The sequence below is a fragment of the Accipiter gentilis genome, chromosome 8 (assembly GCF_929443795.1).
Source record: "Accipiter gentilis chromosome 8, bAccGen1.1, whole genome shotgun sequence".
In the NCBI taxonomy this organism is placed as follows: domain Eukaryota; kingdom Metazoa; phylum Chordata; class Aves; order Accipitriformes; family Accipitridae; genus Astur; species Astur gentilis.
The window spans coordinates 10916026-11455431 of NC_064887.1; the positions used below are offsets into that span (position 1 = coordinate 10916026).

The window sequence follows — 539406 nt, forward strand, 5'->3', positions numbered from 1 at the left end:
TGACCACCAGAGCAGCTGCCCAGCCTCTCTGCTCTGCTCTGAGACTCCTGGAGCTATCAGCCCCACAGCACAGCCACAAAAAAGCCTGCAAGAGCAGGAGCGGCTGGGGAGGGCTGGGAGTTTCTTTCTTTTCTAATCCCCCCCGCCTTTAACAAGAGGAAAACTGAGGCAGGGAGGGAGTGGTGAAGGAGCAGAGTGCTCCTGGCCCTGCAGTGCAGGAGCAGAGCCCTTTGCAGGGCAGCTGATGAGCTTTAAAGGCTGATGAAGCTCCACACTTGGATGCAACCCCCAAGACCTGAGCTTCAGCATTTTATCAAGGTGGTTTTAGTGCTGGGGTGGCTGGTTTCCTTTACTCAGGCTGCACCCGCAAAGCCAGGGGTGGCATTTGGGCCATCCAGGCTTCATCCCTGGGGATGAAGAGAACTAGGGAAAAGGGATATGAAACAAGGCAGTAGGAGGTTTGGTGGAGCAAGAGCGGGTGCCTGGCAGAGGCTTATTCAACCTACTGTCCCTGTCCCGGTGGCCAGCGCTGTCCCCCCACCCAGCCCCGGTCCTGGTTCCCCCCCAGGACCATGGCCATCCATGGAGGACAGCAAGTGCTGCAGCTGCTTTGCTCCCATCTGGGGACATCCACTTCTGGTCCTGCTCCCCATCCTTCCTCACTGGTGTCCCCAATGGGGATGTATCCCAACATTCGCCTGAGAGGTGGCCGTCCAGCATGAGGCCATCAGTCCTGGCCAGGCAGCGTCCCTGCCTTCCCCTGCCAGCCCCTGCTGCCCTCCCGGCTGCTGTGCGATTTCTTCCTTAAGCAGCTTTTATGTCTCTCTAGCCAGAAGACCCCCTGACTCTGCACCCTGCCAGGGGGAAGCCAACACATCTTTTAACCTCTTACTCTTTTTGTTTTACTGTCCATGGCAGATGCAATTTTCTCTGGGGTCCGGGACCAGGGGGTCTCACAGGAGAGGGCAGCATGGGAAACCCTGCCTAAAACCATTCAGACCCTGCCTACATCACTTTCCCCTGCTGCAGGTTGCCCCTTTGCAATACATTTGCTGGAATTTTCCCTTTAAACAGCCCATGGGGAAAAAACCAAAACCATCAGGGTGGTTCTTCTAGGTCAGGCTGCGCTAAGACGATGAAAGAAGATTAATTTCTCAGAGAGCAATTCAGATTTTTCTTCCCCTCCCTGCCGAGGACCAAAGCAGAGCTGGCAGGCAGGAGGTGGCAGCAGGAGCACACACATGTCCTGGGCACACACAGCTTTTGGTCTCACCGCTGGGGTGGCATTGAGCGGGGGCATCCCCAGGTCCCAGCCCTGCGTAGGAAGCGGGGTGGACTCTTACCAAATGGTGGGTCACACCGGTGGCAAGGAGAAGGTGGCACCTCTGGGACCCTCATGGTCTAGGGTGGGTGCCCACCACCCAGGGAGGAGGAAGGGGAGAGCTGTGCCACCACTCCCTTTCAACACCCAGCATCCCCAAGCCCGTGCCCGTCCTCGCCACCTACCCATGCACACACACCCACGAGACTCCAAGCCGTCATGCTTGTTTTTCACTCCCAAGGAGCCCTGGGAAGCTCTAAAGCTGGAGGATTAGTCTCCAAAGCAAAGGCCTGGCTCGCTGCCAGCCTGGGCAGGGAACAGCCCGGGGAGGCCTTTCCCAAAGGCTCAGCTTGCTCCTGGCTCGCGCTCCAGCTTTGTCCCCGTATTCACCAGCCTCCCAGTCACTCAGCCGCTGACACCAAGAGCAGTCTCAGGGGGGAGCTTGGGGGGTCCCACAGATGGAGATGAGGCAGGAGATTACCATGAGACTCCTGCTTGGTGCAGTTGGAGCATCCCCGGCCCAGTGTGGCTTCTCTGGCGTGTAACAGAGGTCGAGCACACGCTGCAATCCCTTTCCTTAGAAGATGGGCACTGGGGGACATCTCTCCCTGCTCCTCAGCTGCCTCTTTGCACAAAACCTGTAGGAGGTTCCTGCCTTGGAGACCTGTAACCCTGAGCCAGCGGGAAGGAAAAGCTTGAAACCGGCTGGAAATGCAGGACACAAGAACCCTCTGCTGGGCTGGTTTAACCCCCCCATACTGGGGGGCCCTGGGCAGGGTGTGGGGAGGGGGCTGGGTGAGAGGTGCTGGCCGGAGGAGAGCTGGATGATGGGGCCAGGCTGGATGCCAGCTCCCTCGGGACCAGGACTGAATGCCGTCCTGAACTGGAGGTGGTTTTGGCATCACAAGGCTCTCCCTGGGGATCACTGCTTTGCTCCGACCGGCACCAACACTTCAGCCTTTCCCAGGAGACCATGCCGGCTGCCAAAACACAGCAGGCTGAGAGCAGGGCTTGAGGGCATGACCAGCCCTTCCTGCCCCGTTTATTGACCTCTCCTGCCTCATGCTGCCCGCAACGGGTCAGGCAGCGCAAGCCCAGGGCTCTGCTCACAGCGCTGCTCCCCGGCAAAGGTTACGAGAACCGTGGGGTGCGTGGGCTCGCTGCTCCCCCACGGACTGGGGTGGCCTGAGGGACACCCCCCCACTGCCACTGGTGTCACCGGGTCACTTCATCGCACTGCTCTGGCTGAAAACTTTCTCTCGAGGGGTTTGATTTTCAAGCAGTTCACACTGCAAAGCAGCCCGTGCTCAGCTTGGGGGAACTGACGGGCAAGACGCCGTCAGTCCTGGGTTAGACTTGCTTCATCTGGACCTTTTCTTATCTTTTCATCTCCGAGCAGCGGGTGCCAGAGGCAGGGCCACGGCAGGGAGGTCTGAGACAAGCTGGTGCTTGTGCACAGCCCCCGTTTTAGAGCAGCCCCAAGCTGCTCAGAGTTTGCCTCCCAGCATCTGTCCCCTGAGCGATGCACGGGGAATGGCACAAGGGACAACAGGGAGCATCCCCTGCCAAAGCACTGAGGAGGGTGGGGGTGCCAGGATCCGGCCCCGCAGTCTGCACTTGCACCCGCATGTCCCCCGCTCCCCAGGACACCCCACGGTGATGCACCCCACGCCAGCGAGCCCACGGGTTTTTGTGGGGCCACGGGGCTGCCAGCCCAAAGGCCACGGTGGTTGGCAGAGGGGCTGGATGCCACCTTCCCTCCGATCATGGGGACCAGCATCTTCCCCTCCCCGGGAAAAGGTTATTTTTCACGCTGCCTCCCCGCAGGAACTAACATAAATTGCTTAAATGGCTGCAGCACTCAGGGGACAGGCCCTTTTGGAGCCAAGCTGCACGCAGGGAGGGGAAAGCCCAGGGGACTTTTTAATAACTAGCAAGGGGAGCTATTAAAGTGTTTTACTTCCTCGTTAAAGCAGTCTAATCTCTGTGTATATCTTAAAAAGAAAAAATTGGTTTGCTGGTGTTTTTATTGTAACAGAGGTGGGCGTTTTCTGGCACCGGCTGGGATTCCGCCTGCTTTATCTGCTTTTCTTACCTGATACCGGCGCTGAACAGCCCAAGAACAGCCCAAGGGCAGCAGCAGGCAGGGCCAGGCAGACCGCTTCTCCCGGGCAGCAGCGAGGAGAGAGGCTGCAGATCTGCACTGCAGGCTGTTTCCCACCCATGGGTGCTCTGCCCCCCACTGCTGCACCCACCTTTTAGCAAGATGGAGGTCCCCAGGGTGTTTCCCAAGGGCGGGTTTGGGACACGTTGGCTCTGCACGTGCCCGAGCAAAGCCTGGAGGTGGGTGACCCCTCATCCACGCAGCCCAGAGACAGGGCAGGGGATGGCAGGAAACCGTGAGGTCCCATCCACTCCTCCACCTCCAAGGGCTGGGATTTGGGGGATACCCAGATTTGGGGGCTATGGGCAACTTAGGCTCCTGTAAGCTAGGCTGAAGAGCCCACGCCCAGGGGAGCCCCAGCAAAGGCTCATCTGTGGCGATACAGAGCTGTTCGACCACTGGGGTCTAGGTTTGGAAGAGGAATGGGCTGGGCATATTGTTTCTAAGGTTTTCTTCATAATTTTTTTTATTTTATCTTTCACCTCAGCCCAGCAGAAAATGGGGAAATCCTTCCGAGCCCTGCTGGCTCCAGCATCCACCTCTCCATCTGCAAAACCTGAGGGTTTCAAAGCCAGGAGCCGGAACGGATGCTGAGGCTGGGATGGCAGGGCTGGATAAGCCTGCTTGCGTTTGCTTTGGAAAGGCTGATGTTTGCATGAGCACCGGCTCCAGTGGTTTTAAAGGGACCCACCCAGGAGCAAATCCCAACAGCCTAAAATCAGAGCTGTGGCTGCTCCCGCCCCGGGCTGGCCTGGAGAAGTCTCTGTCCTACACCCAGACCCCCCCCACATGTCCTGGGTGGAGGAGGCCACAGGAGCCAAGGCTGGGGCTGCAGAACAAGGGAAGCAAATTGAGACCCCAGCACGGCTAATGGGGCTGGCAAACACCTAGAAAGATCTTCCTTGGAAATTTGGGGCAGGAAGGGTCAAGCTGCTGTTTGTAGTTGGAGACATAGTTCAGCTGAGCTCAGTATGCCCCATCTCCTGGAGATCCAGTCTCACCAGCATCCTCGCTCCCGGCAGACGTGCTCTGGTAGCCATCTGCTTCAGGAAGCGTGACTTTTATGTGTCACCACCCTGATGGCAGAAGGGACAGATCCCCAGACACGTGGTCTGCCTGTTTCAGGACTGGGGCTAAACCTTCCCTGCCCGCAGAGCTGCCAGCAGCTCCAGGGCATTTCAGCCCAGAGCCTCTCCCCTTCCCCTAGAAACCCCCGTAAGCTCGGCAAAGCACCGACAGTGTGGCCTGGGAGAAACGCTACCATTTATTAAGCCAGCTATATTTTGTTGAGAATGATTTTAACAGCGCTGGAGGACTTACCCTGTCTCCCGCAGGGACCCTCCGCTGATTCATCGCATGCAGGGCTAAAAGGAAAGCAGGGGACAGCCAGCCTTGGGGGACATGGTGGCTCAGCGGCAGTGGCGGAGCTACACAGGGAACCACAAGCTGCTCACAGGAGACGGCAAGCCAAGCACGGCTGCTCCGGGGCAGGCAGATGGGATGCTTGCATAGGGCAACCTGGTCCTGGTTTGCTGGGACTCCCCCAAGTCCTCGGCAGGTGGGAATTTGGGACGTTGTCCTGCTCTCCATGTCCATCCAGGGAAACCCTGAGGATCTGCAGGGGAAGGGAGGGTACTCGGGAGGTCCCGGCACGGAGAGTAGTTTCCACTGAAGGAGATGCTTTAGAGACACAAAGCTGAACCTGTCGTGCACCTGACACCACCTTCCTTCCCATGGCTAGCTCACATCTCACATCTAGAAAGAGTCACAGCCGGGTCTTCCCTCTCTCTTGACTTCCCATTGACATCAGAAGATGTTGTGCCCATTCCCACCAACCCAGGAAGGAAAGAGCCAGGCTGCGACCCACGCAGGCAGGGGAACAACAGCACCGCAGCAAGAGCAAAGCCACCACGGCAAGAGCAAAGCGGTCGCAGCACTCGGCCAAGGACAGATGCACCCATGGGTTGGGAAGCCAGGATCCTCCAGGCTTGTCCACACGCATGGAAAAGCCCCTCTCCTTGAAGCAGGGGGCTGTGGGATGCTCAGGTCCTTCCCTGTATCATCTGGTGAAGGCAGCAGGTCCTGCCCAAGCTCTCACACAGCTCCGGCTGCAAGCCACGCTCTACAAGCCAGCGAGGAGTGTGCTGGGAGGCATGGTGGGTAGACAGTAAAAGGCACAGGCAGAAGCCAAGGCTAAAAGGATAGAGATGATATCTCCAGGGCAGGGTCGCTGCACATCCACCCCAGCAGAGGAGCCTCATGTTTCTGGTTGCTGGTAGGGGGCAGAGACCCGGCGCCATTCATCACACAGATGGAGAATCCCAGCCACCAGCCCCATCACACTGTGTCAGGGGAAAGCACGAGCTTTTCTGGGTCTGAGCCCCACAGGCTCCGCCAGGCTGCCCGTATGCCTGGGGTTTCTGCAGGACCTGGTCCCAGGGTGGAAGACAGTTTGGAAACAAACTCGGAGAACTGGATCTCCATCTCCCACCCAGTGCTTTGCCCTTCTCATGTAATCACACTGGGAAGGGAAGTCTGCACCATCATCCTTCCTCTGCAAGGCACAGACGAAGGCTCCCCAGCCCAACAGGAGCAGCTACAGTGAGCGCCCTGATCACACTTCAGATCAGCTTCACAGAGGCGTTTAAACCAGGCAGGGTTTCACCCGCAGGGAAGGGGGTTTTAGCATCCACCACGTGCTGTGGCCAAGCCCCAAGTGCCCCAGGTCAACTCTACCCTGGATGGACACTGGCCTTGAAGACATTGATGGAAACAAGCACATCCAACAAGGATGCCCTGCTGATGGTCCTGCCCAGCACCTTGCCCTGAGCATGCTGGTGCCACCGAGCTATGGATGCGTGGGACCATCTCCTGTCTTCTCTGGGTAGCTGGTTTGGGGGAAGGGTCCCCAGTGTTTGGACACAGGAGGCTGAGGATTAGATTGGAGAGGTCCCAGGAGTCCCACTGTCCTAAGTTTCCCCACCAACCCTTCCCCGCCACCAACATCAAGGACAACAGAGGAGTGACCAGCCACCTGCAAGGACCACCCCAGAGCAAAGGATTAAATTTACAGGGACCCACCTCATCCCACCTCTCCCAGAAATTTGCCACAGAGCAGTCACCCCATCCCTTAGGGCTGCATCACCAAACACTGACAGGGGGGGCAGAGGACCAGTGCAACACCACCAAGCCAGCTTGTCCCCCCATCTCCAGCCACCCCAACTCTCCCAAGCGGAGACAAGTGAAGCAGAGCACGCAGTTGGGAGAGCTGGACTGGGAAGGCAAAGCCACGGGCTACAAGAACGTCACATCGTCCTGAGACTGGAGCCAGCGCCAGTGGGCATCGTACTCCAGGTGCAGTTTGCTGTTGAGTTTGCAGTTCTCGAAGTCAGCCTCGGCTTTCCGAGCCTTCCCACCCGGGTTCCCTTTCCCCAGCCTCTCCCCAGCCCCCAATGGCAATTTGCTGTCTCTGCCCGGTTCCAGAGAGGAGGGCTGCTGGCCCAAATGCCCGTTGGCCACCTGGGGCTCCTTAGCAAACCGGTGATCCTGGGGCAGCCCAGGTGGGGAGAGGTCCACGTGGGGCCACTCGTGTTCCGCTTTGCCCTTCTCTTGCTTTGCAAGACCCCTCTCGGGGTCGATCCTGACCCAATCCTGCTCCGCCCTGAGCAGGGCTCTGCCCGGTGTGGACGCGGCGGCAGTTTCGGCAGCAGTTTGGGAATACTCATCCATGTCATCGGCCAACGTGTCCAGGTAGCTACCGACGGAGATGCTGTCCAGCCTGTCGTTGGGGTCCTGCAGGCTGTCCCAGCTGCCCCGCCGCGAGGCCGCCTGGCTCTCCACCAGGCTGTACTGGCTACTGGCCAGGCTGCTGCAGCGGCTGGTCAGCGTGCTCCTCTCCTCCAGCAGCCACTTCACTGCCTCGATGCCCTCATTCACCACCACCAGCTGCTGCAGGATCTTCACGTCGACCGCTCGCAGATAAGCCTGGCAGGGAGACAGAGAGCGCGGGGGTTTTTGGGGGGAACCGAGGTGACCCTGGTGGCTGAGGGACGCCAGGCCCAGCACACCCTGGCAGGTCTCCCAAGCTGCTTGATGAACAGCACGACATGGGGAACACCCTGCAGGGAGTCTTTCCAGGGGACCCTGTCCAAGACCTGGGGACACGGCCATCGGGGACCAATGACTTATGGCACCCGCCGGCCACCAACCCACTCGGGGAAATAAATCCAGGGCACTTATGTCACTGTCTCCTAAGGGGATAGGGGTAAGCAAGGAACTGGAGGCACTGGGTGCAGATCTAAGCCCAGAGCATCCCCCAAGCCGTGGGAGGCTGCTGGCAGGGCAAGAGGACCAGGCAGGGGCATTGCTCAGGGCAAGGGTCTGGCTGGACCATCAGCACCTCTCTGGGCTGTTTTGGCCAGGTCCCTTCGTGCATTTACTTCCCCCCTTCTAGGGTCTGACCCAAGCCTGGTGACAATGTGACAGAGCAGGATTTGGAGCCTGAGACCCAAATCACTCCCAAAACAGGGGAGGAGGGTGTGAGGGACAGGCGTTGCTGATCACACCACTCGCCTTGCTGACTCCTGCCCCTCTGAGCCCCGGGGGAAGCTCTTTGCAAAACTTCAGTTGCTGCAGAAACATCTGTTTTCCTAACGGAAAGCCCTGCGTGCCAAGACATTCCTGTCTGCCTGATACTGGCCGCCAAAAGCCACTGGATTTCCCCTGCGCAGGACGCAAATATTTTGCCAGGAAAGGGAATAAGGCGGCAGCGGGGGGAGAGGGAAAGAAAACCACTGTGGGACAGGTACAGACAGCCTGGGATCTGTGGATGCCCGTGGGCTCCTTCACAAACACACCCCATCCCCGACACCAGCAAGCTGCAATGGAAATCCACACGGTCCCCCGGGATCATTGCTAAGCCCAGCACCAGGTCCCCAGCATCCAGTATCCTCGGAGTCACCCGCCCGCCCACGGGTGACCTGCCGGTCTCTTGAGACCCCCGTCTCCGGTCCCACAGCAAAGGCAGCAACAAAAGCATCCAAGGAAGGAGCCTGGGAAAACTCCAGCCAGGGTTTTGGCACGTGATGCCTCTCAGTCCAGAGGACAAAAAAAAACCAGCCAAAGATTTGTAGAGACCCGACACCAGCCTCCCATCCCCTCTCCATGCTCCTCAAGATGAATTTAAATAAAAAATAGCAGTGATGTGCCCAGATTGGGGCAGGAGCCAGCTTCGAAGTGCAGAAACTTCCTTTCTAGGCAAGTTATTTCAAAAACTGCCTACAATGGACTTTTCTGTAGGCGCAGCTAAAGCATCTGGCTTTGGCAGGGAGAAGACGCGGGAGGAGGAAGGCTGGGAAGCCCTAGTGGAGGTTCCCCATTTTTCTCTGCCTCATGCAACTGTGGCCATCAGGGATGCCAGGGGAGCCACCCCAAGAGCAGAGGGTGGGAAAACACTCCTCGCTTTCCATATTGTTTGCTGGAAGGCGTTGGCTGTCATTTTGCTGCTATTTCAGGCCAGCCTGACCCCCCATGTTGCACCCCAAAAAGAACCCTATCCAGCAAGTCAAGGTTTGCACGGGAGGAGACCTAGCTCCAGCTGCTCTCTATATTCCCCCAGATGCGGCAATGGGTACACCGCACTGATCCCATACCCATCCCAAAGCCCGCACAGTGCTTTCCGCACGGTGCCCACCGGCATCCGGACCCAGGGCAGGAGCAGCATCCGGGGGAAGGAAGGCAACTGCGGTCCTGAGTGCATGGCAGGGGGCAGAGGAGACCAGCCTGGATCCCTGCTCCAGGATGTGACACCCTGCACTGCTCCGTGCCTCAGTTTCCCCGCATGCATCCCACAACGCCGTTTTCTCCCCCGCATCCAGAAATGTCCCCCCCTCTTTCAAAGGGGACCTCATGGGCCAGCGGAGGTGGAGGGAACACCATGCTCCTCCCCATGCTCTCTAGGGGCAGGGAAAGGGGGGAGAGCATCCCCTGGGAGGGATACAGTCCTGCTCCCCTCCCCAGTGCGCACGAAACCTGCAGGCACCATCTCCCTTCGAGACGTCTAGCCCCAGGGATAAAACATCCTCCTTGGACCAGGTGAGAGTGGGAATTTGCCATCTTCTCCTCCCACCACCCACTCCTAGGCCAGCTTCTCCTCTGAACACTGGGTTTTCTGGTCTCTGCTGGGGAGGGGGACAGATTTTTCTTCCTGTTCATGGGGATGGGGAGATGGGGGGAGGAGCCCTGTGCCGGGTTTTGGGCACCTGGGTGCCATTCCCAGGCTGCTGACCTGGGTGTGAGCTGTCCCCGCTTCTTCACCGGCTGCTGAGAAGAGCCAGGACAGAGAAAAGAGAAGCCTTTCCGAGCCGAGGTTAATAACACACGGCCAAAGCCAGGCCTTGCAGACCGTGGACTGACCCTGCCTGCACCTGGGCAGAGCAAACACCACCGCTTCTTCCTCCTCCTCCTCCTCCTCCTTCTTCTCCTCTGAGCAACCCAGGGCCTGCAGACCTTTCTCCTCCGGTCAGAGTGCAGCCTGGAAGCCAGCGCGGAGGGAGGATGAAAGCTTTTACACCGATGGGGAATACCGATTTGGCCAAAGTGCGGGTGCGGAAGGCTCAGGCTGGGTGGGTCCCCAGCCCCCCGGGTGGCAGGCAGGGATGCCGGCGTATTTAGCCTGTTTCCCTATGGAAACGATGCTCGTTCCCTCCTGCTCGCTGTGTGTGCGTGGGAGAGTCCCTTCCCCCAGCAGCACTTGAACCCATTGCCCAATCTCGCCACGTTTCCCAGAGGCGCAGGCATCGCCGGTATTTGCTCCCTCCACGGAAGGAGGGAGGCGAGAAAGCTGCCACCGGCACTCCCACGGTCCCCGGGAGAGGCTGCCACGGGAGCCCAACCCTTTACTAGCCACCAGAGAAGCCTCAGCAGGAAGCGAACCCTGGGAAAGCTCCCAGCGATGCTTGTGCCTTGTCACCCAGGGGGTGACATCCGTGACGGGGGGGGGGGGGGGGGGAGGGGGACAACGACACCCGCCACCATGCCCTTGGCGAAGGTCCCTGCCCTAAATCCTGATCCCCGGGACACCCCGGTCCCCTCCGGAGCTAGCGCCTGGGGGGTGCCTGGGGTGAGGGGGGCAGGATGGAGGGGGGCAGAGGGGTCCGCGGGAGCCCGGGGGGGGGGGGGGGGGGGATGCTGCGTGGGCCGGGGGACAGAGAAAGGCCGGGGGAGTGGGGGGGAGGTATGAGCTGGGGGCTGTAGGAAAGAGTAAAAGGGGGGGAGTAGGGTCCCCAAAATGCAGACCGAGCGCGGGGCACTATGAGGGGACTGTTACCGGGGGGTGGCAGGCGGTTCCCGGGGGCGGGGGGCAGTTGGGCAGTTACCGGGGGGTGGGGGGTGGTGGTGACAGGCAGTGCCCCCGGTGCCGCGGGACTCACCAGCTCGAGACGGAGCGCCCGGAGGCGGTCGGCGAGCGGCGGTCGGGCGCCGCGGGCCGGTGCCGGCGGTACCGGCGGTGCCGGCGGTGCGGAGGCGGTCTCGGCCCGCAGCCCCCGCAGCAGCCCGGCGGGCGGCCGCCGTCCCACCTTGGTGGCCAGCTCCCGCAGGTCGGCGGGCAGCGCCTCCCCGCCGCCCTCCATGCGGGTGGGGCGGCGGCGGCGGCGCCGCGCGGGGCGGCGGCCGCGCTGTCACCCCGCACCGAGGGCCGGCCCCGCCCCGCCGCGCCGGCCCCGCCCCGAGCCCCGCCCCCCGCCTCCACCTGCCCGCACCCCGCTCCCGCTTGCGGGGGATAGGGGCGGGGCGGGGCCGGGCCGGGCTCCGCACCAGCGAGGTCCGCCGGGGAGCGCAGAGCGGCGCTGGGGGTGGGGCGGGGCGGGGCTAGCGCTGGGCCCGCCCCCGCGGCGTCTCTGCGGCGCCGGAAGCGGCGCGATCCCGCTGGCGCTGAGGGTTCGCGGGGCGGCGGCGGCACCGCCGAGCCGGGCCCGGCCCTGCCCGGCCCCGGTCCGCCCCAGCCTCAGCCTCTCCGCGCGGACCGTGAGTAGCGCGGCCGGCACACACCCCTCCGGGCCGCACCTCTCCGCGGTCCCGAAGCGCCTGCCCCCCTCCCTCCTTCCCCCGTCCCCGCCGCTCTCCGGCAGGGCCGCCGCTCCTTGCCGCCTCCGTCCTTGGGCGCCTGGCTTCCTCCCCCACTCCCGGAGCGCCCGCGTCCCCTTCGCGACCCCTCCCCGCAGCCCTGGGTCCCCCAGCGCCTGGGTCCCCCAGCGATGCCCGCCCTCCTCCCTCCGGCATCGCCGCGGTCCCGTTGCCTTCCCCCCGCACACCCCTCCCGGGGGTCTGGGTACCCCAGTCCTCCTCTCTCCCCGCCCCGGGCAGCTGCTGTGGGGTCCCCACGCTGCCTGGCCCCGTTGGGGGGAGGGGGCTGTGCTTCAGCCAGGCCCCTGGCTCTGCCGGGCCTCCACATCCCACCCCAGGCCCAGTAGGTTGCGTGAGGAGCCTGGTCTCACCTGGGCACAGCTCTTCTGCCCCAGGGGTGCCGGGTTCTCCAGCAGGACTATGGCCCCGTGCACTGGTCCCCACATCTAGGCTAGCTGCATCCCCACTAGTGGGGATCATGCTGGTTCACAGCCCCGCTGCTGCAAGCGGGGAGGTTGCCTGCAGGCAGATAGAGCCAGTGATGGAACCTCCATAATGCCTGCTGGTCCGGGGCCTATCACCGGCTCGTGCTTCTTGGCTGCTTTTCTTTTCCAGAGCGTGGGAGTGGGCCCACTGCGCTGCAGCAGCCTCCCTAAGGGGTTGGCCTGGAGCAGAGGTCCTCACTGGCCCGTGGGTTCAGGGGCTTCCCATCGCCCTGCTTACAGTCCTGCAGCAATGCCTGGCCTCCTGGCTCACTCTCTGCAGGCCTGGGGGTGCTGGCAGGAGGGGAGGTTCCATGGGGCCTTTGCTTGTGGTACACGAGCGCCATTCATGGCTACTGCTTGTGCCAGGCCCCATCCTTGCTGGGGAGAGGGTTTAAAGGCACTCGCCTCCCTCACCTGCGCCCGTCCCATCCTGGCAGGGAGCCCCAATGGGCACGACAGTGGAGGAGCACGCGTCCTGACCCCTGCCCCACGCAGCTGCCCCCGTGCCAGCCCCTGTGACTATGGATGAGTGGAAACCCAACCCTGCCATCAAGCCCCACAAGAAGCGGAGCTGGTACCTTGCCTGGAAGTACAAGCTGATGAACCAGCGTGCGCTGCGGAAGCTGTGCCAGGTGAGTCACCCACAGGCCTGTGGTGGATTAGGAAGGATAATCTACAGGATTTATGAGCTTATGGAGCAGCTGCATGGATGGAAGTGGGTCTGCTGGCAGTCTGGGTGACCTGACGTGCTGGGGAAGCATAACTTGTCCCCCAGAAAGCTACCTCCAGTGTCTTTGTCCTCATGCGTGGAAGAGTCTGCCATGTCTAGCAGCTCCTTCTGGCTGCAGATTGACCTGTTGGGTGGCTATGGCAGGGGATACAATTATCCAGGTCTCCTTGGGAGGCTTTCAGCTAGAAACCTGACCGCTTCCTCCCCTCCTGGTTCTGGACCCATGCCGAGTGCAGCAGGGCTCAGCCTGCAGTGGGAAACCATCCTTTCCCTGTTTGGTTTGCAAACCCAGCCTAGTATAAGGCACAACAGGTGGACAGAGAAAATAGGGCTGGGTAACAGGATCTCATCCCCCAGAGGCAGCTGGTGTCTGGGAAGGCTGCGGGCCTGGTCACTTGTGCTGTAAAATGGCTAATCCTCGGTGGAGCTGGTGTCCTGGCGGGTGTCTGAGGGCATAAGGACAGGAAGGGTTTGGCTCCGTGGCAGTGAGCTGCAGAAAAGGGCTGTTCCCGAGACAAACAAAACTCATGAAATCTGGCAGTTGGTTGCTGTGGGAGGGAGTAGGGGAGGCTTTTGTATGTGCCTGGGAGGATGAAGGCTTTCAATGGCTCCCTGGGGAAGGAGACTGCTTGGTCCTCCGTCCCTTAAGATGCTCGGGGCTTGGGAATGGGCCTGGTCATTTAGGCAGGTGTTGCTCATCGTGCTGGGGGCAATGGGCTAGAGCCTGTCTGCTGTCACCTCCGTCCTTCATGGCACTGCTGTGGCTTAAAACACGGATGAAAATCATGCTTAAAATATGTAAGCTGGAGCTGCAGGTGTGGAGTAGCCAGGTCTATAGTAGCTGGGTCCCTGTTAACAGCTCTGACTAAGCCAGCCTTTCTATATCTGGCTGCTGGTCTTGCTTACTGCTGTCTTGTTTGCTTTGGTCACTGGGGCTGCTCCCCCATGTCTCCAGTACTGACCAGGGTAGAAGATCTGGGCAGGTTGGTAAGGTGGCCTTGCTGCTGGCCACCAGGCACAGGCTGCTCCTCACCATGCGCCCAAGCCTCTGTTCTTGCCTAATTAAAAGCTTTTTGTGCACAGATCCTGAAAGATGCTTATAGTCCTGAGTCAACAGCAAATCAACAAGCCAGAATGCCATAGTGACATTTATATCATCACATCTTATTGCTGGTTTTCCATCTTCCTCAGTTACTTGAACCTGTTTGTCTGCTTGGCAGAGATAGCAGCAACACGTAGCTTTGAGGCAGTAGCTGGCCAGGTAGGGCAGGGATCCTTTTAGTGCCTCTCACCAAGGGCAGGCCTGCGTCTGATCTCAACCCCATACCCAGACGTCAGAGAATCAAGGGTCCTAGAGCTGAAAAAGGCACAGATTTTTAGGAAGCAAGCTGTTGAGGGGCAAAGGAAGAGTCTCAAAACCACCCAAGACCTGTCTCAACATCCCCTTGTGGGTGGAACCAGACTATGAGCAGCCTGCACCAACCTCTCCCCTCCTCTCCCTTAGTTGCTGTGACATCTCTATGCTGAGTCTTGGGATGCTCTGGGGAGGTTAGTAGGACCCTGAGCTTGCATGGCTGAAACTGGAAACCATCTTGTACGTCTAAAGCATGGCTGGGCCAAGGGGCCAGAACTTTTGGGCCATGGGATGAACCTGTCAGCGGCACACAGCAGTCAGATTTGGGCCTCTGTTGTGGCTCTACTGTGAGCTGGATGGACCCTCCTGGCATGGAGCCTGATGGTGGAGCCCTGCAGCGGTGTTAGCTTTGGGGGGTAATAGCTTCTCAGGGCTTTGTGTTTTAAATCCAATGGCAAAGCCTTCCTTTGCTGTGTGATTGTCCAGGGCAGGTTTTGGGCTCCCTGCTAGAGCTGTTCCTCAGCCCTGGGGTAGGGCTGTAGCTACTGAGCAGGGACTTTGTCCCCGTGCAGAGCCCCATGGCCACCACATGCTGCTGTCACCTTTCCACCATGAAGAAGTACCTGGGCCCTGGGTTACAAAGTAAAGTAAAGACAAATTAGGTCAAGTAAAGACAAATTGCTTCAGCTGAGGTCTTGTCTTTCAATCCTGCATCTCAAGCCAGTATTGCAGCTCTAAGACCATCCTCTTGGCCATGGCCAGACTTGCAGCTGCTCTTGCAGCTTACACCTGCAGGTGGATTATTTCCCAACATGGAATATTTATGGTCCAAGGCTTCATGTGTTGCTCTGTCTCACAAAAGGCCCTTTTAGCGTGGAGTAGTTTCTGATTTACGCTGGGTCCAAATACCAGGAAAAAGACTGAAATTGAGGAAGAGAGGAGCAAAGATGCTTTTAAGTAAATACAGGTGCTTGTAGAAATGTTGTAGTCTTTTCTCCCTCCTCTTGATCTGGGAGCACCAAGGCCATGGTGAATGGTGATGCTCACATCAGGGGTTCCCAGGGACTGCTCCATAGCCCCTGGACCTTCCCATAGCCCTCTGTGTCATCATCCACGCAGGTTGCCTTGAAGTTTGCTGCAGACAGTAAGTCCGCAGGCAGTTCTCTGCAGCCTGTGGCACAGTGCAGTTTCCTGAAATCAGACCTCAGCTTCTTCCCTTTGCCTTGCTTTAGTCACGCAGCATCTCCTCTCACTCTGAATACCCTGAATACATCCTCTGTTTGCAGAGGGAGAGATGAGAGTAGTGGTGGTGCAGGTGAGGCAGAAGTTAAGGTTACCATGGGAGCTATATCTCTGAATTACCAAACTCTTTGCCTGCAGAGACCCTCAACCTTGATGCAATATTTTAACAGGAATCTTCCACAGATCTGGAAGCAGGTATACATTGGAAGTGGGTTAATTCTCATGTATCAAGAAGTCAGTGTTCTCCAGCTGATGAAAGCATTTCACCCTGTCACCTGTATTTCTTTCTCTTTGCCTTTCCCCAGAAGAAAACAGGGGAAATGACAGATGCTTATGATCCCTTGCAAGATCTCCTTTGGGTGTCCTGCAGCCTCTGCCAAGGGGGTGGACTGATCTTGGGGTTGTTACTTACAAATTGCTAACGCAAAGCATCCTGCGTTGCAGACGGGTGCTGTCCTCTTCCTGCTTGTGACTGTAATTGTGAACATCAAGCTGATCTTGGACACCAGAAGAGCTGCTTATGAGGAGGAAGAGGAGTCTGCACAGGACTATGGTGAGGGCAACATCTTGCTTTTCTTTGAAAGCAAGGAAACCAGAGGGAGGGAAGTAATTTCTTTAAGTCAGGGCAAACTTTTGATCAGCTACAGCATGAAAGACAGGTCTGTGCATGTGGGCTTAACAAAAATGAATAGAAAAGCGTGTTCCCATTCCTGGTCTGTCTAGTCAAGGCTTCAGCATGTTTGGCTGCAGAGGCCTATGTGGAGACATCTGGGGCCAAACCTGTTGCCATTTTGGATTTCCCTTACCGGCCATCCCTGTAGTTCTGACCCATGGCTTGTTGGGCTGGGATACCTGGGGGGCATGACCTTCTGGAGGCTTGGCTGGGCTAGTACTGAGCAGGAACAAGCCAGAGGTGCCTTGGCTGGTTGAGACTGGGCATTTCTCCCCTGTAGATGATGAGATGCTGAATGTGGAGGTCCCTAGGCACCCTGTCAGCAACAAGAAGGTCTTGGACGTTGAGGTGTACTCCAGCCGGTCGAAGGTCTATGTGGCTGTGGATGGGACGACGGTAAGTGACAGATGCTGGCAGTCCCTGTGAGCAGAGGATGGGTGGAGCTGAATGGGCAAAGCCTCAAGCATGAGAGCACTTCAGTGGCTGGCGAGAAGGTCAGGAGTGGATCCCTCTCCTGCCTACAGGACTCTGGAGGTGTTGTCCCACATTGTCTTCTACTCTTGCATCCATCACTGTCACAAGCAGAGCCAAAATGTCACAGGAGAAAGACTTGCTCCTTGTTTGGGGGCTCTGCTGTGCTGAATGGGCAGGGAATGAGAGGTCTTGGCATATGGTTCTCATTGCTTCTCTACTTGCAGGTCCTGGAAGATGAGGCTCGGGAGCAGGGAAGAGGGATCCATGTCATCGTCTTAAATCAGGCTACGGTAAAGCATCCCTATGTGTCTGCATTTGTCTTTCTTACTGGGCAGTGTTTGTCCTTGCTCTTTAACTGTTGGGTGCATGAGGCAAGGGGCAGCCAGGAGGGAAGTTCCCAAATGCTTGTTTGTCTGTAGTTTCCAGAGCACGACATGGTCACCCAGAGGGTTCCTTTAGTGTTTCTCTTGTGCTTGGCTAGCTGTCCTTGGGGAGCAGGCAGGAGAGGAGTTGTGAGGTTGTGTAATGCTGTCCCATGGGCGTCAGCGCACTTCATGTCGTGCGTGAAGGCCCAAGGGCCGAGCTTGCCTGGGGACTAACTCCTTGGCATACCAGAAAAGTAACTCATTGTGTTGCTCGTGGACTGAAGCTCCCAGGACAGATTTCCATAATTCTGCATGTCCTGGCCGTATAGCAGTTAAGATGCATCTGATGTTTGAATACCAACAGGGTCATGTGATGGCCAAGAGGGTCTTTGACACCTATTCTCCCCATGAAGATGAAGCCATGGTACTTTTCCTCAACATGGTTGCCCGGGGCCGGATCCTGATCTTCACCATTAAGGTATGTGACCTTAGTGTCAAAAGATCCTTGAGTCAGGATGCCCTAAAGCTCATCTGGACAGTTGCCTCCTGAATGTCATCAGGCATTCCCAGGGCTAAATGTCACATTGCCACTGGGCTATGCCTCCCTGGCTGGATCACCTCCCTTGTCCTCTCACTCCCACTTGTTACTACAGTTACTGCTGTGTGCCCAGCAAGGCAGGAGAGCAAAAAGCAGATGTGTCAGAGCCTGCAGCAATAAACAAGAGGTTGGGTGGAGAATGGACATAAGCAGATACAAGGATGTGGTGGGACCCTTCTGGGTCCCAGTTCCAGGCTTTAGGGGGAGCACTGTGGACTGTGTTGGCTCTGGGCTGCTGTGCGAGCAGCACTGTGCTGCTTCAAGGTTTTGGATTTAGGTGTGTTGCTGAACACATGGCCCTGCTCACGAACAATTTGGTCTCGAGGAAATGAGTCTGTGACTCCTCTGACTTCACTGTGGGTCATGGTGAAGCCACTGGCAGGTTTAGTGGCACAGAGACTAGGAACCTGTTCTTGAAGGTGTCTGGCTCAGCTAGTTTGGGTAGGAGTGGGCCCTGTACCTCTTTGGTATTGACAGGAGACTTTCCTTGTCTACATCGGGAGCCAGACCTCAACTGCAGGGTTGTGTTTTGTTCCAGGATGAAGGCTCCTTTCACCTCAAGGACACAGCCAAGAATGTCCTGAAAAGCCTGGGGAGCCAAGTTGCACCATTCCTGAGCTGGAGAGACATGTGGACATTTGTGGGGAAGAAAGGAGGTGAGTCTAACACAGGCCGGGGGAGGGTTCATGGCCCCTTTTTGGAGGAGCAGCCAGGTGAAGACAAACTCAGCTCATCCCCAACACACTGTATGAGCAGGGAGCGAGTCACAGAGAGCAGGCAACTCCATGCGGGCGAGGGAGGGGTTCGAGGCAGAGCATGTCCCTTCAGCAGCTCACCAGAGGCCAATGGGGAAAAGGTGCCAAGCTGCCACCCTGAGCTACAGCCCCTGGTCATGCCTTGATGCAGTGGGGATGGGTCCTTCCAGACAGTCCTGATCCTGTGTCCCTGCTCCAGGGGAAGTATACGGGGAGAAGCACGCAAAGTCGCCTGCCCTCTCGACATGGGGTGACCCTGTACTACTGAAGACAGAAGTTCATCTGACATCTGTGGAAGGTAAGAAGTAAGATCTGCTCTGTGGTGCCAGGTATCTCTGGGACATGTCTGCCTGCTGCTCTTGGTGGTTTTGAGTCAAAGCTGTGAGTCTGTTAGCAACATCCCAGGACGGATTTAAGGCTGTTTGAGATGGGGATGGTAACTTCTAAATGGGGCCAGCTTCCCTTCTTCCTGCTTCCATGGCAATTGCAGGCATGGTTGTTGAGAAGGGTGAGGATGGGGAAGTGGGGACGTGGTCTGGCCAGTTGTCATCTCTCCAAACCAGGCCTGGTCCAGTCTTTTCTGACTGTTGGCTTGAAGATGGCTCATTGCTGCTCACAGAGGCCATATGGTAGAGACAGCTTCTGAATGGCTCCTGTGGTTATATCTGGCATCCAGAAGTGTTGCTTGTTCGTAGTAATAAGGACTGACTTGATGATGGCTGAGCCCAGGGAGAGCTGTGCATGTGGCAGTGCAGCCTGGAGCATACAAGGTGAGGCCACGGGGATGAGCGGTCTGCTTTTTCTCCTTGGTGCCTCCAGATGCTGAGTGCCATTGGCCCGACACAGAGTTGAACCGCCGCCGGAAGAGGTTCTGCAGCAAAGTAGAAGGTTACGGCAGTGTCTGCAGCTGCAAAGATCCCACACCCATTGAGTTCAACCCTGATCCTGTGAGTGCAGGGGCAGAATATTAAGGGAAGGCTCCAGGAGAGAGGGCTGGGCTGGACCAGGTGTGTTTTCAGCTCAGATGCAGAGCCCTGTCTTTAAGCACCAGCTGGGTGGTGCAAACTGCCCCTGGGCAAGCTCTTAGCCCCAGCAAAGCTAAGGTGAATATGTGTGGTCAGGTCATGCTGGGGAAGGGGAGTTCTCTTGCCCTGTGTCTGCCCTGAGCTGCCAGGTTACCATGGCTCCAGGGACATCAGTGTAAGCTGCAGGGCCTGTATGTCTGGAGACAGAGCAGCCTTTGGGCTGTCCTTGGCACAGTGCTGAAGGGTTTGGGCAAACGTCTCTGGGTGGATGCGATTTGGGAGCTGGGTCTGAGGCAGGGTGACAGAGGGAAGCTGGCACCGTCTTCAGCAGTGCTGAATGGAGTCCTGGTTGGTCAGTGTGGTCCTGAGCTAAGGGGTAGGACTATGCAGCTCTGCTGTTTAACAGCGGGGCCGATCCCTACTCCTTGGATCCTGTTTTCATTGGCATAGAATCATAGAATCATTTAGGTTGACATGGCCTCCTCCAGCCCCACTTACACACATTGTTCTCTTCCAGCTCAAAGACAATAAAGTCTTTGATGTACCTGTAGCTGTTATTGCAGGGAACCGCCCCAACTACCTGTACAGGTAAGCACTTCCAGGGGACACGGCTTCTCTGCTGTGTGCCACAAGACCAGGCCCTCCCCTTCATCCTGCTGGCAGGATCCAGCCTCTTCCTGGGGTTGTATGAGCAATGTGGGCAGACCTGCTTGGACAGCTCCCGGGGTGCTTGACCATGGGAAAGGGAAGAGCCCAGGGGTAGCAGGTCCTATTCCCTAATCATGTGCACTTCCCCCATCCCAAGGGATCCATACCCCTCTACTGAATGGCTCGGGCCCACTGGGGCTGTGCTGCACTCAGGCCCCTCAATTTCTCCCCAGGATGCTGCGCTCCTTGCTGTCGGCTCAGGGTGTCAATCCACAGATGATCACAGTCTTCATCGATGGGTACTACGAGGTAAGAGCGCTCCCAGAGGTCCCTGTAGCCTGGTCCTTGGTCCCCCAGCTGAGAGTATATGGTGCGGCACAGTCCTTGGTGGGTGGCAGACTACGAGCACCTTCACCCTTCCTCTTCCTGTGGGTCACAGCTCCTCACCCGCTCCTATGCAAAGTCAGTCAGCTTAGCCAAGCCATGGATGTGGATAAAGCTTCCTTGGCCTTTACCAAAGCCTGGGGTTGATATTCCCATGTCAGAAAGGGGCTGGTGTGCTGGACTGAGGTGGTCATGCTGGGGTCTCCCCATCCCCTTTTCTCTCTTGATGAGTATCGCCCACCTTTTGAGCAGGGTCTGGGTGTAACACCGCCTGTCCAGCTCCCTCACAAGAAGCAAAACAAACCAGTCGAGCTGTGCCTGTCCAGCTCCACTCAGTAGGAGGTAAAGAGACCCAAAATGGTCTGTTTTCACAAGGCTCATGAAAGCCTGAGGCCAGATAGAGGAGAACTGGCCCTTTAGATGGCAAAGACCTTCCCCTCAGCTCACCCTTACAAAGCCCTGGAGGATTCCACTGCAAGCCCTGGCTCTCTGGCAGCAAGCTGTGCTCTGGAACAGGCATGTGGGATCTTAGTAGGTCTCAGGAGCTTGCTAGCCCTCATCTCTGCAGAAGCCCATGAGGTATTGTCTGGTTGCGTTGTGATGGAGACAGGGAGGGGAACAGGCTCATTTCCTTGCAGGCCTTTCCCACCACTGCCGGGTTGTGGGGCTGGGGGAGCTGGTTTGTTTACACAGACTTTTACTGCAGCACATAAGAATGGTTAAAGATAGCAGCATCTATTGCCATGGCAACTGGAGCAGCATCCCTCAGCTACGAGGGGGCAGCCTGGATGCTTGTGCTGCCATGGTTGATACCAGGGAAAGGGGGAATGGTTGGTGCAATGGGAGCTCCTTCTCTCTTTTGTGGCTAGGAGGTGGGATGGACAATAAGGGGATGGAGAAGGCCTTGGTGGGGCCTTCTTGGGGCAGAGATATGTCAACCCAAATATGGATTACTTCTGACTCCAGTGCAGATGCGCTTGGTCAGAGAGGTCCCTTTCTTGGCAACTGTGAGAGAAAATGAAGTTGATCGTGATCTTGACAGCTAGTAGGTGTTCCTGGCTGTACCTGTTTTCTTTCTGCACCGTCAATGGCTGACTGGGAATTTGGGGCCTCTCAGTTATTCTTCGATACAACTTTGGGTCTGCAAACTAGCAGGGCTAACAGAAACTTACAGTGGTACTTATGGGCTGAAGGGCCAAGAGGGTTTGGCGAGTTCCTTGTTGCAGGGTTTATAGCACAGCATCATTTTGAGCCTCGCTTGCCCCCAAGAGGACAACCACGTGCAGGGGATCCCACAGGCATATTCTTGTTGTCCCAAGGAGCTGACGCTGGCAGAGGATGGGGAGAATGTATTCAGACCCGCGCATTTGGTGAGCTTTGTACCTTTCCATTGCAGGAGCCGATGGATGTCGTGGAACTGTTTGGCCTCTCAGGAATCCAGCACACTCCTATCAGCATTAAAAATGCCAGAGTTTCCCAGGTGAGAGACCTTTCCCAAATCCTGGGAGAGTTATTTCCTGGGACCTGGGATAGCATTCGAGGGAGGCAGGCTTAGCCCCATATCTGTGGCAGTCTGATGCTAACACAGGCAACGATCTGTCTTTTCTTGTAGCACTACAAAGCCAGTCTGACTGCAACCTTCAACCTGTTCCCGGTGAGTGAGACCTCTGCCTGCACCCTATCTAGCTGCTTGCCCATGGGAGCAAGACAGTGCAGGGTTTTCCTGGGAGAGTGGCATCTGTGACCCCCATCTCGCAGGAGCTGGAATCCTCTGGGGCAGGGAACAGCACAGGCAGGGAGGGGATGCTGCTTGGTTCCTCTGCTCTGTCCTGTTCCTCTCCATCCTTCTGACATTTTCTTTGCCCTACAGGATGCTAAATTCGCCGTGGTTCTGGAGGAAGACCTTGACATTTCTGTTGACTTCTTCAGGTAAAGCTGTGGGTCCCTGTTTGGGTGGGGCATTTCCTTGAAGCTCTCTGGCTCCTCAGGAGAGAGGCCAGATCCCTGCCATGCTGTAGCTCACCTATCCGAGGCTGAGCAGTGCCCAGGCAACAGCCATAACTGAGCTCTGCTTGCAGAGAGTCTCGAGTCCACCGTCCTGGCACTCAGTGCAGGGTGACTTTGAGGTCTGGGATCTCTTCTTGGTTTGCTTTTTGGAGACACTGATCCATTCTGTACACACATGGTTGGGGCTGCCCCATAACAAGAGGACAGGAACAGTGTCTTAACAGGGCTCCTGTTTCTTCTTAAGGAGGAGAGACTGATGGAGCAGGAGGCAATGTTGTTGCCTCCCCATGGTGAAATGCAGCTTAGCTTGTTTGGGTGTTCTCCCCTGATCTCACACCAGCATCAGCTATCTCAGCCCAAGTGATGGGTTACACAGTCCCAGCAGTTGGGGTGGCTCCCTTGGTGGAGAATTTGCTTTGGTTTGTATGGGAGAAGGAAGTTTGACCAGGGACTGGGCAACTCTTTCCTCAGCTTTCTGAGCCAGTCGATACACCTTTTGGAGGAGGATGAGAGCCTGTACTGCATCTCAGCTTGGAACGACCAGGTGGGTCAGGGAAGGATGGTGGAGCAGGGACACCTCTGCCCTGTGTTCCCATGTCAGGCTGGGGTCCAAGTTCCATCTTTAAAGCAGGGTGTCCGCCCCACTATCATTCTAAGTGTGTCTGTCTCCTCAGCCCTCGACTGTTCAGAAGTGCCCCTGCAAATCACCGTCCTGTCCCTGCTGTGTGCTTCCCAGTGGCTGTCCCCTGCTCCCCAAGCTGAAAGCCTCAACTGAGCAAGACGCCTCCTTTTTTTGGTGGGGTAGGGGTGCGTTCAGGGTGCTTAATGCTCCCTATAACATCACAGGGCTATGAGCACACAGCTGAGGACCCCTCGCTCCTGTACCGTGTGGAGACCATGCCAGGCCTGGGCTGGGTGCTCCGGAAGAGTCTGTACAAGGACGAGCTGGAGCCAAAGTGGCCAACCCCTGAGAAGGTGAGTACCCTAGAGGGAGCCTGTATTTTGCACCCTCATCTCTGCTCATCAGCAGTCCCTGATCGTCACCTACTGCCTGTGGGTACAGCTCTTGGAGAGGCCTTGGCTCTCCCTGAGCTTCTACTGGGAAGGATGCCCAAGCAGAATGTGTTTGGGACAGACAGTAACTTAAGGACCACGTAACCAGCCACAGAGCTGGCTGGAACAGCCCAGGCAGGCTGGGGCCAAAGGAGCTAGAGATGGTGTGGGCAGCCAGAAGGGTCCCTGGATGGCCACACTACCAAATCATGTCCCCAAATGTAAGTGTGAGTGGCATTTTCCCCTCCACAGCTCTGGGACTGGGACATGTGGATGCGGATGCCCGAGCAGCGGAAGGGCCGGGAGTGCATCATCCCTGACATCTCACGCTCCTACCACTTTGGCATCGTGGGGCTCAACATGAACGGCTACTTTCACGTGAGTGACCCCTCTGAGCCCCCAAGCCCTGTCCTGGTGCTGACCTCTGACTCGGCCACCTTTCCATGGTAGCAGGAATGCTTGAGGTGACCTCCAAGTACTGCTGACTCCTGACTGAACCCCGTTTTCCTTCCCTCCCCTCTCTCTTCCTCCCAGGAAGCCTATTTCAAGAAGCACAAGTTCAACACAGTTCCGAATGTCCAGCTTAAAAATGTGGAGAGGTGAGTGCTGGTCAGAATGAGATCCAGATGAAACAGTTGCTTGACCCAGCTCTTGTCCCCTTGTGCTGGGGACATCTCCCTTCCTTCTGGAACAACAGCCTTAACCTCCAGCCCCAGCACACTGGCCTCTGCTGGGGAATCCTTGCAGTGGTTTTTGTGAGGTTGGGTTCAGCTACCCGGTGCTCCTGGTGGAAATGTTGAAGGGCTGTGGTTTTGCTGCCGCATCCTCCAGGATCCGTGGCAGTCCCTGCTCTCCCTTCATTGGGTCCAACCTGCCTTTTAGTGTTGGGCAGTCTTAAGCTTGGATCATCTTGGGATGTTCCCTGCTTATCGAACTGTCTGACTCTGCCCTAATTTCTGTGTTCGGTCTTCTTCCAACAGCTTGAGGAAGGATGCCTATGAGACTGAAATTCATCGACTCCTGGGGTAAGTGCCTGCAGAAAGGTTGGGAGACCATGGGGCACACTGGGTGAACCAACCAGTACAGAAGAAAGGGTGGAGGTGGCCCTGGCAGCTGCAGCCACCACTTGCCTGTCTGAAGTACTCTGCCATGGGAATAGGAAGGATGTGGGGTCTCCTCTCACTCCCTGTTCTGTTTCCACAGTGAGGCTGAGGTCTTGGACCACAGCAAGAACCCCTGTGAGGACTCCTTCGTGCCTGACACGGAGGGCAGGGTCTACGTCATGTTCATCAGGATGGAGCAGGAAGCAGATTTCGCCACCTGGACTCAGCTTGCCAAGGTGAGGCCCCTGACACGGCCTGTCCTCACCCCTGCACTGATCTCTGCGTCACTGGGAAACATCTGGCTGTTGGGTTTGGGTTTGGCCATGGCATAGATGCAGCTCAGCAAATGAATTCTTGCTGTCCTTGGGTGATGTTAAAGCTCTTGGTGTTTACAGAAGGCACTGGGTCATCTAGGGCAGACGCTTGGCTCAGTGGAGAAGATAAGTCTTATGACCTCCCTGGGTGGGAGCCCAGGGCCTGAGCTTGTCTGGTAGTTTCTATCGCTCACCTGGAGGTGATGATCAAACCCCCTGTCCTGAGGCAGGAATGGGAACAGGTTGCCCCTCTCCTCTTACTGATGGTGACTGGAGGGGTGGTTCCCTGTGCCCCCCCCCAGTCAAGGGGTGCAGCCCTCTCTGCTGTGTCTTGGTGAGTGCAGGGGTGGTGGCTCTTCCCTTGCCAGGGGATACCTGGTCCTGGTGTCTGTCCCCAGGCTCTGATGCCTCTTCCTCCCTCCTCACCATCCTAGTGCCTCCACATCTGGGACCTGGATGTCCGTGGGAATCACAAGGGGCTGTGGCGGCTCTTCCGCAAGAAGAACCACTTCCTTGTGGTGGGCGTCCCTGCCTCCCCCTACTCGTGAGTATCAGGGCACAGCAAACTAGGTAATCCCCCCATCCTCATGGCACTGTCCCCTGCCTGGCACACTGCATCATCCATTTCTGTCCCAGCCCCATCCTGGTGCATACCACCCCTCCTGCCCTTCTTAATCAGTGTGGTGGGAGGGGGACAGGATACATGCCCAGGTCTGGTGGATGCCGCAGTGGGAAGGAGGTCATGCCAGGAAAGCCAGGCAGTGCGGTAGGAGTTGAGGTCCTGAGGGGGATCACCACTCCTGCCGCTCCCATCCAGCCTCCTCACCTGCAGGTCCAAGAAGCCCTCATCGGTGACACCAATCTACATGGAGCCCCCTGCCAAGGAGGAGGGGGCAGTGGCAGTGCCAGCGGTTGCTGCAGCAGAGCAGACGTGAGACTGGCAGCTGGGAAGCGAAGGGGACCGGGGGAAGACGGAGACCCCCATGGTGCAGAGGCAGAGTTGGCAGCAGCTCTCGGAGGCTGGTGACTGGACACGGACTTCCGTTTCAGGCTGCAAAATGAGATCTCGGGCTCCCTCCAGCCCCCTGTTGTGGTCTCCCTTGCACGGGACAGGGTCCTTCCCTGTAGATATGCCGCCCCTCCATCCCAGGAACTTTTTTTTTTTTTTTTTAACACAGACTCTTTACTAACGCTGCTCCTTTTGCCCCCTGGCTGGGCAAGGCTGGAGGAAGGAGGTGCTCAACTAGGGGCTAGAGGGGGCCTTGAGAAACACCTTTGCTTCCCTTTTTGGCCCCCAAGTCCTGAGAAGGCAGCATGCTTGTGTGCAAGTGCTGCAACCTACCAGCTGGGTGTTATTTATTAACTCTTGCCTGGCTGGCTCTGGTGCCCAGTGGTGAACATGGTGGTGAAGGGGGGATCTTCCAGCATCTCTTCTATCTCCTGCACGATGGATGCACCTTGAAGACCGTATGCTGGGTTGGACATCTCCCCGCACACTGGTTTCGCTGCTTGGGCTGCGGTGACTGGTGCAGCCCAGCTCACAGGCAAAAGGGAATCCTGAAGAGAAGCTGAACTTGCTGTCGACACGTAAGGGACACCCTATACCCAGCACGAGGGTGGTCAGGTGCCCCTTTCCTTTCTCCAGTTATGGGAGCTGGAGATGACTCTAGATGGAAGCGGACCAGGCTGTGAGCTGTGGCTCAGACTGTCCTCACCCACCTTCTCTGTGGGGAGAAGCCCTGCCCCACCGAGTTGTGGGAGAGGGGGTGAAAGTGCCTTGCAGAGCGAGATAGGAGCAGCCAGCTGGCATAATCCTGGCTGCAGGGGCAGGATGGACCGGGGTCCTCTGGAACGAGGGATGCTGCACTCTGGTGTGGTCCTTGCCTGTGGTACTTGTAGCCTGTCTCTCCCTCTTCCCTGGCCAGATACCCCCAGCTTTTGCTGAAGGCGGAGGGGGTTTCTTCTCCTGAATCTACACCCTTACTGCGGTACGTTGGTAGCAGGGAAGCTGTGAGCTGAGCCAGGATGGGTAGCCTGGCTCTCCTGCTGTGGTACACTCCTCATGCAGAGGGAGAGGGAGGGGATCCCTGTCCCCTCTCCTGTGCCTTAGGAAGGACCTGAGGGCCCCCTCCCACCCCCAGCCGCTTGGTACTAATGTGTCCCCCCACACCCCCCACTGGGGGCAGTCCTGGTCCCCTTGCTCAGTACACCTCCCTGTCTCATCCATGCAGCAAGAGATCTATTCCCTCTGTCCAGGTCCCCCAGCCTCAGGCAGGGATCCTATGCTCTGGCTTGCCCTTGGGAGGAGGATTTGCTGCTCAGCCCTTTCCCTGTGGCCACAGGGGCTCTTCCCCTTCATTTTCTCACTGTGAACTGAGCGTCGGGGTCTACACTACACTAACTTATTTATTTATTGCTTGTGGGAAGGGGAGGATAGCAGGAAAGCAGTGTGGAGAGCTAGCAGCCCCCAGCCTGTGCAGGGGCACTCATGCGAGATGTGTCTTGTCTCTCTCTGGCTCCATTCTCTGTTCCCCTCCTTCCTCCCTTGCCCAGCATAGGAATGAATAGTTGTGAACCTGGGAAATATACTCCTCTCTGGCCAAAACGAGCCCTGTGTGGACACAGCGCAGCTCTAGTGTGACTGCAGGGATTCTGACCCTCGCAGTCCCTTGCGCACCCATCCCAGCAGCTGGGATGGGACAGATGCAGGAGGGGAACAAGAGGGTGCAGGGCAGAACCCTCGAGACTGCGGTACCGGGCTTGGGTTCAACCCTGCCCTCCTCTGCCACCCCAGCGCTGCCCTTTGCTGGGACTCTGCTCTGGCAGCTAGTGGGCAGGCAGCCTCTCTGTGCTGACCCTCGGGATAAAGCAGGTCCTTTAATGGTGTTGGGAAAGGGACTTGCCTTCTTCCCAGGGAAAACAGCTTACTTCCCATACCCTGCTTTGGAAAAACTTCCACAGCTCTCTGCCGTGATGCCCTTTCCTTGGCATCTCTGTTCCCAAGGCCCAGTTTCCCTGAAACTAAATGCGCCCCCTTTCCCTCCTTCTCTGACAGGGCTCAGGCTTGGCTTCCTCCTAGCTCCTTCTGGAGCTGAGGAAAGTGGTCCTACGGATAGGGAATGGCTAAATGTGAGTTCCTCTCTCCTCTGCTGCCCACCCTTGCAGCGACCAGGGGGCTGTGGCTCCCTGCTGTCGGCGACAGCAGGACTTGACTGGTGGGCTTCAAGCTCCCCCTTCTCCGCACACCATGATGGGCTCGCTGGGTGCTATTCTCTGTCCCTCCCCATTCCTCCAGCAAGGCTCCGGCGTGGCGGCCGTGGTAGGGCTGGGTGTGTGGACATCCCCAGGGCTTGCCGCTTTCTGAATTGAATTATTTTTTCAAGAGTAAACATTGCAAAGCTGTTGAGCCTTGTGTGTTTCATAGCTGGCATCGTGTGGCCCAGGGCTGGGGTCCCTGGCTCTGGCCACCTGCCTGGAAAGGACAGACTCCTGTCCTCTGGTGTCTCGCTCTGTCTTGTGTGCTGCAGGGCTAGCCGTGGGCTAACAGTGGCCCTGGGCCCCTGCCCTGTGGCTCCTGTGCCAGCAGAGGTCCTCCAAGCCATACTGGGCCGTGCGGTGCCAGAGCAGCTGGCACAGGTTTGCGAGCTGTTTCCTCTTCGAGCTTTATCACTTTTATCTTCAGTTCAGCAACCGATGGAAACTCTGAGCAGCTGCCTGAGGCCTCTTGCTTGGCGTAACCAGCCCTCATGCTCCCCCTGGCACCTCCAGCTGCAGTCCTGTGAGAAATACAGACTTGCGGCCCTCGGTTCCTGGCTTGTTGTCCCCTTGGGGGTCAGCAGGGTGAAGCGGCTGCTCGTCCTGGAGTGGGGGCGGCAAGCAGCCAGCCCCGGCACTTGCACCCCACTGTCCAGCAGTCTGAGCCCCAGGGGGCCGGGCTGCATTTCTAGCCTCTCTGGTGGATTTGGATTTCTTTCTTTTGAGGGAAATGGGGTCTTGGAATAAGGACCCACTGCCCAAGGTCACAGCAGAAGGAAGGGATGTTGTAGCTGGAGGGGGCTGGGCCCCTGCCATCAACCAGCTGCGGCTGGAGCTGAGACCTGACAATTCGGGTCACGCCAGCCCCCTGCACTGCTCCTGAGCTGTTCAGCCCCTGCCTGGTTGTGGCTGGGGATGGCAAAGCAAAAGCAGGGGCTGCAGGAGGGACCTCCAGCAAAACCACCTCTGCAGCCCAGCAGCCTTTGCTCTTCCCCATGGAGGTGGATGCAGGCAGGGATGAACCGAAGCCAAGTGAGGAGCAGGCTTGGTCTTGCTGTGAGAAAAAATAGCTCCAGAGCCTCTGGGTCAACCCTGTGTGGGTGACTTTTGCAGGAAGCCCAAGAGATCTCTCCAAATTTCTGCCCCCATAGGGCAGGGAGCCCTGGGAGGGCTGGCGGTGCACCTGTTTCTGGGGCAGGGACCTCAGACCCCAAACAAAACCGCAAGGGGAGAGCGTTGGCCACTGGCACAGACTGGCTGCAACCCGCTCCCCTGCCTGATCTTGCAGTCGGGCTGAGCTTCTTCCTAGGCAGCTGCCACCCACTCCCTGGGACGAGGCAGAGCTTTCAGGAGGGACACCCCCCCTGCCAGAGACTTTTCGCCCAGCCCCAGGGGCTTTGCTTGGAGGTGCTGGAGCAGGCTCTCACCTGGCAGCCTCCCCGTCTGCATCTGCCTCCTGCTGAGGCCAAACCCTGCGGTGCTGAGCCCCTGCCAAGGCGCTGCGGACGAGGGTTGGATCCGGCTGCTGGGACTGAACCCCATGGGCAGAGCCTGCAGGATGATGTGGGCTCAGGTTTGAGACCCGCCACATTGTGCCCACGTCGAAAAGCCAGTGTTTGTGAACTGCTGCGTTTGTAGGAGCGTCCCCTCTTGGAGGGATGATGCTAAAAGCAGGTTAACCAACCCCCTTGAAGGGGAGCACATGGGCCAGGCCGATGGAAAGCTTCGGCTCATCGCCCCCGGGTGATGGCGATGCCAAGGTTCACGCCTGAAAGGGCTCAGTCCTGGGGACCTTGTTAGAGGAGCCGGGTCGCTCTCCATCCTGCCCTTTCTCGGGGTCCCTCTCACCTCCTGGATCAGCCCGCAGGTGCTGGAGCATCCCTGGGTGACTGGGAGCTGGCCGGGCAACTGGACCATCGCCTGCCCTCCCTGGGAAGCCCAACCTGCTGGCTCCCACGGCTCAGCACCATGTGGCACCAGCTTTAGCGCGTGCTGCCCAGGTTGCCAGTTCCCAGGTCTCGCCCAGCCCTGCGCAGCCCCCCCGCAGCCCGGCCTCCCTGGCTTTGTGCAGCCGTACAAAGGAGAACCTGTCCGGGCTGCTCCGCGTCCCAGGAGCTGGCTGATAATTAAACAAAAGCAAAATAGCCTTGGCATGAAACTTGACCTTTCCGGAGCTAGGTGGGGGAAGGGGAATTTTGCATAATTTCTGGTGGTGGTTATCTTTATGCGTTATGCTTTTTTGGCGGGGATCTCTCTGCCAGGGGAGCGGAGGGTCCCCATGCTCCGATGATGGGCTGGAATGTGGGAGACAACCTCCAGGCTGACCCTTCCCTGTAGCACATCAGTCCTTCTGTGCCCCACAGATGGAGGGAAGCAGTCTCCAGCTGGCGTCCTTCAGGATAACAGACATGGTCCTCTGGGATGGAGGGATGCCAGTGCCTAGGGCGTGCTGGGCCTGTCCCCATCCCTGCCTGGGAGGGAGGCGGTGACGCTGCACCCAAGCCACCTGCATCCCAGCTGAGGGAGCCGATTCCCAATTTTCAGCACCCTCTGCTTTATAAAGAGCCCAAACCGCTCCCAGGAAGGGGCTCTGCTTGGCTTCTCCCCATGGTCCCAGCTGCAGGGGGTCCCTCCCCTGCGCCCAGCCCATTCCCATCCCCATCCCCTGCTGCGCCTCCCAGCGTGGGGCTGCCACCTCCTGTGCCTACACCCAACAAAGCCCGGCGGCAAATTAATCTTCAACTTCGTACCTGGGATTGTTGCTGTGATGGTTATTACGCTGTGTCCTGCCTGGCACTGCATTAATGATTAACAACCAAGGTTCCATGTTGGCTCCTGCCTGCTGCTTTTTGAATAGCTCTTCCATCGCCTCTTCTGATATCCCGACAAATAACCAGGGCACGGAGCTGCCCAGAAAGCACCCTTGGGGCTGGGTGGGCACCCAGGATGGTTTATCTCTGGGACAGGGAGGAAGAGAAGCCAGGGAGGAAGGCTGTGCTGGGGAAAGGGTGCATTGCCTCACTTCTTCCCCTGGGCCAGCCCATGTCCTTTGAGGATGTCCTCTCCTCCCAGATCCTGGAACATCCTGGCCAGGCTGTTACAGCAGGGGAGTGGGGGGGGATTCCCCCACAGCAGGCACTCCTTGGACATCTGATGCCAGATGAGTTTGATTTTGCTTCCTATTCACTCTCTTTATCAGCACAAACCTGAAGAGCTGTGAATTCCTCTTCCCACTCATGACGACCCTGTCCCCCCACCAAAGCTAATTCCCAGGAGGGAGGGGGCAGCTCGTTTCCTAAAGTGCTGAGCGCTGCCCGCTCCCTGCCAACACACACCCCTCTGCCACGCAGTGTTTTGCCCGTTGTGTCCCAGGGCAGGCGATGCTGGTGACGAACATGCCCTGCAAATCTCAGGGCACTTTGACCTGTTCATGGCACCCATCATGGCAGAGCAATGGGTGCACAGGCACCCCATGGGGCTGCTGGGGGGGGGCGTGAAAGGCAGTTCAGGTGTGTCTGCCTTCCCCATATGGTCCCCCATTTTCCCCACTCTGTGCCCATGGGGATGCTGCCCCGCAGAAGGCTGCTGGGTGTGGGGGCTGGATGCATCCCACCCAGCCTCCAGCACACACACCAGCCCCTTCCTTATTGCCTCCGAGGGAGCAGCTCAGCTTTGAGCCATCCTGCTCCCCAAGCAGGGGGAGATTCCCCACGTGGGCTCCGAAAGTGGCTGTTGCCCGTGGGGAGAAGGTCCAAAGCTGCTGTGGGCAGGGTGGAATACAGGGACATCAGGTCAGTCCCCATTGCATGGGAGCTTGTAGGGCCGCAGCAGACAGGATGAGGCTGGAGATGCCACACCATTCCCAGGGGCTCTGCGTGGGAGGGGGGGTCTGCATGCACCCCTGTTTCCATGTGCAGAGCAAACCCCAGAGCACAGGGACCAAATGCCTGCTGAGCCCAGCCCTGATGGTGACACCAGTTGTGCTGCCCAGCATCCCCCTGCACAACTGGGTCTCTCCCCACCATCCTCATCACCTCCCCAGCCGGGAGATGGGCAAACCCGACCCAGGAGAAAAGCAAAGTCTGTCCCCAGACTCGGCCACCGTGCCCTTCGCTCCCACCGGCTCTGCCCATCCCAAAGGGTTTCTGCCCACACCGGCTGGTCGGCACCCACACAGGGGGTTATTGCCCATGGTGGAGAGGAGCAGAGCACAACCCCTGGGCCAAGGAGCACCAGAGGGTGCGTGGCTGGAGACAGCAGCGACCCGGGCTCTGGCAGGCAGCAGGGTGCTGCCTGCTTGCCTGCAGTCCCTGCCAGGGAAACTTTACCCTCCTGCTCTCCTCCACCCTGTGTCATGGGTGGAAAAAAGGAAACCCCCACCCCCCACCCCAGCACACACACCCTGTCATGTCAATTGCTCGGGCACCTCAAGCCCAAGGGCACCTTCCCCAGGGGCAATAAGGAAGTTTCTGTTTGCTACCGTGGCAAGCAAGACTTACCATCAGGCAAGTCTAAGAGTTACAAGATGCAGAGATGCCTGGTGGCACCCACATGGGTTGGTGGGGATGGGTGGTGTGTCCCGGGGCTGGTGGGGGACCAGCTGGGCTGAGGTCTCCTCTGGGGAGCCCAAAAGCTTTGGCAGTGTCTGGGCAGTGGGAAGCAGAGGGCTGGGGCGCAGTGGGATCACAGGGAGGCTGCATCAGCCTGGCTTGTCCCACTGCTGCCCTTTGACTGCCAGGTGAGCCGAGAGCCAGGAAGGGCAATGGGGAGGAATCGCATCCGGGAGGAGAAACTGGTCCTTCGAGTTTCCCCAGCAGGCAGAGGGCAGGAACCAAGCCGATGGTTTCAGGGTTATTACCAAAACTCGGTGCCACAGAAACAGCCTGCCCTGTACCAGAGAAACCCCTTGGCTGGGAAAAGGTGTGAAGCTGGGAGCCTCCGGCTGGTCGGGCATCATCCCTGAGCCCACTCCACCCCGTGGGGGTAATGGCCAGATGGTGTTTGCCAGGAGCTGGCTTTGCAAGGCAGCCCCAAAACAAGGGAGCAGAGGAGGACGTGGCCAGGCCAGGTGTGCCCAGCGATGCCCAGCTCGGTGCCAACCAGCTCCTGGGCACCATAACACCTCTGGGAAGGGCTTTGGGCAGCACCAGGCTCCAGGCAGCTCCTGGGTACTCAGAGAGGGAAAAGAGGAATAAAAGCCCTGATGTCACCCACGAGGTCACTGGTTTATGGTGGAACCGAGACCTTCACCTGTCCAGTGAGGAAGAGGAGGAAGAGGAAGCCATTTTCTGACAGCTTCCCCCCACACCTCGCTGTGGGGCAGGGCCAGAACCCACATTCCTGGGGCTGAGTCAGCCGGAGCGGGGAGCGGGTCCCCGCACCCCTCCCGCTGCCACCTGGCTGCTTCGGCCTGGGTGCTGGGTGGCACCAGGGAGACGCTGGACCCTGAGGGGCTGCCCCGGTGCAGCCCCGTACCCAGTGTGGGAGCTGATAAGGGGGTGCCACGGCAGGCACGGAGCGAGGCAGCGCACGGGGAGGCTGTTTGCACACTGGCCTCCTGCCTGCTGCTAATCGCCCTGTCCTTCACTGCCACTGCCCCACAGCCCTCACACTCCTTGCACAACCAGGGAGGTAGGGACCCTCATCTCAAAAAATGGGATGAAGCGGCCCTTGACCACACCCACCCCCCAAACCAGCCACCTTGGCCGCACTTTTGAAATGGGGAAACTGAGGCACGGCAAGTGGATGCTCAAGGTGGGGTGGTGCCAAAGGCAGGGAGGGAGTGATGCTGGGGAAAGAGGGTGGCTAGAAAGCCCCCCAATGAACCCCCCCACATAGAGGGACTGTGAGGGCATCACAGGGGCAGTGTGGGACCCCATTTCAGGTTCCTGGGGCTGATGGGGACACAGGCCCAGTACAAACCACCACAGAGCCAGCCCTGCCTTTCAAGCCAAGCTTTTGCTTGGTCCATGAACCGGCATTGCCTGAGCAAGCAGCAGCTGTTGCAGAGGGCAGGGCAGGTTTGCGGGGCTAATGGTAGCCCCCACCGCTCCACGGCTGTTGTGCAAACACCAGGCTGGTTGTTTCCAAGCACCCGAGCAGGTGAGGAGCTGCAGCAGAGAAGAGGGCAGGCAGGCTGCAGGCAGGGCTGTGCTGCCTGCATGGGGCTCACGGCAGTCGATGCACAGAGCTTGACTCCAGGAAATAGTTTGTATCCAAGATGAAAATTTTATTTGTTTTTCTTTACAGCATGGAGGGGGGGGCTCAGCCATGAAATGACAGGGGGTACAGGGCAGCCCTGGCCCCCACAGGGCCAGGGATGGACAGGACTGTCTTCATACCAGGGCAGGGACAGAGACCAGCCAGCATCTCTTGTAGAGGACAACATAGGACAGGGTCAGGACTGGCAGAAAATGGGTGTAGGGGTAGATACATCCCTACCTCAGAGTGCAGTTACCACCTACACCACCTTGGCTGGGCACCAGCCCCAGTTCAATCGAGTGATGCAAAGGGGGCACAGCCAGCCCCAGTGCCAGCCCCTGCATAAGGATGCCATGGGGACAGCGTGGGAGAAGTACAGTACGTGCCTGCAAGGGTTTAATCAAGACATCGCTGTGCCGCTGCCAGATCAGCAGCCCTGATCAGCCCCTGTGCTGCTTTATCTCCCACACCGACCAAGCAGCTTCCCCTCTGCCCCCTTCACCCCCTCCCAAAGCTCTATGTACAGACCGCATGTGCCATATCAGTACAAAAATATACACATAAACTCTACAGATCCCAGCTCAGTAGATCAAAACACAGCTATAAATCACAGTGCACAGGACAGCATCAGGCCCAGGGAGCGATGGGGTCCTCCAAGAGCACGGCACGCCACAGGCGCACCCCAGCATGGTGGAGGGGCAGATCATCCTCCTGCCTCGTGGGGTCATTTCTGATCCAGCTCGCAGTACAGGTACATGGAAACCGCCATGGCCGCAATCTGTGGACAGCAAGAGGCAAGTCAGCCACCCTAAGTGTCACACCCCAGGCTGGGTTTAGGTCACAGCCCATAGCATCCATCCCCAGTGGGCACGAGGAGGAAGAGCCAGGTGTGCCCAGGAAAGAAGGCTCAGCAGCCACCCTGGGGCAGATGGTGGTCCATGGGGCTGCACCAGCCCCCTGCAGCCCCTTGGCCACCCAGGCCAGTCCCAGCCCCGCTGCTCACCTCCAGGCAATGTGGAGACAGCAGCACAGTAATGCTCAGGCACTCACCTCCAAGGCAGCGATGCCGGCTGCCACGCCACCCACTACACCTGCGTTAGTCTTGATTTCTTCCAAGATCTGATCAAAACAACCCTGCAGGAGGCAACCACACAGGTGAGGATGAGCAAGGGGTAGCGATCCCCCAACCGCTGGGGTGCGACTTCCCCAGGGACGGAGGCATGGTTCTCCAGCCTAGAGCTGCACAGCCATGGAGGATGTCTGAGGGCTTCAAGGGGCAACTCATCTCAGCCACTGCTCAGGCCAAAGCACAGTATTGTGGGAGGAGGAGGGAAAGAGGCAGGGAATCACCCAAAAAGGCAGCATCATGCCTAGGTTCATGCTCAGCTCCAGGCATACCACCCTGCTGCAGAGCTCCCTTTAGGACCAGAGCAATGGTAGCAGCTTTGCTTGTCTCCACCAGGGACAAGCCAAGGCTGCCACAGCTTCCCCCAAGACTTATAGCCCATGGGACTGCCACGTCCAGAGCTGGGGCTGAAGTTACAGGATGGGTCTCCCTCCCCATGCCAGGGCACACCCCAAACTTGGCTCAGCCAGAAGGCAAGAGTCACTGGCGCATCCATACCGGGACTTCGCTTTGTGCAGCGAGCGTGCCATTGCAGGGCTGCCTGTCGTTACAGCAGGGCTCCGGGTAGGTTCCATGTTCCTGATACCAGTAGGAGTTGGTGAAGTCTGTGTAGTTATTCAGGCCACAGCAATGGACCTAAGAGGGAGAGAGGAAGGGATAGGGAGAGCATCCTGCAGGTCCCCCTCCTGGGTCAGACAGGGTCTGGACCCTCCTGCCCAATGGAGGGGGTCACCCAGCTCAATCCAGCTCTAGGGGGGGTGCTCAAGGACCTTCCTGGGACCAGGATTTTGCCCTGCACTCTGGCATGTACAGCTCTCACCCCAGCCATAGGACCACTAGATCCCAAGTGGGTAGGTCCCAGGCATCTGGGAAGTTGATGGCACGGTGACAGATCAGCACATCCAGGATTGCTATGGTGTCCCCATTCTCATCCCACTGGCCCACCCAGGTGTGCATGACCAAGCCTGCGCTGGGAACATCCTGACCCACAGGTGGGGGCCCCAGGGCTCAGCACACCTCATTCATGGTGACATTCCAGATGTGCGTGAGACTCCTATCCACCCCATACTTCTCCTTCAGGAGAGGGGTCACCACAGCTGTCAGCAGCGTCTCTGCCTGCAAGAAGAGGCAGAGAAACACCATCAGAGAAGGTCCTGGGGAGCACCACAGAGACGAGAGCCCCCATACTAGTGTCAGCCCACGGGGAGGAGACCAGCTAGACGCAGCATAGCCAGGAGCATGTCACACCGCATCCCTTTGGCCCAAGGACAGCTTGGCCCCTTCCCCACTAACCAGTGCTTTATGGTACCAGGGCCACTTATGACCAGTGAGTCATCTGATAAGCAGCGTAACTGAGGGAGCCAGGAATGATGTTTGCCCTGCAGTTGACTTCTCCAGTGCCTAATGAGACAGTCACCTTTCTCAACAGGTGGTTTCTCAGGTGTCTAATAAGGGGTTGAGTTTGCTTAGCATAAAGCATTAGGGACTTCCTCTCCCATGTGGCTCCTACCATCAGAGGTGGAGAGGCATCAAGCCTAGGCTGGTACTGGACTAAGGGGTTTGAAAGAAAGAAGCCTGCAAAGCTTGTGCCATAACCCTCATTTCTTTAGGGCAATGGGTATCCCTGGTCCCACCACCCTCACCCCAGCCAGGCCAGCCCAGCCTGCCCACATAGCTGGTGCCGACAGGGACCGGCATCCCTTTTTCCTGCAGCAGTCCCCACCTCTGAGCTTCCCCATCCACGGGCAGCACTGCCAGCCCCAGTGTCTCCTGTTCTCCCAAGGAGTAGGACAGGTCCCAGATTAGCCCAACCCAGGATTCAGATGTGCCACTCACAAGACCTGTGTAGACCAGAGCCACCACGGCAGCAGCAATTTCGGCAATGAAGATGATCAGCACCACCGAGAAGAACTAGGATACAGCAAGGGGAAGGAAGTCAAAGCAACAGCCAGAGTCCACAGGGTCCCCAGGAACACATCTGCTTCCCAAGAGCTGCAGGACCCTACCTCAGGGCTCAAACTCTGTGTCATTGCCTTCAGCTCCACTCTAAGGCAGAAGCGTCACAACCTTGGGGACCCCCAACCCTCCATCTGCATGGGGCTGACCTCTCCGGACATGCTCCAAGAGAGACCTCTGCTCAGCACCAGCTTCTGCTTCCTTTCACCCTTACCCAGGGCAGACTTTGGGTCCAGGTCTGCCTTTCCAAGGTCTACCCAGCCTTCCACCACATGGGAACATCCAAGGGGCACATCTCCACAGAGGAATCTGTCCCTCAGGTCTCCCCCACCAGAGACCCAGCTCAAATGAGGCTTGATAAGGAGATAAGTCAGGTCCATACCATCATCAGGAGACACTTGCTTTCCTTCTGGGCACCGCAGCACCCAAGGAAGCCGATCACCAGCAGGATGGAACCAATGACGATGAGGAAGTAGCTCACATTCACGACCTGCAGGACGCTAGAGGAGAGCGTCCCAAATATATCCAGGAAGGACTGTCCATCCATTGTGACCCAGATACCAACTCCCAGGAGGGTCCCGCCACCGAGCTGGGAGGAGAAAGACAATGTCATCTCCCAGGCAGGTAGAGATCTGAGATTTGGGAGGTCTGGGATTTGGGGAAGGTCCTGGCACAGGTATTTCTTCCTCTGCAAGTTTTTGCTGTACCAAAGCAAAACTTTGTAGCCACTGAGCGCAGCTCAGGGCATTGCTGCCACACACTTCAGGTGGCCAGATGGCTCACGACCCCAAAACACACCCCACCACCAGAACATCCCCAGCTGTGGCATTGCAGCTGCCCCCTTCCCCAGCCCAAGGGGTTTCAATGCCAGTAGCGGGGCAGAAACCCCCATGCAGGGCAGTCAAGCCAGCAGTGCCACCCAGGCACCCCCTGACCCCACAGGGACCCACGCGGCCAGCTCAGACACTGGCCACCGTCACGCTGCCACAAGTTCCTCCACCTGGGGAAGCTGCCCACTCACCCAGGGGGGTGGCTGAGCAGCCCCCAGCCCCGAACACTCACATGCTCCCAGCAAGGTCAGGTCAGGGCTGCCCTCCACCCGCTCGACCTTCCCCACCAGCCCCAAGCCCTGGCAGGAGCTTTGAAGAGGGAGTGTTTCACCAGAGCAAGCCTGGAGGCTCTGCACCCCTCTTTCCCAAGGGAATATCCCACCACATCCTCTTCCAGGTGGCTCCATTGCTCCCGCCGAGCCAGGATAGCTCTGAGGAGCTCCACTACCCTTTGCCCTGGGTGGGAGCAGAGGCTGTGTGCGCTCTGGAAACCCCCAACATCTGAGACCCCCAACACCACAGGCTGCTGTCATGCACATGGGCTGCTCCCCTACAGAGACAAAGCCCCCCAGGCAGGGACCCAGCAAACCCCCCTCTGCTCTGGAGCACCCCTCGCCAGAGTTTCAGCCCAGAGAGGGACACGGGTGGCTGATGCAACAGCTGCTGCCCCCAGAGCCCAGTATGGTCCCCTGGGCTTTGGCCAGAACTGGGCACCCCACTGGGGTGAGACACCCACACACACCCCCCCACAAGCCCAGGGCTTTAGTCCTCAGCTTGGGGCCAGAGACTAAATCTCAGACCCCAGTGGGGTCCCAGAAGCATAAGTCCCACCTACACCCAACTGCCCACAGCCCCCACTCCATCCCCCACAGAAAGGGACATGGGGGGGGGGGGGGGCAGGAGAACCCACACCGGCATGCTTCACCCACCCCATGCCCGGCTCGGGGTGCTCCCCAGAAGCCGCTCCCACAGACCCCAGCCCCTCAGCCCAGTTTTCTGGGGCAACCAGCGGGGCTGCCAGGCTGCCCCCCCCCCCCAGGCAGAGACATCAGCTGGGGTGCACTTACAAATATGGCCAGGTTGAAGAGGATCATCATGACCTTGATAAAGGTGAAGCACCCCATCTTTGCACCTGGGGAGAGCAGAAAGGTTATCAGGGGGACTCCCCACCTCGGCACGACCCCTGCCCTCCTGCGAGCGGGGCTTAGCCCCCCCCCCCCCCAACTCCACTCCACTCCACGAGAGTCTGGGGGCTCCCCACGGGCTCCACTCCCCGAAACCAGCCTACCTGAGCGGCGACCAGGTCCCAGAGCCCCAACCCAACCCGCCCCGACCACAGTGCCGCCCCCGCCCCGCCGCCGCCGCCTTTTAAACGGGCGCGGCCCCCGGGGCCGCCCCCGCCGCTGGAGCCCCCCGCCCCCGCCCCGCCCGACCCGGCCCGGCCCGGCCGGGGCCACCCCCTGGAGGTGGCGAAGCCACGCGTGTCCCTGGGTGCCCGGTGGCTTGCTGCCCTCTGCCGCCGGAGCCGCCCGGGCCCCGGGGGATCCGGGTAGCCCGACCGGCTGTTGCCCGCGCCCATCGCCGTGGCCTCTTGGCGTGGGGTGGGGGAGATGATGTCCCCGGCCCGCTGCTGCTGTGAGTTAGGGGCCCCTGCCTGTGTCCCCACCCGACAGAGCCCCACAGAGCAGGAGGATGACACCCCCAGGGTGGGGGCTTTGGGGGGGGGGGGGGGGGCAAGGGTGTCTGTCCTGGGGGCTTCACCCGTGGCGGATGCTGCAGCCGTGGTGGGGGTACTACCCCGCTGCCCTCCTCCGCAGGCGCTCAGCAGCGGTGCTGGGCACTCTGCTTGGGATTTTCCGGACACGGACAGCCCCACGGGTCACAGCCCCCCACTGCCACCCGCTCCCAGCACGACCACGGCTGGGTCACCCCGTCTTCCCGGGCTGATGCTGTGGGTGCACTGCTGGCCCTGCCACTCGGGCCCGCTCGGGCAGGAATCTCTCCGAACCCCAAATCTCCAACCTCCTGGGCCAAAACAGAGGAGGGCAGCGGGGTGGTACCCACTGGGGGATGGCCACGCGAGCCGGTTTGCAAAGGAAAAGCCAAAGCTGTACGGACCGAGGCAGATTTTTGCTGGTGGGCACCCAGCAGGGTGACGGTAGGAGTGGGCAGTGACAGCCGTAACAGATGCCAGCGCTGGAGCAGGTCAGCGGAGACCTGCCATTGCCTAAGGGCTGCCAAAAGTGACTTTCTTTGGAAAGACACTTTGAAACAGGGCTGGTTTCCCACGGTGGGGGGCTGCAACAGAGCACCAAAGAGCACATGGGGGGATGCTGCATCCCCAGCCCTGACCGGGGGATGGTCCTTGCCCATCCAGTGCACCTTTGGGACAGGAGGTCATGTCGGTCCCCTCCCCAGCACCCACAGTGTGTCCCTTCAGCTTGTCATCAAACCAAGGAGCGATGGAGGAGGCCGGGGAGCCCTCGTCCTGCAGCAGCAGGCAGCAAACGCAGGCTCTGGGTGCTCAGCACGCTCCGCCCCGCGCCTGGCTCCCCTGAGACCCCACAGCAAATTCCCTGCCTGGCCGTAATGATATATTTCAGCAGGATGAAGTCAGCCCTGTTGGGATCCAGCCAAAGCCCAGTGGTATTTGGGGGAAGCATTCAACCCTCCCAGGCAGCCTGGGTATTAATGCAACCTGTGCTGGAGCTGGGGGCTTTAACCCTTTCCCCCTGGCTGCCTGCAGCCTCAGCCCTTCCCCGCAGCAGCTGCCCATCTGCTGCTGCCATGAAGCCGCTCAAAGTGAGGGGCTAAGCCTTCATCCCTCTCGCAAAGGGGGACCGCTGCCCCCCTACATGCAAATGACGACCCCCATCATATTATCCCTCTCCCAAAAGTTGCCCCATTCCAGCCTGACCCTATTTGTTCTACACAATCCCCCCACCCCAATAATAATTTTTGGCAAATATGTAAATACTCGCTGTCATTCCCAATCGTTCCCAGCCATGGGGAAAACCAAAGGACAAGCTATGAGCTGCTCCACTCCCCTTCCCAGTACCTGGCGCCGCAGCCTGGGGTTTGGTCGCTCCCCAGCATCGCCCATCCGAGCCCCATTAGGGACACAGGGCTGGATTTTCTGGCTCTCCAAGAAGGCCTGGCCTGACCACGGCAGGACGAGCCCGGTGACATTCCCACGTCCCTCCTGCCTGGCAGGGCTCCGCCACCTCCTCGCTGTCCCCATCCCTGCAGGCAGCCGCGCTGGACGCCAAGCATCCCCTTCCCCGGAGAGCAGGGATGCCTCTCACCAGGGTGCGGGTAGCACGGCTCCTCCCCAGCGACCTGGCCCTGGGAGGCTGAGAGCAGGAAAATGGCCATAAGTGGTCACCTCCGAGGTCCTCTGTCCCCAGCCCGGCCACTAGCCCGTGCTTGGAGGAGCATGGGAGCCACCCACATGTCTGGTGTCAGGATCTGGCCATGGTGTCTGCACCGAGCACCCCTCCCTGGGCTTTCCTTCAGGGAAAAGCTGCAAGCTCTGCTCCCAGCCTCATGCCTCTTCCAGCTCGTGTTCACATTTTGAGGGTTCGAGTGCTGAACTTCCACCCTGCTGATGATCCTGGGCCTTGGCATCCTCCAGTTAACGGCTGGGCTCACTGCAAGTACGACCTCCCCTGCGTCGGGACTCTCCTACCCAGGGCTCCAGCGAGGCAGTGCAGGCAGCTGCCCAGTGCTCCGAGGAGGCATTTCGGAGCAGCCATCCATTCCTCTCTACAGGCAAATAAGCCTGTGATGCTAACAAAGCATCTGCTTGGGAATAGGTGGGGGGGAATCTAAACTGGCATCTCGCACCCAGCGGGGCACGGAGTGCCCTGGCAGCTCTCCTGCCAGCAGGGCTTGCTGGAGCCTGCTCAGCACCCTACGTGAATTAGCAAATGGTAAGGAGCCTGAGCAATCTGCCAGCGAGAAGGCCAGGTGGGTGCTGAGCCGGGCTCGCTCGGCTTAATGCCATCCACAGGGACTCAGCAGAGCACAGGGGATGTCCCCTCCGTGCCTCAGTTTCCCTCCTGGCAAAGCATCAGGAAAAGAGCCCCGAGCAGGCAGGGTCAGCCATGGAGACCAGCCCAGCCCAGGATTGATGGGATTTTGGGGTAACCCCAGCCAGGTGAGCCCCTTGCAAAGGGCTTTCATGTGTGTGTTTTGGGCTGGCAGCATCTGTCCAGCTGTCTGTCCAGCATCCAGTCGCCTGGAGAGTGGTGGAAGGATGGACATGCTGCAATGTGCCAGAGATGAACCTCCCTTCAGATTTGCAGGTGGAAGTTACTGAATTCTGCAAATCTGTGCTGAATTCATCACTTTCTGCCTCCTGCTGGGGAGAAATAAAAATCTACAGGAGCCAAAAGTTTTTGACATCTTGAGAATGAAATATTTGAGTTGTCAGCTTTGAAAGGACTCAAAGCATTTTGGCTGGAGAACTGGGAAAATCACTGATTCCCCCACAGGCAGTGGGACCATACCGATATCCCTGCGACTGCAACTCCCGCTTCAGGGGAATCCTCCCCTTTGCCATGGCTATGTGCAAAACCACAACTTGAGTCCAAAAAACAGGAGCTGCCTCATCTGGTGCCATGATCTGTGCCATGCAGGGCCTGGGGTGTAAATATGGGGGTGGTAAGTGGGGGCTGCAAGCATGTCCCAGTAGTGCGTCCCCCCTAGTATGAGTCCCTCAGGGTAAGGATCTGGCCCTGCGCCTTAGGTGGATGATTTTAATCATGATGCTGTTTCTAGCTGTGTGTTAATGCAATTAAAGAGGGGTTCGATGACATCTCCCTGCCTGTGTATGGGGCTGAACTTCTTCCCGTGCATTTACCCCCTGCAGCGAGTCCCCCCGTGCCTGCCCAGCCGTTGGCCGCCTGCCTGCGCCCCTCCAGATAACGTTTTCTTGTTTCTCATGTGTCCAGGCTGGCAAATCCCTCCCGAATTAATTAACAAGGGCCATGCCGAGGCACCAGCTGCTGTAAAGCCAAGCCGGGTGGGTTCGGGGATGCAGAGGGCTGCGCCGCGGGGTCGCGTCAGGACAACCCCGTGCCTGAGCGCTGATGCTCTGGGGGCTGCTGCAAGCAAGAGCCGGGCTGCAAAGCCTTCACCGTTGTCTCACCAGTGAGGATGGCCAGGGCCGCCCAGTTGATGGATCTTTCTCCCACCACGGGTCAGGGTGCGGGACCTGGCCCATCTCGGGGCTTGGTGCTGGGGTGCGCTGGTGCCCGCTGCCCAGGGAGGTGGCACTGAGGGGCCGTCGGTCCCAGGTGCCGTGCCGGGATGCTCTGCCTGGCACCAGCAGTCTCTCTGCAGGCACCCGCTCCGGCAGCTCCTGGCACCTGCCCTGCTGTGAAGCTTCAGCCCTGCAGAGGGACAAAGGAAAGTGCCCCAGGCCAGCCCCGGGCATCGCCCTGAGCTTTTCCTTATGTTCCTTGGGTTTTTTCCAGCATCCTCCTCCTCAAGTCGGGGGTACCCCCAGCCCAGCCGGGCAGCTCAGCGGCAGTGGCAGAGCGTAGCTGTAGGAGCGAGTGGCTCCCGGCTGCCCGTGGGCGCCGTACTGGGAGGTTATTTGAAGAAGAACTTCGCTCTTCCTAAACCAAAACCCATAGAAGCCAGAGCTCACTCTTGGGCACCCGGGGAAAAAAACAAGAGAGAAGAAGTTTTCCTGCTCCTAAAGAGAAGAGAAAGCAAAGCGTGGCCCCCTCCAAAGGGAGGAAAGAGATGAAACCAAAAAGCCGACTCCGAAATGTCAGCAGGAATCAAACGTCATTTCTCTCTGATTTCTCCAGCTGGGAAGGGCTCAGCCTGGTTTCGCAGCCTCACTTACTCCAGCCAGGCACGTTAACAACTCTATTTATGCTCTATTTACTCACAGACGTGTGGCTAACTTCCCCTGGCCACTGCCAGGAAGCACGGCACGAACGTGACCAGCACATCTCAGGGCTGGCCAGGATGGCACTGGGCAGCCCCTGAAGCAAACTGGAGAGCAGCGGGGCCACCCCTGTCACTTTGGGAAGGACGAGGTGGACAGCTGAGGCCAGTGCCTGTCAAGCATCCCCTGGAGATGCTCCTACCAAGGGCCGTCCCTCCAGCCAGGAGAGGAGAGGGGCTTGCAGCAGGGCCTGGGGACCCCAGCAAGGACATTTGTCCCTCTCTCACCCCATATCCCATCCCAGGCAGTACAGATAGTGAGCAAAGGGGGGCTTGTAGGGAAACGGGGGGGTGCAAGGTGCAAGGATGCCTCCTCCTGCACACCTTGCAGAAAAGCAAAGGGCAGGCAAGTCAAAGGCAAAGCTCCCATTGCAATGAGTGCTGCTCATTAAGCAAGCGAGGAGGGATCTGTAGCTAATCAGGACCTGACAAGCAGCTCCTCTGCATGCTCAATAAATAGAAGTGAAGACCTAAACCACCCTTTACTTCTTCATAGGGTGCTCTCTGAAGGTTTTCTGCCCACGCTGGGGGATGCACCCACCTCTGGGCAGTGAGGTGAGGATTTAAATTAACAGTGTAGGGGTGATACAGGGTGAGGGGCAGCTGAGGGTGGGGGAGTTTGGGGAATGATCCTGCTCCAGTGCAGCTGAAGTGGGTGCAAGAGAAGCTCTGAGGGCTGGGGGATGTCTGGAGGCAAGCAATGAGGAGAACCCCTAGAACAGGAGCTGGGAAGGCTGGGGTGATGCTCAGCCCTGTCGGGGGGGGGGGGGGGGGCAATGGGACTTGGCTCCAGCAGGAGATGGTGCCTTTGGGTTTGGGGACCCTGAGGTACATCAGGAGGGGAAGATGTTTACTGCTGGGAAGGAAGGATCCCATTCAGCAGCCTGGGAAGAGATGGTGGGCCTCATGTCAGAGTGTTTCCCTGCCCCAGAGCCCTGGGACTGTGGTAGTTCCTGGCCTGTATATAGGATTGATCCTAGGATAGGATGGGTGGTAATATCTGATGGTGATATACCCACCAGCCTCCCCAGCTCTAATCCTCTCCCAGGAGGGAAAACACCTCCTCATCTTTCCCCAGGCAGCCCCTAGAGAGCTGGCACCGTGCCCATCCCTGTTTGGCTGGTTGGGCTCCCGTGGGACAGTCTGGGGAGACCAAGCAGGGCTTTAGGCACTCGGCAAAATCCCTTTGTCCCCAGTGGGGCACCGGGGACACAACTGGGGCAGCCCCAGGCAGGGAAGCAGGACTCGGGGGAGGGCAGCGTCTGGTTGTTTGCAGCTGATTCTGAATCTATCCCGGCAGCTGCAGCAGCAGCAGCAGCACGGTGCCAGCAGAAATGGGACGAGGGAGAGAAAAAGCCCTATTAGTCCCCGAAGGCCAGCAGCTGGGCTGGGTCCGGGCTGGAGAGCAGGACAGTGGGGGCTGCGTGCTGCCCAGGGAGATGCAGCTGGGCTGAAATCCCTCAGGATGCTCCTGCCCTGCACAGTCAGGCCATACATTGCAGGGAAAGGAGGGGGGAGTTTGCTGAAATTATGGATGAGAAGGGCCATACATCTCCTGTGTTGCTCTGCTGGCCTCTGTGCTTCAGTTTCCTCAGTTTTCCTGGCACCTGGGGTGCCCCCTTGGACCTTGTGCTACCCCCGCACTGCTCCAGCACTGGCCTGGATTCAGCCAGCATGCATTTCCCAGTGCCTGTGTTTTAGGTACCATCTATTTTTAGGATGCCCAACCTGCAGCAAAGACAAGGAGCAACTGCCAGTTCAGAGAAGTCAGTGTGAGAAGCAAGGATTTAAAAAGAAGAAAAAACCCCCTAAGCCTCTGCACCTCTGGGAACATCACATCAACCTCTTTGTGCCTCACAAACAATCAAATATTGGGAAAGCTTGTCCATGCACCAGCGTAACTGGCTCTGCTGAGACTTGCTGAGAAACGAACCATGGGTGTACCTCAGCTGGAAGTGAGCTGAGAACTGATGCTCTTGTTGCATGCAACAGCACTGCTGTTGCCATGGGCTGGCGATGTCTGTGTCCCCGCTGTGGCTGAGCTTGGCCCTTTCCATACGAGCCCTGCCAGCCCCCTCCAAGTTCTGCCCCATTGCATTTTAATTGCTGCCTCGTTAATTTTTAAGGAGCCTTACTGCACGCCGGAGCTCTCGCAGCATCGCCCTGCACTGTTTTATGGGGTGCCCAGCCCTTACCCTAGGTCTGGGGAACATTTCTGGGCAAACGCTCAGAAGGAAAGCGAGGAAGCGGAGCATCCCTGCGCTGGGATTCTCCATGGTAGCTCTGTCCTGTGCGTGTTTTCTAGCCTGGCTAAGGGATGGGTGGGCGAGCTGGGTGCTGGGGCAGGGAGAGCTGGCTGGTATGATGGGAAGGGGTCTATGGGGTGCTGGTCCTCCCCTGTCCTTTAGCATCCCTAAGGATGGATGAACACACACACACACCCCCCCCAGCAAATCTGTGGCTCTCCATCCCACAGAGAAGGCAATTTTAGAGCAAAGATGCTGCATCTGGGGATGAAATCATCCACCTACTCGTACGATTCTCCCCCTCCCCGGTAGCCGGGCGCCCCCCCCCGCCGCGTTGCGGCGGGGGGGGGCCGCCCGGCTACCGGGGAGGGGGAGGAGGGACGCTGACATCACCACCGGAGCGCGGCTCGGCGGGGCCGGGGCGGCCGGACCGGCTCCGCTTCGCTCCCGTTCTCCGCTCCCGCCGGGGGTGTCGCCGCTCCCGGTAAGGTTTGAAGGGGCTAACGGGAGGGCTGTGGGAGGTGGGTGGCTGGATGAATGAATGAATGGATGGATGGACGGACAAACAAACGGACGGCCCGGAGGTTGCTGCTTATCGTTTATCTATCCATCCTTCCAGGCAGATCTTTTCCGCGGGGTCCTGCGGGAAGCTTGAGGGGGGGGGCAGCAGCACAGCTTTTTTCCCCCGGGGAAGATGTCTCTCTTGGACGAATATTTAAAAATGCACCAAAAAATCCCACCCACCCACCCCCAAAAAAAAACAAACCAACCCAAACCACCCGAAAATCCTACGTCTTCATCCGCCAGCTCCGTGCAGCAATGCCAGGCTGGAGCTGCCGGACTGCGTGCAGCAGGAGGTTTCTCAACACATATGTCTATTTTAAAAGCTCGTGGCGTGATCTCTTGCCCTACTTTCCAGACTCTTGCCGGTACTTTCCTTGCGTGCAGCGGCCAAGCTCTGCTGGTGGGTGCTCCCTGGGAAGCCGGAGCTGAGCGAGCCGCTGGGCTCTCCCCAGTATTGGGAGGCTGGGATGGTGGGACGGGGCGGTGGGGTTGGGGTCGAGACAGCAGTTTGGTCGCTAACACGCTGCCTTTCTCTCTGGCAGAGAGAGGGAGGTCCCCAGCGTCGTGCAGATGAGACCAGGCTGAGAAGAGGACGGCACGTTTGTACCCAGCACCCCAATTAGCCTCATTTGCTCCCCTCCGTTTGCCCCGGTGATGAAAAGGCTCCCTGTCCACACGTGAGATAACCCTGCCGAGCCCTGGGCACCGGCGTGGCTCCGTGGTGATTTTGGGGCTGGAGGGGTCAGGAGCCGCTCTCCAACGCAGAGATTTTCCAACACCGAAGATTTTTATTCTGCGTGCGCAGGGAAGGGAGCGCTCCCATCCCCGCCGCATTGCCCTAGCCCAGCCATACCTGCCCTGTGCGGGCACCCCGGGCCCCTGATGCCCGGCAGGATTTGGGCAGCGTGACCCACGCCACGCCGTCACCATGGCCTCCTCGGACGGGCTGCAGTACCGGGCTCTCTACGAGTACCAGAAGGACCGGGAGGAGGACCTGGCACTGTGCCCCGGGGATGTGCTGACGGTCAGCAGGGCCGGGCTGCTCAGCAGCCCCGACTACAAGGACGGGGACGAGCGCAGCCCCCAGGGTTGGCTCCACGGCCTCAACGAGCGCACCAAGGAGCGCGGCGACTTCCCCGGCACCTACGTGGAGTATCTGGGTCCCGCACGCATCGTCACCGCCGCCACCAAGGCCAGGCCACGGCCCTTGCCCCCGCCACCTGCGGGGACCCCCACATCCTGGGGTGAGTGAGTGCTGGAGGAGCGGGAAGGTGGGAGCCCACGGGTGGGCATCCCCTGCAAGATGGCGAGGGTGGCGTGGAGCCCAGGTGGATGCTTGCGTTTGGGGTGGCTTGGTGGGGATCCACCCTCGGGATGGGGATCCAGCCCCAGAAGGAGGAGCTGCCCCAGGGATTATCTGCCCTGGTGCATCGCGGCAGCCGCAGGAGGGGCAGGCGGTGCCCAGGGTATCGCTCTCCCCCAGGGAAACACACTGCAGGGATTGCTTCTCGCTAGCATCCCAGGCTGGCTGCTGTGCTGGCATGGGGTGTCCAAGGAGGTCCATGTCTGTGAGAGCACAGGAGAAGATGTAGGAGCCCTTTGGCCCCCCCAGAGAGGAGCAGAAAGCCCCCCCGGTGGTCCCTAGGGACCTTTTTTTCCAACTGCTCTTTTCCCCACCACTGCGGCACCCGATTCTGGCTGCTCTCGGTGCCTGGGTGAGCGCTGGCCCCCGGCCAGCTCCCGGCCTCACTGTCACTTTGTGCAAACTGGGACGGGGGACAATCTTGGCAGGCGGTTGGGTTGGTCCCTGGGGGGTTCCTCTATCCCTGGGGGCTGCAGCACAGTGCTGAGGGAAATATTTGGCAGGGCCCTTCCTGGCTTGGGGGCCTCTGGCCGTTTCTTTGCCGGGATCTGCCGAGCTCGTGCAGCCGGCTCTGCCCTTGCCACTTACCGTGGCCAAGTGCGTTGGGGCTGGGAGGGATTTCACAGCAGTTGCATAATGTACCCAAGCTAAAAAAAAAAGCAAAGTAAGAAACCCCCCTTCCAGCCAGGCACGACCTGGCGACCCCAGCCAAAGCCGTGGTGCTCTCCTTCTCTGGGATGTGATGGAGGAGAAAATGGCTGTCCATGTGGGCCTGGGGCTGGGAGAGCAGCACTGCCTTTAGCCGTGGCTGCCCAAAACCTACCCAGCTGCTGGCCCGGTGCCTCAGGCACCCTCCTTGCCCAGTTTGGGACCAAGGCACAGATGTGGTAACCGGAGAGGCTCTTTCCCTCCTGGGCTGGCTATGCTTCGGAGGTACCTTGGTCCCAGGTTTAGAGGGGCACCTGCTATGCGGAGTCCACCTCCCTCCAAAATATGGTTCAAGGCCCCCTTGCCATTTAAGATTTAAGAGGGTACCTGGACTGAGCACGGCAGGACTCAGCTGATGTGGGGCAACTCCTTTTCCTGACACCATCTGCCACTGCGTGTGGGGTTGCCATGCGGATCCTGCTGCTCAGCTCCCCCCAGCAGCATGAGAAGGATACCGAGACCCCCCTCTGCCTCCTCTCACCGCAACATGGGTGCTCCTCCCCGACCAACGCTATGAGTGTGCCAAGGCAGCCACAGTCCCAGCAGCGCTGGTGAGGATCAGTGAGCAGCTATGTGCTACCTTTGCAGGAGGGAAGAGGCCACTTTTTGGGGGTGCTTACTGTGCCAAACAAGGGGTCTGAGTCCCCTTCCCAGTCAAGCATAGTGGTGCGTGAAGAGCCCTCTACCCCCTGGCTGTTTGGGAGGCAGAGTCCTAGCAAACGCGGTGCTGTATTGTGGATAACTCGGGTCAGACAGGAGCAGATCCAAGGGCTCTCCAGCCCCGTTCACCAGGGAGAAGCGTGAAGCCACCTTCTTGCTTCTGCCCTTGCTGCCCATCACCATTGCCTCGCGCCTGCCCCACGCAGGGGGTGATATGGGCTCCTCTCTGAGAGGCTGGGAGATGTGCCCAGGGACCCCTGCCCGCAGGTGCCAGGGACATGGCGATGCCCCACAGATCGAGGCGCATCCCCAGCAGCAAGCACAGCCTGGCTGGGGATGCGCCTGGCCCATGTGGAAGGTCTCAGCGCAGGAGCCCTAGCCCTGTGAGCGCTTGCGTGAGAGGATAGCAACTTAAAATTTAAAAAAATGTAAAACTGAGATTTATTTTTTTTTTTAATAGGGAAAAAAAACACTAAAACCAGGTTTTGGGGGTGGACTGGAGAGGGTGCTGCAGGACATGCTCTGGTCACGGCCTTGTGTCCAGCCTCACTGTCCAGGGGGATGTTGGGTGCTGCCTCCCCAGTGCTGTGCTGTGGGGTGCCCCTCCGTGGGGTGCCTTTCCTGGGGCAATGCCAAGGTGTGTGGGTGCCTCAGCAGGGGACACTCGTGGCCCATGATGACGTCTTTCTGCAGCAGCGGAGCAGCATGTACCGTTTTATGTCAGTTTAAACCCAAACCTCCCGGCTGGCAGGATTTCCCTTGGAGTAAAAATCTCCAACATGCTCTTGGAAGAGAAGGGACTTTTTTTTCTTTTTTTTTCTTTTTTTTTTTTTTTTTTCCCTCAAAAATCTTCCTATACTGTTTCCATTCCCAGATGGAGGTTTTGAGGGACGTTTGTTTTGGCTGGCAAGAATGCCTATTTTTCTGCAACAGCAGCGTACTGCCCTGCGTGCCCTCGGTGCCCACTGAGCCCCAGTGCTGGCTGGGGACACTGGGGACCCCGGGGACCCCGAACAGGGTGAAGCCCTGCAGAGAGCCCTGAATGGGAGAGACACACTGCATTTCCCAGCCCTGCCCCAGAGCCAGGGCTGGCTCTGCAGGGAGGAATGGCCTTTTTTAAATTAAATAACATCCTAAAAGTTGTTCTGCGGTGGTTCTGAGTCCCCGGGGGACTTCCCAGGAGCTCAGCGGCTGTTTTGCCCCTGCCTGGTTGTCCTGGGCTGCATCACTGCTGCAAAGTGTCACCTCTGCCTCACTCGGGGTTGGAGCCAAGCAGTGCATCGGTACACTGGGGTCCAGCCTGGCACCCTGAGGGGAGAGGATGGGCTAAACCTCCAACCTGAGCTTGGGGCTATTTCTGCTGTATCCAGGAAGGAGAAAGAGATGGTTGTTTTTTGCCATTACCGCCTTTACCCAGACCATCACCTTGGAAGCCAAAACTGGTTTTCCCTAATTAAAAAATCACCTGTGTGGTGGGGACATTTTCCATGGAGTCCCAACCACCTGCTTTGCTTTAAACCCTGAAATCTTCCCCGTACCCACCCGACGCACCCACACATCCCCATCGGGCAGCGGAGGGGACCCTGTTGCCAGGCTTGGGGGTCACAGCTGTGCTTGGGGACCAGATCAGCCACCTACAAGCAGGGGGTTTGCATCCTTCCCTGCTCTCTAGGGAGCACCAGGGCATTACCATGGCAAAGATGAGGGCTCTGATCCACCAGTTGCAGCAGGTTTTGTTTTTGCAAAAGGTCAAAGGCAGCATGGCCCTGTCCACAGCCCCCCCCCTTTTTTTTTTTTCTTTTTCATTCCTTAAAACCATTATGGGTTTATTGGCTTCACACGTGAGCTCCCTGCCTTCTGCCAGGCAGCAAAAACCAAAGACAGAATGAACCTGACGCTGGAGTTGGCTGAGTTGGAGCGTAGCTCGCTGCGGGGAAAAGTCACACTCGGGCTTTATGTAATGTGCTATAATTTTTTAAAATATATTTCCACCAGAACAGATCTGCTCACCAGATAAAAACGGGCACAAGAGCTCTTGACACATCAGCCTTTCCAGATGTCATCCACGCCCTGGCGCTCGCACACGGCTCTGATGTGCTACGGCCGGTGGCAGCCCCTGCCAGCCCCCTGCCTGCTCCTCCCTGCCCCTGCCTGCTGCCTTCCCGGGGGGTTCAATCCCACTAACAAGACAGTGTGGAGGGAAATCCCAGCACTGCACTGCCAGAGTCTCCACCGGGTATAACCTGCACAAGGAAGGGTTTATCAGCTGGGGTGATAAGAAGGGAGGGAGGGATAGATGGATGGATGGATACAACATGCCCTGGATAAGCATGTAAGGAGAGCTGCTGTCACCCCTGCCAGGGGTTTGCTCCTCTCTGTCAGGGTCTGGGATGAGATGTCCTTGGTATAAAACCCAGGATCCAGCAGCACCTGGGGATTTGTGCTGTGGGAAGCCTGGCCCATGTTTGGCTGAAGGGCTCCTCAAGGGCTGGGGGAGGTCTGCACCAGCCAAGGGGGTGGCTGAGTCCTCCCTGGGCTTGTGCTCTGCCCTGTTGTAGACACCAGAGAATCCAAGTGGGTGAGAGCTGCAGGGAGCCGTGTCCCTGCTGGGTATGGAGCGGGTGCCCCAGCTCCAGCCCGGTACTACTAAGGGCTGTGGGTGATGAGAGGGGGCAGTCTGGGTGCCATGGGAGGGGAGGTGGAGAAGGGATTTTGGCCTGAAGGATCTCCACGCTCAGGGTGGGATGCTTCCCACAGGAAGGGCACATGCCCGAGCAGGTCTTTGCATCTCAGCAAGCAGCTTAGCCCCTGACGGTGACTCTTACTGCAAAAAGAGGATAAAATAAGGGAGAAGTTCTCCAAAATTGGACATGCATGAGCTGAAGTGTTGGTTGTGGCTGTGCCAAAGCAGCAGCTTGATCCTGTCCCGGGGCAGCCAAGGAAAGAGGCTGGAATTCCTGCAGGCAGGAATTTCCAAGCCCCTTCTCCCCATCTTTCCATCACAGGGCTCCCTGGGCAGGCAGAGCTCGCCGAGCACCCCACCCTCCCCGAGCAGGCGCTGCCGACTGTGGCCAGGCTCATCGAGGCGCTGGAAAAGCAAGGTACGGGCAGCCGTGGTGTCCATCTGCAGGGCATACATGGGGGCATGCACACGACCACCCTCTCTGCCCGTGTTCGGAGGTGCCCCGAGAGCCAAACCTCTCCCCACGGACCCTGATACCCACACAGCATGGGCAGGGTGGGGGAGCTTGGTGATCTCAGTCCCTGCCTGCTTCCATTGTGTTGGAGAGAGGATTTGGGGCTTAGGACTGACCCTTCTCTCCTGGCTGCTCCCCAGGTCTTGACAGCGAGGTGCTCTACAGATCCACCCCCAGTGCGCTGGGTGATGCTGAGCTGAAGCAGGCTCTTCTGGCGGGTAAGTCCCAGAGCCACGTCCCTCCCTGTATCCCCCAGAGGGAAGGGGGCCGTGGAGGTGATGCTGCCAGGTGAGCCATGCTACCCAGGCACAGCAGCGATGGGTTACTGGCTCCAACCTCATTATGGTCCTAATTACAGCTCTGTAAGGCCCTGCCTGCATCCGAGCCCCCCCTCCACTCCCCCAATAACCCAGCGTGATGCCGCCAAGAGGGTTGCAGGTGCAGGGTTGGGGTGCTTCACTAGAAGCTCTATTTTATTTTTTTTTTTTAGGGAGAAAAATATTTTGTTTTGCAAACCTCTACGTTTTCTATTTGAGAAGCAGGGCAGGGAGAAAGCCTCCTGTGGGTGTGACAGGGAGAAAGAAAAGGGGAAGAACAAGCTTAATTTTTAGGAGAATGGGAAGCGTTTTGCAGGACTGGGGGGGGGGGACGGACGGATATGAGCCGGGTGGGGAGGAGGGAAAAACGACCTCCCCACCCCTGGCCCTAAATTCACGACTGGGACGAACGGTATGGAGGCGCTGGGGACGTGATGGATCCAGTGTGCCGCCCAAATCTTGGACGGGGAGTCGCTGGGGGGGGGGGGGGTGCGAGCATCTCCATCCCGCCGGCCGCGGTGCCCAGAGGGCGGCACTGTGGCACCAGGCACGGTCCGGCCCCGCACGGTCCGGTCCTGGCATCGCATCCATCACCCCCCCCCCACCCCCCCCCCTCCCCTCCGCCCCCGCCTGCCCTTGGGCTCAGCATCCCGGGAGGTGCCGGCCGGGATACGGCTTGGGAACGAGGGGAGCCGGGAGTGGGGGGCGGGGGGGGAGCGGCGGCTCTGCCAGCGCCGGGAGCCGGCGGCAGCCGGGCCGTGTTGCTGGGGAGAAGGGCTGTGATGAAATCGCTATATTAAGCAACATGACCTCATCGTTTCCCCGCGTACCGGGAGACGAGTCCCCGCCGGGCGGGGGGGGGGGGGGGGGGACGGGGCTGCGGTAGAAGGAAGGGATGCAGGAGCGGGGGGGGGGGGATGCTGGGGTGGGGGGGGGGGGGGGGACGGGGCTGCTCGGTCCCCGCTGTCCGAGGAGCGCTCTGCTCCCCCGGGGATGATGGGGGCACGGTGCACCCCAGCAGCCCGCTCTCCCCTCCATGTGGGAGCCCCCGTTGCAGGCTTGGGGGGGGGGGGTGGGGGGGTGGGTAGGAGCAGCCGGGTGCCCTCGTCCCCCGGCCCAGATTTCCCGGCTGATCTCCCGAGGAGGTGAAGGGGTCCGGAGAGCAATCCCCGCGGCCCAGGCTGGGCAGGGACAGCAACAGCAGCGTGAGAAGGATGCTTTGCTTTCCGAGCACGCAGAAGTTACGGGTCCTGCAAGCTCCCCGCGCAGTCGGTGCAGCAGCCCCGACAGGCACAGGGCTCCCCGGTAGCGGTCACCACCGAAATCCTGCCCAGTCTCAGGAGAATCCCCCAGCCCAGGGGCAAACCCCACTGGCTTTGCCGGAGACCGGGCTAGAGCTGCGGAGCAGTTGCTGGGACCATCCAGGTTTTCAATCTCCCACTGCAAGGAGCCAGCACTGGGCAGGGAAATGCCATCGTTATTTTTCAAACCCTTGGAAAGCCCTGAAAAATCCCTCACAGCCCCATGTGACTTGATGCTCCCAAGCCCCACCATCTCTTCTAGGACCTAAATAAGCTTTTTTACTTGGCAGCTCAGGGGGCTGCCCTGTGCGCTTGGCAACACCAGGGCTGGGCAAAGCCAGAGATCCCTGGAGCTGGCTGCAGGGGGTAGGACATATCACAAGTTTGCTAGCTCTCAGCTAGAGGGGCTGATGCTCAGGCCTGCCACAGGGATGCTCTGCAAACAGAGAGGGGATGATGTTCCTGCCAGGGCCAAGCATCCCGGCTAAGCCCAGGCTCGGCAGCCTGCCCCCCCCCGTAGCCTTCTGCGGACCAGAGACTCAGCCACGCTTCCCCAGGGCCCTGCTGGAGCCCAAACTGGGCTGGGGAGGGCAGGAGAACATCTCTGCTTTGGCTGCCATACAGGCCCTTCTGTTGCATTTGGTGGAGTAAAACATCCCTGCCAAAAACCAGGAGTCTGCATGCCCCATACACAAGACGGCAGAGGCGAGGGTCACGTTTCTCTTCCTCCTCTTCCATCCCTCCAGTAACCCATCTCCGCCAGCAGCCCACCTGTGAAAGTCAAGCTCCATCTTGGGGAACGGGGAGAAATCGGAGCTGGGGCTGGTGGTGACTGGAAGCGAACAGCGTCTCAGCTGGGGGGAAAACCGGGTTCCCACCGGGGGTTTCAGCTTCCCTGTGAATATCCAAATCATGCTGGTGTTTGGCAGTGGTGGCAGGAAAATTGCTAGAGAGCGCAAGGAAAAAGGAGCAGGGGCTGGAAAACTTCGAGTGTTGGTTTTCTTACCCCCAAATCTTAACATGTCAGAGAAAACAGGGTGTTTTCTACACTGAAAGAGAATCTGAACTTTTGATGGGAAGGAGGAGGTTTCTCCAGGGACAAGGACTCATGCAGGTCAGAGCAGTCCTGGCTGTCCCGGAGAGCCCATGGACATTGTGACCCTGGGGCTGGGCAGCACAGGCACCCGTCTGAGGTGTGCTGATCAAACCCTTTCCCCAGCCCTGGCCCCTTCGGAACCCTTACCTGTGAGGGACCTAGCCTGATAGACAGTGCCTAAGCCAAACATCACCCAGGCTTTGGGATGAAGGTTTCCCATCCTCGTGGGGCTGCAGCAGTGGTGGGCACAGCGGGCTTGGATGCAGCATGGCTCCACGTGGCTCTACAGCCTGGGCTGAACCTGTCCTCATCCCAGCACCGGTGACGTCCTGCAGGATGGTGGCATCTGACAGCTGGCTAGAGCCTGTGCACCAAACTTGGTATTTCCATGTTGGATGATGCAAGAAAAATTATTTATAGGGGAAAAAAAAAAGAAAGCAAAGACAAAGCTCACTGATAAAGGGGGTCTGTGAAGTGAGCACGTCGGCTACCACCCAGCTGAGATGCCACTGGGGCCAGCAGGTGAAGCATGGACCAAAGGGTGGTTGGGGTCACAGCCAGCTTACACTTGTTCCAGAGGAGAATTAATTGTTTTAGGACACTTGGTGCTCAGTTCAGACCCTAATGCCCTGAGAAGCAAGCGGGGCCATGCGACATAAGTGAACATGGGAGTTGGAGTCATGTGGCAGCACCAAAAAGGGACTTAACAAAAAGCCGCAACCCCACAGGGGCCGGGGGGACTTGCCAAAGGGTTGTGGGTGATCAGCCAGCCAGGAGCCCTGCTGCAGCTGCAAGGGGAAGAGTTATGGGCAGAAAAAGAAGAAAGTAGAGTTTTAAACGGCAGCAGCAGGGTGCAGCACTTGCCCCAGCTGCCTCCAGTGCTCCCTGTAGCGCCTGCCTGTTGGGCTGCTTCAAGGCCTGGGGGCATCTCTGTGCCCATCATGCCAGGGGCCACACGCTGACCCCGAGGGTTTCCAGCCCCCAGCACTCCTGCTGTCCCCTGTGTGTGGCTCAGGAGCTGTTCGGAGCGCAGGGGATGGGGCAAATCACCTGCAAAGTCACCAGTGTGTGCCTGTGGACATGAGGTGTACGAGCCCCACCAGTGCCCAGGGGTGATGTCTTCTCACCCCATGCTTGCTCAGGCTCTTGCCTGCACCCCTCTTCCCCTGAAATGTGCCAGGCAGCCTTCTTCTCATGGCTGCCACTGAACCTGGAAACATGGGACCTTCTCTGGCCAGTGGCAGCAGAGCCGTGAGTGGGCTGGTGGGTGCTGGAGGCCTTCAGAGCTGGGGGACCCAAGCTGGAGAAGGCTTGGCGTGGGGATGGCTGCAAAGTCCTGCGTGCAGTTGCTGGGCAGTGCTTTGCCACCACTGGTGAGGAATGGTCTGAATCCTCCTCCCTCCTCCCTGGTGGGGGACGGGGTGCAGAGACAGGGGTCCCTGGGTGCCCCGTATGGCTCGTACGGGGCTGAACCCATCCAGCACTGAAACGTCCCAGATTTTGGATACCCCATGCCCCGATCTGGGCTCTGGGGTCCATCAGCAGATGCAAACACCATGAGCCTTCCCCAGGTAGCACTGGGAAAAACCTCCGCTACTGGCAGGGCCAGGCAGGAGCTGCCTGCACCCTGGGATGCCGGGGCGAATCCGGCAGCAGCGCGAGGCGGATTGGAGCTGGTGTCTCCAGGCGTGCTGTGCCTGTGCTGCCATCCTGCATGCTTTGATCTCGGGCCCCGGCGCAGAGCAGTCTGCCTGGAAACACATTCACGTGCCCAGGAATTAGGTCAGGGCTCGGTGGGGATTAGCGAGCGATGGTGGGCCCCGGAGCTTTGCTGGGACTGCCAGGAGCTGCTGCTGGGCAGAAAGGACTGGGCTGAAGTAAAGAGCACCCTGGGGGGCCTCACACTGCTACCCCCATCATCATGGCGTGGGTGTCCAGGGAGGGAGCGCATCCCCATCCTCATCCCTGGGATGCCAAAGGGGGTTCGAGGCCCCCCCAGGGCTCTGTTTTTCCCTGGCCAAGCTATTAACCCCACCACGATGACTTTACTCCCAAACCTAAGGCTCCCCAGTGCCTGCTGCGCTGCTTTTTATTTATACCTGCAGTAGAAATAAACCCTGCGTCGTCAGAGCCTGGCAAGAGGCATGAGCTCATCTCTTATATTTGGTGGTGATGAAAGAAGGGTAAATAAACAGCAGTGGTGCAGTCATCCCTGCCAGGCCCATTGGGTGAACTGGTGGTGAGCTTTTGCCATCCCCTCCCATAGCTGCTGGGGAAACTGAGGCAGGGAACTGCCCTCGGGAAGCTGAGGCAGGGGAAGGCAGCCTCACTGGGCACCCTTGAAAGGGGGTCCCAGCACCCCTGTCCTGGTTGAGTGCAAGCCGGGGGTATGGTGAGGTAAAACCCAGCTGGGAGGGTGTTTGGGGCTGCCAGGAGCTCCCATGCATGGGCAGGGGGTGTCCTGGTGGCTGCCAAGTCCTCAGCGCAAGCTACCAGTGAGCTGGCTGAGAGATGTTACACTGATGCTGAATCAAAGCTGGGGAAATATTCCCTGATTTGGTGCACAGTTCCCCAGTAAACCCCCACTGTGGGATGCCCAGGAGCCTCCAGCGCTCCGGTTTGAGGGGTGTACAGCTCCTTGTGCAGGCAGCCTCCATGCGGATGGAAAGGTATGGCCCCCAGGACTGGAGAACAAAGACATCCCTGCAGCACCAGCTAGCGATTAAACCTAAAAGGTCTGGAAGGAGTAGGGAAAATCCCAAGTCAGTATTGAAGTCAGCCCCAGGTATGGGTGGCTTGGGTGCCCCTCTGCCACGGGGACTAGGAAGCCAAGAGCATCGTGCTGCAGCAGCACTTGGCAGCCAAGGTCCAGCTGAGCTTGTAGGACTCCCTGCTGCACCCTGCTGCGAGAGAGGCCGTGGGTGCTGGGCAGGGTCTGCGCCCTATCACCCACGCGCTGGCCGGGGATGTGGGTGCAGCCGTCACCTGTGGCCACATCCAGGGGAAAGCCGGTTACCAGGATCCGCTCAAGCCTCTCCTTCCAAACACATCCCCCCACCTCCTCCACTCCACCTCTTGGCTAAACATCCTCCGCGTTTACCGAAACTCCAGGCTTACTCACACCTCCCCGGCTGGCTGCAGCTGCCGGGAGAGGTCCTGGTGTTTCCTGCCCAGCCTGACTCAGCCCAAAGCCTCTGCACCCCTCTGTCTCTGCTGGGACGCGGGGTCTGGTATCCCGGTGGGAGGAGGCTGGGAGCACCCATCGCTTTTGCCTCTGGGCCGGTGGTCATCTCATGCATCCCTTCCCCAGCCCCAAATTTATTCCTGTTTTTCATCCCCCACGGGCAAGGGATGCTCTCTGCTGGTCCCCGGCTGCTTGCTTGCTCTGCCAGCAGGTCAGCAAGCAGGTTGGGTGCTGGAGGGGGTTGGTATGGGGTTGAGGTTGGGGTTTTGGGGTGTTTTTCTTCTATTTGTGGCAGACGGATGGAATCCCTCCGTCATTCCCCTGGGGAAGGGACGGGAACATCTGGAGAGCAGTGGGAGAGCATTGACTCATCCTGCAGCATCATTAACTTCTTATAGCTGGTTATCATCTCCCTCTGATAAGGAGAGAGCAGCATCCGTGGGGTCAGACCAGTGGTAATTGGCTGGGAAGGCTCCAGGGTTAACCCTTCCCCAGCTGCCGGCCGAGCTTCCCTGAGCGGCTGGGGCACAGCCGGTGCTGGGGAGCAGCTCAGAGCAACCCCTGCTGTGCTCTCAGCCTAGTGGAGACCCCAGCTCACCACGGCGGCTCCAGGGGAAGGAGGGGAGCTGGGGCAGGAAGGTGCCACTGCATCTCCAGGAGGATGGGGGCAACAGGCTAATGGCTATTTCTAGCCAACGTGCCAAGGAAAATGGTGCCATCAGCAATCAGTCCCTGTTAGCAGGGAATCCCCCCGGTCTCCCCACCACGTCTCTCTCTGGGTGTAAAGATGTTTTTGAGTCTCGCTTTGAAACCGGCTGAGCCTTCTCTTTGAACACCCCCCCAAGCCCATGCCTAACGATGCAAACGAGCTAATTAGGCCGTGGTGGAGCCCAGGGCTGATCGCCTGGGGCCAGCGCCCAGCAGCGGCCCCTTCCCTGTGCAGAAACAGCTTGCGGCTGCTCTCCCCAATCCGCGCCAGCATCCTTAGGCGAGTGACAGGTCCCTGCAGAAACCTTCGCAGTGGGCAGGAGGTGAGCAGCCGGGCTCGCCCCGGGTGAGAAGGGGTTTGGGGTTTGCCTGGCGCAACCCGCTGATGGGAGCAGCTCTCTGCAATGCAGCCACTTGCCCAAGCAAGGAGACTCTGAGCCCCCCCCACAACAGCATCCCTGGGTTTTAGCCACATACTGCAGGGTTTCAGCCCAAAATGGGGGTTGGAGCATCTCGTGGGATCCCTGCCCCTGCTCTCCTCCCCCTGCCTGGCTGGAGCCAACCTGCCAGCTCACTTCTCCAGGGCAAGTGCTAGCAAAAATGGGCAATTGGCTGTCATCCCCCTGCAAACCCCGGTAGAAATAACCCTTTTGGCCAGCACAGAAGGTCCAGAATAGTGGCTGGGCATTGGGAGCATCAGCATGGACCAGAGTGGGCCTGGGGTGCAAGGAGGCGAGAGCTGGCACAGCCCTGCCCACCTCAAGGATGCTGAGGGCAGAGTGGTCCATGAGGTGATGCTGTGACATCAGGGGGTGCCAGAAAGGCAGCACCCACCTTTGCTCCGGGTTGCGTTTGGCCATGCTGGATGGCTGCCCACCCCAGAGTGGTGGCATCTCTCCCGGCTGTCCCCACGCTGCCCCAGGGTTCCTGGCTGTCCGGGTGCTTGCTCCTGAAAATGAGGTAGCGTCTCCAACGGCTGGGTTAAAGGCTTCGCTTTGGGCATTGGTCAATCTGTTTTCCCTCTGGTCTCCAAGCCAAATGGCAGGCACTGGCCATAAGGGACCCGCCACAGCTTCTTGTTCCCAAGCAGGCAGAGGTGGAAGCAGGCAGGCTCCTGGGCTGCCCAGCCCATGGTGGGGACACCCCACAGCAGGGACACCCCAGGGAAAGGAGATCAAGGTCAAGGTGCCCAAAACAAGCCTTTGCCAGGTGTAGGGGAGCTGGTCCCCATCCCAGACCCATTGGCCGGGTGCCTCCAAAACCTTGCCCTAGGAAATAACTTTTCTCCACTCTTTTGGGTTTATCACTCCAGAAGGGAGCACGGCCACATGCAGTCATCTAAAACGGTTGGAGACTCCAGGCATTTTCTGCTGGAAAATGCTGGGCTGGGAGATGGAGCATCTCCCAAAATGGCACCAATTTCAGCAAAGCTGCATTTAGGGGTAAAGACCCAGAGAGGGAAGCGGAAGGGGGCTCAGAGCAGGGCAAGTGCACCATCTTCTCAATCACAACACACTGGGCCATTTGGGGCCTGATACATCATCTTTAAGAAAGTGCAAAATTTGACCTTTTTTCAATATTCAGAAGAAGCGAGAAATTCAGTTTCTACAAACAAACCATTTCAAATGATCCCAAATATCTTGGGCTTTTTTATGATTCCCACCCCTCCTCCCCCCAAGATTTCTCCTACAAGGAGAATTTCAAAACATTGCATTTGGCTCCAGTTCGAATCAAAGCCAGATTTTGAAACCTCCAGATCTTTGCAAAAGGGTCCGTCACCCTCTAGGCAGCCACCTCCCGACCCAGCCGGGCTGAGAGACCTCCAAGACAAATGCATGAGGCAATACCAAAGGATGCTGAAAGGGCTCTTCCCCCCGGACCCCGGTGAAGCAATGTCCCTGCGCCGACCCGGCCACAGGGCTCAGACGGACACATCCCACCCTTTGGCTCCTGCCGGACCGTGGGACATTTCTGCTAGGAGCACTCTCCCCATCCCAAGCCCAGGCTGGGTGGGCTCAGCCTCCCCCGGGTGCTTTGCCCCGGTCCCTGGAGCATCCTTCACTGCATGGCCCAGGACAGAAGCCTTTCAGGGCTGGGAGAAGCGATGCCAGTTGGAGCACATTCACAGCATTTTGGGCTCACTGGGAATGACATAGGCATTTAGCAACGTACATTGCCTGGAGACCATAACCCTATTCCATGGATGCATTTTTCCAAGCAGTTCCTCCGGGGCTGGGGTTGGCACATGCTGCCTGGCCCTGATGGCCAGAGGGTGCCTGGGGCAGCAGCTCAGCCCATGCCATAGGTGCTATCCTGCAGTGGGACCCCGGTGGGACAGCGAGAGCCCCTGCCCCACGCGCTAGATGTATAGTGCACACTAAGTGGAGGTACTGCCTCATGCTCTCCATGGGCACATGAAACTCAGGGTCAGTGGAAAAAGGGACGGGAATATTTGCTGGGGGGGGTTGGCAGTAAAATCATGGGCTGCCACACCTGGGGGATGGGGGCATGGGTGAAGAGATCAGCACCCACGTCCGGAAGAAGGCCCACAGGGATGGAAGAGCTCTGTGCTCCATGCCGGAGGGACAGCACCGTGGGCTAAGGGCTCCTGCTGGGTCTCTCCCTGCAGATGCCTCATCCGTGGACATGGACCTGTATGATGCTCAGACGCTGGCGGAGGCCTTGAAGTGGTACCTCCAGGAGCTCCCGTCACCCCTGGTGCCCCCAGCCCTCTACAGCGACTTGGTCCACATGGCTCAAGGTAAGCACAGCTGGGCTCCCCCCGTGCCTGGGACCTTTGTGGGGCTGGAGGAGATTTGGGAAGCTCCTAGAAAGTCTCTCCAGCATCTCCAGGGTGGCTCCTGACCCCATCCACTGCCCGATGCTGCACTAAGGGCAGATCCTGAGAAGGACCACTGGGAACATCCCCCTGCAATGGAGCAGCATGGCAGCTTTGGGGAGATGCTCCGGGAAAGCAGCAGCTTTGCCCTGGCTGCGGCATGGCCCTCTCCCGCTGCAGTGCCCAGAGGAGGAGGTGCTGCCTGCTGGGACGAGCGACTGCCAAGGCTGGGTGATGCTGGCCCCAGAAGAAAGCGTTATTATAATATTTTGGCTCTGCTGCCTGGGAATTTTTTACTGTAATCTCGTTAACTCTTGGCTTTATATGGGCATAGAAAATTCTCTGCTTTTTCAGCTTAGTGCTGTTAGGAAGTGCCTTTAGGTCCCTGCAAGGTTTCCAATCTCTGTGCAAATGTACGAGACCATCAAGGGCTTGGTTTTATTTGAATTTTTTCAAATAAACAGGCAGGGCTCGTACCCAGGTCAGCAGAGTCCACAGCGCATCCCAACAGGCAGCCTGGACCAAAACCCATTTCAAATGAGTCCTCGCAGAGCCACTCAGCCCCTGCTAGCCCAAGGCCCCACGGGCATCACCAGGCATACACCAAACCCTCATCCACCATCTTACATGGGACCTGAACTGCTCACCACCTTTGAAACCAAGATTTCCCCTTTCACGGCAGGTCTCATCTCACTGCTGGTTGCTGCAGTATCTGCCATCCCTGTGGATCACCTCCCTGTCCTAAACCAGATTAGCACTTGGGCAGATCATGCTCTTGGCTGCCTTATGAGGCACCAAAGATCACCTGTGGCCAGACCAGCGTGGCCTTTTCCTGGTAGGAAAAGGCCACAGGCTCTCCATGGCCTCCGGGAAGGCAGAAGGGACACATGGAGGAGAAGACAAGGGATAACTCACACTCCATCCATCTTCCCTGCCCTGCGCAGAGACACGGAGCCAGGAGAAATACCCCCGGGGCCAGTGGCATCAAGATGCTGCCTTCCCCTCACCCCTCCAAGAGAGGAGAAATCAAAGGCTGCCTCCCTTCCAAGGATAAAAATGCAATTAGGAAGCAATTAGCCGGGTTGCCTCGTTAAGCAACTTCAAAGGGAAGTGCCTTTCCCCGCAGCCTGCATCGAGTGGGCTCTGCTCCTGGCACAACGGGTGCAGGAGGAGGAGGAGGAGGCAGGAACGGAGGCAAGACCGATGGGGACTTCTCTGGGGCTTTAAAGAAAAAATAAAAATACAAGCCTTTCAGGAGGCGGTGCTGGGTTTTGGCAGTCTGCCCTGCAAGCAAGCTCTTTCTGCCCCGCTCAAGGCTGCAGGCTGGAAAAGCGGCGAGCTGACCACCTGCAAAAGGAGGTGGAAAACATCCCCAGATTCCCCCTTTTGGCTGAAGACCTTCACCCTGCAGCAACCCCTGGGTGCAAAAAGGTGCAAAAAAGCAGCCGATTAGGGTAGGAGAGGCCTGGAGCAAAGCTGAACATCCCACGGGAGCATCTTGTTGGATACAGGGTGCGCACAAACATCCCATTGCCATCCCAGCTGGGTTGCAGACCTGCTTGGGAGGGGATCCCAGACCTGCCACCCCTCTGGCTCTGGTGCACCCCAGCCCTGAGGATGGATGCCGGGAGCTGGCTGGGCATCGGCCAAGCCTCAGCCCTGGTGCAAAGAGCCGTGGGGAGCTGAGCCAGCCCCCGGCCAAGCCAGGCATTGAAGCTGACTGAAAGCAACGCAGCCCTGGGGACCTCCCTGTCCCCCACAGATGAAAGGACCAGGCCAAGGCGGGGATGGAAGATGGCTGGAGAGCGGCTGTTTCTTGTGCCCAGGGCAGGACTGCAGTCCCAGGCGGCTGAGCTCACAGCTCACAAGACCAGGGAGCCCTGGCCAAGGCTGCCAGAGGGCACTGGGAACAACGGGGGGATGCTGGTGGGAACACTGCGAGGCTGTGGGGCTGCTCGGAGTGCCCACGACAGGGGTCCCAGCAGCACCTCCGTGACATGCAACGTCATTAGGTGCCTCCTTGTATTCACATGGGTAATTTAAGCATCGCTGGAAGTAGTTGCCCCCCTGATCAGCCCCCCCTGCTGCTGCATTTCAGGGGGACAAGAGAGCCCATGCTGCAAGGGCTGCAGTGAGGTCCCTGCAGCCCTACCTGTACCTCTCAACCCAGGTGCAGCTTTTTTTCTCCTAAAAAGCCTTTTCCCTCCCAGCTTGCTTTTTCTGCAGGGGGAGGGGAGAGCCTTTAAATTCAGCAGGTCTTCCAGCTGGTGCCTGTTTCCCTGCTCTGTTTTGCTCTGCCTTTTCCATGGCTTTGCAGGGCAGGGCAGGGCTGGGCTCTCGCTGTTCTCTGTTACAGCAGCAACAGTGAGGGGTGTTTAGGTGCAGCCCCTGCCAGGTGAGCAGCTTGGCCCTTCATGCTCCCTCCCTGGCTGTGCCAAGAGGGGGAACGTGCTCATGTCACTGTACAATCTGATCTGGGGTGATGTCAGTGCATAAATGGGGCTGGCAGCCTCCCACGAAGGCATACGAGACCCCCAGGGCATCACCTCTGCATGCCCTGCACTCCCTGGGTTACCCACATGTCCCACAGCCTGTCTGCAGGAAGGGATGGGCTGCAAAGAAACAGTCGTGGTTTTTGGAGGAGAGGTTGAAGTCAGGTTTTGGGGGGGCTTTGTGGGGAGTTGAGACCTGCCACAGCTCATGCCATGTGTGCTGGCAGGTTCCAGCCTCCTGTGAGAGACAAGGGCATGCCCTGGCCTCGTGAACTGACATTTCTTCCCCACGGTTTCCCCTCTGCTGCAGAGACCCCAGGCTTGGAGGAGTGCGGCCAGCGAGCCAGAGCCCTGCTGGCCCCCCCGGCCCTGCCGCAGCCCCAGGCACTGCTCCTGCGCCAGCTTGTCCACCACTTCTGCCACCTCTGCCAGGGCACCCGCAGGAGCCGCCTCTCACCCCGGCTCCTCGGGGAGCTCTTCGGGGAGCTGCTTCTCTGCCCTGCGGCAACCAGGTGAGATGCCCCTGCCATACCTGGGATGGGGTGGGCAAGAGAAGGATGCCTGTAGCCAGGCATGGGCACACTGGCCCCCAAACAAGCTGGTTTTGCTGGATGAGAGCCCACCAGTGGCTCAGCCCAAGGGTTTTCCAAAGGAGGAAGCCAGAGCTGGGAGCCCCCATCCCAACGGTGATGCTCTGGCATCACGCCGGTTCCCACGGGATACGCAGCATTGCACCAGTCCCACAGGAGATCCTTTGGGGTGGCTGGCTTCTGTCCCAGGGGTGTGGGGGTCTCCAGGGGGGCTGAGCTACTGGGACCCTTATAGAGCCCTCCCCTTCTCCCCGCAGCACCGAGGCGAGCCCCGAGCTCCGCGCAAGGATCCTTGAGTCCCTCATCGTGGCTGGCGACGCGGCAGAGGTGCCAGCAGCCCCTGGTAAGAGATGCCCGGCTGACAGCGGGAGTGGAATTTGGGGAGGTGATAGCAGGTCGCGAGGCAGTTTCGGTGCGGTGACAGAAAGGTGTCCACGTCTCTGCGGCTGTGCGCAGGCTGCGCTGGCTCCCCGGCCAGGCACGCTGTTCCCATTTCCCTCTCTCTTTTCTCAGAGATACTGTTTTGGGGGCATTTCTCTGCAGCCCCTCGGAAGGTTTGCAGCTGTTTTCTTGCTAAATGTCTGTGTCGTTGCTCTTTGGTTCTGGTGTGGTGCAAGTGGGTCCCGCTCCCCCATTTTGGGGGCTTGGTAGGTGTGGGTGCTCTCGGTCAGGGGGTGCTGCGCAGGTTGTTTTGGTGAGCAGGGATCTGGCTGCAGTTTGGGAGGAAAAAAATACCAACACAACCATAAAATGGCAGGATGGTGCTTGCTACGGTATCAAATCGGGGTTCATGATTTTTGACTTGCATTTAGATTTCATGTGTGCAGAATCACACTGCGTCCATCGACATCCTGCTGCTTCCCCTGTGGGGCATCACCAGGGTGGGGATGAGGATGGGTGCTTGTCCCCCACCTCTCCATGTGTGGGAAAGGAACTGGGAGCATGTGTTTTTCTGCAGATGTTATTGACCCGACCCAGCCTTGACCCCCCAGGACTGCAGTTCTGCCCCTTTTATTACCAACACCAGCGTTTGCCTCCAGCACCTCTTTGCTCTTTACTTCTGCTCCGGTGGTTGAAGTCCCAGCCTTCTGCCAGCCACCTTCTCCTGCCGTGTCCTTCTTGCTTGGTGGCATCTCATGTCCCACGGCTGTCCAAAACCGAAAGACATGCCCCTTGTGCCCTCTGTAGCACTCCAAGGATGGGAGGCAAGCGGTCCACCCAGGCAGGGATGTATGTGGTCAGGAGGGAAGGTGCTCAGTGGAGCACAAATCACAGACCTTGAGGACCACAGAGGTCTATCCCTGTGGGATCCCCTCTCCAGGCAGCCACCAAGATCCAGCTGTGTCCCTGCACTGAGCTGCCCAGACCCCCAGGAGTCACAACTGCTTCCAGCCCCCCTGCTTGGAGATATGTCAGCATTGGCCCCAGTGAATCCTGTCTCCTTGTGATGTATCTGGGTCCTTGTCATCACCCTGCCTCCCTGAGGGGTGGCCAGGCTGGGCAGGATTACGACTCTTAATATTCCTCGTAAATCAGCCCTTTCAGACCTGTCATCTTATTTATTGCTCTCCCCCGAGCTCTCGCCCACGAGTTTGTTGAGATCCATATGTCTCTTCCACCCGCTGATCCAGATGTTGGGCAGCTGCAGCCCGGCAGTCCCTGGGGTCCCCGCTGCCATCCCCAGACCCTGTGCTGTCACTGGTTGTCCCCACCCCTAACTGAGCAGAGGGGTTGCACAGGATCCTGGGGTCCTCATCCCTTTTCTGGGTCAAAATCTCCCCTATGGGCATGTCCCCACATGGGCACCCCACAAGTGTGGGGCAGGGCACCGGGCATCTGGGCTCGCTACCCCACGGGCTGCTTTGCTGCGGGACTTCAGACAAGTCCTGCCACCTCCCCTCTCTTCGTACCTAAAAGCGAGGATATTGTTACTCGGCTGTCATCACATTAGGATGTTGGGAAGCTTAATTAAATGCCTGCAAAGCGTTTTTGAGAGCTGCGGATGAAAGGGGCTATATATAAAGTGCAATGAATTATTATTAGCTGTGGGGTCCGTGCCCCGGCCCCACTCCCATCGCCCTGGCTCCGCTTCCCTGCGTCCCAGCACCGGGATTATTTTCGTGCGTGTGTGGAGTTGTGGTTTTATAATTATACATGTAAAATAGCTATAAATACCCTGCAATAACACGGCGGGTGTGTGCACATAGCACAGGAATAGGAGTTGGTAGCTGACATGGAGGAAACCGCGGTGTGACCTCATTCTGACTCAGGTGTAAATATACCTCATGCGAGCGGGTGGCTGGGGGCTTTTGGGGCAGCTGGGGGGTTTTGGGGCCACTCAGGGGCTGCAGGGACAGTGGCTGCCTTGGCAGCAAGGGTTACGTTTTGGGTGAGCTGGTTGCTAACCCCAGGGAGGCTCCCGCGGGGTTGGGGTCCTTCCTCTCCCATGTGTCCTGGGGCTGATGGTGGAGGCTTGGATGTGAAAATCATCAAGAAGGAAAACGTAAATTAAGAAACCTGGTTCCTGGAGGGGCTTCCTTGGACAGATTCGTTGTTGTTGAGTTTGAGGCATCCCTTCCTGCAGGCACTGCTCCTGGGGGGTCTATGCAGCTGCCTGTGGATGGGCTGCAAAGGGGACCGGCATGGGATAGGTCTGTGATGGCTCCTGAAAGCTCTTCATGGTGACTGTGGGATGCAGCACTGGGGTCATGCTGGAGGCACTGGTTTGCACGGGGCCATGCACTGGTTTGCACAAGGCAATGCCACCAATCCTTGGCAAAGCTGGAATGCAGCTTGGGGCCAAGCGACCACATCCAGGCCACCTTGCTATGCTCTCCAGCAAGCCACCAGCAGTGGGCAGCCACCCCCAGCCCAGGGGCACGGGGATAATCCCCAGCCCCATGGCGACCTGGGAGGGGGCACACAGAGCACACGGCAGGACCCCAGAGCCCCGGGGGGGCCGTTTCCCGAGAGTGATGAGGGGGTAGGGGAAGGCGAAGGGAAGAAGTGATGCAAATACCAGCTCAGCTGAAGGAAGATGACTTCATCTCCTTTTCCTCTCCTGGTGCTATTTATAGCCACTTTAATTTACTCCCCTTTGCTTTATTATCTCTCCAGCAAGCCGTTAGCCCTCAGACAGCAGGATGCCTTTACTCACCATGCAGCACAGACTTCTGCAAAAAAAAAAAAAACCACAAAAAGCCACCACCAAAAAAACCCTAAAAGCGGGGGTGGGAGGCAGGGAAAGGCAGCAGAGTGCTGGGGGCAGGAGCATCGCTGTCCTGTGGCATAGGTTTCTGGAGAAGATGAGAGGATTTGGGCTCCTTTTGGGGAAAAGAGTGAGAATTGGGCAAGGGAGATGTCCCCTTCCTCCTTCAGAGCAGGGGACAGGACCGGCGGTGCCAGGGTGCCCTCCTCATGCCAGGACGGGGGCCACTGTTTTGCTGGACCCTGCTCAGGCTGGCACCCCCTGCTTCCCCAGGACCCCCAGCCCTGCCCTGCTTTACATGGGGCAGTGGTATAATGCCAGCAGGTGGGAATCGGGCTCCAGCAGCCAGCCCAAGCACCTTGAAAACATTTTCCAAAGAGCAGGTTTGGCAGCCCCGTGCCACGGGTTGGTCCCCAGATGTCCAGTCCTGAGCCCAGCACCATGGCACCCCATATCCCAGTGCTCAGTAGGGATGGAGGCAACAGTGCTGCAGTGATGCTGGTGGGGGGGTGACATGTCCTGATGTGACATGTTGGGCACTTCCCAGCCCAAGCCCCATGCAGGCACCTCTGTGACAGCATCGCCACTGAGCAGGGCTGCCGCGTTAAACCAAATTGGAAGTATCTGGCTTTGAAGTTTTTAATTAACTTTTTTCCTGTTTGCTTTCTTCTGAATCCAAGGGAAAAGCCCATCCTCTCGCTCTCCGTGGTTCACGTGTCAGTGTGCCACAGTGGAGGCTGCAGGGGTTCAGGAGGAAGCAGAGGGCTTGCCAGGAGGGGCCAGCCCTGGGGATGCAGATCCCCACCTGCCCGGGCTACCGGGGGCTGTGTCCAGGTGCTACCCTGCCCAGGTGGCAGCATCCCGGCGCAGCTCCATGAGTATCCTGCCGCTTGACCTGGCCTATGGGCCGCAGGGTGCCTCTGGTTTGCGTTACCCCTCGGTGTTTCATCCCCTTGGGGCTGCCGATGGGGAGTAGATGGAGGTTAAAAATAGCCGGGGAAAAAACCCAACCAAAAACCCCTGGGTGGAGGGCAGCATGGGGAGGCTGTGGCTGAGCGATCCCCTGTGCCGAGACACCTGGTTCTCCCTCTCTAAATCTGCAAATAATACAGAGAAAACTGGGGAAGAGGGCGGGGGGGCGGAAAGAGAGCCAGAGCCTAGCTAGTGACATGAGATAGGGAGAGCAGCTAAAAATAACAGATCCCTGAAGTCACGGGGAGGAACATGACAGGGATCCGCACTCCTGCCATCCCAGAAGGTGGCCTTGTGCCTCCCCAGCTGCTCTGGCTGGTGAATCTGGAGAGGGAAAAGCTTCCGAGATGGGCAGCAGCAGGGAGGTGGGAGGTGCCATGGAGCAGGGAGCGATGCTCCCACCTGCAGCAGAGGATGGGGGTCCCCCAAGCACCCAGTGTGCCCAGCTGGAAGGCAGCTGCTGCCTGACCCACTTGCAGGCAGCCGGCGGGCAGTGGGATGCTGCTGGGAGACCCCAGGGGTGCTGCCTCCGCAGCTAATTTTAGCCCGTTTTCTACTAATCATGGAGCGGGAGGGGATCGCGGCATCCCAGCAAGCCCAGCCTTTGCCGGTGCCTCTGCCAGCTCCCCTGCCTGCCCTGTGCTTGCTGCTGGGAGGGCTTGGAGGAGCAGGGGCTGGGGTGTATATCCCCCCCCCCCCCCAGTGGTTTTGGGCTAAGGAACTAGGAGTGACCCTGTGCCACAGTCCCCTTCCTCCAGCTGGCTTTAAGCGGCTGGGGCAGCCCCGGGAAGGATGTGCAATGGCAATCTAGGGACAAGGGGGCAGGAGGCCTCCCTCGGCATCTCCTCATGCCTCAGTTTCCCCTCCTGGCTGGCAGAGATGGCCTTTGCCAGTGGGGTTTCTCAGGTTGCCTGTACTGCTCTGGGCAGGCATTTTCCCAGCACACCAGGGCTCTAGGATGCCTCCCTGGGGTGGGGAGCAGTGACACCCAGCAAGGGATGTTTGAGCCAGCCCAAACCTCTGCCACAGGCCACGGTCGCAGCCCCTTTCCTGAGGGACACCAGCTCTGGCCCCTTCCCATCCCCAAGTTCTGCAGGTGGCCATGCCCAGGGCACAGCACGGCACTGCCAGGCAAAGCTGGGGCAGGAGCGACTGCATCACTCGGAGACCGGCAGCTTCCCTGGCATGAGGAGGGACCCTGGCAATGCTGTGGGGCTACGGGGTGACAGACAGCCCTGTGGTCCCTCTCTCCCCATGGCAGCCACAGCCCTATTCCACTGGTCCTGGTGTCAAAAGCATGGCATGGTCCAGCCCTCCCCTGTGACAGGGTGAACTGCTCCCGACGGAAATGTGGCTCGGCTGGGATTGAAACCCTTTTCCTCCCTGTACCGCCTGGCCGGAGGTGATAACAGGCTGGATAACTCCAAGCATTGTGTGTGCCGCCATCCCATGACCTGCCAGGGGTTTCACTGCTGGAGAGGAAACGCTGCTGGTCAGCCAGCCAGGATTCGGAGCGAGCCTCCGTGCACGCCGGCTGCAGGGCGCTAGGTCTGCCCTGCCGTCTGGGAAGGCTTCCTTTCTTTCTGCCAGCATATGAAGTTTTGGGATGGCTCCATTGGATCCACACTGGTGCAAGCCCAGGCCACTGTGCCAGCACGTGCTGGCCAGCTCTTGGCTGTATGGCCGCAAAAGCTGCCGGCCTGGAAAACCCAGGGGTTCAGGCAGGTTGTCTGGCGTGGCCAGGGTTTGGCCCTCGGGGTTTGCAGGGCTCTCCAGATGGGGATTTGCACCTGGGATGCCCCTGCCTGCTCCAGAGGGCAACTCCCAGAGGTCAGGCTGGCTGAGCAAACTCTCCCTGTCCCAGCCGGAGCCACTGGCTTTGCTGCCACAGCCCAGCCAGGGCTGGCTCACTCCTCATGCCGGCTGCTCGACGAGCCAAACTGCAGGAGCGTGCGTGCCAGCGCACGTGTCCTACCAGCTCCTGCCCTCAGACGCTGTCTGGGCTGGAGTCACTCTTTCTGCTGCAGTGGCTCCAGCTAAACACCACCGGCCGCTTCACAAAAGAAGATGGGGAGGGTGACAAAGCGCTGGTCACACCACTAGGCACAGCTGGTTTTCCAGCTCTGAACCCAAGTCAGTGGCATTTTTTCCTGCGCAGTGGTATTTCTGACCCCTGCAGCCTGCCTGGCAGCAGACGGGCAGCAGCATGTCACCCCGCTGCCCTTTTGGTCATGAGATGCCAGAAAAGGGCAATGCTGCCCACAGGGGATTTCACACTGGAGCAGGAGGGCTAAAGGGACACTGATCCCTCCGTGATCCCACCACCACCTTTGGACCCTTCCTCCCTCGAGAGCATCCCGGCTCTGCTCCAAAGGTGGGGGAAGAGGCAGGCTGCCCGGCACACACACGAGCCGCTCTGGGGAAAGGCAGGATTTGTGCTTCCAGGAGGGAAAATGAGTCATGGGGGGATGGCAGGGTTGTGCTAGTGGCTGAGCGTGGGGCTGGGGTAAGCGGTGACTGTTGGCTGCTATCCGGGAGGTCAGGCAGAAATGGTCTCGCAGGCCTAGCCTGGCTTTAAAATCTATTAACGTCATTTTGCCATTCGAGCCGAGAGACACACAGGCAGCAGAAACGTTCAGGCATGGCTCAGATCAGAGCAGGATTTCAATTACAGTAATCAAAGGTGACACAGATAAGAAACCCCTGGTCTATGAAGCCGCGACAGCTGTCCTCTGGCTCAAACCGGCACCCATCCAGAGCGGCTCCATCAAAATCACTGAAGTGGTACTAGGGTAAAATTGGATTGCAAATCCATTTTCATCTGCCGTGGTGGAAAATGCTTTCCCTGCGCTCCTTGGGGAAGAAAGCCACCTTCTCAGGGGAGCAGCAAGGGTGGAAGGTGCCAGGCATGGAAGAGGGGACATTGTCCCCAGCAAAGGCGCTGATGGCCACTTGTGGATGATGGAGGCAGCAGGAGGAACAGCTGGGATGCTGGAGCATTGCGGCTCTGCTTCCTGCTTTCCCCTTTCCCCTCCAGCCTGGCCCCGTGGGGATGCTTGTGGCTGAGGCAGAGATGCATTCAGCTCGGTGCCAGGCTCCCCGGAGGGGTGGGCAGCCCTCTGAGCCCTGCCACGGCCTGAGCACCCCAGACTGTGCTGCAGGACAGACACCCCCAGCAGTGCCGAGGAAAGCCTGGGGAGAGGGTCAGGGGGTTGGAGGGGGAGAAAAGCCTTGGGGGGCAGGACCTGACACCCTCCTTCCTCATCCTTGCAAGTGCCCGACTTGGTCCTGTCGAGAAGTGCCACAGGCACGCTTCCAGTGGGTGACCTGCTGTCTGTGCTGGCAAAGGCCGTGCAGGACCCTGGGGTGAACGTGCCAGGAGGATGCTCGCAGGGTGATGCCCAGGGAAAGCTGCCTCTGCTACTGCTTGAACGTGTCCTTGGTCAACCGCCCCCACTGCTTTTGTCTCCCATAGTCTGGGGTTGCAAATCTTTTGGATGGCAGCAGGGCAGCAGCAGCACCGTGCACACCAGTGCACTGGCTAAGCTCCCCCGCCTGCCACCTCCGAGCCCCTCACCCCTTCAGGCTCCCACCCCCACCTCCTCACCGCCAACTCACGGACCCACCGGTGACCACCACCGTGGCCTCGTGGGACCCTGGATGTGGCCGAGCTGCAGGGGCATCCCCTGGGTCCCTCACACACAAGGGTCCCTTTCTGCCCCCACCCCGGGATGGCAGGAGCTGGCCAAAACACAGCCGCTCTTTCTACACCCGCTGGCCTCACTCCAGCCTGGCCGGGTGTCAACCTCCTGGCCCTGGCATGTCCCCCCCGGTGCCCCCCAAGGAGCACGAGCCCTCTCCTGAACACTGGGGGTTTGTGCAGGGTGGTGGGGCTGAATGGCGGGTCTGTGCGGCCAGGGCTGCCAAGCAGGGAGGGGAGGCGAGCCGCTTGCCTCATCTGTTTACCTGGAAGCAGAGATCGCGGCCAGGCCCGGCTGCTGCCGCGGCGGGTGCTTTCATGCCGGATGGGGATGGGGAGTGCCGTGCTGCACCCATCCCCGAGCAGCCTGCGGCATGCCAGCGATGGGGATGCAAGCAGGGACCTGGCGGTGCCCGCACGGTGCCGGACCCTGCTGCCTGCCGCAGCTGGAGCCTGAGGAGGGATGTGGGGATGGGGCCCAGGCCATCAGAGAGGTGGGCGATACTGCTGGTCATCCTCTGCCCTGCAGTATCACTGCGCTCCAGGGCTCTACAGAGTCCCCCCGCGTGTGCCCCATGCCGGCTGGGTCCCTGTCCTGGCTGCGTGTCCCCACACTGTCCATGGGTCTCCATCCCTTGTGTTGCACCCCCAGGCTGGCAGGGTCTCCATTCTGGCTGCATGCCCTTGCTCCATCCTTAGCTCTCTGTACTGGCTGTGGGGCCCCACACTGGCTGTGGATGTCTGTACCAGCTCTGTCCCCATGCAAGCTGTGCGTCCCTGCGCCAGCTGGGTCCCTGTACCGGCAGTGTCCTCAGGGGGACATCGGAGGCACTTAGCAGCTCCAGGAGAGAGAGGCCACCCATGCAAGCGGTGGCTTTTATCCTTGTGTGAGCCGGGACTGACAGCCACACACAAACTGCCAGGGAGGGAAAGGGGACAATAGCATCTTCATCAGCACCTGGATGCTCGGGGATTAACGAAGCTGGCTTGCTGTCCCCAGGGTTCAGGCTGCCTTATCTGTGTGTATCTGTTCCTACCCAGCCTCTGCTAGAGCTGCTCCCGATGCCGCACAGCTAATCCCAGAGGCTGCCAGATAGGGCCGGGACCGCTGCCTCCACCCACACCCTGCCTGCGCTGGCAGGGCCAGGGCACAGAGCTGTGCCATGACCTGCTCCTGCCCCCAAGCCGGCTGATGCTGGAGACAACCAGAGGCCCGGGGCAGAGGTGTAATGAGTTTGGCGTTCTCAGTGTCTGGCAGTACTACGCGCAGGGTTGGGAGGCAGGCACCGGCATCGCCTCTTAGCCCGACTTCAAGGCTCCGTGACCTTCCAGTTCTCTCAGCAAAGGTGTGTCTGCCCAGTTCATCTCCATTCATCCTTTCCTTCAGCTGAAAGAGTTACTGCCCCGTGGCCAGGGCTCAGGGACTACACTAAGTCTCTGGGAGCCCATGGGCATGCTTTGGGGTCGCTGAGCAGATTTCTCCATCTTTTGGATACTTCTGGCATTCAGGGAGAGGTGTGGGTGGTGAAGGAGCTGGGGTACCCACAGAGGCTGACACCTTACCAAACAGCCTGGCACTGCATTGTCCCCAGGAGACACAGGGCTGGGGCTAGACCATTCGACCTCACACAACACAGACGTGACTGCAGCATCCTTGCTGAGCATCCTCGGCTCGGTTCCCAAGTACCTGGAGGACCCATGAGCCCTGGCTTCCCGTGGCAGGGTGCCCTCCTGCTGGCCTCTGGCATCCCTAATTTCTCCATCCTGCATTGGCCCTTCATGCTCTGGGGTGGGAGGAGCATCCGGGGCTGTGCTTCGGCACCATCCCAACTTTCCGACCTGGCGTGTACAGTGCCATGGCAGCGCCTTTATTTTTTCAGCTGCTTCCCTGTTTTCTTTGCAATCGGGCTCTTTTGCTGGGTGACGGCGATCACGGGGGTTATTTGGGGAGGGCTCAGTGTGCTGCTGAGCAAGCAGCTTGCAGCGTGGTGCCCAGACCCAAGACCTCATGGTGTCCTGCCCTGTCACAAACCCCACATCTCGGGTGGCTCTGACCCTCCCTGGCCATGGCACAGAGGGAAAAACATCTCACCTGAGCTTGGGAGAGACCGTTCGGTTCTCCACACCCCGAAGTCACACTGGAGTCTCAAAACCATCCATTTCCCATGGGCTGTGCGGCTCCATGTACCACAGACATGGACCGCCCAGACTGATGTCCCCAAGGTCACCAGTGCTGCTGGAGCTCTCAGTCCGCAGTGAGATAGTGTCAAGCCCGCTGAAGCAGGCATCCAGCATCGCTGGCGCTGCTCTCACCCCAGTGCCGGTGCCTCCTGCTCCCAGCCCATGGCTTCTCCAGAGCATCTCTTCTGTCACCTCCTGACCCTGCTACATTGGGATTTAAAGCTATGGGGAAGGTGGCCTGGAGAAGGCTTTGCAAAAAGTGCTGGCAGGGAACGACGGCAAAGGAAGCCACCCCAGGGGAAAGAGTGGGGTCAGGAGAGCATGAGCCCCCCAGGACTCCTGTGTGAATGGGGTTTGGAGGACTGAAACCCCCAGCGACAGGGTTTTGGTAATGCAAAAAGCACCAGCCCAGGCTGGCCCTGCCCAAACAGCCTCGCTGGGCTGTTTGGGGAGCAGTCGTAAGTGTCGAGTGGCTGCACATTTCCGAGGGGAGCTCTGCTCCGCAGCCTCTGACAGCTGTTTCTGCAAGAGCCTTAAATTGAAACATCTGGAGTGTTTCAGGAAGAGAAACCTGAGTGGTTTGGGGTCCAGAACAATTCAAAAGATCCAAGACAAATTCACGAGCCATCAGGCTTGACCTGAATCTGGTCTTTTCAGCAAGGAAGCCAAAAGCCCTCGTCCAAGTCGTTTCCTCCCAGCTTTTAGTGGGATTAGAACTGCAGTGTCCTGCGCTGGCAGGCGTCCCCCCATGCCGAGCACATCCAGCCCCTGAAATCCCTTCACGCTGGCCCCAGAGTCCATCTCAGCATCCCGACGCTTGCTGCTGCCATCACTTCCAATTTAGACCTTCTCGTGGCAGAGACAGATATAGAAGCACTTTGCAGGATGGCGCTTCCCCTCCCTGGGGAGCCGGCGCCGGCGCTTCGCTCTTCCCACTCGCCAGCTCTGAGGAAGACTGAGGAGCTTGAATTACTTTTTTCCAAGAAGGGTGGATTTGGTTTGCAGAACGATAAGGGCTGGGGAGCAGTTGTTCTGCTCTGCTGAGCCTTTTGCCATCTGGAACAGCTTTTGGTTTCCTTCTGGATGCCTCTTCCATGGCCTGTGTCGGCAGGGCTGGGAGAGGGGCGAGGGCATTGCTCGGACCCCTGAGGAGGGGAGGGGTGAGGACATGGAGCTGGGAGACACATGGGTCTGTCCATCTGCTCCCTCTTTGCAGGAATGGGGGAAAGTCAGCCCAGGCAAGTGGAGGGCTGGTTTAGGGAAGAGCTCAGAACAAACCCTACTGTGCCGGTCGTGGAATTCCCTCAGTCAGCCCTTCCGTGGGATGTGCCTGAGCTGCTACCTGCCCTTCCCCTCGCCGGGGTGGTGGCTGTGACCTTCTGCAGCCACTGCTTCTTCTGCTGCATCCTCCAGCCCAGAGGTGGGGAAAGCCTCGTCTTCTCCATCCTCCTTCTTTCCCTCCTGGGGAGAAAGGTAAAAGCAAAGAAGTCAGCGCTAGGGCTGGATCACACAGAGTCTGAACCGGGGAGAGCTCTCCCCAGGGCAGAGGCAATGCTAACCCCAGCCCCCCAGGTGAGGTCTCCAGTGTCTAGTAAGGGGTTGTGCTCCTGCAGCTACTTTGTCCTCAGGGGGGCCATAACAAGTGTCTCCCAGTGCTTCTGCTGCCTGTTCCCACAGAAGCTGGGGGAGAACTGGGTCTCTTGGGCACGGCGCTCCTCCCAGCTGGAAAACACCCTGCAGAGCTCTGCCAGAGGGTGGATGTCAGCTCCCACGGCCCCGCATAGCTCTGAGCCAGTCGTGTCTGTGCCACGTGTCGGGGTCCCTTGGTCCCTGCCGGCTGCTTGGTGGCTCTGTGCCAAACATTTCCTATGTGGTGGCTTTGATTTGGTGTCCCCAAGGCTGACACCCAGCCTGGGACCATGCTACCACTGCCTGGGCAGACTGTAACGTCCTCAGCATCCAGCGCTTGAAAGCACAAGCTCTTGGTGAGCATCCTCCCCGGAGAGGCCACTCTCTGCAATTAATCTGGGCACGGTTTATGCTAACTACTCTCCCCACTTTAAATTATAAATGGCCCTTGGCATGTGTGCACACAAACACACGTGCGCGCGCAGAGATCCTTTAAGGCCATCATTAGCTGTAATTAGCGGGATCTGTCACTCATCTTTGGCAGTTAACGATGAGCCCCGAGTCAGAGGAATCCAGCGGCAGATAAAATAAACACGATTTCAAACAGTTTGGAAATAACAAGCCCTCATTAATCAGACAAGCCCCAAAGGGAAGCGCTTGGAAAAGCAGCAGCTTCTTTGCTGTTGCTGAGAGCAGGGCTGGGTGGGCTCCATGCTGGCCCCCACCCTCCCCAAACCCCCCTCTCCAGCAGGAGCCAGAGGCAGGATGCTTTCTCACTTGGATGACTTCATGGCAGGGCTGAGGTGTCAGAGCCAGTCAGCTCGAGCAAGAGGCCTGAAAACTGGTAAAACCCACCCAAAAGGGCTCCTGCATGGCCCCTCTCTGGGTGAAAGCAGCCAAGGCAGGATCTGGCCCTGAGGTATGGGTTGGGGCAATGCTGGTGCAGGGGCTCAGCTCTGCATGCAGATGAAGCAGCTCTAGGGCAGCACATCCCATGGCCACCACTCACCCCAAGATAAGAAAGGCTGCACGCTAAGGTTATGTTGAAGGCAGCGGGAGCGTCTCCAGGATCTGGCCGCAAAGGGCAGAGCAGGATTTGGGGAAGGGGCTGAGGGCTGGTACGAGCGACATTTCCTAGGGAGCAGGGGGAGCCGGGGAGGTTTCTGGCTGTCACAGCTGCAGCTAAATCACAGCAAATAGGAGGGGAATGGGACACATGAGGCTGGATTATATTACAAAGGCGCAGTCCATCATGGGGTATTTAAAATAATCCGCTTAGATGCACAGTAGCAGATTTGGAGTGCTAAGGGAATTGAAGGCGCTGTGGCTTTGCAAGGCTGGATCAGATCTAGTTAAGATGCCACTTAGGACAGCACATCCCATCCTGTCTCGCTGCCCCAAGGGTCAGGCACATGGCATTCACAGCCCCTGCAAGGCCACCCCTGCCCCACCGAGGAGGCACCCAAGGTGATACTGGCCGCATCGGGATGGGTGACAATGTCCTGTGGCATCTCCCTGGGACAGGGGGCAGGTTTGGGTGGTGCCAGCCCCAGAACATGGAGCCACAGGCTGGATTAGGTGCAGGGCAAGGGATTCCCAGGAGGGGCCAAGCCTGCAGAGGGGTGAAGGAGGTGTAACTGGTGCTTGAGGTCCAGGGGACGCTGGTGTAACTCAGTGTCGCCTTCATGCCAAAGCCAGCTGCCTGGCAAAACAGTTCAGAGACCAGGGGATGCCCAGGAGGGAGCTGCACCTGCGCTGCCAAGGGATGGGAACCTCCTCTAAGGGCATCCATGTGGCATTCGCAGTTTAGCCGGGGCTGGGGACCCAGCGTGGGGTCCCTGGCAGGCTGGGACAGGGTGTCACAGGGGGTTGCATGGGGCTCTTGGTACCTGCTTTGTGGGGGAGCTAGGGCTGGGGCTGCTCTGAGGACAGGCGGCCCCATCTGCAGGGATGCCAGACAGGCTGCTCTGCCCCTGCGTGGGCTTGCATGCCCCACAGCATAGCCTGTGGCTGCAGATGGGGCTGGCTCCTAATGCCACGAGCTAGGGGGTCCTCTGCTGGGGTCAGCCTGGGGTCTGCATGGGTAGGAGCGTGGGCTGTCTGAGCATCACTGACCATCCCCACTCTGCTCCTCCGAGCCAGTCTGAAAGCTTAGCCCCAGGGAAGCCAGTTCAGCCCCAGAGAGGGACTCCATCCGAGAGACTTCATCCCAGGCAGACACTCCCCCAGAAGAGCATCACTCCAAGAGCAGCCAGTTTCCCCCTTGGGCTGGCACCTCCAGGCTGCTCTGATCCCAAGAGATTCAGCCCGCAGTGGCCTTGCAGAGCCAGACCCAGCAGCAGCCTCTCAGAGCTGGGCAGCGTTACCAGACGTGACCCCACTGTGGAGCTGGCCAACACGCTGCCCATCCCTTTGCTCCCAGGGAGGGCAGTGCCCAGGAAAATCCCTACAAAATCCGAGGCCGCATGTCAGATTAGGCCATGGGACTGCCCGCCCCTCTCTCCTTGCCCTTAACCTGTGCCCTCTGTCCCCCCCTGACCCTGCTGCAGTGCCACGCTCAACGCGAAGGCTCACTCCTGCAGGTGTAACCACTGTCCCCAGTTCCCCCGAGCATTAATCCAAGGGAGGATTAAGGTTAACAAGCTCCTGGAGCCACCCAGCCCTCGTGCCTCCCGGGATGGACCACTCTGTCCTGGCCCCAGAGAGGGCACCATGCCCTGCTGTCCCCCTGGGGCTTGCTGCTGTCCCCCCTGAGCCCCCCAACCTCTCCTCCGCCAGCATGCATCTCACTGGGGCTGCATGGCACATGTTCATCTGCCCCTGAACTGGGGCCCACAGACCATCCCTGGGGCTTTGGGGGCTTCCAAGCCTCTATGAGCAACTTCCCCCTGCTCCTTGCCAGCCCTGGTGGGGGGACCGGGGTGGGTATTAGCTTCTCCCCCCACTTCTCCCTTGCCCCCTGGGCGCTGTGCTCCAGGTCGCTTGTTCCTAGATAGCTCTGGGTTTATGACAACTTGTTTAAATATATGGAAAATACCTTAATCCCTGGTAAGCCCCTGATCGCTGCCTGCCTCGTGCTCCCTGCGAGAGCCCTCCACTCCAGCCATAATCCCTGGGGAGAAGTCATCTGCGTACCCTCCAGCCCTGGGGACAAGGGACCCTCTCCAGGGCACCCATGAACACCTGGGAACAGCACATGGGTGCTGGTAGCCTTGCCCAGGGAGTCCTCTGTCACCTGCAGGGGACGGTGGGGACAGGGCCCCCAAGGATGTTCCTGACATGGGGTGGGATGGCCAGGGCAGGGAGAGTCACAGGTGGAGCTGCCACCTTCCTGCACCCACTTTATTGCCACCAGCTCTGGAATAGGAGTTTTTAGAGAGAACCAGCTAACTGTTACCTATTTTTATATAGTTATGATTTGGGGTTTTTTCTGCTTTGAGTTCCTATATGCTTCATAGTGAGCAGAGCCCCCAGCCTCCCAGTCTCCATCCCCCCCAACCCCTGCCGCATCCCATCCAGGGGGGCTCCCCAGGGCTTGAGGGGTGAAAGACGGCCCTGGCTCTGCCCCCAGCCCCATTTCCCCAATGCCAGGAGCTTCACCTGTCCTGACCCGTGGCCCTGCGAGCTGTAATCCCCCTCCTGCTGCACCCGCAGGATCAGAGGCTGCCAGCACGAAACCCATCCCAGAGAGAAGAGGGCACTGGGGAGGGGGTGGTGGTAATAAATGCTAATGACACCCTGGGGAGAGGAGGAGGAGGGCAACAGGGTCCTCCCAGTCTCTTGGGTCTCTAAATAGGCAAAAGGAAAACAATGTCTGTTTGCAGAAGAGTCTCCAATATTTATAAGAAGTGAAGACAATGCTGGGATAGAGGCTGAGCTGAGCTTTTAACCAGCCAGATTACACTTAGCAGGAGCATTTACCTCTACCTCTAATCCGCCTGCCACAAAGACTTGCTAACTCCTTCCCGGAATTAACTGGAAGGCTTGAACTCTTCCCACAGAGGAGAGAGTTAAGCCTGAGCTGGTGCTGGGGGGCTGCAGGGGCCAGGGTCAGTTCTCCTGCCCAGGCACATCAGGTTTGGGCTGGACGGTTTAGCCCCAGACTCAATTTTTTTCTGGCAAGCTGGTCCTGCAGGCAGGATGGGCAGGAGTGGGTCAGGCACCAGGAGCCCCACGGTCCCTGGGAGCTCGGTAGCTTCAAAATCAGACCCTGTGCAGAGCAAAAATTTGGACATTTCTGAGCAAAAATCACTGCTGCTTAAATGCAGAGCAGAAGCGAGAGCTCTAAAGGAGCCACCTGGCAGGCACAGCCTCTCTTGTTTTCAGCTGGATTTCTTGCAAGAACAGAAAACATCCGCAGCCAGTGGCGGATAGCTGGGGCAAGCGGGGGGGGAGGCTGCTGCAGGATACGGCCACGCTCCTGACACCCGTGGCTGGTGTCTTCTGGCTCCCCTGACTCCCGCAACCCACCCCAGAGCAGCCGCGCTGGATCAAGCCCATCAGTCCTCAGAGCCCAGGGCAGCGATGCCTGCTGGTGGGCACCAGCATTGTGGCTGCACGCAAGCAGGATCCGTCCCTTTAGGAGTATTCCCTCGCAGGATGCTTGGCCTGCATGCCAGGCAGGGGACAGACAAAAATGCCGGCCCTCGGCCCCGCAGCACACCCTTATGGCACTCCACGGCTCAGTGACCCCCAGCAGTGCCGGGGGGGTGCCCCGCTAAGGGATTTCGGTGGGAGGCTTTGGGGCAGGGGGACAGGGACGCGGTGCGGGCTGATGTCACCAAGCTGGCCAGTGTCGGGCCGCACGCGGTTCTGGCAGCACTGCCGGCACAAGCGTCTCTGTGGCAGCCCGCGGCCCGCCGGTGCAATCTGCCAGCGAAGACGGCCCAGCTGGGAGAGGGGCCAGGAGAAGGGCCGGAGCAGCCGTCGGCGCTGGCGCGAGCCCGGCTCTGCTCCGCAGGGCCTGGCCCAAAGGGCTGCCCACCCTCGGTCTCGCCCCGTGCCGCCAGCGCTAAGCCCCGAGTGCCAGGTTCGCAGGCTGAGCCGGGAAGGAAGCGTGAGCCGAGACAGCAGAGCCAGCCCTGAAACCTGCCCCGATTTCTGGGAACGCAGCAGTGTCGGAAATATCCCTCCCGGCACGGCTGCGCGGGAGGGGACGGCGAGTCCCCCTCGGCCAGACCTCGCACGGTCTCCCTCCATCCGGCGGTGCCTCCCGGCCCACGGGGGAGGCAGCCCAGGCCGGGGTGACACAGATGGCCGGGGTGACACAGATGGCCGCCGCGCCGCCACCGCCACGCCATCGCCCCGGCACCGGCTCCTTGCACAAAGGCCGGAAGCCAGGCGCAGCTGGGGGGTTTCCCAGCTCGGTTGAGGCCCCAGGCACCCCAGGGCCGAGCCAGCTGCCAGCCAGCGGCACCCAGCCTGGCCTCTGCATGCCTTTGCTGAGCTGCTCAAGCGGTTTCTGCCACAGTCGGGGCTTTCCCTGCCTTTCCTCCGCTGGCACGGCCGGCCGCCCTGGTACCGCCGCAGTGGAACCCCTATGGGGGAGCCGAGGGCTCCCCGGGGCATGGCAGCAGCTGTAACCAACCAATCCATCCAGGGTTAACGTTCACAGCGTCGCTGGGCGGCAGAAAGCACTTGGCAAGAGAAAATCCACCTCATGTGTTTCTGAACTTGGTGCTGGGACCTGTGCCGGGCTGAAGGCGCCAGGCTGCAGCTGGCAGCAGCGGGGCGGCCGGCCACAACGGCCCTGGCTGCGGTAGGACACATGGCTGCGCCAGCAGGGAGGACGTCAGCCCCCAGTGGGTCCGGCCCCATCAAGAGGTTTGCTGCCTTTCGGGATGTGTCTCGGGGCAATCGGCTGCTCTGGCCACAAGGTCCTGGCAGGGACTGTGTGCATAGGGTGGGGTGGCAGGTGGGGGTCACCTCCGGTGGTGTGCTCCAGCCTCTTGCATGCCAGCTTCCAGAAATTACCTGAAATCCTATGTCAAAGGTGCCCCTAGCACCTTGAAGGCATCTAGGCAGGTTTCAAGCCCACTTCCTACATTTGGCCCCTGCGGTGGGTGAGCTCCACAAATGCCACCAGGTACATGAGGACACTCTGCAACCAGCTCCACGCTGGGATGGGGGTTTTTGCTGGAAAACAAGAAAGCGTGATTTGGTCAGCACAGCTTTTGGGTGATGAAGATACATCCTCTTGGGACTGTTGCCTTTCTACTTGAAGTGCTGGGCTCCTGCCTCTGCCACACTTCATTAGCTGCTGCCGGGCACAGGGCTGGGCAGTGATGCCCAGAGGGCGGTGGTGGGTCCCTCCTGTCTGAACCCACGCAGAGTCTCTGAACATCAGAAACTCCGGCTGTGGTCTGCCATTCCCGCCAGCCACTGGCTCCCCCAAAGCCCCCTCCCAGGGAAAAAAAACTCCTGAATTTCCCCTTGGAAACCAACAGCACTGCACTCGGGGGGAGCGGGAGGGGAAGGGGGGGCCGTTGCTGGACCACAGGTCAGAAGAGCCAGCCAGACTTCCTTCCTCACTGGCGGTCCCAAATTCACTTTGATCTAGCCCTGATGTGAGCAGAAAATTAGCCATCCCTGATGACAAAGCTCCATGGCGATGCCACAGCACCCTGTCCCTGCAGCAGCATCCCCCCTCCAGCTCCTCCTCCCACACACCCAGCCCCAGGTGAGTATGCCCCAAGGGGCCTGGCATGCAGGTGGAGGGCTCCGATCGGAGGCAAACAGTTGTGTTTTGAGGCTCTGAGGTGGCAAGTGGCTCTGTGCCATAAGGCTGCAAACAGTAGGACCTGGCTATGAAGACAAGCAGGTTTGCAGGCAGGAGGGAGCATGTCCCCATCATGCACACCCTGCTCCCCTGCCCAACCCTGGCAGGGCTGGTGCCTGTGGGTGCGGGTCCATGGGCTCTGGAGTTAGATGGGGACCCCAGAAATGGTGAGAATCAGCCCTGGCTGGATGTATCCAGCCAGTGCAGAGGTGAGCGAGCAGGGTCCAGTGTGTGTGTGCACATGTGTGTGTGAGCCCACCCCCGTCTCACCACTTGTATTTCTCGCCTGCTCCCTCCCCAACAAGCAGCCCACCAAATTTCAATGCCTTCACCCCAACAAACAGCAGCAACCTTTGGGAAACGCTGTTCCCGCAGGCCGGGGGCCGGGGCAGGCGGGCAGGGCTGCGGAGCCCCCCCCCGCTCCCCTCCTCCAGCCTGCTGGGCAAGGGGCCAGCTTGGCTCCCGCGGCCCTTTCTGCAGGCAGGGCTGGTATGTTCACCACAAGCTATAGATGGCCTGGCTGCTGCTTACAGTAAATCTGAGTAAGTTGTTTTGGGCAGAGCATTTGAAGTCCTGCAGGCAGTAAACCGGCTGTATCCTACTGGCACAATCATCTGCCACAGGCATCTCCCGTTTCCAGCGTGCCCCTTGGCTTTCCCAGCACCGATCCGCCGCACGTCAGCCCCTGTCATCAGCGCGAAGCTGCTTTCCCAGGGCTTCCCCACCTTCCTGCAGGCAGCCGATGTCTCAGGGAGAGGAGCTGCATCTGCCATCACCCCCTAACCCCCCCCCCCCCCGCCCTTGCTTTGGCTCTGGGTGTGCAGGAAAGCTGGAGAAGAAGGATGCTGGGGCACTTGGTGCTTGCCAGCATGGTCCCACAAACCGCTGCCCAGCCACCCTCTTGCTGCTTCTTTCTCCCACCGCTGCCCTCCAGCCACCGGCTGCAATCTCCAGCGGAGGGACTGGGGGATTTTTCTGCTTTCTTGGATGAATGTGAAATCTTTGCCCCTGCGGTGGCCAGCAGGTGAACCCAAAGGGCCACTGAAGCATTTCTTTAAGGGTTTAAGTGGGATTTACATGGTAAAGATGCCTACTCCAGCCCTCTTCATGGATGGGCAACTCCAAGCACTAGGAAAAGGCAAGATTTGGCTTAACCAGAAGAGTTTCTCTGAGCCCTCAGGATCACGTTTTGCATTTTTCTCTGCCTTACCCACAAGGATTTTCTCCCTACCCACTTGTTAAGTGAACACCACTGAGGGTCTCATGTCACTAGTCACTGTGAGGCTTGAGGCTGCAAGGACTGTCCCACACCTCGCTTCACATTTGCACCCCAAGTCCAGAGGAAAGACACGCTGGCAAGAGATTCAGCCCCGTCCGTTGAATGACCAAGAAGCAGAAAGCAAGCAAGGCACTGTTGCCCACAGACAGATCACCTCCCAGATGCTGAGCCCTGCCACCCCTGACCCAGCAGCCCGGGGACATTGTCCCCGAGCAGCTCTGCCAGCCCCATGGTAGTCTTCTGCATTTGGCCCAACCCTTCTCAGCATGGGAAAGGATGCACAGTAGACACAGGCAAGGGATTTTCCAGGGTGGGAGCTTGCTCCTAGTCTGGTTTTTCAGAAGCAGACTGCAAGCTTGTGAATCAGAGGTATTTTTCAAGTTGGTTCCTGCAGTGGAAGTGATCAAATAATTGTTTAAACACCCATCTGGCCCAACAGCTCATGCTCATGGAGCAGAAACTTGCTGTCAAAGCTGCTGGGATGTGGTCCCCCCATGATGCTATGGCATGTTTTTAAGAGGAAGATGTTGAGGCCACAGGTGCCTTTCCAAGGCAGAGCCATGCCATGGTCCAGGCACACTGCTAGCCCGTCCCTGGGCCAGATTTGTGCCGCCTTTCTCTCCATGGAGCCGCAGGAGGGTTGTACCTGACAGCAGGCTTTCCCCTGTTCCACTTGCCCAAGAGGGTGCTCCCAGAATCTTCTCCACCCCTTGCCCTCTCCTTCCCCCTCCCACCAACTCTGATAGCCTACCTCTGGTTCTTCCCACCTCCCCGTGCTCCCTATGCTCAGGCAGGTCTGGAATGACCCTGCTGCTCCAAGTGAGGATGGTGGACAAGCATCCTCATGGGACAGTCAGGCTCCCCCAGCAGCAGCCTCCTCCAGCCCGCAAAGGGACAGTGGCGTGAATGTTTCTATTCAGACCAACCATTTTTTCAGGCATTTGTAACCCCCTCTAATGAGTTTTTCTTTTTCTTTCTCCTTCGGGGTTGGAATTATTTTGGCTTTGTGCAAAAACCAACTCTGAAGTGCTCGGGGAGTGGAAACCTCCCATTATACTTTTGAAAAATAATATTAATCTTCCCTCTCCTTTTATGAAGAGCTCTCTCCCCAATGGCTCAGGACTGGAGGTAGGCATTTGATGTGGAAATAGCCCTTGCTGAAAGAGCCCTTTTGATGTTTGATTTTCACAGGGCCAACTCCAAACCAACTGGCGGGGGGACTAGGTGCCAGAGGGGCTGGGCCCCAAAAGGTGCCCAAGAGAGACATGGGGCAAAGGGGAGGTGCTGCCAGACCCTTATCCTGCCTGCTTGCCGTTTCTCTGAGCAACCGGCAGGTGTTTCCAGGCTTTCAAAGACAATAAATCCAGAGGGATTTCCATTCAGGAAAACTGCCCTTGGCCTGATTCAGCTCCAGGACCTCAGGCAGGTGCCCAGCCTGCAGTGAGCCAGAGTGACAGACACAGCTCTCAGCCATCTGTGTTGCCTTCCCTCCGACAGCACAGTGGCACTGAGCTCTGTGGTCCCATCAGCATGGCTGTACTGGTCCTCCTGGTGTCTTCTTCATCAGCCATGACCCACTCCCTGCCACTACCCACAGCAGGATCCTGTGGCTCTGACCAGGAGACACTCAAGCTTCCTAAGAGCAGGTCTCTACCCCTTTGCCCAGGGCAACAGAGACCTGGCATCTATCTCCCTGTCAACTGTAGAGACCAGAGGGGAGTGTAAGAAGCAGAATTTGGCCTCAGCTGCAGAAACGTAACGGCAAAGGGAAGGAGAGGACACCCTGGCTGATCCCATCACCTGCCAGGCTCCCCAAAATGCCTGTGCTGAAAGCCACCTGCTGTGGGGACCCAGGGCCAGAGGGCCATGCTGTGAGGATGAGGAGGATGTGCCTAAGCTTGGTGTGTGTGTAGCTGCAGGCAGGTTAGCCAGAGCGCCACAGACTTGGACAGCATCCACAGGTGACTGCATCCCCATCCTTGCTGCAGAGATACAGGGGATGGTGAAGTGGATACCCACTTTGGAACTGAGCCTCTGTCTCAGGGTGCTTCTGGTGCCAGGGAGCCTGGTCACCCATTTGCTTCTTCCAGTCTGACATTGCTTCTAGCTCCTTATTTACTGGGTTTCGTATCCACCAACCTTGCCTCCTGTACTGCAGCAGCAAGCTTTCTCTCCTTCCCCTGCCTCTCCCCCTCCTACTGTTTTCTCTCATTTAATTCCTCAAAGCACTTTTAAGAGGCCGTTCTTCTGGGAGGTATCACCTAAAACAAAGTTGTATTGTGTACATTTGGTCAAAGCTAGATAAGAGCTTCCAAGCGGTGGGGCAGTAAAGGTGGCTTCTTCAGGTGCTGGCAGCTCTCACAGAGTGTGCAGTGTTTGGGATGTGTTAACCCACTGACCGGGATTTGCATAGGTACAATACCCCTCTTCACTTTCTGGCAGGTTCTTGGCCTGGAAACTGTTGTATTAAACCTTACACCAGTATGTTGGCTCGGTAAACAGTATCACACTATTTACTTTGTCTCTCCCCTTTTTCTTTTCGGAGACAATATGCATTTTATGCTTTGTTAGCAGAAGGCAGGGCTAGAGCTCACCCTTCGGGGCGTCCCATTCCTCCTGGAAGCTGCAGGCACCCAGTGCTCCGGCAGCTGCCAGCTTTGCCTACGCTCTGCAAAGAGCTCACATCCAGTGTGTGTTCATGGTGCCGAGAAACAAAAGTTTTTGCACTTTGGTCTCTACCAACCTGTGTGTTGTGAGAGACACCCGGCCGCCTTTTTACCCAAAAAGCTTTGTTCTTGGTAAAATATAAAGATGTTGCAAGTTTTGTCTGATCCTTGAGGAACAGAAGAACTGCCGGACAGCTGGAAATCCTGGATGCAAGCACCGTGCCAGCACAGCTCAGCCCCAAGGCACGTGCTTAGCAAGACCAATGCTCCCAGGAGGCAGGGGACCAGCCGCACACGTGCTGCACAGTCCCTCCATGCACAGGCAGTAAATCTTATGCCTTCCAGTGTTCTGGATTTGTTGCACGTTTAGAGGACACCTGTGCTGCGCAGGCACTGATGGGCTCAGGCTTCCAGCAAATGGCCGAAGGATATACCTGCTGTGCTGGGAAGTTGCACTTCATGCTGCGGTGGGTGATCTGCCAGCACGTGCCCACTGACAGCTATGCCACTGCAGCCAGGACTTAGCGAATCTGTGAAATTTGGGGGTTTGATGGTGATAAAGTCCTGTCCGGTGGTGCAAAGCGGCGCGGTGGTTTGCAGGGAGGAGGGAGGTGTTTTCCTGCCTGTTTCTAGAGGATGCCTAGGACACCACAAGGCAAGCATGGCAGCAGAGACACAGAGTGAGTTCTCGGTGCCCTAAAGTGCCACCTGTCCTCCAGGAAATTAATATTCTTCTCTTGGGAACCCAGCGTTATTCAACCAAATTCCCCCCTTCAGGTTTGGAAATCTTCAGCAGGCAAAAGACAGACAAAAAAAGGGTCTTAAAGAAGCTGATCCGCAAGTTGCCTTTGTTCAAGCCCTCCCTGCCCATCACCTTGGCTGGATGAGGAAGGCATCACGTTCATGCGCTGGTTTTTAAATGATTACCCTACACAGTGCTGTTTGTTTTATTTCCTCGCTTAGCGTTCAGAGGCTGTTCTTCTTGCACTTATTTACTGTAAAGCAAAGAAAGCCAGGGAAAATGATCTCCAAAGCAAATAGAGCCATGTTTCCATTTGGGAAAACTTAGAGGGAAAGTGCGTGTAGCTAAGCAACAATGCATGATGGTAAATGGGTCATTTTCCAAGGCATGAACTGCATGTGGATAACTGCAAGGAAAACAACCCCAGCCAACAAGCTGCCGACATTTGAATTCTTGGCCTAAGCAATTAATGAGAAATGAGATGACTTTTCAATACCCCTGAGAGCTCCCTGGGTTGTTTCAGGTTTTTTTCTCCCACTTTCAATCTCCACCCAAAACCTTGGGTGGGAATCTCCATTACTGCAGCTGGGCAGAGCTCTGAGTACGGATGTGTTGCAGTGAGGTTCCCTGGACTCAAAGAGTGATGGGTCAGCTCCGCCGCATCCCAGGGAAAGGGATGGGGACAAGGTAGTCCCATGACAGGACTGGGGACCCAGCCATGAGAAACTTCCTTCTGTTTAGGGCCAGAGTGAAGCCAGCATTCACTCGTGCATTAGCACTGAAGCTTGATCTCAACCTCCCCCCAGCAGTACATAGGGATGGCTTTGCTCACTTACCCTCCATGTGAAACTAGACAATCTCTGCTGGAAGAAAAGAGGGGTGTTTTCTTACTGTGGGGTAACACGTTGTGGATATACGAGAGTACTAGTACTAGGGTAACACCAGCTATGGGATTGTAAAATCATTTAGGAAGCCAGGAACGGGAGAGTTTGCTGGAAGATAAATAGGTGAGGTCATGTTTGGTTGGGGGCATAACGTCCATATCACATTGCTGCTGCATCATGGGTGACAGTGCCTGGCTCAGCCATGGGTGAAGGGTTAGGGAACCCTTCAGTTTTGCATCCTAGGGCAGTTAAACTATTGTGTTGGTTTTTGGTTTGTTTGTTTTTTTTTCATAATAATAACAAATCTACAGAGCTCAAGCTTTGCATTTGCAGAAGTGACCACTCATCTGGGCTGTTCCAGAATTCCTCCTAATGGGAGTGGTGCCACCTTCAAACTGGTGCTGGCAATTCAAGTGGGATGGCAGCAGAGCAGGGACGAGACCTTGCTTTTCCTAGACGTGCCATTGATTTCCTCCTCCTGCCGCTTGCATCACTGGCTGTGATCAAAACATACACTGCCATGTTTATTAAAAAGAAAGAGTTATTGCAGGAAGGTATTGGGATTATTTCTTTCCTCCATGAATAAAGTTCTACAGTTCCTCTTCAAATCAGACCTGAAGAATTTACAGAGTGGTTATTGTACATTCCTTGGAAAAAAAAAATCTGAGCAAGTAGTTCCAGTGCATTAAAGCAATGAATAGAGGAAGTGAAAAATATTTTAAATTCCTATACAGTGTTACATTTCAAAAATGTCCTGGTTTAGGACATTAGAATTGGGGGGTGGCTTTTTTCTCTGTCTTTCTCCCCCTCTAACTTCTCTGAACTTGTTACAAGTCTCCTTCCATTTTGCTCACCATTTCCAAGCGACTAAATAGAGGCCTGGAACGATGACAGAGATGTGAAGTGCACAAAGGGACCGGAGTGTGGTCTGATAATTCTGTAATTGGAGCTGCTCGGGGCAAAATTTTTTTCAAGCCAGTGTAAATGGGGATCGCTGAAACCCTTAACAATCGGTCTGTCAGGCTGCTTCTTTAATGGATTGCTCTGTTTAACTCTCTCTGTTTGTCACTGGCAAGATGACAAGAGAAATTAGTGTACTGGAAAATATAAGGTAACTGGCAGCTCCCCAGCCCAGTTCCACAGCCCTGCAGACCCCGGGGTGCCACAGTGCTGGAGCTCAGCTTACCGGCTGCTCTGCCACCTCGGTGGATGAGGAAGAGGGGAGCTTGCAATCTCCTGCCCTTCCTAGGGTTAGAAAGACCTGCAAAAATACCCTGTGGCTCTGGAACTGACATAGTGAAGAGTGTGTGGGGAGAAGGGGTCCCCCCCATGGCTGTGGGGTCCCTGAAGAACCGTGCACAGCTGGCTGCAGGCTGGGATCGGGGTGGGGAGAGGACCTAAGCGTCCTCTCAAGGCCAAGTTGCAAACCTTTCATCAACTGCAAACTGGCTTTGTCTTCTGCTTTTACACCATGGATACTTCTTTTTTTTTTTTTTTTTTTTTTAAGCGCTATGGGTTAATGTCAGTCTTCTGCGGGCATTGGATGTAGGGCAGGAGCACTCTCCATTAGAGAAGATGCTTAGATACTTCCAGTGTGTCTGTGACTGTAAGTGTGCGTGAGCACATATGAGTGTGTGCAAGTGTGTGCTGCTTTGGAGATGCTCCGACACCTCCACTGTTCGCAGCCAGCCTCTAAAATTTGGCAGTGACGAAGCCCCGAGGCTAGAGATGTACCTTTCACTTTTCCCATGAAATTCCATTCTGGTTTGGCTGAGTTATAAAAAAAAAAGTTTGAAAATCGCCATTTCCCTTCTGCTGCCTGCATTCCTCAGGAAAACTTTGGCAGCCTGTCAAAACAATAACTGAACGTGAACTTTCTAAAGAGCTGGCCCGGTGCTGTCTGCCAAAGCAGCAATTCAGCACAGCTCAGCGCTGCGTGTCCTTTCCCTCACCCCCCCATGCCCACCTCCTCGCACACCCATCCCCAGGCACCCTTCAGCACAGACGTGTCCACCCTGGACACCAGTGGGCAGAGCATGCGGTTGTCATACGCTGGCCCAGCTGCAAAAGCCGCACACCCCTCCTCTCACAGGAGAGCGGCTTTCCGCTTCCAGCCCCAACCGTTACTCCTGGCGACTTTTGGGGCAGAAACCTCTGGAGCAGTGAGGAAAGGCCAGTCCAAACCTTGCTGAGGAATATGTTAGGTCCAGCTGCAATAACCTACATTGTAGACATTTATTTAAAAGATCTTATTCTTTTTTTTTTTTTTTAAATGTTATTTCCTATGCTAAAAGAATGTTGTTTACAATGCAAAGCCAAGTGCTTTTAAGTTAGGAAATGCCTAATGTATGATTCCTCGCAAGCTCAACTCTGTGTGCATGCATTGTGCTACAACCTTTATGTACGTGAGCCCCTCTTTCCTTGTCGTGTGGATACGGGAGGGAAAAGGGCACAAGCTGCTCCAACAGCTGTAAATAAGACACTTCCTAACATTGAAGTGTTTCATTTGAATGTTTTTGCAGACCGCATATTATTCTTTAATACAGGTTTTTAATGCAATGTATAATTTTCAAACCAAAGCACCCGACTTCAGCACACTTGCCAGAGTTTTTCCTCACCACAGAAATGCGGCCGCATCTCGGGTGGAGCGAGGCAACTGTTTTGCGGTCTATTCGGACATTAAATGACTCTAAAGCAGACAGGACGAAGCACAGTCCTTGTTAAAAACACCCATTACATTTCACATGAAGGTGCAGGAGGATGCGGGGAGGGAAACTGCTGCTACTTTATCCCCGCAGGGGTTAATACACTTAACTTGGTGGCAAATGCTTTGCAGTCTCTGGGATATTTTCAGGGCTCAGATTGCACAGTTCAAGAGGAAGATGGTGCTTGCACCATCCCCATGCTGCCAGCACCGTGCTAGTTCAGGAAGACAGGATGAACCTCTGCCTTCCCCCACCACCTCTTCTCCTGCCAGTAAGCCCCGGGTTTAGCTTGCAGTGCACTGAGCCGTGCTAAGACCCCAAAGGCAGCGTCTGAGCCAAAGACCAACCCTCCTGCCTTCCCTCATCTCCTCATCACCAGGAGGTGAGAAATAGGCAGGAATAATCCGTTAACTAAACCAAACTGCCGCGACTGGTTGTTCTCGTGCTGTTACTTGCAAGCTGCGGCTGCCCCTGTGGGAAGCTGGCCACCAATTACCGCAGATACTCCACAAATCCCCATGTCTGTGCAGCACAAGGCTAGTAATTTCATGTAGTATTTACTGCTGGCCAGGGAGTCATCCTTCCTGACGCGAACGCAGCTCTACCTTCTACAAACTCCCCTGCAACAGGCCCTGAGCTTGTGCTAAGTGTGAAGCTAATATTTGGATCTTGGGAGTGGCCAGGAGTCTCCAGCCTGCCCCAAAAATCTCTCATCATTTTAGTGCGTTTGGCTGGCAGCACTGTGGATTCAGTCCCCCTCCTTCCTCCACCCCTCCAACTATAAAAGCCTGTTGTGGCCTACATTCAGCTGTCGGATATCACATTATCATGGCTCGGCAAAGAGGAAACCAAGCAGTTTGGCACAAATGGCTTTTCTGTGTTCAGCCTGTTCCAGCGCGGGTCCGTTCGGCTCCTCCTGAAGCACATGGAAGCGCTCAAAACTTCAATATTTAATCTTGCCTTGAAATGCAAATTGTCAGATCCAAGGAAATGAAAGCGAGCGAATGCGTGGCCGTTGACGCGGGGATGTCGGGGAGGCAGCAGATGCTGTGCTCGCTTCTTGCCTTTCAGCCTTAGCATGGGGCACCAGGACCCTTTTTTGAGCACTGTGCCCCCTACTCAAGCATCGTCATTATTGCCGTTATTTTATTTCAGTGTCTGAATATAGCTTTTCCTGACTCGGGGTGATCTAGTGCTCAGCCAGACCGTGAGCATCTCTGAGCACTCAGCATGTTCCTGGTTTTCTGTTCTCCGAGGACACTGCCATGATGCTGGGTGCTCAGACTTTATGCCCATGGAGGAGAGATGCACAGAGGGCCTTTTGCAGTGTGTAAGGCAGCACATGCGTCTCCTTCTCTCCCCCCAGCATGCACATGCACACAACTGCTCGCCCCTATTGCAAGGCAGGTGATGTGGTAGGAAAGGGAGTGCCCCATGCATGTGTGTTGGGAGTCAAGTAATCCTGGATATATTATAAGCGCAGTTTTGAGAAATAAAAACACATTAATATTCTGTTCTCTCAAGGCATTATCCTACTGTTTACCATTACACACAATCCTTTGCCTTAAATTGCATCTTTGATTAAAGCAGCAATGAGAGAAACCAGTGCTAATAACAAAATGTATTCTGCTTTAAATCACTAAAGTGAAAACATCAATAAGCTGTAACCATCAGTGCTGCCATGAAAATGAAGGCAACCACCATGGGAAACAGCAAGGATGAAATCCACTTTGCCAGCATAAAAGCCAAGTAATTAGGTCTTATGTGGGTGGAACTTATAATGAGGTGCAGGAAGGGGGAAAATGAATTTCAACCCAAGCCTTCCTCCCTCCTTGCTCCCCCCACCACAGCTGCTAATCTGAGTTTGGGGGCTGCGGTAGTGATGGCAGCCCCATTTCTCAGCACCGTGGAATCTGCAAAGCACCATCCGCGTGTCCACCTGCACCCACCACCCAACCCTTGTGGGGCTTGTCTGCAGCTCTGCCCTGGACACCATTGGTGAGCAGCAGATGGTTTGTACCCATGACACCAACTTAAATTTCAGTGGGAGCGGGGTGTGCTTCAGGAGGGGCATTTCACTTTGAGCAGGCTCGAGCTGCTATGTTGTATCAGCCCAAGAAATTTAATTTTAAAATTAGAAAAAGGAATCGTATCTAGTTACCGTGGATTAATCAGAGTTTGGGGATGGGGATATAAAATTAATTTATCTACAGTGAGTTATGTGAATCAAAGCCCTGAGCTCCTCTGCAGCTGTCCATCCCTCAATTTGCTCTATTACTGGAGCAGCACTGCTCTCCATTGCTTGCCATGGAAGTTGTGATACAGCAGCAGACTTCAGATCCTCTGCACCCAGCTCTTCCCACATACTCTTAACTATGGGTGTAGCCTTTCAGTTATTCAATGTTGCTTAGGTTCACCTAAGCCAGGAGTGCTTTCAGGAGCTTTCTACCTGGTGCTAGAGCAGGAGAAATTATTCATAACTTACTCTTCCATGCTTTAAAGTGCAAATAAAGCAGACAAATCCAGTGCTGGGTTTTCTAACGTTCCCTAACCATCTCCGCAGCAGATCAAGGTGCTCGCCTGTCCTTGTGCCCGCGACACTGGTTGGAAGTCTCCGGAAAGGGCTTTTCCGTAATTTCTCAACAGCTCTCATTTTGCCTTCCTTTAAGGATGCTTCGCCACGCTAAGACTGAGGCTGGCTGCGGAGCTGGCTGCATTTCTGCCTCCCGCCGGTGCTTGTGGGCTGTGGGCTCAGGGTCTGGCCACTGGGATGTGGCTGGCAGGCAAGCTGAGGTTCAGTTTCGGGTGTGTTTGCAGCTCAGACTTATCCCAAAGCTTATGAGAGGCAGCCATCCGGTCTGGTGCGTTTTCCTCTGCTTTTTTCCTGTGGTTGTTATCACTAGAAAGAGCATTGGGTTCTCCCGGGGGTCACACTCTCGTTAGTGGACAGTTATGATGCCCTCTGAAAAGCTCAGGTTATCATCTGCCATACACAGCTGCCAGGGTCCTGCCGAAGTAAGGCAGAGGAGGAAAGCCCATGTTTCTGGCAGCAGGGCAGGCAGCTGGGGTGTGGTGCGGTGGGGTCGGCCAGCCCAGGCCCCAGCCGGGGATGGGGACAGCGGCTCCACCAGCAAAGGGCCTCCAGGGCCTGGGCCGTGGCCTTCTCCCACAGACCCCATCCGCCAAGCGGGGGCCGGCCCTGGCTGGAGAGTAGCAGGTAGGCCGGGCGCCGCGGGGCACCGGCCCGGGGGGGACGCAGCCCCCGTCGGTGTGGGCAGGGGGCGGTCCCTCACCGGCAGCGCCGGGGCCGGCTGTAGCCGGGGTCGCACGGCCCAGGCCGGGGGCTGCCCCGGCCGGGGAGCGGGGCCGGGGTGCCCGCGCGCCCCCTCAGCCCCGTCCCCCCTCTCCGCCTCAGCGCTCGCCTTTCTTTGTCCCGCTTAGTAACTGGGGCTCCCAGCCAATCGCCATCGAGCCGGCCGGCTTCGCCGCCAGCTGATTGGGTGAGCTACCCGCAGCCCTCTGCCAATCCCGGCGCTCGCTGCTCCCTCAGACAAAGACGGCAGCTCTGGCAACTGGGCTCGACTCCCCCCGCCCCCCGCGCGTGCTCCGCGGCAGCAGCGCCTTGGCGACAGGCCAGCCGAGGGACCTACCACCTCCCCTGCTCTCCTCAGAAAGGGGGGGGGCGCTAGGAAAGGACGGCGAGAGAGTCGGCCGCAGTGGCCAAAGAGAGCCGGGTAAAAGTTAGGAAAGTGGGGAAACAGATTTTTCTTTTGTGCCAAGACTTCTGTTTGGGCACGTCTCTCCGGCGCGAAGAGGGACGTTTCCCCCTTCTGCTTTTTTTTACCCACCCCCTCCTCTGCCTCGTGGAAGCGCCCGGCCCCCCTCCCTCCCCCGCCGTCCTTCCTCCCCGAAGGGGTTAAAAAGCCGGCGCGAAGCCCCGCCCCCGGGCCCCTCCCGCGCGGCGCCGGGGGGGCGTGGCCTCGTCCTCGGCAAGAGGCGGTTGGCGACGGTTGGGCCCCTCAGAGCCTCTTAAAATGAAACCTAGCGGGGCCGGCACCGCCGCAGAGAGCCGGGGGCTGCGACCTGCCGGAGCCGCCCGGGGCTGCCAGCTGGGCACGGCGGGCGACGACGACGAAGCCGCCGCCGCGGGCTGCCCGCCCAGCGCTGAGCTGAGCTGAGCTGAGCCGACCCGAGCCGAGCCGGCGGGGACCGCGGGCCGAGCCGCCCCCAGCGCTGCCCGCCCCGCTCGGGCTCCGCGCCCGCCGTTATTGTTGCCCGCCGCCCCCTCCTTTCTCCACCGCCGGCGGAAAGAATTCATCCAGAGACCGAAATCTCCCCTTTTTATCCGCTTCTTCCCACCCTCCCTCCCCTTTTGTGTGGGGGGTTTTGTTTTGCTTTCAGCCCGGTGTTTTAAAAATACCCCGAAAATGGCGATTTTTAGCGAGAATTCAGGAAAGTGGCTTTTCCGTGGAAAGGTGTCTTTTTAAACAAAAAGAAGCACTCTCTATGTATAGATTATATACGTAACTAGCTATCTTAGTTCCTGCAGGGCAGCTGCTGAGGTGGCTTGTGTGGTGGGGTTTTTTAATTAAGTTTAATTTTGCCATTTTCTAAGAATTTTTTTTTTTTTCTGGAAGTGTTATTTTAGAACGGGGTGGATTCTTCTCGGCTTTTTTTTTTTTTTTTCCCTTTCCCTTCCCCCCCTTCCATTAAAAGCCGAGAAAGCCAATCTCTTATTTAATAACCTGCCGGGACTTGACTGTCGCGATGTACAACACGGTGTGGGATATGGACCGCGATGACACGGACTGGAGGGAAGTGATGATGCCCTATTCCACTGAGCTGATATTTTACATTGAAATGGACCCTCCAGGTAGGGAGCCGGAGCCTGCGTGCCTGCCTGTACACCCCTCACAGCGGGCCAGGGCCGCCTTTCATTCCTGCCTTCTTTCCCCTGCCTGTCCTCACTCCTCCTTGCAGACTTTTCCCATTTGGAAAAGGAGGGGAAATCTGCAGAGGGGGAGGGGAAAAAAAAAAAAAAAAAAAAAGTCTGTAGTTAAACTTGGGTGCCTGCATAAACTTTTCAGGGACTTGAACCCACTGTCTCCTGGGCAAAAGTATTTTAATACTGGTTTTGGGGGGGTGGGAGGATAACTGCAATTTATGGTGCCTTTTGGGAGGTGGAAGGAGGCAGAAGGAGAAGAGCTGCTCACAGCCCCTCTCCCGAGTCTCCTTTTTTTTAAGCCTTTATTGAAAACTGTATATTTTGGCCATATTCACTTCTAGAAGAGCGTTTTTATTAGCCTCTTCACCTGTGTGCCTTTATGTGCCTGTAGCACTTTGATGGTAGTGATTTACCTACCTCCATTCAGTTCCAGTTTAATCGGTTTTACAGTCTCCGAGACCCTTTTCTTGCCAGCTCTCTTCCAGCATTGACAGATGAGGTGTGTGTTGTTGCTGGATTGTGGTGCTGGGGGGGATAATACTTGGGAACATGCTGGAATCCATCCCTGGAGGCACTGTTACTTTGATAACGGCTAATAACCTTGTTCAAAAGGGTTTGATGCAAATTTTCCCACCCCCCCCCCCCCCCCATGGATTGCCAGTGCTGAATGTGGAGAAATGTGTTGTCCTTTGCTTGTCTGAAGTTTTTAGATGGGACAGAAAGTTTCTTTTGTGTCTGAAGAGTGAGGGAAGGCTTACAAGGAGAAGATATTGAGTCTTTCTTTGGTCGTGAATTAAAGTAAGCATAAATGGGTACTGGTGAAACCGTATCTATACCTGTAAGAGTCTAACAGGCTGAGAGCAGAAAGGTAATTGAAGGGCCTTTATGTTCTCAGGTCTCTGATCTGTACAGCCAGAAAGTACAGTGAAATATGCACCAAAAATCTTAGCCTGCAGAGAAATTGATAGCAAATAAGTACTTCCAAGTGATATCTTCTTTGTGGCATGTACTGTTAGACTTGCAAAATGGGCTTTTCAATCTGTGCTTGAATCGTGGCTTGGGCTTGTATCTCCAAGTGTGGTTTAGTCTCTTTGTTTCAGCACAGTGAGCTCTCTTTTTTTCTCCCTGTAGGTATGTGGTACTTAAGAGGAGGAGGTGATCATCCTGAGATTTTTGGGTCTCAAGGACTTGTACTCACTTCCTCTGGTAACTCTGACACTTTAAAAATTGGATGGATCTCTCCGACACACAATACTGGCCATGACTCGTTAAATTCTTGCATAGCTGACACTACCTATTTTTAGATATTACTCCTGAAATCTTAAAGTTCAGTGAAATCTGTTTGTGAATTTCAAAGGTTATCTTTCTTGTAAATGCATTTAATTTTAACTATTCATGAGGTTAGCATTTGTATTTGCTTGTATCAAGTGAACAAAAACCTGAGTTCCATTGTAGGTGACTTAAAACAATTGGTGTGGGGTTTTTTATTAAAAAAAAATAATAAAAGCCCCTTGACCGGCTTCGTGCAAGGAGGCTGCTAAAAGGGGCTGGTCTAACTGAACTGGTCAGAAAACAACTTTCCAATATTTCTGCAGGAATTCAACCATACAGCCTTACAAAGTTTACATTAAGAAGCAGTGCTTCTGTCATTAATAATGCCAATATTTCCATCATTGAAGCCCTATTGTCAGGGATCAAGGCTCTGCACGGTCCAAACACCAGTTAGTAAGAGGACTTAATGTTATATGCTGATCCCTGAAGCATTCAGTAACTTTATCTTTCATATTTTTAAACTAGAAAAGCCAGAGCTGGCAATGATGCATGGGATGATGATCCCCATGTGTATGTCCAGATTTCATAGAACTATAACTCTTAAATTGCAGGGGGAGGGAGGGAGACAGAATGTGGCAGAGGTGGTCTGCTTTTTCCTCATCCAGAGGTGGGGTGGGAAAGCATTTTCTGGTCTGGGATGATAGGTCATCCCTAAGGGGTATTTATTTGGAAGACTTAAACACTCGGCATGCCTTGGGATAAAGTCACTGCATTTGCACCCGGTAACAACCACAACTCCATTTGGCCTGCTTCCAACAAAAATTTGTGAAGGTTTTCAGTATAGCATTCCCCCACACGGTGGCTGGAGTTCCTGAGCAGCTGAATGGTGGCAATATGTTTTCTCAGCAGCGCGCAAACTAACAATATGCAGTGAGTGTCCTCACTGCCAAAGGAGGCAGCGCGGTCTTTTGTTCACAGAACTTGCATGAAGAGATCCCTGGTTGGTCTTTGTGCTGCAGGTCTGGGCATCAACTGATACTGGGAGCCAAGTGTCTCAAATCATGCATGACTGCTCGTGATTACATTTTATTGCGTCTAAACTTCAGGCAGAAGACAAAGGCAAGGTGAACATAATGTGTGGTGTCACCTGTAACCTCTAAGTGAAGGGTGGGGATACTGTTTCTTGTTAAGGGCCAGTAGACCTTTAATTTGTCTTGGCAGGCTGTCTTAATACCCACCTTAGTCTTGCCCAATAATAATGCAGAAGTAAAATCCTGTGATGGAAGGCAGCCTGCAGCGCAGCCGTAGCTTCTGTCAGGCCTCAGTGCACCTGCGCCAGCTTATCAGTGTGCTCATGTTTTCTGTCCGGGGTTGCAGGGGTAAATGGATGCTCAGAGCAAGTCCTGAAGCTTCTCTGATAGAAGGCTTGCTCAAAAGTTCAAAAATAATAATAAAGCTGATGCCTCTGTCGCACATGAATTTTCCCCAACTCCAGCAGAGGCAGGGTCAGGCGACAAGGGATTGCTAGCTTTCTGCTAGCTTTTAATCCATCCTAAATCATAGGAGTGGGACAGTTTTCCTAAATAGAGCAGTGGAACTAGGGAATCAGTTCTGCCAGCCTTGCAAAACATGCCTTAAAGCAGTACAACTAGTACAGGACCAACAGTGGTGACACCCAGCAGGGTGACTCCTCTTACCTAATGCTTTTTCCTTCTGTGTGCATGTATAAATTCATAATAAAATGTAACACTGGCATAAGGTAGGATCTATATGTGGCAAATAATATTAAGTGCAACTAAGTAACTTTCAGCATCTAAAACCAAAACTGGAACCATCAGTTGCATATAGCTAACATAGTGGCTTCTAAACTTTCCAATCAGGAATAATTTAGAGTATTACAGCCATAGCAGCATCATATGCTGGTTCTGGCATTAGGAAACTAGCTGTCAGGGGTTCATTTGCATGTTTGTTCTTGCTGTGGGTCTTGCTGTCTGAGAAGACAAGGAAAAAGGTTACTGGACTGAATTTAGTTTTTATTTAACAACATCTGTTCAGGTCTGCAAAAAGTTGTTACTGCCAGAAGTTAAATTTTTTAATGGAGGATGTTGAATTGACTGCAAAAGTTACCAGAGTACCTAAAGCATAACTACCTATGTATTACCTCACTTCTAATTAGTAGGACTAAGGAATGTCTTTCACTCTGTAGATCTGGGATATATTATCAGTTATGTTGATGATAAAATGTGTAATCACTGAATACATTTTGTCACAGTTGGATGAAAATCAGTAAGAGTGTTCCACTGGGATTTCAGATACAGATGTCAGCAAAGATATTTGGCTCAACTACAAATTAGAGGTTAGTTTCATTTTTGTGGGTTATGAAGAAAACCACAAGTTTAAAGTAGGCTTACTAATGAAGAATGGGCTTTGTCTATTTATGAGCAGATAATAGAATGTTTGTCCTAAAACTATATGAAAGCTACCTTTTTGAAGCCTGTTAGGCCCAAATACAATTGCCTGCGTTTATAACTTGACTGAACCATCTTTTTCAAGCATATTACTCTTCCTTGCCTTGTGTGCTGAGACTGGCTGTAATGATGCTGTTGCTACAAAATCTTTTAATAATTAAGGGGAGTGGGGGCAGCAATAATCTATAGGCTGCTTAGTTTAGTCTACTTTGCAAAAGCAGCACTGCGATTGTATGAGTGAGACAAGTATTCAAGGGAAAAAGTGTCTTTATTCATTATAGTTTCTATTTTCTTCTCGTATATAATTTGACAACCCTTGTTTTAGGGGAGTGATACTATAATTGTAATTTGGAAAACACAGGGTTCTGATCTCAAGGGCAGTGTTTACTCAGATACCATTTGTGCTGTATCATTATCAAAGTTACAGTGGAAACTGAATGTGGCTTCTCAAATGGGGTTTGTGGTATGCAGTAGCCAGATGTAGGTGAACACTGCATGTCTATGCCTGACTAGTTTTCCAGTGGGAGAACAGATGCAAATTTTAATAGCATTGTCAGTATTGTCCTTCAGCTTATCTGAGTTGACTCCAGGAGCTTATCAAAGAAAAGTTCTGCTCTTGCACATCTTTAAAAAAAAAACAAAACAAAAAAACCCACCACCAAACTAGTTCTACTAGTGCAGGTCATCAAGACAGCAGCACTGTAGCAGCAACTGTTTTCCTTGCAAATTTAAGTCTTGCTGAAAGTCAGGTTTCTGAAACAGCAGATGTTGGGGCTTGAGATTTTCCTTACTACACAAGGGAAGTTTGTGCAGACTCTTTTGGGGTAGAGCAGGGAATAAATAAGGCTCAGTCCTTTGTATTCTGTATATCCTGGAAGATGGTTTGAATCGGACTCTCATCTCCTATGAGGACAGTCACGTGAAATGCTTGTATTCTGTTCTTGTTACACCTAGATTTCTCTACTGGCCTTTTCATTTAATGACTGCTGTAACCATTTTTTTATTTCTGATAGCATTTTCAGGCTTGCTTCTGCATTCCTTGCATTTGGGTTTCATTTTGATGGTTCTAACTTAAAGAGTATCACTCATCAGCTTTCAATTAAATACATGAATGCGAAAAATGGCATCATTAATATAAAGTGCAGTGATGTTTTGCTTGAGATGGGAGAGCTTGCTTTAAAAGGCTGACATTTTTGTTTTATCAGTAAGCTTTCAGATGATGTAGAAATAGTTGGGGGGGGAAAGCTTGCTGAAGGAAATTTTTCAGCTCTGTGTTCTGAAAAGCTGTAGGTTTATGCAAACTAAAACATGGGAGAAAGTTCTGAGAAGAAACCAAGATCTTCACCACGAGTTTAAAGGCAAGACCTGCAGCAAATGTTATTTCTGCAATTGTTGTTCCAAACAATTTTGTATCTCCTGTGTTGCCTATACCTGACAGGAGTTAATAGCTGTGTTGCTTCCTTCTCCCTCACCTGCTTAAAAGGAGAAGACTCTTCTTGGAGTTTCCTTTGGGGAATGTTGTTTTCTCAAGCAGCAGAGTTGACTTCTCCATTGCCTGCATGGTATCTTATTCCAGAATGAAGCTATTCAGGCTTATCTTTGCTCTACAGCTTGGGAAAACAGTGAGGCATAGCTGGTCATACACATCTGTGCCCAGTACTAAAATCAGTTGGGTGTCTTGCAACACCTCATGTTGGTTGTTTAGTGAGTCACTTTTTGGGCAGAGAGCTAGAGAATGCTGGAAACAGCAGCATAAAGAATACTTCTATCGGCATTCCCTGTATATTTTAAGGCTTAGGCTTTTTTATTATAAAAAAGAATGTTAACTGTGTTGAAACAGGTTGCTGTAAAACTTTGGCCCCATTAAAGCAATAGATGTGTTCTAGCTGGATTTTTGGAAACTTGTTTTTGAAAGTAGGTTGCTGAGTAATGCTTTAAGAACAGACTCTGCTCGTGTACTAAATGCCCCTATGGAAATGAGTCAGATTTTCTTTTTTCTCTGCTTTTTATGTCATTTCTTCTGACAGGTTAAAATCTGCACAATAGCTAAGTAAGCAAGAATTTGCTTCTCCACATAATCTAAACTACAGCTATATGAGCTGGTGCTGGGTCCCCAAACAATGTGACTGGATGTTAACCTCTTTAGAAAAAATTGTTTTCATTGTACTTCATCTTTGCTATGTTCTCCACTCAACAGACAAAGATTTTTGCAATGATTCAATGAATATATTCCTTAAATTCTTCTAGTTCTTCTGAAGAAAAGTGGCTACGTACAGGAATTTTTATAAGAATTCATACAGTTTAAAAGAAGCAAAGTGCAAGTGGTGCCTTTCCAAAAAGGACCCCAGCTGCCCTGCTGGACAACAACCAGCTGCCTGGTGAATCCTGATGCTGAAGCACAATGGACTCTGAAGCTTTCCTGTGGCTGAACAGGATCCAGGTTCTTTGGCTTTGAGTCCAGCAGCACACACGAGATGGCTACCTTCCATCCAGTGCTCTTTGAAAAAAGAGATTAAATACTTCAATTGCTTCAACCTGTGGCTGCTTCAACATTTGCCCAGACTCTCTACCAGTTTTTGTGAACTGGAAAAATGTTATTTTAATGATAGTTCATAGAAATGTTACTACTTTTAAAATCAGATATCCCTGAAGCTGATGCATGGTTATTTAGGAAAGGCTTGAAAAACGTCATGTATCTCAGCACAAAAAGTTGTGGGTTTGGACAAATCAAAAAAACATCAATCCATATCCCCTTCTTGTTTGTTCTTCTGCTAAAGAATAATTTGAGTTTTGGGTTCATGTCACATTGGGACTCTTGTATGTCAGGTCAGTTTTCTTCTTCCAAACATAAACCTCCCACTTGCTTCTATTAGCTACTACTTACTCTCTGTTACTTTCCTCCTCTTCCCAGCGAAAGAAAAATATCCACAAGAGCCATTTTTTCAGGGTTTTTACCTTCTGTAGCCTTATCCTAAATTTCAGGCTCTGTAGTCCCTAAAATCTGATGCTACACATAATCATCTTTGCTTTTGGAGGAATTCTTTCCTTCCTTGCATCCCTCCCCTAAAGAAACCAACTAAGCAAAATCCCCCGAAACTAGAGCTGCTGCAGTGGAGCTAGAGAAAAATTGCTGTAATGAGAGAACACAGCCCACTGTTCAGATGTGTTTTTCTTTGAGTGTGGGCAGTAGGGCTTATACTCCAATACCTGCCCCAGGAAAAATATTTTAGAGGTGAGATGGACGAGAAGTTCACTGGCAATATTGTGTATGTAAGTTCTGTAGTCTGTTACAACCTAAATCTGTACACTGCAATTGAACTTCCCAGGCTATCAGTATGCTGCACTGCCCTGTATAGTCATCTTGGGGACATTATAGGAATCTGGATTGTTGGCCATCTGAGGAACTGCTCCCAAGTGTCAAATTAGAAGTCTTTGGTGTTTGTGGCATCTTTACTCTGATTCATCTCCTGTCTCCAAAAGTAGTCTCTTGAAGGACACAAGGAAGCTTGAATCAATAAGATGAATGTTTAAGATCCTTTCCATTTCAAAGGGTACAGTACAGTCTCACTGGTAAGTTTTGGAACAGTGAAAGAAGTCAAACTGCTGCTGTGAAGTGGATTTCATTAAAATATTTTGAAGATCACAGTGTACTTGAGTGACAAGATTGAATCCATTTCTTGTGTTACACCTTGAGATCTCAGCATGAGCAATGGCTGTGCAGTCTGAGCCTGGCTAGACTAATCCATGCCCACTCTGAATCTCAGTTTCTGCTGAGGGCACTGTATAGGACTGCATGGATTGGAACTTCTGCCTTGGTGGAAATTCTTTCAAGATCAAGGTTCTTAGAAAAGCTGATGCATGACACAATGTACAACAGTTTTCCTCTGAATACTTTTCTACCTTCAGATTTCTTCTGGAGCGTTGATTTGAAATGCACCTTTTGATCTCGATTTAGATGGTTCTGTTAGCAATTTAGGTCGTGTTGAAATATTTCTACTTTGGTAAACTAGAAAATAGTCTGACATAGCACAAGGACAGGTACTGTGTGAGGAAGAATTTTACATACTACTTTGAAAGTTGTGAGCTAGTGGTAAGCTGAAATAAAATGCTGCTTAGAGCAGCAAGAGTCACGTGTATTTACAGCTGTATTATTACTATTTTAAGTAGGCTCTTGTGCAGCAAACTTCTCAGTAGTGCTGATTATTTCTGTGAATTGGTTCTCCTACGAGGTTTGTACCTAGCACCTGGATGGATGGTTAGTCTTTGAAATATCTGGGGAAAACATCCCTGGGCTGTTTTTATTTAAAATGGCATTTTCTTTTGGCTTTGGTAGCCATACTCCTAGCCATAGTGTGCCGCTGCTTGGGCCTGACTTTATTCTTGGTCTTTGACATTAAAAAGCTAGTTCTTCATTCTCGATCACTGTAGCTCTGTGCTTATGCTAAATTTTGTGTTTTCCTTACTCTTATCCAAAAATCTATTTCCATGTATTGACCAAAGATTATTTTTTTAATAGCTGTTTGAAGACTCTACCTGTGGAGGGGTAGAAAACAGGTGAGGAACTGCTTTAGTTAATAAGCAAAAAGCAGTATCTACTTGCTCCTTGCATTTTATATATACTTTTATCATAAAGTCTTCTAGGCCTGACATTGGAAACTATAAAGTACAATTGTTCTTACAGAATATTTCAGATTTTCATGGACAATAAAACGTCTGCTGCAGACTTTCATCCAAAGAGTTGGTAAAAGCCTTGGCCTACTGGCTAGGAGGTAAAGCTATTACTTCCTGAAGTGAGCCGAGCATGTGATGCTGGGTAGTGACAATCTTTGAGTCATGAAACATGGCAAAAGTTCTAAAACGTTATTAATAGTGTGCTAATTATGCTTGGTAGGTAAAAGGGGACTTACTCTTTTCAACCTCCTCATGTTAACTTCGGGACAGTCATATCAAGCCTTTTGATCATGGAACCTCTGATGCTGCTGTAGCTTTGCAGCTGTTACACTATGGTCTGGGTTGAAAAGAAAACTGTTTTTCATCAAGCAGTGAAAATAATTGGGAAATTGAGGTTTTTGGACTTTGCAACTTCATGTAAAGGCTGGAATGAAGAGGAGGTGCTGTTACTTTATAATACAGAAGTCAAAGATCCCAGTGTCATTTATCTGACAGTGAGCATCTTCTATTTTTTTCCGTCTCAAGCTGTGAAATAAGAAGCCTTGCAAAGTAGTAAGAGGTCCTTGTGAGATGCCCCAAAAAATTCTGAATTTGAGCCAGCCCCTTCTTCACACACTGTTGTTGTCCGCCATTCTGCAGGTGTCCTGTAGCAGATAATCTTTTAACCTATGCAGTGGCTGTGGGTACTTGTGAAGATCAGAGTGCTGCAGAAGTCTGGCAGGCTGTAGGAGGTGAAACAGTGGTTGGGAGGTGTGGGAGAGGACTGGATAGCTGGGAAGTTTTCAAACAAAACAGATCTTTATCAAAAAAGCCAATTAATCAAAACTGAAATATTTCTTAAAGGTGGTGTTTTTTATAAAAGTTCATAGAAACACGAGCAAAGCTATAATGGGAGTGTTTTTATTGGAAGCCTGCCTGGCTTTCTGCCAACTTGTCTGCTGTTTTCTGTAATGAGATATTGAAAGACTTCAATTCTTTGAATATATCTTATTCTTTGGCATCTCGCCTGTTTTGGGGGAGGAGAGCAAAAATGTGAGCATGCCTGAGGTTCTGTGGCCAGCAATAATGTGATCGAGTAGCTTCCTTCTCTGTCCCTTGAGGAGTTTGCAGTGCGTATTAGCTGCCCTTTGAGGAAGGGCAGCTTCGAAGGGCATTGGTGCTCAGTACTTTGTGAAAGGAGTCTTGGCAAGAGAACTGACGAGCTGAGATGTGGAGCTGCCAAGATAACTTACCTGCCAGTGGTGGGGAATGAACTGCTGTCAGCAGGTGCGCATGACCCTCCTCTTTGTCAGCTGGAAAATCTCTGCAAAAGCATGGTGCATTACTGCTCTAGCTTGCACACATAGTACACAATTTCATGGAAATGGTGTGCAAAAAGCACCTTTGTTCAGCATACACCTTTTTTTCTTGGGTATCTTGAGGGGATTTTGTGCAGCAGAGACACCTATAGAGCTATTGAGGGAGGGAAAGATTTTGAGGCTTTGCCTTAAAAGTGTTAGAGAAATTGAGAAAAGTGTGAGAAATTCAGTAAGACTACAGAGAGCAGTTAAAGATTGAGGAGATTTTTTTTTATTTTTAAAAAAGCTAGCCTACATTTTCATACCAAGTCTTCATTTATACCTCCAAAGGGAAAAAAACCCCTTCTGTCCTTAAGGACTATGCCATTAAAATGTTAGCTGGCTTAACTGTGGATTACTTGCATGTTTCCATAGTAATGACACTTCCTAAAGCTTTATATTACAGTTTGTAGGGTACCTACTGTATGTCAGCCTTTTTGAAGCTGGGTAACCACCTTGGAAATCCTCTGATCTGTTTTCTGCTTGTCACAATGTGGAGGGAGAGTAGATTGAGAGCATCAGAAAGAAGGCTAGTAAACAAGCTCATGGAAGTGCTGAGTGACTTAAAATTTACTTTATCAGAGTACTTGGTAGTTGTGATTATTTGTAACAGAGTTAATACTGCATTTAAAGCTACTATGGTTTTAAGTATCTGGCCTGGAGCTCTTGGAAAATACTGGAAGAACTAAGTTACGGAGCCATTCTTAGACTTAAGTGGCATCTGCCTTAAAACTGCAAATTAGAGTTTAATTAACTGGCAGGTCTATCTTGTATGCAAATACTGCAGCCAGAGAAGAAATGGGCTGCTTGACTGGATGCTGTGTGGGATGTAGCACTGGGAGACCCAAGGCATTCTTCTTTTTTCATTCCTCCTGAACTAGTGCCATTGAAAACCCTCACACGTAGGGCTCGGTGACTCTTAGATCATGTAAACTTGTGAAGTTTTTGATTCAAAACTTGGAAAAGTGCATATCTCATGGAAGTCACAGTGTACTTTGCTGAAGTTAAATTCGGGATTAATACAGGCTACTATTTTCTACAAGAGACGCTAAAAAAAATACAATGGTGCTGAACTTCAGACACTTGCCAGCTTTCTTGGTTGTCTTGGTGTTGGAGGTGGTTTGGATTTCAGGGAATCGAGTCAGTTAAATCTTGAGTAGCCTTTTTAAAAAGCAATTCTACTCAGTCAAGAAAGCATCAGAAAAATTACCTTGGCAAAGGCTAATCAATAGGCTTTTCTCTCCAAGGACCTGTGCTGCAGCTCTGCAGAGCAGCTCAGCTGAAGCTACCTGCTGGAGCCAGCACGGCAGCCTTTGGGCCCTGACGTCAGCAACATCCGATCCCGGGCCCGGCCCGCATTGGCTGCAGCCGCCTCCGCTCCATCACCAGCTCTTTTTTATTTCCCCTTTTCTAAGTGACACTGATCTGGGATTGGGATTTAGCTCAAGCTAGGCTGCTTGGGGAAGCTAGAAAGAGGGGACTAGAGTTGCTAAAGAAAGAAAGACCAGAGATGCCCGCTCGTGCAGGAGGGAGAGCCAGTCTGCTGTCATTGCTGCGAGCCAGGTGGTCACCGAGAACTGAACCTGATCTTGGGAATGTACTCATGCGGGACTGGAAGGATCCAGCTGAGCTGTTGCCTTCTGGGTTTTGGAAAGATCTGTGCCATAAAGCTGTCCTAGAGACACGGCAGGGGAAGGATGCTTGTGTATCTGGTGCTAACAGGGAGTTCTTTATTAGAACAGATAGATCCGTTGTGCTGTTCATCACTCGTGATGAATGTTCTTTCTCTCCCAGGAAAAGGAGGCAAGAAACCATAAGGATCGTTCACTCTAATCGGAGCTTGTGTTGAGATAAAGTAAGATTGTACCCGTGGCTAGATCAGAATTGGACCCAGTGACATGGAAACATGCCTGCTCTTGAAAGCATTTCTGTTGACTTCAAGCCAGCCTTATTTTACTTGTAGGATTTTAGCTACTTAGCATCAAGGAAGGTATATAAAACTGGATTTTTTTAAATTTAAATCAAAATCTTTAGACTCTTTAAGGCTCTCTGTAGCTTCTCATAGAAACATCACAGGATTTCTCCTAGCAGGGTGGTTAGTACTGTCTAGGTACTAGTAAAAACTATTTTAGGATGCCTCTTCTAGCAACCCACTGGGCCGGTGTTATAAGAGCAGCAGTAGGGTGGATGCTGCTCTATTAGAGTAGACTTGCTGTGCTATTAGAAAATGTTCCCCTCATGTCATCACAGGTTCTCGGCTGTGGGGTTTAAACTACCATTATGCTCAGTTCTCCATTTGTACAGACTGCAGTCATATCAGGCTGAGAGGATAGCCAAGAAATGCTGAAATGGATGGGCATGTTAGTCTACTGGGTAAAGGAATAGCAAGGGCCTGGTTCTGTATCCAACACAGGGGAAAATCTATTATGACTCAAAGAGCTCAAAGTATTGAAAGTAAAGAATTAGATCCATAGCTCTCTGGAAACAGGATCCACCCTTGCAAATACTTTTGTATTTTTAAAATGTGCAAGCTATTAAAAAGCTTTTTTCAAAAGTCTATTGTGAGAAGGACTGGCTTCCATGAGTCAGGTTTTACAGGAACTGGTCCAAGCCTTATTCTTCTCCCTGGAAGAATTTCCTTCCAATTTTGTTATGCATAATGAAGTTCTGCAGACAACCCCCAATAGTGAGAAGTGATACCTCCTTACTAAGGGAAAGAAGGAAAAACCTGCACCTGTAGTAAGGACACTTGGTGTAATGTCTAGTGCTCTGTGTCCATATGGCAAACTCCTGTTCCTTACCTCTCTGGTCTTTGTTAGTTCGCTTTTCTGTGCCCAGTGCTTTGGAGTGAGCCCTAACAAAGCTGCTAAATAATTCCACAGTATATAAAGGAGCAAGACTTAATCCTACAGGGAGGGCTAGAGAAGTATTCAAGTACTCTAGAGAATACTTGAAAGCCACTTCTGGAAAGCCCCTATTACCAGCGTAAAACAGGCTTTTACACTGTAAAATACCTTGACGTTTTTGATATGTCCCAAGCCTTAACTTGCAAGACCCAGTGAAATAATTGCTGGTGCTGGTGTAGTTTTCTAAGAATTCTCCATGCTGTTTTATGTTTTTTACATGAAACTCCGTGCACTTGTTGATGACTCAATCTACAAAAGATTCTGGAGTAGACAGAACATCTACAGGTTTTCTGTACTCGGATTTACTGCCATGTGCAGACACTGATGAGACTCAAACCTGCTACGTCTGTCCTGTCGCTTGCTTAGAGTGTGTAGGGTAGCACAGCCCAGATGTGAGGTGGGAGGACCTGAAGACACTTTCTAATTCAGGAACTTTGGGGGAGATGGAACAGCATAGGGCACAGTAAATACAATTGACTGTACGGGCTTAGCCTGGATATATGCTCCTCTGACCCTGCAAAAATAGGATGGGGCTGGGAGCTTAAAGCAAAGTAGGGTTAGAGCTGTGTCTTACTCTCAGTGGTGCTTTGTACAAACAACTGTAGTAGAGCTAGGAATAATCGAAGCCTCCTAACCAGATAGCTACTTCACTGAATCCAAAGGTTTTCACCTTCCTTTTATAACAAGACCTGTTATTGCCTCACTAGGTATGTGCACACCTGAAAGTTCCCAGCTCAACCCATAAAAAGAACCTGTATGCTATGGTTTAATGCTCAGTCCCGCAGAATGAATGCTGCTATCTGAATCAGGTGTTTGGTCAGCAACCCCAGGGTGCAAACGTCTGGGTCAAGGTTCAGATTTAGTTTAGATTGGCTCGATTAAAGTATCTACTGGTTTGTCTGAGAACAGTGAAGTTACTGTGTTGGATATTCAACATGAAATGGTATTTGGAACTGCAGTTGGAACACTGTTTTCTCTTCTTTAATGTGGGAGGTGTGGCTCGGAGGTGAGCAGATTGATGGTGCCAAGTAGCACACCTCTCAGCGTTAAGCCATTCCACACTGGAGCTAGAGATCAAAATCTTCTTTCTGCTGCCTTTATTTGTATTTCTGCTTGTACACTGGGATCGTGTCTGAAAGATGGCTGTTGTCAGTGTGTCAGGCCTGCTGGCTGATGCTTGTGTAATCTGATGGCTAGGGCACAGGGCTGGGAGCACAGATGTTCAGGGTCTGACTTAAAAATGTGCTAGTAGCAAATCAATGTGTGTAGCTGCTTTCTTACTCTGAATTCAAATGTGGCCTGTCCCTGTAAAACACTCTGTCTCATGAAATGCCTGAAAATGCTCAGTTTCAGTGATAGTGTTCTTGATGAAGCGTTCAGACTCTGCAAAGCAGGGGAGAGCACTCAAGACATCTTTCTCGAAGAAAATAGTGTAATGCATTTCTGCTGACAGATGAGTCTCTACAATACATGAGCATGCCTGTGGCTGCTGAATTACTCCTGATATAGGGCTTACATTCAAGACCATGATAAAGTTGTTTGAGCAAAAACTGACCAAATAGAAAGAGCTTCAGTGTGTTGTATGCCCTTACGTTGTGTAACCTGTTTTGAGAACAGAAGTAAAAGCCTGTTTGCCTTGAATTCGGAATAGAGGAATTATGGGCAGGTATGCACTAGGCCTACAGATGTGCAGTTCTGCCTGTCTTTTGGGAATTTGTAGCATCCCCTTTCCTGTGGTAAACACTTCAGCTATGTGAAGTGGTGCAGGCACTCTAATAATGACCTAATGTCCCCTCTCCCCTTTCTTTATCACCTCATGTCCTGTAGTATTCAAAGAGTCATAGCTTTTGTTCCTAACAGGAGACTAAATGAAAAATCTAGTATGAAACATGAACCTTGGGCCTATGATGGATATACCACTGCCCAGCTACCACTTCTCTCACTAGCAGTGTTTTTCCCTCTGAAGAGTCTACCCGTTTGCTCTTACAGGTTGCCATAAGGACTGGTGATGCCTAAGCAACTGGAGTTTTTCCATTGTGGTGCATAGGGCTCTCCAGGCTGTGGGTTTCAAACACAATACACCTTTGTAACTTGTGTGGAGGTTTAGGCCGTGATTGCCCTTGTAGTCATGCCTGAGCCAGTCTTCCTTTTAACAAAAACTCATGTTTCCTCATACTCTTTCCCTTTCCCCTCCCTCAAGCCCATGTTTGGTTTGAGTACTAGGAAATCTGGGATCACAGTGCAGCTGTTGACTTCAAAATTCTTTAAAAATTACAGATTCCATTTACTTTGAGAGCTTGAAATCCAAGTTCAAGATGCACATTTTTCTCTCACTTCTTCACTGTCATATTTCATTAACAGTTAAGTGATTATTTTCCCCTGTTTACCTTTCTTTAATCTGTTCTTCATTTTCAGCTCTTCCTCCAAAGCCCCCCAAACCAATGACTCCAGTCAATACTAATGGAATAAAGGACAATTCCAGTTTCTCTCTGCAGGAAGCAGAGTGGTACTGGGGTGACATCTCAAGGTAAGCAACATTACTAAAATATATTAACTAAAATATATTAATATATGTTATTAAAAAATAGAATAAGCCTGTTAGAATTCAAGAGAAAAAGAACATGCCTATTTGAGGCAGCATTTTATAGGAAGGAAACGCTTCAGAACTATACTTGGCGAAGCACCTAAATGAAAGTATTCGACTGGATTCAGGACTTGTGTTTAAGTTGTTACTGTTCTGGTGCAGATAGTGCCAGTCTTGGTGACAGTTATTTTGGGTTTCTAAATTTCTCTAGTTACACAAAGTCTTTAAAAAAAAGAGAAAATTATTTTGTTCAAAATAAAAGTACTTCTGAATGTGCTAGCTAATAAGGTTTTGTAAGCATACAGTGCTGGAATGCATGCAGTTCAGCAAAATTTCAGTAGGAGGCTTGCTCAGAATAAAAGTTGCATTCTCATTTTTGATTAACATTTGGTTAAAATTGCATCTGTATTAATTTGTATAACATGGTGCCATAAAAATAGCTCTTACAAATGCTAACTATCACGAGCTATACTGAGCAGATGATACAGACACATACCAAATAAATTAAGTTTTATCTCTTAAGGAAACCCTTTTCTATGCACTTGAGAAAATAGATGTCTTGGGTTAGGTTCAGAAAAGGAAGTACCAATTTTTATACACTTAATTGCATAAAAGAACTGAAGTGTCCAGTCATCTCTTTCCCTCTTAGGGCACTTCTGAAGAGTCTAGAATTTGGAACTGTAAGGGAAGACATGAGCACGCTGGGAGTGTGATAAGGAATTGCTCAAACTTGTGCAGATAATACTCTGAAACACTTTGTCAGATAAAGGCAAGAAGAGTGTGTTTGCCACAGTAGTTCACTGAAGTTCTGAGAAAGGAAATAAAGTTTTCATATCTTTATTGTACCACCCTTATCTTTACAAAGCAAACCCGCATAGATCTTGCTTTTGAAGGGCCTTGGCAGTGATATTTTTCTGTTAATTCTAAATCGAAACAGAGTGGCAAAACCTCATCACAAAACCCACTAGGCAGGGTTTGTTTAAAGCTGCTCGATATTGGTATCAGTTTATTGACTGTGGATTTGTTCCTCAAGTAACAATGCATGTGATGGCAGGAGCTAATGGAGTACAAATCACAGTGGAGTGGCTTTATTAGATTGAAATGTGATACACACGCATGTAAAGATGGAATTGTTTATGACCCTAATTTGACAGCCAGCAGGTACAGACTACATCGGGCTGTCAGGGCAGGAGCCATGTTCTTCAGTCAAGAACTTCCGATGAAAATTTTGTCACTTAGCTCCGGGGTGCAACTTGCAGGCATAAGCCCAAGCCCTTAGATCATATCTATCCATTCAGAAAGAAAGCCATTTGAGTTAACTGGGTCCAATCTGTAAAATGTTCTGAGAGGAGTAAGCGGATATGCACATGATACTTAATAGGGGTCAGTTTTACTAACAGAGTGGTTTTCAGGTAGCTAAATCAAAACTGAGGCTATTTTTATAAGAACACTTTTGTTCCTTAGTATTTGAACAAAAAAGCTTGTAAGATTCAAGTAGGCTTCCTACCTCACTTAGATAATGTTGAGGGGACCTGATAAACTTTAGTTTCCGAATGATTGTACTAAAAAGTTCTTAGTGCTTCTAAGCTGTGAGGGAGCTGCTATAAAATGAGATATGTAATCTAGGTGAAATGGTCAAACCTGGCAAGACACTTAACTCTTCAGCTGAAATAATTTTTTGTAATGCTTACAGGTATTCACTTTCACTAGAAGATTTCTTGATTCAGCTTAAAGCATTGGACTGAGTATCCTTGTGCTTCAGTTGTGAAGAAGGAAAAGTTGCACTGAAGCTAGCAAGGTTGTAGTGGTTTAAAACTGCTGTAAATAAGATCAGAGTTAAGCCAATAATGAGTCTCTTGAGACTAAAACTGTGCTAACTCCAGACACCGCTGAGCTATGATGCTAGAGACCATTTCTTAAGAGGTCAGGACTGGCTTCTCAAAGGGCACCTGTTTCCAGTGTGGACTTTAAAACCTGAGCAGATTACAGGGAAAGGTTGTGAACTCTGAGACACAGCTGCTACTGTTGCTTAAACAGAGACTTCTTCCTAAGTGGCAGTTGACTGCAGCTGCTACCTTTTGGTATAACTACAGAAGTTCAGACTTGCTTTGGATGGCCTAAAAGACTGGAGAGCCTGAGTGTGAAAGAAGATTGCCTGATATTTTGAAGATTGAACTCCTTATGCATGCTGGTGTTACTGGCTCCGATACTGATGCCTGTGGCAAAGATGATCATGTCCTTAACCCTTCAAATTTTGCCTTCCTTTCCATTCTCCAGGGAAGAAGTAAATGACAAACTACGAGACATGCCAGATGGAACATTCCTGGTGCGTGATGCATCAACCAAGATGCAGGGGGACTACACTCTGACGTTACGGTAAGCATTGAGCAGTTGTAGTCCACATAGTAAAACCCTGAGTAGCTAGTTGCTGTACTAGTGACAGCAGTGGCTGTGTAAAACTCACATGGCTCAATTTGAGAGATGTTCCCAATGGTACTGCAGATCACAGAATGAGCAAATAAATAGCCAGGTCTGATAGTTGGTTCTGTTCTGTGCATTGAATCCTGTCCCTCACTAAACACTACTGTAAGGATCTCTGTGTAGATTAGATGGGACTCAGCGAGGAGAGCCACTCAGTAGTGCTTCGTAGTTTCAGAACTGCTAAGGTAAAAGGTATTTATAAACTAGGGCTTTGATTAATGGGAGTGTGTTGAATATCTCGTCAGCATGCAGCTCTGGAGAATTGAACAGAGTGTCTTTGTAAAAAGAGTATCTTGTGCTTTCTGATCTAAAGTTTAGGAAATATTGAACTGGAGCCATGTTCCTTTCTTCATTAAAATTGTCTGCAAGTGGCAGACTTCCCAGAGCTGCCCCAGCCCTGTCTGCTGCAGTTAGGCAGCAGCCCTCATGTGACTAGCTGCTGGTGCCTTGCCCAGCCTGTCCAGCTGCTTGCCTCTTCCAGGCTCCCAAGATTAGTTGTTAGAGGCAAATAGGCAAGGCGCATAAGCCACTGCTTCTGTAGCACACCTTTGGGAGTTACTATGATACGGTAGATATTTGATCTTGTCATGAAATTCTGTTGTCTTAATGGCAGGTTTGACCCCAAGGGTATAGTTTAAGTTCTGCTTTGACTTCTGCCTTGAAGTTCATGGTTTGTGCACTAAGGTTTGGCATGATTTGGTTATTTTGCTGAACGCAGATGTCATTAGGAACCAAAATTGAGAGTTCAGGAAGGACAGGATATTGTCTAAACAGTCTGTTGGTGAAAAAAGGAAGAAATGAGCACTATGTTTGTGGAAACCGCTAGAATATATAAATCTGGATAATGTCCTAAACTTACAACCATCTTGTAATCCTCAAAGGATTTTGTTTAGGTTCATGTATCCTGTGTTAGCACTCATAACTCAGAAGACTTGTTAATCACTGTATAAATGTATACTGCGTTGTATACTATTAGTGACCCCAAATTGTGGGTTTGGGTTTTCGTATGGCTCCTTTATTCAGCCTTCAGCATCCTCCTTTTCCCTTGCAAAACTTCTGGCAAATCTAGGTCTTAAATACCATAAGCTGGCTCCAGAATGAACACATAGGAAGAGATTTACTTTGGGCTTTCCTCCTGTTCAAATATATCTGATAATTCTGTGTGTATTGACTCTTAAACTACCTAGTATCTGCTAGTATGTAAAGAATCACTATGAAGGTGTACAGTCTCAAAGCCACTTGCCCAGGAATTTCACTGGTGTCTTTGTTAGCAGCCTTAGTGTTGAAGAGGGATAGGAGGTACACAGTAAAACCTCTAAATGACTGTATCACTTTACAGGAAGGGTGGCAACAATAAACTGATAAAGATCTATCATCGGGATGGAAAATATGGCTTTTCTGATCCACTAACGTTTAACTCAGTCGTGGAACTCATTAACCACTACCGCAATGAGTCTCTTGCTCAGTATAATCCAAAGCTTGATGTGAAGTTGATGTATCCAGTGTCCCGGTACCAGCAGGTAAGATCTTCATTGGACCCCAATAGCTAACAGTGCAGACAAGAAGAAAATGGCAAATGTTGTATATAATTTTGTTTTCTCTACGTTAAGCCGGATATCTTTTTTTTTTGAAAACTGGAAAAAAAAAAGTGAGTTTTCACGTTTGACCTTGCTTTGCTCATACTAATGGATATTCCAAATTGACTAGCCATCTAAGTTTCTTCATTTTATCAAGTTCCCAGTCTCCATCTGAGCAGTCCAATAGAGAATTGAAACCCTGACATGCAGCAGACTTTAACCTCTGAGAAGCCTCTCCCCCCCGCCCCGGACCCTTGTGGACCCACAGGGCACTGTTACAGACAGTGTTGCCCTTGAAGCACATACGAGCCATGCAGCTGCATAGCTGTGCGTAGCCGTCTAAATTTTTCAAGAATATTTTTTTAAAGTTTTATTCAGTAGCCCGAGACACTGTCCTACATTAAGGAAAAAACTGCAGAGCTTTTTGGAAAAAAAATACTCTGATCTTTAACTTCAGCTTCTGAGCAATTCACTTCCTCCTTTCTCCAATAGCTGATAGCAATCCTAGACTGAAGCTGTAGTGTGTTTTTGGAAGCTTAGTATTTTGGCATAGTTCTTGGTGTCCCATAGTTCCAGTTCCTACTGTCTGAACTGTGGGACTTACTGCGTGGAGGAAGGGGGATTTAGATACAGTGTTTGTGTTGTGTTCTGTTCTGTAGAAACCTGATAATAAAAATCATGCTAATAGCTGTAAAATGCAAATGGGCACAAGTGTATTCATTTAACTTAAATACTCTTAAGGAAAAGCTGCTTTACTTGAAGACTTAATAGCTTTTTGTATGTACAGGATCAGTTGGTGAAAGAAGATAATATAGATGCAGTAGGTAAAAAGCTTCAAGAATACCATGCTCAGTATCAGGAAAAGAGTAAAGAGTACGACAAATTGTATGAAGAATATACCAGAACATCACAGGTTGGTTCTACTTTAGCTATGTGTAGACTATGTTTCTTGTTGTTTAAAAAGTAAATTATTTTAACCTGTTATGGCTAATAAAGGCAGTCCCAGGTCAGAAAATACAAGGAAAAAACAAGTAAATTGTGGAATAGAGCAAGGCGGTTTCAAATTTGATGGAAACGTTGAACATTACTTGTTTGGTAGTCCTAGAGGTATGGTGTTAGAGCAAGGAAGAAAGAGGAGCTGAGCTTCCCTAGTGTAACGTAGAGCGGTGGAGGCGGCCATCACCTACAAGCTTTGCACTGCAGATTTCTTCCTTGGCTGCTGAGTATTTCCAGCTGCTGTATGCTGCAGTGAGAATTGTAGAGGGGTTTGTCCAGGTTCTTTATAAGTCATGTTCAAATCAGGTACCAGATATTATGCATTAAGGAAGTGTGAATACAGTATTTGGACTGCTTCTCGTAAAATAAGATAGTTCATATATGGGGAGGATGTTTGCTGGCAGTCTTCCTGCAAACTAGGATGGAAAATATGACTAAAATATTTGAGGGGTTTGCAGCCTAATAGAGAGCCTCATGTGGGGGAGGAGGGTAGACTTACAGGGAGTAAGTCTTCCCTGTACTGCCCTGACTCTACTCGGACATTTGACTAAATTTAAAACTGATTAATCACATTTTGACTTGAGGGGAGAACAGTTCCTCTCAGTCAATTTAGGGAACATAATCAAGTCTTGCATTGTCATCTGTATCGCGAACAAATGATGAAGAACTCTTTCCTCACATAGGAAATTCAGATGAAGAGGACCGCAATTGAAGCATTTAATGAAACTATTAAGATATTTGAGGAACAGTGCCACTCACAAGAGCGATACAGCAAAGAATACATTGAGCGATTTCGCAGGGAGGGGAATGACAAAGAAATTGAACGGTAGGCTCTCAAGTTGTTTGCTTACAAGGAAGAACTAGTGTCCACATTGACACTCCCATTAAATTCTTTTGTATAATACTGCATCATATGAAACACTTAGTAAACTCAGTATTTTGTCTGAACCTTCAGTAAAGCCCTCTTCTGTCAAGGAATTGCATTGTAGACAGAAGAGGTGGGAGATCTCTGGATTATTCTCTCTCTTAACTTCAGTAAATTGAGATACTGTGGTGAGGACCAGGAAAGGATCAGGAAATAATAATTTTATTTGCTTATCCCACTTCTGTTTGGATTTGCTCGGAATATAATTCAGAAAAATCTTTTACTTTTAAACTGAAATGTACATAGATCTGGTAAATCTCATAGTCCATAGTCAGTTTTAATCACTTTCAAAGAAGATCAGTATTTGATTGCCACTACTTGGTAGTGGATAGTGGTTGTCTAGCAGAAATTCAGTACGGGCCTCATTTGAAATTGCCCTTCTGTGAAGATACTAGCAGAAAAAACTGTATCTGGGCCTTTGAAGAAATGCTAGGTATAATGCTTAACTTGACACAGTGCTTTATGAATCACAGGAAGGTAACCTTAAGGAGATTTTTAGACTGAAAACAGTTACCTGTAACAATCTTATGCATTTGTGGTGCTTCATTCTGACTAAAGATCAATTAACAGGGGAAATACGTAATTCTCCTGATTCGTACCAAACCTGCAAACTAATCTTGAATGAAGAGACAGGCAGCGTTACTCCTGGTAGCTCTTGATCAGTAATTGAAGTCTGCATTTGAAATCTTGCTAGTACTGATACCTATGGTGAGATTGCGTAATTGATATACCAAAAAGTGAACCTGACAGTGAAGGAGGGATCTGTTCTAGCTTACCCTCCTAGAGATAATTTCTTTTGGCATCTCTGCCAGAAGGAAATATATTAAGGTAAACTGAAGGTTCAAACTATGCAAAAGGGTGGTAGGCCTTATGGCAAGAGGTCTTTTCTGGCACTCTGTTGTGGCTTAACCGCAGGCAGCAACTAAGCACCACAGAGCTGCTCACTCACTCCCCCTTGGTGGGACAGGGGAGAGAATCGAAAGAGTAAAAGTGAGAAAACTTATGGTTAAGATAAAGACAGTTTAATGAGTAAAGCAAAAGCTGTGCACACAAGCAAAGCAAACCGAAGAATTCATTCACCACTTCCCGTTGGCAGGCAGGTGTTCAGCCATCTCCAGGAAAGCAGGATTCCATCATGCGTAATGGTTACTCAGAAAGTCAAAAACACCATAACTCTGAGTGTTCTCCCCTTCCTTCTTCCCTCGGCTTTATATATGAGCGTGACATCATGTGGTATGGAATATCCCTTTGGTCAGTGGGGGTCAGCTGTCCCAGCTGTGTCCCCTCACAGCTTCTTGTACACCCCCAGCCTACTCACTGGTGGGGCGTTGCGAGAGGCAGAAAGGGCCTCGACTTTGTGTAAGCACTGCTCAGCAATAATAAAAATATCTCTGCGCTGTGTTCAGCACAAATCCAAAACATAGCCCCATACTAGCTACTATGAAGAAAATTACCTCTATCCCAGCCAAAACCAGCACACACTCTTACAGTAATTTTCATGTTAAGATGAGGTGGTCAAAGGGAGGAGCTGCTCTTAAGGTAGTTCTTGTGATACTCATATAAAGTGCTACTGGTAAGGTTCAGTCCTTCTAGACTGGTTTGACCTCACCTCTCAAATATTACACTTGTTCGCAGGATAATGATGAACTATGAAAAATTAAAATCACGCCTGGGTGAGATCCATGATAGTAAAATGCGCCTGGAACAAGATTTGAAGAAACAAGCTCTGGACAATAGGGAGACTGATAAGAAAATGAATAGTATTAAGCCTGACCTAATTCAGCTCCGCAAAATCAGAGATCAGTATCTCGTGTAAGTAAGCCTGACCTGTACCTCAGAATAGTGTCTCTGGTGAACCTGATTAATGACTGTTTCCGTCAGGATAATGGGAATTTAATTTTCTTTTCACAACCAAAGTTCTGTGAGTGCTAAAGTACTATGTTCTGGCATGGGATGTCTGAGTAATTGGTTGGCCTCTTCATGACTTAATTACTTAAAGAGCCTGCCACAACTAGATACACATTCTGCAACTCCTGTAAATAAAACATTTAAGATAAATGAGTTATAAACAAAACCTGTGCCTGGTAATACAACAGAGGTTAGTACTTTTTGTGCTAGGTGCAGCAGATGTTGCTTGTACCCACCCGTCATTTCACTGACACCACTGTTATCCAATTCCTAATGTCCTTGGGCTGGGCTCAGTGCACTAGGATTGTGGCAGAAGACAGAGGGAAGAACACTGTCTCAGAAGGTGATGTTAGGAGGTTAGAAGAAGCCAGTGGCAAGACCTATTTTGTTTTCCCAAGAGAAACAGACAGCTGTCACAATTTGTTTTCCACTTCCTTTCTGGACTGCACTGTGCAGAGGCAGTACCTCTTCCTCAGCTCAGTGCTCCTCTTTCTCCATTTAAGAGGTTGCTTCATGTCTCCTTTTTGCTGTGTCCAGTAAAGGAGGGACCTCAGAAGGTGATGCAAGGAAGCACTCTTATGGAATCTACGGTCTTTCTGTGGCTCTTGCTACTGGAGAACAAACTAAGCCCCAGACTGTGGGGTTTCTTTGTGGAACCTTGTGTCTGAGCTTCAGCTTGCTCAGTAAGAAAACTTGTACATGTACTCTGAAGTAATGTATTAATGCTCTCTTCTTCTGGCAGATGGCTCAATCACAAAGGGGTGAGACAGAAGCGAATAAATGACTGGCTGGGGATCAAAAATGAAAATATTGATGAGTAAGTGTCATTATAAATACAATTTTCCTGAGAAGTGTTTTCTCTTGTGGGGTTTGGTAATATGAAACACCAGTTTCTCAGTAAAGGACTATAGAAAAAGGAAGGACTGCAGAAAAAGGGAGAAATTCTCTAGGGGACCTGTATGTCATGTGAAGCACCAACCCTACTGAAGCATTTAGGATTAAATGAAGTTGAAACAGTTAAGTTCTAGCCTTTAGTTGAAGCCTTTAATATCTGTACATTAGGAGCCTCACCTCCCAGTTTGGGTGTGTTCTGCTATTTCTTTGAATGATTTCTGCAAAAAGAAATCACTCTGCCTATGAACTCCTTTTAACTTAACCAGTGGGTCAGTAATTTATCCTCTCTTTCAGCACATACTTTGTGAATGAAGAAGATGAAAACCTGCCACATCATGATGAGAAAACTTGGTTTGTTGGGGATCTCAACCGTATCCAAGCAGAAGACTTGCTCTGTGGGAAACCTGATGGAGCATTTTTAATTCGAGAGAGTAGCAAGAAAGGATGTTATGCTTGTTCTGTGGTGTAAGTCTATTTTCCTTTTTGTTCTAACTACTCAATTCATAAATCTCCTCCACAGCTCTTTATTTTGGAGAACAAAAGCCGGGCCTAGCCTAGGCCTACTCATTGGAATGTGTTGCATGTTTGCAGGAAGACTAGCATGGTAAAAGCTTTGTTGCAAAAATGTGCTTTGAATGCGCAATAACTGTAGTTGTAGCAGTCTCTTCAGTCACCACAGTAGTTAGTACAAAATTCTGGAGTATCCCAACTTGAAGCTCTACAGTCGTAAGTAGGCCAAATTCTCCCATATTATTCCCTGCCAAGGAATGCATGGGAAGAAGAAAAATGAGGCTGCAAAGCTTTAACATCTTCCATTCTTGTTTTCAGACATGGCCAACTCTAGATGCTTTCTCTTGTATGTTTAAGACAATGGTGGTACTTCAGAGGAGACATAACTTGTGAGCAATAGTTTTTATGACATTCAGACAACGTTGCATCGATTTCTTGTGTTTCACTTCATTTTATGCTGGTGTAATGGAGGTCAGAAATACTCTGATTCTATTATCTAAAATCCCCTTCAAGCCTGTTCAGGAGTGCAAAATGGCTTTCACTGATTTATTTCACATGAGGTTAATTGCTTCTGAAAGCAAGTCCAAGAAATTATTATGTGAAGGTGTATCACCTCAAGGTAACTGGAGATTGTAGTATCTGCTGTGTTCAAGATACTGTTTGTCACAGTCACTGAAGTGATGAGCTCATCAGATACTTTTGCGTGGTTGGTATTGTACTACAAGATAGCAAAGGGATGGCATAACGTAAGCTGTTCCTACATGTGACTTGGATTGTAATAGGCTCCAGTACAGGGATTACATAATACTCGATCTTTCTGGCAGATAAGTTTTTCTAGCAGCTTTGGAAATACTGTGTTGCAGTAACTGCTTTGCCAAGTTAGGGACTCAGTCGCTATGACTTCAGATAATGAACCAACTTGAACCCATGCCATGTTGAACATTAAAAAAATGCACACTGAAGGTTAGTGCTGCATTTCATGAAATACTCTGTAGATCCTGAGAATTTGTGGGTTTTGGCTTCTTTGCTTAGTGGAAAGGTTTCCAGATAAGTTGAGCACAAAATCATAGCTGACTTCAGGTGCTTATCTTCTTGGTTAAGCTCTTGACTTTTTTTTTTTTCTTTTCCAAGAAACATTTGGAGAACAATGCAGTAGGGAATTGTACTGCTGGGGTAGAAGAGGCCTCTTATGTGGATTATTATGCAAGAGTGTTTAATCACATGCCCTGAAGCACTGTTTCTTCACAGACTATATTAATCTCCTCAACTTGCATCTGCTGGGTCCTCCATTATGTAATTTAGTGACTGGCAGGGTTGCTGCATTAGTTAATTGTTAATAGACTGTCACTTTGGGTTTGTCCTTTGATGTTAAACTCTCCTGGTTTCTTTCTTTGCAGAGCTGATGGAGAAGTGAAACACTGTGTGATCTACAGCACTCCAAGAGGTTACGGGTTTGCAGAACCATATAACCTGTACAGCACGCTTAAGGATTTGGTTCTTCATTACCAGCAGACATCCCTTGTCCAACACAATGATTCCCTAAATGTCAGGCTTGCCTATCCTGTCTACGCACAGATGCCCCCTTCTCTCTGCAGATAAATTTTGGGGAGGAGGAAAGTGTTGGCTATCTTGGATTCTTTTCTACAGTTTTTATTAGAACTTGGAGGGCATTCTTTCTCCTTAGACTGCTTGTTTTGCACAAGAAGTGATTCTGTGAATGTGAATCAAAAAGAGGCCTAGCAGCAACAAGACGACAACTTGGGTGTAGGTGTCCTGGTGCTACCTTAAAAGCTCAGCTGTGCTTTTACACTGATACTTTTGTTTCCTTATGAGGGGAATAAACTCAACACAACACATACAAAAATACTGGAAGCAAAACATCGTTTTATGGAGATAATTTTTTGCCAGGCACCTTCAGTGGAACTTCTAATTGGATTTTGTTTTCTCTTGTTCTTGTAGAGACAATTTGAAGCCTCTGTTTGAGGCATCAGTAATGTCTTTCAGTCTTAAACTCCCAAGAAACTAGGGGGGAAACTACCACAGCAATTCTTCTCTGTTAATTTTAGCAGCTTCACTGCGATTCAGCCGAACTTCCAAAAGAGGGCTTGTCTTGAGGTAGCATGGAATTTGGTGAGAGAAGACCAAAGGAATTATGGGAAAGCTTCAGGTTTTTATTTAAATGGAAAAATGCTTGTAAAGAAAAGTTGCTTTATTTTTTTGCCAACAATATAACAAAGTTTTGGTTTCAATGGCACTACAGGTCTTCACTTAAAGGAAACATTTATAACCAAATTGAACACACCAAAACTTTGTTGCTAGATTGAGCACTTATGGGGAAGGTTGCATTAGCATCTGCACATACTTTCTACACCAAAACTTGAAACAAATAAAAGGAAAAGCTAAATGTTGTGTGGCTTCAAAACACTAAATTTGTCTGATCTGATGTAATTGCTCACCCTCCTCTTTCTTCACCCCCCTTCCTCCCATCCGTCAGCTTGGGATTCTGTTTTCAGTTTTTAATGATACTGTGCTTCAGAATGTAAACTAGAATGAAGCTTGCACTTGCCTGTTGCAGTTCTCTTGCTGAACAATGACAGACTCTTGTAATGCTTGATTTTGGTATAAAAGAGGTAGGTGCAATTGAATGCTTCTGGATGGCTTATTGTACAAAATTCTTTCATGAGGTGTAGTCATTTCCAGTTGTACAGAAGTGAGCGTGCTAATTATAGATCTCCTCTGATTTGTTCTTTGCAAGCTAGGTTCTGAGCTCTCACACCACTGCAGCCAAGCAAGATTTTAGACTGGTATAATCTAAATTCCCTTGTAGTTATTTTGGACATGATGCAAAACACGGGAGGGGAAGAGAGCCGTACTCCTCAGTTACTGGATGTCTGGTACCATCCTTTGGCAAGGGCTGCTGTCAAATACTGGAGTGGGTAAGTCCTGGGCTTCGTCGAGTATAGCAATCATCCAATAAATCCCCTCCCTGGAAAGTATACAAAGCAGCTTATTTCCATTCCTTAAGCTTCTAAAGCGAAAAAGAGCTAAATTTGGCAAACTGAACCACTTGGCATCAAAGCACTACTGGCAAAGTAATTGTTCAGTGTGCAACCTTGAAAGTTACTTTTGTTCCTGTTACTGGAAGCAGTTCCCTTGCAATGCACCCATTGTGCAGTACAGGAAGCAGACAGTCATGCAGGTCTGAGAATGCTATAGACCTTTTTCTGACCCTGGGTCTTATTTCCTGTTCAAATGTGTTGGTTTTGGTTTTTTCTATAATGCCTGGGCAGTAGTGCCAGGCTTGTTGATGTTTAATGTTTACACTAGAAGTATTATTGAGATGAATGTCACGAATTTGCAAGCAGGGAAATGACAAGGCTGGAGCACTGACAGCCATTGCAGGAAGGGGTAGTCCAGTTGCCTGGCATGCCTGTGAGATGTTTTATTTTGCACTAATGACCCTGATGCATCCTAGGCACTTTCTAATCAGCCAAAGTGCAATCTTCAGGTCCAAGAATTCTGTAGATGCCGCTTTTCTAACTAAATGAACATTACAAACCTTAACCAAAACTGGGTGAGAGGAGAAGAAGATTCATGTAAGTTGCTATGTCAAAGTGACCCCCATCTGCTCATGTGTCCCTTCTCTCCCACTTGCCCAAGAAAAGGAAAAACGAGATGTAGCCTTTGCTCTTGGTGAAAATCTGGAATGGATTCCTCAGTGGTATGTGGACATGGAAATTTTTCTTTTTAAAGAAACTTGCCCTACCTCTTGGATAATTTGCAGTTCTAATCTGGTAGCTGTAAAGCCGTCATTCTCACACCTCTTGTGCATCTAGCATTCCCTTGGTGCTGGGCTGAGTCCAAATGCCTGATGAGAGAAATCGGTTCAAAGGCACAAATGATAGCCAGGTGCCTCATGCCTGTGGGAAAACCTGTGTGAGAGGAGTGTCTGACTGTTTTCTTTGCCTTTGCAATCTTGCTGGGCTCTCCTCTTATAATGTTAATGTTTGAGGCTGATGGGGCATGTATTTCTGATCCCTGTTTTTGTGACAGGGACAACCTGGCTGAAGTTTCACATCTGCCCAGTTTTTAGATAGGGCTTGTTTTTTGTGTTAAACAAGCAGAGGTCTACTTTCAGGCTCATAAATCCTGGCACACCCTCACAGTACTGACAGCAGTGGGATAGCAAAGCGGGACTGTCTGAAGTCTCCCTGTAGTGGAATCTGACTGATCCTGTGAGGTCTTGGTCCAGGCTCTGGCCCCGGCTCTGCCAAGGTAAATACAGTGTAATTCCACTGGCATCTGTGAAGGTAGCTTGGCTTTATAGTGGTGTGAGTGAGTTGGGATTCTGGCCCCTCACTCTCGGAGATCCCGTTGCAGATCACAGGTGATGTATTTGCTGTGAATGATGCACTCGGAACCAATAAGCCATCCTGAATCATTCTTTGAAATTGTTTTGCCCAAACCTTCAGATCAGGGCTATGGGCAGACTAAGCCCATATTCCTTGTATTTGGCTCCATTATCCTCAGCAGTCTCTGTAGGCTGTGTTTTGCCGCTGTATCTCTCTGTGTTTGGTTTAGGCACCTGAGTCCCAGCTGCTGCGCTTGCTCCCCTTTGACTCTCATGAGCCATTGCACAGATGCTTTTTGCATCTGTTTTGCACTCGTAGGGCAAATGAAAATGGGTATAAAACTGACTGACGTGTAGTTGGTGTGATCCACGGGGCGAGGGCTTGGTCCTGCTGCGCTCATTGTGCTCGGCCTAATCCTGTTTGCTTAGTAGCATTGGAGGTGTGAGAACCCACAGCTTCCAGGAGCTGTTCTACGCTTGCATCACTGAGAAATCAGAAATGGGCCTGTGAGGTGCAGGATTACACCCTAGTTTGAAAAGCAGCTGTTAAGCCTAAAACAAATACAGGAAATGTGAACATAAAGGCAAAACAAAGGACCTCCAGTTCTTTTAAAACAGTGAGATGTGAGAAGGTTTTGGTTTCAAGAGTCAAAACGTCAGGAGGAAAGGGGGGAAATAGTCTCACTGTTATAGCAGCTGTCTGTTAGCAGACTGCAGTTAGAGGAGTACTGATCTCATTGACCCATACTGTATTAAATATATATGTAGAGTTAAATTAATAACTTTGCACAGTGTTAAGTGGGGGTGGAGGGGATGTTGAAACTTGAATATGCAGTTTCTTCTAATTTGTTTTGAAGTATATTTGCAGGGATCAGGGGTGATTCAGTATTTTGTATTCGTATGGATGGAAATCAGGTCTACTTCCACAGTTGCCATTCACCCCATTGTGTCAGCCACGAGTGCCATGTTTTTGAAGTTAGTCAGTTGTAAATCTTTTCCCAATAGTTTCTTTATTCATTACAAGTAATCTTAGAATGGGAAGAACCAACCTAGAAACAGAGGGGTGTCCTGACAGACGCTTCACTAGTATATGAAGCAGTAATATGTGATTGGCCACCTTCTGATACTAGAGTGCTCTAGATTTGAGGGTTGTATTTTGGTTTGTTTGGTTTTTTATAATACTCATCAGCAGTGGATTAGGTTGCTGCTTTGCACTGTTGGTAGTTGCAATCTAGAGTTATATCCACTACAGCCCTCTGTCTTATGCCAAAAATAAAATGCTCTTTCCACACTGTTCTCTCTTGATGTGGCAGATGGTCAAGAAGTTTTCCATTTAATGTGATGGGCCTGATTCTTTTCTCACTGACACTAGTGTAAGCAAGACTTCCACAACCGAAAGCCATTCCCAGAAAAAGAGCTTGTATTTACTCATACCTGAATTCAAGTCACAGTGGGGCATAAATCCAAGTTTGTCCTTCACAAAGCCAGGCAACTGTAATGGGGACTGTGGAAATGAATGTTGACACTTAGTGCTGTTTTGGGGAGGACAGGGGAAGGAGGAGGGTCTTTGTTGCCCCAAATCCTGGGCTCTCTGCAGGCTTGGGTGGCACCATGTCTGTAACTGAACGCTGTGGCTGTTTAAAACAGCAGAATTGTTATAGGAGTGTCACACCTTAAGTTTGGAAAAGCCCCTGATTTGGTACTTGAACAATCTCGCTTCTGTTTTTGAATGTCTGTTTATTTTTTTCTTATTTTTGTTACACTAACAGGGAATAAAAATCTGAAATGTTAGTGAGTCTTGTATGCTTGCTGCATTGTGCAGACATGAAACAGGTACTGCTTGTGGATCAGGAGGGGTAAGAGACAGGTTAAAAACGCAGTTTTAAAAAGCACTATGATGGGTTGGGGGTTGTTTTGTTTAGATCATGTTTAAAATCAGGGTTTTTTACATGTAGTTTCCTTATGTTGATTTGCAACCTCTGCTTTTCAAACAGCAAAATCAAAATAACATTCCTGAAGAGCAAAGGTGCTGTGAGGGGAGGGGGCTTAGGCTTGCTCAAATTCAGCAGTCAAAGCAAATAGCTTTAATGAAGAGGAAGAGTCAGCATCCCAAAGCATCCCTCTGGTTGTAGTTTGATGAAGCAGTAGACAGATCATGAAGTAGGACCTCTGCCTTGAACCACGAAAGAAAGAGGAGATGCCAGAGCAGACCCTTCCCTTTGGAATAATAGGTTGTAATCTCCTTAACTGTGCGTGCAAGGAGATAGTTAGGAAATTAATAGAAGTCCTTAAGGATTGCTCCTCTTTCTGTATTGGAAGGGAACTTGTATTGCTGATCCCCTCGTTTCTCTAAGCATAACCTGTGCAGCCAGGAGAAGGGAACCAAGTTACTAGCCCAAATAAATGCGGGCTTGTTTGTGCAGCCGCTCAGCTAGTTAAGTCCTGCGTGAGGAGTTGCTTTGGATGGGGTTAGATGAAGTTTGTCCAACATTTTTGTGAATCTTGCATTCTGTGGGCAGAAATACTTTCCACTGAATGGGAAGGGGAAAAAAAAAAATCTCTCTTGAAACCTTTTCAACTCCTTCCTGTTTGTTCACAGGGGCATATAGGGAGCTTTAGCTTGTTAACTGTTTAGATGATGGCAGTGCTTGAAGTGCTGGTCTTTGGGGCTGGCTCCATACAATTAATGCAGAATTTGCATTTTTTTAATTGCTATTGGCATAGACTCGCCATATTTTATGACTAGACTCACCATTTCTTCTAAAATTTGCCTTTAAAAAATATAGTATGAGCTTCAGAGGCAAAAAAGAAGTAGAGAATGGGCCCTTATTGACAGAAAAAACACCTCGTTGATCAACCTGTATTAGAGAAAGCAGCTTTAATTTGATGCCCCCCTCCACCACCTTCCCTTGGGATTGCTTCTGTGAGATAGGCGTTGGCAAACGAGGGGGGGATATTTCCCCCTGTATTCAGCAGCGCTCTACCCACGTGCTTTTCAAGTGCTCATAGAAGGGGCTCGGGATCATTTGGGAAAATGATTGCATCCAAAGACACAAAAGTCTCCAAGGGTGAATATCACCCCTGGCATCAGTCTCGTTGCTTCAGGGGAGTTGTAGGATGTTGGGGCCAGCCGTGAGCTGCCCCTGGGTCTCCGTCGGTTGTGGTGGGGGTTCGTGTTCAGTCGGCTGGTTGGGGTTTTGGTCTGTTTTGTTTTTGTGAGTGACTTCTACATCCAGCAAAGATATGTTTGACGAAACCTGTTAATTTTGTATATCTGGCTGTTTATTGCACCATGGGATTGTAATGGTCTGCATCATGTGTGTGTGCGCGTGCGTGTGTGTATATGTACTGTATGTATATAGGTATATGTAAAATATATTCACGTATACATTTATATGCATTAGCTGTAAGTGGCACTGCCCCTTAAAAATAAAACAAAATTCACTGTTAGCACATTCTGCCATGTGTTTAGGCAGAATTGGGTTTGTTTTTGTCAAATGAAAAGGAGTTTATTGTGTTCATCTTGCATATGTGCTTCTGAAATGCTGAACTCTGGATTTCCTTGGGGGGTTACTACTTCATTTGTAAACCGAATTGAATTGGAGTGTTATTTACTCTGGGACAAAGCATTCAACTTTGTTCCAAGCAAAGGTTTAGCAAAAGAAACCCTCTTGCTCTCCTGTGAGATGCAGTGAACGTTTGCACGTTTCAGTAGACCCCCAGACCCCCTGTCCAGAGCTGATGTGCAATGGGTGATGTTGGTACGTGTCCCTTTGTGAGTGGACTCTTTGTATAAGGTGTGGTTCAATGTAAAGCATGAGTGGGTGTTTGATCTTGTATCGAGGGCTGAAATAACAGCACACTCCTTTGTACAACCTTTGCATTAATGTTTCTGCTTTTCTTTGACTTCTATTTTCTTTAAGGGAAACTGCATCTGTTAAGAACCTGCTTCTCCAGAAGCTATTGAATTATTTTGTTTTCCAGATGAATTCCAGCATGTAACTTTGGTACTCTTGTTTGTTATTTGTGTAAAACCTGTTCTTCTGTCGTTTATGGTGTAGTCGGGGGGGGGGGGGGGGAGGGAGAAAAAGAAAAGGAATTCATGTAGTTTAACTTTTAAAGAAAAGAAACAAACTGCTTCATAAGGAAACCAATTGTATGTTAGTGTTTTCAGACAAGTCATCCTGTAGTTTCTAGCTCAGTAATGCAACACTGTACTTGTCACCAGGTGTGTTACGATTTTGCTGTACTTTCTTTTACTAGATGGTTGGGCTTTTAAATCCCAGACACTAAGCATCCTGGGCCTACTTGCTCTAGATCAAAAAAAATGCAATAAAAAAGTTGCAATAAAGCACATTGACATGTAATGTTTTAGAAGGATGTACTGACAGCTGTTTCTAATAAATTCAGAACTGCAGCGTGGTCAGGCTGTCATGGTGTTAGCTGTGTTTGTGTCTCCCAGCCGAGGCCATGAGCATCATCTTTAACAGGGACTTTGAAAAAAGACTCACAGATGTCCAATTCGCTCTTGGCTGGAGCTGAAGCAGCCAGCCCCCAAAACCCTCTCAGGGCAGAGACAAGGGAGGAATACACGTAGCACATGTGTGCTCCTTAACAGAGCTTTTCCTCTGTTCCTTTCACAGCGTCTTTAGAGAGAGCAGGAGCTATCAGCAATGTTCTTGCATGCCTCGTTGCTTCCTCTGCCCGTGTTTGGTAATGCCGCTTGTGGTGCTGGGGGGAGAGGGTGGCTGCAGCCTTCCAAAAGACCCAGCTCGGCTGGATCCATTCGCTTAGATCCTTAATTTCAAGGGAGTTTGGGAAATCACCATTTTGTTTCCCAATTCCTTCATGAGCATCAGCCACTGGGGCCACTGAAACATGAGTGAGTTTGTGGGTGGTGTTGCCAATCCTCTTCCATTTCACCTGCAGGTATAGCAGGAGGGTCCCGGCATGCTCGTGGTGCAGCGGCCGTGGTGTTTGGCCAAGCTCCAGCCACTGCAATGACACAGCCCCTCGCCCACAGCCCCAGGATTTACTGTACCAGGCTGTGACCGCACAGCCCGCTGGCAGCCGTGGGGGCTCGGAGGGTTGCTGCTGCAGGCACCTCTCCATATGCATGTTTTGCATTTTCCATTTGAGGTCTCAGGAACTGCTGGGGAGAAGCCCAAGTTACATGGGGCGGCCTGAGGGTGGCCAGCCAAAGGGCTTGGGCAAGCTTGAGGACTGGCAAGGGCAATCCAGGGGGAGCTTCACCCCTCAAACTTGGGAGTTGGATGGAATGCCACAGCAGCATCCTCAGAACATTAGGGCAGGGGCAGACCCGGTCTGTGTGTGGCTCGGCTGGCGGGGGTTGCAAACTGCTCAGTGTTTTTGCAACCCGATGAGTCGACGTTCTTGCAGACTGCTGAGCAACGATTTTCCAACTTGCTGAGTCGACCATTAAGAAAAAAAATGCTGCGCCAGCATTTTTTCACATTGCCGAGTAAGCCTTTTCAGCTGCTGAGTCAGCATTCCCTCCATCGCCTGAGCCACAGGCCCCTCTGTCAGCAGGCAGGGAGCATCAAAAGGGGCAGATAAGCCCCCGGTCATGGTGCAGAGCAGCGGGGAGCACCTGCATGGACGCTGAGGGGCTTGCTCGAGCATCTATCTTTACACCCAGGCAAGAATATGCCCCATGTTAAAGCACCCCGAGGTCAGGTCCCCTCTGCCTTCTGTGTGCTCCCCGCTGCCAGCAGTCCTGCCTGCAGGGATGGGGCACAGCATTGGAGGGATGTGGCCGGCCCAGAAACATCACCCAGAGGCATCGGGAGCCATGTGGCTCCCAACGGATGAGCCGTGGGCATTGCAGGCTGGTGTCGACCACATTGGCAGCCCCGGGCGCCCAAGCGGGAGGAGAGCGAAGAGGAAACACCAGTAAGAAGCTGGGAGGACTCTGCAAGGCGCTCCTGGGGATTGGCTCTTTTTTTATTATTATTATTTAATTTGTTTCTTTTTAATAAAGGCTAATGAGGTAGAATTACAGGAAAGATGTAAGTCACTAATTGGCAAATCATTTTTCAGGGCCTTGCCAGACGGTTCGTTTCGTTATGAAAACATTACAGCCGGGAGCCGGCATAGGAAATTTCCAAGCGGCCGTGCTGACTGGATGGAAAGAAAAACACCTCCCAGCTCAGATGTCTTCTTGGAGAAAGGGCAGATCCCTGGGATTTTTCCATCCCCAGCAACGCCACAGAGCTTCCTGCAAGTCTCCTGGGTTCCATCCCCCCAGTCACAGATGGAACCCTTCCTGGGGGCAGGCGATGGTCCGCCACCCCCCGGGCATGGTACCACAGGGCAGGGGTGTGGGATAGATGGATGGACAGACAGCCTTGGGATGCTTTCATGGGATTCCTGTTCCCCCAGGGCAGGAGCCGGTTGTAGTGGGAGATTCATGGGTGGATCTTGCCCATGGGAAAAAAATCAGGGCGTGGGGGGGGACCAAAACCGCCAAAAGCCTGCCCTCCCCCAGCCAAAATGCCTTGATGTAAGGCATCAGGGTTTGGTTCGAAAGCCATGGGCTTGTTGCAGCAACCAAGCTGCTCTGCTTTTTCTCCTTGGTTTCAGCTCTCAAAACAGACTTATTTTAGTCTGATAGTTTAGTTTCATAGACACCGTGTTGCTGGGTGGCAGGAGCAACATAACCACCAGCCGTAGCTCAGAGTACCGCAGACACATTCATAAACAAATGGCAAGGCAGTTAAGATGGGCTGCATGGCACCCTGAGCTGCCTAAAAGGGTGGGCGGGGGGTCCCTATGGAAATCATGAGGGACGTGGTCGCCTGTCCCCTCCATCCCGCTCCAACATGCGTGGCCAGTGCATGGGACCCTTCAGGCTCGTCTGCCATGAACGAAGCACCCGAGCGTGGAAAGGCAGCTGACGTGGCTTCTTCTCACACCAGTCCGCACCATGACTGGGGTCTGGGTGGGTGGGAAGGTGCCCAAGAAGGAGGGTGCAGCCTGCATCCCCTGGGAGCAGGACCTCCCCAGGGATGCACAACCTGGCCAAGCCCCGGGGAGACAGGAGGAGGATGGAGGAGCGTTTGTCCTGGCCATGAGCCGCAATTCCTCCCAGTGAGACGTGAGATGCAGCATTTCTCTCCCTGGAGCATCAAGCCCAGGCTTGGATTAGGGGCCGGCAGCTTTCAAGTAAACTGGCGGATTAGGGTTGGACACAGATCCAGAATCCCCATTTCACGGGAAATCTCATCATCTCACTCACCGGCTTTCATCCAAACTGGAACAAAACGTTAAAATACAAAATTTGTCTCTGGACAATACTTTCAAGGGGAAAAAAACCCCAACACAACAATTTTGGTTCAGGCACATGCCCACGCCAGCATTAGCCTTTCTCTACTGATACAATCCAAACGCCCAGGAAGGTTTGAAGGATGGAGGCTTCACCCTGACCGAGATAAACTGCTTCACTGACTGCTATTTTCTCCCTGACTTTTCATCAAATCTGCACTTTCTGATGGCAAAACTTTCTCCCTGGGGAAATCAAACTGGCTTTTGCAGTGAAGCCATGGGTGGGGGGACAAGCTGCCAGGGCACCCTCTGCATGGCAGTTTTGTGCTCCCTGGGGCAGAGCAGGGAAGGAAAGGTGCAGACCACCAGCCTGGGCTGCTGCTCGCCCTCCTGCTCCCAAATCCATCCTTGGTGGTGGTGGTGGCGGCTCCTGGGAAACATCTTGGCCACGGCTGCTCTCCCCCAGCCTTAACACTGGCTCGAGCACCACGGAGCAAAGACCAACTCCAGCTTCCCCATGGGCTCCCGCTCTCCTCCGCAGTGCTGTCTGCCCCCGGAGCCCTTTCCCTTCCCCATCCCAGCCAGACCTGAGCCTCAGGGCAGAGCCTTGAACTCTCCCTCAATCAGGCAGCCTCCAGCCCAGGCTCCTCACACCCAGCTGGCTCGGCCTCGCTGTGGTGATGCAAACCAGAGCAATTCCGGGGCCTGTTCCCAGAAGAGGGATAAGGATCAGGAAGAGGAGCATTAACTGTCGCGGGGCCCCAGGGGTGAGCAAAGGCATGTCCTGGGATGGAGCATCTTGGGCAGACCGGGATGCCGGGGGCCAGGATGTGCCCCTCCATCCTATGGGTGCTGCGAGGGTGGCAGCCCCAGCTCTGCCTGGGCTCCCGTATGGATTCCTGGGAGACATCCTGGCTTTTCAGGCTGCTGTCACAGGTCTCTGCCCAGATGAGGCACTCACTAGCCACAAGCCAGCTTCAAGCAGAAGCAGCACTGGAGCATTTCCCAAGCCTTTTCCCTTTCCCCCCCACTTCCAAGGGAAGGGGCTGGATGGGCGCACTGGGAGCAAAGCCAGCCCGCCTGCCCTGCGCAGGTGCTGTGCGTGCTCCCGCGGCCACTCTGCCAAAGGAAACACAAACATCCTACCCAAAGAAAGCACTTTTCATCGGCAACACAGGTTCCCATTTTTGCACAGGGCTGGCCTGTTCTGGGCAGCTTTCCCCACCGCACCGCCGGGCTGAGCAAGAGCCCAGCCGAGCTTTCCGGGCTGGGCTTCGGCCAGAGCCGCCCTTCCCCTCCCACATTAGATCCACCAAAACCAGTTAATGTGACCACATCCAAGATCTGGAGAGGGTTTAAACTGGCCTGATGTGAGACACTTCAGAGTTAAAGGGACTTAGCCTCAGAGTCCTTCCTATCCTGGGGGTGGGGGGGGGGGCGGGGCAGCTGGGCATGTGGGTCCAGAGGGATGTGGGATCTTGGGGATATGGCACTTGGTGATGTGGGACCTGGGGATGCAGGTAATTGGGAACGTGGCACTTGGGGACGTGGGTCCGAGGGGATTTGGGACCTTGGGGATGTGACACTCGGGTATGTGAGTCCAGGGAAATGTGAGACATGAGGATTTGAGACCTGGGAGATTTGGGACCTGGAGAATACAGGACCTGGAGGATGTGGGACCCCACTTCTCCCAACTTCTGGCAAGGGGAACTTTGGCCAAACTTGGTCGTCCCCAGCCGTGCAGAAGCGATGAGGCCCTGTACCTAGAAGCAGCCGTTGGAGGGAAATTCCAGTTTCACAGAGTGGTGTAGCTTATGAAATAGGCCAGCACAACAGACATAGCTTAAAAAAGAAAAAGGAGAGTGTAACTTTGGCCTAAAGTTTGGGAAGATGTGAGGAGAAGACAGGAATCGAGGCAGAGGAGGGGGTGAGCAGGAATGTAAGGGCACTTGGACGCACATCACTCATGGAATAAATAGCTCCGGGTATTTTATACCTGCCCTCAGTGGTGGGCAGGCAGCCGGGGAGGGGAGCAGCAGCGGTTCCGCATCCTGCTCCTCTGCGCCCATCAAAGCGCTGCCGCTGAGTCAGAGCCGGGCTGGTCCCGGCCGGCCCCCGGCACCTGCCCCCGGCACAGCCGGCACAACGGCGGAGCACAGCCTCCCCGGCTGCCGGCGGGACCGAAGTGCACAAGGGCAAAAGTGAGGCCGAGGCCCTGGAACAAAGCGGCCTTTCACGGCAGCGGCTTGGCCAAAGAAACCGGGGAATATTTCTGTCCGAGGGCTTCCAAATGGCACCTAGCTTTGATCCCAGGCACGGGGCGGGTTGTTGGGGTTTTTTTTCTTTCCTTCTCTGTGTTGCTCTTATTTTTTTCTTCCCGCTTCAAGGCATAATTTTTGTGGGTGTTTATAATTTCTAGAAGAAATTTCTTGCTGCTCCAGGAAGGAAACCTCTTGCTGGGAGCAAGGTGCAGGCGATGCACAGCCCCTTCACCCATCGCAGCTTTCCCCCGCAGAGCACGGCTTCAGCCGCCCTTTCTGCTGGGGATTTTGGGTGCAATGCCACAGAGCGTGGCTCCCGCAGCCCCTCTGAGGACATGGCACCCCTTCTTTGCACCCAAAGGTCCTCCCGAGGGAGAGAAACGTCTCCCCCCTGGGGCTCACTGCAGGCGCAAGCGTCCATCGCCATAATTTTCAGCTCAGAGGTTGGTTTCTGAACCCATCTGATAAATCCCAGCCTCAGTCAAGGTGGGAAATCCGAACAGCCCCTCGGCTGCGTGCCTTCCTCCCAAACCATGCCCCTTGCAGAGGACCCGGGAGCTTGCACGCTCAGGTGGCCTTTCAGACACCCCAGACGATGAGGATGAACATCTTCCTCCCGACCAACCCCCATACTCGCTGCATTTCCAACCAGTTTTTCTGTCACGGGCGTAAAATCCTCTCCCCCACCCCAAACGCGGCGGGAGGGGACGGGCTCCCCACCCCAGCTGAAGCCGTGCCCAGCTCCAGGTTCTCCCCTCCTGCAGCACAGGGGATGGTCCCCACGAGCCCGTACACCCACACTGCGTGGGGTGAACGTGACACCCCGGCAGGGCAGGCAGGCCAAGCCTCCCCTGCCCACATCCCAAATATTTTTAGGCAGCAGGAAACACGCCTTCACTGCCTCCAGCCTCTGGCGCAGGGTTGGGAGGAGACGTGGAGAAATGGAGTCAGCCCTGCGAGGCTACCGCTCCCCTGTGAGCCTGCAGCCAAGGGAATAAAACCACCCTCCTCCTCTTCCTCCTCCTCCTGGCCCTGCCAGCCGCCTTCTGACGGATGTTGCCTTTGGATGGGACCCCTCTTGCAGCCCAGCTGCCGAAAAAACACCGCGGCGAGGCCCGTGCACCCGCGGGCCATCTGGAATCCATCGCCGGCTGCTCACAGGGACGCCAGCCAAACCCCGGCCCTGCCGCCGCCGGCAGTGCTTTGCTTTTCAGGGGAGCACCTGCATGTGCAAAATGGTCTCCCCCTCCTCCCCAGCACCCGTGTCCAGCTGGAGCCCGCCGCTGCGCCACGCTGCCCCACCACTGCCACGGTGCGAGTGGGATGAGGGAACCCCAAACAGCAGCAGCCCAGGCCAGCCCCATGCTGGGGGAATGGTGCTTTTTCCCCCTGGATGGATGGGCTGGTGCCTCCGAAGCACGGGATGCAGAGGATGCTCCTTGCCAGCTCGCCGGGAGGAGCGGCTGGTATTCCCCGGGCAGAAATACGCTGCTCTCCCTCGAGCTGTTTGATGCTGTGGATCCCAGCCGTGCCGACGGCCAGTTGCAGCTCCAGGAGTCTGGAGCGGCCCTGGTGCACTGGAGCAGGGATGGGCTCTGGGATGGGGTTCCAGGCACCCCAGGGCATTTTCCAGCTCTGCCACTGCACCCCTGAGCACCCTTAGGTATATCCCTGCAGCCCTCCCCTATTGTGACCCATGAGCCTCGACAATATTTGAGGCTCATCCCCCTCTCCTTGAGCAGCAAATGCCCCATCCAGCAAACAGACCCCAAAGGAGCATCATCTCCCTGTACCCACGGGTGCAGCGCCTGCCCAAAAAGTCCCTGGTGTTCATCCCCGGGGCTGTCCACAGCCCCTGTCAGGGCAAGCTGCCCCTGGAGTTTTGCCAACACCTGGCCAGAGCATCCCTGTAGTGCTGGGGCAGTTCTGGCAGACACCCAGCTCTGCTCCCCAGGGAGCAGGAATTGGGGCAGAATGGGCCAGATTGCTCTGAATTTGGGGTGTGCCTGCAAATGCGTGTGCATGTTCTCCCCCCAGGCAAGACGACCCTGGCAGGCAGTCAGAAAAAGGAGCGCCAGCCCCACTCCGACTGCAATCTATCTCACACCAGCTCAAGCTGCCAAACCCCAAAGACCCCAAAAAATTCACACTTGGTCTCCCAATCCACTCAATATCACTCCTGTCCCACAGCCAGCACCAGCCCCTCTAGCGCAAGGATGAAAAAACAGGGCTGAAATGTGTGCGTCCCACAAAGAGGAGGGGTTTTCCCGGGTGCTAGATGGGGATTTTTCCTAAAAACAGAAAGCCTCACGCCACTGGCTGCGCCGGCAGCTGGCCTGACTCTGGTGGCTGGAGATTTTCCTGGGGAAGAGGAAAAGTGGGGCCTCCATCCAGCTGCAAAACAACTGGGTGGGCTGCCCTGATCTGGCAGCATGGTGCAGGCAGGGCAGGGGCTCGGCTGCTCCGTGGCGCTGGTCCACCACCATTTCCTTGCATTTAAAGGCTTATGTCCCCAAGCGAAGTTTTCCTTCCCGTGGCAGCAGCCGCGGCCCCACGGCTTTCTGCTGGATGGCGTCGCATCCGGCTGAAGGCTTGGGAAAGAGGCGAGGAGGGGGGGGAAATTCCTCTTGGCCCAAAGCGTTTCATGGCTAAAGCAACAGGGAAAGACAGCGCATGGGAATGCAGCGGCTGGGGGGGACATGGGACGGGGCACAAGGGGGTCCTGCTTTCCTCCTCATCCTCTTAATAGCCTCATCTTTTTAATAGAGAAACAGGGAAAGCGGGCAGTGCCGGGGAGCAGCATGGCCCCCCCCTCCCTAGATGAGCATCCCCCCCGCAACGGGAACATGCATCCCCAAGCAGCCCTATGGGCAAACCCAACGGCACCGGCAGGGTTAAGGAGCACCCTAATTAATGACAGCTCCAAAATTAACAACTGGCTCCAGCATCCGCATCAACTTCTATAATGACGGGTGAGGGCAGGAGGAAGGAAACAGGAGCCCATTTGCCTTTAAAATCACTGGTGAGCAGTCAAGCAGGGAAGAAGCCCGGGGTGGCACAGCAGCAAACCTGAGGCTGGAAACCATTAAAAGCCCATTTTAATCTTCTTCTTTTCAACTCCGGCAAAGCAGCCGTGGCTGTCAGAGGACGAGAGGATGGGGAAAGGGAGGAAATGGGCTTTTAATGCTGCCTTGTTTGCGGAAGGCGCTCGCATTCTGCTCCGGTCTGTTTTTCTTGGGGACTGATTGAAACTGTTCAAACATCCTCAGCGGAGCCAGGAGTGCAGTGAGCAGGAGTCAGGGCCAGGGAGCACCGGCCCCGGCGAGGTCCTGCTTCAGGTGTTTGCCTGTAAAGCCAAAAATCGAAGCCGAGAATCAGGGAAAGGTGCTGTCCTGGCACAGGAGCTGGGAGGGAGCAGGGTCGGGCAATGGAAGAGCACAGGATGAAGCCCCAGCAGCAGCTCAGCTCTGGGCTTGCACCAGGACAACACTTCATGTGGATGGCAATCCCTGGAAGCTGCCTCCTCCCAGGTATGCCACTCCTGCAATTTTTTTTTTCATGACCTCCTGCAATATCCACCTTTTCAGGGCCCTGGATCCATCCTTTCCCCTTCCCTGTTGGAAGCAAAGGCAGAGCCCGAGGCCCTGCTCCATCCTCCAGCCCTGCTCCCTGCAAAGCTGCTTCTCTCCTTCCTTCTCTCCCCCATCAGTAATTGGGAAGGGCTGGCGCTGAGGCAGCCCTTCCCCAAAGCAACCCCAGGCACTTTGGAGAGACGCTGGGATCAGCACAACCTTTTCAGCAGCTGCCACCCACGAGCTGGACCCAAAACCATGGGAGAGTGCAATGCAGAAGCAGCAGAGGCTGGAGGGCAGCATCATAGCCCTGGGTGCTGCTCTTCAAGCAAAAAGCATCTGAGCAGGAGCAGGCACTGGTTCCCAGTTTGGCAGGTGGCACAGAACTAGGATGAGGGCCGGCTGCAGCACCTGGCTCCCAGGAAGGGTTGGGGATTCGCAGCCAGCAGCATCCCTGGGCTCATTTTGATTCTTTCCCCTCCTGCCCAGGAAAATCCAAACACCACAATTTCTCACCACCCAGGGTTTTCCCATGGAGGCAAGTGGGGGAAAGGACTACATGAAATTTTATATTCTGGCTGGAAAATTTTCTGCTTGACAAAGTGGTTCCTGCAGAGCTGCACAGCCACCCCGTGTCATCCGGTCTCAGCCCAGCACCACCACAGGCAATGGAGCCCCTTCCCGTGGGGCAAACCCCAGGACAGCACTCTGGGGTGCTGTCCATCCCACCAAGAGCCCCGGCAAACACCTGCACCAGATGTGGGGCTGTGCCCCACCACAGTGCAGCTCCCTTCCCCAACCAGACCAGCAGCTCCGGGGAAGCATCCCGCATCTGGCAGAGCGAGGAGGTCCAGGGCACGGCACCCCGCTGGGACTGCACTGCTATGGGGAAACTGAGGCAGGGAGCAGGAGAAGATGTGCAAAACCCCCTGCATTACATCTGGGGTGTCAGGATCCGGCCCCAGAGAGGCCACGAGCTCAGGAGCTGAGCGGGGAGACAGATGCTGTAGAAAAGCGCCAGCTTAGAGGGTTAGCTGCTGGCTCTGTCCCAGGGACTTGGCTCAAGCTGGGAGATTAAAGGCAGCGAGCCGGGCTTGTTTAACGGGGAATGCAACCTTCTGCTGCCGGTGACCTGGGAGGGCAGCACCTTTCCCAGAGACCTTCTCCTCCAGGATTAAAAGGGGCTGCCAGAGCAAAGCCCAGACTTATTCCCAGCCCGGCGAGACCTGCGTCCTCACTGACAGCAGCGGTGGTGGCTTGGTCATATACTTTGAAGAATCCCAAGGGAAAACCCTCCAGGATGCTGCCCCCACAGTGTGCTGCTTGCAGAGCCTCCCAGGAGCCGGCTTTGGGGGGAATCCGGCCTTTTATTAAAGGGGAAGAGCTGGCTGCCAACAAGAGAGGAGTTTGCAGCCACCGGGCCCACAGGTTTAGCCCATCCTCCCCTGCATCCCTCCCTGCTGGCACTCAGTTCTCTTGCAAAGGGGCAGACCAGAAATATATATATATTTATCTATATATATTAGAAATGCAAGAGGATGCTAAAACCAGCAGCCAGAGCCACGGTGCAAGTCAGGCTTTCACCAAACTGCCCCACTGGAGGACTGCAGAGCCCAATGGAGCTGCGATGGGTTAAATATTGCCTGACCCAGGGAGAGCCAGGGATGCTCCTGGGTGAGACCTGGGGGAGCAGGATTCTCTCCCAGCCCAAGCCCATTGAGTTCAATGACAGCCTCGCACCTAAGAGCTCCCTGGGCGGCAGCGGCGTGGGAGAGCATCCCACTGCCAGAGAAATTCCCAGCCGGCCTTCCCAGCCAGCCCTGGCCTGAGGAAACCACAGGTATTTCAGACCAGAGAGGGGAAGGGCAGGAGGGAACGAGTTGCGCAGGAAAATGTAGCAGCTTGTGGGTGCTCCTGTCCCAGGGCGTCACCATCCCTGGCACGCAGCACCCACGTCACCCATCTTGCACGTCTCAGGACCGGGAGGACCCATGCTCTCCCCCGTCACCGCTGACCCCCTCCGCGCCAGTTTAACCCGCACGTCACGCAGCCCTCCCACGCCACGGCCACCCCCGGCAGCCCGCTGTCATGCCGAGGCCCCAGTTAGGGCCAGTGCAAATAAGCCAGTCGGCGGTGAGGATGCTCCCGTGGCCAGAGCTCAGGGGAGGCTGTTCGGGGGAGCCCTCTGACGCAGGCGCAGCTTAGTGGGATTAGTGGGCAGATGGACGTGACTGCGAGGCAGTCGCCTGGTGCTAATTAAAGAAGGGATATATTTAGGCACCCGGTTATCCCCTGCATTTCACTTATTTTTAGCTCCCAGGCTGCCAAGCTGGGGTGGCGCATGGGGAAGGGCATGGCCGCGGGGCAGGATGGAGCCGTCCCCAGCCGGTGCTCCCCACCAAAGGCTGGAGGGGCAGGGGGAGACCGTGGTCCCCAGGTCCTGGCTGGTGCTGAGCCCCCATGGGAAGGAAACCTCTGGCCGCACTGGCTGCAAAGGAGAAGGAAGCACTTTTTTTCCTGGAAAGGCAGGAAAATGGGTTTCAGGGAGCATAATAGGAGCATCTCTGCCCTGGATCCATCCACGAGCCTTTGCCACCACCCTGACCCCCATATCCAGGGTTGAAAACAGCCTTTTTGGCATCACCCAGCACAAAGTGCTGCTGTGTCCAGGGCAGAGGCAGCTCCCCTGTCCTTGAAGACCCATCCCTCCGTGGTGGCACTGGCCTTGGCAGCAATGCCACCGGTCCCCATCCCGTCCCTTGTTCCCCCGCTGCCCCTCGGCACAGCAGGATCGTGTCCCTGGCACATGGCTGAGCCCCCATCCCGATGGGCCGTCATCAGGTGTGGAGCTGGACTTCCTTGGGTTTTAAATACACTGTCAAGAGTGGAGAAACAGCAGCTAGGACAGAGCCCAGCACCCCCCAGCCCTTGTGCCCTCCTGGGCCAGAACAGCCAGTTAGTCCCATTCCTTCCCCCTTTAGCTACATTCCTGTAAGCGCTCTGGGGTTTGATATTTTGGGGTTTGGAGGTTTTTTTTTTTTCCCCTTTCCAGTATGAATTATTGATCAGGTCGCTGCTAAGCTTATTCCCCCTCCACGCCTCCTGGCTGCTGTGCTTCCCTGCTGGAGCAGAGGGTGGGGTAGGGAAGTAAATCAAAATAACAGGCTAATTAATGACCCAGAGAGCTGAAACCCAGCCGAAAGCCGAGCTGCTCCCGCTGGCCCGGGAGCAGGCTTCCCAGCAGCCGGGAAGTTTTGCAGGAGGGTGTTTTTGGGGCAGGGCAGGACTGCTGCCTGCAGCAGGTCTCGCCTCCCGAGCCAAGGCGCAAACAAGATTTCCCCTGGTCCCCTACAGACTGCTGGCTTTGCTCTGTTTATTTGTATTTATTTCCCCTGTGCGAGCAGAAAACGCAGCAGCTTGTCCCCAGCTGTGCGGGTTGCTCAGGCCTGGCTGTAAGTACAAGGCAGGATCCAGCACTAACACAAAATAAAGAGGTGATGATGAGTGAGCATCTTCCCCTCCAAAGAGCTGCTGTGCGGGATGATGCCAGCCCAGTTCCCGTAAGCTCCCAGCCCCATCCCTCCCCAGGGTCAGTCCTGGATGAAGCATTCCCCACCGTGAGCCAAGCTCAAGGACTAATACATCCTTGTGTTCCCAGGGCTCATCACCAGCTCCAAGCCCCAATGCTGCCATGGGATTCCTGGCCACCTCGGAGCCAAGCAGCATCCAGGGGTGGCCAAATTCCTCCTTAGGTAGCCCATCAGGTAAAGCCTCTTCCAGAGCAGTGAGGCTGGGCAGGTCAGACTATCACTCAATAAATTTCAGCTGGAAGAACCCCCCCCCCCCCAATTTGTTTATTTATTTAAATCCCATGACTTCAGGAGCAGGTGCCCTGCACCCTCGAGCCTGAGGAGAGTGGCCAGGGCCATGCCGGGCAATGGGCTCCCATCACCCCAGCTGCGGCCTGCCCCGGTTCCCTGCTGCCCATCAGAATTAGCCAGCCCGTTTGAGCGGGTTTACGATAATCATCAAATAACTCGTTCATTGACAGCATGTCAGGCTGAGAATACCGACTGAGCCCTCGTTTGCTGATTGCTAATTAGCTTAACATTCCTAATCCCTCATTAGTGACTATGAAGTAAACTCTGAAATATGAGGTCAGCCCTAATCAGCGTTTAAAATATAAAGCCCACTGGCACGTGATGGAGGTGGGAGAGAGGGGGTGGCTGCAGGCCGGTGCTGAGGGCTTCCATGCTCAGGGGGAATGAGGCCATGCAAGGTAGAGCCAGACATAAAGGGTTAAACCCTGTGGGGCCACGGATGTCTGCACATTGTCCCAAATCTCAGCCCCCTGCACGTCCCAGCTCCATGCTGGCTACAGACGTTGGCATTTGGGATGACAGTACGTGAGATGCCCCAGGTCTCTTCTTGAGTCCCATTCCTTGCTGTGCCCGGCTGGATGTCACCCCTGGGAACTCGCAGCATCCCTCTGCCACACTGAAACCTCTCGCTTTGGCCCCTGCAACCTGGCTTTCCCGGCTGGAAAGCCCCAGACGGGCCATCCCACTGAAGGGGACCCTGGTGTTCCCGAGGACGGGCAGCAAGAGGGATGGAAGAGCAATCGGTTGCAGTAAATACCCTCAGCAATGAGCACCACATCCCTGCTCCGGGGCTCTCCAAAGGGAAGGGAGGCGATGGGTTTTAGGATGGGTTTTAACCCTGGCGAGCTGAACGTGTCCAAGCAGGGATGACAAGTCCCAGGGTGACACATGTGACATCCCTGGGACAAATTCCAGGCAAAAGGACCTGCAGCTGAGGCTGACCTGGCCCTGCTCCCCACCGCATTGGAGGGATCGTGGGCCACTGGCTACAGGGGACGCTGCCACGTGCCGGCCCCCTGTTCCCACCGCCGTCCCCACCGGCTGTCCCCTGGCCCCGCGGGGTTTGGGCAGGGGCCCTGTGCCGCGTAGCCGTGGTTTGGTCCTGCTGCCCTGCCTCAACCCTGCCTGCAGAGTCCGTGGAGGTGCCAATCCCCCGCACAAATCCCCAAAGCCTCTTTCTGCTCCTGGATCTTGTTGTGCCAATTCTTGGGGGGCAGATGGGCAGCACCTTGCCACTTGCACCCTACACCCAAGGGTGGCTACAACCCCCTTGGTGTGTGTCCCTACTCCGTGGGCTGCTCCTGCTGCCTTTCGGCACTGGGGGCAAACCGGCCCCAGGGCTCCAAACCTGCAGGGTCTGGGGGCCTGGAGCTGCTGCCGTGTCTGTCAGGGGCAGACGCAGAGGTCCCAGCAGCGGCTTCGAGGGGATGGAGACAGCCCCACAGCTGCGGGACATGGGCGGGCGCCAACCCCACCGTGCCAGGCAAGGCCAGAAGAGCGAAGTCCCCAGGAAGGGGCAGAGGAGCATTGCCCTGAGAGCCTGGTTCTGCCAGTAAAGCCCCAGTTTTGCACACCAAGGCAGAATAAACTCATCCTCTCACACTGCTGACAGGTATCATTGGGCATCACCTGCCCAGTAACAGCTTTCCAGGTCCAGCCTCTCTCTAAACCAAGGTGGGAACTGGCACTTTGCAACCTGGTTCCCCTCTTAGCTGCAGCCAGCGTCTGGGCTGGGGTCTGAAATCACACGTATTGCTCTTCTGGCAGCCTGGCTGTGGGGAAACAGCCTGGGCCAGTCTAGTCTCACCTAAATCCTTGTGAAATCAAAGCTCACAGGAGCATCGTGCAGTTCACCTCCAGCACAAACCCTCCAGCGCTGGGGACATGCCCCTCGCTCAGCCCGACCCTGAAGGATGCTGCTGCAAAATCTCCCATGGGGTGACCCTTTCCCCCCCCCCGCCCCGCTCACAAGGCAGCCCAGCACTCCCGCACCACACACCATTTATTATTAATATTATTAAAAGGCCCCCAAAAAGGAGGAAAAGGCTTGCAGACGTGACAAGCCCCCCCCCCAGCTCGCAGGGCACAGAAAGCACCGCTGCTGCTGACGCCAGATTTTGATGGGGCAACGCATTGCCGTTTGGTGCATCCAACAGCAATTCCAGCTGCGGTTTCCATTGAGGGCAGGCTGTCAACAGTGGGGGGGGCCAAACGCCCATGCGGATTGCTTTGGCTTTCTCCCTAATTCCCCTCTTTGAAATTCCAGGTAAACTGCAGGCAGCCTGGCTGCCGGCCGCGGGACTTCGACCGGGGCCTTGCTCACACCCTCTGATCCTGGGGGAAGGAGTCAAATCTCGGTGTCAGCGAGCGGGCGCCGAAGCGCGCTGAGCTGCCCACGTGCGTGCCATCATTTAGGAGGAAAATGGCCCTTATTTGTTGCGGCTTAATCCTCTGGAAGAATAAACTGCTGTGGACTAAGAGCAATTTATTTCTGACTGGGAGAACCTCTACAGGAGGGCTGTGGACTTTAAACTTAACCCTAATTAAGCTCCAGCTAGTAAGTCCTAAAAAATGAGAAAAAGTGGACGTTCCCATGAAGATGTAATTTGAAAAGCTCTTGTTGCCACACCTCTGCTCGTCCCCAAGGACCGGGACCAAAGCAATGCCCCAGCCCCAGCCCTCCGTATCGAGGGTGGGTGATGCTCTGGACTCGGGCCGCAGGGCATGGCCAGCCCTCGCTCTGCGCCAGGTCCCTGCACAGAGCCGACAGCGGCTGCAGGAGCCGCGAGCCTTGCCGTGCCAAAGAAAGGCCATTTAGTTCAACGCCGCAGGAGATGTTAAAAGCGTCCTTTCGCTGCGTGCTCTGCGCTCCCATCCCTCTGAGCCCTGCTGTCCCTCTCCGCGTGGGCAGGAGTATCACTCTTTTATGAACCGACGTCAGCAATGACGAACAGTGGCGCGGCGAGAGGCTGCCGGCAGAGGCACTGCAAATCTCCCGTGGACGGAGCTGTGCTTCGCCCCCGATTTCTGCTCAGCAGCTTCTCTGGAGCACGGAGACACAGGATATTTTGAGCATCCTCGGCAGCAGCGAACGAGGCCGAGTCCAATCCCCCCAGACACGAGCGTCTCCCCAGCTCTTAATTTCCAAGGACAGCAATAAGCCTTTGAAGGCTTTTCCATGGGGAAGAGTGCACACCTGCAAATGTTAAAAGCAAATGGCTTTTTCTGGAAAGGTTTTGGGTGCCATATTATCAAGACAGCCTAAATAACTGGGTGCATAAGGGGGCTACGGAGCTCCTGCTGCCTCGTGCTGTTCGGTTAATCCAAGCCAGTGCCGTACCTGTGCCGCTGGCAGCCGCTGCCCTTTGGATTTTATTGTGCCCACAATTCATACACCCATCAGCTATTGTGTTCAATTGTGGTCAGTCACATCCTCTCCTTGTCTTGCTGGTTTCTTCTGTTGCTCAGCTAAAAGCTTCACGTCTCGTATGTTTTCACCCCTTTAGTAAGGACTGACCGCTGGGACCCTGTATTAGCAGGGACACGGGACACTATATACGTAAGGGGCTCTCCGTGGAGGATGGTAAATTCTGGGCTTGAGTTTCAAGAGTGGAAAGCTTTGGCTTATCCATACCTCTGGACCGTGGAGCACAAAATCCCAAATAGCCTGGCAGATTTACTCCTCCGATACCCAGATACTCTGCAGGCTATTTTCTGCCCCACCAAGCAGGCAGTTGAGCTGGCGGGTTGAAGGCACAGCCATCCCCGGTGCTGCAGGGAGAGTAAGGGGAGACTGAACAAGAGACACACACGAGTTTGAATTTATGTAAAAAAAAAAAAAAAAAAAAAAAAAAAAAATTATTTATTTTGGAGGAGGATTTGAACATCGACATGCAGGTACAACATGAATAAAAATTATTGCACCGCTATTATGTGGCAATTGTTCAAGTTTCTAAAAACACAGAAATTCCACACTTTCTCTTATCTAGCTAAGTGCTGAGTGACACAGCTTGGCAGAGCCCAGCTCAGGAGGTGCTCTCACAGCCACCTGGATATGATAATCGAACACAACGTAAACACACACTTCTGTCAAATCTTCTACTAGAAGTACAGAGTTATCCTTCACATCCAGTAAGAGAAAACCAGAGAAAGACTTTATCCTCCCCTCTTCGGAAGAAAAAAAAAATAATTAAAATACTCCAAATCACACCTTAATGCAAGTGTGGCAACCAAAACCACTGGTCACTCCTACTGCTTCCCCAGCAAGCGCTCTTTAGTACATTAGCAGCCAAAGGCCTCTGACATTGGGACCCAGGAGTGGCCATCACAATGCTAAAGTCTAATATTTACAATAAATATCATCCATTTCTCTTAGTTTGCAACAGTAAGAGACAAAGGGAAAAGTAACACTGAAATGAGGTATGGGGCAGGAATGCACCGGCTGGATGCAGAAGCAGAGAGGAGCTGCAGAGGCTGGAACCAGCTTTGATGCTGTCATCCCAGCATGGATGAGGAGCAGGAGACACATCCAAGCCGACAGAAGGAAAAAGGGAAACGAAGCAGGAAAGCAGCGTATTTGGATGGTTATGTGCACGGCTCATTCACCAAACACGCAGCACACGCACGCAACTTCTACCTCCCGCCTGTCTGACTCGGGGTTATCTATAGAGGCCAAGTTCTTGGCTTGCTGAATGCTTCGCTCAGATACCGCAGGTCTGATCCTGTCGGGGGGGAACACACTCTCGCTCTTCACACACACCTTTTCCAACATCTCGTTCCTCCCTGACATGTTTTGCAAGCTTATTTGAGAAGGTATTTAAGCAATTCTTAGCAGAGCAAGGAATAAGTCTTGCTGTATCTACCCAGTTCGTAAAAATTTTATCAAAAAAGTCTTTTTGCCCAAACTTTTTGCTAAGGTGCACCATATAAATCTGACAGAGGTGGAACCAGGACGATGGGGTACCTGGCACACCAAGGGAAATTGCAAGACTGACGAGGAGCAGGTGATATGGGGCTTCACTAGGATGCTTTCCTGGTAATGCCATTTGGCTTTGGCTTCCAAAAAAAAAAAAAGGGTTTTTTAACTTGCACTGATCACTTTCTGTACCGTAGCTACAAAAGAGGCAACGAAACACATATCTCGCCTCTTCTTTGGCCAATTCAGGCAAAAGCAGCGAAAGCTGTGACATAGCAAGGTTTTTCACTCCTCTTTTTATGCGTAAGAAAGGATAACTCTGCAATTCAGCACTGGAACCACCAGCTGCAAAGGGAGGGAGTCAGCAGCTAATAGAGCTGGTACCTTGAGAAGGTCCCATCCCAACCTGCGTGGGATGAGCCAGGTTACCCAGCCCTCTCTCCTAAGAGCGGTAGTTGGTTTTGCTCTTAGGTTTTTTAAATGCAGAGCCCTTCGTGGATGCCCCAGGAGCATCCTCACAGAAGAAGCTGTGTCACCACAAGGAGGAGGAAACGGGGACCTGCCACCCAGGGAACAGCCAGGTCAGACCATGCAGCTCTGGGCTCACTACTTAATTGATACAGAGAATTCCATATGGCCAAGGTTAGGTGCTCTCAGGAGAGAAGCTTGAGGCTTGTCTTTGTTATTACCACAGACTCAGGATGCTGAATCAATTTTTCACTATTCCTGTCCATTTTATCATATACTGCCAGTCAGACCTTGTTTTGCAGCAATTTTTTAGTAAATCAACCCATCAGGGAGAAAACCAGCCAGATAAGTACCAGACCCTGCCAAGTCTGTTCCTTACTTGCTATTGCTCCAAATCAGCACAGAATGATGCTCAACAACAAGAGTGCTTTGAGAGGCTGGAGATACCCAGGACCCTGACAAGGCAGTGGAAATATTGTGGTTTATAATTGCAAACCAAGTGTATACGAGTAGCCTATGAATTCCAGGAAAAAGAGCAAAGAGACAGCACAGCAGGCTCTGCTCTCAATACCGTCACAGCAAGATTTATTAACATGTTATCTGGGAGAGTTGAGGCTTTGGTTAGTGTATTAACAACACCATACATGTTCACACAGACACACGGAGTAAACACTCATTTAAACATGTTTAAAAAAAAGCTTAAACCAAACCAAACCTTGGTCCAGAAATGAAATCCAAGCAGCCAAAACCAAGTATATAATGGGGGGCAACAATGGTTATACAGAAAGAAGTAGGGTGAGATTCCAGAGATTTTTGTGATTTGTGGATTGAGCTGAAATCCAAGTTGAAAGAGATGGAGAAAATATATTCCTATATAAAAACATATTTGCATTAAGGGGAAGCAAATCAAAACTTCAAGTTCAGAAAAAGCCAAGACAATGAAGAAGGCGGCAGTGTAATGAAATCAGACCAACAGAGACAGGTTTTAGCTTGAAATACTGTTGCACAGTCATTCTGCTTCTAACAGAGTAAGCCAGTGAGCAGGATACTAGACCTTGCGGGTGATGCGCAGGGAGATACACTCAGAGAAGACTAGAATAAAAGCTGAGCACAATCTGGGACAAATGACGGGAGTGTTCATTGAGAGGAACCTTTAATTGGATGAAGAAATGGCTTACAGTGCTATAGGTGTCACCACTTGACACATTTATTGGTATATTATTGTTGATCTAATCCTCAGCAAAGAGCACTGTTACCCAGAGTTGGTCACACTTAAAGCAAAGCAATGTCTAAACCTAAGAGCAAAGAGTAATTTTTTAATGGAAAGTGACCTCAGCAGTGGAAATGATCTAGCTATCAAAGCTGAAATCTTAAAATATCACGTGTTTTGAAGTCTGCTTGCAGCTTGTCCACAGAACTTGAGGAGCCAGAACTCTTCATAGGTTGTTTTTTTAGTTTTTAAAACGGGCAGATTCAGAAAACTCAGCAAGTTTCCCAAGCCCCAATTCAGAAATGTTAAGGAACACCTTAAAATCCCTACCTATTTAGACCCACCAAGAGAAGGAAAAGTCTCCAGAGGTCATTTATCATTGAGATAACTTTGCCTGAGACACACTGGAGAACACGCAACTACAAATTTCTCTACTTTAAAAATGAACCTACAAGGTGCCCCTCTCCTGGGGTCATTTATTCTGAGGCAGGGCAAGTTATGAATTGAAGCCAGAGAAAGGAAGATAAAACATTGCTATAATTTTAAAAAGAGAGGGAAAAGTTGCCATGTGTCCCATAAAGGATATGTGAAAACAATCCCCCAAAAAACAGCTTACGGATTGGAGATCTCTTTTTCTGATAATTCCATTGAAAAATACTTTTAATTGGTTTAAAGAAAGACAGGGATCGCTCTCTGTCTGACCTCTCCAGCCAAGTCCCTTGCCTCCATATCCTCTAAGGACGCGTGCAGGACTGGGAATGCACACGGTGATGAAGAAACCTTACAAAGAGGGTTTACAGTTCCAGAATTACTTGCGGACAAGAGACTATTTTCTTCTCCTTGTCAAAGGACAGCAGATTGTAAATTCAAAGACAATACTTGAAATTTGTGAATTTCAGTGGCATTTCAAAGAGAAGGTTGAAAAGCAGAGATTTTAAAGTAAGCTGCCTTTTTTGTACTCAGAATTTTGGGGATCTCGAATAAATGCAGGATTAGGGGGAAGGACACAACAGACCCTAAACTCAGGCAACATAAAAGGTCTGGAAGGGAGAAAACTCAACAAACTGTTTCTTAAGCCCTGCTTTAAAGATACCCTGTTCTAAAGAGACCTCAAACGGCAAGCATTACTGTGTACAAAAATAGAATAGCAAGGATGAAAAAACACAAAAAACAGTATGAAAAAAACCCTCCCAAAAATAGATGTACACAAGTTCTATTTTATATTAGTGTATATTACAAAATTCAAACATGCAGTCTCTATTTTGAATGTAGAATGCTCCAGTCCACATGTACCAGGGATGCTGCTATGTTTTCTTTACAGCACCATCATGTGACAGGGGAAAGTCTTGTGTTTTTAACTGATTTCCAACCTCTTTGCTTTTTGCTTGCGTGAGAGTCCCTTCTTTACAGGGCCTCGTGCTGCCATCTGGCAGAGGAGAGGCTCTCAGAGCTGTTTGTCCAAGAGCATGAGACAACTCTTTTGATGGAGTGATTTTGCAGCTACCTCCCAACACTTCGGACGCTTTAGCACTGCAAAAAGTTGCCTCCTTTTTTGCCACCACAGGACACGTTGCCTCCCAGGGCTTTGCTGAGTTTAACAGCTCGGCGCAGGATCCGCTCCTTGTGGTCAGACCGTCTGTGCTAGATAGTTTGGCTTTCTCTTGACATGCTCCTGCTTGTGATGTTTCCTGCCTTTTTTGTTTTGAATCTCTCTCTTCTTTACAGGAGGCACCCAAATGGGGGAAATCCTTTCTCTTTTCCACCTCTCCGGAACCAGACAGACTGAGCTTCAAAGGGCCTAATACGCTCTGAGCTAGCGGCACTAACTGAGACACAGAGAGAGCTCTTTCAATAGCACCGGGGACGAGGAGTGTGGAGGATACAGGACCTGCTGGGCTTGTTTTGCTGGCGGTTGAAGCACTCTCTGCCTGGGATGAACGGGGTCGCTTTTCAGTACTAGGACTTTTTGGGGATATTTCGCTCGTGCTTCTAGGAGACAGAAATGAGGTGCTGTGCTGTTCTGCAGGCTGAAGCGTCTCCTTGTGATCCTTCTCACTGCGATCCGTGGGCCTTACCGAGAGAGGAGTGCTCACGCTTGCTGTGCACCATGAAGAAAGTGCCAGCAGAGGTTTGGAATCCTGTTTTTTCTGACTGTTTTCTGTTAGCAGAGGGTCTTTCAGGTCAAGCTTACCACACAAGGCCCCTGAAGAGTCACCTTCTTCAAGTTCCAGGAGTTTGATAGATGGGCATTGTATATGTTCTGTGCGATCTATTTTTTTTTGAGTACTTGCACTTCTCCCTAGGTCTTTGATTGCTTCAGAAGACTTGTCTTTTGGACCAAAACACTCAAAAGTTTTGTTTTCTGGCAATTTATGTTCCTTTGCAGTTGTTTCTGATCTTAGGAATGGCTTTTCTGAATTAGCTAATTTTTCTGGAGAAGTTCTTGGGAGGACCTCTGATGGGGAAGGGTGCACATCGATTTGTAGTGGCTCTGAAACAGGCTTCGCTTGTTGATTATTTCCCTTCTGCAAATCTTCTGTACCTTTTGGATCTTCAGGTAGAAAGGCATCATCTTCGATACTATCCTTGCTTTCCAATTTAGATGAAAACTTACTATCTTCATTAAAAGAATCTGAGCCTTGGTCTCCACTGTCAGGGGGCTTGTCCAGTCTTCTCCCATCCTGACTATCTTCTGAACCATCATCTGTTTCATCTTCAGAAGAATCTACTTCTCTGATGGCCTCTTGCTTTTGCAGAGACTCCCTCCTCTCCACCCTGTCCTGTCGAATAGCACCCAACTTCCGTGAACCCGGCTTCTGCAACATCCCTTTTTCCGCTAGCCCAAGTTTGCTACCTGTTGTTTCATTTGCAGATTCTTGTAAGCTCTGGAGACTAGGATCCCTCTGTAGCATCTCCTTCTTAAATTCAGAGTGAGAGATATCCAAGCTATGCTTACGTGAGGAAGCCAGCTTCTTCTCAGAAGAGGACAGCGAGGCAGCCAGTTTCTCAGCCGACTGCACTCTCTTTAGCAAAGGAGACCTGGGGGGTTCAGCACTTTTGGGGCGAGAAATCTGTCTCACCAGCGGTGGAGAGGAGTGTAGTTTTACTGGAAAAGACTGAATAATACTGGAGCTGCCAACTGAGTGTCCAGGTAAAGGAGATGGGGAGCGCTGTGGTGATGTGGACTGTGGGGTTGGTGACGGAGTGTGAGCTAATGGTGACAGCGGGATGTTTCCTGCAGATTTACGCCTTGGAGATCTGTACTGCCTTTGAAGCTTTGGTGCTAGTCCATGCAGAGAGCTGGGTCGGATGTGTCCAGAGCTGGCTGGAGAATTGGGAACACTGGAACTGGGAGAGCTGCTCTGGGAAGAATTGCCGCCAACTTAAAAGAGGGGGGGAAAAAAAAAAAAAAAAAAAAGACTAAGAATAATAATATATATATGGCCATTAAAACAAGTTATTGAAAATAAGACATGCAAAGTCAAGACAAAACGCCATGTTACCACAAAGCACTGCAGTAATATTACACGGTAATATTGCATGGCTTCTGATGGAAAATTCACATCATTGTCACACAACACCAGAATATGGTAAGAAACACTCTGCTATCAGAACGTTTTTTCTGGAAAAAACCTCCAAGCAGATAAACCATGTCTTTCATCACTATTCTCAAGATGCAAATCTCTTTATTCCATCAGCTGATTCAATTTTCAAATACAACTTTGCCACACTGTTTTGATTCCTTTTCTCTGAACTAATATAGAAAATGTGTCAAACTGCTACAAAAACATTGCAACTTACAATACACATTTGCATCAAAGTGAAAGGATGCTGTTGTACAGCAAATGCATTCTTAAAAGGATGTATGGATTTTCATTTTTAAATGAATCAATGAATGTGAATACATCCATTGTTAAGGTAATCGACATCACAGCTGTCATTTTACTTCACAAACAGACCTACTACCTGCTGCTGTGTATTTTACTTCAAAAATTAATCAATAAGCAAAAATCTTCTCTAAGTTTTTTCTGTTTGTGTGGATTTTGGTTTTGTTTTGTTTTGTTTCTTTTTTTACCTGAGTGTACAGACTCGGGAGTGGATCTGTAACTCTGTGTTGGTGACCGAGGAGACAGGTTGTGAGTTGGAGAGCCAGGCACACTTTCTCCAGAAGACAGAGAGCGGTTTAGTGAAGATAAACTCCGGCTGGTGTGAAGTAGCGATGCTTGTTTAGTGATCTTCCTCAACAAAGAACTCTTCTTCTTACTGTGGAAGAGCATTCAAAAGTTGTTTACAAGCCCAAATGATTTATTTACCTTTATTGGCATATTTCAGTCAATTTTACGGCACAGTTAAAGAGAAAAAGAAAACAAAAAGAAAAAAAGAACTAAAGGATGTACCCGCTGATATACATCATCTGCAAATTGATTGGACAAGATCTCTCTTACATTATCTTGGCTACCATTTAATTTTCACAGGGAAACACCAAAACGAACCTTTCCTGACCATCCTTAGTTTTGCTCTTCTTGTTCCTACGAGCCATCTTGGATTTGTAGCTGGCTTTTCGAGCTGGACCAACTTTGATGGATGTGTTCTCAAATGGTGTGGTGGAGATGGACACTTTATTTCCACTCTGTCAGAAACAAGACACATGAGACATTGCTTAATGCTTAAAACGTGGCTATTTGAAGCAGATCTGCAAGCTAAGCAGGTAGGCTGCTAGTTTATTGCTGCCTGCCATTTTGTAATCTTTTGTCAAACTCCATTGTCCCCTTTGCACTTCCACCTATCATTTTTTAAGGAATTGCTGAGAGAGAGCCCTTTAGTCAGGCTTTCACAAATTATTAGCTCAGATCCCAGCTGGTAGGTAAAACTTCCCAGAGCAGATAGGACAGCATCTGACCTCTCCCACTGAGATCCCAACTGCCTCAAGTTAATACATGTAATACTTGAAAACTTGAACAAAGTGATATTCCGTCACCAATCCTATTGCCAGTGCTCTGACTGATGGCAGATGTGAGCATGTAATTTATCTATCACGATGAATCTGCAACACAGAGCATGGCTTGTCTCACTCATCTTTAAAAAAAAAAAAAAAAAAAAAAATCCTGATTGCTCCTCTATTTGCAATCCCAAACACTTCTGCCTCTTGGAATGGTCCAAAACTTCAGGTTTTATTTCCGTAAATGGATTCAGCTCAGAGAAGGTATCAAAATGCAAGTCATTTAACTGGATAATTTTAAGACCAACCATTACAAAGCTGCTTTTAAATACCACTAGGAATAATCCTTGAGAAAGCAGTATTAAGAGCTAATACCATTAGCACAGCCTAAAGGCAAAAAATAAAAGTAATTTGGAAAATTTTTAAGGTATTTGTTTCTTAAAGTGATGTTTGAGGAAAGGTATACTTAAATCTTATTAACCTTTGTCTCTACTGCTGATAAAAATGTACCTGATAGGTCCTTATTTCTCACACAAAGTATCTGAGTTCAGCTTAAATTACATGCAGAAATTTTGGAGATTTAGAGATCAAGCTGCAGCAATGAGTTTTTGCAAAACAAGGGCCAGGTGCTGTGTACATACTTGTATTTCAGACAATGCCAATTAGATACCTATGGCATTTTGAACAAGCTGGCTCATATTTTTCAAAATGTTACAGTGCTGAGCCCCTACCTTCAGAATCAGCTCTACCACTTCTGTGTGCACCAGTCCATGGACCGGCTCCCCGTTGACATGGGTTATCAGATCCCCTTCACGCAGACCTGCTTCATTCGCTGGACCGCCTTCCTCCACGTGCTGGCAACGAGAAGGGGATGACTGATTTGAGAAGAGGAATGTACAAGATCTCTGGCCAGATCAGACTCAAAGCCCATCCATCTCATCTCTTGCTGCAGCCAGCATCAGCTGCTTCAGAGAAGAGTGAAAGAAACCACTGACTGGCACAGCCAAGCACAAAAATCTGCGCTCTTCCACTCCTCCCCCAGCATCTTGCCCATCTTCTCCTGATCCAAGGCAGCCAGGATGGTTAAGCTCCTCCCAAAGCAAAAGGCTTAACACACTTCCAAAAATTTTCACCACTTGGAATGTTAACTAGATACTCTTGATTTCCGGACAACCATTCAATCTTTTTCAATTTCTTTGCCATTCCAAATCCAGCATCCTTCCATGTACATGCTGGAACCCAAGGTGGCCAACAGACTTTTAAATAAGACATTGTGCCATGTGTTTAGGGTGCCTATATTGCATCTCATCCCAAACAGAGTTTCTTTTTCCACTTTCCATCCTTTATTAACCTATCTAACATCAGATCTTTTCCCCCCATGAACACATTGCCTTTCCCCATCACTGTTCAGAAAGGTAAGCCTCCTTTACAGTGAGGAGGCAGACACGCTTGAGAATACTGCAATTCTCCCTCTAGCCAGAAAAGACGACAAATCAGTATCTTGGTAAAGTCAGCACTTTTCAAAGAAAGCGGAGAGGAGCAAAGGAAAAATGCAGCCTCAGATTATTTTTCTAGATAAGAATGAGTGTTAAATAATGACCAAAGCATATGAAGTCCAAATTGTCTAATGAACACAGAGATATAAAGAAAAGAATGAACCACCTTTGCCCTGACTCCCTTCTCCCTAACTACACAATTCAAACTACACTGCTTCAGGGAACAGATCATTCCTAGAAGTCATATATGTTAACAAAAAAGGAATACAGAGATCAAGTACCAGAAATAATGGGAAGGAAGAGATACAGACATGGAAAGCAGACCTTTTAGCATAGCACACAGCTAAGCCAAGAGCTAAATCCCTAGGCAATCAGCATAGCAGCAGTGATGCTTTAAGGCTTGTAATCAATTCCAAGTGACTGCTTGGAAAACCCCAGCAGACTGAACTGATCAGAAGCAGGCTATAATCACTAACACAGGTCTGAATAAATTAGCTACAACTGGCCCTCATGCAACAAGCCGAAGAAAGAGAAAGAGGGTATGTACACAGAAACATGCTTTAAAGTATGTGCTCCAGGTGAAAGAAGGTGGATTCATGTAACCAGGGAAGAAAGAAGGGAAGAAAGGTTGCTGTGGTTCTGTGATGGGCTTGAAAACTGCTACAGGTAAACCCAAAGTGCTTTTATTTATTTATTTACTTATTAAGGGTTTCCCCCACCCTAAAAAGATAACTTTGGGTTCGGATAGGAGACAGAAAATAGGGTGGCAAAATACAATTTATAAAGCTAAATCCCACAACCCCAGCTAAATGCATTTCTGGCCCCAAGGGTACTCTTTTTAGAAAAGCAGAGACATACCCAGACCATGTGATGCACAGTGTAGATATCACTGTCACCCATATAGACGCGAATGGCACGGAGAGTGAAACCATATTTCTTTCCAGCCCGATGGATGATGATTGGTGGTTTCAGGTTTGCAATAGCAGGAGAAAAGTCGCGGCTGGGTGAGGAGTCCCTCGAAGATGGGTTGGAGGATAGAGAATGAGGTGACATTGGACTGGCCAATGGAGAACACGTGTGGTGATCTACAGTGATGACACAAAGGTGGGCAAAAATTAGGAAACCAGGCTTCCAAAAGAGAGAAAATTCTTGTTAGAGAACAGCTAGGAAACCATCTCTCCCAATGCTCTTAAAGCTGGTGGTCTTCACCAGAGCTGGGTTTGCCTGCAGCTTCAATTAATTCATGCTTCGAAATACAAAAATCAGCAGAGTTTCCATAAAGCACGTTGGAGGTGTGTATTTAATACAGCAGCACTGCTTGCCTAGAATTATGGTTGGGTCACAGTGTTTACTACTTCTCTTTCAGGGATTTACAACCCATCATAAGCATTTGCTCTAGGCACAATCCTGGAACACCCCATTTCAAGGTTACGATATATTATCCTCCTCCAAAAGATCAGATAGTCTCTAGATCTTGGTGCAAGTTACATGTTAGTGCTGAGATAAATCAAAATCAGTTAGTATTAACACAAAAAAACCCAGTAGGCAATCAGACAACAACTACATCAAGATAGTTTTGGTAGTGTTTTAAATTCACAGGGGCAAAAATATTTAACCCTAAAAAATTAGCTACTGCAGGGACTTTGCTACTGAAAAACACCACCACAAGTGTATTTTAGAGTACGTTTCCCAAACGAACAGCCGAGGGCTGGACTATCGGCTAAACTATCTGACTCTGCTTGCTAGTGGAACAACATCCACTTCTAAAAATACAAAGCAAATACAGAACTCTCATTTTAAAGTGAAGCTGGTAACATTAGTAAAATAAACCCAAAGAGCAGGAATATTAAATGCAGCTGTAAAAGGTAATCACTAATCCATTAAGAAACACCTGCTGAACTGCGCCCAGCACATATTTACCTGGCAGATGAGAGCAGCTCTGGAGGAACCTTGGCTGGGTGATTAAATACACATTTTAGAGATTTTCATGAGGGAGTCTGTAGTTCTAAAAGCAACCAATGCCCAAACCACAAGAAATGTAACGTGCATCGCCATGACGGTGCCAAGAAGCAGTTGCATACCTTCCTCCAGCTCCCTGGCTGAGAGGGGCAGGCAGGCATTGCTCTGCCAGCAGGTTCTGCTCGGTTGGCAGTCATGGCCCAGCTGCAATACCCTGCTCCCATCTAGGCAGGAACAGGTACAGCCCTGGAAATACAGCATGGTCTTATCCTCTGCAAAGAGGGAGAAAGTCCTTGTGGGGAGAGCCTCCTGCTGAACCAGTCTGTCATAGCTTGGCACGGTTGGGCTGTTCACTAGAAGTTACCACCTGGCATTAGGAATTGTCAAGGTCTGGCTCTGCCTGGAGACAGAACCGGGCCAACAAGGTAAGCTATTCAGCATTGACTGACTTTGTGAGTTACTTACACCACTGAATTCTTAAACACTCGATCTCAACCAAGTTATCTGGAGTTATTGAAACCTCCCGGTGCATAAACGCATCAGACACATTCAGTTCCCAAACAGCGCCGCAGTTAGCATGTGCCCCCCGCAAAATAGTACCTTGAGGGTTAAAATCATTCAGTGTCTCTATACCTCCTTGCTGCACCACTGTCTAAAGACCAGCTAGGAGCCAGTTTAAACAAAACTAGGGAAAGAATAAGGCCCAGCTGCCATTTGCAGAAGCTGCAGTCAGACCACACACACAATGCTCTTGTCTGTGGCAAAGCAGTATTCATTATCCTGCCGAGTAGTAAATATTAAACCGATTGTAAAAGTTAGATCTCTCCCCTCTGCCAGCAAGGGCATTATTCCAGGAGAGCGAAGGGGGAGGATCTGTCTGCAGACCTTTTGTTTAGTGCTTGCAGATTCTGACAATGCCTCACCCGAGGCATTTCTTACCTGAGGGAATCAGGAGAGACAAGGCAGTAGCGGATGCTGATTTAATCACTTTATTGACAGGTCTTGAGGTACGTTTCTCCCCTGATTCCCCAGAGAGCAACCTGTGTCGTGCCCGCCGCACTGCCAAATCGCTGATGGCTTTTGGAGTGGTAAAGTCTGGGCCTTCATTGCTATTACTGCGAGCTCGTGGATCAGAGAAATCTGCAGTGCTCCCAGCTACAGTTTAAATTAAAACAGATTAGAACCACAGGGAATTCCTAACAGTCTATTCCCCTACAGGCAAAATACATCAAATCAAAGTCATGTTTACATGAAGTCTAAGAGTAAATTTTCCTAAGAAGAAACCCCAGGGCTTGAATTTTTATTTACAGAAATGGTGTTATTCTGAATACAGAAAATTAGTGGCTTCTATTCTGTCAGAAAAGCTCGCTAATGAAATCACGTTGCTCAGTAGCAGTTACATGAATCCTAAAGCTGCGGTGCAATTCTGCAGGCAAGCCATTTCAATGGGATTGTTCACAGATGAAAACAGGTTTATGGAAAGTGCTCTGTTTTTACAACCAGCAAGAACTGTCAATCTTTAAGTTAAAACTGCCTGTAATAGAAGACCCAGGTTCTACCGGAGTTGCATATAAAAAATCCACTTTAAGAGAATACTAAGGTACTAAAGTCAGGGAAAGTAAAAATGTGGATTGCAAAAACAACCTTAATTTGCCCCCTTCTGTGCACCATTGCAATTTAGTCTTGAATTACTTAACCTGCTATAATTATACACAAAATGCAAAGTAATCTTGAAAATCAGACTGGGCATGCAACAATGGCAATTGCTGGGGGCTGGGGGTGCTGTACTCAAGCTTGGTGCCTCAGTTCCCCATCTGATACCTTAAAGGAGCACTGTGAAAATACATTAATTAGAATTTACAAGGTGCTTAGAAATGAAAGTGGTGAGCATCACAGCAAGTCCACAAGGGAAATTAATCATTCTGTCTTCAAAAGCAAATTTTAAGCAGTATGCAATAAATAAAGCCTAAGGGCCACATTTTGAACAATGAGGACAGAACAAAACATTGATCATCGTTATTTAAGCGGGCACCACTGCTCTGCATACTAAGTAAAGCAGGAAGTACCATGAAAATAAAAATTCAAATCACCCTTCCCATAGACCTCAGTACCAGATGCCTGTTCAACATTTAACAGCCACAGAGTTTCAAATAAGGCTCCCAGACAATGAGGAACCCAGAATCGGAGGCTGCGTGTGAAAAGGCTGCGATACACATTAAAGGAGCACTCCGAGACAGTGACAGGAATTAAATTCCTTTCTTCCAGTCCCCTGTCTCTGACTTAATTCTGTAGGCTAGGGACACTGAAGCAATGGTATCCCTAAATCCCATGCGACAGATTAAAGACTGCTCTAATGCATTAGGCTCAAGGGAGCAGGCTGTCCAGGGAAGCTTCATTTTTGTCTGTTTCAAATTGGAGATACTCAAATTTACAATGAAAGTGTTCTTGCAATTTTTAATAGCATGTTTCTAGGCTTTTAGTATGCAATTGAGAAACTAAGGTTCCACTATGGCACCTATGTCATCCATGTATGTGGCAGCTTACTTCCTTCACTCCTACACCTTTTTCCATGGGTTAATGAAGTACATGATGGCAGCACCAGGCCTCTTCTGGGAGGATGAGCCATAGAGGAGAATGGGACACTTTTGAAGGAATTTCAGACTGGATTGCAGAAGAGCAATAATGAGATGTAGGGATCTTCAGCTTTACTCTAGTCTGGAGGCAAATTTCCTCCAAGGCATTTCCACCTTCTGCTATCAATCCACCATCACATCTGCCCAGTGCCCTTCACCTTGCCCTTGTCCAGTCTTGCTGCCACTCTGACTCCTTGCTCAGTATCCCTTTCCTCTCCTTTCCATCCTCAGTGTATCCATGATTGCTTTGCCTGCTTGCTCTCAGTTTCTCCCAGCAACTTGTTTCTTACTTTCTTACCCAGTTAGTCCTTGTTCTTCAACACTATAATCTAGTTCTTCCCCTAAATATGCCCTCCTTCTCAAATATTGTCTTGCCAACCTTCAATTCAACTTCCTTGCTCTCTTCCATTGGTCCAAATTTCCTTTTTTTCCTCCTTACTACTTCCCACCAGTTCCCAGCTCTGGCCTCCTCTGTTCTCAGAAATGGGCAGCTTTACCCTCTGCCCTCCTGGTGCCCTGAAAGGGGCAGGAGCCCAGCCCTGCACTGCAGCAGCCCAGGGCGCCATCGCAGGGAAGGTCCAGCTCAGCCCAGTGCTGGAGAATGGCCCCAGGATGGTCACAGCTTCTGAGAAGTCAGACACTGACTTCTAAGACCTGCTCTACTAAACTTAGGCTTTTTTTTAAGCCTGCAACTGGGCTAAATTTTGGGATATTTGGCTGAGACAGCAAGTAGCAAGTCCCTGACACAAACCCCACTCCCCCAGCAAATTTCAAGTCTCTACTCCAAACCTTTTGGATAAATAAAACCATTGGAAGCAGGGATCTGTTAGTATGGCTGACACCCATATTCTCCAGCTCCAACTCAGCAGTGATCTGCTCTGAATAATGCTTAAAATAATGCTGCCACAGCTAGGCACCCAGTGGTTGTAGTAAGGCATAGATCATATGGGTCTCAAGCATGAGAAGACCTTAATCAATTTTAAGTGACAGGACTGAAACATAAGATGTAATTTTGAAGAGATTAAACCACTGATGCTATTTCAAAGGCAAGCACACCCACAAAGCTGTACTGAAATAACTACTTAGCATGAGACATTCACAACACCCAACATCCAGATCCACAGTTTTACAGCATTAACATCTGCAAGCTAACACGGCTTTCTTGGGGACCACGACACCATCACACCGAGCACGCACCTGTCAGCGTTGAGGCACCGCTGATGGCTGTGGAGGGGGTGGTGGGTCCACCATCACCTTCCAGCTGCAGCTCCTGCTCCACAGGCTGTTCTGGAATGGGCACCGGCAGCCCCTCCCGCGACTGCACAGCGGATAAGAGCATCCCTTCGGACTGCGGCCTTTTGAGAACAGTTCCCTCATCCTCAGTGGAGATGGCAAAACGGGGCATATCAAGAAGCCCTGAGCAGCGTCGGCGGACTGTCAAGGGTGGGCTGGAGTCACTCTCCGTGTGGGACGATTCAGACATAGACAAGCGCTTACGCAGTCTAAGAGAAAAACCAAGACAGAGCCCTTCGATTAAGTTAGGGAGATAATGAACTTTGAATGGTGGCAACAGCACACCCCCCCAACTCACACATCTGAAGCCAATTTAAGGCAGTTAGGAGACCAAGCTACATTGTTAGGACTTAAAACAGCAGAAGCTTGGGGTATCACCTGAGTTTAGATTTCCAATATATTCCATTGTTAAGCTTCTAAGAAAGGAAGGAATAAAACCAAAGAAAAATACAGTACAATGAATAGGATATTAAATATTATAAAAATCACAATTACAAAATGCAAATCATCATCCATGTTCCTTTTGGAATTAGATGATTTTTTCCTTTCAAAGTTGCTGTAAATTTGAAGCCAGGAAGGCCTAATGCAAGATAAGCGCACATCAGTTAAGAGTGTAATCTATAAAATGTTGGGGGTTTTTAAATGGAGTCACACAGACTAGATCACAACCACATTTTATGATCTTTCCAATGCCAAACGTTAGTGCAAAAGCTTTACAGGAGTTGCACAAAATGAGAGCTACCCCTTTTCTAAGGAAAGTTTGACAATTATTTCAGTAATGCGAGAAACATGGTGGGTATCCAAATTCTGGGTATTCATATATTTTACTGACATTTTTTATTAGAACACAAGAGTTTTTTGGATACTCTGAACTTTATACACTTTGGACTTATGGCTTCTCTAATTTGTGCCAAATGGTAAAAATCTGGCAACACCAGACTTTTGATTCACTGATGTTTAAGAAAAAACTACTGTTACTACATCTCTAATGTAACTAGTCTTTCCACAAATGAAAGCTTTACTGGAGGTTAGAATACCTTTAAATTCATTTAAAGTATTTGCTACAAATTTAGGAGATGTTAGTACTTAACTAGATACATTTAAGGACCATATCACTTCTACACATTCATTTTCAGCTATTTATTCCAGACTTCACCTGGGGAAATACAACATATGAAGCATTCCTGACCTAACACTGGTCATGGAAAACTCTGGCACAGGTTGGTCTTTCTCAGATGCTATGAGAAACCAAAAGACTTAGTTCTACAGAACTTACATTTCAGGAGACCCAATCACCCAGCTGCGGTCTCGACTCTTCAGGCCACCAAGGCTGTCCAGTCGGTCATCTTTTTCTTCACTCAGACTCCGTTTAGTTGGTGGTGGAGTCTTCCTCTCTTCATGGATGGAAAGACGTTCCATGCTGCTGTACACCTGCATATAGCAACAGACAGAGAAAACAAACCCATGTGGCCTTTTCTGATCAAAGGGCACAATCTCTTCTCAAAATGGAAGATATTCCCTGAAAGTATGAACTTGACAATGTTCTCTGGCTAAATAACACAGTGCAGATGTGACATGCTCAAAGTGTGCCAGGGAGGAGAGGAAAAAGGCAAGCTTCAGAAACACTAAACATGCTTTTCTACAACAGCACCCAACACCTCTCCTCTGAAAACAGCCCAGAACACCACAGAAAAACTAAGAATTTTTGAAACTACTTGATTTTTGTTTTTAATGATTCTCATATCTAAGAGGATATATTGCTAAAGCAGGCTCCACAAGTCTTGAAGGCTAGCATCTGAATCCTGAAATCTTACTACACAAATTCAATTCAGTGATAGGCATCATGCTCATGACCCCATTTCATTATCATCAGTCTATCAGCATTGCCCCAAGCTTATTTCAGAACAAAAAAGTCCTGCCCTCCTCAAGGAATCTACTATAATGCTGACAGTTTAATGAAAGTGCCTTTCTTGGTTTTACAGCCGTCTTTAAATAATTAAATGATTAAGCAAAAAAATCCATCCTTTTAAAACTACATTTGACTGTGGACCTAATTTACATAAGAAGAGATTAATGAAAATAATGTTATTAAAAATTCAGAGCATCAACAAGATAACTATTAATAAATCATATGGCTGAATTGTCAGACAAGAATTTCAAAATATAATGAGCTTTTTATGCCTCCCACATTACAAATGCTGTATAATTTTCCAGGTCTTAAAATAAATTCATTAAAAGTGAACTTTTTCTCTTTGTGGCAAAAACACTGAACCCTAAAGAAAAGCTTCAGTCTAACAGATGAATAATAGTCATGGTGAGAAAAGGCAGAAAAAAGAAACCCTTACGTACTCATGAGAACTTTTTCAAAACCCCAACTAATCCTCAGGTCCAATTTTAAACATACTTTTGGTGATGCAAATCAGGAGCAACTCCAACAAATTAGTGGTAACTGTTACTTAAACCACTGTAGCCTGGCTGAGGACAAAGAAGAACAAACTGGTGCTTCAAAACTGACTTCAGCAGCGGAAATCTGGAGGAACTGTCATGAAAAACTGAAATATCTTTCAGAGGCCCTAAGTAAAGTCCCTACTCCCATCTCATTAAGAAGAGGGAAATACAATTCATAGAGCAGGCTAATCTCAAAACGGCATTTATTCTCCCTTCTGCCCTTTCCCAAACATACTTTATTTTATCCAAGCTAACAGTGGAGTTGTACTACTTTGAAATATCCAAAATTCCAACTTTTTAGAGACCTGCACAGATCTGAATCCAGAAAGCATGGGCTAAAGGGGACCTCCTCAGGGCTCCCTGTCCATTTCCCTACCTCAAAGCAGAACCAGCTCTCTTGTAACACCTGACAGATGTTTCTCCAACCTGTTCTTAAAAGCTGCCAGAGATGGAAATTCTACGAATTCCCCAGGCAACCCATGCCAGTGCTCAATTATTGTTCAACGTTGGAAACTTTTTCTTATCATATACCCTATACCTCCTTTGTGCCCATCATTTCATATCAGTTCTGGGTAGAACAGGAAGACCAAAGTACTCCTTTTCTTCTAGCAGTTATGTATCTGGAAACACATTAGGTTTTATGTTTTGTAGATCTCTGATCATTCTTGTTGCTTTCCTCTGGACTCTCTTTTACTGGTCCATGTTTATTTTCAAGAATGTTGCCCAGAACAGGACAGAGTACCCCAGCTACGGCCTTCCTACTGCTAAGCAGATGGAAAGGATTTCTTCATTTGCCTTGCAGAAAATATTCATGCTTTCCCAGTACGGTAGCTGCCTTTTTGCTTCAGTAATTTGGCACATCTCACAATGCACTGTAAGCCCACATCCTTCCCTGAAATTGTCACCTCGCCTTTTGTTCCTCAGGCTGTATTAGAGACAATGAACAACAGCACAGGTGTAATCTTCATCCGTGCTAGTACTGCATGGGATCCCTTTGATTTTAGACCATTATTCCAAAATGTCAGAATCAATTTTCATCCTAATACCACCTTGTCACCTACTGGAAGACCCTTTCAGAATGACACTGTTCAAAGCAAATAAGCTTTGGACACTTCCTATGCCAGCATCCAAGTCATTAGTAAAAATATCAAACTGTATCAGATGCAGAAGAGACCTCCACAGTACCCTGCATATTAGTGAGACATTAAGAAACACAAAATCTCACTCTCCAATTATTCTGGTACTCACACTCACCTTTTAATAGGCCACAAACTATCACAGAATAAACAACATATACAGTTTTTTCTTTCCTTAGTGAACACTGAACCCTATGCAACTCCCACATATCATCTGCATGATTAAAATCTACCCCATACAAAGCAATGAAACTGTGTTTGTCTCAACACTTGTTTTCTTTCAACAAGCTAGCATGCCCCTACCTTGCTGAACCTCGGCGAGCAGGAGGAAAACTGCCGAATTTCCACGTGATCATCATCATTAGTGTCCTCCTCTTCTTCCGAATCCAGGTGTTGGTATCGTTCTGAACGGGCTGTGAACAAGATGTGGCACATCTCATCAGTGCAGGGAGTGTTGATAACTCACACCTCAAGCATGCCTACTTGTCTACTTACAAAGAACTTTGAGTGTTCATATACCATGCAGGGTATTTTCCTTAATACTGAAACATACCCAGCCAGTTTTGCTCATCCTGCACAATTAGCAGTGAAGAATACCTCCTTCCTACTGACTTTATCTTATATTATCAGCTATATTATATTCTAAAAGCAGCTGATACTCAGCAGGTGTCTAATCCTGCAGATCCTTCACGGTAGGGGTATTTCCTCCCTACAGCAAACAATCACATGGAAGGAAATACGGAAACAATTCATTGTCCCAAATTCCAATAAACAGCCTTATGATTGTACAAAGTCTCTCCTGCATACATACATACAAGCCTTCTTTAAAAAATAAAAATATTTACCGCCCCCAAATATTTCCTCTTCTCCCTCCTACAAGTAGAAAAAGGATTAGATTTTGTGAAAGAAAATGGGCAAGCAGCCAATATGCAAAGCTGTTTTTTAATGCAAAAATCGAAACTGCCTCCAAAGAGATTTTGTGCCTTGAGATTTGCAGCACTGGATTTCTAAGCTAGCCACATTGGATTTTGTGGGGCAGGCATTAATAAGTTTGGCTACAGAAAGCTGATAGCTATCCTGAGCCAAATTTGCTGCACTGTATCAGCCAGAAAGCTACTTTTATAAATTCTAAAATTTTCTGCATTAGGGTTTATAACAGCAACACCAACTCTTATCAGTATCTATGTGAGATATTTCCTGACATGAGAATTCCCACCTTTATAAAGGACTCACTTCAAAGTCACCGTGATAACCGGCTGAGCATGCCTGGGCAATTGGAGAGTTTGCCATCTTTCCTACTTGACAGACCCAGTGATTTGCACCACTGAACATAAAGTCGTCCTTTTACCCATCAGGATCCACTCATGGCTGCTGTACTGCACCTCTCCCAATCACTGACCCAATTCAGTGACCAGAACTCAAGCTTCAATGTCTGGTAAGTCCAATTAGCAGTGGGAACACACTGCCACTTCGGTTTCTACATGTATGTTGTACCAATACAACCTCAATACATGCAAAACGCACCTCTGCCCCCTCTGCACAGCTTGACTCAGATTGTTCTCTGCAGCAAGTACATAGAGATTTCTCAATCTATTTCTTTCTCCATCCTACCCCTCCATCCAAACCCTAGCCTAAAAGCCTCTTCCCCAAATTGGAAGAGCACTATCTAAATAGGATCACTGCTTTTGCAGCGTGGCAGCCGAGGGGCTGAAAGCAGGCTGCTCTCTCCCCGCCCCCCTTCACCCTGAGCAAAGCACAGGAGCAGAGAAAAAAATGTGCTTCATATGGAATCAGCGAGTCCCATGGCCCTGGGGGAAGGATGGAAGAGATTCCACTGAAGTAGGGCAGAAATTTCCATAGCTCAGGAAACTGAAATAGCCCAGTATCATCCTGTGCTGCAGCTGGAGTGGGGGAGAGACCCCCCTGACCAGTGACAAGCCCAAGCCCTTTCCACCTGCTCAGCTCCCCAGGTCAAATGAGAAAAGCTAGGGAGCGAAGGCTCTGGGGACAGAGACCTCTCCATCGCTCACATGATGCTCCTCCCTTCTCTTCCAAGAGCACCAGCTCTGTCTGCTGCTTATCTGGAAACACTAGGAATCTTACATAGCATTGATACCATGGCAGTTCCTAGTCATTTATACACACCAGACAGGCACTTCACTTCATACCTCATCAGAGTTAATGCTACTAAAATAAGGTGATACACTTGCAGTGAAAATGATTTAAATTACTTAAAATCTCGAAAGAATTTTCCCTACATACTTGTCTTCAAGGTTTAGAGTTTGGATTTAAAAAAAAAAAATAATTTATTGCCTGAAAACAGTCACTAGGGAAAGATAATATTGCTCAAAAACTCAAGGAAGTTGGATTTACCAAATGATTTGAAAGTACTGTAATAAACCCAGCATAACAACTGCAGCACCTCTCACTGCAGGGCTGTGGCTGGCAGGACCACAGGCACCAGTGAAAGGCCAATTGACTTCATCAGCAACACTTTTTCATTTAAAATTAATTTGCTTTCAAAGAAACCTTACTTGGCATTCAATGGAAACTTTTTAAAGCAATTTCCATCAAGTGTTTTATTTAATTTCTAACAATGACTTATCTCTAACAATTTCAAAAATGAAATATGCACAAAAAAATATGATGCCGTTCAGGCTGAATCTTTAGTCTTACTGTCAAAATAGCTTGTGTCATCCTCAGATTCCAACTGTGGGATGAATTCAGCTTTCTGCCGAAGTAATCCATTCCAGTCCAAATCTTTAAAGAACCGATGCTGTTTCACTTCAAAGGCACTACCTGAAATAAGCGTCTTTTATTACAGAGTACTTCTTTCAGCATTTGCATAACAAGAAAAACAAACCCTAAAAATATCACGAGCCTAAAAGAATGTACCCGAGTACATTTAAGTCACACATTTTCCAGGAATTCTGTGAAACTACTTATCCTTTTACCAAAGTGGTAATGCAGGATAAAATCTGAAGGAGATTGCCTTCTTCCCACCTCCTCTTCCTGTTTAATGACAACACATGACTAAACTGACTGGAAGACAGCATCTGCTGTTACATACCACAGCAAGTTGCAAGATTAAGAACTAATTGACATCTTAATTTAAAATTTCCAAACTCTAAATACCATCTTGTTCATAGCTGAATAAAGAGAGCAAACTCAGAAAGGTACTTCGCATGTGAGTGGCTCCACTGTCATGAATAAACTCATTCATGTGCTTAAAACAAGGCAGGGGCTTATGTATCTTCCTGAATTAGTATCTTTTGTTATTAACCTCAGAAGCTTGGGTACCCAGAAGGAAAAACTAAGGATTATCTGTCTACTAGTATATGCATTTTTTTTTCAAATTAAATTAATATTCATAAAAGATGCTACTGTCTTTTTAAAAAAGAGAATAGCAGAGGAAAAGAGATAAAAGGTTTTCTGAGTGCCAGTGGCACTACGAGATGCCAAGTGGAACAGCAGTCTCAGCACTACAGGTATACAAGAAATCAAAAAAATCAGTCCATCAACTCATTTTATAAGGCAAGAAACCCTACATCTTTTCCATGACAGCAACATCTTTCAAGTACATGGATTTGAAGTAAAGAAGAACATGTGAAAACCATCTGATATCATTATTAATTCATGATCTATTCATCACCCTTGTGTACACATGTGTTAAGTCTGCTGAATACATGTGCCCTTTGGAATTGTTATATATATAATTTTTTATAAGGTTTTTTATCCTTAAAGTGTAGTTTCCAATTGGAAATCCAAAATTAACTCAAACTAATCAAATCAATGAAACAGACAAACTGTGCTGTGAAGCCACAGTGTTGCACAAATTATTTTAAAACAAGAATGTAGCTAGAGATTATTTATGGTTATTTACTATCAGGAAATGGAAGTGTTGGCTTGTAAAACTTTAAATCTGATATTATAATACAGAAAGATTGACATATGCATCTGACTTTGCCAAATTGATTATCAGACTGTTGTATGTTTGGGGAGTTCTACAGTACAGGCCTCTAGGAATGGGAAAGTTTTCATTTATTTTATTACACCCAGGAGTTCACATCCATGTAGGCGATTAAGCCCCTAGTCAAAGAGAACTTCAAAGAAATCTGATTATACAGTGTTCAAATGGAGACACAACCCTCAAGCCTTCAATGGAACAGCACAATTTTGAGAAGTTATGTTGCCAAGCTGGCAGCGCCCCTTTCTTATTTCCCAAACAAGACAGTAATATATGACTTGTACAATCTACATGAATTCTCAGAGCTTCATCACACAAGATTCACTGAACCCAGTATAAATCGTTTCCCAGCTCTAGTTAAGCATTTTTCAACATGGGTGGGTGTGCATCACTGGCAAGGTACCTTCTTTTCCTGCTTCTGCTTAGTACTTTCCTATGCACAAGGTTCCTACCTGTTCCCATTCTTTCCAGAGGATTTTGGCGGAGAAGCTTAGCAATGAGGTCCTGGGCATCTGGTGGCAGTGCATCATCACCTTCTGGCCAGGCAATTTCATCTGGGGACAAAAAGAGACTTGACATTTCCTACCAGCTTCACGACCAATTTGAATAACCATTCACATTCCTATACCATGAAATGCAGTGTTCAGTACTGCCCCAGAATCGTAAATACCTCGAATTCAGCAGCTTGCATACTTAATATAATTCAAGCATTGACATTTTCCAAAATGCATAAAATTCAGCGTCAGCTAAAGCTGCTGTCAATCCAAGCAGTGCTTGTGGAGAAAAAAAAGCAATAAGAACTCTATTAATAAAGTATGAAATAGGAGAAATGGGACTTCCATGACAATCTATAAACAATGACAATGACAATACTGCAGCTGTATCTCGTGCCCGCACATTCCATACTCGTTATACTTGGAACAGAGAGAACAATTCACAGGTAATGATTTCATGCATCATATTTAGTTCTTTGCTGAAATTTGCTTTTTACAAAGGACATTTGCCAAGTGTGTTAAAAATTTACTGTTTCAGAAAGCATTCCCAATAGGAAATGTTTTCACTGGCACATTCACTGAGAGAACACAAAGCAATCATTTGTCCAACTCCAAGCAGGAGAGAGGTTTAAAAAGCCACAAGACGTGAAGGTACCGAGTACAACAGCTTCGATGTGTTTTGCTTACAATTTCCTTTTTATTTCATTTATACAACAATTACTAATCGACTGACATTTGCACCTACAGAAGCAATAACCAAAATCAGACTGAATTAGACCAGCTGGCGGCTGCTCCTTTCATATTCTCCATCATTTAAGTTAAAAGACAGAACAGAAAAATCCCCAAATATTTTTCCCCAGTCCCACAAGGATTTGCATGACTCCCATACCATGCACAACAACAGAACTATCTGGCAAGACATGAAGCAACTCAACAACTTTCAATAGCTTGAATCAGATGGATGCTACTTTGACACAGAAAGATAAATATTTTAAAACTAAACCCCATTATTCTATACCTAGTCCTTCCCGACTAAACTGTGGTCCTCTATATTTTCAAGGTTTTACTTCACAGCACACTTTGAAACCCCTTTAGAGCCAGAACAGAAACATACCACTGATCACTTGTCCAAACAGCTCTTCAGGTGTGTCCCCAAAGAAAGGAACACAGCCGACTAGAAATTCGTACAGGATAACTCCCATGGCCCACCAGTCCACGGGCTTCCCATAGCCCTGGCGCAGGATCACTTCTGGTGCAATGTATTCCGGGGTCCCACAGACCTCAAGAGAAACACACAAGAAAGCAATAAATCTATAAATTGCCAAACTCACATCAAAGTTTATTTTGCCTTTTTTTTTTCTTTCCCCCCTCAGAGTTTTACAAGGAAGTTTATGTTTTGCCACTAACGACTTAATGCTCTGGACCACTTCCACAGAGCAAGAGTCCATATTTGAGGAACACATTACCTGCACAGAAGTGATATCGCATACTATGAAATGTTCCAAGTGTGGACATGCCAGCGAAGTAGTTCTTTGGTGTACGTATAGTAAAGCATGGGGGAAAAATGCGTAGTCTGTGTGTGTAGGTCTGTCTGCTTGACGGATGTCTACTGGCACAGCTATAGCTATCAGGAACTTAGTTTTGACAAACCTCTCACATCTTTGTGCTAGCAGAATTTAGTTTCACAGATGCAGAATTAGCCATACAGCATGATTACACACTTCAGCATTTAAATTTGGGAGGTACAGCTGGCACAGACAATGACTAAGGAAATCACGTTGGAAGATCTAAGTTGCCTCGGGCTTAGAAGCAGCAACAATAACAAAATAGTTGTAAAAAATATAACGCTGCAAAGTGCAAGACCATGATCTAGTGACCAAAGAGTGTTCCTGCTAGAAAAAACGTTGCTATTCAGAAGCAAAGGAAGACAATACCACAGGATGATTATGAAGTAACACTTAGCACAGCTAAAAAAGAAAATTCAGCTGCGATCCTAGGTATTTTCAGAAGAGAGAAGTATTTTTTAATCCCATTATACAAGGCACTAGTGAGCCTGCATCCAGAACATAGTTCCTGTCAACTATGCCCAGGAAATATCAACTCAAGTTGAAAGAGGTGTATGGAAGAGCTATTCATTCATCAAAGGAAAATCTATCTTGTTATCTAGAAGAACTTAGCTGGTTAAGCCTAGCAAAATGAAGGCTAAGGAGAAAAATTACCCTTAGTAAATATCATGGGGATAAAAATCAATGTTTAAGCCATCAGACAAAATTACAAGAAGAAACAAACATACAGGAACTTGCCATGAACTTTCTAAGCACCAGAAGGGGGAGACGGTGAAACAACCTTCCAGCAAAATCCATGTTACATCTCTAAACCAATTTCTGTTCACACCTGCATTGCTGCCTGGGCCACACTTTCAATACCCTAAACTAAGAGCTGAAGTGCATCACTCCAAAACAAGAAGCTGAAATAACAAACAATACCAATTTCTGCACAAACATGAGAATGGACTTGTATTTTCCTCCCATTCTACAACACACAGCACAGTGTCAAGGCAGAGAGGGAATGCTACAAACTCCAATTCTATCCTGAGACAGAATCCTGCATCTGATCCCACAACAACAGACAAAATTTTTCGGCTTACCTGCTTGTCCAGGAATTCCCTGGTATCCTTCTCAATGTGTCCCTCGTAAAGATTTGTTGTAAGACTCATTAACCCAATTTTAGACAGTCCAAAGTCTGTGAGTTTAATGTGACCCATGGAAGTTATCAGGAGACTAGAAGAAAGAGAAGCAGCAAAATAATCCAACATTCAATTAATTGTTTCCCAAAAGCAATTTAAAAAAAGAACAAGATGCTAAGCAAATTCTCAGTGTTACGTCCCTGTCAAACACCCGGAAGGAACATCCTATACAACTGAATATCACAAAGCAGCCAAGGCAACTAGAAATCAGACTACCTTCTGCCATAATTTCATCAGTGTAGCAACAGCTTTGAGATAATATCTGAAGACTCTCCTCCCACCCTTTCCTCCGTGTCTATCTGGTTCAACATCAGTAGCAAGAGACTCTATAAAATCTCCTACATGTCAGATGCCACTGAAGATCTCTACTGTCTCTAGTCTCCATGTCCTCTTGCCTACGGAGAAAGCCCCTGAAAAACTGGCTCTCTCCCTCCAGCTTCTGAAGAGCTAAAGACTTACTTATCAGGTTTTAGGTCACGGTGAACAATCCCATAATTGTGTAGGTATTCCAATGCCAGAACAGTCTCGGCAAAATACATTCTCGCCATATCAACAGGTAGGGCACCAATGTTCTTGAGAAGGGTAGCACAATCACCTCCTAGAAAAGAAGTTGCAAATATGGCACAGTGAAATGGCAAATATCAGTAAGAAAGAAGAGCTACAGGTCTACAATACTAGATTAGAGTAAGTTTCCTAAAGGCTGTCTCTTTCAAGCCTGTTAGAATTCTAAAGCTCTCTCTACACTCCATCTTGAGCTTCAAGTAAATATTAAAATCTTAGGAAAACTGAGATCCATGTATGTTGGGCATGCTTGGTCAAGAAGTGTACAGGTGCCATTTCCAAACTGTAAGCAAGCTTTGAAGAAAGGGCAGTTCATGACTGTTTGGCCTTTCTATAAATTTCTTTGCTTTCCACCACTGAGACACATACTACTTCTGACATACAAGCTTCTTAAAATAGTAAGTAAAAACCTCTACAACTACTAACTGGCTCTCTCTACACATGGAGAGGCAGCCATGCCTTTGGACACAGGCTATTCATGAAAATAAGTCTGTGGGCCCCTGATTCAAGCTTCTTAAGGAACACTGGCCACACATTTCGTTTGACCTTCATCTCTACTTGCAAATAGGAATTAATATTAAAATTTGTTATGTCAATACATCTGTTTTCATTCCACTAATTTATCTGAAAGAGCACTGATACAATAAATATAAGCTTATTTCTCATAAACATTCAGCTAAGCAAGCCAGGCATAAGAAATTAATCCCATCCACCAGCGGAAATATATTGCTTACAATAAGATACAGTGATAAAATAAAATCGAATAATATTCCAAAGAATAAGCAAAACCAAAAAACCAGCATAAAATAGCACTGTATTTTAAAAAAGGCTGCTAAAGAACAAAGACTCTGTTGCTTGGCGATGTTTCTTAACTGTCTTTTTCTAACTGTAATGCCAAGCAAACGGGCTATGGATCTAGCCATGCCATCCCATAGGAGAGAGGGACAATTTCTTTCCAGTGAGGACTGGAAAGTTCATGCTGACTTCTGACCCCAGCAGTTTTCTACATGTGGCTTTATGTTTCCTCAGCTCCACTGCAATCATGTTGTGTGAGTCACAGGGATTCACAAATGCAGTATGTCCTTATGCGTGCTACTGGTAGGTAGAATGAGTCATTTCTCCAGCTCACCCCAAGCAGTCCATACACTCCTCCCTAAAAAGGGCATCACGACCTCCCCTGTGACTGCAGGGCTGACTGAGCTCGCCTTCCATGAAGAAAGGATTGGCACACACATGAGACGGTCTTCCCACTTATTGTGTTCAGAGCAGTGCACTTATCAGTCTTACACCCAAAGCACACATCTTATAAATCACTCGAAAATGTCATCCTTTATGAGAAGACACATTGCACACACGCTACACGTCCATCCTGTCTAAGGTCCCTTTGCAGGTGTAGATAATGACAACCATACCTTCCACATACTCCATAACCATGCACAGGTGGCGCTTGGTCTCAAAGGAGCAGAACATGCTGACCACAAAGGGGTTCTCCGCAAATGTCAATATATCTCTCTCCACAAAAGCCTGCTGGATCTGGTTTCTCAAAATTAGGTTCTGTTTGTTGATCTTCTTCATAGCAAAACGTTGACGGGTGGTCTTGTGTCGCACCAAATACACTGCTCTAGAAAACCACATACCAAGAGGAAAAGTTCCATTTTCAGTTCAAACTGGTTTTTGTTTTGTTTTGTTTTTTAAACAGTGATGGTAACTGTTTTGGTTGGATCCTAACAGACTTATCCATGACTCCATAAAATCCCATCTCAGTGCCAAGCTCCCCGAGAAAAGAAGGAACCCCATGACGCTTCCTCCCAAAAGCTACTCTGCCTTCTTGAATTAAGCAGCATTTTTGCTGATGTGACTAACAAGGAGATATTTCAAACACAAATGTCACCAACTTCCTCATTGTGGAGACCCACGTATTTTTCAACACTACAGTCACCATTTCACTTAAAAAATTGTCCAGAACTTATGGAATCAGCACAATTTCTTTCCAAGCCCCATAAAATTAATTTGATGCAACACTGTCACCGGGGATTTCCTTCAGTAAAATATCTCTTACATTTCTATCATTTGCAGATCATTAGATTCCTGCACATTAATAATACAGTTTGCAAATAAAATTTTCATCCAGTTTGCCTGCCTTATTGAATCAGTACTTGTTTCCTTTTCTCTGGAGTATATTACATTTAACATGGTATTGTGTCTCACCACCAGCTGACTATAAAATACACCCAGTATAAAGACAGATGTGAATTACTGCAAAACTACCACCTCTCTCTGCCCTTTTTAGAAAGTTATGTTTAAATCACCAGGCCTGTACAGAGATATGCCTGAAAATGTATAAAATCTTCTTGTCTAACAATGTGCCTCTTTGACCTGCTCCGTTGTGTTTTCACTGACTAAAAAATATGCTTACGCTTTTTCTACATAAATTTTTAAAAAACAACTTGTTATTAACTAAGCACACACTTCAACAAAACACTCAAGCACATGCTCAGGTTTTGCTGTTATGACCTACTGAATATCAGTGCTTTTCAGTTACAACCTAATGGCTATCACTGGTAAGGATTTATGAACTGCAAAGAGTCAGGAACTGTCTTTAAAATTCTGGATAGGTTTGTATGAGTGGTTAAAATTTTAAACGACCAACTTCATTCTGGATTCTTCAATGGATAATAAAATCTAATAGCATTTTTACTGTATTACTTCTCACAGTAGATTTGTCCCAATGTAATTTTAGCATTTCTTTTAGTATTTCAAGTGCTCAGAAACAGCCACATATGTTACATATATAATCTGAATACATGGAAGAATGGAAAAGCATAAACTACTTCTCCCTCAATATTCTTGTTGTTTCAATGAATCATCAATAACATTTGCAACTACAGAATTTTATCCTCACTCATTTAGCCTTCAAACAAACAAATCACAGGACTTAACCAGACAGCATGAAAGGAAATACAGACTGCCTTGCTAAGCAATAAGGAAATGTGTGCAAAATAATTTTCTCAGACTCATGGAACTATATTTTTTTACTATTACTTAGGAAATCTCACAATAAACTAAGTGACAATATTTTCCCTAGAGACAATGTTTAGGGAAAACGTTTTTGTCATCTCAGCCTAAGGTGCTGAAGTGTCTATATTTCACCTACCTACCATAAAGAAAGTGCAGAAATAGTTACTGGAAAAACAGGCTTGCGGTCACAGCTAGGAAGGGCTTCAGAAAACTTGTGCCACAGAAGAATTAGGAATACCATATTCCGAAAGCTTTAATGTAGGGCAACTAGTTTTCCCAAGCTGTGTGTCAGTTCAGTGCAACGTAAGGACTTCACAGCCAGGCACTATGTCCAGGTACAGGGGCCATCATCTAAGAAACCCCAAGAATGCACAAGAAACGGCATCTCCCAGAAGAATGTGGAAGACATCATAAGTGTGGAACCTCCCTAAGACCCAAGCAAAATTCATTTATGCTTTGGACCTGCAGTGGTGCATTTCTTTCCCCCTCTCCAGGCTGATATACAAACTCCGGAAGGCTCACAAGGCCTTAGCATAAGTGTAATGAGTCGGGCAGTAAAGGGACCCTTGACTGTGCCAGGAACTCTAACACAGCTAAGACATGAAGATATGCTGTGCGTCTCAAGGACTTCTGCTGCCCAGCAGAGGCAGAGGGAGGGGAGTAGAGATAGCCAGTTCTCATAATGACCTTGAGACATTACAGTCCTCCCCTGACAATCTTGGAGCATCCTCTGTTTTAAGTTTTTCTCAGCCTCGGGGCCTTCCTTATCTGCATGTGAAACGGTACCAGCGTAGCTGGGACTCCAGCAATTTGCTGCTGACAAAAGTCAATCATCTCCCGAACCTATAAACAGCGGTACTAAATGAGGCCCTTTCAGCTCGGCTGCGACCAGCATCTCCCTGAGCGGGATGCCTTTCAGAGCTCGCAAACTTTCCGGTTTGTTAAAATTGCAGGTTTCCCGCTGAAACCTGACACGACCTGGGCTGATACACTCTGCTCCTTGAGGCTCGACCCTTCACCCATTGAAAACGATGCCGAAGCATTCGACGTGAATATTTTCACTGATCTCGAGGGTAATTTTTAACAGGTCTACCTCTTTTTCTCTCTTTCACTCTCTTTTACCCTCTTATATGTATATCTCTTAGTGTCTTTACGCAGGCGTGTGTACTAACCTGAATAGTCTATAGTAAGTATATTATAGCAGGTATATTATAAGTTATTACTTTCAAATTTATACTTAAATTTCGGTGGTGATTTTTATTCAACTGTGAATGAATTTTAGGCTGCTATTATACTCATAATCCCTTTAGATATAAGTCATTGACCAAGTCTGGGGCTAGGAGTCAATCCAGCTGCACCTAGACTCCAACAGGAGTTTAGAAAGCAAGGAGGTCTTCTCTGAACCTCGTGACTCAGTGGGAGGGACTCCCTTGCCCTTTCCCACATTCCTGATCTTTGCACAAATCACAAGAAATTAATTCTTTGCAACATTCCCTTTTACCCTATTACGGTTTCGGTCCCTATATACATAAGTTTAGTTTGATTCTAACTTAATTTTCCTGTGTGAATTTCATCCACGTACTAAGTAATAGAGCGAACCTTGCCACCGAATTCTGTGAAGCTGCACTTTCACGTAAATTTCTATTAAATCATTTTCCTATTGCTAATACAATTGGAGGTGATTCTTTAAGTGATCCAAACCCCTCATCTCCCATCCCCGTGACAGGACCCAACAAAACCCAGTCATTCACCAAACTTTGCTATAGCTCTTCCCTGAGTAGGACAATAATAGTATTTTCTTCTAAAGCAAAGTCTGAAAGTCTTACCCATAAGCACCATTACTGATCAGTTTAATAGTTTCAAACTCTTCTTCAGATGGAGTTTTCTTTGACTGGACAGAGGCCCCACGGCTCTGGGGAAAGAAGATAAGAAAATGGAAATCAGGAGCAGGAATGACTTAATTCTGTAAGTCACTTTTTTGCCTTTTCTTCTTTAAGCAGCATTCACCCAAACTCAATCCTTTTCTAAACCTCTGGAGTCCTCAGCTTTAGGATAACTGTCTGCATCCCTAGGACCCTTGCAGATTCCCTCCATAAATACTAGCACAAAAAGTCAGTGGACTGTAAGATTCAGGCCTTTCCTCAACATTACATTTTTTGAAAACCAATAAAATAAACAACTAATGATCTTTGAAACTTAGCAAGTTATATAATTAAAGTTTTCCAGTGGTCCATTACTAAAGTCAACTCTCTTCAATACCGACCACATTTTACAAATGCAGATATAAAGAATTTCTCCAGATGATTTTTGTTTGCAACTAAAAAACCATGAACATAACTTGATGATAATGACTGTTTGCAACTTTTAAGCATTTCACCACCACAGTATAGAGATTTCCACATTTTTATGAGTGTATACTCTAGTTTTAGTATGTGCTTTTAAATGTCAGCACTTTTTTTTAAAAAATTAAAATTACTCTGCATTATAATTAATTCTTTACTGTAGACTACTTCTTTCCAGAGGAAAAAAAAGTGCTAGACAGAGTGAGTGTATTAATGCTTTACCTCGACTGAATCATCTGTCTCAGGAGTGTCTGGGCTGTCATAGCTATTCAGCTGGGCCATTTCTGAAAAGAAAGAGGAAAGATTACTTCTAATGATCTCAATCAAACACTATTCTCTTTGTTTATACAAGACAAACAGGATTTTAAGAGGTGCTTCCAGATGATGAAGGACATTTTTCCCCCTCTGTAAAAAGTCACCCCAATTGTACAGTGATAACCTTTAACATCTTGTAAGCTGTAGGCACTATTTTATATGAAGCTGAATATAATTAATTGTTCTAATTTCAGCCTGACTTATTCTAGATGGTTTCTATAGTAAGTAAAAGCAATAAATGCACATATGGGGAAACTACCATCTAATTAACATTAAAACCTATTCCATGTATATATGTCTGTGTATAGCCTGGTGGCACCGCTGTACTCCAGTAAAGAAAAAGCATTACATTTCAACCAACCTCCCTCCACAAAATGTGTCTGATTCTGCAAAATGCTGAGCAGCAGCAAACTGGGAGAAAGTCAGTTTAGGCTACTCAGCTGTCTTAGGAGATGCTATAAACTTTGCAAACCCAAATCCTACCTTAACTACTAGTCTCTGAACAGACATCATTGACATTTCTGGGTGCCCTCCTTACAGAAAGGAAATAAGGCACCTTGACATCTCCACACATTTCTAAAGAAAATTTGACTTTAGTAAGGGGAATTAGTGATGGAAAGGTTCTCTCCCATGACAGGGATCAAAGGAAATTTCCCTTTAATGTCAGATTTCAACAAATGCTATTAAATTGCATTTAGCAATCTTTGGTAGAAATTTTCCCGAAGAGCTCTTCACTTGAAGTCAACCTGTCACTGTCATTCCAGTAAACACCATAGAAGTTAAACTAGTCCTATCCAGACTACTAATTTATGCTAAAATTATGCTCTCCTGAGAAAGCAAAAAGTACGGTTCAATTGCTGAAATATTCTGCAGTAACCTCCAGTCTCTGTCACACTTTCTATTGTTGCTGAGCAAGCCGTACATACTCGTAAAACTTGCCATAGGAGAAGAGATTCAGCTAGCAAAGTGCCAGGCAGAAATATTAACTCACAAATTCCAAAGTTAGGATCTTCTGGGTCTCTGTATGTTTACAGCATATTCAATTTTCTATACGCAATTCTGGCATCTAGCAGACAAGCTGTTGCTGTCTTCTAAAGCATTACTCTCTTCAGTTTCACTGCTATGCAAGTTGTAAAAATACAGTCTCATCTCCACCTAAAAATTCATACTACTCCTGGTTTCTCATAGAAAATCACAACAAATACACGTTTCCCAGAGAGGACAACAAAGTGGGATGACAGGATACTTTCCAACCAGGCCACTAGCAGGCAGGCAAATCAGAAAAATAATGGGTAAATTTACTTTTACTGTTCAACAGCACAGAGAAAACAGTTAAATCATAAAGCCATTTTCTAACATTGTTTCAGCTATAATACAGGGAGACATTATTAACATCATAAGTAAAGAACTGTCACTGTTGATGTGCAATCCTTACCCCAGCAACATTCCTTTGAGATATGGGGCTGGAAAGGACAGTCTAGAATTTGACAGCAAACAGGAAAATAAGGAAAAATGGCCTAGAAATTAAACCAATAAAATAAAAGCCTCCTTCAGCTACGTAGTGACCAGGAGTCTGGTTATCTTTTCAGCAGGATGGAGAGCCCAAAACGAGTTCTTACCCTCCAGGGGATCCCTGGTGAGTCCCAGCTGGCTGATAATATAACGAGGAATGTCACATTTAATTCCTTGCCCTTCCTTGGCATGGCCTTCTGCAGCTTCTAACAAATGGTAGAACTCTTCAGGATCAAACTCCTACAGCAAGGTGGTGAGAGAGACAGAGAGAGGTAAATGATTCAGCTTTACAAGTACAAAAGGTTTCTCCCCATATAGGATATTCCTCAGAAACATCCAAAGTTAATTCTGGGCTCAGCAGTGATGCATAACATTTGCCGTTACAACAAGCAAGTCAATGCATTCCACTTTGCTTTCCAAAAATGACAGACATTTACAGCCTGCTGGATGTCCACTGGCTTAGATCTGCAAATCAAAACAGGACAAGGACTGTAGGGACTTTTTATGAACCAAAACCAGACTGTTGGATAATACGGTCATGATAACACAAGAATTAGTCTGGACCCACCTCCCAGTTTTGTCACATTGAGATGTGCCAGGGAAAGGTCTGTGATGAGGACTGAGGTGCCACCTTCTGCCACCTCCGTCTGGCAGGTGAGTTAAGCAATATAAACCTCATCTGCCATCAAATGTCACTTCTGATCAAACCATACACCCACCTTATCCTGTAACTGTCCTGACCTTAACAATTGCTAATAAAATTATTAAACAGCAATTGCTATATATCAGCAGAGAAGATTTCACTTTCTTTATAAGAAATACTGCTGCAGTATTTCTTGTACCATACGGTATAAGATCATGTTATCAATTCAGTCTTGGTGTATGTGATCTCTAAGGCAAGAAAAGGTTATAAGAAGGTGTGATCTCTTTTACTGGACTAACAGACACAATTGAAAATAAAAGACAAGCTTTTGGTGGCAGGAGCACTCTGCTTAGAAGCAAGTTCACTAGTTAACTTTAACTCTCCCTACAAACCTCATCATTCACCAGCAATGAGCAGCTTCGCCAAGACTGTTCAAAAATTTTCTAGTGAAATAGGAAGATAAAAGGGGAAGAGTTACAGCATACAGCTGTAAGGCCATCAGAAAAGAACTGATGTGAGTGTGGTCAGCAGCATAAGAGAGAAGAGAGCACAGAACTGCAAACAAGAAAAAGAAATTAGAGATTGCGATGATGTAAAGATATTTGAATGGTTAGAGAAACTGAGAAAAGACACACTTTTTCTTGATTGCTCTAAGCAACGCTGCTTGGATACATGCAGTCACCAAAGACAGCAACAAAGTTCCTTCCTACTGCTCTGGAAATGGATTAATCAGCTGCCTCAGAACTGGCAGAGAGAAGGACCACAAGGAGAGAGATGGTCAACAGACTGCAGTATAATGCACAGAACAAGGTGAAAGAGAAGGTGGAGTCAAGGAAGGACTCTTCAGGATACAACTGGTGATATTTTATTGGTGAGTAAAGGACAGGAAAAAAAGTCTGGTGACAAAAAATTCAAACATACAAAAAAATTAAGAAATTAAACAAATTCCAGTTCTGTCTTCTTTTTAGCAGATTTATTTAATCATTTGAATACAGAAGAATGATCCCTACTAAGGGGAGGCAGGTGCTATGGAAACATAATCTGAAAAACAAATAAATTACATACTTTTTCCCAGAGATGGTTTCAGTGATGCACAAAACACATTATTATTTTCTTGAAGCCCCAGAGACTCAGTCCGTAAATAAACAATTCACAGTCTAACAGGTAATACAAAGACTGAAGCCAAATAATTTAAGTTTAAAATACTTAAATGCCTTCACCCCCATTAAAACAATCACAACCATCACAACCACTGCCTATATGGTCAGTTATTTCATTTACAAGGAAGAAATAAGAATGAACTGTGTTACTAAAATTAACCTTAATATTAAATCTTAGAAAAACTGTTTATAAATTCACAAACAATTGTAGCTAAAGTTTAAATTACAAAAAAGTATGTTAATAAAAATGAAATGTAGTTCTCAAGCTATTTAAATGGTTGACTATCCATTACTACATTTCTTGTTCTTTTATGGGACAAAATGAACATTGATATTTAATTCTTCATGTCAGCAGAATAAAACATTTAGAAAAAATGCTAGAAAGGCAATACAGGTTAAAAAAACAGGGAAGACTTAATATACAGATCCAAATATTATTTTTATACTTTGAAGTCTAGCCACTTGATTGTCAAGGTTGTCACTACATGCTTTGGAGTTCATTACTTAAATCTCAATGACTTTACTGCTTCCACCTGCTTCCACTTACTTTGCAGAACATCAGGTGCAGAAGATAGTGGAGGAACCTGGAGACCTACTGATTTGCAGCTAAAAGCTGGCTTGAGTTTGGAACTGCTTGAAGGTATAGAGATGGGTTCACAAGACTTACTGAGGTTTCATGTTTTCCTAGATGATGTGTTACTAATAGAGTATATTCAAGCATAAATGACGATGGTGAACGCAGCAAAGACAAACACAATAAACTTAAATTTATTTCCTTTCTTCATTGCCTTCACTTCCAAAAAAAACGTTTTGAAGAAATGCTGGAAGACAACTGGAGTCATAAAACTAATCTAAATCACAGAAATGGTTTTGAAAAACAAAGAATTCCCAGTCTGAATAGAGTTGTGCTCAGGATTTTCATTGTAATCTAGTGGAGACTTCTTGCATAAGTAAGTGTAGGCAACTATCTTGTTGGTTGTGCAGCCTACTTCATCACTGACAGCGGTCTTCCTTGCACTATAGTGTTCACAGCAAAGCAAGCCATCTGACGGTCATGGAGGAGGAATAAGGGAATCCTCCAAAGTCTCAGTATTTCTGCAGGTGTTTTTAAAAATTGGTATCATTGGGAAGAGTGGACCACTCTTGTCTACTTTGTCAAAGAAAGCTCCACAAAACTCATCTATCTTCTAGTGACTCCAGTGATAAAGGTCACACATGGACACACTGCCCTCAACGTGCTTCAACTGTTAACTGTACATCTATATCCAGCCACAGATTCCTAATTTAGTCAACCTCTCTAACGTCTCAAACAGATGTAGCTTCCCTGTCATTTTTATGTCCAGAAAGAACCATCAGATTGTGTGCTTCGACACGCCAGGGAACGTCATCCTGTCATTTCCTAAGTTTCCACTGTAGGTTTGTGATACCTTTTCCAGCACTCCAACAATTTTTTGTGACTCTTCCCTACGCTCTCACTAATTTTTCAACATCCTTTTGAAATACGGTCACAGAACTGACTCCTATAACCAACAGCCACCACAACATTGTGTACTCCGGAGATCTGATCACCTCTTTCCATATATTTTCAAGGTTTATATTAACCCTCTTGCCATGGCATCACAGTGAGAATGCAAGTTCAGGCTGCTTCTCCACTTTATCTACAAAGTATTTTTGGAGTTGCAGGACTTCAGGACACAGTGGCCTATTTCATTGGAATGGCCTAAACATTTTTAGCATTTTCAAGAATTAAATAAAAAAAACTACATTCTAATTAGCCAGCGTAAGTTGTTAAAAAAACCAATGAGACTTGCTTTTCTGTGTATTCCAACAGCACCAAATAGGATTTCAAACCCAGGCTTACAAGTCTGCTTGGATGTCTCACTGGCCTATCCCTCTGTGTGTTCACAGCTGTAAAACCCAACACCAGATTTCTCTACAATTGCTGGGTCTGCAGTAAGAGTTTGAGTCCAAGAGCCCAAACACCAGTTATATCACGGAAGCATGAAATTATGTCAACAGCTACATCTGGCCCTTCAGCCATAAACTTTTTACTAAAATATAATTTAGCTGCTGTTGTAGCTGACAGTCCATTGGAAAGACACTTCTACGTTAATGCAAAGACACTTAGTACTTCTCTTTTTTTAAATATTGATTTATTTTTCATCAATGTTTTAATGAAAATTTGAAGATTTCTCTTGAAGGCTTCGTGTTCCTTATCTCCTCAAACACACACCAGACTCTTTAGATCACACATGCACTCTCCCAAGGATCGAACTTACCAGGCACTCAAGCAGCCGAGCTGGTCGTGCAATGATAATCATCAGCTTCTTCACAAGTTGGGTAACGAAGGCAACCTCGGAGCTCTCGGATCGCTCGTGGGCCTGTGGAGAGCAGAACATCACCTTATGGTCCTAGCAGTGAACTCTTCATTTTTATATGTCAGATGCTGAACACAGAGAAATCACCAGTTCAGTAACCATAATTTGGCACCAAAGGCATGACTGAGTCAGGGCAGGCAATGATCTCAGCTCATTCAAGGATGCCAAGTTACATATAGCTTTTCCATTACAACTGACTCCTTTTATCATGCAAGAGATATTTCAAAGGCTCTATTTGCATTATATCACCTATCAGTTATATTAGATACGATGTGTTTTTATTTTATTTTTAAAAATGAAAAGAGGAACACTGATTTTTTCAATTTTACCTTCCACACGATACTGACGTCTAGATAATTACTAACAGCCACATATATTTCTAGGCTTTACTTCCAGCTAGAATTTGAACTACTTCTGTTCATCATCAAGAAAACTAAACTTTAGTTTCTCTTTATTTAATTTTATAAATCCTGCTCAACAACTACAGCATTGTATTGTGTGCTATGTAGGATCAAGCAGACAAGCAAAGCAAAGAGCATACAGAAACTTAATTCAGAGAATTTATTCTTGTCCACTCCCTTTACCAGATTTCAGTATAAATTCAAGGCTTAGTTTCAAGGTATGTGTGTGTGTGAGTGTGTCTTTCTGTAACATTAAATACACCAAAGCAATAATTTAAAAAACAAACAAACAAGAAAACCCCAACCCCCCCATAAAGACACATTTGAACAAACCCCCCAAATTACTCTTCTTTTGCTCAAGCACACAATGGTTACATTAGGAATCCTGAAGCAGAAATAAAATAGAATTTTATTGCAGAGTGATAAAAAGATGGTTCCAATGACATGTAAAAACTCTAAAACAAAGTATAGCTATTTTTTCCCCAAGGTCTAAAAATTTGGCTTTAGCACAGCCACAAATATAAAGTCCAGAACTTAACCAATGAGCTTATGTTGGCAATGAGCCAGTTGCTTATAGGAATGATGTTTTATCAACAAGGATGCAAGCAGCAATAAACTAAAAGGTTCATTTAGCATTGTTCTTTAGCACCATCTAAGAAAAAGACATATATGGGTGAGAAGTCAAATCACACTGGTGATCACCTAAAAGAACAATAAAAACACAGGGAAGCAGAAATTCAGAGCTAGAAACATACAGGCAGCATTTTAAATAAAATATTCTTGATATTTTGCTACCAAACAAAAAAAAATTTAAAAGTTCATTATTTCTCATTTTGACATAAGTTGGAATAAGAAATGTTGATTGTCTACTTCAGCACTGATAAGCTAGGGCTAGAATTTTAACCTTGAAGAAAACAACATACCTGCTACTTCATTATCTAAAAACAATATCAGAGATGTTTCCTGGCTATAGAGCCTTAAAAAGAAGATTATTTTGAAAGCATTGGAATAAGTTGCCTTTTTTTTCCTAAAAGGTATTTTCTAATTATAAAATAGAAAATAATCAAAATGAAGATGATTAGTATTCACTCTGTGTCCCCTAATGCATTATGCAAACTTCTAAGTTAAAATATGAATTCTAGAAAGAAATTAATGCTTTCATATTTGAAAAGCCATTTCAGATCACCAGGGGTTAGCTGTGTTGAAATGAATAAATAAAACATCAACAACTTTGTATTATTTGAAATATGAGCCATGCAATTGGAAAGTCATTTCCCCCCCATAAGTTATATTATGCAAAAAATATAATATAATATATAATTCATCATTTTGCATCCATTTATACTGTTAAAGCAAACTTATTCTTTTAAATCAATTCCTTTTGTTTTCTCCTTTCCTCATCTATGACAATTCAGGCAAAATAATTTAAAACTGTAACTAATTTAATCAGGTGTCTGTTTTGAAAATGAGAAGCTAGACCATGACTGCCAAATGATACAGAAAAGCAAAAGAAAAAAAAAAGGATTACAAAAAATCAAACACAACTTGTAAGAGCCACTCAGCCATCATCTCTGCACAGCGCTGCTCTTCCAAGATCCTCAGTAAAACTGTCTCTTCTTGTTTCCTGCTCGTGCAGGACAGCCTGGACATCCCTGCAGACGTTTTGTTTACAATCTGTCCCAAGGACAGCATCTGGAAACCAGAAGGTTATATAGCCAAGCACTGCCTGCCGCTTCCATGCGCCTTGGTACAAGGCGTGCCATTTAATTAGCAGTTCCCAATGACGACACGCTTGTCTGAAGGTTGCTGGTGGCATTTCAGGGTTTCCCCCCCTCCACCTCCCAAGGGGAGGAGGGAGAAGCTACAGGGGTTGTGGGTAGAGGCTGACGCCATTCCTACACAGATTGCCAGTGACACGTGTACAGGAGGTAGCAACGGGTAATTTACAAACCGATTCCCTTATCTGAAAGACCCATCCGTCACTAACTGTAGCTACTGGGGCATGAAATTAAAATCACTGTCCTCCCCTGGGGTTCAGCAGGACCAATAACTGGGATATGCAAGTCACAACGCCGTAATTGAGCTAATATACTGATGGAAACCAAAACAATAGACCCGCAATGCCAAGGACCAATAAATTTACGCTCAGGCTCATATCAATAAAGTAATCCCAATCAGAATATCCATTTACCAATGTGCAGCATCAGTCACCGCAGTATAATACTAATACTCTCCCCTGTTTCTTTTGTTCCATGCACAGAAACACCTGTAATCCTTTACCTTCCTCACCAATTGGCTACACCTACGCAAAAGCCATTAAACTTCTTTTGGTTAGCTTTACTTCATCAATTCAGCCAAGCAGTAACTGACTATAGCCTTTTTTTTCCCCAGTAACCTGAGGTCCTATCCCATCCTCTAAGCCCATCCCATGGTAACAGATAAAGAACTGAATGTCATATATTCTTTTTTATAAGTGCTTTATATTATTTTTCAATATTTTTACTTGTATGAAGTGTAACATTCAAGTTCCTGTTTTCCAAAATAAAGAAAATATCTTAAATTCATTTTTACTTCAGGCTAATTTCAATGATGCAATAAGCAATAGGTTTTTCTGGCTAAAAGACAGTATTTCACGCTCCAAACAAGGGAAAAGATCTCATTTGCCATAACTAATGAGATTTGTTGGCATTTTATTACAAAAGCCAGGATCTAAAAACTTTTAAAAGCTTTCTGGTTTGGTATGTTTAAACAGCTCATTATTTACATACCCAATTACTCTGTTTTACAGATACATTTTTAGAATATAAAGTAGACATAAACTGCAACATATTAAATCGAGTTTCCCTTTCTATGGTTTGAAATACTGTGCAAGTTTAGTTTGTTACCACATGTCAGAATCAACACCTTAAAAAAGAATTTCAAGACAATCCATTCTTTCACAGTAAAACTGTATGAAAACCCATGAGTACTCTTGCAACCTGCTGACCTCCTTATTTACCAATACATCTTCTTCCCAATTTTTCTATACATTATAAAAATGTACCATAAAACTATATATCCTACTGCACAGACCATACAACTGCCCAAGTGGAAGAGTTTTTGCGATGACCTTCCAGTTGGTATTACTTATATAGTACGTAATTCTGTGTGATACCTTACAAGCTAAGCAAAGGTAAAGACCCTGCCCTCAAATTTGGAATAATCTAAACTTGACTCCAAAGTTCTTGCATTTCAGGTGAGTCCTCCAAAAGAAACATTGTCACGAATTTCTATATAGACTGAAATGTCCCAATTATTTCCTTCTAGAATGCAGTCTGAAAGGCAAAGCACAGACTGACAAGCAAGGGGAAACAAGTACCTTTCAAATATCAAAATATAAAAGAAAAGCCAAGGAACTATGATAAAACAGAAGGAAAAAAAAAAAAAAAAAAAGAGAAAGATGTGGAATCAAGTCTTTGGCATTCCTCTGCTGTCTTTAATTTCTTTGTCCTCTTCCTTCCCAGCCTGTTCTGCCTCCCTCGTCTCTTTCCCTTTAAGCTTTCCCTTTAGTTGTCTCTAGCCCACCTTACTTCCTAAAGTAAATCAATTAAACTTAAGAGCTGACCCTTCTGTCACCCCCGCTCTGCAGAAGATGTTAAGGAGGAAGAGGTCAAAGAAAGCCCTGAATGTCAATTCCTGAACAAGCGCAGAGATGACCATTGTATTTTCTCTAATAATTTAAATGTCATCTTTCCCTGTGCTTAGGAGCAGCAGTACAATGCACGTAGGATCAAGGGGAAAAGGACATTTAAGAAGAGTGGTTTGAGGATTTGTTCTGAGGGAGGGGAGAGGAAAGGAAAACGCAGATTTATCTGACCCATGCCTTCTCCAAGATCCTGATTAACCTCTTCAGGCCAGAAGACAGGCCTGAAAGTGCAGGCTGGAAATGGCCAGACCCAATTTATTGCTCTCTTAATTCCTTATGGTATGAGAAATCACTGTCTACACACAGAGGAGGGAAGTCTGGGAGTGGCAGAATTTCAAGCTCCAAGTATGTGTTACCAGAAGCAGTAAAACACACTGTAGTCTCCTTGTGCCCCTTGAAATGTAAGCTATTTTGCCGAGCATACAGGCCAACTTTTAGTGAAATCTGTTCAACTTCAAAACCATCACCCAGAGAGGCCTGATCCCTTATTTCATAGCTGATGCATGCAAATACCCTCCTTCCAGACTCTGGAGATAGAAGGTGGACCCACTGACGTGCTCACCTGGCTGCAGGAAATGCATCCATCACCCCTTTTCACTGCCAGCCCTGCCCTGCAGACGCAGGACTGCTTGCGCGTCTTCGCCAGCCCGCAGCCAGCCATCGCTGGGACCAGCACCAACGGCTGGGCGATGCTTATCCCGCCCAGGAAGGCTACGTGCAAGTAGCAAGTTTGCACTTGCAAGCTCCAGAAACGTTTTCCTCTCTTTTAAAGACTATGGGTACTGAACAGTTTCTTTTGACTAGATGCAGTTTCTCCAGCCCTGGATGGTGGCATCAATGGCCAAACTCTTGCACGGCATCCAAAGAATGCCATTTTTACCAGGAAACACATTTTTTACTATTAAATGCATCCACAGTAGTTACTGATATCCCATAGGCAGACAACCATATGGGCCCTCGAAAGATATTCCCTACCTCCCTTGATCTGTCAAAATTATATTCCCCATACAGGCAGAACACCACAAAACCAAACATGAGTCATTTTTCTCCCATGCATAACAAATACCGGGGAAATTACAGCCACACTCATATAAATGGAGTAGCCCAAGATTCCACCTGATACAAGGGAAGATTCTGCAGCTTTCACAAAGCTTTTAAATACAATAATTGTATATTAATATAGTATTTTTATTCACCTGCCATTTTCTAATGTCTGGAAAGAGTGGCAAAGGGCACAAACTGGTGCAATTCATGCCAGTAGGTTGGCACACTGATCATATAAATACATCTTCACCAAACAGATTAAAAATCATCACAGAAAATACATTATTTCAGGTGTTCTGTTTGTAGCTGTCTCCGTGATATTTGTTATCTGAGACTGCAATCTTTATAAATCCTGTGTTTTCAGCTTGCTATCTCCTTAAATCAAAGCAGCGGATTATGAAGACATTCCCAAATGGAGGTCTGGACCCAGCAACTGGCAATAGCACTGACTCTTCACAACAGCTATAGCACAGATTCTAAGACTTTTAGTTAATTTAATATTATTTTCATTTTAAAGGAAAAGAGCAATTCTTAATGAGTGGTTGAAGCATACTGAGCATGCATTAAAATTGTGCCCCCTTGTGTATTTTCATATGCTTTGAACACCACAAAACACATCGAAGTACTAAAAAACCCGCAACTGGATTAAGTTCAGCTCAAGAAAATCTTTTATGAAAAATTTATAGCAACACTACAAACTATGGTGTTTTCACTCCTCGAAGGCACTATTGTAATTAATAAGTCATTCAGAGTCTTGAAGTACATGAAAGAAAAGTTCAGTAATTTCCTTCATCTCGATGAACCTGATTTTCATAAATGGTAAAGACTGCCTTTGACTTATTCATATGCATATTTAACTTCTGTACAAACGAAGTACACAGGTGAAGTGATTTGTTCAAATTCACCTGTGGTAGATCAATGGCAGACTGGAACAACTCAGATCTCCTGACACCCCCACCCACTGCCCTTCCCCTGGAATCCACATTGTCTCTCCTAAAATCAAAGCTCTGGCTTACTGTTTAAAGTTTCAATCAAAATAATGTATTCTACTTTCCAGAGAGCACTTACGTCCTGGAGAAGTTTCTCCAAGTTTTCCTGCAGCTCATAAAAGTACCGAGAAGTAATAAGACCTTCACGTGATTTATCTAGGCAATCTCTGGCCAGTTCAATAACTTGATGATGAATGAAACTTAGGACCCCATCTGCTAATTGCAGCACATTCTCTGGAGCATTAGAGGCAATAAACTCAGCCAGCCGTTCTTCCATCTGCGCCGTGGCCTAAGAGTACAGAATAAACAGGAATAATCTTAAATTTTACTATCCCAAAACTTAAACATAAACAAGTAGGGTGCTAAAGTAACATATTCTTAATTCCAAAATGCACAAGGCTTAAAAAATATTCCAAAACGCAATAGCATTTTGCTGAGAATAAAAATAGCATACTATAGGCAAAAGTTATGTTCACATGAGCAAACAACAAAAATTAATTGGAACACACTTTCTGAAAATGCAAATGACCATAAAAATACTCTGGTCCTGAGGCTGTATTCCTCCCTGGGTCTCCAGAGTAAAGCCGCAAGATACGAGGCAGTTTTCAGAACTTTTAGGCAAGACCATGGAACCTGAAAATCATTGCCCCAAGCAATAGACACATGGCATTTCTATCACTATAAGCACTGATGGCCTGTCTCCACAGAAATACCTATTTTTGCTATTGGTAGAACAGGAGGGAATGGCCATATCAACAGTTCTGGGATACATGATCTTCTACACTCGTTTCAGTGAGATATTAACTTTCAAAGCTTGATTCTGCAGATTTCAATATTCAGCTTTTTTTTAAAAAAAACCCCACATTTATTTTCACTGCAGATCACTTCAGCACATTTCAGTGTGACTGAATTCAGATTGACTTTTCTGAAAATCCCAATCTGTCTTAATTGCTTCTCTGGTACCCATTGGCAAACTTGGTTTTTGCCAAAACCTCCAGTATAATTTGGAATGATTTAAAAGAAAACTTTGCATTTTCAATATGTAAATGGAAAGCCTACCAAACCCAAAGAAGTTTGGATCAGTACAAAGCAAATTTAATGCAGTTATACAAGGGAATAATGAGAGAATGTTGTTCAACATATTTTGAAATTACTGTAAAGTAGCTTTTTTAAGTGTATATGAAACTAAGCAAAACATCCCTCTTCCAGCCTTAATCTGATTCAGAGTTTAAAGAAAAAGACAAGGATTAGTTAAAAATATATGGAGACACTGGCCTCATAAACAACATAAATGGACTGAGCAGCCAGAGCATGGCCCTTCTCCTCATTCCTGTGAGCATTTGTCATGCCAATAAAAGACATGAGAAATTCAGTAAATATGATGTACATATAGAAACACCCAAAGCTTTTCTATTTCTTCTACTGCAGAATTAGCATGTCAAGCAGAGAAGGCAGCTTCAAACTCTTAGCAAACTGCACTGCTTGGAAACCAGAGGTAAAAGCTGGGCTCCTTCTCCAATGAATACAACAAATTAATTCTGAGCGTTCATTGAATGCATTATTCAAAAAAGTGATTCCTTACCTTTGGAAACCTTTCTTTGTACACATGATTCATCATTATTATCTCACTGTCAAAGGAAATTGGGGAGCGACCCGGGCTAGAGGAAAAAAAGAAAGTACATTATAATTTACAGGTATCACATCAAAACCCTTCAAAACCCAGTGTTGGTCATAATGCTGCCACACTGACTGTAGCCCTTCCAAAGCTTTGACTTCACTTCAGTAATGGGCAGATGCTTAACTTAAGAGAAAATCGTGGCAAGCAATGGCAATCTACAGCCCTCAGAGTTAACTCATTTGAAAACTGCTAACACTCCTGTTTTCACGTGAACTCAGGCAGAAACTCACCTATTTTCAGTGAATGCAAGCCCTAATATACAAGCATGTAAAAAATCAGTGCATTTGCTGCAGGTACATCTGTTATTTCCCTTGTTCTCCTACTGCCCTCCAAGGCAGTGGTAGCAGCCCTGCCCAAGAAGAAATCACTGTTATCTCTGGAATCTCTAGTGCCAGAAAGAGGCAGAGTAAAAGGAAACAAGGAACTTGAGATGAGTTGCTTTCCTTTGTCTGAAGGATACCACGCTGCAGGAAGGATGCAGGAGCAGTGTTATTCAGCTAAATCTTACATATAAATACCACAAGCAATAGGAACAGAATACTTTTCTGAAAACTGCACTCCCTTGAGGCATATTACACTGCGGATGCATATGCATGTATGCATAGGTTAGCAAGCAACTTCAAGGCACACCAAAAAACAGGACACTAAATCTTGACAAACTGCATTTATATTACTGTTTGGGTATTTTTTTTTAAAGAAGAGTTGCATCTCATTTCATCACATCTGATGGTATGCAATGCTCTGACTCATTCTGCCACTGAGGACAGCCAGAGTGAGGTAATGCAGATAATCCCTAGCTACAGGATCGCCTACAGCATCACATTTCTCTCGCTACCTTGTTCTAATGTTCAAGACAAGCAAGGCCTTCAATTATTTGGCATCTTACGTGATCATTGTCTTTATGATTTTAAGAGTACTAGATATTGCTAAAAATATTTTTCTATGTCAGAAAATACAATTTTATCTTGAATGAGTTCAAACATTTTAAACTTTCTTGTGAAGGATGAAATGAATCTCTAAATGGAATAAATGCATTTTAAACTTGGAATGCATTACAGTTACTACCTTGCTGCTAACCTATTTAAAGGAAAACACATTCTTTTGGGAACATATATTTACAATTCAAAGAAAATTTAACTCACTGGCTCACAGAATATAGCAATACCAGTCTCTTTTCATGCCTGACGCTGGAATTCCATGAATTACATTGTGTCTTGTTTTTATTAAGGTTTATCCCTCAGCTTGGGAAAATGCACTTCAGATTAAAACTCACTGAATCCTTACGTTAAAGGAGAAAAACTGATTTGGATGTTTTGGATACCAAGTAAAAACACATTTTCATCAACTTTTTTGAAGAAAATATATCTCTTAACTTGGTAGATAGCTATTTTTAATCAAGGAAAATTGTCTTTAAAAAGAAACTTACATTTATAGTCATATGTAATGTATGACATAACAAAAAGAAGGGTAAGAACATTTAAATTCCAGACTTAGAAGCAAATTCCCCCACACATCCAGCCTGCTATCTTTATCCTTTTTTCTCTAAGACCAAACAATCTGACACAAACACGTGACACTTGTTTACTGGCAGTTCATACGGAGCTGAAGAACTTGGTGAAAACAGTTACTGAAGAATTTATTTTTCTATAATGTATTATTTCTCTGTGTGATTTAAGTGAGGTATAATGACAAGGATATATAAGCCCTTTGGTACTAACTACAGAAACACGGAGGCACATACATACTTCATTTTAACACTAAAGTAGTCCTACTAAAATTTGCGCATGCTTAAGTATTTGCTGTCTTAGGGCTACAATAAAACATGAGGGTTTTTGCCTTTTGCTTTCAAGGCACTTTATTCATATGGATACAGGAAATTAAGAGCTATGCAAAAATCATGCTACTTGAGCTGTCCTGCCAGCAGATGTAGTGTTTCCTTAAGAAAAGCCACAATGACATGGGAATTTATTGCATTTTCTTGTTTTTTACGATTCAGAAACAAAGTAATTTCTTTGCACAAAAGTCTTCTGATTGGCAAGAAAGTAAACACTTATAATGCCTTAACTTCCTTAGGCATTGGCAGTTCTGTCTCTCATCTTTGGAAGCTGATTAATGCCACTTCTTACCACCTAAAATGACAGAGCACCCAAAAAATTCCAGATAAAACCTTGGATCAAGATTCAAATTGTCATTCTAAATAAAATTTGCCCAATATAGCAGGTCAAATTAAATGTCTAGCTGACTATAGCAAGACTGCAACATAATATACTGCACCATAATTTTTTATGTTGATCCTTAGCCTGGGAAACTACAGAAATAGATGGATCACTAACTAACCAAAGGCTAGCTGCCAGGCACTGCTAGTTACTTTACAGCACCTTTGAGACACAACCAGGTGAAAAAGAAACCAGGACTGGGCAGATAACTGAATGCCACCAAAGGAGAACATAAGGAAATCTAGAAAAAAGGAGTTTAATACATTTTATTGGCATGACAGCTTTTCAACACATCTATCTAGTACCAAAAATTTCACATACAGAACTAAATCAGTCTAACATTTCAAGCCTCATAAAGGAACAGATTATTTTCTGTAAAACGGAGGACACATACCATGCACGTGCATAACATTTTAAGACAAAAAGCAGGCTGCTTCTCTTTTCTTAGTTTAGATAGGTAGGTCAAAGAAATTATTATTGTCAGTGAGTTTTTCATTTCAGCAGAGCAGGCATTAGAAGAATAATATCTGTCCCCTTAAGCTTAACAGCAGAATGAAAAACTACTCTTCCTTTTCCCCTTCTTCACCCTCCCTCCACTTTATGAAATGATGTGGTGGCAGACATTCAGTGACGTCTATCTCCTGCAAAGGTTTCTAGCCTTCAACTTGTCAAAACTCACGTGTCTTTATTTGATGCTAGAAAGTGAAAATAGCTTATAGACAGCTATTTCAAGGAGTAGCATCTATAGTAATAACTTAAACCTTACAAAATCTAGTTTAACTGTGACTAAATAAAACTGAAATGTTTATGAATACCTAATTTTTCCTTCACTGTGACAGCTGTATTTATTAAGAAAAAGCAGAGAACCTAAAAGCACTGTATTCTCCTCTGCTTTTACCCTGTACATAAAGGTTTAATTAGGATGTATTTACAGCACATTACCAAACTCAGTGTCCATAGGAAAATTAAAACCATAGGCCTTAATCTTCTGTCATTTCAACATGTTAGATCCTGCCATTAAGCATATACAAAGACAACTCGTAGAAAATGCCAGTTGCCAAAATAAGGAGTTTTAAAACTAGAGAGCTAAAGTTGTATGAAGTAGAAACTAAGTTAAACCTTCTGCTGAAGGTGAGGAGAGCACTGGCCTTCCTCTTCCTCCAAGAAATAAAGATATAAATCTTTTTCCTCATACAAATTGCATTAACACTAGAAGTAAGTCAGAAAATTTCCCCTGAAAAAAAAGAGACAATAAAGCAGAACCAAATATGGACAATCTACATCTGTCTATCAAATTTCAGAGCAAATATGACTAAGTGCTTCACGCAGCCCACAACAATTAGACCTTTGGGCCTAATCCTGTTTCTGACAGGACAATGACCAAAGGAGAACTGATCTCAGTAGAGCAGAACCTATCTGCTAAAGTCTGAATTTATGCAACATGCACAATAGTAGTGAAATACAGTTTCCCACAGAATTACAATAATCTATACCATGGAGGAAATAATGTAGAAAATTAAATGCGTAACTTTAGATTGCTTTTCAGTATTTATTCAAGGATCCTTCTTCCTGCATAATCATAACCAAACAGCACAGAAAGTCCACACTGGGCAGTTATTCTAGTGCTGCTAGAAAAAAGGGAATCCAAGGCAAAGCAGGATATACAGTAATTCTTCTTCTTCTTTTTACAAACAGGCAAGCAGTGAAACAGAACAGTAAAGAGTCTTTCTTACTGAGCACTTTGAAAAGTAATTTCTGAGTTTGTTGCTTCAGTGACGTTTAATCTGTGGACAAATACTATTTGTGATTGGTTTTGTATTGCTGAACTGTTTTCCAGTTCAGCCTTTCTTTATACTAGGAGTGACATTCTTATGAATGTAAGGGTTTTTTTAAACATTTATAAATAGAAATAATAAATTAATTAATAATAATTTAAAAATATATGTATATATATGAGAGAGCATTAAGGGAAAGGGAATACATTTCAATCACAATCTCTTTGAAAGTAAGGACTAATGAGTCCTTTCTACAGACTTACACGGGGGGTGCAACTACCTCTTTCCAATACCTCAGGATTTTTTTATCCATGCCAACGAAGAGTAAAACTGCTTTAGACAGAAAACACTAGAAAGTTAAAGTAATGAGCAGTACACAGGGCAAATAAGAATACCCAGTTTTCCTCATAATAGAAAACCACAAAGATGGTGAGTGAAACCAAAAGTTAATAAATGTAAAACCAATCACTTTGAAGAACATTTTAAAATCAGGTTCACAGAACTCAGTCTTGACAGAGAGGAGAGACCAACATTATCTGTAATGTAGTTAGAATGTATTTTCATAGGAAATAGATGCCTTATGCTTCAGAATATAAAAACTATTATGCCTCTCTGGCAAATTCCTGGCTGCATGAATCCCCACTCTGCAGGGAGCACCACCTGTTCCTCCGCAGCTTGCAGCGGACGGCACTTTCTGAAAGCAGCAGCATGAAGCGATGAAACCACCAAGATTACTCAAGTGGTTAAAGCTGATGCTTAAGTGCAGTGAGATGAGAAAGCTCCACAACCTGCAGGATCAATCTTTAAAATAAAAATGGACTATGTGGGCCACTGGTGTGGTTTCACAACACCTATTCCTTCTTCCCATCTTGGGTATTTTATTTCAGAAGTCTTTTTTGACAACTGGCATTTTCTAGGAGTTGTCTCTGTATATTCTTAACGGCAGGATCTAGCGTGTCAAAAGTCAGGTTGGAGGATTGCATTTGAAATGCACTACACAGCAAAGAGATGAAGGAGCGTGTTTGATTAAGGATGATCTCATCTACTTCAGCTATATAAAAATTCACTGCTACAATCTTTAACGCTTTTTCCCTAGACAACATTATCCTGAAATACAAAAAGAGATCAAGAAAAATGGGCAGATTGGTGGGCTGAGTGACTGCACAAAGGCAGATTCTGAAGAAGTCATTATTAGTTAACTCTGCTTTTATCTCTGACTTCGCCACACATTTCCACATGTTAGCAACTGCTAAAGAAAAACAAGAAAAGAGAACAGGGGAAAGATGGAGGGCAGCATCTCTCTAACATAGAGACAGTAAGGATGCCAAGTTTAGTGAAGAATTCACACTTTCCATGCATTTTACTCCCAGGAGAAAAGATCTTCTTCAGATAAAGCCCAGGATTGTTCTAAACAAAGTGAATGTAGGCTGGACATCTCTCTGTTGGCCAATAACTTGAAGGATTTGAAGGTTGCATTACAAAAAAAGAGACCAGTTGAGAGATGGTATTTAGGAACTACTTTGGCAAGTAAGAAAGAAATACTCTCTTCTACTGAAGACACACTGTAAGCACCAAAACAGGTGGGTCACATGGAAATATGTTCTTTCATTTAGCATGCGAGTACTGGATCTATTGGAGATGGATGAGAAAACAGTCTCCTGGCTTTAGCAACCAGCTTCAAAAGCATGTCACACTTTTGGTTTCCAGCATTGGTCTCAGGCTACCTCCTTCTACCTGCACAGAAAAGCAGCTGGGAAAGAACCAGTGCCATTTCTTTGGTGTAGAAATTTGGGGGATTTCAAATAAGGCATGATTAGTTAGGCAATGAGTATCTTCAAGCCACCCTGGCAGAATACCTCAAGCAATGGAGGTGGTACCAACTTGTCAGCGTACATCAGCCAACGCTACCCTCCATAACTGTACACTTTGTTACTTTTTTCATCCAGTTTGATCATTAAGACTGCTCTGTATGAACAGAACCTTTGCAGCTAAGTACAAGAAAATGGTAATTTCTAGTCAAAGTAGTAGATTTTTCCAAAAGTTACATCTAGGCAATACTCTCTATCTAGGAGCATAAAAGGATCAGCTGATACTTCTAAAAAATCCTGGGTTAGAGACCCTCAAAAACAACAGTCCCAGCATTTGACAGTGACATCTCAAAATACCAGTACCTCTCTCATAAAAAGAGATGTAAGGCTGCAGTCACAAAGGATGAAAAATGAATACATGTTAACAATCAGTCATAAATAACAGACCATCTTCTAAATTACAAAGCTGTGACCGCCAATTAAAGAAAACGTCTGATGTATTTTGTTAATCTGCTTTTCATTAGAGCTGATCAAACAACACCATTAAATGCTTATGAAAATATTATATTTTTAGGAAATTCCTGCTTCATTTTCAACACGTTAACTGCTCAGATTTTATTTTTTCATTTCTTAAGTAAAAATATCCTCCCACCAAGTAAGCTAACTCTGTCATGTGGGCAAATAAATAAGCAAGATGTGCAGTGAATAAGGTCTGGTCTTCACATATTTCAGTACTTGTTTGTTTACAAGGACATGCTACCCTCTGTCAAAGTGGGTATTTACTCCTGCAAACATTGCTCCAATTGGTTGGATTGACATATCAATTTTCCTTTGAGACGCAAGGGCCAGCATGAATGCTTGGTAGTGGCAAGGGTGCTGTAGAGTCACACACCATCACAGTACTAGCAATAAGTAAAATGAAAAACAAATCAGGCACAGTAAGTTTGAAAAATTAAATTACTTCATTCTAAGCTGTGGAATACCAATAAGGCTGGCCATTATCACACTGAAAACCAGAGACAGCTAGAGAAAGCATTCAAGAGGGGAGGAAGATTAATCACATAGTTATATGACACACTGAATTAATCTAGTCTCGTCACAGAGTATAAACCTACTATATGATAACTCTGCTTTTAAATTGGCTCAGAGAGGTAAAATTCTCAGCAAGTTGATAATCCATATTAACAAGGAAAAAAATAAAATTGGGCTCTTCATTTTATTGTTCATATCATTCTTGCATTAGCAAGAGTGTCTTATACTTCATTATGCCAACAGTAATATGTCCGTGTTAGAAAGGACAATAATTATTTTAGTGATGTGTTGTCTACCTACAGTAGTTGTCTTATCTATAAAGAATTAGTACTACTACAGATACACTACTCAGCGATTATCAGCATTAAGAGTGACAGCAAGAGGACTGAAGTAGGACTATTGTTCAAAGAGACTTAGTACAAATCATAAAACTAGCCTTTTACTACATAGCAATTTGTGGAGATCAAGGGCTAAGTGTGCTACTACCCACAGTACTTACCTGCTCCTGTAGATTACTGTGTAACTACACTTAGTAGATCCATATGCAATTACCATGCAGCCTGCACTGAAGTTTAGAACATACAAATAATTATGAAAGGTCAGCTCTGCCATGACACGATACTCACCATAGATTTTTTTGTTGTTGTTATCTTGGCCTGTTTCACTTCTCCTATTACAAATCTCGGCCTAGATCCTGAGCTGGGCACACTGATTCAGTATTTCCAGCTGGCAGAACTTCTGAATCTTGTCCATTAATCTAAAGGCAATATCCACCTCTGACACCCTCAGATGAGAAGCAGAAGGGAGACTTCACCTCCCTGTCCCCTGCTTGTATAAATCCTTTTTCTTTCATAAGATGCTGCATCTAGAGGTACACATCTCTAGACTTTCATTCACTTGGTCCAGCACTAAAATGTATAGCAAAACTTAAGGCTTTTGCCATGATATAAAATGTTTGTGGATTTATTCCACATAACTGTTAGAGACCTGCAAGAAAAATTGCGCAGAGAGTTTGTGGAATCTCTGTCCTTGGACATATTCAAAAGCTGTCTGGACATGGTCCTAGGCAATCTGCTCAAGCAAGGGTTTGGACAAGATGACCTCCAGAGGTCCCTTCCAACCTCAGTCATTTTGTAGTCCTGTGAAAGATGAAATTCTAGTTGCTTCTGTTTTTAAATACGGAAAAATCAACTGCACAAGGAAATAACCCCTGGATAGCTATCTTTGAACAACCCGTTCTCTGAAGCAACAGTAAAAATTATTCAACTGCTAATGCAGGAGAAATATTTTCAGCACTATTACAAAATTGCTCTTGGGTGCAATTCTATTTAGGGTTTTGACATCATCTACTCTAGTGTCCCAGTTTTGGCTGGGATAGAGTTCATTTTCTTCCTAGTAGCTGGTATAGTGCTATGTTTGGGATTCAGTATGAGAAGAATGTTGATAACACACTGATGTTTTCAGTTGTTGCTAAGTCGTATTTATACTAAGTCAAGGATTTTTCAGCTTCTCATGCTCAGCCAGCAAGAAGGCTGGAGGGGCACAAGAAGTTGGGAGGGGACACAGCCAGGGCAGCTGACCCAAACTGGCCAAAGGGGTATTCCAGAAATACTATGTGACATCATGCCCAGTATATAAACTGGGGGGAGTGGGGCTGGGGGGTGGATTGCTGCTTGGGAACTAACTGGGTGTCAGTCGGCGGGTGGTGAGCAATTGCACTGTGCATCACTTTGTATATTCCTATCCTTTTATTACTATATTTGTTATTCTATTATTGTTATTATTATCATTATCAGTTTCTTCCTTTCTGTTCTGTTAAACTGTTCTTATCTCAACCTACAAGTTTTACTTTTTCTTCCTGATTCGCTTCCCCATCCCACTGGATGGGATGGGGAATGAGTGAGCTGCTGCATGATGCTTAGTTGCTGTCTGGGGTTAAACCACAGCATCTAGTTTTCATACCCCTTCAGAAGCACTGCTGGAAAAGTTGTTAACAGTGACTGTAACCACTTCTTTATATAAAGGCAGAAAAATTCAGAGAAGAAACTTCACTAAAAGGAAATCTACTTTTTATAGATTTAGCACAAGACGCTTGTGCATCAGGTTTTCATAGGGTTGTTGTGAAGATACAAAAGCAGACTGTGATAACCATTTTGCAACCCAAAACCTCAGCATAAAAAAAAAAAAAAATACTTTCTGATTAGGTGAGGTAGGTTAAGTGTTGATTAAAATCATTTCAAAAATGTGTAACAAAAGAACCACAAATGACTATTCTTAGATCAGAAAGCACACATAGAAATGCAATACATGTGTCCAACATCTCGAAAATTCAGCAAACAACCCAAAGCTCACCTGAGACTGCGAGACCGAGGCCTCAAGGCTGGAGAATGGCGCCCTTCCTCATCAGTGATGCTCTCAGTACTGAAATGCTTTGTCAGGAAATGAAGTTCATCTGCCGTGGGCTGAAAGGGCAGCTGGTGCAGCTTCTCCTGAGATGAGCATGATGACTGAGTACAGAAAAAAATACAGAAAAGAAATGCACTAAACGCATGCATAGGGGTCAGCTAATGAATGGAAGAGGAACGGATTCTGCCAGACACTGCACACTCCAGCGGAAAAGAAAGCTACTTATCAGACCAGGTGCCTCTCTTCGTTGTTCTCATTAGGCTAAGCCAACTCTTAGGTACAACAACAGAGCTGGTGAGATCAGGAAGACATTGGGAGAAGGCCAGGGAACCACTGCATCTGATTCTGGAACCATTAGATCTTATCATGCAGGTAATTTACTATCAGGAGGCAGAAAGGAAGGTATGTGAGTACCAGCGCTACTCTTGAGGTTCCTGGAGTGGTGAGCAACTTTCTTTCCTTTTCCCTCATGCTCTCTTAGCTCAGGAGTTTCACTGGCATGCAGAATGCTATGGAGCTGTGTAGACGTGAGAGATTTTGCTGATCATTGGCTCTCATTGGAAATTGCTATTGTAAATGGTCAGGATTTTACTTCTCCCTTCCTTTACCCATCAGGCTTCTTTTCTAACTAAGTAGGCAATAATAAAATGAAAGTAGCTGACTTTGCAGAGTTGTAAGACTAATAGTTTCTTGTTATAAACAGCTTATTCATCTTTAAAGTAGTTGATGCATTTATAAGACACGTCTTGTGATAATGATAGACACGAAACTGTTTTAATCCTTGAACTTCAAGAAACCTGACATTAAAATAAATATTTGTGGGAAGTGTTAATAACATCAAATGTTGGATGTTCCAGGGGAAAAAGCTGTAGGTCAACTAACAAATGCATTTCTTCTTGCGTGATTTTTCAATGCCCCTTTCCATTTTACAAAAGTAAGAAAATATATTATGTAAGGGCAAATTAAAAATCCTCTTTAAAAACAAAGCGGGGGGGGGGAAGGGGTGAGGAGTGCTGAATAACCAGAGTAGCACCAGTGGGCCTTATTAAAAACATTATCCTAATCTAAGTTCCAATGCTCCTTATTGATCTGATGAAATTAATTATGTACACCGTTCCAGTGGGAAAACTACTTCTTTTGCTACAATAACCCTCACTCACACTGGAAAGCACTGCATCCTAGTACCAGGGGTATTGGTAGGAGAGAATTATAAATGATATAACACGTATGACCAAAGCTTTTAACTCACCTAGCATGCTTTTCTAGATTTATTTGCTGTTGATGGTTTTTGGAAAAGAAAGCTAATAAGTATGGCCAAGCAATGAAAGCCAGATGCTGACAAGGCTTTTCACCAAGTCCTGCATGTTTGTAATGTTGACAGCAAAGAGAAAATACTCTGAAATCACATAAAACAGGTACATCCAAATTTGTCAAGAAGGTAACAACTACACTTGAACTGAATTAAAACTAAGCAGATTGTTGCAGATCCTAGCATAGTCTTATCTAGAGAATTCTAGCCAAGACTGAGATGGAGATCTGCATGTCAGAACTTATAAACCTAAAGATCATATTCTTTGATAAAAATATAATTAGCTCCACACCCCAGATCCATTCCTCTGCACTGCACAGAAGTATTTACAGAAAAGAACACCCTTGAAAGCCTTGGGACATGCACAAACTCCCCAGATGTGGCTGGAACTGGAAGCCACCACTTCCAATGTTTTCCTTCAGACAGGTCTAGGTGCAGGGAACATGTTGGGAAGTCTTATCCAGCAGTGTCCACACACTGATGGTCATCCAGATGATGTATCAGCTTACACTGGTCTAATCCACACTAAAGCCAAGATGGAGAGTCTGGGTATTTGATAGCCCCTTTGCCCACAGCTATTCTGCTGTGCACACTGCTTATCCCAAGTACAGAAGTCCTTGTAGTACAGAATTATGCAAGCCCTGTTTGACTTTCAGAGCTTTCTTTGATGTCTGTCTTTGTGTCTTACAGAATACAAAGACCGGGGAGAAGTACCTGCCTATGAAAAAACAGCAACACTTTCAAAGAAAAGGTACGCCTCAGTTGACATCCCGTTCATGATGAATAACGCAAGTCCTGCAATAGAGCAGGAAGTACTGAAGACTATCTTACAAACCTGCATTAGCAGGTACTCAAGTTCTGGCATTACAAATACATGTCTTATTCAAAACAAAATTAACCTAAAACTACCACATTAAGGACGGTTAGCTAGGCACTAGAGTTAGAAAACAAATAAAAACTGATAGTCTAGAAAAAGCATTAAAAATTTTATGTCTCCTAACAGCAAAATCACTGGGAAGCAGTGCTAGTCAGCTTATGGATGACCCAACAAAAGCCTCCCTCCACTTTCTCTCCCTAAAGCAATCACATCACAAAGTTTGTAATTCCAGAGAATAATTAAAGCAAGTCCTGAAGAAAAAGGCCATGATGAGAAATGGACTTTCCTCTGCCAAGGGCTTCTCTAGCAGTCTTAAGGCGTACAACCTTTCAATGAAAAAGCATGAAAGCAAAGTGAAATACTTCTGAAGCATTGATTTTTAAGTAATCACATCACTGTATTCGATATCTGCAGCAGACTAATACAAACATCCCTCTGGTGTCTTAATTACAGATGCAGAATTCACCAACTCTTCTCCAGTAAAAAAAATCAAGCTAACACTACAGTAGCTTATATATTAACTCTGCATCTAGAAAATGAATAGCAGATTAGATGTTTAAAAATAATTGTATATTGGCCCATTCAACTGACTGTTCTATATTCATCTAATTTGAAAGAAGGTCTTTAGCTTTTTTAGTGTTGGGCTGATGATGTATATCTGGTCTTCATGATTCATATGAAAAGGGTAAATGTGTATTTTTTTAAAAGTGCTATCCCTCATTTGGAAGCAAAAAATAAAGCAGAATCTACAGGTTTCCACTGACCTTAGACTAGACAAATGTCTTGGTTTGTTCAGTTGGTTGATTGGTAGAGCAGCTGATCTATGACCACATTGATGCAGGTCAGCTCTAACTGCCATACAGAACTCAGGCCAGCAGAACACAGAACTGATGCTCTTCTTGATATTTCATTTCCTACTCATATGTACACCAGAAAGAAGGTCTACCGGCTTCCTTCTATCGTGCTTGAAAAAGAAATGTAATCTTGAAGACTGATCACTTGAAATGGAAGCCAAAAATCCTGTTATATTCACATCTGCGGCATTAATTCATTGTGCCCTTTTGACAAGCCCCTTGACTACTTCCTACTTCAGTTTTAAAGTCTATGCAGGAATAATACTGCTTTTATCAACTTCAGAGGTGTTATTCAGATCAATTCAAATTAATTCTAATCTATGAAATACTATGATAATAGTATTGTCACAGACAAGTAGTAAGTAGGATTGGCTTAGAAATTTAATACTAAGTTTAATAGCTCCAAGAATTGCATCACTACTTACTTAACGGCCCACTTCAATGTCTTTCTGAGATTGTAACACTGAACCAGCAAAAGAAAAAGACATGAGAGTCTCAGCCATTTAGAAGAAAAAAAGTCTTGGAATTACAGGTTTTAATCTAACTATTTCCTGCAGGAAGGTGAATTCAGATCTGTATATGACCATCACTTCATGCTTCTCATTATACCACCCTGTTTTCTGTTTCTTACAATACTTACACCATTTGAACTGATGCTTTCTATGTGACATGTCTATCTCAGATCTGTTGGGTTGGGGTTGTTTGGTTTTTTTTCTGGAAGAATCTCAATCAAAATGATCTAGCTATTTCTGGCAACATGTCAAGAGACAAATGTGTTTTCTTCCCCATGTCAGGAAGCTGAGAACTTTCTAAAAGTACCTTTAATGTCCCTATTTCAAAGCAAGGACTCATACTTCCAACAGATAGTTTTTGTTGTTGTTAGTTTTTCTCTCTCCATGGACTTCTACCCAAAGGCTGGTCAAACTATAAATTCTTGAAAAACTACTGATCACACCTGCAGGTAAGAAGGACTTACACACTGCAGGCAGTTTGGTCTCCAAAATGTCATCTTCACAGGCATCTTGGAAACTCTCACAGTGACTACCAATGATCAAACTATTTGGATGTCATCCATACAGAAAGTAACTGTACTTGCTCCATGCTCTCATAGCCGGTACCCAGAAGAGGACTTAGCCATGGCTTATACCCATAAAGATTTAACCTAAGACTATAAAGGCAAAAGCAGAGCTCCATTTTAACAGCTGCTCTCAGGTGCTTGAATATATAATACTGCTTGGCAGCAAAACCAGGGGCATCTTATTCATGTCGATAATGAAATCTTCTCCCACATTTTTCTGTGCTCCTGCCCATATATTCATACACACATGCGCACACACACAGAGAGACTTCTCCCACAGGAGACTGAAATCAAGTCACCTGCCTTCAAAGGAGACAAAAAAAAACCCCAAAACGAACAAAAAACCAACTGTCTTGATGGACAAAAGATAATAAATTGTGAAAATTGTGCAAACTAGAGTCTGTGGGGATCTGTCTGAACATATAAAGCTACAGATATGAGATTAACATTGCAAAATCAAATTTTAATCATATCAATTCATGCTAAAAGGAAACTTTTAACCCCAATTTCTTCTCTTGCTATGTAGACTGAATTAACACTCACTTCCTAAGGATCTGTGATGATAAATTTGTGCTTGAGAAGCACTAGAAATTTATGGATGAACTTAACAGAACAGCTCACAAGGAAAACAATGACACTGATTCAGTGTAAGATTTGCATAACATGGAATATTGAGTCCTAATTAATGCAGGTATTACAATTATTCGGAACATACTCTAAACAGTACACAAAACCCAAAATGATCAGTAGAAGTATTACGAAAAGAGGCAGTGATATATGACCACACAGTTGAAGACAATCACCATAACACACATACAAAAGCGTGTTACTTTAAGTCTGTACAGGTAGCCTTAACATTTCTAATTTTTCTATGCTTGGCTTTGTAAGGTTGTTATGTAGATAACCACAACATCTAGTTCACATAAACTAAAGAATAAGATTCACTGTATGATGTATCTGAGAGTTATAAGGGTTAACACAGTGCTGCTACCTTACTGGTATTAATGACATACTAGCCTTTTGAAAGTACAGAACTCAAGCAAACTGCAGCCAGCCTTTCTAATGACATGCGTAAGAACTGAAAAGCTTTATTAGGAGGTTCAAATTATTGGAGTTGAGTAACAAATGTGGATTATCAGTTTTTATTTTTGCTAGCCTGATAGCAGAGGTTTTCATACTAAGAACTTGACAGCAGACAAGAATTTCATTTCCCAGTTACAAAAAGGTGAGAGCTGGCTAGTAGTTATGCACTATCGCTTAGAGTCCTACCACTTCTGAGACATTCTGCCTCTCAACTGATCGGTCGAGCCAAGTGCTGCACTGGGATTTCACCAATGCTAAAGGCAAAGTGCAAGATGACAGGAGCTGGGAAATGGAGGAAAAAGCAGCAGAACCAATAATTAAAATAATTTTTAAAATAATTAGTGTATTAAATAATGTTAGCAAAACAATGAAGAAAGATCAGATATTTTAGTAAAGACTCAAAAGCTGATTTGTTAGGGTGTGTTTGTACAAACTGAATTGCTTGGAAAAGTCTGTGCCACTTACAGAAACTGTTGAACTGGGAGTGTTTGTTCCATATCCAGATGAAGGAAGGGAGGCCAAGGACCAGCGGCGTCCATCAGTTCTGGGGAAAAGAAGTAAGGGAAATTACTGTCAGGGGTATATTGGCTAATTCTTGGGGGAAATAAGCATTTTTCTCCCCCAAAATCTCTCAACCTCACGTTTTTTATTAGTCTCAAGTTATCCAGATAAATGAGGTACCCTATTTACAATGACCTTTGTGAAAAAGCAGCTAGGGTAAGTTTTAAAAGCAAAAGTAAGTGACCTTGGAAAAGATAAAGCAAATGGGCATCAGATTCCTGCATTAAGTAGATGCTTTGTAAATGTGACCAATTGTGCAAAAATTGGAGTTTCTAAAACAGACAAATGAAATCAGCTCATTTCAAACTTATGTGAAGAAGACAGTCGTGCCTAAGATAATTACTTATGCAGTTCCTTGTCTTCCAAATAAAGTTTAAAATTGAGGGGGAAAAAAAATCATATTAGATCAAGAATCAACTGAAAGCAGATTTGTTAGTTTACCTAGTCAGAAGGCATTCTGCCTAGCACATCGCCTGACACAGCTGGTGAATTAAATCCACTACAGCAGATCTGAACAGAGCCGAGGGGTCCACTCAAAATACAGGGAGATAGAAATCACAGAAACCTCACCTAGGGTCTCTTTCACGTCCAGTCAACATAATATTAGTAGTTATTTCCCTATCGTAGCCAAAGAAACATTACCCTCAGGGAAAACAGCCAAAACATCCTGGAGTTACTGCAGAAAAGGTCTTGTCTTACCAATGTCAAAACTGAGGAACTACACAACTGCTTTGAGAATAATTAGTGTTGCCCTCCCTGAAACCCTCTTCTCCCGCCAGAACCTGCCTCAGTGAGGATGGAAACTGAACTACATTCAGCTCAGTCTCACAGTGCTTTTTCTGCCTCTGATTTCACTTCAGTCTCACATGCATTTTGTGTCCTATAATGGACAAATGTGTCCCGCTGCATGACAGGATGGATGTTAAAGAAGTCTCTTCCTCACATCAGTTTCCGTTTGCTTGCTTCTTTTATTACAGCAGATTAGCAGTAACTGGTCATAAAGTGAAGCTGAATCAGAACAGTTTGTCATTCTAACCTACTTTGGAAAGATTTGGGGGTTTTTTGCTACGTGTAGATACAATACATTTATGCAAGTGCATTATAAAATGGGATGTTTCATACAGGTCTGAAATAGTGCTTAGTTCTTATTAAAATCTCAACTGTTATCATCTTCACAGTAATACTTCTCATCCCACTATCCACACCCATGAACCCTCATCTTCAGAAAAAAGTTCAATGCACACCCAGGCATTTATTTTCAGGCACTGATATACACTACTCTTCTTTGCCATCTACCTTAGAACAAGAGGGAAATACACTTGCTGTTCTACATCACTGAGAGACTATTATGTCAAGAGTTTTTAAAGACTCATGCTTCATGCATTAAGAAAAAATAATCAAGCTGTAATGCAGATTTCTATTGCATGCTTATGCTATAGCCAAACCCCATTTAGTCACAGGTGACGTTTTCTTTGACAAGACAATTACATGTAAAAGAACAATCTCAAAAAAATGCAAGAGAAATTAAATTCCTTTCTTAACCCTGAAAAACAACAAATGTCAGCATTACAAAGTTGCTGGATGATGTGGTCAGTGACAGAACACCAAACTTCAATGATCTTCATCAGCTTCTTGTAACATACAGGGGTACTGGAGAAATATTTAGGTCAATGCTTTAACCTCAGTTCGGACCCTCAGTCCCAAAGCAAGACAGTGTGTTCCTGACTTCTCAAACAGTAGACAGGAAAGCACAGGTCACTCATTTTTTTGCAAAAGGAAAGCAAAATAATGAGTTGACTAAATTGTGTATTGAAATTACTTCAGAATTTTCATTTTGACACAGTTAACCGAAAAAATCTTTCTCAATTAGAAAATTACACGACACCTCTTCATGCTTGAGCTATTTTCTGCTGATGCAATCTAGGCAAGCAATGTGCTAAGCAGTCAGGACAATGCGTATCAGCTCTATTCTAGCAGAAGGAAGTGGGACAAGAGTAGAAATCTTCCAAATCAAAAGCAATGGGAAAAAGACTTTAAAAGAAAATTCCTCCTTCGTTTATGCAAAACATTTCAAAATTACTTCAGTGTTTTGTTAATAAACATATTTTTAGAGAGATCTCATGCAATATTTCTTAGGAAAAGATACTTGGAAAGAAATTTTTAGGTCTTTTATTTTATTTATTATAGATTCTTTGCTAGCACAATAAAAACATGCAAACAACAAATTTTGCCTTTTAAATGACATTTTAATTAGTTAATGAAGGAGGTATTTTTATGGCAGCTAAATGCTAGTCAATGAATAGTAGATCAATTTCAAAACAAGAAGGTGCTAGAAGAACAACACATCTTCTCCAGAGCACTACCTGTTTATCGTTTTAAGCCAAAATGCAAAGATTTCCTTTTTTGATTACCAAAGAATAGAAGCTGAATGCCTAAATGGGGTTATTACAGCATGAGCTTGTTAGGGACACAGGCTCAGCTGCACAGAAGCATAGTTCATACACACATACAAACAGCAGCAATACGATACACATTACCTGTCTGCTCTGTGTCCATGGCTGTGTGGAAGAAATTGTACAATGATAATGAGAGAGGGAGAAGTAGAAGATGCACATGTGATTTCTGAAAAAACCCTCATCTTCTGTTACTGGTATTCCGCTAAGATCAGTTTTAGTGAATATGGACATAATTAATCATACATTTCCTTATTCAAACAGGAGGATCCCTGAACATGTTAACTTTGTGGCTATGACACAATCATTGAAAAGGTATCTAGCAAAGGAACTATGATTAATCACCAGTCAAACTAAGGATAATCTTGCAGTATTTTGTAGTGAAATTGGCTTTACAATAAAACAAGTTTTTCAAATGTGTTTCCTACTCTGTCCCAAGAATAAACACACCGCAGGGCTAATATGAAAGAATGGAAACCACAGACAATGTCCAAACAGGATAATAAATGAAGAAATTAAACCAAATATAAAAGGCAGAAAATCAGCAACAAATAATTTCTGTGATGGCAACAGGAGGAAATCAGGTAAGAACCACCTCTTAAGACCCATGCAATGCCCATCAAAAGGGTACAGTGAAATATCCATTTGTCTGGGGTAACAGAGCACCACACTTGCAATTACTTAATACCATCATATAGAAGTTATTCTGATACCACTATGTGATAACCTAATAAATATGTATTGGTACTGCTGGCATAGCTATTCAGGGTGTAATGCAAGTAGAAAATAGAAACAAGTTTCTAAACCAAGCTGGGCTTAAGTGTTCTTTTCAATGAATGACAGAAAAAGTATAGAGAGCAACATGCGTACTGTAAAACAAACCACAGCATTCCATAGGACAGACTTAATCTTTATTTATCTATTACTTTAAAAATTAGATTTAAAAAGTGGAAAATTATGAAAGGGCACTCTTCCAAGTTTTAGTATTAAAACATTTATTTGCTGCTTGAAACTTCAGAAAGGAATGATACTGAAACATCAAGTTGAAACATGATGTTGAAAAATTATGTTAAGTTTTGACAATGGTTTCAGCTCGAACTTTCCTCCTGTGTTCCAGGGTGCAGAGCTCCAGATACTGTGAAAACTGGTAAAAATTCAGTTGACTTCAACAGAACTTATTGAATATACCCAGATCAGGCTCAGATACCTCTTTAAAAATAAAGATGGATGCTGTGAGTCCATTTGAATTGTTTTACCAGCAAGTAAAATACTAATTTTTCCCTCTGAAGCAACAGAAAAATACATATCCAGTCTGTCACATTTCACATGCTGTTATGAAGTTTTTTCTTATGTAAGACCTGAAGACCAAAGTCTACTTCAAACAGTATTCAAGGACACCAGGTCTTCTACCTAATCACCTCAATGCAGAAATGCTCCAGGATTTACCTGCCACTTTATTCTTCTTTGAAGTTTTGAGACATATCCTTTTTCTGACTAGTCACCAAGCTATATCTGTTGTTCTCAGAAAACTTACTTCCTCTCAGGATGATCACACTTTTCCCATTCTCAGATCATTTTTAACACAGATTGGGGTTTTTTCAGCCAAGGCAGAGTTCAGCAAATCCAAAATATATTCCCCACACCTGAGTGTAATAATCCTGCTACTATACCCAAACCCTGCTTTGGATCTCTCTTTTTCTTCTGTTCTTTATTTCTCCACAAAATTTAACTTTCTGTATCATTATCTATTTCTGCCTACCTGCTGGGATACAACATTCAATACACCATTTGTCTGCTTCCCCCAGCTGTCTTTATTCTTTCTATCCTATTCTTTACACTAAATTCATCACTATAGTATCAGATTTCTTTCCACTAGTTTGATATACAGCATAAGCAGCATTTGTCTAGCATTCGCTGCAGGACAGATGATAGGTTCACATTCAGATCTCTCAATGCTGCTCTTCTTCTAGAGGTTCTTGTAGACTTGCAATTTCAATTATCAGTTATTTTCCTCATTAGAGCAATAATGTACTCTTGACACCAATGCCCAAGAGAGCAGAGAAAACTAAAAAGTTGCTACCAGTCAGAATACAGCGAATGAATGCACACACAGTTGTGCACGCTTAATTTTACGTATGTTTACGTCTTTGTGCAGACATAGCAAAGAAGATCAGTACACTTTGAATACACCGCAGTTATTCAGTGAGAAGAACATCTAGGATTACAACTAAGACATGATTATCCTAATCATAACTGGCTTTAATGTCATTATGACTAAATTATTTGTCATATCACATGCCCTACATGTCATCCTTCTGGAAGAACGTTGCCTCCTCCTTAGATAGTACTGACTACTTAATTTAATCTTCTTCTAGGTCTGAAAAGCACCTAATACATTCTGGGTGCTGCCAAGATCTAAACCAAAAAGAATAAAACAAAATAAAATTGGAAACATCAGAGAAAGCAAAACACAATCAAAAAACTTCTAAGACATAGTCCTTTTCTAAATAAAAGCTTATAAACTATTTGCTTGCCAGTCCACAGAGAATAGATCCTGCCTTACCTTCGGGCAGGAACAAAGGAGAAATGAGCAGGTGCATTTGGAGAAAAGTTCCTGGGACTGTCCAAAGGGCTGCTGCCTGTTTGAGAAGTAAAAAAAAAAAAACCACAACAAAAACACAACACCCAAAAACATTTCATTCACATTTGCAACAAACTGAGTAAGTTCCACTGTGCAGAATGACTTTCAACTGCAAGTGGTAGTCACAAATAATTGAAAATATGGAGCTTTGAGTCTTTGCTCATTTAAGCATTAGTTTGCTAAAGAAATGTTCTGATACAGATGTATCAGTATTTTCCCTCCTTTTAAAATCATTTAAGGTGTATGTTTTCTTTCTTACTTTCGGATAAGTAATGTATCACACATACACAATATAGTCTTTTAATATTTTGCAATAATTTATATATACAAGCTTTTCCTAACACTTCTCAACAATAAAACTGAGTTAGAAATGACACTGATGACAGTTTCAGGAATAATATATAGTAAGAAGTATTTCTTCACAATGTACGCCAAGGCTAAACGCAAAATTCACTGAGGGGAAAAAAAGACATGCCAAAGAAACTGCACGTGATAATAAAAGGACTATACACGTGTAAGACGATCAGGCTATAATGTATCAGCATTCACCCTAACTACCACTTTTCTGAAATAATACTTCTACCATGAAAATGAAAGTTTCAGTGAATTTATACAGTGAGGAAAAAAATAACACTTAATTTTCTCTTGGCACAAGAATACTTTCTCTGGGCTTTGTCATGTGATGTATAAGCATATGGTTGGTAAGTGGTATATTGTAATGTATTTTATTTCAAAGTAAAAAGCAACCATTTCATATAAAGCCCTTCTGAAAGCCAGAATCACTTACAGACTAACTGCAGAAACCTTTGAAAGTTATGGATGAATTAGAAGCTTCATGTCAGCGAGTGTGCTTTCTGTTGGGCATATTCTTAAGTGGTTTGCTCTTTCAGATCCTTAATATAAGCATAAAAGAGAAACTATACCTAGTAAACATATGCCAACTGCCATTTCTTTGTGCGCAGACAGTAAAATAACATTAAAATAAGAGCAGGAAAACTAAATAGGTACTGGACAAGCAATACACTGCAAGGTACATAACTGTGCTCATCAGAAATGTTTTCAAATTTAGATCCCATATAAAATGGATTTATTTTATAAGTCATGTTGAAAAGTCAAAGATCAATGATGAACCATCTGCAAAGGACTTGTCTCTGTTTCAGGGGAAGTACTAGGTGCCCAGATCGCCCCCTAAGTCAGCACTGTTTGTGAGGTTACTGTCCCATCCAGCACTATACTGAAGCTTATACTTAAGCTGCATTAATTTCAACCCAATTTATTCATACACCTTAACTGCTACACCGAGCAGAAACGGAATATAAGCACTGTCCTCAGTTGAAGGTAACATTCACTCACATTTCAGCTATACAAATGGTTCACAAAAATCTGCAGTAGCATCTCTCCACAACTTCTTGTGAGCAAGGTGTGTGCACACCTGGCATGCATGCCTGGGCAGGTAGGGAGGAGGAAAGGGAGAACAAGCTGACATCTTCTGGGGTATGAGGATGGCCACAGTGCAGCACAGGCCAGCAAACTCCATCTGGTCTACAAGTCTACGAGGGGAAAAATAGCAGCTGGTTGAGATTAAAGCAGCCCCAGGCTGATCTAACATGTGTCAAGGGGTGATGAGAGAACTGGAGAGGTAAGTGAATTCCAGACCACTCCACAATCTGTTTCATCAAGAGCAAACTAAATTAAAAACAAAGAGTTTGAGCAACAGGTTTGTTTTCCTTTGGCTTGGTTTTCTTTTGTATTGTTAGTTAAGAACTAACAACAAGTTCACAGCGTAATATAACACAACGCAAGCCTTCACTCAAAACTGGATACCATTTAACCCATTCCCAGTATATCCCAAGTGGGAAAGAGCGATCAGAAATCAATAACTAGATGATTTTTGGTGCTTCATTTATTAAGCTTGTACTCATTTTTATTTTTATGGTGACAGTGGAAAAATAGGGACATTATGCTGCTTTTGAATTAAGAGAAGACTGAGTGGTTTGACAGTCTAGATGGCACTGCAAGCTTACAAGAAAGATGGAAGAAGGCTACAATAGCCACAAAGTAAACAACTCCATGGTGCATAAACACACGTGTCCCGGTAGCAGTACATGGCTAGAGTTAGGGTCACCATTTTCATGCTGGCAGAGAGCTGAAGGAGCATTTTAGACCAGGAGGAAATGCAGCAGGAGTGAGGCCTTTCCGTGGTTGTGTACATCTTCTAACAAAGGAAGGAAGGCTGCCAGTTTTGGTGGGAACCCTGGTCTTTGCCCTTCATTTTTCAAGCTTTAATGCTGATGAACCCTACTGTGTCAAGATGATCTTTTTAAACAAAAAGCCCATTGTCCAATGCTGTTATAAGCAAGCAATGAACTGTCATTGCCTTTTTATATCTTCATCAATCTTTTGTAAACTTTCCAGATTATGATCAAAACAGGATTTCAGAATAACTGAGGAAATTGGGTAATGACAGTCTTTAAATTTTGAAATTAAGTACGTGGGCGTTCAAACTCTTCTGAGCCTGCACGATCTGGTATGGAGATACTACTAATTTTTAAGCAACTACTTTTTCAGATTTACATGGCATATTTCCTTCCAGACACTGGAATTTTAATTAGATCCCCTGTGAGTTGCTTCTAGTTTTAAAATGAAAAGCAATTAGTTTTTCTACTCAATTCAAGTCTGGGTGAAGCTTTTAAAACAACAACAGGGAGAAGGGGAATTACTACTTTCCCTAAAATTTCCCAGTACTGCTGCATCTGCTCTAGTTGAAGGAATTTTAATAAGAGAAGCCTTAGTGCAATGGTCTCATTCACCAAGGCTGATCGAAACCCTATTTATTCTGTTAGCAAAGGTAAATTCCCCTGTTGCTTAAGGGTTATAGTTTGCTACTACTGAACCTGAAACAACTCTGTCTCAAGGGAGGCTGTTACACAGAATGATTGCCCATTAGGTAAATCAACACACTTACATGAACGTTAATAATTCAGGCATGAACCTTTACATTTTCCGGACACAGGAAGAAGGATGCAGCCAAAGCATTTGTACATCCGCTATCCTCAAAATACAAAACCAGACCTTACGGGCAATAGGTAGGCAAAAGTCTCAGCTATCATCTACAAACGTGACATTCATCAGATAGGTAGTGAGTCCCAAAATTCACACTAGAACCATTTTGTAAAACCTGCTTCTGAGATTTGTAAAAATAAATAAATACAAAAGACAAAGTTGTTGTGGTCTTCTGTATAGGATATACGAGCGTTATTTGCTGAATATTAACACAAGCAGCTGAAGATCTTATGGCATGCTACAGAATTAGCTGCCTTCCAGCATATGCAAATCTTAAAATGACCAAAAAAGTTTAAGCACCCTTTGTACCGCCTGTCTCGTAGACAGTGAATGCCGTGGTGCTCTCACACGATCAAGGATCACACACGTGAAATGCTGATGAACTGCAGCTTTAATAACCAGGGCAGGATCTAGAGTGGTATGTTACATGCTCTGCCCACTCTAAAAATAATAAATAGAGACCTTAGTAATAGCCATTCTTCTGCCGGAAGGTGGAACTGAACTTTCAGTGTAAAAGCAGAATAATTTAATTCAGTACCACACTGCTGCCTGCGAGCAGCTCCCTCCACCTGCCATTACAGATGGGAGCAGGACAAAGGTCCCAGTCGTGACAAGTGTCTCCACTGGAAGCCAGCGAGCAGCCTGGCTACCTTACAGTTGTGGAAAGTAAATTTTAAAACAGCCTGAACTTCAGTTATCCAGCAGTAAGAACCTGTCTCTTTCCTACTGAATTATAAAGATGATGTTGCAGCTTTGATTGACTTTAAGCTTTTCATTTTAAAATATAATCTAATGGTAACTTAGTAATCAACCTCATGATGTAATCTCTCTGTTATTTTCATTTTTTAAAAACTTAATTCAAAGAAATACAAACAAATGTAAGGAACATATGTGTATATCTTTTTTCCTCTGATTTTGAAAGAAAAATAATTTAGAATAAAGGGCAAATTTTCAAACCTGTTATTCCTAAAACTAAGCATTTCAAGTTTGGGAGAGTAAACAAGCAGAGTGACTTTCCCATGAAGTTAACAAGCCGTAGCTCTCTATCCTAAGATCCCGGCTGATTTTGGAAAACGTTATTTCATATGAAATAACCTGGCATATGAAATTGCCTGGCATCTTATCTGGATGCTGTTTCAGATAGTAAGTGTATCTGCCTGGATCAGTGTTCACTAGGAGGTAGGTTTGCCTGATGGACAGTCAACTGTGCTATACCACACCCACTGACTTTCACATTACATACAGAAGAATAAATCCTGAGGCTAGTGCCATACAGGACTTGACGTCAAGAGTGAACAAAAACAAGTTAGAAAGTGTCCCTGACTTCTCTGCATGCTTGCTGTTCCTTTGATTCATAAGAGAGGTTCAGAATGGGTATCAAGAAGAGCGTGTTCAAGACAAAAGAGGCCAGGGAGCAGCTCCAGCATTTCTTAGCAACTTATCAGTGTATGTGCCTGAACAAACAGATTCATAGATTCTATTCAAATACCAAACAAATATCACAGCCTGTTCTCAAATTCACATCTCATATATGATATTTCTTAAGAAAATATTTGTGACTCTACTCTAAATTTCACCCACTTTTCTCTCTTGAATAAATTATTTTTCCCAGGGAAGACTCCTAAATATAGTACTGGTAGAGAACTTAAATTACAAGTAATTTATCTTCCTATGCTCTACTGGCTACTCTTGGAGGTCACAAAGAATGTCCTTTTAATTAATAGTTCTAAATTCCACATGCAACATCAGAACAAAAAATGGCAATATTCGACAATTATTGCTAAAGAAAGATGGCATACCACTGATTAGTTACTCTTGTTTCTAGAAGACACTCGCATACTTCTAAAAAAAGATAAGCTTGTAAAAGCCTGAGACAGCATCAAAACCACTAAGAGCAATTTTTCATTTTTTAAATAGACAGAGAAAAAAGAAATAAAAAGAAAAGAAAATATAAATGTTTCTATTGTGAACATATCTGCATTTGTTTTCCAAGCAATGATCATGTCAACATCTTGTTGCAATCTGCCAAGCAAGGACATTTCTTTCATATTCTGAGGAGCATCTTTCTCTGTCACTTCAGTTAAATGCTTGTACAGCTAATTTAGAATGTGGTAAATCCAACATATATATCAACTCTAAGAACAAAGTAAAGAGGACAATGTAACTAAGTGGAGAACCTCTACCCAGAAAAATGCCTTGTTGAAACCAAATTTTACAAAGCTATCACTACCATAATCACATACAACACAACTAAGGAGTTTGCAGTGAAAGGGAATTGCCCTATGCAAATTTTTGGCCCTGCATTTTATCTGAGAATCTGAAGCAAAAAGAAAATGGTTTTAATATACCACTTTTAAGATACTGTTAACATTTTAATTTGAAAATCATGGGTCATATTAAAAAACCCACAATGTCATTAAAGTAACATCCTAGCCTTCCATGACTGGCCTTTATAGCACCCCGAGGAAATATGTCAGATTTTTATGAAAACTCAGTTGTTGAGGCTTTTATGGTCATCTCTGAACAATAACTTTGGTCTTCTTTTTCCTTTCAACAGGCTGGATGTCACCTCTCGAAATGCAGTGCTCCAGAAACAGAAGCAGATGGCTCCTTCTAGGTGAGCTACTATGAATTTGCTGTTCTTTCTCAGCATTTCCTTAGTTTGAATCTCCAGAAAGTATTTACAGAACATACTGCCATGTAGGAGGAAGAAAGTCTGACTGTAATGAAAACAACAGTTACTTGTCTTACGTGCAACAGTGATGTGCTTCCAGACAGGCTCCACTGTGGATGATGTGCAACAAATGTTCAAGCTGTTTCATGCTACTGACTGGTGCCCATTAGGGCCATACCTGAAGCCCAACAGTCTTCTCTGGCATTTTGAAATATCAAAAACAACGTAGTCACACATCACCTACCTCCCTCAGCAATAAAAGCATCAAGAAAACATGCTGTTCAGGCAAGCTGTTGAATCTGCATGCGTGACCCTTTCTGAAAATCCGTGGTTACTGTAGGCTGAACAATCACTCTTTCTTTTTCTATAGAAAGAACACCTCCACACACTTCACCTCGATGACTAACAAGCAGTTGCCCATTTGCTCTGAAATGAGCATTTCCTAGTTGCTGCCATGGTAAAACTGGCAGTAATGTAAAAAAAGAAAAGAGTCCTAAACACCTCATGTTGCTCTAAGTAGCAGATAGAGACCGTAAGATGGCACACTGCACAGCTGACAGGCTGCTGGAGGCATACAGCAACAAGCAGGATGTTTCTTCTCATGAGAACTGCAGTTAAATCACTGGCACAAATTAACCATGCCAGGAGACTCAAAACAAGATATTTACTTAGATGTATTTATTTTATTTTACTTTGTTCTCTATCTCAGGTTCCTTTGCAGGACGTAAGAGGACTGAATCCTGCAGAAAGAGTGGAGGATGGATATGGTAGCAAACTAGACAGAGCAGAGCAGATATGGAGATAAAACATTTATTCTGAAACTATCAGGACCCTCTTACAATTTAGAAAAGATGAAAAGCTAAGTCAGAATAAGTTTCAAAGAGCATATTTTGATGTAGAGTATCAGTATGTTCCAACTCACTACAAAGAACACTGACATTGTTCCTAATGATTCCCAGGTAAAGCAGTCCTAGGGAATTACCTGCATGTCCATGAAGAGGGGAATGTGGCCGCGGGAGAGTTGGAGACGTGCTGGATGTTACAATCAAACTCTTTCTGTTGCTTGTCCGACAGCTGAAAGAGAGAGAGATAAATGATAAGGCATGGTCAGATGAACAAAAGCACCTGCAAGCAGATTCTGCAGAATATCTTTCAGCTAGGGAGGAATTTCTCAGTATTTAGGTCAGCGTTTCCTCACTTTCTCAATCTCGGTAGTGACCCTGCAAAGAAATAAACATACAGGGCCGAAAGGCACTTTGTCAGCAACAAGTGTTTTAATACGCTAAAAGCAATATAAAAACTGTATCTCATGCTGCACAGGCCACTAGAGATACCTGACAACACATTCCTGATTTACAAAATATGTGCAAAACATGCTTTACGAATCACACAAAAAGCAGAAAACTGTAAAATACCCCAGAGTGCTTCAGATATTCTTACCAATATCCAACCTAGCAAATAAATCTATTACAATTATTGGCTATTACTATAGTAAACCAGAGCATATTCCTTAGGGCAGAGTTAAAATTATGAAGCAAAGTGTTAGCACGATCCAGCAGATGAGCAGTATTACTAATAAAACTTAAAACCTGAGATTCAAGAATCTTTGCAAACACGTGTGGCAATATCGATAAAAAACTGCAAAGCGAGTTTCAGACAAGCCCCCTGCCGAAGCAACTCCACTCACTGCCATGACTTTGTTCCAGCAAAGAAAGCAATGCTTCTGTATGAGGCTGCTCAGATTTATTTTTTTCCCCACTGGAGTTTCAGAACTTTGCCAAATGAAGAGAATGATGTGTTCCTCCATTTACTTCCCAGCCTGTGCTTGCTAGTAGCAAACATTTAGCTTTAAAGATGACAGAAGTAATTGTAATGGGAAAGAGGAACATTTTTAAATCATGGGAGCTATGAACAAGAGCAACAAGGTATTTAAATCTCTTTCAGATCACCATTTTTCCTGTTGTTTAAACAGCATTAACAGTCCAAGTTCACAGCAAAATCTCACAACCAACCAAGTATTAAAGCTATGTACGTTTCCTCATTGTACCTCTAATTTGCTTTCTAGATGGCAGAAACATTTCTGCTTACTTCAGCAGTTCTTAAAACAGGTAACTAAAATATTGGTCTTGATAAGGGAGTGGGAAAATAGACAGGAGCGGAGAAAGCTGAGCAGAGGCTGAACAAGGAGCTCACTGGCCCAGCTCTGGAAGTGTCCTGTGAAGCTCCACGTTGGGTTACTGCAGGCACATGCAAAGCCTGTTTGCTCGCAGAGCTCCGAATGCTGATGTCCGCCTCGGTCCTTCCTGCACCGGCTGATCTTCTGAAGCTGCCCAACAATAAACACGCTCAGACTGCCAAGAACTACAATTTAATGCAAAACTATTTTGCTGCCACAGGATACAGTGCATCTGACTATTATTATTTGTAAGCTTTTTAATTGCTGTTCTATAGGAAACTAGAGAACTCGATGCAGAAAAAAATACAACTGAACTGCCAACTATAATAAACAGTAATAAAGTTGAAGCACCATTAACTGCTATTCAGGCTCTTTAGTGTACTTAAAGCATTCCTCAAAATTATCCAACTGATTCCATACAATCTCCATTTACAGTCATGTATTATTCAACAACAGTCCATCCAAAAACTGATTGCCATTGTGTACATCATATGGAAAAACTAACAGTCTGATTTTAAGAAGCTTAAAATCTGTTCATGGATTTATTTTTTTTTAATGTTTTCAGTTACTCTATTCCAGTAACTCTTGAAAAAAACAAATACGCAATTGTAACATTAATACCAGGTAATCGTTATGTTTATATTACTAGAAAATCTATCTCATAACACAGAAGTCCTGAGTATTCTAATATAATATATATTACTATGCAAGAAATAAAAAATTCCTGGGTTTGTAATGTAAGAATTTAAGATCTTGCTCAATATAAAACACTAGTGCAATGAGAAAACAGACCCCTATCCTCTATGGTCATATCCCTTTGCTAAAAAGAGTTCCTAAAACATACTTTACCACAGCAATGACTGGAGCTGGCTATGGAAACTTGGTATATTTAAATCACAGCATAACAGGGAACATGAACTGTCCCAAACTCAGAGCTTTTTAACTGCTTGCCCATGTTTGCCAAATTGAACCGAGCTTTACAAACCCATTTTCTCTGCCTGTATTTGCGAAGATAAGGAACCAAAAGAGAAAGGGTTAAGTGGCTGGAGAACAAGCACAGCTGAGACCCCTTAAAATAGGTCAGATTTACACTAGTGTACCCAGAGGAGGGAATAGCTTGGAGTGAAAGCCTAGCCCCAAGTGAGGAATAAAACATTATTCTCTTTACGCCCTCAAAACTGAATAACTTTCCATTTCCCTGGATCTTTAATCTGGGAAGGGGGAACACCATTTAGGCCTGTTTAGCCACTTCTATGAACCATGTGTGTTGGCAATAAGACAAAGCTTAAACACAGAGGCTAAAACCAGAATTTCTGATTTCTTGAATCCATGTTATATGATGAGAAAAATATACAGACAAATACAATCATACTCTCTACTGGTTGAAGAAAGCTCTCTGGATATATACACAAAACTTCTAATAGGTCTTGGAATCCCAGAGAAACTACAGAAAAAAAGTGATGAAGATCTGGTAGTCACAAAATTACAAAAAAGGGGGGAAGGGAAGAGGTAACATGAAGCCTTCAGTTGGGCGACCTGCCCCAAGAAGTCACTACAACAGCATTTGAGTACCTCCTAAAGAAGAAGGGCTAAATATGAAAAAAACACAGCTGGCTTTAACCAGGGCTTTGTGCCAAAGAAATTCAAACAAGTCAACTTAAGTGTTGGCAGTAACAGTTCAAATGAAGAAAAAATTATTTCCTAGAAGATGCACTTTAGCCAGACAGACGGTACTGGCTCAATACTGAGCTACAAGGCCAATGATGATGACAGACCATATTATTAATCCTTTAAATTGCATTAATTATTGTTTGTTACTGATCACAAATTCTCCAAACCATACTATATGTTTCCTTGCCCTAAGAATAATTCAATCTACGTAAGACAACCAGAGTAGAAGGAGAAAGTAGAAACGGAAAAGGCTACCTATATATCTCTGAGTATTTTAACTAGAAAAAAATAAAGTTCTTAACCAGTCCAGTGAGATTCCAAGCATTATTATTTGTTTATAAGCCAAAGTTTTGCTATTTTCATTAAATGCAAGGCGAGCCTTACCCTGACCCTCCTTTCCTCTCACAATTTGGTATGGGTCTTGTTAACCTTTTTTTCTCAGATCCCACTTCATAATTTCAGAGAACAAATACCCTCCAGGTCTTCCAGCTTAGGCAAAACACCATTTTAATAGCGCAGAGTTTCTGCACTGCCCGAAGCTGCAGGGTCGAGCTCCAGCCAGCGGAGTGTTTTGGAGGGCTGTCAACACGCCAATACCCCTGCTGCCACCCCCTGCCCTCCTGTGCCACCGAGGCCCCACACCCACGCTGCCAAACCCACGTCTAGAAACCCATGAGAGCACGAGAGCAACTGGACTTAATTCGGAACACGCACAGCAAAATGGAGAGTTTATATAGAAATATTTGAAACAATGCCTTTGCCATCACTATGGATATAGAGCTTTTACTATTTCTAGACTTAACTGCTCTGCCTGCAGTAAAAATAACATTTGTTACATGTACTGAAGCGTTCCCAGTGCATTCTTGAAATTGAACACTGCAGGACATCGGACGTGAGTCTGGTAACTGGACACTGGTTTTGGACCCACTGATATGCGCCCTGGAGCCAGCACCCTTGGCCAGAAATATTTATGAGAACATTTGGTAGCGTACCTGCGAGCTGCTCACAGCCCGGGTGCTCTTCAACTACACTTTAACAAACCTTCTCCTATGCACCAACAGACAATTCCATGTCGAGCCTCTAAAATGAGTACCATTAGTACCCCTTGTTTCATATGCATTTTCAGTCTGAAAAAGAAATCAATGTTTCAGTTTCAGCATGAATCAATATTTGATTCTTTATTTTAGCAGTTTACTCAGGGGACATCTCTAACTTACTGAGCAAAACTGATTAAAGTCCATGAGGCATTCATGTAATGAAAACAAGGGCCACAGAAAAACAATTGAAAAATAAAAAATCAGCCACCAATATCAGGTAATTTCATAGTGTTGCTGGTTATTAGGACTGAATAATGATAAGGAAGTTGCTCAGAATCTATCTAAATTTATAGGCCTTGAAAAATTTCTCGTAGTTGAAGCTGCTGAATATGCAAGTAAACAAGATGAGCACCGATTGCACGAGTCTTCCCATAGACTTTGACAGAAATCCACTTGAAGTAAAAAGATGTACAGAAAAGTTGTAGCTTAAATCACATTTTGGTTAGTAATCATTAATGCATTTTATTCATATTAGTGATCTTTAATTACAGAGTTTTAGTTTTGTAAACCACTTCAGGTTGTCAGAGTGCCAGATTAACTCTTGCATTAACTAATAACTCCTTTCAAAATAACATTTCAGAAGCTCAACATCAGACCTGTTCCAGATTTGACATTTAATTCAGTAAGCCCAAATCTCTATGAAACGGGATCCAAAATTCAGAGCAATCATACCTACAAAAGCGATCTGTGGTTACATATTTTCCTAAAATGTCCTATCACCTAACCAAACTTCGCTAGATTCTCCTCTGATATTACAGGAGTTTGGTTTCAGTTGATTTGCTTTACAAAAACTTCTTTATGAGAAACAGACATTTTGGAAGTGAAAATAAGTATTTAAAATTTTTATTCACAATGGCAGAAAATTTACAAAATCCAAAATCTGCATGTCAATGAATGCACCAGCTGCGCAGCAATGTTAACTAGATGTGGAAGTTATTGTCTTAATTATAGTAATTCAAAGATGGAAGCAATTTTGTAAGCTTTAGCACTACCAACAACAGGGATAATTAGTTCTCTAAAATAGATAAGAATAAGAAAGCATCTGGTTCAACTGACTATTTTTTTTTTCACGTTCAAGAATAGTTTAAAAGTTATTCATCCTAGAATAACTGGGGGAAAAAAGTGTTATTATTCATGGTGTAGGTTTAGTGGTTTGCACATTCCTACAATAAACACTCCTCCTTTTCTCTTAAGGAAATAGAGTTACGCTCACTTAAGACTTAGAGGATGGAAGCAGAAGTCCAAAAAGCAACTTCTTAAAGATCGCAGACAGATTGTCCATTACCACAGACACAGAACTACCCTCTTCCCAGTGTCACCCAGGAAAACAGCATATATATCCTGTCATTAAGTCCCAGAAGCATCCTTAATTTGGATCCCTCCCTGGTTACCTTGTCCAGACTAAACAACTAAGGATTCTTCCTCCAGTACATCTCTCGACAGTCTTTCCCTGCCATCCATTCCTTTATAAGTTCAAACCCCAGCTCCCATGACCTCGAGACTGGGTTGCAGTATTGCTGCTTCCCCCATCTTATCGAAGACTTTCAAATAGGATTGAACTCTCCTAAAGGAATTTAGCCTTAAAGAAAAATAACAGTGAAAAACAACTGCATGGGTGCAGCATCCTCTTCCACAAGAAGATTTGCATGACTTGCATGGACTAGTTACAACAACCATGATGACTACAACCACAGAAACAGTTGCAAGTTGTTCAACAAGCCAGGCTCTTCTCAAATTTGTGTTGTTCCTTATTTTGAAGCTCATGGGAGGAAATAAACTGGACAAGTAATTTTTTTTTTTAAACTGGACAATATGCTCCAAGTCTTCCGGCTTGCTGTAGGTGGCAGTTGTACCAGGCTGCTGCAGACTCACTCTGTGTTAATGGGTGTTTGTTCCACGTGGGATGAAAAGCTTCATCCCCCTCCCTCCCTTTTTTTTTTTTAATGCCTATTTCATATTCATCCAGATATGTGCAATATATGAGCTGCTTCAGAGGAAGAAATTTTGCACAGTCATCTAAGAGGTACAAGAAAGTCTTCTTGGAAAGTGAAGAAGACTTCACTTTGCCGTGAAACAAGAGAAAAGTCCTGCCGGTATGGTTGAAACCTTTCCCTTCTGTATTAAAAGTAAGATGTTAAGGGGTTTTCCCATGCTTCATGCTGGTACCAGTAAATTAGAGTCCCTGTGCAGATGACTGTGGACAGATGTGAATTCTGTGAGACAAGGAGCATGGAGATAAAAGATGGAGTCAGCTTGTGAAGTATGGGCTGCACTTCTGTACAGATATCCAAAGAGAACACAGGGGGTAAAAAAACATGAACATCTTTTTTCATAATGCCACACATTTCAGCATGCTAACAAACATACTAACTGAAGTGAACAAGGAGTTGAGCAATGCAAGACTTACAAAGCATGTGGTAAGTTGGATGTAGACTGGTTCTTTTGTTTTAAGGAAAATTAACATCTTAGTACTTAGGAATTAACTTATTGCATGGAAGACCATTTTTCTTGCATCTAAAACAAGCTATATGTTAGATAAACCCTTCTACTTCATTTAGAGCTCAAATTCAAGAAGCAGCATCACCTCAAGCTAAGAAATTACAAAAGAAAAGGATAAAATTGCCAGTTAACACCAAATTTATGTCTAATTTGCCTAATGTTTGAGGCTGGTGCACACCTGCTTACACCACACTGTATAGTCCAGACCTTCTGCATTATTAACAACATAGGAACAACTCTGCAAAGCCAAACAAAATGAAATGTCACAACAAATTACAATGACTGGTACAGCCATTCTCAACTAAATCAAGCCACTTTATTCCAAAATATTCCTCCCTCCCAGATACTCTCCAAACCTATCTCTGTTCTTATATGAAAAGAAAAAAAGTAAGAAAAAAAATCCCTGATTATGGAAGAGAACCCCAGAATAAATATAGACACTATTTAATGGGAGAAAACATACACCGACCTCCTCAAGCATTACTGTCTCCTGCTTCAGTTGTGTTATGCATTATACTGCCATGAAGTTACATCACAAAGTGTGAAAGGATGATTTAATGAAAACTAAGCATAACTGCATACTTTCATTTCCCATTTCCTCCAACTCTATTATTAAATGCTTCATGTAGCATAACTGCTTTTTAAATAAGTCTCTACTCGGCAATTCTCACGGAAGATAGTTTATCACGTTTTTTTCCTCCAAAAAATCCAAGCAAACAAATTCAAGAATGAAATGACAAAGTGATTTTATATTGTTTCAAATCTTTTAACCGCATAGCCTACAATTATATACAGGTGTGTAATATAACAAACCCATTCTAAACACTCTCCCCAAAGATGCATCCAGAAAACTGAGCATATGAGCTGAAAATGAAAAGAAATGGTTTTCCAAGATTCAAAAGTGAGGGGGTTTAAAATAAATCTTGTATAAAATAACATGAAAAGTCACTCAGTTGCTTTGTAGCACACGACATGAACAATTCTCTTAATTTTGTTTCAGAGCATTTTCTTAGTTTAAGTATCAAAAAATGTTACAAATTAGCTCTTTATCAGCTAATTGCAGTTTCAAACCTCAGTGTGAGCATAAATTACATATCTAATTTAAAAGCTATTCTAACAATACGTTGTTTTAGAAATAATCTCCAAATCAGACTGTATCAATGGAGTTGCCTTTTCTGCACACAGCACAGATTTTCACACAGTCATACAGCAGAGTAATAACCACAGTGGGAACATTATGAATGTAAATGGGACTAAGATGTTTGCAACTGAATTTTTTGCCAAATTTTTTAAAATACATATTCTGAAGGTTAGAGCAACAAAATCAATACACATGGGTGATAAAATGTACATTTTTCCTGTGTCAAATACTCAAATCAAAAAGTAATCTTTTCCCTAAAAAAACAGCATCCAGGGTTTATTTTCTAGTGATGATTCACAGCTAAAAACTTTTCAATAGATTATATAGAAGCTCATAAAAGATGACATGCCAACGATACCTTTGTAACTACATAGGTAACTTTGTAACTACATAACTACACAACTCGATGGAATAAAAAAGCTATTCCTCTAGTTCATATGAATCGTCAGGTTTGATCAGTCTTAAATTATTGCCGGGTAGGGCAAATGCCAGCACAGACACTACTCTAAGGAAACCCTGGTACAGAGAGAGCATGGGAAATGGGGGGGGGGGGGGTTGTAATAATTATATATAGAGAGATATATCTGCCTCTGAATGTTGCCCTCCCTCCAAAAAAGTGAATGTAGACATACGTGTGGTTCAGCAGACCCCAAGGTGAATAGGCTTAGTCGATAGGTGGAAAGCAAATCTCCCCAGCCAGCAGCACCGCTGGTTTGTACCGAGGAACCCCAGCTGCTGGAGCTGACTATTCCCAAACTGTAGTTTGGAAGAGGCAGAGAGGTGGAGAGGCCTTGTGCTCTCCTCAGCTCCACTGGAACGGTTTTGCCCTGTTGGCGAGACTCATCTTTCCAACTATGGAGATTAACAATAACAACCCTACTGAAGAGCTTCAGGTTTTGTGCCTGCTTGGCAGTATTTTATGCTTATGTTATGCTTTCATACTAGCTGGAACTACAGTTGTACTTTGGCTTTTAGGCAAACTCTTCAGCTAACAAGTGCTGGGCCATGCTTCCATCCCTGGTACTACTGCTGTTTAGCAGATAAGCTTTACTTATTGCCATCCTCAGCTCTCAAAGGGGCAAGATGGACAGTATCAACTTTCTTAAGAACCATCTGGCACATACTTTGCAAGCACTTTCCAATCCACTAGAGTACAGAAAAGCCTGAACAGAACATGGCACTGCATCTGGACAAACATGCAAGAAGAGCAGACACCAGGGAGAGTATGTTGTTAGTCAATAAATCCACTCCCCAAGTCCTTATCTACAACCAATTCCTCACCATTCCAGGTGGCTTTGGGTAAAATCATCATCCCTCAATTTTTCAGTTCTACGTGGCTTTTGACAGAAAGGCTTCCCAGATACTTTGGATTTATCTTAGAAGCTAAGGCACCAAAATATCTGACCTTTAAAAAAAAAAATCCATCAAGGTAAGCTGCAACATATATAATTGTGCTTTGCACCACTGGTTCATCAACTCCTTCATCCCTCGTACCTTTCTGACCCATGCATCGCTCCAACCATTGCCTGCTATGAGAACCATGTTCTTTTATCACACTGGGACTGCAAGTCTCCCTTTTTGAATTTTGCAGAGCTTCAATATAAAAAAAAAATATTTATTGAATAGGTAAACAATTCACAAGTTCATCCCCTATGCAAAGCATAGTAGATAATGATGTAGATCCAGAAAATCAAAGCCTCAGTCTCAATATGCCTACTTTGTAATACTTCAAATTTATACTTTTGCTTCTATAACTAAAAGACGAGAGTGTACTTTGTATTTTCATTATACAATGAAAATTCTAAAGCAATAACGTTTCCCAACTCTTAGCAGCTTCTTACAAAAAAACCCCAAACCAAACCAAAACAAATAAAAAAAAACCCAAATGAGCATCAACTTAGCAACATTTCTTAATAAGGACGGGTTGCTTCTAAGGACAGTGCAATGAAGAAAGGTTCATTTTTTTCAGAGGGGCAAAATCACTTTCCTGTGAAAGTCTTAAAACACGTATATGTATGCATACACAGACAAACCTTCAGCCTCCAAAGGCCTTCAAACAGAAGCATTGAAAACAATTTGCCACTCATTATGTTTGCACACACAAAGATGGGAGAAAAATCCTCAAAAATATCTCTAAAAAATACAAGCAATGCATGAGGGTGCTAAGGTAGGCTGATTATACTCTAATGGACATATTAGGAAAATATCCAGGCTTAACAAAACCGTAATCTCAGCAAGTAACCTACAAAACTTTTGATGTTTGTCCAGGACTAAGCTGTCTTAGAAAGGAACATGCCATGCTTTGCCCGTCTGGACTCAAAAGCAGAGCTGTTCCCGACCAAAGCAAGATAAAGGCGACACATGCGTGCTGGTGTGCTGCTTTAATCCAAAACAGATACTGAAAGAGAATATGCTCAGGTTGCTCCCTTCAGTTTTGCAAAAAGAAAGGCTACTTGGGACCCTTCTAATCAATAACCTCATTGAATGGCAGAGAGGGAAAAAGGATACGCAGATAAGAGTTGGCTCTAAATGTCAAAGAAGTTGACAGACAGGAGCTGGAGTTCTGTGGACACTGAAAATGCTCAGCAGAAGTGGTACAAATTCATGTAGAGAGATATACTACACTGTTGCAAATCAAGTATTCAGTTATTTGGTCCTTACTCATTTAGGGAGGCAGGTCTGTCGATAAACCATTGTCTCAGATAAAAACAACAAACTTACAAGACATGAACAAATGATTCACAAAAATACATTAGATAACTATATTGCAGTGTATTTCAGATCAAATAAGCAGCCTACTTTAAAATAATAAGAAAATACACCTGTAGAAGGCATTTCAAGTTAATGGAGAAATGAAACCACAAAAGGCAGCAGAAGAGGGGGAGGCCAAGGGTGCGGATCCCACCCTGGCACAAAGAGCAGCCCTTAGATCTCCAGCAAGGGTAAGTTTCTGGAACAATCAAGCCTGATTACATGTTAAACCTCATTCTTTTGTGTAAAGCCTTACTTGCTGTCTGAGCCAAACGTTCATTATCCAATAGCTATCAATTTTTCATGCAAGGATGGCCATTCCAGTTCAATAACTATACTAACACATACTACAAATAGATACACACACACACAGAGTTTTGAAATTTTAGCAGCTCCAAGCTGAAACAATCATTCACAAACTAAGCAGAAGAAAAACACAAACATTAAAAGCCACAAGCCGAGAGGTAAAGCTTGCTGCAGTACATGTCGAAGGGTAAAGCAGTTCTGCCATTGCCTAAGAAAGTATCCTTGTTTTAAAAGCTATTCCACTTAAGAAGGCTGAAGATTAACCTAAAAATCAATTCCACTTACAGCAAGATGGTGGAAAGCCGTAAGTACAAATACATGAATGTATCAAAAATAAATGGATGGTAGCAGTGATGGCAAAAATGAATCATAAAAGAAATTAGGAAAAAACTACATCCTAGTAAAATCACAGAGCCATGATTTACACAGCTATTTTAAAAAAACCAGGTATTTAATAAATGTACCTCTTCTAAAATTGGATCAGAATGCAAATGAAGAAACCACTAAAAGCTTTTTGAATGCTTTATGTACTTATTCCTAATTAAAGGAACTAGAAACAGGTAAGTATTATTTTTACAAAGGATGTGTAACAAACTTTAGCACAAACTCACAAGCACAGGCAAACATGGCCAAATTTTCTCTGAGACAAATCAAGGAAATATAGGACTGTTAAATAAAATTAGCCTATTTCTGTATAAGATTGCTGTAAAATACATTTCTGGGAGCTGGCTATTGTCATATCCCAACTTTCTCGCCGTACCAGTTCTGTTCCACCACAAAGTCTGAAACCAGCACAACCAGCATGAAACCAAATGAGACCCATGAAAATTGCAGAAAGTACAAGAATGAAGACACAGAGGAAGACAAATGCAAACACTTACAGAAAGTCAGGTCTTCAAATTCCATAGCAATCATGCTTAATTTAAATTAAGTCTGCTAATTGTAACATACCAATTTACCATGCAATCAAGACTGGAACAAAAATTACAGGACAGGAAAACATACAATATGCTGGAAATAAGTAATTTCAAATGCCACCACATGATTCAAGCTAGTTTCCTTAGAGATCAAAGATTCAGGGAAAGACTGTTCTCATATGTGCTTGAAGAACATTTTAATCTACAGAGGCTTTGAGTCACAGCAGCTCTCCTCTAGTACATGCTCACTGACAGTGTCTTATGATACCAAAAGTAACTGCTTCAGCATCAAATAAAACAAGTGAAGTGACGTTTACATCTCCTATTAATTCTGAAGTAGTTTAAGTGATATGCTTAGTAGTATGTAAACACAGCAGGCAGTAATAGATATGGGGAGACTAATGCAAGCATCATACCACTATGTAAGCATAACATTTGCTTAGATATTCAATACATGACTAAGCCTTGTCGTCATATAAAATATCACGGTCAAATCCCAACTTCTCAAATGAGGCATTTTTGTGGAAAAGATCAGAATTTATGAAGCTTACAATCTCAAAACATGTCCAATTTACTGCACAGCATTGCCTAAAATGATAGCCAAGAGAGACTGGTATCAGGTGGCTTGGATTTCACATCTGGCACAAGGACTCCCCTGTGCAGGACTCGTAAGCATTCCCCTTCTGAATCCTGATTCTCTGGACCCTTCCACCTTCAGCCGACATAGTACCAAAAGCAAGCATGCCAGAACAGTCTTTAAACTTTTAAAAGGCTTGGAATAAACTATAAGATTTCACTACTGAAGTGCTTATTATTTTATCTACCAATCTCCTCTAAGGAGCATTTAGGTATTATTCTGTAGTGCTCAAAATAATAGGAAAAAAATTGGGCTATGGACTGGGCAAAACTATTCAGGGAATAAATGATAAGAATTTACATACATAGAATCAAATCACTTCAAAGTTGTTTTCCTTAATGCTTTGAAAGAATGTATACTTTCTCAATATGGTAATTGGGACGGTGGTCAATACTAAGTGTTCAGCACCTGACTGAAAACTAAGTCATTTGTCTTGTGGTAGATGTATGGTGATGGAAGATGACATCATCCACTGTTTCTCTCAGTTCCTTAAATAAGGTCTGCTTTTTATAAAAAACATTTTGCCCTCAGACATACAGTTCCTTGTTAACATCAGCATTCAGCTGCCATTAAAGTAACGGGAATTCCAAGTGCACCGGAGACCATCTCTCTCAGTTTGCTCCTCACCATAACCCAGCACCTCTTCAAAGAAGAACAAGGACCTGCAAAGAGTAACATCACAGCATGGGCAAAGGTTCCTCAGAACCAGGTATATCTACAAGTCCATCCCAGAGCTTTAAGATGATGGGCGCTCTGGATTTAAAACTCACTTGTCAGAGACAAACAACAGTTGAAATAAGCAGATGCACAGACTTTGTAAGAATTCCAAAACCCAAATGTGTCGACTTCAATTAAACACAAGAACTGCACATTTCCAGGCCAAACACATGCCAGTATGTACTTTTTCTGTCTCACTTTCCATAGTAGCACTGATCTGATCTGAGTGTCCTCTGTGAAGTCAAGAATCTCTCTTCTCCTACTACCTCTTCTGAAACCAGTCTCTTTCCCCAATATTTCATTTTGCTCACTTAAAACATCAGTGTAAAATTATTTTACATTCAGCAGCCTCCTTCATGAGAAGGATCCAAATAATTCATTAAAGTGTCCACGATTTGCACGTTGCTTAGTTTCCTCTCCACAAAAGTTCTGACTTGAAAAACTGGTTTGTCCTGGGCAATAGCCAACTGTTCAAACAAGAGAGTTTCCATCTGAACAAAAAGCTTTAAAGGCTTAAAACTTCAGTATTAACCCTGTAGGACACTTTGGGTTTTAGTCTAGCAGGGAAACAGCCAACAGTATTCAAAATGAATTTAAAATCTGATTTACACAGAAAGAATCCCAAATAAACTAGAAAGTACAAACAATCAAGGTGTATTCCCTGAATCATTACACTTATTTGGGATATTAGGAGGACCTTCTTTCCATTCATGGCGCACCAGCCTCTGTCATTGTATTTCAGTAGCACAAATACCCTGTAATGGAGAGCTCCCCAAAATTCATCCATTAGTGAGCAAAATACCCATTACGTTTTCATACAATCCAAAAGACTATTCTCATAAAGAGCTTTTCAGAAGATAAGATAGAATTTTTTTCTCCCCGAAACAGTGTTTTTGTCCCAAGGCCATATTGAAATACTAGCAAAAGTAATTTGGATGAAATTTCCTCTCCAATTAGGAGTGTCAGGAGGCCATTTAATACACTGAGCTAGGTAAAAAAAATTGAGCTAAGTATTATCAAAAGCATCAGATTTCCAGGTCTTTCACATCCTTCCCAACATAAGGGAAACATTTCTTACTTTATTCATTTAAGCAAGGAAATGTGTGGCATGACAGCTGTCACTTTAAAGTTAATTATAGGATAGACTCACATTTTTAAGATTAGCTTTATGTTACCACAAAAAAGTAAGTATTCTGCTAGCATCAAACTAATTGTTTTTCTTCAAAGTGACAATGTATATATGGAGGAGGTGGCATCCTTCTGACACACACAGCTTTTAATGTCAATCTAGATGAATCAGCATAAAAAAGACACTGAATACATTTGAAGGGATATATGTATGGACTCGCTGTCTAACACAGTCCTGTTATGGTAGCTTAAAAGTCAGCACGAATACACCCATGCATCAGAAAGCACCATTTACATGCTCTTGGCCACCTGATCATTTCCCACTCATTCGTTTACATCCCAGTGAAAGGTGGTTTCTCTTATTGTTTGTTAATATTTCAATAATGAGGAGCATTTTTCTTAGCTACCAAGGAACTGTTTATAATGAAATACAATGATTTCCATAGAATCACTGATTTTAAAGGTGTCTTGCTACTTAAAGGATAATTAATTCCTGCGATTTTAACAAATTACCAAATTATTGCATCACTGATGCCCTTTCACTGAAAGGAAAAAAGGAAAGAGAATTAGACCATCAATGGCAATCGTGGACACAAACCCAGCATGTCCTTCCTAACAGAAATCCACCTTTGTCATCCCCCAGAGTTATCTTTCAAAGTCACTTCAAAACACAAACCTCCCCTGTCTTAATTTTGCAAAAAGAAAGTCACTAAACAAAAGTGAAATTATTAAAATCCATAGTCACAGCCTCTTCCACCCAGACAGGATTAAACTGCTCAAAAAGTGAGGAAACATTAGAAATCATCATTCTAAGTCAGTTTTTCAAGATCAACAAACATCCACTTGCACAATTCTACACTGCTGTTAACAGTATCAAACTGCAAGAGTATATTCAAGATACGCCCAAAGCGCAAAGAAACAAAAGGATTTAAAAAACAGAGACATTTAATTTAAATATGTCAGAATGATGCTTTATCTTTCCATAATCCAATTTCAGTAGGTAATGCCTCAGTACAGCTGATACTAGAATACCAACCCCGTGTGCCCTTTGAACCAAGGAATCCTCATATTTCTTCTTATAGTTTAAAATCATAAAATATTTATACAGAACCAGTTTGACAGGTAAATCTGATTTATGTTTATGTCACCCCTCCCATGACAAACTTATGTATTTACAGTTTGCTCTTGACTTTCTCTATCCTTCCGGGAATATGCTCATGCAGAAACAATCCAGCCACTTTGACCGAGGAGCAGATGGTTCACTTTTACAGTACCATTAGCTGCAGCAAGAATCCCACCAGCTGCACAAGACAGCTCATTTCAACAAAATGTACCAAGGAGAAAGAGGATTCCTTCCCATTTGCCTCCTAATGCAGGAAAAGCCATATGGGAGTGAAGCCCTTTAGGATTTTTAGTACATATCAGAAGCCATCATTATAGAGAAATGTGCCATAGCACAGTAGTCAGAATGCCACTAGTAACCCATTCTCGCAATGTTAAAACAAATTAAAAACTAAGAGAAATCAAAGGGGGAGAAGCCCAGAATTAAGAGCACACAAGCTATCACAAATGCAGTAGGACCGTACAGAAGTTTTACAAACCGACCAGAGGAAAATTGTATCAAATATTTGACACAGCGAAAAATGCCCTGCTGCTAAAAATGCCCAAGATTGCAATGTTACAGAAGAAATTTAAATTGCAATCATAATTTTTAAAAATAAGAGGTTTACTAAGAAGTGAACATTACGCTTTGAAAGGGGGCCAATTAAAATGGAAAAATAGTTATTCATTTAATAATATGGTACTTCATTCCAAGTGCCCAGATGCCATGATCCTGAGAACATTAACACACAGAAACACCCAGGTCCCAGCACTGCAACACACTAGATGTACAGTGACCTCTCTCATAGTCCAGATATTTGGCAGCAGAGTTACTACATTCGTGTTCTCAGGATCAATGCCCTGGCAAGAATCACAATATAAGAGTCTATCGTATGAACTAGCCGATTTATCGCGATACACGTAAGACCAGCCCAACCTGCCTACCCATATCCCCCAAGATGGTAGGCAAAGAGCTGGCCGGCCACCAGCGGAGCATGGCATAAGGCGATATTCCCAGCAAACCGTCACACATGCTCAAATATTTCATTTCTAAGGCTGACTGAAGGCTGTGGTTTCCATGCTGTGCAAAATAGGATTTCCACCACATGATTTCGTGCAGCAGCTCTCTGCTATGAATCCTCATAGAGCCGTTTGATCATTTTGAAATATCTAATACTCATTTATGTGATTAAATCAATAAAAAGTCATCTCTTTTCCATTAAGATGTGCAGCAGATTTACAGATCAATTTCTTTCTTTTTGTACTACAACTACGAACAAATAAATGGAATTGTAAATTTTGAGTAGGAGTTTTCTGACAAAATATTGCACCTGAAACGTTATTAGTATCTCTCAAATTGTTTCTGTCCTTGATGTCTAATTTGAAATTCAAAATGGCACACTAACAAGGTACTGAAAAATAAAGATGGTTTATTTTTGTTATGAGGAACACCACAGGTGTCCACTCTGTATAGAAGTCCATGACTGTTGAATTTTCCAAAATACTATCTTTATGCACGCTGAACACTGTCTAGAGTGGAATGAGCTTTAGAAAAACAAAGTTCTGCAAGCAGGAGCAATAAACGAGTTGTTCCATAAGCTGCTGGTCTAACACAGGTCATTTTCTTACAGAACAGTGCTCTCCTGCACCAAAGGCCCCGCTCCCTCACCTGCACTAACCCAACTCCTTCGCTCCTGGCTCTGCCCATCTCACCTCGCTCTCACAGTGAGTCGAGACTCATTATACCATGCTGCTTCCACGCTCACCGGTTGGCGGCCAAGAAGCACCTGAAAGCCAAGTCCTACCTACCTTACCCTTTGGAAACGGAGGCACAGGACAATACTTTGCCTCCCCTCCCTCTCCCCAGCCAAGTTCAAGAAATACATAAGGAAATACTGAGCTCTATCTCTGCCACTTCTGTTCCTCCATCAAACCACTGCTGCAACTGCTCAATGAGTGTGAAAGTTACTGCTGGGAGCAGAGAGATCAACACTCAACCTGAATCTCAAGGAGCTCTTTTCCTTTAAAAACCAGGCTAAAGACAACAAAGCCTGTATTTGAAAAGAATAACATCTCTAATACAATTCTTTGCAATTAAGATCTAAATTTATTTACAAAATCTTTCTTTATTGCTGGTAAAATTTCTAAAAATCATTGTCAGCACAGAAGACAACTGATAAAATTAAAGCACAAATGTGGAACGATAGCAGGAAATAGACAGCCCCCCAATATATTACTATGTAGAAGCTACAATCCCCTAAAAAAGTTGAATATCACTTCTGATAGTGATGAACAAAATTCACCCTAAAAATTATATCAAAGCTTATATTGTGAGTCTTACATAGATTTTTAACTGTATTAACAAATCAACTGCTGAAAATTCTGATACTAGCTGCAAACGTTTACTCATAAATCTGAATATACTGCTTTAGTCAGGATTAACTACCTACCATACTCACCAGTAAGTTTTCAGGCTACATATGTTAAGCTCCACAGAGCACCTGACGAGCAATAATTATGTTGATATTTCCCAGTCTTGAAGGGACACCACTGTACTGCATCAGATCTAATACCATTTATTAGTTCACACACCTCAATGTGATTTTATCAAAACCCAGAGAGTAGCGTGAATATGAGCACTCATCCTATTAACTACTACATTAACATATCTACATCTCCAAGAAAAAAAAATGCTAAACGTATTAAGAATTATTTAAAATTTAAGGTTATGCATAGATCTAAGACTGTAAGTCAAAATATTTGCAAGCCCTGCCTAGTGCTGCCTATATCATCATAATACTGTTTTGCTACTTTAAATACTAAAGCAGCTTGTTCTCAGTAAAGCATCTATCCATCATTTTGTAGAAACAAACCCCTTATCACATTCATATACTATGAGAAGTAAGGAACAATGCATTTAAAGAAATACCTTAAAAAAGAAGGATCAGTGGATCTGCACAGCATGATTTTTACAATGAATACAACAACAAATCAGTAAGAAATGAAGAAATCATACCTAACAAACCAGGAATATGATTTAATTTCTTAAAAAAGAAGAAAGCAAGCCTAAACAGTATTAAAACAAGTAGCTTAGAAAAACATCGTAAGAATTACTCGCAAAATCCTTAGATTACCTTTTGGATCGTCTCAACATGCTGGTAGCAGGCAGAGAGAAATTGGACAGCACTGTCCAAAAGGAGTCAGACATGATCTTTAAAAGCTTTCATTGCTGGGAAAATACAGCACAATCAAGCCACTAGCAATAAATAAGGAACTAAATAATACCAGTGACAGAGCCAATGCAAATTCCCTGTAGACCTTGCAAGCTGTTCCATTAATGTGAGACAGGCAGGCAAGCGTACATATTGCTGCTGTTTCCACTGCCTCTGTTTTCTCCTGGCTTCATCCCTGCCTCCCTCCCTCCACTTTAGGAGGCAGTGCAAAATGAGATATTTATTCCCTTCCTAATATATACACTTTAAAACTGGAGTTTGTTGTATACACAGCATACATGCTTTGTATATATCTCTCTGTGTTCATCCAATTACAATCAAAAGATTTTCAAGCAAAAGCATAACCGGGTTCTGTTTGCTATCCTGAATAGCACACGGTTTTTAAGCTGTGCCTGCACAGAGAGCACCACTTACTGCCTAGTTTGTGTTTTTGTTTTGAAATGGTGGCCCTTCTGCTTCCTAACTACAAGGCACATTAGGGGCATTTTGCTTATTTTTTTAATTAAGCTTCCATCTTTAAACAAATCCCACCTTTTAACTTAAGTAACCCAGGTGGGTTTTAAATTTAAAAATAAAAATAATTAAAAAAAAGCTTACAATGCCACCTCGTATCAGTTTAAAAACAGAAATCCGTTCTCCCCCTGAAGTCAGCCGCACCACAAACACGTCAGCCACAGTAAACACAAACTCCTACGTTGCACCTGGTGCCCACAAAACAACTCAACTGGCTGAATTCTGACAACAAAACGCAAGTGGGACTCATGTGTCATGCACATCAGAGGTTTCCCACACACTCTCTTGCACATCAGCCACAAGTTCACTTTTCCCCCTTTGCGCCTGTAGAAGCTCCTTGCCATGTTTTTGCTTTTTCCAGGGTCTAAACAAAACCTCACTGTAGCTGCCTTCGTTTTTGTCTGGTTTGTTGTTTTGGTTTTTTTAAAATTTCAATACGCAATCTATTTTCTTTCTATTGTGGCTTTTTTAAGCACTTCTGCCAGTAGGAAAGCTAATGACGTTCTCATATTTCAGCCTTCTTGAGTGGCTTTTTATCACAGACATGAGAAAGATGACAATCAACAGCTGGCACTGCCTTCCATGCACAATACAGCCCTCAAAAATACACATAAATCTCTGGGAGAAAGAAATCTCAGTAGGCTCCCTTTAGCTTTCCACAGAATCACATGAAAGAATTAGATTGGTCTTCATAACTTTCCATTAAATAATGGCACATTTTTAATACATACATTTATCAAGAATCACAGTATCTGATTCAGCAAAGCATGCCCTTCCATCTGAGCTTCAAAAGGGGGAAATGTGATTTTGTGTGCTGCAGGAACCGAATCTCTGCTCAACACAACCATCTCTTCTAGTGCTTTTAAACATTTGTATCCAATGAATCTAAATCACATTTGGGTTTGATTTCACAAAGTTAATTTAGAGTATAACCAGACAAAACTCTGCCACTGTCTACTACTGATGAGAAAGAATAAACACATTCATTTTTGTATCCACATAATAACATATACCAATCAAGATACCAATCAAGTGTAGAAACTGAAGAACAGCATTGTAGCATTATATTCAGGTTATGTGACTCTCCAATTCCAACAAACCCTGGTTTTGAAAAGGTATAAAAATACTCAGATTCACTCTGTCAGCTAAAACATGAATTGAAATTCCTGAGCAATAATAGGGGAAAAAAAAGTGCTCAATTAACTAACAAAATAAACTCATAGCAACAACAATTAATTCCTGACCGCTTATAGTTAGCAAATAAGATTACAACCAGCTAAGTCCCCTAAGTTTATATTAATTGTGCTTTTTTCGAAAGTGATTGAAAACTCAGCAGTTGAAGATATATCACTCATAATACCACTGTACTCAGCACCAGCACTTTCACATCTCTTACAGGAAGGACAGAAAAAGGAGAAGCCATTTTAGGAGAACACTCTCCATCAGCGTCAGTGACTGACTGCTCTATGGCAGCACTAACCCAGTGAAACCCCGTCCATCCGCTGCTGTTCTTGGGCAACATGGGGCACCCCAAACAGGGCAAGGGAATGGGGTGTTTGCTATCATGGGAAACCCGTCCGTCCACCCGTCTTGCTATTTAACGTGGTTCTGCAGAGCACTTACCCAAGAACTGCAAAAAGCACTTTGGGAATTATATAACACTGGTTCACAAACAGCAGAAATTTCTTTAACACTTCATATTCCTGCTTTTCAAAATGCCTGTTCCACACACCAGTAGCAAAATCTAATCTTGCAAATCAGCATCTGCAAAGCACTCATTTTGGGACCGTCCCCAGACGTTAACTACAGCGAAGTTCAGAGTACCCAAAAAATGTGAAGACACCATGTTTGGAGATGCAGTGTTTTTGCCAGAAAAATAAAAGAACACAATGAAACCATCAAACTTTTAAATCTTTTAAAGTCTTAAAGTCTTTTAAAAATATGTCATGTCTTAAAAAACCGACAATGTCAACATTTGCAGAATTCGCTTTAGTTGTAACAAATGAATGAAGCATAAGGATTTTCTCACATCTACAATGACACATGAAATCCTTCTAAGGAACTATATTACTCTCCCTGCATGATAAGCAAAACATTTTGCAGAATTAGGACTAGAAACTGCTCACTAGGTTCAAAAATATAGCCTTCTGCATGTCAGAAAACATATCAAGAACAATAGTGCACTCACACAAATAGGTTACAAGATGAGTTTTCTATTTTATTTAACTCATAAAAATGTTAATATGTCTTTGTGAATTCCTGATCCTGAGCTATTCCAAGCCTGAAGAAACCTCTTTCCTCGTAAAATTCTTCCACTCGCCTTTCAGGATATTCAGTCTCCATCAATCTCCCTAATGCACCTTCTCTACTTCATGCCTAACTTGTCCTCAGAGAAGACCACCTGCAGAACCTTTCAGCAGCTCCTGTGATGATGGAGTATGTCTCTGCTGACCAAATGTGTAGTTTCCAGGGCCCTCCTAGTGACACCGCATCCACTGGACAGTTATAAATAACCAATGACAACGACTTCCCCAATTTCTCGTCTTTACCATTACCAAAGTAGGATGTTAATTAAGCCTGACATTAAACAAGAATGCAATTAGGCAAACAGTCCACACGAAACCCATTACTTTCTGGACTTCTTTCATAGCAGCTACCTTTAACATTAAATAAATTCACTTGGCATAAGGCCATCTTCTTTTAAATAAAACCTGTCACTTCAAAAGTAAGCTGAACTCCTTGTAAAGTTTGAAGCGGTATCAAGGAGATCACTGAGGTAATTTTGAAAAAGAATATCCCAAAGGTCAAAACTCTTGTGTCTGACTACATTTTAAGTTGACTATATAACAAGAAAAGCTGCCACAAAATATTCTTGTCTATATTTTTTAAATATTTCAACCAGGATGAAGCATGTAGTAGCCCAGTAGTTTTCAAATGAAGGTAACTTTCCTGAGTCACGTTACGGTAAAGGAAAACTTACAATGGAAACCAGCTGAAATACTAATTGGAAAAAACCTACCTCTTCCTAATTATTCAGTCACTTGAATGGTTACATTGTATTAAGTGTCACATAAATATGTGATACTTGCAGACTTAACTTTTTTTAATAGTCATATAACTTTTTTGAATAGCCTGAAACCCACAAATTAGTTACTAGAAATACCCAGAAATTAAAACTGTTTTACTTGCAAAGCTAAATAGTTTGGAGGAGTCACAAAAGAGAAGATACATTCTTTCTCTATAAAGAGAATATAAATTTTATTTTAAACTTTAAATGATATACCCAACAAACACAAAAATTATTCTGATATAAGAAAGCATAAGTTAATGCAGATGAACTGAAGAGATACCTGCTCTGTATCACTAACAATATAGTTAAAACTGTGTAACACGTAAAAACTCCAGCAGAAAACTTTCGTCTTTCAGTACAAAGGAAGGGAAAAAGTTCTTCCTATATGCTTCTAAAAAAAGGAGGGTTCCTTTAAAAAAAAAATTACATGGAAGATGTGTGTTGAGCTATTTGGGGCATCATTATTATTTGAACAGTGACCTACGCAAATGAAGAACAGACGGTCTTTGAGCAGACTACAATCTCAAGACATGTAAGTAACAGTCTGACAGAAAACATTAAGTTGAATATATCTTTAAGGTTCATTTTTCTATCATTATTTGCTAGGTTATACAATCTTAGATTTCCTCCTTTTTTGGCAGAAATCACCAAGCCAATATGGAACTAAAGAGCCATACTCTTCTACTACAGTGGTTCACATGGATTTCAACTGCTGCCTCTACATAAAAGGGCTCCCAAAGGCACATTTATCTGAGATTAAACTAAGACCTGATGGCCAAGTTTTTTTGGGGTGAAGAACAACCAAACTTCCTTCTGGTGTGCATTTCCCATGCAGGGAACATCCTAGTGACTGCACTAGTTAATGATTCAGAAACATTTACTGAACTAGCTATGAGGCACTGCCCATTCATATACCTGAATGAAAGCTGCCAACTTCTCATGTAACTTTAATCCAGCACAGTTACTGAAGTAACAGGGGGTGTCATCATAGTGGATACCCTGAAATTCTATCTAATTCACCACAATATCACTGCACAGTTTAAGCATCAGCAAGTGCTCTGATTTCATAGTCCTAAAACAACTCCTACAAAATTGTACTTACTTAGATATAGAGGATGTTAACTACAGCTGTGACATCACAATTAGTATTTTCCAAATTAAAACATTACCAAACAGTGATAAGAAGCAAGCACTGGTAAAACACAAAGTTAATCATGCCAAAAATCTTATGAATATTTAATAAGAAAGATTTTTTCTTTGTATTTCTATTTACAAAAATATCACTTATTCCATACACTAATATCACTAATATTCCATACAACACTATTCTTCCCAAATAACATTAGTAAGATGTTTGGCAACTTCAATATAGCATAAGCTTAACATTATATCAAGCTCACAAAACCGATGATTGGGCTCAGATGCCATGGAAAGGTCCATTATCCTCTTTAAATAAGTTACTAGAACTCACATTCTTTCCCTAGCCCCGTCTTCTTCATGTGTGATTCAAATGTCATTGTCTGATTTAACCAAATGTAACCTCAATATGCAATTCAAACACCATAAAAAATGAGAAACATTATTTAAAAAATAACAATACAGAACGTCAGTTCTGAAAATCTCACTTAATGTTTATACAGAAATCTTCTAACATTTTATCCAAAATGTTCTTGAAGACACTCAGTAACACTTGCAAGAAACACTGCATCACAGCGTGCTGCTATAACCTTGACATCCTCATCCAAAGATCTTCCCTCCTCTTCACCAGCCAAAATTTATCCAAAGGAAAACATAGATTGAGCCTCCTGTTGCCACCGTAGCATTTCTTCATCTTTATCATGTATTATTTATCATGCTGCACTTAAAACTTTCTTTCTAACCTGTAATAACAGTGTTAATGAATTCACTGTGCAACAGCGTTTGCAAACAGGAAGATGTCTTAATCTCTTCTCCTGCCATTCCAACCTGCATCAACCTCTCCGTGAAGAAGTACGGCACTTCATCAGCTTCAGTTCTTTGCAGAATTCTTCCACCCCTGGCTCCCTGCACTGAGTAACATTGCTAAATTCTCCCATAACGGGGGTTTTGTATATATCCCAAAGAACTGTAACACACAGTCTTTGACAGACATTGTCCATAACCCATTCCAACAAGACTGCTGCAGCAACGCAGATTTGAAAAAGCAGGTGTTATTACCCTCTGTTTTACAGGGAAACAACAGCGCAGAGCTTAAAGGACAAATTAAGAGAAAAAGCAGGAGCAAAGGCAGCTGGCACACTTTGTGTCTTCACAGGGATCGAGGACTGAAGAAGAACTACCAGTGGATAGTTAAAACTAAAACAAGACAACACACAAGTAATTAAGGTAAAATGAACATAGCAAACAGCAAAGAGAGGGAACAGAGCTGTATTTAAGTGGGTGGATTAGAGGGCTTTTTGTTACTCAGATCGCAACTACTAGCTCACAAAAGCAAAAAGGGCTCCCCTCATCTATACAAGACCGCAAACTTCCAACACTCATCTCACAGCAGCAAGCTGGTCAGACGCCGTGCCAAGGATCAACACGGTGCCTCCAGGCTCGGGACTACATGTGGTAACCAGCTAGCAGGGAGTGCTTTCACCTGTTTGACAGCATATTACCCAGAAGACCAAATCAAGCCTGAACTCTAAAATGAGCTCTGGCATGCGATTCATTTCTAGGTTTAATTCAGGTTGTTTGCTCCAACCTGAACCTCCAGTGCAGGACCTTCCACTCCACAGCTTGTTTCCCCATTTCTTGGTTAACACAATTAGGCTCAGCTGAAATGTTAAGGATATTGTAAAGCCTTTGCATTTACCACAGCTTTTCTGAGACAAAAAGCTTATTTTGTAGGACGTTGGCTAAGAAGAGTTATTCTGGGAGCAAGGGGAATGCTAATGTAATGAACAGACTAAGAGGATGAATTTTACATTCTCAAGCATAAATTCTTAATGAAGTTAGAGCATGGGATAAGAATAGACTTTACAAAATAAGCTGTGGTACAGAAGAGACATGAGAAATCAAAACCATGCTTGGGAAACATCATGAGTGCTGGTATACCAAAAAAAAAAAAAAAAAAAAAAAAAAAAAAAAAAGTTCATCCAGTTTTAAAGGCAGAATTACATCCTAATTTGGCCATGACTATTTAACAGAAATTGGTCCCTATTTTAGTTATTCCTGTGGAATAATAAGAATCTTCATAGCAAAAGCTTACCTTTTAACCTTAAAAGTCTGGAAAAGCCATGATAACATATCATCAACCAGCAGGCAAGCAAAGTACTCAAGGTTGTGAGCCTCAGAGAAATATATAGTGTACAAGACACAACGAACATGAGAACAAGCCTAGAATGCTGATTTTCATATAACTACAGATTGATACATCTCTATAAACTGTTTTACAGTAATTCTGGGAAACCCACAAAGGTGACGCATTACAAAAGCAACATTCCCTAAAATATACACAACATTTAGAAGCTCTTCTAAGATTTCTTTTGTATATATATAAGACTTCTAACCTGTATGCCCCCCCCATATATCAGTAGGGACACACATGTTAGAGTTCTGGAACACAGAAGCAGATTTAATAATTTAAGATAAATTTGCCCAAACTGAATTCTCTGCTTTGAAATAAAGTACAGAATAGACAGATAAGGAACTCTCAATGATTTCTGCAGTCTCCAGAGAAAAATTCCTTTTAAAATACTAAAAACAAAATTTAAAAGTTTGCAATGCTAAATCTTACTACACTCTAACACATTAAAAATGGCACAAATAAATCTAAATAATGTAGTTAGAAACAAAAATAAATAACAGAATTGGTCATTTTTAAAATAAATTACCTTTTAAACCATCTCAGATACAAAGAAAAAAGAAAATGTTGATCAATGGGAATATTCATCTTATACTCACTTTACTTTCTTTTCTTCCAAATTTTGAATAGCAGATCTAGCATTATACAGATTTTATAGATTAGGGGAAGGAAAAAAAATATCAAAATATAAGGAAAATTTATGTAACTTTTTAATATTTTCTAACAAAACCAAATTTAGGCTTCTGCACTGCCTATAAAAGTGCAACTAGTGATAAAAACAAATAATATTTCCAGCTCAGATTATTTTGCACAACACACAAACTACTAAGCAAACAGATTAGCCGAGACAGCATAGATCATGCATGCAAATGAACACCACCTGCTTGTCCTAAGAATGTACTTTCTGCAGAGAAAATATGATTTGCAAAATTAATAAAGTACTTTTCACAATACCGACCACTTACAACAGTATGTAAAAAATAGACTGTGGCGTTCTACAGTGTAGTCTGCACCTGCCCTTATTTTTGATAAGAAGAGGAAAGTTGCAGAAGCGACAGGTCACAGTTTTATGATCCATCTTGATATTAGAGGACGCTGCGCACACTAAGCCATGGGGTGCAGGCTGGAACATGTCCCCATGGGCTGTTCCTCTATGTCAAAGATGAATGCAGCTGTAATTAACTCTATTTTGTTCAAATTAACTGCAAGTTCTCTGCAAGAGCAATGCAGACACTCGTGACTTAAAGGAACACTTCTGGTCAATATTTTTGTGTTGATTCACTTGGAAAATTGGACATTTAAAGATTTTGGAATCTTCCACTTTCTCAGAAGCAGAATGGACAAACAGTTGCATTAAAATGAAGTGTGGAGGAAAGCTGATAGGGGTTTTTACCAGATTTCTTTTGGTTGAACTTTTTTGCCCTAAACATTTGCTGAGAATTATAACTTGACCTGTTCTGTTGGGTTTTTTAAATTTCTCATCTATTGACAAATAAAACTGAGAATCATAGGAACAAAAATAGGAACAATATAATAGAGAGCACAAAAAATAATATTCACCTTCTCAAGCAAGCTATAACCCAAACATACATTATCACTTCTACTTGTGTAGCAGATCTTCTAATAGAATCAAGAGTTTTACTTCCACACCTTTTATTTTTTTAGTGTTTATATAAATAAATGCTTATCTCAGCCCAGAGATGTGACATGACTCTCATTGCACAGCAAGTCTTTCCCAGACGGCTGGATCAATAACATCCCTGCTCTAAAGACCTGAAGGTCTAAAGAAAGGAAAGGACAGGCAGGACAGGAAGGAAAACAAAAGCACACGGAGCTCTTTCACCACAGCAAAGATTACTGTTTGAAGATTTTATTTTAGAACGTTAATAATTCATAATGACAGTGTAATGTAAACTAGGTTAGAAGATTATGCTCTCAAGTACCACAGAAGGGATTGAATGACAGAATAATAACCACTAGCCAAAGTAGCAAAATTTTAGGAGACAAATGAGGGTAAGAGAGAACTCGGAGGACTAGAACAAGCATATTTGAGATGAATGAACAAAAACAGGAATAGAGACATGCCAAAGAAAAGGGGAGTACGGATGCAGCCTGTAGAAAAGAGAGCACAAAAGGATACATTATAGAAGATGAAGCCCTGCTGCAGGCCTTCTGGCATGGTACAGTTTTGAATATTCAAACAAGAGCTTAAATTTGAGGTAACGTTCAACATAGCTCAGGGTAGTGAGACACAGATGAAATGGGATACAATTTTAAAAACTGGTGCAATGTTACCCTGAAATCTTTTTTCCTTCTTTACCTTCTAAACTTTCCTTAAGGTTTCAGTTTAATATCGGTCCACTAAATAGTTTATCTATCTAAATTAGAAATTGCAACTCCTGGCTTCAAACAGTAATTTTTTAAGAAAACAGATCTGAAAGGAATCTCCTGCTCATGGGCAGGAATAGTCCCATGCTAATGCAAGCAGCTGTGTCATATAATCTCTGTTTCTCCCCTGCTCAAGTCCATTAAGTTGACACTTGGTACTCGCCTATTAGTACATCTCTACTATTAGTGCTTCAGTGCAGGATGTTAACAGGCCTGTTTGCACACTCACCAATTTTCCAAGTCACAACTAAAAATAGCACCTGGTTGCCTCATAGTATAATTAAAAGCAAGTTTTGGAAAACGCATGGGACTGTCTATCAACAATAATAAACACATGACTGCCTGGTTAAGAATATATATGTCTTTCTCAGAATGATTTCTCTTGTCAGGAATTTTTCAGTGCATGGGTTGTTTCTGTATCTGTATTGAAGATCAAAAGGTCTTTGAGGGACAGACTAGGTAGAAGGAAAAATTTTGTACCAAACTGAGCACACTACTACCGTTTGAGGAAATCACTGTTATTTGAGGGTAAGGACAGAAAAAGAAAAGCTTCAGTATTTACTACAGTCTCTTAAGAAACTGCTGAGCTTTTTGCTCCTCACTAGAAGTTGCTAGCGTGTCCCAGCCATCCCAAACTCTTTAAATAGTGCAGGGGTAGTAAATGAATCGGCTCATACGCAGCAACCATCCCAAACTCTTTAAATAGTGCAGGGGTAGTAAATGAATTGGCTCATATGCAGGTGTACCAACAGATCACAGCCTTCAAACACAATTATATAGAAAAAACAGTTACTAACCACTTGGTTTGTAGGTGAAATGGCTAGCAAACATTAATGACCTCCAACTTCTGAAGTCACAAGTACATACTCCTCTCTGGGAGCCTCTGATTTCCCAGATCAAACCACCAGGTTATGCTTTATAAGTGGTCCCACGGAGGGAAGCCAAACGGTGAGCCTGGAACGAGACAAGAATTCACACCTCAGGCTCCAAACCCTAGGGTTTAACTCTTCTGCTACTGCAGCTCCAGGCAGGACGCAGGGATTTTAGCATTTACATAGTGCCTCCACATGAAAAAATTATACTACTCAGGCCACCATGCCTCAATATTTCCAATCATGTGGCAAGCCAATGGACAGTTTCCGATAAGTGTAAGAAAGACAAAAAGTTATCTGAGCCTGTCAAGTTTTAGGTATCACCAATATGTCCCTCCTCTGAGGTCTCCATTTCCTAGATGGGGAAAACTATTCCCAAGAATAATAACTGCTACAAAAGAAAAGGAATACAGAGAAAAATTTCCATTAAAAAAGAAATGAATTCTGGCAAACTCATTCATTCATTCAATGTGCAATGTAGATTACAATTCAGTTGCCAAAAGATTACCTACTCAAAATTCACCATTTCACATTATGCATAATGATACATTCACAAAGTTGTTCTGTTACTCATTATTTCTGAATTGCTTATCTACATTGTTTCCAAAAGTGACATTATACTGTCTTGCAGTCAACTCTGACCAATTATTTAGCACATTTAAGAAAGCAGAACCTGTACCAAATCAAGCACTAAACCAGGAGGATATCACTTGCTGCAAAAACAGAACAATTTCCACATGTCATTCAAGCTGAATATAGTCCTCTTCATTAATCATCTGACATTTGTCAAATAGGAAATTCTAACTAAAATGAACTCTTAAAATTTATATCAGGTGACTTTAAACTAAAAGGAAATCTAAGTAGAGATAGGAAACTATCACCAACTCTTGACAAGCCTTGAGGTATTTCAAAATAAAAATATAAAGAACCCCATCAATTCTGAATTCCAAAATGTTTTTTATCTTCCCTAAAAATACGGAACTTCTCCTGATACAGGTGCTGTCCCACTGTTATAAAATATATGTAGTCTTCAAAACCCAAAACATGGGTGATCTGGGGAGATGCATGCCAAGAATGCATCCTTATACTATGGAAGGGATTTCTGCACCTGCCTTGAAGTAGAAGGACTGGAGTTACAAGACCCTCATTGAGACACACCAGCAATCCCGATATGTAAGAAAAAGAGCCACAGTCTATCAGAAGACCCCATTCATACAAGGCAGATGCCTCCATCCCTACTTTCGTGAAGGCGAGCTAACCAGCACCCTGCAACGCCTGGGAAGCCCATCTGTTTACTGCAAGAGAGCAGACTTGCTGAGGACACTGCACGGCAAACCACACTCATACACCCAAATCATCCATAGCTCTAAATATAGGTCTCCCCTCATCCACTGCAACAGCTTATATGAAAAAGGCTTTAAATAAAGGCACGCAACCCTCCCAGTACATTTGCTGAACGTCTATGTATAATATATTCTTGTTACTTACCACAGTTATTGATTAAATGCTTGTTTCCTAGAATAGGCTTTTTATCTAAATAAATTAATATATTCTTAAACTCTATCACAGATGTCCATAAAATCCTAGTTATATAAAACTCATAACATTGTAATTACACACTGATCAAGTAATTATGTACTGTGCTCAAACACTGAGTATTTTGGAGCAACATTAGGTTTCCCATTTTATTTTATTTAAATAAGACTGCAAGGATCTGACAACCATCACACTCAGAAATGGTGACCAGATTTTGTACAGGCTAGGAAAAAAAAAAAAAAAATCCATGAAACTATTCTGCAAAGCTATAAAAAATTAATAGCTATTATCAACAGATTTCATTAAGGCTAGAACCTCCAAGGGAAAACATTCCTATAAAAATAATCTCTACCATATATCCCTATAAGAACATGTTCCACAACTGGCATGAATTCATGAAATCAAAATAGCATGAGAAAATACTACTTGAATAATCCAGCTGAACCCAACTCTTCCCTTAATTTGTTAGGACAAAGCAAATTTCCAGTGAGACTTCACCTCACCTGCAGCACCCAGAGATGCCAGAAATATGGCACCTGAATACTTTCATCCTTGTAACCACAAACAATCCCTTTCTAGAAGTATTTAAATTAGTTTATATCTTGCTGAGGGTGTTACAAAGCGTAATGTTTTTCAAAATGGGGGAAAATGCATGTTCCTTTAATCACAAGGCCCATCACTTCCATCTTTTAAGCAACTTGATATCAAGAAATGCTGTAAATCCATGTTTTGATTAAAGTACAAATATGGGTGTACAAAGACTTGCGAACTCATAAAGAGGACCAGCTGTGAACACGGCCCCTTTTTCTTCTTATGTCATTTGACTTCCCTGCTACCCCCAGAGGAGTGCAAGCCAGATCCCAAATATGAGACTCAATACTTCAGTTTAATTTTGGACATTATTGTCTTTTCTTCCTAAAGATACATGACCTTAATTGCAACCCATGGTTGCATCAACTATAGCAGTCTTATGTCACCTGCTATCAATTTATTTTGATTGTTATCATGCCACTTCACATTTCCTTTTACTCTTTGGAAAGGTTTACATTATTTTCAATTGTTCAAAGGCTATATATAAAATATTTTAACTCTTAATGAGATTAATCCTTTCAGAAGCCATGAACTTCCATGCTAGCTGTAGAACACCCTTGATGTCAGATGCACCAACAGTTGTTCACCCATCCATGTAAAACTATCAACACCATGAAAAATAGGCAAGAGGGGAAACCTATGTAGATACTTGCAAATGCAATATACAGATGGTAAAAAATGAGAAAGATTTAACATTAAGGCATACACTTTTCTAGTTACATTTTCCACCAGTTCCTAGTATCACTTCCATAGCCATGGAAATGAGCCACAGCCTGGCTAACCTGAGGGTGTTAAGCTGAGTAGATCAATGATGATAGTAACTTGCCAAGATGAACCTTTGCTCTAAGCAAGCAGGAATGGCTATCACTGGTACTGTAACTAAGTAAACAAAACTACAACAAAGAAAGACAGGATAAAACAGGATCAAGAGCTGCACAGGTGAAAGCAACAGTGACAAAAATAAAAAGTTATTATAGTAGACCTAAGCTCTTACACAGAGCCACGTATCTGTGAATCATCAACCATTCAGTATTTAGAGAGCAGATGGCTGGAAGGTCCCCATATGTAAAAAATATTATTATCAAGGCGAGTCCATAGTAACAGTGGAATATAACTTGACACTAAAACTTTTATATGAACTAGTCTTAAAGAGAAAATTATTCACTGACCCATGTCAAAAGCCTGAAGATTGAAGCATTCTCAGAGGAAAAAAAAAACAACAGTAAAGTACCAGAAAGGCTTTTGAAAATAATCAATAATCATTAGATCTCCTCTCCAAAAAACCCAGTTCTCAACTGACTTTAACAATAATCTAATTTTGATACTTAATTTCTACTTACCAGTCTGTTAATTAGCCCCAATGCTAAACAGCATTTAAGCTTATTTAATCACCCTTGTAAAGGAACATTACCCACCACCAGCTTTTAAATAACAAAAAAAGAATTTAAAGTTATATTGATGACAATGACACTAAAATGTTGAGACTGCTCTTTAGTCAGTGCCCTTTACTTCACTGCAAATGCTGCCAAAATGAGCACCACAGTAAGAATTGTCACCAAGTGCTGCCCAACATGCAGGGAAGGCGGCAGGCAAGCTGGGCAACCACCTCTCTCTTCATGGCAGTGCACAATACACCAAGTACAGACACATGCAACTTCCCTTTCCTTTGCTGACAACCCGATTTCCACCCAACAGATGTAATATATGTTACTCTCCATTAGAGGGACAGATGCCTAAAATAGCTCAACTTCACATTTTCTTTTTACTCCTACCAGAGCTGGCCAGCAAGAGCAATCTCCCTCTGAAATAACAGTCTAGATTCGGGGGCTATTGCATTACCACCTGATGAGTAACTGAAATTTGACCAGCTACATCCACACTGCAGCATGAGAACTTCAAACCAGCCCTCTGCTGGCTCAAGTTTTAAGTAGGTACCACCGAGCTCCAATTTCATAACCACACACACAAAGATCTCTAGCTTGTGTTAGCCTTTGTCAGTGACTATCTCACTGGGTGAAGTTTCTTCTTAGTGAAGAAGCTGAAAGTTTCCACTGGGGCTGCTGATGGCCATACATATTCCATAATAGCACAATGTGGAGGAAGGGCTCTTCCTGAAGGAAAAACACATTAGCCACGTTCTCAAATGCTTTAATACAAACTGAGCTGGTTTAGACTTTTTTCAGTTTACGAACTCTTGTACCTCATATTTAAGCATCCTAACAACAGGCCTGATTTTACTAATTATCTTTTGTAGATCCTGTGTCTGGAGACAAAGAGTTCAGCCTGCTAGGTTCTGTAAGAAACTAATGTGGATTTAGTGTGAATAGAGCAGAGCACAGTACGTTAGCACAGACTCACTATTCTAGGCACAGGTTTTTAAGGAACCCACACTAGGATGTTTTAATTCTATGTTGGTTTTCTGGACATTAACGATATCTGTGAGGGTTCCTTTGCTCCATGGTACAAGTTGCACATGCACTCAGAAGCTAGCACAAGGTACAACCAGCAATTTGCATGCACACGCAGGTAGACAGGTTTCCATTCCTCAATTAATTTTATATTCCTTCCTACGCAGGGCTTTAAACTACACATGAACTAGAAAAATTTGTACCAACAAGCAACATCAATCTGAACCCTAAATGACTGGAAGTAAATTACAACTACAAGGCTGTTCCCTTCTGTTAGGTATTATTTTCTTAAACTATAAAGCTAGTAAGTTCATAAATGGTTACAGCAACACCAAACTGTTAGAAATTCCTAGTTGATACCTCTCCTTACCTCCACTGAAAAGGATGGCTGTAGCATGGACTAGACGGATTGCTCTGGGGTTGTGAGTTCAGGTAAAATACTAAAGGAGAAGTAACAAGTGCACAGTCAGCACTAAATGGGAATTTAAGGTGCTGCAGACCTGGAGCAGATGTAGGAGAGAACATGTGCTGATGAACATCACTTCCTCGGCAGTGGGAGTACAAAGTAGAGGAGATTCTGACAATGTACCACAGTAGGGGGAAAAAAAAAAAAAAAAATAAATCGGGGTCAATATCGCATCTTCTTTTTCAATAAACTAAAAAAAATACTTCCAAAATACAAGTTATATCTTCTTTATAAATGCAATAAACTAAATTAGTCATCCTTTCGATTATCATCCAAACCAAATGTATTTGTCAGTCAATATAATATCTAGTCAACATTATTTTTCCACTATTAAAATCTTCCAATCTGGAATTACCAAATCCCTTTTTGTAGTGATTCCCAGGCTGTCTGGAATACACACCACTGTCAATCTTCAATGTAAAACTTTTAAATGAGAAAAAATAACAAATTGATAATGGCACCAGTAACAGACATGTACCATTTATATCAAAGCCTTCACAATTTGGGAGCCATGGTTCTACACCAGGGCTGTAGCAACAATAGAAGTATGCAACTGTGAAAACATGAATTACAAAAACCATTAAACAGAAAACAACTTTTAGCACTGACAGTGTTTTAGAATGACAACTAATTAAGCCCGAAAGCAGCACTGCAAAATGGCTTTATTCTAATTTTAGCAGTGGGGAAACTGAGGCACAAAGAGGTTAAGTGACTTGTCCATAGCACATCCATGGCAGTATCAGGATTACAGCTGAGGGCACTGATTCCCAGCTCTGTGCTCAGTTCTGTAAACTATACTGCTTTTGCAGGGTTGGCAGCCAATACACATACGTATACAGAGAACACAGAAAACATCTCAAAGTAGCTGCTTTCCACAAAGCTGCAAACAGACTTCTACATAAAGATAAAAAAAAGAGGTTCTAACACCTACTTTATTGAACTATACACGATGAGATGTCCTTCACTAGAAATAAAGTGAAAGTTAACTTAACAAATATTGGTATTATAAAGTGTGCTTATGCGTTAAATACATACTAGTGCCACCATGTTCTTACAACTATAACTTTAATTTTGACTGAGGGATGAAAAAATTTTCTATTTACCATATTTAAATACAAAAGTGAGCAAAAGGGAAATCTGGGGCATGCTTCAGTTTTGTTTAGTATTCTATTCAGGCATTTTACACTCAAAGTCCTGAAGTCAAGCATGTTTGTCAACGTTCCTTGCTCTAAATTTCCTAAGGAATCCAAATACTCATCAGTAAGTAACCCTTACATATTAGAAATCCTCCCCACTAGCAATCTCTGCTTAAACAGCTGATGAGCTTTACAGTCTGCAGACAGAAAACGTTAAGACTGCCTCTTACCCTGTTCCTCCCTTCACTGACTATGTGATAGATTCATTTAACCTCCTCTACTTATAAACATAGCATTAAATATACAGTTTCCTTAATTTTACCTAATAGAAATAATAAATATCAATACGAACACCATCAATAGCAGTTTTCATTAGTAGATTTCAAAGCATTTATAAAGGACACAAGCATTAAAAAGGAATTGCTTGTTTAAATTTCATTTGTAGAAATACATGTGGCAATGTAAATAAAGATTCTCTGCTTTGAATCAAAAAGTTTTCAATAGCATTCTTGATTTAAAAATATAATAAAGGTAGCAAAGGTGTCTGGAAATTTGAGCCTTGTGACAGCTTTCTGGCAGATTATTATAAGTACTTTTTAAATCTGAAGAGTTATCAAACTAGAAAGAGCTACAAACATTCAGTTTTACTACATTAATTAATGTTTGGTACAAGACCTACCACAATGTACCCAATTTAAAAAGATTTAAATATTTCTCTTTTTTGGCTATACTTTATGGTCAATGCTCCACAAAAGTACAATGTTAAAGTTTTCAAATGAAATTTTGTGTAGAGCCAAATAAGCATAACAGATAAAGAAAGTTCTAACAAATAAAAGGAATGTCTATCGGCCACAGAAAATTCTGGCTTGGTTTTTTTTTTCGTAGTTTCAATTTGAAATGTTTAAGTGCAATTTATTTCTCACAACAGTCCTTACTGGATCCGCAGAGACGGGGCTCCAAGCCTCTGTTTCCTCCGTTTCATCATTGTGCTGATACACTATGGTTCTTCCCAGCATAAGAGGCTTACAGCCAGGAAAGAGAGCCCACCGTTATCACTCCAACGCAGAGCACAGAACAATCAGTACAATTCCAAGCTCTTCATGTACCCCAGTGTCACAGAGACCTCAGGAGTTCAGTAATGGTTCAGATTAATCACACGGCTCATGTCAAAAACCTAATTATTTAAAAAAAAAAACAACAAAAAAAAACAAAAAAAAACCAAAAACAACCCTTCTTCAAGTCTATTCACAGGATCCATAGAAAAGAGATGAAGCCCACCAGTACAAAATGAAGGCATAGAAAAGTCCAAGACAGAAACCAGCCATCTGACCTGTCACGCAGCCAGCAATATAGTCCTGACACACTCAGGCTGAGCCCACAGCAAATCAGCAACAAACTTCTCGGGGGCTTCAAGGAGCAGGAAAAGTCGCTCTCGCCAAATCAAAAGGAAAGCGTAAAGCCAAAGGGAGCGATGGCACACGTGAAAGGATTCTGGCAGAAATCTCACGTAGCCGCTTGAAAACTCACACTGCGATAGGAATAGAGTCACTGCTCCCACCCAAAGCCCTTGCAGAGTCCTCAGCGGTGCAAAGAGCAGCTGTTCTTGACCGGCGGGGGAACATGTGAACCATCCCTTTTTCAGAAATCAATCCCCTTAAGAACACACACAACTTTAATCTTAAAACATCTTCCTGTAACTCCCAAGCTGTGTTTCAGCTACAAACTTTATGGATTCTAGCACTGAAAACAGAGCAACAGCAATCGCAGCCTGGGGAGCCAAATTGGGGGGGGGGGGGGGGGGGGCCAGGAACAAACACCTTTATTAGGAGACAGTGTTCCCTTGTACAATGCAAGTCTTGCATTTTTGTTAGCAAATGGCAATTTCAATCAGCTCAAAATCAATTTCATGCTATTAACAAAACTGCCCCTAAATAATGTCCAACATTTTTTAAATGTGTATTTATAAGACGATAGCTTTCCCCCCAAAAAAATCCAAATATATATCTTTGATAGACTTTGAAGTGTTAAAGACGGTACTTAGGCAGGTAAAGACTGCTATTCACAAGTACTCATCAACCAAGTCAAATTCCAGATTACAACTCATATCTTCAGACCCTCCCATGGTTCAAATCACAGCAGGAATGCCCCACACTACAAGGTCACCACCACTCAACAGCTATGGCCCATCAGGAGAATAAACTGCCAGTCTCAAAAGTAAGGGCCAGGGTGCCCACGGTGGCTGTGCCTTAAACAACCAGAGCCCCTGCCCCCCCACCCCGTGCCTTCAGAGTAAGAAAGCACAGCAAGCAACAAAAGGTACAAAATTTGGTATATTAATGTATAATTTTATTATACTTATTAAATGAGAACCTGGATTAAGCAGTGGAAACTTGATAATAAAAACTGCACAAAAGACTTTTCTCACTTTTAAATCCTTGATGAAAACCTCCATAAATTCTTTGTCTCTGAGATTACAGTATATAAAAAACACTAAAATCCCTCTTATTCACTACATCTTTTTTTTAGACAAACAATACTATCAAATTATTTTTAAAGCCTAATATACAAATAGCAACACTCCTACTGAGCCCTGCAGGAATAATTCGGCACGTTCCACCTCCAGAGCCAGCCCCACATATCAGCTTAAGAGTACCAGGTTATTTTTGATCTACTGCTTCTATGCAGCTCAGAGAAGGATGGAGTGGTTAGAAAATACCACCTCTTTCTCTCCCCATCTATAAAAAGTATCACAAGCAGAAAGCATTGAATGGAGGCATTATTTCTTACTCTATTTCCAGAACCAAGACAGAACAGAGTGCAAAAGTAGCAAAACTCCCTACTCCTTTTCAGAACCATTTTTTTCTCCATTTCCAGCACTTTGGCTTCTCCACACTTGAGGCACAGCACTTGCTCCTGGCAGGGAAACGGCATCAATCGATCCCCAGCAGAAATGCTTACCCACCAAGACGACCAGAAATGGAATTATATACTCCATTTCTCTGCAGATACAGAGGAAATTCCCACAGCACCTGAGCACGGTAAGATAACGACATAAACCAGCACTAAAGGCCAAAAATTTTTTTTGCCTGCCATCAAAGTTGTTGTTGTTTCCAAGGTCTAAGCATTAAAAAGAATACAAGCAGAAATTGATATAAACTGGTATTCAGCATATCCTCCCAAAGAAATACCTTGGTATGTTTGTCTGTTATTTTACTGTCAGGAAGCTGGGGGTAAGTTTAACAAATTACGATGAAGACTTGTTTAATGAAACACCCTATGAAGAAATGTCTAGGGCTGTAGAAACTTAAGAACCTTCAGAGGATTATAAAGTAGAATGGGAGAGCAGAGAAGGAGGGAGAGAAAGAGAGAAAACGAGCCCCACAGTGGATGCAAATTGCCTTAAGAAGAGATTAGGAATAAAGACCACCATAAAAGCCTTGCACATGCCTTTAGCAAACACTATTATGTTGCTTACCACATTTCATAGACACAAAAAATTCAGGTAAATATTATTTCTCATCAGCACCTATCACCATAAAAACAGCAGTTGTAATATTTGATTTATTTAAATGTGTATTTTTACTTGATAGATTCAGGATTATAAGTATTTTTCATGTTTCTTATGCCTCCGTGTTCTTTTTCCATTCGTACACAGACTTTAAAAGTATATTTGATACAGATGGTTGATAGCAGGAAAGAATTAACAAAAATAACTTGCATCTGAAATTAAAAACTGGTTTGGCAAATTTAGTTTGCTGAGGAAATTACTCTTTTCAAATTTAGATATAATATGGGAAAGCAGTATTTTCTTTTTAGAAAATTTTATGTTTAGATAGTACAAAAATCACAGCAACCTAAGCTAGTAACCCTAAGAAACCATGAGGATTTCAAATATAAACCCACATTTTTCTTAAAAAAACCTGAACGGATCAATAAAGTTGGCCTGTTCAGTTATAAACAACTGAACTGATTAAAAATGGGGTACTGAACAAGAAACCAGATGGCTCAAATGCCACCCCAACTCAATTTAGTGACTGCTGATTAGCCGAGGAGGCAATCAGAAGAAATAGTGAGCTCCAGGACACCGCGGTGTGGATCCTGCAGCCACAACGAAAATCTGCAGTTTACAGCCTGGTCTTTTGGATACTGAGTTCCTGTTATGCACATGAACGCACATGAGCACTTCATCATGAGCCTCGTCTGGCTGTGCAGTCCCCACCTTTGTCCTTTCAAGTCTGGAACATCTCTAGCGTGCTTCACGTGCAGGTGCACATCAAAACCATTTGAAAGCTGAAGACAACAATACAAAAAATAATCTCTGTACACACTGTAGCACCAAAAGAACAGAAGAGAGTAATGGCTGAAAATAATTAAACTGCTTCCACTAATAGGATGGAGATCAAAGTTTGGGTCTATCACTTCACATTTGCTATTTGAAATTAAAGAAAATATTTGTGAATGGTAATTATTTTTTGTGAACAAAGCATAGGAAAAACATAGCCAATATGTATATATGCATAATTTATTAAAGGAAAACTTTGAACTCTGATTATTGAACCACACCAGAGACAGAATATAACTACTTATTCTTGTTCTCATACTTGTATTATTCAACCTCTTAGCAGCCTACAGAGTATAATTTCCTTTAGTGTATTAAACATAACTCCCCTATAGAAACACACACACTTTAAGTACATTAACAACAAAACGGTATGCAAATAATCAGGTATTTCTCTTGATGTCACCCTGCATACTATTCCCCCATCTGTTTTGCATGCCTGCTCACTCTGTGCTGATTATTTCAAGATTAGACTGAAAGATCTCCAAGGGCAAAGTCATCATTTAAGGTGTGCTTGTGTTCCCTTCTGCTAATATGGAAGTAGAGATGCTAATCAAGAGACTTCACAGGCTCCATCCCACCATTCATTCTCTTCAGCTTCTACCCAAGACCTTCTTTAGGTGACAAAATTCCTCATGCTCTCCTGCCAAAAATACTGAGACATCTAACTCCACTCCTTTCCTTAGTACAAACAAGCATAGCAACTGTTGTCGCCCATGCCTACAATCAGTTCCTGCAGAAAAATAGAGACTACTAATACTGACCCAGGCAAATAGGAAGCAGTAAGAGTCAGATGAAGTTAGAAGCATTGTCAGGAAGCGCTTGCCTTCTCCATTCAGCAAAATGACAAATACCCTAGCTGATCCACAGTCTAAAACCTTTCTAACTCAACAATTAACCAAAGCAATCACCTAGCAAGCAGCAATAATCAAGTCTTCATTCTACTTCTGGCTGGCTAGAAAATAACTACTTCCTTCCCAAATATGATCTTTTTACAGTAGGAAATGCACCCCAGCCTCCAGACTAGCACACAGAAAAATGCTGAGTGGCTGTATATTTCTATATAATACAATTGCTACTGAACTGCTACAAAGGCTGGAGTTTGTGCAGAAAATGGATGCACCTCTTGAGGGTTTCTGGCTCCAAGCCAGATACTTCATCCTTCTGTCAATTCCTGCTTCTGCTCCTGTCGGTGAACAAAAGTGAATGAATGGCAGTCAATGAATCAGGACCTAGCTACATCCATAACTATCCCTACTCGTTAGCTACAGCACAACAGCTTTTCAGAATAAATTTTATTTTCAGAATTTATTTTTGCTTATGAGGGGCACTGTTAAGTTGATTCAAGCAGAGGAAAAGCCTCCAGAAGAACTGAGAACTGCCTACAGTCTGTATTTAAGTGCACATCGCTAGGCCACCCTTTTTGACAGAATGGTTGAACAAATTTATACATATTATATGTATATTTTTAACATATATATACACACATATTATAATTATTCCCTTTCTTGACATAAATTTCTCTAATTCCTGATTTGAAGATTAAGAGTGGATTTTTTTTTAAATCAAGTAAGCACTCTGATACTGGGATTTGCAAATAATGTACATCAGCTCAATAAGACCCTTTTCAGTGAGCCTATAAGCTTAAAAGTATGGCATCAACACAAATATACACAAGCTACAATGCAATACTGACTTCTTAAATAGTTAAACTTTTCAAACAACAAGAAATCATTTGGTAGGACTGACTACAAAATCTGTAATTCCAGAAACTGCAATCAAATAATCAACTAGATAACACAGGCAACTAACTGAAAACATTTCAATTCTCCATAGATTTTCAGTCTCACCAATAGCTGCAACCTTGTGCTTAAAATTTATGGCCTGGATCTTCTTGACACAGGTCGCTAAATTTCTTAACATAATGATGCCTTAAAAGGCACTCACTTGTAGAAGAAAACTAAAGTGAAGTCATGAAAACTGAACGTGTTAAGTCAATATAGAAATAAAACATTCAGTCATTCAGTTCAGTTACTACTAAATAAAATAATACACATTTGAAGCACTTCATTTGTGTCTCAGAAATTTCAAATGTAAATACATGAGTAGTTTTGTGTCATACCCACCTCCACGCTTGAATGAGGGAAGGAAATATCTCTGGCATCCTCAATTTCAATTCCAAAAGTTTTGTACAAAAATATCTAAGTTACATTAAACAAAAAACTTACTGGTACCTCACTGCTCCACCATTTGTTTTAAGAACCTGCACAATCTTCAAACCATGAACACCACCTTTCTTAAAAATCTATCAAATATAGTTAAGCTAGCCTTTAAGGCATACTAGTTTAAAAAAAAATATCAGCCAGTGTTTCATGTTCTTTAAATAACTCCCTGACTGGTTTACCATTGTCATACGAACTAAACAAAAAGGTCTGGTCATGCCCCATTTTAAAAAAAGGCCTTTTGATCCGTTGTATTGTTCAGACCTGAATCACTGGCGCTACACAGCATTTTCCAAGCACTGTTTCTTATACAAAGGGGATAGCTTACATTGAAAGACTGAAAATCATTTCTCATTAGAACCAGAAACCTGAGGAAGAAAGGTTATATGCTTTTGTAAGCCTCATGTCTGTAGTCTACAAGCTTTGGGAAACAATTTTAAATCATAATGCAATTGCAGGCAGTACAAAAGCTTTCTCTTTTATATAATGCAATCAATAACACAATTTCTTCCACCATAAATCTGTAAGCATAGCAGAAGCTAAGCTCTCATAATTTCATTGAAACTCAAGTTAGTTTGCTAAAATTCTTTAAACATCATTATGTGTTTAAAAAAAATTGCTATTTGTTTAAACCACATTTTGAAAAGCCTACTTTTCCTGACATTTGCTACTTTGTCAAAATACCGCTATTACACTGACTGCTCCACAAACACCTGACCTGCGTGGCCCAGGAGCTGTGTACTTAGACTTCTGTCAACAGACTGTTTGAAGAGCAGTGATCACAGTTGTCCATATCACGTAAGTAATCCATGACTTCTGTGGAGTCACTGCAGTGAAGTCAGTGCAAGCAACACCCAACACCACAGCTACTTCCGTATCAGGATCAGCTCAAGCTGATAATTAGAAGTAAGCTTACACTAGTACTATTTTTCCTTCTACACTTAAGGAAATGAATAGAGGCTTCAGTCTCAGAGAAATGCAAGCTAGCTGTTTTCAAGCACATGGCAGATTCTTGAAAACGCTAACAGAGAAAACAGAGTATCTGCCCATTTAAATGATTTCCACAATTGAACAGTTATACATGTTCAAACAAACTAAATGATAAATAATGAATAATTAAACTTACAAGCTTCCTCTTCTGGGGAGACTGAGCTCCTTCTGGAAAAAAAAAAAAAAAAAAAAAAAGAAAAGAAAACCTTGAGTTAATTTTATTTGTTATAACATATTGCTTGTTTCTTTATCAACAAATGACTGAGGCAAAATTAATAAAAAGCTGGCCATTTCTGAACGCATGCTCAGTGTATAACCGTGCACAGCACTGCTGTGCTTAAAAGGTGAATCTGCACACATTCATAGCACAGTAGTCTGGGGTATAAAAGCTACTCATTTTGTCTGAATAATCATTGCCTTTGCAGTCAGAAAATCATAAGCACTCAACAGAACAAATATAACTTTGAAAGTCAAGCCTAAACATAGATAAGGCAGTAATTAATTCTGTCCCACATACCTCATGAGCATCATTTCCGAACCACTTCCAGAAGTGTGGTATGCAGTATGCCTAGCATCTGCTGCATGTATGTTCTCACAGTCTCACCAAAAGGAAAAATTAATGCAACAGAGTGGCTTTTAGTTTTTGTTTGGTGGTTTGGGTTTTTTTTTCCCCCGCCCAAACGTACGCGTTACTTGTGTTACGTATTATCACAAAAAATCCAAGGCCAATGGAGCGAAAGCCCCACTTAAAAGCAGCATTGTGCGCCTAAGCAGCAAACACAAAGGAAGACCGGCGATTTTAAGGTTTTAATTTAAGTAAATAGACCACGAGCATCCACAAGGCACAGACAGGGACGGGTGCAGCACCATGAGTCAATAACCAGCCGGGTTTGGTTTGGTTTTTAACGTCCAGCCCAGCCCACCGCTGCTTCCCTCTGCCCGCGGCCGCCGGGCCCTGCGCTTCCGCGGGCCGCCACTAGGTGGGAGCCGGCTCCCGCCCGCCCGGCCCGGCCCGGCCCGGCCCGGCGCTGCCCGGCCCTGCTCCCGATCCTGGCCCCGGCCCTGCTCCCGATCCTGGCCCCGGCCCTGCTCCCGATCCTGGCCCCGGCCCTGCTCGACGGAGCAAGCGGGCGAGAGCTGGGAAGCGGAGCCGTGCTGATCCTGGGCCGCTTCACTTCTGCTTTTCACAGAAAATAGGAAGTAACAACACCACAGCCGGTTGCAGTTTCTGACTTTCAGAATACTGCTCTACGGGCTGCATTTTTCATCCCCGCCAAGGAAAAGAAACCAGTGTTTTCACTGAACATTGGAAAAAAGTCAAGGGGGGGGGGGGGGGGGCATAAAATCCAGTAACCTCTTTTCCATATTTAGTTATGGTGTACATGCTGACTTAAATGATTAACAATGTTATTGACAAACTGTCGATGACTGGTCTGTTAAGTAATACATTGGACGTTATTTAGCAAAGATTTTCAAAGATAGCAAGAAGTTACAGCAACTAAAAAAAAAAAAATCTTAAACGTGCTGTTATTATTTTCAACTATGAATTCTCTACAACTTGAAATTTCATTACGGTTTAACAGTACTGAGCAAATTTCATGTGTGAATTATCACAAGGCTGACAGCTTACAGCATCAAGAAATAAGTTCCTGTCATCAGACAAACTTGTCAAGATCTAATCAAAACATTTCAAGTATGTAAGATAATAAATCATTAGCATCTATAACAGGTTGTGTGTTTTATATTCTAAAAAGGTACTCCTTCCACTCTCATTTGTTAGAAAGAATTAAAGTTTCCAACCGTGAAGTCTACATAGCAATGACAGCTTTTTGCCACTGCAAATGGATAAATAGGTAGGATAGGGTTATTATATACTATTCTACTTGCATATATAGTATATTACATATACATGCGCATATATATCTCTTACATCATGTGAGCAGATATATTTAATTTATCCTCTTTAAAGATGATCTTATATAACAAAGGTGCTTAGCAGAGGGTACTTTTCCTATTCAAATGGTGCATTTCCATTTATTCCAACACAGCCCCAGAAATACTTAGAATGAATGAATGAACGAAGCTCTGGATTTTCATGGTACTAGCTTAAAAAGGAAAACAGTGACCTTTAAATCCCTTTATCTACCTCCTAATTTTTGAGCTTTTAGGGTTCATGTCTACAAGCTTTTCTCTAGTCATTAGGGCTGAAAAGTCACTTCAGCAGAGAACACTTCCTTGCAGCAGCACAGCTCTGGTAATTGACTTACAGACATACACCACGGGAATCGTGGTCCCGGTAACAGGAGTGGACAAACCTTTTCCTTTCCTCTGCTGTACACTTGTTTTACTCACACAGTACTGCCTTTAATACTTCCTATTACGTCACTAATTCAGGATTAAACGCATACAAGATTAAAAGAAGGACTGACTTGAGCTTTGCTCCTGAAATCATCCTTTGAAATCTGTGATCAACCGAGTTTCCAAATAAGGAAGGAAAAAAGTACTAGCAGATGACATCTCAATGCAACTGAAATATTATTCTATCCATGTAGCAATTGTTTTCATTCTGCACCTCCACCTTGACAAACACAGTGCAGCTGTGGAATCAATAGGCAGTAGTTCAAATTTAATACCTCGGTGGTCTTGACAACAAAGAGCACAATCAAAGCAATCAATTTTTATACCTGTTGTTCCACTATGCCTCATTTTGTTAGTCTTAAAATCCCCTTCAAAAACCCTATCAGCCGTACACCAAGCCATGCCCCGACTCCCGCAGCACTTTCACTGTCCTCTGGAGAAAGGCCAAGCCTGCACCCTCCCAGCTATTCGCCTTTTTCTGCTTCTCCAAAGCAAGGCTGGCAACAGCACTTCTTATAATCCTCCAAACCAGACCATGAATGGTGGGGCCAATGCAAAAGCATCAGAGCTGGAAGCTACACAACTGCAAGTAGCATAATTATGAGCTTTGCTTTTCCTGAATCACCAGTGAGTTAGTGCCTAAACATCCCAGGGAAGAAGAAGAAAGAAAAAGCCTGGAGATGGAAGCATGGAGGGAGCAGACTGCGGACAGAACTGATGACCTCTTTCAGGGCACCTGTTTGAGGATGTCCACTGCCAAGAGAACACTGCAGATCTCCAGGGGATACAGCGGGCAATGAAAATGTCTAACAGAGATGGGGATACACTCACAGGGTGGAGACCAAGCTGGGTCTTAAGATGGCTTAACACTTCAACGTGTGGAATGGGACCAACTGAGAGTTTACACCTAAAAATGACAGGGTAGTTTTAAACATACGAAGTAGCACTACAAAAACACTGATTAAATCATTATGCAAAACTTAAGAGAAAAGTCCAAGAGCATTTCACAAGTACCCTGTAAAGGTGAAACTCTACTCAGAGTCAGTTTTATAGTGCAGATTAAATGTTTTAGATAGTAAACGATGAGGGAGGTGGTGCGATTTGACTGGTTTCCACCCACTCCACAAAGGAGTTTTGGCATTACATGTTGATGTATCCTGAAAAAATAAATCACATTTTAAGAGGTAAGATAACTAATAACAGAGAGCTGAGCTGTGACTCCTTGGTCTGAAACACTATTTACAGGGTGCAGCTGTAATCCTTTAAGTAAATATACTAGTTTATCCTAAAGGACATTTTTCATTTAAGACACCCTTCTGATGAGAACAACACATGAACACTGAAGATTTCAAACTGCCTCTTCCGACAGCACATCTGCCTCCCTGAGCACTGGTGCTGCCAGTACCTATATATATTACCATTATTACTTCAGCCAGCCTCCATGCCACCTGCTCTCTAGGTCAACAATATAACCCTCAAAATAGAGGCTTACATTTATATTTGATTTATATGAAGTATAATATAAATTTTCTTATGCTTTATATAGCATAAGAATGTTTTAAAAGATTGCATATTATTCACACAGAACCTTCATCAGTGGAAACAAGTAACTACTTTCAGAGATCCTAAAAAATAAGAACAGACTGTTCTGAAAGTTCATTTTTTGTATCCGTTCCATATTTCAAGGCATAATTATTAACATGCAACTTGATGTCTACATGACAAAAGAAGCAGCAGATTTTCAGACAACTAGTTAAAAATGAACCTTGGGAAAGAAATTCAGCATCGTGGAATTTATAAAAAGCTCGTCCGAATACCCTCCTTCAAAAGAGTTCCTTGTATTTGTTTCCTTTTGTCTTACGTTTACCATCTCAGATCATGCAGATGCAAAATCAGTTGGACACCGTAACATGCTACAGCTCAGGTTTCACAACAGGACTGGATCCTTACTGGACCTATCATTTTTGAGGCAGCAAGGAAGCTAAAAGAGAAAATACATTGGCCATTTCAAGCATCACTTTTCTATTTATGCAAGGTATTGTTTAGTGCATAGATACTGAAAAATTATTCTATTGTGATCTTTTGTATACAGAAACTGCATCCAAAAACAGGGGTGTTTCAGGCAGCAGTGTTGGCTTTTTGCATATGTATATGCACAAAATACAAAAAGGAAATGAAGTCTGGAAAACTATTTGTTCCTTGACCTACAATATAAGCCATATCTTTTAAACAGATATGTTACGTTGTAAAAGTGTGAGGAAAACAGGAGCCCATCACTCAAAATTGTCACTTTCTCTCAGTCTTGTAATTTGTCCTTGAATATGTAGCTGCACATATGGCACAGACCCACAGGCAAAGTTGGATGCTAGAGTCTGCACTGATGGCAGCTTAAATGTAGTCCTTTCAAATTAAAGTGAGAACCATTGCTATACTCAGGATGTTCCGTATTTTTTCCAGAGCAGACAGCATGATTCCTGAGATTGCCTTTGACCTTGGCTTTCTTGCAAGGTAGCCCACTATCATAGCAGTTGGGACAATAGACAAATATTTTTACAGCTATAACAGTAAATACGTTTCAGTTAATAAGTTAATATTTCACAGATGATGAAATTCCACTGACACTCATTGACCTGGTACCATGCACTCATGTTTTAATATTTTTTCTTTGCTGACTATGTTTGCTTTAGGGTATACTACCAACCAGCAGGGGATTAATTACATCTCTTTCTATATGTAACCATTTGCATTACAGAAATGATATAATGAGGGTTGGAATCTCCAGTTCTGATGGAAAATACAACCTGGCCACGCAAGGACAAACTGTAATCCATCCATCAGATTAACGGGAAGGAATTTTTCATGGTGATTAAAAAAACCCATCCCATACTAAGCTTCTCTTTCTCCTATCAGAATCTGTCAAGAAAAATAATTTCCTTCTTTTCACCATATCATTGTAAATGGTTATTAAAAACAGTACTTTCTCAATTTCTCTGTCTAAAAATGATTACATCTGAACTTGTTTCCCAAACTCATCAGCAAAGAATTTCAAACAACAACACTAAAACCGTATCTGTATTGCATGTCAGATTAACCTATGGAATATGCTGCAGATATTTTCTATAATTTACTGACTTTTTAGAAACTAAATTCAGAATCATACTGTTAGATCATCTGCTTAGCTACAGAGATGCTTAAAATACAGAAAATGAATGCCCAAGCTCTTGCCAGTATCATTCAAAATATTGAGAGGACACAGTTTAATTCCCAGACCTTTCTCCACACTGTAGAGAATTTATGCCTGCAAGCACACAAATCCTGAATTGCCATGGATAGCTCAGTCGCAGCGCATCTTCTCATATTCCCAGTACCAGCCAAACTGCCTGGAACCGCCCTTTCCTAAGAAATCTCACCTGCATGGTGACAAGGTGCCAGAGCCTCCAGGACAATATGCGTGGCACTAGAGTAGTTAACAGTACACCTGTTCACCCAGTGTTACCCTAAACATACTACAAGTTCAAAGCAAATTAAATGTATTATTTGGATTAGTTCTCTACCTCAACAGAAGTTACGTGTCAGTAAAAAATGTCATTTGCAAAGTACATTAACATATAAAACCAAATGGGGAAAAAAACCTCAGGCAACCCTATTTCTCTAAATAATCAGTTTATATTAGTCTTCAAACCCACAGATCACAAATCAGCCAGTGATGCATTTAATGTTTTTAGCACCTTCCAGCCCTTCTCTTCTCTTCAGCTTAGAAATCCCTTACTAGTCAGCAAGAAAAAAAAACACCTTTGGATTTATTTCACGTTATAGTTACTGCAGAATAAAATAAAGCTAAAAGCCCTTTAAACTTTAAGCAAAATATTCAAACACAGCAAATTATTTTCCCTCCCCCACCAGCCCTCCTGCCTGGGCAACACTAAGATTTTCCTTTGTAGGCAAAGCTAAGGATCCAGGTCACATCTGTGCATTAACCTATCAAGAATATACGCCTCCAAAAGTTGCCCGTTAACCTTCCATATCACTTAACCTCAGGGCTTTCTGTGAGATTAAGGGTATTGGTTACTTGACCTAAATTAATTCCAGAATACATCTCAAAACAGAATAGAATTCCCACTTTTCCTCAGAATATTTTCAGTGCCCATTCCCAGATACAGATATATTTTAGTAAGAAGTGTCTACTCCAAATTTTGTGCATTACGTCATGTTTTCAAGCCCAAAATACAACATTACACAGTACACCATGGGCCAGACTGAACCCACTCATGGTAACAAACACGACTGAAACCATACATCATGGCTTGGATAGGCAGATGACAATAAAAAAATGCATGTAAACCACATTCCAGTGGGTGAATGGGGAGTTGCCCAACCCCATGAATAAGCCAGCTGCCACAGCTGAGCTACAGATTACTCAAGTCTGCAGCACAGGGCAGGGTGGTACACACACCCCCCTCACTAGCCAGAGCAATGAATGACTTGCAATTCTCCAAGTCTCATTTCCTCCGCAGGATTCATTCCTATCTCTGTTATTTGGGACTAAGAGCACAGGGTCACTCTAATTTCATGCTATCAGTCAAGCAGCAGTCTCTGTCTTTTCATAGTAAAGAAAATAGCTAGTTTCATACTTGATCCCAAGCTTTTCAGCTGAGGTTAAAACAGCAAATGGTTTCTGAAAATTAAAAACAACCTCTGAGAACCCTGGTCACATCAAGAATAGCAGGTACAGTAACTCAGCTGTTCAGTCCTTAGATGTCAGAAAACTAATTTACTATCAACTTGATTGTTTTCCTAAAAAAACCTGTAGCAGCAGCCCTCTTCAAATACACTTGCCAAACTTATTTTTAAATGATACATAGCACATAAGAGATCATGTTTTGAAGATGTAAATTCATTTACAAGAAAAAGTAAGTTTAAAGATTACAGCTTGAATTTTGCAACCCAGAGTCCTAGATATGGCGCAAAAGCATAGAAGAAACAGCAGAGCAGAAGAAAAAAGGTGAATTTGCTTTCATAACACACAATCCATAAATTGCAACAGTAGTAGCTTCAGAAGACCATTGTGATAACTTATTCCCTGAAATAAACAGTAAGAGCTACCCAAAATGTGCATGTGGATCAACCAAATAAAAAGCAAGATGCATGGTAGTCCTCTGTAAATAAAAGGCAGGTTATACTTTAAAACCTGAGAAATAACACCCTTAATAAATGCTCCAAATATTCCTTATATGTATTATATTTTTGCACAAATTGGACTAAGGGAGAGGGAATATTGAAAGGGAAAAAAGCGCACAGCTTAGCTCATTAATCTTTCTCATTACTTAGTTCTAGTTTTACAAGGCCACGAAGCAGATCACTGATCCACCCTATGTGTGAAACAGCCTGCCCAGCACTGAAAACTCATCTAAAATAATGGGAGCAACTGTTCAAAATTGCCTTTCATTTTGCCAGATTGCACCAGTTTCAGAAATTTAAGTCAAAAGGTCACATTCTACAAAATTTTGGAAAATGCAGAGAAGAGTGTAATCTCGGAAACATACAGAACTGCAGCTGTAATGCTATTGTTAGAAAGTGCTCTAAAAATTACTGCCTTCACTTGCACCAAAAATTCCTTCAAGACTGGGCATGCAATGATCACAAGGAAACAGTCACAGCTGCTAAAAATGCCAAGAGCATTACAAATAAACAAACTCAGTTTTATTCTCTCCCCTGTTGGCTCATACTAATATTAATCTATGATTAAGTCAGTTGTCATTTCTACTATACGCACATCTACTCCTTAAAAGGTTGTTTCTAAAAGAATTGACAGCTGACCTCAAGGCTACCTGACCACCAATTTTATTTATAGAATTCTTTAAAGATCCTGTATTGAATTTAAAAATGAATAATCAAGCCGAGCATAATTTTGGCGAGTTTGGGGACCCTTCTGGTTTATCCTACATAAAAGTTATATAAAACCATGTGCATCTCATGAAAACTCCTGGACCTGCTCACCAGCTCACATCCATTCAGTGCCCTGTTAATACATACTGTGAACGAAGATCAAAGGTTACAAAGAAAATTATATTGAAATACATTGGTTGAGAGCCAATCTCCAACACCGTAGTTGAACCAAGAAAAGGTACATGGTCAGCTCAATATTAACATCATCAGCGGGTATCTCGCAACAGTCCAAAGGGTTCTGTTTATTCTGCCAGGTTGGTTTCTCACCGGCTCCCCAGTTGTGAAGTATTTGGAAGCAGACAGGCAGAAATTAAGGTTTGTGGTTGTTTTTGAGAGGCATTCTGCATGTCTCCAGTTCTTTATCAATGTTAGGCTAAGACTTTTGACACATCAACAGCATTTTATCTTTACAATTGTGTAGTTCTCAACCAATTTAGACGAAAAGAAAATCTGTGTCAGACCAGTCTCCCAAGATGGCTGGACAGTTTGGCAACCTCTAAAATAAGATCAAGATTCCTAACAGTAAAGCTCTGGGAGAAAGCCCTATGGAAGAAAAACTTTTTAGTTTCTCAAAAAGCCTCAACAATGGAGGTGTCTCCCATCCTTCCCTAAAGCTGCAGCAAGTCCATTCTACATAGGTCATGTGAAAACACTCTCAGAAATTGAAAGCATAAGCAATCAATTTTAAAGATATTTAGTAATTAGTCCTAAAAGGAATTCCAAGCATATAAAGCTCCCTTGCCTTCATCTAGTTTATGACTGATAGCATCTGTAACCTCACGAGGCATCCATTAAGTTCAGTAGTTAATTACATCTGCTCTGACTGGGCATTATTTACAGAACAAGCAGATGTAATTTTTCATTGCTTAGCTAGTCTACATGAGACACTTCAGCTTACCCCTCTCAAATCACTGCTTCTCAACACAAGCAGGGAAGCAGGGACAGGCAAAGGGTGCTCTGATTATTTTTTGCAAAAGAATAGTTAAAGGCCAACATTCACTTAATGAAGAAATTCACACACTGAGCACCATGTGAAAATTTGGAATATGCAGATGCCAGCCAGTATTTGCATCTTTGTAAGCAGACAACAGAATTTTAACTTCTCTTTTGCCCTCAAAAGTGAATGGTCTCTGATACTACTTAATGCCTGCTGGGCTCCAAACTGTAGCCAAACTGAAACATAAATCCTTGAGAGAAGCGATGAAAGAAAGGGCTCTGTTGCTTCATTCCCAGGTAATAAATATTTTTTACAGCAAAAGCAAATAGCCACAGAAGTTCTACATTTGTATTATGTGTATAAGAAGACATTCATCCCCTGGAAATGTAAGGTGGTTACACACTTAGTGTGACTCATTTCAGAGTTACAACACAAAGTATTTCTACAATTACATTTTACAATTAGTTCTGGAAAACAACATTTTCAGTGAAAATCAAACATTATTGAAACACGCTCTCCAATCATCTCTTTCACACATACTTTCAAACAGATATTTTATCTGCTTAGAAATATTTAAATTAATCATAAAGACAAAAAAAAGAAAAAAAAATTGGCAATTAAATGGTCCTCTCAATTTTGGTGAGGCAGAACTGTAGTAACTACCAACCTTACCCTAATTTTAAAATTACAGTCTTGGACTAGCTTAATTTCAAGCCAACAATGCTGCCTGCCCTGTTCGCATGTGACAATGCTCTTGAGGTGGAATATAAAATGGGAAACCGCAAAGTGGTGCTAGGCCAAACCCAAGATTAATTTACAGATCAAACTGAGTGTGGTGAAAGGTTTATACTGGTATACACAAGACAATCTTCAGGCTTAGAGGAGAAAGGAATATCTCAGGAAAGGAACATCTATTGCTTTCAAAATGAAAGACAGCAGAGCTGGGAACCATAGGCACTGACTGACCTCATCCCTGGGTATGTTTTTAAATAGCCACATCCAGTTCTATTCTTCAGGTATATCAAAAATTGTGCAGATGTCAAGTGAACTAAGGTTTTTTGGATCACTAAGATTTCTCATATGAAAAAGCATGTGATACATCTAAACATCTTTCACAGATTTATTTCTGAACAACCTTACATTTAATACAGTTGGATAATTCAGGCTTACTTGGTGCCAAGAGATCTGTTTCAGAGTAAAGGAAAATTCATCCCCAATTAAAGTACTGGTAAAATACAGGCACTCACTCCCAAAGCACTGATTTGAGAAACTGCAGACTGTGCCTAATGACTTTTAGTTCTGATGGGTGATTAGTGTGCTCTGTAATGGACTGACAGAGACAGCTGATTCTATTACAAGGACACATTCTGGCTAGGATTTTCTTTCTGTTGCATTTAAATTATAAATATGAACTCTCTTGAAAATAGATGAAGACAAAAGAAATTAATCAAGCTCTAAAAATTCTGTCTTCTGTCCTTCACCATACTTCAAATTAGAACAAACATTGACTTCATCACCAGGAAAAGCCTCTCAGGTACTCAGGACTGTCAGTACCATCATTACTCTTCCATACTATCAAGCACACAGTTCTCTTCATCTTCTACACCTCTTGGAAGAAATGGCAAGGTTTTTTTCATTCAGGTGTTGGCTTCAAAGGCAGGTTTTAAGGTATATTCTAGTTTGTACTTATGGGTACAGAAAAAAATTCTGAAGTCTTTGCAAGACTTAAAAATTAATCAAAAATTCTTGTTGAACAGTCCTCTTCTCCAATGAGGATTTGGGAAGGGGATTTTCCTGAACCTGATGGATCTCACAACAGCTAGTCAAGTCATGCCCTTGTTCACACCTTCAGGTTCAATTCAATGCACGGTTAAAGCACTCAGCTCACAATAACTGCTGGAGAGTCAAAAAATCTTTAACACGTCGTTTTTAACTTAACGTGTTTAACGTACTGTAGGAGGACTAGAATACCAGAATCAAAGTCCGTGCTTCTCTAATATACATTTCATAAAACCTACAAAAAGTTATACATGCACATATATACATACACCCCCGATTCAATAGCTTTTCTCAGAGTAAAAGTTATAATCTTGACGTGCTTCCCCCCTATGTTAGAGGACATTTTATACAAAGGGTATTTGTTATAGATGTTAAAAAGCTTGACTGTGATGCCCACTAATGAGAAAAAAATTCTTATAAGACTTTTCACAGAACTTTTTGCATTTTTGTTTGAGAGGGACTGAACTACAATGAAAAAGCCAAAAAGTTAAAAGTTTAGCAACCATCTGTGAAAAAATAACCTAAAGAGCTTGCAAAGAAAGACTCAAGATTTAACTTTCCAATAGCAACCTTCAATCTGTATGTTCTTTGGTATAAGTTGTCCTCTCCATCAAGAAAATCCTTGGTTTATTTCTTTTAGATGTTTAACTCATTAATCCATATTTAGACATTAATGTATTCTCTCAACAAGTGCTACCACAAACTGTACTGGTACTCACCAAATTCTCCCAAGAGAAGTGCAACTTCAGCAGCCAGAACCAAGGATTATTAAAAGAATTAAAGTGATCCTGTAAAATTATTCATTGCATACACAAAAACAGAATTAAGTTCATTCGTTCTCCTCTAAATTTAAGTTCTGTGATAACTGATATTCTTCATTTCAATAAAACAGTTTAAAAATTGCTAAAATAGTCCCAACGTATTCTGACTGCAACAGGTTCAAAGCTCTTTTAACATATTTTCACTTTTTTGTTTCTCACAAAGTAAAAGCGCAAAGAAAAGGAAAGATGGTGATTCCCATTTAAACGCTATTCTTGGAGCTAAAACATTACACCAAATCCACCACTGCATTTTAAGCATTTCAGTTTACTTAAGAGGAAAGATACACCTTCAGACAGAAACTTTTGGGATTTAAGGGTTTATTTTTAATATGGACTTTGTAGTTGTTGAATTCAGAATTTTAACATCGGAAAGCAAAACCACAATCTGGTCCAGAAATTTCAGATGACTGGCTATAGGGGGACTTAAGTAACATACATAAACCCAAAGTAATCCCAGTGCAGCTTCTGTGGTTACTGCAGATTTACATATATGCTAACATCTTAAATGGTCTTTCCTCATTTATATGATTTTATAAAAAAAAAAGCAAGTCACAGGTAACACTCTTGGGGTTTTTTCACTGTTATTAATTTCCCACTATCTTCTTAAATAGTGAATTAGACTGATTTTTTTCCTGCCCATCATTTATTTTTATATAAATATTTATCTTTGAAACAAGTGGAAACATCAGCTTGACATTTTTTCTAAGAAAAATACTGAGAGGGCTCACACAGAGACAAGAACTATCAGAGGTTTGGCAAAAAAAAACAAACAAACAAACAAACAAACAAAAAAAAACAAAAAACACCCCCATACCTTCAGAGAAAAAAAAGCAGTTTTTCAGATGTAGTAAGTCCACTGTCTTAATAGGAGATGAGCCCCTGGGAAAGTGGATTGCTTTGTTAACATGGTGTTGGAATATTCTTCAGCTAGAAGTAAAGCTATTCAAATCATACTCCCTCCCCCACCTGAAACTGCAAGAAGCTAGCCAGCATTTATGCCTAGTCTGCTTAAATTGCAATGTACAACTTGCTTAAAAAAAAATAAAATCAATAGACATTATGCCTACTTATTTAAAAATCAATAGACATTATAGATGAATAAAATATTCTTTTCATTTTCCCAATAATTCTAATTGAATATTTATAAAGCCTCTCTACCCAAGTTTAACATTAAATGCAGATATACACAGAGCATTTAAATGTGTACTGGTTCTAGGAAGCAGAATCTGTACAGAAGGAATTATTTGTAAAATAATTGCCGAAGTGTACTAAACCTTATTTTCCGTCTTAATACTTCAAGTTTTGCTAATTTCAGTATACTTAAATAACATTCCACTGCCTGTTCAGTCCTAGAACAGGTTATAAAACTGATAAAGCAAATGACTGACAAAAAGATAGTATTTTCCGAACAATATAGGGACCTCACTGCACAAATTTCCATTAATTTCAATGGAAAAAGTGGGAAATTAAGTTCATTGTATCATCTGAAAATCTCTAACCGTGGTTTCCTTCATACCTAACAGGCTTTTGCCTTCCTAGTTTCAGGTATTCCTATCAAAGTAAATATGTCTCTGGAGCCTGAGAAATGCAGGGAGCAAAAAAGGGCTCAAAAAGCCAACAGGCAAATAAACAATAGCAAGATGTAGGAAAGGGAAATGAATCTGCCTACGTCACTTAGCTGCCATGTGCAATACTGAGCAATGGAGCAAAGCAGAACTTACAAATGCTTCCACATTAACTCTAGAAACCTGAAAAATAAAACAAAAGTATATTTGGCATCAACCAACCACCCACTGCAACAGGCATCCCACACACCTACCCACAGGAGGATAACCTATGGGATAATGTTGTCATCTACTTTCCAGGGATGATGAATTAAGATGTATGGGCAGCGAAGTGGCTCTGTGCATGAAGTTTACCAGGATAAAAATATTACAGAAGAAAAGCATCATGGAATCTCTTGGGCAGGAATCCCAGCCTGTAATAGCAAAAATGCAGTTCCAGGACTGTGCTACCAACTCACAGATCAGGACAGTGACCACAATCAGGAAACATTAAATAAAGTGAGGGAAGCTGCAAAGTTAGGACAAGTCATGAGAGCAGAAGATTTCAGCTGTCCACACAGACCGGGCCAGTGCCTTATTAGGATGAGCAATAGAATGTTTTGGACATAATAAAATAGTTGCTTCTTGGAAGAGCAGTCTGAACTCCAAGAAGAGATGTTATTTTAGATTTTTCTCATCTTCTACATCCTTTTTAATTTTTAGTGCCCACAGCATGATTCTGTCCTGTCTGAGGTGTAGCATTCCTCCTGGGCAGATGCCTTCAGCTCCCATCATACCTAATGCCTTCTTTTTACACCATTACATCATCCACACATGGGGGCTGCTAATCTCTTCTCTACCAATTCCCACACGTGGAGCTGGCAGGTATTACAGAGAATGGTATCACAGAAATCTTGTATTTCAGTGTCCCAGTTGGCAACCTGAAGTTCACTTCAAGAATATCCCTCCTCAAACCTCCTACATCAGAAATTCCTTTAACTGCATTTACTAACAGAATCTCCCACTATCACAATCAGCTTCCTTATCCTTAGGGATCACCTCTGCTGCAGGAGCCTCCTCAGTACAGAAGGATACACTGACATCGCCTGTAAGGTGGGTCTTGTCCAAAAGATTGGGTCCATGCTTCCCAGCAGGTTCCCTCTTTCTCCGAAGGGCACATCCTCAGCAGCAGCACAGAGGCTGCCACAGTTAAGATGGGAGTACCCTGTTACATCTCTGTAGGTCTTATCTATGAAATTCTCTACTAAGTTGGTCCAGTTCAGCTACTTTCAGCTTAAAAGAGCATTCTCTAAGTGCTGGGAGCTCCTTGAACCACATGCACACATTAAAGGCCTGCTCCCTGGCTACATAATCATATATTTTGCATTCTCTGCAATAACTGGAGTACCCTTCACTTAGATGCTAGATTTTAACTTGTATCGTGTGTTTAAAATGTGTTCAGGATTGGAAGCTAATATTACTTAAGCTTCTCCTTTAAGTAAGTGATTTAGATTACTCTCTTCCCACCCTATTGTACTTCTATTAAGCAAATTAGAAATAGGTGAGATAGATTCAAAAGCATGTTTGGTTTGTTGTTTTGTTGGGTTTGTGTTTGGTTTTGAGGGGTTTTTAAATGCTGACTTGAGGCATTCTCTCTCTTCACTGCTGACAGCCAGCCTTTTTGTTGTCCCCTGAAAAAATTCTGTTACTTGCACTCCTGCATCTCTGAATAAACTAAACATTCTCAGTATCCCATGTGGTCAGACAGAAAGCTGGGTAATGTTTCAAGCATGTGAAACATCTTACATACAGAAGTAAAAAAAAAAAAAAAAATCCAGATCAGAAGTAAATTATTTTATTGCAGCAAAACATTACATAGGAGACCTCAAGGTTTTCCATTAATCCCAGCATACAGTACATTAGTGCATACTGCTTAAGACCAAACATGCCGATTTTCTGTAAAATCCCTAGCAGTGTGAGGAATTTATTAGGTGAGTGGGCAACACAATGCCAAAATCGATATATACACAACAAACTACCCATATGCCCATGTAAGGCCAAACTAGCATTAATTTTGAAAAGGACAGGGGAGAAACTGTGAACAGTTCAGTGAAGACAATGTACAGCTGGAGTTTGGAAAAAAAGCAAGCAAGCTGTTAAGCAGCGTCAAGAACAGGATGGACCATAATATGGAAATTATTATAATGCCATTAGCTCAATCAGAAACACATCAGCAGCTATGATGCCATGTCTGGTTCTGGTCATGCCATTCACAAAGACAAATCCCAGGCTCCTAGCCAAGACAGCTAGCTACTATTCTTAAAATTAATTTTCCTAAGTAATATATACTTAAGCCTGAAACTAGAAAAAAAGTCCAAGCACCAACTTTAAGGAACAAGTTTTCAGAAGAGAAGAAATAACCTGTCCTTCTAGCCAAAAGAAGAGAGGTAGCTTCAAAGGTCTGCAGTGTGACAGCACAGGCCTTGAGCAGTCCCTTCCATAGTTCACCACAGGAGCATCTCCAGTTCATCTAAAAGAAATTAATATTCAAAATGCTGGCAGCCATCATTCCAGTAAAAGTAGTCTTTGGCTGCAGCGAGGACAGTGTCCTGGATTCACTGAGTAAAATCAAGTGAGAATTCCCATAGAAGGAAAACTACTCAGAACAAAAGACAATGTTGGCACAAGAAATAATGCATACAAATGGGTGCATGTATATGTGCTGGAAATGGAAATTAAAAGTTTCTAATTTTCTGGGGACCACACTTCTGAAACAGTAGCAATATAGATTATGACGTACCTACATTCTCTGTGGTCCTAAAGAGATACAATTGGACAGTGTATATACATTATTCCATACATATGTGTATACACACACACACAACTTCTATGAATATACACGCATACAAAGAAATTCTATTTTCTTGGGATAAATGGAAAGCTCACACATTTTTGTTTGTACATATGCAAACTTCAAAGAAACTAGAAGAGCAAATTTTGTTCCAATGCACCGATGCAGCATAGATTGCAGTATTATTTATAACACCTTCTTTTACAACTGACTTCTTTCTTTGGAAAACAAAAGGCTTAAAAGCCACAGGTTTCTGGAATGCATTTTCTAGATGTGCAATTTATGGAGGCATTCAAAAATGACCTACAATATATATAGCAGGCAAACTGTGAAAGCTTAGCTCAAGAGGAATTTTCCTAATCTGCTTAAGGACAGGATTTTTTTAGTGACAACATGGCTGCTGCTATATGCCTGTGTTTCTCTGCACTAAGCCTGTTTGTTTTTTGTTTTCTGTTTAGTTTGATTCTCTGGGGGGCATTAATTGTTTTTTGTTTTTTTGCCTTCTTGGTAGGATCACTTTATTATCTGATTTTACGGCTGCCGTTGCCATTTTCTGTGGGGGCACTTTTTTGTTTGTTTAGTGGCTCATCTTCAGTGAATCCTCTCTAGTTACATACAGCCTTTTTGGTTTTTTACTCCACGCTCTTAGTACACCGCGCTACAAGTTACTTTATGAGAGATTAGCTGCAAGACTATCAGCCCCAGTTTTCAGCAAGTGAAGACTACAGAAGGATCTGTCTGCTACTGATACACCGAGGTCTCCGCTGAAATACTTCTTAAGCCACAAATGTGTAATTTGGAATGGATGGAGCTAAATCATCACGTCTTTTCACAGGAGGATGCACTCCAGGAGTAGCAATCAAGCTGCTCAGGAAGACACTGGATCAGGATTTTTTTCCAGGAGAAGAAAGAGCTACCAAGAATCCAAAGGTTTTCTCATTTGACTCCCATTCCACCAGTAACTGTCATAAGCTGTTATTTCAGGGTTTTGCATGTCTAAACAATACGGCTTTCAGCACTGAAAAAGAATTAGCATCTTTATGTTAATCAGTGAAAATATTTACTTTAATTTTGACTTGGTTATTAAATTTTGTATTACACATACTTATTATATGGACTTTGGAAATACACCGGTTGATTAATCTCCACCATTAATACTGCAATAAAAGGAGAGTGACAGGTCCCTCCTGATCAGCTTCTGGAGATGAAGATGCAAGCTTTATAAACTGAGAAAGGATTATTTCAGATCTTCTAACACTGATTGCTGGCACTGTTGTTAATGCATCAGCATCTTGTATTACTTTTAAAAATTAAAATTCTGTGTGCTTTGGAGAAAGTTCTACTTTGTCCACCACCAGGGAACAAAGGGAGACTCTCTGGCTATTCTTTTAGTATTAGCTTGTTATGATGTCTTGTGGATCAGAAGGTAACCTCCCATGTCCAAAAATCAATTTCTTGTAAAATTATGTCACTGGTTGGCAGGTTTTCCCACTTTTGTCCTCTGCAATGTTTATCTCTATTGTGCTTAGAGAGTGTTCTTATTCAATATTTTGCTGTCAGTGGAGTTCTCATCTCTTTCCTGCAACCAGGAGTTACTACCACAATCCCAGTGACTTATTGGCTGCCCTTACAAATTGCAATTAAGTTTCTCCCATTGTTTTGAGATTGTGCTTGAGGAACACAGTAAATGGTCTTATTTCTTGGTTAATTCTCAAACTGCCTGCACACCAGGCCATGGTCAAAGTATTGAAAGTGATCAGGTAAGGATAGGACACAGAGCTGCCACATCGCAGGTCAAATGCAGTAGCTAGCCACATGCACAACTACAAGTCCATTACAATCCTTACTTACATTGTCTTCCTTAACTTTCTTAACACTTGCCTGCTCTGGTGAATTCATATAATGTTGAAAGTTGACTTCTGTTTCTATTTGTTCTGAGGTTGGAATTCCATCAAATTTGCAGCTATGTCTTTAATCATCCCAACCAAAATAGTATAGATGAATTTTTATCTGGACCAAAAATAAGAGACCTTATTCACATCAGTAATGTTAGCACTTTTCTTCTAATGTTAGTACTAATGTTTGTCTTTTTCTTGTTGAGCTAATACTGTATATTGTCCCCTTATGATAGCTCTACTTTGTATATAGTCAGTCCTGTGGCATTAGGTGTACTGTACAATAAATGTTCTATTTCTTACTCGATACTTGTATTTTTAATTTAAAATTTTCATGAGCTGATCTCCATGTTACGATTTTATATTTCCACAAGACTACTCATATAGCTATTACACGAGTTCTTTAAGGAATTATGATTCACATTCTGATATCTCTTACACTATTTAACATGTGTCAAAATAAATAGTAGGAAAATCCTTTTTAATGCAAAAGAGTATCTGCATGGATATTGCACAAATCTTTATCAACTGAAATACTATTTGAAGATTTCCATTCCAAAGCAATTACCACTCCTGCAGAAGAAAGCAGCTGATGAAACAGGGGGGCAGGAAAGATCAGTACTTAATCCATTATCACATCCCAGTAATGCTAATCTAGGTGTAAGATTAATTTGGACTTCAAACATATTAAAGCAGCAAAATAAGATTTGCTTCCAGAAATGTTCAAAAGACAGTATATCCATATGATCAGATTCAACATTTACTGCAACCTTTCATCCATAATATGCATTTGAAACCAACTCTTTCAGTTTATAATTTCTCTCAGAAGTTTACTAAAAGATAATACAAATAGATGGAAGCATTTACAGGACCCAAACATGGATTTTAATATGGGAAACAAAACTTAGCCATTAACTAGATCTTCTCTGACGTGGCAATTAAAAGACAAGGAACATATTTCCAAAGCAATCCCTTCAGTATTTGAATCATATAAACTTATAAATGATTTAGGTGTAGCGTTTTTGTTTGCTTCCCTCTATGATTTTTCTATTCTTTTTAATTCTATGCTTTCCCCTAAGAACTTCACAGCTACCTGACAATTCAATTCTAAAAACATTTGGTTTAGGCTGCCTGAGCCTAGCAGTTGAGTGTATTATTTCTAAAGTCATTTTTTCCAAACACAACAATTCAATAACCTATCATCTTATTTCACAGTGGTAATGGTGAATAACCTCTAAGTATCTTACTAGTGTTAAATCTAAAATTAACTGGTTTCAAATTTGTTAGCTTTACATTTTGGTTTCACTGGCTTTGGTTTCTGCTCAATTTATAAAGGCAAACACTGCTTAGCAGATTGAGAGATGCCTTGATTTATTTGGGATTACAAACTGCTCAGTTTACCTACCATTGACTCAAAAACTCATTTCAGTGTAACAAGAATTAACATTGTATATAAAGGTTCAGATATGAAGGCACTGCAAGACTCTGGTCTCCAATGTCCTTCTGGGTTCTTAGAGTTTCTACAGCCTGCTTCATGGCTTTCAGTATTCATCTTCCTGCCTCCTTAATTTTCCGTCACTGAACAGAGCTCTCATATCGCCCATCCAGTACTGAAACGTAGGTTCAAGCATATGCCTATTTTTTAATGCTACATATATTAGAAGACCAAAGTCTTGTTCACTATACTCTGTTTTAGAGTCACATATGCCAAAATCTATGTCAAAACCTTTTGCTAATGTTGTGCTTGAGTTTGGTTTACCTTCTGCTAGCAAAAACAGAAAACAATTATTAAACTTACAGCACAAAGTAAGGTAATGATGTTTTGGGGGCAGGAGGGCAAGAGGATCTTTTTGTTCCTAGTTGTCCTTGGTTTAACATTTCAGCGTTCATTATTCTCATATTACCTCCTTTTTAATTAAAACTGATATCCTCCGAATTTGATTTAAAATTTTAACCTTTAAAAACTAATATCATGTTCAAATGCTATGAATGTTTATCTCTACCTTATTGCTGTCTCGGCTGTATTTTATGATCTGTAGAGTTACTTTGACTCCCTTGTCTACATTTTCCAAGCACAAGTCTTTAAGATGCCCTCTGTTTGGAAAAATCTTTACTCCATTCAAGGAATTAAGCACAGTCTTTTGGTACAACTTAAAATATATTTACAGCTGTTTCTATACTTTGGCTGCATCAGTTTTCATTTTCTGTTTCAATGCAGTTTTCTGCCTGCTATGAAGCATTTTAGGAATATGCAAATTAGCAGCAACACAAATACCAAACAAAAGATTCAGAGGGGGAAAAAAGAGGAACAATTATTTAACAGTAAAGTGAATGTTATTTCAAACAGATCAAAAAAAGATATCTTGTCCAAATATATCTGTCTGCATGGTTGATAGCCTGTGAGAGAGAGCAAAACCAAGATTTTAAGAGGCTCATTAAGTAAAAGCCTATAGGATTGCTCAAACTGTTCCAAAATATTGTGCTTAAAGCCAATTTCTAGCCACAACACCAACTATCAATCAAGATCTGTTACACTAATAAAAGGATTTATTCTATTCTTGCTTTTTTTTTAAATTGACACACATTCAAGACTAAAAGTGGCAGAGAATGTGGGACACGGCTGACATTTAGGAAAGAATCGCCATTCATTTCAAGAATTATAGAATGGTATTTTTCCCTGTATTTGTGTAGCATAATACAGTCTCTAAACCTGCTTGTTACACAAATACTAAATTGGAATTACATTTTTTTGAGAGTTCTACTAGAACTGACTCGGCATCTCAAACTGTTTGAGTGCTTGCAGCTTTCACATATAATTTGGGTCACCCATGCTTCCCCATTCTAACAACAACTTGTTCCACAAAAGACAACTATAAAATTATGCCAGTCATTGGTTCATGAAAACAGCGTTCATTTCTTCCTTTTTATAAAATAAAGATAAAGCAAATCAACCAATTCCATAAAAACACTCAGCAACAACCGAAAAGCTCAGCCCACATACAAAGGTAGCCTATTTTTATTTTTACAGCTACATATCTTGCTGTTTTGGTTTTTTTTTCAGGAGAGCAGGGGGGGCTGTTGAAATACCAAAAGGAATAATTTTAATGCTTTCTCAAATCTGCCTCCTAGGAGTTTAGAAGCACTAATTCTTCACCAAGAATACTTGGGGAGAAATTGAGTTGGCTAGCTGGAGGGGGGAGGAGGGGAAGCAACCATTCCATTTAAAACATCACTTCTCTCAAGTGGTCAGGTTTCATATGCACAATGCACCCCACTGCCATTAATTTAGCAGCCCTCTAATCAAGCTCACTTCCTGAAAGAAAAGTAGAGAATATTGAAATGATTGTTGTTAAATGCCAAAGTTTTCAGAAAGCAAAAGAAACTTTAGTATGAAGCCTCCTTTTGAGTCCCATTATACAACATGCACAGTTCTGTGATGATGTTTGACTTCACCTGCAGAACAACTAGGATCTGCAAACTGTGGCTTAAGGATAAATGAGGAATAACGACGGGAGGCGAAACCCTCTTGTGAGAAGGCTTTAATTTGCCTGCAACCAGGAATTTTTGTAAGTTGAAAATAAAATAAAAATAAGTAGTTGTTTCTTGAAATACTCACTGTCACTTGATGCTAGTGACCAGCACATAGAGACCCAAGAAATCAGAGTTTTCAAGAACCCAAGACACCAATACTAGACTGCTTTGTTTAAAATACCAGTGTCTATGTTAAGAGTATTTAAATTCATTTTACTTCAGGAAGCAACTAGGTCACCTGAGGATTAAGGAATAAATGAATGAAAGCCATACACCAACCTCTTAATAAGAAAACACAGTTGTTTCTGGTTGAAAGGTGAAGTTAGTAAAACTGTTTGTTAGCATTATATTGTCTGCCAAAAAACACAAGCAAGGAATGGAAATCACCCAGTAATTCACTTAGTAAAGACCAAGAGAACTATTGCCTCTCAGAAAGAAGTCAAAAATAGAAAGCAGTTACATACCACACAATAACCAGACTAACCTTCTCTGAAGTCATTGCAACTTTACCTCAAACACTACTTTGATTTTTTTAAACAGAAAAAAAATATGGTTACCTTGTGGTACACAAACACTACACAAAAAGATGAAGTTATCTGTGCCAGTAATGCAAGGCAAGTTCTACCCCAAACCCTTCTCATTCCACTGCCTTCAATTTTACTCAAATTATGTGAGGCCTAGCTTTCAAGAAATCATTCCTTTTAAAAAGTATGAGTTAAGTACATGGAAAATTGGCAGTTCCCAGAAACAGCACATGAAGTACCTCTCAGCTTCCCATTTAGACATTTAACTGGATTTTTTACCTGGCTACAGCTGCCTCCCCATTGCTATCAAAAAGAAGGAATTCTCTTACAGTACCATTTTTAGGTAACTCATTTCACCAAGACTGCTGCAATCCATACAACCAGGCAAGGTACAAGCTATTTCTCTTGATTCATGGTAAATCAATATTATGTTTCCAGCACCACACAACTAAATTACATCTATTGCATCTGTTGCTGAAAGCTCTATGTAAGGGCATGGGTTTTCTTTAGTATTTCATTTTTATCAGTCCCAATGGTACTACATTGCAGCCTATGTTATATTATGCCTTAACAAAAATGATTTTACTACATCACTCCATCATCTGTCTAAACTTAATCAAGCACAACATTGCTTTCTGAAAGTCTACAGTCTCATGTCCCTGAGGGGCTTTCTTCACAGTAGCCACTTTGGAAGAAAAATATCAGCTCAGCACAGTCAAACTATCAAAATTTACAAGCAGACAGTCACCAGCACACAGCAAAACTGTCCCTGATCATACAGTTGTTAAAATTTTTTTCATATTTGCCCATTTCAATACAATAAGTTTTGGGTGTTATTTCATATATAAGTGTTTTGAGACACAAAGTGCAACAGAACTGCTAGGTTTAAATTTGGCCCACAGAGTTTTAAGGTAGGGCCTGCCAAAACAGTCAACAAGCTAAGAACAGGAAGCTGCATGACATTCACATTTAAGAAAGGAAGAGAAGAAAAAAGCTAGAAAAACAAACAGTAAATGACTGGAGACCATTAGGAGAATAAACTGTCAGCCCACAGCCTTCGTAATCCTCATATCAATCTGAAATGTAAAATCACTCATGTCCCTGTTTAAGTCACCTCCAATCTTTCTCTTGCCCATACCTCACCACAATCCATTCCTCTGGCCTTTAAATTTATCCTCAGTGTTTAAGTGTTTTAAGATCCTAATCCCCTCCCAACAGGCACCCAACAATTAGCCCCCATAGGTGGATCTCTTTTCCAGTTAGTACACATTCTTCCACCTTGGCCAAATTGTTCACTACAATTATGGAAAATAAAGCTAATTTACACACATTTTTTACAGAGAAGATCACTACATACATCTAAAGAGAAAAAGCAGCATAATATTAGAAACACTTTGTAATAGTCTGAGGGCCACACATTTGCTGGGAAGGAGACAACCATGGGTTTGGCTTGTTCTATTTCAAACCAATGTAGCCTAGAGTCATTACCAGCATGTACAAGCCACAGCTCACAGAACAAATGGAGCAGAAAGGACCTTATTCACGGACTACACCAACCTACCCCAACAACATCTGATATCATTTCATTTTTTTTGGCTGCCAATACAAGTGACATTTATTAGCTGATGCTGATATAAAACAAGTGATAAATGTCAAAGTCAATTAATATTTTCATATTTCGATGAAAGTAATTTAAAAGTAATTATATCAGGTTAGAGTTGTTTAAGCTATGACATACAATAGGCAATAATTATATTCATCCTCATTCCAAACATGATTTTATCACAATATCCAAGAGCATTTTGGAAAGAGAAACCTTTGGCTACAAAAGCATGCATTGTGCTAAAACAATCCGATTTAAAAGTAGCATTGCCATTATCAAAATGAGTCATTTACAGATATGACCAAAGACAGGTAAACACGAAGTTGAACCACTTTCAATCCAGAGAATTATTTGTTTGTATTCATAGACAAAGTGCTGCTAGCTTCAAAGGCCTGATTTTACTGATACATATCTGACCTCCAAAGAGAAACAAGAATACAAAACCATAAATGCAATAGTTTATTTAAGAAAGAAGAAATTCATTAAAAGGACAGCAAGGACTATGTCAGGATATTGTCCACAGAAAGTAGAAGAATTAAATGCTTTACTCACTATATTATGAAAAGCCTGCAACAGAACACTTCACCCAAATGCCTGCAGCAGACAACATGTCAGAAGGCATGGAAAAATGGACCTTATTACCTTCAGACATATCAGTAAAATTGATATGGAAGAATAGTTACGGACAGTGAGGTTGAATGTTAGAATAAAAACCATCAAAATCTTAAACAACTCAATAATTTTTACTGGATATCATTCTTGATCCTTAAAGCAAAAGGAGAAACTTCAAAGTTAAATCATACAGCATTTATGTAAAATGCCATGTATTATGTATTTATGCTGTAATATACAATAATTGAATTCAGACTGAAATTAGCTTTCAAGTATGGAATAAATAAGACTAGCAAATTCAAATGAATAGGTGCATAACCTACCAGTGGTTTTTTTCAGCTCTGAATCACAGAACTACAAAATCTTATTTGTAGTAAATTTTCCAAATAGAGATGATTTCAATGCTCATAAGCCAAGTTTAAGGAACTTTGTGCTGCATTATTTACAGTATAAATACAATGTTTTCACAAGAGATGAGTAAAGTGAAAACACATGTTTCTAAAGCATACCTAGTCACATTAAACCTAGTCTAATAAATCATTCCCATGCCACTTGAATTTCCTGTATTTTTAGGTGGCTTTTTGTTTAGCAGCTTCTTTCAAATGTGCCACTGATAACCAGGCCAGGAGTTACACTACCTAACTTGCATGAGAATTAAGAAAAATCTTTAACAAGTAGAAACGTGAACATTCAGATAGCAAAATTTTAGTAAATCCAACAAAGCCAACCCCATTTCTTCAATTCCTGAAAGGGTATGTAAACTTTAAACAGTTCATTCCTGTTAGGAAAAAGGTTGCTAAAGTATATTCACAGATTTGAAAATTCAGAATATATCCACACAGTTCAATACGAACTACAGGGAACACCTGGACTGTCTTAGACGAGAAGAGAAAAATAGTTGTTGCATTTGCACGCTGCTCTGGTGAGCAAAAAGACTGCTGCTCACATAGCTGCTGAATAAAGTAATACAGATACTTCACACAACAATGAGATCTAGGTATGTGTATCAAAAAAGTCTAGGGTATGCAACTCTTAAACACCATTTGAAGATTTAATATCATATACTTCAGAGAATAACACAAAAATACCACAGACATTTTGCACAGACACTTTGGTGTCCTCTGTATTTTTTAATAATAGCTTCTAGAAATTGTTGAAAAGCCTATCCCGTCTTGATCCCAGAAATGGTAAAATCCAGTACCTGCTAGAAGTCTTATAAATACTAATGGCTTGGGTAAAGCTATTTAATACAAAGTAAAAGACGAACAACTGCTAAATCATATGGGAAATACTGCTACATATTCACAACTGACTTTAAATGTCTGTTAACATTTTAGAGAGTCTTTTCTAGGTGTTAACTAAAATACTGCGACTCATAATATACTTTTGTCATTTATTTGACTACTAGCCAGAATTTACAAATATTCAGAATGCAAAGATACATCATATTTATCCCTTGAAAATATGAGAGGACTACCTGCCCCAAATCAACACCGATAGCTTTTCAAAATTAGATTTTCACTTGGCATGTTTTAATTAGGTTTCCTTTTACAAAACCCACTATCTCTCAATGTATTAGAGAAACTGAAGAGGCAACCATAATCAGCAGAACTGACAGGAAAATAAAAAAGTGCTCTAGCCAATTTCAACTTCTAGGCTGATGACATAAGCCTAGAAGCAAAATACATGCTGCCTCACTGCAGGACATTTCTTCTCATTAAAGAGGTAAGTGGGCCTGTGTAAGCAGTGAAGACTATTAAAGATAAGCAGACTAGCCTTGCAGCACAGTAGCAGCATGTTATGTTGCTAGGTTGGAGAACTGGCTTTTAAGATTTGGGATTTCTAGCATTAAGAGAGTACAAAATGAAGTGATATTAACAAAAGTCAAGCAACCCAAGTGACTAATGGTGGGGAAACGAAAAGCCATTCTCTACACAGCAACCCCTGCAACTACCAGCAGCACCAAAAACTGTTCATTGTGCCCTCCTGGCAACAAACAAGTCTATAAACCAGACGCTTTCAAGCCAATGAAATGTATGAAAAAGATATTACTGTTTATCTTTGGGAAGAACCCCTTCGTCCAACATCTACTTAGACTCAGATGTACACACATACAACCATTCTTTCACGCAGTCATCTGCTAGCAAAACCTTTCTTCCTGAAGTAGTAGAATTAATTACTGGCATTTTTATCCTTTCTCACAGGCTGAAAATAAAAAGTTTAGTTCAGCTATACAAGCATTCACAAAGTCCTTACTGACAAACTGAAAGCACTTATTTAAGCATAACTATAGCAAATTATCAGACCAATTTAACAATACCCTGAAGACAGCAGCTAAATGCTATCTTTTCTGCCTGAGCAAACCATTTAACCTTTAATCCTTGTCCATATTTCAAGGACTTTTTATTCTGACAAGGTTTCACATTTTTCCCTTGGTGTATTTTCTAATGTCTTCAAAGTAAATGCCACAATCCCCAAACTCAATTCCACTTCCTACTCCATTGCAAAGTGGACCACAAGCACCAATCCTGAAAAATCAAACCAGTATGAATGCTCAGGTGCCAGGCAGATATCCACCAAAAATCCATGATGCTCCATACATCTCTGAGCATGAATCCTCAGTCCTACAGTGAGATGTAATATACTCATACACGTAAGAATCCATTTTCTTATAACATATGGCATCCAAACACAAGATTATAAGATTTGCATAATAAAACTACATAATTTATTTCCACAGAGTTTATTCAAAATAAGTTGCTTATGACTGATAGAGTTAATGAATTCTAGTAACCATTCATCTGTAGTTAGTGTTCCCCAATCCTTCTTCTCCTCACCCAAGTCCCTTCAGACACTCCACCTGAGCAAAAGACAGTGCACCATATCCAGCTAGTCTGGACACCCACAGCTGTCGACCAGCCAACCTATGTATAAGAGCAAGTTCATTTGGCCTTCACCCCTGTGCTAACACTAATGTGGATTCCTCTCCTTCTGTCAGCTGCTAATTTTCACAGAAGCTGATGAACTTAGACTATCTTTTAGACATCTTCTCCAGTCCAAATTTTAATTAATTTCAGATGTTGAAAATTTACTGGGAGACTAGGAACCAAGACTGGGCATAAAATCTTGTTTCTTTCGGAAGTTAGCCTGAAAATATGACTTTTTATAAACTAATATTTTTAAAAGAAAAACAGTATGCAATTTCTTGTATCCTAAGATAAGGCTACAATTTCAGTATCTGCATAAATCATTTTTATTTGTCTTCTCCTATTACCACCTCTTCTTCACATGTCAACATTACTGGTGACTGCCTACATCAGCACTGTTGGAAGCCCTTCAGCAGACATCTGATCTGTGGATTCAGTTATGTTCCTGGTAAATCTGTAAGCAGTATAAAATAAGTCTTGTTAATGCAAAGAATCTAAAGTAGAAAGAAAATGTGATTATGTTCCATGGGAAATTTGTTCTTTCTTTTGGAGTTTTGAATTCTTCAAGTAACTGTAATGACAAGTAACTACAGAAAACCACCCTAAGTTATTCCAGACTTCAAATGTGAAACTTTACACCCAAGTTTCTAATGTTATCTTCCAGAGGTAACTTTCATAACTCAAAGAAATATCCACATTTTTTCTAAACATAATTTCAATAAAAATGTCTTTTTTTTTTCTTTCTAAAGAACCCTTAAGCTTGAGCTTCCAAATCAGACCTGTCAGCTTTGATTTGATATAAACATAACACTGTCATTCTTCTGTTGTCTTAAGAACAGAGCAAAGCCATTATTCCATGTATACATGAGAACATTACTGGCAATTACAGGAAGCCAGCATATGCACCAGTGTTTAGCTTGATTAAGAAAGATATTATCCAATTTACACTGTTTAATATTCAAAAGTTTTAGAAGAATGCTATTTAAAACAGTCCCCATAAAGATTATGAGGAAAGATGCTCAAACTTTTTAATCTCAGTTTGGGGGGGGGGGGGGGGGGGGGTGGGGGGGTGGGTGTCCCTTTGTTTCTCTCCAACACATCATAGGTATCCCAAAAGGATATAAATCTCTAGTATGGGAGAGGAACTAATCCCCTTCAAAACCTGAACATTTTCCTTCGTTTCAGCATACTTTCCATTGTCTCCCACCGAGACTCAAGCACAAAGAAAATTATATACTCCAGGCCAAATCCCAAACCAAGGCACAAAACATCCCTGGCCAGACCAAGTTTTGTTTGTGGAGCACTGAAGTGAGGACCGGGGGGAGTGGAGGGAGTTTAAAGGGGAGTGCAGAGTAACTGGAAGTTATCAGATGGTATGCACAGCTCAGCACAGCACTAGAAGACAAGTCAAGAAAAATGCAACACAAAAATCAAAGGTGTAAAGATGAGAGTAATCTATATAATTTTAAAAAAGCCACTCAAAAGTCTAGTTTCTCCTACAGGCTGTAAAAGCAAAGCTAGATTTCCCAAGACAGTAGGTGCCGGTATTTCCCATAGCAGGATACACTGTAGCAGGCAGCTCCAAAAACTCAAATCCAACAGACCTGTAATATCTGAAGATTTTCACATGTGTATGTATGCATGTATTTTTGTACTAAGTTTAAAGTTAACCCTTAATTTAAAGTTAATTTAAAATTTACATATTAACCTTTCAGTTAACATATTTCAAATTTTTAAAAAAGCAGAACAAAAAATCAAATTTTGAGTCCCATTCACAGTCTCCCCTCACCATAAACAGCTTCTTTTCCTTTACAGAACACAATTTCTACTTTTAATTTTTTATAAAAATACTGTAAAATGCAACATTCTTACTAACTGCATGCTTTATTAGATCTTGCAATCAGCTTTCTAGCCAGCAAAAAATGTCTTCAGTAATTATGAAAGATTGGAAAACAAAAGGAAACAAAATTGAAGAGCATGTCAGTTTTTCAAGGTCTCTAAATTATGTCCAAAGATGTTCCAGAAAAGGCTTAAACTGTACAGAAAACTGAACAGTACAGTAAGCCTTCTCTTGTTAAATATGTTGAAGCTTAGAGTATCTGCAACCACTGATCCTGATTCCCTTTCCCCATGAAACAAAACAAACAAGTGCTCAGTCCTTTAGTAAAATAAATAAGCTCAAAAACAAGTCCACCAAATATTCTGAGATTATATTCTCCATGCCCCATTTCCCACCCCCTGCCCAGGAAGAAAATTTAAGATTTATCTTTATAATTAAGAAATCATTCTACTGGGTTTTTTTTATATTTTACATATATTTTAGCCAAACATGCTGTGCATAGAAAACACTAGCCAAGATAAACACATTCAAGTACTGTGATGCAGTTTTTCACATCTGCACTGAAACCAGCACAAAAAGGGTCCAGCAAAGTAAATTAACTAGTTGAACTTAGTCCACATTTCAGCAGAAAATGAAAGGGGGCTACCACTCTGTAAGAAGATGTGGATGCAGACAACTGTGGTGATGATAATGTCCAACCACATCTGCATACTGCTCAAGTACCACAAATCTAGAATATAAGCTCCATGACAAGTATCTGAAATTTGGAATATCACACTCCCCATTACTTTTCTTACTTGCACTTACTTGTAAGGATTTGGGGGATAGAAACTCTAATTTGTTGCATGTGTGAGAAGAGTAAATTTCTAGTATAAGATGGCGTTCAAAATACAAGCTTATCCTCACAGGGACTCACTGGGTACTACTACTTTTCATCAGTACAAAAATACCAGCAACAACAAAGGATACACACGCATAGGGAAAAATAATAAACCTAGGCAGCCTCGTAACACTTGTGGCTAACATCACAATGTATTTTTACATCACAACAAATAACTAAAAAAACCACAGATCTCTGCCCAATGCAGAAGCAGCTCCACCACCTGCATTAGCACTTGTCCCTAGGCAGTAACTTATGTCAATAGTCCAAGTTCATTACCTAAAATGAAAGCCTAGAAATTAAAAGAATATTCCATTATTAGAAGCACTTTCTCAGCCATCTGTCAATACTATTGCACAGCTACATCAGACTGTAAGCATGCTATGTGAGTGCATGTGTGTATATATTTATATGTGTATATATATTTATACATATACAGAAATCTGATTTGCCCCTTCTGGATCTTCATTTCCACGTATTTCACCATTACAAAATTTGTAGACCGAATTTGTGACACCAAACAGGATGCAACAAAAACAGACTGAACAAATGAAGAAGGCGATATAGATGGGCCACGCAAAATATATTGGCTTTGCCTGTAGGAACAATTCCTGTTCCTTTAGCTTATCTGCTTACACTACTACATAGCTATTTACTGCAGGGTTCACAGCAGAAGAGAGTTCCCAGGGAAAACAGAAAGTATCACATTACTGATATCAAGTATATTTCAAGTAATGGAGGTAACAAGAAGCACAAGGAAAACATATGCATGCATTTGTTAAAAGAACAGGAATAGCTGGTGATGGAAATGATTTATTTAACAGGGGAAAAAACAACAGGTTTTGAAAAGAGTAAGCCACCTGTGAGAGACAAGCACAAGGAAACCTGAAAGTCATGCAACCCAGGTCCTTCAACAGGTGACCATTGAAAATAAGAAAGGAACAGACAAACAGTACTTTCAAAATAGTCAGAGAAAGCAAAGTGAAAGAAAATTCAGAAAAATTAAAGAAGAGTTTGATCCAGTAACACTTAGATTAAAGATTTCTGATGATAGGAACAAAGAGTAGGGAGATTCAAAAAGCACCTGGGAATTCAGATTACTGTCTTATAGATGGTGCTCTCCATAGGGACAGAAAAAAGGAAAACAAACACACACATCCGTTTGCTTTTGTTATTCAGCAAGAATAACACAGAAAAGGAAAGAGATATGTTCACTGCCTTTATACTGAGTTACAGGAAGCAATGGGAGAAAGGCAGAAGAGAAGGAAGACTGAAACATCACCAAAAAATAAAAAGGATTCCACCATATAAGATGCCAAATGAGCAGAAAGATATGAAAACAAAAAAGGACAAAACCCCTAAAACACGGCAGTCTCAGCAAAGCCACATCAGTACAAGTGTAAATCAACTGTTTTAAAAACGGGGGGGGGGGGGGGAACAAACAAAACCAAACCACAGGTTATCAAGATAAAAAAAATGGTCATGAAAGAAAAGAAGAAAAAACACCAAAACCTAAGACAATCAAATTGTTCATCTCAATAAATCTTCAGTAGTCAGTTTGCAAGTATTACATGAATAGTACTAATAGGTTGTGGAAAGTGTTATTCTATACCAAAATATAAAGGAAACAATATTTTCACAGTGCAAGTGATGAAGTACCAGAACAGGTGCCAAGAAAGGCTGCAAAATCTCCATCCCTAGAAATACTCAAAACCAGCCTGGACAAGACCTTCAGTAGCCTGATCTCACTTCGGAATTAGCTGTTTTGAGTGGAGAGGTTGGATTAGACAACCTAATTTAGGCTGTGATGTACATTTTAAAAGGCTAGGAAACTAATTTTTTTCATCAGTGGCTTTCCAAACTATTATCACCCAGCTCCCCAAAAAAAGTAATTAAAACATATTGCCTTGGCAGTGCCAATATGAACTAACAGCTTTTTTAATTTTTCCTGATTGTTAAACTTGAAGTTATCTACAAAATGGTCACTTTTCTGAGTCACAATTTCTTCAAAAAAGTCTACTCCAAGATACAGAGAAGAAAAAAAAAAGTCCAACATTAACTTCCTTTTGGACTTACACATCTCCCTTACTTCCTAATGTCCCTTTAGCATATTCTTTTAGTTCCCAAAACATTTTTGATGCAGATATTAATTGCATCTATATATATACATGTGTATTAATACATACCTATCGAAGTGCATACAGATACACCACCACATATAGACAGTAAATACTCAAGACTACTAAAATTAATAAATTCCACCATACTACACATTTAAGCGAGGGAAACACATTCTCACTCCCAGCATGTCTTCTGCTGACACTGGTAGACATTTGGGCTCCTCCAACCTCCCTGCCTTTCCTAACACCCCCCTGAAGCATCATCATGAAAACCACTTCCCCCACATGTCAGACAGATACAACATCCTAGAGAAATTCTAGGCTCAGGAAAGCTCTAAACAATCAGCATACAAGGCTTGAAAAATTTTGATTATCTGTGGTCAGAAACAATTTTCTTGGTTATGAAGTTCTGACCAGTTAAATACATTGCTTTTAGATAAATTGATACTTACTTTCAATCTTACTTCTTCCTATATACTCAGTTATACAAAAATCAAATACAGGTAATTGTACAATGAGCAAATACACTACTATAACACACTGTCACCATGTTATATGCAGCACACTGTGTCAAGATATTTCAGTAATATTAATAAGCTGGCACAAAGAAAAATCAAAACATACACAAAATATAAAAAGGTGAAACATAGAACATATTCAGATAATGCAACAACAATTCTGTAATTGCCTTAAAGCATCAGTAAGGTATGAATGGTAGTATGTTAAGATGGTAAATTTATTTTCCCAAAGGAAGTTAAATTAACCATGCCTGTCCTATTGTTTAAAAGGCAAGGTTCATGGTCTATAAACAATTACTTATGCTAGCAAGTGTGTAATATGCTATATCCCATTACAATGCAAAAAAAAAAAGGACTATGGTGCTTTCAAGCAAAAATCTGTTCCGTGCCCAGCTCACACAAGATTTTGGAGCTCACTCACTTCCAGCTGGTTTACTCCATAAGAATCAGTTCATTCATCATACACCATCAACACTTAACACAGATTACCATATTTCTCATACTATTGCAATTGAATAAAACTTCCACAGTACCATTACAAAATAAAACTTCACCAGTATGTTAGTCTAAAACAAATTGCAGGAGTATTTATTTCAACTTAATGATAGTTGGTGAAAATAAAACATAAATATTATTTGCACTGTAGAATTGCATTCTGGTTTTGGATTACTGTGCATTTGAAGTAATAAAGAAGCATAGCTCTAAAATAAATGAGAATACTCACTCTGCTTTGACATTTAATGTCTAAGTAATGCTCAGCTAAAATGGCTACTGTAAGGCAAGTCTGAAAAGTCCTTTAACAGATTTTTAGAAGTATCTGTATAAGTGAAGTTTCAAAAAGGTAAGCTTCATAGTTTAGACTTCACTTCTTCTCATAAGAATATTCACAAGACTATTAGATATAAACCAAGAAATTAACAAACCGTATTTTATTACTTCATAAAAAATCCTTCTTTTAATTCATAAAACATATACTAGGTGAAAACAGAAAAACTCAAATTCTAACATCACTTCTGTACTCAGTTACTTCAAAAGATTGTCAGGATTTTTACGAGACTGCCAACATTGCAAGCAAGAGAAAAAAAAAAAAGTAGACTGAAGTTACACTTACCTGCAGCCCTCTTCTTCGAAGGATACTTGAATCATCCATATTTCAACTCTGCTGATCACAAATTCCTACTAAAGCTTGCTTGCTTCTGGCTAGCTTTGCTCTCTAACTGTTAAAGAAGTCCATTATTTTCAAACTTTTCTCCCCCTCCCACCCCCACCCCGTCCACTCGCTAAAAATAGGACATGGTCTTTCACTTGCCTGTCGTGAAGAACTGCAGCCACGGTCTCTGACTATCTGTACATAATTTTGCCTGCCCCTTTTGTGGCAGATTTAGCAGGTCACATTGGAAAAAATCTGTTCAACTTTCCTAAATATTTTCAAGGTTGGATGTCTCATTCCCCTCATATACACAACTGTCTAGAAATATATAATAATCCACAACTCCATGTAAGGCCAAACAGTGGAATTTAATTCAGATTTCCCACACACGTATTTTTGCTTTATTTCAATTTACTTGAGCCATTATAAGGGATCAGTAGACTACAACAGCTGCCTTCATTTACTGTTTATAATAAGCTCACAAAATCCAGGTCACATTCATTTCCTTTAAAAAACACACAGTCACACTTAACTAAAAAAATCAATTCTGGGGACACACAGGATACAGTACTATTTAAAATACAGAAAAACCTCACTAGAAAAAAAAATAGAAATTTTATTTTTCAAAATTTTAAAAATTCCTTTACTCCTTTGTACGACAAAGCAAATGTCAGATTCTTCAGATACTGTCGCACATTCTTTTGTTTCTGCTATCTCTGAGGTATGCTGGTCTCCTCGTATGCAGCAGACACGGCACATTCTTTAGTTCATTGCTGAGATCTTGCGACTGTTACGTGCTGAAGGGTCTGGAACACATGTTGCAAGTTCTGAACATTTAAGAATTCATTCATTTATTCATCACTGACAGAGCTGTCTTAAGAAGCCCTTCCCTCATCGTCATCCATGGAAAAAAAAAAAACAGGGAAAAAAAAAAAAAGCACAGTTCAGCTGAGGCTTTTTCAGTCTGTCCTGCAGTTTCTGTTTTCCAGCTACCTTCACACAGACAACTCCAGCAAGGTCAAAAAAGGCTTTGTCCCTTTATGTACATTATCCCAAACCCATTTTAAAATATGAGCATATAACCTGCGTTGAAAAATAAACAACAATAACACTTCTAGCTATAACAAACACCATTTCAATAAAAATAAAAATCTAGGTATGTTCATCCCAGTATTATTTCAATTACTGAGCATGTCAAGGAGCCTTTGTCCTACACATGCCCTTTCTATATTACAAAGGAAAAAAGGAAATATTGCAAATATAACGAACAACCTACTGCCGCAATGACCTTCAATTTTTTTTAGCAGAAAGCTAAAGCAACAGATTTCATCTCCTGATAAAAGCTTCAGAAGAGCCTATTTATAACTTCTGAATATAATACTGTATTTAAAAAGAACCTAACTTCAGCCTCTGAAGGATTTCACGAGATATATAAAAGAAATCAAACTTCATCAAGAGCTGTGTTTATGAGGGGATTTCAGCCAGACATCCTGAAGTGTGCAAATGCAGCGAGAGCCCAGACCGTAGGCTGCCTACCACAGCTTGACGAAGTGTTCCTGTTCCCACAGTTATGACAGCTGCAAACCAAAAAAAGTCTCAATACAAGCACACAGGTTGATGGTGCTTAAAGGAATATATATCTACATGGAAATCTTTAGCTGATCTTCATGCTAAGTGACGGAGTCACATGAGCTAAACACATCATTGTAAAGTCAGCTGAAAGCAGATACAACTCAATCCCATTCACCAGGCTTTTTCTGATCCTCTGCGGAGCAAGTGTGGTCTTTTATTGTGAGTAGCTAATAAATCCTCATCTTGCCGATACCTCCTTCCATCTGCCGTTTTAAACAACTGAATGCTGAATTAGGTCTGCAGAGTCTTTGTGAGCTCCCCAACAGGGCAAGCAGCCACACAGAGGCTGAGCAGGCAGCTCATTTGCATGGAGTATACTGTACCATATAAAAAGCAGCTCGCTAGTAAAAACAACTCAATGAGCCACTTGATTTTAAAGGAACAGTATCTTCTTTTGCAAATATAACTGGAAAACATCGAGCCATGCACAAAACTCTGCATGAGAACTTAAGAATATGTCACCAGGGAGAATGGCAACATAAAAATACAGATAAAGCTCTGTTTAAAAGCAGACTGAAACATAAGATGATCATATTTCTTCACTGTGATAATATTTACGATGGATTTCACTATTACTTCCTGCATTTTGCCATCAAATAAGCTTCCTCAGAAAAATATACCAAAGGCTATAACTTCACTTATCAGACGTTGGTGTCAAAGAAATTCTATTTTTACTTTAAAAAAATCCCATAGAAGCAAAACATTTTGGCATGCATACTCAGATATATTACATTTATTTTGCAGTTTATTTTAGTCTATAATAGATTTTAGGAATATTTATATTAGACCATGCACTACCGGGATCATTGATCTTACCTACTCTGACTAAGGCCACCAGCATTATACCAACATACACTGTGAGAGGAATCAAGGAATCTTAACAATTATGCAATACCTGTCACATTGCATTTTCCTCCTACATCAGCCACTAAATGAAAAGGTTTAAGCCTGATAACAATAGTATATAACCCCACTTATTTCTACAGTGTAACTGAAAACATTCTCATCAGCACACATACATCTAATCCTTCCTGGATCATTTACCTTAATATTCAGACATTGCCAATTCTCAAAATGTCTTCACAAGTGACTTATAATTGATTGAGGCTGGCACGAGTCTCAAAATACCATGAGAATCATCTGTTCTCTTCCAAATTTCAAGCTTTCTTGGGGAGAATGCTTTCAAATTGGCTGCCTGCCACACTTACCCACTTTCTGGGGTAGAGAAGACAATCGGGGCTGCTGCAAAAAAGCAGGCATGGTTTTTCCTCTAGTTTCCCTCTCCCCTTCCCTTCTTCACAGCAAACAATTCTTATTTAAATGTCTGATCAAAAACCACCACCAAAAAGATCCCAAATGTGATGACCACCTCTTCTTCCCTCCTATTTTAACTGTTAACACTCATCCATTCTCCCTTTTTTCTTCCTTCAACAAAATCTACCACGGAAAAGCAATGATGAAAGAGGGTGGGAGGGACCACTTAGTACCAAACTGAATCAAGCAAAGGACAAATGGAATTTAAAAGCAGCTCTCTGACAAGGAAAATTTTTCCTACAAAATATTACCTTTAGAAATGTATCTATCATTTCATCAGGAGATTACATCATCCTTAGATATTCATTTTAACATCATAAAAAGTCTGCAGGGAAGTCTCCAATGAAAGATGAGAATGTATTTGTGTAAGACATTTCACTAAGAGATATATTACTGAAAGATGATGAAACTGAAGTACACAAAATATAATTTTATCAATTATATAAAAAGTTAATCATAAAACAAATTTCTGAAACAGTTTTCAGATGCAGGCAGCATTTAGAAAGGGCCCAATATAATATCTGTTTATCAGAAGAAAATTTCAAAATAAGGAGGTTGTGTGATATTTGAATCCTTTAAGAATTACAGTATCTACCTTAGCACTCAACTTCATTTAAAAAAAATAATTAGGAAGGGGCATAAAAAGAGGCAATTCAAAGTTTGTTCACCAATAACTTTAGTAAGCTCCTAACTCAATTCTTCCCTCCTCCATCAAATTAACAAATCTGGGGAACATTATGCTTTGCTCTGCAGCAATGAGAAAAGAGAAAGGGTAGTGTGGTATTGGGATCATTTGGACATACTCCAACCAACTCCTGTTTGGCTGCAGCGCTCTCTGAAAAAGCTATTCAATCTTGATTTCAAGACATCAAGAAATGGAAATAGCCGTGAATTTCCAGTAAGTATGTTCCATGCAATGGTTGGTCTGTTAAGTAGGGAAGGACAGCTTATCAGCTTGTCAATACTGGGATGAATTAAACGAGGCTAAGAGCAATTTCCAAAGAAACAAAAGGAGGTACTGCTTTACAGAATAGTCACATTGGGCTATTTCTTGCTGTAAAGGCTGAAAAATACCCATGAGCATGGTGAAAAGCCTTTGGAAAAATTCATTGAAGAATCTGCCAAGAACTCTTAAAAGAGGAAAATACACTGAAGATGACCCAGAGTCACAAACAGCTGCAAGAGTTCTGGGAAGAGTCTCTGCCTTATACACCTGCTATCAGCTGCTATCAGAGATAAGCTAATGGGCTCAGCCAGTATAATCATTCTATGTTTTTATTTAGGTAGAAAGTACAACAGTAGTGCTTGCTAAAGACAACAGTTCTTTGCATCCTAAAAGGCATAAACTCCACAAAGGAACTAGAGGTAACAGTGAAACCATAAACTCAAAAATAATTCTAAAAATAGTGTGATAGCTATAACAGTTTGTGTAAGCCCTGAACAGACCGAAAGAACTTACATGTCATAAATTAGTGGTATTGTCTCTGTATATGATATTGATAAGATCATTATGGAAAAACATGTCTGTTACCTATATTTCAAGATGAGTATTGATAAAATGGAAAGACCCAAAGCAAATGTTTTCAAGGTAGAAAAAGATCAGTTAAAAGACTTCAGGAACTCAATCTCCTTTAATTTTTACAGGAAAGACCAGAAGTGCGACAAGACGTTCAAGAATATTAAGAGAACCTGGAATTTTACTCCTTACATGCTAGACAGCAACCAACCCTACCTCTCAGAGCAAAATTCTAGGGGGTGTCTACACTTAGATTTCGGTCAGCATTTCATTTCTGTTGATAAGAAAAAATCTCTTCTCATCCATGCTGATTCAGACCTCATTCCACTGCCTGCTACCAAAATCTATTACTCTTCTGTCCTGTAGAAGAAAAATCTGAGAAGCTAGAAGAGTTCCAATAACTGTCTGAAGATGACTGGAGTTTTCCATCCGTTAACTTCAAATAATCAAAGCAACAGTTCTTTCTGTTATTCTGTAGCCCACAGGTTTTCAAATACCATCAGTGGAACACGACCAAAGGCATATGAGTTTCCCAGTTAGGAAAGCAATGACCACAAGAACTCACTATGAAGTAGTGTGATTGTTCCTATGTACAATACATCTTACCAAAAAAATAATTGAGAAATTGTGAATAAGCTATTATCCTACTACTCACATTTCTAATCACCAAAGCAACTGCAAAAGGGGATAAATGAGAAACCAGTCTGTATCTAGTGTATTAGAGTGCACATATACATATGCACAAAGACGTATCTGTGTAGAATCACATGGCTCATCTTTGAACTGTGTTCAGTTTGTTTGTTGTACTGTCTATGCTGAATATAAAATACTTCCTACGTATCTTAAATGGTAATTGAAACTTGAGGCATATTTCAAGAATCACTTAACAGTCATGGAAAAAGTTTCATCCAATTTATTCAGAATTAGCTAAAATATGAAGGAGAGCACAATTCATTTTGCTATGACTTCCTAGTCCTTTCAGGTTTTTGGCACTACGTCCTGCCATATGTCCTGATTTCAGCTGTGATGGAGTTACTCCATACCATGTGATGTCATGCCCAATATATAAACAGGGAGGGGCGGTGTTGGTCGGGAAGAGTGGGGGGGCACAGATTACTGCTCAGGAACTAACTGGGCATCGGTCAGTGAGTGGTGAGCAATTGCATTGTGCATCGCTTGTTTTGCATATTCCAATTCTATTATTATTATTGTCATTTTATTATTGTTATTATTATCATTATCAGTTTCTTCCTTTCTGTTCTGTTAAACTGTTCTTATCTCAACCCATGAGTTTTACTTTTTTTTCCCGGATTCTCCTTCCATCCCACTGGGGGGGGTGAGGGGCAGGGGGGTGGAGTGAGCAAGCAGCTGCATGGTGCTTAGTTGCTGGCTGGGGTTAAACCGCAACACCATCTTTTGTGGTCTATACCATTGCATCAGAATGGAAGTCTACCACTACTATTAAAGCAAAACCAGTAAAGGTGGTTATCTTAGCAATCAAATCATTACATTGTAGATCAAAAATTTGTGTACTCTCTAGTATAGCTTAAGTGAATCCAATAGCTGCACCCCTTAAACTCATAACACTAGAGGTCTAAGTCCACTTACATTGACAACTTAGAAAAGGTATTAAGCCACTTGTGATGTTTAGTATTGACTACAGAAACACCAGAAAGCTTCTCAGCACAACTGGGACACCATCATGGGAGACATGGTGTGAAGGATGTCAACACTACACAATAGGATGATCCAATGATGAAGACCCATTCATGCTTTGCCATACAAAAAAAAGTACCCCCATCCAAAAATCAGGCTAAAAAACCAACAGCTTTTCAATTGTCTGCAACAAGATGTAATGCTTTTTATTGCATACTTTTATTATCATTAACTTTTTGAAGCAATTTCCTGATCTAAAATACTGAGATTCAAAATTCGCATTTTTCATGATTTAAAATTCATTTAATTTCTTACTCTATTTAGTCAAAACTAAAAGAAACAGAACATCAAGCTGTGGCAAACCTTAAAGATACAACATTTCCTTATGTAACATATTGTCTGCTGGAAAAAAAAAGATCACTTTCAGAAAGATTATCAGCTGACAATTTCAGTGGAATTTTTTTAAGTCTTTGGTAACATTTGTCTGTGCAACCAAAATGAGCCAAATGTTTCACTGTCAATCTGAAACTTAAGTGTTTGGGGGTTTTTTATTTATTTTTATCAAGCTATGTTTATCTGGAGATTTTAAAATGTGTCCCTTTGAGATAAACTGACAGACTACTGAAACAAGAAAAGTTGATGAGGTAACTTGGTTTTAAAAAAAAAAAAAAAAAACACACAACAAAAAAAAAAACCACCACACAAACAAAAAACAAAACCCCACCCACCAAAAAAAAAAAAAAAAAAAAAAAAAAAAAAAACCCAAAAAAACCAACCTTGGCAGTCAACCTAAGGAAACTTGCCTGACAGCTTGTTTGAATTTCTTCTGGATTTCCTGCCTATTTACAAGATCCAGTTTGATAAACTAAGACCTTTGAAGCAAAGCTTTGCATGAACAATGAACCATAAAAGGAACTCATCCTGAACCACAACAAACTCCATTTATAAAAGGCTTGGTCCCAGGGAGAAGAAATGCTGAAAAAAAATGTCCAAAATCCTCAAGGTTTACACAATAATCAGGCCTTCACAGTGCATTTTCTGTTTCCAGTTTGTTAGGTTTAGATTCCTGGGCAAGACTGCCCATCCCCCACATTCAATACATTATGAAAGGCGGCACACCCACTAATCTTCCATACAAGTGTAAATTTGCTGTCGACAAGGGTGGGGGAAAGAGTTCATTCACTACAGACCAACTGTTCTCATCCTGTACGATAGAAGGTATATTCAGAAGAGACACCAGGTTCCAGGCAGAAACAAGTTCCTTGGCTCAAGCCCCTTTGAAAGCTAACATCTTCGGAAAGGAATCTTCAATTAAACTTTAATATTTACAGAGTACGTTGAATTCACTATGCAAACATTCTTGTTGTGAAGTTAAGTGGCATTACAACAGAATGGAAACTAGCTTCTCTGATGCTACATTTCAAATACAATACCATTTTTAAAAGAAACACTTTTTTCAACAGGCAGAGAAGCCTTTTTCAATATATGCTGCAAATTTAAAACTGAAGAAATATAATTTCTGTTTAGTGAACATTTAGATGACATTACCAAAATCACGATTCTCTTATTTTATTATAAGACAGCCTTCATGCTTTAGAGACATTCGGACTTAAACATCAGCAATGAATACCTCTAATCAGAATGGCAACAAAAACGAAGCTCAAGGACCCGATACCAACTCGTGTGTTTCCTTAATGAAAGGTATTGATACTTACTGAAAAGTTTATAGAAACAGCAAAACCTGTAGTTTCAAGAATCCCGCAGGAAAGACATCATGAACCCAGTTAGCCCAGGAGCTATTTTGCCATAGAAACTGGTTCTATAAAAGCTACAACTTACAGATGGATCTCATTTCTCATGCAAGCACATCCCAGGAAATACCCCCAAAATGTTACTGTAGTTAAGATTTCTTCCACTATCCTCTTCAGTTCTTCCCCACTCCCAGCTAGCAGCACTCTTCCTGCATATACATACTTGCCTTTTCTGCCAACTTTTCCCAAACTTTCCTGCTTCCGATTGTTACATCGTCAACACAGCCGCATATGACTTTGAAGTACAAGCTAGACAATTTGTACATAGAGACAGCACTTCCTTTACAGAGTTAAGAGTTTTAAGGACAAGAGATTGCAGAGGTATGAGACTAAACCAAGCTGTATTTCACTATATTTTGCTCTCACTTTTATCTATAGGATATTTGTCATTTTGGACACTAAATTCTTCAGAACAAACACTTGATGCTTTGCAAAACAAGGAACCTCTTCTATTACACTAGCATAACATTTACAAACAATGAATTAGACTGTCAAACATACTCATTAGGAAAAAAGCCATGAAAGTTAACAACTGATTTTTCTTTAATTATTCTGCTCAGAACAGAGTCTACAGCACTGAATATATTTTTCCAACCTAATCCACATGCATTCATTTCAATATACCTTGAATTTTACTTCAGTATCCAGCTGACATTAAAGTGCTTGCACAAAGCTCCAAAGACCGTACCATTATGCCTGCTTAAGACCAACATGATATACATTCAAACACTGCCTTTGAAATAAATCCTTGAAGATCATAAGCCAAAACTTTCGGAGTTAGAGGGTTTTCACTCTCCCCTACTCTCCTTGTCTATACCAGACTAACCTTATATTGATATCCAGGGAGATGTCTCACAGCAGGTTTTTTCTGATTTTTATTCTTCCTTTTCTGGTCTCAGACAAAATTTTGCTATTCATTTCTCACAATTTTGTCGTCATCTTAAAATGCTAGACAAGTTAAAAGCTGTTCATCTTATATAGATATCCCTTTTCCCAACATTTATCCACTAAACCAGAACAAAAACTGAAATAAAGATAAAAGAATAAATTCATTCAGGATTTCAAAGATTTACAGTGCAGTGACAATTTCTTTTTTTAATTCTTCCTCTCCTCCAGGATCTGTGTCAGACCTCCCATTTTTATGAGTTCTCCTGGTTTTGTTATTTTTTTCTTTGAAAGCTATTTTTCCTCCAAAAAAGCAGATGCACAATAATAATTTGGCAATCTCTCAAACTTTTCTGGTTTTATTTAACAGAACCTATTACATTTAATCAGGGGAGAAGAAACAAAAGACAGTAAGAAATGTTGACTTAGAGCCTCAAAGAGTATTTCTCAGAGGAAAAGTGTGACATTCATTATTTTAAAAGGCATGTGAAGACAACCTCTTTCCATAAAACTAGCAGGCATAAAAATGCTTGGATTTCAAATTAAGATGCAAAAACAATTATTTTTTTTACTTTTCTTGATAGTTATAGTTACCTTTTACTTCAAATTCAATTCAAACACACAATTCTTATGCATGACACTACAACATGTCCAACAACAAACATCTCATAAAAAGAAACATGCTTCATTGCAGCACAATAAATTTACACTATGTTCTTTAAAGTGTTCAGACATCCTATTGAATTACTAATACAACATTGAGCTTAGCAGTTGAAATCTTTTGTTCTTTGTTTAGAAAAAAAAAAAACTAAGCTTACCAGAAAAAATTGAAATATTATTTTCATACATCATTTGAATTGTCACCTGGGCTTTTGTCTCAAGAACTGACAGAGAATATCAATGTGTTAATTGAAACAAGCAGTATGTAATCCACAGGACATCTTTAGCATATGTTTCCTTCCAAGGGCTGACAAGAGCTTTCTTGGATTTTTCAGCGCTAGAGTCTAACATTTCCATTTTCAAGCTAAAAATATGAACAAAAATCTTACACATTTACATAAATATGTATTTTCCCAGCAGTATCTTTCCACAGGAATCAGACAATGTTATGTCTGTTTTGAGACCTCAAAAAATAAAATGGGAGTATGGTAACATTGAAACATGTAACGTGTTTTCATGGTAACATGAAGATTTTTAAAACCTCATCTTTAAAGCCGTATTTTTATTCATAATTCAAAAAGTCCAGAAAAATAAATCCAATCAGAAACCTAGCTCCATGATGGAACATTCTTACTGATGAAGGAGAATGAGCTAGTGGATGTAACAAGGCAAAGCTCAATACTCAAAGCTATCATAATTTAAAATTAGACATAATTATCCTTAACAAAACCAGGCACTGTGGAAAGGGGCTTTGGAACAGCTGCTCCTCTTCAATTTAAATGCTCATTTGTTTTACATTGACCTAGAAATCAGTATCCTCCTAACCAAAAGCCAATTAGATAATAGTCTCTCTTTCAAGCTTGTAGAATACTAATTTTTTTAATGTGTTTAGTAGTGAAAAGCAGAGAAATAAACTGCAGATGATGCCACACGTATGCTCTGCTCTAATATGCATGAACAAAATGTGAGGGTTCCCTCCCTCCCTTTTCAGAAAGGTCAGATTTACAGTCCAGGAAAGATACCCATCACTTCCTTGTGCTAACCTTTTAGTGCAGTCTCAGCTTGGGACAGCCACAGAACACTGCAAAGGCAGCACGTGGAAAGATCTTCCATGTGCTGAAGTAGCATCCCACCGTTCCTTCCACAGTAAAAGTAATACGCCAAACAGACAGCAAGGAAGCATTACAAGAAACATTTCAAAAGTTGTCCTTCCAACATTGCCTAGAGTTAGGTCACCAACATCAATGTTTTTGGAAGAAGAAGGATGTCAGATTCTTTCAGTACTGCTATAAAAATAAGGTACTTCTCAAGCAACAGAATTAGACACCCAGTTTCCTACAGACTCGAGTTTGTCTTTTTGTCATCTTGCTCCCTCCCATAGTCCTTACAGAGGTAACTCTGGCCCTCCTATTTTACTTCCACCCAACTGGAGACAGCATCTCCCCCAGCTAATCAAGAGCTGTCATATTTGAGTGTCAACCAGTGCTGCCAAGCCACAATACACAATGAACTGTCTCTCAGCGAACGTGAGGGGGGCGTCTCCTACTCTGTTCCAATTTTGATGAAATTGCAATTACAATTATTTTTGACATTTCTTCTTCTTTTCAAGCCTGGATGAAATTGGCCAGTTGCTTGGAAGTTACCAGCAAAGAAGGAACAATTGCAGAAACTTTTGATTCCCTACCACTGCTCAATGTTTCTGGTAATCATGATCATTTACACCATTACTTTCAATTTTGGTTAAAGCCAATGCCAAAAATACATATTCACCTACAGATCTGTTCCAGCTCTAAAGACACAAAATGTTGATGAGCACCAGTTTGATTACACTCAAATAAAAAGCCGTAAGATTCTTGGTCTTCTAAGTCTTGGCAGCAACTCTACAGAAAATTCTTTCCATGAGAGAAGTAGAGCCTTTCCTAAATGCATCAACAAAAGAAGCTTCTCAGAAAACTGGTACCATACTGAGTCTGACAGGATCCAGAAAGAAACTAATTAATGCAGGAAACTACAGCAGAAAACAGAGAATTCGATTCTACCAAAATATTAGGTCTCCATAGAAGAAAAACACAGGCAATCACCAGTAGCAACCCATAGTTTCATGCTGAAAAATAATCTGCTAATGCAAAAGGTGGATGGTTTAATATTGAAAGGAGACTTCCAAAATTGCCAAAGTTGTGAAGTAAACCAGCCTATATTGATAGAATGATCTCATAGCAGAACACAAATCTGTACAGTCAAGGTGGAATTCAAAGGAAAGACAAGCCCTTTCCAGAATATGCAACTTAGCTGAAGAAACCCCTATCTCTTAAGATTTCCTTCTGAAGTCACTGAAGTAGAAAGCAGCTAAATGAAAGCATGAGCTGCAACATACAAAACACAAACACGACAACAGCAGTAAAATTCTAAATATACCTCAAAGTTATCAGACATCAGCATTATCAGTTTAATTATAGCAATTTGCTCTCTGTCCTGAGCTCCTGAATTTCCCACACTAGCAGCCCCATTTCCTTCTCAGTACTGCCTTCAAAGCTTCTTTTGCAAGAGAAAGCAGAGGAAAAGTCCAAAAAAGCCCATTGCTACCCAGCCAAACAAGAGTCAAGGAGTAAGCAGATTATTCAGGAGGTTTCAGAGCAGCTAGGATGATGTCAATCACGGGCAAAATAATTATTTTAATCCTTTATCAGCTTTTCCAATTAAAGAAAAAGTAGAAGTAACATCAGTTGTTGAGACTTCTATGGAAAAATAAAGTCACAAATAAACCACTGCAATTTCTGAGAAGAGTTCTTAGGTACTTTTGGATGGGGGGAGGTAGGGGTCGAGGTGTTTAAATTACTGCCTCTGCTGACAAACATGTAAGCATCAGACTTAGAATTGTTCAGAGCTTTTAACTTACCTGCAAACTACATTTCTAAAAAACGTATCTCTAGGAAACAGCAGAACTTTCTGGGTTAAGAACCTGCCAATTGACTGAATTTTTAAAACTAGCTGTCAGAAGAATTGCTACTGAATATGACCATTCTGTGTCAACAGAACAGTCATGCATGTAACATTATTCAGCATTTTAATTGATGACCTAGAAATAAATATAAAACCACTGATGACAAACATACTGTAATAGCAGAGTATAAACAGTGAGGTCAGCACTGCCAGGGTTATCTGAATGACTTGGTAAGGCTGCTGTATTCAAATAATGTGTTAATGCTACCAAAAGGTACATTACACTCATAAGAATTGCAATTCAAGCAACTATAGCATGAAGGGAACATCTGCAATTCTGTAACTCCACAGATCTCTCCTGGATCCCTTTCTTTAAATACTGGTACCACATTTGCCAGTTTCCAGTCCTCAACTGCTGAAACTATTTTAAGCAATTGGCTATAGAGCACAAATAGTAGTTCACACATTTTATCCTTGAATTATTTTAAAGCTGTGTCATTATCTCCTTTTACTCACCGAATTAACAACCTCCATTTTTTTTATGGTTTTTAACCACTCCACTTTCCTTTTAACCATTCTGTATTCTTATTCAGAGGAAGGAGGGGGGAACACTGCATTTCTCTGCCTTGAAGAAGAGGTCCTTAAGTCAGTTCCATGGAAACTACAAAGATGCAGGTCTCTTAGCTGATGTTCCTTGCTCTTCAACACACTTTCTCTTTCTAAATTAGTTCAACTTTTTGAAACTGAAAGCAACTTTAGTGCGTTTTGACTATTTTTAGCTCTGCATATATGTATTTCAGTTTCAGCCTTTCGGGTGGCTTTTTGACTTACATTTTGAACCAGAACTGAGCACTGCTAAGGATAAAAGCAATGTTACCTCTCCCTCCATGGGCTCTTTACTAGAGCTTAATCTGTCTTATGAAACAGAACACATAAAGTCTACTCTTATCGTGTCCCCATGTGGCATGTGTCCAGTCTACATATAAGACATATAAGCAACTGAAGTCTCCCACTAACACTTCATTCTGCAGTGTCTAATCTTCCTCAGCACACTACAGTCAGCATCAGCTATCCTCGTCATACAGTGAGTAATACAGGCCCCAGATTACTACTTCTTAATTAGATCAAAGTTTCAATGCTTAGCTGGTCTGTTCGACTCACTGATGCTTTGTCCAGGGAGGAGGGTCTTTAAACATGCAGCACCACCCAGCCACAACCCCAGCCTCTTTAACCTTTTCCATCTACTTTGAGGACACAACACTGGGACAGAGAACTACATGTAAATGAGACACCCAGTCCTCAGCATAGCCATGTCTGAACTTGAGCGTTTTATGGGATTAATTATCTGTAAAACATATAGTAGAAAGTGTAATAATTATACTTATGGGTACTGAACATTATTATACAGTTTCCACTACTCTGAACTGAGGGATTCAACACAGAACAACAGCTTATAACAAAAAGGATAAGCTCAATTATGTAGCTTAGGTGAAATGGAGTTAAATCAACTTCATCCATTTTACTTAACACAAAATGGAGTTTAACCAACCTTTCACTGCTTGCTCCAGAATGTGAAATTGTGATTACCTACTTTTGAACCCCCAAACAACTGCAGAAGTTTCCTGATATGCAAGGAAAAACGGAGCTAACAATTACTAATGGTTGCCCATGGCTATTTTCAGATGGCATTTTCATACAGTGCAGGCAACGCTTGATGATAAAAGCCTTGTTAATAATGGGATGAAAAAGAAACCAGATAGCAGATGGAAGGGTATGCATCATTAATGTACTTGATTGGAGAAGTTAGGCACCCTTCCCTTGAAATCATTGCAATTTATAGTAAGCCAAGGGGAAAAGCAGCAGTTTACCTTTTGCTTATGGAAAAATAGAGGAATTTAGCAATTAGAATACTAAGGGATATCTATGACATCATTGTAGAGCCAAGTTTAATGGCCAGGCACCCCCCTAGTTAAACGGGTTTTAATCATCCCTGGAAGTGCTCAAGGCCAGGTTGGATGGGGCTTCAAGCAACCTGGTCTAGTGGAAGGTGTCCCTGCCCATGGCAGGGGGGTTGGAACTAGATGATCTTTAAGGTTCCTTCCAACCCTAACTATTCTGATTCTGTTCTTGACATTTTCCCAGGGAAGTTAATACGACAGATTTGTCTGACAATAATCCACAAGGAACAGGGTACCCCAAGGTTTTCAACACCTCTCATTTATACAAAGATTCGCTGCCATTTTCTTTTTAGATCTAATCTATATATAACTGATTTCTAAATAACCTTTAGCATGAAAAAAAAAAAAGAGAAACATTCAATTCAATTTATTAGAGTGCTCTCTTGGAATTAAGTTGGTACATAAATCAACTGTTTTGTTTGTAGGTATTACCTGATATTCATACATGTTCATACCAGAAATAACAAGGTCTGATTTTCTTTCTACTCTATGTCTGGTATAATTCAAGTATTTCTTAGTCAGCAACATTTTAAACACAGTATGTAAATTACATTGAGAAAATAAACATGTCAGCAGTCAAGTAATCATAAAGAAAATAAAAAGATGTCATTGTCAAATATATCACTTTAAACAGCTGCCTATTTAATCAGGATTGATGCTGATGTCTGATCAATATAATTTGACAATGTTGACAGGGTACTTTTCCTCTCAATTCAGATAGTTTTGCAAGTACGCGATATTACAAATTGTTCCTCTCTTCTTTCAAAAACCTCGTCAGTTTATCTTGCCAAATTTATCTAATTATTTCATTAGCCTATTTTGTTCTAATAAGATTTAAGATTTCTTTGATAAGAAATGCATGCATGTGTTTTAAATTCATAACACCCTACCTTTACTTTGTTTTGAAACAAATTATTTGATAAGTGAATTAAGGCAAAACAACACTTACCTAAAACCAAACAGTTATCAATAGATTTAATAATATCCACAAACTTAATTTTATATTGCATACTGTCATTTGAGCAGAGTCCAAGAACTTGTGGATCAAGAGCCCATGATTCAAAACACCGTTCATTTAGCAAGGAGATACTACAGAAATAAATACCAGAACCAGTAACTGTACAGTAAGAAAGATACATGCAAATTTTGAGCAACAGTAAAACTGTAATACAAGACACAACTCTATAGCTTTCACACTAAGGGTCCCAGACCAGCAGTCCACAGCCTGAAGAATTTACAGTGAAGAGGGATTAAGGAGGTTGCAGCAGAAGTATACTTGTGCACAAAGCAGTCTGAATTCACAACTTTCCTGACTATCATCAAATAATAAGAACAAATTTTTACTGTGTGGAGGATTTTTCCCTGTTTTCTGCAGGCAGGGGAAGCCACAGAGAAAAATAAACACTTCTGGGAGAACACAGGAAGGAAAGGAGAGCTTAGGAACATCAGAACAGGCAGGAGGGATTTTAAAAAGGGAACTGGCTCACACCAGAGACAGCACAGTATGCAAAGCTGCAAACAGGCAAGCAAGGTTAGCAACACTGATGAAATGCAAGCAGTAATGAATATTCTGACCTTTGTCTTCAACCCTTGGATTCTTGACACTGTGATAAACACACTATGTACTTTCCTTGGCAACAGCTCATCCATTAAATTAGATCAATTACCAATATTTAGAAAATTTGAGATGCATATTTGCCAAAAGTACCTCTGCAGACTTAACTACTTGAAACAAATACATAACAAAGTATCTAACTAGAAGTCTTTGTGTGAAAAATGTAGTGCATGCACTGTACCTTTACTTGTGTAACCAAATCACATAGCAGTATTCTCTATATTACAGGTATGCAAATACTTATTTCTAATTTTGAGTGAAGACAAATATAGAAACCATGTTAGACCTGAAGTTTCATGTTTTATTTAAACTCCAAGGCAGGGAATTTTAATTCCAAGTTTCACACAATAATTTGTTTTCATGGACAAATTATGAACCCTGCCATAGGAGTTCATCATATAGCTACTTTTACTGTCACTATACTGTATGACCACATTAAAATAATGAGGTTTGAACATTCATATCTTCAATTAGAGTTTTGTGGCTTCGAGCACTTAAAGAACAAATGCTGCTATTAACCTAGACCTTACCCCTTAAATATGCACCGAATACATTAACAATGTTACTGAATCATGAGGTCATTGTGAAAATGTAAGTCTCAGTGGATTCCATCACAAAGCAAAATCTTGAGGATTTTAATAGGATATTATTTAAGGTATAAAATTAAAATCTCTCATTAAGTTATCTCAACAGCTCATTTAATTTATAAGGCTCAAAAAATATTTTAAAGGTTATTTTAGGTTAATTACATTTCACATCCTTTTATGACAGATCTGAAACCCTGCACATCTTTCAATCCTCTATTATAAACATTTCCCCCTTGCCAATAACCTAAAGTTCATACTGACACACATTTTTGAATACTCACACTATAGTCTCAATATGACAGCATTTTATATTTGTGATGTACACAGTATCTTCTTTATTTTTTTATTTATTTTTTTTTTTTTAACATGGAAACTTGGTCATTGCAATAAATAACAAAAGCTAGAAGCACCTCAGTCAGTTGTTCTACACTATTTACTAATGAAACAGCTTAGGTAAGCTGGTTTGTTTTGAACACATAAGGCACCCTCTCAGCAAATTTTGCACTATACATACTTAGCTGGCCACAACTGCTTTCAGTGAAAAAAATTCTGATCGATCCAAAATGCCACAATACAAGAATTTTCCTCATCTATTCCTATAATAAACAAAGCATTGAAAAAACAGCCTGTCCATTATTTATCCTAGTCTCTGTTCACAAAGGGAAGAACTACAGATATTGACTCTAAATCAAGCTTGCTAGTGTAATGGTTATTCTGACTTCATACCTCATGTTCTCACAGCACAAGGACTCTGCAGTTCCCACCAGGGAAGAGTTTAAAACTCACAATTGCTGCAGAAATCCTCAGGTTAGCAATAATAACCTAGCAAAGCCAGGTAAGAGATCAAGGTATTCCCTGGCTTTTGGACAATTGATTTTAAAATCCAAATATCTTTAACACAATCAGAAATAAGAGAATGACACAACCACACTATATACAGCAACTGCAGGAATAAGTTATTTCATAGCACCATCCATTTGAGCTTCAAACATTTTCCAAGCATTAATAAACTGAGCTTTACATAAAGTCTGTAAGCTATGCTTTACTCCCAGTTCTACTGATGACCAAATGACTTAAACTCTCTGTACCTTAGTTTATCAAAGTTCAGATATCAGGATTGTTGCATAAGTCTCAGGCTTTAGTACTGTGCTTCACTTACGAGGCTACACTTATCTCAGCCAAGAGATTTCACCTCTCCCCCGCTAGTAATCTCAAGGTAATAATGGACTTTAGATTAACTCTTAGGAAAGATTCTGAGCTGCAGCTGTTCAGAGGTGAAGCATATAAACCACTGGATTCCCATTGTCCTCCAACTGGTAAAATAAGCAATCACTGTATCTCTAGAGCTGAAGCAGTTTGGATGGCTGGAAAGATACATTGCATGGCTTGGATAAACCAAAACGATACAGTATAGGAAAACATACCAAACAAAAAACAGCACCCTAATTATGCTACTCATTTCTAGAGCATCTCCAAAACTTTTGCTTAGTTGAAGAGTTACAGGGGATTTTTATAGATGCCCTTAAAGCTCAAACCAGTTTGCATTACTGGAACAAAGTTGTTTGAAACTTAGGCAAACAAACCATGTCATGTTTAAAGACTTATCCTCCTATTATCACATCCTAGGAAATAGTTACCAGAAGTGTTACCAGACACAGAAGGCAGCCATATTAAAATACTAAACATGGACATCTTACACTGCCTTTCTATGGAAATACCTGCCAAAAATCACCAAAATAAACCAGCCAATTTTTTTTACTATTTTAAATTAAAACCCAGAATTTTTATTGTCTACATCAGCATGTTTTTATATAGAGGTCAATAAGAACCACAGAACAACACTCTTACAGAACAAAGCCTCACTCAGTGACAATGTCTGTTCAAGCCAGTCTGAAAAACTCGTTATATTCTACCTTAAGTTCCCCACAGCTCCCCAAGCAAAAAAAACTAATTTTCCATGCACACGGCAGCAGTTTCTCACTTTACACCTACAATAGTGCTGCTGTCAGGAACAGAACTGACTGCATGTGCCAAAAATCAATTCAACATATTCATAGACAAAAAAATAACACGCAGCATCTGAAGATAATGAGAATTGCAATCATTCAAACTGACAGTCTAGTGCCTAACAATTATCACAAGGCAAGTTTTATGAATTCATATTTCCTACAATGACAAGCCTCAGGTTACACAGAAGGGTGTTCAATTTTTCTTTCAAGTATGAAAATCTCCTTTGAACCAATGAGTCCACTCCAAAATGGAATTCACTTAACTGAAGTGAATAAAAAGTTGCTGTGTTTACGTATTATGGTTAAGTTTCTTCACAACAAGATGCTGACTGTGCTTAAGTAATATGCACTATATATTAAATATAACTTCAGTACAGAATTTACCATAATCATTTGCTGTTCTTTACACAGATATACGTGAATTACTCAGAATGAAGCCTACTAGTGAAAAACCTATCAGGACTGTCAGTTTTGAATGCCATTGTGAAGCATGTGTCCTGAATCTATCATGAAAACACACAGAATTATAGCATATGCATTTTAGTTTTCCTACCGGAGATACAGTAAAGCTGTGACAAAGGTAAGTCTCTGCAAGCACTCTAAACACTCCCCAATGCTCAGTATTTTGCTCAGAATACTTAAATACGTTCAAAGAAGCTTTCAGCAGTCTGTTTACAGTATCATTTACTTCTTTGCAAAGGCTTTACTCTCCACTGTTCTGCATTACCAGAACCAAATTCCTTGTTCTTACTTTCATCAATCAGCTCATGCCGACATGTACAACCCTCTGTCTAGAACCTGCTCCCTACCTCTTCCTCAAACCTAGTCCCTTCAAACAAATGCAAGCCTGGACACAGCTTTAGTTCTTCAAGCAACACTCATCTCCTATCTATCTCCTTACAGCCACATCTTCCAAAATTGATAATGTACCCAAATTCTCAAAGATTTGCCATCGAGTTTGCAGCATAAGTAAATGTAAATTTTTAATTAGTATGCATGAACTTAAGACTTCACATGGTCTTAATTTGGAAATCCACATACTTCCCATCTCAGGTTATTATAATTACAACTGCTACTTTAAAATGCAATTTCCATGACTTCATACAGTAATAAAATCCATCCATTCATACAACACAGTTTCTGCTATCTTCTGTTTTTCTAACAAAATAAAAATATGAAATTCTACTTGTACAGTCAAGTAGTGAAATTTCTCTGCTCCCTAAAACAATTTACGGTCTTCATGAGATATAACTTCAATGATTACTCTTAGACAAAAATATTTTCAGCTGTACTCAGCAACATTTAAATAATCAACATGTTACCACCTAAAATACAAACTAAAAGTAAGGTTTTCTGTAACAAAACATTTGGGGAAAAGAGAAGCTGTGTGTTTTAGAACACACAAATGTAAATGAAGTTTTCTCATCAGATTCAAATATCTGCTTCTGTAATAAGTACCCAGTCAATCAGCAGGAGGTAGCTCTATGCACAACTGGCATTAATGATTTGTCCCCCAACTAGTACTGTATTTTTCAATAAAAAGACAGAGATTACATCTAATTCTTTTGTGAGGAGGTAGAAGTCTAAGCTCTATGCACTCACCTCACTGCCAGCAGAAAGGTGGACAGTGCAGTGGAAGATCAGCTGTTGTGCTTTGCAACTAATGTTTAATTTGCTGGTCAGATACCTGCTAACCATTACAAACTGTATTCCTTCCAAGACCTCATCACTGTGAGATTAACAACCACTACCCAGATGCCTGCATAAAGCGGAGATCCTAAATAATAAACAGTAAATCCAGTAAAGCACTAGGGACTAAGTAGGAGACCCAGATAGAGAATTTCCTTTTATAACTAGGAGGGTTTTTGAAGCAGAGTATAAAGAAGCTTGAACTGCTAGTTCCACTGAATTTCATCAAGCCTTTTGAATTATTAATTTATGTACTGAATTGACAATCAACACAGAATTAAGGTCTCCTTTAGCTACAGTCTACTGCGAAACACCTCTAGCTCTTCTTTAGGTTGGCCCTGTAGCAATGTGTCATTTTGTGTTGAAAACGCAATTCACTATACTGAGACCTCCAGTACTCCAGCACCACCTAGCAGGCCATAAACCAAAACGCAATTAGGCAACACAGCTTCTGACCCAAAAATCGCAAACAATTTTTATATAATTAGCTCCAAATAATAATTTTTAAAAAAAAATACTATCTTGTTCATAACTATCCCAACCATCATCTCTCTTACCAGAAAAAGAATGTTGTAAACCGCGGTACAGTATTAAAATATGAAACCAATTCATACTCCAGCTAAAAAAAAAAAGGCCACGTTATTCACAGGTAGTTACTGTGGAACACAATCCCAGAAATAACATGCCTCTGCTTCAAAAATCACTAACAATTACTAGGCTCTCTAAAAGCGTTTTACAAAACCGCACTTGGATTTTGGAGTTCATTATTATATTTCTGTCAGTTGCCAGCAGGGCACCAGCAGATGGCGGACCAGCACCACGAACTCCTCTCTAGGCTATAGAAAAATTAGCAATTGGATTTAGCTTTCACGTGAATTTAAAGGGAATTACCTAAATTGTCTCACCCACAACCCCAAATCTGTAGACAGCTAGGCACTCTTCCTGCTAGCCAGGAATGATACAGATTTGAAGTACATCCTTCTGTAATGAAGGGCAACCTGCACAGGGGAAATAATATATTAACTTTCCATAACAGTGTAAGTACAATCAATTCCGTTCCTAACATATCTAAAATGAAATAAAAAAGCAAAGTAGTAAAATTTCAGAAAATAGACAGTACATATTTTCTCCTATATCTAAAAAGCATACCCCAACTTGGACATCAAAGATAACATGCCACAGTGTGAAGTCTGTCTCAGTTACCAGGTTTCCAAAACATGCTTCCTTGCAGAGCCAAGGATCCACCATCACAAGGACAACCATCTTCCCCATTCCACTAGCTATTGCCGAATCTTCACAGCTTTGGGGAACTAAACATTCAGAATTAATCTGGCTAAATGGACAGCATCACTGGCTCAGTGTTATTCAACACAGAAAGTTCTTCAGATTGTTAGTAATTTAATGTCTTTGTATTTGAGCCTTTCTATCCTCCAGATCATTATTCAAAATGAGAGGCTTTTTTTTTTGTTGTTTAATCACTTCCAGGGGAAGGTGAACAATTTGGCACCATCCACAACAGCAAAGAATAGGCAACTGTCTCATTTTGTTTTAACCATTACCTTACAAAGTAAACATAAAACCATTAAGTCATTTGAAATTACTCTCTGAAGAGGAGACTGACCCTACAAGGAACTCTTGCAAGTCTGGCATCAGAGGATTAACAAAGCACCACTGCTTAGTCAGCAGACTTCACCTCTGAAGATGAAGAAATGGCTCTGACCATGTACCGTGTGGTACAGAATACAAGGAAGAAAATGTACTCTAAAGAGAGAACTGCCACCACCCAGCTAGAATCCTCAACTTCATTTTCAAAAGACATTCAGTTTTTCAGTTCAAGGAGTACAGCGAGTTTCAGTTCAGTACTGGAAGCACATTAGAAACTGAAGTTTGTAAGTATTAAAAAAACAAACCCAACAACAAAAAAACAAACAAAAAAACAAACAACAACATTCAAAATCTCTTTCACAAAAGTATCTCGTTTTCCACTGACAGGCTTCTTCAAATGTTTTCCCATCACCACAGTTGGCAGAAGGAACATGCATGGTTTCTTATTCTTGGAACATCTCAAACTTTTCCAGGCATTAGATAGTGAGCAATGCGCGTAAGATGTAGTCCTAATTAATGGGTAGCACGCTGCCAGATGCTTCTTTCACAAAATGCTGGAGACAGTGCTTGAGATGCTCTCTATGGGGGGTGAAGGGTTGGGGGACACACTTAAAAAACCACACATCTCTCTCTACAAATGTAAACACATATTTAGCATTAGCATAGTGCTCTAGTTGAGCAACCTGTCCTTAACAATAAACATGAGGGGAAAAACATCCCTTGCCCACCTGTAAATGTTCCAGCCCTGGAATATTAACACCTTAGGGCATTGCTTCTGGCAATCAATTTCATTCACATAGAGTTTTGTCAAAATAAATACTTGCAAGACAGACACTCCTAATCTACCTCTTCTACAACAATCACAACCTTCTCTTCACAAGTTCTTTTTCCTTTCTAAAATTAACAAGCCCTGATCTCTTACGAAGAGAGGCCTGAAGAACAATGAATGCATCCATATTCCTGATCATTCACATCAGCTGCCTTCAAAACACAGTCCAAGTTCTAACTCTTTTTACGACAAGGTGCCTGCATATCAAGATTTCAGGTAGATAAACCCCCAAACTAAGTGATAAGATTTTCCACATTATTATCCTTCTATTCCTTATACACACACTTTATACACACTCCCTGTGCCCCCAGTTTTTGCTATATTTGGGTCTTGAGAGCAGAAAACACCACTGAGATGCCCACAGTGATGCTTTATGTCTTTTTTTCCCTGATTACTTCCTTGGCTATCTTAAGGATTTATAAGTCCTAAATAGGATGCTCCCCATCAGAATTCAATCTACTAGGATCAGAACCATCCGTCTTAAGAGTAGATGATCAACTGAAGGTCATCCTCTGAAATCCTCACATATATTTAGAAGGCACACAGATCAGATCAACATCTACCATTCCACCATGACAGCACACAGTCTGTCCTGGCTTCTTTCTCAAGTCAAGGATCTAGTGGCAACTGCTATGCAGACACATTAATCCAGGCTATCACACATGTACAAGCTGAGAGATTCTGTCTAATAATAAATTGTGCTTATGTAGTTTAGCATGTTAGAATTTGATGTATTTCCAGTTCTTGAGTTGTTGCTGATAAGTAGCCTAGCTATCAGTCATTTCAGAAGCTGCAAACTAATTTCTATAGATTTGCTATTGTTAATTTATCTTTTTGCTTTGCAAATACTTTCAAAGTTGAAAAGAATGCAATTTAAGCACAGCCAACAATCTGTAGGATTAGTAGTGGCTAGAAAGTAAAAAACACATTACTGAATGCCAGCAAAGCAATTCAGCAAAGGAAAACCCACTGATACCTACAGTGCCAGAAAGAGGGAGCAGAAACAATGCATATAGCTTTGAGTATTCTGGCTTTCCCATACCACACTCCCACTTCTCTCTAGCTATCCGTCTATTGCATTATAACAAATAATAAAAGAATTAAATGCTCTAGCAATCAAGTCTAGCATATTAAAATGACACTCTGCATTACTGAATTTAGTCATCTCTTAATAGAGCTATTCTTCAAAGGAGATTAATTATACTGGCAAGAGACCTTTTGCTATTCTAATTGTGAAATGCATTTCTATACCACAAGCATATTAAAACAGTTGCAAACATGTAACTAAGCTTCAAGATCCCAGGACTCACTGCATTTGATTCGGTGTTCATCTTGTGACCAGCTCTTTAGTCATTGCTTTAGAAGCCCACTTCATATAAAAATTCTTTATTTCTAGGTTTAATTAACTGCAACTGTAATTAACACACAGCCCACCATAAAGTATACAGAGATAGGAAAGTGACCATATACTTCAGTACCTAACACCACCATCACAGAGGGACAAATACTGGATATATAGCTGAATTTCTCTGCTTTAATCAGAAAGCAAAGACCTTTAAATTATTATTTTAAAATAAGTTATTGGCATTGCATTTCATATCAAAACATTTGATAGCACAAACACTACCATGACAAACTGAAAATATATCATATTATTAATATGCAGAATTGTAACATGTGAACACATTTGCAGCTCACTGAATTGTACACAGCTGTTAAGCAACAAACTAGTATTCCATATCAAATATCTGAGAACTAATGCTTTGTTTTAAAGCACAGTTATTTTCATTAACTTAAGCGATGAAGCTTCAAGGCATTTGCCTGCCTCTAGAGAACAGGCCTATATTTTAACATATTACTTTTTTTAATCCCCATCAGTTAAACACTTAGATGTAAAGTTCACATGAGCATTTTCCCTTTCTGTTGATATAGTCAAATTATAACCACTGCTAATAATAGAAATTTAAGACGACACTGAACAGGCACCAAACTAAGACACAATTAAATCAAATCAGAATTTCAATATAGTAGCATGTCTGAAAATGCTAAGACTACAAATACTTCACTGTGAAATCAAAATTAGGGTAACACAAATGCATGGCTTTTTGAACTTTAAAGATTTAAGTTTCTTTTCATAGCCTGGTGGTGCCAAACTGTCTAGGATCCCCCCAGAAATTCTAAGGGCTAACAATCTAAGGGCTCTATCCAAGGTACAGCCTTTTACTTAAGGGGTCATTGCTTCTAAACAGTCTTACAATATAATATAATTTTACCCAGTTACTTGCAGCTCTATAAAGTAGTGCGCACCTCACTTTTCTCATTTGAGTGAAACTTTTTATACAGGCAACTCTATAGAAGTTTAGCAAAAAAAGCTTCCAGCTTTGCTTTTAGTCTACTACTTAGCAACCATTTCTGTTGCATATGACTGCTCACAAATAACTGTCTTTTCTTATTCTTATATTTTTCTTCTCTTTGCACTTCAGTGATTTTAGATATTTAGAGGCAATAAGGAAAAATCTACAAACAAAACATATGTTGCTTTTGGTTTGCAATTCAGTTGACTATAGCCATCCGAGTTTCCCCTCCATACAGAATACTCTTCTTAGAAAATGCTAATTTAACAGATGCAACATTCTTCAAAAATACATTCACTTTACCAAAATCTTTTGACAGAAACCATGCAGAAAAGCAGATGTCAGTTCCAGCTCTTCAATTCCTTGGACAGTTATCCCTTTCAGCTTCATCCCCCTAGATATTCTCTAGGGAAACAGGTAGAGGTAGCTACGCAGAAAACTGTTTCCCAATTGAACTTGTTTTAAATCGTCAAGTTCCCATGCTCACATCTCCCTAGACTTCCAGTGATACTTTCTTTCAGGTATCAGGCATCTTAAGTAGCACTGAGAAGGAGCATCCCAAAAAGAAATTATTCTTCACACACAGATTATTTTCCTGCTTTTTGTCAAAAGCAGGATGAACATATTCTCCTCCTAATTCACACTTTACCCTAAAAAGGGCTCACAGGAACAAACTGCTGCATTCACTGAGCAGGAGCATGGAAAGCAAGGTAAAAACTAAAGCACAGGATCACACCACTTTTTATTTATAGCACAAAACCATCATGAGTATTCCCAGACTCACTCACCAAACCAGCAGTAAGTGAAGGAGCAGATTGTCCTAGAGACTGATTTCTCATGCGAACCAGGTTTGAGGTATCTCCAGGTGGCTGCCATATCGTCTGTCCCACTCCACTGTGGACACTATTTGATAAGGGAAGTAGCTGTTTTCCTTTAAAAACAAAACCAAAATACTATCAGCTTGTTTTTAAACAAGTTTGCAAGTCCAAAACACAATGCTGAAAACAAATACTGCATGTGGAGAAAAAGCTTTTAATTAAAAAAAGCAATTTAAAGGTCTTGGTAAGTTAGAACTTGTAAGAGCATACTACCTGTGAATTAATTATGTTTGATAACTAAGTATTTCCAAAAAAATCTAGTTTACATTATGAGGTAACGAGTAAATCCAAAACGTTGTAGAAACAGACTTCTATCACTTTATACCTTTCTATACTTCACACAGCTTAAAAAGGAAACAGTATTTGCTGCCAATTAAACAGCTTATTGCCCTATAGAGAGGCAATGTTAGTGTTACAAAATCTCTTAGGTATAATTTTAAAAACTCTTATGAAAATGCATTCTTAATTGTAAAACATTACCTCTTCTAAATAGCTTAGCCATCTAGACATCCCTGCTTTCTCCTACCATTGGAACATTCAGCAGTAGATTTCATGCAGCTGTGATCAGACTCAGTATATGTTTAAACATTGTTTTGCTTTGAACCATGGATGGATATTTTCTGTCTAAAAAATTTCACTCTTCACCAATATGATATTATCTTAAAAGCAAAACATTCTGTAGGTTTCCCAAGTCTCCCTTGTATCTGATTGATTAGTGTAAACACTAATCTCCCATGCTACATACACAAACAGTGAGAAGAGCAGTTCCTATCTTAACAAGTTCACACCATTGTACTTCACTGCAGGAAATACAGTAATCATTTAAAAGGATCTGCTCAATACTTTTTTTTTCTAGTCAATATACGCTCTGTTTTGAAAAATGTCAAGCAGTAGATTTCCACAATGAGAAAGAACCAAAGTCAAAGTAGGACATATTTTGACTCCATCAAGCTTGACAGTTTCCTTTTATGTACAATGTCATTCACAAAAAAAAGAGAAGAAAGATAGTCTTGTGGTTAAAAACACATAAGTGAAAAAGTCTGTAAATCTGGGTTCCATTATTAGCTTCCAGATGACTTCCCCTGTAACTTTGGTCAGTCAACCTCTGTACTTCAGCTTCACCATCTGCAAAATGAGAGTGAATAATACCCCTTTTCCTTAAAATTAGGACTGTGAGACTAAATTACACAAACCCACTTCCCAGCATGGTGAAGACGGTTGTATTCAACAGATTATTACATGCTCGGATACTACAACATTTGTTGCAATTAGTAGCAGGAAGAAGTCTACATCTTTAACCACATATACTGTAGAAAAATACTTTTTTTCCTCAGAGGCAGCAAGCTATTTTACAAATTCAACTTCACCTTAGAATTAGATGCGAAATATTACATTCATTACATACAAGCAGCTACAATATTTGGAAGATTGTCACATAATGTGATTAGCTGGGGGGGGGGGGGGGGGGGGAAGGGAAGTGTGAAGTGGGAGTGGCATCTTTTTTCTTTTCTTTTCTTTTTTTAAAGTTGTTTATGTTAATTTTCTGGGAAAGTTACAAGCAATGGGCCAAGTACAATTAATAGAATGAGTCAAAGTGTATGAGAGATGAGACAGCTCAACTTTGGCTAGCAGACACACAGCATATAATATGCTGTACCTTCTTCCCAGTCCCACTCAAGCTGCTTACAGCTGTGGGCATGATTTTCATGGTTTGCTCATTTTCAAGATTATGTGTAAATACAATGACTCCTCTTGTCTGCAGAGATCTAAAACTACAGAAATGTACATTTCTGTATTTATCTCAGCAGTTTAAAATGCCAGTGCTTGAGAGCAAGAATATCTTATCTCTGCAAGATATAGTTATCAATATCTTCTTTTAGTTCCACAAAATCTGAATCCAGGAAGACAGAATTCCATCAAAAGTGAAATCTAAGCCAACCAGTTTGCATGCACAATCACCTATACTCTTGAAATTTATTTGCTTCTGTTGCAAAAATAAGGTGGAATTATTTTCGGGATGGAGCTTGAAGCTAAAGCCTTTCCCTGCCATGCCTCAAGCCCTATATACATTCCAAACACCCACGTTTAAAATATATATATCTAAACATTTACATTTTCTTTATCCAGTTGGGTCAAACTGATCTTGTTGGGGCTCTTTCCCTTCCTGAATCAGGCTACAGTAGATTGAAAAGTCATTAAGATGAAGCAACAAGTTCTGGAGAACATTATCATTTCAGAAGAGAAAATTTACAAGAATGTTATCTCCAAACAGAAAAAATATTTTTAAGAAAGAAACAGAACTTCTCCAGTTTTCCTGATTCCTCCTATTTACTTTTCTTTGCTTACTTCTACTCAAGAGGAAAAAAAAAAGAAGAAAAAAAAAAAAGAAAAAAAACAACCACAAAACTACAGTACTATCTTTGGCCATTGTAATCAGCCAATAGCTGTGTGGTTGATAAACTTCTGTTCTCCTCTAGCGATTAAGCTGCCTTAGAGAACAAACTTACATGAGTGCAAAACATTATGAAAGTTTCCATTTTTCAGAAACAAGCCACTTATTACAAATAAAGCATTAAAACAAGGCCAAGCCAAAATAAAACATGCATACTTTACTGCTTAGCTAATTCTATTACACCTAGCACCTCAAATATTAAAAAATTTATCTTCCCCTGATAAAAGACAGAGGAACCAGGACTAGATATATTTTCACAATCATGTAAGTCAAGCCCATGCTGCTGCCAAAATGGGTGGTTTCACCTTCTTCCTCTTCCCCTCCCACCTGAGAGTTTCCAACCCTTCTGTTCTTGCACTAAGATGCAAATAGGCAAACGGTCAACCCAATTAGGGAGGAAATGAGCTGCAAGTTAACCCTACAGAACAACAGTAGTATTCAGGCAGATCAGCTATTTCATTCTAGACTGATCATGCAGCTCTATATGATATAATGCCAGCATCACAGACTTTGATACCAGCTTTAAACAACTGTAAAACCATCCCCCAGCCCACATACAAAGTCTTTGAAAAAGACAACTACTGAGCTTGGTCCTCTGTTTTTTGGCTAATTACTAAACTATGCTTGCTCCATGGTTCTACAGTTGACAAACTAAATTCTCTGACAGGGCTGAAGATTGTGTTCACACAAAAAAAAAAGAACAAACTTTATACAAACTGAATAGTTAGGATAGTCTTGAGTTAGTAAGCAAGATTTTTATTTTACTTTTACTTACACAAAAGCCTACAGTGCTTTTGAAGCTGAAAAGAAACTAAATAATCATTTTAACCTGATATCAAAGTCAGCTTCCCAGTAAGAAACAATATGGCAAAGTAGACAAGCTTACAGTCAGTGCTGACCTTAAAAATAAAAGGGGTAAGAATGCATTACCATGTTGCCTAAAGTTCCACCGCTCCCTTCTTTTAACTTTGCACATTAAGGCTTAGCGTCTAACTTTTCACTCTGGGCAATACACAGAATTTCACTCCAAATCCAGTCTCTCTGTTTCACTCTTTTCTACTAATATTTCTTTTTGCATCTTTCTCTTACAAAAGATTTTGTATGCCCTCTCAACAAGAGCTCACCTCTTTAAAGAAACAACTGATCAGAACCTGTTATTACAACTGTTATGCCAACAAGTAATACTGCATCTTTAATACTAATGAATTGTCACATGGTCCCTACAAAATGGCATACCTGACAAAGAACTTGCCAAACTACCTCTTCGTAGCTTGCAGTCATCTTGACTTAGCTGACGATGGAGCTTGGTTTTCCCAGCAGATGAAAAGATGTCAGGATTGCTGAGCTTCCTGCAACGTAACGGAGTGGACTCTGTTATCATCTCCTGTAGAAAGAAAAACAAGATGTTTGTTAATGACAGCTGTTTTCTGAAACATAGAATCTCCAAAGCATAAATGAGACTTTTTTTTTTAAACAAACACTCCCAGCCCCATAAAAACACCCTGCTTAAAATTGTAAATCCCTCTCTTTTGTGCCACATATCTGCACAGAAAGTGCATCACAAGATCCCAGCCAAATATGGTCCCTGAACACTACTGCTGTAAGGAATATCATTAATAATAGTCAGAAAAAGGTAATTATGCTACCGCAGTTATTTGCTCTTACAGTGTGTAGGAAAAGAGGCTACTGAAAAACTAGGCTCAGCTTGATTCAAGCTATTTCCTGCTAAAGCAAAGAGTATTTTCTCCAAATTCCTTGAATATTTATTGCCTCCAGTCTATGAGTAATATACCTATAAAGAAACTGTTGCAATGTCTAAATGCAACCCAAAACTCCTATTATAAGTTACAGCTCTACTACAAGACAATATGTATCACTAAATAATAATTAGGATAGAGATCATCCTTTGAGTAATGTCTTTGTTATTACTATAAACAAAATTAGACATGTATTCATCAGAAACCCTCCCACACATGTAAATTCCTTTCACAGCATACAGCAAACTTTCAATCAAAATAGCAGTAGCTAGAACAGTGGCAAGCACAACCACAGTGCTTTCCTCATGCATGTAATTGTTCTGGAGGTGTCAAACTTTCATTTCACACCCAAAGAAGAATTACAAGCATAGCTATCATACATGGATTTGAAGATATGACACTTTCCATTATAGCCTATGTAGATTAACTCGGTCAAGTTCTCCCTTCTCTGCAGTAGTGCAACACGTTCCACATGTCTTAACGGATTACTCCATTTTATTTCAAATGCCTCTCATTAACTATACAGCACTTCAAGCCATGCTTATCCTCATAAAATCTCATCTGAGACAGAAAATAAACTGAAAGGAACACTTTCCCTGCATGATACATCACCACATGGTTTAATGTAGTTTTAAATCATGTTTAAATCAAAAATTAATCTATCAGTAATGGGTTTTAATTAAAATGTGCAGATTTCAGTCAAAATCTATTTCCAAAGTCATTATTTCAAATCTGTTCAGTCTACAGTGTTAGCCTCAACTGTCAAATCCAGACCAGGACTACACACTCTAACAAGATGTTTTGGGTGGGTTTGTTTGGGGTTGGTTTGTTGGTTTTGTGGTGGGATTATTATTTTTTTTCGGGGGGGGGGGGGGGGGGGGGAACATTAATAAAGTGGTTTTATATGAAAAAAAAAATTATTTTAAATAGAATCATCACTTAGCTCCGAGTCACTCATTCTCAACCTTTCTTAGACCCCATCTCCTTTAAATCATGAAATCTTTTGCCACCTCATAATAGTAAATAACTTTGTTATTTGTTTGAGGGACAGATGCTTTGCTTTGCTCCATATCTGCTTCAGTGGTACACCTTTCACAGGTTGAGAGGTACTGTGCTGATACAATTTCTTCCTCTGGTTATGGGTAAACATTCAGTCGCCGCACTGTCTAAACCAGATCAAGAGAGAGACCTGGGTAACTTAAAGTAGGTCAGTTCACTTATCCAGTTCATCACACAGCTGCAAACAGTTGTGTTGGTGCAAGAGTGGGGAGAGGCACAAAAACAAGTGACCTGGGGTAGAGAAAACTGCTTGAGCTGTAATCTTAATGTTCCTTATATGCATCTTGGAGCAAAGAACCTCACATTTTCATTTGCCTCTGTCCTTTTCCACAAAGGTACTGAAGACCTTCATTTCCAGCAGCCTATACTTCTGGTTTTCTGTCATTTGGAGAGCTGAAAAGACATTTACCACACTTTCTGTTTGTACTTAGGAGTAAGCTAAGTAATTTTAAATTGTGACATTAGCAGACCACCAGCATGCCTCTGAAAGCTGCAGTGGCCAAGGGCAGAAAGCCTTTGCTGTTTCTAATTGGGATGGCAGAATGTGGTTACATATGTATACATGTCTGTAAGTAGACATACAGAAATATACACACACACTTTTAATATGGCCTGTCCTAAACGCCTATAACATCTAAAATCTGTCATGTGTTTCCCAACTGTGACAGTCTGAAATTACCATAACTCAAAAAAAAAAAAAAAAAGAAACAAAAAAATGGGGACTCCAGGTTACAAGCAAATTCGTTAAAAATCTCATCCAGCCTACCCTCTCACGCTCCAATTCCAACAAATGTTCCCAGCATCCTTCAACATCTAGCTACTTCCCTGAAACTAGTCATAACTCTGTTGAAAGGCCCTATGCACAAGATGCTACTGGTCATCCCTGCAGTCCATGTACTGCCTGCTTACACAAACCACTAGAAAAGCCAGCTTTTCTACCACTCTCACTCTGCACAGGGCATTGCCACGATTGTCTTGCCTTCACCAGTGCATTTAGGTTCCTTTAGGAAGGGGAAGCACAGTCCTGCTTGCCAGGGTGATGCAGCAACTGTAGCTGCTCTTCCACCATGTTCAGCTGAGTTGGGGCAGGGGGAAGAAGAGGGCAGGCAGAAGATACACAGAAGCTAGTGTCAGTAGAAACAGTAGCTTGTCCACCTGGCAAACACATCTGCACCCAAGACAGCAACAGAATACACCCCTTACTTAAACTGCAGCTTTAGGGCACCCCCTTTACGTCCTGTTCCTCCCACCCAGCACAAATGCCAGAAAAGAAAATTTGGAGAAGGCGACACAGGAAAGAGCATCAGGGAATAGGGATAAGGCTACGTGGAATTTTCTCGGCTGCTTTTTTGCTGCTACTTCACTTTCACAAACGTCTCGCACATCTTGACGATGGTTTAGTGCGATGTCCTTAGCTTGAAAGGTACACCTTACCTCACTAACAAACGTCCAACAAATCTAGTAATTTTACTCCAAGTCAACAATTAATTTAACATCCAAATCAACAAAAGGAACAAAAATCAGCATATACAAGAAAATAGGACTTTCTCTTCAAGAGAGAAAAACAAGGTATTCTTTTGCTTGCAAAAAATTTCAGAACAGTACTGTACAAAAACAATTTTGAGATTATTGCGTTAATAAGAATACCCATCAGCAGTTAAAATTAAAATTTCAATATCAACATGAAGAAAAGTGTTCTAACTGGAACTTCTTTGTTTGTTCAAGGTTTTGGGGTTGTTTGTTGGTGGTTTTGGTTTTGGGGGGTTTTATTTGTTTTGGTTTAGTTTTCTTCCTCTCAGGTGCACACTCACCTCTCCCCCAACACACACACACACGTCTCACCCGTCTCTCTCAGTAAACTGCAACTGAAAAAGAACATTAATTCATTTGGGGCACCAAAGTAAAGAAGGGCAGTAAAGTCAGAAACTAAAATACTCTAAGTGGTGTTACAAGCAATTTCTGTATTTTATATCTCTTTTTTTCCACCCAATATATAGACATTCGCATACCCCTACCAACCAAAGGATGTGCCCACTTCCCTACCTTTCCCCTTTCCCCTCAATGCAGAGCCTCTTCTTATCGGCAAAAATAACTACAAATTCTTAGTATTTCTTCTTGAGTTACAGTACACAAGCTTTTTAGATCTGATAATATCTAAATGAAGAGTACCCCAACTGAAGGAGCACATGGAACACCAACACTGAAGGGCACACTTACTTCTACCACAATATCCGCTCAGCTACAACATCCTGCCTACACACACCTTTCAGGTCAACCAAATGGTATATGCTACTTCAAAACATCATTCCATATGCATTTCTTCAACAGCCATCCCCAGCTTAAACAACTCTTCCCCACCAGAACTTGTACCACAAAGATATGAAAGTTATAGTGGAAAGGTAACAGCTTCCCACACTCACCAAAGATTCTAGGCTGTCTTCTACAGGAGATAGGCTTAGTACATACTACATATGGAAAATTCTTCATAAGCCCTTTTTTTGTTAAGCACTTTAAACACTTGGGCAATATTCAGAAGCCTACATAGCTGTTGAATGTTTTGAAGAAAGGGACCCCAGTCACACTCTGCAGGTTAACATACTGTTAAACTCACTTTTCAAATATTAAAAAAAAATCCAGTGCACTGTTCTGAGACAGCCTATTATTTTTTAAAAAATGCTAAGTACAACACGGCCAGTTTAAAATTTCATTTTCTAAGAGCTATGCCTATATTGTGTCAGCAAAACAATGAAGAGGGAAAGTTTTAACTTGACAACAATAGAGTTGTCTTTTGTGAGACTCTAATTTATTCCACTCATCCACCAAAACCCAGCTTTAATATTGCAGTTCATAGACGAACTACATGGAAATAGCAGTGGTTTATGTTACCACTCTTAAACAAGGAAGGAAAAAAAACCCACAGGAAGAGATTTTTCCTTGCCCTTGCACCAAAGCAAGATGCAATACATACAATGGACAAAAATCTTACACAACATTCCAAATCAATAGATTAAGAAACTCTTTGCAGTGATAGAACAAAATTTTGCTTACATGCTTTCAAGTTACGAAGACTACCAGAGCATATGGTAGAAGAGTAGATTATGCAGCACAGACTGCCATAATTTTAAGGACTCCACTTCCACTTTTGAAAAGAAAAAATTCTTGCAGCTTTACAAATGAAAGCATTAGTAAGCACGTAACAGAAACACTTTGCTCACATGGCGTGAAAATGACTGTGAGCCTCTCTCCTTTAATTTCTTTTCAAAGGTGATAGAAAAAAAACCTCCTTACTTTACTTTGGCCTTGTGTCATTTGCCACAAGCTAAAAAAATCAGGCTCAAACAGCCAGCTGAATCCTGCAAAGCTTAGGGCTGAAGATAAAAGCGTGACACAAACAATCTTGATTTGCTAGGCAAAGATTATTCCTATCAGTCCGTTCAAAGGTATACAGAAGGTTGCTCACGTAACTTGAAACAGCAGGATCTGAAGAAGAATGGCAAAGGCTTTTCTTGAAGTGAGAGCCTCTGCATTTTTCAGCTTGATCACTTAACACACTTGCACAGAAAAACAGTTAAAATAGTGGTGGCACTGGAAATATATACAACTGTTTCTCTTGCCTGAAATCTCACATAGGGTTTATTACACGCAGCAAGATGGAGAACCAGACAGATTGCAACAATAGCTGCAGATAGAAGACAAGAAACCAAATGTGCTTCCTGATGTAAGATTACACTAATATCCCATATTAAAATCCTGATCCAGTAATTTCAGAATACAGCTACAAGGAACCTTCTCAGCCATCTTTTCAATTTCATTGCACAAGGAAAGTCTCCCAAAAAATTCAAGCAAGAAATAAAAGAACAAGCACATAAACCACTGCAATGATTTTCAGCAGCTTTTTTTTTTTAATGTTCATTTAATGGTGCTGCAAGAGAGTGACACAGCACAGATCCTAACCTACAAATGGCACATGAATACTGAAAATGTGTATGCATGTCAAAGTACTTCCTTGAACTGCCAGATGAAGTACCACACAGTTAGTGAGACTGATACATCAGCAACAGATGAATGTTAGGAAAAAACTTCTTAAGACCTGTCTTTATGGCCCACATTTAAGATGTAACAGATCATATAAAGCAGCACTTCCTTTCATGTAACTGTGTTACAACTAATTAAAAAATATATTTTTCCTAGAGATGTCTACAACAAGCAAAAATACTCAACTGTGACTAACAAGTATTCAAATATGCAGGTCAAAACATGTTAAACTATTAGCTGGGGGGGGAAGGGAAAAAAAAGGTCTACAAAAAAAGTTTTCTGTGAACAGGTAATCAATTAACAAGAAAAGTGAGAATTTTTTTTTTAAGCCTAATAAGCACAACCACCTAAGGTGATCTGGAAGTGAATTCTAGCTGTTAGAAGGAAGAATGAAAATTTAAATACAATAAATTGGCAAAGAATACACTAATACCACCCTATTTTGGAAGATAACCAATGAGTAATGCAACTTGAGGATAACTTGACACTTTCTGAATTTTTTTAAAGCAATAAAAATAGTCAACACTGAAAGCTGCATTTTCTATTTTTTAACACAGAACTGCTTGTCCTTTAAAAGATAAAAGCCTGTTGTGTCAGGATTGTGTGCACATATCTGAGGAGCATTCTTTTCCTTCTCATCACTTATATAAAGTGTCTATATACCCTTAACAGAAGATAAATCTGATCCTGTCATTAGGTCTCCTCTAATATAGTTTAAAATACACTGAAAAAGAAAATTAAAGGCCTAGAGAACAGATTGCAGACTAAATATCTGTCTAAATAAGTAGCAATTAACAAAATGGAATCATAGTATTTATGCTTTAGTATTTAGCACTGAAATTTGCTTTAACTTTCTAGCCTGGACATGACATATTGAGGGAAGAGGGCTAGCAGGAAGCTGAGGTGAGCCCAAATGTGACCAAAATTGTAGGGTGAATAAGAACTTGCAACTAAGACTCTTCTTAACTGTATCTGCTTAATTCATGTACTTGCCAGCAGCATCCTGAAAAATGTCAGAGACAGCAGAATCAAGGAAAATTACATTAAATCAACAGAGCCTCTCAGAGGCTATAATATATTGGTTTACTACATCAACAAGAGAAAAGTTTTACAGAATATATTACATTATATAAAAGTGTCGGTATTTTAAAGACAGAAAAGAGGTTTACAATATTTTTTCCCTTTAATAGATTTATTTTAAGAACTTTCCAATAAATCCCAACATTCACACAAAGGTAAATATATAAACTTAACTTAGTGTCAATATTAAGTTTTCAAAATGACTGGAAAGCTAAGCTTTATTGCCATAGTGATGCTTTCAATAGTTATACAGTGTAACACGCACACATTTAACATTCTCAATACCTACTTCCTCTGTACACTCATCTGCAGTTATAACACAGATGATAGAAAGTTATAAAACAAATTTAAATCCTTTTGTATGAAAAAAAAAATCCCACAGTTTAAAACAAGAAAAAAAAATAATGTCTCCTGAAAGACACAGTATCAGAACCCTATACTATGAGATACACCCTCCTTATCTTGATCCTCCAACGGGAAGATTTTTTTCTTGTTAACTCTTCAGGAAACAACTCCAAGGCAGGTTTGATCAGAACTAATGAATCAGAAACTTTAATGTTGTTTCACCAGGGAAGTTCAAGTTGTTAGCTTTCTTGCCAATTGTCCCCAGCTGCAAGAATGCATTAAAAAGCTTGTTAAAAAGCAAAAGTGAATATTTACAACTATGTACACTATTGCCCCCTTTCTGAGGATCATTTAGATGCAGAATAATTTTATTCCTGATGGAACCACAGTCTAGAACACAAGACAATTTGTGATTAAATGGTATCAGCTTGAATGTTTGGTCCTCATATGAAAATACAAATACTACCACAATGGTTTACACAAGCCAAGTATTTGATCCTACTTCAGGATCTCCTTACTAAGACACAAATGGGTAGTATAATTCTTGAATTCAACTTGTAAATGCCTAAAGCCAAAATAATTTCATCTAAGGAAGAAAGAGCAACAGAGCCTCTATAGAAGTCTGCATCAAACTTTACAGAAGCTCAAAGAAACCACTATCAATGTATCAAGACTCAAAACCCCACTACATGCTCACTAGTGATACTGAAAACAAAACCAGCCTGAACAAAGACACTGCAAGTTAAAGGCCACATCATTCCTTTATCATTGGTATTCTAGCATGAGTATTTCAAACACAAAAAGGTTGTACAGAGCAGGAAAATTAGCTCCTGACCAGATAAAAAAACCCATCAACAACTCAATTTGTCATTTGTACATTAGAATCCTGTCTGCTGTAAGGATTAAAAGAATCATGACCCCCAAAAAAATGTGAATTGTAATAAAGTTTGGTGTTATAAGACATCAGTAATGCCTTCCCTCTTAAGATTTTCTTCCATTAAACTCAGAGGATGCACCAAGCCCATGATGTCCCAACATCACTGTTGAGTATTACTGCAAGTTCTCTTTAGCATCCTACACATTAACACTCATTTATCTTCTATATTCTTTTCTATTAGATTTTATACAGTCAAATACACATGTAAATTTAGATTTGCTAAAGACCATAATCCACAGTATCAACAAGCCAAAACTTTTCTCATTTCCCAATTTCTTACAGACTTATTCACATATTTTTTACACAGAAAACACTGAATTTAACACCTTTTATCACAATTATGCTGTAAGAAAGACTAGAATGGGAACTGCTTAAGGCAGCAGCAGAAACACAGCTGCATCTAAAGCTGTGCATGTAAAAAGACCTATGATTTCATATCGGCTATAAAAAGGAGAATTATCCAAACATCCTGCAGGGTGCCTTGATTTGGTGCAACATTGATGCTAATTTTTTTTTTTTTTTTTTTTAATGAGTGAGCTTGCAGATCTCCAACTATATTTATTTTCGTTCACATTACAAACATTGTCTCACCCTCTCATTCACAGGGAAAGAGCAAAACAACATAAAATACCTACTTAAATGTTTGTAAACTCTGTTTAATGCCTATAAACAAAGTTACAATCAAGTCATTTTTATCTGGATCACATTTCAAAAACTGAGAAATTATCTGTATTAATATTTGATTCTCAGCCCAAAACAATATAGAATTTTCTATGCCTGAGGCACAAATAAAACATTTAAAATCAAAATACTAGCTGAAAATACAAAGTTTGGCAAGCGAACAATAATACAGTCTATTAAAATGTGCATACTGCATAAAAATTGCTTATTTACTAACAGTGCAGAGTTCTAATAGTCTTTTGAAAAAAGCACTTTCCAAAGAAAAATGTTAAGAGTCATTAAGTTTTAAGTACAGTCTCAAATAAAAGTCTCTGTTGGTCCAGTAAGAGATACAGCCCTTCAAAAACTGTCCCAAGACTAAGGGGGCTAAAAGGAGAGAAATCTATGCCCAACTGCTATTCCAAGGCTTGTTTCAAATGAAGCTGCCTACAAAGAAAAGCAAAAGGTAAGTCATGAACTGAACTTCGGCAGGGAACCGCTCAGGTGAGTTAAAGGGGCTTTTCTAATTAGACATTCAATGACTACTTACAGATAGGTAACACAATTTTAAGACTTGATCTTAATTTATAAAGTTCACTTGAAAAGCACACTCTGCACAGAAAGAAAAGTATGAAACCAGAAAACACTACAGGAATCCTCTTTAACCACACTACTTGTTTGCCCAGGATGCTTTTATGTATTGCAGCTATGACCTGAACAGTAGTAGGTAGCAGTGGAACCACCTGTAGTTAGACAGATATTAGCAGCAAAGTAAGATCTAACAATGCACAATGCTCTGCTAAGAGCAAGAACACTATGATGAAGACCAAGATACATTTTAATCTGGTGTTATCATCACTGGGGAAGATCATTATTTGCAGGAGGGAAAAAATTTAAACTTTTTTTTTTTGTTTCTGACAGTGAAAGTTCCAATCATTTGGCATCAATATTTTTGCCTTCATGAACCATCTGGAATTTTCTCACTTTCTACCACAAATGAGATAAGCACATCAATGCACAGCAAAAATAAGAAGCACTTACATGAAGTTTTCCTGAGAACAAATTTTCACTAAAACTCAACAGCAGATCTGCACATATGGAATGGGAAAAAAAATTACCATTTGATTATAAGACTGCAAATAAAACTACCAATGGCTTTAGACCTAAAGGAAATTAAGTTACCCTTTGGAAACACAACAAACATTTAATCCTTAGCTTTTCTTAACAGAAATCATATAAAATGGCAGACAAAGATAAACTAATTCACAATTCTTATCAATGTCTACACAAAGAAATGGAGTCTCTGTAGTCTGGCACAAAAGCTTCTCCTTACCAAGCAGCATAATACAGTTCCATCCCAAAGAAACAACAGCCAGAATTTTTTTCAAGGACAAGCCATGTGTTTCTTCCCTTCTGCTTGAGAACAAAAACAATGCCCAACTGTTAGGTTTATGAACATCACCAGGCCTCAAGCTCAAACTGAAAGACTACAGTCAGCAGACACTTCTGCTGAAGTGTCTGCTAAACTGGCAAAACAATGCTGCAAACAGATTCTCCTCTGTCCTAAAAACAGGGAATAATGCAAAGGTCAAAGAACGTACAGATACCTAACTGAATGCATAATTTAACTTTCAGGATCACGTATTTTTGCCATGTTCATACTGCACAGGTCCAATTTAAATCATTTCATGAAACAGAGAAAGTAGTATTTGCTACTAATATGTCACTGCATCCATCTATGCCTAAATGTTTAAACATTTAAATGCCTACAGTCACTTCATTAACTATACAATTCATTTATAAGCTTTCCTCTAAAACAGTGACTGTAATTTATTTATTTGTACTCTCTGATCTTCTGGTGCTGTCCAGAATACTTAACATCAGACCTGACCACTTGATTTTCTTTAAAGGACTCTTCTGAGGCTCCATATTAAAATGTGGTTTTTATGATAATAAAGCGCTTGCAAATACACTAAAGATTGAATGGTGTGATTTTAGTGAATAATAAACCAGTTTTAATTATTAAGCATTCCATTTTTGAGATGACATTTCCTTGCTCTGGGGTCCTTTAATGGTTTCTTTAAAATAAAACTGGGGGTTTACTCCATTTCAAATAGCAAAAAATACAATCATAAGAAAAGCTGCTGCTAGCCCTCTCAGCTAGTCCTCAGTGAACAGAGGACATGCAACTACCAGGAGATTAACAGCATAAACATCAGAAAAACAATGCAAGACATTAAATTATTTCACTGCCTATTAGTACATTTTTTTCCTTAAGCAGCTCCACAAGCCTCCATTACATACTCCTCTCCAGTTTTGCCCTTCCGAGAGTTTAAGACTTTGCTTGCATTAGTGAAGTTGGATTCTCTGGGTATTGTACATGCTTCCTCAGAAAGCTCTGAAAGCCACATAAAGGACAAAGATATCTATGCAGTTTTGCTGATGTGTGCTTGCTTTGCAATGACAAATTGTATTGTAAGAAAGAGCGCAGAGAAATGCAATTTGATGATTCTAAGCTGTATGCTCTTCAATGCAAAGAGAAGCAAACCCCAAGTTTAATACCTGCAATAACTGGAAATAAACACGCACAGGGAGAAAGTCTTCCTGGAAACATGGAACCACGCTTAAACCATCTGTAGAATATAACCCAGGTATTTATGCAGTCCTTCTGTGTGTGTATAAGTCTCAGCGTCATGAAAACAGCACACATAAGCAGCAGTATCAAGTTCTGGTTATTAGACATAGTACCGGGAAGGCATATTAGAAAACCACTTTTTTTTTTTTCTTTTAAATCATTCTTATTGAGCTCAAAGCACGACAGCTGTGTATTTGAAGGGTAAAAGAACATGCTTGAGCATCAGTTAATCAATCTGACAAGTACTACATTTCATAAAAATCTTCAAGCTTCCTGAAATGCAGCTACAAGATGTTTTCACCCCACAGACAGTACTGAATTGCCCTCACTCCTTAGCAGATGTACCTTTTGCACTGAGTTTTTGTTTGGATGGACTAAGAAAAGATGACAAACTGTCTCAAGTTTGGGTCCAACTGCACATATAATTCAGCCTTCAGTAAAACTGCTTTCTGTATGTTGCAGGCCAGCATTTGTTTACCATTGTAACCATTCTGTACTTTCTCTTCCATCATGAAAGACAAACTGGTCTGTGAACTCTTCCATCAAATCCAATAAGGAAAAATCAACAGGGATGGCAGGACCTACAAATTTTTTTTTTTATTTATTTTTTTTTTTTAAATCCTGATGTGCTAGCAGCTAACATATCAAAGTGATAAACACATAGTGTATACTGAGGTAATTTCCATAAGACAGCTCACAGTCACTGCAAGAAGTTAGGGCTAGCAGAATACAGCCTCATATAAGCAACAAATTTTAAGTGTTACCGGAAATCTATCTTGAATGGATTGCTGGATGTTTAGACAATGTGCAGATAATGGAAGCAGTGCCCCAGAAGTGCACTGAAAATTCAGCTTCTAACTATAACTATTGTTAAGTATTTTTACTATTAGCAGAATTAGATGAGATGCCAAACAACAAGAGTTTCAGAAATACTAGCATGACACGGTAAAGGCAAAAAAAAAAATTATCCAAGTGTCATTCAATTAAGTAGTTAAATAATTCATCTTGGCTTTGTACCGTTGAAAATGTTTATGGTGGATTACCTGTCACCCTATGTAGTAAAAAGCATTAGAGAAAATCTTCCGCTATAGACAGTTTGGGAAGACATGTGTGGACTGAAACTGAATCAGAAATTACAATTCAAAAATTCTTAAACTCCCCACAGTCCAACCTTAACAGTGCTAGCTGCTGCTGGAAATCTAAACAGGTACACAGAATGTTTTAAAGACCGTCTTGCTTCTACATTCATGAAAATCCAGATCAACTAAAAGGTTTTGGAAAGTATTTTATTGTTAAATTGTTTACTATATGTGTAAGAAAAGGTGAAAACATTTATGATGCAGTTCTAATAGCAAAGGCATGATTTTTTCCTCAAAGGAAACAGAGCATCATTCTACCTTCCATGTAAATAATGTACCTCTATTAATGCTAGAGTGATTCCAAATAGGAAAAAACTGACAAGCTAGATAGCTAGATTTTTTTATTATTGCTGGGTTTTCAGTTTTGAACCCTATTCCCTCACTGCACTCTAATGTGTATTTATAAAAGGACATTTGAAAATAATTTCTGACAGATTACTAGTTTTAGGGTTCATGGGACCTAAGCTGTAAGTTAGATGACACACTATTACAAAAAACCCGACAGCTTAGAGGAAGAGTAAGTGAAAAAAATAAAAGCTTTTAAAGCAGGTTTGAAAGGTAACAACAGAGCTGCTTCATTACAAACCAAACAAGGCCTTCAGATCTTTCCACTACAGTGAGATACCACAGAGCATTAATCTTCTATGACCAAGAGTGACATCTATCAAGGCACCAAAAAAACAAGCGCATTTTCATCACCTGAAATAGATTTTTCTAGTTCCTTGCAAAAAGGTAGTGATCATGGACTCAGCATCTTCCTCCAAAGAGCAGCATTTTCACCAGAATTCAAATAGTATTACATCACTACAAAAAGACACTAACCACAGCACATCATCATTTGATGTGGAAGTGAAATTTTCAACTCTACATGACCTGTCTATTTAGCTACTGTGGTTCTTGAGGAACAAGGTCTTGATGGGTGATAAAGCTTTTTGGTTTGGTCTCAAACAATTCACTAACCTGGTGGTCTTCACTGCTTGCTTAGCTTCAGCTACTCAGGTTCCATGAATAAGAATTCAATAAGAGTAAAAAACCCTTTTCTTTTAAATAAATGCCTATCATCATATCTATAATAATCCACTGCATTTCTTATAAGCACCAAAGCTATGTTAGCATATGGAGCACAACAGGCAGCCCAGGCAATAAAAATTACCTATCAGATGAAAACAAAAAATTGCCTCTTCTACAGACTTTAAGAACTGCCTTGACAGGCAGGACAACATTCACATTCTTTGCACTGTAAGAAGGCATATGAGCTTGCTCAAGAAGTAAGTCACCTTCTAGGTGTAAATTCAATAATGCATATCCATTCCTCCAACACAATACACACAGATATTACTTTGTTTCCCAACACATACAGTCAGGAATATATCCACAGTCTGAGTGTTTTGTAGATGCTTAATCCTAGCTTTGGACAGCACCCCGCTGTTACCCTCAAGTGCTCTGTAACAAATACTGTGTAGCAGCAGCTTTTCCCTTCAAGCTATTAACTGATTATGATTATAAATACAAGTAGTACCACACCAAATCCAGCCAATTCTGGTAGAAGACTTCTCTTGGCTCCTTCACTTCTATGCTCCTTTGGACAAGAAAAGCAGTGCACTGCTGAACTCAGATGCAAATAATCAGCAACATGAACACCTATATATTCATAATCTCTCCACTGCCTGCAAGATATGAAATCAATGCAGCTAATACACAATATTTGCTCTTACTCTTCACTTGTGACAGGAAAGTGAAATCTCACATGAGCAAGCTGAATCATCTAGGCTGCTGATGCAATGCCTACCTACTTATTGATTCACACAAATCGATTTAAACAAATTAGGTTTATGCATTAATATTCAACTTTGAAGGAAGCGATGTTTTTATTATATCAGGCCAGAGAAGTGCCATATGTCCTTTGGCACTATTTTGCTATTATCTAACAAGCCCATGGCAGAATTATTGGTCACTTAAATCTACGTCCCTTTTATCTACTTCTAAATTAATCTTTGGCTCAATTCTGTTATTATCTAACAAGCACATTGCAGAACCAATCACTTGACTCTATTCCCCTTTGCCTGCTTTTAGATGACACTTTTCTTCAGTCACTTCCTCCCCCCCGCCATATTTCTAAACATTAGTATGAACATACAAGTGAACTCAGAGCAACATGTTGCCAGCAGCTGCCATTGCTGCCCGATCAAAACACTGAAAGGCAAAACTATGGCTAATGAAGAAGTCAAACCAGAGTAGCTCCGGCATCAAGAAGAATCAGCTTATGGAAGACAGCGAGACACACCTACAGGACATCAAGAGGTTTGTTCTCTCTGGCTTCTTTTCTTGCCTCCTCAGGAAAAGGACAGAGAAGAAAACAGTGACAGAACTGTTCATGTCATAGGGAACAGCTCTCTCTTCAGCAGCTATGCTCTGGCTTCTTCACTACCTTTATTTCTCCACAGAGGAGGGGATAAAATTAAAAAATTAAACTCCGAGTATGAGTAAGAATGCCTGCCAGCCAACCATACACTCTGGACTCTGGTTCACCATATCAGAAGCTTTACAGACTAGAACTCAGCATCTTCTTATTAAAAAAAAAACAACAACAAACACATTTATTTATTGCTCTCTCCCTATAATGAGAAAAAGAGCTAGACAGCAAAAAAGGGAGATGGGAAAAGGAAGTCTGAGGTCTACAAAGAGTAACTGAGTTTCTAATGTTAAGTCACATCCACAGCTCGTAATTTAGGAATCTTTACCAATGTCTTCTTTAAGACTTTCTTTAGCAATGTTGACGAAACAGGCACAGGACAGAATTGCTCTAAAATCAGCCCTAAATGGCAACAAAATCCCAAAACAGGTAGGTAGAGTTATTTATGTAAAACAATGGTTCCTGATCTTCCAGAATTCAGCAGCACTCCATCTCTTCTTTGATAAGGAGGAGCAAAGATGCTTACAGAACATATTTGCTATGTTTAATCTATATTTGCTTTTATGGAATCTGTAATGTGAATATTAAAAACTATACTTTATTGCAAATGCAATCTGCATTGCTAGCAATATGTCCATTTGATTCTGTTTATTTGCTTGAATTTTGGAAATAAACCTCCATCTTCTTCAGATTAAGATTCATCGCAGCTTACACATTTTGATAGGAAGTTAGAAGACAGTTTTGAGTGTTGTGAGCTGTTAATCATAGGGTCCGTGGCTGGGGGAGCGGAACAGGAGCTGCAACAGAGCTCTGATCAGCAGCCTGAGAGACAGAGATGTAGAGAAAGCTCAGAAGCAAAGTGTCAACTGAACTCCAAAAGCCTGCTGCTTCACCCGTCAAACAAAAGGGAAGACTCATGGTAGAAATAACCAAAGAACACCAAATTGTTATGAAATCTATGTACAGGGCTCATCACAATAGAGGTACTGCCTTTAATAGCACCAATGGCACCTAGAGGGAAAAGAAAAAAAAAGAGAGAAAAAATTTATTATATTTGAAGCACAGAAGTTCTGATTAGGAAAAAAGAAAGATCTCTTCAATTTCCAGGCTTGCCACGCAGCAAGGAAAGCATGGTAACAGCTTCTTTGCAGCTGTGGAGGCAAAACAAATCTGACTAGCACTCTGGGGTTTGGCCAGTTTCTCCCTGCTGGTCACTGACTGCTTTCCAAAAACACGAACAGGGTGAGAAGTCAGTGGAAAAGATCCTTTGCCATTCCTTCAAGAAAAAAAAAAAAATCAAAATATAAAGACAACATGAAAGGCAGGATAAGCTTTCCAACCTAATGTTTATAAGCACTTGTGGACCGATTTGCACTATGTCCTGAATACATGGAGTAGAAATATCCACATAGCCATAATGTTACAAAACTCTCTCTCACATGACACACCCAACTGTGGTAATGCAATCCCCGAAGTTGTAAAAAGACAAGTATCAAACAGTAGTAGAGAAGTAACTTTGTGATCACACTGTTCCAGGCTGCTGCCAGAATACTACCTAGTTTTGGTGCACACACTCCAAGAACAATAAGGGGAAAAGCACAAAGTGCTAGAAGTAAAAGAACTCAGTGTCTTCCAACTGAAGCTAATTTTACATTTCAAATACCTATACATGGAAAAGATATCAAATAGTAGAGAATTTTTACTGCCTGTGCTAGCATAGGCATATTCCACAGCTCAAAGCTGGACATTAGACAAAACAAGCCTTGAAATAAGATGTGGTTTAGTTTCCTAACTGCAGTTATAATTAAACATTGGCAGAGCTTTCCAGAAGAGGTGACAGGTACACCATGATCTAAGGCTAAGATAAGATCAATTTCTAAGAGAGATGTTTTAATTTATCTTTCAGGAAAGCTCCAGAGCCTACACATGTAGGGAAATCACACTGCATAACCACAGTAATCCATTTTGGCTTCGGGACATACAGATCTACAAAGTTTCAAAGACATGTGGAGAGAAAGGAATACTTTTCCTGCTCTCAGAAAGTTTGCAGCACTACAGTTCCAAATGACTATAATAGTTAAATGATTTGATTGTTAAGTCAGTTACTTTGTTCAAAGCTCAGGAAATACTTTCTATCCAATGCAGAAATGACAAAATGGACTGTGGGGAACACCCAAGATCACCCTTCTTCAGGCACACCAAAACTGACAGCTGGAGATAGCCTACTGCACTGACTGCCCTATGGAAAGGGCTCCCCCAACACAAAACTAACCAGGACTAAGGAGGTTTTTCATCCTTCTCAATATTATGTATGCAGCTTGCCTGCTGGCATCAGCTGAACATTTCCCATACAATGAACATACGGGGAGCCTCCAGGTTTAGCAACATTTCAGTCCAACTCTACGTCAGCAGCAGCCAAGTTAAACTTTATACAAGACAAATGGTCCATCTAACCCAAAATACCACCTCCACAACTTGCAGTCCCTCTCCCAGCTACCTGAACTGCTTGTTGAGATTCTGCTACTGTTTTCCCCTTTGTTTCTTTATTATCCCTCAAAATCACAAAGTCATGGAATCTACTCATAAATCCTCTCCTGGCCCCGGCCATGGCCATCCATGGCAAGAGGAGAGGGAAGCTTGACAGAAGTGAGGGTAAAATGCTGACAAGCATGGTGTCTGTTTCTGTTCCCTCATCCTGTCACATCTCTGAGCAAAGCACCACTGGGCAGCAGCCACTAGCTCCCTGGATCCCTTTAGAGCAGAGAATGCTGTTCAGGGATATTCAGTGCTCAGTGTCCTGCATTTTTACTCTTTTGACCCTCAACCTCCATGCCCCTAGACCTACCACAATACTACAGCTTTCCTTGTATGTGTTCCCCTCTTGCTTTCAGAGGAAGATAGGGTTTAGATTTGTCAGGGACAGGCTAACACCCGCTTCTTATGGAAAGAAACCCTATAAAAATAGCAAAGAAATTCCTTACGGACAAGTGAAGGGAAGCATCATGCATTTGCCCTGTTCTAATGTTCTCCTAGATGGGAGTTAATTTCAGCTGTGTTCCTCCAGTGGATGCAGTCTGCCTATTTAATAATCTTCCCTAGATCCCTCCTCGTCTGAATGCTTTTGCATCCACTGCATCCCTTGGCAAAAAAAAAAAATAAAATAAATCATACATGCATTACCTTTTGCATTGAAGATCCACCTCTTTTTAAGCCTGACTCCTAGCTTAATACTAGAGAAAACAGTCAGCTGCTGTTTGCCATCTACCCTCTAAATACCAGCCATGGTCTTGCATACTTCCATTGTCCATGGTGTTGCATACTTCCATCGTAACCCCCTTAAGTCATATCTTCCAGACACTGAAGAGGCCTTTATATGGTAACTTTGACTTCTACCTGAGTAGAAAATGCTAATAAAAGCACCTCTGACAAATACTGGCTATGATCCATGTAGGATCTTTCACAATAAATATCATAATGTCTCAAACTAATTATGTAAGCATGACATGGAAACAATCTAATGCTTACAATATGCCTCTGGATGAGGGTGACTGTCACTCCTAAGCAACAATAACCTTCACCTCAACTTTCCATTTTTTTCCTTCAATGTAGTCACCGAATATACAATGATTAAGCTGATGCTTTACCGAAACCCAAGTGGGCTGTGTTTGACAAAGATGCCCTTGCTCAGTGAAACCAAACTGCCATGGGATAAGAAGGACAATTCAACTACGAATTAATGACTGATTAACAGATAGGAAATAAGAAGTTGGAACAATTGGCCTTTTTCCCAAAAAAGAAGGATCACCAGCGGAGTCCCACAAGGATCTGTTCTGGGATCAATACCTTCAACATTTTAAAGCAAAATCTAGCAAAGAAGCTTAGCACTTACGTGACAGAGTTAGCTGACAATGCTGAAAGTTATTCAAGGTTGCAAAAGCGATGGTCAAAGATCTGAAGAAGACCTTAATGATACTGTTTAAGTGGGCTGTAAAATAGCAGATAAGATTAAATGTAGATAAATGTAAAGGGATGCATAATGTAGGAAAAAATCCTAAATTTATATACACAATGACAAATTCTGAATAGCTGTTACCACTTAAAAGAGCGATTTTGGAGTTATAATAGACAGTTCCATGAAAGCGCCAACTCAATGTTTAAAGATCGTCAAGAAAAAGCAGGTAGAAGATTAAAGAATAAAACTTCATATGCTATATAAGTTTACAGGGTGTCATATGCTCAAATACTGTAGCCAGTCCTGGTTACTGTTCCCTAACCCTGTTCCTCTGATACCTGCATCACTATCTCCAGTCAGGAACACACCTGCAAAAGGTGCGAAGAAAATAGCAAGGACAATGAAAAGGACAGTCACTTCTTTCTAAAACTCCTCTGGAAAAGTCACAAGCAAGGGATGGTAAATAAAATAAAAAGTTATCAAGCCATAAGCTACACAGAAGAATATGGATTCTCTTTTTCGCTGCCTCTTCCAATACAAGAACTAACAAATGAGGCATGAAACAAGCAGGTAGAAAGTTCAAAAACAAACAAAAAGAAGTGTTTTTTTCCACACCAAATGTATTTAAGCCATATAACACTCAGCCACAGGATGCTGTGGATGCTACAAGCATACATGGCTTCAAATACCAATTGGACAAATTCATAGAAGAAAAAACCCACTGGGGGCACTAAAAACAAATATCACCTCTAGTTCCGGAAACCTGTGAGCCACAAATTACTGGAGGCTGGGAGAGGTATTTCCTCAATATACACTATACTCTTCTCCAAGCATCTGCTTTTGGCAGCTCAGAGAGGCAGAATACTGGGCTAGAGGGATCTTTAATGTGACCAAGAACAGTTATTTTTATGTTCTTATGTAACTTATAAAAAAGTGAAAGCATTAATCGTATGTACATGTCAGAACGACAAGCACAGCACATTAAAGGACCAGATTTTCAAAGGCCTAAAGGTCAGCACAGTGACTAACTACTACAGTCACAGTTTGATAAGTACTTTTTCCAACATTAGAGTAGCTTAGTCTCCCCCAACCACAAACTCGTGCAAATGTATGGCAAACAAACTGTGAAATCTGAATTTTATTCAGAACGGTTCCCTGCAGCTGTGCACACTGCTGCATTGGTACAACTGAGGGCATACTACAGGCTTGGAATAACAATGCTACTTAAATCAAAAGTGGCCCCAGAGGAAATATTTGTCAAGCTACAAGCTGCATCAGTGGAAATGGAGCATCGCATCACACTGTCTTTTGTATCTCAGAAGGCCCTTTCCACCACATCCACCCTACCAACTCCTGATGTTTAAAGAAATACTGAATTACTGATATTAAAGACAGAAATGCTGTGAGTAGACTTACCTGTCCTGTTCACCAAATTTGTTCAACTTATCTATTTCCATTTGCTTACCTCATTTACAAAACTTCCACCACTTCAAATGGAAGACAAAAGGGGAGCGGGGATGAGAGGTTCTGCTTTGAAATTTGGGGGGGCATCTCACACAGGTTGAGTAGAAGCTTTCTTAACTTTAGCTGCAAAACTCCTCGACGACTCCATCACACTGAATACTCACCAGCACGTAAAGATCTGTTCCTACAAGTCACATCAGGTCTTAGTCAGAGCACCCAAGCTAAAAACAAACTGGCAGTATCTCCCATTAAAAAGCCTTGTGCATCTCAAAAACTGGCACTTCTGAATTTGCAGCCTTTCCTGTTTTACCATGTTAATGTTGTTTTGGTGAAGCTTCCCGAGTGTTCAATACACTATATGGTTCGTAGCGTGTTCTGTATGCATGACTTGTAAAAAGTTTAGTTCACAACTACCAAGAACAGAAATAATTTCCTCTAATTTCCATGTCAATATCATATACAATATGTCAAAACAGTACAACAAACACCTTGCTATTCTATCTGATAGCTCTACCAACCAACAACTGTTTTAATGGACAGTTGGGAAGAAACTAAGTCAGCTCTTCTGCTTTCAGATTATTATTTTTTTCCTGAGTAAGGATATTAGTGTTCTTTAATTGTTTCAGGAAGTGATAAGCATCAAAAGCAGTAGCACCTCTTAACCACCTGGCTTAAGAAGGCACTAGAGAATAAAATTCAAAATAAAAAATTTAAAAAAATAGAGCTCTCTTGTTCCAGGGCCCAGCCCGAGAAATCTGTATTCAAGAGATGCCCACTAGTCAAAGTCAAAATACAAGTCTCCTATAATTAAAGGTAATGTAATGCAGCTTTTCTAGAAAAACCTAAGAAATTTTTTTTAAAAAAAAAAAAAGTAAACCTGTGCATCTACAATAATGACATAAACTTAAGTCACCTTTTTGACAAGAAAAGTTGAATAACCTAGTTTTTCACTTCGCTCCTAAAAATGGCAAAACAAAGCAGTGAATTACTGCATCCTGGGAGTCTTCATACTTGTGATACTTTCTCCTTCTCTTCAAAAAGAAAAAAAAAAAGGCACATTAGTTGCCATCTACATTTTTAAACTGCTAAGTCTGATCCCGCATTTTTCTCTCTTGTAAAACTAGGAATATGAAAACATATCGAAAGAAAGTTTAAGATCTCTTGGGTCTCTGATCCCTGTGACCCTAAGCAGCAATCAGTAGATCCTTTCTTTGTGGGGGTGAAAGACCTAAAAGCAGATCCATTGAACTTAAGCACTCTCACTTTTAAGTGAGCCTATGCATTTTCGAATATCTGCAAAGGTATGTTTCCTAAATAAACCACCACTTCTAGCACTAAGAATTAAGACCTAAGAAATGCTGGAAAATGCATCATAACTAATGTCACAATTAGGAGTGACCTACAGAAGGTTACTAGCAAGAAGCATTCTGTGATTATTACTACCAGCAAGCACAGAACACGAACTAGATTTCACTGCATCCTCCCTCGCTTCTTCACCGCCGTGCAGGCAGGACTTCTGCCACCCCGACGACTCCCCACCGCTCTCTCAGCGCCACGCCGTCAGAACCCTGACACACCGCCACATCCACCCCTCCCTCTCCTGGGGCCATCTACCTGAGGATGCCCACGTCACGCGGGAGGATGCTCGCAGGATGCAGCCCCCCCCCCCCCCCGCCCGAGGCCGACCCCTCCCGCCGAGCGCAGCACCTCGCCTCTCCCCGAAACCTCCGCCTCCCGCCACCCCCAGGACACTCACCGCCCCGCCCCCCCCCGCACACCGCAGCCGCGGGAGCCCCCCGGTCCGGGCCAGGCGCACCCCTGACCCGCGACTGCGGCAGCCGCAGCCCGGCCGGGCGCGGAAGGCGGCACCGCCGGGCGCCCCCGCCCGCCGCCGGCCCCCGCCACGCGGGGCGCGCGTCTCCATGCCAACGGCCGCCACCGGCACGGGCCTCCCCCCCCCCACCTCCGGCCCCACGACCCGGCTTTACCCTCTCCAGCGCCTCCCGGCAAGGCGCCCCCGCGGCCCTGGCGTCCTCCGGGTCCTTCCTGCCGCCGCCCCCCAGCAGGGTGGCTCTCCGCTCCGCCGCGCTGGCGGCCACCGCCCGCCCGGGCTCCCTCCGCGGCGGCGGCGGCGGAGCCGCTTTGTCCCCCCGGGAGCGGCCCTTCCTCATCGCGGCGGCTTCTCCTCAGCGGCGGCTGCGGCACGACTCGGGCCCCCGCGGCGCGGAGCCGGCCATGGCCGGCGGGAGTCACGGAGAGCCGGGGCGGCGCCGCCGCCACCGTCGCCGCCACCACCTGCGCGCGGAGCGGAGGGACATGCCCGCCGCCGCCGCCGCCGCTCCCGCCGCCCGCCTGTCAGGGAGCGCGGGCGCAGCGGGCTGCCGCGGCGCCGCCCCCCCCCGGCCCCCCCCGCCGCGCGCCCGCCCTCCCGCCCGCTGGCTATCGCGAGAGCACCGGCGTCGCGGCGGGGAAGAGGCGCGAGACTTGGCGGGGAGGAGGGAAGGAGGGGAACGCGCGAGACTTGTCACGAGGGGCGGGCGGGAGGTGCGAGGCGGGAAAGGGCGCGGGGCAGCTTGGGAAGGCAGCGGGCGCCGCTGAGGGAATGGCGGTCTCGCCGGCGGGCAGCGGGGCCCCGAACGCTGTAACCGCCAGCCCTGCGCGGCTCCCTGCACCGCCGCCGGTGGGAACACACGCAGAAGGGAGGAATACACCGCGGGGGGACCACGGCAGTCCGGCAGCCTGGCTCCCGGTAGGGCTGCCCGGGCAAGTGACGCCTCCGGGCTGCAGATGCTCTGCTGCCCTGCCATGAGAGGAGGGACAGGGCTGCCTCGTTGCGGTCGCAAAAGGAGGCTCAGAGGCGTAGACTGAGGATGCACAATGCAGTAGTGTCTCCGGGGGGGGGGGGGGGGGCAGTGTTTCTGCCCCCATCGTCATCATCCGGGATCAGCTCAGGTCTCCAGCAGCAACCGGCAGTAAACTCTCAACTGCCCCTGGAAGTGTAAGGTGAGCGCAGGACCTTTGCTGTGGTGTCACCAGTAGCAGGTAGCATTTGGGAAAACGCCACACTTCTTTGTTCCAAGAGGCCCGTCGACTCCTCCAGTGTGATATGATGGGAATCAAGCCGCAGCCCCCGGCAGCGCTGGGGTGAGCGGAGCCTCTCTGGGCAGCCCCCAGCCCTCTGCAGGAGCACTGAGGTGCAGGAAGACGTTTACCAGCTGTGCCATCAAGTGCTACAGCCCACTTTTTCATGGAGAGCGGGATGGCATCAGGAAGCAGATTAAGATGTAGTTCCCTGTCTCAGTAGAAAAGACAAACCAGCAGAGATTCATTACCTCAAGGAGTAATCAGAGCATACATCATCATCTTGTGTTTCATCTCAAGAATTCACACCCTCTCAACATTTTTGTCTTTGCAAATTATTTCCTGAGGGTATAAGTTACCAGTTTTGGGATTCATTTTTCACAAAAGCAACTTCAAAGTTGTCCCTTTTTTTCACTATTACATAAACAGGAACCTTGCTACTGCTGCAGAAAAAACAATTCCTCCTCCTTTTTTACCAAGCTGAAAAGGCTTGTACATCTTCAATCAGGTAATCTGATTTTATAAATTTTTTATTTGTTTTGTACAAAGAAAGACAACAAAAATACACTTCCAAACGATTTATTAATGTAGATGGGTGGGAGCGTTTTTAACTCATTATTAAAAATATTTAAATTCTTGCTGAAAACTATTTCAGGATGCTGGATTAGTCACAGAGATTTTTTTCCATCATAATTGTATATGACAGAGATGGACAACCATGTGGAATTTCCCAGCTGGGAATCCTGCCCTAACTAAATGTAAATAATGCAAATTTATGGAATCTTGGCATCCGTGATAATGTGAGTCTATTAGGATGGCACGGTGCCTCATCATAATTTGGCTAGATCTTTGCTCTGTTGCAACCTAGATGCCAATTAGTTATTTGTTGCTTATGGCCTGTGGGCCACCTTGCACTGGCTTACACCTGTTCGCTTCATGTGCCAAAAAAGAATTCATGAATACGGGAAGAAAAGTCACAATGAGAATTTGAATAACACTACCTGCCTTTGAAATATATTAAAACCAACTCTTAATTGTTAGCTTTAGATGGAATTGCAAATTGCCTCCTCGTTCAGTATTTTATGCAAAACAATTTAAAAATCTTTTTGATCACTCCGAATCGCCGAATCAAAAAGCCATTTGGGGGTTAACAGGACATTTTACTTGTGAAAAGATTGCATTTGGTTTGCTTCTGGATTATTTCCTTCTCTGTTTAATCCCTGTTTAGTATTTTAGACTCAAGATATCTTTCCAATATTTTTGAAACAAAAGAACAGGGATGTTTCATGTTGAAGGAATAGGAAAAATATTCCTCATTTTACTGATTCTCCCATGTTTTTTCCATTTAAACTCATCACTGAATATGACCTGAATCTGCAGACCAATCTGAGTGACCTGATTTTTCTTTTCCGTATGAGCTAGTTTTCTGAACTTGTTTTTTTTCCAACTTTAAATAAAAGTGAACGAATCATGAGAGGCTTGGCAGGTAAATGGGGTACAGACGAATGAGACAGAGCGTGGTGTGATGTGCCTACAATCACAGTGTTTGTTTCCAGAAATATTCTGTCACATCCAAAAAAGATAGAAGAGTAATTAATAAAGGCTTATAAAGGGGTTGATTCTTATATTACCCAGACTGACTGACATGGAGCAAAAGCAGAGAGAGCCTCTGTAGCTCACTTACTGATACTCAGCTAATACTCGGTTAATTCTGTTTCTCTTTGCAGTTCCAGATACTTCCTTTCCCTGGCTTCCACCTTCCATTTTCTTCGTGTAAAGAAGGTCTCAGCATGCCCTTCTTGTTCAGAATGTAGCTGGAACGATGCTATCCCGGAAGAGTTCTCTTCCATTCTTCTCAGGAAGAGTTCCATTCTTCTCTAGCTGGTTTAAAGGGACTTTGGTAAGGCAGAACACAGAGTCTAGTCCAGCTTATTCCATAATGTTTTCTGAAATGACATAAATCCATCCGCAGCATTTTTATGACTGCTGAGCACACAGCTACAGCAATAATTCCTGGAGCTGGAGTAGAGGTACACAGCTTGAAGCTGTGAGGGTAAAACCTCTTTATTCCAAACAGAATAGGAAATGCTAAATAGTAGAAGTTATTAGGATGCTGCTGAGCAAGAGAATTTCCTCTACAAAAAGAAATACTTAACTTAATCATTTGAATTCCTATTAAGTTCGAACATTTAGCAAAACTGCTGCCACACAAAACCCAGCTGATCACCTATTTTCACTGTTTCCACAGCAGAACTGCATCTCTAATGACACCAAACAAGTATATTGCTAAGGCTTGTCATTTGTCATTCTGCTCACAATATACACATAATCTTCACTCTCAGTATTTCTGCTCTGTATGAGACAGAGGAAATGGCTTTAGTTGTTTTGCATGTTAAGCTGTCACTCACCTTCTGTTAGTGACCCAGTTCTAATGGTATTCACAGAGATGTTTTGGTCTTTACACTGGAATACTAATGTTTGGCAATTGGCAATATGCAGTCAGCCCGGAAGACAGCACAGTACTTTGGGATGTTGTACTATACCTGCATAGAATGTCATTAATGACAAGTAATTATACAGGCTGCACGTCATCGCCATGACTCCTAGCTATTTCCCTAACTTCACCTCTGTGACAGCATTCTTTTTTAAAGATTCACAAAAAAAACCAGCTTGATACAACTAAAGAATACAAGTTATGAGCAAAATAAAAAATAAGGGTGAAAAAGTAGTTACATGAACTGCAGGAAGAGCAAGATTTGCTAGGAAATGCTTTGACTAAGACTAATCAATTACTCTTTATAGAATCATGCATCCTTTTCTTCAGCAAAAAGCGAAACACCAAACCCCGCTCTGCGAGGCTATCCAAGCAACACATGCTCCCTGCATAGCTGAGAACTGCAGCCACAGAGTACAGCTCCCCACCACCACCCCTAAGCTCCAGGGAAATGGTAAGAAATAAAGGATTTTCCAAAAGAATGCAGATTTAGTGAGTCTGGGGCCTTGACACATTCTAGGCAATATTTACTCATGATCTGAATCTAGTGAGGTCTGCTATTTGAGAAGTTCTGCATTAGACATTTGCGTAATTGATAAAAATACTCATAGTTACATGAGGACTTTTTACAGGAAGGATGTAAACCCTCATGTTTCAAGGCACAAGCTAATCATTGAATTAAAGAGGATTAGGAAGAAATTTCTTACAGGCAAGTTATTCCATAAAAGTATATTATACAGTATATTATTCCAGTGCATCTTCACTAGAAACTACTACTATTAGTCAGTCCCAGGGACAGAATAATGAAGTAAACCAACTAACAACCTGGTCCAGGATGGCAATTACTAGATCTATATATAACAAAAGTCCAGTCCTAACTGGATATCATTTGCTTTCCAATTGTTATTTTCCTTCTTTATATACCATGAAGGGCATACATCCGTGTTTGCAGTATGTCAGAGTGACAGCTTTGCACTGCTGTAACCTTGTTCCAGATATATTTATGTCTGACAAGGAAGTAGAAGATGTAAATATGCAAATATATATCAGGAGTTAAAAGTATGTTTGTGAGGTTTAGGGAGAGCTTACTGCAATAGTTAAGTTAACAGCACTTCTTAGCAACAAAAGCTCATCAAACACATTATAGTTTTAAAGAGACAGAAAGAGACCAGTGAATATGCTCCTTTCACTGTCAGCCTGGACTTGATTGTACAGCAATTGCTACAGTTGAGCTCTTACCCCTAGGTGTTAACAGAGTACAAATTACATATGCATATAAATATGTATATTTGTGTGTATTTCTGAAAGGTCCAGAAAGGGAAGCACATGGGGAATGGAGAGATGCTGGCCAGCAGGAACAGCATCAGATCCTAACTGTTGTCACCCTGTCTGAGCACCCAAAGATGAGTTTTAAGGAGGGCTGGGGGGAGTATTACACATAGTTCTACTGTTAGTTGTGGAAATGCCTCCCAAATATAAGATGACACATACATGGAAGCCATGGAAATCCAACAGGTGTGCAGTGGAGGCTGTCATCTGGACACTTCAAGAGACTTAATGGGTCTGTATTGAAAGAGAACAGACAGAAAGGGCTTAGATAAACTGAGAAGGGAGTTGGACGTGAAAACAGTTTTTGACTGATACAACAGAGAGGGGAGCCATTTGAGGGATGCAGAGAGAGAGAGAGGACACAATGTAAAGAAAGGTAGTGGGAAAAAAATACCTTTTGCATGAGTATTCTGGTCAATTTCTAACCACAGATTCATCACAGGGCAATGAGTCAAGCTATCTAGAACTAATATGACATGTATGGGAGTCATTCCTCAGACATGTCTGCAGAGACACTACATGGACCTCAACTGTGTCCTCCTTAAAATTCATCCCTGCTGTGATACTAACAGGAAAAGCTCAGCAGTGATTAATCTGGTGGTTTCCAGTCACTGCCTTTTAATATGTTGACCAGTATGATCTCACTGTTACCTTGTGCTTGCATTGTTTGTTTCCTCTATACACCTGCCAGCCCATAATTTTTATTACAAGGTGTTCAACATAACAATTAAAAAAAAAACCAGAATGCTAACACAATGGGGCTTAGAGGTTGCCAGTTCTGACTTAAAGTACTGCCAGTCCTACCCTCCCCTATTTGTCTTTCTCATTGTGATAGACCACCCTTTTCCTCACAGCAACACAACTCTTCTACAGCTGTGCTATAAACTGAATGGGGAAATTGGTTTGGCTAGAAACACTGGAGGCAGGGGGAAGTCCTGGATTTCTTTTTGCTGGATCAGTTCCCCCATCTGGTTGGGTGCACAACCCCATCTGGGCTGTGCCAGCACAGTGCAGGGAAAGGGTCAGTACAGGATCAGGGCAGAGAAGGAGGCTGTGGGACATGGCCATCCATAATCCAGTATTGGCACCAAGTACTATAAAACGCTACATCACAACTTTACGCAGGGACATCTAGGCATTACCTCTATACAAATTATAAATACCCATAATAAAAGTGTAAGTAAATTTTTTTTAAAAGCATTCATACTCCCCTAAGAAGAAATTAATCATTCATAAGTGATTGTAGGAAATTCAATCAAATGTTAATAGTCTAAATTAGAAACAAGATTGCAGTTGGTTAATTCTGGAGTATAGGTCAAGCTGGGCCCAGATATTTTTTGTCACTCGTGAGAGCCCATATCACACCACACAGTCAGTAGCTATCCAAACCAAAGCCCATTCTTTGTAGAAAAAAATAACAATAATTGTTAGTGGTTCAAGGAACCTCACAGTAACAGACTAGCAGAATGTGAAAGGCAAATGAAAGACTAGGGCAAAGGAAGAGCGTTCAGTTATGCTTTCAAGAGGTGCTTTCAACTCAGTAATAAGCTAAAATAAGTAGGTTTTTGTCCCCTTTAATTTTGAAAAACCTAACATGGGGCTTAAAATAACATTTTTACAATGATAATTTTGTTGTTTGGGCTGTGATTGATTTTTAAACCTACTATTCATTAAAATATCTGCTTTTTTTTTTCCCCACTGACTCACTCTCTTGGTTATATAAAATTACTGGTGCTTTTGTCATTCCTGTGCCCTGTTGGAACATCTCAGCAACATCTGTGTACTCAAATAAAGCAAGTAAGCCTTACTTCATGCCACGATGTATTCCTTACACAGACAAAATAAAAGGAGAAATCCCAGCCCCACCAAAGTGAACAGAAACAAATCACACCTTAAATTCAGTAGAGTTAAGATTTGACCTCAGGTTTTTTTCCATAGTCAGGAGTGCCAGACTGAGTCCATCTGGAGTGTCACCCCTGGCATTCAGCTTGACTGGTGACATGATACGTTCAGCAGAGAGACTTGTGAACTCTTGGTTCTGAAGTCTAACATAGTGAAAATCAAGAATATATACTTAACTGATCATCAAATAATGTGCCCTTGTTGGAAATTTAAATGCAGTTCTGCAAAGGAGCTTCAGGAATGACACTAAATTAGATAACAACCTGTGCTCCTAATTACATTTCTTGTCATAGTTAACGAGAAAAACAATTCCAACTTCTGAGCTTGCAGGCTCACACTGAGATGTGAGGAACAAACATTAATTCCATTAGCACGCATTGCCATCTATAATAAAGCTGTAACAGGCCAAATGCTCTAATTTACGCTCCTGAAACTCTCCCTCCGGTCACGCTGTTGTTACACTTTCAGGATGCCAAGAAGGGAAATGGATCTGGCAGTTGTCACTGGTTGGAAGTGCAAACATTTTTTCCCTTAACCACATCGGCTTTGCAGAGTTACCAAGAATATAAAACCGTAAAAGCTTACTTCAGTCATTAAAGAGATCTGACTCACAAAAGAGGAATCAGTGTGTTGAATTAGGAGATGTCAGTTGACATAGTTACTAAACTGATAGCCAGAAGCTGGGAAGTGAGCAACTAGCTTTATTTTTTAAACATTTTTTCCCCTGATTTTCTGCTAATGGCTCTTGCCAGAAGGAAGTTGCTCAGGTAGATGGCTCTTGAAACCTAGTATAGCAGTGTTTGTGGTTTTGGAATAGATGCATACTTTTACTAGTATCATAGGCCACTATCAATTAGATCATCAGATGATAATAATAATAATTTAACATTGTGGTGCCTGAATTGCTGTCTGTGGCGATATCTTAACATCACGCATGCTTTAACTCTTAACAACATGCATGTTTTAACTGTGGCTCTTGAAAATATTAATAGAATAGGGCAGATATTCAAGTTAAAATTAAATGGCAGTAGGAGTCTTAAAAGTACAAGAACATCACTGAGTACTTGAAAATAAGTTCAATTTTAACAAAGAGAAATTGCCTATTAAGCATGGAAAGGGGTAAGAAACTTCCTTTAACGAATGTCTCAGTATAAGACATCACACAAAATAAATAGCCAGAGAATACTTTAAGAAAAAAGAGTCAAGATTCACTTCTCAGGTGATGAAGATGTATAGCTGAGATCTCTAAAAGCTGCTTAGCCTGAGCCTGCTTACATGTATTGCTAACCAAAGCCAAGTATGAGAAATCACAAACATATGACAATTTTCCTGCCTGCTGTTAGAAACTGTACCTCATCTCCCGGCAAGTGATCCCATTTGGCTCATACTCAAAGCCTGAAAGAGATCCCAGTTTCCTATAGCTTAATATAATTTGTATGTCAATTCAATGAACAGAGGCATTACAAGAAACCTCCTGGCATGCTTGCACCTTTACAAGTGTGCATATATTTTATGCAAACCGAGCAGTAAGGCACAGAGCATGTACTATTTCTGTGGTTTTTACGAGGCTGGCTAGCCCATCCACTCATCACAATGTTCAAAGTGAGTGTTCGTATTATACAGTGTTCTTTATTTTGTATGAATACACAGATCCAAGTGCCGAGCAGTGTGCACGAATCCTTTACATTACAAATCAGCAAGGAGCTCCCTGAATTTCAGCCAACACTAGATCAAGCCACATGAGGTGAAGGCGTGGGTAGTAAGCCGTTACATTTACTTCAGTTTCTCCTATAGTTACTTTATGCCTTTTTAAACTTGCCTTAATTAAATTCATTCTTTAAACTGGTCTTAATTAAATTCATTCTGGAACATAAAAATTGCTCAGTTTCCACTGATCTGGAAATGGCTCTTTTTAGGCCAGCAGTCATTTGCCTTGAGGCACTTACTAGAGCTAGGATTGGAATCGGTGCTTACAGCTTATAGAGATTGTTTTATTATCATGCTCAGTGAGTTTGCTCAATGAGATTCATACCACACTTCCATTGTGCCAATGTTTGTTTTTTCAAGCAAAAAAGGTTTGTAAATAATGGCCCCAGAGTGTTATCTGACAAACCAGTGTTCTGTTTTAAACACAAAACCAACAGATGCTACTTTCCTTATGCATCTAAGTAATTGCAAGGTACAGAGTGGTGCTGCTCTTTACAGTAATCAACAAAATTTGATCTATGGCAGTAAGTGCAACTATTTGTAATCATCATGTCTACCTTATGCGATGGTTTATGTTCAGATGCAGAATTCTCTTTGCAGGAAGCAGATCTCACAATGAAATCCAATCAGGAATTACTGTCAATGATACAAGCAACAGTTTCTTGTACTGCTTGTGACACTGGTTGAAGAGTACATATGAAGCAGGTAGAAGCAACCGGAGCAAACAGCAGCAGGTTTTAAAGGGATCGTGTGAAGAAAGAGCAAAGACCTGGGAACTGGGAGATGTGGATTCTCTTCCAGGGGCTGCAATAAAATTACTGTGTAAGACAAGGCAAGCCATCATATCTATAGTCAAAATTAAGACAGTCAGGCTGAAATATGAAGTGTTGTTTTTAATGTATCTAATTCAGTGAAGTCGTAATCTGTGATAACAACCCCATGAAACTGTTGTAGAAATTAATCTAATAATTAATAATACAAGGAATCATTGAAAAATCAGGCAGGGGGAGTTAGTTGTATTTGGTATACAGGAGAGCTGTTGTTTTTCTAATTCTAACCTATGTTTGTACTTTCCTCTTTATCAGGTCAACGTTTGCAAGCAATAAAAGGGCATTATGTGCTGGTCATTGCATCTGCTTTTGACATAAATCTATGTTAGCATTCCAAAGGGTCAAGGAACTCTTCCAGGGCAAACAAATTCTGGAGCACTGATGCCAGATGGTGTGTATATAAAGTGGAAAATGAGAAAAGCAATTTACTGTGTTCCTGTTCCAGGGAGAAGTATCACCCAGAAGGACAGCAAAAGAAGTGAGAATACTGAGCAATTGGAGAGAGAGTCTTCTTCTATGTAACGTGTTGTTTTCTTTATATCTGAAAAGCCTAGGTACCTAGAGGAGCTGCAATCCTTATTCAGGCAAAATTATTCCAAAAAGGTAATGGGAATATTTAACTAAAGAATGAAGGGTTAAATTAATAACATGTGTAAAGAATTATGTATTGGTTTATGTAACAGGTTCTAGATTTATCTATGTAGCTCACCAGTACATAATCTGTCTTTAGAGAAATTTTAGTGGCACAGACAAAATGTTTTTATCTTGCATTTTTGACCAAACTCTACAAAAGAGGCAGAAAATAATGGATCAGATTCTGAAGTATAAATTAGCATAGCCTCAACAAAGGCAAGTTATCAATGTAATTTATCCAGCTCAGGTGCTGACCAGTACTAGCTCACTTGCAGCTGTATTAAATGTGTAATTTCCAAGTGTACAAAACAACTCTGCAAGTTTTGGAACTAATCAATCTTTTCTTCAAATCTAGTGAAGCAGAGGAATGTCTCTTGGAAGGGTTCAAAGATAAATTCAGGTTGCTGTAAGAAATTTAAAATAATTTTCTTAAATACTGAAAATTATAACATGTTTTCATAAATAGCCTGAACTATTGATGGCTTTTATCACTTGCCATTGAACCTCAAAAATATGTAGCAGAAGTGTTCAGATATAAGCAAAGAGAAAGGGAGAATGTGTGTCCTAATATTTATGTGTGGATCTTTGCTGAGCGTATTTTATTTGGTTATATATTTAGCTTTTTTAAAGCAGTCCTTCCTCTTAATTTTATGGCTTCTTCTAGAAATAAACACTATAAATAAAGACTTCTCTCCATACAGAAAAAAGAACCGAACAACAATGCTGAGGTTTGTTGTCACCCTCTTTGCTGTCATAACGTCATCTACCTGCCAAAAGTACGGATGTCTGGAAGGGGACACCCACAAACTGAAGCCAAGTCGTGAGCCAAATATGCATGAATGCACTCTGTACTCTAAATGTAAGAGTGGTTTAATTTTTGCCAAATATAGTCTAGAAGTACAGCTTTGTACACACTAATTGTTTTGGCAATTCCCTTAATTTCTCAAAAATATTTAAGATGCAGTATATGTTGCATTTGAAAAGCTTCCTTCATTGGCATTTTGCTGCATGCAAACCAAGAGTAAGATTCTGGTTCTTAACAAAGGCAACTGCAAAACTCTCATTTACTCATTTTCTTTTAAAAATGCTGATGAAGTTTACTTTTCTTGTAGCTCCATCTGCTTAAAAAAGTTTACAGCAAAGATGAATTTGGTTTATTGTGATTAAGTATAAAAATTAATTAACTGTAGCAGACACCAAATAGGAAAGGTTGAAATCAAAATTCTATAGTGAGCAAACTATAGTATTTATTACATTTCTTCAACTCTCTTCTTATGTTTGGTAGCTTTCAAAGTTAGTATCCCTCAGGATATAACATCTGGCAGAATACCAGTAAAATTCTTGGGGCTCTCTGGGCAAACCTTGACAAAGCACTGTTGATGCCAGTCCACCTCAGTTAGCATTTACACTGCTACTTCCAAAACCAAAAATGTTACATCTTGAGTACATCTTCTGCTTAGTACTAAGAGACTTTATCGTGTTATGAACCAAACAGATTCATCTTACATTTTGAGTCTTCCAAGTACAGTATTAAAGAAAATCCTTATTGCAAGATCTCTTGTTTCATTCCTAACAGCTTCCTGTTGCTATGTAGCCTTCACAGAGCAATTGGCTCATTCCCCAGTAATTAAAGTAAACAACAGCTACTGGAACAGATGTGGGCAGCTCAGTAAATCGTAAGTCAGCTTTGATGTTGTCTGTGTCCTGGTTCAATAGATCTGTGCTGTAGCAGCCACACGGCTAATGGTAACTCCCCCTGGAGCTGCTGATGGACAGTCCCTAGGTTGCCCTACAGATTATGCCACCCAGCCTGGTTCCCATCATCTTTTCTCTATACCTGACCAACATCTGACTCTTCTTTTTCTTCTCTCACAAAAGCCCATGAGTACCTAAGTATATATTATTTGTGCAGAAGGATTTATGCCATTTTATCAAGAAAGGGTTATGTTTTTTCAGGTTTGCTTTCAGTATAGAACCAGGTCTAGCAATGCAAAGCAGTCATAAACCCACTAGGTAACAACCACACCACATCTCTGTAGCTCTCCAAAGCAACCATTACATACCAGTGAGTGTGACCCCTGGTCAATACAGACCAGGCTTCTTCCTTTGTTTAGAAAGCAGGTCAACTAGATTATTAAATCTCGCAAACAAAATGCACAAGAGTCCAGAAATGAAACTTCTGAGTATTTAGAATAAAAAATTCTTGTAGCCCTGTGGGTTTTGTAACCATGAAGAATGTCTTCATAATTAAGATTTTTAGTATCTCATTAGTTGTTAGAGCTGTGAAACATGGCAAGTTATAGAAATAAAAGAATGAAAGTACAAAACAATTAAGCAAAAACAGATGTGCAAAAGTAACAGCTATTGCCTGCCACTCCCAGAAGAGCAGCAACAGTATGCGTTTTTAAGTAACTTCAGCTGGGCTGTGGGAAAATCTAAAGATTAGTGAAACCATGAGGCTACAACACAGAACAAGTTTTGTACTTTAGTTTTAAACTACATTTTATTATTGCCTGGAATTGTTCTTGCCAGGAAAACTCAAGGCCTCAAAAGTTTACAGAAAGCTTACACAAATAGGGCTGAAATATGCATGGAAACATTTGTGCACTCTTTAGCTGGCTATGGTAATTGCACGGTCAGAGTCTGTACACAATGCCAAAGGAATGAGTTTGGAACCTAGACACTAGCAGGGTGAAAGGATGCTTTTCTATATTTTTCTCCTAATCTGTAGTATTGCATCCACATCAAAGCAGGCCTAGAAAACTGAGGCTATAGTCTTGATGCTAAGAAATAGGCTTATTTGTGGCTTTTCTCACCCACCACAGCTGTGAAGATTTCACAAAGAAAATTGAGTGCTTTTACCGGTGTTCACCACATGCTGCTCACTGGATCCATCCCAATGACACTGCTGCTATTCGGTCTGTTCCACTGTGTCAAAGCTTTTGTGATGACTGGTAGGTTCAGCTTTTTATCAAAGTATTTTTATTTAGCTTTAATATGCCTGTGTTACTAGGGTGTCAAGGAGTATGGGTGGATGAACCACAGATCTCCCAATCAAGTGGCATTGAAATTTGATGGTGTTGCACCACCTTTATGCCTTTTCTCTTGTTCTGCCTCTTCATTTCTTGTTTGCCATCTCTACTTGTTCCTCTGCTAAGCTACTACCCTCAAAATAATGATACAGGCTGAATGCAGGATGGAGTCACTAAACTCTGGCAGAGTTTAGTGACTCCGTAAGGATGCAGTGCAGTGGCATCAGAACTGCCTGACACAGGGGAGGAGCTCTCACCACGTTGACAGGCACTAACAGCAGTGAAGGCCTGCCCACCCTTAGAAAAGTCCATACCTTTGAGTTAGCATTTTAAATCTAAATACTTGATCATGATATGATACATTTCTTATATATGTATAAAATCATAGAATGGTTTGAGTCGGAAGGGGCCTTAAAGATCATCTAGTTCCAGCCCCCTGCCATGGGCAGGGACACTGTTGTGGTTTAACCCCAGCCAGCAACTAAGTACCACGCAGCCGCTCACTCACTTCCCCCATCCAGTGGGATGGGGGAGGAAATCGGGAAAAAAAGTAAAACTCCTGGGTTGAGATAAGAATGGTTTAATAGAACAGAAAAGAAGAAACTATAATGATAATGATAACACTAATAAAATGACAAAAGTAGTAATAAAAGGATTGGAATGTACAAATGATGCACAGGGCAATAGCTCACCACCCGCTGACCGACACCCCGCCAGTCCCCAAGCAGCGATTCCCTGCCCCCCCACTTCCCAGTTCCTAAACTAGATGGGAAGTCACATGGTATGGAATACACCATTGGCCAGTTTGGGTCAGGTGCCTTGGTTGTGTCCTGTGCCAACTTCTTGTGCCCTGGCTGGCCATGAGAAGCTGAAAAATCCTTGACTGTAGTCTAAACAATACTGAGCAACAACTGAAAACATCAGTGTTATCAATATTCTTCGCATGCCGAACTCAAAACATAGCACTGTACCAGCTTCTAGGAAGACAGTTAGCTCTATCCCAGCTGAAACCAGGACAGACACCTTCCACTAGACCAGGTTGCTCAAAGTCCCATCCACCCTGGCCTTGAACACTTCCAGGGATGGGGCATCCACAGCCTCTCTGGGCAACCTGGTCCAGTGCCTCACCACCCTCACAGTGAAGAATGCACTACAGAATCATGAAAGCAGCCACTTCCTGTATGTTTTCAATTAATTCATACAACAAATTAGCTTAATTCCTTAATTTTTCACCCTTGGCCTTTCCTCTTCCCTTCCGTCATACTTCTCTCTAAAAGCACTTCTAAAAGCCTGAATCTCAGAGAAACTTGCAGCCAAGTAATGCTAAAAATTTTAATAGCAACGAGCAAGCATAATAGCATTTAATTTTGTTTCCCAAAATATAGCATCAAGGAATCACAGTGGTGATCTTTGGTGCAAGACATGTAGTGGGACAACTGTCTGTCCTTAGTCTTGGCGTAGGAGCATTGTATCCAGGTGGGGTACTGAGATTTTTTCCGTGGTCCATATCCAGCATATATTTCTCCCTCCCTCCTTCCCTTCCTCCCTGTTTTGAGATGTTGGACCTTAAATAATGTCATCACGTGACATATAAATCTCAGTCAGTACCATATTAATGTTGTGCCTAGTAACTACAGTAACTTGTCCGTATGGTTAAACTGGTGTGAAGCATAGTACAAACGGCACAGGCTGCATTCACACTATGGGATTATAACTGCTAGCATCCCTTGAAAGTGATGAACTGTGAATATCTGAATCCCTTAGGCTGCTCTGAAAATCACAAAAGACTGTTTTAGTACTTCTAAAAATGTTACAAAAGAGCTTTTCTTGGAAGCACGGAAAATACAGAACACACAGTAGCACATGGTCAGGTTCTCCTGCGCTGCTCTGTACAGTGCTTTCCCTAGTGGTTACACAACTTGAATGTTATTGACACATGGATCCATTTTCATTCTCATCTTCTCTCCAAGAGCAAAGTCATGTATGCAGTACAGTATTTTGGTAGGATTTGTCTTTAAATATGTCTCCATTGCTTTGTGCCAGAGAAGGAAACAAGAAGTGTAGCTTGGATTTGTAATGGAAGATAGTGAGAAGGGCTGATGTATTTCTTAGCTTCCCTAGAGTTTCCTCTAGTGATGAATTTTATTTCTGTGTTAGGAAACTCCATGTGCTTCAGGAACAGATTTGTTATGCACAGTCTTCCTTCCAAAATTTTTGGTAATCTTCTAAACTGAATCCAGATTATTGACCTCCTTCAAGATGAAGACTGAGACCTTGAATTTGCCTCAGTGCTCAGAATCTCAAAGCTCAGAAGCAAATATTACCAAAATTTGAAAACATTTGGATATTAAAGCATTGGAGTTGCCAGTGAGCTTTAGAATAGATCTAACAGGCAAAGTGAAAGAATACCAACATCTAAAACAAATGTATCCCAAAATAAGTAGGACACAAAGTCATCACCAAACTGCTATATCCAGTGAATGTGTAAAGATGAAGGAAAATATACCCTGTAAGTTTAGTTTGCATCTATGAAGTGGTTTAAACCAGCCTCAGTATATGTCAGATTTATACCACAGTGCATATAGTGGGTCAGTATTACATAGCAAAACTCTCAGTGTCCCCTGGGTATTGCCAGAACCTCCAGGTAGATAGCATTTTTAACTTTGTTGTTGGAAAGTATGGAGGTGTGTGACTGAGAGCTGCTGCACAGGACAAACTGACCCTTTTCGAGTATAGAGTCTTCTGGCAGAGAGTAGGCTCTACGCTAAACAAATACTGAACAATGATCTGTTGCCCCTGTTGGCATCATAGATGCCTGGCCTGAATCAAAAATGTAATGATGACCCATTACCGTGCATGCTAGTCTGTGTGCCTGCCTAATGCCAATGTCAAACCCATTCCCTCACACTGCTTAAGGCCTGGGGCTAGAAAAGAGCCTGGACAGAATTCCCACTCTTTCTGGTGATTTAAAGTAACATTTTTTCAAGTTCTATTCACTGGAGTCCCTTTAGCGTGCTGTAACACTGCTAGTGATGTGACCTACTTTCTCTACATGCTGTGAGTGTGCCTGCTGCATACTGTATGTCTTTTTGTGGCCAGAAATGTGCAGAGGATTCTGAATGAGCAATGACTTCATTTAAAATAAATTAATCTGCCTAGCTTGGGGCCTTCCTTTTCTTCCTATTGTCTTAGATTTCCTTGCTCCCACTAGTCCCAAAACTATTGCTTTTGAAAGAGCCTGATGTACAAGCCATTTTCTGATCCACCTGTAAAAGGGCCCTGTGCCCTTTAAAAGAGAAACAGCTACTTATAAAAAAGAGGGAGGGTGGAGGAACTTTAAAATGAAAATATCCTGCCCATTGCGCATAGGGAACTAGTATGTTCAGGGAGGATCTTTTAAGTATTTGCTTATGTTTCTCACAGGTTTTAATTAATGTTTGAAGAAACCACTTATGGGTTTCTGGACAGCAGAAATCAGACTTTTCATAAGTCATGATTTTTCATAAACTTAGCTTCATAATTAGTTCCACTGGGATAAAGAAAAACTTGTAACAATAGAGTTATGCCTTGCTACCTGCTTATATAACAAACCACAGAGTCAGGCAATAATCATAATTAGGAATCATTTCATCTGACAATTCAATAGATAATAGTGAATAAAAATATAAATACTTTAATAAACATATTTAAGTCAAATTCCTGAGGAAACCAGATGCATAGTATGAATGCCCCAGTTAAGTAAAATTCTGAAATACATATTCATAATTTGAAAAGTGTAACTGAAGGTGACACTAATTTCAAAAGAAGCAGTTCTGCTCTCTTCTCAGCCCCAAGGGCTGCTCATTCTTTCCCCTACCCTGTCCCCACCCATGTGTCAGTGGCACTGTCTGAGAGGCTGTGAAGCAACCCTGGTCTGGGAACCCATCAGGCTGAAAAATACTTAGCCAAATAATAAAGGAAACCAAAAAAGGAGACTGTGGGAAGGGCACAACTGCTTTAAGTGGAAGTGCTAGTATTAGGCAGCTCACTGCAGGTATTGGTTGACTTTGCTAGAAAGCAATGAATTTAAGTGCATGCATAAAGGACATGCCTACATGGCTTGAAGAATCAAGGGCTAATTGTTGAATCCAATGCTGGTATCTGGAGAGCTCATAGATAGTGATAACAAAAAGTTTGCATTGATGCTCCTAACTGGTGTGCCTTCAAGCAGGCAAAGGGACTAGCATTAGAGAAACAGCTGTCACTGGGGAGTTACCTCTGTGTGTCTTTCTCAGTCAGGGTACATGCAGCAGCTAACAAACAACAAACCAATTATTCTTATAGTACCTAGTCCCAAATCCAGACATGGCACAAACTGGTAGGATCTGCCTATTAGTGTCACTTTATATTAATTTATCAAATTGCAGCCTATATTTCCAGCAGAGCACCCACCTCTCACAGCAGATTCATGGATGAACACATTTAAGAAAACATGTCTCCTGCCCTAGACCTGTTTAGTTCAGGCCCTGGTTACCTTCCACCTGTTACTGCTTTTTTTCTCCCACCAAAAAGTCCAGAAAACCTATGTGGAGGTTCTGCGGATGTGCATGTTCTTACCTTTCTGCATGTGCAAATGTACTGCAGTAGCTAGTTCTTGTAGTTCTGTGACCACATGACAACCTCATATTTCATTTAAAAATGTAAGTCTGCAGCCCTCATGATATCAAAATAGTTTTGGAACCATGACCCTGAAGAGTAAAAATGACAAATAGAAAATATATCCAAAGGCATTAATTATAAATACCATGCTGAACGACGCTAACTTTTTGAAAGCTGTGCCTCATGGGTTTGTCACTCTCAGTTACTGGTGTGAATAATCTGCCTGAAGCCATTGAGACTAAATTTAAGTACATGTTAACTGATTTGCAGAAAGTGATCCTTAAGAAAGGTAAAAGCCAAAAAGTAGAACATAAAAAGTAGAAGGAAGGAAATTACACAGAATAATGGTAAGTCATGAGATCTCTCATCACATAGACCAGCCAGTTGCATACTGTACTCATTCCAGGCCATTTATAGGCTTTTTTTTACATTACCACTTACAAGTTTAAAATAACTTAAAATTTAAAACTTTAGATCTATACCCTGCAAGACTCTTATCCTTCCTCCTTCACTTCAAGTTTAACTTCTTTGAAAATGTCATTCTGAGGCTGACAGCCTATTAGTTTATATGATTTTGTTGTTTGTGGATTTTCCTTATTTCAGTGCATATTCCTCATAGCAAACCCGTGCCCAGGAAATACCATTCTTCTTTTCCCATATTAATTCATAAATACAAACTTTCCCCACATCTCCTTCAACTGACAGTTCACTCTCAGCGTACCTGTGCTCTGTCACAATATTGAACATCAGTATTCATGAAACTGCCTCCCACACAATATTTCCTCCACTCAGTAATATCAGCAAACATAACCAAGCAGAAAACACTGCATGAATGAGCGTTGCTCCTCAGAACATGAGCCCTTTACTTAAGTCTGTGAGTATAAAACATAGTGGGTGAACTGTTCAGTTTTCATTGGGATTTAGGTCTTCCTGGCCAGCTCAGAGTTTATGGACATGTCAGGCTAAGATAATGTGCACATTTCTTGAAGATCTGTTGCTAAGCTGCACTGTGCAACCATACCACGTTACTAGCATAGCCCATGCAGACTTTTTGAGTTGAATCTGAGTCCATTGAAAAAAAAAGTGAGAGAAATAACTGTATCTTTTACACTAATCTCCATGAAGGTATGAAGCCTGCAAAGATGATTCCATATGTGTTCATAACTGGCTGACAGACTGGGAATGGGATGAAAGTGGAGAAAACCGCTGTAAGAATAAATGTATTCCATACAGTGAGGTAAGAAAACCTGATCAACTGGAGCAGAAAAAATGGCATTAAGAGTTCTTTTTTTTTCCTGAATATATGGGTGTAAAATGCAATAGGTGAATTATTTTTACTTCAGTCATTTCAAGCCATACTTACATCACACTTTTTAAGTATATAAATTTTAAAACATTTATATTTATGTAGATCACTTACTCTAAGTATATATACATTTAATTAATCACTGTTCATACCACTTGAGAAACAAAAGTAAAAGTTCAAGCAGCACTGATATTTTAACCACAGTGGGGTTTAGAAAGTAAAAGATAAATGAGATTTGTTCATACAACAGAGACACTGAGATGCATTTTATAAGGTTCCTTACATAATGTGGGGCTTTACACACCTCTGTCTTTTTAAAATGTGACATAAGTTCCCAAATCACGAAGGAAGTTTTAAGGTTTTCTTTCCTGTTAGGCATCTTTGCCCTTTTCTCTATTTTACCTTGTTCTGTTCAAGTCCTTCTCCATCCTCCAAATCTTTCAGTCCTGACATTCTATTTGTCTCCCTTTTGCTCTCCATAGACCTGTCATATCTCTGAAGCGTGCCCTCCATTGTGTCTGCCAATGGCTAGGCAGAGCTAACTTTGTTCTCTGTAACTCTGATGGTTCAAGAGCAGCACTGACAAGCTTTCTGAGAGCTCATCCCATCTCTCTGAGAAGGTTTAATGGTTGGGATAACTAATTTTCTGAGCAAAAGTGTATAAAATGAGAACTGACAAGACTTACAGGAGTAAGGTTACCTAGTACCTGATCTGCAGACTTTTCAAGAGTCAGGTAGGATTTTTTTTTCTAGTGACAAGGAAGTTTAGCATCAGGGCAATACAATACAGCTCAAAACTGCTATACTTATTTGAGTATTTTTAATAGTTGAACTTCACTGAGTCCATGAAAACTGTCCAAATCGCAGAAGTAAACCAAATTTAAGTGTAGTGCTTAGGGACTGGTAGTAAGGCTTGCAGAGATCTCAGATTCATTGTTTTGAACTCAATTCAAGTGCATGGACTTCCAGAAGTCAGTTCAGCAACTGATATAAGTGGAAGTCACAGTCCAGTTAGTGCAGGATTGCTGTCTGCCTTGCAAAAGTGACACTAATCAGCAGGCTCAGGAAGGTGGCCAAAAAACAAATGGGCTGCGGAAACTTACAGCTTAGTTTCCCAGATGTGCTAAATCATCAGTAGTTCCAGATGAAGTGAAAAATGAAATGATAATCTCCATAAATAATCTCCAGTCCCTGTTCAAACTGTCCCTTGTCCAGAGATAGGAGTTTTTAACCTTGAATTCCCTTGTACTTATTTCTTAAAGAAAATATACCATCTGCAGGGAAAAACATGCAGCAAATCCAAAGGTCTTATCACTTGAAACCAGGCGCAGCTATTCCTAAACTAAATGGAACCACACCCTAAACTGCCCATGTTTTTCACCAAAAATAGGCTTGCATGGTAAGTAAGAATAAAGATGAAGTTTCTTCAGAGAAATTAAAAAAACACATTTCCCATATGAAAATTACATGATATACAAACATCAGACTCGCTCGGTTTGGACTCAACTCATGGAAAAGAAAGTTACTGTTACTCAGAAGCACAAAGGGTTCTCCAGTGTCAAAGCGCTATGGACAGATGCTTACTTTCTTTTGATGCCCTCAGCTCATACAGAGGAGCAATCAGCAACCCTACATTTGACATATGCAAGTGTTTGAAAGGACTATTTGGAACAAACACTGAATATGAAACAAATGCTGAATATTAAGAATGCACAATGGATCATAGCCAGTTTTAGCCTGGCTAAAATGAAGCACATTTTGTCATTGTTCTCCCAGCTGAGTGCTCCCCAAGCAATGTTAATGCACAGACTGGAACATTTTCCAAGCAGCTGAAGAATCAGAATCCTTTGCAGTAATTTAGGGACATGTTTGGTAAATGGGCTGTGTGCACTGTTTGTTCACTGCAGCATTCTGGCAACACTCTGATCTTTAAGCAGAGTTAGGAGGAAGGTAAAAGTAAAATTACCAATTTAGCAAGTAGAAGACCATGAATACATGTTACAGAACCTGTGGGACACAAGAACAGGATGTAGCCATGTCTCTTGCATACAGACCTACGAAAACCCACGTGACAGCTTTGAATACTTTCTGGAATGGTTAACTAAAAGCCAGTAAGAATCCAGGAACTGTACAGGAGCTGGAAGAAAATGTCTAATGCTGCTTAAAATGCAGAAATAGTGGGGAAGAAACAGCTAAGATCTGCCTGCCCTGAGAACACAAGGAGAGAACTAGATGCAGCAACCTTTCCATTTCTGACCCTACATTGCTCCCAGTGCACTAGCCAACCTCCACACTCCTCATCCAGCACCTGCAGTATCCATGGAGTGAGCCCTGCTAGAGACGGTGTGAACTGAAAAGCTATTTTACAGGCTACAGAGTCTTTGGGCCTGTTTGGAATGGACTCTTTATTATTCACAAGTGATGGTTATGATTTCTTCTCATTTGCCTTCCTGCACAGTACAGGTCAACATAGTTTTTGCGTGTGGGGAGGCAGGGAGACATCTCATAAGAAGAACACCTTGTGGAAAATAGGTGGAGCAGAAGAAGCTGCAGGACAACAGATGCCCAGTCCCACTTCCACATAATAGACTTAAATCTGTAATCATTCATTTTTCGCACACAAAAAAACTTCCATGCAGAAATCTCCCAGCCACAAAGACAGGGCACCTTCTCTGAGATTCGCAGTGTCAGATCTTTATATGAGCTGGAGATGACGGTAAACCAGCACACCATCCAGAAATTACAGCACTAAGAGAAACACTGTAGGATTAAAGAATCAGCATCATGTGCAAGGACTACTTGGTACTATTACAGATGAAATATGGCTTCTTTTAGAGAGATGCTGGTGACATGGTCAAGGTGAATCAGTCAGCAATGGAACCCAGCAGTCCAGCTGAGTGGCCCACTACTGTTTCAGTCATTAACACTCCCACTCCTTAATTCCCAAGGCTTCTACTCCTGCCATCACTCCCACCCCCAACTTCATTCTTAGCTTTGCTTCTGGGGGTAAACCTAAAGCTTCCTTTACAGAATCAGAGAAGATTGAACTTCAACCACAAACACATGGGAGAAATGCAGGCAAGATAAAGTGTATATCCTGCTTACTTTGTGGCTGGATGTGATAACTCCTAAGCTAATACTCTTTAGGCAAACTCAAGCTGGGCGGACAGAAGGTTGTCACAATGTGAGCTTAGCAAACAAGAAATATCTTTGTTGTATGGTTGTACAGGTCCTTTGACACAGGCCTTACAAAACAATGTAGTACCAAGAACAGGACAGATTTACTTGGAGAGAGTACAAGAGGCTGCAGTTTACAGTTTCTTGACCCAGAAAGGCTGTTGCACCACTGCACACAGCACTTTGGAAGCTTGAAGAAAATTTACTTTCTTCAAGCAGTTTCTGTGTCCCTTCTCTTTGTCTGTGAGGTCCTGCCCGGTCATAATGTACATTGCAGCAGGCACAATGAGATCCCACGGAGCTGTGACTTCCTGGGCTGCCTCCAGCCTGTAGATACAAAGATTCCCGTACTTGAAGCACTGCGTGGCACTTTCAGCACTACTCAGATGCCGAGACATGTCAGAGTGTCCTGACATGCTACAAGTTGTACATCCTCTCACACACAGCTTTGGTCTGTCAGACCCAGAAACCTAGGTGGGCTGTTGGCCCCAGGGTGGAAACAAAGAGCTGGCTGTTGATCGCTTTGCACTTTGTATAATCACTTGCTCTCACAACAGGCAAATCTCTTTTGCCAGTTGTGGGACTGGATAACATTTTAAGATATCTCAGAAGTGATGAAGCATGGCACACAGACAGACAGTGAGTAACTCCAGACTGCTTTTTTATAATCTAGTACCAATTTTTAAGAATTGATAAATGTTTATCAATTTGATACAGACTGATTTTAACTCAATTCTTTTTAAATGTAATTGATGCATTTCTTATTTGACACACAGATGTATGCAAATGGGACTGACATGTGCCAGAATATGTGGGGGGAGTCATTTAAGGTGAGCGAATCCTCCTGCCTCTGCTTGCAAATGAACAAGAAGGACATGATGGCAATCAAGTATCTCCTCTCCGAAAGCTCAGAGGAAAGCTCCAGCATCAGCAGCAGCGAGGAACATGCCTGCCAAAAGAAACTCTTGAAGTTTGAGAAACTAAGGGGAGAGGAAGGGGAACAGACAAGATAAATGCTGGTGGATGTATGTCAGGACAAGAGAAGTCATCGTGGAGGCTGGGCTCGGGGCATCACGCCAGCTTGCTTTATGCCTTACTTCCTGGAACATAATAAATCAATGGCTGGTTATATTAATCTTTCTCTGATGTTTTTGCATCTGCATCACAAAGCTCCCAGACAGGTTAGCACAGGTGTAATCCTGTGACTTGAACTGAACAGCTAGAAGCCTGAAGGTAACATCTAGGGATTGACTTTCAAAGAGAGGCACAGGCAGCTCCTGCTGACTTAAGGTGGAACAGTGAGAACTACAGACCTCTGGAAGGCTATGCCAGTAATGCACCAAATCTTCAACCCAAACCCTTCATTAGCATAGGCACACAGCACTCCTGTTATGAGTTTCTGTGTGCCTAGCTCTGCTCAGACAAAGAAGAAATGCTGCAGGCAGAAATAGGTCAGTGAGCCTGGCTACTGACCACTGAAAATGCATTTATTTTGTAACTCAAAAACATTCTTGCAAAACAGGGGATTGTGGTGTACTAGATAAATCCCTGGATCCATATATTACCAGTATACAGTATGCACGGTCTGCTGCACTGGGCTTTTACCTTAAACAACAGCAGTACAAAAGTCTCCTACAATATGAATTTGAAGCATAATTTTGAGTGCAATTAATCCTACTGAATGATTCCAAACAGAATGATTTCTTGACAAATAGAGGTGTCAGTGAGGACCCCACTCAGGTTTCTCCCATCAGTAATTCTCCTTCCCAGAATCACTGTTGCAGTGAAAGTAAAACTAAAATCTGTACCAGTCCCAGAAGGACTCATCAGGTAAAGATGAATTAAATTCTGCTTTCAGTTATGCATCCATACTCCCTCTGACATCACTGTAGAGTGGACAGGTCTGTGCTATTCTGTACAGCCTTTCATAGTGGTATCACCAGGGAAACAATAAGACGGATTTTTTTGGAGGTTCAGATTATCAAATTGTGAAAATCAGCATCATCTCAGTGCTTGCTATATGGCTAGGGATCTTACAGCATTTAAGGATCTGGTCCACAGTTAAAACAATGACTTGGCACATCCTGTTAAACTAGGAGAATCTTAAAAATCCAGCACACTTTCTTCACTGGGCTGTTTATTTATTGGAATGGTTTCACACAGCTGCAACAGTAATGCTAAACCCATTAGGTCATGCTCTGCTTCAAACCAGCTTCCCAGTATATTTAACAATGGACTAATTCCTACCAGCACTGAATTGTTTTTAGAATGACTCTGCCACATCTGTATTTTGTGCTAACTCAATTTGTCAGTTCTACTGTTTGAAAAGAAAGAACAAGAATTTGGTCTTCTGGAAAGCTCTGACAGTCCTTTTCCCCCCTATTTCACCAACTCTGTTCTTTCCTGTCCTTCTTTATTGCACCTAAATCAGAGCAGAAATTTTCCTGCTTTTTATTTTGCTGTGCTCAAAATTCAATAATTAATTATCCCCTCTCACTGCCATAATACCAACATTTTTCTGTATCACCATGGCCAAAGATTTCCTTCATCTTTTTTTGTTAAGTATAGCACAATTGTTTCTGCCTATGTCTCTGCTCTTTTTCTTCCCATTCCACTTTATTCTCTTTGCTCTGGCTAAATTACTCTTGAAACCACTCTCAACAAACAATCCTTCCATGCTTAGTTTCAGGATGACCCATCAGACTGGTTATTGCATGCTGTTGAACAGCACTGGATCCTACAGCAGCTAAGGGACCAAGACCATTTAGCTCCTATTCATAACTTTCCCACTGACTCATGATGTACCCTAAGCAAACCACTTAACTCTTTTGTGACCCCAATAATTTTGCAGAGCTACCATATTTCTTCTAGGTCATCTCTTTTCTAAGCCAAAAAGTCAAGAACTACTCAGTTTTCCCTAGCATAGAAATTGTCCCATACCTCTTGGTCGTTCTTTCATTGATCCAGATATGTTTTATTCAAATACAAGTTACCACCCAGAAAGACTTGCAGTCTTGATTTAAAGCTTCAAATAATGGAGAATTGTCCAATGCACCTGATAATTTGTTTCCTCAGTGTGAAAGATTATCCCTAATTTAATGTTTGTTGTTCCAGCTTTCAGCCACTGGTTTCTGCTAAAGCCTGTTGGATTAAAGAGTTCTTGAATGTTCAGCATTGCTTTTTTGCTCAGCAGCATATACACTGCATCAAATTGCTTCTTAGCAATTAGGTCTATCTTAGCTCTCTTAGTTTACCTATGTCATAAGACATTCCCTCTCTCCTTAAATCATACTTATGGTTCTTCTGTGTACCTTCTCCAGTCATGAATATCCTCCCTAAATTGTATAAATCAAAGCCATACTCCATGCCAGTGTTAAGGGTGACCAACAGAGAGCACACCATGTCCCTGCCTCCCTACACACTTCTCCCTAATTGCACTGCCCATGTCTATAAGAGCATCTTTCTGATTATTTGCATGCCTCCAGTGCCCATGTGTTATGATTCCTCATTTTTTCTTGGCGTTACTTTCTTCCACTATACAGCTCCCTGGTCCCAGAGGTGTGAACTGTGATCTTAGCTCTTAGGCTTATTGCTTTGAACTTGGTTGTATTACAAAACCTTCTTGTGAATTTACCAACCTTCCTAAGCCACTGTTTGCTCTGTCTAGCTGCTTTATGCTCACAGTAATTTACATCTTAGACAATCTCTGTGTCACTCAGAAATGCTATCAGTGCTGATTTTACATTTACAGAAAGGCTAGGATAACTCAGATAAAGCAAAATTAAAAATAACATGAATCACTAAAAATCAGACTACAACAATACACTGGGAAGGTGAACCAGGGAAAAGAAAGATCCAAGGTACTGATGACTGCAGACATCCCCAGCTAATGCTGACTCGATTTGGTAAGTGCCTGGTATGCATCACAGCTCAAAAACACATGCCCTGCTTCTGGACCCATGTTGGCCCAGACAACTGAAATGTCTCTGTATTTAGTGGCACTAGACTCGACTAAGATCTTTATCAAACTGTCACAATGGTAGACCAAATGCTTTGTGAAATATGTTCCTACATTAATCTGTAAGAAACAGACTTAACAACCTTTATCAATAAATTAAATTTGATTTATCAACATGACAATGTTGATACAATAACAATTGCTGCCAATTATTGATTTATTTACAACCTGGCTATGTATCAGCTTTTGTACTGTGCTACTTGGGAGTGGTGTCACGTTAACCATAACACAGCTAGCTGGGTCATCCTGCTTGTTCTGTTTATTTAATTTTCTTTCCTTAAACATTGGCACCCAGAAGACTATGAGTCTTCTGAAATTTCACTGGAATGCCAGGAGTTATTACAAATGAGATCTCTCTTGACAGTTCTGTTAGAGCTCTTAAGTATAGGTTTAGTATATGAGCCTGCTGCTTTAAAATTATTAATGTTACTTATGATGAGGAACCTCATCTTTAATTACTTGCAGACTGAAAAGGATTTCATCATCCTTCTGTAATACAAATATTTCATCCTGCATATACTTTGATACTAAGCATTATTAACAAAACTTGCTCACTGTATCTAGTGCCATTGCAAGGCTTTCTTCATCAGGTTACTCAGTTGTTTTCACCTTCAGTTTAGTTGTGCCAGCCACAATTTCCTGTAGTACCTTTAGAGTCCTCACTCTATTTTTATAGTTCATAATTCTCCATGGATATTGATTGCAATATAGCTTCCTTTTTAAAAAATAATAAGCATCAGTAATTATGACATTTTCAACTTCTGTTGCATTTTTCATGTGCAGGTTTCACTGAGAGCATTTTATAAATATTCATTAATGCTCAAATATACCTGAGAGGAAAATAAGTAATGAGAAGCAAACTGAGTCAGTGGGAGAGAGTCAGTAAGAGACTTATCTGATCATTGCAAGTATTGCAGAGCTAGGACTAGCACAGACAAGTTCTGTTTCAGAGCTGTATTTCACACTGCAAATGGAGTTGCACTTTGTAAGGTGATCCTTGGACAAAAGTTATTATGCAAAAATTATAGAAGACATTCTATGAAATAAAATATTGCAAAAACCTAAGCATCCAAAAAATAGAACAAGTTATTAAACAATGCATTTCCATGTACCTTGAAGGATAATGAAATTATAAAAATAGTAATTGGTAGATTATTTAAGACAAATAATGTCAAAACAGGCTAATTTCCCTTGCTGAGACAACCAGCCTGCAGAAGAAGGGAAAGCTGTAGATGAGATATGGCTTTTTAAGGGTTTTGATAACATTTGATGTAATATTCTGATAAGCAAACAGAAAACCAAAGTGCAAACGAAATCACCATAACACAGGTGCACAACTGGTTAAAAAATATATTAAAATATTACTATGAGTATGTTGTCATTAAACGCAGACAGGTCTTCTATTAGGAATCCCAAAGGGTCTGTTCTGATTCTACTCAACACTTCTGTTTACTCAGACAATGAATTAGAGTTTTTGCAAGCACTCTGAAGGACAAGATTAGAATAAAAACTATCTTTCTAACCAGAGAACTAGTCCAAGCTTCCAAAGGTGAAATTCTGAAAAGGGAGATGAAAAATGCTTGCACTGAGGAAAGGTAAATCAAGGAAAAAATTCATCCAGGGAAACACACAGCAAGGGAACAGCAAAGCAGCCAAGGAGCTGGAATGCATATTAGCAACCTACGCCATTTACAGTTGAAATGTTACACTGTGGAAGTTTTACTCTTTTAAGGCTTCAGTGCATGTGGAGCCCTGGAAGTCCTGACTCACAAAGCAAGCAGATGCAGGACCTGCAGACGTCCTACTAACAGTTACTCAGAGTTTGTGACGTATCTTACATTCCACGGAGGCCCTGCTTCTGGAATGACCCCACCGCACACACAGGCTGTGGAATGTGGTGGGTATCAGGCAGAGTTTAACTCTATTCATCTTCTCAATGAAATCAGCTCACAAGTTCTGTCAACCTAAGTACAATATCTTCTAGGACAGCAAACATGCTCCTGGTATATATCTAATGACTATATAAAGGGAATAAAATTAGTTGAATTTATGCACATTTTCTGGTTATTTTCCTTCCTTTTTTTTCTGTTCAAAAAGTTTGCATAACTTGGAGTTATTTAAAAAAATGCCACATGCTCTAGACAGCTCATGGGTCTGTTGTGTGTTTGCTCTGCTTTATTATCCAAGGGAACACGGTGATTTAGACAAGAAGAGTTAAGTAAAGAGTCCAAAAAGCATTAGGATTTGGATTACAGTTTGAAACATTGCCAAACTTTACTAATGGCAAGACTAAAGTCCCATGTGTCTGAAGACTCATAATTCTCAAGCACAACTCATTTTTTCCTTTTGGCAAAAAAAAAGACCTCCACCTTTGATAAAGTCACCTTAGCAAGCAGGTCTAATTCAGTGTGAAGCTGCAGGACAACTCTAGACAACAGTGAAAAAAGAGCCAAGCTGTGAAATCAGTCTTCTACTTCAGATAAGTATGAGGACACAGTTAGGATCGGACCCCAACAATCTGGCAGCTTTCAACATCTCCAAGAAGAAGTTGCAGCGATCCCTTACTACTGAGATTTAATTCTCAGAGAAATGAGGGGGAAACTCTGCTGCACCATTTTGCTTCCCTTTGGCTACTAAAAGCATATCTCTCCTGCGTCTGTTTTGATCACCAACTGCTATCCGAGTCTTAGTATTATTTCGGCCTCCTTCCTTGGAAATGCAGTGAGCTCTCTGTGGAGTTTGCCTTGGTTCCCCTCGCAGACAGCTGTGATTAATTCAATGTTCAAGCTCTTGAGTTAATTCTCTCATTAGATCACTTTCCTTCTTCATGGAATGATTATTCCCACAGGAGAAATGAGAAAGACTAAAACAATATTGTGCTAGTATCTGACACACTGCATCCAGGATGTTTACTTTAAATCAAATTGCCTGGAATTGCTCCAGACTTATGGCTTAAACACAAGAATCTTCTAACTTGTGGGGAACTGTAGCCACGCATGTTGCACAACATTCCCAGTTTCACAGGAATTCCTCCAAACTTCCTGCTAGGTAAGTGCACCCAGAACACAAACCTCTCCACACAAGTGGGTCAGATGGCACAGTCCTTCATTGCTAGGGCATACTTTAACACTTAAAAAAATTTTTTCCTTTTTTTTATTACTTTTTATCATACACCAATCACCTTTCTAACCAACACGAAGGTGAAGCCTGGAGCACACAGCAGTGAAATACTGCCAGTGCTCCTGAAATCACAAGCCATTATCTCTGCATGGCTCACCGGGAATGTCACATTCCCTCTGGTGGCTCTTGCAGTTCAGACATGCTCCCCACTTTTTCCGGCTGCCAAATGGCTCCCCGGGGTGTGGCTGGTCATTAGAGCACATCACCCCACTCAGTTGGACTCTAGCACAGCCTGCTTCTCAGTACCTGTGGTGCTATGTGGATACTTGGGAGAGTTTCTCAATACCCTGTTCAAGAATGCTAAACCTGTCTGGACCGACAACTCTGATATCAGGCAGTTACCTTAATGTCACCTTTACCTGAAGCCATATTACCATGAAAGTAATAAAAATACTAATTACAAATTCCAAAACAGACAAAAAAGTTCACAAAGGCTTCTAAAGACAAAGAGAGAAGAGAAGAGAAGAATCATTCAGCATGGCACTTAAATGAGCTTTACAGTTTCCCTAGCCATTAACGGTTCAGCTAGGAAATGGACAGAGCCATCATCACCTTGCTGGTAGTGTGAAAACTTCTAAGTTTTCACACACACCCTATATTCTGGGGCTGCCTGTGCAGAAAGACTAGCTTTGGGGACCCCTCTTGCTCTCCTTCTTTGGGTCAATTCCAGGTCAGACCTCTACCATACACATATACACACGTAATCATCAAGCTTCATTAACCCTCACAGGAACAAAGGTAACAGCTCTTGGGCCTGGCCCAAGCCTGCCAAGAGAGAGTGTTCTCATGCCTCGCTTAAGTCTGGAAAATATGTTATCTCACTGTGAAGTACAATGACTTTACCCACTGAGATGGGAAACATTCAGACCCTGAAGAGAAGCTTCTTCATCCACTAAAGCTTATGTATCACATAAAAACATAAGGTGACAACAGGTTTATGCAGGTATCTAGTTAGGATCTAGTGCCTGTAGCTCACTAGGGGCTTTTGACTGAGTAGACACCATGATAACCAGTCCCATTGGGGTGGTGATAGGTTAACCACCATTGTCTTTGAGAAATACCTTGAAAATACCCAGGGAGCCTCTTCTCTCCTCCATTTTGCGTGAGTGTGAACTCCAGCAGCCTTTCTCATCTTACCCCTACCGGGGACTGCAAATTTATCATGCAGCATGTAACACACCACTCCACTAAACTGTGCATCAACAGAGACTGCTGATCTGCACCATTGCCTTGGGCATGCAATGGCATCCTGAGTTACTGGGAAACCTGGGCAAACGTAACCCTTAACAGAGAGAAGAGGTCTTGGAAGTGCAAGAGATGTAGCTTAGTGCACTACAGATATTTGTAGTCTTCATAAACTCTTGGTGGCTCTGTACTTCTGCAATTTTGGCTTCTCTGGGAGAAGTTTGAGTTCAAGTCCTTATGAAACTTAGGGAAGTGGAGCAGAAATGGTTGTATCCTATGAAAGTTTTGTGACCTGGACACCAAAACACAAAGTAAGCTCCTTTCCATTTTGGTGAGGCTGTGCAGCACCTCTCCTCTGATAGGTCAAGTGGATTAAAATACAAATAGTAACTACAGTGGGTAATTAGTAATTAAAAGAGCAACTGCCTGTACCACTGAAAGATTATAGCAGATGCCTTAGCACGGAGGACAAAGTGCAGAGATGCACTGCAGTTTGGAACAGGAAGTGAAGATTTCATACCTGTTGAAACCGGGGGAGGAATTTGACCTGGCACATTCTAGTTGACTTTCATGGAAAGTGGCCCCCTATCATAAAACATCCCATGGGGTTTGTCATACCTACAAATAGTCAAAGCCTGAGTTTCATGTCTCCTCTGCAAGAGAGAATTTTAGCAGCCAGTATGGTAAAGATACTGCTTGAATACCAAGTCGAAATGGTCCCCAAAGCTATAGGTATAATGGACGGGCTTCTGACTAGAGGCAGACAGGCAAAACTGCACTTTCAAATCAATTATTTTTCTTATAGTTTTTCTGAGACTAAAAGCCCTCCATCTTTATGGAGTTCGGGGAGGGGCGGGGGGGGGGGGGGGGGGAGAAAATAAGACTTAGGTCTAGCAAAGATCTTGCTGTAACAGAGGAGAACTACAACACCGACACATGCACCACTTTAGCCACCCATTTTTGTTGCGTATTCAAATGTATCATCCTGTAGTAACAGCACCATCTGCAGGATTTGAGTTAGGGAGCACGGACACCTTACTCGGCTGAGTAGGACATCTTCCAAGGCATCTGGAAAGGTTTTCCTGAGAAGCCTTCAGCCAGGGAAATCTGAGCAGCCATGGGCCTCTGTGGCATAACGCAGGGAGGACTGCAATGCTTCATGGCTCTCTGGCACAGCCCAAGGGGGTTTTCAAGAGAAAGCCTGGATAGCTTGTTTGTGAGATTCTTCTTCCTGAGGAGTTTTGGTCATGTGACAACACTTCTGTGCAGGTGTGAGCAGTGGGACACATTGAGGAGCACAGGGTATGCCTTTTTTGTCGCCTATCCTACATGTCAGTCAGCATTCAGCTGGCTTATTGGCAAATATCATGTTAGGAGCCTATTAAATTAAAATTGAAGACATTTTTAATTCCTTCACTGCAACGACTGTCATTCTTGGTGTTAGTTAATCAAAAGGCTCCTCATTATACAGTGCAATTTCACACTGTCAAATGTACTTTCAGGCCTGTTCCTGAAAATCTTCAGCTTGTTTTGGGAGATGCACAATAGTATTTAGAGAGCGTTAGCTCCATCTTGTAAAGCTTCTGTGTGGTCACAGGAGGAACATGCTGAAGCAGTGCCCTCTTCTGGAGGCAGAACCATTCAACCACATTAATACAGTACAGGACAGGCCTTCAGGGCAAAATTAGCAGTCTCAGCAACGCTGTTTTGTGTCTGTAAATTTGGCGCTATGGTGTGAAATCCTAGTACTGGCCAAGTGTCTAACAGCTGACATCAGCCAGCGACTGAGCCACTGGCATTTAGGAGAATTCTAAGCCTTTTACTCACAGGCCACTTCCGATGAATAAAATGTCAGTGCGAGAGGGGTCTGGTTTCTTTTACTGATTCATCAATGAAAGAAAAATCTCAACGCACTTATTAGCCTAGCTTAAAATTTATACTGAGTTGTATCAGCATGCATCCAACTGTGTGTGCTTGCAGAAACCTTCTTTTTCTATCTGGATCTATATTTTTTATGGATATTTTTTTAAGACCAGCTTGAAAGGTAATTTTACCACTCTACTGTCAAGAATGTAGTGCTGATGAACGGAGAAACCAACAGTCCCCAGAGAGTATCATGATTCAGATTCCTTCCAGAAGCACGTTTAAAAGTTATTACAATGAAACGCAGAATCATGAGAAAAGCCTGAGGGGCCATGACCATTGTAACTGTAAGCAGACATGTTTTTCTTTCCCAGTCTCACAGTAAATAGATATGGAAGCGTTCCAAGAGGCTCTCTGATTGCTTTTTGCTTTGGCTGCATGTCACGTTGCTGGAACAGTTGTGGAAAACTCAGGAGGGATGTTTTCCTCTCAGAATCAGTGCCAGCTCTGCCGGACCCAGTGACCGTGTGCGTGTAACTCAGTATGTCATGCTCATCCCTTGGTCAGTGCTCAGGCATGCAGTGACTCAGTGAATTATACAGACTAAGACAGAAGCATGCTCTGCCTGAGGATCAGTGGCTCACATGGCACTGCTACAGGACACTGTGATGAAACATCCGTGCTAGAATGAAGAAGGCCCAAACATGGCATGACACTATAGAGAAAGGGGGTGAGCGGGCTGGCTCTGCCTCCAGTCAGTGCTGGCTCTGATGCCACAGTCCTGGGCTAACAACAGGCAGTTGCCCCTGCCTCCCATCCCTGGGGTTCCCCCAAGGCAGATGGTAGCTGTGGTTTCTCCCCAACACTGCCATGTTTCTCTCTCCCAAGCATAGATTAAGGTGGCTAGGAATCCAGTCTGCATAAAGCACGCCTGAGGGGAACACGACAGAGGGACAGAGATTGTGAAGGCAGTGATGGCATATCCGCCATTCACCTGTTACCTCAGCACCAGGCACAGTGAGCAAACCTATCAGAGGACCAGCTTCAACCACAGACAAGAAAGCTCCTCACAGAGCAGGCAGCGAGCCCACGGTGCGGTGGCCAGAGGTGCCTGTGGGGGTGAACAGGTTCCACAAGGGCCAAGTGACCAGGCGGGCACGTAGACAAAAGATCAGACAGACGTACCACAACCAGGGCAGATCCGCCTCCTACGCCCACTGAGGGAGAAGGGTGCTCAGCACACAGAACCCCTCAGCAGCCCCTCTTTTACGAAATCCGCCGTCGTCAGTCACACTCGCCTCAGCGGGGGGGGATCGCGCCGGCCCGCCAACTGCCCGCACACCACACACTCCCCAACCCCTCGCCGCCCCGCGCATGCGCCACGGGCGAGCCGAGCGTGGCGCCGCGGGCGCCGGTGCGCATGCGCCAGCGCTGCCCCTCGGCGCGGCGGGGGACGAGGGAGGGGAGGAGGTGCTGCCACCTCAGGGAGCGCTATGGCGTGCGCCGCGGCGGCGAAGGGCGCCGGGAGCTCCTTCTCCGACCGGCACGCCCGCCTCCTCCTGGCCCAGATCAACCGGCTGCGGGTCGGGCAGAGCTTCTGCGACGTGCGGCTGGAGGTGGGCCCGGAGGCGTTCGCCGTGCACCGCCTGGTGCTGGCGGCCAGCAGCCCCTACTTCGCGGCGCTCTTCGCGGGTGGCATGAGGGAGTCCGGCCGGGATGTGGTGCGGATCGCGGGCGTCGAGGCGGGCACCTTCCACACGCTCCTCGACTTCATCTACACAGGTAGCGGCTGAGGCGGGGGGGCGGCGGGGACGGTTGCCCGGCGGCCGGCCGGGGTGGCGGTTGCCCGACGGCCCCGCTGTCGTGTGCCTGCCCGCAGGGGTGGTGAGCATCGGGGAGCACAACGTTCAGGAGCTGATCGTCGCCGCCGACATGCTGCAGCTCACCGAGGTGGTGGAGCTCTGCTGCGAGTTCCTGAAGGGGCAGATCGACCCGCTGAACTGCATCGGCCTTTTCCAGTTCTCCGAGCAGATCGCCTGTCACGACTTGATGGAGTTCACCGAGAGCTACATCCACGCGCACTTCCTGGAGGTGCAGAGCGGGGAGGAGTTCCTGGCGCTGACAAAAGAGCAGCTGATTAAGATCTTGCGAAGCGAGGACCTCAGCATCGAGGACGAGTACCAGGTTTTCATAGCGGCAATGCAATGGATTTTGAAGGATGTGGGGAAAAGAAAGAAATACGTCGTAGAAGTGCTGGAGCCTGTGCGATTCCCTCTGCTACCAGCACAAAGGCTATTAAAATACATAGAAAGTAAGCGAAAGAAGGAATATCAGATGCTTGTATTTGAGCAAACCATGTGTTGTGCAGAGTTACGGGATTTTGATGGATTTTTTTAGATGAAGAGCATGATGAGTGAAAAGATTTACTCTATAGCAAACAAGTTCTACTTTTTTAACAAATAAGCGCAGCTTACTTTAAAAACGTGCTCTTGAAGAAGTCTTGTAAAAGTAGGCAGTCTTGATTTGTCTGCTATTTCAGGAGAAGCTAGTAACTTTTCTACAACTGAGTTACTTATCGTCTGTAACTTTTCACTGTGCCTTTTTTATTCTGCTTATTTCCTCAAGGTATTCGAGATTTCAGCCTTCGGGTGGCCCTGCAAACTCTGTTGAAAGAATATTGTGAAGTCTGTAAATCTCCCAAAGAGAACAAGGTCAGCAGTTTTCTGCAAGCTTCTAAAGGTCGTCCCCGGAGGAAAGCCAGGAAGTACCTTTATGCAGTAGGTTAGAACGTGGCTGTTTGAACCTTGTAAAACAAATTATGAAGTAGCATCTCATATTACGGTACTGAAGGAGATACTGGATTTTATTTTTTAACCAAAAGATATAAAAACAGAAAAATGTTTCATTTGGCTGAGTTACCACATTAGCTGCTTTCTGCTTAGAATTGCACAGAGGGGCAGCATTCACATTTCTTGTCATTATGACATGGCATTCAAAGCCTAGATTTGCCTTTTAGAAATTATTTGCCTTGGGTGGAAAGCTGCAAATCAGCAGAGGATTTGCCCGTGGTTCACTGCTGGAACGGTGTATACAAATTCACTACACTCCTTGTTCTTCTGAAGGCTGAAGTTTTCTCTGTCCACGATATTTTGGTTCATGTGATGGGATACTTGAAATTGCAAGTTTTCAGCAAAGCTGCAGCTTTCTATTGGAAGGGAATGCTCTTGTTTCACCCTGTGGGAAGTAACACTGACTTAAGATAGCAAAGGCTATTGGTTGGTCTGTGTTTTACTAAGAACACGAATGGTAATATTTGTAGTGTTGTGGTGAAGTGGTCAGCTCAGGCACAAGTTATGTGACCTTCAAGGTGACCATTCTTCCTTGTGTCCTGGAGAAAGAATGCTACCTGGAAAAGTCCAATTCCTACTAAAAGTGGCTAATGGCTGTTCCTGTAATTTTTTTGATTATTTGGATGCAGGAGTATAGGGATGAGCAGAAAGCTCTTACCCAGCCATGATCTTTCCGCTTACTTTCTAGGTGGGTACACCCGACTGCAAGGAGGACGCTGGAGTGACAGCAGAGCCCTCAGCTGCGTGGAGCGATTTGACACCTTCAGCCACTACTGGACCACAGTGTCCTCTCTCCACCAGGCTCGGAGTGGGCTGGGTGTGGCTGTGGTGGGAGGAATGGTCTATGCCATTGGAGGTAACTGCTGAAACATGCTTTCTTTGTTACATGGATACTTAGGAATGGAGATTCTGTAAATTTTTCTTCCTGCAAGTGTTTCTGAGGAATCCAGCAGTAGACAGTACAACTTTTAGATATAATAACAGTTGAATTAGGGTTGCTTGGTGCTCTACCATCACTGTTCTGTGAATGCCTGTTTAGGCTCCTATATTAGTCATTTTTTACTAAGTTGCTCTTCCTTCATGGTATAGCAATTCACAGATAAGCATGTGGACATGTGCAGATACACTAAGAGATGTTGGATATTCTGGGGACTTTGTGTATCACAACTAATAGCATTTATTTTCTCACTTGTAGTCTAGCAGAAGCCCACAGCATAAAAAGCGGTAATACGGGACAGACCACTTGTGGTCTGCCTACCTGGAAAGGCTTGTTATGTGTGTTTGTACAAGGATGTGATGAGTAGCTCTACCAGCCCATCGTTAAAAAATGCATATGTATACTGTTTTTGTCACTGCAGAACACATTCTTTGGTCTTGAAAACCCTGTCAGTTGTGCTGCAGAGTAAAAAGCGTGTAGCACTGGTTGTTCAGTAATGTTTCGGGGAACTGTTGATGAAAGCTGTTCCTAGTGATGATTCAGTTCTAGGTATAAATGAAGCTTTTGCTATTTTGGCCATTTGGGTAGCTGAAAGAAAGATCTTATATACAAATGTTGTCTGTCCTGGAAGGAGTTGAAGAATGCTTCTGTATCTGCAGTGCAAAACATTGCGTTTCCCCTGTCTCTGTTCTTGCTCTTATTATGCAGGTGAGAAGGACTCAATGATTTTTGACTGTACTGAATGTTATGATCCTGTTACTAAGCAGTGGACCACTGTGGCTTCCATGAACCATCCCCGTTGTGGACTGGGAGTGTGCACGTGCTATGGCGCTATCTATGCTTTGGGTAAGTTTCAGGTTTTTTCCTAGGTGAAGTTAATTTTAAAGGTGTTAATTCATGGAACTTGTAAATTTATTTCATCTTAAATATTACATCTTGGTGTTGCAAATTTGCAAACTTCAGTTCTGAAAAACAGCTGTGTATATGAGCATTGGTATACCAAATCTTGTGGATTAGTTATTGTTCAGTTATAACTTATTTGCATTGTAGATTGCGTGCTGGTGTCGGAATTTGTCCTGGAACAGTGCACCACAGGTCAGCTTCATGCCATTAAATTGTTTGCCATTATTTGCAGGAGGCTGGGTTGGAGCAGAGATTGGCAACACAATTGAAAGATTTGATCCTGAAGAAAATAGTTGGGATGTGGTGGGAAGCATGGCTGTGCCCCGTTACTGCTTTGGGTGTTGTGAAATGCAAGGTGAATATTGTTAAGTTTGTATCCATAAACAGTTCCAAGAGCCATTGGATTGTGAAGCTTTATGTTTCAGTCATGAATTTTTAGCTTTGTCTTGTACCATGCTGTCAGTTGCACAAGCTTGTGCCTCACTTATTTGTCCTTCTAGTACCATATCTTTAATTCTACAGAACTCAAAAGACTATAAAATTCTCTGTCTTCTGCCTTTTATCTCATGAAAACAGTTTTTACATGGCTGCCAGTGTGGTTATCCAGCTAGTCTTTAACAGTTTGTTGTCCTTCCTGATACTGCTTTTATTTACCTCCCATATTTGGGTTTGTGTGTGTCTTTGTGACAATCTGAAGAGTTGCCACAGGTTATTTGAAGACAGACACGTCTAAAGACTTGATCTATGAATGTGCTTATTAAGGATTTGATCCAGGCCTTGTCAGCAGTTGTAGCCTTCTGAATTTTCTCCCCTGCACTTGCTTATTTAGTGATTTCAACAGAGTTTCTAGTGCTTGAACCACAAGTTACTAATTTGAAAGCTTTATGTATGTTACTACTAGGCAAATGGAGGACTTTTATCTGGCATTCTTAAACCATCTTAATGTCAGGCTGAAACTTGTATCGTGGCAAACATTTTCTCTCTTTCAAACCTTTCTATTATGAAACCTAATAGAGGAAAAACTATGTTTCTACAGGTTTGATTTATGTTGTTGGTGGTATCAGCAATGAAGGAGTAGAGCTGTGTTCTGTTGAAGTCTACGACCCAATATCTAAACGTTGGTCTGAGCTCGCTCCAATGGGCACCCGAAGAGCGTATCTTGGTGTAGCTGCTCTCAATGATTGTATCTATGCTGTGGGAGGCTGGAATGAATCTCAGGATGCACTTGCTACTGTAGAAAGATACTCCTTTGAAGAGGTATGGTACAGTCCCTTTCTTTCATAAATGTAGACTGTGTCAACTTTGTGTAAGATGCTATACAGGTAGCTTGCTTCCTTTCTTTAAAAAGCTGGAAATTCTATTTTCTTTTCACTACTGGCTGGTAAACCAAGTGAAACAAAGTTTCAGTGACCTCAGGGTTCCTCTGTCCTGACCAGTCTCTAGAATCTTGCTATCTGATTTAGTGGAGTGTTTATGAAGATTGTACGCATGCTTTTGGGAAACTGAAAGCTAACCAATACTGATGATGCATAGATCTACTGTAGATTGGTTAGGGTTAAGATGGGGGGATAGATTCCCCCTCTGCAATAGAATGGTCAATAATCTGACAAGAGAGATCCCTGAAAAAATCCCTGAAAAAGTAAGAGTTGCCCTTTGTTGCGAAAGTTGAGGATCTTTCTTCTTCATCAAAATGTAGTAGTGTTTCAGCACAGCTAGAAAAATCACTTTGAACACTTAAGCTTTTGAATAAAATAAGAAATTATTCCTGACTATTATTGCTTATGTTTCTGTGATGCTCTTTGGAACAGTAGCTACTGTTAAAAGCAGAGCATAATCCAGTGTGCCATTCTGTTTTGCTTTTGGAACTGAATCTAGTTTTCCTTATTTCCCACCTAAAACTGCATACCATTCTCTATTTTGGAGACAGACTGCATCTTGCAGTGACTAAAGAAAGGGAGAGTTGTTGTGTACAGACCCTATGTGATCTGTTCTTCAGTGACTAGCGTGATTTCAACCACTTGTGAAAGTGCTGTCATTACAGTCTTGATAATCCTCTTGATACCATACACATACCATATTGGAGCCTGTGAGGGGTATACATAGTGGTTTTTGTATATGTTTCAGTCTTTAAGCTTTAAAAGTTACTTTTATCAGAATCTGGGCTTATGCTAAAACTACTTGTTGACTCTTTCACCTTCTCATTAGGAAAAGTGGGTTGAAGTTGCATCAATGAAGATACCAAGAGCTGGTGTCTGTGTTGTGGCTGTGAATGGATTTCTTTATGCCTCGGGAGGCCGAGCTCCTAGTCATGATTTTGCTGCTCCAGTAACCTCTGACTCTGTTGAAGTTTATAACCCTCATATGGACAGTTGGACTGAAATTGCCAACATGATCACCAGCCGCTGCGAAGGAGGTGTGGCTGTGCTGTAAAACCCAAAGAAGAAAACTCATTCAAGGAATGAGTAAATCCGTCTCCTCAGATTTCCGGTTTCATTGGCCAGAAACCTCTTCTAACACAGGAGCTTCAGTAGAGACAGTGGAGAATTAGATCAGAGGGCTTTTCCTGAGCAAAAGGGAATATTAAAACTCTTGCCCTTCAAATTGGCTTATCCAACATCTGTCTTGGGAAGTATTCTGTTAAGAGTAGGAATGCCCCTTATGATGGGATTAAGCTCACTGAAATAAATGGCGAGTTTGCCCTGTAAAAATCTGTAGAAATCATTCCAGCACATTAGAGACATTAATCAGGTTGTTAACTCTCTAAGGTGCACCAAAGCTAGCATCTTTGGCTGGCCTTACAATCTGGAAGGAGGTTACTATAGACAGCTAGGAGTTACCTGTAGATAAGAGCAGATGGGTTACTTGGTTAGCATTAGTTGTCCTTTTCTGGAGAAAAAGGAAGAGAAGATAACAGATGGGGAAGACTTGGTACCTCTACTTATGACCTTGATGCATTTGAGCCTCTTTACTGCTGCTGGATGTGATGGGCATTAAATATGAATTGGATATTTACTTTCTGGTCACTCCACTAACCTGGATAGTGAGTGGCTGAGAATTTCCTGTTCTGGAAGGTTGTTCTCGCAGTTCTAATAATGTCATTCCACTTCAGCACAGGCTTTTCTTCTCAGTGATATCAGTGATGACAGTAGAGCTTCTTTTTGTGTAAGCTCTGATGAACTTTAAATGGAATGCTATTCATTAGATTAGCTGTTCTGTTTAGGACTGCTCTTAGTATGAAAAAAAAAATACAGGGAAAGCCTTTTGCCCCTTTTTTTTTTAACTTTTCCTTATTTAAGTGTGTTTTACCCTGTGACACATGCTGAGACTTGGCATTAGAATACATGCTATTCTACAAGGTACACATGTTCATCCTTGCTACGTCTCGTATCCTGCCTCTTCCAAATTTGAGTGGACAGAGTGTTTTGTGATAGAATTTGCTGCATTCAGCATTAAAGTGAGGTTATTACTGTGTTTTGTCTTAAGGAGTTTGTATTTAGCTTGGATACATTTAGTAGAACAATACTACTAGGAGTTTGGAGTTACTTCTAGATTCATTAAATTAACATACTTGAAGTTGCTTTTTGCACAGTATGATTGCATTTTCTGCACAGCTGTGGATGATTTGGATGGAGTCTGAAATAAGGCCGCTTGAACTTTGATAGACAGTGTTATTCTAGAACACAAAACCAGAACTGGAATGTCACAAAACAGGAAGCCTGCACTGTGTAGACAAAGGAGCATTCATGCTGTCTAGGTCAATATCCCCTGTGTAAAATTAACAAATTAATACATGAATAAAATTGTCCAAGGTGAGTGTTGCAGGTACCTTAAGAATCTTGGTCTTACATTCTAACATAGTGTTGGGAGATTGCGAGGCTAAAACATGCTAGATGATGGAGCATTCGTTTCTCTGATTGTTCTATGATCTTTTGTGTGCTTTTACTTCAAAAGGATTTCTTATATGTGTGAACTAATGTTTATTCTGTCTTTTTTTTTTCTCCCCCCAAGTTCAAGTTTGTTTTAAACAGTTTTTCATAATAAAATGCATTTTCAGAACTGACTGTGGAATGCTCTTGAATAGGGTGCTTTCCTATCACAATGAGTTGTATTACTGACACTTTCATATAATAGGTCTTTTTTTTTTTTTTTTCTTAACTGGAAATCCAATTTCCCAGTAGGACACTAGGAGAAGATTGGTTATAAATGTTGACTATTTGAAAGGTGCAAGTAACACATTTATCTGGTAAAATAGTCATGCATTTCTCTTCTCAGTGTAAAATCACTCAGACTTCTTGGAAGTCTGGCTGCATTGCCAGCTCTGTGCAGCCCTCTCAGGGATCAAATGATAGGTATTTCTTAGGCTTTCTTCTTTACATTGCAGGATCCCTTGTGCACCATTTGAGAAACATTACGTTAGCTCTATTTTATTAGTTTGGGAACTACACATTCACTTCTGATCCCTACACATAAACTTTCTGGTTTAGTGGAGCTTGAGGGAGTCTGCTGTTATATGAAGTTACCTTCTCCAGTTTTTGTAGCTGATTCTATCATGTTTGAATGAAACTTTGAAGTCAGTTGATTATGGTCTCTGATACTCAGCACCTCTTTGGCTTGACTCAGGGAAAGGCAGTACTCTTCTCTGGACCCACCTTAAAAAGCACCATGTCTAAGTAAGAGAGAATAAAAGAACTGTTTTCATTCATAAACTCAATTTTACTTCCTTTATATTCAGAGAGCACTGCAGTATACTGCTGTTTCAGAGGCATGATGCTGTTAATGTGTAAAGGTTAACAGGTTACAAAAGTTACAGACCCATGTACATAGCTGCTGTTTCAGCAATACCATGTAACATGACTCCATCTTCAGGATAGGCAGGCTTCTTAAATGTCTGTTCTTTGCAGAATGAACAGATAACAAATTTTAAGTGACAGCATGCACTTTATTCTGTATAGAACAACAGTGAAGAATAGTGCTTTAACAGAACTATCAGGATTATATAAATTGGTCCCAAGACTGTGCGGATGTCACTTTTCAGCTTTCTTCTTGCATCTTATACTGTACTTAAAGAATACTTAAGGTAAAAAGCCTACAGTAAATATGCCCACATAGAATTTCATAGGTTTCTTGAGGTAGCTGAGGCTAGAAAAGAAAAACCATGTGACTTAGGTTGTATATTCTTCCCCTAAATTATATGTTAGGAAGACTTAAGTACAAAGAGCATAGGCTTCTGCAGTATTTTCAATGACTGGCCTATCATAGATGGCTTGCAGGCTACAAATCCATTTGGACCTGCTCCAGGTGCTCAAATAAAATTAATTTTGAGGAGGAAGAAAAGACAAACTACTTTCAATCTCATTATCTGATCCCTTAGTCCCAGCAATTGAGTCCTTGTGTCATATCATCAGTTAATAGTACTTTAATTTAGGAGTATGACAGATCTTTATGGCTATGTTGCATGCAGCTTCCTTAGCTAGGCAGCCCTAAGTCCAAACAAAACCTAGGAACAGATGGCCCAGGTATCCTTTTTCATTTAAGTAAGCCCAAGTAGGAAGTTAACCTTCTGCCTCTTGTGGGGCCTCATCAAAGACGCACAGCTTCCCCTTCTAGCTTTCCCCACTCCATCACAGCAGCTAGCTGACATATTTTAGGTGAGTCCTGACCTTGGCTTGCCACAGCAAACAAACCTTGCCTATCCTTTCTTACCCGACTAGCACTTGATCACATAGCATTTCAGGACCTCAGCTGAAGTAAGACAGAGAAGAGTTTTGTTCCACAGCGTAGGAATTGAACATGTATGTACTTTTGCATAATTCTCTGCTGCTTCTTTAAATGCTAAACTAGAAGAACTGCTTTCACCTTGTTACTGTTCATGACTGCACAGTTGTTCTCCCAACCACAGAACGTTATCACACGTTATAGTTAAACCAGATACTTTAATAATTCAGCATAGAGCAGTTCATAGGCATCTCATTAGAATCTCCATTTTAAATTCATATGACAGTAACATCTCCTTCAAAAGTGATGCTTTGTTCTACAGATAAGGACAGACTCATGCCTGCCTTGGAAGTCACCGCTATTTACAATCTTTCCCTCCTAAACTAGCGAAGTTGTTCGCTTTGAGAATAAGCTTCTTGATCCCTGCCATCCTACAACTTCTAAGCATAAATAAGTCTTTACTTCCCCTGAAACTCAATACAAATATCTTATTGGCAGATAAATAACTTTTTCCTATTGATTTATTGTTTTGTGTTCTGCCATTTATTTCTTCTGTTACCTAGCTGCTCCTCTGAAATAGTCTTCAATGCTGCAGTAGCTAACAGTGATAATACCATCACCACTGTTCCCACTACCCTCAGTACTTTAAACCACCCAGGATAAGTAGGAAGAAGGGAAAGGTCATAATGTAGTGCTATCCCCAAAGCCATTACTAGCATTATTGCACCACGTGTGGCATCTTTAAAAAGTAAGGCTTGCCAGGCAAATAGAGGAGGAACTGTACTGTTAGCCAGGTTCAGCCAGTCTGGCTTGGCTGGGCTGTTTTCCGGGAGAGCAAACCCCCACCTCTTCCCTCCTAGGAAAGAGACTGTTACGGCACCATATGTAATCTGAGCAAATGCTAGCTCTGGGGAGTACGTCCCTTGGATGACCATTAACAGCGGAACAGAAACAAATGGAATTAGCCCTGCGAGGCTCAAGTAGAGGGCTGGCTTGGGAGAATCCTTCAGTGATTTCATACTTCGTTGCAAGACGCCCAAGTCTTTGGTCTCAGATTCTTTGGGGGTTTTCTTCTTGAAGAAGGGGGGAGAGGTATGAAAAGCCTGGAGCTTAGTCGCATATACTGATGCTGGGTTGAGGCTTGGAGATCTTGAGAGAGGACACACATTTCTCTGCAGCTGGAGGATGAGAGAAGACCAAGTTGTCTTATTCCTTCCATATAGTAGTAGTCTGGGAACGGTTAACTTCTGGAGCTGCAAGTATAAAACTTGTTCTGAACACCTTACAATGTAGGTTTACAGATCTACAGTTACCTAAATACCTATTAAATATTGTGCCAAGTAGTTTTCCAAGTCAGGTCACATCACAGCTGCCCCTCCTCTCGGTTTGCAGGTGTTTTTAACTTAACTCATTAACCTGATACAGCCTTCACAAGCTAGCTGATAAAGAGCAACTAGGCTCTTCATAGTGAGTAAGCAAACCTTACTCACTACAAAAGGTTTGTATATCCACCTATCCTTCCACCCACAAGTGCACTCTTTAGGCATTTTTATGTTAAGATAGAGAAGTCCTTTTCAGAGCAGAATGTAAAATGATTACAGAAGTAGGACAAAGTCACCCCAGAAACCAGCTACTATCCCCTCACTACTCTACCAAAAAGAGAGAGGACAAAAGATCTTTAAACAATAAAATTTGATTTTTAGAAAAGAAATATTTTAGCTTTGGCTAAAAGCTGCTGTAGAACCTAGGAATTTTCTCAGAAAAGCTGAGTGATAAACATGTGGCTGCTCCAACTTGTAAGTCACCTTTTCTTTTTTTTTTTTTTCCCAACACTCCACTCGCATCTTTTGCTACTTTAAAGAAAAACAGACAGCAAAAAAGGCTTCAGAAACTTACTTTAAAAGGTGTGTGGAAGCAACGTCGTAGTATGTGAGAAAACATCTTTGTTTTATCAAGGCCCTAAAACAGAAAAATTCAGGAGAAGGTCTGAAACTGATGAATTGCTGAGTTTGTTTTATGTCCAAAGCTAAGTCACAGTCTAGACTCGTTCATCAGATGTAGGACTCCTACAGGTGTATACTTAAAGGTAAATATTACATGTACTCGATCCTTCTTTACCCACCACAGGATATTTTGTTTCAGGTAGCTCTATGAACTGAAGTTCTAAAGTTGCAATGACTGTTACAGGAGCAATTCCTAAGTTAAAGAGCTGAGTATCAGGTGATGGCTTCCCTGATCGTCCTTTTCTTGGGGCTTCCCTTCCCATCTCCTTTTCGTGGGATAAATGGCTGCACGCAGCTGATAAACGAGCAGTTCCTCACGTGCGGCAATAACAACCTTTAACCATAAAGGAGCGGAAACCTCACCGCACCCCAAGCTGCCGGTAAGCAACCTGCCGGGGGGACAAAACTAACCGGCAAAGACAAGCTGCCGGCCGGTGGCCTTGACTCCCCGGTTCACGGTCCTGCTGCTCCGGGAAAGGGGGGCGGCTCCGAGCGCCCAAAGCCCCGGCCCGGAGGGAAAGGGGAGAGAAGAAGCCGTAAGTCCGGAGGGGATGCGGGTGCCACGGGGCCGAGGCGGCCACCCCGAAAGGCACGGAGGGGCCGCGCTGCCGAGCGGGGAACGCGCGGGGCGCTGCAGCCGGCCGGGGACGGGCTATTGCCCGCCGCTAGGCCCCGACCGCGGCGGTACCCACCGGCTCCGGCCCGCGGCCTCCCCAGCTGGCACGGCCCCGAGTCTCCTCGCTGAGGCGGCTTCCGGTGCCCCGGGAAGCGCTCCGGCGGGGCCCGGTGCTCAGCGGTGCCACTCCGGGCGGGAACAGCCGCGGCCCGTCTTTTGTTCCGCTGGGCCCGGGAAGCGCCCGGGTGTCGCGTGGCGCCCACCAGAGCCGGGGGTCCCGGTCCCCGGCGTGCTCGAGACCGGGGACGGCAGAGCCGAAAAGGCGCGCTCCTTCCCCTCCCGCCGCTGTAGCCTCGCTCGCTCCCAGCCCGAGGGATGCGGTCGGGCTGCCAGAGGGGCGACGAGGGCCTCCGCTATCCGCGGCGGGGCCGGGGGGGAGGGAGGTTGCCGCTCCTTCTTTCCAGGTTCCGGGGTCTCCGCAGCGGGCAAGCCTCGCTCACCCGGAGAGGAGCGGCGGGCTGGGGGCGGACTACAAATCCCAGCGTGCCCCGCGGCGCCGCGCCCGACCGATCGGCGGCGGCGGGAGGGCGCAAGGCCTTCTGGGACACGTAGTCTCCGGTAGCTCCCGACGGGAGACGAGGGCGGTTCGTGCTATCGCTCTGATTGGTGGGGAGGGGGGCGCGCGCGCGCGCCCCTCGCCCAGGTCCGGGGCGGGGGTGAGGGAGCGCTCCGCGTGGCCGCCGGGGGAGCCGGGCGGGGGGCGTGTCCCTTCCGCCTCCTCGGCCCCGCCCCGCTCTCTCGCAGGCCCCGCCCCCTCCGGCCCCCGGCCGGGCAGGGCCGGGCAGCCATTTTGGGCAGAGCTTTGTTATGGTTCTGGGGCCGCAGGAGGCAGCGAGAGGGGCCTGGCCGGTGAGTGTGGCTCCCACACCCCTCCTCCCGGCGCCCCGCCGCGCTTCCCCGCGCGGCCCTGTCGTTCGCCGCCCCGGGACCCGGCCCGCCGCACCCCACCCCCCCCGCCGGCGCTGCGGCCTCGGGGCGGCCCGGGATCGGCCTCCCGCCAGGCCGGGACCCCGCTGGCGGCGGCGGCGGGGGGGGGGGGGCGGCGGCGGTGCGGGCGCCGGGGGTGTGCGGGGGGGGGGCTCCCTCCGCCTTCGGCCCCGCCGAGCGCCCACCCCCCTCCCCCAGCCGCGGCGGGCCCGCGAGGAGCCCGCTCCCGAGGGCGGCAGCGAGGGGCTCCCTGCGGGGCCGGGCCGGGCCGTGCCGTGCCGGGGGAGGGCGGTTGGGGCCGAGGCTCCTCGTTTATTGTTTCCTGCTTAGCCGGAAAGTTCCCAGCGCTTGGCGCTGCCCTGGCTCTCGCCCGGAGTTTAGCCTTGTCCTGTCATCAAGCTGGCCGGGCGGGGGCGGTGGCGGGGGGGGGGGGGGGAAGGACAGGCCGGAACGCCGCGTTCCGCCGGGGCGGCGGGGTGAAGTCCCCGGGGAGGCCGGGCCGGGTGCGGGGCTTCCTGCGCGGCGGCGGGGCGGGCGGAGCAGCCCGCGGCAGGGGCGACTCCGCTGCCGTCTGTTTTGATTGCGAGCTGGAAACGAAACTGGGTGAGCCGTGCTGGCTCGGGCCGTTTCCCTTCGCCGCTGCGGGATTTACGGCCGCTCTTTCCGGCAGCCCCCGGCGGGAGGGGGCGGTCGGCGCCGAGCAGTGACACGTGTGCTGCGGGCAGCCGAGCCCCAGCGTCCCCAGCCCGCTGCCAGCCCCTCTCGGCCGACCTGATCGGGGCCGGGGCAAACGGGGGCTGGGGAAACTCGTCAGGTGCCGCTCGTTATCTGTTCACAGGAAAAACAGCGTCTGGCGTGAGCGTGAGGTGGCTTTTTCCGTCGTGAAAGTTATTTCTCTGTGTCCGGTGTGCTCTGTGCCTTCTTGGCCTAAGCTCTGACGTGGTTTAACTTAAACGGCTGCGGCTGGGCTTGATCAGAAGAGCCGTGTTCGCACCTAGCATTTCGAAGATGCGTTTAAGACCTTGAATTCAATTAAGTTTAGCAATGAGCTGTTTTGGAACGATTTTAGAGCGGTTAGTGGGTGTCTGCACAAGTTACGAGTTTTTAAAACGGCTTTGGGGAAACAGTCGCTATTTAAATCCTTGTACGTAATGGTAGAATCGTTTAAGAGCGCTGCTTAAAAGCCTTTTTATATTAACGTGACCAGGTAAGTCAGCCTTCCTTTCCCCGCCCCCGAGGTCTGAGTGACACAAGTGTTAGTAATGTTGATAATACTCTGAAACATTGGGAGTGACTGAGCAAAGTGTGGAGACAGCAAAGGGGGGGTATGGAGATGAGAAAACAGCTGAGATAACTGAAGAGCCAACAAAGCTGAGTTTACTGGAGAGGTGACGTTGCTTCTGTGAAAATGTTAGGTGGTTATGAAAAAAGCTAATGCAAATGTTACTTCATGAATGAATATGGCTGGTATTTCAGTGAAAGGTTTCCCCATGCTCATCCATTTGGAGACTGCTGTTTCAGACTTCCAGTCCCTGACTCAGGAAGGAAACAGGTGTAGAGCAGTGGTAGGAAGAAATAAAATCACCAGGTTTAAGAAGAGCAGTTTTTCCTCTCACATTCTCTGATCATTTCTAGAGAAAAGTACCTGAAGAAGAACTTCCTGAAGTTTTGTATTTAAAATAGAAAAGCTTCAGGTGATACTTCCCACTTTTTTTTTCTCTCCCCCCCCCCCCCCTTTTTTTTTTTTTACAGCTATTTGTAGGGAGGTGCCGCCTCTGCATTTTATATTCATCTGGTTTGTAGTCTTAATCCTATATGACACAGAAGTTTCCATTGCAGATATCATACTAGGACTTAAAGTGAAAATGTGCAGGGAACAGATGGCATTTAAAAAAAAAAACCCACTAAGTCCTGTTTTTTCTGCGGATGCCTCAGAAATAAGAGAAGCAGAATGCAGATGTGATATATAACAAATCAAGTGGAAGTGTACACTTTCTGAATTGTTAGGAAAATTCTCAGAACATTTTGCAGGGTATGGTCACTGTGTCTCACAGATGTGACTACTTTGTAGGTGGTGCTACTGCCTCTTGAAATTCCTGTTTTAAATTAGAAAATTAAGTCACTACAGAAAAATAATCTTCACTATAATTTTCATGAAATCTAAAAAATATTTTAAGAACTGTAAGATACTTCCTTTTTAATGCATCAAAATACTGTGGCTGGATCTGTGAATTTCTTCCGGAGTGTGGGGTATCAGAGAATGTAGTTCTTGTCTTTAGTAAGTGAATAAAAACTATTGGCTCAAGAGTTAAAGTTGCTTTTTTAATTTAATTTCGGTGTTACAAGATGTTTGAAGTTAGTTGTGTAGCTGCTGAATTGATTTAGTTGCAAAGTGTACTTCAGGGCGTGCTTTATTCATTTGTCTGTATGAACAGATTGGAAAAGGGCTGACTATATTCAGTAGAGCTAAAACATAAAGCACCTCTCTTCAGAAAAGCGCTGGCTGCTCTTTCATGGATACAGCTTTTTCTTATGGCTTTGTAAAAACAGGACCATGGGATGACTGTTGCTGTAACTTATACAGGAAAAGGTCATAGTTAATGAATTTTGCAGTTGGCGAGGTAGTGTGTATACCGGGAAGTTTGTTTGGGATTTTTAAGTTTCATGTTAATTTATTTGTAGAGGCAGGAGTGGTTTAGATTTTGTTCTGCTAGCACAGCAATGTAAGTAGATGTTTTACTGTCACTTACGTAGTGACCAGGATACCAACTAAATCATATGTAGCTTTTGTTTCAGTAAGAGTAATTGAAGTGTATGTTCTCTTTACTTGTCAGATTTGATGAAAAGCAGTGAAGTTGGCAGAAACATGGTCCTGCTTAGAATACTTCATGAATGCCAGGATGTTGTTTAACTTGTGTTCTGTACATTAATATGTTCCTGTGAAAATGTGCCAAACTTTAATGAGTTACTGTATGGTCAGAATATAAATTTACATTTTTGGGAGTGGATTTAGGTAGGGATTGATAGTGGCTAAGAATCCACTGCCCCATACATGCACACACAAACACTGTGCTGACCTAAAAATTCTAGGTTGGTCAAGGCCATTAGCCTGACAGTAAGTGGGAAGGGAAGCATATTGGTTAAATTAATCATACCTATTAACCATCAGGCTCTATCATTCCAAACTGGAATTTCTTGATTAAAGTATGCTTAACTATTTCAGTTCCTGCCTTCTCTAGCTGGCCTTCAAAAGTGTCATAAGAGTTTTAACACTTATGCTTCTTAGAACTTTCTGTAATTAAACAGCAAAAAGACTTTGCAAACCATTGGTGCATGCAGTTCCATAAAATGGCTAATCTGAAATAGTTGCACTTCCAAGGTCTGGCTTAACAAAAATCCTTTGAACCAGTGCATCCAAACATAACTGAGGTTTTCTGCAATAAATGATTCTCAGAAACAAATATTTTGCAGTGTATGGTCTTGTGCCTCATGGACTGTTCGTACACTAGAGGGTTCACCAGGAGCTACTGAAGTTCTAGGATTTACAGTCATTCTAGCAAAAATGCCACTGTCTTTTTTCTTTCTTTTCTTTTTTTTTTTTTTTTTTTTTTCCTCCTTGATTCTTGTGTTCACTCCCAGGTCAGTGTTTTCATAGTCTTATCCTCCTCCCTGGAAGGAGCATCATAGCTTCATGACGTGATGTTGGTGGGTCTCAATAAGCAAAGGGGGGTGCATGTGTATATAATGTTGTCTGAACGCACGTGCCTGGCTTTAGGAATCCTCTTTTTCCCCTACAGGAAGAAATGAATTTAGATTAATTTCCCTTGGAGCAGTTTTATTTTCAGCATCTGTTTTAGGTTCAGGTAGATAGTAAGTGCTGGGGTGGATAGTGGTATGGCCAAGAATGACTGGCAGTGGGGATAGAGGTTTAGTGTGGTGGGGACTGCTTTCTTGGGTATCTGTGTGACCCTCACAGTGTAGTTGCAACATATGGAGCATGTGGCAGTGATCATCACTGTCTTGGAATTTTGTCATCTTCAGTTTGTGATGAACAATTAACTTGTAAATAAAGGGCTAAGTCTGCTGTGAAGGTATATAGTATTATTCTGGGCACAGAAATTATTGGTATTCACAAAGTTGTTGGTGACTATGTGTGGTAAAGATTACAATGGGTCTCCAGCCTTTCAGCAGAAAGGAGTGTTTTGCCATTGTATTCCAATGCATCATCTTTCATCAAGGGATTAATCAGGATTCACATGAGGTGGTCTGAAAAGACCTTTGATGCTAATCTTAAAAAACTCAGCAAGGGAACTCTGTCACCCTGAAAATGTTGATTGTGTTATGATCTTGACTGTTAGTTTGGGAAAACTGTCTTTCCTCTACTTTGAATTCTAGTTAAAGTAGAGAAACAGGTTAATGATGACTTTAATGCCTTCAGGTTGGCTGGGCCTTATGAAATGTATCCTACAGTACTCACGGAACTGAGAGCCTGTGGGGCTGGGAAAAGTTCCAGAATGCTGAAGTGTTGAGGAGCACTTCCTCTCACAACATCTAAAAGATGGCAGGACTTGGGTATGTTCAAGGGAAGAGTGTTCACATCTTGGAGTCTGTCCTGGGTCACGTACTGTTTGGTGTTTTCACTTCTCCACATTGAAATAATATTCCTACTGAGCACACAGATGATGTGATCTTGACAAATACAAGAAATGGTCTGAAATCGATAGCATTGATTTCAGCCATTTTGGTGTAGATGGGTTCAAATTACTGTGTTTAGGAATATTACCTTATGTAGACAAGTAACAGCTGGCTAGGCAGCACTTCTGTGGGAGAGTATCTAGGGTTTGTAGTGGTTCCTAAATTATCATGAGTCAGCAGCATCACTGTCATGAAAATTCACTTGTCATACTGGAACATATAAAAGAGCACTGAAAATAGGGTAATGAAGCGGGTTTTCCATTCTGCTGAGGAGTGGTAGGTCTTCAACTAAAAGTTATCGTGTTCAGTTTGTGATACTATCATACTTTGGAAAAGTTATGGCTGGCTAACAAGATCTGTAAAGAAGATAGCAAGGTCTATAAAAGAAAGAACCCCTGAGTGAGGATTGGGAAAAAAAATTGGATTGTTTAGCTCTGGAATGGTTTTATACAACTTGTGTTTCATCAGACATCAGCAGGTGATCTATAAAGTAGCTTAAAAGTTACCTGCAGGTAAAACTGGGAGCCAGCTCTGACATCCTGTCACTGCCTGCAAGCTGTCATGCTTGGTGGGTGGGTCACATCAGATTTTTCATCATCAGTGCTTTGAACTTAAAAGCTTGTAGCTTCAACAGTAAAAATTGGAGTGGTTGGGGGGGGTTGTTTGTTTAAAAGCATGGCTGTATTTGATCCCAGAATGTTATTACATCCTTTTTCTGCTGCCAAACAGTGCTGGTGTACAGGGTGGTCTGTGGGACTTCTGTGCTGCACCGCCACCTTCCCCACCCCCAGCAGAAAACCAAACAAACAAAACAAAAAAAACCAAACACACCCCTGTCACCTGCTAAAGTTGCCTTTCAGTGAGGGAACACTGAAGTACTGATCTGGAGAAAAGGTGTCTTAAAAGGTATCTGCAAAGAGAGGTTAGTCAGCTTGCCATATCCATCACGAATAAAACAAGTAGTTAGGGGTTGAAATTGCAGCAGAATATATTTACGTTAGGCATTAGGTGTGGGGACAGGCTTTCAAGCCATAAGAATAACCAAAACAGGTTGTATAGATAAGCTGGAGAGTACTGGTATGTTAATCTCTTTTGATTTACAGCTCCCAAAAAAATATTCCAGTGGAAGTATGAATAGCTGCGTAATGAATTCTAGTCTGCTGATTATATTATATTTTTCTGATACTTTTTGGGACATCTTGGGATTAATTTTTGGACCCCTGCAGCTCTGCAGCCTGAAGATCACTGTACAAATTGATGGAGCAGGGCATTGCTTAGTTTCTTTTCAGAGACATCTGATGGGAGAGGATAGAGCTAAAGTCTTTTAAAAGGGGACGAACTATGCAACCTCTTAAGATATATCCCGCCCCCCCCCCCAGTTGTTTTGCTAGTATTCCCTAGTTTATTGTGGGACACAAGGATAGAAGAATGACATTGTTTAACTCTTGGCCTGCACAGTGTACCTACAGAATAACAGCACGGTAATTCTCTGCCAGATCTAAAGATGAAGCTCAAACTAGCTGGACAACAGCTTGTCCATAACTCCTTGCTTTATTTTATCTCTTGAGTTTCACAGACTAGATCATAGAGAGCTCCAGCAAAACACTGTGAGCACCAAAGAGGATATATCCGCCAGCTGCAGCAGATCATGAGATCACAGGATTAGGGATCACTTGTTCCTTTTTTTTTTTCTGAAGCCAAGACCAAACAAATGGAATATTTATTATTTGTGCAATTTATTTTGTATGTATAGGACTTGTGTTAAACTGAATTATCTTCAGTGACTTTTCTGCACTGATGTTTGATAATACTTTCTTAATTGGAGGAAGTGCTGAAAATTTTAAGGTAGTGGAATGAAAAACATAGCAGACAATGTAAACTTTACAAACTGTAATGCAGGTGTTGTACATATGCTGAAAAGTGCTGAGTGAACATGTCTTTGTCATGTCCTAGTCACAGACAAATAAATGTGGAGTTTCTTCATATTTTCCTGCTCTTGAGGTGAAATGGTTTGGAGATAATCCAAGTGGAGGGAGGGGCAGAGAGGATAGGATTAGTCCCCCAGTCTTGGCTTGTTGTCTCGGGTGGGAAGTACCTATAACTGGAATGTACTGCCTTTCCCAGTTTATAGCACTGGTCTTGTAGGGCTGGGATAATGGTATTAAGGGGAAGAATTGCTGTAATACTGTTTGGGAGAGTGGTCTCTTATTTCTGAATGTCCTTCCCTTTTTATTTTGTTGACTCTCAACTCTTTTTCCTCATTGCAAGTGGCATGCCTTCTACTGTCTTATCCTTCATCTGGAATGCAGATCTGTACTTCCCTGCACTTGATTTATAGTCTCTCTTGCCTTGACACAAATATTTGATAAATAGTCTGGTTGCATTTGATGCTCTTTTCCAAAGGAAATATGTTTTTCTCAGCTCCAGACAGAATAAATTTAAATGTAAATGTGCTATAGTAGTGATCGTAACCCTGGTAAAATACTGGGTTATAAAATACCCTTCGTGGGAAACACCCATCCCTTTTTTTCTTTCTTTTTTTTTTTTTTTTTTTTTTAAGGTACTGTAGAACTACTTCACTACTTCTTAGGCTCTGTCTACATCTCTGGAAGACAGGTAGGCAGGAGGTATTTAGTATGCAGCAGGGATAAAGCCAGTAATTACATATTTGCAATTCTTTCCTTATGATGGGCATCATTATCCTGGGGTATGCTACTGAGCAGTAGAAGTGACTTTGTTCATTAAGGCTTTGGGCAGACCATACAGATAGGCTCTTCATTGCTATTTCACGCACTCTGTCATGAGGTTTGGGGGAGGATAGTGTTACCTTTAAAGGCAGCCATGACAAGGTGTTGTGCTTTGTAAGGTTCAGGGCAGAACAGAGCCTTATCTTGACTTCAGGTACTTTCAAAAGGCCTGTAGATCAAAGTGCACTATAAAATAGATGTTTGATTTTTGGTTCCCTTCAAGAGCTAAAAAGACCTTTGGATTTGATTAAAATTTGCAGAATGTCTTCTCAAGATTTAAAATATCTTATTTAATAAAATGCTAAAGCTGGTTGAAAGTTCAGAATGTTGTTCACATCTAAAGCCTAATACTATTTAAAATAATGGGGTTTTTGTTTTGTATCAGTAGTGTCAATAGATAACACTTGTTTAACAGAGTTGTATACAATCCCTGGAACCTTACTCCCTGCAGTAGGGCAGAGCAGTGAGCAGGTTTTAATACTTCAGGTAAATACTGCAGTTCTCTTAACATAAGCAGTACTAAAGACTGTTAAAGGGACATTGGAGGGAAGTGGAATCTTAAGTGGCACAGGAGAGAGGCATAAGGGTTGACAGTATTGCCAGTGGCTGTAGAGTATAAAACATCCAGGAATAATTCTTGGTAGGCATAATACCTAGAAAGTTTGTGCTGTCCCCATTCTGTGCTTATAAGGAGTTGAGCCTTTTAGATTTTACATGTTTAAAATGGTCCTATCTTGGTACTCAAAGTAAAACTCATCAAAACTCACTGGAACAGTTCAGTTGCAATGTATCACACTTGCTGGCTGAGGTTCAGAGCCTTATCACCTTACACAGGCTTCTGTACAGGTTCCCCAGATGCCACCTTTTCCAAAATGTGCTTTGGGCTTTTGTGTTAAATACAGCTTGCTTCCAGAGACAAGCTTGCTGGCTTTGAGTTCTGTGGTCTCCTCAATGCACCTGATACTGTTGACCCAGTAGTGATGTGGTGTTAGCCTTGCTGGCAGAAACTTCGATCAGCTGGCTGGAAGGGCAGGCATCAATCAACCAATAGCATTGCTAAAGGTGATATTGTTGTTGATGGTGTTTTCTTATTTGATGAAGAATCTTTCCTACATCCCAGTCATAGAAGTCACTTTTCTCTGGGATTTGGTTGTTACTCTTGTATGCCCTTCTATCTTTGATCACTGTTAAGAAAGAAAAAAATCATCTCTTTATCCACTGCATTCTAGATCTCATTATGTATTCACAAGACTAGGCTGTTAAGGCTTTCCAAGGTATGTGGTTCTGTGGGTGCATATATTTGTTCCAGAAATTTTGAAGGAGGTAAGATTTGGTTAGTGTGACCTTAGAGAAGTGGAAAGTAAGCAGGTAAATCGACAGGTTGTTTGTGAAGCAGTACTCTACGAGACGCCAGTGGGAGAGTCAATAGAGAAAAGGGGTTTAGGGTATAGATGTGTCCATATGGACCTTTCTTAAACTATTTTCTGTTCATTTTAGTTAGTCATCTGGTTTGCAAAAATGGTCAGACACATAACAGTTAATATGATTTTCTCCCACCCCCAGCCTGTTACTCTGGAAAAACTTTTGTATGGACAAGCTTCTGGCATGTTTTCATCTTGGAATATATAGATTTGCGGTGTTGTTTCTAGAACACAAAACAGTTTTGATGATTCTGCAATATAGATTCATTTGCCTTAAACTTGAAAAACAAGGTGTTATTCTTTCAGTAATAGCTGGTTTTCACAAGAACTTTGAATATCTGTATCTGAGAAGATTTTGATTTGGTACATGATTAACATTTTAATCATTTAGTCTTTTAATGGGCTCATGTTTCCATAATTCTAGAAAATCTGATATGAGTGATACTTTGCATTTTTAGATGCTAGATTTTTTCAGCACCCAGATACAATTTAAACAATGTTTTCTGCAGTGTTTTTAATTAATAGAACTGACCTTTGTATTTGAGTAACTGTTTGGGGGGTCTAGCTATGGGATATAATGGAAAGAAACAAGAAATCATGGCAGATCTGTATCGTAGTTATTCTGGTCCATCATACCTTAGGTGTGTGAGTGCTACCAGTTGTACATGCCATTCTGGAACATCTACATTTGTCTTTTCAAAAGGTAGCCATATTTCAGTCATGTAGACAGACTGAAGGTGTGTCTAGACAATTGTAGTAATGGAAACTGAAAGCAAAATGAAAGTAAGTTTGTTTTGTAGATACTTAATGTAGGTGAACTGCAAATAAACAATCTCAACTTGAGAAGATGTAGCTCACCAGTTGTTATGACAACTATTGAATTAGCAGTGCTGCACTTGTTTCTTTTATAGTAAGGCCTAATAACGCATGCAAGTTTGAAGCAAGATTTATAATTACATTCTTTTAAAAGGGCTGTGCACCCAAATATGATTATCTTACTCAATAAAATGTACCTAATAATAGTAAGATCAAGCCATGTTCTGCTTTTTTGGAAGACAAGCTAATGAAATTTCATGTGTGGCTTTTTGATATCCTTAATGAAATCAGTAGCATGCTTTTGATTCCTCCTAGGTTGGGCTCTAGGCTGTGACTCCCTATTTCTGTGAATGCATTGGATGAATCAAAAATTATTAGAAAGCGATCATATTTTTACTGAATGCATACGATACTAATTCTTCAACATAAACTAACATACACCTATTAAATGACATTTTACTCTAAAGAGTAACTAAGTAGAAAGGTCTGTTGTGTATGTTTAGGCATATCTGCTTGATTAAATAACTTTAAAAGAGCTGCACAGAAAGAAAACTGATGAGGGAAGTAAATTCTGTTCTGCCTTATGCGTCCATTAAATTGTTCACTAATTTTTCTGAATGCTTTTGCAACCCAGCTGACATCTGATCTGTAGGAATATTACTGAAACCCCAATTGGCTTGGCCAGTTAGAAAAACAAATCTTTACTCTTTTTAAGTAAACATGTTCTATTTAGAGTAATACATAGAAATGCAGTGAAGTGAACTGAAATTGTGGCAGGGATAGACAGATGTTGTCCTTGTGACCTTTTAGAGCTGCTATTAGCTGGATTGATAAATGTATAATGAAGGGTAAAAGTTTGCCTTTATGCTGGTTTTCTGCTAGAGGCTCCACATTTTTGTGTTTTGCTGTTGCAGGAGAGGAGAAATGGAATTAGGGGCTGTAATTAATAGGATTCTAGGTAGACAGCAGGGTTGAAGGGATGTGAGGAGGTTTGCAGGGTACAATGAATCAGAAAAAGCATCCAGTAAAACGTGTCCATTTCAGAAATGTGCACTGCAGTACATAATGTGAGCAAAGGTTAGAAGCCCTGGTTTCAGGTATTCCCAGAGAGGTTGTGTGAAACAACGGCACGGCATGGCAGGTGATCTTGTAACTCAGGGCAGGCTTTGCTTCCCATTGGGTTTTTACAGTTTTGTAGGCCAAGGCACAAGATGGAAGAGGAAGTCATAGCAAAAATGCACCGCTGATAAGGCTAATCTATGTGCTTTCTTAGTACTTTTGAAACACCTTGATCCATTTCCAATGAGTAATTTCATAGCTCAATGGCTTTGATTATATTTAGCTTTTTTCTCTAGTCTTATGTTCTGATCAGTATAGGTCTTTACATATTGACTACCTCCTTGGTTCCTACTGTCAGGTACATCTGCAAAGCTTTGAGAATCAAAGCTTTAGAAATTTTCTCATTTAGAGATTGATCAAGTCTATGTTAGGAGTAGAAATGAAAGTTAACAGAAGGATTAAAACAACTGGGCAACTATGTTCAACAGTAACACAGCAGGAACACTATGAATGGTGTGTTGGAGAATGGGGATTTTGTCCTGTACTACGTGTGCTTCATACTGTAGTCTGTGCCTCTTCTTTAAATTGAATATGCTTGAATGTTCCTTCCATTTTCATGTCAACCTTTTAATATTTGTTTAGACAAATACACAATGAAATCTGGTAATGTAAAAGAGCATCTGACAATTTTAACTTGTTTATTTGAGTCAGTGATAAATATCACTTCTTCTACTTGCATGTTAAATGACATGGTGAAGGAAATTTAGATAGGAAACTTAAGCACTTACCAAGGGAAAAAAGTACTTTTGTCACAACAAAAACTTATGAAAAGAGGTTGTTATGAAATAACAGTTAAAACATTTTTAATGCAACATGTAAAAAATTTTTTTTTAAAAAAGGTTAATTAGAATTGTTAACAAGTGGAACGCAAGTGCTATTACAGAGTTTAATTTTTTGTGTACTTACATTACTTGTCAAAGACTTCTTCATTTTGATCAGTGAAAGAATATTTTGGGGTAGTTGACAGACAACCTTTTTTCCTTCACCAAAGCTCACTAATACAGATTTTGTTGCTCTGAAAGGAGGTACACTTTATAGAACATCTCCGTATTATTATTATTATCTCTTTCTGATTTGTATTTCCAGAAATAATTCAAGTTTGAACTCATTTAAAAGGGGAGAGAGAATTAAATTTGCATTGACAAGCACTTTTGTTTGCTTTTTTTCCTGGAATTGGGAGTGGCTACTGGGAATGATCTTTGTCCTTGCTGTTTTCCATAGTAAAGCAGAGACCAGTTCGACTGAACTGTAAAGGCAATATGAGAAGAGTTGGGAACTTTGCCTTCAGGGAATGCATGAGTGTTTGTTCCACACACATGTTCATGTGCATGACTAGAGAAAAACAGACCCCACCTGTACTTTGAGGATACCCTTCTCTCTATTGATTATTAAGTAGTTGGCAAAGGTAATTTCAGTTCTACAGATACTAATAAAAAAAAAGAAAAAACCAAACAAAAAAACCCAATGTTAAATATTAGGAAGAAAGGTGAAAAAATGCACAATTTTGCCACTGTATAAATTGGTCATGCTCCTGAATCTTGAACACTTTATGCAGTTTTGGTGACATTATAGCTAAAAGATGTGGTAAATAGTAAGGATTATTAGAGGTGTTCAGAAAACTTCCACGAAGTCTGACTTATCTTGGAGGAGGGATGACTTGATGATTACATATATCATGTATAAAATCATGAATATCATGAAAAAAACTAATAGAATGTGGTTGGGCACTTTGGTAACACAAGAAAACAACCAACTGACTTGAGGCTGACATTTTTATAGCCACAAATTGACTTTTGCACAAATCACAAGTAAACTGTGCCCCCTCTCATTTGGGAGGCAAAAATATATAAATATGTCTTAAAAAAATTCAACAGATTTACATAGAAGCACTGACTGGTAATAAACTAGTACAGACTCTGGCTTAAAAGTCTGAGAGTATCCTGGGAGCCCTGATGCTATTTGCTGTTGTTCTTGTGCTTTTTTCTCTTAAGAATTTATTGTAGGTTGCTGTCAGAGAAGGTATTTGAGAGACTTTGGGTCTTGCCCATTATGATTTTGTGATGTTACTGTTGTCAGTAATACAGTAGGTTATGGAATTAGTCTTAGATAGGTTGAAGGTGTAATGTTGGACGGGATTCAGTGTGTGTGAGAGGAGGCTGTAAAACCTAGTGTGTGGGCTAATCGTGGAGACTGAAGGGTTTCAGTAGTAGTATAATTTACAACATTTCATCCAACAGCAATTTCTTTGCTTTAGCAAAACGTATTGCATTTTAATGTCACATTCCTTGTCCTTTTTGTGATAGTTGTGCACAGGAAGGCGGTGACTGAAGAGCAGTATATATGCCTATTGAAATACAGAGACAGCTGTGTTGGTATATAGTGTATTGGCATGTGGCATTCAGTACCTTGCTGAGTACCAGGGAACGCAACTTTGGAAGGGCTCAAGATATGACTTTGAATTTACTATCTGAAGTATGCCTTCTGTATGCTACCTGAAGAGAAGTGGGTGGAGATTAATTTAAGCATCTTGCTTTAATTTACTGCAACCTCAGTACAGAGCCTCCCAGTAACTGTGACACCTACAAGTGAGATTGTTTCAGAATAAAGGCTACAGAAGTATCAGAATACTTGATAGAAGGTTTGAGATGATGTGGAGGTCATTCCTTCAACAAGTGTGAAGTTTTCTGATCAGCAGTGCGTAATTTATGCTGACTGTCCAAGCATGATGTTTGCAAGACTTGGATATCAGTCCAAAACGTCATGTCTAGGAGTTGCATGAGACTGTCTATATGCATGTTAGATACTGCTTCTTAATGAACTGCCCTGGTCACTGATACTAACAATGGTATCAAAATAGCAGGTTAGGAGACCTGAATCTTCTGCAAGATCTTTCTAAATTGGTGGTTGGAGTTTTGCAAAGAGTTTCACCTTGGTTTTGACCGTGCTGAAATATAAAAAGATGTCTTGCAGCAATGCAAGTTTTGCAAACTGTGAATGTGTTTTCCTTTTCCATTTCCTTTTCCAAAGGTACTGGGAACCTTTTTTGTGAGGTGGAACCTGGGTATTGTACTTCTGTGGTGTTTTTATTTTTGTTGTTTACTCAGACCTAGTTCCTACTTCAAAACTGTAATTCTGTGATGTTCATTTATTTAGATAACCTTAAATCCAGACAGCAGTTCTCTGTGGGTTTTGCTCTGTTTAGGTCCATTTTTCGCATCGTTGTGAATCATTCTCAAGGTTCATTAAATCAACTTCTTAAATTATATGACTTCTGTCAATAGACATGGCTTAATTGCTATCCAGTTTGTTCTGAAAAGCATATTTATTCAGAAGGTAATGAATCTTGTTTAAATATAGTCAACTGCATTGACTTTGTTCCTGTTTTATCTTCTACTTACTACTCAAACTTTTGGTAGCAGCCTCCGAAGGTCACATCTAAAGGAGTTCTGTACCTGTGCCGAGTTCAGTGTGATGGGAAGACCAATTTGTCTGTAGCAGATGTTCCAGCATGTCCTTATACACACTGAAAAATTATCCTTTAATAAAAAAACAGGTCTTGAGAGGTTAGCACTTTTGTTGTTTGCAGTGTGTGGCGCTTACTAGCTTGTGGTACGGGGTGGGATGCTCAGAAAGTTCCCAGGTCAGTATTGTGTATGGCCATTTCCACTCTGGTTTTGCCTCATCTTGGCTGGTAGTTTGTAGGGGTTGTGAGGCTGCTTGCTGTTGTTCTACCTCCAGAAATGTGATCATGGCTCACAGCTTAAGTGCAAAAATGTTTCCCTCTTTCCAAACTCCCCTGCAAAACAATAACATCTAGTTCCAGAAAGAAAAAATTATATGGAAATGAGGGGGTTTATTAAAGGGAATGACCCAGAGGATAAAAAGGTGGTGATTCTCATACTGTTCCCTATGTGTGTTTATTTTGAGCCTCTATCAAAACCACCTTAAAAAAAATCCACATGCTTCAGGTGAAGAATGGTATAACAAGTGCAGTGAAAACCAAAACTGATCAAAGAATGGAACCATATCCAAACAAGGAAAACAAACTCCAAGTCAAATACAAAGGCATAATAAGGCATGTGTAAAGGGATCCTGAGAAACAGCTGATGACATCAAAACAGTAATAAGACTTTTCAGATGTTTCAGGAGCAGTAAACCTATCTGTTTGCTTCTGGTTAGGTAAGATGGTTCAAGGAAAAAGAGGCTGTAGCAGAAAAACTCAATTGCTATTGTTGGTATTTTCTGTGGAGGAGTTAATGGAATGCTGGAGGTATTACTATGACGAGTCTCTTGAGAGGGGAGTCTGGCTGTATTGGAGCAGGTGAGGAATGATGTGGGCTCATAGAGGAGATGAGGCATGTGGAATGGTCAAGCCTACCTGCAGTCTAGAGTCTCGTTGCCATTTTAGCAGCAGGTTTTTAAATTGCTATCAAGTGTGGAATCCCTTTCATCAGCTGCATGCAGTTTCTCCACTCTTCCCTTTATTCTGATTCAGCTTGTTTCTATTGCCCTTTTGTAAACTAAATCTGGGAAGTGATCATTTAAAAGCAAAAATGCCTTTTTCAGGGGCCTCTTTTTTTAATTAGGCTATTTCAGGTTTTGTTTTGATTGGAGATCAAATAGCTTTTGGCACTTGCACTATAGTTGCTCAATTTCTCCTTCTGTTCTTCTCTCTAGTCATATTTTGTCATGTTTATGCCACTTGTATTGATGGGGTTTTGTTTGGTTTTTTTGTAGTGACTACAGTTCCTGTCTCACCTCTTTGATGGAAGAGGACTATGACCGAGAAGTGAACTCTCCACTGTAGAACAAGAAGCTGTTGTGGAATAATTTGTGTCCCTTTAAAAGCAGCACCCAGTCTACAAAAAAATAGAGTAGAAGAGATTATTTTTGGACCTGGCATTTTTTTGTCCATGTGACCTATGTTTCAGCATGTAAATGGTGAAAAACGGGGAGATAAACATTTGTGCCTGCTTTTGAGCTTTATATCAAGTAGTGTTTAGCTCTGTGAAGCATTAACCAAGTTACGTGAAGACCAGAGTATATCCTAACATTCATTTTTTAAAATACTATACCTTTTTTTAGCAGATGTATGTGATAAAAATGAAGTTTATATTTTAAGAGCACTTGGGCAGATGCTTCTTGTTTAGATCTCAGCATTTGGGGCAAACGTTTTTATGTAACGTCGTCCTTTTTCCAGAGTGTTCAGGTTGATCTGCTGCAGATCATGAATTATCCAGCAGACTTGAGTGTTTCTGTTCAGTATTAACCATGGTGTTGCTCTGAATGTTGTCATGCAGACTTGACAAACCTTTTTGTAATGTAAAGGCTGACTTCTGTACTACCACAACCAGAGGAAATTTAATGAGGTGAACGTGGTCGTGGCTTTTTAAAAATATAAATTACCTTCTTAGGTTTTTTTTTGTAGTGAGAGTGCAAAGAGAGGTTAAAATGAGCAGCTGAGGGGGTGAAGGGCACAGTTGGCACGAAGTGCGGCCTCTCGTGCTCAGCTTTGAGACGCACTATTGCCTCAAGGCTGGCCTTACAGCATACTGGAGAAGGAAGGAACCCGAAGGTCAGTGAAGCACAGAAACTGAGAACATTGGACTACAGAGGCCAAACTCAGGGTAAGTGATCATATATACTTTTTCCTTTGCTTATATAGTGTTGACTTGTTCATAGATAAATTAAAGTTGAAAAATAAAGCAAAATGGTAAACTGGAGAACCTTCCGTGAAAAGGCAGAATTCAGAATTCAATTATACAGAGCAGTAATAGAATTTTCATCATTTTGAGCAGTGGAAATTGCTATGACGTGTTGGAAAGAACAAATCAGTTTCAGATTCTTCACTGAGACACCTCAGCTGGTCTTCAGTTGAACTTCCATCAAGATCCTTCAACCAGCTTGTGTTCTGTTCCTAACCATTTGGTTTCTTAGCTGTGAAAGCAGTTTCAGCGTAGGTTGTTCACTGGTGTATGGAAGTTGGTGGATCTGGATACAATTTTAAGTTGGGGGTGCAGGAGCTGGCATATGGTTGTCTTTCAGGTCTCTGGTCTGCTCTCAGTGTCTCTAACATCATCACTGGTTTGGTCACATTTGATTTACAGCCTCTGGAATACAACATCCAGTGATCACCCCTTTGTAGACTGAGGCAATGAGCAATGAAGGAATGTACCCCAAATTCTGTCATGTCTTGATTTTACACATCTGTGCATCGTATGGCTTTTATATGCTGTTTGTTCTGTTGTCTTCCTGCCTCCATGCCCATCCTATCATGAATTTCATGATAAACAGGAAGTAGCTGGGAATGTTTAAGCTCTTACCTGTTTTGGTCAGAGGAACAAAGTCAGCAGGAAGAAAAAAAATGCTGAAGTGTAATATGAAAAACTACAGCACCTTTCCCCTTATTCCTATAGGCCAAGTTTTGGGAATAGATTGTATTATTATTTCACTTTGGAAGAGATGACAGAGAATGTTCTTTTCATTTACAGATCCTGGCCATGAGGTTTGATGCCTCATTTTATTGAAGGGAGACACTGGACCTAAATGGCGCAGCATGACTTTGTTCCTGCCTGGCTTAACTTCTCAACGCCACAGTCAACCAAGGTAATGTTAATACAGATCACCACCTTGTACAGCTATGACAATAATAAAAAGCAGAAAATTGCCCCATGTTTTGTTGAACTTAATTTTAAAGAAGGCTTTTGGAAGCTTACTAATGTGAAAATATTTTTTTTCCTTTGTTTCAAAAATGTATCCCTTTTATTTCAGAGGAGGAACAATCTTTGCATTCAGACATAGAAGTAGTTCAGTGTCTTTGTGTTGAGACTTGAGTGAGATCCCAAGTAGAAAATCATTAAAGAAATGGCCCTAAATCTGTAGGGGTCAAGACTTGACCTGCCACTTACAATTCAGGATATAATTTGGGTTTGATTTATGAAAATAATCTGACTCTTGCTGCATAGTAGTTTGATAATAAGCCCTTGGGCTCTAACTCCAAACTCAGAAATACTCATTAGTTTTTGGCAACCTTAAAACGAGGGCAGTTTGCCTGTTGTCATCTTTCTAAAACTGATTCCAGAAGCTTAGGTTGACCCAAGAAGTCTGTTTTAGGACTTCGACAATTTGTGTTTCTTGTGCATTTTAATAGCAAACCAGATCATGATGGACAACACTGATGAACAAGAAGCAATACAGCTTTCACCTTCATGCTCCAATATGAGGAGGCAAAAGTAATTTCAGGATATTTGATACATTTAAAACAAGCCTGATTTTTTTGTAAATGAGGGAAAGTGAAGAGTAAAAGATTCTTTAGAATCTTAATGCTAGAAGCATTAATGTTTTCTACAGCATCGTAGTTGTTTCAGTCCAAAAGTGCTTTAACTTACTTATCTCTCAATGTTAGTCAGACTGATTGGACCCTCCATGGCTATCTGCTCTTCTGACTTAAGAGGGAGTGAATGAATGAGCACCTGTGTATCACAGAATTTCTTAAATGAATTTTTCTGAAAGTATGTGTTTGCAAAGACCACTGGTAACATTAGTATGTTAGGTTCTCTCTGATTCTGTGTAAGATGCACGGATTTATGTGCCATTCTGATCAGGTTCATGTGATTGTTGAGGTCATTGGCTTAGCAATGTGGATATGGATGCTGTACTGAAAACTAGTATAAGAATGTGGGGTTAGGGTTTTTTGTGTGGGGTTTTTTTTTCAATTAACAATATGTCACTCTTGGACTGACAGGCTCTTGGAGTGCCCTAATGAATGCTTCATTATATCACTTTTAACTTTTTGCAGTCCCCTGCAGCTACCTTTGAGAAACATGGAGAGCATCTTCCACGGGGAGAGGGCCGCTTTGGGGTGAGCCGTAGGAGACACAACTCTTCTGATGGATTTTTCAATAATGGGCCCCTCCGAACTGCGGGAGGTGAGTAGGAAGGGTCAGAATGCAGCCTGAGATCAAACATTTTGGAATATTCTACAAAGTGAAGAATTCTGCAGAATATAAACAACATTTTCCAAAACTGTACCTTTTCAAAACATCCTATAAGAAACTCGTGCTATTCTCTTCTCCCATGCCACGTGCTCAGGCCTTAAGGGGTTTCTGTGGTAGTTGTATGTGTATTGTGTAGCTCGGGGTTTTTTCTGATACAATGACACAGTAGCTTAAATAGTTTGGCCTGGTAGTTACTTAGTGAACACTGACTTAACAACAAGAAAAACGGCCTGATATTTCCAGTATTCTGCACACCATGTTGACTTTTTTTATTTGCATACTTATCTCCTTTTGTTTAGACTGCTGGCATCAGCCGTCCCTTCTCCGCCATGACTCTGTAGATTCTGGTGTTTCTAAAGGAGCTCATGTTGGGCTTTCTGGCAGTCAGCCTGGCTGGCATGGTCCTTCACGGGGCCATGATGGTGTGAACCAGCGTGGTGGAGGAGGAACTGGAGTTCATCGCCACTGGAATGGCAACTTCCATTCTCGGAAAAGTTCCGCCTTTCAAGAAAAGCTGCCTGTTGAATCCAGGGAAGAAAAGAAGGAAGATAAAGAGCAGTTGCAATTTGAGGAAGAAGACTTTGTAAGTGTGTAGCTTCTCACTAGAAGTGGCAGCTGTGAGAAGTGGCTTTTTGGATCTCATTTTAATTAGCACTGATAGGTGGTGAGGATCTAGAGTTGCATTCCACTCCATGTTCGAGATCACAATAGATTTAACAAAATTATTCTAGTGCTGATGGGATGCTAATTGGTACCCAGAGTCCTCAGGATTTGACAACCTGTTGGATTATGGGGTTTGGCACATTACTATATTTTGCCAAATGGTTATTGTGAACTGAAGACGGCATTGTAACGCACAAGCCAGATGTTGAGCGAAAACCATAAGGCGACACTTTTTGTCTGCCACAGGAAGAGTAGTTGTATTGACTTTGTGGCTTTGCTTACAAAGCCTTTTTTTTTTTTTTTTTCCTCCTAAGTATATCTGTTAAGCTTATCTTCAGTCTACCTGCTCTTCCTGTCTCCTGCATTCTCATACATGTTGGTGTTTGTGATAACCTTCCCAAGCTTGTTCATGATGTGCTCAGACCTTTGCAACCATCTGTCTTCAATCTTCTGGAATAGTATTTTGTTATCAGAGATGTTTTCCTATTTCTCTGTTAATCTGGGGATCGGGGTTTCTTGAGCTGTTTCTGCCATCAGTATCTCAAATTTATCAACTTCTTATCCAGCATTCTGATTCACGTGGTATTATCAGTACAATACTCTCTTACATCCTGGCTCTATTTTTACTGGAATATCTTTAGTTTTCCAAGCTTTTCCCAATAGTACTTGGACTTAACGGCTCTCATCCTTACCGTGTGCTAATGCTTTAAGATATATGAACATTTTCTGCTTTCTCTTTTCAACTTAGTTTTTTTTCCTCTGTCCCTTGATGAGGATTTTATTGTTATCAGACCATGTATTTTGCTTTTCCATCTTGTTTTCTGCTCTCTCTAGGCTCTTCTTGACCAGTGTAATGAGGTTGTCATGGTTTAACCCCAGCCAGCAGCTAAGCACCACAGAGCTGCTCACTCACTCTCCCTACCGCCCAGTGAGATGGGGGAGAGAATCGAGAAGGAAAAAAAAAAGTAAAACTCATGGCTTGAGATAAGAACAGTTTAATAGAACAGAAAGGAAGAAGCTAATAATAATAATAACAATATTAAAAGGATTGGAATATACAAGTTATGCACAGTGCAATTGCTCGCTGCCTGCTGACCAATGCCCAGTTAGTTCCCAAGTGGTGATTGCTCCCAGGCCCACTCCCCTCAGTTTATATACTGGGCATGATGTCACATGGTATTTCTGGAATAGCCGTTTGGCCAGTTTGGGTCAGCTGCCCTGGCTGTGTCCCCTCCCAGCTTCTTGTGCCCCTCCAGCCTTCTTGCTGGCTGGGCATGAAAAGCTGAAGAATCCTTGACTTAGTCTAAACATGACTTAGCAACAACTGAAAACATCGTGTGTTATCAACGTGCTTCTCATACTGAACCCAAAACACAGCACTATACCAGCTGCTAGAAAGACAATTAACTCTATCCCAGCTGAAACCAGGACAGAGGTCAATATTGTCTGTAAGGTTCTGGTAACTCAGTCCTTTCACATAATGCAACTCCTCTGACTTTGTCTTCAGTGCTAAAGCCCTTGCTGCCTCCAGTAAGGAGAGTTTCTGGTGATAGTGCGCACACCTGTGTGTATCATCATCTTGAGCTGTTTGCTCCCTTATTCAGCTTTTTTTTTCTCTGGAAGGCTGTTTACAGGTGGAGTTGTCATGCCAGTTTGATGGCACTGCTTCTGTTCAGGAACTTAGGAGCTGGAGTGAAATATACTAATGCCCACAGCTGCTTCAGGCCAAAATCTAGAGTCTATGCTTATATTGCCACAGGAGCCAGTTTGATTTAAGCTGCTGGTTTTTTTCAGTAAAGTGCTTGGGGAGTGATTGTGTGCTGTTGTTCAGCTGCTTCTGCTGGGACTGGTAGCCTGCATCACAGGTTAACACCTAGAGAGCAGTGATAAAGCTTGTGTGTAGATTTCTGTTAATCTGGTTTCTCAAGAATACTGTAATATTCAGGATTTCTATAAGCTTGTTCTTTAGACTGTCAAAAGCCTGTTGAAATGTAGAAAATTGTTGTTGATGATTGCGACTGTGTGCTGTTGTAGTCTATCTTGGTCTAAAGCTTTCTTCCATGTACTTCATCAGTCTCTTCTTCTTCAGTGCCTTTCCCCAACTACATGGCTGTTTTGTCTGTAATTACTTTCCCAATTTTTTTTTAAGATTATAAAACCATACACTGTCTAGTAGCAAGCTTTGCTAAATAACTCCTGTATTGTCTTTGCCATAGTGGTGGAACTAATGTATGCTGTGTTTAAGTATGTAGCTGTTAGGCCTGTGTGGCTGACAATGGCAGCACTTTTCCTGAAACGTCTGCAAAACAGGCTGTTAGTCTCCAAGGTCTGTGGTGTGAGCACCCCTGCTATAAAACTAACCTGTAACTAAAAAATTAAGTACTGAAACAGAGGAATTTCTAGGGTCTGAGGCAGGAATTTATGCTATCATGTGACTTTTTTCCTAACTCTTATAGAACAGGAATGCCTGCTATTTCAGAAGCTCATTATTAGAGACTTATGCTGTCGCCATAGTAACTAACATATGAAGAATTCATTAAAAAGAGGAAAAAGATGGCTTTATTTTGAACTGAAGTTATTTGGGATGGGGGAAGAGGAATAGCTAATCAGGAACACTTGTCATTGAATGCTTAGATTTTCTGTACTCCACTTTGAGCTTGGACATAGTTGTTCCACTAAGTTGAATTCTGATACTGAATCAAAGGTAAGCCTGCAGAGAGCACTGAGTTTACATGCAGTATTGTCTCAAAAGTGGACTCTAGAGCTTAACATAAATTTACATGTAGTTTCTTTGTCTGTAAATATATATATATTAATTATTCCTTTATGTTAGGAGCCTAGTATTGCTTTTGTTTGGGTTTTTTTGTGGGTTCTTTAATTAGTTAATGTATAATTATTGTATAAAAATATTAGGGAAATAAGACTAGATACTTCAGCTACTGATGATGTGGATTCTGTTTTATATTTGAGCTGCTGATTCAATACCTAAATGTTTTATGTGTATATTGGTTGATGGAATCTACTTAATCATATAGTAGAAGACTGAAGGGCCTATCCTGAACTCTCCGATAGTTCTGTTGGAAATATAGCAGAAGCCAAGGAGAATACAAACTTGATTTTTAGATGTCTTGTGACAAAGCACTCTAACTCAGGTGCTGTTCAGGAAATTTACCTATACTCTGGGTTCCTAGAAGCATAATGTTATGTTAATGCTGAATTTTTTTTGTTACATGTGGTATAATGATATACTCATTTGCATTGTCTTTTTGCAGCCATCTTTGAATCCAGAAGCTGGAAGACACAACAACCAGAACAAACCTTTAGGGACACCTTCTGGAGTATGGGGTAGGTAAAGGTAGTTACATCACTGTACAGAATGCTGATGCTGAGGCAGAAAGTTGTAGCTGATGTTTAAATGCTATTTTTTTTCACTCAAAGAGATTTTAAAGACTCATGTGAAGCAGACAGTTTGCAGTTTTCTCTCCTTTGTTGTTTTCCTCCCACAATCTTCACTAATTTCTTAGCCTTTTTGCCTACTTGAAACTGTGCTTGTCTTGTCATAAAAAAAAACTGCTGGTGGTTCTGCGTTTGCTTCCTGTCTTCCTGCAGTTACAATTTCATGCAGACATCACTTGAAGGGCAGAGCAGACTTGAGTGAACTAGACATTAGTTCCTGACTTGTGATCTTCATATTAGAAATACAGCAAAACTGTCAGAATTCTGTAGTTTAGATTTATTTTACTTTTTTAAACTCAAAACAGGCTTGCTTTTGATTCTGATGTGGTATGCAAATCTATACCTTTTTTAAAAAAAAAAAAAAAATGAAACAAAGTACCAGTTCTAGCAACTAAATACAGGTTTGTTAATCTCTAGTTAAAATGTAGCTAGATTAGTTGGGTTAGATACTGTAAATAGTACAAATAGGAAAAAAACCTCAAAAACACTTCTTGCTATAGTACCAGATTGTGTTTTTTTTGCGTGTTTGTCAGGTAGCTATTGTTCTGCTCAAAAATAATGCCAATCAGCATTTATGGGTCTTTTAGCTGTTTATACTGTTACTGTTGTTAAATTGTTCTGCTCCTGCAAATGTGTTGAGTTGGCCTAAGAAATATTAATTGTGCTTGTTAGTAAAAGCACTGTGTGTTTTGAGGTATAGGTAATGCAAAGTATTTTTGCTGTGTTAGTGAATTAACAAAGCTAATCCATGGTTGCTCAAAAACATGCTAGTATCTTTTCTAATTCCTGAAGTATGATGGAAGGCTGTTAGCTGATGCCACTGTATGTGTTTCCCTTCAGCATTGAGGAAGCTGTTGTGGTTAAATGAAAAAAAGATTGGACTTCGACATCCTTATCCAGGATCTTTGGTCAAATCTGAAACAAAAGCCCAGCTGACAGCAGTCTCAATCAGATGTGTGGCATCTGAGAGGGGAGAAACTGGACCAGTAACTGAAGCTGTTATGAAACTGAATGTTTGTATTTCAGAATCTTTCTTGGTTTATTTTTACAGAAAACCCCCCTAGTGCCAAGCAACCTACCAAGATGCTGGTCATCAAAAAGGTTTCAAAAGAGGATCCTGCCGCCGCCTTCTCAGCTGCATTTACATCACCTGTTTCTCACCTGGCAAATGGCAACAAAGCCACCACCATTGTCCCAAGTGTCTACAAAAATCTGGTTCCTAAACCTGCAGCTCCTCCTTCCAAGGTACAGGGGTTTCCAGTGAAGCTAGTGAACTGCAGATCAAGGGAGAACTCTCTCCCTTGACAAGGGAATCGACCCTCTAGCAAACAGTAGGAATTGGAATTGCAGTGGTTTCTGGGCTAGTGGCCTTTACAGTAGAGGTTTGTTTACTACTAAAATTGTTGTTCCCTGTTAAAATGCTGTTTGGTCTTGTCCATACAGAGACCTAACCTCTTTTCTGACTATACTAATGTCTGTTTGAGTGGGTGTGTTCTCATGCATTGGACAAATCCTTACCTTAATTAGACAAAACAAGCAATGCTAGAGAAGTGGAATGTGTGCTACAATGTGCTTGAATCGTTCACGTGACGACCTTGAAAAATCTTTATAGGGTTACAGTACTTTGTGTTTAAAACACAATTGAGGCTAAGATCAGATTAGATTGTAACATCCTACAATTTAGCTCTAATTTAGTTGAGCCGTAAGACAACCTGGAGAAGTAATGTGTTTTGTGTATAATTCTTGTACTGAAAGAAATATAGGAGAGTTCTAAAAAAAAAAAAAAAAGGTGTTCTTTTGTTTCTTAGTTCTAGGCTTCATCTTGCCCACTTTTCCAGAGAATCTACGTGTATAGATGCACTAGAAACTTTGTAGGATTGATAGTGAAAGTATTTAAGAAGCTGAAGAAAATTATTAGCTAGGTTCTTTAAAAAGGTGTCCAAATACTTTAGGTTCTAAAATTCATTGATTACTAATGCTGGCTGTGACATTCAGACAAAATCTTCCCTGTGATTAGAGTACATTAGCTTACACACTTCAAAGATAAAAGCAAAATAGGAAAGATTAACAGCTTTTTTTATAAGAAAGCAAGTTTAGAGCTTCTTTCCATTTCATAAGTTTCTCTTAATTCAGGCTAAATTCTGCCAGCTACAGGAAAAATCCTAATGGTTAAAATGATTATCGAATAATCTTGTATAAACCCTTAATTTGACAACTGATCTCCTTCTCGGTGAGATGGGATAAATTGGCCCATTATAAATGCTATTAATAAGAGTTTTTCATGTCACATACAGTTTTCAGTCCATATACATACTTGGTTAGAATAGTTAAACAAAATGCAGCTTCTGATGGATAAGGAGCCTCCTGTGGCTTTTATTTTTGCTTGTACAGCTTGATTGATGTATGTGTATATACAGTCTTACCTGGTGTTAGTCTGCATGTTTTGAGTGGTCTTTGAAACAAAAAGCCAAGGACATGTTTTCTGTCCAGACTGTTAGATTGTTTCTTTGATTGCTTCAAAGTAAACAGAATTTTAGTGAGCAGGAATGCATACAGCTTTTCTGTCTTAGCTGCTGTTGTGTGCAAAGATAACTTGCAAGATCTGAAAGTTAGTGCTGTACCAAGTGTAGAGACTGAGAAACTGAAATGCACTTCTGAAAGCTATGTAGATGTCTGTTGTTACTGCTGGTCATAGTATACCTGTTGCTTGAAATTGTAGAATTTGGACGTAAAAATCTGTTTAGCTATTATTCCTTGCTGTGCAGTCACCATTGCATTTGTTTTGACTACTTCTAAAGCCCATGGTCAGAGTTTTTTTCATTAATTCCATCTAGAAGAGCTGCTCTTGAAGCTTTTCCTAACTGTGTTCTGAAATTAGACTCTGTAAGTTTTGATTCTTCAGATGAAACAAAAATTGCATTAACCAGTGCTCACAGTTGGAATTAACCCTTTAAATCTTATAGGTAATTTGAAAAATATGATCTGTTTTTCTGAGAGAGCCTTGTGACTGAGGTATGGAAGTTCAGCTTACATCAAAAATAATGGTAGGGCTTTTTTTGTTAGCTTGGTTTACATGCTACTTAGCTCTCATTTGCATTCCAGATTGTGTATGTATATTTAAATCAGATATTATGGCAATATGTAGTGGTAGCTGCCTAAGTTCCTTTTAATGAAGTAGTTACTGTACTGAACCAGTTGGTAGGCCTGGATTACACCTGGATTCATACCTGAAGCATTACAGTATTGATAACATATGAAATGCTATTTGGCCAGTGGAGAAGGTATTGACTTTTATTATGTAGCCCAAGAGATCAGTCATGTTAAGCAGCATATAAATATGTACTTAGTGATTTAGATACTCATTTTTAAGTGTGTATGCATTGACATGGTGCTGTGATTGTTGGGGGAGTGTGGTGCTCCTCAGCTGCGGGGATTGCAATAGGGAAGAATTGTCTGCTGGTGTCATCAACAGTGCTTTTGTTAATGAGTGGTGACCATTAGCAAAGTTAAAAGGTGGGGTATCAGCATATCCTTAGCCAGAAAAACTGCATGCATGATGCCTTTTTTTAAAGGTACAGGCATAAAGCAGCTATGGTAGGATGCATTATTCTGAAGACTTCTAGAAAGTTGTACAGAAATTGCAGTGCATAAAGTAGTAGAGGGGTCAAAACATTCCTTTTGACAAAGTCAGCAGTATTGGAAAGCTGTCACAGGCAAACTGAATGAAAAATGTTTTTGTTAAGTTGTACCAAGTAGTGTTGAAAGGAAGAGAACTGGTGGCAGTGAAACAAACGCATTCTTTCTTGGCTAATTGAGATGGCTAATTGTTCACAGTCAAGCAGTCCATGAAGGTCATAATCTGCAAACGATTCCTTTTTGATATTCATCTCTAGTTGTTGTGCTTGAATCTAGTGGCCTCCCTAAGAAAGCGATAGGGGTCTGTCTTTGAATTTGTCTAAGCTGCCCCTTTGTGGAAGCTGAGAGAACAACAATCAGCAGCTAAGAACTGAGTATCTGAACAGTCGTGCAACCACCAGATCTGCGGAGAGAAACTTTTTGTTGTCGTAATTCTACAGCCTAATTTTAGCACCGGGCAATATTGTGCAGATAGGGATATTTTCTGGATTTGAAGGGAATGTTTGGAATGTGTGCTGTGAATGCCGATTAGTCCATTCAGTAATGTGGACTGCTCTTGTTTTTAAGTTGGAGAAGAAGAGTCATGCTGGTGGCCTCCCCTACTATTTATTTATTTTTAAATGAATAAAATAACCCAGTGGAGAGTGAGAACGTACTGAAATAATGGCTTCTGCTCTCATTGCTTACAGAATACAAGATCTGTTGCATCTCAGATTTAATTGTATCCCACTTGTGCGCGAGTTATTTTGCTGATGATTTGAAGTTGGCTTCAGAAGTCTAATGGGTCGAAGGAACCAGTATGTTTTAATGCTCTGATAGGTGTATTTCTCATGCTATTTGATACAAGTTTCTTGTTAGGATCCTTTTTGTAAAAACTGTCACTTCACAGTGTTTGGCCTTGGTTGATAAGGGAGGCTCAAGAATAACATTCCAAGTAACAAAAACTTATCTCGAAGTCTTTGTTTTTCAGCCAAATTGCCAGTGTATTTGAAGGGATACTGCAGAGAGTATCCAGAGCAAAACAGCAACTGCTCATGCACTCCAATGAACTGGCTGCTTTTTCTTTTTTTTTCTTTCTTCGGTTCTCTTTTGTTTTGTTTTGTTTTGTTTTGTTGTCATTGTTGGTAAATCAGTGCAATGATGGACAGTTTCAGAGCCCTAGGAAGTAAATAATTTGCATTCTCAGCCTGGACAGAAATATTCCTTTATGTGCTGCTTCCTCACACAGGTGAAGTTCCTGTCAAGTGATGCAAACCTTTTCTTTGTGGCATACAGTGTTCCCATATGAAGTGTGAATTTAATTGGGATTTTTTACTTCCCATCTGTGTGTAGCTGTAAGATGCATTGCGTTACTCAGTGGTGATTCCAATTAATGAAGAGCAGTGCTATATTTTCTCTTTGTGCTCTAATGATGTTTTACTGGAGGGTTTTGCCCATGAAGCAGAATTGTGTGTGGTTTGGGGAAAAGAGAAGATGACAGGGAAATAATAATGGGTGTCGAGGTAAACTTGTTAACACTGTTCTTGGAGAGGGAGGAAAAAAAAAAATCCATACAACAGCCAACATAATGTTTATTTATTTGTTTTACTACTTGCAATCTTGTGCCTTGCCATTTACTGTCCAGTATTTTGTGTTCTCTTCAATATAGCCAAGTCCATGGAAAGCCAACAGAAGTGAACATAAACCAGGCTCGCTTTCCTCCAGCCGTGACTCTGCCTTTACCAGTCCAGTGTCTGTAACCAAACCAGCGGTACTGGCGAGTGGCTCAGTCCTCACCTCTCCCAAAGAGGTAAGGGGTTGGGTTTGGGGATAGGGTGGGATTTTCTATCACTGTTGCTTGCTATAGCTTAAACATGATAAGGTCCTCTCTGTACATGGTAGCTGCCTTTGCACCCTTGAAGAATGACTCACTTGAACATTCTTAGCATGTTCTGTCACATCTCTGATACACTAAAAGAAATAAAAACGTGATTTACCTGGATGTAAAGCCATTGGTATTTGTCCGCATGTATTAGAATTTCCCTCCAATATAAAAAAAAGTATTAATGCTTTTAATAGTGTTGCATAACTAGACATGCATAGACCTCGTGTTATCGGAGTGCAGATACCAAGAACTGATGTGAATAGATAAGTAACTGATTGCCATGCTGTTCTTCAGTATGGAAAAAGAAGAGGAAGAAGGGTGATCTGCCTCATTTTCTTTCTCCAGAACAGCACCACAGGCAGTGAGCTCTGAGGGGGTTGAGGGAGTTCAACATGTATACATGTGTCTTCAGCTACAGTGTCTATTTTTAATTTTGGTGTTGGAAGGAGGTCATCTGCTGAGGTGGAAGCTGACTTACCTCTGGTTTTGGCCTGAAGTATAGAGAGAACCTTGGGGTATATGTCTGTTAACATTTCAGCAGTAACTGTGGCATAACACATTTTGGCCAGCACTCCTATGCTTCACTTCATAGCTTGTATACAAAATGCTGCTTTGGACCTTGAGATTCCACAAAGCTTAATACAAAAGTGACACTGAATAACTTTTCTCCTCTGCTCCTGGGAATCAAAATTCAGCAGGTTTGTGGTCATACGTAAAAAGAACAAAAATAAAACAGAAGGCGATAAATTACATACTCACAAAATTTGAAATTAGTGTGTTTGTGTTTCAAGTGTAACAGTGGGTTTTTTTACTTGTGCATTTGTCTTGTTCGTTTACAGATCTTACTTCTAAAATAAGACCTTGTCATCTTTATGATTCTCTGCTTTGCAGGCTTTACTTTGCAACAACCTGTACTTTTTTGCTTTAGCCACTGCTGGGTGTAAAAGCAATCATTAAAAGCAATAGTTAATAAGTATGCACCTGTCACTGACAAATAGATCTCCCACTGTACTCTGTTCCCTTACCTTGCTTTTGTCTGTCCTTAGACTAAGTCCTTTGTGCTACTGACAGCCTTCATTTTTGTGTAATGCACAGCATGGTATGGACACCTTTGCAGCATAACTATGTAAACTTAAATAGGCTTTCATCTCCAGGTAGATAATGAGAAGGGCATCCACTTTATATCATACAGTAGTAATGCAAGTAGTCTCCTTCACCCACACCCCAAGAAGGTCTTGCATGAAACTTAAGTCAGCAAAGATGTCAGGTACTAATCTGACAGCAGGAGTAGGCAGCTGGGTTTTCCCCAGAACAAGCAGTACTTCCTTGAATACTTCTTGTATTACCAGCATCAATCAACTAAACAAAAACGGCTTAAAATTTCCTCCCAACTAAAATTGAATACTTGTAATAGATTTTTCTTTGGATCTCTTGGAGACTTGCGGTATGAGAACACAGGACCATGGCCAGCAAACACTACTGTAATCCTACCTCCACAGGCCTACTGCAAGTAATCTCTGCTGGGTTTTTTTTCTGAAATGGGGATAATGCCCTTCCTGCAGAAGTGTTGAAAATATCACCTTTATTCATAAGAGACCACAGTGTGTTGAAAACTAAAAGGGTGCCAACTAGCACTGGCACTGTGTACCCACAAGCCGGTCTAAGGTAACCAAATTAAGATACCGTCTGAACTCTTAAAATGATTCAGGATGACTTTATTGTAAGAGTAGCCATCCCTGTTAGACTGACATCTGAACAAATCTGAGATGATGCATAGTGCTCTCATTAAAAAAAAAAAAAAAAAAACAAAAAAAAAAAACCCACAACACGCACAACTGAGAGATGCCTTGATGTTTCAGTCAAAGGGCTAAACCTACCTTTAGAAAAAATGCCAAAAATTACTACTTGTACCCCTTTAATACTAAAAGAGAATGTTATATAAAAACCCTTCTACAGAAAGTTACGCATAAAACCAGAATTGAGGTGAAATTAAATTCCCTTTCAGGAATCTGTTGTTTATACACTTTAGCTATAACTGTCTTCCCCTGAAGTGTAGAAATTAAGTTTTAGTATCTCAGCAGTTCCGTTCAACATTAAAACAGCCACTAGCAAAGAGCTTGAGTATGCCAAATTACCAGAAGACATCTAAATTTCTTGTCTCCTTTGATCATTGTTATCTTCTGTCACTGCAGTCAAACTAGTTACCATGTTGAGAGCTTAATTTCAGTACTTATGCTAGCTTTTTATCCTAATACTCACTTGTTATGTCTGTTACAATTGCTGATTTGTTCCTTGCTGTGTTGAATTAGGCAAAATCTGAAAAGGCCACCTGAGAAATGTTTACTGTAAGGCATTACTTTCAATGTGTACTTCCCTGAAAGGCATTATTTCACACCAGTGTTTCATGTGCAACAGGCATTAGAAATACAAGCAGCAGTTGCTGCTAAATATTTTGGTTCCCTTGATCTTTGCTCAGAGCTCTCTGAGTGTGATGAAATTATTTTGCAAAGGAGATTAATTTTTTAAGAGCCCGAATTTGCAACCTTCCCACCCTAGCTTAAAAAAAAAAGGTGGAGGGGAACATAACAGACTTTAGGAAATTTTACTATATTGCAAAAAAATCAAAGCAAGTAAGTGAAGGAAAATATTCTAGTGTTAGGTATCCATATTAATGTCTAAATTCCTCATTGTCCTGGAGTAGCCAGACATGAACTCCGTATATGAGCAGAAGGTTAAGATATTGGGAACTTTCACATAACATGTTCTTAGATTTCTTCTGCATGTCCAGTCAAAATGATGGAACAGATTGAATTGGAAGCTCATCTTGGTTAGCAATGTTTTTCTTGCAGTGCCATGGCTACGGTACTGCAAATGTGCAAACTGTTGTGCCTTATGCCTGGTTCACAGACTCAAAATAATTAAGAAAGCTCAAACACTGTGGAAGAGCATGGGGTTCATGAACTGAGCTGAGCAGATTTCCCACAGGCTCCAGGGTTGTCTGTGTCTGGCTACACACTGACCTATCTGGGCTGCGAGCGTCCATAGCAAGGAATCGGCAGTGCGCTCTCCAGGAGAGGCTATGGCTACCTATTTCATACCCAGTTGTGGTTAGTTAAGGATGTGACCACTCTCTGAAAGGAGATTACCACCCCATAGCTTAATTTCAGGATAGAGTCTGTCAGGATGGCTTAAGATGCAAATTTGAACTGAGCCTAATCTCCTTAATTTTTTAATTTTTGTAGGGTAAGAGTCCTGCATGAAGTTCTCTGCCTTAATATTCTGTTGTAGGCTTCAGCATTGCTTGAGAGAGTTACATTGCCAAGGAACAAAATAAATGTATTCATGACCATGTGAATTGACTCCTAGGAGAAGAAGAAATTAAGAGTCAATAATGATAGGTGGGAGAACAATGTTCTGGGAAGGGAAGAAGTGCATGTGCAACACTAGTCAGTATTTTGATGGAAATTTGATATTAGATTTTCTTTTTTGAGGGGTTAAAAGCCAGCCAAAGAACTGATGGGTGTTTGAAAGGTGTAAGCAGAGACCCCGAAGAGGGCCCCATCTTTGCGGCAATATAGTTTGAAGTCTCTATATTTTACTTTTTTTGTCTAGAGTCCTTCCAGCACCACCCCTCCCATCGAGATCTGCTCTTCACGCTTGACAAAGCTGATGCGCCGTACCACTGATAAAAAGAGCGAATTCCTGAAGGCACTGAAAGATGATAGGAATGGGGAGATAACAGAGAACAGAGAATGTGACAAGCTGGATGATGTAAGATCCTTGCCCTTATTGTATATATGATCATTATGTGTTTAAGGAGTTGGGTACTGAAAAAAAAGCAGAGCAGTGTATGTAATTCAGGCTCTGGAGGAGGAAAGGAATGACTTCCATTGGTCTGGCACACATGCTGTGGAAGTAGTGCACAGCACTGTGATGAAGAGAGACCTGTAACATGATGAAATGCAAATGGATAAGTAAGAAATGAGGTGGAAGGGAAGGTCACAGATGGTGAAGGTAATCTAGATTTTTGCAAGGATTCTCTAAGGAGTGGAACAATACCATATTTTAACATCTTAATTTGTTTTCAAACTTCCTTGTCAAGCTACATCCCCAGGAAAGCTGAATTCAGGGGTTGTGAAAGGTGCAGGATAGTGGCTCAAGCCTCAGAGGCTTAGACCAGGCCTCTAAATGCGTAAATCCGTGGCTTAATGTGTATGTAAAGGCCATCCTTTGGACTATTTAATTCTCAGAGGTTTTTTCTTTACTCTCACTCTGAAGCCACGTACTCCCTTGACACAAAAGTGCCGTCCACCGAATGTCATTCGTATTGTGTTGTCTTGTCACAGCTAGCTAGAAGTTGCTTTCAACTATTATCAGTCCGAGCTCTGTAAAAAACACTGACTCAAAACGAAAGGCTTGGCTTTACTTCCAAAAGCAGAAGCTTGAACTTGGAACGGTGCTATTGGCACAGTCTGTGCAAGCACACTTTAATGCTTTTATTTTTCTTTAGATGGAGAGCAACAGCACACCAGAACCAAAGGAAAACTGGGAAGAGAACTGCCATCAGAATGGCCTTTCTCTCCCTTTGCCGGAGGAGGGGGAAAACCTCTCTCATTCATTGGAAGCAGAACACAGGTGAGTAAATGGCAAAATAAGGTGTCTGGAGTAAAGGAGGGCAAGTCCTTGCACTGTGTGAGGAGGAGGAGACTATTTCAAAGACGACTCTCTGGGAAGCAGCAGTAGCTTTGTGTGTACTGAGCTAGAGGTGTGTGGGCTTCATGACTAGTGCTGGACTGGGTGGAGCCTTATTGAAAATAAAACAAGACACTGATGACAGCTGAGCCACGACTTTGCCAAGGCGTATAATTAAACTCCTGCGCTTCTCTAGTGCCACATCCCTGGGTGTTAATGCTGCCTAGATATTTACCTGCCCACACCAGGAGTGAGCACAAACCTAGTGTGATTCTGGTTAATTTACAAGCAGGTGTCCTAAACGGAATGGTCTGAAGACACACCCTCGCATGCACATGCCACTTTCTGTCTGCACTGTGCTGCTTTAAATGTTGTAAAAGTGGGGGAGAGTTAAGAAAATATTTACCTAGTATCTTGGCTTCTATCTCGCTTCAGTGAGTAAGCAGTGTGTGAGCATCTGGTATAAGTGGATAGTAAGTTTTAGGAGAATCCTGAGCTGCAGTACTGGTTTGATTGCCTCATGTCCTCCTTCAGGGTCGTTGGGTAGAATTTCAAATCTCTGCCATGCTTTCCTTATGCCAGACTAGTTATTTACCCATTGTACAGGACTGCTGATGATTAAATATTTGTAAAAGACATTGAGTATGAAGAATGTTGGGTGAACACAGAGCATTGTTGAAGTGGTCTCTAATAGAAGATTCCCTGGTGAATTGGGAGTGATTTAATACAAAACCTTGTGCTTCATGGACAAAATGTTCTCTTCTTTGCCATTGTTCCCTTGCTTTAATTCCTGTACCCCTTCTATTTTCTCCACAAATCAGGTTATTGAAAGAAATGGGATGGCAGGAATACCCTGAAAATGATGAGAACTACCTTCCCCTCACGGAGGATGAGCTCAAAGAGTTCCAAATTAAATCAGAGCAGGTATGTTTACAGCTCTTGCCACTTGTGACTGCTCTTCTCTCTCTCTTCTCGTGTACAAGTCTTCTGTGGTGTAATTCTTAAGGGAAGTTCAAGAAGACAAAGAACTGAAGTGAGAGTGTAGTGGAATTTATGACTGCATTATCTCTGCAGAGCATGTGTATATACAGTTAAATACATAATTTGTGTCCACAGATGGTTAGTGACAGTTGCTCTCAGCACTTTTGCTTGTTTTAAAACTTGCTTTCATTCCTACAGCGAAGAAGAAATGGATTTGGGAAGAATGGATTTCTTCAGGGCCGCGGCTCCAGCCTGTTGTTCCACTGGAGAAGCACTTTTAAGACAAAGATTGAGGACTCAGACACAGAAACTAGTAGCAGCGAAACGTCAGATGATGATGCCTGAAAGCGGGCACAAGAAAATTAAAATAAATAAAACCAACCCAATAAACTCAGTTCATAGTTCAACATGTGTTTGGGGTTGTATAAACTAAACAGAGTTTATTCTGTCTCCAGTCTGTTCAGTTTTTTCTTTTGTTGTTGATACTTCATGCACAAGGGAAATAATTGTATCCCAAAGAAGAGAGAAATTGGCTTCTTTAGCTTTTTCTTTTGGTTTTGCCCTAATGCTTAATAGAAGTTTGTGCAGCTAGCAAATTTTGACAAAAATCCCTTGTGGGGCAGTGCACAAGTTCAGTCTTGTAAGCAGGATACAAGTGGCTGACTGATCTTTGCAACAACAAGCTTCTAACAGTGCCGCCTGCATTACATAATGTTGTGCGGTAACAGTGTGCTAAAACAATCATTGTCAATGACAAAATGGCTATTGAAGTTCTAATTATGTTAAATTAATGCTAATAACATGAATTTTTTATTTTATTTTATTTTTTTTTTGGCGGCTCGGGGAGCTTCATCACTTAACCAGGCGTTTGTGGTTTTCTTTTTTTGGGTACAGCTGTAAAATATTTGGATATAGGAATTGTTTGTGTTCTTCTTCTTGCAGCCTTGATATTCAGGGTGGATTGTAAAATATAAATTTTTTGTGAGATTTCAAAGATTAAGATTATTTTGATAACATTATTTACAGATTTAAAAAAGTGACTATCACATTGAGTCTGTATGAGGGGGAAAAACTACTGCATCAAAAATAACTAACTTGGAATAAATATTTTGCATCAGTTTGCCAATTCTAATTGTCTTTCTTATGTAAGAAAAGCTTTCCTCTAAAGGGACCTGCAACTTTGGGGGTTTAATAGCACTGGGGATAAATAGTTTCTTCTCCCGCTGTATTTTTCCACTTGGCAAACATTGCTGTAGTGCTCAGACTGCAGGAGCTAAACTCTTCCTTTAAGAAGGGAGAGGGAGAACAATGGTGAGATGATAGCCCATGTTTGTTTTTTTGAAAAAAGAAATGAAAGAAAATATTCAAATTATCTTCCACTAAAGCAGTTTGCTTTTTTTTTTTCCGCTTCATACAAAATCGTGAAGCTCGACTGGTCGGTGTCACTTGTTCCTAGTGCAATGCTGCTGTTTATGTTCACAACGTGGCAAGGGAATGTCTGAATCCAAAGCTGTTTTCATTGAAATCTTTTTTAAAAATTCATGAAAACATTTCTATTAGATTAAAAAGGATTTTACAAACAACTCAGTTGTGGCCTAAGCTATTTCAGTGTCTGTTTTAAGTTCAGCTTGTACACAAATGTTTTGCATTGGGAAGTATTTGCATGGTTGTGCACTGTTTGCAAGTGGGTTGGATGGAATTGCACATCAGGGATGAAATCCTGGTCTTGCTGACCAGAGGGGATTTCACCCAAGGTCTCGCTTGGGTTTTTTTAATCCACTCCTGACCAGGCAGAGAGACAGAATGTGTAATAATTTTAATGTTTAGCTGTGAATCTTTGCACCTGGACTCAAGGGAACACTCTTGGCGACACCGGGTGTAACTCTGCTGCTTATGCCTTTAGTTCCTGCTGACAGTGGGGGCATGGGCGCTGCAGGTAAACCCAGCGAAGAGCTGGGCTGAAGGGTGTTTCTTCATTGCTGCTGTCTGGAAGCCAAGCTCTAGTAGTTGGTCCACCTGGGAATTCTCAGGGAAGTGCTCGGGCTCCTGTAAGACGTTTCACAGATCATCTAGTTCCTTGTCAAGGTCCTACTGCTTTGGTCCCATCAAACATGGCTTTTGTTTGGAAAAGTTTACCCATTTTGTAAAAATTTAACTTCCTATATCCATTTAACTGAAAAATTATGTAAATGTATTTGCATTGTTGTCAGGAAATGGGGTAAGACTAAAAAAATCCTTCACATCAAATCTGTGCTGATAGCCCCTTGTAATGAGCAAACTGGATTGCTAAACAATTCTTGTCTGGAGCAAGGGACCTGCCCGATGGGGACAGCAAAGCGTGATCTGTGCGCAGCAAGAGCTCTTTGTGTTTCGTGCCAAACTTTTCCTTCAGCTTCTGTGCCCTGACCCTCCGATGGGATGTGCACGGTTTAAACATTGATGAAACTTCTAAGGCGTTACGGGCTGCTGCCGGAGAGAACCTAATGGAGCAAATCCCCATAAATCAAATGGTGACTTTTTCCTGAGCAGATCACTGATTACCTGTGACTGGTACTGCTGGCGGCGCCGGGGGAGGGTGACCTACAGCCCCCCCGCCCCTCCAGAAGAGCCTGCGCATGGTCAGCAAGCAGAGATGGGGGCAAAGATCAAAGGAGGGGAGATTATTCTGGGAACGAGGGGAGGGTGCCGGATGCATGTGGCAGGGAAAAGGGGGCAGTGGGTAGAAGGAGCCGTTTCACCTCGGTGCGGAGGTTGTTCATCGGCTTAAAGACGGCGGTGCGCGGTTGGGAGCTGCTGCAAAGAGAAAAAGGGGCACCAGGGGCCAGGCATGGCCGGCAGCGAGTGCTTTGTAACCGGGAATGGGGGAGTGGGGTAGGGGAGGGAGAGGCCTCATGCTGCACATCGCTGCTAGCGAGGCCTCCCCTGTCTTGTTTTCTGTGGATTGCTCAGGTGGCCAAGCGACATTTTTCTCTCCAGTGCCGGTGGTAAACAGTGGGAATGGCCAGGGTCAGGGGTGCGGCCGCCCTCCCTCGCCCGTCCCAGCGTAGCAACGGTGGCTTCAAACACCACAGCCACCACCGCCGCCGAGCAGGTCTGTCCATGGCTCCCGGCTCGCCCCCGGGGTGCCATCCCCGGTAGATGGACCCCTCTTCCCTGGCAGGGTGGCACCCCCAGGTGACTCCCACCCCACTGTGCTTCCAGGGTGCCCCATGCTGGGTTCGGGGGGATTCTCCTGCCCCCGCTGCCGCATGGCTTTCAGCTCCCGGCCGCTGCTGCGGGCACACGAGGAGAAGCTGTGCCTCGGGACCCCGACGGCCAGCAGCTCCTGCCTCCCCAGGGGAGACCCACCGCCTGCGGAGGAGACGGCGGGGAGGCTGCAGGACGCCTCGGTAGCGTGGAGCCGGGTCTGGCGCGGGGCGTGCGGGGATGGGACGGTCAGCAGGGGGGGACAGGGACGGGTGCTGGGCTGGGATGTGCCAAGGGTGAGGAAACAAGGGTGATCCACCGCAGCTGGATCCGACCCAGCCTGAACCAGGGAGACCCTCCGTCCTCCCCTACTGCACCACACGGGCAGCCCTCCATGCCTATTTTGCCAAAGCCAGAAAAGTCTGTACTACTAAGCATTTTTTCCCCCTTCCCGTTTGCCTCTGCAAGGTCGGGGTGTCCCAGCGTGGGCACCGCGCTGAGCCACACTGTCTCCTCGTACTTCCCGGGCTCCTGCCGGCCGTGGGGGGACAGCAGGGGCCAGGGCGAGAGCGAGGGGCTCCCCTGGGGGACGTCCTCACCCCCCGCGAGAGGGCCCTGCTCCGCACGGCCGACCCCGCTTCCAGGAGGCTGACGGCAGAGGTACGGCAAACCCCATACTCCTGGGACCGGCATTGACACCCCAAGGAGTCCTTATACCCCAAGCCCCAGGGCTGGTGGGGTCCAGCCCCTCCTGCCTGTTGCAAGCCCCTGTGCTGCAGGGAGAGCCCGGCCGGCGGCCGGCCCCACCGCGGGGACACGGGCAGCAGCCACAAGAGCTGCTGGAGGCCCACAAACGCCATGTGGCTGAAATCCGGGCCAGGACCCAGCAGCTGGAGCAGCAGAGAGAGGGTAGGAGCTGGCATGGGGTTTGGGGTGATGGGGGGGGCACCTGTCTGATGCAGTAACCCCAGGAGCGGGGCAGTGGGGGGCTGTGCTGAGCCCCCTCCCCACAGCCTCTCACCATCCCGCAGGGCTGTGCCGGCGGCTGGCGGCGCTGGGGACCAGGGCGGCTGCAACCCCCCACCCTGAGCGGGAGGAACTGGAGCTGAGCCGGGTCCCGGAGGTCCTGCAGGATCATGTTGGACAGCTGGCCCATGGAGGGTGAGCCCCGGCCAGGGAGAGAGGGCTCTGCACCGCCCAGGGAGTGGGGTGCTCTCGATCAAGGGGCCCTCAGCCCCCTCCCCATTTCCCCGTTTCCTCCCCAGGGCGGCTCTCCGCCTCAACACCCTCCTGCCAGCCGCCGGGCCGCTCGCCGCCGAGGCCAGGTGAGGGTCCGTGGGCGATGGCGCAGCCGAGCCGGGCGTCCCGCTGAGCCCCAGCGATGGCTGACGCCGGGGCTGTGGCAGGGCACTGCGACTGTCCTACCTGCGCGCCGGAGGGCACAACCCGGCCATCCTGGTCCAGCTCCTCCACCTCCAGGCGGAGGCCACGGCACTGGAGAAAGGAACCATGGGGCTGCACAGGGGCAAGAGAACAGGTAAGCCCAAACCCTGGCCCATCCCCCCAGCTGGGACCCTGGCTCCACAGCCAATATTTGAGCGTTCCCCCCCCCCCCCCCCGCCCCGCCCCATCTGTACCAGCAGAGCCCCCCGGCGCAGGTGCTCAGGGCCTGGACGCAGCGCTGCTGGCCGTGGAGCTGGAGAACCAGCGGCTGGAAGACGAGCTCTTGGCGCTGAAGGTCAGGAGGGCGAGGAGAGCCGATGTTGGTAGGTGACAAGTCCCAGGGAACAGGGCAGCCCCCGCTTGCTTCTGGGGTTGCCGCTGTTGGAGTCCCTGGGTTGCCAAAGGCTCAAGCAATTATGAGCAAGGGGGAGGGGGCTGCAACCGTACAGCCTGGGGTGGGGGGTGTCTGCACTTGAGGTGAGGGCCCTTTGCACAGTGACAGCGTTGGAGGGGCAGGACAATGTTCCCTCAGACACTGGGGAGGGGAGAGTCACTGCAGCAGCAGGAATGGGACACCCCCCCGCTCCACACACCAGCCCGGTGGGATGCTGGGGACACTGTAAACCCCATGGTGACAAATTCCCGTCCCCCCCCCAGGCTCGCAGGTGGCCCAACAGCACACGGAGGAGCTGGCCCAGCTCCAGGCAGAGGTGGGGATGCTGCGATGCCACATGGAGCGAACAGGGCCACGGCTGCCCCCCGCCATCCTCCCACCCCCCGTGGCCCCCCCACTCCCACCAGCCCTGGCCGCACCAGAGCTTTTCAAGGTAAGAAAGACCCTTGTCCCAGGGCTATTTCCAGGTCTCCAGGGCCAGGGGACGATGGGGTCAGGCTGCTGCCCCAGACAGGACAATGAGCGTGGAGGTACGGGCTTGGGGAGACGATTCAGGAACTGCTCCCTTGGCCACAGCTGGGGACACGGGTGTCCCACAGAGCCAGGGCCACCAGGAGGAGGTCCCCACCCCAGGTGCAAACCACGGGTGTGATTTGCTCTGCCCAATGCCATGTGTGGCACAGGGTAGCTGGGCCCGGCCGGTCCTGTGGGTGCCTGTTGCAGAACGGGACTGGGACCCACTTGTGTTTAACCCCACTTTTCTCCTTTCCCAGGAGTCCCCCGGGCCAGTGCTGGGGACAGGCACCCTCACAGTCCCCCCCAGCCTCCCCCTCACCCCCTTCATGGCCCTGGAGGACCCCCCTCCTGCCCAGGAGCCCCCGGCACAGAACAAACCTCCCCTAAGGTAAGCCAGGAACAGGCCGTGTGCCCATGGCACTGCCCCGGCATCCCCAAACACAGCCGGAGCGGGAAATCGGGGCTTTATTAACCGTAAGTGTGGTGAAGGGATGGCAAAATGTATGTTACAGCTGCAGGTACAGCAGCTTGGGACCAACTGTGTAATTATCGCTAGGGCAGGGGGGGAAAGGTGGGGTCGCTCCTGGGACCAGAAGGGCTCTGGGCATTTCGGCAGCAGCAAGAGCAGGCAGGCAGGGGCTGGGCAGCACAGGCAGAGCCCAAAAAGCCCATAGCCATGGAGCTGCTCCTCACCCCAGGATGGTGTCCACACACCGAGGAGCTGCTTCATCCTGTTCATGGGGCAGCTTGAGGACCAGCACAGAGAGGCACAATCACTTTTTTTGATCCTTTTCCCTGCATCTCTCTCCCCAGGGCACATCCCCACCGCAAGCCCTTTCTAGGGGAAGCCTGACAGGAGGCATTCACAGCAGCAAAACCGATGGCGAGATTTCCTCCCCCACACTGGAGGCCACACTGGGTGTTTAATAAACAGCTTCAGCCTGTTGCTCTTTGCTTCTTGACCCGTTTACACACACACACACACTTGTCCCAGCCTGCTTCCCTGTGGGCAGCACTAGCAATGCACCCTTTCCCTGGGGGTGATTTCAGGGCAGGGGAAGCACTAAGAGGTGCTCAGGGTGGTGGGAGATGCCCCCCCCCCCCCCCTTTTTGAACCAAGGTGCAGGAGTGATAGAAGAACTGAGGCTGGGATCACCCAGAGGCCTCCAGTGGCTGCACAGCACAAGTGGTTGCACAGCACAAGTGGCTACAGTGCCCTGTTCCCTCTTGTGCCCAAATCCACACCTCCTTACAGGGAGCCCTGTGCTGCTGGGGGATGCAGTGACTCACCCCAGCACCCACAGGGACTCCGGCTGGCATCAGTGCACAGAGCCAACAATTCACCCCAGTAGCCTGGCTGTTACAAAGGGTGCAGGGGTCAGACAAGCTCTTATCAGCCTTCCCCAGGGTGCTTAGGCTGCTGCAGGCTCAGGGAGGTGCCACTGCCACCTGCACCAGGCTCAGCCTAGAACGAACCAAACACAGCCAACAGCTGCGACCAGAGGCCTCAAGCCCTTTCCCCTGCTGAGGAGGGTCAAGACAAGGACTATTTGCTTACAATCTTTATTGAAGTCATACAAAAGTTGCCAAAAAGTGAAAAAATACACTATATACAAAACCATTTTCCTTGTAAGGAGAGGAGTGTCCAAGGTTAAAGAATTATCATACTGTGCTTTCAACTGCAGCCCCTGATTCTGCTTGTGGCCTTTTCTCTGTCTAAAAGAAAAGAAAAGGGTTTGTTTTTAAAAAACAAGACACTGCCTTACAGCACCAATGCATGCAGCAGCTCAAGGTTTCTGTCATTTGAAGACTGAACTGACTACACATGCTTTGCTGGTCTTCAGAGCCCAACACCATTCTAAAATGTTGATGTTAACAACTGTAGCCCAGGTGATAAGTATTAAAACCCAGGAGTATTAAAAAAATACTTTGGGGAAAGGCCCCACTCTGTAGTTCAGTCCAACTCAAACACCCAGAACATGTTTCTGTCCCACCCCACAGGTTGCAAGTCTCCACAGCTGGTGTCTTTCCAGCCTGCAGCATGTCAGACACCATGGTACAACATGCATCCTGCCAACTGGGGAACATTCCCCATCTCGTCTGGGAAGCCTTGTGAAGACCAGCAGGCAATAAAACCAGTACATCTACCAGGCACAAAACCATGCCTGAACAGAAGGGGAGAAAAAGATGATAATAATGATAATGATAATAATGGCACAGACTCCTGACTCAGCTGCCCACCTCCTCTTCCATTTTTTCTGCAACCTCATTTCCACTGGGGGCAGCATCACCACCACCGCCATTGACAGCCGGTTCTGGTTTAGATTTCTTAGCTTCATTGTCTCCCTGTTGAGTCTCCTCCTCTGGTTTCCTCTGAAGACAAAATTGTTTAGTCTTCACTATGTACAAATTAAAGTTTAAATATTTTTTAGAAAGTTAGCATCTAGATGTTACTGCACGTTATCTATTCAACCTCTACTTGCCAGGTTCAAGATAAATACTTGAGTGTTAAGACTTAACCAAAGCTCTGAAGCTTTGGTACAGAGGTCTCAACCACAAAGGATTTCCCGTAAGACATTATTTAGGTGCTAGTATCTATAGTGCTGAATTATCCTTAGTTATTGTTTGGCAAGGAAACATGCAACTGCTGAGCCAGGGAACAGTTAAGGGGGTAGATTTAGGGCATCTATGACACTTACAATCACCTGTGTAAAGCAGATCAAAGTTGCTCCAAGCAAACCTGAACTGAAAGAGGCTAATATAACACACAGGCCAGGCTGTGCCACAGCAGCATACAAAATAAAAACTAAGATCCTATAGGGGATAATTTTAGTTATATTAGCAAACAGTTCTAGAAAAAGCATATACCTTTAAAGGAACCTAGTGCTCAATGCATTATCTCTTTAAGAAGCAGTTTATCCTTACTACCATTAGACTGGCTTTGCTATTTATTAAGTCCAACTCTCCATTTCCACTTGCAAAGAAGGGAACCCAACTCAGCCTGGTTGCTTGCCCTTTTCTTAAGATCTGTAGGCCAGCCTGCTCTTCTTGCAGGTCCCCAGCAGAGGAGGGCACTTGTTCAGAGAACGCCTGCAAAAGCCACACAATTCAGCTCTGAAGTTAAACCAGTGTGGGTCAGGCGGGGTGCTGAACCGTCACAAATAGTCTCCTGGAGGCTGGATGGTTCCCAGACTGATTGGCTCCCAGTGGAAAGGAGTTTCATGCACTATTTCTAGTTTTACTTTTAGGATGTTTTTTTCCATTACAGAACCAAGTTAAGGGAAAAAGCTTCAAGTCAAGAAATCCAATTACACGGAGCAAGCCAGTGGTACTTTAACAAACTGTCTGTTCAACTAGTCATTTCTGGACTCACCTTTTTCCTGACTAGGTGAGAGATGTCTGTAACACACTGAGGTGCACCATCAGCTGCTTTTCTTACTGGAATCTGTTACAAGACAGACATTGACAGATGAGTAGCAGCAAACAGTAATCCTTAGAGCAAACAAGGGACTACCAACATCCATCTTGACTTACTGTGGAAACAGAACCACTGTCTTCACTTTGTGCAAAGCCAGATGTAGTTCCAACCTTAAGAAAACCAGAAGAAACAGTCAACCAATTCTGGCGAGACCATATATGCTAGTTTAGACGGGACAGGAAAAGCCAACTCCTTCATGTCTCAACACTGCATTCCACACTTACACACAGGACAGATGTAACTCGGTCCATTCTCACATTTGGCTGACCTATCATTTCCAGTCCTGATACATTAAGTTGCTCTAGAAGCCTATCAAATTCCAGTTTAGTTTGGAGCAATTAATGTCAGTGTATTTACTAATAAGATCTCTTCAGATGTCAGCTGACTCAGTTTCCTTCTCGCAATCCCATCCCATAACATTTGTGAGCAACCACCAGCCTCCGATCTGTATGATCAAGCCTGAGCTCCTCCCATTACTGGTTTACTTCAAGTTTCACTGGAAGAATGTTTGGCTAAAAGGAAACCACAGGATGCACTAACCAGAGTTGCTTTCAGTGCCAGCTCAGCTACTCTTGCACTCTTTTGAGACTCCTTTGAATCTTCTATCTTTTCTTTAATTTCAGGAAGCAGTCCCTTCAGTTCTTCAATCTCCTTCTCATCTTCAGGAGATCCACTTTCTGCCTTCTTTATTCGCTCAGTAAGCATTGCTAGGATGAAACAGTTATCATGGCAAAAAAACTCAAGACAAAGTAGTTGTCTCATTATCCATATCCAGAGGCAAGTATCTGCTAACACATCACTTCAACATCAGTATAGCCTGTTTCCCCTTTCAGACCAACAGACATTTGCACAGCAAGGTAATAAGCATACCTAAACTACATTTAGGGCACTTAAAGTCTGCTTTGACTAGTGAAAGCTCTCATATTCACCAGGCACTTTTCGAAATCCACTTACCCATCCTCTTGTCAATGACTTCTACAGATTTACCAAACTGCAAAACCGCCTCATCAAACTGGCTGTTGTAGTGGTAAGCCAGTGCCAGCTGGTAGTGACTCTCCGCTAGCAGGCGGTCGTGAGCCTCCAGGTACTTCTGCTGCAGGGCCAGGCAGGCCTGAAACTCTTCTATAGCCTGCGTGTAGTTTTCTATAGGAGAAAGACGCAAGGTCTTTACAAACCACACTCATTTACCCAAACAAGCAAGATCTAAACCCTTATTCAGTTACTCCGTATTTTATTACACTTTATATAGTCTGAGAATGGAACCACCATTGAATACAGCAGTTGAGTTCAGCGAGAGGCTGCTTTCAGATTATCAAGTGACAAAAGGCTGTTTAGGGTCCAGTTCCTCTAGTGTTCTCAAGAGTGCTCTGTCTATTTACAGCAACACAGCAAACTAAGCAGCCAAGTCAAAACCAGGCACACAAATCCTGCTATTTCACCTGCTACCATGACCCAAATGTAACTGGTCACAACTGCAACTTGCATCTAGAGCTAAGGACAGTCCCCTGCTAGCTTCCAGTCAAGCTCTCCATTGAATATATTCTAGTGACACAAAACACAACCCTCATTTTGTAGCCCTGGTCCAGAAACCCATCAGATTATTTCCAATGCTCACCATAGAGAAAGATTACACTCTCTTTGGATTTAACAAGATTAAAACACATTTTTAAATGAAGGGCAGGTAAAACACATTAGAAGGCACAGACCTGGGGCTTGCTTCCCCCTCCCTTTTTTCTGCTGCATAACACAAGAGTCTTTCCTGACCATACCTTAGGATTTTGGGAAGTCTAAGCAAGTCAACCATTTTTCACTTGCAGTCTTTATGTTCTGGAATTGGCATGGTACTGACACCTCCTATTGAACTCAGTGACTCACGACTTCGATAAGGAAAGTCTCTCCCAAGTTTCTGAAGCTAACCAAACCTTGCCTATACAGCAGAACACAAGGCTGGTTTTGATCTGGTAACACATCACTTCTTATTCAAAGCTTGCTTTCACTGTTCTGGAAAAGCATGGACTATCCCGTTGTGCTGGTTTTGGCTAGGATAGAGTTAATTTTCTTCATAGTATCTGGTACAGGGCTATGCTTTGTCTTTGTACTGGAAACAGTGCTGATAACACAGAGATGTTTTTGTTATTGCTGAGCAGTGCTTAGACAGAGCCAAGGTCTTTTCTGCCTCTCACAACACCCCACCAGCAAGTAGGCTGGGGGTGCACAAGAAGTTGAGAGGGGACACAGCCAGGACAGCTGACCCCCATTGACCAAAGGGATATTCCATATCCTAATGACATCATGCTCAGCATATAAAGCTGTGGGAAAAGAAGGAAGGGCAGGATGTTCAGAGTTATGGCATTTTGTCCTCCCAAGTAACCTTTAGGTATGATGAAGCCCTGCTTTACTGCAGATGGCTGAACACCTGCCTGCTGATGGGAAGTAGTGAATCAATTCCTTGGTTTGCTTTGCTTGCACACGTGGCTTTTGCCTTTAAGGCACCAACTTGTTCATCCATTGATTCCAAAGCTTCTCACACGGCTGAACTACCATAATTAGAAAAAAATCTATTTTGTTTTCATCTTAACAGCCTTAACTCACCTCTGCTCATTTTAAAGTACAAAATAGAGTGACAGAAAGTGGAACTGAACACTTTGTATGCGAGAATTAATATTACTTACCAGATTCAATGCTAACTTCTCCTAACTTTAGATGAGCTTGAGCTGCATGGAGCTGAGCTTCTTTTGTTTCTTGTCTAAATCAAGAAAAAAAAAGTAGTTTTCAAATCTTGATCAGAATATGCCATGTTCATTAATTGCTTATGCTACTCCCCAATTTACAATGAGTTTCTCTAGCACATATCCAAATTAGGGCTTAAGTCTTTACCTCTTGTAGATTACTTTTGCTAACTCCAGCATGTCCCAGGCTAGCTCAAGATTTCCAATTTCATCCTCCTCGCTTTCCTGTAAAGACTACAAATGCATTAAAGATTAAGTGACTTGGTTACATATCATATCAAACACCACCACTGAGTTTCTAAGCAGTGTTGTCAAGGAACAGATTTCTTCAAGACAAACAGTTTACCACTAGAAGTAAAAAACCCCCAAAACAAACACACATGCAGAAGAGGTTATCACATCAACCAAGACTTTACCTGCAGTGAAAATGTTTTAAGTGGAACATAAGCTTACATTCTTAGTTGATACAGCCTTAATTTTTTCCCAGAAATAACAGCATGCCAAGCACCAATATTATCCCAACAGTAAGGTTTTGTTTAAGGTGCTATTTATATGAACTAAAAGCTAAATAAAGGAGTTGATGTTCCACTTTTTTTTTTCCAAATGAGCTTCTGGACTTCCTTAGAGTAGTCTGACGAAGTGACAGATATTCTCTTCAAGACAGTTATCTAGCATGCTTAGTACCACACTTTAATAGGCTCCAGATTTTTCCAGGTGTTTTGACTGCTACGTCAACATTAACACCTCACATTTAAGCAGCACTATGCTTCCCACTGAATTCCCATCCTAATCATGGCTTACAGGACCAGGTACATTCAACAGGCATAGTCAGAAACAACACAAAAAGCAGAGAATAAAGTGTTACAAGTAACTAACTTTAGTGACAACCTAAAGCAACTCTCCCTGCCTGCCCCTGCATTTACCAGGCTGCATTACTCATCAGTAGACTGCAAGCATTTGTTTCAGCATAGCTAAACAAGCCCAAGTTTACAGAGCTGAGCAAGATCCTACAAGGTGAACTACACATAACGCTGCCCCTTCCTTAGGCAATATTGGTTTTCAAAAGTAATTTCCTACATAGGACCAAATGAAATACAAGTGAGCTTTTATAAAGACATTAACATGACATTTAGACAAATACTGCACTCTTCTATGAGGTATCAGAGGTCAGCAATCTCACCTTGTCTTCCACTGTCAGCTCATTCTCCTTATCATCTTCAGCTTTATCATTTTCTTTATCTTCCTCTTCAGATTCTTCTGTTTCTACAAGGGAAGTAGATGAATGAGAACACTTGTTGTTACTACGCTTACTTCGCATGGCAGAATATATTACATCCAGCCCTTATCCTTCCAGTGACAGGTTAGATGTGTGATGCAAGAAGAGCATAGATATATTAAACTCCTAGCAGCAGCAGCCATATTGCTGAAAGTGTTAGGCACTGTAGACTAAAAGAGGTTCCAGGCTCCCTCAGTCCTCGTTCTAAGTTTCACTTCATACTATCTAGAAAAGAAACTTGCATAGAATTCAGTTCCCACAAATGCACTGTGAACTCCCACTGAAGCCACGGGATCCTGAGCAGCCCTGGAGGTACAGGTCAGTTGCTGGACTTCACACTACAGATAATAAGATAGCAAGCATTTTCAGCAAGATGGCTGCCAAGCTGCGAACAAATAAGACTGTTTCTGAATTCGTGTTCCTTGTGTCAGACATTTAAGTGGCAATGTTATTAATGAACCTGCTATTGTGTAGCACTGATTTGACTTCTGATACTGTGTAGGAGTGCTGCATGATCTATTCTAACAGTAGAAAACATTTTGGGAAAATGTGAAGGAGTATGGCTAATAACTTTAGAGCATTGGTTGACTTCCATGCTAAAGTTGCACACTTAATTCCTGTATCATGACCACTGACTATATCCAGAATATGAGGACCTTGATGGAATAGCCACTAGAGAACCCATAAGCTCGTTAATCTAACTCCCAAAATGCACACACCTACCACTGAGAGGGCCAAACCTGTGAGTATGAGGACAGCTTGATCAAAGGTAAAACAGAAGAGATATTAGAAAGTTAAAATTTAAATAGTGGGAGGAGTCTAGAATGACACAGCACCAGACCAGGATGTTCAAGAGTGTCCTCACACTAACAGAGTTGGGGGGGGGGGGGGGAGGAGCAGCAGTATGTGTACATAAACAGCCTTTCCTCAGCCTGATGAAGAGTGGATAACTACTCTATGTGCATTATACTCTATCCAGACAGACACCTTGTTAGGCAGCTGCACCAGCATTGAGTGTTCACTGTGCCCAGCAGTACAAATCCTTTCAGTGTCCAGAACTATTTAGTCTGCGTATCTGCCACTCCTAAAATAAGGCTCTTCCTGTGAAGCTGAGTTACTGACAAGCAAAGTTTCAATTATCAGCTCATCAATTAACTTGTGCGACAGAAAGCGTTGGCCTACTAAGACCATGCAAGTAATACTTCAGCAAAGTGTACAAGTTTTACTAGGTTACTGTCCTGGTTTCAGCTGGGATAGTTAATTGTTTTCCTAGTAGCTGGTATAGTGCTATGTTTTGGGTTCAGCATGAGAAGAATGTTGACCACGACAGTTACTTTCACATAATCCTGAAAACAGCTATAATGAAGCAGGGAAGCAGAATGGCAGAAAAAGCTAGGTAGCTGGAAGACTGTACTAGATAGTAGCAATAAGCCTTCAGGTTTCAGGGCAAATTAAGTTTAGATTTGCCAACCAAATTGTCACTTGTAATTACCACCAGAAAGACTCAAATGGAGAGTTCCTTCCCCCCACCAAAAGCAGATTTACTATTTTGTTATGTATTCAGCTGTTCTTATTTTCCTGCTCCACTGTTTTAAAATAAAATACAGTTATAACCAGAGGCAACTTGTGCTTCAAGTTATTTGAAGGTTAGTGCAATAAACCCAGATGCATGCAAGTGAACATCCATTCAGTATTCTCCACCAGCCTAGCCATTACTTACACATTTCACAGGGCTGTAAGTTTGCTTTCAAGTAAGATTTGCTTTGCAGTTAGTTAAGCGTTAGTCTAGAGAAACCGAGACTGTTCACTACTCCTTGAAACTTTACTTGGATATAAAATCCTTCAAGAGCCCCTTTACTGTGCCTTTTCCTTATTCTAAGGCAAACAGAAAATTCTGAATGGAACACTTTTTACCCATTGTTAGCCAAATCCATCAAGTCATCCACCCACAAGTACTTTTCTCCTCTCACTGTTACCTTCTCCCTCTTCCATCAGGCCATCTTTCTCTTCTACCTTAGCACCACCTTCACCCTCTTCCATCAGGTCACCTTTCTTTTCCTCTTTCTCTACCTTAGCAGCTACTTCAGCCTTTTCTTCCACATCATTAGATGGCTCTTTGCCCTCTGTGGGCACAGGTTCCTTTGAGGACTCTGTCTCTTTAGATTCATCTGGTTTCTCTTCTGTAGCTGTCTCTACTGGCTCTTGTTTCTCCTCCACCTTCTGTTCAGCTGCCTCTACTTCCCCTTCTGTAGCTTCTTTCTGCTCCACAGTGATTGCTGCCTGCACTTCTGTCACTTGTGCTACTGCCTTCTCTTCCACAGCTGCCTCTGCCTGCCCTTCTACAGCCTCTCTCTTTTCCACAGCTGGCTCTTTTTCTGTTGCTTCCGCTGTCTGCTCTCCCACCTCTCCCTTCTCTTCCACAGCCAATTCTCCAGCTTCAGCCACTTCCACAGCTGCCTTCACCTCCTTGTCTGACACTTCTGTCGTTCTCTCCTCCTCCTCCTCAGTTGCCTCTGCTACCTTGTCTTCAGGGACCATCTTTTGATCTTTTTCCACTACCTTCTCTTCCACAGCTGCCTCCTCTTTCATAGCCTCCTTTTCCACAGCTACCTGTTGCTTCTGCTCTTCTGAAGCTACTTCTTTTTCCACAGAAACCTCCATCTTCTCTTCAGTCTCTTCAAGTTTTACGTCCTTGTCAGCAATTGCTTCTTCTGTTGGTTTTTCTTCTGTGATCTCTTTCATTTCAACATCCTCCTCTTTGATTTCCTTCTCAGATAGTACTGGAGACTCTTCTGTAGACCTTTTGGCTTCTTCTTTTTCCCCCATGGCGTTATATACCTGTTCTCTCAACTCCTCCCTTGCTTCTTCTACATGATTGAGGAAGCATAAACATTTCTTCGAGTTTAGTGATAAAGACATTAATGGGCACTGACAATACCACCCTCAGACCCTCCAGTGTGTTGGTTTGTCATCAAGTTAGATGACATTCCTAAAAGCTCCATTTTCAAAGTACAAGGAATTAGGACACAACCAACATAGTAACTTGAACTAAGCAAATCCCTTCCCCTTCCCCAGACTGCATTATTGCAAGCAGCCGCTCAAGCAGTGTGCAGTTTTGCGCGCTAGCATTTTTAGTCACAGCTAAGCAAGAGGTGCCAGTGTTTTAATAGTCTGGATTGACAGGAATTCCTGTATTATCTCCAGCTGCAGAGGGTATAAAATGCTGTTCTTGGACTTTTTACAGAGAGACTGACCTGTCCTACTACACACAGTGTACTGCTACAAGGTTACAAAGCAGTTCAAGTTGACTGTGAAGCTTAAGAAAGCAAGTTTGAATGCAGTGTTTCAGGACACAGACACCTGGTGACCCTTTACACATGCTTTCAGTGACCAGTTCCTTGCAGAAGTTTTAGAGGTTTGTTCAATCTTTAAGCAAGATTAGAAGAACAAAAAGAGTCCATTCAGGCTGCTAAGAGTTTCAACAGAGTAACTCAGGCCACCTAAGATACCAATGGACTGAACTTGGGATTGTTTAGACAAGAAAACACAGCTTGGTGCCTCCATGACATGGCAGACAGCTTTACATACCATCAACAGTTGGTAACACAGAATCACCTTCAGCTTTTTCTCCTTCCTCTTCAACCTGCACCCCTTCTAAGGCATTTCCCAGCACACCATTTTCCATTCTAAAGGAAAAAAAGTTTGTTAGCCCTTAGCTTTTGTAATAACACTGTTTTAACTGCACAAGCTGCAATGCCGTGGCCCATCCCACCCAGTGCAACCCTGCATTTATGAAGTTCTAGTCTAACCCTGTGACCCGGCATATAAGAGGGTGAAATCCTGTTACTCTAGGCGGACTCTTAATGAAACGAGAAACTGTTAGCATACCTTGCTAACTCCAGGAGAGATTTTCCATAGTAAAAAAAAGCTTCCGCACACTCATCCGCTGTCTCACCATATTTTTTACCCCTACAAAAGTAATGAAGAATTATTTGCCTGTGCCTAGTTTAAGTTTTGATACATGAACTTGAAAGCTAAAAATTCCTGGTCAGGAAGAATCAGTTTCTTAGCTCGCCTCCCATCGTTTCAAACGAATCATGAATGCTCCTCTCACTTAGCTAGATGTGGCTCTCGAACATCCAGCAAAGCAAACTAATCTAAAACCCAAGGAGGCATCACCCTCAGAGACTGATCAAGACTAGTAAACAAGTTACTAGCAAGTAACACTATCTCATTATTTTCATATTAACAGACATCAGAACCATACAATGCAAAATAAAATACCAAACCCCTTTTCCTCCTTAGGGAGATGCGCTGGCAGTTACTATCACAAAAGCTAAACTCCACACCAACTACAGCATTGTCCAACACTTGAGTTAGTTTCAATAGTTCATCCTCTCCCTGGTTGTATTATAAATAATGTAAAAATCTCGATCTTCCTTCTATAAGCCACATCAGTAGTGTCAAGCTGAAAACCAAGCCCTACAAAAATACACAAAGCCTCCTACTACTCACAGTAAGCTCGCAGCTTCCTGGAACGCATTAACAGCAGCCGGAATATTTCCCATTACCAAGTGTTTCTGTCCTAAACCCAATAGTTTCTTTGATTCTCCATCCACATCCATACTGGAGAGGGGGGAAAAAAAATAAAAATATATAAATCAAATACAGGATTCTATTAGTTTCCATAGCAATTTTGTATCCAGCTTTCAAAACCTAGTCAGCTTTATATAAGAGTGAGTTGCATACCTTACACTGGTCAGAATTACCAGGGCAGAGGGGGTTGTTTGGTTTTGTTTGTTTAAATCTGGACCAACTTTTAGTTCCGATGACCGAGGGCAGACAGGTTAATTTTAACCAACCACTGCAAGAAGCGGGTATCAGAATCTGATATGACAAAGGATGCTAAAGAATATACTTTAAGAGTTGCGTACCAATACAACACTGACTACCATACAGTGTTTCACCAGACTCCGATGCCAGCTAAGCCAAGAAAAAGAAGAATAAATCCAATTTATGACTTCTCATAGCACAGCGTGATGCATTTGAAAAGAATGCTAGACCCAAGCCTTAGTTTCAATTCAGCACATCTCACACAGCTCCATTTCAGAGGGTTCATTCCAGTCCAGTACCCTGGACTGGGACAAGAGGAGCTACCCACAGAGGAGTACTACTCCATGCTAGTCACATACTCATACCTCCCCAGTGCTTCCCCAGCGCTAACTCACAAATCGAGCACCTCCTAAGCAACAGCCGGTATCTGTGTATTTATCAGTCCTTGAAAGAGTTGTTGCACTAGACTTGTGCAGACTACTGGTGAGCACAAGTTTTCAGCATCTACAGCATCCGCATCTCTTAAAATTCAAGCCTAACAACCCACTTGACGGGTGCCCCTTCTGTTTAACTCAATAACCCTTAGGATTTCACATTCTTTAGTAACCGACAACTGCAACTCCCATCTCACCTGTCCGTCTTGTCTGTGGATGTGGAAGGAGCTGCCAATTCCTCTTCCATTCTGCAAACAAAATATTGAATAAGAGTTTATAACAGGCCACCTATTTCGTGACAGGAACCGAGCTCTCAGAGGTGTGAGGCCAAAGCCAGGACTGGTGCTTCCTTTCAGGTGTTCAGCTACCTAGAACAAGTTCACACCCTGGTTCGCTCTGCTAGCCGTCTTTTAGAGAAACCCATTAGTTTCAGTTTTGTTTATTGTTTGAACGAAAGACAGTTAGGAAAGCAAACGCTTTCGCGTTCAGGTTACATCGGACTAAGCCTGGCCAACAGGTTTGCTGCCTAAATACCAGGACTACCCACCCCTGCCAGCTTGCAGCCACTGACCCACAAGCACCCTGTCGCTCGGAGCTACCCCCACGCAAACCTGCGGCACGGAACAAGCCGCAAAGCGCAAAATCGGGTGTTTTGCGCCGCCTTTCCAGTCAGAAAACCGGGGACGTGCCCAAGGCGCCCGTCCGCGCAGCTCGGGGAGCCCGGGGACTTGCCACGGCCACTCGCCGGGCAGCCGCTCCTCGGCAGCGCTCCGGGGCAGCCGCCGCGCAGCCCCCCGGCCGCCAGCTGACAAGCCGCCGCGGTCCTCCGCCGCCGGCAGAGGGAGGCCGGGGGCGGCGTTGCGGAGCTCCCCGGGCGGAACAAAGGCCGGGCGAGGCGGACAGCGGCCCCGGCCCCCCGCCCCCCCCCCCAAGCCCTCACAGACAATGGGCGCCTTTCCCGCCTTCCCCCCGGCCCCGCCCCCTGCCATTGGCGCCAAACCCCGACGGCGGCTCCTCACGGGCTGGCGGCCCGGCCTCACGTGACGCCGCAGGACCACCCACCCCCCGCCGCTCCCCCTCCCCCAACCTCCTCCCCCCACCCCCCCCACGGGCGGGCTCCAGCGGCGTCGGCTGCCCCCAACAAAGATGGCAGCAGCCGCGCACGGGTCACGTGGTGGCCCCGCGCGAGCCGAGCGGGCCCAGCTGGCGCTACAGGAGCGGGGCGGCACGTACCACCGACGGGGGGGTGGGGGGGGCGGAACGGGGCGGGGGGGGGGGGAGAAACGGGGGCAGGCGTACGAGCCCGACCAGCACCCCCAGCCCTCCCCCCAAAAGGAAATCCTGCCCACCGCCCCCTACCCTCCCCAACCCCCACCCCAGTCACCCCGCGGCGCGAAAGCGCCCCCCCCCCCCCCTCCCCCGCTACCCCCACCCCACCCCGACACGCACACACCGTGACCGGGACCAGCCCGCGCGGCCCCTACCTAGTCGGGGAGGCCGGCGCGGGCTCAACGCAGGGGGGAGCGGCGACGGCCGAAGATTGCATAGAAGCTGCTGAAGACAGGGGCGGCGGCGGCAGAGTGCAGACCCCTACCCCTCCGGCTGCCTATATACCCCCGAGGACACGCCCCGGCCCGCCTCGCGGCGCGCGCACGCCGCGGGGGTACTACCGCTCCCGGCATGCCGCGCGCCCGCCCTCCGCGGGACACCGGGGACGCCGCCGCGCGGGGCTTGCCGGGAAGTGTAGTCCGGGGAGGGAGAGGCCGCAGCGGGGCCGCGCGGCCCGCTGGGAAGTGTAGTGCCGGGTGAGGCGGGGCGGGGGGGGGCGCGCAAGGAGCGCAGGGAAACGGAGTTCCGCCGGCAAGCCGCTGCCGCGCGGCATGCTGGGAAGTGTAGTCCGCCCCGCGGGGCCGCGTCGTGCCGCCTCCCCGCCGTTGCCCGCGGCCGGTCCAGACGCCAGCTGGGCGGGCCCCGGGGCCTCGCTGCCCGCCCCCCCCCCCCCGCTCCGGGGGAAGGTGGACATGTTGTGGGGGTGGGTGGGCGCCGCGGGAGGAGGGCCTGCCCCCCCCCCCTCCCCCCCGAAGGCGGGGGAGCCCCTGCGGGCCGGGTTTTCACCTCAGAGCGCAGGAAGGGCGAGCCAGGCCCTTGCTCCCGGGTCACGGACCCCGGCACTCCGCCGGCCCGGCGCTGCCGTCGCAGGCAGGGCCCCTCCTCAGCACCGGCAGGCAGAGCCCCTCCAGCCGGCCGACACAGCAGAGCCTGCTGCCGAGCCGAGGGCGGGCGTTCATCAACACGGTGCGCGTCCAACTATGCCAACAGCCCGACCGCCAGCCCTTTCTTTGAAGAGCTGGTTTTCCTCTGCCTGACATTTTGGGAGGCACTAGCACTCCTGCCCTGGCATAATCTCGCCCCATTCAACCTCGGCCTACTCGAGGTGTGCGGTCAATGGGCTCCAGCTCAGTTCATGGCGATGCTTTGCTTTGCTCTTCCCACAGCGCGTGTAACCTACCAGACAAGGCAGACATGGCTGCTGCAGCTGTGACAGCAGAGACCTGCAGAAAACTTGCACAGCAGCAGCAAAGCCATTGGTGGAAACTTGGAGGCTCATTTCCCCGTGTTACTTCAAGATAAAAGTTCACCAGCTTTAACCGCACTATGTTACTCCATGCATGTGGGTTTTAATGGAGATACAGAATTAATCTGCTTTCCTTGGGAATTCTCTCTGCCCACTTACTTACTCATCATTAGATAAGTAACTAGAAAAAGTTAATTGGGGCCCTGACATTAGAGGGGGGAAAAAAGTCTCAAGAGTCATATGCTGAGTACAGTGTTTATTTAAGACATGCAAATGTGCAAGTGGAAATACATGCAACAAAAGCCACTTTTCGTGGCAGGATGATTGCTGTTAACAGTCTACGTAGTGCCTTCAAAGTACAATCGCTTCCCTACTGATCTGCAGTAAGAACTGTATTCAAAGTCACCCATGTTTGATTAGAATAATAAAAAAACCAACGGGGATTTCATTTCCGTTAAAAGAAAACATCCAGTCTAGTAAAGAATCCTAACTGAGCTGTAATGGCTTTCTCCACTGAAGTAGATTCAGCAGAAATCAGGAACACTTAACTGAGGAACAGAAGTTCTTTAAATTTTACATAAGGATTACAAAAAGTGATAAACAGGTTTGTTCCAGTTCAGCCGCACGCTGTGAGGCCCAGGGCAGGAAATAGTTGAGGAGGCATTACGCTTGAGATGAACATAGTTTTACTATAGGGCTACTGTAAATGAGGTTCTCAAAACTAAAATAATCTAATTCTTTAATTCTTGAACTATAGGAATACAGAGGATTATTTTTCTAATTCTGTGTTTGTACTGCTACGGGAAAAATAAGTGTTCTTTATTTCACTTACAGTCAGTTAAGCAGCAAATGAGGAGTCGTGCCTATGACTGTCTCTGAATGGCATCAACAGGTCTGAAAGAGTTCCTTTGTTTTAAATCCAAGAGGCCTTTAGAAACTCTGCCTTGCTACCCTGGCTGCACCAAGGCAAATGAACATTAGTCCCATTTTACAGGTAGAGAAAACCAAAATAAAGTGTTAACATTGCTAAGGCCACAGAAGGTATCACCATCAGAGCTCTGGTAGGTACTAACACCACAGTCCCTTTGTACTCAGATGGCTAGACAATTCATTAAGAGACAGAAACAAAATAAAACCATTGTTAGAGCTTGAGTTCCAGTCCTCCCCAACAGTTTATCAGGACTCAGTAAATTAGCCCCCATCAGGGCATAACACAGAGACATATAGCAAATGGCAAAACAGAGGCACAGGAAAGGCAAAGTGACTTTGCCCAGTGTTACCAGCAGGTCAGTGGTAGAACAGGAGATAGGACCAGCTCTCCCAAGCATCAACCCAGGAAGCAGTCAAAAATGCAACATCAAAATGAAAGGGGTCCTTTGACAGGTCTTTGCTCTTACTGTATAGTCAGGAACTAAGGGTGTGACCTTCCAGAACTCAAACTGGACATCTTTGGTAAAGAAACACTGGGCAACTTTATGGGAAAAGCAGGATGTTTTTCTACAAGACTTGCTAAAAAGTTTTTGAGGCTTTTGTGATAGGATGATCAGAGCTATTGTCAGAGCTGAAACCTATTGAAGTGACAAGCAACAGAGAGGATTGCCCTGGAGGCCTGCTCCAGGGTATGCATTTATTCTCCTCAAATCTACAGGCAAATTAAAAGAAAAAGAAAATAGAGAATTCCAAGTCCAACAAGTACTCTAAAGTGGATAAAAAACACTGGGCACAGCTGGTTACTTGGGTTTTAATGAATGGTTTATGGACATAGTGCAACTATAGCACATTTCACTTTATTCCCTGTATAAAAAATATTAACAAACATATCAAGGTTGATGGCTGAGCAGTTGTTTAGTCTTAAAATGTTTTCATGCCTTCACTCCTTTTTTGTTTCCCCTCATGGTAATAACTAAAGCTTTCAAAACTGTTTCACAGGCAGTAAACCCAAAGTATTGCCCTAGCCTGATAATGACATGTTTGGAACTTGATTTAGACTCCCCCACTCTTTATCTAAATCCCAAAGATTTTATGCTTCCAAGAGCAAGCTTGCAGTTGTCATAATAAATCCACAAACTTTACATGGAAGCTACAGTATCTCCAGAAAGGAGGTCAATTAGAAGCAGTACATTGTGAAGGTTTCATTTGGACAGGTTTTTTGACAAATTGTGGCAACAATTATTTTGTGGAAGGGCATGCAGAGAAGCATGTTACTCTAACACCTTATTTTCTAGTAGTTAATAGGGGTCATTGAAGGGGTAATGGGGGTGTCCAGCATCTCTTGCTACTAGCTTTCCATTCACCTGTGAAGTAAACAGACAGACTCAAGTCAGAAGGATAAAAATCCATTCTTACTCTCAGTTTCAAATTCTGCATGGTTTAGATTTAAAAATCTTCATACCCCATACATTTGGGAGCACCTTTTTCAGCTTAAACAAAAGCTGTTCCCTCTCTTCCTGAGTCCTCTTAGCACTTCTTAGAGGGGAAAAAAAATAGTTAAAAAAAAGCAGACATATTTCTGTAGCCTAGAGCAAGAGTCTTTCAAGCTGCTGAGGCTTGAAGAATTAGATTAAGAATAGTTAAAAGCCTTTCGCCTCATAGCTGTTATTGAATAAGTGTTGTAACATGCACGCTTCAAAACACTTTATTGGAGTTGGAGCTTTTGCCCATGTTTCCATGATAGAGAGTTGCTGGGCTGCTAATTTTACAGATGGACAAGATGAAACACATTGAATAACTTCTTCAGGGTCATATACTGAAGCATTAGTGTCACTGAACTTCATAGCACTTTTTGTTTAAGAACATTTCCACAGAAGACCAGCCTCTCCAGCTGTAAAATGGGAATACTGAAACCAGTGTTCGCAGATAATGAAACAGAGGCTCAGGCTGGCCCAAAAGCAGACATGGCCATGCAGAAGTCTTAGTTCCTACATCCCACCTCTAAGCATTCAGATGCACAAGTTGCATTTCTAGTTGCACCAAGTCCATTACAACACCCCCAACTTCCAAGGAGCTGAGGTAAAACCTTGCTCCTCATCTGTAATGTTTGGGGAAATATAGGTGCAGCATTGGCAAAGAGATATGCACCTCCCTGGGTGACAGAATAGCATCATTCAGCTAAAACTTACATTAAGTGACTAATGACTGAATAGAAGTTATACATATAAAAATCAATTATTTCTCTAACATAAATGTGATGTTAGAGATCACTCAATGTTATGGGGGCAGAGGGAATCACAGGGACTTTCAAACCAAGTATCCACTAGCAAGTCCCTCTATTAGCTTTCAGTATAAAACCTGCATTTCAAAGCAACAACTGGAATCTCTAGTAATGAATTGTTTACAGTGACTACTGAAGTGTGAAATTAGTCACTTGGGGGCACTACAGAGCAGAAAACTAAAACATTAAGGTTGAACATTTGACTGATGCTCAGATTAAAATAAAACAAAGCTGAAATGAAGCTGTCAACTGAAGGCAATCCTTAAAACTGTGGACAAAAGTATCACCATATCTTCAGGTCTCCTCATATTCTCTTGAGAGCCAACAACTTCCTCATGTTCCTAGAATTCATATTCCTCATTGCGTCTGTCCCGTCCCATCCCCATCCCCCCCAGTTTCTTGTCCCTGCATATTTTGCTACACAGAACAGCTCTTCAGGTAAGCATTCTTGTTCGCAGCATGCCAAGACAGCAGCTGCCAGAAGCAATGTTTCATATAGCTGATTCCAGTCTACCCCAGGAATTTGAAAGGGGGGGGGGGAAATCAGCAGTGAACACACTGAAGGTCAACGGTAGCCAACTATCAAAACCAGACAGATCATCATGTGTACAACACCATCACTCCTCCTCTCCTGGCTTGCTAGTCATTCAAGTTTTGCTTAAATACATATATTCCTTGTCCAGTTATGTGTTTCCAAAAGTTTGGATTTCAGGCTGGTAGAAGGTAATTTCCAACCTCTATCCAGATAATGAACTGTTAAAGTATAGAGCAACTTAAATTGTCTACATGCAATGTAATGGCCTCTCCTCAGGCTTTAAACATAACACCGTGTAGAGAAGAGTGGCACAAATATAAGAACTTGTTGTTATATATCAATGAAGCAAAGCAAGGAAAAACTGTCTTGTCAGTTATGATAGGAGCTCTGATATCACTGTCATATCACAGTCTGAAATCCAGGTGCTCCAAGTTAGATTTGTAGGGGAGATGGGCATGAAAGGTTAGACAGGAATTTTAATTCACAGTTGATGAAAATTCTTTCCAATAAGCCCAGAAGGGATGGGCAGGAGACAAAAGGTTCCACTAGAGATCTTACATCTACAGAATTGTGTTTTAATTCCCCTCATCTTGCTTCTTCCCGTCTTGTTAGCTGACATTATGGCAATATCTTTGAAGACCAGCTGCATCACATTCACCCTTTTCCTCGTTGGATGGGCTAGCACTTTGAACTGTATTTCATCTCTCCTTTGTGAATCACTGTGATCTGATCAGGTCTCGCCAGTAACAAAAGCACATGAATTATCCACAGCTCATCCAAGCCAGGCTACATTCTAATGTATTTTGCAGATTCATTAACAAAACAACTTTGTTTGCAGCACAAGTAGCAAAACACTTGAAAGAAACATACTGTCAGCAGCAGGTGTGCTTGTCACTACCACATTCACACAGATCAGCAGCTAAGCTTGCAGTTTGGTGTACAGACTCCTGAGCCATAAACACAAAGATAATCTTGGTTGCAGGGATGTGGGGGTTTATATTTACACACACATACTGAAGCAACCATACAGTTAAAAGCACAGCCTTGAAGCACTTCTAAGCCCCAGAATGACAAACAGTGAAAGCTGTAACAACTATCTATCCTTGATAGGAGACAGTCATTCACCACACATTCACAGCTTCTCTTTTCTGACTCAGATGAGTCACAAATATGCTCTCAATTACTCAAAAAACCTCAACAATAAAACCTGGAGAATTCCTATAAACCCTATAAATCCTGATGAATTCCTATAGCCAGTAGCCACTGACTATTGAAGAATAATTTACAGGCAGACAAACTGCTGAAGAGGCAAGGGTATGCTTGACAGCTTCCAAATTTGCAGAGAGACCTAGTGTAACTATGCATTGTACTGTATAATAGAGAAGGGATAGATCACTTCAGACTCATTATAGCACAGTTGCCACATGTTGATCAGTGACACACCAGGGAATGGCAACAGCTCTCTTGTATAGTCAGAAGCAGGCCAATAAGAAATGAGGAACATCTTAAAGACAGGAGACAACAAGGAATTGACTTTTTTTTTTCAGTGAGGGGAAAGGGACAAGGTTAGGTCCTTTAATATAAGAAAAGAACAGACCGGCATCTGATAGCACATGAGGTAAGGTTTCATGTGACAGAGTAAACTACTGATGCTAAGATGCTGCAGCTAATGGATTTGGGAAGAAAAATACAACAGCCTAAGCCAAACTCCTTACACTGGAGGAAGGTCATTACAACAGATTCTGAAAGGGGGGGCATCCACTGGAGGGGAGTGGACAAATTCCTTCATGCGACTTCCACAATGGATGTGAGGAACTAAGAGCACCCTAAGTTTCCACTGATCTTGGAGGCTTGTGATATAAACTAGACAGGGACAGTCAGAACAAGGAGTACTTCTGGAGGAATTCCATGAACATTAGCCTGCTTGTACTTGAGAAGAACGAATCGGCAGGAGTTTCATGAGATTTGAAGTAAGATGGGACTCCGGCTTAAAGGCCCATGAACAGTTCAGTAATGAGAACTACAGAGAGCCATCAGTGGTGAAAACAGATCAGAAAAGTTTTCAAAAAGCTACCTTTTTTGTACCCAGCTTTTGAAAAATTCTTTCATCTTAAGATACCCTAAAAAGTTGTAGTGTTCTTATGAGTAAGTAGTTCTGATGGGGCAGTAAAAGAAAGAAAACTGCAAAAGCCCCAAGTTGTGGCTACATGCACATAATGAAAAGTATTAGAAATATGGGAAATTTACCGTAATCATTGGCACAATGTAACGCCAGTTTTTATTCAGGCTTCCAATGTGGCTCATCTCCTCTTCTGTGAGGCTGAAATCAAACACCTGAGAACACAAGCAAGAGGCTTTATTCAGTGACCATAGGTTATCATTAGTTTGTCTTCCATTTATAAATATGAAGTTGCAATTAAACTCATTTTATAACAAACATCAAAACAAAGGCTTGAAGTCTGAGGTGTTCACACACTTGCTAACTCTAAGCCTACACTGATACTGCATCGCACTCTTCCACAAAGATAAAAAGCAGTGGGACTGTTCCTCTAAGTAAGTGCTGCCTATTCAATCAATAGTCTGTTACCCATGTAGATCTAAACCTTGAGTAACTGCAGAGTTTACTGGAATCTCTTGAGATTTCTAGCAGCACACTACATGGCAGGATTTGCTTTAATGGGAGTAACAGTTAAAGAAACAACTCCTAACTTAAAAAACTTAAAAATGTAACCAGCCAATCTGTATGATTAAGGGCTGAAAAAAGATCACAGGAGGTGATCTGGAGACCTCCCTCAAGATTATTTGAAGTCAGAGTTTTCAAATAATTTCTAAAGTGAACTGTCTCTACTTCAGAGCAGCAGTGAACCACACTTACCCCTTCTGCATCATTAGAAAGGCAGTTCGCTGCAGAAATAGTCACGAGCCCTCACTTGCAGGGTAAAGCAACTATTATTCATAAATAAGAACCACTGAACATCATTAGAAGACTCCTTTGTTCAATAAATACATGTCTCAAATTTCAGCAAAGATTTTTCATTTAGACTTCCACAAAGTACATTCTTTACCTTTTGGTAACAAGACTGTGCATGTGCACATATGCACACACTCACACGCTTAGCTGCTTAAAACATATCAAGTTTGTTTTCCAAAAATCTTTACCCTCCCTTCTAAGCATGTGCATACACTGATGAACAAGTTATGAACCAAGTGCTTCAGCTTGCTGCTCTGCAAGTAGTAGGACAGTATATTACTCACATGAAAGGGCATTGCTGAAACTCCTTTCTTCCGTTTAACCTTACCTGGAGATTCTGCTGAATGCGAGCGGGAGTGACACTCTTGGGAATGGCAACCACTTTACGCTGCCCTTGCCATCTGTTAAGAAGAGGAGAGAGATCTGTGTGTGCAGCCCAAGAACCATATTTATTTGGGTTGAGTAATAATCTGTGGCAGCAGAGATGCCACTTATGCTTCTATGTGAAATAAAAATATCCAGAAGAGGGCTGACATAGCAATGTATTGTATTAGGACCTAGTATGTCCAAGCTCAAGCAGAACAGTAGCCACTGGACTAATGAACGAGAGGAAGATGTTCATACCTTTGAACAAGCAATTTTCAGGTGCTTTAAGCTAAAAACCCAGCAAATAATCAGAAAAAAAATGTACTTAAGCATTTTACACAAGCTCCAACACGACAACTACTGAGAAACTAGAAGAAAACCCAGATCCCTCAAGTGCCTGTCTAGTGGTTTGAGCACAAAATATTGAAAATAGTCAGCTGACAGGGTAACTTGCTGCTGCCCAAGACTGTACTAGTTATATTGACAGATACAGAGCCAGACACAAAAAAAAGGACAGAAATCCAATTTTACTTTACAAGGTGCTGATCATATTCTGGATATCACTCAATCATCTTGTTTCCCAGTATCCAGCAGCTGGCTTTTACTATATAAAAACAAAACAGCAAATGGTTCTTCAGTGCTAAGGAAGGTCCCTTCCTCAGCCCCCTCTTCCTGGGAGCCCACCTGAATGCAGTAGCAAGAGCTGAAGGGTTCAAGCAACTGACCATGTGCAAATTCAGCAGATGGGACTCAAATGTGGTGCACTGCTCTCTTAACTGTCCTACTGCTATTCCACAGCAGAAAAGGTAGCAAACTGTCCCAGGCATGGATCCAGGCCCTCAAAGAACCCCTCTGATCCAGTCCATCCACTTGCCCTAAAGCAGGATCTACTCTACCAACTCTGTAAAACAAGCACCACATGGGGTTTGCTCTGATTTTAACTCTTCACCAATGGGGAAGAACACATACTTTAAGTAGATTCCTTCTAACTTACAGGCTTTGCTTTATTTAAGGCCAGGTCCCAAATATCACCCTCTCTCACAATTGTTCTGTACCTGAGGATGATCTGTGCAGGTGACTTGCTGTATTTTTCTGCCAGTTTTTTGATCCCAGGTTCTTCTAGAAGCACAGGCTCATCTGGGTGTTTCCACATGCGATCTGGAGAACCAAGAGGACTGTAGGCAGTAACAACCAGTCCTCGTTTCTGGCAGTGAGCTATCAGCTCGTTCTGAGCTAGGTAAGGATGGCATTCTACCTATTAAAATGACCCACAATGAGTGGCTAGAGAACAGATATCAACACAAAACTCTAGACAAACAGGAAGTCAAAAGCAGAGCAGAACCAAACACATCACAGGTCATTCCAGATTCTGGAAAACCTTATGAGGATAAAGGTTAAGAATAAAAAAGTGTCTGGTAGACTAAGTTTAGAGGAAAAGGAGACTAGATCACCTAAGTTTAGAGTGCTAGATTTTCCCCATGTACCAAACAGACCATCCAACAAACAAAGAAGCTCTCTATAGAAGGGGTTCAAGTTACTCCCTCAGTCTTTTTTTCTTATAGAGTAAAATGATCCTCACAGAGAAGACAAACTCTTCCACTGACCTGTTCAACTAAGCAAGTATAAAGGGCCACACAACATGGATATAGGCCTCTTCTGCAACAAATTAATTTGCCTGGAAGGACTGCCCCTGTGTGCCTGCTCCTGCAGAGCCAGCTATATCCCTCCCTGTGCATCAGAAACTGCACCCCTTGTGCTAAACACATAGCATTGGTTTGCAAATTCTTCACTCCTATGGACAGATGGGAAAGGTATTCTTCCTCTCCTTCATTCATCTTACCTGGAGCACAGCTGGTTTGACAGTAGCCACACTTAGTACATCATCAATTTGACGACTGTTGAAGTTTGACAGCCCAATGGCTTTCACAAGACCTTTTTCTACCAGCTTCTCCATAGCCTTCCAGGTATCCTTATAATCAGTGTAATCATAACGCATCGTGTTATCAGGATTCTTTGGGAAGAGATTGTCCCCTCGTCTATAGCATCAAAGGTAAAGTGTAAGTACATATACCACATAATTTATATTATATTAGTTCTTCACTAAAAGCAGCTTTCCTCAAAGTATTCTCAAAAGCTTATACATAGTTTGAAGAGAAGAGTACAAACTGAGCTAATTTGTCTGTTGAATTTCATTATGCTGACTTAACCTATAAGAACTTACTTCACATACAGTCTTTCCTATGTAAACTTCTTGTACAGTACTTTGAACTACTTACCTGTACGGTATTGACTACACAGAACTGATAAGCCAATGTATACACAGCAGCAGCTCTTTGCACACTTTGATCCTAGCAAACCAGCTGATTTAGAGAGCAGCAACTCAGAAGGCAGCTTTAGTTTTTCTATTTGTTTTTGAGGGAGGACTAATATTCTTCATAGTCTTGAGCTGCTACCAAAGGGATCTTGGTTTAAGGGCTATCTAGGAGATACTGCATTCAAAGTATGCTGGCTCTCCCACTCCCTTTGGATTCTGTAGCAGTGTTAGCACTCGATACAAGACCTCTGTAAGAATCTGCACTTAACATGTACATGTTGATTGCACGTTGGGTGTGTTTCCAGTTAGTCATACCAACACATTTAAAAAATAAAATAAAAATTAAAACCCAAACAAACGTAACACATGCAGTGCGACACCACGACACTGCCAAAGGGCTATGACTGGTCTCTGAGCAGTCCGTGCTTGAAGGGGTGCCAGCAATCCCACTGGGAGAGCGCTGCTTCATAACCACTGCAGGACTCTGCTAGCTCAGATCTCGGAGACAGACTTACATGGCCCTAGCTAAGCAGTGAACAGTGTGAGAAATGGCAGCAGCTGGGGACAAGGGGAGATAGTTCTTTTTCATGTCATTGATAGATCTAGAACCAAAAAAACTCAGAAAACCCTATGAGTTCCCAACTTAGAAAAGCAGCCTCATATGTCAAGAGTAATACATTGAGAGATTAATTTTCAATACCTAGAGGCACTGTGATTTTCATCCAGTGTATTTTAATTTCTGTGTAACATTCTTTTGCTTAGCTTCCCAATACAATAGGCATTATAGATAACCACACATTAAAACAGTTGAAATAGAGCCAATAGAAACCTGTAGAGTGAACAGTTTCAAATGAGAAACTGCTTTATTAGAATGTCAGTTTTGTCAACAGTTTCCACAACATCAAATACATTTAAATATTAGTAACATCTAAATATACATCATTATCTGTGTTACTACCAAAGCAATGTTTAATTATTTTTTTTTCCAATCAACGGGAAAAGAAACCTGTTTCACAACAGGGGGAATTTTTAACAGTTCTTCCTTCAAACCAGCTCTAGTTGAAAACACTTCCTCATTCTGTTATGCTGAGAAGTGTATTTATACTTTGAGCATCTTTCCTCTTATCATTAGTATTGTATGCTTTGTAAAATTCAGTTCATATGACTAGAAAGGGAAAAAAACATTCTCAAATTTGCAGAACAGACAGAAGCCATTTAAACTGACAGGGTTTCCCCTGCTGAGTAAAGTCTCCATGCAAACATGTGGTAAGGAGATTTATCCCTCCCCCCTGCCCCTTACTTTTTACTTATTGGGGCAGGGTGGGTTGGTGGGACTGCAACCACATCTGCAAGAAAATAAAGCAAGGAACTCTGCTCCTGATGGGGTTGTAGGATAAGTGCATTCAACACTTAACTGGAAAACTTTCTCATCTCCTATTTCCTCAAATTGTAGAATTACTGCAACTAGAGTGTCAAAAGTAGTCTTTTTCGTTTCCTGCTCATACAGATACCACTATGATACTGCATGTGCTTGGCCACTCCATTACAGTTAGTAACTATTAGTGAAAAGTATTGTCTTCTTTATAAAGCACTTAATTCTCATTTTACAGATAAATAAAACTAAGGCACAAAGCAGTTTCGGTATTTCCTCAAGATTACCATGTAGGTCAATAGCAGAACCAAGAACAGCTGCCACATTTACCCAATGCATAGATGATAGACACTAGACTATTTTAAACTTCTAATATATTTTAAACTCAAAGATTTTACCTCCTAGCAAGGCAAATTTTCAGCTAGCGTAAGATGGCAAACTTCAGCATAGAAACCTGTCCCATAAAGCTTTATTACTTTTTCCCAGTTAGACTACTTTCAGTTACCTAACTTTGGCACCCATGCCAAACTGTCAGAAGTTTAGTCATCTTAATTTCATTACCTAGTTGTTCCCACTATTAAAAATTTTAAGTAATTGCTTAAAGATTTTAAATGAATACTTAATACTCATTTTTCCAGCCTCATCATTGCTAAATAATGAGAACAATGATCCCTTTTCTATTTACAATACTTCTACACAAACCCAGAATTTCTGTCTCCTCTACTGTATGTTTACAGACATGCTACAAATCTAAAAGTAAACAAATTCCCACCCAACTGAAAATCAAAGAAAAATGACAGTTGAAAAATTGTTCCTGTGAATGATGGACCAAATATGAGTAAGCGTACAGGTTGTGGGTAGAAAAGAGTGTCTGTATGACGGTCTGTAGGACTACACTATTAGCCACACTGAAAAACATCTTGCAGGCAGTATACACAGGAAGAAATTCACAGCTCAGAAAGAAGGTCCTCAAGTTATAACACCAGCAACTTATGCAGAACTGGGGTTTCTGCATTCTGTGCCCTTTCCACATAGAACTTACTCAAATGCATGAGGCCAGTGCATGAGGTACAGGTCCAGGTAATCCAGTTTCAAATCTCCAAGTGTTTTCCTTAGCGCTGGCTCTACATCTTCTGGGTGGTGCTTGGTATTCCAGAGCTTTGATGTTACAAACAGGTCCTCCCTTTTAATAATCTTTAAGAAAGGGAGGAGAGCATGATTTACTGGAACAAGTTCAGAAAGAGAATTGCAGCAATTCCCCAACTAGCTTTAAAACAAAGAGAACAATTTAAGTTTTGGTTTTGTTTTTTTTTTTTAAAAAAAGGTAACACATGCAACGTACAGATTAAGCCTTTCAAAAATATACTGGATGGAATGAGAGAAATACACACATTGGCAAGTCCTAAAATATACCAAATACTTAGCAATTTATTAGAAGATCTGAAAAACAAAACAATCCTCTCCACACACACACTCTTCTCCAAACTTTCCCATTCAAGGGTTAAAGCCACTACTAAGTGTGATGTGGCCAAAAGAAAGATAACAAAATTTACATATGAATAAACTGAGTAATTTCTATTTAACAATTCACATATTCTAGGCACAACCAGCTAACTTACTCTACTCACATGTTATAAACCAAGAATGCTTCTCATGGAAAAAGTGTGGGAAAATAAACAGAATAAGTTTCCCCAAACCTCTGCACTTGATTTTCCAGGTTCTGGAAGGAATGCACTGAGTGCCCTGTATCCTGTGTTGGAAGGGTAAGACCCAGAAATTACACAAATAGAGAACTGGTTAACTAGGAAGTATAAAATGCAAAGGGGAGATCATATTTGGCAAACTGAAGCACAGAACACCATCAGAGGTCACTTCTCACTGTCTTATGTGTAACCAAATACCACTTAAGTCTACACTTTGTAGAAGCTGGAACAATTAATTCCTTATTTTCTCTCCTCCAACCATTCAGCTATTTCTGTGTTTCACATATGGCTGTTGTGTTCAAAGAGAAAGATGTTTTAGAAATTCTAGTTTTAAGTTAGCTAGCTAGTATGAACTGAGTAAGAGTCCTATGCTTCCCTATATTAGTTACCATATCTGGTAGGAAGGAATCCCTGGAGCAAGCAGAAAACAGCCTCTCTCAAGCTAATCACATAACAAAGGGATTGCCCTAAAGCCAAGGCAAGAGCAGTAGGAAAGCAGGAACATAAGAACCTTCTTTTCATGGGCTCTGAGGCTGTACAGGAAATCGTTCTGGCCCTTCAAGCCAACAAGAGCCAAGGGATGAATTTAATATTCCGTCATCCACAGGAATGCCTGTCATATTACATTATATTTAGGCCATGGACTCTCAGGTGCAGGTCCTAGAATCACAGTTACCAAACCTTCAAAAGCAACCACTGTTTAAAAAGAAAAAAGTACGTATTTACTCACTCTTATTTTATCTATAACCAAAAAACCCAGTCACTGAATTTGCTGTGGCTACCTACCATTGCATGCTATTCTAGACTGGCAAACTAGAGTAAGTTTTTGTATACATCATGGCAAATATTTTACATTGTAACTACTGATTCTGGGAACCTCCAATTTTTGAACACCCAAATTGGGATACTTTGCAAGGGAGAAAGGGACATACAGGGAAATTTAAAAGGCATTTTCTGTAGCTTCCCTGCAAATATTCCTGGCAATCTTTTCTCCTCCTGACAGCCAGGATGGTTATTAGAGGACAGAAAGCCCTCTTTCATGCCTGCTCCTGATTAATAACAAACAGCTGGGATAGTCTAGGAGGAAAAGCCACAAATGTTAACTTTACAGTCTACTTTCAGGTCACAGTTGTAAATTTAGATACAACACACAGTCAGCATGGTTGTTCTTGTCTTTTTACCTTGTTGGGCCCAAGGCATTCCTGGAAGGCCTCACCAATCTCCACTTCATTGCTGTAAGCTGCTGCACAATCGATGTGTCGATAACCCACACTTAGGGCATATTTCACCGCTTCTTTCACCTATGATCAGAAACAGATTATCGAACACAATCAGTGAGAAGGGTCACATGATTGGAAGAAGAAAAAACCCCACACATTAGGGCCTTAGTGAGGAATACCCCCAAAACACAGATCTATATAAGGTCACAAGACTCAGAGTAGGATACAGTCCTCTGTGGCACAGTCTTTAGGAGTGAAGAGCTAACTGCTAGCAGACACTCCAAGAGTAACAAGAAAACAGACCATGCATGCAAGAACTCACAAAATAGAATAGGGATTCATTCTTAACTATAGTTGTCACACTTTTCTTAAATATAAAATGAGCTTTAAGAAGCAGTTTTCAAATACATCATGGCTTAGGAATACAAACTTTCTGGAGCTAACAGACCAATCGATCAATGTCAGTTAAGAGCCTGGTTTCCAATTCCAGAATTGCCAGAGTTTGGGTTTGGTTCAACTGCTAACACTTAATTTCTATGATAATGCTATTCTATGGCACATTTTCCCTTCATGTCTCATTCTCTCTGATTGCACAACAATGGAAGTCACTACACTGCTGAATATTAACCCATGGCCTGCAGGGGTTTTCCTGATGATGCTCACAACTTTGCATTTTGCTTTCCCCATTGCTGACAATGAAGGAGTTGCCAACAGCAACAGGTCCCTTGCGAGAACCAAGAATTACTACAGATTTCAGAGTCATCGTTATTTCCCATTAGACTGACAAGCACTAAGTAAAATCTATTTCATTTAACTTCCAGTGGACAGTAAGCACACATTCTCTTTTACGTCTATCCAAAGCACTACAGTAAGAGTACATCTTATCTTTCTACACACTGCTCTTCACTGACTTGTCTCTTAAGATTGTGAAAGATTGTAAATTACTCTGTGTATAAGGCTTGATGCAATAGGGCCTTAATGTATTTATAGGGATTATGTCTCTCTTCAAGAGATTAAAAAAATTCATCCACAAAGGCTAGAGAGATTAATTTCTTTCAACTTAATCAAAGTACCAGCATTTTCAATTTTAAAGCTGATAAAGTTATTAACACCAATTAAAGACATGTGCAGTCCTGCTTTCAGATGCTACAGAAACAGAAGGGAGAATCAAATCTGAAAAATACATCTCTTCTACTGATGGATTTAATTTGTTTTTCTTGTCAAGAACTGCAGTAGACAGAGGATATTCTGACTGCATTCTTTGGCATTTTGAGAGGAAAACTGGAATGCAGACCAGTTTGCCTTAGCCAGAATGACAAAGCACTTCTATTACAGGAGTGAAGCAAGCTCTTCCTTTCTCTAGCAGGATATTTACAGTCTTTGTTTCACTTTGACAAAGACATTCCTCAGAAGGTCACTACAAAGTCAAGGTCGTGGTAATTCTGAAATCAGTTCAGACATACTAAAGACTTTTAAGACTCCATATTCACCCTCCAAAAAGGTGAGAGTTGTAGAGCTGAAGCAAAAAGGAAAGGAAAAACAGTAGCGTTCTTTGTCTGTACTAATGCCCCATTTCCTCTATCAGGATAATTATTTTTTTTTAAATCTAAACAGGCACAAAATTTGCCATAAAATTAAAGTAGGCACCACTTGCAGAGAACTAGGGATAAGAGAACTCCAAACATGTCTCTGCAAAGCAATAAACAGGAGGCTGTATTTCTGTATCAGCATGTTTTGATAAGTTTCTAGCACTGAAAACCTGGGATTGGTCATTTAAATAAGGTTTGGATTTGGACAAAATCTGTATTTCAGTAAACTACTCTCAGCCTGCTAAGGCATTCCAATGTGAACTGAGAGTTCCTGTTCCACGCAAAAGGCAAACAATCAAGAGAAAATGTGCAAAGAAAAAAAAAAAGCATTTCTGGAGGGGAAAAAAAACACTAACTAATAACAGATAGATGTAAGTTTAAGAAGAGTACTTTGTTTCAACACAAAGTTTTGTATTTTTGAGCTTATGTTCAGACAGGTACATGCATTTCCTGGGGGGCAGATTAAAAAAAAAGAGACAACAGAAGCAGTTGGAGATTCACATGCCTCTGGATATTTGGTATTGTGAAGTAACAGCCGCCAAAGGATCATTCCAACCTCTCACATATTCTTTAGTTTAGCCTGTCAATACTGCTATGGAAGAAGCAATTAGTGAGTTCATTTTGCATTAGGCAAGTTGAGCCACACAGCTTAAGTGTGACTCACCAACCTAGCATCATATAACTACCAGAAAGTAGGTCTGAAAGGAGTCTATCCTCATACCCCACAGCAGGACTAACTAAGTCTAAACAACTCTTACACACAATTGTCAAAACCCTTCTTGTAAGTGACAGGCAGTCTATTCCAATGATCAGCCATCTTTAGGTTCAAAGCCTTTTAGATGTCTAACCAAGATGGCCCTGATACCCCATCCTAGTCCTCAGACATGAAATCCATAGCTCCCCCTTTGTGAGGGTTTTTGCGCATTTGGAAAGCACCAGCATGCCTCCTCTCAAACCTCTCTTGACCATGTAACTGTAGACACTTCCATCTTTCATCAAAACTCACCTTTCCCAAACCCTGTATCACTGTTGCTGCTGTCCCATCATGCTTTTCTTGAAGTGGTTTGCCCCAAAACAGACAGTATTGCAACTGCAGCTTTACTCTCCTTCATTGAATAGTGAAGTCCTAGGAACTACACCCCCATTTATACATCCTAGCTAGGTACTTGGCCTTCCCATCCACCCTCTTTTGTTTTTGAAAATGGAGGAACACAACATTGCTAACAATCAGTGGCAGAAACAGAATCTCTAAGACCCAGTTCATTGTAATATCCATTACTAGATTTTCAGTTCTTCAGTTTGCATGTCACAAGGTGAAAAACTAACAAGCCAACTTTATACTTCCAAGCAACACAGAGTTCAAGTGACTAGAGAGCCTCTTCTCCAGAGGCCCAAGCCATTATGATGAAGCTTTCACTCTAAAAGTTCCAGTCAATAATACTTGGAAAGAAAAGGCTCTGACAGTCTCCCCTGCTTCCTGCAAAGTTGTCATGTTTTAGCAGTCCAAGTACATTTACTGACAGGAAATAAGAAAAAACCAGATCAGTCCACATGATATTCAGATGCAATACAACTAGAACGAAAGTATTGCTACATCACAGTTTGTACATACTGTACTAAAATTTGCTAAAAAGGAATTCAGACCACCACATAAGTAATGCCAACTTAAAGAATTGATGTTCCCTAAAATAAAGAGTTTGGCCTCCTATCCTTCAGATGTTGAATTCAAGTCCCTCCCTTAATATAATCCAGCAGTAATGAATTCTTGTGCATGTAACCAGGATTCTCTACATTGTCTAACAAACTTTTCCAAGAACTAAACAGTCCTCTCCATAGCTGCAATCTTGTCACAAGACATCCAGTCTGACTGGTTTTCTGAGGTACACATTTCCTCTTCAACTTTCCTGAAGTTTCACACAGAAACAGGACTTCCCTAAGCCCCGGTCTCTCTTCCCCACAGAACCAGCCTCTGCCACAGCAGGTTAGACTGTTCATCAGATGGGGATCAATCCTCCAGGTTGAAAGCATGACCCACTCGAAAGAAGAGAACAAAGCATTAAAGGATTACAGATAATCAAGGTCCAATATTAAAAGAACCTTGCTACTGATATTTTGATGCTCCTGTCTGAATGGACTTCTCTTTGAACTCATTCATGATGCCAGTTCATAAGCTTCTGTACTGTGTTCCTTTCCATTCAGTAGCCCTTCATTATGTTCCTATGGTAACATGTAAAACAAATTTCTAGCATTTGATCTTGTAAGACAGAAAACATCCTATTATTTTATTTGAGATTCACTAATTTCCTCCCCTTATTCTTACTGTCTAGGAAAATAGGGCTGCAATGACACCTTTGTACTGGACTGCTAAGATCTGGCTACAAGGTCAAGGTTTAGGATCAGGAACAGTAACAGCAATAATAAAGGAATTACTCAAGAGAGTAAGGTCAAGACTGAATAGCAGCTTGGCAAGGAAAATAATTACAATCTGCAAAATATTTACGTGAAATAATTTAAAAGCCATCCACTTCCACTCTTGCTTCTAATGTATGCCTTGCATAAAAGAACTTTTGATAAATAGCCTCTACTTGGGAAACAGCTAGATTAAATATAATCTATTATAATTCTCCTGCTTCTCCAGGTTTTTGGCACTTAGTCTTTAATTCATAATTACAATAATTCTCCCTGAACTACATCATGTGCTTTTAAGGGTAAATCATTTGCACGCTCTGCCAAATTGCTGCTATGCTTCTGAATTTTGAAGAGTGACAAACAGGAATTTATTTATTCTATAGGAAGAGCAGCAACTTCTGCGACTGGCCATTTTCACCGCACCTTCTCGATTTTTCCTTCAATATATTCTAGGAATAAGCCTTTGAAGATAGTAGATATTCTAAAGAAGTGACTCCCAATGATTTGCATGGGACCCCAGAGAAGATGGCTGGATCCCATGTGGGGTTCAGCTGCTAGAAGTACTGCTTACTAGGGCAAAATCCATCTGAATTAGGTTTAAATTATAAGAGAACCAGTAAGGATCCTGCTTGTGCATAAGACCACACTTTCCTCAGAACAGTTAGTGCACAAAACAAACACCACATTCATATTTTGTTTGTTTAGTTTCAGGCATTTGTTTCAGACAATGCACATTTAACTGCTCTGGGTGCACAGAAATTCATCCATTAAGTTCCTGCATGTTAATAAACTTAATTCAGCTGTCAGATAACATTTTAAGTGACAGAGCTGAACATTCACACTTGTCCTCATTTAAGAGGTTGACTGAGCTCTCACTCCAAGTCAGCTTCCACATTAGGACAGCTTCTATTCCCAACAATCCACTGTCCTGACAGTTGTTTGGACAGGAAGACTGACAATAAAATGGCCCTGAATAGATTTAATTTGTATAGCTTGTTTCCCACCTTTTCCTCTAGCTGGCATGAAAAAAATAGCACGTCTTGAGAAGGGTTTTAACTTTCCTTCTCAGTCACGAGCACAATGTCATCCCACATACTCCAAAAGCTATCATAAAGCTAAAGCAAGAGCAGCAGTAAGATATACAATGTTTACTGCACAGACATACAACAGTACACATAATCCAAAAGGCATTATAAACAACAATACCAGCTATGAATTCCACCAAGCATGGACATTGCCTTTCACAGCAAGTAGGTGCAATCTCTTCCCCCAAGAATTTATCTTTTAGCTAAATGAAACAGAAAGGAAAAAACACACAAGGGGGAGAAGTATTACAATAGGAGGCACAGTCCATAGCATGCAAACATTCCCACAGACAGTTTATAGTAACACACAGAATTGTTGCCAAGTGTGGTGTTTGCCAATTCATTGCATTTAGAAGCAGAATGAATGTCTAATGACACAGTAGTCATCTTAGTCTAAAAGCAGGGTGACCCAAGCACGTTGTTTTTTCTGCTAAACATAGGCAGACCGCTGGAACAGGATTGCTACAAGAACAACAGAGTTCTTGCCTCCTAAGATAATGTTTTCAGCTGAGTCACCAGCCCAAGCCAGAGGGATGTCTGGTCAAACAGGCAGCCCAAGGATTTACCAGTGGAAGAGTCAAGCACCATATTATAGCTACAGCATTTTACCTGTCTCACCCCACTCATTGGATTCATCTCCTACAGCACCACTGCCTGAGGCCGAGGTTAACAAGTCTTAAGGAATCTTCTGCTGCTGCTTTTGTGCCTTAAGGCTTTAGTCATGCAAATACATACATACATTCTACTGACTGCAGAGTACCTGAGACTAAAACCATCGAACCAAAAGATCGAGGCCTCAGATCTAGGATCTTCAAAAAAGGTGCACAAAACACGAAATACTAGTCCAGAGCACATTTTGTAGTGTTCTCTGCTTACTTGGCCACGTTCACTTTTCCAAGTTCCCAGTCCTATGAGAGGCATCTTCTGCCCAGTGTGGAGCGCAACAACATCACATGCTGCAGACATTTTTGCCTAAAGAAGAACAAGAACAAACTGAGTTTGAGCAATTCAGTAAATTGCAACAATTTACCTTTCCTATACAAAAATAAATAAATAAATAAATAAAATCATAGAGGTCCTCATTACACTAGAATAAAGATGAAGTAGGTTCTTTACAGTTTTTACTGGTATAAAGGAGATGAATAGCTATGCAGGAGAGATTAGAAAGTGAGCCCTTTTTTTCCTCTCCCTTCTTACTCTCTTTTCTCCTTTACAATGCACAGGTTTAAGATTTCTCAGAGCTGAGAAGTACAAGAAGAAACATCCTGCAATAACATACAACTGTCCTCCTTAGTATACAGTAATTCCACAGGTCTTCCACACCAAGTCTTTCTCTTTCACCAACTCACTACCAGCTGGCTCAGGAACAAAGCTCTAATTACCACTGCAGTTGGGAATAAACACATTTTGTAAGAAACAGCTGGTGCAGGTTAAGGTTTGAAGACCTGATACCGGTAGGGTTTTGATTAAGAGTGAATGGTAAAGGCATTTATGAAGGCATAGCCCAGAAAAACAAGAAAATAATGCTTGGAAGAACATCACTGTTGGAGGATCAGTCTCATCTTTTTATGCCAGATATGTGCTTTTGTCACCCTTGAATACCAATTTTCACTAACTCAGAGCTGAACTACAGCTCATCATCAAGTCTGTCTAGCATTGTGAAGAAAACCAGAAACATTCTGGCTTCCTTTGAAACAAGAAAAATCGTTTATGAACTGTTATATACCTGCAACAGGCAGATGCTACCAAGTGAGATGACTACTTTTAAAAAAAAAAAAAAAAAAAAACCACACTAAAAAACCCTCTCTGATGTGAAGTCAGGGCTAGCAGCGAGAACAAAATGGAGGGAGGCACTTTCAAAGGTGGACACTAGGAAATAACACCCTCAGTACACATATCATGTAGAAGTGGTGCATATATAAGTTTTTTTAATCATTCTGACATAGAACTAGAAATAGGCAAACTAGAAATGTGCAAAGTGAGCTAAAATGCAGTAGGTCCTTATATATTTATGTGTTTTGAATCCTAAAATAACTTTGTCTTCCTGCTCTTTTCCATCTCCTTGCTTATTCAGAAAAGGACACTATCTTGTAAAGAGCTGAAAGATTTCTTGTTCCCATACTGCCACAATCTACATCTGGACTCTGAAGGAAATTCAAGACTAAGAGCTCAACTCTTGCATAAGATGCATTTCAAGTACAAACAGAATGCAATAGCTAGCATTGCTATTATTGAAAAGTGTCACACAACTGATTTAGCACAAATTCACAAAGGAGTAGTGTTCTTCTGTTACTAAAAGGAGAATGAAAAAAGATTATGCAAAGTCAGTTGTCATGTTGAGCCTGGGCTGCTTCTCTCATGCTTAGTACTGCGATATCCAAGCATTTTCCCTGTGAAATTCAACAGAACAAAGGCCCAGCAGGATCTTCCATTACCTGTTGCTGGCTTTATACCTGTGCAACAGCAATCTGCTCACAGTCACACAGCTTTTTATCAAAAAGGAAGGTTTTACAGTGTCTCCCAACATCCTCACAGTCTACATTTCTGGTCAAACTGTTAAAAAGAAACCACATTCAGGATGAGCTCCAAAGCTGGCTAGCTGATTTCAGCACAAGCTGAGGAAGTTACTTCCCAATTTCAGTTGTGTCCAACCTCATTAATGTTATTTGTTTAAAAAAACTCAAACAAAACCAAGAGTGGAAGAATGCAATGTTGGTTGAATGGCTGACTACATAGGAGGAGGAATAGATGTTTTCAAAGCAGAACATTCACACAGCATACTATCCCAAAATAGCTCTGCCTTCTCCCTATTGTTATCATTTTCCTCAGACAATTAAGTCCCAGCTGATAGATGTATTCACACAGAAACTTTATATTTTCAATTTCTTGCTTCAAGCCATATTTTTGTAGATTTACAGCAGACACCAAACGGCACACTTGTTTTAGAGACGTATTAGAGTAGTTGGAGCGATCCTGACCTAAAGGCCATTGTACACCAAGGAGCTGGTGATCCACGTAACAGTTAACCTGAGTGGATCCAGGCTTGTTTTGTGCTGTGCTTCTCATACAGCCGTGGCCTTCAGGCCTGTGCTGTGGGACACACAGCCCATGGCTGCAGGATAAGCTCAGCAGCTAGTTGTAACAGGGGAGCCTGCAGGCAGCTCCCACTTGGTACCTGCAATTACACCCCTATGTGTCCTTGCCTTTATCTAAAAAGCAGACCGTTCTCATGCAAGTATCCTTTCTGTTTGACAGTAGAAGTGATGAATAGAGTTGTTTGCTTGTAAAAGAATACCTAACAGCTCAAGTGACTGAAATGGGGTAACCCCTTCTATGGACAGGGCCTGCACAACATGCTGTGCATGAATCAGAGGAGGTCTGTTCAACACTGCGCAACCCTGGGTTCCCAGAACCTGAATCGATGCAAGATTATCAACACTATCCTCTTTCTTTATAGGGTTAGCTCTAACAAACAGCATTTGAGATGATACTTTACAGAGTCTGAGTGCCTGCCTTATCAGGATTGTAACAGACCAGCACCTCCTGGTGCAAAACAGCAGTTAAACATAAACTAATGTTCTGAAGTTGCACTGAGATGTATTAAGTCCAGGTGTTAGCACTGAAGGCAATCATCAGTGAACCAAACTGTGGGTGTACATCTATTTTTTTGGAGGGTAGGGTGTCAGTGAAGGAAGAAAGATGACAAAAACAGTATTCTTTTCTACTCTGAATTTGCATAGCAATTTTATAGTCAACTACATGCAAGTAGGTGCTTTTTACCTGAATTTAGTTGCCTAAATAAAGGTATCTTCTTACACTATGCAATACAACTAAAGACTTAAGGTTTTTTTGATTCAAATTGGTCTGTAACACAAATATGACAGAACCATATACTTTACACAACCGTGTTACACAATCATCTTGAATGCAACACTTCAGCCCAGAAGACAAGGTACACATTTAATCAATAACTAGCATCAGCACATTTTCCAAGAACCATCTTGCTTCATGTAACACTGTTGCATATTCACATGGCAGACAGAACTAGAGTCTCTGGCAGAATGGAAACATGCCAGAATTGGACATACTGGAAGAAAACACACTAATTAATATTTTCCACTCAGATTCTTCCCCTAACAAGGGGATGTAAGAGAACTACAGTGTCTGCTAGCCATCATTATGTGGTTCATTAAAAGGCTGGAAACCTCTTTTTAGAAGAGCAAAGACAAAAATAAACATAGAAGCAAACTAATTCTGGACAAGTAAGATGTAGTTTTGGCTTAACAATACTCACCTATTGCCACATTCACATAAAAGAGTTAAAGCTCAGAGTAATTCAACAGCAATATAAGTAGTCTGGCTAGGAGGATGAATTAATAACCAGGGAAGTGCAAGCTACACCTATGCATCAACCCACAGCCACAACTCGTTTTTAACCGAAAGTAAGGAGTCTTCCATCAGTAAAACACACGTAAAGATGTATTCAATTAACACGCACAGACATGCGAAGAGTATACACTGAGAGTCCTGAAGTCCCTGCAACCGAATCGCTTTGCCCCACAACCGGGGGCTCTCCCTCCGTACTCGGGCGGCACCAGACGTACCCCGGCAGGGCAGCGCGCCCACCTCCCCCTTATCGGGGCGGCCCAGGGAGGGTCCGCCCCGCGGCGGGAGGCGATAAGGACACCCAGCCGGCCCGGCGCAGCCCCCCGCCGCACTCACCCGCAGGCCACCGAGCATCAGCCGCCCCCCTCACGGCGCCGCCGCCCGCTTATAGCGCCAGCGCCGCCGCTGCCGCCTGGGCCGACGCTTCCGCTTCCGGCTGGAACCGCCGGCGGGTGCGGGAAGGCGCTCTGCCCTGCCCTGGTGTTGGCCGCGGTTCGCAGCCCTCCCTCCGCGCTGGACCCGCGTTGGCCGCCGCGGCGGCGGCTCTGCTGCGCGAAGCGTGCGTGACCCAGCTGGAACAGCGCGGGGTAGTCTCTTCCGAGAAAAATAATAAACATCAAAAATCCAGCAGTGGGCGTTTCTGCAGGAGCCGGGCTCTTTGTGGCCCTTCACCGTGGCCGGGCCTCTGCAGGTTTTCCCTCCCGGCACGTTGTTTGAATTTCGGGGGCGTAGGCTGTCCCGTCGGCCCGGCTGCCGTAGTGCCGTGGGGGGGCTGCAGGGCTGCTGCGCCCTCCGCGCCGACCTGCTGCCGGGTTTGCGCCGGTTTAGCTTCCTTTTCTCGGTTCTGTTCCCATCAGGAAATGCAGACGGCCCAGACTCGCCCATTACAGCCGAGCGCTTAAGTGATAACTCTGATGGGCCGCAGCACAAAGAGGGAAACTACAAAATGCACACCGAACAGATAATGACTACACGAAGTGTGTGCATTTACATAAAAGTCTCCTTGCCTGCTATTTGTCTTGGGCTCTTGAAGCTCTTTTTACTGGTAGGAAAATAGAATTTCCCCGGTTTTACTTGCAACCCTAAGTAATAGGAACCCAGGGAAAGTCCACAGCCCGTCACACTCGCTTTGCTTCAGCTTTTGTGCTAAAAGGTGCATAAAGAGAAAGAAACGGTACTTCCTGAGAGGACTAAGGCTCCTTTTGTTGTAGGTGCACAAGAATGCATTTCCTTATTTGTGCAAGAAGATTGAAAGTGAGATTAAAGCAGCCTGATTTTAGCTGAGTGCTACTTGTGGGTGGGTACAGTCTTGCTGTTGTAGTCCAAGATAGAACCTTCAACAGGAGCAGACTTTGGCCTGTAACTGAGAGAAGACTGTACACCTAATCTTAAACACAACTAAAAAAAAAACCCAAACAAAAAACAGTTTGACTTTTACTCCGGGTTTCCATTTTTGTAAGTAATTTATAAACCTTCAGAATTTGAAAATAGTAGGATTAGATCAGAAATAAGGCAAAATATATATCCAACAGGGCTATGAAGAGGCTGATATTTATTTCCAGAAAGGTAATTCTGCTGCAAATTCTGTCTTTGCTGTTCTGACTTGAACTGCTCAGGAGGCTTAAAGGCACAAAGGTTAATTAATCTCTTGGGCATTCACATGACCAGACTTTTCTCTTGCGCAGCCTTTTTCAACAAAATACAGGAAAAGTGGAAAGAGAGTGCAAGGACAAGAGAAGACAATCAAAAATAACAGGAAATAGAAAATTGAGAAGAGGAAAGAATAAAGGGGGAGGAATCACTGCTGGGTTTGATCTATTTTTCTGGAGACCATGCCAATCACAAATCCATTTGAAAATGCAGTCTTAATGCAATAGAAGATGCTTGAATTATATTAATATCACACATGAAAACTTTAAGAAACCTCAGCCTCCAATAATGTAATAGGGAGTAAAAGAGAAAAGGTAAAGAAGACTAAAACATTTTGTCATCAAAAGGCAGTGATAATCCACACACAGTAATGAAGTTCGTTAAGTTAAAAAATACATATATGTAGAGAAGAAAGAGGTAATGCAAGACATTTTGACCTAGAAATACAGTCTTCACTTGAGCAAAACAAGGAAAGCAAATATGTGCATTGTATATTTAATGATATGTAATTGTTTTCATTCAAACTATTGTGCACCAGCTACTTGTGCATAAATGCCCCACGGCTTGGGAACATGTCAGATGTTGACTTTTCAGTTGACTTTTTGCATATATTATATTAAAATGTCCCCACATGGCCAGCATTTTACTCTTATTGTGCCCCTGATGGTACCATGTGTATACAGTAAGTTCAGTATGTTCAGGATTCATTGGGCTTTCTGCATGTGCAGAGATCAGCTCTACAGAACACGTGCGATGATGGATCATCTCTGCTGCAGAACAGATGTGTATGCACTCAAGGTGCACACCCAGCATTGCCCAAGCCCAGTTCACACTACTGTTCCAACCGAGTTCATCTTACTCTAGAAGTCCTGAATTCTCTTCTGACAAAATGTGTAGAAACCCAAATGTGCAGTAGTGTTCTGAAATAGGGCCCATTTCTTTGCCTTTGTTCTTACACGCAGTGGGGGTTTTGTTTTTCACATCAGGGACCCATTCCCAGCCAAGATATATGGGAGATACTGTGATCAAAATGATAGATACAAAATCTGGCATGGCTACCAATTTGGAAATCTTTGGGTAGTTTCAGTGCTCTGGCACTGCAGGGCCAGCCAGCTCCTCTTTCTTAATACATAAACTACTTACTGTGGCCATATCTGTATGGATGGGTGCAAAGAGGCCTACACTAGGGCTCCTGATGCTCCATGCTAGTCAGGTACAAGCTGATCCCGTCTGGCAGCTATTTTAGCTGAACACTACACCATGGTTAATCCCTTGTGCAAAGAACAGAGTGTGGAGAAGCAAGGTATGGAGAGAACCCTGTCCTTCCAGCACCTGCTTCGGTAGACATGCCCTTTCTTTCTTGGAGAACTTAATTTTTGTAAATCTTTGTAGCATCTTACATCTAAAGATTGAAAAAGGCTAAAAAAAACCATCTGCTCGCTAAACAAGGAGCAGCCCTGACAATTTATCACTCCAAAACTTCCAGAAACTGGTGTTTGGAAAGACTAGCTCAGAAAAAAATCAGAAATAATGAGGCTGTGGACATATGAATGGAAACGCAATGCTTAAGGCACAAACCTGGAACAAGCTGCATGCAAAATGGGTATATTATGCACCTGAAAGTGTGAGAAATGAGCATAACAAGCATTAAAGGAGTCTGAAACCATGAGAAAGTTGTTACTGCTTTGTCCATTGGTAAACATGCCAGAGTTGCAGTAAAACTATATTGTTCTAGAGGTTTTAATTAGGGCTGCCTCACCTTTCAGGGGTTAATCTTTTCACAGGTTTATGGCCTGAGTTGATAGGTAGGTATGTACATGTCTCAATTTATAGCCCTCAATTGTCATCACAACACTGATGTTAAGAAAGTTAACAAACGTCTTTCTGTAAAAGATTAAGCATGCTATAACAATAGAAACAGCAGTAGATAAATTGTTTGCATTAAGGTGAGTGTGGATTTCTTCCTGAGCAAATATATACATGTTACTTTACTTTTATTATTTGAGGAGTAATTTCTTCTGGGACTGAAACTAGTCATCTCTTGGGTGAATCACCACATGGGTATGGTCACCCAGCAACACTACACAGTCATGTAGATTATAAACATTAAAAGTTTGTTAATCCTTTGTGGTTTTCTCCTCATTAAAATTTATAATCAAGTTTTAACAGGTATAAGAAATGCAACTGAAACTGCAAAACAGACAGTAAAAATCACTTGGTAAACATGTTTATCACTTTTGACTAAAGCAAGCAGTTTTGTCATTGATATGTCCTTAATGGCCTTTAGTGTTCATTATCTAATAAAGCTTTTATGTTTAAATTCAGGGTTTGGTCCTCAAAAAGTACCACACTGCTTCAATTCAATCTCGGATCCAAACACAATGCTTATAAGGATTCACTGAGGCTAAACAACCTTCAGAGCAGCTTTACTCTGGGAATGGTGCAAAACTCCCTGACGTGAGTAACTCTGTCTTCCAAGAGTTTCCATCCTACCCCCAAAGCTCAGAGGTTAGACTTACGAAGTTATTTTTCAGCTCTTTTTGCTGACTTGTATGACTTAGATCAGCCTTCCCATTGATGGAGAAGAATCAATTAAAGGCTTGGGAATTAGTATCAGGTTGAAGAGCCAGTTGGTAAAGCAGAGCGAGAGGATGAAGATTTGACCCCACGCCTATGTAATACTGTGCATACATATTGCTTTGTTAATAGAAGGTCTGATTTTATTGAAGTCAATGGCCGACTCCCATTCACCTAGCTCACTCTCCCTCAAAATCCCGTGTATCCTCTGCCTCTTTGATGACTTCTAATAATTATAGCTTGGTTATATTAAGGCATTAAAAAGTAATTTCTTCTAGCAGTAAGCCATCTGAATCATCCTCCCCGTTAATTGTTTGCAACCATTACGCTGGGTATTTCCATGGCACCTCCAGGACACTACCCAGAGAATTAGCTCCGTTTATTCAAATTCTTTTGCTTCTTCCAGCAGCCCGGGGCAGTGTCCCCGGTTAGATAAGCCACCGAAAGCCCACTATCGACCAAGCCGCCGGGGATCGGCGCAAATCTGCCAAGTCATGCTGCCCTTGCGAGCGAGCGGCCGCCCCGCCCGCGGCGGCAGGGCGGGGAGGAGAGGAGGAGGGGCGGCGGCGGCGGCCGCGGCGGGGCTCCCGTCTCCTCGCGAGACCGCGGCGGGTATAAAGGGGCGGTGCGGCGGGGGCTGCCGCAGTTCGGGGCGTCCTCGTTCCTCTGGTGTCGCTCGGTGCGGGCTGCTCGGCTCTTTGTGTAAGTGCGGGGATGGGGCGGGGGCGATGTCCGGGGTGTCGTTCATTTGGGGTTTTGCACAGTGCGGTTTTTTTCTCCCCATTTTTTTTTTTTTGTATTTTTGTGGGGTTTGGGTTTTTTGTTTGTTTTCCCCTCCCCCTCTGCGCGGGTGGGTTCTTGAGCGAAGCGTGCAGGGCGAGCTCTTGCTCTCTGCATCCCGTCCCCTAAGGAGCGCTCTGCGGGGGCTACCGCTTTCTTCCCTTGTGTTGTTTCCCCCCGCCTTTTTTTTTTTTTTTGGGGGGGGGGGGGGGGAATAACTCTATCCTACGCGCCGGCCTTTATCAGCTCTCCCCGTTGTGCTGCACGGGGAGGAGCCGCGGGGGGTGATCTCCGAGTGGGGGGGCCCGCAGGCAGGCTGCAGCGCGCCTGCCGACAGCGGAGCGACTTCGCAGCGCGGCCGCGCCCCCCCCCCCCCCCCCCCCCCCCCCCGCCCCCCCCGCCCGGCCGGAGGCTTCGGCTCCGGCTCAACGGTGGGCGTCTGGTAAGCGTGTCGGCGTCTCGCTTCTGAGTCTTTAAAAAACAAAAGTGCTGGATTCAGTTTGGTGGGGGGTGCAAGGGGGGCAGGTGTCCCCTGTCACAGAGCAATGTAGTGGCTTTTTGCGCAGGTGAAGGCTGTGATCTCGCTTCAGAGGTCCTGTCAGCAAAACGACAGTCGTGGTCTGCGTGTAGCTGGCTGCGGTATGCTCGAACCGAGGAGATTTGTGGCAATATCGCTCTTTTCTGACCACAGCTCAGTAGCTTAACCGCATTTTTGTGACAGTCTGAAGGCAGCAAAGTGGAAGGCTGATGGTGTGTTTTGAAATGGCCTTTCGCTTTTGTTCAAGATATCCTAAAGGTACGAATTGCTAGTTGAGAGTGCAGGCTTGGCTTATTATAATTGCTGTTTGAAGATAATTGAAGTCGTGTGTGGCCATGAACAACAGAAAGATATTCCAACCTGATTCAGGTGTATTTGATTTGCAGTGTCCCTTCTCCTTTTTCCTTTAGAATGAAGGGGAATAACATTGAGTCTGGGTTAGGAAATGCTGCGGCTAAAAATCCAAGCAGAACATGGGAGAACATATGTGAACCCCGTATGGAAAAGTAGACGCGTTGGCAGGTCTCTGAGGAAAGCAGATGGTTCTTTTGCAGTACAAAGCAACTGAAATCGCCTGCCAATATTAAAGATTTTTCATGTTACCTAAAAAGGGGGCAATAACTTGTAGTTTATAAAGGGGAAGTATCAAAGAGTAGTCCGACAGCTTTTATTTGACATTGAATTGCTAATAAAACACTCCAGGGGATTGCTGATGGAATATAGGAGGACTGGCATAGTACTGAGCAAGGATGACCTTGAGACTGAGTAATGGAAAGGAATGTAATCCAGTGACAAAATGTGGGGTCACGCACTCCAGAGAAAACAGCTCTTGCTTTTATAAGGTGAAACTCACTAGTTAGAGGCATCTCAAATAAATACTGTGCAATGGCTGTCCCCCCATCTCTCTTACAAAACTGCAGTTTCAGAATTGCACCTGCATTCATGGCTACAGGTCATGCTTGGCAGAGGGATTATTGATGTCTAGACTGCTTCAATACAATCCTAGCATACTCTGTAGTTCTGGCCACCATCATCCATAAGACTTACTCCCAGTCTGCTGCTGTTGAAGACTAAACCCTTGGATGAACATGGGGATATTGGCCTTTGTTGCAAAAGGTAGTTAGAAATGCTGAACATGTTGGCACTTCTCAAAATGAGAACTGAGATGTAGATGATTACTGTCTATATACTGTCAGGGTATGTAAGAGAAACTTTGAAAGCTAAAGCCATTACTAAAAAGACTAAACTTGGGTTGAAAGATAAATACTTATGACTTGTGGGCTAGTTCTCCAGGAAGAAAGTGGCTGGCAAGGGGGAAGGAGCCAAGAAATGAGGTGCTCTCAACCTTTTTTAGAATGGACTTGGTGCCTTGCAGGCAGGACTCGGAAGAATCCTTGTATCTCGGCTTTCCTTGGCAACACGAAACTCATGCTAACCTTTCAGAGGTTTTTTTATCTCCAAGGCAGCTAGTGCTTGTAGCAGTGTATAGAATGACTTAAGTGAAATTACTTTTAAGAAGATTTTGAGTTGAAGAAACAAAGTTCATAAAGTTACCTATTTGAAAGATTATGCTCTGGAAGTAACTGGAGTTCTAAAGTCATATACTGCATTCCCAGACTGAGCAGAAATACTGTACAGGGTGTATTACAAATGACTAGCTTTTAGGGCAGGCAGCCAGATGTAGAGTTCTCTTGTCCTTGTGTACCCTCTTACTCTTTCCCAGTAGACTTGGAGGGGAAACAACCTGGCTGTACTGATTTAAGACTTAGTGAAATTTTAATTGTTAACCTAGAATGCAATTCTCATGTATACTGTGAGTCTTTCTAGTTGCAAATAATAAAAGGTTTAATTGTTTAGAAGGCTGAAGTGTAGTTCTGCAGAGCACTGTCCTCTGGGGATTAACAAAAGTTCTTTTCTTCTGGAATCAACAGGAACATAAAGTTTGAGATCTTAAATTCCCTTGTAAAATTGAACAAGGGTCTCCTCATCAAAAGTTCTAAAACTCAGACTTTCTAACTCATCCACCAAGTGGAACAGGAAGACTTACAGAGGGCTGCTAAAATTCTAGGCTAGCCCTCTCCCACACACTGAGCTGTTACTGGTTGTAGATAACTGTTACAGTATCATTAGCAAGCTAATAAGCCATAGATCTTGAAGTGCTAGTAATCCATGTAGTGGTTTGGTCTGGATATCTAGGCTGTGATTATTGAACTACATCTTGCTGTGCTGCTGCTTTAGGAAAGAATGTTAGTGTTTTGACTGGACTACCCAGGTGACAAAGTTAAAACTAATTTCACTCTTAAGCCTTGTGTTGCAAGACCCAGCTGCTGGTAAACTGTCTTTGGTGTTCAATCTAAATTGAGAAGATGCTTTAAATAAATGCTTGCTTCCAGGTGCAAATGTACAATTTAAACTGTATTGTTATTAACTCCTATCTAGATTAAATCAAGATGTCTTCAGGAAAGGCTTTCATTGGAAAACCAGCCCCTGACTTTACTGCCACGGCTGTAATGCCAGATGGACAATTCAAAGACATCAAACTCTCTGACTATAAAGGTAAGCTTATGTGCTTCTCTAATTACACAGATGTAATCTGGCCATATGCAGAAGTGGAGTGCATCTAAGGATGCATCTTGAATTTTGTTTCAAAGTAATAGTGACCACTTGGCAGTAGACTGAAGTACACAACTTGTGCAGTGGTTCTCAGCGATGGCTAGAGTATGCTTGGGAAGCTATCAGCAGCATGGCTGAATGTCCCAGCTATGATAATTGTTGCTAATTGGCATAAAATGCCTCTAAACTAATCTCAGATCAGGCTTATTTGTCCTGTTTATTGTACTGTGAGACTGATGTAATGTCTCCAAACTGTGGTACAGCAAAATCTTCTATTGTAGGCTTTCTGTCAATGGAAACTAGATTCTTTCCTCTACCCAATGAAGTTCCTTTCTCTAGAATACTGGCAAAATGTTTGCCTTGCCAGAAAAAGCTTACTAAAATCAAAGGGAAAGCCTAAAGTATTCAAGTGCTAATGTGGATGGCTTTAAAAAGACATTTCTAACTAAGCTGTGGCCCTCAGGCTGTGTGAGGGCAGTGAGTAGGTATAGACTAGTCACCTTCTGCACCCTGTTAGTATTCAAGCATAGGGTCTTCTAGTGTGGGTACTAGGTGTACTCTGGGGAGGCCTATGGGACTAAACCCAGGAGACAGGCATTTCCTGTCAAATTTGACAGTCCTAGTTTGGGAGACTTCGGTTGGGTAGGGTTCTGTGTTACTAGCTGTAGAGTGGCTTCAGTGTTGTAAATGGTATTTGGCTGAAGCATAAATCCCCTAGGTGCTTTATGGGCTTGCCACCTATATAGCAGGTCTTAAAATAGAGGCATTTGTAGTTTGCAATTTAATCTTTAAAGGTTGTGTTGTGTCAAGCACTTTCTCCTTTATCAGTATTTGAATGGTTGATACTGATTATGAGAACTCTTACAAAGGTGAGAGAGATTAACTGGTTATACTGTTCATCTAGGAAAATATGTTGTGTTCTTCTTCTACCCCCTGGACTTCACTTTTGTCTGTCCAACTGAGATTATTGCATACAGTGACAGAGCTGATGACTTCAAGAAAATTAACTGTGAAGTAATTGGAGCTTCTGTTGACTCTCACTTCTGTCACCTTGCCTGGTAAGAATCAGTCTTTTAACAGAATATTCTGCCTGGTCTCAGTTCTTGCAGGCACTGAATCCTGAGTGTACTTAAACTTTCTTACTGAAGTATCAGATAAAGGCACTTGGGCAGTATTGGTAGCACCAGGTACTTCTGAACAGAACTGAGTATACTGTTCAGTTCTGCTGCTGCCTCCTGGCAGACTAAGTATGATATTGCAGAAAGGATCAGCTTTTGTTGTACCTTATACTTTATTCTGGTCTGTATTTTTAACATGTAAACTTTGTTCTTTTAGGATCAACACTCCTAAGAAACAGGGTGGTTTGGGTACTATGAAAATCCCATTGATTTCTGACACAAAACGTGCCATTGCCAAAGAATATGGAGTACTTAAGGAGGATGAAGGTATTGCATACAGGTAATGCAAGAAGGTAAACTTGCTGTTGAAGTCTTATGTTCCAATACATGGAGCATGTCAGATGAACACGGAGCTTGCATATACTTGAACACCTGCAGCAAGCTGAAGCTGTTGGCTCTTCTAGAGGTAAACTGCTTCAAGCTATCAAACACTCTTATAAGGGGAAATGCTATGTGGTTTTCCTTAGTGTTTAGACTTTTCATGGCTTTGGTAAGCTAGATAAATGCCTGCCCTTTGATTACCTATATGCACAGGCAGGAGTTTCCTGCAGGTGAGCTTCTGCAAACATTGGTAATGCAAGACCTACATAGTCATGAAAGTGATTACAGGTATTTAGGGATTAAAGTACAGTTAAAAACCCAAGCCTTAGCTTCTAGTCGACTGTTCAGTTGAAGTTGTGGAGGGAGCTGAACTTCTGCTAACTCTTAACATGACTTTGGAGGACTAACTGAAGAACCATTGCTGGGTTGGGCTTTTTGAGAACAGTGTGTAGTTATTATTTGAATGTAAGAATGCCTCTCCTTTAATTCACCTTTTCCTTGGGTTTCTCTTCCATTTTGTTTTTCCACTAGCATCTTCCTTAAATAGGAAATGTTGCTTTCCTGCAGTAGACTTGCATCCTGTCCCTCCTAGCTCCTGCTGAATGTTAAGCTTTCAACTGCTAATGTTTTAGTGCTATGCATACACCAAAGATATTGGTTTTTAGGAAGAGGTAATACTAGGTGACACAACGTACTGCCATAATGGAATACTGAACTTGAGTTTTTGAAACTCACTTCAGTCTAATCAGTCTTTCAAAAGCTGTGTTTAACTTCAGGGCTGCATTTGTTTTTTGTAGGGGTCTCTTCATAATTGATGAGAAGGGGATCTTGAGGCAGATAACAATCAATGATCTTCCTGTTGGCCGTTCTGTTGATGAAACCCTCAGACTTGTGCAGGCCTTCCAGTTTACAGATAAACATGGGGAAGGTAAGAGTTCTTCCTCTTTCTAATCTCAAATGTTTTTTCTAGAGAACAGTATTAACTAGGCAGGTTAAATCAAGGTTTATTGAAAGGTACTAAGTACATGTACTGATCTGTGTGCAACAATAATTGTGCTGTCTCTTGAAATGCAACTGGTTCTGTAAAGCTACTTGTTGAAGGACACCATAGTGCTATACTTATCCTATTCCAGTTAATTGTCCATTGAGTACTTGCTAATGTTGAAACATCACTTAAATCAACTTGGTGCTGGATGTCTTGCCAAGCACATAGCAGTTGTCTCTCAATTAGACACAGAAAATAGAGACAGCAATGAAGGACATGTAATAACTTAGCCTGCAAGGGTAAGCATAATTTAGACTCTGCTCTCAGATTTGGTAGGTTGAGACCATCAGTACTAATGCAGTGTTTTACACAGTCTGCTAAACAATGTATTTAAATTCCCAGAAAGCCTGCTGATCTGTGTCCATGTGTAGTAAGGGGAAAATGGATGAGAGTCTTTGTGTCCATAGTTCAAGAATAAGATACTTGAGGCTGGTAGCTTTTCTACAGGAATTAAAAAAAAAAAAGGCACTGCAGATGAAAGGTTTGAACGAGGTTATTGAAACTCAAAATTACTATGTAGGTATTAGTAGTCTTCAACTGTCATTAGTTGATGACATGTGTTGCTGCTGGTCATACTTAAGTTGCTTCAGAATTGGTAAATCAAGGGCAGATTTTATTAAAACAAGCTGCTATTGTGGCTAGGCTATAGCCTGAAGAGAGTCAGTGTTTCTGAACTTGTATGCCATCTTCTGTCAGCTGAGGAGACATCCCTAATACTTGGTGATGCAGCAGTCACATGTCATGCAAATGAAGCCTTCTGGGCTTTACTATGCCCTGAAGTAGTCAAAAGCTGGCAAAAGCTTTTCCTCCAGAATGACGACTGCAGTCTCATGTAAACCAGGATAGACCACAGTAAGGTGTGTAGCAACACTCAGAAGCTGAGAATACTATAGCTAAAATTGCCAGTCTTCTGTGGAGCAGGCATCAAGCTTTGCATGGCTGTATACAAGGAAGACTGTGTCCAAAAAATGCTGCTCAGGAGTTGCTGAGATTTTGAGGCCATGGAACCTCTGCATCTCAGGGGCCTTTTGGTAGCCATACAGGGGAACTAGAGACAGTTTAACTAGTCTTCCCTCTCCCTATTAAACTGGAGAATAGGACTAGGGTTGATTACAGATAAGGAGACTATAGACTTCACAGGATCCAAGGAAAGAAGTGTACTGTAAAGTTGTAAAGCCTATCTGACTCAGGCTGTTGGAGTTGGTGTTACCTTGCTTCAAGTTTCTGTGAAACTTTTTAAGTGGGGTGGGGAGGGGTGCATGTGTAAAGGGCCCACTGTTCCATGGGCAAACACCTGGTTCCTTGGGTGCCACTAGCTAGCGAATAAATGGAAATAAGTAAAATAAGTTGAACATAATGCCACACTGAATAATGCACCTCCTGTATGTTGCGAAGATGTAAACATGTTCTGAGTTGCTAGTTTGCTTTAATGTTGTGTAAAACATGTTATGCAGGAGCAGGTGGTAAGACTTAAATGTTCTTATCATTTCAGTGTGCCCAGCTGGCTGGAAGCCTGGCAGTGACACAATCAAGCCTGATGTTCAGAAAAGTAAAGAGTATTTCTCCAAGCAGAAATAAACTTGTTCTGAGTGGAAACTAGTATGCCTTATGTAAAGAGCAAGCATCAGTTATGAACTTTGACTAAGTCATTGCATCTGAGTCAAGGGATCATGTTGTAGGTATAAAAAGTAACTTTTTTTACTTGAAGGCAAGTTTGTCCTGTTGACAGTACCTTCATAGAAAATCTGAAATGATCAATATCTGTACATCAAGCCCTGTTGACTTTAGTGACAATGCAGTCTATGTGGTTAGCCATGTGTTGCATATAGAGCAGTGGTATCCTTTTGTAACTCTATTAAACTTGTGGAAAGAGCATACTGTCTACTGTTTTTGTGTATAATCATCAGGAGACCTGGAAGCAATGCAGGCTGCGTTTCTGAAAGCTCTGTCTACTGAGCTGTCTGTAGACATCTCAATTCCTAGAGACCTCTTACAGCTCCATTAGAATGGAGATACTAACACTTAATTTTCATGTTGCAGTAGTAAAGTACTCTGTACGTTCTTCATGACTTTGCTACTATGTAGAGGAACATGGTTTGATAGTAATCTGACAGACTTAAGCAATACTACAGTGCCCAGAGCATGAAGCATAGATGTGACTGACAAAGACTAGGCGTGTTTTCCTGCACTGTTTCAACTTCTGCATCCACTTTGGTCAAAATTATGACTGTTCATGCTAAATTTCTGGGAATCTAATGTTCAGTTTGAACCCTGTTTGTACAGGAGTGGAAGACTGGGCTTTCTGGAAAGCAAACTTAAAATCTACAACATTCATCCCTAGTCTCTCCCACTGCATGGAATGGGAGTGAGAATATGCCAGTTATCCATTAGCTTGTAGTCGTATGACTAAGATCAAAAGAAGGGTGGCACTACACAGTCTGGTACTCAGATGTGCTCAGCCTTGTCTTTAATTGTTGTATTCCAAATGATTATATGCATACTGTAAAACTCAAAGCATGTGACTGTGGCCTTAAGTTACACTAAAGCTGAGTGTGCTGTGTAGCTTCATGGTTAAAGGTGGCTTGTGATGAAGTCCTGAAGCTCCTGGGTAAGGAGATAATGCCTAGCAGTATAAGTTAGAACCCTGTGATCTTTATGTACCTGTAAAGTTTAAACTCTTAAAGGCCAAGACCTTGCATCTAACTTCAGCTCCTCAAGTAGTGAACAAGTTCTGTCCTGCCCTGCTTAAAGTGAGCAATAACAAAGTTGAGGCCCTGGGCTACTTACATGAGTCAGAAGTGAAAGTTGCATGCCTTGAGTAGTAAACTTGTCATGTGCAGTTGGAAAAAATACTTACTGCAGAAGCCTTTCTACCGAATAACTGCAATAAATACCAAAATAGCTAATCCCCTGGGTCTTGCTTAAGTGCCACAAATCTTTCTGAAGCTAAGGTGAAAGTGATGCTTAGTTGGATCATTTTTGCTTAGTATTAAAATGCAAATTATTCTCCTTGAGATAACTAATGAGGCTAACATCCTAAGGTGGCACTGGGAAGTAGGAGGAGCAAGCATTTTTTTACATATATATAGGATATGGTTCAAGGTAAGTGAATGAATACTAATCTGTATGGCTGAGCACAAAGTTGTCTTTGTCAATCAAACTTCCTTTCCTAGCAGATGAAAAGGAGTAAAGTCAGGGCTAGTCTAATGTAAAACTTACCTTAGTTGTATCTAGCTCTATTAGCCTTGAAATGTTATAAAACTGATTACAGCAGTTCTTTGGAGGATACAGTATTAGTGTGGTCTAGCCCTGTGGAATGGAGATCTTTACCCTGATGTGACTAATGTGACTTCTGCTCTTATTCAGAAGTAAAATTGCACCTATGTTGACAGGGCTGTTACATCATATAATGCTACATGAAGTCCTGTGAACTCCTGACAGCATGGTAGATAAGCTTGTTTTGTGCCCAGTGTGAGGGCCTTTACATTAACCGCCAAGTTCAGCCCCTCACCGTGATACAAACGGCCTTTCCCATATCCTTCCACTGTAGTCACTGTTAAAATGTAAAAAAAAATGCATTTAAAATTAACAGACTTACTAGCTGCTCTCCCGACTACCACTTGTCGTAGGGGATAAAGGGGTTCTCTCACAGTCTGGTCTCCCTCCCAAAAGGCAGGGGCAATCTTCCTGCGCCCATCCCAGGCGCTCGGAGGAAGAAGAGGGTCTGACGGCGGCGGACCCCCCAGCTCCTCACGGCAGTTCCTCCTGGCTCAGGCGGAAGCCCTGACCCCAGCAGCCGCCCTCTCCTCAGCGGAGCGGGCTGGCCTCGCCCGCCCTTCAGCGGAGGCCCCGCGCCGCCCGCGCTTTTCCAACGGCCGCCGCTGCTCCCGCCCCCGCTGGCGCGCGCGGAGGCCGGGGATTGGCTAGGGGTCGGGGGCGCGCGGGCGGTGCCCCGCCTCCTTGCGGGGAGTCCGGCGGCGGGAAGCGGCGGCGTCCCTCGGCGTGCGGCCTTCGCCTGGCGGCTGCTGCGGGAAAAATAGGTTGGAGTGGCCCTGATGGGAGATCTGGGTGTGGGAATGTTCCGTAAAAAATACCTACTGTCTTCGTTTATTTAACCCGCTCCTCTCATGTAACGTGTTTCATTTGATACCTTGCTTCCTTTGCGTACTGGTCATGTGGAGACTCGAGTTCTGGCAGGAAGATTTTATTAGTTGTTGATATTCACCCTTGCTCCTAACACAGTTATGTTCATTTCTGCTTTGAGTGATATCTCCAACACGTTTTTAATACTTCCCACCGTTTAAATGTCCTAGTAGTAATAGTTGTGTTCATGTGTTAATTTTCCTATTTTGAAAAGTGGTTAATCTTGATAGCTACTTAAGTAGCTATACATTTAGAAAATATTCTGTGACTGAGAAAAACATTTCAGTTATAATCGGTCTGCTGCTGTCCACTTGGTACTCAGAGACAGTGCTAACAGTATTTAAACATCATAGTCACTGGTGAATGATGACAATGTGGAAATTCAAAACAGCCAAGAAACAAAATACCTGTGGGTTAGGAACTGTATTATATGTCTGCACCAAATGATGACTGTGGGAATTAATGCAATTAAACAATCTTTCTTTTTTTTTTTTAAATTCTTCAGCCATGTGAGGCATTCATGGCAACGTTTGCCATGCTGTCATTTTAATGTTTCCAAGAGTGTAACGCAAAATGGCTAACACATAAAGCTTCTTCAAATCAAGAGTCTGGGTTTATTTCTTTGCTTAAACTCAGTATTGATTCAGATGTAGCTTGGAATTTCCATTAAGTGTTCTGGGGCTTACTCCCTGCTCCTAGTATTGTGACATCTTAGACTGGTATAATTTTCATGACATTCAAATAACTATAATCCTCACTTATTGTGAAACATTTTTTCATGTACCAAGATGCATATTGTATTTTCATTACAGTTATGAACTGGTTTTGCTTTCATGATGAATGGGTGCCACATTTCCCAGTGAGGTAAAAAAAATCAGCAGTTCTTCATTTTGGTGACAAGACTGATAGCTGTTACAGTATCATTTACTACTTAGTGAGTGTTTTCCTGAAGATGCATACAGCAGATGCTATTTAGAAAGGACAGGATCTTCAGCGTGGTGGGGTGGTTTTGGCTGGGGTTTTTTTGGTTTGTTTTGGGTTTGTTTTTTTAATGTGTGAGTGATTGCACGTCTTTTTCTAGTTTGGGTGCTTATTGTAAAAATAATCTTGTATTCATTAATTTCTTTAGAATATATTACTCAGATGAAGGGAAACTGAAATACATCTTACTGTGTCTCTTTCCTATTTCTCTTTATTTGTAGCTCATTGCTGTGATCACTGGGGGTTTATAGAAGTGGCTTGCTGCTTTGCAAAAGAACATTTTACAAGCATATGACATTTCAGTCTTAAGATAATCCTTGAAAAATTACTTGGATCAATTTAAATACCTGTATTTATCTTTTACAGATTTTTACAGAACCTTGTGATACTGCATTCCTCTCAAAAGCAGTGTGCCAATGGACACAAATGTACTAGTAGTCATCTACTGACAATATGATAATAAAATTGGCTATATTTTAATATATTTATCTTGGTTTGGAGGGTTGAACTACACAGCACCAGGTGCTTACACTGGTAAGCAGCAATAGTAGATGTAATTATATAAATGGGATTTTATCTGTTTGAGATCTGTAAAACTGTTAAAACTCTATGTAATTAAATATTATTTCAAAATTGTATGCAACAGTAGCTAACGAGCAAACTCTTGTCAGTCTTTGAAATTGAACTTTAACAGCTGTGGTGAAGTAGCCCTGACATCACCTCTCAGGTGATGTGATCTTGCTGTCAAAATAAATGGCAAAGGTCCTGTTTACTGCAGTTTTACAGACAATGGCATTAGGTACTGATTTGTCTGATCTTAGTGAAGACTGAGTAAAAGTGGAAGGAAATTAACCTTCTATCCTGTGGTGGGTTGACCCCAGCTGGACACTGGGTGCCCACCAAAGCTGCTCTATCACTCCCCCTCAACTGGACAGGGGAGAGAAAATAGAACAAAAGATTTGTGGGTTGAGATAGGACAGGGCGAGATCACTCACCAATTACAGTCATGGGCAAAACAGAGTCAACTTGGGGAAATTAGTTTAATTTATTACCAATCAAATCAGAGTAGGATAATGAGAAATAAAACCAAATCTTAAAAACACCTTCCCCCACCCCTCCCTTCTTCCCAGGCTTGACTCCACTCCTGATTTTCTCTACCTCTTCCTCCTGCAGCAGCACAGGGGAATGGGGAATGGGGGTTACTATCAGTTCATCACACCTTGTCTCTGTGCCTCCTTTCTCCTCAGGGGCAGGACTCCTCACACCCTTCTCCTGCTCGTGCTCCACAAACTTCTCCAATGTGAGTTCTTCCCACAGGCTACAGTTCTTCATGAACTGCTCCAGCGTGGGTCCCTTCCATGGGCTGCAGTCCTTCAGGCACAGACTGCTCCAGTGTGGGTCCCCATGGGGTCACAAGTCCTGCCAGCAAATGTGCTCGAGTGTGGGCTCCTCTCTCCATGGGTCCGCAGGTCCTGCCAGGAGCCTGCTCTAGCACCAGCTTCCCACAGAATCACAGCCTCCTTTGGGCATCCACTTGCTCTGGCGTGGGGTCCTCCATGGGCTGCAGGTAGAGATCTGCTCCACCGTGGACCTCCCTGGGCTGCAGGGGGACAGCCTGCCTCACCATGGTCTTCCCCATGGGCTGCAGGGGAATCTCTGCTCTGGTGCCTGGAGCATCTCCTCCCCCTCCTTCTTCACTGACCTTAGGGTCTGCAGGGCTGTTTCTCTTCAATGTTCTCATTCCTCTCTCCAGCTGCAGTTTCTGTGCCATGGCAACTTTTTTTTTCCCTTCTTAACTATGTTATCACAGAGGCGCTAGCACTGTTGCTGATGGACTCAGCCTTGGCCAGCAGCGGACGGTCCATCTTACAGTGCTGGCATTGGCTCTATTGGATATAGGGGAAGCTTCTAGCAGCTTCTCACAGAAGCCACCCCTGTAGCCTCCCCACTACCAAAATCTTGCCACACAAACTCAATACATACACATTATGTTCTTCGTATATTATCTAAAATTAAGAATATTTAGTACCTTATTTTTGTGATAGATGTCTGTAATTAAGTTTTCAGAGAATAGCATTTGTATAAGAGCAACAGGATTTTTTGGTATGTGTAATACAAAACAGTGCATCAGACTTAAATTCTACATGTATGTTTATCATAGAACACAGCATGTCACTTTTGGTATGTGACATGCAGAACCTAACCTTTATTAGTTTTTGTACACCTTTCATGAGTATGTTATTTCAAAATTAACAATTGTGTATTTATTTTTAGGTGTTTGTAAGAAAAAATCTCTTAGTAATGTTTAAAGAATTAGCACGTTGTTAAAAAACGAGTTTCTCACTGGTTTTGAAAAATACTCTAAAAAGTTACTAAAGTTAGAGTACTATTTTCTCAACAAGTGCTCCAGCCTTCTTATCAGGCCTTTGATGAATAGGTTATTGGATTGTCCAACAAATCAATACAGTTCAAAGAACAAAAGCAAGTAGTTTACATCTTGCAGGTATTGCAAAATTATGCACTTTGGTTAGGAAAGTATGTTTACAAAAGCCCCATGACTTTACTTTTTAGTAACGTTATAGATCAAAACAACAGTTGCATAAAGATTATATTAAAATAATGGGGTTTGTCATATTAATAGTTTGAAAAATGTGATATATATTCTCTGAAATTTTCAGTGGGTCTGATGTTCAGTATTAAATGACAGTCTGTGTAAATATATTGTTGTGGTTTAACCCCAGTCAGCAACTAAGCACCATGCAGGCGTTCACTCACACCCCACCCTACCCCACAGTGGGATGGGGGAAAAAATCGGGAAAAGAAGTAAAACTCATGGCTTGAGATAAGAATGGTTTAATAGAACAGAAAAGAAGAAACTAATAATGATAACAATAATAAAGCGACAATAGTAATAATAAAAGGATTAGAATACAAAAGTAATGCACAATGCAATTGCTTACCACCTGCTGATTGACGCCAAGCAGCTATCCCACCCCTGCCCCCACTCCCCCAGTTTATATACTGGCCATGACGTCACATGGTATGGAATACCCCTTTGGCCAGTTTGGGTCAGCTGCCCTGGCTGTGTGCCCTCCCAGCTTCTTGTGCCCCTCCAGCCTTCTTGCTGGCTGGGCATGAGAAGCTGAAAAATCTTTGACTTAGTCTAAACACAACTTAGCAACAACTGAAAACATCAGTGTGTTATCAACATTCTTCTCATACCTAACTCAAAAACATAGCACTGTACCAGCTACTAGGAAGACAATTAACTCTATCCCAGCCGAAACCGGGACATACACATTCTGAAGTATCTTGCTAGACAGATAAAGCATAGAGGACTTCTTAAAACAGAAATGTCATGGTTCTATTTTGCAAAGGGTGAAATGAGGCAAGGGCAGAGGGGTGGTGTGAAGCCATAGGGTAGTTAGTTCTGTCCAGTATGAACTGGTAGGAATGCAGCACACTTGGACATCAATTCAGAAGGTGTGTTAAAGCTATCACTGTCTTTTTTTTGATACAAATTAATGGTACATACAAGAAGAACACTGAACTAGGAAATCAAAGAAATAGCAGGTATCTTTTTGACCATGAATATATTAGCTTTTATTTTTAATACTGGAAAAAAAAAGATTAATTTGCCTTTAATGTACAGTCAGAACTGATTTTACTTTGAATGTCCACGTTTGTGTTTCTATCAGGTTACTAGTCAGTGTCTTCACCTTTAATATTGGTATAATTTAAGTGCCTCAGAATATAGGAGTATGATATTACAGAATGGCTTTACAGGCCAAAGCCTGTGCAAATCAAACAACTCTGCAAAATCAATTAATGTGTGCTGCACACACTTATGTGGCTGGCAGGAGAGCAGGTTGCCATCGTGCTGTGAATTGTTTGCAGTGTTCCTGAACAAAAGATGTGCCGGCAGTAAGCTCTTCTCACCACACCTAGTGATGGTAAGTTTGGACTTTAATGTGAAACTTGGCTCTTTCACCTGAAACTTAAATCCTTGTACATATTATGGGACATGTGTCTGAATTTAGAATGTTCCTGTGCAAGATAAAATTTGACCATACTTATATGAATATTTGTGAAGTTATTAAGATTGCACCATCCTCTGAAACTGTGAGCCTAGTAGGTTTATGTTCCATATTCTACAGTAACATATTTTTGAAGTATCTGCACTGACAAATGAGGTTAATATCCTTTGTCAAGAGAGAAAAAAGTCTTTACATGTAATAAAACTTCATGTAATTTAAAATTAATGTATTTCTTCAAATTCACTTTTCACAAAAATAAGGTGAATTTCTTGTTCATTTATGTTGCTGTAGTTTTTAATACTTTGGAAGAAGAGCCTGTTAAAAAAAGATTGAAGCAACAGTGAATGATTCAGGAAGACTAGTCAGAACAATACTGGGAAAAGGGTTATGACATGAAATTAAACCCTAAAACTAGCTCATTCCTTTTAAAGAGGAATAAGAGGTTTTATGCATTCATAGAAAAATTATTCTGCATAAATTTAAGATTCTGTGAATATTTTTCAACCCAGAAAATCTCCCTACCCCTTCCTCTATTTAATTTACTTACAGGAATTCTCCTATCCCATACTTTGTTTTACATGAGGAAAAAAAAACAGAGCAACTTAGTGTAAAGGTGTATGATTTCCAGAAACTTTTTAAAGACAGAAGACAATCAAATTCTCTTTCAGAATTTCCTTTAGGAAGTGTTTTGGGGAAATAAAACATATCCAGTTATTAAAAATAAAATTGCTCACTGAGTTATGTACAAACATATAAACAAAAATAACATAAAATGAGAAACGTATTATAGATGTAATATTAATGAATGACAGTTATGTAATTTTTTTTTTCCCAGGAAGTAGCCATTTCAAATATTTTTTTACATATATAATCACATTTTGCAGATTGTGGTACAATATTGGAGAGATTTTTAAAATTCCAATAAAATATCTTATTGCTCATGCTATGATAAAATATTTCATTTTTTTAAAGTTTCCCACCATATTTCCCATTATTGTATTTCAGTTATTGAAATAAAACCCCACCACCCCATTTTTTCATCTAAAGTATTGTTTTTCTAAGGAATGTGAACATCTATCTGTTTTTTCAGTCACAGAGAGAAAAGCATGTTTGTGTTCTTGTTTCTTTCTGTTTCCTTCTTGAAAACCTAGAAGTTTCTGAAGTTCCCTTCAGAACACACTAGAAGGGAAGTGTTCTGTTCACTTTCTGAAGCAAACATGATGGATGATCTGTCACAGGATATATGATATGACAGGAAACCAGCTTAACAGCAGAAAAGTCTCATGAATACAGTTGTCCATTTTGGTAGATGAATTTGTGAAAGTTAAGGTTGTAGAGGTACAGCTGGCTCTCCACTGCAGTAAATGGCAAAACCCACTTCCCCTTCGAGGGAGAGCTTTGGAACTGTTGCTGCTTAAATCAGTATTCAAAGCTACTTTTTTAAAAGTACTTTTTGCATGGGCCTGAACAAAGTGTGTTGATTATCACACTGGTGCTGACCAGTACCTGCCACTTCTTGTTTTTAGAAATATGGAAGTCTTTACTCAGATTCTTTTTTTTAGTCAAATTCAAGTCACCGTGCATTTTCAGTAATTTAACCCATGTTAAATAGTAGCTACACCCCCAATAATTTTGGTCACAAGTGAATAAAGGACCATGTATATTATACTGAATGAGTAAAATCATGCTTCTGACCCAGACAAGGGCAATCTAGCCCTAAAAAAAAAAAAAAAAGCTTAAAAAACCCCAATAAAACAAAATCAGAAGAGTGCACTGCCCTCATAAGGTTGGCTACTTGTGTTTGACACACCAGCACTGACTTACACAGCAAACCATCTTTAGTCTTTCATAGTTTAGAGAAAGACAGGATCGTTACAAGCCACCCTTTTTATACAAGAAGATAAGACAATATCAGAAATTAAATTTTCCAAACTCCACTTCATACCCCACAGAAACATTAGTGCTTATTCTTGCACCACTAAGATGTAAACAATTGAACTGTTACAAAAAAACCCCAAACCAACAGTGTGTACTCAAGTGTTTCCCCTTCTCAGCAATAGTCCTGCTGGCTGCTTGTCACCAGATTAGATTGTGCTTTGCATTTAATTGGTGTTTTCTGTCACATCTTTAACCCTAATAAAAAATCTCAGTTATTTTAAGGTTAATGAAGTCAAAAAAAGGAAATTTTAACTGAAGGAGAAGATGAATGATAAATGTTATGTTCATGAAAACATTTCAAATTTGCTAATTCTCCATAGAATATTTTATTAGCTTGAAATAGACCAAATATCTTGTTGCTAAAACTGAATTAAAATTCAAGTAGCTTATAATTTATTTTTTTTTTTTACTGTTCAGCTCTTGAATACTTATCCTTCTGGTTATACTGAGGAAAAAAGAACCTTTAATAAATGCTTTAAAATTAGAATTTAGAGAAAAACTTAATTGACTGAAAATGTAAAATAAGATACTTGAACTAGTAAATCTATCCAAGTATTTGCAATTACTTGTTTGACATTTGCAAGTGCCGAAAATAAGAATGTCTTCACAATGCCTCAGGATCCAAGAATAATCCATTCCTCAGCATGTCTAGTCTTGTCCCAAGAGATAAGCCAAACAGGTTCTCAAACTTCAATTTCATAAGGCAAAGACCTTTATACTCCAACCAGCAAGGTAAGAAAATTGCTAGCTGCAGCTGTGGATCTCAGTGACCTGGCTAAGAGAAAGCCAGTAAGAACCAATCCAATTCACTCCAAAATTACTGTAGTAGGAATGAATACGTTATTAAATATTTGTACTCTGTTTTGCCTGACATAACTGTACTGCCAGAAGCACAAACAACACAGATTTGCCCTTACTCTGACTCAGTATTCACTAATATGTTTTAACAAAAAAGAATTCCAGTACTTGCAGGTATTAAGTTACTGAGGGAAAATCCCTCAATTACCAGTTATGTATCACTGGGCACCTTGAAATTCTGTTACTGCAAGAACAGAGGGGAAAAAAATGAAAGCGATGTGCTTGCTGTTAAATGATCTTGCTGAAATGACCTGGGAAAGAGAAACATTATAGACTTATTCATAATGTGCTGTATAGCTGATTTTTTTTAATATCCCAGATGAGCCTGCCATAATAGCTTACTAACTTCTACTAAAATAACAAACTTTTTTCTTTTGTTTTCAGATACTGGATTTTGTGTGTCTTAGGTAGCTCGCTATTTTCACTATGTTAAAAACACAGTGATCAATCCTCACTTTAACATCTTTAGCTCTCCACAGGTTAATCATTGCATTGTTTAAATCAAAACACTCAGTACTGAGGGTTACTTACAACTTTGTATATTTTATTAACCAAAATACCATGTGAAGAGAAATAAATTACAAAAATTGAAATGAAATGGCTATGATTATCTATTTAATAAATTAACTAAGACAAAATATTAAATATTTGTAAGAAACCAACCCCCAAATAGCATAATATTTTACTTTAAATAGTAATATAATAAGATAAATCTGATTCCTTCTGTATTTACCCTTCTAAGAGAATCAGTATTTTGTATATACTACTAATATGAACCATTAACTCAAGTCCGTGTTAAATTACAGTTCAGCTGGAAAGTTCTGGAAGGTCAACCAACATTTCAACCAGAAGTAATTCTATAACAAAAGAACAGATTTTAAACAGATTTCATTATTTTGCTTAAATTAAAAATTACAATACCACTATCACACAGTCAGGTGTCTGCCTTAGTCAGATGTGGTGAACAAAGCATGGAAAGAAACAAAGACTTTTTTGTAACAGCAGATACACTGAACAAACCCAGCGATCACATGCTTGCTACTCCATTTACAGGAAAACAAACTCGTTATGCTGAGTTTTGAATATGCTTAATTAGTATATAGACTATGAAAAACTATCAAGCAGTGACTTAGTGTGAGGGCAACCTTAGTGTTTTGAGTCTCCAAAAGGTATGAAGAATCACAACATAAAATAAAAAGGGCTCAGTTCTGCAAAGTAAGTATTTTTGCATCATCATGTTGATAATATGGAAGGGCAAAAAGTGCTTAGCGACTTCCAGCATTGCACTGCAGTCAAGTAACAAAACTCTCACAAAATATTATTTTAATTTATTATATTATTTCAATGAGGCTTGAGCCTCAAAGTGCTTGAACAGAAATTAATTCCTGATTCCCAGTGCCATTGTAACCTCTGAACAAATCTAATGGGGCAAAGTCATCTTAAACAAAATGTTATGTTTCTGTCTGAAGATGTTTTATCGAGCAATATAAGTAACATGAACGTCATGAATATTTTCTCTCTTCTTTTTTCTCTGCTGGTTTGCCTGTCCGTGCGACAATGCTTCATGCAATGGTTTTTATATGCATGCAGGTTTACGATCTCCCCCATGTAGAAAGTACAACAGGAAAGTACGGTAGTAAAACTGTGGTGTGTGTGGCGTGTGCTGGCACAGCACTGAAAAATACTTTAAATGCAAACCTCATCTACCTTAGGAAAAGGTCATAAGAACTGTCTTTTTCAGTCAGTTATCTTAACATGAGTAAAAACTCCACTCACATAGACTTCATTCAGTATCTTTTCAAAGATTTTAGTTGGCTGCTCTATACAATGAATAAATGCTTAAAATTGACGTAAAGACATCACCTTGTGCTGAGAGGCTGATCCTGGGTGAAGAGGAAACAGGAGACTCGAGCTGTGACCTTTGTACTGTCCCTTTCCCTTTTGTAACTACCCTGAAGGACGTGGCTGCTGTTGGCTCAGTTTTCCTCACTCCTGCTCCACGTACAGGACCACATTACTCTCTGAAACAATCTCTGGAGAATTTTCTTTTGGATGTTAAGGAAAGGAGACATTAAGATTTCTTAATTAAATTAAGCCAGCTTCACTACAAGTGAAGGAATACAGGGCAAACTTTCTTTCTGAGGAAGGCAAGACTAAAAAGACTGAACACTTAATCCCTAGGAAGAGTTATGACAGAGGGTAATAAATTGCTGGACACATGTAAAAAAGTATCTTCCCTGAGTTCAGACAAAAAAAATAAAAAATTCAGAGTACAATGACTGAAAAGTAACTTTTTTTACTCTTACACAGAATAAAACCAAAACACTTGGAAAGAAAACTCTTCAGAACAAAACCAACTTCTGTAGTAAGCAGCACAGGTTTTCCAGTGGCCAGGGTGCTTGAACTTTTCTCAACCAAAGGCTAATCAGCATCTTACCTGACTCCCCAAAAGACACACCAAATCAGCAACAGCACAGAACAGACTGCTCCCACCTTCCTCCAGACACGAGTGCTATGATGCAGTGCTCCCTCTTACTCTGAGAAGCTGATGTTTGGATTGAGATGCTGCACACGCTGATTGGATTTGCCACGTCTGTATCAGCATGCCGTCCTCCTCAGCACCGTGGAAAAGAAGATGCTGATGAGTTACACTTTGCTTTTGCTTGCCCTCTGCCCCTTCATGGAGTGATGTTACTCAGTGAAATGTGCCTCTCTGGGCTTCTTGTGTCAGCCCTAACAGTCGGAATCTCTCCGCTGGAGGAGTGGCAAAGTAGGCTTTTTGTTCCTCGGAATACCTTTCCTTCACTTCAATTATGTCCCTGTAGCGGCCATCCTGCCAGTGGAAATTGAATAGCTCCAGCAACTCAATTCTTTTCTCCTCTGTGCTCACACAGTCAACCGGGGCAGACTGTTCCAGGAACGGCACCTGAATATCTGGGAACAGGAGGAGACCCCGGATAGCAAACCAGCCACCGTACTTGGGATGGATACATACGCCATAGATCTTCTGGAAGAAAAAGAAGAAGGATCTAGGATGTCTCACTTTGTCTCTATTAACGGTTAGAGTTCAACGCATCAAGCTTCAATGCAACTTCTCATACTCCTAGCCCTCTGTTGGAGTGCTAAACAGAGAACAAAGGAAAGCTCAAAGCACTGCATTTCATTCCCATTTTCCTGTGCCCACACACACCACCCTGTAATGTGAGGAGAGGTCCTTTTTTGAAAATCTAACACAGAAATTAACCACAGTGCAATTTTTTTTTAAATTTATAATGCTCCAAGCAACAGGTCTTCTTTTACACTGAGGTTTATTCTCCTGTCTAAGTAGGTTTAATAGATCAAAATATTCTTCTCCATGTATGCATCTCTACCACCCTGAAGAATCTTGGAAGCTTCCGATTCCTGTCCGAAACACTTTATGCATCTATATGTGATGTGGACTTTGTATTCTCCTATAGGAAGAACTAGTGAGTAAACAATAGTTGTAGGATTCACTGATTGCAGTTTAGTGGTTCTTCCCAGACTGTGTTTTTGCCTCACCTTTTTCTCCCAAGGATCAAGTTTCACATCCTTCCTTTGGTAGTAATATGCAGCTCCAGCAACATGGGCAGCTGTCTGCGCCAAGAACTTGGGCTTTCGGCTTGGCAGAATCTCGTAATCAAAGATGACATCCACCTTTTGGTCAGGAAATTTCTGGGAAAATTAAAAAACATCAGCCCAGGTTCACGGAAAAAGATTTGCTGCTACAGAAGTGCTGGATGCTAGCAGATAGGCACACGTGAAGTCTGCAGATTTCCACATTCTGCTACTGAAATCCATCAGCACGCTTGTGGCCTTGGGTTTTCAAACTATGACTGTAAAGCACTCTACACAGCTGCAGGTTGTAATGGCAAAGAGACAGAATATGCAAGTAAAGCAGGTCAACAGCCTGTTGATGTTCTTGCCATCATGAATAATGCTTTACCCTTCTAAAGAGCAAAGGCAGGGACCTGGAAGGCTTTGTCTACTTCTCAGTCCACCTGGTTATATGCCACAGTAGTAAAAGGAATTGGTATTTCAGGTTCTTACCTCCTTCACATGTGATAAATGATGAGAAACACACTGATCCACAGGATCCCTGATTATTTTCAACCGTTCTTTGTTCACAAAAGGTTTAAGGGCTTTGTCAAACATTGAAGGTGTGCTGAGGACCACGAAGGCCAGTGTGTCATCTGGGTAGGGGAGATGAAAGCCTGGCTGGAGAATAGCATTGTACCATCCAACCTTTGGCAAAGAAAAACAAATCTCCATTAGAACAGGGACACCACTCTTTAGCTAGTGGGCATGCAGGAATTTAAAAAAGTGGGAAGAAGTGTAGCCACCTTCATTTGCAACTCAGGCAGCCTGCCTAGTGCCTTCTGTTCACACCAAGTTGTTTTGCATACTGTGATTTACAGTTTCTGGGAGCTGTACTGTGAGCTGTATGCAAGAGATAAGAATCATCCACTGCATTCAGCTCCAGACTGCCCTTTATCCAGCTCTGCTCAGAAACTGTAGAGGGAAGTATGAGCAACCAGTCTCGCCAATGCAAATCAGATGTTTACATTTAGATAAAGCTTTTACATTATTTTTCTTCCTCATCTTTATCCAGAAAGAAACTGGTACTTCTGTGTTGCTCATGTGACAAGTTGCATTGTTCATTTCTTCAGCAGGAAACTTACGTGCGGAAACGAAGGATGTGAAGCTCCTAGCAGTGCTAAAATCCCCCAGAACCGTCAGCTGTAGCGTGTGGATTGTGACACAGCCACATTTTGACATTTGTTTCCAGGGGTGGATATGCTAAAACACAGTCCAGAAATGAGGGATCAAGCCAGGACAGCAGGAAGACGTGACCAGGGGGACAGGGCTCAGACCAGCAACTGCCAAGCAGGAGGAGGTAATGGCCGAAAACCCCTGCACTCCACTACTAATGTATTGCACAGTAACAACAGTCTTTTTATAGGTTATGACAACTCCCACTCTCCCCGGATGCTACAAAGACCAGGTCTAACATTCAGAGAGATGTCAAGTAATGTAACTCTAATATTTAGTCCAAAAATGCAAAATACCGGTCACTTCTAATACCAGTGAAATGAATCTGAAAGTGACTGCAGCCAGACCTGCCCACATGGAAACACAGAATGAAAACTAAGTTTACTATAAAGATACATTCTTTTATCAACCCCAAAGTTTAATCAGTTTTGTGGCTCTTGTTTAAGATGCTGAATCAAGATGTTACAGGAGATTACAGAGGGGTGAATCTAAGGTTTGCCAGTTTCCCAGTATTCATCAGTCAGTGCACCAGGGCTAGCTGTGCAAGAACTGAATCTAGAAAGAGATACAGCGCTATAAGGTTTCCTTCTGGTAGCTACAGTATTTTTGATCTGGGTCCTGCCCCTAATTCTGCTGCTGTGTTTTGGTAAAGCAGCATTAAATTCTCCAAATTCTGGAGGTTTCACTTCTCTCAGCACCTCGTTCCCTTTCACTTTCTGTCGGATCAAGAACACAGCAGGAAATACACGTATTTCAGGTGACAAATACAACGCTCCCCAAGGAAGGGAAGGTCATACTTATTGGAGATTGATTTGTATTTGCTTGTGGATTTGTATTTCATGTTGCAAATGGATTTACTGCAGATTGTCCCTGGGGTGGGCAAAGAAGGAACCTCCAAGTTTTGGTGGAAACCGAGTGCATACAGTTCAAGACGGGACAGTGGAAGAGGCTGCCTCACCTGCGAGGAAGAGACCCCCTCGCGTGGGCCGAACGAGCAGGGTGCCAGCAGGCCATTTACAAACGGAGGAGGTAGTCTGCACTTTAATATATACAGGCGTCTCTACATTTAGATTAAAACGTAAGCTCGCTTAGAGGACTTTGCTCCCTGCGCGTCCAGAGGTGCCTTTATGTAACTCTCCTGACCCTTGCCGGACTGGGACCGACATAAAGGACCCCAGCAACCCACTCGCCGGGCTGGTGCTCCGCCGGTGCCACGGCACGGCGATAACCTTCACCTGCTCTACCGGCCGGGCTGACCGGACCTCTCACGCTTGCTCACCCACCCGCGCTAGCAGCCGCGCAAGACGGCTCCTCAGGAGCGCTGCCAAGCCCCCGAACTGCCGCGCCCGGGCCCCGGCGAGCAGAGGGGAGCTCCCCACTCCCCCGAGGCAACGGCCGCCCCGTTCGCCGCCCCCGCCGCAGGGGTGCCTGCCGCCCCGCGGGAGAGGGGAGGTGGTGGGGGGGGGGGTCGTCTCCGGCCCCGCAGCCGTTCGCAGCCGGGTGGCTTCATCCCTGAGCTGGGCCGGCGGGGCGAGGCGGAGCGGAGCACGGAGCAACTGCAGGCAGCCGCCGGCGGCCGGGGAGGCAGTGCCGCCTGCCGTCGGCCGCGAGCGGAGCACGGGGGCTCGTCCTGTCTGCGCAGGCGGGAGGCGGGAACCGGGCGGCCGTGCCGCCTCCCCCCGACCCGACCCGACCCGACCCGACCCAGCCGGGGGAAGCAAAGGGCCGGCCACTCCCCGGGAGCACTCGGGCCGGCACCGCTCCCCTCCGCCGCCGCAGGGGTGACCGCCGGTTCCGGGCACCGCCACCGTCCCGCGTTCCCTCCCACCTCGGGGCACAGTGACGTCACTCCGCCTGACGTCACCGCGGGAGACGTCACGGCGCGTGACGCCAGTACCTTGAAGGCGTGCACCTCGAAGCCCAAGGGGCCCAGGGCGCCGCGGAGCCGCTCCGCCACGCGCCCCTCCATGCCGCCCGCCGCGCGGGGCACCACGGGAAGGGTAGTCTTGACAGCCCCCGGGCCGCGCGCGGGGCGCCATGGGAGGAGGCACGGCTGGACACCCTCCCCCCCCCCCCCCAACCACATCGCCGCGTCTCCGAGGAGACGGCCCGCCGCGCAAGGCACCCTGGGATTTGTAGTGCGCGCCTCCCCGCGCTCCGCGCCAGCCCGCCCGGCCGGGACTCCATGTCCCAGCGGGCTCCGCGAGCGGGGCAAGGGGGCGGTGCCGCCCGGGGCCTGTGAGGCGTGAGGGGCGGCCCTCGGCTCCCGGCCGGCGGTGGGGCCGGTCGCCCCGAGGGAGTCCGCGTTACCTTCGCCCGTCCCGGGGTCGGCGGGGGAGGCTCCGGGAGGGCGGGCTGCAAGGGCAAGGCGTCGGAGCGGCGGCGGTCCTGCCGACAGGGTGTTGCGGAGCGGTGGTTGCTCCGCTGGTTGTCGGCCGGTAGCTGCCGGTGAACTCCTGCTGTCCCCGTGCGGCGCACTGCTCCCGTGGTGGAGCGGTGCTTGGGCTGATAATCTCGGCAGAGGCCTGCCGCTTCTATCGGCTGCGTGTGGCTGTGTGGTTGGAGTGGGAAAGGGGAGACTTTCGGTACCTCGACGCGCGCCCCGGCCGGTTCCCAAGCTGCCGGCCGAGGCAACTTTAGCGGTGCGGCAGGCCCGGGTGGGCTCCTTCCTTCACAGCCCCGGCTGACGTCTGTTGCTCTTGATCTGCGGTGGGTTTGCAGCTTGGCAGACTAGGCCCTGAGAACGCTGCGACGGCGGAGTGCCCGCCTGGCACCCAGCAGCCGTGTCGTACCTGTGTGTGTCTCCCACCCTGCGGCGAGGCAACAGCGGAGATAGCGGCCATCCCAAACCGAGGGGATTTGAGGGCTCTGGTGAGATCACCTCTCTGTTAAGAGCAGGTTTTCCTGGCATAGTTGCACGGTGTGCCCGTCTGTGCTATACCACTCTGTATTGCGCGTATCTTTCTTTCATCACACACCGAAAGCCCCACCTTCCTGTGTGGGTGGACGTTGCTCACTAAAATAGTTCGCGAGGCCTCTGTGCTGATAATCCTTTATCCTTCCCCATCTGAAAGTATGCGTTCTTTGCAGCTTCCCTATTCCCTGCCAACACATTTGCCACATTGGAGACCAAGCCTCAGATTTGGATCTCCTTACCCTAATCTTTATAGCAGCTTAACATAATTTTTATAGTTCTTGTGCAACATTCTCCAGCCATCAGTCCTGAGTTTTGCAAAGTGTCAGGACATCAGATCTGCAAGTTCTGGGGACAACTACTTCAGATACGCAAAATTCTTTCTTTGTGGAGTTCCCATATATCTTCTAGAACCGTGAGAGTTGTTTCTTACTGTAGCCATGCCCTCTGTAGGAGGAGGGCGGAAGGGTCCTATCAGTCTTGCTTAGAATTAAGGTTTGTTCTCGCCAGGTCTCCTTGCATTTCTAGCTTCTGAAGTCAAACCAGCCTACTAACTATGTTCTTTCCTGGACTGAGTTATTCTCATACAAAATCTGTTTTTGCCCATCCGCTCAGATCATTGAATCGCTCGCTCAGTCTCTGAATTGACTAAAGCAGGGGAAAGAGCTCCAGCAGGAGCAGATCAATAAGCTAGAAGGTAGTGAAGGTAAAGGCATTGGAACTGAAGCACTGATCGTTACAGGAACCTCTTATACAGATCACTTCTTGTCTAGGTTGCTGAAGTCCTGTTGAAGAAACAACAGGCTGTGAGTGTAGCCTGGCACAATGTAGCTCCATCTCTGTGCTAAACAAGTGAGCACGGACAAAGTGTTGGATACAAGGCAGAAAGGGCTTTTTGAATCTTTCATTTCTTCCTTTGCCTTTTCTTTAGTGATCTAAAAACTTGAGAAGCACCTTTGCTTCCCAGGAGAGAAAATGGACAGTGGAAAACAAAGTTGAAGTGATTTCCTGGTCTAGAGTCGGGTATCCTCACATGGATTCTTTTGCTGAAACCCTTGTGATGCACAATATTTAGTCAGCTGGCCAAGTTGCCTTTGAGGGTGGTTAGTTCAAATATTTGAATTCTTAATGTGCCTCTTGCCTGTTTTTCTGTCTGAATATAGTGGTCCAGGAAGACAGGGTTTCCGTGGTCTGCTGAGCATACAGCATAGTGGCAGAGGGGAATTCTTGGGCTACTGCTGTACTCTCCATGCGTCAAAGATTGGTATGGGACTGAACCTTGAAACCATCTTACTGGGTGTTCCTTGATCCTATTCTTATCAATTCTGTCCCAGCAACTGAAGAGCTAGGCTGGGAACTTAACACCTCCTGCCTTTCCTGTTTGCTGTTACAGAGGATGCTCAGTGATTGCAGAACAGCGCTTAGAACAGCTTGGAGGCCTTGCCAAGGAGGACAGAGGATTTGAGAGGTGAATGCCATAACTAGCAACAGCAAGTGCTTCACGAGCAGTATGGAGATTGTACATCTTTTTTCTATCCCAGTGCCAACAGTCCACAAGAAATAAATGAGATCTCAGTGCTAAGACCTTTGTAGATTCAGGATTGGTGCAGGGGAGGTACTGGAGGAAAATGTAACTTTCCCCACTTTCTTTAAGCGGTGAAAAACTACTGTGACAAAATGATGAATGTGTGAAGAAAGAGTTGGAGCAACTGCAGCATAAAGTCAGTGAGTGGTGTTGTGTTCTGCTCCTCATGTGGTCTGAATTCTGATTCTGCACAGGACAACCTGTTGCTGCCCAAGTGGACTAGCAGAAACAGCCCCCGGTGGGAAGCGCTGTGATGTTCGTTATAGTTGAGGGTCTCTGTTCAGGAAAATGAAACCAGGGAACACTGCTGAACAGGCAGTGCTGGAGGAGAAGTAAAGAATACACAGGGCTGGCAAGCTGTGACTCCATGCTGTGCTCTGGGAGAGCTGTGGGAGGAGAACATGCATGGGGCTTGCCTGCAGCCTCTGAATCCACCCTTTGCCTTGGGAGAGATGTGGGTGGATATAGTTCTGGTAAGGTTTTGCTTGGCAATAGAGGGATGGAAAATCAGGTGCAGAACATAGTTTAGCCATGGCCTTTTTCTTGGTCTGTGCGAGGTCAAGTTGCTTTACTGCACAGGTCAACAAGAGGAAAAACTATTGAATGAAATGCCTGCAACTGATTAAATTAAGAGAACTCAATGTTGACACTGCAAGGTGGGCTGCTTTATAGTCACACCTCTTCCATCCAAAATCTGGCACTGGATGATTTGATGGCCTGTGGCAGACCTGCTGTTGGAATGATCAATCTTTGCTACTGGGATCTGTGGAGGAGAACTGAGTGTTGAAACTGATGTACGAAAAGTTTACTGTGAATAAACTCTGGGTTTCAGCCAGACTGGAAAATGCTGTTGCTGCCTGGAACAGAGAAAGTATTTTTATTAAATATTGTAGTACCACTAGAAGGCTTTGATCGAGACCGCCAGTGTGCAAGGTGCTCTGCAGTCACCTTTTCTGCCTCCCAGGCTTGCTGAAACAGCAAGAACAAGCCTTCCTGTTCCAGTGTGGAATGATGGAGGGCAGTTAGAAAGGTATCTTCAAAATATGTATAAGTGGGGGAAAAGATAGTGTTTGTATGTATTCTGATGGAACAGGTCCTACTGCAGCCAGAATGAAATTGATCATTTTTTTAGTTGTTGCAGAAGTAGATGACCTTTGCAAAAGGGAGAATCAGAAAAGGCTTGATGGGAGAAGAATAGGGAATGGACCGAGCTGGGGGGTAAGGGTTGAAATGAGAGTAGGGCTAAAAACTGGCCTATATCTTTTGCACCAAGCAGCATGTTACCATTCTTCTGGAAACCTCCTGATGCAGGAGGATACTTGCACAGCCAGGGCTTGTAATCTGCTTCCTAAGGGGAGGTGGAAGCGTGCTTTCAACTTCTCTGTAGACTAAGGTGATCACTGTGGGCAAAACACTGCTGCTCTACCTGTACCAAAACTTTAATTCCTGCTGAGGAGGGCTAGCATGAAGAAGAGGTTACAGATGATGCCAGGTAGGGTGCCATCGTGATCTGAACTCAGAAGCATATAAAGAAACCGAGTGTTACTTTTGGTGCTGGAAACATGAAGTGTTCACCAATGATGGCATGTTGTATGTCCAGCTCTTTACTTCTTCTCAGGTGTTCTGGCCTCATCTGGACATGATTTTTCTGCAGGGTTTAATGCTGTTGCCGTGGATCAGAGGCTGCCTCTGGGAAATGCTTGGAAGTGATTGTCCCCTCTTTCTCGGGTCCTAGATCTGCTGAGCAGCCACAAAGCACGATCTTACAGTTTAGACAAACTCAGGATGGAAGTGGGGAGCACCTAACAGAAGCTTGGCCGCATCAGGATACACCTTCAGGGAGTTTGGGGGGGTGCCCGGGTCTGTGCGTGCTACATAAGAGCTGCTGCAGGGACAAGTGCAGCTCTTGGGGTTCAAGGGGAGTAACTGCCTGGGAGCTGCAGGAGAGTGTCACAGGAGGGTGCTGTTGGCTGGTGGCTGTTCAGAGCTCTGCAGGACAGCTCTTACTGTTGCAGCTTGCTTTCACAGGGGCTGGATCGGCAAGCTCAGAGATGCTGGGGACTGATCCCTCATCTTGCCGTTCTTGTTTGCCAGCTGTCCTTTATACCTGCCTGGATAGAGTATTTGTCTTGCGGAGCACAGTTCATTTCCATGGCTAGTATGGCACTGGCTTTACTGATGCTGAAGGTAGTAGATTTGTCAGCTTTGTGAGGTGAGCTCTTCTGTTTAAATCCTGAACTGGTAAAGCCTGAAGTGGGTATGGCTTAAGTGTCTGCCCTCTCCTGGAGAGGACCTCTGGCTATGTGCAGGCAAGGCGTTCAGTCCTTCTGAGACAGCTAATGAAGGGGGTGAAATGGCAGCCTCTATTACTGAGACGTTTGTATCCTGAGGGTTAGCATCTTCAGCTTATTCCGTGTGGGCGTTGAGAATGGGTACCTGCTGTTTGCTTCCCAGCTGTCCTTGGAGCTGAGCTGGCAGGGTCTGAGTTAGCTCATGGCCTCCCTGAGCCATCTCATCTGCCTTGTTTAATCACGAGTGTTGCTGTCTCCTACCCAAGCCTTCTGTCAGGGCAGTGGTGGACTCCACATGCTCTCTTCGTTGCTAGCTGGATAGTACCTTGCTTGCTTTTTGCTGAAATGACTGGAAATAATACTTGGTGCCTCCAAGAAGAGGTGCTCATTTGAATTGCCTAAGCTCTAATTCTTTCCCAGTTTCCCTATCCTCCCTCACTTTCCTTTCTCACCATGCTCAGCTGGTGGGAACTAGCTTTGCTTGTGCCTCTAACCTCTGCTAGTTTGGCCCTTGCTCTCCCCGCACCCCTGCCCGAGGGCTCTGACCTGCTCCCTGGAGAGAAATTAATTACATTGGAGCTTCCTTGTTAAGGATGCTTAGATCTTTCTGGCTCTGCTTAATTGTATCCTCTGTCCAACCCCTAGCTGCCCTCAGACAGCTGCCAAATGTCCTAACTGTTGCAGGTTTAGCTGAGGATTCATGTCACTATTCCCAGTGTTAGCTTCCCCATACAGCTTTGTGCTATGGTAAAACAGCATCCAGAGAATATGCATCACTCCTCTGGGGGAAGGATGTTTCTGTGAGGTGTCTGTGTCCCAGGTATGGTTTTGTTTCTTTGTTTGTTTGTTTTTTATTATTAGGAAAAACACAATACTCCCATTCATCTCCCTCAGGCTAATGCTGATGTCACATGGGCTACAGCGTGATTTGGTGTCATCATAAAGTATTCATACAGAAAGGATCTTCCGTTCTCTGTGTTCTCCAGAACAGTAAATAAGTATCACCAAGACACAATGTTGTACTGCTTATAGCATAAGGGACTTCCCTTCTGCTTTCCATCCACAGCTCTTGAAACCTTTTTCTGACCCTGTTAAAGAACTATTGCTCTGCATTAGGTAGGAACCCGAGACAGATAGTCACAAATTGTTTGAAGACTCATGGCAATTTGGTAACTGAAATGGAGTTAAAGGATGTCTTAATTCCTTGTCTGTTTTTCTGATCTTTCTCCCTCTTCACCATAAGCATATTAATGTCTATTAGTGGAGAAGTATTGGTGGACACTGAGTGTGGAGGTCAATGTAGCTCTATTATTAGGTTTTCTTTGATAAAGGATATTGTATCAACTTGGTGAGATGGTTTCAATAATGGAACTTCATTGCAGTTCTCTTGTAATTAAATATCGATTCCCTATTTGTTTCTATAAAAGCCTAAGGCCTTCCCTTATTATGTCACTCTCGCACCTATTGTCAAGCTGTGATTTCATGAGATGTGTCTGTGCTGTTAACATCAGCTTAAAATGTGCCCACCTCTCTGCTTTTTCCTGCACTGGCCTCATAGCACATTGCCTCCTGAGTTTCTGCCACTGCAATTGTTGGCGTGCTGTAAATCCGATCAGGGAGCCGAGCTGGTTCTAACAAGTGCGTCATTGTTTTGTTTTGTTTTTTTTCCCCTAAAGTGGTGTGCTTCACAGTGCTGCTGCAGGAAAAAATTGTGCTGGCACAACTGAGATAACAATGTGAACAGGGCTAGGTGGGGAGACAGAGGTTCTGCTGCCAGACCGTTCATCTGCTGAAAACACAATTGAATTGCTCAGCAGAACTGCTTTCTGCTGCTGCGAGGCGTGACTTTGTCAGAAACCCCATCAAAGTGATTCTCACCCCATCCCCACCCCCAATAATTGTTCCAGTAGGCATTCCTAAGCATAAGGGACTGTCAGTGTTATCCTTTTGCTTCAATCAGATCTACAGTCTCTGACCTGAAAGATAAAGTGAAAAGTTTGTTCTTGAAGGAGGTGCCATCCACTGAGCCTGCAGGGAAAGACAGAGATCATACGAACTATTCCCCACTTACTCCAATGTTACTAACGCTCTGGGCCATGGTATTCCAACCTCCCTTTGGCTTAGAGATCTCATGGTCAGGTCAGGTGTCCTGTTGTCCCTTTCCAACACAAACTGGGCCCTGTACTGGAAGGGTTTGACATTGTGACTGTGGCTTTGAGCAGAAATGAGCTGGCCAATTCTTTGTGTTTTAAACCTGCATGATTTGGAGTTGCTTGGAGCCATTGGTGTCAAAGACAGATGAAATCCGGTGCCTGAACATTTTTGCCAATGTGTTTTGCTGCCTACGTTTGTGTATCATGGAACCTGTTTTCTGCTGCCTTGTGCCACTGCTTGTACCCATGCAAGAATAAGTAAAATGCTATTAAATCAGAATAGCAGCAGTTTGTGCACGTGATAAGAGGTGTCACAAAAGGTAGACTGTGGAGGCTTAGGCTCAGCAAGTTCATCCTTGAACTTTTGGCCTAATCTGCTGCTTTCTTCATTTCTTCTAGAGAGAAGCAAGAAATTGCTGAGAGAGGCAGAATGGTTTTCTCCATCTTTGGGTGAGGTTTTCACCTTAGACTTAAGCTCTGATGAGCTTTCCAGTGCTGCAGAGATCAAGGTGCCTTAAGGTAATTGTGGCTGGTTCCTGCACCCTCAGGATCTGAAGAACCTAGCGGGATTTTCCACAGTAATGCAGTTGACAGAGGTCTGCAGAACCTATTTATGTCTACTGTTCAGGGCATTCCAGAGGTCATACTGATAATTTGACTAGAGATTTGCTGTGCCCAGTTTTACTGGTAGGACTGAGTATTAGGCACCTAAAGGCAGGAAGGCAGTACAATTTGGAGTAGTGGCCTAGCAGTCGGGCCACAGTTAAAACTTTGCTCTGAGAGCACTATTGCTATGCCAGGACAGACGTAACATGTGCGTGCCTGTCTGTTCTTTCATCTTCCCTCCCCATCTAGTGTCAGGGTAATGTAAAGCTGCATGTGAGGGCCAATTATGATACTTATCACTTCCTCTGACAGTGCCAAGATACCACTTTTTAATGTGGCTCCATTTTTGTTTTGGTGCTGACACACAGCCAGTGAGATTAGGAAGGTGAAAATTGCTCACTTCAAGAAGGTTTGTCTCTCAGCCTCTTTATCCTTTTGAATTTATGCCTTGCTTTTAGGATATAAAAACCCCTTGTGTTTGCATTAACACTTAGCATTAAAGGAAATCAGGAACAGGAACAAAGGGCTAATGTTCCTTTAAAAGAAAAAAAATCATGCCCTACTTTAGTAAGATGCTTAAGACTCTTGTGAATGGAGGCTGTAAGGCATATTAAAGTGCCCTGTGTTCTGTTTTTCCAATTTACTAATCCTGCTGATTCAGACTTTACTAGCAAACTTGCTACAATTAACTGCTTTGTAGATGCAGTCGTAACATGTCAGGTTGCTGTTAGGACAATGCCTAAGGAGTCTTCATGTCCCATGAAAGGGTTAAGTTTTTCTCTTTAACATTTATTCTGAGACACATGCCAGGTAGGGACTCCTCTATAGAGCTTTACTGATCAAATGCTCAAGCAGTACCCCACATTTAATAAGAAGCTAGTTACCTGTTGCTTAGTATTAGCAGTAAATATTTATATCATAGTAGCATCAGGAACCCTGTCCAATAGTACTGCAGGGGATCCCACTAGCTGTGTTGGCAGCTTGCTAGGACACTTGGAACTATGATTAACTTACATGGGCACCTATTTTTCTTTGAGTTTAGGAAGCTTGTGAGGATGCTTGTTGGCATTTCTCTGTTTCAAAATAAGATGAATGAGGATGTTTTTTACTAGAGTTTGACACAGATTGCAGTCCACACTGAACCAGCAGTGCTGGAGGGGCTGGACGTAGGCTGCTGTTTGTTCTTAGGACTGGCATATGGGGTAGGGAGTCTGGGGAAGGCTAATGCCTTGTTCTGTTGGTGTGGATTGTAAAGCTATCTCCATGCTGGAGTGCTTTGAGCTGGGGGAAAGCAGTGCTGGAGAAGAGGCTAGAAATAGCTGGAGTGGATGACCTCAGCAGTGACCTGTCTGACAGCCTGCCTGAGCTAAAGCTGCATGACCTTTCACGTTAGCTAAAAGATGCACTCTTTACTGTAGGAAACAAGTATAAGATGGAAAGGATTTTGACTTCTGTAGGTGGGCAAACCCTTTTTCTTGATTTGTTTGTTACCTGGATTTACCAGAACTGGAAGCTATGAGGTGTGGGGCTGACCCAAGGGAGGCAACTCAAAGAAGGGAAACAGTCATTTTGATAAGTCATTCACAGACCCGCCCAGTCCCACACTCTACCTGAGACCTGAACTGTTGGCTGTCATCTCATGCTCTGTTGCTTAGACCTACACCTTATACTTTTACAACACAGCACTGTGTATTCTCTTCTTTCACCCCAGGTGACAGGCACTGATGGAAGGCCTGATTTGTGGTGCATCAATCAGCTTTTGCAGTTGCCAGCTGTCTTGCAGAGGGAGAGATGCTGTGGTGCTTGTCTGCAGCGCAGGGTCTCCTCCAAGGTCAGAGAATTCCTAGCTGCTGCAGCCCTTTGCTTCAGCCCTCCCCTGTGGGATAGGATGTATAAGCCTGTCTTCTGAGCTCTCACTTGGTATACCAGAACAAATTGAGTGAATTTTGTGTGTTGTCTCTACTAATGCCTTCAAATGTTTTTTTTTCCCAAATGTACTGCAAGTTTTGGGTTATGTTGGATATTGTTTAAACTGTTGGCTAGCTAAAGCTCTGGGGTATATAGCTGGGCTTAGGTTGTGCTATTTGGGGAGACTGTACATAGCAAGAACAGAACACATATAGACTGACCATATATTTACCCTGTCTGACAAGACCCAATATGGAGCAGCTGACTTGACAAGTGTTGGTAAACTGCTTCCTCTTCTGTGGCTCAAAACAGGCTAAGAAATCTTGTTCTTTGAACAGAAACCTCCACGACCACTATAAAGGGGAGGTTGCTGGGTTTGTTTTATGAGAATTAAGTGCCATAGTGGCAAAAAAAGGCCTTGTGAAATTTCCTAATGTGGTTTGAAATTTTTATTCCATTTTCCTCTGAGAGAACTTAATTTTAGAATTGCTAGCTGGTGAAGGAGAAGGGCAGAGGTCACTGAACAACACTGAGTTCAGAAAGCCTTAAGAGTATGGGGAAAGAGGACAACTGCCTATTTGATGGTGAAGGCTTTGTAGTCTAGCAGATGGGATAGTGCAGGAGATAGATCTGTGGCATTCTCTTTGCTGCCTACTTCTCAGTCAATACAAAGGACCTTGGGATGTGGCACAGAGTCAGGGATGCTGTAAAGGGGGCCCAGCAGAGCTTGGTTAGGACTGGTTTGAAAAGCAGGCAGAGACTGGTGGTGCTGAGAGTAGCAGTAGGAGTCATCAAGTGGAGGCTTGAGCACAGATCAAGACAGGACACAGTGGCAGAGGCTGCTCCTATGACCTTCATCTCATTCAGTTGCATGAACTGTGGCTTTTGCTTTGAAGATCAGGCTGAGATCAGTTAGGTTTTGCTCTCCAGTGAACAGCTGCTTCCTAGAGTTCAACTCTGCTTCTTAGAGTGGACCTGAATGTGTGAACAGCCATTGGCAGATCACGGTCAGGATATGAAAGCCTGCTTGCGTGGCTTGGATTTGACTGAAGCTGAGCTGGAAAGTGACTTGATGCATCCAAGAAAGAGACCGAGCAGGATGCAAGTGACCCATTTGCTATTCAGTGTGGGCCACCAGGTTAGACTCTGTAAAACAAAGGGAGCTGTTTTCCCAGTGCTTCCTTCTCTCAGCCCTTTTTCTTTCTGCTAGCCAGCCACAAATAATATTGTGCACAATTGCCTTCCACCTACGAATATTGACATCCTTTTAAAAAAATAGGTGAAAATTCTCATCCCGCCCTCAAGTTTATCAGTAGGGAAATCGAAGGAATGATTATGTTAGTGGCTTGATCTGCCTGTGTGATCAGAAGGCATAGCCAGGATTAGCACAAAGGAAAACTTGGCTAATTTTGCAGATGTCCCTGGTAAAACCCTTCTCAGTCAGACTCAAATGAGTGCCTAAATCTGGCTGAAAGGCATGAGCCTTGTCTTGTTCCAAGCAGAGCCTGTAATTTAGCACTGAAAGTTTCTGGAATTCAGACATAACAGCAAATTTTTAAGAAAATACTGAACAGGGCTGACTGCTCACCCCTCTTCCTACAGCTCCCAAGAAAGACCACTGTGAAAAGAAACACTCTAGTGCTTGTGAGAGTCATCCTATGGCAACTGATGTGTCTAATTTCAGAGCAAAAGTACTTCTGAAGGAGAGAGGATGAAAAAGGGGAGGGGAGAAGCAACCCTGCGGGAGATTGTCAACAGATGTTCCATTATAGTTCAAAGAGTGCTAGCAAAAGGTTTCTGCTGCAGGGATATATTAATTCTGGGCAGTTCATCACAGGGAGACCTGTTTTATGACTGGGAGGATACTTCTGGTAACTTACTTAGCTCTTTATTTGAACTGTGGGTGGGGGATTGGGTCTACCTGTAAACAGAGAGGGAGCTGAACAGTAGGAACAAACACATACTTATTTTCTTGCAGCTGTGACCACTGTCCATCTTTTCAAGATCAAGCTGGCTTTGTGGTTCAGGGGGTTATTTGGCTGATGGGTCTTTCAAAAGAAAAAATATTACAGAGGAACAGAGGCTAACTATTGTTAAACTGCTGGTGCACATGAAGCAGACCTGTGTTGAGTATGTCTTTCAAGTATGTTTATTAGACAGGAAGTGGGGCACAAGGAAGCACAAAGAAGGCTGTGCAGGCTGTCAAGCAGATGAATACATTGATCCCTTTGTCTTTAAAATGCACAAATCTATCACGTTTGACACTGTCTAGCACCCTATCTGTGCTTTCTTCATGTAATAGTTAATGATTTCCTATAAAAGCTTACTAACGTTGCAGAATCAGCTATGGTGGGGGATGTAGTTTACAAGCTATGTATCATCAGGCACAATTAGAAGGTCCTCTTCTGGGCAGGTCTAAGTGCTTTATCTTCTGAGACTGTTATGAAGTTGTGCTTTGGGTGAAGGCCGATTCTTCTCAGGTCTGTGAGGAAACATGTCCCCTGTAGCATTAGAGTGGGGAAGAGTCTTCATTCAGATGTGGTTGGATGGGGAAGTTTGAAGACCTTCATTATCTTACAAAGTTCTGGGGGATTAAAAAAAATAAAGCACAAACAGTTCTGGGGGCCTAATACTGATGGAGACTTTTATATTAGCAGTCATGGTCTTCCAGCTTTGCTTATCTCTTACCTATGTATCAGTAGGACATAGATATGGCTGTTTTATGGACAGGAATTGCATGATTTCTTTTTTTCTTGTGGGGGTGGGGTGGAAACGAGGATTGGAGAGAAGATCCCTTTCTCACTTTCGCTAGCAGTGAAGCAGAGGTAGTAAGTAGATGGGAACATCCCTGGCAGAGGCTCAGGTGGGGCACTTCGAAAAACTCTCCCCCTTCCCCCATGACAAATCCACATTTTTACTGAATTGAATGTAGTCATAGAAAATTGAGTATAAATAATGTGGAGGCATGCAGCCTCGTTTCCTTCCTAGGTGTCTGGGAAATGACAGTGGGCATTTTCTGTTCTCCCCTGGGTATGAGAACATTGGCTACTAAAAGCTTCCCAGGTTATGTATCATTTCGTATCCTTCATTACTGAAAGTTTACTGGTCTGCATCCCTGGCTTGCTTCTGCACTCCTGCTCCCTGGATCAGAGCAATGCCTTTTTCATTCTGCTTTAAGTGGTAGCAAGCACAGGCGACTATTATCCATGGGAGAGCCTCATGGGAGATCCACACACTGCCTTGTCCACTCTAGTGCTCCTCATGGCAGTTTCTCTGTCTCTGAACACTGTCTGCAGCCTTATTTACAGACTTGCAGTGTGACATGATGGCGAAAATACACAATGTCCAAAGCTAAACTAGAGGCGCTGAGCCATGAAGGACAACTGAGCAGGCAGAGAACTGGCACTTAGTACAGGTAGCCCTGCCCTTGGCACAGCAGCTCTAGCACTGTCAGTTTTCAGCTGCTCAAATCCCCTTCCCTTCAAAACATGAGTCTGGAGAGAGGAGGGGAGGACAGAGCAGGCAGGTGGGTCTCAAATTCCGCTTTTCTTTTGTCTGGGTTTCTTTCCCTCCTATTTAAATGTAAGTGATGTGATTGATTCTTGCCCCTTGCTAATTAATAATGTAATTGTGCCTTAGCCTAGGAGGCATTAAAACTAAGCCTCATCAAAAGCGAGAGCTGCGCTCAAGGGGACATGCAGAAATTGGCAACGGTTGTTTCCTGGTTCTGTCGGTTTGCTTTGCTGCATGGGAAAGATGAAGCCCACACAACTGGCCCATGGTCCATCCCCAAACCTGGCCACCTCAGAGATTGCATCACCAGGCTGGGAGGTCAGAACTTGGCTGGGCCAAGGCAGTTAGCTTTGTGCCTCCCGAGGGTGGCTGCCTGCACAAGCCTGTCCTCCTGCTGCTGCCTCTCCAGCTCATGCAGATCTGCTCTGTGCTACCTCTCTAACAAGGCAGCTCAGCAGTTTGTTCTGCAAAGAATGAATCACCTCTGAGTGGGGTTGGTAGTAAAAAGGCAGAACAGAGGAAACCCCGACATAAACCACCAGAATAATGCTGACTTCAGACCTGAGCAGACTAGCTTAGTTGTAGCATGTTCGGTTACTTAGTTCTTCTGTTCTGTATGGTTGTATGTTGAGACAGGACTGAAATCTATGCAGGGTTTAGAGTTCACCCCCAAGTCTTCAGATTACTCAGCAAGCACTTTACTAGGCTCAGGAGTCTTTGTTTGCTCTCCTCTTGCTCTAGATCTTCTAGGGATTTGCTTTTCTAGATAATGTTGTGGGAACTCCTTCACAAACAGCATATGCCAAATGACCAAGTACTTTTACTCACCATATTTTGTATTTGCAGTAGAAAGTCTTGTAACTCAAACAGTCTGTGATAGGAGCTGGATGATTTTGCGTAAGTATTCTAACAGCTAGGAGAGACTATTAACTCAGGAGAGACTCTTATCAGGTCTGTAGCAAGAGCTGGGTTTTTGAAACAAACTATGAGTGCTTACCTCCCTGTGGGTCTGAGCTCCAAAGGGAAGACTTCGAAACAGCTATAAAGCTAAACACAAAGAACTATATGCCTTTCAGTTTGCTTTGTCTTCTGTACTATAGAAAGAAGCATGACAGATGATGCTACTTAGGTTTGGATTAGGCTGGCTTTCAGGATATTTCTGCACATAGAGTTCATGGTTACAGTTGACAACAGATGAGAATAAGGATATCTTCAATCAGAGGCAAAGGAAGAGAGTCTAAAGGTGTATGTTAGATTATTTGGTCTAGTGTGGTTCGCTGAGACAGATTTCATCTGATTTGACTGCACAGAAATTAATCTCAGTCAACCCAGACAGAGAATGACCCTGACAAGAAGCAGCACAAGCAGGGGGTGGTGTCCTTCTGAACCCTCAGAGCTATGGTTTACAGCTGTCTGGCATTTTCACTACTATCATCTCTGTGAGTCTTTCTACCCCAAACTGCTGCTGTTTATCTATCACAGGATTCATTGTGATCTACAAAAGCTTTTCAGTTAGATGTTTGCAATGAAAATATGAGGACTGGGACACCTTTGGCATTTGTAACTTTATTGCAGAAAAAAAAAATTTCCACTATTAACATATTTTACAAAGAAAGTTGCACTTTGGTGTTGGGCGAGTTTTCTTCCTCACCCCTTTCCCCTGGACAGCAATGCATGGGAAACCAGAACAACCAGCCCCTGCTCTTTCGGTTGTGTGCTGAGACACTTTCCAGCTATGCCAGCCTGCACCAGTTCCAGCCAGGATGGAGTTCTGTTTTCCACCACTAACTTGCCTCTCTTTGTGCCAAAAACCAGTAGCACCCTGCCCTCTGGCAGAGGAAACAAGTCTGTAGCTAGGGAGATTGCTCTGTGCAGACAATGCTTGATACAAAAGTTTTGGAGTTGTGACAATTGCCCTTTAGTTTTCATGCAATAATAGTAGGAGAGAACCAACCCTTCTTCCCTATTTTACTGGGCATCCTTACAATAAACAGATGCAAGGCCAAAGCCAACAGCTGAACCCAAACTGCACTGCAGCCATTTGTCAGCCACTTTGGAAGTAGTAACACAGGAAGGAGGAACTGCTGTATTGCCTAGTTCATTTATTTGACCCAGACCAGTTCTGCTCCATCTTTGGGCTTCACAGATAATTTGAGCCCTGCTGATGGGGAAATTCCCTTTTTCTGCTAAGACAAGCAGTAATGGCACTGGGAAAAAAAAGGTACTTCTGCTAGTGAGGCCTGGTGTCTGTCCTTTGTGGGGTCAGTGAGTGTTGCTACTGAAAGGAGAGGAGAGACTGAGGCTTGTAAGAGCAATGTGGTAGATAATCTCTAGCTCTTGCTGTATCCTGAGGGAGCAACTGGCTTAGTCCAAAATCAAACACTCTAGAGAAGGCATGTGTTTCTCCTTACCTGCAGTCAAATGTGAATTAGAAAACAGAAGCAAGTGTTAATTACATGAAGACTTTCATGTCATGCACGCTCTCGGTCTTTCTGAGGCAAGGGCACCAAAAGATCCTCAGACTTACACTCAGAGGCTCTGGTCCATGTGTTTCCTTGAGGGGCCTCAAGAGCCTTGGATGCAGTCTAGAGCAGTGATATTTGAGGCAGAAGTGCAGAATCTAATCAGCCTAACACCTAGAAAGGGAAGGGGAAGAAGGCACCTACATCCAGGATCTGTCCTCATGACAAGACACCAACTGGCTCAAAGACCAATATTAGAAGGTAAAGGATCTTTGACCTTGCATAGCAGAGGAGGGAGAGTGCAGTACTAGTTTTGTACAACAACTTTCAGCAACCAGATGCTAGCAGCAAATGGGAGGTACCTGAGGAAAGCCATGTGTCAATCCAGGCAGGGGAATGGACTAAAGCGTTTACTGAGCCTGGGCAAGGAGTTTAGGCATATGCTGAAAGCATCAAGTATAGAAGACACAGTTTCCTACTTTTCGTGAGACCAAATTAGTGTGTCTAACTGGCAATAGACTGAGTCCTATCAAGCCCTGCTAAGCTAAAATTATATTCATTTTCCTCCCAGCAATTTCAAAGCAACATCAAGTAGCAAGGGCACTTCTCTAGTGGCCACAAAACTGTTTTCCCTGGTTAGAGAAAAGGTACTCATGTAGGAAGGAAGCAGAGCAGTCTGTTGTCCTCCTGGTAGGTGTTTCAGGATCGGCAGTGCCAATCCCAGGACTAAAGCTGAAACAGGAACAAAAAAAAGTGCAGGAAAAAAACCAAAACAAACAACCTTAAAAATACAGAACAAGAGGGAGCCCAAGAGAGTGATTTCCACACCCTTGGCTTCCTCAGAAAACAGCAGTCTCCTTTGCTAGCACTGTGCTGACACCACCAGTGTTAAAAGCTCTTGTATGGATCACTTGCCCACCTCCTTTGAAAGCAGCAGCTGCCAAGATGGACAGAAGAGATCCATGCAGAACGTGATGGCAAAGGTTGTCTTGGCTAATTCGTCACCACACTAAAAGGAGGAGGCACCTCTTCAGGGCATTTGAGGGGAGCCTGGAGGAAAGGGCCAGATTTGGGCTCTGATTCCCAGCATAAAAACGTCAACATTGAATTATTTAAAATGTCTAAAATCAAAAGCCATCTGAAAAGGATCTTTCAGTTGTGTGCAAATCACAGCCCCTCATTCCTCAGCAGATCGTCTGGGACCAAGTCCTCAAGGCCTTCTCCTCTGGGAAGTTCAGCCGGCCAGGCAGAGCACAGCCTGGTTGCCTAGTAGCTGTAGAGTGAGAGAGGGGTGTCCTCCATCATGTCATCCTAGAAGCAGAGAAGAGCGTGCTTTAATGAGATGTCTGCACGATGGCATACAGTCCCAGCCTGGAAGAGTGCTGTGCAGGCAGCGCAGCCTTCTCGTCCACACTGTCACAGTGTGGCCATCTGCAATCCACCTAAATGCTGTCCCTGCGTAGTTCCTGGATCTTTGGACTGCCACTCTCCTCTCCTGCTGCAGCTTTTGGAGAGAAGAGGTGCATGCAGGAAGAGCCTGCCTGCTGCAGAGATATGGAAAACCCTGGCTGTGGAAAACTCCGCTCAGCTTGAAACAGCATCAGCTTGCTTGCTAGCTGCATCAGCTTGCTTGCTAGCTGCAGAAGGGAAGCAGTACTCCTCTGTCCCAGAAAACGCAGGGAGTTAGTTGCAGCTTCCCCAGAGCTAATCCAGCCTCAGAAACCCTCCTATCTTTTTTATATCCCCAAAGGGTCAAGCACAGACAGACAGACAGACAACCTCCCCAGAACAGAGCACAGAATCTGCTTTGTCATAGTCACAAAGCAAATATATCAGAATACAGGAGGAGAGGCTAGGAAGGTGTCATTTCAGGGCAAGTTTGGATGGAGCTCCCCTTCCTTTCTGTTTAACCTCTTAGCATTCCCCTGCAGAGTGAGGGGAATGCAGAGAGCTTCTTTAGTGGCCAACCTTGAGACTTGCTGTCTTGATTCAAACCCTGGATGGAAGGAGAGGGACCTAAGAGGGAACAGGAGTTGTGATCAGCATTCTTGCTGCTGCAAATACCCAAAACATTGCTAATGTAGTAGAAGGGGAACTGCAAAGCAGCCAGTAGCAAGCCAGACCATGTCAGTCTGGTCTGAAAGCATTACTCACCATGGGCAGGTCCTGCAGGCGCCGGAACTCCATGCGGCTGTTGTGCTGGCGGTATCTCAAGAAGCCCACCAGGCCTAGGATGCCCACCATGACAATGAAGACGGAGATCACAGTGATTACCAAGGGATCAGCCCTCGTTGTATCAGCCAAAGGAGAACTGGGTAGCTCTGCAAGAATACCAAGGGAATGAAGCCAAAGGAGAGCCTTCAAGGGGTAGCAAAGCCTTGTCTTTTCTGGTTCTGCTTAGTACAACCAAGAGGCAATTTCAGGTAGCCCCAACTCTTTGCTGTGTTTTGTGAGAGCAGGGACAAAACCAGAGAATTTACCTGGATTTTCGTCATCACCAACATCCAACACAGAAGCTTTCTCATGCACAGGCTCTAATGACTGCTCCAGTGTAGATGTGCTGTTGGGGGTGGTAGCTGCGCTGGTAGACGTGGAGCTGGTCACAAGGGGCCTCACTGTCACACTACTGGAGGCGGTAGCAGAGGATGTGCTCCCTATGGTGAAGATGGGAGCAGAGGAGGTTCTGGGCTCCACGGTGCTCTCCCCTGTGGTACCCACGGGGCTTGTTGCTGGCCTGGTTTCAGACCTTGTTGCTGTAGGCCCCACAGTCTGCCCATCGAAAAGCCCCAGCTGAGAACTGTTGGTTGTTGCTGCAAAATAGGAACAAGCAGTTATTTCAAAGGATAAAGCGCAAGCACACTGTTCTGTGGGAGTGAATGAGATGGAAGCAAGGCTGTGAGGAAGACTGCTGGGACTATAGGAAAAGCAGCTTATTGACAACCCTTTGGAAAACAAGCAGGTCCTACAGAGCAGCCACAGCTGAGCCACACTGTAAGCCACAGTGCTTAGAAGGTCCTCTTGGTTTTTATATGTGCCAATCTGCAATGTCAGCCAACGTCAGCTGTGCCCACAAGTCCTCTGGGGACAAAGGGCAAACAGAGAAGCCTCAAACAGCTCTGCACAGAGCTGGACATCACCCCAGAGCAAGAGACTGGGAAAGGTCTCTCGCCCCTCCTTATGGGGAGCAGAAAGGGGGCTGTCCAGGGATTGGGTAGCAGCATCCCCTGAGGCTCTGTCTGTGCATCATAGAACATCAGGACCCCGTGATACAAGCCAGGGCAAATGATGCAGTTGTGCATGAACACCACGCAAATCAAGGGTCAATCAATATCTGCCTTGCATCAGGGGTGTGTGACAGCCTGGCAGGCCCCAAGGTGGGCGAGACTGGGATCACAGACCCTACAGCCAGTTGCCATGCTGCCCAGAGGGATCTGAAGGTACGGTAGGGATTCCCATGGTTGCCCAGGGATGGGTGGGCTGATGCTTGTGCCTGCCCATCTCCATGCTTTGTGTTAAGGGAGGGTGTGTTGTTGCCCCATTCTGCAGGCAGCAGGGAAGGTTCCTATTGAGTCCCCAGCCCTGGTGCAGGAAGAGCCTAGCTGGGCAGCACTGCTGAAGCATGTTGTTTTGGGTGAGATGTATAAAGGACTTCCCTGCACACAATCAATGTCCTCATCAGAAAGCAGCCAGCACAACTAATACCATAATTAATGGGGTTTGCAAAGAGAATGCTGAACTAACAGCACCTCTGCAAGTCAGTCCCACTGAACTGGCTGTGCTCAATGGCTCATCCCCCTTTTCTCCCTCTCTCCAGTTCCCATGAGAGTTCACAGAAGTTTCCAGGCTGTGCATCCTCGGGGCAGGACTTTCTGCACAGGCAGTAAAGGCAAAACCTCACCCGGCACACTGTTCAGAGGAACCGTGGGGGTTGCACTGGTGGCATCATCCATTTCTTCAGTTGTGCTGAAAGGTTCTGTGCCTTCGTGGTTGGGCTGGTTTTCTTCCAGGGTACTAGCAGTCAGGGGTGGGGAGGGGATTTCAGTGCTGCTGTTGACTGACAAGCTCATGTTGCGGTGCTCATGCTGTGTAACGGTGACGCCCCCAGGGCTGGCAGTGGTGGAAGCCTGCAGTCTCTCTGCCTTGGTGCCTACCATGGGGGTGGTAGGGATGGAGGCATCCTCCATCTCCATAGCTTGGGCTCCAGTGGCATTGAGTGTTGCAGCAGTCAAGTTTTTCTCCAGGCTTGTCTCAGGAATGGCAGTAGTCACTGGACTGAAGTCAGAGGCTTCCCTTGGCTGATGTGAGGTTAGCACTGTGCTAAGAAAAGGTGATGGTGACACCAAGGTCTCTGCTGTCTTCTGTCCCTCTCCTATGGAACAAAGTTAAGAAATGCTGAGACGTTTGTCAGAGATACCACACTGAGAAACGAAACAGAGGAGGAGGCCAGGAATTGAACCTCTCCATCCCCTTAACTCCAAATCCAGCACAGGTTTACACTCGGGGAAGGGGTTCAAATAGCTCCTCTGTCCTCCTGGCCTCTCTGAGACAGGAACCTGCTCTAGGGGACCTGTCTACCCCCACCCCAAGCCCTGTGCTGCTGTTCTGTGGGGTGAGCATCGCTAACCCCTCTACCCTGGAGCACCTCTTAAACTTTTTTAGAGAATTTTGGGTTTTTTTAAAAGTACCACCTGAGACCTAATTCTGTGAGAAACCTAGATAAGTCTTCCTTGGTTAATTGAGAAAGAGTCAGAATTGCAGAAAAAATACAAGTGGGGGAAAAAGTAAAAGTAGATCCTCTAGCTCCCCTGACCTGGTGAAGTGTAGAAAAGTGATGTTTAAAAAGTCTGTGGCTGGCAAGGGTAAAGCATGTATTGCTAGTCATCTTAGTAGTAGTGTGGGCTTGCTGCTAGAGGGAAAGGTGAAATGGGTAGCAAAAGAGTACTACAGCTAACAGGGCTGGTGGTGTACTTTGGGAGCCACCTTCACGAGCTATTTATGAACACATCACCTCCATAAAGTGTGACTGTTGTCATAGAAATGGGGAGCTACTCAGCCTTCCACTACAGCAAACAGGGCCAGCTTCCCTAGCAGGAACCTGCAGCAAGCAAGGATCCCCTCCCTGGATCCACAGCCATTAGACGGCGTAACAGCACGCGGGAGGAGGAAAACCACAAGGCTCTTACACTGCCCGTTCATACACAGGGACCCTGTGAGAGTTTTTTAGGGTGTAAACAGGAAGAAAACAGGGGTGTAGCCACATCAGGATGGAATCTCCAGACAACTTAAAAACATCTTATGGTCAATATTTTGATGACTTCTGTTCAAGTTTCTACTCAAGCCACAGAGGCATGATGAGCCAGCTACAGAAAAAAATAAAGGTATTGAAGAAAATCCATCTTCATGTCCATTCTCTTCACAGTGGAGGAGCATCCAAGGCAGATGCCGTAACCAAGAAACATTCATCCACCACCAAAGCAGCCCACTTTTGTACTAAGGGTTTGGGGAAGTCTCAGCAGTTTTTAAAAGCTCTTCAGAACAGACACAGTTATCAGAGCTCTTCTCCAGCTACAGCACTTAACAGGCCCTAAAAAAAGACACAATACATCTCTCTCAGGAGACTTTCACAGTACCTCGGCCAGCTGGAAAATTCAAAACCTTGAAGCAGCCTGATGGAGCTGTGCTTCCCCAGCCCAGGGCCCCAGTCCCAGGAGGGCTCCCGTGGGGGATGCACAAGCAGGCAGCACAACCCCGCTCGGCACATTTGGAGAACAAGCTCTCGAGGGGAGCCCCAGCTGGGGCAACTTAAACATGAAGACCGAAGGCGTAAGTGATGCTCCCTTTGGCCTCGCCTGGATCCAGCTGTCTGTGGCCACAACATGCCTCTGAACAAAGCAAGCTGCTCTCTGAAATGGAGTTAAGGCATAGGATACACTTACACGAGTAACACTTGGAAGGAAAAGAGCTGAGCACTGTGTTTCCTGGGATCAGGCACCAAAGCTCACAGCTCTTCATGTGACAATTTCCAGCCCTAAAACCAGCATTGCTATTCAGTGTGCTGCTTGCTGGGTGAGATCCCAGCAGCTCCAGAGCCTGTGCTGGGCAACGCTGAAGGATGCCAGCTGGGCATTGGCAGATGCTCTGTCAACACCCGACTACCTGCTCCTGCGTAGCAAGAGATGCACACAGAGCTGCACTGTCACCGTGGGGTAAACAGGAAAGGTGGTGGCCAGGTGCCCGGCCAGCGGGGAGCCTGGCTACGTGCTGCTTTGCATAGCTGGCCTGTGCCTGGGGCAGCCCCCCACGGGGTGGCAAGCTGTGATCGGGGTCACGCGTAGGAAAGATTTCGGGAGAGCTGTCATGCACAAAGGCTTAAGCACCTCCGAAACAGCTGTGCCAGTTTCTGACTAGGAAAGGAAAGCCGGGGGAAGGCAGATGAGTCGTTCCTACATGCCAGGGCACCTCCCCACAGTGTCAGGAGCTGGCATCCCTGCCAGGAGGTGCAGTGGGGCAGGAAGGTTTGTGAGGACAAGCAGCTCCCCGCACCCTGCGAATATGGACGGGCTGCACACACAGCTCCCCGCTGTCTGCAAGAGGGAGAGCTAGTGGGAGTAGTAGTTCCCTAAGCTCTTCTCTCCATAAGTAGCCACACGGCTCCTCCCTGCAGAATTGCCCGGTGTCCGTGACCGCCAAGGAAGCGGTGCTCAGGCAGACAGGCTGCTCCAGCCCTGCGTCCTGCAGGAACGTATCAGGACCATTGCAGAAAGGCTTGTGCTGTAGCAGCAGCCAGCCCAGGTCAGGGGTAACACAGCACTGTGATGTGTAAAACCTGGTTTGTAGGGAATTGTTAAAATTGGCAGGGATTGGAGCAGGAAGGGGAACTACTGGGGCAGCAGGGCACTGGCTTCAGAGGCCTTTGAGCATGGCAGGTGTTGATGGCACCTGGATTAGCGGGTCATCCAGCCCAGCACATCACAGCACACCCAGCTCAGGAAACAAAGGAGAGCCTGCAAAAAAGGGAGAGCCTAAACCAGGCTAACACAAAGACTCAAGCCAGTAAGAGATGATGGGGGGAAGATAGAGAACAAGGCAAGAGCCTTAAGATGGACAAGGAAACAAAGGACAGTGAGTAAATCCTGATCACTCGGGGACAAAGAGACAAAAGATCACTCACCATCTGTCAGCTCCTAAGGGGTAAGGGCACATCCAAAGCCAGCACACAGTCACCAAGCAAAGCACCTGGGGAAACACCCAATAGGTGCAACTTGATGCTTGTGAGCATGTGGATGTTAGGAGTGCAAGCACTAATGAATTTTACTTCAGTTTTGTTTTAAAATAATACTACTCCCCCATAGGATCTTGCATTAAGATTTGCTACATCGTTGCTGCAATGCCACAACTTTGTTTCCCACAGTTTTCTCACCCAAACAGGCAACCCGTTCCCACCCAGCTCTGGTGCAAACTCTGCAGTACAGTGAGGGAGACCACAGCTCTGCTGCGAAGCCGCTGTGGCTGGCTGTTCTGGATGAGACCCAGCGAACCCCACGCCAGCTGTGATCCTCCAGGGTCCAACCACTGTGGTTTGCTCTGGATTCTGGGTGACCGACAGGTTGGAAAATCCCCAGCTCCAGCGCTGTCGCTGCTGCTCCAGTCACTGAGCGATGATGTTTTTAGCTGTTTATTAGTTACTTATAGAGATGCAGGTCAGAGCTCGTTACTCTGGCATCTTCCTGGAGGAGCTCCGCTTCCTGCACCACATGCCAGGGAGGCTGTGGCTGCATTGCCTAAGGCATCGCCCTCATTAGGTCCTGCAGACAAGAGAGAACCATGCCCCTCTTGTCTCAGGTGGAAAGGGAAGGAGTTAAGTGTGGATGCTTCACCTGCTCTGGGATCCTCCAAGGCCTGACAGTTGCAGCACCCCAAGACAGCTAGGGAAGCTGCAGTCACCCTCAGATCCAGGGTGTAAAGCAACTACAACCGTACTGCAAGTGAAGAAGCAGGACCAGCTGCAAGCAAGAGCTCTGATAATAACAGCATCTCCATTTCCCTGATGGGGAACCAAGGGTGCTTTGGTTACATTGCAGTGCCTGCTAAAACAGAGCTGGTGGTGGTGCCCTGGCTATAGCCCCACTCCTGCCCTGTGTCTGCGCTAACCATCAGGCTCAGTCATGGTGAGAACCAGTGATCTCAGACCACATGAGGGCAGGGCTGGTGGATTTGGAGCGGCAGCTCCCATCAGACACTGCTGACTGTAGTGACCTCTGCCTGGGAAACGAGAGGGGCGAAGGAAGAGCGCGGTCCCAAGGGAGGAGGGATGCAGCCAGCCGAGAAGCCCCTGCCTTGGACAAGGGTGGGAAATGCTCCCTGCTCTGTGAGGGAAGGGAGGGTTCTGAGCATCAGCCCACGGCTTCGGCCCTTCTCCAGCGCTGCATGACGACACTGAGGGACCTCCATGCATCAGCCCGAGCTCCCACCAGCTCCAGAGCAGACATGGAATAAATATGCCATAACGGAGAGGAGTGAAGGAAGCCAGCTCTGCAGGAGACGGGGCCGTTCCTGCTTTGCACTCCCTGCCCAAGTTTCAGGGCTGGGGCCAAGCGAGGGGCTGAGGAAGGTTTGCACAACCAGCACAGAGCATTGCTGCTGTGTCAGGGCAGCCATGCGGAGTGGGGACGTCTCCTCCATCCTCTGCCACAGCAGCCACCCCACCATCTATTTGTTTCTCAGAATAAAACAAGGCAGCAAGACAGACCAGGGCCCCAGCTGGACCAGCCTGCAGATAAGCTCTTGCCACAGCCCTCCTGCCCCAGTCCCAGCAGCATCCTCTGCACCCTCCTTCCTATCTCAGCCAGAAACAGCAGCCTGAGCTCCCCAAGGGTCAACACAAACCCAGCTCCAATACATAGGCTTTACCACCATTTCTAAAATCCCTCTTAGGGTGAGATGTAGGAGAGCCAGGTGAGGTAAGGAAGCCAGCAGCAGGCTGGCTGCCGGGGCTCGAGGGGGAGCAGGGCAGCGGGGTGCAGGCTGCAGTCACCACTGGAAGAGGCGCGCAGAGATCCAGGCAAGAGCTAGGCACAAAGACGAGAACGGATCCACCCAGGATTTCAGAAAAAGTGCCTGTGGGAGCAGGACTCCCTGGTGCGAATGTATCCTCCTGCGCAGGCTGTCACTGTCTGCGGACAGCACCTCGCTTAAATCGGCTTCCTACAGAATGCATGTCAAACCACTACTCTGATTCATTGAAAAGGCACCCAAACCCTTCTAAAATGCTATTTTTGTGCACTAACTGAATTCAATTTCCATTTAATGTAACAGCTCAAGTCGCAAACAACCTAGTAAAATGCAAAATTAATATGTTTAAAAAGTAACAGTATAAGCTGTAACCTGTATGTATTTAAGCAATTATCTTATATCCTATTGCTTAGCAAAGTACTCCATTAAGTGTAGAAATTATCTTTTGTTGCCAGTTATTACATTTTTATGGTTACCAACCAACGGTAATTAAACAACCTCTTCAAGGAAAATGAGCTTGAGTATAAATGCAAATAAAACCATATAGTGGGATTTAAAACCAAGGCTCTTCATTTCACTTAAAAGCAGAACTGGAGTAGCTGCTGATTAGATAGCAGCCAAGCCTGACCTCTTGTCCTTAACTCAGAGCTTGGAATAAATAAAACAAGTGACAGAAGAGATTTCTAAAGCCCTTCAGGTAGGTGCCAGATGCACCCAGGGATGCTGTAGAGCACCATCCTTGTTGCAAAGAAGGGAGGCTCAGAGACACAGATCTGGTACGAATGGGAACTGCTTTGTAAACTCAGCTCCAGTTTGATACCTTGCAGGACCTCAACGGAGGCAGGACACCACTGGGCTGCATTTGCTGCAGGCTCCAGCACTCTCCCTGCCAGGGCTGATGCCGGGACTGTCCCCATCCTGGCAGAGAAGAGGCTAAACCGGCTCAGCCTGCTGCGAGGAGTCCGGGCTTGGGGTACAGGGACAGATCGGACCTTGCAGCCCGCTTGGGGACCACAGAGGAGCTCTTGTACGGCAGCAAGTTAATGCACCGCACCCCACGTGGCCTCTGCAAGCTAAGCCATGCCCTGTTGCGCAGGCAGCAAAACTGGGGGGGGGCTGAACTGGGGGTGCCGAGCACCCGGCATAGCTCTGGAAAGCTGCCAGGCCAGGCACGTTGCAAAGCAAGGGCTGCGGTAAGGGACAGGAATAGAAACTGAGTCTCCTGACCGAGAAGCTCCTTCCAGCCCGATAGGCAGGTGGCCATGAGCTGAGCATGAGACGGGGCTCAGATTAGATATGGGGTGCTGAGCGAGCACAGTGCTGGGGAGGGACAGCCCAGCGCCCAACCTGCCCGGGCAGGCAGGAGGATGCTTCCCTGGGGCATCTGCAGATGCCGGGCCTCAGGCTTGAACCCCTGGGGAGCAAAAAGGGGAACCAGGGGTGTGCCAGTGCTACTGCCTCGTTTGGTGGCACTGCATTTGGGATGGGCACAGCCAGCTGACAGTGGCATAGCAGAGCCGGGCAGAGCAAGAGTTGCGAGAGCAGAGACGAGCAGCCCTGGAAACAGCGCCGTAAATGCCGAGCACAGGTTCCTCAGTACTAAGAAAACCCATAAAGCAGCACAGACATGCCCAGAGCATGCAGCGATGCCGGAGCCTGAGCCGGGGAGGGGGGCAGTGCCAGCCCAAGCGCCTGCCTGCAAGATACAGCACCCCAGGGTGGCACGGTCTGCCTAGCCCCGCCACGTGAGCCCTTCCCCACCCAGCTGGGGCGGGGAGAGATGCAAGAAACTGCTTTCCCACAGGTTTGCATGAAGCCCCATTTAGAGGTGAGGGGGCTTATCCCAAATTCCTGTGGCAGGGCAAAGGGGGAGAGCAGGCTGCCTTGCTCAGCTACCACTGTCACACCAGCCAGTTATTTTCCACTGGCTGCATGCAGCTGCAAAGCGCCCTGCTTGGCAAGAAGGTGCCCAGGAGGCTCCCACGCTGTTTGCTTTGTTCCTCGGTAGAGGAACTGCGTTGTGCTGAAGACCCCTTTGCCCAGAGGCTGCTGAGGACACGCGCAGCACCCAAGGCCTGGGAAGCCTGCCCTTCTCTGGGGCTGCATAATCCCAATAATACAGCAACAGCAGGGAGCTCTGGCATCAGCCAGTCCTGGCCCTGCTTACCTTGGGAGTCACAGCTGCAGTGGAGGAAGCATGTCATTAGGAGAAAATTAATTAGCCAGTTACCTTAATAGCAGCCCCATGTCAGCAGGGAGCCTGGTCTCCAGTGCAGTGTGGCATGAGCTGGGGGCAGCCTGGACATCAGCAAATCTGCCCAGCCCTGAGCAGCCCCCCAGGATATTCCAGCTGTGTGGCTGCTGGTTTCATGGGCCGTGGGCCTTGGAGGATGCACCCTGCCCTGAGTAGCCGCAGTTTGGGTCATGCAGGGCGAGCACATCCCCTGGCCCTCCCCTGAGCAGCCCTACAGGGCTCAGGACACGGCTCCCGACCCAAGTGGTGCTGAGTCTTATGAGAGCTACCCCACAGAGTGCGGTGGGGACAAAGGCTGCCAGTGTCACCGCAAGGCAGCCCTGTGGAAACTCCTGCAGCAAGAACTGCGTCTGCCCAACCAGAATGTCTCGGTGGAAAGGAAGGAGGGAGAGAGGCGTCTGCGCTTTGGATCGCCCCTGCTCCCTTTTGCCTGGAGGGATGGGGCAAAGGGAGCTGAAGGAGGTGAGTGTATCGCCCCTGCCCACCGGCTCAGTCCTTGGAAGAGCAGCAGGGAGCCAAGATCCACCTTCCACCTGGGGCTGGGGGAAGAGCACGTGCAGAAATAGCTTCGAAGACCGACACCACGACGTGATGGGGCTGGGCAGGGGGTGCGGGGTTGGTGGTTACCCCACACAGCTGGAGGTACTGCCCTGAGAAGAGGACGGAGCTGTGGCTCGATTCTGGGTGCAAGAGAGCTGGAGCCATCCAGCCAGGGTGGGGTTGGGTCCATCCATTCCCCCTCGCCCTGGGCAAACAAGGGGGAAAAAAATCATGGCAAATCGGCTGCGGGGCTCTGCAAGCGGACACACTGCCTGCCTGTGTGCACGGCCCCGGGCCCCGACAGACAGGGCTTTATGCGCTCGTGCCGCTCCCAGCCCCGTGCTGTCCCCTTTGCTTGCGAGGCAGCTCGGCGCGGGAGGGGGAGGCAGCAAAATGCCCAGACCAAAATTACTCCGGGGTTTTATTTGTAAGGCTAATGGTGCTGGAGGAAGTGGGTTTCCGCAGGCAGTGAAGAAAGGCTGCATTGAGAGGCCAGGGTGGGCAGAGCGTGGGGGACACGGCAGCCTGAGCCCCTCTGCCTCCCCGCAGCAAACCTGGCCGGGGAGTGGGAGCAGGGGCTGCTGGACGTAGGAGGCAAAGGGGAACTGCACCAGGAGCAGGGCAGAGACCAGCTCACGGAGCTGGGACAAACCCTGTTATAGATGGGTTTGTCTAGGGACTATCAACTTTGGGGCCAATCTCCAGGTGAACCTTTCCATTCCCCCATCACCGTCCTGCTGGGATTCTCTGGTGTCTCATTAAGGGTTGTGCTCGCCATGGGGCAATTTTTATTGGTGGCTTCTCTTCCACGCCATCTATTTTCACAAAACGTTTGCTCTCGCAACTGTGGCTGGGATTAGCTAGTGGATCCAAAAGCCACGAGGACAAGGGTCAGGCCAGCTGCATAGGTGCCATTTCCTGAGGCTGTGAAGGTACTTTGGGATTGGGACACTAAGCACGAAAGATCCCAGGAAAAACCCAGCGCAACCTTAATTCTAGTACATTCCAGCAGTTTGAGTCTTGGACTTTGTAGCAAGAGGGCTCCTACGAGCCAGCTGGGGCAGAGGGCTCCCTGGGGGTACCCCAGGGTGCTGGGGACTGGAAACACTGGGAGACACGGGGCCAACGCAGCCAGCGGCAGCCCTGAGCTCCTCCTCCTCTCAGCAATAGAAACCCCGACTTGTTCCTCTGCCAGTGGCTGCTCACCTCCCCGCACCCCGTCACAGCGCAGCCACCCTCGCACGGGGAGGGCAGCGTTACCCGAGGCTTCGCCCACATAAAGGGGGCTGGTTTGAGACTGTTTCCCCGTGCTCAGCCTCAAACCCAGCCAAGCTGCATCTGGCACCCAAAATCTCAGCCTGAGCGCTACTGTTGCTGCCGGGGCTCAGCCCCACGGGCACCTAAGCTAGGTTTTTACCAGCCCAATTAGTTACAAGAAACCGAGTTTCTATGCGTCACGCCTCAACCTCTGTTGCTGCCGTCACCGTGCTGTGATCTGACCAGGGTCTGGCCAAGGGGTTTTTCTTCCTCAGCTGCAAAGAAGAGGAAACGCGCTTGCTTCCCGAGCCCCAGGCAAGCCCCTAAGTTTGTCACTGCCAGGGTCACGGGGGGATGGCGACAGCCCCCCGACTCGGGGCACGCTCCCGGCCACGCGGCAGGGCTCGGTCGGCGTTGTCGGTGGCCGGGGCTGTCAGCGCCACGCTGCAGACTGCGCCTGCCCACGTGGGGACGTGTTGCTCATGGAGCCGAGCCGAAATACAGCCTGGGAGAGGCTGCCTGGGGCCGGGGTCTGCCTCCTGCTCCGTCCCGGACACCGGCATCGCCTCCTCTCCCGCAGCACGACGGGAACTGGGCGCCCAGTGCCTGCAGGCAGGCGGCGGAGCTCGGGCTTTGTCCGGGGTCCCCTCGGTGGGAAGCTCCGCGGCGGGTTCGTAGGCACCCGAGAGCTGCAGGGTGGGAGGCAGAGGGCTCGCAGGGCCGGATGCCGGTGGGTGGGCGAGCGCCTCCGGGCTCGCTGCTCCCCTCCCCGCGCATCCCCTCGGGTTCCCCGCTGGGCCGGGGAGCCGAACCCGGCCCGGCTCCGCCGGCGGGGGAGCAGCGCCCGCGGGGCGAGCGCTGCCTGCAGCTGCCTTGTACGGGCAAGGCCGGGGCGGGCGGCCTCGCTGCTGCCTTGAGAGCGGGGCTCGCCGGCCTCCCTCCGCCCCCCCCCCCCCCCGCCGGCCCCCCGCCGAGCATCCCCGGGCGACCTTACCGGCGCGGCGCCGGGGCGACTGCGCCCGGGGCCGTGGGCACTTCGCCCGAGTTTCGGGACCAAGCCCGAGGCGCCGCTCCCCGGAGGCTTCCGTGCCCGGGGAGGGCTCCCCAGACCCTCCTCCCGCAGCCCCACCAGCGGGCGGAGGAGCCCGGGGGTCCCGGCGCTGCCCCGACGGCCGCTCCCCGGCGCTGCGAGACCGGGCGGGGACCCCCCCCCTCTCCCCCGGGCCGCCCCGGTACCCCTCGGGCGGCCGGCCCCGGTACCTGGCAGGGCGCAGAGCAGGCAGCAAGCGGCGGCGAGGCGGAGCAGGGCGCGCCGCGTCCCCTCCATGCTGGGCCGATCCGCGCTGGCTCCGCCGGCGGCACCGGGGCGGCGCCGGGGCGGGACGGCGGCCGGGGCGGGGCGGGCGGCACGTGGTCCAGCCCCGGCCCCGGAGGCGCGGGGCGGGGGCCGCCGCCACCCCCCGCACTCCCGGCACCACCCGCACCCCCGTCCCGGCCCCACCGGTCCGGCCCCGCACCGTCCCCGCCGCTCTCGGTCCCGGTCCCCGGCACCTCCGTTTCGGGCAGAGCACTCCCGCTGCGATCCCGGTTCGGTCCCCGGCATCCTCGGTCCGGTTCGGCACCGCCCCCGGCATCGCCGGTTGGTCCCCGGCACCCCCGGTTCGGGCAGGGGACTCTTGGTCCAGTCCCGCACCGGGTCCGGTCCTTCCCTGTCCCGGGCATCCCTGGTCCAGTCCTGCACCACCCTGTCACCCCATGCTGGTCCAAGTGACCCCGGCCCAAGCCCTCACTACTACCCCAATCTGGTCCCATGTAGCCCCTGGCACCCCCAGTTGAGCCTGGCACCCCACTCGTGCCCCATACGGGGATGAGGACAGCGGCCAAGCCCGACACAGGCCATCGCCGTGGGGCCCCTGCACTGTTTTGGGGTACCCGGGTCTGTGGGCACAGCCGGGTGCAGAGCTGCTCCAGGCACCCCTGGATGCTGCCCTGGCCAGGGCTGAGCCGGGTGCTCAAGGTGCCACAGCTGGTTCCTCAGGACATCCTGCGGCCCATGGGGCACCCCCTGGCCCCACATCCCTCCCAGCCTCCCCGGGGCCGGCCAGCCCCATCCAGGCAGGCATTGTGAGGGCTGAGCCAGGAGCCATCCTTCAGAAAGACTGACCGCTCTCTTCTGGTTGGCATTTCTGAAGAAGAATCCCCATTATGAAGCTGGTGGTGGCCAGGCACCCGGCCAGACACCCCGTGCCCAGGCTGCTCTCTGGAAGGACCAAAAACCCCCTTGCAAATCCCTTGTCACGGTGCTTCCTCCATGACCCCAACCTCATGTGGTGCAGCTGGCATGAGCCCTCTTGTTCTGTCCCACCAGTTCTCACAGAAAAAATGGGAAGGTTTGGGGCTCCTCTGCCTGTAAGGTGCAAGAACATGGGGCCTCGGAGGCATCTGAGGGCCTCACATCATAGTGTGGTCCTCGCTGACCCTCTATGGGGCTGCTTTGGCAGAGATGGGGCTGTGGGTCGCCTTCTCCATCCCAATACCCGTGTCTGCAGCACCACGGGACAGAGGAGGAAGGTGGAAACAGGTATTTTTGTTCCCTGAGAGGTCTTTCATTCTTCCTTTAATGTGGGTCTCCTTGGTAGCTCCTGTCCTCAGTTCAGAGGCAGGTAGAAGAGAATAGGGTTGATCTGATGCAGAACTGATCATGACTTTTACTGGCTCTTTTGGGAAAAAAAAAAAAAAAAAAAAAAAAAAAAAAAAAAGAAAAAAGTCAGCCCCTTGTTGGAAATGTGTTTCTAGCTGCTTGCTACTTATCGCCACCAAAACTAGATGTACCATTTTCTGGCATTCCATTAAGGCAGAAGTAATTGGGCTTGTACAAATTTCCCAGTTCTAAGGGGATTTATTTTAAGGGTATTTACAACTTTTTGGTAAGTTATAGGAATCTTCTGCTCCCCCCAGACACTGCAGGGCTGCCCGGCAGAGCAAAGCCTCCTTTGCACCAGACAGGCCTGAGCTCTCAGTGCCGCAGCGTGCACCACCCGACCCAGCACCTCGGAGCCTGCCAAATTTCACCAGTGATGGACCAGGCCATTTCCACCCCTCCCAGCACCCATCTCTGGGGAGGACATGAGCTCCGGGGGACGTCGGCGCTGCTGCCTGTGACCACGGTTCACGAGTGTGTCCGACGCCTGCAAGCTTTTGACTGCCGTCTCTCCTCTGGTCTCTCTCTGGAGATGCTGAAACAATATCCATCTCAGCTGGCTTATAGATAGCGGCTCTCAGTTGTCAAGGTTACCGGTCCCTCTGCTTTAATTAAGCATATAGACAAGGCACGGGGCATCTTCAACAGCTGGGGGACAAGGAGAGCGATGGGCTGGCATTACCCAAGGGGTTTGTGAGCAGCATGATAAACTTGAGCAGATGAGCCCCCCTGCAGGTCACTGCTATTACTTTAGCTGATCTCCGCACTCATTAGGATTATGATTAACACACTAATGAGGCACCTTCAGCTCCCCATAGCACGAAGGGGGTGGTTGGGTGTGAGAAAAGTGACTGCATCGGTGTGACGGTGTCTTTGCAGTGACACTGCTGCTCTCCCACCCTGGAGAAGGGAGGAAAAACAAGGGGCACTTCAACATCCTGCGGGTGCACTGCCACTTTCTCAGGGAGTGAACAAAAATATTCTCCTCAGCTCCCAGGCAGCAGCCCCCTATGTTGGTGTGGGCTATATAGGGGCTCTGACTTGCTCAGGGGGTAGTTGCCCTGGGCTGTTCTCGAGGAGGACTGAAAAAGCCTTTGCAAACCCATGCAGCATGTAAATCAGACAGGTCTGGGTAGCAGCGAGTGTTGAGGACTTAGTATAACTTCTGAAAGAAAGTTTTGTGCTTGAAAAACATGGCATAGACTTCTGCTAGTGTCATGCTCTCTCTTGCAGTGGTTTTACTTAGGTCCTGTCCTTTGGTTTCTGGCTGGTGGCCAAAGCACAGAGCAGGCCAGAGATGATAATGTTGATTATGTTAATTTAATAGGAAGCAGCAGATAATAGAAAACAAGTGAGTGGAAAATAGTGGCAGCAAAAGAGCTGAGGGGAAGTAAGGGTATAGGTAGGAGGGAGGGAGATGCTGGCCCTGGGAGAGATGCGTAAGCTCAGTGATTGGGCTGCGTCCCCCAGCCTGGGCTACAACATGGGTTGAGCATCCCCTGAGCGAGCAGAGCAGCAGCACAGCTTTGGTCCCGCTGCCGCCGTCACCCCAGCTCAACCTCGTGCAATCTGAAGAGCGATCACCTCTTTCACACAGCCCAGAGGTGAGCGGTCGTAGCAGCGGGAGCCCTGGGCAGAGGCATGGCAGCTATGGCCAGCACTGCTGGCTCACCTGGGCCCTGGGTTCATTTAAATCATCCCTTTTTTTGCGCTTCAGCCTCTCTGTCCTCAGCCCTTCGCCATAGGGCACCGGGAGCACCGCTGGCGCACATCTCACCCTGCCCTTGCAGATTGCTCAGCGGATCCCAGCCTGCCCCATGCCATCTTGTAAACCTGCTTTTTCAGGAGGGCTGGGCATTATCAGAGTTGGTCTTGGAGTCGATGGGCCAATATATCACCCCCAGACAGCTGCTCTCTCACCCTCCAAAAGCACTTCACTGTGGGATGGAGAGAGGGGCTGCTCACGACTTGGCGCTTGAAGGGTTTTTTTGTTCTCAAGGGAGCTGGTAGCCAACTGACTGGAGCAGAAGAGCTAATCCAAGGTGAGTCATTCCCCCCCCTCTCCAAGGCTGAAACATTAGAACGTTTTTTTTATGAAAGGCAAATTAAATCCCACAAGTCAGAGCCAAGAAAAAATAATTTATCAAAGAGCAGAAGATGCTACTGAGTGACTTGCAGGCAGACAGAGAGAGAATTCGCTCAGCAGCCCGGGATATTACATCTCTTCTGTCGGTCCTCCAATGCAAAGAGCACTGCCATTCATCTATTTTTAATAATAGTGACGCAGGCAATGAACCTGACTTCAAGGCTAGGAGCTTGTCTTCTTCCCCCTGCATATCTGTCCTGACTCATCTTCCTTTCCAAGGACCTTTCACAGCTTTGTAACCCAGTGAAGGAAAAAAGGAAAAACAAAACCAAAGAAAAAAAAGCAGATCAGGCAGCAAAGCATTGGAGATAGAGAACTGTTCTGGGAGAGGAATAATAAACACCGGGACTTTCCTGGCTCAGGGACCCAGGGAAAATTAAGGGGCTGGGAGACCTGAATGTATACAGGGTCATGCTGATTCGAGAGCGGGATCTCTCAGGCAGCCAAACAGTGATCTGGTAGCAGCTGGATGCTTATAGGTCTTGAAGCTCTGCAGAAAGCCCTGGCTGGAGGAAGCAGGGGCAGAGCTGAGGGTTCCCAAGCCCAGGGTGGCTGGAGGGGACAAGCTGAAGAGCTCTGCTGTGGCAGAGGTCTCCAAGTTCAGTGCCACGATGGGTCTCTGCGCCGTTGTAATAGCAGAGGTAAGCGCAGCAAGTGTGAGGAGTGTAACCAGAGGAGGGGAGGCTGCTGCGCAGCCCAGGGAGGCAAAAAGCTGTGCTTTCATCCCAGAGAGGAGCTGGCGTAGCTGGGGCATGAGGACTGTGCACCAGGCAATACAGAAACCCTTCCAGGCCTTGGCATGGGGCAGGAGAGGTGAGACTGATGGCCACATGGGCTGGTGGCCTCAATGCTTAATAGGACTGTATGGTCTCTTTGGGCGTCCACCACTGTCCAAGCTAGTGCAAATCCGTATTTCTGTACTCTGGTGGGTGTTACTGTGAATACGCCCTTGTCAGATGTTTAAGGTTTTCCCCTACAAAATTAGTATTTTAGTATCAGACAACCCAAAAACTCAGGGGCTGCTGAGAGGAGCCATGCCCCAGGCCTGCCATGAGAACTGGGGTCTCACCCTTTGCCCCTCGGCTCTTAAGGGGTGAAGCATAGTCTGATGGGCTCTCCCCAGGGCTGAAGCCACCCAGGCGCAGTGACACAGGGTCAGTCCTGGCTCACCGTCCTGGTGCTTGCACAGCCTCGTGGCTGGGAGCGTCGTGCAGCAGGCTGGAGCAAGCCGGCCAGCTCTGTTCCGCTCCACGCCTATGGTACCACCAGGAGCTTGGCTGTAACCATGCCACGGCACCGTTGCAGTGTGGACAGGCTCCAAATTGAAGCCAGGACAGCAGATGGCCGTGATGAGCAGGCAGGGGAGCACAAGACCATGGCTCCAGTCACAGCACGGCAGCTGCCTAAATGGGAATATCCATCTGCCCCACCACAAGCTCTCTCTGGTTCCGGAGGCAGGGTGTCTGGCACTGCTGCCAGCCTCCCACCTGGGCTCTGCCCGGCCTCCTGGAAGAGAAACACGGAAGATGCTCGGAGAGTCCCATGGTTGCCAGGTCTCTTGCAGAGATGCGCGGTGCCAGGTTTGGGCTGACGCGTCAGCATGGCTTTGTACGGAAGGACATGCTGGTTGCCTTGTCTGCACCGGTGGTGAGACAGAATTGTTAACCCTGTTCTTCATCAGTAGGCATGTAAATCCTCATCCAGAGGACAGCGTGCAGGCAGCCCCCGTGGAGGCCTCCTTGCTGCCAGGAGGATGGTCATGACATGACAAGGGGCACGTGGTCCAAGCGCAACCTCAGCTGTGCCTTCCCCTGCTCAGAGCGGTGGGAAATGGCCTCTCACCCATGAGCAAACCTCACTTTGGACTGCAAAGACCACCTGCAAGGCTGGCTGAGGGAGGTGCTGGTGGGAGGATGTGCCTCCAGAGGAACCTGTTAAGATGCTTTTTGAAATCTAGGGGGTTTGGTGTGTGACTGAAAGCCCAAGGGGATCATTTTTCATGGCTGTCCTGTTAAATGTCCACTGAGGACAGGGGCTAGAAAAGGGACGGTGTTGACATCAGACAAGGGCAAATTCCAGGCGGTCCTGCTGGGACCCTCTCCTCCAGCTCCTGTGACGTGACTCCAGGTCTCCACTGGTGTAAATCAGAGCGGGATTTGACCAATCCTATCTAAAGAAGATGTTTTCCTTGATGGGTTTCATTACACAACATATTTCATGGGTTAAATAACGAAAATGACCAATCTCATCACAGTGCTGTGAAGTCAGCCCACTCTCTTCATACCCTGGAAGAGGAGAGAGACAGTCCCTGTTGCCTGACTCTTGTTTAATTTTGGAGCCCACAAAACCTCTCTGTCAGGGAAGACACCTGCTCTGCTACAGTGGAGGCAAATTTGCGTGGCTACATTGCAGACTCTTTCTCTTTGGGAAGGAGAAATCTCCCAAACTTCTCTCCTCTGGGGCATTTCCAGAGGCTGGAGGAAGGGAATTCCCCCTCCTGCCTGCTCTCACCCAACTTCTCTCATGTCTATTTCTATTGCCACCCTGCGAGTTAACCCTTGGCTGCTCTTTTGCCAAACCGGTTACATTTAAAAAGCCAAAGTGATCTGTCTGGGGAAGACAGTCAGTCTGAGAGCAGAGAGGAGCAAACCGCAAGCCACAGAACTGTTTTCTGGAGTGGCTGATCTTTGCATGGGGCAGCAGCCTGGGGGCAGCTGGAGGAGAGGGGAATACCCGCCGTGAGCAGAGCTTCCTGCGGTATTTACAGGCTGCCTGCCCCTTCTGGGATGTAAGAGAGAGGTCGTTAGAACAAAGTATGCTGTGACATCTGCAAGACTTCGCCTTTGATGAGTCTCTTTGATGAGTCTTCTAATGCAATGTTCATTTTCCTCTCTCCGGGAAACAGAGGAAGACTAAAAAAGCCACTCATCTTCTGCAGATCTCCAGGCCGCAGATTTGCTAGGGTACTTTATCCAGCTGCCAGGAGGGTCGGGGGACTTTCTCAAACAAAGGCTCTGCTGTTGATGTACATATACACACGTGGTCACCAGCAAACCCCGTGTTTTTCCGTTTTCAAAACACAGGCCTTGCCTTTGAGGTAAAGCTGTAGGAGGGGTCATAAGACTATCTTATCTCCCTCTCAAACCAGGGATCATTAATGACATACATCGTAGGACCTGATGCAATGTTATATGAAATACAGTAGGAGTGTTTCCAACTGAGATTTAACTTTACTGAATCACACTGGCATATTTTAATCTTGTTACTTTGCACCAGCCCATGCGATAAATGCTTATTCCTGGATATTACCAGTAAGACAGTTGCAGGCCAAAAGCAGGGACAACGTGTATTTTGTTTGGGAAGCAGAAAAGAGGTGAAATTTATGACGGGGAACTGGGGAAGAGAATTCATTTGCTTTAGTGCTGGGATTAGCTCCCAAAAAGAGAAGTAATAAAAACCTACCACCAGATGTCATCTTGAAGCTAACTAATAGCTTCCAAACCAGGAGGGACGAGAGGGATACCGGGGAAATGGTGAGATGAAACTGGAAGGCACTGGAGTTTATTTAACATGGTACAAGGCCCCAGTGACCACTGCACTCTGGCATAGTGAATGACCACTGAGAGGGAGATGTTTCAGATTTGGCTTTGTAAAGTCTTTTCAACTTGCTTAGATAAATCCCAGCAAAATGTAAAGCATTGAAATTTAACTTTAAAAAAAAAAGTTCTAAAAAATTAGTCTTGCTGAAAAGCTGCATTCTGGAGCTCAGTTCAGCTTGAGTGTCAGAGAGCAGAAGACGCTGATGGATCGGAGTAGTTCCATCTGCTTTGTCACTGATTAAAATATGATGGATATGATAATAATTGTTTAATGGCTTAATTAGAAAAGCTTTGCTGCACCCTGTGTTTGAGCTGTCATTAGAATAGATGTTTGCATGTGGTTGATATTTAACATTTGGGAGTGTGGGAAAACTTCCTGTGAAGGAAATCCAGGAGGAAAATGAAGAAAACAGAACAATTTTTTTGCCCACACAAAGTACTTTTAATCTGTTACCTGTGCAGAAATGATTACATTTTTTTTGTAGTTAAATATACAGAGAAAGTTTCACTGTAGACTTGGGTGAAATTCTGAGACTAAATTAAATCAATAAATTGCACAGTAGAGATTTTAATCCAACTGTAAGGACAAATCTCCGTTCAGTATTATTCGTAGAGTTGGTGCTAATGTTTCCAACATGAAACTCCCTCAAAGCACAGTTTGGATCAAGTTGAAAAGATGGGGTGTAAACTTAATGACAAAGGGTAACAAGAAAACATATTACTAATATGATGTGGCAAGGTGGGGTGACTGTTCTTGTCTGAGACCCTTTTTAGTTACAAATCTGCCAGTTTTAACTGTTTGGGACTTGGTTATTCTATCCAAGACTCTACAGAAATGAACTTTCGTTTTTTGAAGAGTTTCAGTAAAAATAGCTCAGCCTTTACCAAAGATGAGGTCAGGGGGAAAAAAAAAAAAATCAGTCCCTTGTCAGTGTAAAACAAAACCAAAAGCCCCTGACGACCACTTAATGAGATGTTCTAGTCCTGCCGTGTTTTGGAATGGATACTTGAAGTTTGGCAGTGCATCCTAGCAGGAAGAAAGGTATCTTTTTCCATATCTGTTACAGGCTGCCTACATGTGGCTAAGTTACAATTTGAAAAATAACAGTCTGTAAGTGAAAATCACAGACTTACTACTTGGCAGCCAAAACCTTAGAATATTTGAGATGCATTAAGCAGGCTACAGGCAGGGATTCGAGGGGCTGAGCAGGACGCTCTGTGTAGCGTGCTCCTCTGCTGTGACTGGCGCCACGACTGGGGTGCAGGCAGCTGGGAAAAAAGGGAAGAGTTCGAGCAAAATGCTGAAGTGGCAAGGCCTGGAGGGAGGAAGAGACCAGACG

The 539406-nt window shown here is 44.6% G+C and overlaps 14 protein-coding genes and 1 long non-coding RNA gene across 36 annotated transcripts; 6 read left to right on the plus strand and 9 right to left on the minus strand.

Moving 5' to 3' along the window:
* Positions 1-4728: 4728 nt before the first annotated feature.
* On the minus strand, positions 4729-11152 carry LURAP1 (leucine rich adaptor protein 1). The gene is made up of 2 exons (XM_049808861.1): positions 10916-11152; positions 4729-7469 (listed from the first exon to the last, which is right to left on the minus strand). The coding sequence occupies exons 1-2, from the start codon at positions 11114-11116 to the stop codon at positions 6780-6782; spliced, it is 891 nt and encodes a 296-aa protein (XP_049664818.1). The 5' UTR covers positions 11117-11152; the 3' UTR covers positions 4729-6779.
* Positions 11153-11382: 230 nt separating this feature from the next.
* POMGNT1 (protein O-linked mannose N-acetylglucosaminyltransferase 1 (beta 1,2-)) lies at positions 11383-30106 on the plus strand. Its single transcript, XM_049808534.1, has 22 exons — positions 11383-11510; positions 12532-12726; positions 15865-15973; positions 16374-16489; positions 16792-16857; positions 17297-17410; positions 18069-18186; positions 18485-18583; positions 19105-19232; positions 19828-19898; positions 20192-20267; positions 21739-21822; positions 21955-21996; positions 22213-22271; positions 22821-22893; positions 23196-23324; positions 23655-23780; positions 23937-24001; positions 24383-24427; positions 24606-24741; positions 25254-25363; positions 25652-30106. The coding sequence occupies exons 2-22, from the start codon at positions 12616-12618 to the stop codon at positions 25752-25754; spliced, it is 1980 nt and encodes a 659-aa protein (XP_049664491.1). The 5' UTR covers positions 11383-11510; positions 12532-12615; the 3' UTR covers positions 25755-30106.
* Positions 30107-34282: 4176 nt separating this feature from the next.
* On the minus strand, positions 34283-39316 carry TSPAN1 (tetraspanin 1). The gene is made up of 7 exons (XM_049808050.1): positions 39255-39316; positions 37740-37946; positions 37238-37312; positions 36419-36517; positions 35900-36037; positions 35326-35409; positions 34283-35053 (listed from the first exon to the last, which is right to left on the minus strand). Exons 1-7 carry the CDS (start codon positions 39309-39311, stop codon positions 35000-35002), a joined length of 714 nt encoding a protein of 237 aa, XP_049664007.1. The 5' UTR covers positions 39312-39316; the 3' UTR covers positions 34283-34999.
* A 7452-nt stretch (positions 39317-46768) lies between these two features.
* On the plus strand, positions 46769-130407 carry PIK3R3 (phosphoinositide-3-kinase regulatory subunit 3). 3 transcript variants are annotated; one of them, XM_049808353.1, is made up of 16 exons: positions 46769-46881; positions 47504-48205; positions 52698-52793; positions 53030-53107; positions 62125-62256; positions 65137-65338; positions 65674-65759; positions 112175-112286; positions 114621-114719; positions 116164-116344; positions 117189-117314; positions 118081-118223; positions 119958-120134; positions 120973-121047; positions 121419-121589; positions 123032-130407. In XM_049808353.1, exons 2-16 carry the CDS (start codon positions 47890-47892, stop codon positions 123231-123233), a joined length of 2196 nt encoding a protein of 731 aa, XP_049664310.1. In that variant the 5' UTR covers positions 46769-46881; positions 47504-47889; the 3' UTR covers positions 123234-130407. The 3 variants fall into 3 exon arrangements, with proteins under 3 accessions (XP_049664310.1, XP_049664312.1, XP_049664313.1); XM_049808355.1 differs by lacking the exon at positions 52698-52793; XM_049808356.1 differs by lacking the exons at positions 46769-46881; positions 47504-48205; positions 52698-52793; ... (2 more) ...; positions 65137-65338; positions 65674-65759 and adding an exon at positions 96151-97033.
* A 16446-nt stretch (positions 130408-146853) lies between these two features.
* Positions 146854-347573, minus strand: MAST2 (microtubule associated serine/threonine kinase 2). Of its 8 annotated transcripts, none has more exons than XM_049807807.1 (33): positions 347167-347241; positions 345180-345362; positions 334909-334988; positions 334617-334663; positions 324939-325086; positions 321161-321303; positions 261613-261644; positions 219226-219317; positions 212429-212504; positions 209950-209970; positions 207317-207395; positions 201597-201751; positions 192318-192393; positions 190815-191024; positions 184518-184619; positions 180543-180675; positions 178831-178892; positions 178093-178178; positions 174661-174869; positions 173147-173285; positions 172589-172721; positions 171056-171221; positions 169900-170001; positions 168157-168279; positions 165784-165893; positions 163173-163327; positions 161801-162105; positions 158910-159125; positions 156870-157096; positions 155247-155369; positions 154070-154206; positions 153652-153839; positions 146854-152958 (listed from the first exon to the last, which is right to left on the minus strand). In XM_049807807.1, the coding sequence occupies exons 2-33, from the start codon at positions 345182-345184 to the stop codon at positions 150881-150883; spliced, it is 5958 nt and encodes a 1985-aa protein (XP_049663764.1). In that variant the 5' UTR covers positions 345185-345362; positions 347167-347241; the 3' UTR covers positions 146854-150880. The 8 variants fall into 8 exon arrangements, with proteins under 8 accessions (XP_049663764.1, XP_049663762.1, XP_049663765.1 ...); XM_049807805.1 differs by having other exon boundaries at positions 334909-334991; XM_049807808.1 differs by lacking the exon at positions 345180-345362 and having other exon boundaries at positions 347167-347238.
* Positions 347574-347776: 203 nt separating this feature from the next.
* LOC126041716 (riboflavin-binding protein) lies at positions 347777-370404 on the plus strand. Of its 6 annotated transcripts, none has more exons than XM_049807822.1 (10): positions 347777-348181; positions 348689-348767; positions 349987-350159; positions 351062-351207; positions 356967-356999; positions 357856-358013; positions 358731-358830; positions 359980-360108; positions 365950-366061; positions 370084-370404. In XM_049807822.1, exons 6-10 carry the CDS (start codon positions 357875-357877, stop codon positions 370318-370320), a joined length of 717 nt encoding a protein of 238 aa, XP_049663779.1. In that variant the 5' UTR covers positions 347777-348181; positions 348689-348767; positions 349987-350159; positions 351062-351207; positions 356967-356999; positions 357856-357874; the 3' UTR covers positions 370321-370404. The 6 variants fall into 6 exon arrangements, with proteins under 6 accessions (XP_049663779.1, XP_049663777.1, XP_049663778.1 ...); XM_049807820.1 differs by having other exon boundaries at positions 347777-347927; XM_049807821.1 differs by lacking the exon at positions 351062-351207 and having other exon boundaries at positions 347777-347927.
* LOC126041720 (uncharacterized) lies at positions 363341-366862 on the minus strand. Its single transcript, XR_007506983.1, has 3 exons — positions 366533-366862; positions 364783-364913; positions 363341-363452 (listed from the first exon to the last, which is right to left on the minus strand). It is a non-coding gene; the product is annotated as an uncharacterized LOC126041720 (long non-coding RNA).
* A 10581-nt stretch (positions 370405-380985) lies between the features above and the next one.
* IPP (intracisternal A particle-promoted polypeptide) lies at positions 380986-387713 on the plus strand. The gene is made up of 8 exons (XM_049807812.1): positions 380986-381335; positions 381433-381864; positions 382179-382334; positions 383091-383258; positions 384048-384185; positions 384475-384597; positions 385279-385499; positions 386448-387713. The coding sequence occupies exons 1-8, from the start codon at positions 381047-381049 to the stop codon at positions 386670-386672; spliced, it is 1752 nt and encodes a 583-aa protein (XP_049663769.1). The 5' UTR covers positions 380986-381046; the 3' UTR covers positions 386673-387713.
* A 2442-nt stretch (positions 387714-390155) lies between these two features.
* TMEM69 (transmembrane protein 69) lies at positions 390156-392911 on the minus strand. Of its 3 annotated transcripts, none has more exons than XM_049807825.1 (3): positions 392653-392911; positions 391854-391916; positions 390156-391210 (listed from the first exon to the last, which is right to left on the minus strand). In XM_049807825.1, the coding sequence occupies exons 2-3, from the start codon at positions 391896-391898 to the stop codon at positions 390479-390481; spliced, it is 777 nt and encodes a 258-aa protein (XP_049663782.1). In that variant the 5' UTR covers positions 391899-391916; positions 392653-392911; the 3' UTR covers positions 390156-390478. The 3 variants fall into 3 exon arrangements, with proteins under 3 accessions (XP_049663782.1, XP_049663785.1, XP_049663784.1); XM_049807828.1 differs by lacking the exon at positions 392653-392911 and adding an exon at positions 392372-392646 and having other exon boundaries at positions 390156-391135; XM_049807827.1 differs by lacking the exon at positions 392653-392911 and adding an exon at positions 392372-392646.
* A 475-nt stretch (positions 392912-393386) lies between these two features.
* GPBP1L1 (GC-rich promoter binding protein 1 like 1) lies at positions 393387-428776 on the plus strand. Of its 2 annotated transcripts, XM_049807814.1 has the most exons (13): positions 393388-393485; positions 400819-400874; positions 409099-409988; positions 410853-410967; positions 412160-412289; positions 412658-412941; positions 416294-416366; positions 417529-417722; positions 421762-421902; positions 425590-425748; positions 426488-426612; positions 427491-427593; positions 427849-428776. In XM_049807814.1, exons 4-13 carry the CDS (start codon positions 410908-410910, stop codon positions 427993-427995), a joined length of 1416 nt encoding a protein of 471 aa, XP_049663771.1. In that variant the 5' UTR covers positions 393388-393485; positions 400819-400874; positions 409099-409988; positions 410853-410907; the 3' UTR covers positions 427996-428776. The 2 variants fall into 2 exon arrangements, with proteins under 2 accessions (XP_049663770.1, XP_049663771.1); XM_049807813.1 differs by lacking the exon at positions 400819-400874 and having other exon boundaries at positions 393387-393485.
* Positions 428777-434747: 5971 nt separating this feature from the next.
* Positions 434748-447595, minus strand: NASP (nuclear autoantigenic sperm protein). The gene is made up of 15 exons (XM_049807831.1): positions 447424-447595; positions 446137-446187; positions 445188-445298; positions 444561-444641; positions 444261-444358; positions 442649-443539; positions 440577-440659; positions 439545-439630; positions 439340-439413; positions 437622-437810; positions 437208-437374; positions 436724-436777; positions 436563-436634; positions 435431-435562; positions 434748-434905 (listed from the first exon to the last, which is right to left on the minus strand). The coding sequence occupies exons 1-15, from the start codon at positions 447483-447485 to the stop codon at positions 434852-434854; spliced, it is 2205 nt and encodes a 734-aa protein (XP_049663788.1). The 5' UTR covers positions 447486-447595; the 3' UTR covers positions 434748-434851.
* Positions 447596-448750: 1155 nt separating this feature from the next.
* On the minus strand, positions 448751-473038 carry AKR1A1 (aldo-keto reductase family 1 member A1). 3 transcript variants are annotated; one of them, XM_049807815.1, is made up of 9 exons: positions 472012-473038; positions 468166-468261; positions 462168-462287; positions 460326-460477; positions 457438-457633; positions 456653-456852; positions 455560-455632; positions 454508-454594; positions 448751-450808 (listed from the first exon to the last, which is right to left on the minus strand). In XM_049807815.1, exons 1-9 carry the CDS (start codon positions 472027-472029, stop codon positions 450743-450745), a joined length of 1008 nt encoding a protein of 335 aa, XP_049663772.1. In that variant the 5' UTR covers positions 472030-473038; the 3' UTR covers positions 448751-450742. The 3 variants fall into 3 exon arrangements, with proteins under 3 accessions (XP_049663772.1, XP_049663774.1, XP_049663775.1); XM_049807817.1 differs by lacking the exon at positions 472012-473038 and adding an exon at positions 471788-471812; XM_049807818.1 differs by lacking the exon at positions 472012-473038 and adding an exon at positions 471584-471732.
* A 3433-nt stretch (positions 473039-476471) lies between these two features.
* PRDX1 (peroxiredoxin 1) lies at positions 476472-484250 on the plus strand. Of its 2 annotated transcripts, XM_049807830.1 has the most exons (7): positions 476477-476604; positions 477249-477478; positions 479660-479776; positions 480738-480891; positions 481169-481291; positions 482130-482260; positions 483870-484250. In XM_049807830.1, the coding sequence occupies exons 3-7, from the start codon at positions 479671-479673 to the stop codon at positions 483953-483955; spliced, it is 600 nt and encodes a 199-aa protein (XP_049663787.1). In that variant the 5' UTR covers positions 476477-476604; positions 477249-477478; positions 479660-479670; the 3' UTR covers positions 483956-484250. The 2 variants fall into 2 exon arrangements, with proteins under 2 accessions (XP_049663786.1, XP_049663787.1); XM_049807829.1 differs by lacking the exon at positions 477249-477478 and having other exon boundaries at positions 476472-476604.
* Positions 484251-494324: 10074 nt separating this feature from the next.
* On the minus strand, positions 494325-501152 carry MMACHC (metabolism of cobalamin associated C). Of its 2 annotated transcripts, none has more exons than XM_049808863.1 (4): positions 501023-501152; positions 498403-498597; positions 497875-498027; positions 494325-497338 (listed from the first exon to the last, which is right to left on the minus strand). In XM_049808863.1, exons 1-4 carry the CDS (start codon positions 501092-501094, stop codon positions 497030-497032), a joined length of 729 nt encoding a protein of 242 aa, XP_049664820.1. In that variant the 5' UTR covers positions 501095-501152; the 3' UTR covers positions 494325-497029. The 2 variants fall into 2 exon arrangements, with proteins under 2 accessions (XP_049664820.1, XP_049664819.1); XM_049808862.1 differs by having other exon boundaries at positions 494325-497341.
* A 14493-nt stretch (positions 501153-515645) lies between these two features.
* On the minus strand, positions 515646-530991 carry LOC126042112 (uncharacterized). The gene is made up of 5 exons (XM_049808777.1): positions 530881-530991; positions 520456-520926; positions 519038-519367; positions 518712-518878; positions 515646-517868 (listed from the first exon to the last, which is right to left on the minus strand). Exons 1-5 carry the CDS (start codon positions 530945-530947, stop codon positions 517824-517826), a joined length of 1080 nt encoding a protein of 359 aa, XP_049664734.1. The 5' UTR covers positions 530948-530991; the 3' UTR covers positions 515646-517823.
* Between the last annotated feature and the right edge of the window lie 8415 nt (positions 530992-539406).

Excerpts from the sequence above, each read along its gene's own strand:
- LURAP1 (XM_049808861.1), bottom strand. The coding sequence starts at position 11,116 with ATGGAGGGCGGCGGGGAGGCGCTGCCCGCCGACCTGCGGGAGCTGGCC. Across the intron at positions 7,470-10,915 it reads GGGCGCTCCGTCTCGAGCTG|GCTTATCTGCGAGCGGTCGA; the intron begins GTGAGTCCCGCG and ends TCTCCCTGCCAG.
- POMGNT1 (XM_049808534.1), top strand. The coding sequence starts at position 12,616 with ATGGATGAGTGGAAACCCAACCCTGCCATCAAGCCCCACAAGAAGCGG. Across the intron at positions 15,974-16,373 it reads GGAGTCTGCACAGGACTATG|ATGATGAGATGCTGAATGTG; the intron begins GTGAGGGCAACA and ends TCTCCCCTGTAG. Across the intron at positions 16,490-16,791 it reads TGGCTGTGGATGGGACGACG|GTCCTGGAAGATGAGGCTCG; the intron begins GTAAGTGACAGA and ends CTCTACTTGCAG.
- TSPAN1 (XM_049808050.1), bottom strand. The coding sequence starts at position 39,311 with ATGGGGTGCTTCACCTTTATCAAGGTCATGATGATCCTCTTCAACCTG. Across the intron at positions 35,410-35,899 it reads CTGCACAAAGCGAAGTCCCG|GGTTGTTTTGATCAGATCTT; the intron begins GTATGGATGCGC and ends TGCCTCCTGCAG. Across the intron at positions 35,054-35,325 it reads CCGGCATCGCTGCCTTGGAG|ATTGCGGCCATGGCGGTTTC; the intron begins GTGAGTGCCTGA and ends TGCTGTCCACAG.
- PIK3R3 (XM_049808353.1), top strand. The coding sequence starts at position 47,890 with ATGGCCTCCTCGGACGGGCTGCAGTACCGGGCTCTCTACGAGTACCAG. Across the intron at positions 116,345-117,188 it reads CAGTGTCCCGGTACCAGCAG|GATCAGTTGGTGAAAGAAGA; the intron begins GTAAGATCTTCA and ends TTGTATGTACAG. Across the intron at positions 120,135-120,972 it reads ATCAGAGATCAGTATCTCGT|ATGGCTCAATCACAAAGGGG; the intron begins GTAAGTAAGCCT and ends TTCTTCTGGCAG.
- MAST2 (XM_049807803.1), bottom strand. The coding sequence starts at position 347,349 with ATGAGGAAGGGCCGCTCCCGGGGGGACAAAGCGGCTCCGCCGCCGCCG. Across the intron at positions 184,620-190,814 it reads TGGAGAAACTTCTCCAGGAC|GCCCACGAGCGATCCGAGAG; the intron begins GTAAGTGCTCTC and ends TGCTCTCCACAG. Across the intron at positions 170,002-171,055 it reads GTTTGGACAAGTGATCAGTG|ATGAAATTGCCTGGCCAGAA; the intron begins GTATGTTTCTGT and ends TTTTGTCCCCAG.
- LOC126041716 (XM_049807819.1), top strand. The coding sequence starts at position 357,710 with ATGTGTGTCCTAATATTTATGTGTGGATCTTTGCTGAGCGTATTTTAT. Across the intron at positions 360,109-365,949 it reads CAAAGCTTTTGTGATGACTG|GTATGAAGCCTGCAAAGATG; the intron begins GTAGGTTCAGCT and ends ATCTCCATGAAG. Across the intron at positions 366,062-370,083 it reads AATGTATTCCATACAGTGAG|ATGTATGCAAATGGGACTGA; the intron begins GTAAGAAAACCT and ends TTTGACACACAG.
- IPP (XM_049807812.1), top strand. The coding sequence starts at position 381,047 with ATGGCGTGCGCCGCGGCGGCGAAGGGCGCCGGGAGCTCCTTCTCCGAC. Across the intron at positions 381,865-382,178 it reads GCTATTAAAATACATAGAAA|GTATTCGAGATTTCAGCCTT; the intron begins GTAAGCGAAAGA and ends TATTTCCTCAAG. Across the intron at positions 385,500-386,447 it reads AAAGATACTCCTTTGAAGAG|GAAAAGTGGGTTGAAGTTGC; the intron begins GTATGGTACAGT and ends CCTTCTCATTAG.
- TMEM69 (XM_049807825.1), bottom strand. The coding sequence starts at position 391,898 with ATGTTTTCTCACATACTACGACGTTGCTTCCACACACCTTTTAAA. Across the intron at positions 391,211-391,853 it reads GCTTCCACACACCTTTTAAA|CTCCAGAAGTTAACCGTTCC; the intron begins GTAAGTTTCTGA and ends TTATACTTGCAG.
- GPBP1L1 (XM_049807813.1), top strand. The coding sequence starts at position 410,908 with ATGGCGCAGCATGACTTTGTTCCTGCCTGGCTTAACTTCTCAACGCCA. Across the intron at positions 425,749-426,487 it reads AATGTGACAAGCTGGATGAT|ATGGAGAGCAACAGCACACC; the intron begins GTAAGATCCTTG and ends ATTTTTCTTTAG. Across the intron at positions 427,594-427,848 it reads TCCAAATTAAATCAGAGCAG|CGAAGAAGAAATGGATTTGG; the intron begins GTATGTTTACAG and ends TCATTCCTACAG.
- NASP (XM_049807831.1), bottom strand. The coding sequence starts at position 447,485 with ATGCAATCTTCGGCCGTCGCCGCTCCCCCCTGCGTTGAGCCCGCGCCG. Across the intron at positions 444,642-445,187 it reads CAGGAAGCTGCGAGCTTACT|GGGTAAAAAATATGGTGAGA; the intron begins GTGAGTAGTAGG and ends TTACTTTTGTAG. Across the intron at positions 440,660-442,648 it reads CCTGATGGAAGAGGGAGAAG|AAACAGAAGAATCTGAAGAG; the intron begins GTAACAGTGAGA and ends CTTCCCTTGTAG.
- AKR1A1 (XM_049807815.1), bottom strand. Across the intron at positions 462,288-468,165 it reads GGAAAAGTGAACGTGGCCAA|GTGAAAGAAGCGGTGAAATA; the intron begins GTAAGCAGAGAA and ends TTCTGATCATAG. Across the intron at positions 450,809-454,507 it reads ACATTGTGCCAATGATTACG|GTGAATGGAAAGCTAGTAGC; the intron begins GTAAATTTCCCA and ends TTTACTTCACAG.
- PRDX1 (XM_049807829.1), top strand. The coding sequence starts at position 479,671 with ATGTCTTCAGGAAAGGCTTTCATTGGAAAACCAGCCCCTGACTTTACT. Across the intron at positions 481,292-482,129 it reads GATGAAGGTATTGCATACAG|GGGTCTCTTCATAATTGATG; the intron begins GTAATGCAAGAA and ends TGTTTTTTGTAG. Across the intron at positions 482,261-483,869 it reads TACAGATAAACATGGGGAAG|TGTGCCCAGCTGGCTGGAAG; the intron begins GTAAGAGTTCTT and ends TTATCATTTCAG.
- MMACHC (XM_049808862.1), bottom strand. The coding sequence starts at position 501,094 with ATGGAGGGGCGCGTGGCGGAGCGGCTCCGCGGCGCCCTGGGCCCCTTG. Across the intron at positions 498,598-501,022 it reads TCGAGGTGCACGCCTTCAAG|GTTGGATGGTACAATGCTAT; the intron begins GTACTGGCGTCA and ends TCTTTGCCAAAG. Across the intron at positions 498,028-498,402 it reads ATTTATCACATGTGAAGGAG|AAATTTCCTGACCAAAAGGT; the intron begins GTAAGAACCTGA and ends TAATTTTCCCAG.
- LOC126042112 (XM_049808777.1), bottom strand. The coding sequence starts at position 530,947 with ATGGAGGGGACGCGGCGCGCCCTGCTCCGCCTCGCCGCCGCTTGCTGC. Across the intron at positions 520,927-530,880 it reads CCTGCTCTGCGCCCTGCCAG|GAGAGGGACAGAAGACAGCA; the intron begins GTACCGGGGCCG and ends TTTGTTCCATAG. Across the intron at positions 517,869-518,711 it reads GCCTGCAGGACCTGCCCATG|GATGACATGATGGAGGACAC; the intron begins GTGAGTAATGCT and ends CTCTGCTTCTAG.